The 436,078-nt window shown below is 32.0% G+C and overlaps 8 protein-coding genes across 35 annotated transcripts; 4 read left to right on the top strand and 4 right to left on the bottom strand.

The window, feature by feature from the left end:
• Nucleotides 1-302: 302 nt before the first annotated feature.
• Nucleotides 303-230,227, bottom strand: LOC113404162 (coiled-coil domain-containing protein AGAP005037). Of its 17 annotated transcripts, none has more exons than XM_064220520.1 (25): nt 229,771-230,227; nt 222,835-224,577; nt 104,607-104,639; nt 78,803-78,951; nt 78,511-78,612; nt 77,716-77,884; nt 77,423-77,621; nt 73,893-74,043; nt 70,978-71,055; nt 16,240-16,366; nt 15,911-16,030; nt 14,832-14,970; nt 14,538-14,633; nt 14,103-14,287; nt 13,784-13,840; nt 12,421-12,510; nt 11,428-11,490; nt 10,950-11,110; nt 10,691-10,810; nt 10,501-10,607; nt 10,099-10,240; nt 9,911-10,011; nt 9,598-9,742; nt 7,628-7,677; nt 4,552-4,883 (listed from the first exon to the last, which is right to left on the bottom strand). In XM_064220520.1, exons 2-25 carry the CDS (start codon nt 224,540-224,542, stop codon nt 4,802-4,804), a joined length of 4,374 nt encoding a protein of 1,457 aa, XP_064076590.1. In that variant the 5' UTR covers nt 224,543-224,577; nt 229,771-230,227; the 3' UTR covers nt 4,552-4,801. The 17 variants fall into 17 exon arrangements, 16 of the variants coding, with proteins under 16 accessions (XP_064076581.1, XP_064076582.1, XP_026500746.1 ...); XR_010309905.1 differs by lacking the exon at nt 7,628-7,677 and adding an exon at nt 5,770-6,099 and having other exon boundaries at nt 4,743-4,883; nt 229,771-230,226; XM_064220511.1 differs by lacking the exon at nt 7,628-7,677 and having other exon boundaries at nt 303-4,883.
• LOC135194634 (uncharacterized) lies at nt 20,125-25,048 on the top strand. The gene is made up of 5 exons (XM_064220278.1): nt 20,125-20,226; nt 20,793-20,898; nt 22,268-22,476; nt 22,832-22,895; nt 22,968-25,048. The coding sequence occupies exons 1-5, from the start codon at nt 20,125-20,127 to the stop codon at nt 25,046-25,048; spliced, it is 2,562 nt and encodes an 853-aa protein (XP_064076348.1).
• On the top strand, nt 40,810-65,822 carry LOC113404164 (uncharacterized). Its single transcript, XM_026644974.2, has 9 exons — nt 40,810-40,976; nt 54,780-54,916; nt 55,736-55,998; nt 60,155-60,275; nt 63,309-63,402; nt 63,839-63,932; nt 64,076-64,714; nt 64,854-65,032; nt 65,111-65,822. Exons 1-9 carry the CDS (start codon nt 40,821-40,823, stop codon nt 65,282-65,284), a joined length of 1,857 nt encoding a protein of 618 aa, XP_026500759.2. The 5' UTR covers nt 40,810-40,820; the 3' UTR covers nt 65,285-65,822.
• A 787-nt stretch (nt 230,228-231,014) lies between the features above and the next one.
• Nucleotides 231,015-236,881, top strand: Meigo (medial glomeruli). Its single transcript, XM_026634570.2, has 7 exons — nt 231,015-231,405; nt 232,964-233,083; nt 233,897-234,130; nt 234,833-234,894; nt 235,514-235,661; nt 236,047-236,182; nt 236,721-236,881. Exons 1-7 carry the CDS (start codon nt 231,217-231,219, stop codon nt 236,780-236,782), a joined length of 951 nt encoding a protein of 316 aa, XP_026490355.1. The 5' UTR covers nt 231,015-231,216; the 3' UTR covers nt 236,783-236,881.
• An 8,215-nt stretch (nt 236,882-245,096) lies between these two features.
• Pdfr (Pigment-dispersing factor receptor) lies at nt 245,097-268,044 on the bottom strand. The gene is made up of 11 exons (XM_026634546.2): nt 267,742-268,044; nt 258,459-258,603; nt 252,313-252,423; nt 251,166-251,317; nt 248,360-248,463; nt 246,550-246,706; nt 246,165-246,394; nt 246,018-246,087; nt 245,568-245,653; nt 245,304-245,487; nt 245,097-245,231 (listed from the first exon to the last, which is right to left on the bottom strand). Exons 1-11 carry the CDS (start codon nt 267,742-267,744, stop codon nt 245,097-245,099), a joined length of 1,377 nt encoding a protein of 458 aa, XP_026490331.2. The 5' UTR covers nt 267,745-268,044.
• On the top strand, nt 253,983-254,943 carry LOC113396566 (tubulin polymerization-promoting protein homolog). The gene is made up of 2 exons (XM_026634558.2): nt 253,983-254,229; nt 254,721-254,943. The coding sequence occupies exons 1-2, from the start codon at nt 254,045-254,047 to the stop codon at nt 254,908-254,910; spliced, it is 375 nt and encodes a 124-aa protein (XP_026490343.1). The 5' UTR covers nt 253,983-254,044; the 3' UTR covers nt 254,911-254,943.
• A 10,406-nt stretch (nt 268,045-278,450) lies between the features above and the next one.
• On the bottom strand, nt 278,451-348,392 carry LOC113396472 (basement membrane-specific heparan sulfate proteoglycan core protein). 12 transcript variants are annotated; one of them, XM_064220500.1, is made up of 70 exons: nt 348,378-348,392; nt 326,948-327,093; nt 318,058-318,168; nt 317,527-317,637; nt 316,696-316,803; nt 316,301-316,414; nt 315,336-315,560; nt 314,678-314,797; nt 314,152-314,275; nt 313,739-313,848; nt 313,552-313,662; nt 312,252-312,512; nt 311,876-311,995; nt 311,006-311,059; nt 310,413-310,421; nt 308,587-308,720; nt 308,214-308,307; nt 307,936-308,073; nt 307,287-307,538; nt 306,882-307,078; nt 306,587-306,711; nt 306,180-306,402; nt 305,920-306,102; nt 305,700-305,842; nt 305,418-305,586; nt 305,085-305,296; nt 304,786-305,004; nt 304,307-304,579; nt 304,056-304,167; nt 303,718-303,815; nt 303,404-303,640; nt 303,042-303,132; nt 302,741-302,856; nt 302,141-302,318; nt 301,541-301,736; nt 301,289-301,449; nt 300,983-301,201; nt 300,595-300,781; nt 299,270-299,599; nt 298,631-298,847; nt 298,214-298,405; nt 297,652-297,940; nt 296,943-297,093; nt 296,565-296,745; nt 294,996-295,207; nt 294,442-294,609; nt 294,113-294,209; nt 293,920-294,022; nt 293,234-293,463; nt 289,257-289,384; nt 288,679-288,951; nt 288,357-288,503; nt 287,810-287,964; nt 287,165-287,294; nt 286,757-286,920; nt 286,426-286,633; nt 285,980-286,174; nt 285,523-285,658; nt 284,981-285,116; nt 284,274-284,443; nt 283,909-284,141; nt 283,684-283,826; nt 283,399-283,506; nt 282,737-282,835; nt 282,102-282,351; nt 281,606-281,800; nt 281,364-281,461; nt 281,112-281,229; nt 280,673-280,814; nt 279,907-280,108 (listed from the first exon to the last, which is right to left on the bottom strand). In XM_064220500.1, the coding sequence occupies exons 2-70, from the start codon at nt 327,030-327,032 to the stop codon at nt 279,922-279,924; spliced, it is 11,205 nt and encodes a 3,734-aa protein (XP_064076570.1). In that variant the 5' UTR covers nt 327,033-327,093; nt 348,378-348,392; the 3' UTR covers nt 279,907-279,921. The 12 variants fall into 12 exon arrangements, with proteins under 12 accessions (XP_026490294.1, XP_064076570.1, XP_064076572.1 ...); XM_026634509.2 differs by lacking the exons at nt 279,907-280,108; nt 348,378-348,392 and adding an exon at nt 278,451-279,560 and having other exon boundaries at nt 326,948-327,149; XM_064220502.1 differs by lacking the exon at nt 348,378-348,392 and having other exon boundaries at nt 294,460-294,609; nt 326,948-327,151.
• A 29,486-nt stretch (nt 348,393-377,878) lies between these two features.
• On the bottom strand, nt 377,879-426,471 carry LOC135194645 (germ cell nuclear acidic protein-like). Its single transcript, XM_064220303.1, has 8 exons — nt 426,201-426,471; nt 382,235-382,358; nt 381,389-381,461; nt 380,780-380,850; nt 380,017-380,179; nt 379,444-379,616; nt 378,435-378,575; nt 377,879-378,315 (listed from the first exon to the last, which is right to left on the bottom strand). The coding sequence occupies exons 1-8, from the start codon at nt 426,249-426,251 to the stop codon at nt 377,879-377,881; spliced, it is 1,233 nt and encodes a 410-aa protein (XP_064076373.1). The 5' UTR covers nt 426,252-426,471.
• Nucleotides 426,472-436,078: the final 9,607 nt, after the last annotated feature.

Genomic DNA, 436,078 nt, shown 5'->3' with positions numbered 1-436,078 from the left:
ACTGAGTCATCATCCTGACATGTACCCGTATTTGTGCACATTTGTGCTCTTATAATCTTTAATGTGGGTTTCATATACTTCTATTTTTACTTAATGTCAAAGGGGTGTGGGCTGTAGTATTTGTGTCAGGCTTTAGGGAAATTCGTTTAACCGTTCTAGCGTGAGTGAGTTAGAAACATCCATCTAAGCTGTCGAATCTATAATATTAGCGTAACTGCACTTTATTGCTAATTACGATTCACCATCGAAAATTTTGCTAATCATTAATTTGAGATATAAAAAATGGATGTGAAATAATAAGATTTTTTTTAACTTGACGTTTATAATTTTAATCCACAATTAGTTTAAAATATTTGAAGCTATTTTTGTTTTAACCTAATGAAATAACATGAAATTTAACTAAACATAACTACAAAGATATTTCAAAAATAACAACACCACTACAAAAGCTTTAAGCTTTAAATTCAACAAATACAACTTATCGAATTCTAAAAGAAATAAATTTAGCTCGATATAATATTTGATGTTATATAATATTTGATTTTCGCCATAATAATAATAATAATTTACAAAACAACATATTTGGCACGAAACGTAACAAAATAATATAATCGGAGAACCGCAATGCATGCAAAATTTATAATTTTTAATACTTATATAAAAATAACTTCAATATTTTACAAATTAAAATATGAAATAAGTATAAATAGAAAAGAAATTGGAAAAATACAGTTTTACAATTCCTAAGCTAGAAGTTAACCATTGACACACATAATTTAATACTATATTTATGAATGTGAGGGAAGATATATAATTCTGTATGTCTGATAATACACACGTGTTAAATTACATCGCAAATAATATAATACCTTCGCAATCCGACAGCATTATTGCCATTTAAAGGGCTCTCGCAATATTGAGATGTACAGATGCGAAAATGTAAAAAATATTTTGTAAAATATCAAATCCATGATGGCATAAAAATAGTCGATAAACAGCATAGCAAATTAGTACTTAAAATTTAAGTAATAAAATATTATTTCATTTAAAATATGAGTGCTTTTGACTCGGACTTAAACCGTCTTGATAATAAACGAAAGAAAGTTTTTTTTTTTGTGTATTCAGTAAAGCCGTTAATGCTTTCCTGTCTTTTGGCTGCAAACATTATAATACACACTCGTATGTCTTTAGATGTCGAGTTGTGAACGTCAATTTAAGTTAAGAATCAAATTTTTTGAATGATTTCTGTTCGTTCAGATTTATTAGCAAGACGGTAAGTGGTAGTTTTCGCAAGTTATGGTTCTAATTGCACAATAAATTGCTAACAAGCATTATTTTATCTACTTTAATGGAACCAAACACGCACTGTGGATTTTTGTTATTTAATTACGACGATTATAAAATAAAATGAAATATTATTGTCAGTCGAAATAATATTTAAGAATTGTTGTTATTGTATTCTGTATAATGTAATTCTGCAGTTATAAAATGTATTGTACAATTTATTTTAAAAATTTTCAAAATTTCAATTATTATCTTTTGAAATACTTCAAGATATCTGTACCAGTTTATATAACCCTACAGTGAATATTGGTTCCGTATATAATTTGATAAAAAATTTTAATAGTTCATATAATATTATATAAATAAAGTACAATTACACCGTGTGACCATTAATCAGACGAGATTTTCTCCCAAAGGTAGGGTGTTTATGGAATTTATATTTTTTTCAATCGTAAGTGTTTTATAAATAATTTCTAAGTGCGTGTTAATACTGTGCACTTATAATAAAATAGTGTGACACTCTGCGGTTCCATGTATCACTGAAAACAAATGAGATGTTACAATATCATATTATTGTATTCAAAGTAATCTCCTATGAATCAATTTATTTCAAGATTTCTTTAAATTAAGGATTGGTTTGTTTCAGCGGAATCAAATGATTACGGCTAAGGACGCTGCGAAATCACACCACGCGATTTTTATTTTTGCCGTTTAAATCCGCACTACACTACGTCAGATTTGTATGGATGTGCATATTTTTTTGATGATCTTAGTTTTCGAATAGAGGTATGCGCGTAGACGATACTAACCGCTGCAGGAATTGTATAAATCTGTATTAACAAACAAAAAACGCGCGATGTTAAATTGCAGTGCGGTCTTAGCCTAACGTAGACGAAAATTGAATTAAGCACATATTGAATGTATTATTTTTAATTATAGCCGAACACATAGTTCCTTGAATATCATGGTACCGCGAGAGTTGTCGTGAGACGCGAAAACATTAGAAAGCGCACATTTATTTGGCATAACATATACGTTCTATAGCTAATACTAGACTCTATACATTGTCTAATGCAGATATAGTTTGAGTCTAAAAATAAGAATATTTTAACACATCTATACAACAATATCACTCGTTCGTTTTCTCAAACAATTTGACCACAAGTACGCTATTAGGTGAAAAATGTTCGGTTTAACTATACTAATATTATTGACGGATTTTGATGCGCGAGTACGAATTTAGTAGTATTGTTTTTTTTTTTTTTATTAATTTGGTTGTAAATATAAAAGTAGATTTCTCTGATTTCAGTTGAGTTAAGTTTAGTAAGCCGTTTTACAAAATTTTCAGAATTCAATTCTCGTGTATTCATTATAGCTTTTGTTTTATCACAGTCAATTTTAATATGATTTTTATATTACCGTTTGTTTGATGTATATGTTGGAATTTTTGCGATTTATTTATTTTTAATTTTTACTATTGTTGCTGCAGTTCGCTTTATTTATGTTATCGGTATTCCGAATTCCTGTTTACGATATATCGTAAAGATTTTTTAAATTTACATTCCACTGTTCAATCAAGTTTTGCCTTTTATATTATGATCCGATTTGCGGAATTACGTTCATGATTGTTTGATTTCAAATGTAACCGTCAAAAATATTAATTAGTTTATAAAGAAAATCCAAATTTCGATAATTTTAATTGATAATAGTATTAAGATTTCGTTGTGCCAGAAATATAAAATAAGAGCAAATATTTTGTGGTAAAAACCTGATCAACCGAAAGACGAGAAGGTTATAAAAAAGTATTTGGCACATAAGTGTAAAATATTATTATGGTATAGGTACAAATTTTAGGGACTAGGTAAGGTTATATATTATGTAATTAGTTACATACATACGGTATAAAGTATATATGTATATAATAGGAGAGAAGATACCACGATTCATACACATTTACGCTAATGGTAAAATTTGATGATTATATGACTAAACGTTCTTTACCGTTAACTCTTAACTGCAGGTAGTTGTTAATAACGTCTCAAAACTGCCCTTACCAAGTCTCGCCCAGCCATAACATCCTCTTCTTGAACCCAATCAGGTAGACATTTACGAGACAGCATTTTTTTTACTACGGTAGAACGGTACATGTATTATACGTAGTGAATTCTAAATCTGCTGTCATTTGCAAGTAGATACTTAAATTTAACATTGAAAAAAATAATCTTGTTCATTATAACGTTCTTTTGGTGTAATTTGGTTATTTCTATTGGCCCGAAATACTCATATGATTTTATTTTTACTTGCAGGGTTTTTGAAAATTATATAAAATATTCGAATATTGTTTTTTTTTTTTTTTTTACTATCTGCTTGCAAATGAGACGCAGTTATCTACAATGGTTATTTGAATGGAATAGACATATACTAAGGGTTACAGAAACACCAATAATAAGCTGTTCGCTTAAACACTGATTTTTTTTTGTTTTTTTTTTTTGATTATATGATCGTTTATAATGATATGAAATTCGGTTATCCGGTATTCTAGCCGTTGTTGTTGTTTATAAGTTAGGATTAGAGGATTACAGATATAGGAGATAGATTAAAGTTCGGAGAGAGCGCAGCGCGTGTAGCAATTTTTAAGTATACGGGGACGAAAATTAGTCACCAAATAAGGAAATTATAGCAAGTGTATCATACAAACAACTTAATACGATTGGACTTTAACAAACATAATAAAATGTCCATGTGTGCAATAGCGACTAATTGATTGTTATTAGTTGTTATTACGCACACGTTGAATCAGTATAAATGTACTACAGTATAAATTATTTACTACAACAACTTAGGTTAACTTAAACAGATATAAAGCCAAATTGACACGGTCACAGGATGTCCGTCTCGTACACTTTGTTGGTGGTCGCGACCGCGTCAGGCGCTGTCGACTGAGTGTCGTCGGGTGACGCCTCGCTCCGTTTTGGGTCGCAGTCACCAGCCAAGTGCGTCATGCTTCCCGAAATATTAGCTGGTGCCAGGTTCAGGCTAAGTTTGGTGAGCAAGTTTGACTCACTACCGGTTTTCTTCAAATCTGGTTGCGCGTTAGGCGGCAGCGTTGACCCGCTTCGCTGAATCATCTGCAAGCGAGCGTACTGTTCTTGTAGTGCTTTTTGTTTCTTTAGGAGTTCCTGATGCCGTTGTTCTAGGAGTGCCTGACGCGAAGCAGTTTTCTCATCGTTGGAGTCGGAAGAATCAGGTCGGGGTGGAGAGGAAGGCGATGTAGGAGATGCGAGAGGCGAGCGGGAAGTGGTACGCGGCGGCGGGGGCGGCGGGGCTCGGCGCACGGCCATCGCGAGCAGTTCTGGATGGCGCTCGGGGACTGGCGGCTTGGGTGGATGTTGGCCGCGCGCGCGCACGGGAGGTGAAGCATCCGTGTCGCTGCCGCTGGGATATGAGTGTAGCCGGCGCAAGGGCCCCTCGCCCCGTCCGCCGCGCTCCGGTGGTTTAGAGAAAGTTTGAAGTTCATCTAGTAGCGCATCGAGGGCGTTCTCCGGCCGCACTTCAGCTGCTCCCCGGCCCGCAGCTGCTCGCCCGGTGACGGCGGCACCCTGCGCATCATTCCATCCACTTCTAGATTTGCAAGGCGAGCTTCGCGAATGTAAACCGCGATGTTGTAATTTTGTTAAATTTCATGAATGATATGAACGTTAAGGTGGCGTGAGAGAAATTTCAACATCGCAGTTTTCGACATAAATACAATAACACCGACTGCACAGAAACATCGAGAAACAATCATTCAAATAATAAGATTCACTGATTAACTCTCCGTATTCACAGATATGGATAGAACTAAATGGTTTAATGCGACCACAATCATTCAAAAAGAATAAAATGAAAACGAAAGGCGATTGCCTCGAATTTTTTGCCGTCGAATAACGCTCTTTCCAATTTAATCGTAAAGCTGACTAATGTCAGCTAATTGTGATTATGTTAATAATCGGAACGTATAGTCGACGACAAAAAATATGAAAGAATGTGTCGAGCCTGTAATGATTTGTGGTATAGAGAGCCGAGGTGACATCAAACGGAGGTCGGAGGCAAAGAATGGGTATGTAAGATATGTTGCACGGACTTATGAGCGGCTGAACGTGATGGAAAATATTATACAGTTGCTTCATGTGTGACAAAAATGCATTAAATATTTGGAGACGACAAATCGCTGTTAACAATTGTGATGATTTTGCCATTAGTCAAAAATTTTAAAATTTGTGTAAATAGTGATTTAAACTTTGTCTACCGATCAAAGAAAGCTATTTAAATGTTATTTTAACCATTACAAGAACTAAATATAGAAGCTAATGTGAACTGCATTCTACTCAATACTTTAATTAATTGTTTATTGAAAGTGCTCAGTTAATATACCAGACTTTAATGCTGAAATTAGATATAAATACTTTATAAGCGTATAGGTACGAAATTTAGAAAAAATATTACCTTAGCTCCAGATGCAGGTTAGTCTTTTGAAACCAATTATACTCGACAACTTAGAACTTAACAGGCATTAGGGATAAGTGGACTCATCGATTACTCTGTAGTCATTTATGGTGTCGGTGTCTCTTGTGGAGTGCGAAAGTGAGAAAGAAAAGTGGGTTCAAGAATAGTAGAAGATTCTAAAAGCACTAGTGTACGAATGTGATAGCTAATAATCTAATCGATGTTAGTTCTAGATAGAAGAAGAGGAAAGAGGATACGGGATGGTTGCTTCGAAATTTATTGGGATCCAGAGGATTGGTTTTGTGAGCTGCTTCTGGAATGGAGAACGAGCTGCAACAGAAACAAAACGGCAAGATGCACAAACTATTATAAAGCAGGCTAAAGAATACCATGCGTGTTAAAGAACTCCTTTTGTTGTTGAATATATATAGTAGAACAACTACTGTTGTGTAAGTTATTGTAAGTAGTTTTAGTGTTTATATTTTTACAATAAACTGTCGTACTCGTATTCATGATTATTTAATTTTTATCACCATTCGTATATTTTGTCTTAATCTTTGCGTATTACGAGTGGCGGAGTTGCGTACTTAATTACATTTAAAAGTATTATTTAAAAATATACCTGCATATTAAATTTACTCTTTTATTCTCGAAGCGTTGATACTTACATATATATCAATATCGTACAGTAAAACCTTCTTCGAAACGCGTTGCATATTCTGGTATAAGCTTCATGTATATCGGTTCAATAATTTTAAAGAAATTTCAACATTTATTAGTACGCATGTCGAAATTTGTTATAATAAATCAATATTATTGTTAAAAATGCAAATTCCATTAAATGATTTTTTTTTTAATATTCATGATATTTGATTTGAATAAATTATGACGTTTAAATACGACGATAAATGAAAACTCAAGCCTGATAATGGTGATCTATAAATAGAGTAATGAGAAGTAATTATTATTAACTAGTACCATGCCTTCATGCCATTAAGACTTATGCGCCTAGTTCTACATACATTACTAATACACAGATATAATTAATTATATACAGCAGGCCTTTATATTTAGAAAATAAATATGCCATTAGTTCGATATATATGCTATTTGCTATTACGTTAAAAACACGCAACTTTCAACTTATGATTGTATGCAAAACGTTGCATATTAAATTATTATCAATTAATAAATTAACAACAATTTCAATTATAAATATGTTATCGGTATTATAATAAAATACACAACGATTTGTCTGAAACAGAATAAAATATATACGAATCAAATTATTAAACATAAAAAATATTAAAAATATAAAAAGATGATTGTGGTAAGCTGAAAGTTGCATAGCTCGTCGGAAGCGCTTGGCCTTGTCTAATCGTTTTAAGCAAACGAGCCGCCCATGAATATGGCACTGATTCAGATAACATTATGACATTGAAAAATTTAAGGACAAAAAACTTCAAGTGCCATTAACACGAACTTATGTTTTTGCAAAATTATTATTTAGTATTTAAATATATGTAAGCATGCGTACCGATTCGTCAAGATTCAATATTGTCTGTACTGGAAAAAATATGCAAAAATTCTATAAGTTAATGAAACGTCTTGAAGCGTATTCCCTTACAGTATTACGAAAGCATAGTTTACCGCTGTGCACCAACATGCCTACATAAATACAGCTCTGTGTTTATTTACACAAGTATGAATATCAAAAACAATGTAACGAGAAAAGTAACGTGTAATAAAAATATACAAATAAATTATTTAAACGTATTTTTATGAATAATAATAAATAATCATAATAATAAAAGAGTAATAATAATAATTATGGTTATATAACGAAGAGATTTATTACTCGTTAATAACTATAGCTTCTCTGAAGTATTGGCTCTGTCTCCAGGCGAACTGACGGGTAACAAAACGGAAAAAGACGATGAAATTTATCATTAAAATAGTATGTTATAAATGACACAGCTCAAGTAAGTCAATGATCAAGATCAATCAATCGGGGAACAGCAGCTACTAATCGTTGTTATGCACGGAATCGTCCCATAATCCCCCTCTTCGTCCTAAGCATCGTGCACACTTCATTTACTTTGTGACTCGAATGACATACATATGTTATAGAAGAGTTTAGAAATGAAGTGACAATCGAGATGTCATGCTCTGCTTGCCAAATGTTCACGTCATAAAGTGTACCAGGCGTCCAAGTACCGGCTATCCATTACAAGTATCAACCTTTGATATAGTTAATTATAAATAAATAACATACTTTCGTAATTATAAACGGTAAAGGACTCTGAAGAGTGGCAGGTTCAAAAAATTCTGTTCGGCATCTAGGTAAAGTACATAATTACTTGGAGGTGTTCATTAAAATTGGCATTATTTTCCTGAAGCGAGGATTAAAAATGCAACGTTATGGATAGTGCGTGGCTGCAGGGTTTGTGCAAAAGAATTCCAAACTTGATATTTGTATTCTGTTCCTGACGTCACACTCTGTCACGCCTACAAAAATGATAATAAAATTCATACCCATCTTTTTAACTACCTTTTTAGAAACCTAATTCAAAAAATATATATATCATAAATAAGTAAATTATTTGAAAAATAGTAGTGTTTAAAAGATAATCATCTTTTCAATAGAAAATGTTGATTTAGTTAAACAGTTTTCTTTTCTTCAGAAAATATTGAGTCTAAGGGTAAAAAGATAACTCGAGTGGACCTTAAAGTATCAGATCTCATGACGTCACTGTAAATTGACAGAGAGTGACGAACAATTCTTCACAAAATGGTAGAATTTTGAATAAACTGCCAATACAATAAAAATAGTAGCATATTGACGAAAAACTGAATGTATTTCGTAAATACGCATATAATTTAGGGCCGAATTGGATTTTCTTGTCAGAATACACACAAACAAAAAAATTGAAACAAAAAACATCGATACTTTAGTCATATAAAATATTAGAGGATAAAACCGATAAAATATAGGTTTAACTGAAACTAAAAAAGCAATTTTACAACTACAGTCTACTTCATCTATTGAGGAGTAAATTTTTTGTCTTCCTTACAGCTAAATTATTTTATGGAGTTTTTTCCAAAATAAAGGGCACGTGCATAAAATAAATCTATGCAGTATATACTATAGGTTTCATACACTAAACTATAAAGCAACTAGGGTAAACTTAAACCAAAATTTAAATTAAAAACGAACACTCCGCAAAATAATCGAAGTGCGGGAAAAAAATGCAAATTTTAAACTTTTGGCAAACCTGCAATTGTTAAGCGGTTATAATATTTGGATATCGTGTGATCTCAAATACTCAAGGTGCTGTAAGTCTGACCTTTATAAAAATCAATGATTAGATTTTAACATTTCATATTGATAAGGAAACTCGGAAGAAAATTTACGCTCCATGATAATTTTGAGTAGTTAAAGACGGCATCGACTGCTTCGGAACGTCATTAAGATAACTGATATAGATGTTTTTATTTCTTCTAAAAATATGAAGTTCCGTATGATTTTAAAATATTTCAAATATTTTACTTGTCAATCATAATACCTCTTAAGTACTAAATGATTTATAGATGTGATAGAAATATACTTTCGTACAACAATGATGGCAAGCGTTCATACGTATGTAACATTTGGTTCGTACCGCATTATTAAAAAAGTACGATGTAAATGTTTCTTAATAAGCAGTTAAGTTAGTGCCGTCTCAATATTAAAGCCAATTATTTATTTAGTAGCGAATTTTCTTCCAAAAATCGTGACCTTGATTATTTATTAATTTAGAGTCATTTGAATTACAATGGTGCTTGTACCTTATTATTGGTCGGAGGAAGTGCACAAGCATTCTCCGAATTATAATCCTCTGAAGACGGGCCAGCAGTGGCTGAGCTCTGAGAAGAGCTTGGAGAAACACGGCCGTCAGTGATTGGCAAGCGTTGCTCTTGTACGCAAGCCAACCTATATTAAATTGAAACACAACGAGAGATAAAGAAAATATCCCATTTTAAATACTTACAGTAATAAAAATAACCACGTTAATTTAAAATCTTATATAGATAAAGCAAAGTTTATAAATACAATTACTTATAATAAATACCAGATTAGGATAAATTTTACAAAGCATACCTTTTCAGAGTCACAAGAGTTCCAGTAAGTTTCTTGCAACGACGCAAAGCCAACTCTAAGCGTTCCGGTTCTTCTTCAAGCATTTTCTCCTTCCGGACCACCTGTATATAAATATTCACGATAATCACATACAATTTTAGCAGATTTAAATTTTATTTTGATATCTTGTAGTTTTAAATTTATCTTACCTTCTCCATTTCTGCGGCCAGTTTTGCCTTCATAGTTTCTTGCAGTATCGGAAACTTGAGCTTCCAATCGGCGACTGTCTTGCTACTTTTTGAGAGAACCATAGCAATGCGTTCGATATCCGCCATATTGACACGAGTCTCCCTACAACCGGTCAATACCACTTCAGAAATACTCTTTAATCAAATCTAGTTATCATACTATTATAAAGAGGAAAATTTTATATGTTTTTTTGGATTACATGCAAAATTTGCAAATTAGATTTTTTGAAACTTCTATATTTTAGTTTATAGTTAAAGGACGGAGATAGGCTATAAGCTATGTTTAATTTAAAAAAAGTAGATATAACTCATCGAAACCGGCAGGAGTAGCTACTCCTAGCTAGGTGATAAGAAAAGTTTTACCTATTTGCTGCTTGGCCACGCAGACGCTCCACAGTAGCTTCTAGTTCATACAAGTCGTTCTCAAGAAGCAGCATGTCTTGACGATATATCTCTTCTTCGCGCGCCAGCTGTTAGAATATTTTAATGAAATAAAATTTTCATTTAAAAATAATTTGTCTCCTTCGCTAAATAATATGCTTTTTATACATACTGTATCGTTATCATCATCGCAAAAAGAGGCAGCTATATCACCAATTTTTACAATGGCCTCAGCCATCATTTGCCTCATTTGTATGGAGTGCGACAGGGTCGAACGACGAAGATTGCGGGTCTGTGAAAGATACATCATACTAATACATCAAATTGTGAAGTATCAACAAGCTGAGCAAGTTCGCGATGCTGGTTAAAATTCGCATTAAAAGTTGCTTCATTCGCAATGCATACGTTTTAGTTGCAAAAATATTATGTACCTCGATCCTCAGATCGCGGCTTTGCTTCTGAAGTACTCGAAGCTGGTTGAAAAAGTCCGGATTGACGTTCAGAGTGTAGGTCCTTTGCGGCACCAGATTCAGTTGCTGTCCCACTAGACCAGCCGGCTTCGGTGGCGGTGCTGGCTTAAGCCGATCACGTTCTAGTAGAATATTTGAAAATAAACTAATTAGTTCCATGTATTATTTGTATTGAAAATGACCGAAATCGAGATTTAAAACTATATATCAGATTAAAAAGTAATCGTTTATATATAGAAGTTCCCGATGGCCTAAAGCAATAACTAAGCTAAATCTGTAAATATTCAATTATATTTTTGAAATCCATTAGTTAGTGATTTGGTATTTCATGCTAATTATTAATTAATCAAGCCAATATAGCTTCGCGAGTCGGGTAAAAGCATTATAGTTAGTAAGGCTCTTCAAATAAACTCGTGTAAACGGATTTCAAAAAAGTTACCTTGAGATGACGTCCTTGGTAAAGTTGATGACTTGATTGCAGGTTTTGTTGGTTTGGTATCGGCTGGTTATGGCAAAGAAGTAAGCGGAAAGAAATCAATTACAAGAATTATGGTTGTGGTCATGATCTTAACTACAAAAAGAAGACAGATTTTTTAGCAAGGAGTTTCGGCTGAAGAATGAACAGAACGCGCATGTAACATTCGCCTGTGATATTAATATTAACGTACCTTTTTTGATATATTATATATTTTTCTGACTATTATGAATACATAGTAATATGTAAATGCAAACGATATTTAATTTTATATTCGTTAGTTTGGTTTAGTGAGTTAGTAATAACTAAGCATGTTACATGAAGAACTTTGGTAAATCTCATTCATTGTTATATTTTGACAGAATCAGATTTATTCATATGCGCATTTACTTCATTCTCAGCCACTGATTATAGTATATATAAATATATATATATATATACATGTTTTCGTAATGTAGAGTGATGCAACATTGTATATGAATTAAAAAAAAAACAAAGTATCGGTGGTGTAAAGAATTCATAATGAATCAAATGTACCATGGAATAAACATGTAGTGAGGAAAATTGACTATTTGCATACTTCGATGAAAGAAAACCACTCCTACATATGAATGTCCAATATTTGGAGAAAAGACCTACAGTACATGATAATATGAAATGTCCTCCGTGAGGATAAACGACAATGTTCCAAGAATCATCATCAACTATAAGTGACAAAACTGATTGATGAAGAATTAAGGAGTGATACTAAAACTGATGGAAAAAGCGCATAACCGCGAAGAGGACCATTGGAATATCATACGTCACTAGAACAGGGAGCTTGAATACCAACACCGGACTATGAAATACTTTAATTCCATTCCAACTAATAATGTTGCTAAATAACCACTACAAATCCAACTCCGTTGAAGCGTTTGTTTAATAAACATATTGTATTTATATTTCACAAATGCATACCTGAATGTTGTGGAGAATGTTGTTTAGGAGAGTTCATATCTGGTGGGTCATCACTAAAGGATACCGATTTCTCAAAAGATACAGACTTCTCTGAAATAACAAATTTAAATGTATGAATATAAGAGGGGTGCAGGAAACAAAATCGACTTAAATAGGTCAACCAAAGTAATGAAAAATTTACGACAATTTTCGTAATGATGTAATATTGATCAAAGTTCATACGAGAGATGGCTTAAAGTGCCTTTTTAATGCAAACGTGCAAAAATCTTGGAAAAATCGATACTAAATTTGCAGAAAAATTGAGGTCTATAACCAATATTTTTACAAAATTAATTTTCAAATTCAACCAATCACTGAAACGAAATATTGTGTAAGACTAAGAAAAGCGTAATCATTAAAATATGTTAATAAGTCGATGTTTGTATATATATATATTATATATATAAATATTACACGATGTGAATGACGTGCGCGAATAAAAAAAAATACATTACAAAGTTTATAGGTAGATAACTAATATCCGAATTCTAATTAAGGAAAGTAATCCACATAAAACAATATTCACATGCTATTTATAAGGGATACTGTGTAATACTTTGAAGCTATTTCACTATTCTAATAAACAAAACAATAATAATGCTGTCGGTCGAACTTGATTGTTACTAAAATCAATTCAAATTTTAAGTGTACTCGTAAACCATACTATGACTGTCTCGTAAAGCATACGTAACAATATGTTTTGCAATTTTAGTAGCAACATGATAAAGTCAACGATTTGTGTCTACTGTAACGATTATGATTCAGGAGTATTTGATTTAATAATGAATGAAACTGACAGAAACAATGACGCTGCGGATGATCAGTACTCTGTATAAACAATTTACATTAGAAAAGGCTGAAAACAATAAAATCACACGAGTCAGCAAGCAAGCAGCACTTTCGGCGTGATAATGTATAGGGACTGCTCAATACATTGCTAATGTAAATTATGTCCAATAGAAATTTTCCCGAATTGCTGTGACGTGTACATGATGCATGTTGGTGGAGAGAAAGCGTCACTTTCCCTGGCCACATTCCGAGAGGCGCGGAAGAAGCTCAGTATTAGGACTACACATTTACTCGTTCACTAATAGAATGTGGTGGTGCCCGTAATTTGCGGTTTCGTACCTTCGTTAACTACAAACTATTATAACCATTGATTCATATAAATATTAAATTGTACAAAATACAACTAGGTACATATGTATAAACATTATCTATTAATATTCTTATTATTTTTATATATTATTGTTATTTGATCATCTAAAATTTTCAACATTAGCAATGCATTGGCAATTATCTGGCCGCGATCATTCACACTTACGAAATCTGTCCCTCCCTAATTTGGGAGGTCTCTCGTTGCTGGCCAATCGATCGGCATCTGAATACAGGAAACGCAAGCCACATTAACGCACTAAGACTTTGATAGTTACTAATTCAAAATATATGTGTATTTAAAATGTAGATTGACTACCTTGAGATGAGAAAATTTAAATTCAGAAATATCATCCGCAATCGAATGTCCACAAGAGATCGAAGAGATTTTATTTTGTATTATGCTGAATGCTGACCGGTAAAAGAAGCCCATCGACATGGTAACACTGCGTTAGATATTGTTCCTGAAAAAAATCAAATATCCTTACCCTGACCAGCAGGTCTTGTAGTGTAGGTCTGGTAATCCAGCCTCGGCGATGCAGGCGGGGCTGATGCTGCTGCAGATGTTCCCGGAACCTGCAGAGCTTTTTGTACAAGCCCTGTAAGATTCGCGAGCTGGCGCTCCATGTTTTCTACGCGGAGGCGTTGCATATCGTCGATAGGTGGACCAATCCTATGAAAGAATATATTAGTGCGTGAACCTATAAAATCAGCCACGTAAATCTTTTATGTAAGCAATTTACTGTCGCCATTAGATAATCAGTCGCAGAGCACCTAGCATTGTGGCCACAATATCGCACAGCATACAAGAAGAACTTTAAATAATTTAATAAATATACATCTTGAATATATATATATAAATATACGTATTTAGAAATTAATATATCGTTTACGATATTTCATATTTTAGAAGCTAAAGTTACCTGCCGTCGTATGGGGGCCGGGACATAGGTCGCGGAGCAGAAGTGATCGGGTTTACTCCATACATCTGGTACGAGTCATCAATTATGACCGTTTCGCTGGAAAATTTATCGATTTTATTGAAAATTATTTTAATTTGGAAATTATTTAATTTATATTCATTCCGCAGTTTTTCGAGGACGAAAAGAGTAAAATTACTTACCGGATGGGCAACATAATTCTAAAATTACTTACTATCGTATAAATTCAAAAAATATTACAATTGATATTTAAAACTATTGTGATCATAATTTTACTTGGCTTCTTCATCGATGACCGGAGCAATAGACGGCCTCCCGGCAGCAGATCCTAGGAATTGGGTGTAATAAGGGTCTTCGTAGGGCCGGGGGGCGATGACTCGCTCAGGCGAAGACATGTATCCATCTCCAGAATGCGCTGTACGAAATATATTTTTTATAAAAAATAATGTATAAAATTAATCGAATTTCGAAATTATTATTATTGCGTTGCCGATGTAATTAAGATAAGGCTAAGGATATAACGTGATAAAATTGAAGTAAAACTGTGGCACACCAAGATGGCAACATTAAACGTGTAATTGAAGCTGAATGAACAAATTGAAGGACATAATAACACAGAGGAAAGCGAAAAGAGCAAAGCCTTAATCGAAATTTAGATTACAAATAAAAAACATATAATTAAAACTCTGTCTTTATGAACTGTGTTAGTAAATGTTTAATTTTTAGAAAAAAATGTCTCACTAATAAACATCATATAGCAGAAATAGTTACAGAACGATTCATCTCTTTCTGTCATCAGCAATTTGATATGCTAAAGAAGAAGACAAAGCATTGTGTCACTTTACGAACGCTGCTCAGATTTATTAGTAAGTTGAAACGTTGGTACCAGTAAGTGTGTGTTAAAGTATAAAGAAGAATAATAATGTTCCCTTCTAATGATTCTGATATTTGAATATTAAGTAAATACAAATGGTATATATATATATATATACTAAATATATGCATTTAATTGACCTAAAGTTCAAATTATGTAAATACTTTCTAAGCGTTTCTAAGAATAAAATATATGATAGCGTTATCAACTAAAACCTAATTATTCACTATGTCAAAAAAAGTTAATAATAAAAAAAAAGGTTTTAGAAACATTGCATTACAAATTCATCGTTTTAATAACTACTTTATATCATGACCATAACGCGTAATATTAATTAAGTTAATATTTGAGTGGAATAAATAGAGAGGAGTCGATGTTTGTATGAAAACTGTTAACACGACACTGAAAGAATAAAAAGCTTCAAGCAAATAAGATTTTTGAAGCGAAAAAAAACACGTCGACAGGAGGAGGCCGGGGTTACCAGGAATAGAGTATAGTTGATCGGTACCACGGGGACAATCAGCTCCGGCGAAGGGGAAACAGCGCTCTGAGCCGCCCCCCGGAACGTACGAGCGCACTGGTTTTGGTGGCGCAGAGGGACCTACACACACAGTTTTTAGAAAAAAAACCCTATATAATATTCTAGTCTACGCCGGATCTCATTAATTCGTAAGAAACACGTGCATTATGCAGTGAACTAAAAAATAATGTCGGTATTATTTGGTAATGGCGGAAATTTATAAAAAATCTATGTCAGTAATTACGCCATAGTGAGAATTCTTTGGTAAATACGATGGTGAATTTACTTACAAGGATTTTGCTTCGTACGATCAGCCGGCACAGGGGGCGCAGCTGGGGAGTAGGCCCTCAAGACGGCTCCACCGCGAGGTAAAGTGCTCGGAGCAGGACCTCCCATATAGTAAGCAGGCGCTTTCACCTTAAACAAAATTATCATAATTTAAAACGTACTTTATTTAAATTTATTTCAATAAGTACCTATAATCAAATCTATACCTATAATTAATATTAGAGTACATTCACAATAATCCGATCTGATATATCTAACCGCTGGTAGTATCTATTTCTGCATGTTTTTTTAGTGGCACTATTTATGTAAATAACATAAATACGTATGTATGTATGTAGGTACAGATTAAACATACACACACCTTCACTGGACATAATACCTCTATTGGGCGTTCTGTCACGATTTAATCTATCTGGTTGGATATTATTCGTATAATTACCGAAGTTTAGTGTGAATGCTTGCCTTTTTTATATTATGAATAAGCGAACTGGCAATGAGCCATTTGATAGTAAGTGGTCACCACCGCCCTTAGACATTGGTGCTCTAAGTGATATTAAGCTTTGGTTATATGGCCAATGCACCACCACCCTTGGGTGAGATTGTATGTGTCTGTTTTGCGAAACAAGTAGAAAAGATAGCATATAATAAACACAAAATACATTTTAGCAATATGGATAATATTGAAAATGATTTGCATAACGTAAATACGCCGTCGAGGTATGTTTCACGTTCACACGAATCGGATGCCGTGACGTCAAACGACATGACTCTGTCTTATACCGTCATGCCCCCTCTCCGCCGCCGCTCTTTATATTCCGCTGATCTATATCGTATTTTGGCGCCAATATACATTTATAATAATAATAACAAAAAAATGATTTATGAACGAAACTCTGTTTTTTTTTTTATTGTAAATTATATCAAGATTTTCAGGGCGGGCTTCATGTTTTATTTATTAAGGCCGATGTGTGTTATAGCTACTATTGAAAAAAAAACACACACACTTTAAAAAAATGGTCAATTCGAAATTTAAATATTAATATAGATACTCAATTATATTATACAAGAAGTGACGAATGATACTTTATAGCGTGTCGGATTTTTTTTTACGTATTAATTATAATATGATTAATATCTTTCAATTTAATGCGAGTGAGGCTGATAGGCAGTTAAACCCTCTAGCACGCATAAGCTCATCTTGACCTCGTCCGAGTGCGCTTGATATTACCGTACAAAGTAACGATCAACCACTAGTATTATAATACTCGATACAGTCACCCTGCAACAATGTATTCGAAGAGATTTTTCGCGGTTTACAAACAATTTAATAACAATAACTGTTTTAACATCGCTCGGCGGAGATGTCATTCGGTACTTTGTCTGTCAGTAGAAAGCACGATAAAAAGATATTAGTGTAATTGAGCGATTCTGTGGTTTAAGGAAATTTTAACTGAATTCGATGTGAATATGAGGTATGTTGTTTTAAGTTAGTATTTTGATCACTATATAAATATTGAAATAAAATAATAATATCTATTGAAGTTAAAAAGTGCTAATATACATTATTTCGTGTCTTGTATCGTTTAATGATTTAGGTCTTGCAAAATGATAAGGATACGGTTTCTAATCTCGTCCTATTGATATTACTTAAGGCTCAATCATTTTCGTCACTGTAACGGAACTGCGATTCATAGAGTCGCTGTCTCTATTTTACCATCACTTTCTCAGAATAAGAAACTTAAATGAAGGTTATGAGTTCAAACAAAGGTAATTTCTAGTTTCTAGCTTTCATACGTTTTTATTTGATTTCGTGTTCAGTGGACAAGGATAACATCGTTTAGAAACATGTCTGTATCGAGTGAAAGTCTGCCACATGTTTATCTAACCCGCATTGGAACAGCGTGATGGAATAATATCCAAAAAAAATATCCTCAAAAAATTGGGAGGTCTTAGTCCCACAGACATTTGTAAATCTATCTTTATTTTGATGTTTAATTCTCAATAGGTTAGTTTGGATTCGGTCATAACTTTGAATTTTCCAACCATTATATAGATACATTTTGTTAAATTCTTCAAGCGACTGACTATCTAGTGATACATAATCTGTATCGAGTTCCAATACACGGTCACGTGACACCCCTTTTCCGAGGTGTCGTCACTGTCACTTTTACAAAGTATAGGTAAGTTTTATTAACCCCTGTCATTAATCAAACACTTTAAACCGTTTATTTATTTATGGAACTACCGAGATTACCAGTATTATTGCACTTTCACGAACTGGTATTTACAGCATGTAATTAAGTATCACAATATAGTACAGCATGTTTTTCTGGATGGATTGTGTCATGATAATTTTATACCATATATTTTTATGTGATTTCGAGCATGTAACCTATTTTTAGAGGCAATATTTATACATTCTTCTAATTAGTACAATGTTTTTGGATTCCAAGTATTGCAATGTTCGTACCAGCTACGGTGGCCACATGACTGAAATTATTTTTAGATATTAAAAACTATTTTCTGTATTTTATTTCAATTTAAATTTATTCGCCATTAAAAAAAACTCTACAATATTAATAAAACTCTTCAAGATATTTAAAAATGAATAAATTTGTATTGAAGCTTGACCCCTAAGGGAGGACATAATATGCCTTACATAATCATGCCTAACAATGATCGAAGCCGCTGGAAACAACTAAAATAAATAATTTTACATAAGTAAATTAAAATCGTGCATCTTAACCGATGATTACGGGTTCAAAGCCAGGCAAGCACCATTGAATTTTCATGTGCTTAATTTGTGTTTAAAATTCATCGCGTGCTCGACGGCGAAGGAAAACATCGTGAGGAAACTTGCATGTGGCTAATTTCTATTCTGCCACATGTGTATCCACCAATCCGCACCTTCTCCTCAAAGGGAGAGAGGGCCTAAGCCCTGCAGTGGGAAATTTACAGGTTGTTAATGTATAATGTAAATCTAAAATTATTGATTATTCTAAGAACATTATTATTAATAGAGAACAAACTAATCAGTTCTTAATCCCCATCATAACATATTATGTTCGCGGTAAAAGTAACATAGTGAAGGTCACTCGGTACATGTAATTTGAACATGTTTATCTTACGTCAGTCAAGATCATATTCAATTTCGTGACTGTATCTCTATATTGCTGTCCTAATGAGCCTTAATTTATAATGGATTTGGATATAATATAACATAAATATTAAATATTTAAAAAGCGATTATTAAAGTATTTATAAACGAAATATAATAAGTAACGAAGCATAATAATAATAAATAAAATAGTTTGTTATTATATTTGATTCGATATTTTGTTTCGCATGCATAATTTTTCGTAACTGTTATTTCGACGCCATTTATAAACGTTTCGGAACATCTAACTGTTCATATTTTAAACAAGCTGTGCCCTCGACTTCGTGCGCGTTTGAATTTAATAGAAAAGCGTGACTTTATTATTATTTTACATATAATTCTAAAATAAAAGTAGCCTAAGTTACTCCTTATTGCATCAGCTATCTGCCAGTGAAAGTCCCGTCGAAATCGGTCCAGCCGTTCCAGAGATTAGGCGGAACAAACAGACAGACAGACAGACAGACAAAAATTGTAAAAAATGATATTTAGGTATATCTACCGTGTATACTTACATATGCGTTTAGTAAAACGCGGTTATTTTAATATTACAAACAGACACTCCAATTTTATTATATGTGTAGATTATGAAACGTAAAATTAATATGAGAATACATAAATAAAATACCTAAAACTTTAGGTTATATATTTATTTTGAACTATTTTCGTTGAATAAACAGAATACCTTCTCAATAAAATAGTTAATTTTATTTCCAGATTGAACTACTTTAGTATGACACGAATTCAGTGTTTAATATTTGCAATTATTCTCTCAGCGGACGCAATCAACCGTTCCGTCTACAAAATAGTGCTGAGCCAAAAAGGATTCGCTCAGGTTTGTATATCTTTCAACCATTAAGTGTATTAACCGGTGTGAGACTTATGTAAAGTGTATTAGCTTACCTTTTTCATGATATAGGTAGGCGGAAGTGTAAATGGGCCACCTGTTGGTAAGCCACCGCCTTTAGACATGTGCGCCGTAAAATATTTTAACCATTCTTTACATATCAAATTACGACACCAACTTGGGATGTTATAACACTTGTGCCTGTTAAACTGAGCAGTGAAACAGGTACCCTTCATTCCGGTAAAAAATAACACATACATATTATGTCTAATTTAAATCAAATCATTTTGCCGAATTCAATTTGCTATAAATTAATTAGATCAAGACAACAATGTTACCAGTATTAGCGACATCGGAGCAAAAATAAATGATGTTTTTAATAAAGAATTCGATTTCTTTGAAATAATGGGTGTTTCGAATAGCAGAAGATCGATAAGAAAGCATTGTGTATCGACTTTCATTCAAAAGAATCTTTATAGTTTTGCGAAATTAAACGACCGTTTTATTATTAGTTCTTCTTTATTCTATAGAATATATACAACGTTTCATTTCAGTTCCTTCAATACGATTTGGAAACACCGCCGATAAGGGAATTCACATTTTGCACTTGGCTACGTTTTTTTGATCTGTCTGGCGATCAAAGCGTTTTCACTTATATCGGTAAGTTATAAATGATTTAAGTCTAACGCACGTGAAGATTTGGCTTAAATATTTATGTGAAATCTGAGTATAGACATACATTATTTATAAAAATTCTGAAAGTATAAACAATAATTTATTTTTATTTACAATGCCAGAGCAAGAGTAATATCGACCAGTGGTGCTATTGAGTGTCCAGGTGGCAATTTCACACATTTATTTACTAAGTAACAAAATCATAATGCACAGAATAGTGATGACTTGCGGAAATAATTCGACTCAATTTAATTCGTATATCACATTAGTTACGTGGAATAGTATTTTATATTATTTTAATACAATTAAATTGTATTATCATTATTCAAAACGCTATTTTACCATTGCGATTATTATTATTTTTTTATTACGTTTTTATCAATTTTTTTTTTTAATTTGTGTATTAAAACCCAATTTACTTACGCTTGCCTTATTTCATTTATGGTATTGGTACATCACCTGGCTGGACCACCGTACATTTATGAAACACCTTTATATTTTAGTACTCATATCTTTCGCGTTGCGTGAACATATTCACTTTATTTATCACTAGTTTAATTAGTATTACAATATAAGCATTAGTATACACTATAAGCACAACATTTAATAGGCTCGAAATAATTTAAAAAAAACCGTGAGTTTTATAATTATATTTAAAACATTAACAAATAATGTATGTAAGAATCGTTGAGTAAATATCGTTGCAATACAATATTAATGAACACGGCCCAACAATTTATTTGGACCAGTTTGGTGCAATATTGCCTAATATTTTAATTTTTGGTATTACGTAATAAAGCTATGTAGTATGATTATCAAGGTGTTATTCCCAAAGTGACCATAGACAATGTGACAGAGGAACGTGTATGACGATGCTTTATGAAGTGGTTTACTGTTCACTGATTAATTAAACGCGAACAAAGCGAGTGGTGGTCGCCTTATATAAGATATATTGATGGAACGAAGTTTGAGTCTTATTATTTTACACTCAAGTAATGTAGGAACGAAAAATCTGATTACAATTAAAGCTAAATATTATTTGAGACGAAAACTTTCATTTCAATATACATTAGAAATTGTTTTTTTTTTAACAATAATTAAAAGATTCTAATATTATTTGCGCTACAATACTAACGTTAATAACGTGCGTTTTAGTTTGAAATATAGTGTCTAATTTGATTAGTTCTTGATATTTACGTAAACAAGTAATTTTTTTGTACACACATTACATACAAACGCGCATTTAACTAAGACATTCATAATTTATGAGGGCTTGATTAGCCGGTTCACAGTCTATTTACGATAATCACGAATGCTAAATTCAACTATTTAGAGCGTGTTTTTTTTTTTTTAGCAAACGGTAATAACCGTGTAGTAAGGCTTTGGCTCGATTCTGGAGGACGTCATATTAAAATATCAATGAATGGACGAGCTTCGTCGAGTGCACTGGTCGATATAAATAAAAATACGTGGCGTCACATATGTCTATCCTACCAATCAGATTTTGGCGCGTGGGCGCTGTACGTGGATGGAAGATTGGCATCCTGCGAGGCCGCTCAAAGTGTATGCATTCCTTTGCATTGTATAGCCTATTTCTGTTTGTTAAGGTTATTTGCATGTACGTAGAATTTGAATATGACGAATATATCGAGGCATTACAATAATATATATTTTGTAGAGTTCGATTAAAATATATATTTATTATTATACAACATGTTTTAAAGGGCATTGCACAAGCAATTTTTATACAAGGTCACGAACAGTTATATAGACAGCTCGAATCATGATTACCTGCGGCAAATCTGTGTCTTGCATAACTAGACTCGTTGTGCAAGATATTTTCAGACGCGAGCACTTTCATGTTACGCTGCGTCGAAACTGTTCGTATGAGATTGGTTAATATTAACTTATTTTACAGCTTTATGGTTTCGTGATTCCCGGTGGAGGGAGCGTCATTATCGGTTACGGTATCACCGACTCAGGTAATATAACATCCAATATTTAACCGTTAAGCTTAAATATAAAATTGATACGTTTTTTTTATTTTATTATAGGTATCCCAAGTGGCTTAGATGGTGAAGTATTTGGAGCTAACATGATACTTTCATCAACAATAGAACGAAATTATACAATTAAGAGAAATCCTGAATTTCAACAAAAAACATTTACAAAAAACAAACTATTAGTTAACAATAATATAAAATATATAGTACTTGGGAATATGACTAGGGACAACATGCAAGAGTCTGCCGAAACATCGAATTTTCCTCTTTACAATACTACTCGAAGTTTTATAAAATTTACAACGCCGCATAGTACAATAGAACACGATGTTGGTCTAGATTTTTCACCGGTAAAAATTAAATCGACGGATACTTCAAATGAAAAAGAAATTTTGGACTTTTCGTTAGTGGATAAAAGTTTTAAGGGTAATGGTGATAAGGTTAAATTTTGGACTCTTATGAGTCAAACCGGCAATAGTAATAATTTCAAAGGAAGAAATAGTAAAAATACGGAGTTATCTGGTTCTGGAACTCAAGAACTTCCAGCAGTATATGAAACACCGCCACCTCCATCATCATTTCAAGGTTTTGTACGTTCACCTGTTAAAATGAGGAAACCATTAGTAATTCCTTATTTTGAATTAAAGGAATACGGCAAAGTAAATTCTGCAAAGAGTATTTCTAGCCAAAATACTTATGGAGTGTTTGATATGGAAAAACCTCCACCACCAGAGAAAAATGCAAAAGTGTACGGTCAATGGACAAGTTCACAATTCGCTAATAGTGTTTTAAGTTATATTAAAAATTTCAACAATCAACAAAGAGAACAGAGAAAGATACCGCCAACAATCCCATTAATTAAACTATCTGATTCGTTTCCATATGCGTCTGATTTTAAGTTAACTAAAATACGTCCACCTTACAAAATACAAAGAAAAACTATCATCGACAAACGTATTAATAAACGTGAGGTTAAACATCCAGAAATAAATGTTGAAATATTACACGACGATATAAGAAGTGAAATTTTAGAATCCCATGCTAAGACTCAAGCTCAAGATGTTAAAATAATTAATCGTGGTACTATTAAAAATAATAAAGATCATAGAATTTACAGGGATGTTGATAACCAATTGTCGAGCGAGGTACTAAAACCGCGACCATTCGTTGCTCCTTCGAAAATAAATATAAATAAATTCCAAGATCGGTTAAATCGTTACAGAAACAGTAATTTAATGACTATACTTCCATTTTTAAAATCGACCGAATACTTTATAGATGGAAACAATAAGAAAACGAGTAGTAGCAACGATATATACACTCGGAGTCTATCAAATGCAAATAAATGGCACAACGTCAAATCTTTTAACAATGATTATACACCGCGACATATTAATATGGAATCGGATGAAAATCTGGTCACTATTGATACAAAAGGAGCCCAAGCGAATAAAAAATATCCATCACTTAGGTTAAAATATATGCCAGATAATCATAAAATAGTTAAAAGTTTTGACGGAGACCCTATTTTGAATGGTCGTACCATGGCAATAGAAATATCTAATTTAACAAATCCTAATGCAGATTCGATTTCCATATTAAAATACAATCATGGCTTTCTACCAAGCCACACCAAAAAGTCACCCGACTTAGGTAAAAATGTTCGAGATAAAAATACTTCTACTAAAAATGACTTCCATCACAATGTTAAAATAGGAAATGCTCTGAATGAGCGTTTTATAATTGGGAATAATGAAGAGCAAAATCAGCAAAGTTTTATCGGTGGAGATGAGAAGATTCCAGATATAAATAGGTATAGATCTGATTTTGACCGTAAAGGTGAAAATGTACCTCCCTCCCTCGGACCTAAAATTTGCAAAAATGCCGAATTATATGATCGATTATTTTACGTTCAGCCGGACGGTAGTGTTGACGTCACACAAATACTATCGCCTATTAGGGAAAAAAATGTAGGTATTGAATTTATTGCACAAAATTATAAAAAATGCTCATTAGATGAGTCTATATTTAAACAAAGCTCCTTGTTATATATTGATTGGAATAAAACACCGGTCAGACTTTTCGGAGGTTCATATCCCCAGAAAACAAAGGACCTGTGTGGTTTTTTCTAAATTTTTTTTATTGTATATCTGTAAGTAATGAATAAGAAATAGTCCGTGTGTTTACAATGAAGAAAAACTGTTTTATCATGGTTATTAAAAGAGGAGATTTTTTTTGTGTTCCCAAGTAAAACAATATACATAAAACTTTTACTAAAAGAACGTTTCGGAGAAGCACTTAGTATATAATAGGTACATTGGAGACAACGCCTGCCAACGATTTTACTTGTAATAAATAAATGATTTATAATAATGCAGTTATTTTAATTAGCATGCTGAGTTTGAAAACTGATTTTATGATCAATTTTTTTAAAGTGATAAGTTTTTAGAAGTAAATAGATAGCAAGATAGCAATGGTTTTTGTGAAATTAATACTTTACGTAAATAATAATAATAATACATTATTATTATTAAACAATATTCGGTAATGTAACATATGTAAATGTATTATTGTAAGTGCAACGTTTATTATATTCATAAAAAGACTGATTTATAATATAAAAAAATGTTTATTTTTAAACACATTTTTGAAATAACTCAATAGAACAATATTTACAATAAAACTGACTTCAAAGTTAATTTCGTAATTAAAACGAAACAAAAATGTTAATAACTGTTTGCATAAATTTTATCCTTGGCCGAAAATATTTTAAACCAGTTTTTGATTATGGAGAACTTACATTACAGTTAACTTTCTCTTTATTTTTTTTTTGTCACAGAATTAATCACGTCACTATCCGTTCAAAATATTTCGTAATTCATAAGCCTAAAATTTACAACTCAATAAGTCAATAAGTCTGACTGTCGATTGGATTAATATTTAAATTACTTTAGTAAAATAGCAAAATTCTTTGACATACCATAAAAATAATCAAAACTAAAAGTTGACACTCGAAGTTAGATCAAGAACTTAAAGCTAAACTCTGCTAATATATTTGGTATGCTTTTAACGAAGTTCGCGATGTCGGAATTTGATTATCTCTTGTTCCCGATTGCGTGACTAGAATTTCAAATAATACTCAAAAAAAAAAAAAATTAATACTATATATAAAATGAGTATGCATAATTAAATATATAAAATTATTCATATTTCGAATTTGCGAACGAACGAAATAAAATAAACTTTAATGAAAATTGTATTATAAACATTTCTTCTAGGTTAATGTAATTCGATATATAGAGCGCATATTCCGCAATTTCAAAAAGAATGTATTCGAACGTAACTAATAATATAAAGAACACAGCCAAGTTATATAAGCATATTATGAGCTTCTTTGTTGGGAGTTGGTGAAAAAAAAAAAAAAGAAAGAATTTACATTGCGTGTGCGCAATTTTAACCACAATTAGCCTCATTGTTAACTGTTTTATACTCTTAAACTATTTTTATATTGTAAGGGTTTCGTATAACAAAGAAGCAATTTCGTCACGTCTATTCCTGGTTCAAAGCTTCAGAGTTCCAACAATTTTGTCGAATTATTTGCATATTTTTTGAACGTGGGTGTTACAAACAAAATCCTCTATTGGAAAAATGTATGTTCCCTAATGGAATCGTGAGAGTGAATTTGATCACGGTTCATGTCCCATCGAGCATATTAATAAGGGCTTATGAAGTTACAGTTCCGATATTAATTTGTTTTAAAAGCGCACACAGAAATAATACACTTTACTTAATTGAACCAGCTATGTACATTATTAAGTTGTTTTTAATCTCGCATATCAAAAATATTTTAAAAATGATTTAGCAATTCAAAATGTTTATGAAGCTATCGATATATAAACCCGTGCTAACAATAATTAGAATATAATCTACGATAAAAAAATCAAAAACTCTGTACGACGAACGAATAAATTTATAGATTTCAAAAGTAAGAACACACATAAATAACAAACTAATTAATGAAATTATTCGAATTTTAAAATAAAGATTTTAAAAGCATAAGCTTATAACTTTCGCAAAATATTAGATAATTAATATCTTCTAAGAATGTAGTGAGTGTCTGGATAGATTAGTCTCACCGGGACTTAATCAAGCGATGCAAGTAATAATTATTTGAATTGCCACGAGAATTGCAAAACCGCAACAAGAAGACTCGAAATTGTACATAAGTCATAGCTATTAGTTCTACAAGAAATATCTTGGTAAATGAAACAAGTATTCGTACATATAAACTGGTCACGAACTATATTCAGATTCATTTTATGTTGCATTGAAGTACATTCAGATCACAGACATACCTACCTCACTTTAACTGTTATAGATATATTTTTATAACTACAACGAATAAACAATATCCCTATGAGATTTATGGATTCTTTTAAATTTCATCAAATAAAAGTATCGGTATTTGAAAGCTCGTTCGTTTGGCTACAAATATTGATGTCTCAGGATAAATCGGAAGAAATCTCAACAGTGTGGAATAAGTACCAAAACTTCTCAACAAAAGGAATTTCTTCAACTCTTTACACTCCCATACATGTAGCAGTGCGTTCTCACTATATCACTTTTGGAATGTTGCCATTTTGATGCCATTTTAATAAAGATATATTTATAATATTTAGTAAATCAATGTCGCATATCACATTCTGACATTTCACGCACGTTCTGCGGTGAGTTTCGAGTTTCGTATTGCGGAATACTTCTACACAAGATACTAGAAATGAGAATGAGCGCCACTGTCGAAACGGAACAGGAAGATTATCCTTATCTTCACCTCTAGTCGACATAACTTATAAATAAAATAACGATTATCTGCACGTATTATTAATTATATAATATGTTAAATTGTATTTCAAGCTAAATATTCGTTTATTTTTTCTAATAAATTTAAAGTGAGACGAGAAATATTTATAATATTTACATGAGTTATCGTTCATTGATAAGTCATCTGTAATATTAGACGGCGAAATAATAAACAATGTTTTAATATCAAAACCGCTTAAAAGGAGCGAGCAACTACATTTAGTCGGGTAAAGGATTACGAAGTTAGATGCCAATCAAACTGTGGATTGCGGCAACGCTCCCTCATTTCGTAACGGACGTATTTATTTGATATAATTATAACACACACAAACTATTTATTTTGTTTAAATCATTTGTATTTGAAACTACTTTGAGTTCAACTGTTCAAATGTATACTGAACTCAACAAACTTGCATTATTTCTCGTTTAAAGATAAAAAACAGCGGGAAACTTTCGGGACAAATAAATACTTTTGTGCAATGTTGACGGGAGGTTAAATGTAATTAAATCTGACAGGGATTTGAATACATTTTTACTTTGTTTAAAATGTTTAAAGGAAATTTCTTCGAAAATTGCTTTCTAATATTTGACGCTGTTATGTTTTAAATTTGCGTCAAAAAATATATGAAAATGGTTTTGATTAAATATTTATGTTACGGCTCAGGTCTTATTGAGATCATTATAATTATAATATAATTTAACTGGCCATGAAAATAGTTTACAATGTGTTAGCTGATTAAAAAAAAAAGAACTACTTTCTAGAATAAATAAATTACTCAAATTAATATAACTAAAAAACACTTTAAAAGATACGAAATAACAAAAACTAAGGTTTTGAAATTATGCTTACAAAGTTACTCATCTTTTCGCCATTTTCATAAATAGTTTGACATTCGAAAGAACACAAAATTAACAATGAAGTCATTATCAAATTATCAATAAAGAATATCATTCAGTCCGTAAATTATCGTAACAACACAAATTATATACTAACAATATACTTGAGCCGAGATGGCCCAGCTTAGAATTGCGGGTTCAACACCACTGAAATTTCATGTGCTCAATTTGAGTTTATAATTCATCTCATGTTCAGCGGTGAAGATAAACATCGCGAGTAAACCTGCTTGTGTCTAATTTCAACGAAACTCTGCCACAAATGCATCAACCAACCCGTATAGCCCGTAGAACCCGAATAAGCTCCAAACCTTCTCCTCAAAAGGAGAGGAGGCCTTAGCCACGTTACTGTTACGTAAGATACTTGTTACTGTATGGTTATTAAAACGCGAATAAATTTTGCGTTGCTAACTGCACAGTATCAAGATAAAAATGAAAATGTCGACACAGAAGGATTCACTGTATCTGATGTTCGGTTGTTATAACATTTCAACATACAAAACTTAAGATAAAATAATTAAATTATAGCAACCTTGTTTTCAATTATTTTCGTTGGGTAACATCACATATATTTGTTAGGATGACGTTGTATAGAGTGATAATGTACAAAATCTAAGCCCGGACAAGCACCACTGTTATAATAATTGTGTTTATAACCAATTAATTCCTCGGCGAATCAAAAGATCGAGAAGAAACCAGCATGAGTTGGATTCTGTCCCTCGTATATCCCCAAGTCGCATAGAAGCCGAAAGACAAATAATCTCCTATCATTCTTCCTGGCTATTGAGTTCAGAGGAAACTTATCGTGTCAAAATTAACTTAGACATAAGTCTTTTGCAACCTACATTCGATCATGTGATGTAAAGTTCTAAATCCCTTTGTTTAAATGGAGGTGAATGGTATTTTATCAACTGTGGGGTATAAAAATGAGGCATTATAATTTACTCTATAACATATTATAATTATTTTACAATTTAAAATTAACGAAAACCAAAAAATGACTATGAGAGTGAACTATATAAAAACATAGTTCAGTTGTCGTGCCAACCACGAACAAGGAAGTAGATAATGGCGAAGAGGGGGCTATGTCGTTTGCAGTCACGGCTTACCAGTCGTTCTTAGGCGCACCGACAGCCGTTTCTCTTCATAAAAACATAAACCGTATAATTGTCATACATAGTACAGTATCAATATTTTAGTATTTCCAATAAACAGCTCTATATTATTTTACATTCATATTCAAAGTGGTAGTACGTTTAATGAGGTAGTAACGTAATCCAGTATACATTGTTTGAGAATTTATTAATACCAGCGAATGCACAGTGCTAAAAGTTAGGAGTTCATTAATGAAATTTATAATATCAAGTGTTTCTATTACATAATACTATTAATAAAAAGTTACGAGCGCTTTTTACAAATAAAACTTGATACGAAATTGAAAAAATAACTAAATAAGGTGTGTTTGTATTTATTTTTAATATTAGTGTGATAATAGCTTTACAAAATATGTTTTATTTTAGTTTAATGATTTTTTATGCATATAGTATAAACCCGATTAATAAAATTGGAAGCGTCAATAGTCTACGGTACCTACTGCTTCGGGCTATTGTCGACCTACTGCTAATACAAGTTTAAAGTTTAACTAAAGGGGTAAATAGTAATATTAGTAATTCCTTATAAAAGGTACTCCTATTTTCAAAACAATGTAACATGTAGGTAGGTGTATATTTGTTACGCATCGAAAACGCTGATCGGCTTAGGGGAAACGTATTTGGTAGATTTAAATCCGAAACATGCTTCACGATGTGTTACTTCACCACCGAGGAGGAAACCTATTATAAACGCAGATTAATCAGATCAAAAGTCAGTGGTATTTGAACCCGCAATAATCTATCACGATTTCGTATTCTAACCATTGGACCATCTGACCATAGCAAAGTTAATTTTATATTACCGTTTACTATGTGGAATAGTAGCTTTATATTTATACCAAGACAATGGAAATGATACACGCATGAGCAAACCTTCGCAAACCCGTCGAGCGTACGTTGAGATATTATATTAAGGTGTAGATATAAATATGTCAAATAACCTTATTTGAGATGCATTAAAATATTTCATCTTCGTAATCGTTATCAGAGAAACTTAAATATAATATTTATTACTCTTTATTACCCCTTTCGCTTCAATATTTTATACAAACAGAGTAAGCCGTGTTAGTAATATTTATATATATATAAATATATAGCGCAAATATAGCGAAAGATAGCGCATGGATATGCTCTAAGTTACAACCTCTCTGTCGCTAAATAAATGAGTCCGGGACGAGACGTTGCGCTAAAGGGACCTGCAAACGGACATTTTTCGCCACAAACCGCCTTGTACATAGGCGGTTTGAGGTCTGCACGAAGCATGTTATGTATCAGTAACGTCTAATTGATCAAGGTTATATACATATTTATATCCACCTCTTAACATATTATACGGTATGTACGATGGGTATATGGGGATGTCATTTTAATAAATTATCTCATAACCCTCGTGAGTTAAGGCTTTTATTTCGTCCGCGTGACGTCAGACCGGGCAACTAGTAATTATATAATTGTTATACATCCTAATTAATATTACAAATTCGAAAGTGATTTTGTTTATTTGTTACGTTTTCACGTCTAAAATAACAGAGCCTAATTAATGTTTTCTCACGGTGAAAGGGATCTATATATATATATATATATATATATATATATATAGATCTTGCAGTTCATGTTGCGTCCTACATGGCGCTTTTTACCAATGATAGTGCGTCCGACCTACTTGATGCGTCCGGTATACGGACGCAAGATTAACCGATCCTCATTTTTGCTGTAACAGCGTCTTTTAATGAGTAGAATGTATGGACAAAAATTTGGCATGGACACAATTTTATCACTAGAATGCTTTTCAGCGTATTTTGTAGTTCAGCCATCGGCCGCATCGAATTTGGAGGGCGGTACCGTAAAGTGTATAATTTGTAGCGTATACTTCGCGTTTAATTTACAGATTTTATTGCATCTCAATGAATATATTTTAAAGTTTTTATCAATTCCTTACGACTATCATCTTGCGTCCAGTATATAATATTAAATTGGGAAATCGCGACGTTCCTGTGGGGCCCGTTCGGGGTGTAAGAGCAGAGGCGGAGGGAACGCTAAGAAGCGGTCCTGTGTTTTATGTTTCAAAACCGACTGCGTCCCGCCCGGTAAGACGCGAATTTGTCATCGCAGTGATTTATCAAATTATATATTATTAAAAGTTATTAAATAAGTAAAACACAATGAAAAGAAGTGCAAGGATTCTTCAATTGGCAAATGGTAAGTACTTAAAACTACATTTAAAAAATATATATAAATTTAATATCTAAGTCTAATATCTAAATATGTAGTATGTTCTAAACTCATTGTTTCTTTAAGTGAACTCAGTTTAAATTAGTTTGTCGGTTAGGGCGCTTGTGTACGAAACAATATTTGCAATAATGGTAACTACCATTGATGTGGACCAATTATTTAAAAGAAGTGATTTCAAATACTTTTATAAGACTAAAATGCGTTGGCCTTGGCATTCGACTCATTTTATTTTGCAATATTATTGTATTAATTGTGGCACGAGTATCGCTAATAATACATTGGTAGAACATTTTGTTCTACCTATGACATGCGATAACATAAAAAGGCTCTTTCAGTCTTTATTTTTCTGGTGTCCTGTTTGTGAATATACCTTTTACGACCATTATCCGGAAGACGAATGTTATTATCACATACATTAATTATTAGGTAGGTATATAACTACTGTTTACTTATTTTGTTTAATACGGTTTTAGATAGGTTATTGAATAATCGACTATTTATTGCAAATGAGTATTTTTAATTAAAAAAAAATATGTCTGTAACGTGTAAATGTACAGTAGGTCAATGGCTTAACTGTTGCGTCGTATAAAAACTATTTAAACTGAGACAATATTTGTTTTTTATGTCTTGGTAATTATGTTACATAATTACATTCGTCATATATCCAAAAGTATTTTTTTCCTTTAAAAATATAATAAAACTTTTTTTTTATTTATCATTAGAAAGAAACGAAAATAAAGAAAACCAGCAAGAATATGAAGAAAATAATCTAGAAAAATTAAATGAGGTATGTATTTAATGGTTGTAAGCCTATTTTCCTAATACTTTACCTACGTCTTGAGTCAGCTACCCGTGTCCTTGAACTTACTTGTACACAACTTATCTCTCTCTAAGCTTACACACATACATCAACTTACCTATCCGTATCATTTGATTTACTCAATTAAGCCAACTCACCGTACTACTCGTTTTCTAGAACTTACCTGTACAAATCAAACTCTCTACCCGTTCTCTGAACTTACCTATCCGTAACATTTAACTTACCTGTCTATCTTAACTATCTGTGTCTTGAAACCTACTCCTACGTATATCATATCTATATCTACCTACTCCTGTCCTTGATCTTATATGGTAACACCAATTCACCCACTCATTTTTGATTTTTTTTTTAATTTTTAAACATTAACAGCCCGTAAATTTCCCACTGCTGGGCTAAAGGCCTCCTCTCCCTTTGAGGAGAAGGTTTGGAGCATATTCCACCACGCTGCTCCAATGCGGGTTGGTGGAATACACGTGTGGCAGAGTTTCGACTTTCGAATTTCGAATTGTGGCAGAATGAAATTAGACACATGCAGGTTTCCTCACGATGTTTTCCTTCACCGCCGAGCACGAGATGAATTATAAAGACAAATTAAGCACATGAAAATTCAGTGGTGCCTGCCTGGGTTTGAACCCAAAATCATCTGGGCCATCTCGGCTCACATTTTTGATTATTGATATAATAATTCATTAGTTTTCTGTTTTGTTGACTTCTTTGTTCTTATTGGCTGAGTCACTGATTATTCTCTGGCTTCTGTATAACCCTTAATCGAAACAGTTTTTATTTCTTTGTATTAATTGATTATATATACTCTATGTCTGTTGCAGGACATATCTGATTCAATATCTGCTTTTTCTGATACATGTTCAAATTACACCCCACCAAGACAAGATGTAAGTATAAAAAATATTCTAATTTCTACTTATATTTTTCTAAAAATGTCGAATAACTCAATAGAAAATAATTGACGAATAGGTAATCAGTAACTAATACCATAAACCATACTAACGATTAAGATACTTGCACTCTCAGTAATTCTATAAATATATTTTTTTACAGACTAGTTCTGATGATTCTTTTCTAGAAGAATTTGGGACACTGAAACAGTCTTCTATACTTAAAGGGGTATCCCAGACGTGCAAGAAACCTCCAAGCATTCAAAATAATTTATCGTTATTAGAGTGTGTTCCTTTATCTGATACATCTATCGCATCGCATAGAAATATAAATTTTAGTGAAGTTAGTCATATAAGTAATTCTCCTTGCAGTTTAGATGTTGTTGATAAAAAAATTCTACAACCTGTATCTTTTCCATATTATACAACAGAAGAATTCGCAAAAAATAATGGGACAGATCTCGATATTAATAATGAATCTCAAATGGGAGATAATTCGAATGAGAGTTTAACAATAATCCAAAGGGGAAAATCCAAAAGTACCACTAAAGTTCGAGATAGAGATTACTGCTTTTACTGTGAGATTTTCGTCTTAAATTTTGAAGATCTTAATATTACAAATATAAATTTTCAGGACTTTTATGAAACCAAAAATGCGATAAGTTATTTTGAATGTCTCAAACAGTATTTGTGGATTTTTATTTATATAATATTTGAGTTATTAAAATAATACTAAAGTGGCTGGGTATAGCAATGATTAAGTTTTAAAAATATCGTATCTTTTGTGTTTTACAATACATATCAAATTATAATTTGAAGACTGATTAAGTGTATTTTAATATTGTTGACTAATTATATTACTTTTAGAATATTGTTGTTAGTTATGTTTTTTTTTCTTGTCTTAAATAATCAATAATGATTAACATAGAAATTAAAGCGACGTTGATTTGATTGAGAGAATTTTAACAAAATATGTTAATAATGGCTATTATTTTAAGAAAATGATTACCTTGTGATGTATGTTATGTTCAGTGTTTTATTTTTATGAAAGATTTTGACTTATGTATACAAAGTGGAAAATAAAGCTTTTCTTATATTATGATACGCTTTTTATTACATGCATTTATAATATATCTTTTCGAAAACAAATTAGAATTAAACATAAAAAAAATTATATTTAATAATAATAATAACTTATTTATATACAGCATTCACTTCTTTGTATTTTCGATCCCACCCATATACACTAATTTACCAAACCATATACCTAATCTTTCTACTTACCTGTTTACAGCAACTGTTGTTAAAAACATAAGTAGGTGATTTTTCTACCCAAACCTACACCTACGCGTGATTACCTACCCGTGTCTATGAGTTTGCCTACTTAAAGATTTATCTTTTTATTTACCTACCACACTGCGCCACACACCACACTGCGCTTGTATTATTTAACTGACCTGTTTACACTAACTTACCTGCTTTTAATTTTAAACCAACTTACCTAAATATATATGCCTTCATTCTTACTCGTCAACAACAACTTAAATTACATAGATACATAGATATTCTAATTTTGTCTTTGAATATATACTTAAACCTAATCATAATTATCTTTCTGTTTATTTTTTTACACCAATTTACTTATAAATGTTGTCAGCTTACTTATTTCATCTATCGTTTTTAATTTCGCTAACCGCTTTGCCACAGAGACGATAAAATGCAAATTAAATACAAACCTAAAATAGTAGGTACTTATGCCTACGGACGCAGTATAAGCATTGGTATAGCTGGAAGCTGGTTGACTAGTACGATGAATACAAGATTACAAAAACAGTATTCGGTATCGCTATATTTTCCAAAATAGATGGGTGTAACATTGTTAGCGTAATCTCTGTAATATATACAGGGCATTATATAGAATCGATTTAAGCATAAGTTTTGATGGACGTAGGAGCATTCACGGAGTGTGTAGAAAGTATACGGAGATATACAGGGTACAAGATGGTTTAGGTGGTGCACGGATGCGCTAAATGACCCGGAAATTTTTGAAATCGAATATTAAAAAATCATATTAAAACGAAATTCTGTGTTAACTCATGAAATTATACTGATATAAACGTCATATATACGCATTAAAAACATTTAAAATGTTGTTACATTCAGTGGACGCCGTAGGGTGGTAATTTGGAAAGATGCAAGAAGTCTTTGACGATTTATATATATATATATATATATATATATGTATATATATATATTTCTTAGATGTACGTTAATATTGCGTTCTAGATAAGTTTCTAAGTAATTGATACAAACTCTGTTCGTTTCAGCCGATTTACTTATAACTACCGCTCGCCTAAAGTTCGACCATAATTATTATGAAAATCTTAAAGAAAAAATTTAATAATGAACATGATTCGAAACATACTTTTTACTGCTCAAATTTCTATGATGTTTTTAAATACGGCAATAAAGACCGTCAATAAAAAAAAAATCGGTGTAACAGGAATTGATTTGTCTTTGTTTATTAATTCACAGATAAAATATACATACGGATGTACTATTCGCTTAACCTTGTTTGTATTATCGTAAATATTTATAATTGTTGCATTAAACTGCACTTTATATAGGAACAAGATGCTAACCAAGCCCCGTAATTCATATAAACAGGTTCAACATTCGAATACATTACATGTATAATTTTATCTTTATTAATTTTATAGGTGTTGTTTAAAACTAAATTACCAAAATTCTTTGGAAATCGATTAGAGAGTGAGTAAACGTTGCTGTCTTCTTCTTCCGAATGATAAATCAATAATGGTAGAATGAGAAAAACAGTGTTTAATTAAACACACGGTAGACAAGTGAGTCCGTAGATCGTTGATAGTCCGTTTATTAAGTAATGTTATAGTCTATGACCCTAAATAGCGGAGCGGTGCCCATAAATATAAACCAATATGGTAAATTGTATGAAACAGGTATTAATAGTTTCAGCTAGTTACAGATCTGTTCATTTGTATAGAACCAAGGTAATGTATCTTATAATGTGCCACTTCTGACTGATGCCTCCCATGGATAGGTTTGGAGTTTTTTCCAAAATACTGTTCCAAAACCAACTGTTGGATACATATGAGGCACGATTTTGTCCGATCGACACATGCATGTATGTTAAAGTTCTTGAAAAACTCAGTAGAAAATGTCGCACTTTACGTGCTTTCAAATATCTGCTCTTAATAATAAACGGAGAGCTAAGAGATTTTGATAGTACAATGACGTTTTATAACATGATAAAAAATAAGGAAAATTCATAAGAAACATAAATATTATTATATGAAGATAACATCTGCTTCAACTAAATTCCTCTTAGCGATTAGAGTCCGAATAGCGTATTTAACATATTTTAACACCGATATTGTATCGTATAAAGTTATAGAAGTTTTATATATAACATTTTATATATAACGCAAAAATTATTATCGAATCGTTTCGCTGTTTAATTGTTGCATCGACATGCACGACGGAAGAGAAAGTGTTACAAATTTTGATTTTTTTTTTTCATTACTTGCTTACGTAACCGACGTGTGAGGCACACGTTTGATCAAGAATTGTAATTATAGACCTTTCATTGTCTCTCAATTTACTTTATGAAAGTCATAAACAAATTTACATTGTGGCAATTTTAGAGTGGACAATTTGTTCGTGAAAACGAATCGTTTTAATTTTTTTTAATATTTAAAACTTTTCAACAAATTATTTAGAAATGGAAAATTAAATATAGTGTCGTTGAGTTGTGATATTCGTTTGGCTGGTACAAAAACAAAAAAAAAATGAGTGTGATATAATCAGAATAGAAACCACTTAAATGTTATATAAATTAATTGTTGTGTCATATGTGTCTGTGTTACTTTAAGAAAAAAAAAAAAAAACGAACCAAATGTTATGAAAGAATAAAATTTGAAAATGGCGATAAGGAAAGAAGTAATGATTTTCATGCTCGAAATCAAAAATTTGATTCTTTTTCATTTCTTTAAAAAAATGCATCAAACATAAAGTCGTGCCTTAGATATGAAAATATAATTTCTTTAGGTAATATTCCTAGAAGCTCGAAATAAAACGCAGGTCAATTGAGCGACATCTTGCCTCTCCTCGGAATCTTTCCCTAAGTAAGTTTCATTGGACTTGCCCGAGCGTTCACTAGCAGCGTCGGCTATTTTCGTGTGCAATTATCCGTGGTACGCTTTTATAATTGAACGTAAATAATAAACGCCGACAATAACTGGAATTAAATAAATACGAGAACATGCGAGCATAGTTGCGGGCAAATAGCATGTTATAAAGCAATTAGGTCATTATTTACTCGAGCGTTTAAAAAATGATATTATTCTTTATAACGTCATCATATTTAAATTTAAAAAGCACTTCCAATATTTTAATCATATCTTATAAGAAGTAAATGACTTAAGTAATCAAATATTTAAGCTATATAATTTTATATTTGTAGTTATTTATGTTTCGAAAACAATTATCTGTTAAATACATTCGCTAAGTAGAATCCGACTTGGTTACCTAACCGAGATACGTACGGCTGTTTAGACGGACTACTGGATCGCTTTCTGTAATCTTATTATGTAAATTAAAAAATATATAAATCACTAGTTTACGCCAGTGGCTTCACTCGCCTTTTAGGGTGTTCGTCATTTTAGTTGTTAGGCATAAAAAAAAGTATGTCTATATCTTTCCTTGCAGTCTAAGCTCGCTTCATACCAAATTTTTATTAAGTTCGCTTCAGTCGTTTGGCCGTGATACATCGATAGACAGATATATTTTCGCATTTATAATATTAGTATAGATAATAATTGACTTAATTAGTCAACTTCACTTTAAAGTACGTTTTTATAAAACTCAATATTTTTGATGTTTCCAAAACAGTGATTAATTACGTATATATATTTATACTGTACTTGTGTATGTTAGATTGGGCCGGGTAGGTAGCGCGGTGACCGGGCAGAATCTTTTTATTTAAATTAATAAAATAATATTACTATTGCACACATACAAATTAGACTAGTATTTATTAAATCAGTTAATGAGTTTTAGTAATAAAGTTAAAAGGTAAACGAGTGTTCTTATTTCGTTTCGTATCCAGTTGCTATCATCTACACCGCCGTGTGTTCCGATTCGAAGCGCAAGTGAGTCAATGTAACTACAGGCACAAGGGACATGACAAATTAGTTACCAAAATTGGTAAAGTTCGCTTACTTATACAAATTTAAACATAAATAATATTTTTTTTTTTGCAGTTAAATACCAAGCAAAAGGATTCTATTGAGTTTGCCTTGATACGACATGATACTAGTACCCAGGATCTCGATATCGTTTGGCTTATAAGCTAGCTATCGGATCAAACACTTATAACACAAAATACGAAATAAAAATATTTATAAATAACAAGCAATTCATTCAATTAAATATTTATAGCAAGTATATATAACAACGCGTTATTTTTTAATTAATTCCTTTCCAATAACATCAATATAACAATAGGATCTAATTAGAATCTTCATAGTGCACTTGAAACAATCGTACACTTAGAGTATTTATTGTTTACAATACTTGGAAATGTTTCAATATATAAAGCAGTAAAAATACATATGGTATAAGAAATGTGCGTAACTTAACGATGGATTAGAATCGGAAATGTCAAAACCGAAATCAGTTAACACGTATTCAGGTTAATTAAAGGAAGCAAATATAAATTCGGAATGGAAATACCACTCGGTTTTTATTTTTGACGATCAATTCCAACGTTGAATTTGATCTTATAGCAAGAGTAGTCGAAAACCTACTTTACTATATTCCACTAGTGGTCGTCTATTGAAATTCGACCGTAATTAATTACTAATTGAAATATTATAACAATTAGGTCCTTCTGACACGAGTCCAGTATTATGTTCACTAAAGGGGCCTTGTATGATTCAATTTAAATATATATATACAATTCGATAGATATAAAAATTTAGGCTCAGCGTGACGATACAAATAACCCCAAATTAATATATAAATACGTATTATTGACGTGTGTTGTCGTTGGCTGGATGAAAGTAAATGTTTTGTTTAATTTAGTACAATGTATTGTAAAAAGTCATATTAACTTTCTACATTTTAGCTACACCATTTGAACTCTAATTTTAAGTGTGAGATAAGCTCACACTTTTCCGTGCGTACCTACAATACGCTTAAGATTACCCTTCGCGTATTAATAGATAAATTCATTCAATTGTAAAAAATACATTGGTAAAGAAGGCATATTATTCGATACAAGATTATATTGATGATAAAAAAGCGTGGAGTTAATGCTTGTTGACTTCTAGGCAGGAGACAAAACATACATATATAATTGTATTTAACTAACTAGACTGTAGTTTTAGATGTTGAAAAAGAGTAACTACTGAGTTTCTTGCTGGTTCTTCCCGGTAGAATCTACATTCCGAACCGGTGGTAGCTTTACTTTAAATAGTTTGTTAAATTCAAAAGGGCTTGTAAAAGCCTACTTGAATAAAGTATATTTTGATTTTGTTTTTTTTTTTTTTGAAAATATTAATTAATTAATGACAACAAAAGAATGACTCCTTTGTTAAATTAGTTTTAACGATTAACGTGATAAATTTAAAATATTTTAGTAAATTGTAAGTTACTCATATAAATCGAACAATATCAAACAATACAAAATAATACAAGCTGTATTCAAGTAATCCGTATTTCAAATTTAGAATCCTCGTAATTTTATATTTTCCGATCGACGCATCTGATTTACAAAATATCTATCTTTAGTTTTATGGAAAACATTGTATCAATTTTCATTCCATAAAATATTTCATTTATTCGTTTCAATTTTAAAATTTATAAAATGTCATTCGAATGTATGTAGAACTAGCAAAAATAAATAGACACGCTAAATATTTAGATCTTTCCGGTGATATGATTTTGACGGAAGGTTAAGCAATCTCTTAAGATACACATATTGTTCTGAAACATAACGTAACTCGGTTGGCAAATGTCATATTTGTGTCATGAGGCTTCGCTATCGGTGATCTTAAACGTTGTCGGTAGTGAGTGGGGTGGCTTGGTGACCACACGCCGCTGGCTGGTCAGTTCTTCTTGTGTTTGTGGTTGCGTGTGCGCGTCTCGTTGGTGCTTTGGAGACTTTACCGTAAGTTTTTATAATCGTTATTTTTTTTTAATGTATTGAATTATTAATATTGTTTTTTTTTTTAATATATGTGGATGCTTTGCGAGTTGTTTAAGCTAGCACGGCGATATAATTTATATTACTTTAATTTATGTGTTTTTCTCTGTGATATATTGAAATAACTTTTTTTATTTTTGATTACTATTTTTAACTTTTTATCTATATTATATTTAGGCGGACGGGTAAATGAGCCTTCTTATGATAAATGGTCATCACTGCCCTGACCTGACTAGACATTGGCGCTGTAAGAAATTTTAATAATTTCTTAGATTAATGCGCCACCGACTACTTATTTTCCTTGTTTCTGTAATTGGCTCATTTACACTTCAAACTAGAACAGAACCATACTAAGTAATACTGCTTGGCGGTTGAATCTACGATGAGTTTTACCTACCTAGACGGACTTCCACAAAGTTCTACTACCAAATAAATATATAAAACGTTACAAATGGATAACATTAGCACTGTTTTACCATTTTACTAATTATTCGTATTTGCTATTTCTGTTTATCATAATTGTCTGGTAAAAATATTTGTTGATTCAAATCCTTTGTTCTGCTTTTTAAAATGATTATTTATTATACATTTAAAATACATACATTAAAACGAGTGTAGGTGCTTTAAATAATGCTCACTGATAGTAATTAATCTCTTAGTAGGTGTTTGCGTGGAAACTGATGAAACTATGCCTTAGGTATTTTTTTTGCTCAAGGATTTAAAAATTAAAAATAATACTTTAAGTAATTAGTGTTTATAAACACTAAATTCATTTATAATTATGTAAATATTGCTCTACTTTAACAGATTCTGAAATAATAGAAATATGGACTTTGTTCTTACCAAAATATTTGGAAAATTTCTCAATGATCAGTCGGTGTTTGAGATGTTTTAGACTGCATGATGCTATATGGAAGAATATACTACTTCCTTCCTTTTTTTTTCTTACATGTTTTTGTACCCAAAACACATAATTGTAAACCCTACGCTATGTGGTATCTCTATGAATATATATGCAGATAAATATTCAGTAAACATTTTCTCAGAATAGTTGTCCATATAAAAATAAGAGCTATAGACAATTAATAATAATAATTAAAAGCCTGATTTACACTTATACTATATAATATAGTATAGGAATATAGAATAACTTATAATATATATGTAATTATTATATGTAATGTAATTATTAATGATGTATAACATGCATCACGAATATTAATCGATATATTTTTATCGATTAATTTAATCATTATTAATTATCTTATATTAAGTTTAAAAAGTAATTATATTATTTGACGACTATGTTGTAATGAGATTCATACTTTATCAATGTTTTAAAAATATTTTGTAATGCTTCGTAAAGGAAGTAGATGATTTTAAACTGTCCTAACCTGCTGATATATTCGTCGTATAGTAAGGTAATACCATTCCCTTTATGTTTGCGAGATAAAAAGGAATTCGGTGTTCATTTTGCGGCTTATATATTCAATACCCTTGATCAGACTTTTTGCAATACTCCAAACCACCACCCGCCGGATTAATCCACTACCAGATATGTTGCGATATTTTATATAGGTATATGTTTTAATTAAGTATTCACTGAACCTCTGCTCTTTTTGTACTTAATATCAATGAAAACGAATATTGAATGTGCATTGTTTTAAATTCATAAGTATAAACACTATAGTGCTTCGGTTCGACGGGTGAGCCAGTTTAATTTTAAGCACAAGGAATATGGACGACGAGCACGACGGATTGACGGCGGAAGAAATGTTTTATATAATCATTCGCCTTTAAAAAAAAATACAAAAAAGTAATCAGAAGTCAGAGTCTATAATTCTTTGTAGTCAACTTACTGGTCCATACCAAATCATAATATTATCTTAAAGTTACCTTTCCTATTAAATGGTTAATCAATGAGATTGAATATTTTATGGTCTACAGATTAATATGTAAAACAAATAAATTATTAAACTTTATAATGAAAAAGTTTATGTTAATAAATTACAAATAAGAAACGAATTTAATACAAATTACAGGATTGTTTACACATACATCTGATAATTTTGATTAGTATACTTTATTGCGTGCATTAAAATTATTGATATAATAAATATTTACTATTTAAAAGAAAACTATAGGTACTCGCAATGAAACAATTATATCGTCATGTGGCAAACTTGATGGTAGAGCTTTGTGCGAGCTCGTCTCGGTATGTACCACCCACCTTTATATATATAAAGATGGGTGGTACAGTGCTACCGTCACACGGCAAAAAAAGCCACAGAGCCAGTGTACCGGGCACAAGGTGTCCCTTAATATAATAACATCTTAGTTTCCAAATCTGGTGTCGCATTAACGTTGTAAGGGATAATGAATATTTCTTAAAGGCCATGAAGTTACTAAGATTTAACTCAAGCAAATAGTGTTCCAAATTATTTGGAGAATAGTACTATGGTCTGTTCCTTTCAGCCGGATTTTCGTGGACAGGGTTTTAGGTCGCTTTAATTTTCAAATTATCGCACAATGTAATTATGACCAAAACGCATTTGCTTTGGATATTTGCTTAAACAGGCAGACAGACAAAAACATCACAGCTGTTCCTCAACTAAATTATTATAAAACTCGGACATATAAATTTGATGTTTAAGTAGTGTAAATTTAATTATTGCTCTATCCTCACACCCGTCTGAACTAGTCTAAGCTTGTACAAGAATGTCCGTTCCATCAGAATAACAATGATGTATTAATACATTGTATTTACGTGTAAATTCGTAAAACCTGTATACGAATGCTTTCAATTAAAGGATTCCGAGATAGAGATATATATCTATCTAGATATATCTAGATATATTTGTTCTCGATGATTGTTAAACTATTTCAGATGTATTCAGCTTGGGAGCTACATTATAAAGCAATATAGCTTAGATATACACTGCTTTTGCACTTCAATCTGGGACTAGTGGACCAGGAAACTATCTGTAAATGGATTCATAGTTTACTACAGCTTTTGTACTATCACGGATTTATTGACAATGTAGTCGATATTACGAAAAAACAACCACACACATAATATTACATCGACAAAGCATTGCGTACAGAGCGTAAAATGCCGGTCATAATTCGCAAGCCACGTTGTTGGACACTGATAACTGTCTTCGACGAAAAGATTACACGTTCACTTAGACTGAACTCATCCATAACTAGTAAATCGATAAAAAAACCGGAACATTATGTAACATCAAATTTTTTCAAGACATTCAGTGTAGCATCGTTATATTTCGTTTGTAAATTTGCATATATTAAATCATATTAATGGTCATAAATGAAAAACAGAATTTAGAATATATAAACGGATGATTGTCTGAAGTAGAGGAGACTCGTCCAACAAAAAGTTTGGATCTCTGAAGTAGAAAGATAATACGACTATAAAAATAAGCCGCCTTGTAATATTGATCCTTAAAGGTTTATTTTTTTTATAAAATTATTACTCGTCCAAAAACTCTTAACTGGTTTGACTTAAGAAGACTTGAACTTAGGATATCGTGAAAGAAACTCTGGTCTAAGAGACCGCGTTCGTTCTGTCTATTAAGTTACTTATCATAGTCTTGTTTAACACTATTTGTTTATAGATCCATTTTGTATTCAGTTAAATAACACAATGCTATGCTAATAACGGAACCGAACTCCTTACACCGCATACGGGTTTATTTCGTTTAGAAATGTAAAACATCGATTATGCCATCAATTGACTCGATACATCGATATGACTTTAAATTGATCGATAGACATTGACATTGACCTTCTCGTTTAAGCGAATTACTCTACGTGACCTTGAGAGAAACATTTAACCTTGTCAACGATTTAACAGTGGCCATTATTTCTAAAAATAAGAAAAAGAATGTGACTTTTTTTAGAAAGAACACTTTTTAACGTCTACTCGATGTTTTTTGTGCTGCTGTTAATGTAATGTTAAAACGTCGATTCGTTTCGTAGAATAGAATAGTCATTTAGCGTGAAATATTCGAACCAAATAATACTTTTGCTCTTGGATTCGGCGAGAACGGCTGAAGCTTGAACTTAAATTAACTTATTGATGTATAAGTTTTTCGAAATTATTTTGATTGATTCGATATCGTCTTTGATACAAGTTGAAGATACGTTATGAGAAGATTAATACATAATACCAGTGAATGATGAGTTTAATAACATTTATTTATTTTATTTGAAATAATATTTAATTTCCCACGTGACCGTCCCGCCGACTTTGCCAAATTAACAATTAAAAATATTGATTAATATTATCTTTTATATTCCGAAACAATCGATCGAATAAATAGATTGTTATTTTGTATAATATTCAAAATTTAAAAGGATTATTTAATTTCTATCGTTAAACTTAATTTAAGAGAATACAAAAACAAGAGAACGTCTACAAAGGATACTTAAAAAAAAAGAAAATTACATTTACCTTACAACCTGTGAGGTCCTACAATGTTAAAAAGATCAGCATAGATGGATGTAAACATCTTGACAGCTTTTTCGTACAAAAATAAGAATACTTTTTTATTAAGAACATTGTTGTAACAAAAGAAAATTTCACCCGTAACTTTATCAGTTCACTATGGAAAATGTCTTTGAAAATGTTAATGGCATATTTAAAGGAAGTTCTTTATAAGTAAAGTAATTTTATAGGCACTCTGACAGCTAATAAAATAGAATAATATTCATTTAAAAAAAAAACAACGGTACAGTGATGAATACTGTTCGTAGTATGTAGGATTGAAACTTGAATGCTGTTATTCTATTTTCGCATACAAGACTAATGATTTTAAATTTCGTCCTTTGAAGTATGTACTCACTAATCCCATTGAAGGCTGTATTTCGTGTCGCACACCCACATGGCTCGGGTATTGATTAATATGAAGTTCATTTAAAATAGTGTATGTGGTTAAGAAGGTACTCACATTTTGTTGAGTAATTTATTTATATTTTTTTAGCAAAAATTAAAATTGTTTTTTTTAGAGATTTTTTTTTATAATTATCTTTTGTTATTTTTACAAGGCCGAAAAATCTCCTCGACTAATAATGCTATTATAAATTAAATAAAATAAAAAATATAAATTACGCAAAGCATCATTAGTATCCTTTAAAGTGTAGTTAGGAGGGAAAACATTGATCGCACGACTTTTCTCGTAATATATAATCTCGCTGTCAATCCAAGACGTTGGTTAGTAGTATCCGGCCGAAAGTCGATATCTGGCTGATCCCGAAGCCGATTAACAGCTATCGCCAAAACTTTTGAGTGAAGCCGAAGGTTTAATCATTCAGTTCATGATTGGATAAAAGTGACCAATTAATGTAGTTTTAAGCTTTTGATGACAATATAAAAAAAAAAAAAAACGAAATAATTAAACTCACTTTGTAATACGTCAAAAATATTAATAATTCGAAATAATATCAATTATACTATTTATTTACGTATAATTAATTTAACAATTACAAAAATATGCATATATATAAAAAAGTGAAATTCGCTACATTATCTTTGTAACTAACCTTCTCAAGAACTTCTTAAGTTAAACTTTATTGATTAGATTGTTTTTGTTCTTTTTAGAACTTGTTTTGTTTTCACTAGCTATGGACTCCGGTTGGCAATTCAGTTTGAACTCGGCGCTTCCATTGCATTTTGCCGCCATCGTAACAATTCATTCGGTTATTAAAAATCTTCAGCGTCAGCCAATATGATCCAACAAAACTTCGGCCAATATTTTGATATATACACAATGATGCAAATTGATATTTTTATCCTAGACGTTGGTTATAAACGAACCACTACACGAACGAAGTCTACGAAGATATAGCGAATATTTATCGTGACGAGAAATAATTACTGTCATCGAACGCACGTCAGCGTTACGCGTGGACAAGAAAACGAAGACTTCCACATCAATTAAAATTACTAACACGCCGTACTTTACACTTTGTTAAAACACGCGAATACTTATAATATATTAGGAACGAAAATATATGACGCAAGAATTCTGTTCGAAATGAAAGTTATGCTGATACGGTTGTATTTGCAACAATGAGATTGTTGTCCGATGGTGTTTTGAGATCAACCACTAGATTGAATTAAGAATTTGCTTGCATTTTATGATATATTCGAAAATGTATTTTGCGTTGTTACAATAATAACAGGTAGGTACAACTCTGACATTTGAAACCGTTTTGCGTTGGATGATTAAATAACGTTATTTTCATAATAGCTTATATTATTCTGCGCTGCAAATGTAACTTTTGATATTATTATATAAGTAATTTTAATTTTACAGAATATTTCTTTGAATTATGCTATTATAAAATCGCATAATAAGCTATTGTGTTACGTACGAAAATGTACGAAATATATATATTTTTATTTTATTAATTTTAACGATATTATAAATATTTAGATGAATGTGTGTTACGCAATCACCGAGTTAATGCATGGATCGCAATATATCGCAATTTTGACTATCAATACGCAAGTGTAAACACTTCTATATTGAATAAAGATTTTTGACTTTGACTTTGACTTTGACTATATTTTGGCACGGAGACAGATTAGTCTGAATAGTGCATAGGATACTTTTATACCGGAAATATGTCATATAACAAACACGCGGTTGAAGCTGCGTTCGGAACTTAGTAACTAATAATATTTATGACAAAACATTAAAAAACGGATAAACATAATCTATTGGGCTTGTTTTGGTGCCGCGTCTCGAAACTATCGTTTTCTTCAATATTATACAACTTTCATATTGTAATTTAAAAGCATTTACTGCCGTTAGGATTAACGTCCAGTTATTGGCTCATGATTTCCTCTCTATTTTATTGCGCTCGTATTAAGTATGCACATTATAACGTACTCCGCAATAATTTTATATACATTTTTGTGCTACCAAAAAAGAATATAAAAAACAGAGAAAATTTTATAACAACTATATCGAAACAGTACAATGATTATAAAATATTTTTAAATGTATGGTAAAACTAATAGTTTTTACCCGCGGCTTTATTTTCCTTTATTTATGTATGGCATGGCAAGAATCATCGTCGCATGTAAAATAGACCAAAATATTATAATGAATACTGTGGTGAAAAAATACACTGAAAATACAGCGATGCCATCTTCGCCGCAGCTTAGTGCAGATCTAGCTGCAGCTTTATCGCATTAAACTGGGAGAGCCCGAGCAGCAATAGCACGGAAGCGTTATTGCGTAAGGCGTCTGAATAATTTCTCTAACGCGATTCGAACTCGCATCGCGCATTCTTTGAGCGTTCTGAGCGTTACCGATTGACATTATTTTCTATTACGTGTTTTTGCTTACCAATATACTATGTGCCAGTGATCTCACTTCTTTACTTTAGAGAAATTTTAAGTCTTGTTGTGGTCGTTCAAAATATCCGCTTAACGCAGAAAAGTTGACTTGTAGCTCATGAAAGTTATTTAATAACGAAATAGAAGATTAAAGCCTTTTTATTATTACTAAGCTTAGTGTAAACAACATTTCGTTTGATACAATCGGTGGATCAAAAATTATTCGCGAAGAGGTATGTTTTCAATGAAAGAATAACAAAATTGTATATGACTTTAAAATATATCTTTACTTAAATATTAATAAGATTGATAAAATTCTAAAGCATATACGGTTGAAAGTTTCTTGATCATTCATGCCAACGCTATTTTAGGGGTTCGAATGAAACTTGGCACGTAAGTAGAGTTTGCCTTTTAAATAAACAGAGAATTAGATAAGGACTTCGTTCACGCCTCGATCCTTTTGTAAATAACGTTGACAGCAGACTCTACAACGCTGCTCTACTGCGGGTTATGAGGTTTTATCGCCAAACACGATATAAATTACGAACAAAAATTAACCAATCAGAATCTCAATGGTGCTCACACGGAATTGAACTGCAAATGTCACATTCAGTGAGCTGGGCGTGAATACGTTAAAATGGCTTTGTTATATACAAAGGTATCTTTACGCAGAACGAAGCGGTTGGCTAGCCACTCCAAATCTGTGTTAAAAGCTAAATCATGATATTTACAAAAATAAAAAGGTTTTATCCATGCTACAACTAGATAGAAAGCCCAAAATACTGTTACTTTCCTCAACGCACATAGACAAGCTCTCCGGTTTTAGGGATTCATAAAAACAGTTCTCAATCTCAAACAAGCATTGTTAACACTGTTCATCTATATCATACGGAGATAAAGTTAAGAATCAAAAAAGTCATAATCAGAATGTAAATATACTTTATTCAATGTAAAAGTAAGTTTTTGATAATTGTATATTTTTAGCTCTTTGTGCAAAAACGCAAACCCATCTGGGATAGCAGCATCTGATCGCATAGCATGTTCTATTGTTATGTTCCGGATTGAACGGTGAGTAATTCAGTGTATTTAAAGACACAAGATTCAAAAATCTAAGTTCACAAGCGTGGCGCATTGGCCACGGCGATTGAGCATTCCTTAGGGTAACAATAACAATGTCTATTATACAATAAACATGAAATTAAAAAAATAACTGTTTAAATTGTACACGATCTTTTTAAAAACAATTGAGTTATATTATCCTGTTGTTCAACTGCTATTGTTAGCGTTAGTATTCGCCTTCTTATCGTCTACTGTAATGAGAGATAAGAAATAAAGGAAATCCGAGTCCTCACTGCAGGCAATTTTATATACGGTCATTTTTCATCGTTTGCTATTGGATATTCCGTTTGTAACGTCGTTACAATAGGTGCATAAAGTATAGCAAAGGCAATGATTGGTTTAATAAAGATTCTTCAGCTTCAGGTTTAATAAAGTAACTTCACAATAATTTGTGCATCAAAAAACATCACAAGTACGTATAACAGGGCCGAATACTGATGACGACCGGTTTGTTGCAAATTATTACTAGCCCCGTTTGGCCTATTGGACCCAATATGCGAATGTTAATCACAGATTGTGGGTTTAAATTCACTGTGTTTTAACTTGAAAGACAAAGGTAACATTGTCTTTGAAACCAAATAGGGAAGCAGCGGTCTACCACGCTTCTAGCTTTTTCTTAAAAAAACAAGAGCTCATTGTTTAGCAGTGTGATATTTATGAATAGATTTTAATGTCTATATATATATTAATTCTGCTTATAATTATTAATGGAGTTTACCTTATAACATAAATCACATTCAAACGAGCACGGAAGTACTTGAAGTTTTATAGAAAAAACCAAAACGACCAAATAAAAATTAGATTGCGTCATACCAATCATGATACCTTGAAAAAACAAATTAATTTAAATAAAAACGCTGTATTTAGCTTACCTTTGAAATCATTACATAATGAATTAACAAAATAATATTTATTTTATGTTGTCGAATTTTAACAGAAGTGTAATATATTTAAAAGGTATGAATAATAATACCTTTGTACCAAATATCAATTCCTGGTATACGTACACGGTCGAATACGAGATTTTATTTTGTTGGATTAATATAATATTCACCAAATAAAAACTCATCCTCTTTGTTTCAACGTTAGTGTTGCAAGGATTTAATCCACTCATCAATCTGAAGTCAGAATTTATAATAATATAATTTGATCCCACATTTAGTAGCGCATAAGGGGTTTATATTTTTTATCGGAAAGGTCAAGTTTTCGAGTTAAAACCTATTTAAATCTTCATTAAAATTGACACAATGATTAACAAGGAAATTGATCTGAGAAAATTCATACTACATTCCAAATTGCTAATATCATAGGTTCCAATGAATATAAGCCTCAGTCTTTACTTAAATCGATTTAAATCGGAATATTTAAAAGAAATGTCTATATTTAAATTTTGATTACGATTGCTAAGCACTATTAAGATTTCAAAGACAAATTAAGTGAATCGGATTAAATTTATTTGCCATCATATTACCGACGTGAAAAAAATTGTCATGAATTATTCAAAAGTGAAATTTGATCGAAACATACCTAGTCACGTATTGCATTTCGTATAAGCTCAATATCTTCTCTTTATTATGAACATATCTATGTATATTTTTAATACGATTAATATTGTTATTATTAACATTTACTCTTTAGTAAAACCTACTCCGTAAAACATATACATCTGACATAGAACGATTCTGGCTTATATGATTTATACAATGTTTTCGTATTTAAGTTGCGTTTGGTGATTTTATTGTTTTTAGTGATTACTAGGTACTCAGTATAATTCATATTGCGAGGCGACGTTAACACTCGACTTTTAAAAAATACTTGTGAATATACAATGGAATAAAATAATTTAATTTGATTGAACTATTGATAGTTCATGACCGACTAATTAACCGTTATTGATCAATGGATTTTGCAAGTGCTCGGTATGTAGAGCCATTAAATGTGCGCTCGTTTGCGCTTTCCAACTTGTTCACGGTTAATTCCAGAGATAATCACTAATTGTCGGAGCTTATAACATGCTAATATTATAGCAAATTGAATTATAATAGTTTCCTGCATCGTTCTAAAACCTCTAATTAGTTTTATTATGGGCATAGTGAACATAGTATTTTTAAGCATCTATATTAATATTGTAAAGAGGCAAAAGGTATTTGTTTGTATATAAAATAAATCACTGGTAGAAAGCTACATTATTTCTGAGTGCTACTAAATTATATTTAGATATATCATATCGTTTTCTTTATCAGTAAATTACGCCCGTGCGAAGCCGAAGCGCATGGAGAGTATTGAATAATAATGTATAAAAATTATTACATCTCATCAAAGTTATTAACACTGCAATTTGAAACGTTTGATGAAAAATAATTTGAAACGTTTGACGACCTCCGTGGTCGAGTAGTGTGTACACCGGTTTTGATGGGTACGCCACTCCGAGGTCCCGGGTTCGATTCCCGGCCGAGTCGATGTAGAAAAATTTCATTAGTTTTCTATGTTGTCTTGGGTCTGGGTGTTTGTGGTACCGCCATTACTTCTGATTTTCCATAATACAAGTGCTTTAGCTACTTACATTGGGATCAGAGTAATGTATGTGATGTTGTCCAATATTTATTTTTTATAATAATTAGAATAGAAAATCAATGATTTTATAATGATTAAAGTTTGTATATTGTAAAACAGAATCATTGCAATATTTTTCTAATTTTTATAAGCAGCTTTCAACTTTTATAAATTAAAAGGATAATCGACATTTAATTGAGACATGAATTTAGCGAAATAAAATGTAAAAACAAATTAACTACTTCAATGACATTCATCCTGAATTGACTCGAATCTCGTACTTTGATTGTGGTGGTTTAACTGGGTCATGACGGTTCTTAAGATACTTTAGAACTGTTGAAACATTTTTCCTCAATACCAATTTTTTTTTTAACAGGAAGCAATCGCCGGTTTGGAACGTCACTGAGTAGATCGTAAATAAAACGCATTCGTTGTGATATCAACTAAAGCGGATAGATTTGCAATGTATAATGTAATTAAAACGTATTTATTATGTCTATGTTTGGCGGTATTCAATTAATATTAAGCAAATCTGTTTGATTGAAAGTCGTACTTCACTCAATTCAAAATTGATTACATTTATATCACAATCTGCAGTAATTTAAATCATTTACATCGTAAAAACTGCACGTGTAATCCTATATGAATCGTAGTAGTATCAGAATTAGCAAAAGCCTTTAACGTGTACTGGATTACGATCTCCTCTCCTTTTAACGAGAATACTTCGTTAAACATTTGACTGTTTTCCATACGGCATTTGAATGTTCCCTAACAATTTGCTCCTTCAGCACCGAGCACGAGATTAATTATAAACAGAAATTAAGGACATGAGGTTTGAACCCGCGATACTTGGTCAAGATTCGCGTGCCCTCCCCACTGGCAAATCTCTTATCTGATTCATAATACAAGTTAGACAACTAACATTGTTACAGCCATAAAACTAAATCGAATTCAAGTTTTCATAATAAGCCGTAAACATGTTCGATTGTGTAATATAGATTTTTGGTAATCGTTCAAAGTGTACATATGTCGCAACGGTGAGGCGCGTTTCTCGAATAACGCTTAATGTCGGTCGGCCGCGTGGTCAGTGAAGCGAGGCGGTGCACAGGCGAACGCGTGTGCGTGTTTTGCACGTAATACCACTTTTCCCTCGGCGCCCGTTCGACTGTCTGCCGTAACCGCGCCTTTATCTCGTTAATCTCAACTTTCATACATTTTACTAGCTATAAACTTGACACTGTCGGATATGCTAAGCGAAAAACGTGCAAATGAATTTTTCGTATAAGTAATTTATATATTTAGTAAATTAAATGTTGTCAGATATTGTGGTTGGGACGATAATTCGACAAAGGAGGCTTTATTAAAAAAAATAGCAAATATATAATAATAGGAAAAAAATGTAATGTTTTTTGAAGTGCAGTCGAGCCCTTTATAATATATCTAGTGATACAGCAAAAACTTTAATAAGTATACATTAATGTCGGTCCTAGGAAATATCTGGCGCTAAACATAAATATAAACAAACATAATAAAATTACTACCAAACCGTTCTTTGCTCTATCTAAGAAAAAGAAACTTTAATGATGGTGACGTGCCGATTTACTCACTCGATTGCTTTTATATTCAGTTTGAAACAATTTCCCAGTAACCACTGACTCTTAGCCTGTCATGTTAGCTTGTGTTTATAATTCATCTCGAGTCGGGAGCTCAAGAAAAACACCACAAGGAAACCTGCTTGTTTTTAATGAAAATCTGCTACCTGTGTTGCCTCCAATGCTCCCTGCTCTTTCTTCCAAACCGCGTTGGATCAACAAACGACTTAGACCAGCAATGGGATTTACATGCTCTTTTACTATACTTACTTACTATTTTACATTTACGCCAAAAATAAAATCATCTAGTATTACTTTCGAGAGATACCAATGTCTCAAGATACTGTAAAAGTGAAAGTTTGTATGTTTGGATGTTTGTTTCTTAATCACGCATAAACGGCCGGACGGATGGAAATCGGAATAGAGACAGGACTGACATATCACATATACTATTTAATACTAGATCCTCTCTCCTAATCATAGCGACCGAAGTCACGGACGGAAGATAGTGAAGCAAATTTTCACATAAGTATATTATGAAAATATGTTAGATTTTTATATAGGAATGTGGGTGACCATCAGACAGACATTGGCACCTTAAGAAATATAAAGCATCAATTGTATAACCGATGCGCCACCGGCCTTGGAAACTGAGATGCTAAGTCCCTTGTGCCTGTAGTTACATTGGTTCGCTTACCCTTCAAACCGAAACCCAACGCTAAGTATTGCTGTTTAGCGGTAGAATATCTGATGACGTATCTACCCTGACTTGCACAAACCCTACCACCCACCACCGCGAAATAATACCCGAAACGTGACTACATCGCTTTCATAACAAATTAATTGATTGATTATTGTTAAAATCAGTATTTAATTATACTAATTATTTAATTTAAGCTAATAAATATATTTTATAACGAATAAACTAAATTACAATCTCCGTTATTACATCATACTTAATGGATTTCAATGATTGTATCATAACAAAGGAAAGCTTATATCCATACTTTGAAAATGTAACATTTAATTTATATTTTTATTATACAATTTATAAAGTGATATTTCATGTTCGAATGTAGCTTAATGTAATTAATTAATACATCAAGATATGTAATTAAGTAAATATTGTTTCAGAAGATGCGGATAGTAATATTGTGTGCGTCGTTAGTGGCAGTGATAGCAGGCGAGGCTGACTGGCATCCTATTATACCGGATACGCCACTCGCTTATTCAACTTATTCAAAGTCACCTGAAAGATCTTTGGACGCAAGGTAATGTAATATTAATTCGAGTATAATGATATAGCGCTCTACGAGCTACGTCATAAAGAGGGTACCGTTCTGCTTATTCATTATTATTTACGACATCGACGACGTCCGAGACTCTATTCGTCTATTCCATCATTGTAAATATTATTAGAATATGCCTCCAGTTTATAATTAATAGTTCAAAATGGCGTAGAAAGGAAAATTTTTATGTCGTAGTAAATCTTTATACAGAATCGACATTTGACACTCTGATAGGAGACTTCATAACTTTAAAGCATGTACAGACGATATGAGCAACAAAATATTATACGGTTTTTATTATAAATATATTTTTTTTGATATTATAATATCGTTTGTTTATTAAAGGCCGTAATTTACATTCCGTTATTGTGACTAATAAAAAAATTCAAAGAGTAATTCATGTATGCTTCAATTTACCAATTGTTGCTTGATACGATCGCGTAGATAATTTTATCGGTGGTCTTAGATATATAGATTAAAGTTATGGATTTAATTTAATATATATACATATATATAATACTTATACGAATAAAAAGTGTCTACATTTTCGAATGGAACTATTATAATTTGTCATGAGACAGCTGAAGAGCTGGCAAAATTTCTATTATACAATTGAACTTTGAAGCTCGTTACAGTGTTGAATTTCAATCTAGTGACAACATTTGTCAGGGGAAAGATATCCTTGCTTTATTAATAACTTTAAATTTATAACTATATTATTTTTATTTGAAAGAACTTTATAAAATACTAAAACCATTTTTTAATAACATAAAGAATTATAATTAATCTATTCTATTTCAGTTCTCAATTGAAGATTGTTAATCGAAGGCCGCTCCAACCCAGACCCCCTTCGTTCACACCCAACAAGGCATCGAATCTATATAACCCAGCCCCTTCACCAGGATCTGACTCCTGCAGTGTATACAAAGTATCTATGAACCAGGAACTGTTCTACCAGTACGTGGAATATGAAACGACTCTTCCCGATCTTAAAGAGTTCACACTCTGTATGTGGACCAAGTTCCATAATCACTCAGAAGACCACCCCCTATTTTCATACTCGGGTACGTAAAAGTAAAGGTTTTCTTTTTGGGACATAAATTGAAGCTCATTCCACCACGCTACTCCAATGTGGAAAGTGTGGATATAAGTTTCTTCAACGCCCAACATGAGATGAATACTAAACATAAATTAAACATATGACAATTTAGTGGTGCTTACCGAACCGAAATAAAAACTGGAGTCGATGTGGTCTAGGCCATCTCGGCTCTTTTCTGGTGTGTACTTATGTTTTATGTACACTGAAAGCTATTTTTGATGTGAACATAACCTAGACAATATAATAAGTAGAGAGTGTAGGTCGTTAATAATTCTCTTTGAATTTCTAAACTTTTGCGGTAACGCTTTATGCACTACTCATATTATAAGCGCCTTTATTGGAACATAAGACGCCTTCCCACTGGATTTATTTCGTTTATTTTTATAATATACTCTCAATGTTAAATTTAAGTAATGATTTTCATGGTTTGCATAAAAAAATCACGGGAGTTTTGGTGATTAATCGAATCAATTACGCAACGGGGCTTAAAGTAGCCGGGTCTGTTTTAACGTCAAGAGTGGAGTGATATTCGGGGCGCTGATAGTATATTGATTTAATTTAAGCGCTATGATATGTCTATAAAACAGATTAACCTTTACACTGTTAATCGAATGTACCATTTAATTATAATGTTGTAATTTACCACACCTCCGTTGTAATAAATTCTCAACGCATACATATTTAGTAACTTCGTCGCGGAAACATTAGAACTGGTTTTAAAGGTTTGATCTCATTTCAAAATAACGAATCAAGTAATAATATAGAGGCCATTTATACAAAATCTTCAAGTTTCTGTTGACATGTCCTCGTGGTTTGGTGCTTATTACACCAATCTACTCCAATATGGATTGGCGTATACACACTTATGTTTGTTTCACTTGGTGGTAGGGCTTTGTTCAGCTCTACCTCTCGTCACATATGCTACCACCAAACAGCAATTACTGCTGTTGTGTTCCGAAGGTTGAGTGAGCCAGTGTAAAATGTAACAGGCGTAAGGAACATAACATCTTAGTTTCCAGTAGTTAAGTAGATTGCTTAATTTTTCTTATTTTACCAATGACCACGTTACCACACACTGCACTGAAAAGAGATTTTTAAGATTTCCTCACGATGTTTTCCTTAACCGCTGAATGCGCGATGAATTGTAAACACAATAAGAAAATTCAATAGTGTAACAGTTGCTTGATCTCGCAATCATAGTATAAGATTCACGTGTTCTGATAAGTAGGCAATGATGAAATTTACAATTAAGTTTTGACTTTAAGACTTGTGATGGAAAAAAACTTATGACGTCATATAAACCTCCATCACGACTTTGTTAATATTTTAGTTGTTTTAAGAAAATCTGAAATTCATGTGGATTTCAGTTAAATCGTCGTCACCTTACATATACACAAATGTAAAGGTCTACACGCACTAATGGCAAGATTAAATTTACTCACGCGATAAACTTACCCTACCTATTGACACATGTTACAAAATACAGTGTGGCAGTTTGAGGCAAGTTGCATAAGCGAAGTCGTGATCAAACCTTTTACACACCGCGAAATTTATCTATAGATTGAACAATTTATCCTAAGAGCAATTTGTTGGTAAATGACTCAGAATTGCTTTTCAGTTTCCTTAGAAGTGCTGGATATGTCTTTTATTAAAGTATTCATTAGTAAATACGTCAATTTAATATTTAAACGTTTTGTCGTTTATTTAAAAATTAGAACATACGAATCTTAAACGTAGATTGTGTTTTGGAACCCAGATAAGCGCTAACGAATTTATATGTGCTTCACTTGTGTTTATAGATCATCTCATATGGTGATGAGCTAAAATAAAACGAGGAAACACGCATTTATTGAATGCAAAACTGCATCAGCAACATATTTATACACCAATCCGAACTGGAACAATGTCGCGGATAAAGCCTTAAACCTCTTTCTCAAAAGGAAGGAGGTGATTTCAAGGCTACTTTTATTCTATATAATATGAATATCTAGCATTATTATATCTTACATTTTATGCAATACAACATTCTTATTTGCTTAAATCTCGTTTCATGTTATGTTAAAAACATCAAAGGAGTTTTATTTGAATATAAGGTAAAGCATTTATATTTTCATTTTACAGGATATTAAGTGTTATAATAAAATACACGTGCTCTTCGGACACCGCATACAGGACACGACACGTTTCACAAACAGATTACAACAAATCCTCTTACTGGCGTTTATTTAAAATAAGATTTCGCTTTAAGTTTTAGTTTATTTTTGCACAACTTATATACAAATATTACTTTAGCTGCATTTTAGCAAAATAACCTAACTAATCGCTTATTTTTGCAAACGTTATTTATCGGGTGTTTAATTAAACACTGATATCTCTGTCTATCATCATCGATTTCACATTAGAAAGAAGGAGACAACATTGTTGAACGAGTAGTTCCCTGAATGTTTTTTATGTAACAGCGATTGAAGCTGTCGTAATAGTCATTGATATTCAATAATATTCATAACTTAAGACCGCCTGGCAACGCAACCATGTCGAACTTACCGATTAATTAATATTACATAATTATAATATTTACATAATATTCTGTCCGTTCAATACACAAATGTAGATCAGTGGGTTAACTTGCGACGCCTTATTTGGAATAATAAGAATTGTACGCCTGCATTAATGAATAATCGTAACGTTTCCAATTTTTCGCATGCTATAATCGATATGACAGACTTTATACGTTCAAAACACACAAAATGAGGTTAATACTTTAAATTGGTCTATTGTAAATCAGTGAGCGGAATGTGTATACGGGTATGGATGATGTAAAATTAGTTTTTGACAAACAATTCCACACAATCGCGATTCCTAAACAAGCTTCGTAATAAACTTGCTATTGTTATATTAATTAAAAATTAAATTTCTGTAAATTTACGGGGTTTGCTATACGATTTGCTCAATGTTTCGACGAAGTTCCACTTATCACAACAAGGGATATATACCAGCTAACCCTTGAGGTATTGAGTAAGTTAAAGCAAAATTAAATATATATACAGAATACTTATTGACGTCACCTTAGTTTCCGAGCGATACTAACCGACTGTACAATATATAATTCAGGGCATATGTGCAAGCATAGATTTTCTACTCCCATTATTTCATAATTCATTTTAAATTCATGTTTATGGACTTTCTGAGTTAGTAGTGTACACTACTAAGTTTTAAACTGTCGACGTCTACTGAGAAAGTTGGCAGCAAATTAAAAAACTATTCTATCCTGGTCTCTTCTGCCTGTAAAGCAAAGACCAACCAACGAGTTAATTGAACAAAATAGATAAATAAAAGATAACATTTTACAACAATATAAGGAGACGTATGCGCGCGGCGAGATTGTTTTTAATATGATTACGCTAAAAGAAATTGAAAATTGTTGGTATCGTTTTAAAATAAATCCTTATAAGTATGCTTTTTAGAAGTTTATTTTTTTGTTGGCTTTCTGTATCCCAAACCCACAGGGTAATTTCAGGGTAGGATTATACCGTCTTTATTTTTTAATAGAAATAAATTAAAATAAAAAGCTTTTACAATGAAGTGTGATAGCCCAAAGCTCGCAAAATTTTTTTATAATTCAAACTTTCATTAGAGGGATTAAGACAACTTTACAACATGTCCTGTAAATTATCTTCGAAGTTATTTAAAAAACACTACATTTCAATCTTGCTTAAAACTGTTGCATTTTTAAGAAATATATGTACCATACAAAAAAAATGCTTTCAAATGTGGTAGAGTTTGTGATATGCAAAAGTATAACCTAGTTCACCACTGCTATAGTTTTGTATTGCTCTAAATTTTCTATACTAATAATATAATGAAATCTTCATCGTTATATTTTTTATTGTTACTTGTACTTATACAGTACGCAAGAGACGTAACTTCTTATTCGAATATTGTGCATTGGTAATATTAACGAGGCTTACAGCAGTAGATGGTGGTCGCTTACCATCATGTGACCAATTTACCAGACCACCAACTTATTTCAAATTCATATGTATATACTTATGTATATATATATTTCCATATTGATATATTTTAAACAATATACATTATTTTATTGCTGAACTTTTTTTTAGTCGGAGACAGTCCAAAGGAAATTTCAGCATGGATATCAAACACCAAAGAGGCGAGTTACTTCAGTATGGCTGTGCACGGACAGACATTTTTCAGACTCAACTATCCGTTGAAACTTAATACGTAAGTAAATTTATTTTTGATTTACACAAAAAGAAATAAATACCCGAATACAAAATCAAATATCATTTATATTTATTATATTTATTTATATTCATTTATACCAAAATTATTACCTAAAAATATTTTTCATAAATAAAAGCCCAATCACTTAGAAGAGTTCAATATCGTTTCCGTAAATGATCTCTACTACGTAAATTCTACTTAAAGTCTACGGTTTCCTTTTGATTTGATGTCCTAGTAGGTCTGAGGTTCTTTAGTCATTAGGGTGAATACTTAGTAACAAATTGAAATAATTTAACATTGAATCGACTTTATTTATACTTCTAAGAAAATTAATTTCCATATAGAAATGAATGTCCACGAGAAAACGATCGATGTATAATAGTTTAAGGCTAATAATTGTATATAAAATTGTTTCTATATCTCTATTTATAGTTAAATAAATCGAAATGTTTTTTATATTATTTGTTTAAAGGGTCAAATTAGAAGTTACCAATTTTGCATAATAATAAAATATAAGCAAAACATCGATCTGAAATAGAAGTATTTTTTTATGTGGTGTCATCATGGCGTCATCGTGGCGTTATGTTTTACGGGCCGCAGAACAAAAAAAGAGATAGAAATTCCTTAAAACAAACATAGCTATCAATATAGTTTAAAAGAAATTGCAGTTCACATTGTTATTAGATCTGATAATTATAAACATGATTTACATTTAAAATATATTACTGCTACTTTTAAATTTTAAATATCTTTCTTTCCAAAAAATCCTTCTGTATTATGTACATGTAGCCCTTATGTACATTCGGTACATATAAAAGGTATGAAAACACAGGTTTCCTCAGGTAAATAATTAATACTGTATAAATTCAATTTATTATGTCGATTATAGTTATTATACTGCTCCAAAATATTTTAACTATGTATTTGATTGCTTTATGGGCGCCAGTGGAATGTATGCTATTGAATAACGTACTCGAAATATTAGCTTCATTTACCAAAATTGTGAACAACGTTCATCCTGATTATCTATTACCCGCACCACCTAGATGTCCCAAAATCCACAACAGCGCGATTTTTAAGACATTTTCTACCTCGCACAACCGCTCTGTGGAACCAGCTTTCGCCGGCGGTTTTTTCGAACCGATACGGCTTGGGAACCTTAAAAAAAAGAGCGTACTCCTTTCTAAAAGGCCGGCAACGCACCTGCAACCTTCATGTTGCAGATGTCCATGGGCGGTGGTAATCACTTTCCATCAGGTGAGCCTCCTGCTCATTTGCCCCCTATAATTAAAAAAAAAAAACTGTATTTTCCCTAAAACATACATACTCGCTTTATACTTCCTGTATTTGAATCAAAGTGATTACGCTGTGAATTTCTCTGTTATTATTGTTCTACATTGTGTATCGTTGACGAGAATAGTTCATATGGAGTGAAATTTTAAAATTACATCATAAATGGAGTCTGTTATTGTTAAGAAGATTATTAAAATACTAGTGAAAATCGGGAGACGACCTGTTATGTATACAATTTTCATGGCTAACGGTTGGATGGTAGAAGTAGATCGCTAGAGCAGTTGTCTCTAGTTTCCAATCAAGCGGTATCCATACATATGTGTCAACTTTCATGGCGATAGATCAAACGGCTATGATGTCTATTCGTCTCAAAGATATACAAGAACTGATATAGATATGCATTATACGGTATACTAAATAAAAATGAGATTAAGTAACATTTTAGATGCTGATTTATCTTAACACGTTGTAATCTAAGTAAGCAAAGCCCAGTCTTGTAGAATACGACGTGATTTATTTCTCAATATACGAGGACGGTGCATATGTATTCGAATTACATTTACGAAAGACTATCAATCATGTGAAACAAAACGAAATCTTATTGCTCCCAGTCACTGTATAAGGATATAAGATCCGAAGTCAGCAATATAATATAACCTACATACGTCGCACGCATAATAACAACACCACTGAACTAAACTAAAGTAAGTTCGCAGTAGTGAAGCTGGTTGTAAGAGCTTGTTGTAGGAACTTGTTGTAAGAGCTTAATGCGATGAAAGCGTCGAGAAACAAAACACGACCACGACACACGCGGAAGGCAACTCTAATGCAAACATGACGAAAGTCAAACGTCAACTGTAATTATCATTGTAGTCCTGATAGAGTCGCAAAGTGAGGTAAATACGTGAACGCTTATAGATTGGTTCTACTAGTATGCGACTAGAGATCGATATTGCACGTGATTATTATTAAAAGAAATATGAACACGTTGCGAGGAGTTGCATTTATTTATTGGCTAGTTGTCGCCCGCATCGCTCGCTGCGACTAGAGATCGATATTGCACGTGATTATTATTGATAGAAATATGAACACGTTGCGAGGAGTTGCATTTATTTAATGGCTAGTTGTCGCCCGCACCGCTGGCGTTTTAGGGGTTTGTTGTCATGTGTCAGGCAAAAAAGTAGCCTATGTCCTTCCTTGGAGTTCAAGTTTGCTTCATACCAAATATCGTCAAATTAGGTTAATTGGTTTGTCAGTAAAAGAGCGACAGACAGAGTTATTTTCTCAATTGTAATATTGTAGTATAGAAAGAAGATAAAACTAAAACCTATCAAAAAAAAGTTTGTCAAACTGTATGAAATGATACCGAATTTCTATTCGGTATCATTACCAACATACAAATAATGATTGACTGCTACTTCATCCATCATTAGGCTCCTTTTTTGAAATATTTGTCTTGTACTTCCAATACAAAGGAGTTATTCATTATCATAAATTATTAATAGAATTATTTTCCAATCATTGATATTTTTATGAAATAAAGCTTAACAAACCACCAAGGTACTAAGACAGTATATTTTACTTTAAAATGTTTCAGCATACTGTAATTTAAAAAAATTTCATAGCAGACAATCGATTATAAGCAAATAAAATATAATATATAAGGATTTCATTGTTCATTTCAAAATACTTCGATGAGATTAACTAACATTCGTTTCACTTTTTTTATCTTTAAAGGTGGTACCACGCTTGCCAATCATGGAATGGAAGAACAGGCGAGTGGCAGATTTGGGTAAACGGTGAAAGAGTAGGAAGAGGTTTCCATAATAGGGTAAGTTTACATATGTTATAAATTTAAAATATGAAATGTACGAAAATTGCAATTATATTATAACTTGTACGTAAATTGAGAACCAGTTGCCTAATACTGTTTAGTTCGCTTCATACCACACGTCGTAATTAGTTGTAATGAGTTAACTTTGACGGTATCAGTATCCGCCTGACCTCACTGACATCAATTCATTTATTTATACATTATATAAACGCAATTAGTGATGTCATTTTAAATGAATATCACTAAAAGGAAATAAGAAGAAAGATGCAATAAAATTGTGCAAAGATTATTGTCGTATTTATTGCCTTTAAAGCTGCGGAGAGACAACTACTTGGCAACCATTGCCACTTTAACAGTTTCAATTGAGTTCGTATTTTATTTATCTCTACTATTTATAGTCGTATTTATTTATTCTTTTTATAAACATTCACAGCTCGTTGGTCATATTATAAAGGGCGGTGGATCTGCAATCAGCGGTCAAGAACAATCGCTTTTGTATAAAAAGGACGAGGCACAGCCAATCATAAGTATGTAAAATTCCAAAATTACCGTCAGTCGAAGTGTTCAAATGACAAAATTTAAACCTTAATTTAGTATAGACTATTGATTGACAAAAATCAATCTTATAAGTTTATTAACAAATAAAAGCCAATATTTATTTACATTGCAGAGCAATCAGGCCTTATCGGTGAAATCACGATGCTGCAATTATACCACGTCGCTTTGACTGCTGGAAAAGCTCACAGGGACCACAAACATCATCACGTGCACCATTTCAAACATGACGGTACACCGTTCGAGACTTCTACAGAAGCAGTCACTGAACCACCACCGCCTCCAGCCACTCCTTTGGGCAACGGAAATTATTTAATTGGAGGACAATTACAGAGACCGGCTAATCTCAACTTGGCGCGTCCTCAGCAACAAATGATACCTGTCCAACTTTCTAATGGTCTTCAGCTCCAACAAGAATACGCTAACGGACAACTCGGGAATAGAATTGTCTCGGAACAGTTTCTTAACAGTATTCAGCCCATTCAAAGTAATCAGTTTAATGGCAATATTCAAGGGGCTCACGTACCTCTAGTCGGTTTGTCGGTATCCCCAGTTGACCAAAGTCAAAGATATACTTCTAGACCTTTAGGACCAAGCAAAGGTACTACTGTCGTTTTATCAGGATCACTTCTCAATCCCGCTAATGTACAATATATAGACGAAACCGCCAATTCGCACAATTTGTTCAAAAGAGATTCTCACAAACGAGACAAAAGAGATAATCCGGAAAAGGAATTGGTTGAAGAAAGTGCAGGTACAAGCAGCGATCTTTGTTTTTTTTTTTTTTATAAACTATTCATCAAAATATTCACATTGCAAAGTTTTAATTTAATTAATTTAAATATTCAATTGACGCAATACGTACATAAAATAATATTAATATTGTGTAACAGGCAAAAAAGACAAGCGAGGCCTTGTAGCATTATCCGATGGATCTATTGTCGATGAAGCTTTGCTCACTCCAGATGTACTCGAAGACAAAGAAGACGAGACATTGTTCCAACAGTCCCTACTCAATGGTTTAGCTGGCGTTGTGGGCAATCTACCAGTACAGAATTTACAAAGGAAGAATGTAAGATTTAACTACATAAATACAATCATGCTATATTCAAGTAAAGGCTAAATAACAATTATATTTTTCACATTTCAGGTCGATGAGAGAGAACCAGCAGAGGCAGAAGTAAAAGCCGTGATGCAAGTTTGCAGCGGATGTACCTCTGAACCTTTCAAGAAAGCACTCGTTCTCTCCTGGAGATCAACCCCGAAGAAACTTTACAGCGGAGCACACTACTATAAAGGATTACCCATTTGTCGCGCATTCTAAATACACACTGAAGCTTAAGATCGAATTGTGATGTGGATAAAAATTCTCAAAGAGGATTTCAAGGTACAAAGCCGCCCGACCATTTAAACAAATTTCTTCTTCAGTACCGGTCTTGATCTATTATATTTTGTTATAGACACCGTTACAATAAATACCGTCAACACGTATTTAAATTTTAAGCCATAACTTAACCAAATTATGTTACCTTCGAAAGTACCATTAGTAATAAATCTAGCTCAAGATAATTACTCCATGTTATTGTATCATGACGATAGTTTTAATTTTAGATATATCTGTACTATTAACCTAACCTGCTTAAATTCTTATAATTTCCAATCTATCCGATTATTATTTTATATATTTTGTTTTGTTAAACCGGCGGAGAAATATTTTTGCATGTACTTAAAACTTGCCATCGCAATTTATTTATTGTAGTCGTAAGATAGTCTCGATAACTACATTTGTAATTTGTTTAGTACTAGCTGTAGGATTCTTACCAACCTGTTACCTTTTTTTTAAATATATTTTTTAAATATCATGTTCTTTTTAATTTAATTATTGATTGTTTACAATCGATCCCTTTTAAATAAAGTTATTCTCTATTCCGTTTAATTTACGAGCTTCCATCCAAGGGGATGAAAGGGATGGATTGGATTCCATTAGTAAATATAACAATAAAGGGTATAATATTCAACGATGAAGTAAATTAAATCTGCTAAGAAACTAGAAACAGTTTGATTAATAAAATATATTATTATAGTACATACAAGGTGTCTACAGTATTATTAAACGAGACATTTCACCAACAAAGCGACGTTAGATCGTATTAAGATTTCAATGGTATTGTTTTACTGGAATGACAAAGTATAGCGGCAAGTTGACTTAAATACGTACAAGGTACAATTCATAATTATAAGACGTTTATCTTGAATATATAATTTTAAAGAAAATTACATTACGTTATTTATTATGTTCGAAGTGTGGTTTTTAACAATATGAAGGGGATTCTAATTTAAATATCCGTTTATTCATGACACTGATTTAGAAACGCTTAACTAAGCTGAGCTTAAAGATTTTTAAAATAAAAACGGACGTACTTTACATACCAACGTACGTACTTTACATTTCAATACACCTCGCACGTCTCATATTAAGCAATATTATTGATCTGAGCGATCAATTCTGTATCGGATGACTGTACCCCTTGTTCCACCGTCAGCGTAGCTGCTAATTGGGACGGGACTAAGCAGTATTTATATATTGAGTGTGTTTTCAATCATTAGCATCCATTGACGGTTTTAAGCTATTTCAAATCAAAATAAGCAATCGCCTATCGAATAGGTACTGTTCGTAATTACCATCAACCCGTCGAGGTGCTTGACCTTTGTGACCGATATTGCACTCGAAACGACTAACTAATAGTTCATATTTAACAAATTTCCTCATTAATCTAAAAGGAAATTTGTAATTACAAATGCATTCGCGAGTCAAAATTAAGCCGAAAATTAGTAAAAAATAATAATTTGTGAAATATTTTTCACCAATTTGCAGCTGCAGCAGCTTACAGCAACAATTTCTTAATTTCGATCGTATGGTAAAAGTTCAGCGGTCTCATTTCGATCGACCTCGACATGACAGTTACCTCACTCATCAAAACATTAATTTAAGTAGGTACATCACTTTGGAAGTGTATCGGGGCACCGTCGCGTTAAGAACACAAAGTGAAATATAAAAGGTATACCTATATATCAGAAGCCGTCTTGAAGCCGTTAATTTGTATTCAATTAAATGCTGTATTGTTAAGCGTTCTTTAAAATACCAGCTGATAAGAGTCACGTCGTGTTGAGCGGGGCAGCGCCCACGACAACAGTACTGATATTAATTATTCATTATTTAACATGCATAATGATCATTCAGTAGTGTCTGAATATGCCTACAGTTGCCCACAAATGTTATTTCTATAATTATGTAATAAATAATTACGAAACTGTAGTGGGGCCAAGTGATCGGCCACTAAAAACTGTTGTAGGGTACTATTACGTAGAGAAGGTGCCACTTATAACTATTAATAGTTTTTAAATATGTAATGATTTTAATTGAAATAACCTGCCACTTGTAAGGTTCTTGTTTTTTAATTATTTCGAAAATGTTTCGAAAATGCGACGTAATTGGAGCTATTTCACTCTTCCTCTCCCACATGCTTGTGCATGAACTACGTGTGATGAAACGTAAGAAATCTTTGAATCTTTGGGTAAATGCGATCGGATTTGGAGTTTTTGTGGTAAAACATTTATATAATTAAAACAAAATTTTACATGAGACTCTCTAAAAAACATTCGCTAAACTAGTTAACTTGTGTGACGTACATTCTACGAGCGAAGCGGTTCGTTTGCAACTGCACGCAAGTGCACACGCAACGCCTGTTAACGTTACGAGAGCAATGTTATGCGCTTACGCGTAAGGATCACTAGAAAGTTTAAACATAGAAAAAGAGAAGCGACAACAAAAATAGAACTATAGAGTAATTTTAATTGTATAAAGTAAATCACGAAAATTATCCAGAACAAATAATCATCGTTTACAAATTTAATATTTGTAAAGTTCTGTCGTTTTACATAACAGGTTACTAAATTTTATTGGATGAATGGAAGAATTAGCCGTACTTTGATTATATTTTGATGGCCTCTAGTTTTGAGAGAGTATTCGTTCATATTTTTCAATACGCTTCAATTTTTTTTATTTTATATATACTCTACTGGTAACTTTGGACAATGAACACAAACAACCAAATACCAAACCAAGTGAACCTTAAGTAATAAAGGGTGCCGGTGCCACATCGTCGGATATTGTGCGGCGGGATCCTTTCATGTACTACGTATTACGTCATGTCAAAGCTGCATCTGTTTGTTTATTACATAGGTATTTGCGCCAATCTCGTCACAGCTTAGTAAATATTTTCATTCTTGCAAGGTAATTATTTTTCTATGGAATAATATAATGTATAGTTAGGTCGAGATGTTTTCAAATTATATCGTTTCATTCATCATTTTCATCAAAAATATCAACCAAATAAGCCCAATACAAAATGTTAATATGAAAAAAAAAACTTTTACTTTAAGTTTTCCTGAATTAGAGGGAAAACTATCAAGAGGTAGCAAGTCGCGATATGTACTCAAATAAATTGATTAGGTACCTATCAATACTTAGATAAATACTTAATGGATAATACTTAGTGGGTATTAAATTTGAAAATCCGTTTATACTTTATCGAATTAGAGTAAAAAAAGTACGCTTAATAAAATTAGCAAGTTATAATCTTCCTAGATTATTTTTTCAACTTGTAAACATTGACAGTACGATAAAGAATCCCTTAATTTTTAGCTGTTTTTTATAAAAGGTAGGATTTAGTGTTTCAAGAATGACTAGACTTTTAGAAAAATATTTTTTTTGTCATACTACTCGACTCGACTACGCTCGTATGGACAGACTAGAAACATATTTGTTAAAGCATGAATACTATATAATTCGGCGAAATGCAGGCCCTTAGGGCTAGAGACAAGCTCCCTTTACAGTAAATAAAGGGAGCTGGCAAGGAAAATCTGCTTGAATTTATTCCTCAGACGTTGGTTCTGTACCCTATATGAATCTATTATTTCAGGCCAAACACGTATAAATATAGCATATGTTGAATTATGTTTTAAATATTGATATTTTTTTTATAGAATTGTGTTTTGGTAAATATTTTTTGTTGTCTTTAAAATTCAGCCAATCACAATCAGGCGTCTTTCGAGGTTTTCTCGTTATTTTTTTATCATATACATCATATATAAGTTGTGGATGTTTGTATATTATTTTAAAATAATATACTTTGTCGCTATATGATCACCATAAAAGCTGTCATATGGATGTACATATTTTGCCGTGGATAAGATTTTTACATTAACCACTAAACGGCTCCGCGGGTCATCGATGTCTGTGCCGTTTAATTGATTACGATGAAAATGAGTATAAATTTGAGCACGAAAAATATTTAAATTTAAAAATGTATTACGGTACCATGTCGTACAAATATTACGAATAGTATTAATTAACGACCTAATTTTAAAAATTACCTGATTATTGATCTGCTATCTGATAGCAATGTTGCTTGCTGTTGCTGAGGAGCTGGATTCTGCTACCTAGATAGTATAAGCTAATCCGAGAGCATAAAAATCTTTACATTTCAACGTGTGCTATTTTCTTATATTTCTAAAAGGGTTTTCTAATTTCTAAAAGCCTTTGTTCCAAGTTCCAAGCCTAAAATATTTATAGTGGCTAAATGTTTATTGAATAGTGTCTTTTGAGTAATAATATTAGATGTTAGTAGCAAAGTCTGCCTGTACGTCAATACTACTTCATATTAAATCCTTACTTACAAAATTGCTGATTTTGAATACTGCTTAGTGTGAAACTTAATATTATAAATTAATCATTCTACTAAGAATATTATATTTCAATATATTTTATAAATGCTATGCTATTTCTTTTTAACCTCAGTTGTTCATGTTTTCTCGACGTTAGATTTTTCTTTGATTTTGATATGTTTACGAAATATTCGAAGGCGCATTTCATTTTAGAATTCCCTCGTTTTATCAATGTAGTACAAACATTACCTATTAACAACACCAACGCCGTGTATACAACAGTTGCCGCAAGTGAAGACATGGTAAGTTTTTGGTTCAATTGCTTCCGTTCTAGAATTTCAATATTAATTGTCGTGGCCGACCGGGGACGAAATTCATTAAGAATTAATTGAAAGCCACAGTGGGAGCAGCATTAGCAGCATCCTTCAATGATATTAATTCAATTATGTCAAATGAGAAAGATAAAAAAGATGAAAAGTGTATACCATAATATGAACCCGGTGACTAACTACAACTTCGCGTTAAAACCCGCCTTGTCTTGTGATGAAAAGTGGATCTTCAATGATGATCCAAAAAGTTAGCCGAACACAATTGAGGCAGCAAAACCACATCCCAAACGAAAATGATGTGAAAAGGAGCTACCTGTGAGTGCATGGTGGATCTGTATCTGTATCGTTCATAATTGCTTGTTGAGACCTGGTACAATCACTACTGCAGAGGTATTGTGTGAAGGATTGCAAATGAAGATGGTCGAACTCGCTGTTAAGGAACTGAGACTTATCAATTGGTCCAGTCTACTTCTTCTGTCCGACGACTTTCGTCCACACACCGCTTAAGAGATCCTCTCAAAACAACAGAACATACGACTCTCCGTTATCCACCAAAATGATCAGACCTCGCTCAAAAAGTTTTCTATTTTGTTTGGAGTTTGGAAATCCTTTCATTATGGAAAAAAATTAAAACCGATCAGGCGATGAAAAACGCCTTTAGAAAGCTCGTCGATTTCCGTACCGGAGGATTTCTATAGCAGAGGTGTCAATGAACTTCCATCAAAATGGCAAAAGTGCTCGACAACAGCAGCCAATACTTTTCTTAATTTAACTAATTACTTTCCATGATAACATAGGTTAATTTTTTACCGAATAAAACAGCAATGTCATAGTTAAGGATCTAATACTTCCTCATAAAAACGTATTCGTACAGTTATGCTTGAAAAATGGAAAAGTTATCCTAATTAATTTGTGTTGAAATCTTATATAGTAACGAAAGTTATTTGTTAATTTGACTTACCTTATTTTTATTGTGCACGTGCTGAGACTGTGAGTGATAATCGGAGTCGATCTCAGGCTCACTGAAGTAGTTCTGTTCCTACAAACGAAAAAGGCTATATAATATAGATTTAATGGTATTAGTACATTACAAATAATTTTCGAGAACTTCTTTTTTTATATTATATTTTATCTCTAAAGTCAGTTTTGTTAATTAGAAGTAAAACAATATTATATAGTTTGTACATCAAGGCCTTAACTATATACAAATAAGAAATAAGCTACCAGGGGACATATAACAAAATATGATGTATTTCTTTCAAATGCAAGCGAGCCCATTGTCTCTATGGGATATAAGTGTATTCATAAATAGAAGTGTTAGCATCTATTCTCTCATTCTAATAATCCGATACCGACGGCAAATACTAATGGAACAAGTTGAGGCTAGAAAGATGCTTTCGGTAACATAGAAGAATAAATAATTCTAACTTCCTAAAGTCTTGACTGTGACTGATAACTTCTGGAAAGAACACCCAATATTTTTTTTGTTTATCTGACCAATCATTCAAAACTATAGATTAAAATCGAAGCCAACGATTCAGCAGTAGTAATTTCAACATTAAACGTAGATAGTTCTTTCTAAATGCCCGAATCGAATGAGCAAAAGCCGTTACCGAAAATAAGTAACAAATCCCTTTCCTTATTCTCTTAAGCTGATCCCCCAGCCACGCCATTTTTTAATGATCAATGATTGAGATAAGAAGTGATTTTGGCCTCATCTCATATTAAGAAAACAGTGTTAAGAGCCGTAGCCGCCGCGGCCGAAGCTGAAGTGACATTACGTCTTTGTCCCATTTGCAGTTGAAACCCTTGGACTCCGGAGTACTAGTGCAAAAAACTTCATTAAAAGTATAATATTTTGCTTTATTGCCCCTTAACTGAATCCTTATAAATATTATAAAAGTCCTAAAACACATGAGGATATACGGTAAAGTCGCTTCAATGTTGCTTTTGCACCTGTGTGAGCATGGAATGCCTCCCGCATTGGAATTGTCGTAAAAATCTATTTTGCGAAATATTATTAAAATCATTTGAGTAAGGATACAAAGAACTTTAATAAACTTAATATCAAATCGGTTTCGACTTTACCGTTACTATTAATAAGTTTCAATCAAGTTTTATTATAACGGTCTTAGCTGTATATCAAAAATAAAGTTAACTAAACCTTTTATATACTAAAACGTCCGGGTTATATGAGCGGGGAATATATATATACACACTTAAACATTGTATCTCTCGCATGGTTGGCAAGTTTCACCTACGGGCCGAGGGTGAAGAAATCTTTGAAAAAGTAATCATAACCATCAAACACTACCTTGAGCAAAGCAATAATTGAACCCGATATCATAATAAATAAATAAATAAATATTCGACAACATCCAATACATTACTCTGATTCCAATGTAAGTAGCTAAAGCACTTGTGTTATGGAAAATCAGAAGTAACGACGGTACAACAAACACCCAGACCCAAGATAACATAGAAAACTAACGAACTTTTTCTACATCGACTCGGCCGGGAATCGAACCCGTACATATAACTTCGGAAGACAGAACAAAGTCATGGAAAACGACGTTTAAATCAAACGAGATTGATAATTATGCTAATAAATATTTTAATGGAAATATAGTGTCGAAATAATTCATGCTTATTTTCCGATGTTTACTTAGCCGATAGAAAGTATGCAAATTTGATATTTTTATCTCAAAAGGTCAAAACGAACACAACGTTAATACACTTATACAATAATAATTAAAACTAAATGTATGACATCAATAGATGCTATTATTTTACCTTTGTTTTGAACAATAAGGTTTATTTACCCTTCTACAATTCCTTAATGACTTTTCATACCATATCCTAAAAAGTCATGTATATTCTATTACAATTGAAGAAGGAATTCTGTCACACAAACCTTAGATTAACGTATTCCATACGATTTGCTAATAGCTCAGCAAACAAACAAACAAACTTATTATTATATTATATTACTAACAGTTCTTGATTTGTAAAAAACAAAGTAACAGACGTTTAATGTCCCAATGCTGTTCAAAGGCCTCCTCCCCCTTTGAGGAGAAGGTTTGGATCATATTCCACCACGCTCCAGATTACTGGGTTAAAAAATCCTAATTTATAATACGTTACTTTTCCACTTAACTACCTATGTGCATTTTAACTTTACGTCCAAAGTTCGAATAAAACTTTGTCGACGCCCGTTGTTGTTCAAAACGCCATTTTTGCGGAAACCCATACTGAAAATAGTAGAATATTCAAGCTCTCGATCAATTATGTCGCTTCAATTCGATGTCAAATATTTGGTCTTTTGTCCTCTTGTGGTTGGAAATATGAAACTATAATTATTCCATAATTATAATCAAAAAATGAACCCGTTAATTCACAAAAAGTTTGTAAATATAATATCGCGTTTTGATAATGCACCCTGCAAAGCCTATCATGAAACCAAAATAACGCAGAGACGATTTTGAATGACATAATATAATCTCGAACTTGAGAGGAACAACGAACGAACGGCGGTGGATCAGCTATTCACGGAAATGATGAACACAAAAGCAGAACGTGGCCGACTTCGGTCAAATCGTCTCATTTTAAAACAAAGTCAAATCCAATGAATACGATAATTCACACCTTTTTATTTGTTGCTATCACAACAGTCAAAACTTTTCTTTTATATTTTATCTGTTGCAATATTAATTTCATAGGTTTTCATTAGACACTAATTGTTAATGTAAATATTGCGCACCGTTTTTGAATTAAGGTTACAATCCCGAAAATCCATACCATATCGTTGTCGTAGCGATGTTGAAGTATTAAGAATTGATTACGCTGAAATAATGATAATGATTGATGAATACTTACAGGGTCCCACGTAGACGAAGAGCAGCTTGAGCTCCCCGTCGGCATGGGAACCGACCCGACGCCCATCGCCCCCGGGAACGTACCGCCGCCGATGTCTGTCGCTTCGAAAAGCCGCAGAACTGAACGGTCGCGAATATCCCTTAGATGAGCCCTGCGAAAAAGTATTTACTATCAAAACTGAATAATAATCAAATTTACATTAAAACTTAAATGTAATAATTAGTTATAAATTTAAGACGCGTGACAAGATTGCACAAATGCAAGGTGAATCTCGATCTAGCTTATATCTCCCTCCAACTTAACTTCATGTTATTATGACAAATGAATAGAAACTCTACGGTACGATTTTCGAATCGAACTCACACTTAAAAGCATTCGAACTAGTCCACTCGAAAAAAAGTTTTCGTTTAATAATCAAGAGGCTATTAATTTTTTTTTTTGTTTTAAATTTAAAGTTCGAGGTTGAGTTTGTCATTCACTAATATTAAGACGAACGAAGAGGTTTTAGTATAGATAGATATCTGTGGTTAATTAAATGACGGTGACGAAATTGGCAGAATAAGAAACACCGTAATAATTTCTGAAAATAACTCGTTAAAGTAGAAAAAGTCTGAATAAAGGATTGACTATACACAAGATGTATCATAGAATAAAATAAAAACATACGTATTTTGAGTCGTAGTTTATTTATTTTTTGAATACTGGACCGCATATTTTGAACATACGGTACCTGTGTTCTAGCGTTTTTAAGGATATGGAGCGTGGGTTGTCGAGTGCACACGAGAGCAGAGGGGACACAAGTGGCCACGCTGAAGTGACGGTATGCATTCGATAGAATTACGTATTTAATTAACGACACTCAAAAAAATCTACTGAGACTGGAGGATAAATTGAAATCTAATTTATACGTCTGTAAATTTCTCATTAAAATTTAATCAAGCGCGGTCATTTCGCATTAAATATTGCTACTATAATGTTTATTTACACATATATATATATATATATATATATATATATATATATATTTATGTCTTTCAAAACAATTCCACGAATTTTATTTAGTACTTATAGAGCATATTTCAACAGCCTGTATATATTACAAAGAGATAACTTTTGTTAATTTTTACCGGACGGACGCAAAATAGTTTCTAGTTTCAGAACTTACATACAATATAAGTATTTTTATTCATATCGTATTAAAAGCTTACGGAGTAACAGCTTTAACACCGAGAAGTTAGTACTTGGAGTTAGAGCGGTTAGAACTGTTTCATAACAATTATAACATTTAAAACAGAAGTGCGCATTTATAAAGTAAAAATTAAATATGAATATTTTTTTTTTAATCTAGAATTGAGAATAACGTATAAAAGTCCACGCCGGTAAAAGCGGATAGACAAAATTACTTAAAAGTGTCATTAAAATAAATAAAATTAAGGGTATAGTCACTTAATAAATGGTACTGCGAAATGTAAAGCAATATTAGAAATATTAAAGTTACTCAAAACTAAAATTAAATATTTAGTTTTAGGGTAAAAAATTATTTTAACTGATACGCCGTTGAAAAACTTTTTAAGCACTTTTTTAGCCATCAATTTCAATTATTTAATCACTTTTCAAAATAATTTTGATAAAACATCCTAATCAATTCAATATTTTCTATACCAGGACATTAAATTTTTGATTTTTTTTTAATTTAATATTTTCAAAAATGTATATACAATAATTTTAAATTAGTTAAAAACTTACGGGCATCGCTCGTCGTGTATATGTATAATACCTTCTTTACGTTTCATCTTGCTTGGCAAGTTGAAACAACTCACACAGAGCCAAAAAGTTTTACCGCGCGAATCCAGCCTGAGAGTTGTAGCGTCACGAGAATCTGAAGTAATACTGTTCCGCGTGGGCCTTTCGACTACAGCGCAAGGGCGGGACCTCCCACATTTTACCTTGTCATAATTAAATAACATATTTTCCCATATTTTACGCTATGTAAATATTTCATAGGTAAATATCGTTTTTTTAAGGCTTATTTGTAAAATATATGAAATATACGTGGAAAATAACTTGTTTTTTTATAACTTTGTCTGAAATTATTCCGAGGTGAATTCTACGATAATCGAGTGAATACCCGTAAATTTTAATAGCGCTTTTTTAATTCAGAATTTATGTTTATTATAATAAATTAATTTTGAGTAATTTTGAGTATTTTTAATTTAAATATGAGGTACATGTTTCATTATATTAAAAGTATTATTATATAGATACCCGCATTGGAGCAGCGTGGTGCAATATGTTCCAAACCTTCTCCTCAAAGGGAGAAGAGGCCTTAGCCCAGCAGTGGGAAATTTACAGGCTGCTAATATAATTATTATATAGATATACTTTGTTTAGTATTACTGTGCGCATTAATATCGTAGGAGCACCGTTGAGTTATGATCTGATTTATTTGTGTTTACAATTCATCTATAATTTGCTCAAGGGGTATCACCGTGCGTGTCTGTCGACGAAATTCGACCACATTTATATACATTTACGGTACGATGGAGGGGCGTGGTGAACTAATATCCTGAATTACTATTTAATATGAAAGATCGATTTTGGACAGTAGTAGGATATAATTAAATTTATTTATTGTAATTTTCAATTAAATATTGTCGTTAAATAAATATGAAAAATATCAACAAATTTATCATTAAAAATAAAACTCATAACAATAGTATTGATTAGATGAAATGTTCTTATTGATTTACAAGTTGAAGTTAAAAGAGAGCATAGAAACCAAATATATCGGTGATTACTCGTAACCCCGGCGTAGTACCGTTGTAGCACTTTTTCATGCGAGTCGTAATTAATATTCCGGAAAACCTTTTTATTATGTTATTACCATTTTACATGGCTTTAACGCGTCAATAAAGTCAACTGAGTGTACCGCAAAAGTTCTTTCTTCTAATAAACACATTTATACGATACCTTTGTATTTTGTTTGGAATTCGTGAAATTATCTCGAACAGCGATTTACGATTAAGCGTTAAAAAAAACAAATAGTCTTTACATGGTTATACATATGGATTTAACTTTATTACAAAATGAAAGTATACGCGCTTTTTTAATATCGGTGGGATATTTCAATTAAGCTGACATTGCTCTCGGTACAGTTCAACGCTTTTTGGTATTTGAGAAAAACCGAACGCAAATGTTCAGGTATTCTATCATTTTATCGAACAGATAATTTTATTAAAAAAATCTTCGTGATTTAGATTGTATCACAATGTTTTATGTAAATGGTATTTATTGAGATGAAACTGTGATCGATTAACGTAAGGTCTATTTTATAAGCAGTCGCCATATGATATTAAATTAAATTGTAAATGCAATGAAATTTTAAAAACGAAATTGAATTACTGTTGATTTATATATTATATACATAGAAGTTCCGACAGATTTTAAAACGAATTATTGCAAGTTCCGAAATACGTATTATTTTCTTGTCACGCGTAAGGGTTGAAATTAAAGATTTCAGTAATATTTACCTCACATCCTCTAGTTCATAAAACATATCTTTCGTGTTTTCATGAATATAAATTTTAACGTTTTCACTGTCCATATATTGCATTGTGAGCTGCTTCGGAAAACTTCGGACAAATAGTGCCTTTACAGTGTCTATCGAAGTTATTTCATTCGGCAGCAAGGCTCGTTTTGTCTCATTTCTGTACTGAAGGAATACAAGACCTGGGCAAAAACGTGACATATTCTTAGTTTTATTAAACAAAACAAGATCAGATCTTAAATAAGCGATTATACTATATAAGCTATGAATACACACCGAGCGGCCTCTCTAGTGTTTTCGAAGGTGTTCGGACGACGGGGAGAGAAGAACGTTGCTTGCCACCACGGCGAAACCCCGTGGATGAAGTCTCGACTTCCGACATGACCCCGGGGTCGTCATCGAAAAGCAAGGCATTGTTAGGCGGCGGATAACGCGGTAGAGGAGGCTGAAACCAAACCAGATGTACACATACATGCTTTGATGTTCTAGAAAATAGTAATTTAATGTATGTCCGGTTACAGAAACGAGTTTTATCGTTAAAGGATACAGAATTGTCAAAGTATTGGATCGTAGCCTTTTAATATGGATTAGAAGGCTACGAAAAACGTATAATCGTGTAATTGTATAGATACACAATGATAGATATGACCAATAAAAAAAATCAAGTTAATTACATAGATACGCCAATGAGATAACTCTCTCTACTCTCTACTCGTACTATACGCAATATAATTTTAATGCAATGAACAATTGGTTTGATTATACACACAACTGAGACATTGCGCTCGCTGTAAAAAAATTTCCGAACCGCATATCAAACTTTACCGCAAGTTAACGTTTGTTATAAGCAATGCTTGATAGGGAATAGACATGAGATTAACAATATTATAATAGTCCGTAGCGTAGCTTTATATTTTATAACATTTAAATTTTTTTGCGATAATTGAAATAAGAAATTAATTGGTTCTAATGACAGCATTGGTAATTAGATTTGTTAGTCGCTATTAGTATTGACTTAAATTTGTATGTTAGTCTTTTTAGTTATTTAGCGTTGAATGTACAAGTCTGTACCTTTCTCAAACGAGGATCTAAAAATTTCTGTTTCATGTCGCGATATTTAGCGACAGTTGAATACTCTGGTTTTATTGTCGGCATCTTCGCAGCACAGTGTGGCTGAAGTATTATTATATAAATTAAACATAAGTTATTTAAATTAAGAAAAATATATTTTAAATAATTAATATACTAACTAAACGATAAATCATAAATAAAATAAAAAAATAGAACTTTCTGAACTTTTCTCAATCGGTTAAATTAAAACAGATGCTATAAGATTACTTTATAACTATGAATGAAGACTCACCTCGATGTCAATTGTACTGATATGTCCTGGATGATGTTGGTGCATGTAAATATTATGATTGCCTGCAAGAGTGTGTCGCCTCGGGTCGTCTCGGCGAGAGGGTCGTCCACGAGTAAGTCCACGGCTGGCTTCCCCGTCTGATAGTCCACCTGTTCGATGCCATTGAAATGAATATACATATAATTACATTTGAATTAATCTTATCAATATACATAATTTTACAATAGTTATTAGAATAAAATGTAGTGTAGTATTTACCATATCGATAACGATTTTTTTTTTTTTTATAAATGGTTTGAATTGTCTTAAAACATCAATATGGAACTTTAAGTAAGTAAAGTACGTCTCTTATTTAAAATTAAATCTTTATTCTTGAAGTAATAACCCAAAAAACCATTATCAAAATATGGGCTTCCATAGTGACAGGAATAGATATTTTTTATTCAAAATATAAAATATATTATCGATATTTGTGACTAAAATTCATACAAATAGTTAAGTAGTATATATATACAAGTATTATTACTAAAGATATAACAGTCAGTTGTTTGTATTTCTTGCTATAGCGCAGGTATTAAATGTTTCGCTTTACACTAAAATTAAACTTCTATTTAAAAAAAACTATATAGTTCTTCGTAAAATGAGTTTTGTCAGCATATACACCCGGATAGCTTACCGAGCTTGCTTATAACTAATCACTTAACAACAATGCTTGATATTATTATATTAGGACGTGAAGGTTGAGCGAGCCGCCGTAATTATAACCACAAGGAAACAAACAGTTTAGTGACCGTGATTATGTATTTGACGCGGCAAGTCAAATTATTATTACTGCCAATATTCATCAGCGGTCAGCAAGTATTTTATTAGATTATCGATTAGGTAATATACATATTAACATCCATATTATTTAACCAAGATGGACAGTAAATTTTAATCAATGAACACGTTTTAATTTCATACAATTCACACTGGCGGGGGACGGTTCAGGGGGTGCGAGTTGCGGGCTTTCGTTTCACGTATTTATAGTGTGGGTACCTTCAATCTCTGGAAAACGAAGCCGAGTTTGCTTCAACGATTTCGTGATTTGGCACGTACCCATACTATAGTTAAGTCCGTAAACCGATACGCCGCCCAGACCGCGGCCGCCCTTCGTAAGATTTTTTTTATTCCAATTTGTATCACGCTATGAAGTTCTATTTTACTTTGGTTTACTTAACTGTACGGTTTTATGCTCCGGTTTTATGTTTCGGTATATGAATAGCTCTATTTAGAAATTTTTGTTCAAGCAAACGCATGACTTTCAATAGTGTTCCATTTGAATCTAATTTACATAGGTTATAATTCTAATTTAAATAGAATCGCGAGAAGATACAATGCAACTGATAAAAATAAAAATTAGGACATTTACAAAAGTGAATTATTAAAAATCAAAGTTTTAACTGGGTTAATACTTTACACTGTAACCTAATTCAATACATTTTTTTCTTGATTTTCTAAAAAACTACAGCCTAACTAAATATTTCGCTTTGATTTGATTGTTGTCTGTCTCGAATGTCCTTATCACCTATTACTGAGAGACCACTTAGTTCCTAACTGATGTGTTAGTATTACATTGTGTGAGTGAGTATTTCATTGGTGATACTAGTTTACCTTAGCTTACTTTTAGTTTACGTTAAGTCAAAGTCAAAGTCAAAAATCTTTATTCAATATAGAAGTGTTTACACTTGCTTATTGATTGTCAAAAATCTACCACCGGTTCGGAATTTAGCACCTCGGACCTGAGGAGAACCGGCGAAAGAAACTCAGCGGGATATATTTTTTTTACTAAACAAAATGTTATATCGGTTTTTTTATTTTATTATTTCCGTAAGCAAATTATTATTTAATTTTCGTCATCTTATTATGTCTTATATCGTCATTGTTTCTTTCGAACAGACAGTCCTTACAGTGCGATTGAGATCTAATATTGTTATAATTACGACTGCCCAACGTTGCAGAATGTCGGTTGAACACACGGTGAGCGGGTACGGTCCGAGGGTATGCGTTAGTGCAGTGATAATTTAATTGTAAACTCTCCAGTATGATTTTCCTATCTTGGGGGAAAAGGGGGTGGTTAGCCTAGCGATGGACATTTACAGACTGGTTTTTTTACTGGCCTGTTATTTCTACTTCGTATTTATAGTTTAGTAGTGTTTTTAATATATTTTTTATTATAGAGCAAATGCAATGGTGCATACCCATTATATCTAATTTTCTTAAGAGCTTTGGTTCGGAGTTTTAACAGATTTAGAAAAATTGGCTTCTAAAATGCAGCAGAGATTTTCCTGTGATTGGTCATCTGCTGTAAATTCCTGTGAGCATGCGCAAATACGACCAGTTGTAAAGACCTCTGAGACGATTTATATCTTGCAGTTTTACGGTTCAAAGTTTGGTTTCTCTGTCGTTTCCATGGAAACGTACACTTGCAAATATGGTCGACGTTCAACAAGTAAACATGTAATGTGCTTTTTATACACAAAACTTGTTGTCGAGTGTTCGTCATCAATGTCAACAATATTTTTATTCTAAGCTTGTTATTACGTAGAATGTTTTAATATTTCCTTTTGATTTATATTTTAATACGAAATATTAACAAAATAATGAATTATTACTGCTTCAACATTAAAAATATGTCAATATTGTTCAATTTTTATTGTGTAATAACAATTAAAAAGATATTATATAAAACTAAATAAATTATTGTAATCATTTATACATAATAAATTTAAATCGCAAGTAAACCAAGGTACGCGACTGTACTTTGTAAATGGGAGGCGTAGCCGGTTTTCAATTAATCATAGAAACGCCTCTTTTCCCCCCAGCTATATGTTACCTCCCAAAACTGCAATTTCTATGAAAAGGATACGGATTTTGGTCAAGGTCATTGTCAGTGCAGACAACGAGATCAATAAAATCGATTTTAATTACGATATATACATGGAATTCACAGACTGAAATTTCGGACAAGAATTCCGAAACACTAGTTGAATATTAGTTATTTAGAAATGTCCTATGTTCGAGTACTAGTATTTCAATAACAAAAATATATAAATTGTAACTGTAAAATTGGCATGTTGGAAAACAAATGTAATTATTATAATGTACTGAATTATCAAAATTAGTAAAATGCAATGTCGATATGTTTCGTTTGTACCGAAGATGTAAATATAGCAATAATATCGACACAATATGCTGCGTAGATGTTACCGCGCTGTGAAAATACAACGAAAAATCCAATCGCATTTTACGCACGATTCTGTCCGAGTGTTTACTATTGATATTCCCGATAGTAGTATTTATCTAAGTATGTGACACCGTAGAATTGCAAATTCGGTAGTTTTCTATACATATATACGTATAATAAAATTGGAGTGTCTGTTTGAACCGAGATGGCCCAGTGGTTAGAACGCGTGCATCTTAACCGATGATTTCGGGTTCAAACCCAGGCAGGCACCAATAAATTTACACGTGCTTAATTTGTTTATAATTCATCTCGTGCTCGGCGGTGAAGGAAAACATCGTGAGGAAACCTGCATGTGTCTAATTTCAACGAAATTCTGCCACATGTGTATTCCACCAACCCGCATTGGAGCAGCGTGGTGGAATATGCTCCATACCTTCACCTCAACGGGAGAGGAGGCCTTAGCCCAGCAGTGCGAAACTTACAGGCTGATTATGTTATGTTTATGTTATGTTTGAAAATGTAATGCGCTAAGTACACTACCTCATAGGTGGAGTGGAAACGTTTGCGTATTATGACGCTTACAAAATTTTAACGCGCTATATCTCAGTATAAATACATTTTTAATAGAAAAATTTACAAGCTTTAATTTTTGTCTGAGGTAATTTTGCGTTAAAACTTACCGTTTTCCTGTAACTCGCGAAAAAACATTTTTTTTTCGGGACTATCGACCTTTGACCTCAAATAAAAAAAATCCAGGTACTGGAATGATTCGGAACTTCTGAATATTATTTTTAATTATGTTTTAAACTGAAATCATTTTCAGCTTGTTGTCAATTTATGTAACGTTACTCCTCTTTTTTTGTCTAATTTGACCGGACTATCGGTGTTTGTCTTAGAGTAAGTTAGTGTGTAGCTCAAATTGACTTAATAATATGTACATACATAATACAGCGATAAAAAAAAATTGACAGTTAATTAGCTAGATTTATTATGAATTCATAAAGCTTGCAGTTATTCAAACAAACAAATATCAGTCTGCTGAAACCATAACCAGAAGAAGAATCAATCCTATTTTAAATCTATCGTGATGTCGAGACAACTGGCACAATTACTTCTGTAAGCAATCCAACTATATTAAACCCAGTTGAAGTATTACACCTGAATATAGTTCTATCGATTTCCTCGTAAGGAAATAATTTAAAAATGTATTGAGAGGTAGCGAAAGTGTGACATATTTAAATGTATGAATACATTGAAATATTCATTTAATAATTTTTGCATTACATATTTATTTGTCTTCATTTTTGATTCATTGAAGTCTTATTATTATACTTATATTCTAAATAAATAAGGGAAATGTCCATTGGCGCTCCGTCGGAAAAAGACCGACTCGTATGCCGAGACGGCAAACGGTGCGTCGCTCGCATGCTTTTTGAGTGCGTAATAATAAGAAAAAAACCTAATTAAAGAAACAATTTATTTATTTATTCTACCCTATATTCATTTATTTTTTATCTACAGCTATATTTTCAACATATTAAGATTGTAATTTCATAGGCAGTCGGATTAACTTGATACTCCTAACGGAACGTTGCATGGCATAGACTATAAGCACCGCCCATAAACATAGGCACTGTGGTATAACCACTCGTCCGCACTTCGTCCATTACAAGGAACTAACATGTTTCGTCATGCATATTTGTATTTACATTGTATTGCCGTTTCACGATAAAATAATTGTTTAATAGGTGACAATTTCCCAGCTGAACATGACAAAGACCCAATAAAAAATTCAAATAACGACGTCACGGTGTACACGAATAGCTCGATTGCCTTTAACACGGTATATATCTTTGACATTTAATCGATATGTTGACATTAAGTCAAATGTCCTTTACAATTCCATCGGTATTATTTGATATTATATTAAAAGTTTGACATATATACCGACTTGATATAAACATTTAGTATTTTATAAGTCTATATGAATGATTATTCAAGATCAAATGTCTTGCAGAAGAAAATCGATTCTAAACACACAATTGACTCCAGACAAAAGAACTCTTCAACGGTCAATAGCAGAGTCACGAAGTTTTATTCATAAAGAATTGTTTTAAATATGTTTTTACTATTAAATTATTTTAGTATTTTAGCAATGTCGTTTTAGGTCATTTAATTCCCATAGTATGATTTTAGTATTAACAGCGGTATTTATATAAAAGAAAATTAATAAAGTGTTTTTTTAATCCGAGCCAAGTGAAGCTCGTTCGCTTGTATAAGTGAGAGAATGAGGGGTAGGTCACGCCAATAGCGCTTAAACCTGATTTTCATTTAAGGCGCAATCGTGAAAAAGGCTAATTAATTTCGATATTATTGCTTTTATTACTCAATACTGCGTTTTAAAGGTAACTTTATACACGTTTATGATCCGGCTTTTATGTAGTTCGCGTAACATGTACTCGATTGAAAAGTTTGTGGAAATAAACGTTGGTTTCAATTGAATTTTCTATGAAATATATGAAATAAGTCTTCTAAGAGTTTGATAATACTAGTGCTCTTGGAACTGACGTCGATTGAGTTTTAACAGGTTTCAGGAAAGTGTTCTTTGTCTTTGCATTTTTCAGATTGATTTCTAGATACCGATTAAGGCTACGTAACATTTGACTAGCGTTCCGCCCCGACTTCGCACGGATACTAAAAGCACTTAGCGAGAAATTGTTAAGTTGCTACCTTTATTTTTTATCATAAATGAGAAATATGAGTAATATAGATAATGGTTCGAGTTGAAATTATATCGTGAAAAAGGTTCAAAATGTATCCAGGAATTAAAGATTAATTGGATAATAACTACCAATTTCAAAATATGTTTTTACAGTCAGTTATCCGATCACCCGTTTCGTATCGACCAATTTTTTCGTTGTACATTATTTGGATACGATGATATTATCTACTATAGTATGTATTCGAGGCTGATGCTTGATTATAGCGTAAAAGACTGCTTTCTCTTTATCCGATGCTTTACGATCAAACATTAAAATACTTAGATAAATACTTACTTCGTTTTAATAATATTGCATTTATTTACATTCAATTTGTACAAACAAATACTATTAATTTTCATTTTAAAGTTTATGCAATCGTTCTGAACTCGGAACATAATTTTGATTCTTTGAGTTTTAAGAAAACGTCTGTTCGTGTCATACGCACGCATTTACAGTCATGTGTGTACTAGAACAAAGACTTCAGTATTTGATATTAATTTCAACTTTATGCCTCTACGATTTTCTGAGAAAAAGGGTCTTAACGGAAAACGAAGTAGGTGCTTTTCACCTCCAGAGGTACGGAACACCAAAAATGAAGTTCAAAAATCAAATTACCTATGACAACAGGCGTTATTCAGTACCACTCTCCTTGTACGTTTTATGGAATCAGTTGAATATTTCTAAATGTCTGTAAATCTGTTATTTTTGCTAAAGTTGAGGTGAATTGACGACCTCCGTGGTCGAGTAGTGTGTATACCGGTTTTCATGGGTACGTCACTCCGAGGTCCCGGGTTCGATTCCCGGCCGAGTCGATGTAGGAAAAGTTCATTAGTTTTCTATGTTGTCTTGGGTCTGGGTGTTTGTGGTACCGTCGTTACTTCTGATTTTCCATAACACAAGTGCTTTAGCTACTTACATTGGGATCAGAGTAATGTATGTGATGTTGTCCAATATTTAAAAAAAAAAAAAAAGAAAGCTCAGCCAAAGAAAAATATGTAGGTTTTTTTAGCATCGTCATGAATCCCGTCAAATTAAAGCAAAGTATATTCAAGTAGGCTCTCAGAAGCATCTCGGATCGTCATCGTTTCCTAAAATATTCTACCGAGATTATTGTATTATGTGTTTATAATTGTTCGTAATAACTAGATCAATAGTTTCAGCGAATCCGAAACTAACGAATAGTAATTAGGATAAAAAAAAAATCACCATATACAGAATTTTATATATTATCATATATTATTTATTATGGACTATTTATATATTAACATAAATTGAAAAAAGAAAAAAATGTCAGTGTGGGCCACGTCTTCCAAGAAGACGACAAGGTCGAAGTCCAGCGAAGATCTGCTGATGTTCAGTGAAAATATAAAATAACGCCACAATTTATAAAAATAAAATGTAAAAAAAGGCACGGGCAACTGTGAGCCCGTGGACGTTGTAGAGTAAATAAAATAAAATAAAAAAAAAACTAACGAATAAACACACAAAGCTTTATATTACAAAAATATATTCCATAAATAATTTTCTACATCCAATATTGCAAGATTTCACAATGGTTACCTCCATTCGTTTCGATGCACCTCGTCAGTTTGCACGGTAAATTATAGCTTATTTAAGTGAAAACGAGGCATGTGTTATTCCACTCAGTGATAGGAATCTTACATATGAGCAATTACAAATTCCCCGTCGAACACACAACACGAGAATTTGTTGGCAATGAAATTATTGCCACCAGCCACGTAGATCGATAGTATTCTGTTGTGGTTTTCAGATTGATACAGATACTGCGTGATTTAAAAAGATAAAAATGATGTTAACAAATTTTTAAGAAAATCGGAATTATTCCTCGAACTTTTTTCATTTAAGAAAAAAAAATTATAACGTGATAATGTTACTAATATTAATAATAATTGCAACGAGAGACAAAGGAAATCATATTATGATGTCCTTGAGAGCGAGGGTGAGAGCTCACATAGCGAGGGTTGCGAATTTGAATTCGATCATTATTATCATCCCTACTGTAAATATCGAATCTATGCCATATCTAAAATAAAAAAACATTTTTTTTAAACAACAGGCATTGCTACCCCATTTTAAGGAATGATTAATATTCCTATTTACCCCTCCAACTAAGCTTAAATCTTGTGACCCATTGAACTATTGGCGTACGTATACGTCTCAACTCCAAGTTGAGACGCCAATAGTTCAATGGGTCAGAGTCGAACCTGTGACTTTTTTTTTCACACGGCCCGTAAACTATTACGCTAGTTATTCAAAAAATAAACAAGTAAAATGATGTTAATGTCATAGATGTATTTAGAATACAAATGACATTGAGCCATTAAATAACCAAAAGTGATAAATAAAGGGAATTCGAAAAGGAACGGACGCACTATTCTGTTAGAACATGAACAATTTTAATTTGAAAAAAAAAAAAGAAATGTTCGTCTAGACCTATAATTTAGCATAATACTTTCTTATAAGGAGGATACGTAATAATTATTATTATTTCACATCAGACATGTCACTGTCAGTGAATTAAAGTATCGCCTTATTGCATGATAAATATCTGGTTGATTTCATTCACCGGTATTAATCAAGGGAGATTTGCTAGGTTGCCTACTAAGGCTGCAGATCAAATTCTTGGTTCGAAGTGATAATCAGTTATAGGGATTTTCTCTAATATATCTCGCTCTCATTATAGTTGGTCTTGCGCCTAGCCCTGTTCTTTACAGAATATTGCACCTGTGTTTGTGCAGAATTCTCCTTTCAGATTGGCAGCTGTGCTCTAAATCGTGCTGAAGCTACCACCACTTTACATAACATGTATGAAGTACATTGTGGTTGCAATCAATGTATAATACAACATCAAAAGTTAACACGAAGGTAAACCCACAGTAGACAAATTGGACAAATATAACTACTGCCTGCGTGAGTCGGAATCTTGTGTCATGTGTTGCGTACTTCCGTTGTTATGTGAGGGTATGTAAAACATGCACGAGATCACCAAGTCAGATGGAATAACACGATCCTTCCGTATTGTTTTTTACATACACTTTAACAGTGATTGATTACTATCAATAAACCGTGTATCCTATTTACCCTTCCTTTTAAGTTTATCAATTGTGTTAGGAGTGGGGACGACAACAGCCCAATGGGCCAGGATCGATCCTGCGACTTTTTACATCGCTAGGCGGCCCGTAAACCATTGCGCTAGTGACGCTTAAAATTTAAGATTGTAAATACTCATTGCTGGATAATTTTTACTCCTGTTAATTAGAAAGTTGTTTTATATTACCACGCTATTTCAGTGCGTTTCATGGACATAAATCAAACCTCAGGATGTTTGCTTACATCGTTGAGCACGAAATTACTGATAAACATATTAGGCACGTTCAAACTCAACTTGCGATGTTAAATTAAAATTTACGCGTTCCATGTCAAGGACATGCCATTTCGCTCTTTTGGATTTGACATATGTTGTTTGACATGGGTTACAGTCAAATTAAATATTATCAAACGTAAAACAGCAACTTCTTTCGATGTGTCAAGTATAGCCATAATATAGTAAAGTACGTTCAAATTATCGCCTATGTGTAACATGTTTGGTCACATATCGGTACAACGCACCCTATTTTGTAATCAATTTGTCAGAGACCGCTTCCGTCAGTGCGTAACGGCCGCAGGTTTTTCATTTAACAAATATAAATAATGAAAATGTACCGTACTTTAGTTAATTTATTTTATTAGTAACAACAACATGAAATCCATGATCGTCACGTCGAATAGTCTAAATTAAAGCGGGGGGGAGGGAGGTGTTGACTGCGAAGCGCATCCACTTATATAAAAATATTATTTTTTACGATTTTAATTTAATCCCAATCAGTAATTCGGTATATTGTATCAACAATCCGCTGTGATTCTTTTTTTTTTTGTTAGATTTTATAAAATCCATAAAATCCTTCACAAATATGAAGATATTAGAAGCAAGTATATTACATAATTATATTTCTTCTGAGAAAGTGACAGTTCTAATTTAAAAGTTAATTATCCGCCATATTCCGAGATATCGTTTCAGCGTAGTTATGACAAAGTTCAAACTTTCAGGTACATATCACGCTCAGCATCCTGCTCATAAGCTAACTGAAGTAAGATAATTTATACCTACAAATATCAACTAATTATAATATTACAATACCAACTATTAAAATATAGAAAATATAATATTTATTTATTTATTTAATATTTGGGAAACAAACAGATATAAAATATAATCTGATTACATAATACAATTTAAATATCACATTATCCAGCGAAGTTTCCACCGATTGATAAAACATAAAATGCACTCAAATATTTTAACACAATAAGATAAAAATTGTTGCATATTGTTGTATAATTTATAATTGTGTTTGCGAGTGACAACCTTATAGCTAATACATTACTCGTAATTAAATGTATTTTTATAAATCCTACGTTATGAACGCGCAATGAAAATTTAATTTATTCGTTGCAACGAAAACAAGCAACTAATTGTCTAGGGGGTGCGTACGATACACTGCACAATGCAAGTGTATTATTGGAAAGTACCTATGTGTGTGTTCTAAAATAAATTCCCACGCTGACAAACTATGCTCTTAAGATATAACTATTAATTAGATATCGAACAACGTCATCGATTTCTTAATTTTATTATTTTATATTTAAGTACACAAGAAGAGGATAACTACAAGGCAAGAATATGAAAAAGCTATTTATGAAGATTCTAATAAAACTAAAACCTTATTTGAGTTTACTTTATATAGTAATAATTTTAAGCAAAAAAAAAAAAAACTTATAATAAACATTGTACAGCGTTTGAGTAGCTACGCCATTGTGGACTCGCCTTACGAACGTCAAATTACTAATAACAGAAAGGGAGGTAGCCGTGGAGGTAGCCGTATTCGCAAACTAAACTAGGTCCATTAGTAAGGTCATGAGGGAGGACTTTTAACTTGAATATCCAAACTCATATTATAAACGTGTGAAGTGAGGTAATTTGTCTGTTACGCTTTAACGTCTTAACTAGTTAACCAATCATAATTATTTTTTTCATACACATTGCCTGGTAGACGGGAAACACACAGGAATAAAAGAGGAGTTTATATTATAAAAATAATTCCGCTCAATACATTAGTAAGAAGCATGAATTATAAATTAAATTTATAAAATTCGACGTTAGCATAATCATAACTACTTTGCAATCATTTTGAATTATTACAATACCTCATTTTAGCAGAGTTTATGTAACGTTAATGTTTAAATGCAACTGAGGAATACAAGAGTGGATATTATATTTTGTGTTTATGATATATGGCCATCTGATGGCTGTAAAAAATATTAACGATTCCTTACATCTCCAATGCGACACAAACCATAAGAACTAAGATGTTTTGTCGCTTGTGCCAGTATTTAAAATACCTGATGAGTGGGCGGTACCTACTCAGACGGGCTTACGCAAAGCCCTACCACCAAGTTACAATACAAATATCTCGGATTTAATTACAGGGAAACGTTTATCTTCTGAACAAAGAAAATATTCCGGAATACTATAATTTGTATAACTTGCTTTCAGGAAATTTGAATTCAGTTTATACCTTGCTTTATTAAATCCAGACGTTGTAACTTAAAAAGATCTTCTGCGAAAGACAATTGAGTGAGCTAGAATTTTTAATTAACTATTATCTTGGTTTTCAGAGCAAAGATACAATATTCAACTTTATTCAAATAACGGGACTTATACATCACCTGATAAATAATTCTTATTGCGTAATATAAAACCTTTTTTCTGTATAAACTGTATATCAATTTACTTTTGTCTTTCACGGTACTCGTATATATGCAACTGTACCGTTGTAAAGACTAATAAAATGTTTAATATAAAAAATCGTCCGAAATAATTTTTGAATATTCAAATTATATTAATAAAATACTGAGAATTATTCACCATTTCAACGTTTTGACATTTGTTGATATTGCACGAACATCAAAAGATTTTGTACAGCATCATTTTAATTCAATAACGTTAATAGGTATGCAGATACCGGATTAGCACAATGGTGTAATGGCTATAGTGCATTCATTGGTCTACGAGCGAGTTCATTGAAAATGTTTATGGATATATCGATTGGAATTTTTTTATTAAATATTTGTACCAAATGGAATTCGCGTCATAGTCCGAATGTTGATATATAGATCTACATTATATTTTACCTTTTGTTGTATACTGAAAAGGCGGCTTTACCGAATTTAATATGTGATACTATAAATAAAACGAATCGAAATATATATTAGGAATTTTATTGAAATAAGATCGACCTCTAAACAAAACATGTATAGATAAGCTGTTAAGACTCGTTAATTTAGGAACAATTAGGGTGTCAAAAGAAAAATAACAGCTGATTTACACGTGAAAACTGTTATCCCGGGATAAAAGGATCCAAACAAAACTCGTGAATTCGTTTACATACTATATTATTTATCACACACATAAAATGGTTTATAAAAATATATTTTTTGTCTATGTCATAAATAGCAATAGTTCCACGAAATACTTTATGGGTGCAAACGACTCCATTAAAATTTTATTATATATATTTATGCATCTCGTGGAAGAAGTGACATTACCTTCGCGAGGTTCGATTGCGAGGAATATATGGACCTATGGTTTATTCAGAGCCCTTATAAAATAAAAATGTCCGAAGAATTCTATAACCGCTGTTATATTTGCAACAAGATTATATTTTATGATTATAATTTTGCATTCCATTATCATTTTATTGTTTCTTTACTAAATGAAAAAAGTAATAATTAAACTAAACTATATTTGAAGTAATAACTCTTGAGAGTTAGTCTAGATGGTCTAGCTAGTCTCTTAGTCTTAATTGATTAAGATTAATAAAAATTACGATGAAAATATAAGCGATAATAATCATCACCGCAGAAACAAATACTGGAGACCAATTCTAATAACTTAAAATGGTATGTATCATTACATTCACAATCCTATTCCGATCTAACTTCGATTGTCACAAACGTAACCTCAGCTAAATTGTAACTGAGAACTAATTCTCATTATTTATATCGGTTACGATACGATTACGATTTTATTCCGATCTAACTTAGACAGAACTGCAACTGGATCGTTGCGTTTGTAGAATAGGTAACTCGGCTGAGTGGTAACTAAAACGGTTTGATTCGATTTGTTACTAGAATTTGGGCCCTGATCATAGTACTTTTGAGAGATCGGAAACGTACAATTAAATCATATCATCGCAGTTTTTTAAATCTATTTAGGTGAGTAGACAAAATTTGTCTTCTCTTTGCCAAAAAATGAAAAAAATCGACGTCGCTATTTAATGTTTTACTAACAAATTGAGGTCATTGACTGATTCAACCATTACCATCAAAAGCTTCTATCATTTCGTACACATATGTATGTTAGTCAAATTATATCGAAAGCAGTATATTAAATAAATGAACTAATGCCTGAATAGTAAAATTGCTAATTATTCAGTTATAGCAGATATTTAATGAACAAACTGACACACACTATATTAAAACTATTTGAATTTAATATTACTAATGAAATTGCCGATTTTGAAAACAGGCTCATGTAGAGTTTGATTTAAAAAAAACTGTTGTTCATTTATTTTCCCAGCGTTCGTTTATGTTACCGTGGAAGCTTTTTGCCGACGATATTCAATATCAGGTATAAAGGAGCAGGCAACTATCTCAAATTATTAATGTCTACCGAAGATGAGATTTGTTAACATTTTCGGTTTATCACTGACACCCGCAGAAAAAAACAGAAAGAATCTAAAAAAAACCACATAATAATTAAAGAAAGATAATAATTTATTTCAAATCGGAAATATAAAAAATCTAAGGTATCGTACGAAAACACTGAAAATCAACAGTAAAACTTGATGATTTGGTACAAAAATTAATAGGATCGTCAGTTGTGATGAAAAGTGAATCAACGTCCGACGCACTGGTTTGACATAAGGGAGGCAGCGAAACCACGTTCAAATGCTAATACAATCTGCTGTGGATCTGCGCTACCATTGTTCATTACAGTGTCATGTGATCTGGCGCAACAATTACACAGGTGGTGTTTTGTAAAGGACTGTTAATAATAATGGACAAGCTGGCTCTCAAACTACCGAGACTTGACAGTGAATTTATTAACCATTTGACTCGAGTCCTAGTTTAACTTTTGTTAAAATGGCCAATACTTCGATAAATTAAATATACCCATTTATTTCAGATTTCGACGAACTAAAGCCGATGAGTGAGATGAGAGAAGAAAGTGATCGGATTGCACTCAAGTACACAGAAGTAAAGTCTTTACATTCATATTTGTGTTTTAAATATTAAAAAGTCGAACAGATTCCACGGTTTTCTTTAGGCGACATTTTGTATTTGTGGCGGAATATTTGTTTTATTTTTTCAAATATAATGTTAATAACAAATTTGTTACATCGTCTTATAAGTTAGGTTATTTATTTTTTTATGTGTTTTTTTTTCATTTTTTATCTTATGCAATCAGAATTTGGTTTATTTCTTACAAAACTTAAAGTGTTTCATAATGAAAGGAGACGCCAACATTTACGCATTATTATTTTTATTATTTGTAAATATGTTCTCATAGTCTGTTCCAGAATATATCTAACTCTATGGTAACTCGCATCCGACGGAAAAAACAGATAAGATAGTTAGCAATGGAGTAGGGATGTTCAAATAGACTCATGGCTTTATGTCTCTGTATGTACATTCTGTTAAATTTTTCACCGTTTGAGTGCTTAAATACAAACTAAAAGCTTTGTTTTCACGTACGCAGTAAAAACTTATTAAGTAATATAATTTTTATTATATAGATTTAATAATAGCATTTTTTTTTTAGATTTTATAATTGTAAGAAAAGTAAAAAAACAAGATGCATTTTATGTTATTACAATTTCAAATAAACCAACTTAAATGTATGATTAGGCTTGGATATTTTATTGGAATGGCTCGTTATATGATTCATAAATATTATTTAAAAAAAATAGTATTTATTCATTTTTGCTACGTAGGGTATACATTTACATTTGATCCTTCTTGACAGTCTTCATTTATGTCGGGCATCAATAGGCACGCCTTGGTGGTCAAAACGACTCGTAAGACGTGACGAGGAAATGGTCTCTTATGTCATTATCTCATAAGCCCTCTCCTCCACCACTCTCTACCAATATAAGGGTATATATGAATAAGTTTACTATATGCTTCTATATATAATTAATCATTATATTTGTATTTACTGAAATTTAAATTGCAATTATAATGTACAAATTTCTTTAAGGCACATGTGTTGCAAAACAAATCTGTCTTCGGTAGTGGATTGTAAAAGAGCGTTATTAAAACACACGCGGAAGCACTTTCAGTCCTTTGTTTGAGATTTTTGACCGAGCGAGTTATCTAGATTCGATAACTGCATCCGCATAATTCGGCTTTGACAAGAGCAACGCTTCGCATAAATTTGTTTGTACATTGGTGTGTGATTATAATTTACCTGACGGTGTTTTTATTTTTTATAGATATATGTATGTAATTTTTAAACATCAAGCTTTGAGATTTCGGACCTTAGAAACCCATTATATGTGTTTGCACGGTATATAATGAATAGTAAATGACAAAATTTTAACTATTCTGTACTCTTATATTCAGCGCACTACGATCAGAAACAGTCACAAACAATCTTTGTATGTAATTTATACTGCTTAATAAATAATAATTAAACTATTTTAAAGCGTCACGGCTACATATAATAAATCCAATCATTATGTTTCTTTTTTATCAGTAATAATTTGTTTTCAATTAAATCTACTATTTTCAAAACTATCTCTGTACGCAAGTAATGATCAAAAGGGAAAATAAAAGAGATTTGCACTCGTATAACTTATTTTGTAAAAGCGGGGCAACTGTATACTTTTTTTATAAATATTTCACCTATAGTCACTACAGGAAACATAAACTACTTATTTTGTGAATGTACTTTAAACCGTTGTATATATTTAATCCAGTAACGTTTGGGCAGTTTGTTCGATCAAAGTTTGGTCAATGTTCTGGGTCGCTATAAGCCCAGTCGAAACATTACAATAGCACGTTCGTTTATTATCTAAATCTGCACCAAAATAGAATGACTTAAAGTTATAATTCCGAGCACCATCAATCTTACAAATGACAATTAAATCATTAAGTACAATTAAGTCTAATTAAGTCTATATAGACAAAATTATGCAATTATGTTATATCACTATCATAACAGTATAAATAATCCGTTAGATTTTTTTTTATTCTCCTATATAGATAGACGGACAAATGAGCTACCTGATGTTCGCCATCAGCCAAAGATAGGCATAAGCTAAAAGCTATTAATATTTATATTTGTCGAAACAAAAAGTTTTTAATGAAAATTTAAAACAATGTGAATCACGACTCAATTAAGCAGGTATCGTAAAGATTGATTTCTATGGCGGTTATCCTCAACGGAGACTAAGCCAACTGTGCCGGAAATATTATGCGACATAAGTGATTGCGCAAACTCAGACGCTCCTGCTATTTCCTCGCTTTCATAATCCTATGGAACAGCAAACAGACACGACCGTAGTTAGATCAGGCTCAGGGTTACAGCTTTACGTCCGTTTCCCAGATAAAGAAGCGTACACAATGTTAACATCCAAGTTACGAGTTGCTAGTTAGCAAAGTATTTCTAGTCAGAAGAACTCAGTACTTATTATGGGTATTCGAACTCAGTCCGTCGAGGCAACAGCGTTAGTTAATTTTAATTTATATGGTCGGCAAGTGCCGCCGAAATTGACAGCGCCGAAACAAATGATATATTTCTAAATTTTAGCCTCGATAGGTTCCTTTGACTGTGTAGAATCAAAGTATTCTTTGTTTATTGTGACGCCTTTTTTATAATCAATTCTTAGACCAACTACCATGACCCTAAAAAATTAATGGCCATATGATGGCTATTTATAGAAAAAATTGTTGCTTCTTATTGTTTTTTTTTTGTTTTCGAAACAATTGGTATTAAATTTAATTGGTACTTTTAAAGTACGAATGTACGACTTCACTTCCAACACCTTATTAAGATGTTTTAGAAACGGTTATCTGATAGGATTTTCGCGCACACAAAATTTGTTATTTATTATTCAGACAATACGAAAAAATATAGAAAGCCTAGATACCTTCGTTAAAATATATTTTAATGTCGAACCGCTCGGCGTCACACGGGCGGATTATATTAATAAGGAAAATGAGAAGAGCGCTTTGCAAGAAAATATTAAGTAGGAATGTTATTGTGAAACATAGATTGAAATTCGTCCACGGATTATAGGGTAAACAATTTAGGGTAATTTGAAGTTTAACGAATAATGTCAACATTGTATTGTTACAGGATGTTATCCGACCGCCCGTTCGCAGCGTATGATTTTTTAAATGCATTTATTAAAACTAAAAGGCATGTACATGATGTTTCAATTTGTCGAGAGTATGGGGTTACGTCCCACCCTTCCTGTCTGGCCTCGACGCTTCCCCTTTGCCGCTGTAAAAATCACAAATGAATTGGGTGCGGTAGGGTTTAGTTCAATATGTTAATAAGAATTGTGTGCGTTAAGCGCCTTTTATGCAGCCGATAGTACACTTCAATATGTAATTTTTTTTTCTATAATTGATTTATTTTGTACTAGTCCCAGCTCGGCTTTACGTGTTATGCAACAACAAGAAAAAAACTTGTTTTTTTACTGCTAAGAAATTTGAAGTTGAATTGTCCTCTTGAATCATCGTATATTGACGGAAACTGCATTTAAACCAGTTGCTTCAGATTATCAATATTTAGCAAACCATTACAGTTATCATTATTATAAAATAGTAAATTTATAATATTTCATCAATTATTTCCAGAAGCCACAATAGTATTTTATTCGAATATCGACAGTGTAAATAGATAGTCATAATAAATGTTAAACGTCGTTAGAAATATTCATTTATATTAATACTGTTTATTTATATATATTTTATGATATAGGTTGGCGGACGAGCACATTGGCCACTTGATGGTAAGTGGTCACCACCGCCCATAGACAATGGTGCTGTAAGAAATATTAACCATCCCTTACGTCGCCAATGCTCCACCACCCTTGGAAACTAAGATGTCCCTTGTGCCTGTAGTTTCACTGGCTCATTCACACTTCAAACCGGAACACAAGAATACTAAGTACTGCTTTTTGGTGGTAGAATATCTAGTGAGTGTCTATCTACTTTAGACGGACTTGCACAAAGCCCTACCACCAAGAAAATAGTTTCTTAAATAAAAATTAAAAGTTACAAATATTCAATCACCACAATGCCGAGAGACAAGTAAAAAGTTTTCTTAGGAATTTGTTGTTTATCAATAATCTCACCCTTAAATTATAAGCTGTACTTTGTTCCTTTGATAATAATTTAGATTTCCTAATTTGAATTTTGACAACTCAACAGCAGCTTGTGTTTCCGTTGGAAGTAAGTTATCTTTTATGACTTGCTCGGAATTCATTTAAATTTCGCCCAAGGACCAAATCACGAGAAATTAATATCGTGGGTCGAAGTAAATCTCATTATATCGTGAAAATCGAACTTTACAACGTCTTGTTCTGAGCATTCGTACAGAATAATCGTCTCACTGATACAAAAAATCTGTTTTAATTGTGAACATAGAATTCAGTTCCGAATATAATTTGTATGAAATAATTGTTGTCAGTAGCAAAAGCAATATAAGCCAGAGTTATTTCACCCCTCTTTTCTACTTCATCTTAACCATTTTTTTGTCGAAAAATATGGATTACAAGGCTTTACTCATGAGTTTATAAGAAAATTTAAACATATCTTTTCCAATAACGCAAATAAATATGAGTTATAAATGTATATACATATATATAATGTATTATGGGGCAATGTATACGGTTCTACAACAGGATCCCAGAAAGTTTTAAATTAGTAAGTTTATGATTGATAGCACACCATGGGACTGAAACGATTGCCTTCTGGTTATTTCTATTCATATTCAATATATGTAAGTAATAAAATTTCCAAAAAAAAAATAGACCCGCTGAGTTTCTTTCGCCGGTTCTTCTCAGATCAGGGTTATTTCTTTTCCGAACCTGTGGTAGTGTTTAATTTGACTATCAATAAGTAAGTGTAATGCTTCTCATCATAATGACTAAATCAAATTGACTAAAGGAATTTGAGTTTGAAATAAAATCGTACACACTGTTTTAATTTAATTACTTTGTAATAAAAGAATATAATTACACTATTTTTTATTTTACTTTTTTATAATTATTTTACTTTTTTTATTTCTTGTAAAATAAGCATTACTATAGTTTTTAATTACTTCATTTAACCTAATATAGAAATATAACTAGGTATATTTTATCCATTGTAAAGCAAAAAACATATTCTATTCAATAATAAAGGCATTGTTGGAAGTTTATTAAGACACAGTTTGTTGAGGGAGACATTTTTCAAGACCTATTGCATCTCCAATCCCTGCGATAAGCTTTGAACTTAGCATGCTACATCTAATAACCATTTCACATTACGGGTAAGTGTTTTTAAAAAATTTAGTATTCTTTTAAATTTTTTTGTATCTACAAAATCAAATCAAATCAATTTTATTCAAGTAAACTCCACAATGAAGCATTTTTGAATCGTCGATATTTAAATACTACCACTACATAAAGTCTATACTAATATTATAAATAAGAAGGTTCTTTTCGTCAAAACTAAATCACTGAAACGACTGTAATGAAGACTTCATAAATAAATGTACTTTGAAACCTGGGACTTTGTTATATAAATGACGACATTTTCGTAGAAAACAATGTAAGCGGATCTTAAGAGCATAGTTTATAAGCGTGGGAATTTATTTTAGAACACACACATAGGTACTTTCCAATAATAAACTTGCATTGTGCAGTGTATCGTACGCACCCCCTAGACAATGAGTTGCTTGTTTTCGTTGCAACGAATAAATAAAATTTCATTGCGCGTTCATAACGTAGGATTTATAAAAATACATTTATTTATGAGTAATGTATTAGCTATAAGGTTGTCACTCGCAAACACAATTATAAATTATTTGTTAGCATAAGGTGCGGTCAGAGTGCATTAAGATGCCTCATATACATTATGATTTTTATTGATTCTACTGCTCTCATCTAACTAAATTATTATTTTCTGGATATTTTAAGGTTGGTAGGTATAACGAATTAGGGCGTTAAGAGGTAAATATTAATCAGTTTTTTTTTAATTAACTAAAAACTAAAGACATAAATCTTCTTGGTTAAACAAGTCAATTAAAATTATTTTATATTACACAAAAATCAGGGGGGCGGCCCGCTGACGGTATCTGGTCATGAAAGGTACTAACTAAGTATAGCATCAGTACAAAATGGAATGTATATCAACCGTTTTTGCTTAGCACTATGCACTATGGTAATTAAGCTTTTAAATAATTAGGAATTAAGCAGACGAACTAAACGACATGAGTTTGGGTATGAGTTGGCGTTTGTTTTAAATTTTGTATTAAGAGAAAAAATAAGCAGGATAGTGCAAAAATTACATTACATTCAGGTTCATTCAGTACACTTTTCAGATTTTATTTTTTTACGATGTGATTAATTGTCGTATTTACCTAGTTTATGTGTTTAAGTGTAACAAATATATTATAGTTTGTTACAAAAAAGTCCAAAACTATTATGACAAAAGGTTAAAGGGTTATAGGCTTTTTTCTACATAAAATAATTGTACGAATGTACCCCACGTATTGGTATGGTAGGGGTACGTTCGTACAGTAAATGCGGTAAATTCGTACGCCATGGGGTAGATTCATACAGGGTAATTAAAAAGCCAATTAAAATCGTTAAATTTTTATTAATTATTACAAAAATATTTATTTATCAAAGAACTAACTTAATAATATGTGACTTGACTAATAGTCGATAAATCTTGAAAAGTAAAAATTAACAATTGCATCCCACGACACTCACGCCCCACCCTTATGCTAACTTGTCTATGTGTGCGTAGACGATTCGCGAAATTATAAGACTCGGCTCGAAATAAAAACTGATGTGCTCCCACCTTGAGATCTGGGGAGGGACTGAAAATTTATTGACAGCGATGTCGAATAATAAGTCAAAACCGTCAAATGATTTTCTCCATACTAAAAAGTATGGACGACGAATGCCAAAAAGTAAGCAATATTTAAATAAAAATTACTATAATATTATGTGATATAATAGAAATTTAACACGGTGAACTTATTATTTACACTTTTGTGTCCCCATTTAACCAAAAATACATGTATAAACTAGCAGCTAAATAGCTTAAAAAATGTTAATAAAAAAGGTCGATTTCAGTGTTTGGAGTGATGTTGACGATGAATTTACTGAGTTATTAATACAAATTTTATAAATATCATGCGGTGAAACTTGAGATCTATCTATTAAGATACTGAATGTTTTTTTTCATCCATAATCAATGCTCCAGTTTTAAGATATTTCGAAAATAGTAAGCGCTATTTAGGCGTTCCGCAAGGACTGTCCTCTTAAATATTTAAAAAAACTTATCGAACGCACCTATCCGTGAGACTTGATACGATTTTTAAAGATGGGAATTATATTTCCAATGAAAACGAAAGCTTGAATTATATGCAAAGGTAAACCTCTAACAGATTACAATTGCAAAATCAATGAGATTGTGTTAAACTATATCTAAATTGGTAGTTTTTATATTTTCTATGTGACTAGTTAGAATATAAGGCGTTAGCAAAAGTTTATTGTAATTTCTTTTACATGCGACGGTTTTGTATATTAATATTGTGTTTAGGAAAACTTGTTTATTATATAATGGATTAATAATGAGCTCACACTAAAGATACTCAAGAGACTACAGACTCGAAACTTGGAGCAGATTTCGTAATGAAGAAGCGTCACTATTTTGTTCTAAGGGTGGGTACAGCCCGCGTTTAGCCCGCCATTAGACAAACGTGCGTTGAAATTATTTTTTTTTCAGTGTCTTATTGCAATAAGCTAAATATGTGTTTTTGATGATTGTATTTTGATGTCAACGTCAATATAGTTTTATTTATGTGTGTATATTGCCAGTAATTGTGAAATCTATGTACGAAGGTATATCATGAGAACACATAGAAAAATCGATAACCGGGCAGCCGCTGGCCGGTCGGTTACCGAACATCAACCGTCGAAAACAAACGAATACCTTCTACAAGTCCTTAACACCCGATGCGTATAACTTGAAAAAAAATACATTTGACTTCTAAACTTTTATAAATATTATTTGTTTAGTTTTGAAATATGAAAATTAATCAATATTGTGGAAAAACAAATCAATAACATAATTTTTACGCTTTAATCCATATCATCTGTTTTATAGAACAAAGATTTTTTCTTGTGTTACGTTGGATTATATCAAAATTAAATTGCAAAACAACCTGTTAGTAATAAGATTTAAATATTATCGTTATCAATAATTTTATCTATCACTACCGAAAATTTTCATAGAGAAAAAATATAGAAGTCTTTACAAAGCGACTCGCGAAATTTTATTTTAATTTTTAGTCACAAAAGTGGGGTCCCTTGTGAAGCACGAGTTGTTTTTCTCTAAAGCTGTATGTACCTGTTACATATGTTAAGGAGTCGGGCTGCGTCAATTAAACCACGAGCATAGTTACACACTAATTTAATAGAAACGTTGCACCGGCGGGGACGGAGCCACACGCACACACGTAAACGCTATACTTAACTACATATATAACAGTACCTTGGCCAATTACGTTCCTTCGAACATTTCACGTAATGAATCTTCAAGGTTCGAGGATAATTTATGGATAGAAATTATGATGATGGTTTATGGGTTGAAGAACTTTTCTTCGGAAATAAAAATACAGTGATATTTCTTACGCAATATAAGCATTTAATTGGTACGGAAGGTGCGGAACTTAACTTTCAAGGCGCAAAACGATAGTAGATAAGACTTGACAAAAATAAATCCAATTATATTTAAAAATATAAAAAACTATTTGACCCACAGATACAGTGAATATGGATGTCAATAATTCCTTTAAATAGTTATATTGATTTTTGTTCAAACCTCTACATTTTATGACAATAACATTTGTATTCCTACACGATAAAGGACAATACATACATATTTTACTATATCTATTAACATCATTAAAATAATAACGATTCGAACGGCTAGGCAAAGTTAAAGATTTCGGGGTCGAAACGCCTAGGTTTAAATTTCGCAAAAAGTTTCCTTAGTGTAATCCTCATCATGAAACGTTAGATTGCTAAATGTTTCCATCTAAGTCAGTTACAACATTGTAACCTTTAGAAAATAAATCTGTAGTGGATATACGAAATCAGTTTATCCAACTTTAGCCTCATAAGCCTTGTGGATTTTGGCATCCCATCTTGGTATAATTATTTTCCGAACATTTTTACAAATAGTAAAAAAGTATGAGAGTTCAATATTCCATCGAATATCAATGATACTAACTTGATAAATAAAGCGGTGGTGTTCTAACAAGAGTATCTCCCCACAACAAACCCGTGCAAACAGAGCTACGAGAACAGCAGCTCAGAGTAACGTAATTATATTCGCTTTTTGATTGATTTAGGGTTCCGGAAACATCCCTAACAGTTCCGGTAAGTTCTATTATACATTACAAGAATATACGGATGATTGTTGATTTTTCATAGAAATCTAATGAATTTTATTTTGTATTCTTGACAATGTCGTATGTGAAAGTGTAAGTGAGTAATGAATATTCTGCCAGTTCTTTTCGTTAGGTTTCGAAAGATGGTAGTACGGCTTTGTCAAGACCGTCTGGGTGGTTTCTATCCATTCATTAGTCATTTTATCGCTAAACAGAAATACTTAGTGTTGTTGGGGATCGGTTTGAAGGATGACTGAGCTCATGTAAATGCAGGCACAAGGGTCATATCATCTCAGATCTCAAGGTTTTCAGCGGATTGGGGATATTAGTAATGGTTAATATTTATGACGTCAACGTCTATGACCAGTAGTAACCACTTATCATCAGGAAACTCATTTGCCCGTCCACCTACCTATACTATCAAAATATATAAGAATCCAGTTAAATTTTGATTCAATACATACTTAAATAAATATTTTAATACTTGTCTGCAGAATATACAACAAAATTGGGGACTCTTACACCCAGAGTTCCGGACCTCGCGAGGTTAAAGCCATTAAATGTTCAAGATCACTTATAATATTTCATTTTGCTACTGAACCCCTAATCCATTCGTTATACTTACCAAAATGAATAGCAGCATAGTTGAGGTTATAAATGAATGCAAGGAAAATGTATTTCCGTTCAATATTAATCAAATTATACACGGAACCTCTCTTTTACCTTAATCCACTCAAACTTTATAATTATCTAAGTAAGGTGTGAAGTAAGTTTAAATATTTAAAATACGCTCTACACCATTCGAACAAGTACAAATGTTTGATATAGTTGCTTTTTTGCAGTAATAGATTCGAGTATATTGACATATATTATACTGATTGACAGCGAAAGAAAATTAAAGATTTTTGTTGTCATTTGAATGTAAAAATCAACTTTAATAAATCTACGATATGATAAAAAAGCAGTATTAAAAATAACAATTTCAATTAATGAAATACAATAGAAATGATGTTTCAATTGGTCAGTTAGTTTGCTCATTTGAACGTGAACTTACACGACGTTTGACTGTTATTATTCCAAATACAATTGATTACATATGTGTGATAATTATAAACTAATTAGTAAAACACATTTATATAACTACGTCACTCGTCACGTATCATTAAAATTAATTAGATACATAGGAACTATATATGGAATGACTGCAAAACAGATCTGGTTCATAATATATGTATATGCTTATACATTCACATAGAAGGTATAAGCTTTGTACTTGAAATAAATATTAAGTGGTATTATTTTTACTAGAATAAAATTATTATGATAAAGGTCAAATGCATACTTCTAGAGGACCGATGTAAAATTGAAATTTGTCGTCGAGCGCTACAAAAACACAAGGTACAAAACGTATATTATTATACTTTTGTATAATATCAAAAATATAAATTGAAATGTATATTTATCGGTGAGTGGGAATGACGCTCTAAACGGTTCAATTACGGTCAATCGACGAATGAAGGTTACAACAACTCCGTAACAACGAGGGATGACAGAAAGTTGTAAGCGTGTCGAATTTAACATTTTAAAACTTATCCAAAACTGCTCGCTGGCCCATAAAGTCGCTGTTGTTTTGTGGGCGAGCTACAAACGTCACTTTAAAAGGGTTGAAGGGACGCAGTCATTGAATTTGGTATTTATTTGCGCGTATACTTTTTTCTAAGCAATAAACGTATGTAAACCTAATAATTTTCCTTGACAATCTGAAAAGAACGAAACATATACCAAGAGGATCCGTTAAAGGAAATTAAAGGATGCTTAAGTCCTTATAGATTATGAATATATCTATATTATAGGTAAAGTTTTTTTTTTACAAAATTCAAGTCTTTGTTTATGTGTGTTATGCTCTTAGAGTGAAAATAAAATAAAAATCTTTCACTTGTATTATTTCAGATGTTTAATGTTGTACATAAACCGAGTAATGAATAAATGTGCTAATATGCTATTTACCGTCACTCCTCGGATCTCCCTGCCAATCCTCTTCTGAAAAAATAAAATAAAAATATTAATACATCATCATTATATAATACAATAATAAATACATCTAAACATTTGCTTATTATCTTTTTTTAAATCATATTATCATTATTTTGTTACGATTAAAAAGTACTGCTAAAGTGATGAACAAAATGTATGAGTTTGATACATTTTACATACATATATCGTTACATTCATACAGATTCAGACTCGTTTAAAACATATTTAATCCCCAAACCAAAACGGTAGAAATTAGGTTTCCCAATATTTAAAAGTATGGAAAAAAGTCAAATCAAATCTTGATTCCAAGATGAACTGCTTTGTGTAAACAATTCGACTGTTAAAATTTCAGAAATTATTATATTTTTAAATAGAATTCTTTGTTGAGGTAGAAAAAAAGTATTTTATAATGTTATTATAATAAAATTTCTGTGTCGGTAGGTTGTTAAGATCTTATTACAGAATTTATAATTCCAGGTTTAAAATAAAGCCCGTGATTAAAATGTCTTACACAGATATTATAAGTAAATTCAGTGAAGTAAGGATCGTAAACATTATTAAAGACATACCTTACAGCACTTTGTTATCGGTCTCGTTAAAAGCGCAGCTGCATTTAGCTTCTTTAAAATCAGTTGCAAGATAACATAAAAACAGTACGAGATCGTACTGTTAAGTTATTTTAAAAAAATGTATCATAATTTTTCGCGCTAACGTTTGATTCACTGAATCGAGTATTTTCTATATTTAATATATTTAATTTTCAATGTCAGATCTCGACATTTTAAATACAGACTTTGCATTTTTGGTGTTTATAATTAGATAGATATGTATCAATCGGATATAGATATGTATTTCTTGTTGTCAATCTTTCTCAATTACAAACATAATGACATCCCATCAAAAACATAAATGTGATTATGGGAGTCAAGTTTAATCTTAAGAATAAGCGTGGTAGTTTACTACTCCGAAGAATTGAGATCAAAGCGAGTGCCAAGTACCATTGACAATCCCGATTATATTTATTAGTACGTGGTAGATTCTAAAATAAATTTAAAAAGTCGACGTTTTGTTTTCTTTTTTTGATTCATCAATGATTTCTGTTTAAAAATAAATCTAAACTATCCTAAATTTAAACTTTTGGATTATTTACACAAGGAAAATAGCTTGGGATAAATTTAAGACTAAGATTTGACTTGGCTTTTATACACACAATGACCCAACAGGACGGCAAATTTCGAAAGATCGTCTGGACTACTTCCAGGCTAGGTTTTTGATCTAAATGTCAGTCAGAGATAAAAATGCCGATTTTTAGACGTTAATAACTCACATAACCATTTAAACTGTATATCTATGTTTCTAGTTAAACAAAAGGATTTTAATAAATGTATTTTTTTTACGTTAAATATTAACGGGTCAAAAGTGGCTTCGAATGTATTTTTACTTTTTATAGTTTGCTCGACTCTATGTCGCGTTTCTAGATAAATTTGAAGTCACTACATCCTTCCTGTCAAAGAGGATTTGATTCTGTTCTGTAATATGATATCCGCCGACATTTGTAAATTCTCCACTAAATAGGGTTTAAATAAAGAAATACTTTTTATTTAACTGTCATCTTATATTTAATACACTATGAAAAAATAAGATATTTATCATTGTTCAATTATTATAAAAGTAGGAATTTTTAATTTAACGCAGGATGTATAAAATATATCTTAAAAATGTATCGATCGATAGTGATGAGTTTCTTGACTTGAAAATTTATCACAGTAAAGTAACTATCGCTGGGTACCATATAAACATAATAGTCCAAATTCAGATACATAAAGACCTATAAAAAAAAATAACTAAAATAATTGATCATTGATACGCTGGAGATAAAAACATCCTCGTTCTCTAAATAATATAATTAGGAACACGTCGATTGTTGATGACTTTGTGTTTAATTAATTACACGTCACTGACAATGATGTCAGGTAAAGGCTTGAAATTAAGTTTATTTTTTTTTTGAAACTGTCCCCGTTAATTTTAAAAACATATCCTTGTAAACATTGTAGTCATATCCGTTGGCTCCAGTCATATCCTCATGTATTCCTACCTATCAATCACTTTGGTCAAGACTAGCTTTAAATAAATTCATATGTACGTATAAAATGTTTCAACGGTGTATTTACAATGCCATTAAAAAACGTTTATGAACAATATTGACATGAAATTTTACCAGTAACATAAAATTGATTTTTGGATTGGCTTATTTATTATTCATTTTCGTGAATATATGTCAATGTTAATCACCGTATTTGTTCTTTACATTCCATTTATTCATTACTGATGAGACTTTAACGGTAATCGAAACTTGAGTATTAATATTGCACTGCAGGGAGATAATATCATTGACGTGTAAGGATATCGAAATGTATTCAATCCTAGGGCGTGTATTAACAACCGGCAAGAGATGTCCAGTGTATTGATCTTATATTCATCTCCACGTCGTTTATTTATTTAATATAAATTATTACTATATAAATAATCATAAGATTATGATGATATCTTTTTTACTGTATTCGGCTAAGGCGGCCATTCTCGATGAGGCTACACATATCAAATAGTGCAAATGTCTATCCGAAAACACACTTGCACACTCTATTCTCTCACTCTTAATCTAATTATACGCTAAATCCGACATCACTAAAAAGAGTGCAAACACGGGATCCACGTCATATGTTTAGTTTTATATACTTAGAAACTTCAGACTACAGATGTTGATACTAGGATCTCGAAATCAGCAGTCGATAGCATATCCTTGTTGCATACACACATATTCTCTCCTCACTAAACCTCTGTAAAGCATATATTGACAGCATCGAGTAAATATCTAACATCGATTATTTACACACTAAAGCAACGCGGCGTAAACTTCATTGGCTCTTAGTGTCTTACTAAGAGTCAATGAAGTTTACGCCTTGTTTATCTACATCGTAACGATTTAATTCGGGTTTTGACTAGAAATAGTTCACGTATGTACGTACATACGTATCTTCACACTGCTGTTGAAACAAAAAGCCTTCTACTTATAATCTACTACTAATAAACAAAATTAATTTTACAAAGAACTAAAACTTATAGGTGTAAAAAGTATGAGATTGTAATCAAAATACAGACGTACAAGTTTTATATAATCTTGAATGAAATTTCGGGGAGTTGTAAATTTTTCAAAGTTACCAACTTAAACTAATTTCAGAATTACTAGCATCCAGGGTGGTATAAACGTAAGACATCAAAGAAATAGTAATTACTTTGTGCGTTACGAGTTTTCACCGGCGACGCTATATTAAATGTAAATCGGATCTCGCGTTTGAAGAAAAATCAGCTGATTGAACTTTCGGTTGACGTTATCGTATTGTAACTCTTTACATGGTGACGGAAAACACAGGATTAATTTGAATGATAGTGATTTCTTAGTAAAATTATGTAAGAATTTCTTCTCTCATTGGCATTATAAATATTATATTATATTAACATTAATATTGAACTACGTTTTACAATGGTTAGTCTACAAGTACCAATGTTCTCACTGTACTGTACTGTACTGTGACGTATTCCTAATAATCTTTTCAGCGATATAGATTTTTTAAATCTTCACAAGTCTAGTTAGAAACTTGTTCTTAAGATAGAAAGATTACTGATTTAATAAATAAAATATAGTTTGTGAGTACAAAAAACACCATCGTTCACTTTGACAATAGTGTTCTCGTTGTAAAAAATGTTCTAACGCCTAATAAATAAAGCTTGAAATGCTACTGAGAAATATCTTTATTCAAACTTCAAAGAGAATATTGAATAACAGCTATTTTTATGTTTGATATAAGGTATACAGAAAAATGCATTGTTACATTTTATCTATAAAGCTTAACAAATGTATTTTGTTGAGCTACTAGTGGTAGCTGTATTAACCGATTTTCATAGGCGAAACATAATCTCTTGTAAAAAATATTCTATATATTTTTTACTATAAAAAATATGCCTATTACTAGCCAGTCATACTTATTTCAGCGGATTGTCAATTTAATATTATCGGCGACAGTATCTTAAAATATATACGTTCGGTGAATTAAATTCAAATTGAACCGAGCTGTCTCTCTTCCATACTACTCTAACCTCCTATAGCATAATCTCCTTCTTTCGTATTATAAGTCATTTATGACAGAAAATACATCGTTTATTAATAAGCTAATATCTTTTAAACAATGACAATAACATTATGTCTGATCGCGTGTAGTAATTGATTGTACTCACCATTGTCACGGCCTTTCCGTTTTTTCTTTCCGCCTGTACTCGAAGACTTGCCGGACTTTTCCGACTTATCTTTGCTTTTCCACCGACTCAACATTTTCAAAGCAACGTCCACATCAAGTTTCACAAATGATCCATTTTCGAACGAAAACTTTTATCTTTTTATAAAAACACTGAACATTTTCATTGTATTTAATCAAACCACAAACACTAGGTCGGTACCGTTAATTTAAAGTATATTAATTAATAACAACACTGGTGTATATTTTATTTCAATTTTATAAATTTTAAATGCGTTTTGACATAAACAATGTACTAGGAGATATGTAATTAATTTAATATATTCATATTGTTTGGATAAAGAAGCTGTGAATGGAGAAAGATACAATTATATGTATATAATACAATTCATACGTCATTCAAATTATTCACTAAGTCGTAAAAATAAATTTTAATGCAACGTTTTTAATGTACTCTTGGATTTTCTTGGAAACTTAATAATATGATAAACCGTCGATATGCAACATGAATTCATATAAATATTTTTGAAAAACTAATAGAAATAATCGTATAATGTTATAATGTATGTAAATAAGTTTTAAACTCAATATCGGATTTCCAGTGAATAAAATGTTTATACTGCAATATTGATCTATGTTATAGTCAGTCCGATCCACAAAGTCGCGTCCCACTGTTTGCCGTAAACGCGAATTCCGGTTTGCGGGAAGTTCGACACAAACGTTGCTAAATGACCAAATATTTAGATGAGAATATTATACCTAATTTTACAGTTTGTAGTAGCAGTCTTATTTAGCTTGCGGTTACTTTGATTCGGAAAAAATGCCGACTTCCAAATATAGGAAAAAAGGAGAATTATTCCTTACTTTTATTCCTTAATTATTAAATTAGTAGTATTAGAAAAGAGTAATACAGTGAAATGACCGATTTTTGTGAAATATAAACTAAACGGTACCTTGAAAAACTACACATGTATCTATATAACAATCTAATTATTTAAGTATAGTAGAGGATTACTGACAGAGAAACAGAAACGAAAATAATAAATAAATAAATATTGGACATCACATACATTACTCTGAACCCAATATAAGTACCTAAAGCACTTGTGTTATGGAAAATCAGAAGTAACACATACCACACACACCACATACACCCAGACCCAAGACAATATAGAAAATTAATGAACTTTTTCTACATCGACTCGGCCGGGAATCGAACCCGGGACCTCGGAGTGGCGTACCCATGAAAACCGGTGCACACCCTACTCAACTACGGAGGTCATCAATAATGCTTGAACTGATTTTATATTAACTTAACAGACAATTAAATCCCGAAATCAGAAGGATACTTCAATTATTTGCAACGATATAGAAGTGAATGCAGCATATAATAAGAAGAAAAATAATAATATTGGTATATATTTCAGATCGAGATTGTGAGGAGCCTCTTTATTAAGAACGCGAAGAAAGTATAACCTCATCTCACCCCTCATCGATTTTTTTTCCTTTGTGTCTAGTTAACCAAAGAATAAACTTCAATTATTAAGCTCATTGTTTGTAAACAAAGTTGCTTTATTAATAAGCCATTCTACATCTAAATTTTACAAAACGAACCGTATCAAAGATTATTAAGATTCATATTTATTTCAATGTACTCGTATTTCTCGTTATTTATTCTATTAACTCGAGATGTTTCTCAAATATCGAGTAGGCACATTGTGCTATGAGTACGTAATTATATTGATATTATAAAAAGATCTGCTATAAATAATCTGATTCGCAAAAAAATTCAATATACATAGAATTTGGACTGCGATTTATTAAACTTTTAATAAGAATATCTTTGGAGTTTAATGAGATATGATTTTATCGGGAGAAGAAATAGAGCTACAGGCATAACTTGCAAAATTAGCAGACTGAAGTGGGAGTATCCCGTATATCGAAGGACCGTTTTCCGTAGGAGAAGACAACGTTTACGGCACCCTCCAGCTAAGGTTCACTTAGCTGGAGGCTGCCGTAAATCTGATAACCTATAATCTGATGAAGCGCCCGTTTGCAATCGTTTGGCGGACTACCAGCAATTTTCTACTACTTTTACTTTCTGACTACTTTATCCCGAGCCATGGGAAAAATTAAAATAAAGACGAAGGATCTCATCGTGACTATAAATTTTCTATTACCAGATTACGACGGGATGAATCAAACATGTCTTTTTTACTTATTATTATCTTCTATTGATCTTAATGCCGGTAAAACGCCATAAAGCTGGGAGGTATGTGCGACTTGCTGGTGGCCAGGACGCCTATGCGTCCTATTACACCAGAATACCCACTAAAAACCAGAGGCAGCCTCGCCGTTTCTTCGGGGGCAGCACTGGTTGGTTCTCGCAAGCTACCGTAACGAGATATTGAGCAGCTGATTACAATGTACATTGACTTCTAATTTTCTTACATCGTGCTGTCACATTAAATATTACGGTCTAAAATTTCAACCTTTACGATTACGAAGTAGGTAAACTCGGTATCCAGTAAAGTAATAAAGAATAATTATTTGAAATTTCGGCTAAATTCGATCCTATTGTGTTATTATAATAACAACGCTATTAAATGGCTCCGAGATTCTGATAGCCTTGAATTTGAACAGAGCCATTAAGCTTTATTGACAACATGTCAGACATCATCGGACAGTATCGGATTGCGAAATCAAATATCTTAACTTGTATCGGCCACGTTTATAAGTGATATTATATTATACAAGTATTATTTAACAACAGTAGCCACCAATATTCCTATTTACCCCTCCAATTAAGCTTAAAACTTGGGTTAGGAGAGGGGACGACAATAGCCCAAGGGGTCAGGATCGATCCTGCGACTTTTTTACAACGCTAGGCGGCCCTTAAACCATTGCGTCATTGATGCTTCAATCTTTCAAATTCTTCAAATTGTTTATTTATTAACATTAGTTAACATATACAAATAAGAATTAAAAATATTTGTTGTATAAATCATGAACGCGTGGAATGAGGGCAAGAAAATTAGCAACGAATCTCCGTTGAATCGCAATTTCCATCCTCTGGGCAAAAAACGGACCATTCCTCCTTCCTATCACCAGTGGAGGCAAAAGGTGTCATACTTTTAATAAAGATTTTCATACTTTTAATAAAGATTTTTGCATTACTTTATGCAAGTAAATATAACTGTGATTACTCACTTGCACGTGTTATCTTCTAATTGACGTAACCCAAATATGTCGGCAGGTATATAGACCAATTGTGCTTTACATAGTTAACTGATCACATGTCATATCGGATTTGAGATGTGTTGTAGCCCGACGTCAATTCAAATTTCGTAGCCCTCGCATATACTAATGACTACCTAGATCAGCCAATGGAAATAATAAATATTAATGATTGTTGAAAATTAAAACTGTATTATTTTAGTTTAGGAAAAATCTGCTTTCTTTGCTTGGAATCAAGCAAGCCAATGAAAATATGTAAATAATTCGAAAATATGTTTTTATTTTTATGATTTTTAAAAATAGTAGTCTACATAACATCAAAAAGAAAAATTATGTATTTTATACATTTGCAACTAAATCTTTGAACGGATTATATGATATAAAACCCGATTCCATTCGAACGCCTATTCAATGCAATCTTATTTTCCTGAAAAAGAATTTCACATAGGATTGTCTACTTTGATCCATGATTCTTTTGTCATGGTTTGTACTGGATGTGAATATCTCAGATATGACGAGATGAAATGACAATTCATATATCTATCACGTAGAGAATATATAAGAACTTTTTAAAACGATTGAATTTAACCAATAGTTTTATTATTATTATTATTAATTCGCCAATATGCGCTTTTCCTATAGTAAAATTTGAACAATGGTTAATTAATTATTTCAATTTCAGTTAAATATTACTTTCACAATTCAATTCAAATTCAAACTTTATTCAGTTTAGTCTTGTTGATTTGTTGTTTATTTTAACAATGTTGTTTTAAAATAATTAAAGTAAATAATAAAATACTTTTTGGTTTTTGGATTGGGTAAAAATCTTATGTTAGTGACATGTTTTCCGAAGTCCACCTTAATCAGACGCTACATAGGCACTTTTGACATTTTATAAGGTTAATTTTAACATAATAAGTACGTACCGTACGTAGGTTGGACGTAGATTCTATCGAGAGAAACTCTGAAAAATTTCAGTAGCCACTCTAAATCTTAAAAAAAATATATCAAATACAGCTATTGTAATGTATACTCAATTACTTTTAATTACTTTTATCATTTACATAATCCTTTGCACCGTCTGCAATAATTACATACTAATATTAAGTGTATTGTACTTATTATGTTTTAAGTTGGGGTAGGGCTTTGTGCGAACCCTTCTGGGTACCAACCGCTCATAATATATTATACTTAGTATTGTTTTGTTCCGGTTTGAGGGGGAGTGAGCCGGATTAACGATAGGCACAAGGGATTTAATATTTTTGTTCCCATGATTAGTAGCGCATGAAAAGAAATGGGTAAAACTTCTTATAGCACCAATCTATGAGCAGTGGTGACCACTTACCAATAAGCGACTTATTTGCCTACAAATGTTATTAAAAAAGATTTTTTTATTAAGCAATTATGTTTTCTTTTAATTTTATGATGTTTTAAATTTGGAATATTCCAAGTGTCTGTTTTTAACATTGTAATCCGTGTGTATCTTCAAGTCAAGAGTGAAATGGCGTCTTATCGGCAACGAGCATGCTTCATCTTAGGCTGCATTAGGTGCGATTGTGGTCAAGCGTCAGCCTATTCTCCTATTATACAGAGGCAGTTCACTGATTCGTAAATTGATTACTTGACGTCAGTTTGTTAATCAATTTCATGTAGTCTGTTGCGCGATAACAATAATAATTAATATCATATCAATATTACTAATTGCATTGGATTTGCTTTAATAACAAACGAGTTTCTTGTCGGGTTTTCTCGGCAGAATCTACAAACGAACCTATCGTAACATTAAGATTAAAATACGCTTTTATGAGCCTACTGGAACAAAGAATGTTTTAATTTCGATATTAATATACTGTCACGATTTGATTTCTAAAAAATTCAGGGATGGAACAAATAAGAAAATTCGTAATCACCGAACATTATGTAAAGAAGTAAAACACAAATCCCTAATTAAGTATATGACATTTCATTAGTTCAATTATTCGGGGATTACCCTAAAATCAAGCCTATATACAGATGTTTGATCGGGCGTAAGTGTGGTGCGATTTATGAAAATAACAAGAATTAATTTATGTAAATAATACAAATCATAATATAAAAAAATGTTATCTTTTTAAAGCCGGTTGTTTTCCACTACTGCAATTAGGTACCAAGGTAAAAATATCTTATTTTCATCCAAGAAATTCTCGTAAAGCTAAGGATCTATTTATTTGTATAATAGCAGGGTTAAGTAAATTTGTAATCTCTTAATAAACCCGCAAGCTCTGTTACGTGTTCTAACCATTGTCAAATCCCTTATTAAAAAAAAAAAAACAATACTATAAAAAAAAGCGCAAGATAACACAGTTAATCAGTCATTACAAGTATCAAGTATACTTAATATTATATACTCGTACGTATGTACATACATAACCGAATGAGCTCAGCAGCGCCACGCTTCGGATTTTGAACGGAAACTAGAACTGAAAAAAGGTTCGTTTCAGTGCAAGGGTGCAAACTGCATTTGAGTGATACCTCAGAAACCTACTAGATGGCAGTGAACGAGTCCATTAGTTTTAGAATAGGGCAAATCGCGGCGCTGCACTCAGGTGACCAAAGGACTTGCGCCAATCAATACAGTGTCCTTGAAATTGAGTTAAAAATAAAATCTTCCCGGTGGTGTTTGATTATAGAATTAACGTCATAAAATATTTATGAACTTAAGTGAAACGGTATTGGTATCGCTGTGTTGAAAAACGAAAAGACGGAGTATTGTTTTATAGTGTAGTCTTGAAAATATTACCCGTCAATGTTGATTTGTGAGTATATGAATTATTTTTGTTTTTCAAGTGTCTGTGATGTGCTATGATGTATCGATCTGTAAAAGGTGGTTGAGTTCATGATAGATTTATTCCTCAAATAAATACAAATAATCATCATCCAAATGAATTTTACATGATCAATGAGGTGTCATGAGAAAATTGCGTGACGAAATATGAAAAATCGATTGGAACTCTCGACAGTCATATTGAATAGGTAAATTATGAAAAAACATTAAATCTCTTCTTGTAATTAAATCTCAGGCAATGCATTTATAAGTTATAATTGAACGTAAACACAACAAGAGACAAGTGACGACTGCAATGCAATAATGCATTACTTTGGGTGTCGTGCATTTTGTCGACGCTCAGAATCCATTGATTTCACATACATCCGAAAGTTTAACACTTTCAAATTAATGGAATCGGTCTACGTTTTCCCAAAAATTATCAACATTTGTTGAATTTTAATTTCAAAGATCAGTTTTTGAATACATAATATTTTCCGGATATAGAAATGTCCAAGCTATATTTTATAGGGTTTTCGTCCATTTTGAGTAGGACCAAATTGAACAACAACATAGAATATTAAGTGTTCAAGTTATATATATATTTTATGGCATTGGTTTGCGGACGAGCATATGCCACCTGATGGTAAGTGGTCACCACCGCCCATAGACAATGGCGCTGTAAGAAATATTAACCATTCCTTACATCACCTATGCGCCACCAACCTTGGGAACTAAGATGTTATGTCCATTGTGTCTGTGATTACACTGGCTCACTCACCCTTCTAGCCGGAACACAACAATACAGAGTACTGTTATTTAGCGGTGGAATATCTGATGAGTGGGTGGTACCTACCCAGACCAGGGCTTGCACAAAGCCCTACCACCAAGTAAATAGTAATATAATCATTGTTAATAAAACCGCACAACATTGTGGTATATTTATATAGCCACTGTTAATGTCTGGTTATTGATGCTGACTGGGTCTTTATGATAATGTTCAAACAACCATGATCATATTTCGTACATAAACAAGCATTCTCTTTTCAAAAATATTTAGAACATTATTTTTTTTATTAAACTAATACTTGGAACTGTTTCAGGTACAATGAGAACAGCCCATCATAAATCAAATAATAATGATTAATTATATTTGTATTAATCATTTGTGTCTTAAAATTTCAGGTGGCGACTACAGCGTTGACGAGCGATCGGAGCGTGCACCGAGTAGTACCAACGTGCAAGTAACACGTATAATAATATAATCGATGTTTACTAAATGAAATGCAAGAAATGTCTTCTTATGGTTATTTTACTTGTTCGCTGTAAAAGCATTGCGATTAGGAAAGCGATGCCAATCTGTTAATGGCTGCTCTATGTAATTTATTTATTTATTTCTGTTCTTTCCAAATCATCAAATGTCTCAAAATATATGCTAAATGATCGGAGATTATTTCGCCAATGTCATGAAAAAAATCGCAATTACATAGAAAAAATAAGTTATAGAAGCAAGTATTCACTGATATTTTACATGTCTCCATATTTATTCTGATAAATGCATTTGAAGGGATGTTAATTTACAAAAGATTAACATTTTTATGATATAAATACAGAAGTATATAACTTATAGATTTAACATAAGTGTGCACATAAAGGACAAAATTGTTTTTTATTGCACAATACAAAAGTGAACAATTCTTTCGCAAAATGCTATAAGCTCATAATATATTAATTGAAAAACATATCTTATTTCTATGCAACGTACGTAACAATTTTAAATTCGCATTATTATGACATCTGATGATTTTATAGATCAATGTGTTATGAAGTGATGTTGTAGTTTAATACGTGTTGCCTGCTGCGATGACTCTCTGCTTTATGTTTAATTGTTAACAATATCTGTGTATGTGTGTGTATCTTTCATGTATTGTATCAATACAAAGAAATTAGACTATGCATATGAATATGATGTATATTGTTAGAGTTGTTTCTATAACTATCAATATGACTTAATGTTTCCTTGTATTTAGTTAAATTGTAGTTTTATTGCTTGTGAACTACTGTACATTCATGGACATAATTAGACGAACTTATAAATGGCGAATTTGTTTAAACATAATATTTGCGAATGTGTTTCGAATTTACGATTAAATTTATCGATTTGAAATTAAAAAATATATATATTAGAGAGATTGATCAGGTATTTCGCCGCAGCAATAGTTAGTACTGTTGTGATACGGTTTGAAGTGTCAGTGAGAAAATTCAACTACAGCGCCACGTTAGCTCCCGAGGTTGGTGGGGCATTCGCGAATGTTAAAATCACTAACCAGATTAATAAATACATATTTAATAATAATTTAGGTTCCTTTAAATATGTCCATGAGTTTCAGTATATGATTTAATTGCCAATGTCCCTGCTTTTGGTAAATTGCAAATATAAGCATATAAATATATTTTAAGAATTTATTTTATCGGTTCATACGAATATTCAGATCAGATTTTTCTGAGGCTAACATATTTTAATTTATTGCGAGCAAAAGAAAGTTACACTTCGTCGCGCAATTAAACTGAATAAGTTAAGTTAAGAATTATTTCTTTTAGTTAATATTTATTTACGTTTGATAGCTAGTATTTCCTTATTAAATACATATGGAGTCCCGGCCTGTTTTCACATATTGAGAGGCCGTATTCGTTTTAAAGTTGTTTTAGAGTTTTGAGTAGAATGATTGTTTAATCTCCTGTAAAGTTCAACTTTAAAGGTTTCAGAACTACTTAAACTTCTACGTACAATAAAAATGGCTTGATTTTTAGTACATATATTTATGCGTAATTAACAGATTGAAAATGAGTTATAAGTTATCAATTTTAGACTTGACACTGAAGTTGTAGAGGGAAATAGTTTTTGTAAGTCAAATAGTCGTAGTGAAAATTCTGTTTCAATTTAAAATAGCATATCAAAGTCTGTGTAGATATATATTTATACTCTAAAAGTAACACATTCTCTCTATTGGGTCAAAATTGGGATCAAAATGAAAAAAAAATCTAAACCAATAAACATAAAACATATACCAGAAGGTGCGGCGTTCGGAGAAGGTTTTATTACATAACACGCGACAGACGGTTCTGCTTAAATTAATATAAATGAGTACCTACTATGAAAATATTTATATATATATATTTTATATTTACATTTTTTTTTTTGCGCTAATCGTAATGTTATTACGATATTATTGTAAATATTGCTGGCAAAAGACATCTGGACCAGATAGCTCGTAAAATATGAACGTTAATCATATTAAATACACATTTGTGACATTGTAAGAAAATTACAGGTGCCATGGTATGTCAGACGTCTATTACCAGTAAATGATTACTGGCTGTCAATTTATATATTATACTTATCATTTGATACATATATATTCATATATGTTTTGTTTAAATGTTAGACGTAGTGAATGTATTTGGTAATTGTGGTTGTGTACATTAAATCTTTGAAGTGAAATAAATAATTTATTTATTAATATTAAATCGCACTGTCTATAGGAATTAACATTTAGCTAACCAAGGTAAGTAACGTCATTACAACGATCTAATTAAATGTTAAACGGTGACAAATATATTTAAATAATATTTATTCGATAGTCATTTATTTATTCGCAACGCGTCGCATATCATACGAAATGACAATAATTAACAACTATTTTACAACGAAATCAATCAAGTTAAAACTATTATGATAACATAATATTAGTTTATAATTTATATTAAATAATTACCTATTCAGTATTTGCTGAATACATTTATTCATATATTCCATTAGTTAGATACATAATGACACAATGGTTATGGAATACTGGATCTTCACCGAAGAATGCCGGTTTTTTTTAAACATATCGCGTTCGGCGGTGAAGCAAAATAACGCGAGGAAACTTGTATGAGCTCCTCGAAAGGAAAAGGTGCCTAAATTCGACAGCGAAATTTCTTTAAATAGTTACATAAATAATAATGATCATGTTCTATTATTTAAATTTATAAAAAATATACTGTAAGAAAAATTTAATTTTAATCCTTCTCGTGATTTGGGCTTGATCTTAGTCATCTTACTCTGTAAGATTGGACCAATTACTATGCGATCATAATCCTGAATAATAAACCCACATCGAATGCACAGGCAGGCACCGTACATGTGTAAATATTTGACTCGGTGCCCGAACTTCGCTCGCTTTGAATTAATTATATAGCTGCTAATATCTAAACTTACATTATCGACATAGCTTCATTATAACCCTAATATAATATTAAATTACACATCTCTACATTTACTTTACACACAGAACTTTTAGTTCCAGCTTGAAAATGTACCGAACATACTTGCGAATAGATTCACACACGAAGGCGATAACACCCTACGTTAAATTAACTAAAAATAAATAAAATAAAATTGATTATTTTTTTCCTCGTATTGCTAAGGTAGTCTCCCTCACACCAAAACATTCTGTAAGCACAAGCGACATTTTATACTAATGCACGTCGATTTTTTAATTTAACGTGACCGGGGCTTACTTAGAGCTTTACTCAAGAAAGTATTTTTAGTAAATTAATCTATATAACTCTAAGTATTAAAAACAAAATGAAAACTGTAGCTATTTTTCCATTGCAATATTATTCTGTGATTGGTCATAATTACATAAATGAACGTAGCTATCAATTTTTGAGATTAACAAGTTACCATATATGAGTATGTATTTTTCATTCATGAAGAAGTTTTAAATTTAATCCACTTTGTTGTAAAGCGCCACTAGATGGCGTTGCAATACATCGTTGTTGCAACTAGTATTTATTTCGACCTGGTTAAAAAGAAATTTTGCAAAAAATTCATAGTGACAATGGTTTTGATAGTATATATAAGTGAAGCCATCTCTTCCTAATTGAATAGCGATATATTCTTTATGTCTAGAACTAGCGGACAACTAGAGTGTCAAGTAGGTGAAGAACTTTGCAGATGGATTACAGTTAAAAATAAAGATACACACTAATATGATAGCCACCGCCGAAAATTAACCCACATTGACACGCTACTTTAACGCTTGCATTCTACTAATCTAATAATTATTGTAATCAATATCGCACGTCAACTATTTGACGTAAACGATCTACTCGTATTATAATAACGATTCGAGTTATTCAGAGGACCTAAAATTTTTAAAGAATGTATGGAATAAGTCATTTGAATTTATTGACTTAAGAAACGACAAAGTCTTAGTCATTATGGAAAATGAGGATTAAATTTAAGTTAGTAAACCTCATTTCCCAAAAGTACAATTTTATTAATTTAGCATTTCTTCCTATCCACTAACGGTCTGTAATTTTCCGTGCATAACTTCAAGTAGCTTAAAAGCTGTGGAGATTTACAACTATATTTAAACTTGTAACGAGGCATATAATACATGACCTAGTCTCAATTTAACCCAACAACTCTAAACTTTATAATTATCTGTATAGTCCATAATTATAATTTAAGATTTAAATAAATTTTGTCTCTGAATATTTATGTAAATTATGTAATACTTATTAACAACTTCGTTGTTCAAAAGCTAACTTATAAAGCTTGCAGATCCCGAGTTTTGGTTTCATATTCCAATTTAGAGTACAATAAGTTTCTGTTGAGGAATTCTCCTTATCAGCAAAGAGATAGTGGTGTTTAAGCTCTGTTCAGCGCCTGATCTCTCTCAGGTCGAACCGGATTGCTCTTCCATCAGACTATGAGTATCATAGATTCAGAGAGTGTCATACGCCTGCAAGATTAGATTTCTGGTTGGTCTTTAAAGTTCGGTCAAAATGACGTAAATATAATCGGATTAATGTATTTAAAAAAAAAAAACACTGTTTAAAAACCCTTATGGAAACGATACTTTGCGTTCAAGTTGTTTATTGCAATATATTATAGATATTTTCTCATTAAATAATAATTAAATATAATATTTTCTATTCCATATTATATTCGAATTTATTTCGTTTCATAAAACACAAAAGCGTTCGCATTTTAATTGTTTACTGATACTAATGACACTTTATTTGAGAATCATGTTTAAATCACTGCGTTCAAAATTTGGTCGTTGCCATGGTAATGACGTCTGTGCGTTGTAAGCGTTATTCCTAACGTTTGGTTAAAAATAAATCTTGTTTATCGTTACTGTTCCGTTCATACCGAAAACTTAAGTAGTTTTAATTCGGTCGAATTAGGTCACGCATTCGACATACTAAGAAACTTCAGTAGTATGTAAATATTGTAACAAAATATGATTAGCAAGCATTTTTTTACGTTCTAAGAAATGTTAGTAGAGTCGAATGTGCAAATTATATTGTTAGTTAAAACTGTTCATAAGTACCTTAAGCGTAATAATTTAATCTTGATGAAACTGCCGGAATGTTGACGAAAACACAATCTATGTTTAAATGTTTGTTTTCACATTTTGTCACAGAACACGAAATAATCTTACAAAATTCTTAATGTCAAGGTAAGCATCAGAGTCTTTATATGAACATCCTCGAGTATGCTAAATGTTATCTATATTCGCGTTTCCTGATTGTTTTATACGCGTTTTCAGAAAGCATTTCGTTTAAGTCATAAGCTATCCACAAATTAACTAACACTGCATCTATTTATACGGATGATCGAGATAGGATGGCGTGCACAGTGCTTTAGCTACTACTAGTACTAGTTCTGCACTATTTCGCTAGATGGCGCTATGCTGTTACTTAGTTTCCAAACAACGTCCAATAGAGGCTCTACAAGCGCGGTTTGCAGCATAACTTTAAACATAAGTTATATATATTTAAACGAAAAACTGTAATATACATTTATTTATAGGATGCGATTTTAATAATAAAAATATGATAAGAATATTAACAACAGTCATAAGCAAATACTAATAGAATATTCTGTCAGATCGTATACATATTCGGCATTATCGAGATACTACGCGGTAACTACTACGAAATACTACAATTTTACACGATTTCGTGTATGAACAACATTAAAAACAAAGCGAATGTTCTATGCTGTTTTTATTGATTTTTCTTAGTTTTAAATTTTTTTTCAACCGATGTCTATCCGGCCATGCGGTCTTTTATGCCCCATGGAAATCCAATTTGATATAGTCATTATAGATTTAGGTCGTTCTTTATTATATATGGTTAAGAGAATAGGACATAGAGATTGCCCGAAGTCCTACTATCAAGTGAATTTGTATGTGGCTAAATAATTCCCGAACATTTCCTAAAGAGGGCAGTCATGCTGGGCTACAGCAAGCCAAAAGTGTTAAAAATAATTTGCTCTGAAATTAATACATTTTGTATTTAATATGTGTATCAGCGACGGACTATTGATTTAATGATATTATTTTTATAAAACTGTTTTCAAATATCAACGCTACGTAGCGTTTATATGAACTTCGACTTAATATTTAGTTATACTCAGTAGGCAACTAGATATTTTATATATTAATATAGCATATATAATATTATGGTTAAACAATGCTTTGTCATTTTCTTTCGAATGTTAAATTACTGATGACAGAAAGAGAGTTTTATTAAATATTTATATATAAATAAAACTAACAAATATTTATCTATCATCATATTTTAAAAGAAATCACTGCCAGATATTAAACAATTATAAGACTGGATACTCGCACATATTATCGAAAATCGAGAATTCTAGCCAAGAAATCGATTTTTCTGTCGAATTCTATGCCTCGGGTCACTAATTGCTAATGAACCCGAATTCCTAACAATCTTAGCAGTTTAACCTAAATTTTTCTGATCATTTTTTTTATATTAATTCTATTTCCTTTTCTTTTATCGCGAAGAAAATTCTAATAGAACAAAGAGATGTACCTATGTTATTTATTAAATTAAATTCGGGAGAAGAACGACTCTTAGATATAAAGCTTTAGTATATTAATTTTGTTACATTCGACTTTTTAGTTCGCCTTTGATTTTTTTTTTGTAAAATAATAAAGACGAAGGCCAACAATTTCTCCTCTTAATTGGTTTTATAAGATCCTAAATCTTTTTGCGAGTATTAACTATACAACAGCCTGTATTTGTTCCAATGCTTGGGTACTAAGTGTTGGTGGAAACACATTAAACAGATTTTCATTCAATCCATTTATGTTTCCTTTGTCGCCGAATATAAAAAATATATATATATCAATTATAAACACAGTTAAGAGCATAGAAACTGTTGATTGTAATCAACGTATTCTCCTTCACTTTTGACTTCCGCTACATTGAATATCTTTATTGTAACGAAGTTAGTTCACACGCCTTTTAGTTGAGTGAACTACTGAAATGAGTGATCGTTATTTAAACTTGATCTGTTCATTTGCATATTTTTTATTAACGTAGTATTATTAATAACAATTTAATTTCTTGTCATAAATATATTCTTAAGCGCTGGTAAATTATTCCATTATATAAAACATATAATTACATGGCGAAAACAACTTCCAACCGGGTGTCTCAAGACACGCATTTTTTTTTAATAATAATAGTAAGAAACGTGCTATTTTTGTTTTTAGAAATGAATTTTAATTTTTTGAAATCAATGTGCGACATTATTATTTCGTTTCTTTGCTAAGTCGCTCTATTGATTGGAAAGCTATCTGCTGTGAATATTAGTACAAGATAAGTGCGACGAGAGACTTTGGCGGATATTTTTGTATACATAACTATACCAGCCGAGCCGAGATGGACCAGTGGTTAGAACGCGTGCATCTTAACCGATGATTTCGGGTTCAAACCCAGGCAGGCACCACTGAATTTTCATGTGCTTAATTTGTGTTTATAATTCATCTCGTGCTCGGCGGTGAAGGAAAACATCGTGAGGAAACCTGCATGTGTCTAATTTCAACGAAATTCTGCCACATGTGTATTCCGCCAAGCCGCATTGGAGCAGCGTGGTGGAATATGCTCCAAACCTTCTCCTCAAAGGGAGAGGAGGCCTTTATCCCAGCAGTGGGAAATTTACAGGCTGCTAATGATAATGATAATGAAGTATACCAAAAATGGATTAGTGGATTTCCAAGTACGTAGGTTAAGTCTAACGTAAATCGTCATTTATAAAATATTTTATTACCAAATACATATAAGTATAATTTATCATAAAAAAAAAATGTTTTAACATTCTCGATAATCACTCAGGAATGTTATATAAGACCCACAATGTAATTTAATATGTAATATACAAAAAAAAAATAATATTGCTTGCCTTAAAACAAAATATAAAAAGAAAAGAAAATAACGTAACATTTGAAATTCGAAAGGACCAGTTCCATTCGGAATTATGACATCCCCAAAATACAACCTACAGGTTCGGGCTTTTGCTATCATGCCTCAATAGTATTTCAACCTCAATATGACCTACATTCCATTCTAAAAATTGATTTCTAAACAATACATACATACGCTCAACAACGCTCAACAATCTTTTGATAGCTTAACGTTACAGTATGTATTATTCAACGAGATAATAACATTAATGTGTACGTGATGGAATTTAATAATAATAAAAAAAAAATCAATAAAGAAGATAATTAATTATGCTAAAATAATAATAATAACAATTTATTGGCGCAAGAAGTAAATACTACTATAATAAGCTTATGAGTTTACAAAATAAGTATGACTTTAATTAAATATTACCATCAGCTAAGTACTCTATTTACGTGTTGTTTGGAACTTTTAAAATAGTGGAACTTATTATTATTTAAGGGTTATTTACATAAACTGTGTTATGGATAATTATCCCATCCCCTAATGGAATTATATGCTGGAATTTATAGTTACAAATACAAAATATGAGGCTTTGTTTTTTACTCTACGAAAAACAAGAATGAAAAATAAAGTAACACTCTGTAACTTCTCTTAGAGTCTGGAATTTCTCTACTAAGGTAAATATATATGTTTATATGGTAGAAGTTCATCCAATCCATACGAATTAAGCGCACGATCATAATTAATTACTAATATGTATTAGTCTTGATTTAATCACTTCAGTTAAGATTCTCGTTTAGTATCCAATCTCTCATCATCTCTGCTTCATTAATAGATTAATTGCTGTTCATTAATAACGTATAAGACAATTATTATCTGACTAAAATTCCATTCAAATCATATGTTTTATGGACATCGTCCTCGGATCATTTATTAGCGAGACATTTGTAACCAGTGAATAAAATCATCGCACTGTGCTTTACTGAACAATAGCTTGATCAAGCCATTTGTCGTCGTCATTTTTGCGTACATTACAGAGTATCACGAACGATCGATACGTAGAAAACGAAAATTTTGGAACTATTCTTGCTTGGATCATTAGATTGCTTCTGAAATTCACATCTGCCCTAACATTCTTTTTTGAACAGAAGTATCAGTATCAGGCCAGACCACTGGCAAGTCCTCTCCACAAGCTGCTGAAGATTACTCTTCAAGCTAAGATAGCTACAGGTGATTACGTAATTTGTCAAAGTCCTTATGCGTTGGTATTCCAAGACATCGAAGTAGAAGAATCTAACAAACATATTGCCATCGTTATTTAACTCTGTAGGTTTCGGAATATATAATCTACTGGACGACTTCAAAATCGGGTAAGGTGTACCGAAGGTTTCCGAAAGAACTCCGCATATTGACTGCGAATAAAGGCCACACGCTTTGCTCACTACAATAAACTTGTAATATTTCGTGATTTTTTCGAAACCCTTTCGACTAATGGACGACCCCTGAAGGTTGCATTTAAATTATAATATATTATTATATTATTTTCGATAGATTGATCATTTATAGGTGTTGTTTTATATTTAATTTAATCTTATAAAAACGTTATGATAACAGCCTAGTAAATTAATCACAACTATATAATATTAAAAATGTGAAAGTGAGTTCGTTTGTTACCCGTCCGGGTCTCAGCTATTCAACCGATAAACGCGAAATGAAAATGAAATTTTACATACACCTTGCCAGGGGTAAAAAAAAAACAAAGACTATCTAAACCTTTCTTTAAGAGAAAGGCTTATTCACCACACTCCAGCGCGCGTTAGAACAAAAGTGCCAGAATTTTTATTAGGTTTTCTCACATTGCCCTCCTTCGCCACCGAACACGAGATGAATTAATTATGAGCACAAGCTAAACGAGTTAAAGATATGCAATTCATGTCAGGAATTAATTGTCTTATTTACAACAATATTTAATTACTTCGGCTCTTTACTTAATAAAATAAATATTTGACTTTCATGTTGCAGAACTTGCTCATTTTTATGTTGCACGGAACGAAAGTCTTCCGGACTTCCGCAGCAAGTTCTATTTGTATTCATTATAATATAATCTATTCAACGAATAAATAAGCAATAATTAAACATGCGTAATGAACAAGGATTGAGCAAGCGTTTTGTTTTGTTTTATTTATTCAAGTTCCATTGTCAAATGATAAAATAAATTTTCAAACGGTTCTTTTATAAGGAATACTTCAGTCGCTTAATGTAGAAGTACTTCATGTCGTTGCTTAGAAATGGAAAGGATTGACACTGACAAATAGGCTATCCGGTGATAAGCTGCTCTGCTCATAGACGGGCAATATAAGAAATTTACAAGTGAAGATTTGTGAACCTAAGATGTGATGTCCGTTGTGCCTTTAGTCAAACTGCATCATAGATTTTTCAAAGCCGAACAAAATAATAAATTTTTTCTATTATTGTTAGTTAGTAGGCCAGTGGAAAAACTGATGAATAAGTTGTATAACCACAAACAGAAAACCCTACCAGTGAAAGCGTTACGGTATGAATTGCTATTGTTATAATATTTGGATTATAAAATCCAAATATTGTTTTCATACTCTAAGTAGAATTTTAAATGAATTATATTTTTTCTGTGTTTTCAAATGGATTACACCACTTATGAATATACAATCTCTTCGACAATTGAAATTTAAATCACACAGTGTCTACAAAGAAAATATTTTCTTTTAAAAGTACCAAGAGTGTACCATATCTGTTGTGATGTTCGTAATAATATTGCGCAATGAGATTTTAATATAGATACGCGTTCCCGAGAACTCGTATAAATGAGATTTGTACGTACGTACTACCGACAGCGATATAAATTGAAAATTATAAAATTGATATTGGAAAAAAGGTTTTATATAGCTTCGTGTAGCTAATTTTATTTTCATTAGGACAACCAACAGTAGATACAATATCACATCCGAAATAAAAAATATAAAAAAATTACATTTCAAAATTATCAAGGCAAAAGTTCTACAACTTACAGGTAGTCTCACCATGCATTACGATATTACACAATGTAATATATTGAATATAAAAATTAAACCTAAGGATAATAATTAAAAATAAGAAATATTTTAAACTATTATATACTAAATAATAATTAATAAAAGCAATAAGATTTCTTTATTTTTCGATTGAATTGAGGGTGACTACCAAATAAAATACAATAATATTAAATTTTGATATGAGGTGAGATGATGCGCGTTGAAAAATATTTTAGAACTCGTATATAATATTGTCATATAAGTACCTAAGTGCGCTACGCAGGTGTACCCACTTTAAATATACTTACTTTTTCTTTTTTAATTATTATTTATACTTGTATTACAAATCTACAAGGTATATATTTTTTCCGAAAGATTGATAATAATTTTATCGGAGAATTAGGTTGGTTAGTTGACAAAATAATGTTTGTATGTTTGGCTAATTTTCTCGACGGGTGTTTACTCGTTTAAATTCAACATGAATTTGTATTTTTTTATTTAAAAGAGGCAATCATCTAAATAAATTGTTCATCTGATGGTAATTGGTCAACACCTCCTATACTGGCAGTGTAAGAAATATCGACCACTCTTACATCGTCAATGCGGCTCCAATTTTGAGAACAAAGATGATACGTATCTTGTGCCTTTAGTGGCTGGTTAACTCAGCCTTCAAATCGAAAAACAATAAATCTGATTAATGCTTTTTGGCTAACCTAACCTAACCAGAGAAAACTCGGTGCTGGAGCGGCTCAATTTCAGATAATTTGAATATTAAAAAATATTTAAATTTTTATTAAACATATTATTTCACAGCTTGTTTATTTAGAAATTATTTTCAATAATACAATAACAATTAAAAAAAAGACCAATATTATACGCTACATCTTAAATCGAATAATTAATAAAATGTTTTATACTCCTAGAATGAATCACTGAAACTCTAAACCCATTTGTTTAACTTTTAAAAACATTATACTGAAAATATGCTTTTAATGTCGTCCTAACCTCATTGTCACGGTAGCTATCTTCGGCGGTTTTTCCGAACCGATACGACTTGGGAACCTTCAAGAAAAGAGCGTACTTATTCCTTAAAGGCCGGCAAAGCACCTGCAACCCCCCTGGTGTTGCAGATGTCCATGGGCGGTGGTAATCACTTTCCATCAGGTGAGCTTCCTGCTCGTTTGCCCCCTATAACATAAAAAAAGAGAGACCTTTCAACTGCGTGGGACATATTGTAGTGCACTAGTGTGTTCCCAAACACAGTCTCTATTAACTCAATCTTATAATCCGTTGAGATTGAAAATCCTTCATGACTGAAAAGAGTTTAGGCGCAGGATCAACGTCTTTACGTGCTTTTCGTAGCTCTTAGTTAACCCCGCCAAGTTTAAGAGTCGTTTATCGCGTGATAATTTCTCACCAAAAAAAGTGAAATAAAAACTATTTGAATTTGCAACGTTTTCGGCCTTCTTATATATAATTAAATAAGTGTTCCGTATGTGAATAACCACGTATGTGAATCCAAAAACGGAAAAAAAAAAAACATATCATACATAAACATGAATTATATTATTATAATTAATATTAAAAATGTTTCTTTTATTTTAAACCACACGAATGTAAAAATGTGTTATTAAGAACGTATTGTTATTAAAATTACGGTGCCCTACTTGTACCTCACTATTGTGCAACTAACTAGTATCATCTAACCCGTTTCAGTGAACTCGTTAAGCCGCGAACCATAGCCATTGTATTGCAATGTATTTTTCAAAACATATATCGATCCTTTAAATACCAGCGTTCAATTAATAAAAGCTTAAGTTGAATAACTGAACTGATAATAAAAGTAACAGAATATTTAGTAGATATCAAAAATAAAAGTTATCAAGTACGTTGGTATTTGCTGAGAAATTATTTTACTATATTAGGCCGTTTTAGGAGTCTCGTGTGTTGTGACGTCATACGTCATGAGTCCCTCTTATTTCCTCATGCCAGAGATATTTACTATAAATATACTTCGTCGCTGTATATGTACCAATATAATGAAGAGTTTGTTTCTTTGAACGCCCTAAACTCCAGAACTACGCGAACGTTCACCTAAAGTAACGTAAAGCCGCCTTGCGCTACGCAATTTTCTGCTTTCCCATACATAACTTTTCATACACACCGATTGAAGTACTCCGCCTCTACGCATATGGACACTATATAGCTACTGTGTGGCTACTGGGAGGAACCGATTGTCGTGTGATAGAAAAATCCAATTTTGTCCCTACGTCCACGCTAGGGTTGAAAGTAAGTCGGCGGATGACTTTGAGTTATTAGTAGAATTTGAAAAAAGCTTTTAAGCTTTTGATAGCCCTACGCTGGTTACATGCGGTATTGTAATAAGGATATTTTTTATTTGTCTTATTAACGAAACTATCTTTTTATTTATTTTACGCAATTTTTAATAAATCGTTTCCGACATTAGTGTCCTGTTATTACATAAAACGTATATAAATTAGAAAAGTTATTTTTTTTATTATGTTTTAATTTTATTATAAAAAAACAAAATCAAGTTAGCTGCCGAATAGCGCCCCATTGAATATCAAGGAAATGTCAAAAAGAGGCGAACGTAAATGTCGAAAACGAGATTTAATTATTAAATAAGCATGCAATGCATAAAACGGGAAACGGAAACAGAGCGAGCAGCGAGACCGAACTCCATTAAGCATATGAGAAGATACCTCACATAAAACATTCGGTTTATATAATAACCGGCTTATGTAATATAACGTCGTGTTAAATGATTTGTGAGTTTAATTACTATTTGTAAAAAGAAATTAACATAACTTGACAGTCGAATGTTCAAATAACATAAAGCAATTCGAGTACATCTTACTACTGGGCTAAGACCCTCTTGGAAAAATTTTGGTGCGTATGTCACCACGCTTCAATGCAGGGCGCGGGATACACGCGAAATTATAAACACAAAGTAAACACATGGAAACTAAGTAGTGTATTGGGTTTGAACCCGCGCAGGTCACCCGGCGCCTTCACTAGAGAGGAAACAAAACATAATTCTAACGAGATTAAAGTTTTAATATAAGATATGCGTATATAGATCTTTATCTACTATACTAAATATATAAGTAATACGTTCTACATAATTAACGACCTCCGTGGTCGAGTAGTGTGTACTCCGGTTTTCATGGGTACGCCAATCCGAGGTCCCGAGTTCGATTCCCGACCGAGTCGATGTAGAAAAAGTTCATTAGTTTTCTATGTTGTCTTAGGTCTGGGTGTTTATGGTACCGTCGTTACTTCTGATTTTCCATAACACAAGTGATTTAGCTACTTACATTGGGATCAGAGTAATGTATTTGATGTTGTCGAATATTTATTATATATATAACTTCAATTATGAATTAAATTTTTATTAAAAATAAATATAAATTAATGTCCCGCAAAAAATATTGAAAAACACTACTGAAAGAAATCGTACATATGATTTCGAAAAATAATTTCAGGACTCCCCATTACCTATAGGTCTCTAAATCCGGTCCCGTCTTGGCTGGTACTTAATTATATTTATTTTGTATGTTCAATTAAAATATATTGAATAATTATTTCAACAATTTACAATTAAATCCGTTCCCTACCGTTTATCATTGGCCCATTGCACAGCGACCAGCTCTTTCACTAATCACTTAGAATATCCTTAAGAATTAATGAGGTGATGTCATTCATTATGAACATTTTTTTTGCAATAATTTTTATATATCTTATTTTAAGCTATTATAGAAAAATCTACGAAGAAGCCTTATTTATATTTTAAAGTATCTAATATACGACGACCTCCGTAATCGAGTGGTGTGTACACCGGTTTTCATGGGTACGCCACTCCGAGGTCCCGGGTTCGATTCCCGGCCGAATCGATGTAGATAAAGTTGATTAGTTTTCTATATTGTCTTGGGTCTGGGTGTTTGTGGTACCGTCGTTACTTCTGATTTTCCATAACACAAGTGCTTTAGCTACTTACATTCGGATCAGAGTAATGTATGTGATGTTGTCCAATATTTATTTATTTATTTATAAATGAAAGACTACAGAATAAGATACGAATAAAAGGACACCAACCCATTTAGTCGCACTTGTATTTGTCCTTATTCTGGTTGACTTGTTCGATATACGAGACATTTTATTTCTTACTAATTATTGACAATTAGGCAGCTTCTATAAAGATAACCTCCTTTGAAAATAATGCCAAATCAAGGCAAACTAAATTAAACCAAAATAAGTTGGTCGTTAGAGTGAAATTCCTGTGATCTCAAGTGTGTCTGAAAATAATTCACATACTGTTGACCTAGAATACGGTACAGTTTGAAATGCTTTTCTTTTTTAAGTGTAACATAAAAACCACTTATAAATTTATACTTGTAAAAGAAATATTATTAAATATTTCTTCTACAAATATAAACTTTCAACTTGTAACAATTTTAGATGTATGTAGGACTGTCTAGAATAATAAGAGCCGAGTGGTAAGAACTCATGGTTCTTAACCGAGGATTGCAGGTTCAAAGCTTAATTTGTATTTATAAATTATCTCATGCTCGGCGGTGAAGGAAGACATCGTGAGGAAACCTGCATGTGTCTAATTTACATATGTATCCACCGAATCGGAATTGGATCGGTGTAGTGGAATAAGCTCAAAAACATTGTCCTCAAATGGAGAGCAGGCTTAGCCCACCAGTAAGATATTAACAAGCTGTTACCTAATGAGATTTTAAAGCGCACGTGATGAGGAAGTGATTATCCTCCCTAATAGACAGCCAGAAATATTGATCATTGTCATTTGCCTGTTCTTGCACTGGTTCACTCACCATTCGAACAGGAATACCGAAATATAAATGATTACTATTTGATAGTAGAAGAATCGGTATCAGATGGGCTTGCACAAATCCTTAGTTTGTGCTCACAGTATTAGCAGTTTCACACTTATTGTGTTATAGTAAAATAATTATAATGATTACAAAATTTTTATACATCCCAGTAAACATTTCATATTTAAAAAAAGACCGTGTGGTTATAGTTCGAGAAGAAATTTATTACATTTAAGTTTTCTCTGTGAAAACTTATTTGCAATCTATTTTTGTTAAGTTTATCATTTAGAAATTCTCGAAGAGATGTAAATTTTATTCTCAAGTTCACGTGTATTAATATAAAAATATTATTTGTTCAACTGAATGCGATAATTTTAGGATTCGATTTTTTTTTCTGTAGATTTCCGTTTCAGGAGTAGATTTGAGGAGTAGATTTATATAATACATATATTTATGATATAGGTAGAACGGGAAAATGTACCACCTAATAAGTGACGGGTTAGTGGTCACCAATGAGTGCACCATCAACCTTGGGAACTAAGAAATGTTATGTCCCTCGTATCTGTAGTTACTCATCCTTCAAACCGGAACACAACAATACTGAGTACGTAAAACTGTTTGGCGGTAGAATATCTGATGAGTGATCTACCAAAATGGGCTTGCCTAAAGCTCTTCCACCAAATGACAATGATCAAGCGAAACCATGAGTTATAGCTAGTGTTAATATAATGTTAAATCACCATCTAGTTAAAAACACGGCCGTTGAACCATAAATATTATACCCATTACATGAACGAGTCTTTATTCATACAGTGTTATTATTTCAGTAAGATTCAAGTGCGTTTGCAATTAAGATTAAACTTTTTTTTTAAATATAAAAATGCATTGTTCCCGTTATGAGTTTTGTACTTTAATGAAGGAAGACCTATTTTACTGACATTGTTATGTAATGCAAATTATCGTACCGACCTGAGAGATAATCCATTGAATAAGGGCAAATGCATGTGAAACCGAACGATGTGGAATCAAAGCCTTAATATATGTTTGTGATAAATACATCTCATGCTCTGCAAAGTCAGGCAAACATTTGCTGTAAGGAATTTTGCTACTAGTGCTTCTACCAGCTAAATAAAAGCGTGGTGAAATAAACTCCAAGAATTTTGGATGTTCCTTTCTGCGTTTTGACTGGGACATTTGTTTGGTGTTTTTTACGTAACTACCAACAAAAAACAAAACAACATATGTTTACACATATTTTAGTCAGTTTAAAAATGTTGATGGATGAAAATCCAGTTTTACTATTTAATACAAAGAAATAACAGAATTGATAACTTATTGCTCCTTCGATAAAAACTTAGCAATGTTTTTCAAAAAGCAAAAAGAAAACTTATATGGTTTACCAAAGCAAAGAAAGAAGTAGAATGTTCAAAGAAAAGGGATACATTAGTACTTTGACGCCTCATCCATTGAACAAAATTCTACATATACATACATAATGCAGCTACTTCAGATGAATATCTGTACCGTTAAATGTGAAGTTGTTTGATTTAAGTAAATTGTTTTTGTTACTCGCCTGGTTTTTTTGAGGCACTTCTGGTGACAGACTGATTCATTATTTGCTTAGAGGATCGGAATTATGATTCAACGGCGAATTGCTGCTAGCATGCTTGCTATCATTCCTCGCGGTCATGATTTGTAAAGTAGCTATTTTTTTTATTTGTATAGAATTAAGGCCTTATTGTTAGTAATTCTTACGTAAATAATTCACACATATCAATGTTATCGAAACTTCAATATCAAAACTAACGCTCTGTTTGAAACGTACAGATAGACCAACTTAGGAAGAAATAATACGCCATTGAAAAAAGCTATATCAATTTTCAACTCTGTTTACATCGAGTCAAAATAATAACATTTACCTAAATTATACTTGCCCGACATTTTTCATTATATTTGATGTAATAAATTACATGGCAGCCAATATACTGCTGCCAAGTGTATAGGCCATATGATAGTGTAATTCAGAAATATGCTCTCACTTATATAGTTATGTCCCCACACTCTCATGATCCGATGGGACATGAATCCGACATAGCCGGTGAGAGATCAGGCGCAGATTTATGAGCTTTTCGATTCCGAGGCACGGAAATGTAACAATCGAAACATGTTAAATCCGAACTGTCCCTGAGAATTCTTTGATAAACTTCGTCCAAATCGGAGTTTAAGCCGCCGGGGTAATAATTACCTAACAAACTGACGACATTGAGTTAGATACGATTTACGTTTTAATATATAGAAGTACATATAGACGGTAAATATGAGTCAGCTAGGTCCAAAAGGTATTAAATTCAGGCGAGCATTATTGAGTTATCATGCTTATAAATCATCTCGCTATTAGCGCTAAAGGAAAACGTCGTGAGGAAACATCTGATGATCTTACGTCACATGTTCATCAACCGACTTCGGAGCCATATAAGAGGAGGCCTAAGCAGTGGGACATTTATTTTAAGACACAAGAAAATAACTATTTCATTTTATTGTACATTATTGGAACTTTTTGACAAGAAAATCTTTTTCGGCCAGGAGAGGAAGACTGCTTTGGTTTAGTGGTTATGTATTTCTTGAAAGCTTAATTCATCGGATATTCGGGTTTGACAGGAATCTGTACTCGTTTTATCTAAAACCGTTCCCGGCCGCATCGGTTGCGTAATCAAAAATGTTATGCTACCACATTTAAATGTCAAAAATATTGTTGAGTTAATATTTGCTCGTTTCCATTGTTGTATTGTTGACAATTTCGAATTTAAAATTGTAAGTAATATGGAAGTAACTCTTAAATATATGTAGATACTAATTTCCGCCCGCGGCTTCGCCTGTAGTTCTTTCAAACCAAGACAAATATGTATGATCAAATACGCTTTTGAGATTGGACGAACGTGACGCGCATAAAACTCAAAAAGTCATCTTCTTTGTAAAATCTAACAGTTCAATCAATAATGTACATATTGTTATAGTTACGCTTTTGATATTGAACTCACGTCTCGCTTTAAACAACAAACAACCATTACATAGAAGACCCGTATATTAATAGCTGCAACAAGTCAGTACATCTTTATGATAATTTAATAGAAGCTACAACCATACCTTCTTATAAAAAACTATAATAATATAAAAAATACTGTTTATTGGCCGAGAAAGCCCGGTGACTAGAACGAGTCCTTAATCATGGATTGCGGATTCAAATCCGGAACACGGTTATTAAGTTTTCGTGTGCTTAACATCGTAAGAAAGCCTTCATGTGCTCAATTAAATTCGGCAAATATATCTTTTTGGAACGTGGTGGAATAAATTCAAGGCTCCTCCTTCAATCCGCACGAGAAGAAATTGCCTTTGCTTTCACGTTATTTCACTATGGTGTACAAGATATGATGTTTAGAAGAATGCAATTACCTTAAAGTTTGTTTAGCCAACACTAGAATCCAAGGCACTTTATAATAGCGGAGATTAAGTTATGTCGATATTTATTCACGAACGGACCATTTTACGTTTGTTCATCTGAAGTTGTTATAGTTGGAATTACTTGCGATTGCGTCTACAAAGGATTCTTATTTTTCGCTTAATCATATTCTACGGACGCGGAAAGACATTTATTTAACTTAAGATATACCAAATATCTGGATTTCATTCGAATGCTTCATATTAACATATAATTTATTCCGTTTTTAATTAAATTATATTTTATTCCGTTTTTATTTCATAATAGGCCTCATAAAATACTTTTACTGACCGAAAAATCGGCGACGTTACGGTAAATCGTCACTAAGAAATTACGTAGGTAAATTATTAACCATATGTGCCCGCACTTGTAATAAAAGGCACAGGACTGTGCGTTTTATTACACTGGCTCACTGGTATATTATTAACTGTACAACAAAACATTTCAACCCACGATTCTATAAATGGTAAAAGTATGTAATATTAATTTAACTATATTAATAGTCAGAATTTACACAAAGGTTTATATCTCAATACAAAGTGACAGAGCATTAATAGTTCATAAGCAATAAAGCACATCGAATAGCTGGGTAACTGATATTGGTTAATTATTTATCAATATGCCGAGCCGAGATGGCCCAGTGGTTAGAACGCGTGCATCTTAACCGATGATTTCGGGTTCAAATCCAGGCAGGCACCACTGAATTTACATGTGCTTAATTTGTTTATAATTCATCTCGTGCTCGGCGGTGAAGGAAAACATCGTGAGGAAACCTGCATGTGTCTAATTTCAACGAAATTCTGCCACATGTGTATTCCACCAACCCGCATTGGAGCAGCGTGGTGGAATATGCTCCATACCTTCTCCTCAACTGGAGAGGAGGCCTTAGCCCAGCAGTGGGAAATTTACAGGCTGATTATGTTTTTTATGTTTATTATTTATCAATATCAACTAATTATTAAAAGAGAACATCCACAAAGGAATTAAATGCAATATCAGACATACATATCCGTATTAAGTGATTAAAATTACTGCAAAATTTCACGAATAATTTACCTATAGTCTGGATGTTGTATACGGATACAACTAACGATGGTTCCGTTTAAAAGGGTGATTTCGTTTTAATTATTGATATAAATGCATTCATCATAATAAAATTAATAAATTTTATTCAATTCTCGTATCGCTGTATCACAAACATTGTGTTATATATGAGCTATGTTCTCATATGACACATAATTACCGATGAAACATTAACGATGGTTATTAAAATAATTTATAATTGATGAAATGATAATAGAGAAGAGATGGCCCAGTGGTTAGAACGCGTGCATATTAACCGATGATTGCGGGTTCAAACCCAGGCAGGCACCACTGAATTTTCATGTGCTTAATTTGTGTTTATAATTCATCTCGTGCTCGGCGGTGAAGGAAAACATCGTGAGGAAACCTGCATGTGGCTAATTTCAACGAAATTCTGCCACATGTGTATTCCACCAACCCGCATTGGAGAAGCTGGTGGAATATGCTCCAAACCTTCTCCTCAAAGCCTTGGCCTTGGCCCAGCAGTGGCTGCTAATGTAATGTAATGTGAAATGAAAATATATATATATATGAACCTTTGAATGTGTTATACAGCATGTGTTTTGATTACTATATCTCTTTAATTCTTTTATTAGATAGAAGAAGACGAAATATTGTCTACTTAATCACCCCCAAAACAAATATGAGATGAAAACGAATGTTAACAAATGATAATTCCGAAAATTTTTCTTCAATTTAAACATTAAATTTCGGTTTCTGAATTTACACCTAAACCTAAGAGATCACCACTGCCCACATACAATGGCGACATTAAAATTTTAACCATTTCAATACCCAATACGCCACTAAACTTTCTTTACTTCAGGTACAAGGGACGTAACATCTTAATTCCCAAATTTGGTGGCGCATTGGTGATGTAAGGAATGATTAATATTTGTTACAACGCCATTGTCTATGGGCGGTGGTGACCACTTACCATTAGGTGGCCCATTTGCTCGTCCGCCTACCGATACCATAACAACAAAAAAAAAACAAACTTCACTCACCATTCATACTAAGTGTCGCTGTTTGGTGGTAAATATACGCTGAGTGCTACTTAACCAAACGGGATCGCACACAGCTCTAACACAAGCAAAGTTATATATGAATTCGAATTTCGATGCCAAGACAGTGTTACTTTAAATATCGAATGTTACTTTAATATACTATAATAATAATATTCTTTTTCAAATTTCCATCGCTAATTATGATGAATCGGAGTTTGGAGATGGGACTTGAAGTAGCGCATATTTTTACTTTTTATCAAGGATGTTTAATACACACACACATATATATATATATATATATATATATATATATATATATATATATATATATATATAAGGTATGAACGTATAAAGTGTAAGTCGTAAAAGTATCCTCGTTAGGAGATGGTTTATAGCTTGTTTCACGAGGCTACTTGTAATCAAATTGCTTACGAAACATGCAACGTGAACGTGTTGTAAGCAACTTCAGGATGTTTTGCTTTATGAAAACTGAAGAATTAATAGTAATAAATATAATAGGATATAAGGGAAATTATTAATGTCTCTTAACCTCATTTTTCATAGGAAAACCGGTTCAATTTAAAGTAGAACATTGTGTATGTAATTAAACTCTAACTACAAGGGGTGATAAAAAAAAAGTTTTATAGAGAAAAATTATTAAAACATAAACTCGTTAATTAATTGCTAAGTTAAACAGAGTCTAAGGCTGATAATTCTGATTCATTATAAAAATAAATTTCAACTTATATTTATATATTATTTACCAAAGAAAACTTTTTGTTGTTTACGAACCTACTAAAATTAATCTTCAGGATAATTTATGAAGTACGAGCAGAATGAAAAAAAACATTAGTCAAGAATCACTGGCAGTCGTTTAAGACGAGTATGTATTAGGCTCAGTAGAGACTCTTGACCTTAAATAACATAAAAAGCAGCATAGAAATGAGATCGAGTAGCGATCTTTAAAAGGGCTCATTCCTTTAAGACGTTTGTAGTATGAAATTTTGGTGGCTTTAGGCACTCTCCTAATAATAAATTATGTATATCATTAATCGGGATGTATGCTTGTACGGGTGCATCCCGCGTGTACTCGCGTAGCCACGCTGGCAGTACCTTACGTCCAGGACCAGCGCAGCTACTTAAAATGCTCAAAATCGTAGGACAGTTGCTATTTGTTTTGTATTGTGTATTTTATCTTCGAATTACGCAATAAGACATATCGAAGATAAAATACACAATACAAAACAAATAAAAAGCACAAATAATAGACACCAAAAAATCTATAAATGCGAAATTAAGTCTGTCTGTATGTCTGTTACTCTTTCACGAAAACCACTGAACCGAATTTGGTAAAATTGGATATTGAGGCAAGCTTGAACTCCGAGGAAGAAAATAGACTTTTATATCTGACACATAACGACCAATACCTAAAACGCGAGCGAAGCCGCTGGCTACAACTAGTACTCAAATAAATTCGACATAAATGTATTAACTGCAGAACCTATGTTATAATTCTATATTTCATACATCAACTAAATTAACATATCAGTAGTAAATTAATTTACTTTGATAAGCACGTGTAACGATATTACATTAATTAAAAGTTGTTAGCGCTTTGTCGTGATACTCGTATATGATATATGAACTGATATTACTGTGTCGTAATTAACTGTTTACATGTTTGAAGCAAATTTTACCAGGCAGCCCAATTTCCTTTGACGTTCAAACGAATATGTAGATGAAGTTAAGAGGTGCAACTCGCTGTATATCGATTGCGGAATACATAATTGAAAAAGGTAATTGAAATTTTAAAGGAATTCCGCTCACATCTTCTACATAAATATTTGCGACCGTATTGCTCACTTTAAATAAATAGTTCAACATGTATTAAACAGAATTAAACTTTGAGCTAATATTTTTTCAAAACATTTCATTATACCGGGACTAGTACATAAAATAACGTAAAAAGTTCTAAAATATTCGAATAATAATATAAAGTAATATGAACGTATATTATATCATATCACCTCGCCTTATAGTCTCCATCTGGCAAAAAACGAACCAGACCTCCGTTCAGCCGTTCGTTTCTTGCCCTCTTACAAATCTTAAAAATAGTTATATATAGTATTATACAGAAACTATTTTTAATTCATACTTTTATGTATTTAGGTACTTAATGTTAATACTTCTTATATAATTATTCCTTATTCTTCAATATAAAAAAAATATATATAAAATTAACTTTTAATTGCGTTTATAATACTTATAATTAAAAAACGAATCAATTGTTTTTTTAACACTCATAACACAAGACCATAATATAATAAGTTATGCCGTCCCTTTAATTTCCTACCATTGCGGTAACCGTTTCATATCCGCGAATGCGAAAGTTAAAGCATTGTTCGTATTCCCAATGCGGTTTAGGGTGTACGTAACTCAAGTCCACATCGATGGTTTGCTTAAACTTTATAATTGTTTCATTTTCAAGGTAGGTTCGTTTAAATACTTTACAATAAATTATTAATTTTAAACATTGTTACCTAAGAAATTCTGGTAACCAATAACAAGAAAAATACAATTTACTGCTTTAGTATGCATGTTTAAAATAATATATATAATATTTTTTTTAAATTAGTCATCGATGTAGCACTTAGCTCATGTCGATGTGTCTAGCAAGATGAAATTTTGCAGAGTTTTTAGAGTGTTCTGACTGATAATTTATTTTTAAAATGAATTAAAACTTTTTTAATCCGTAAAGAATGCAGGTTATAGGTTGCCAAAAAAAATTAGTACTGTAATTTGAAATTCGTTGAGTTTGAATAATTAACCGATGGGATATCTGACTGGCTAAACGGCTATTTGACAAATAAAAACATTTTAGCACCGAGCACATCGAATGAAATAAATTAACATTTTTATTAAAAATGTATGACAGGTTTCATTTTGTTTTACCAATTGGAAATTTTAATTAAGATATTGACGGCGGTTCTCGACATAACTGCTCGGAGACAGTTTCAACTCTCTCTTGCTCATCCGCAGAGTTTATTCTGCTATGCGACTAAATTCCGGCTTGAAAATGTAGCAGAAATTCACGTGACTTTTTTATGTCATATTCGTGTCCCGCGAAATACAAAATGACTTATAAACCCAAATTAAGTTGTGACCTCCGAAATATTAACTACCTTTTAGATTTACGTGTTCTATTGGTATGTGTAATGTTTATTTTTGTATAGTAACAATACGTGTCGAGGACCAATATATTTCAAAATTTAGACACAATTAATTTTACCACTCATAATAAGACTTTACCACTAAAAATATTATTCCAATGCGCAGGTTTATTTCATATCAGCGGGCATGTCTAGGAATCGATCCCACAAAGGGCTTTCCTCAGGTTATTTTCCTTTACCGCTGAGGACGAGATGAAATGTCAACAACAGTTTATCATTTCAAAAACAGAATACGCTTGTCGGGATTTAAACCTGCTACGGTAACTTTGTAGTGTTGTTTGTAGTTGTTGTTGTGTACTGTAACATGCAAGATCTACCTGTTTTATCGTAGATAGACTATAATATTATGATGTTAAGTGTAACTATACAATAAAACGAAAGATCAAAGTAATTAACAATATTATTGTGTAACTTCATTCTGTATTGTTCGCGGCTTAATTATTTAATATTTTAGTCATCATTTTCGTGAATTAATTGTCTTAAACATAAGCGGCTTTCGTGTCTCAAAATCTTTAAACCTTTGCAAATAGATAATACTTGTAAATAGCTAAATGCAACGCATTTTGAACATAGAAAATATATAATATTTGTTAAATATTCGTTGTTTACAAACCTCTTTTACGAAACTTTTCCTTTATTTCCCTCGTGTATAATGGAAATGGATTTTCTTTTAAAATGTTCCGGTGAATTTTCGTTAGAATAATATTATAAAAATGAGTATGATTTATTGCATCTTCAATGTAAAATATTAAATAATAAAAATCACATTACAAAATGTAAAAAGCAAAAGCTCGATTTCAAGTAAACTGTTATTGAAGGTACTCATTTATGATATTCAGAGTGTATGAGCGACTGCGTAAATAATGAATTATCGTTAGGACATGATTTCATAATTATACAATTATGGATGCGAATAAATTTACGCTCTAATCACTGATAATATACATTGTGGTTTACAGTATTTGAAACCTTTGTAAAAGAAAACAGGAACGTTCAGATAGCCTCTGACTTTTTATTTAATTTGTTCACTTTTAATTTTATTACTGTTTATAATATACATATATATATATATGTACATAAATTAGAATATAGTTTTTTTTTGTTGCCTGTATTACTATCTCTACATTTATTTTTCTTTTTTAATTATATTATTAATATTTTTCATTTAGTGTAATTAGTACTGCTATCTATTCTCAGCACTGGGAAGGCTGATATGATTACTGTTATTTGGTATAGGTACGTCATCGTACCATTGATTAAGTTTTAGATAAAGAATTTAATTTCATGATTACGAACATTTTGTGACGGTGTGCAAACACCTTAAGATTAATCGACACACAACCCTTTTCAAAGATTAAGAGTACTTCTTTATTGACAACATGAAATGTTATGTTTTATTCCTCATGCATTAGGATCTAATTCCTTATTTTTCGTCTTCATTAAGATACAGTTGGTAGACTTTACTGTTTAATTGATTTTATTGAATACTAGCGAAGCCGGGGCCTTCCCACGGATGCAATTCTGATACTAAATATACTACAGAATGGTTTTATTTACAACGTTCATAGCTTTTTTGTCACTAGACAATGCATACCGATATGACCAGGGTCATTTGAAATATGTAATATCTTCGAAAATATTCATTTAAATTACATTATGTAAAGAGTCATATTGATCTATGTTCAATGCTCAGTGTGTTTAAGGTACTTAATTGGATAAGGATTAATGTTATATTGCTTAAAATCGCTTCGTAAATAATTCATAATTTATCGTAAAATGTAAAGGATAAAAAATGCGGTTATTGTGGGCTATACCTAAGATATAGCATATACATATACCATTACGGACTTTTTTGTAGACTTTTTAAGATGTGCCATTAATGTAGTACATTATTTTGATCTGTCTCATAGGGTTCAGCCGGCGTTTGGAATGTAATTGCAAAAAGATGTGTTTATTTACGACATGACATTAGAACCTAAATTATTAGCATTTCTCTACTATATTATGCAAGTAATATATATATAAAACTTTCTCTTTAATATTCCATCTATTAAAGAAACCGCATCAAAATCTGTTGCGTAGTTTTCAAGATCTAAGCATAAATAGGGACAGACAGACAGTGGGAAGCGACTTTGCTTTATACTATGTAGTGATAATACTCAATATGAAAAAGCATCTTATTCGTGGAATTAATATTTTTTTTATTAATACGATAAGCGTGAAGTCCGTGGATTACATAGCAAATTCCAGAGATATTTCAAACGCGTTTTTCCAGAAGCTTAAACGAGTGAGGCGTGACGTAGTTATGCGTAGCATGAAATCGAGTATTAAAAAAGATAAAGAGGTATGGTACGGGCACTAATTCGTTCACGCGGCCGAGTGCCGCTGGTCGCCTCGACTGGGGTGGAGCTATTTTTCTCCACAATAGGGTTATCCTGTCGTTTCTGATAGAGTTATGTATTGAATAATGCAATGAATAAAGTAACATTTTGTAGATGTCTAGAGCTTATTCTTGCACGCTGTACAAAAATGGGTTTGGGGATACAAATGAGGCAGTTTTTCTCTCTACCGAAACATGCGCGTTTCATGTAAATTTCCTTCATCACCATTTTGTGTTATATCGATCTCGGCAGCAATGAATGATTTTTTTTTTTTCATAATATTCTTATATTTATCTCTAACTTCATGTACACTTTTTCTAAAATAGATACGAAATTAGACCAAAATATCAGACTAATAAAATCTTAGCCAGCTAGAATATGTAACAACGTAACTTTATAATTTAATGTATTGATATTTTTACATCTTTATTACTTCTTTTTATTTTATCTTTGTTATCGTGAATACCATTTGCTTATAATCTACAATTATAAAATTTCTATAGCTTATAATCTTTCGTTTAGGTTTGGTTAGAGTTTCTATAATTAAACTGAAATTCACTTATATTATAATATACCGAAAAATAATGCTTTAAATTGTAAGCAGTATGTGACGGTTCCCGATATTATGCCAGTTTACAATCTCGCAGAGATATCTCTACCAATATTGTAAAGGCGGATGTAACTCTGTCTTTTACGCTTGCTCGGCAAGACTGCTAAATCGAATTTGATGAAATTTGGTATACAGCAAGCTTGAACCTCAAAGAAGGTCATAGGCTACTTTATAATACCTAAAACCTAAAACTGCCCCTAACACGCACGCGACCCCGTGGACAAACTGGTATATATATAAAAACGTAACAATATTGCCAACATTAAAATTAAAAACAAAAGATGGAGATATTTTCTAGGCGGCTAAGTGATTTTCTTTTTGTTAATAAGATTATAAGCAGATTATAATTTTATTTCATGAAGTTTAAGCACGATATAAAAGCGAGCGACAGCCATGTTTACAAGCGCTCGGGAGTGGTTTTATCAAGCATCTTAGAAGAAAACTACTCAGATGATTATATCTTAATAAAACACTATAAAGCTTTACACCTAAGACGTTAATTTTTAACGTTGCTCACTATGATTAAAATTTTATTGTAAATATTATATTTTTAAAGTGTTTTACCGTAGCGTGAAAAAAAATATTGTTTGATTTATTTTGTTATTTTTTTAGTTTATGTTACATGTATATTGTATAACTAGTAAGCCGTACTGAATTCGTCAGTGAGAAGTTCGGTTGTAGCACATTATTAAAGATGTCAGTCACACTCGCCAAGGAGAGCACTTAAAGCCGTCGATAAAACACTCAAACTTTTTCTGGCCTTGTCGAAATGTCGTATCATCCGACATCCGATTATGAGAGTGACTTTGACTATAATATGTCCCGCGCAGGTGAATACTCTCCCTTCGGATGAATCAAAGTTTCTGACATTTGTTTACGGAGTACTAAACTATTGCCGCGACTAATGTATGAAAATATTTAGTACATGTTACTAAAAACTACCTTTTAGTAAAGACGTTTGGAGATGTTGCCGATGGGAAATCCTTTAGGATACACAAATAATTTATAAAATATCGATGTACTTTTTTTACAGCTCTAAAATATCGACAGAAAAATCAACAACGTGAATTATCGTATCTTTACGTAGTAATTTAACATTATTAGCAACTTTAACGATTTGCCAATATTTATCTTTTACTTTTAAAAAATTATAGAAACTATAGTCTTCGGTAAGAATAATCAAAAATCACCGTAGAAACCGCATTATAATCTAATTCGTGATTTAGAAAAAATTGCGAAAACAAGGACATGCGAAAAACGACTTTTGGACAAATATTTCAAATAAGAACTCACGTATTAAGCTCTTGGTTATTATTTTCTTAAACAATAATATAATAATGGGGAAAGAAAGAAGATAGGTTATTTCAACACGCCAATTCACCGCGGGTTGGTGAAAAACAAATGAGGCGAAATTTCACACAACACATGCATGTGTTTGGCAATAATTTTCTTAAACGCAGAGCACGAAATTAAAACACAAATCCACCATATGAAAACTCAGATACAAATCGCATTTCGAGCCGGAGGCTGGCGAAAATTCATTAAAAATTTTCTACTCTGTACTTTTCGTTTACATTCATTTATTTGTTATTCGTATAAAGCACTACTCGTAGTGAACTGTCAATATTAAGTGTTAATATATTACTAGATGAACCTGCGGCTTTCTATATCATAAATAACCGAAGCATTTTCCGAAGTTTTGCTTACTCGATATAATACTAAGAATGTTGAACATGCGTAAATTTACATGCACGTTGACGATGACTCGACTCAACAAGATTAGTTGGGTCGAATTAGCTGACGAATATCATCATATTATACATGATGTATGTATATATATATATATTAATATTTACATATATGTTCAAATGGTAACAGAAATTCATTATTTGCAAAAAAAATATGCTCTAATAATAACTATTGTCGGATAAGCCTTTATGTTTGTTGAACGGGAGCAAAAATATTCGCAAATAATCATGTTTAAATAATGAACTATTCTGAATCATATTATATTCAATTATGGTTAAACTTATCAAATTTTCAATTTATGATTGATTGATCAAAAAAAAAAAATCTGAGTACTCAAATACGCTTCGGTAAATACGCTTTTTTATTACATGAACATTTTTATACGTAAACTGACTTTAGCAAATTCATTAATAAATAATGAATAACTGAATTGGATTTTATACCAAACGTTTTTATTTCTAATTACTACAAACGCTTATTTGAAAATATCAAAGATATATATTTATATTTGTGTGTGTTATATTTCCATATATACATTTTATATGTATAAATAATCTAGTTGGACATTCGATTCCGTAATACTTGTTAGTTAGTAAATCGATTAACATAACCGCTACGTTCATCTCCGTGCGGTTATTGATAATATCAGCAAGCAATGGCTGCACATGTTATCCAAAGCGCTATGACAATATACACACCGCAAGACGGTTACGTATTATATTACATAATTATATATGTCGTAGGTCAAACATAAAACAATGTACTAATCTCTGTATTTATTAATATCAACAGCGGATTCGTAAGTATGTAAGGGTTTAAGTAAGGTCCCCTAGGACCCCACCGACTAGGTTCTGAGCCGAGGTGCGAGGAGTATAGGATAGGAGTCACCCTCAGGACGAACGTCACTCGCGAGCCCGAAAAGGTTCACCTCAAGGCTGAGTTTTGCACTCGACCCAACATTCGGTGACGCTGTAAAGGCCAGTACGGCCAACAGCACTACTTCAAACAAGATACATAGAAAAAGTGCCCTAGGTCCTTTTCTGTAACCTTGAGAACGTGACGTGTATCCGAAATTGCATCATAATCGGTTGAATTAAGATGTAAATAAGTAACAAAGAGACTCATTTTTCGCATTTGTAAAATTAGTTACCATTCAAAAGACAGCAGTGTAACATAGGTTGTAACCAAAATAATAAACAGATTCCGCCCGTACGCGGTACAAGTTCGCTGTAAATCCAATTACACGATTCCGTAAGCGGGAGTTCATATCGTTTAAAGACACTGTCACTACGAAACAAGGTTGGAGACAATGTAATCATTATAACTTAGATTAACTGTGAAATTGTACAAGTTTTAATGAAACAAGTTAAATATTTAATTAACTTTAACATTGTTTGTTACCATATAATGTTAGTAGGGAATTAACTACCTGTTATATGTTATAATACTCTATTTAACTAAGGTCTTATCTCTAGAGGAGAATATTTTTGAGCTTAATCAATTTTGCCATCCTACTCCAAAGCTGGATAGTATATACGCCTGTGGTAGATTTTCTTCCGACGCAATATGAAGGCTTCTAGAAGAATTAGACTAGAAGATGATTTATTAAAATCGAATTTTAATGTTCTTGTTTTTCTTATAACTATTGTGAAACTTTTTCCATTATGTAACCGAAAAACGAGCGACCGTAACCTCTCTCGCACTCACTTACAAACAGTCTGGAACCCTGTAGAGTCCTGTAAGCCCTCAAGCCCTCTGATTTGATTTCATCGGTCCATCGCATGGCCGTTCTCCCGTACGCTCGGAAATCATCAATTTTGTGTGACGATGTGTAATTTGAATGATTTTTTTTTTAGTACATTTTGGTACGACAGATGTACAATGTTTGACTATTCGAAGTAGCTTTGATCACTAGATTTTAAGTCTAGCACCATTATTCTTAACAAAACTGTTTGCTAGATCTAAGTCAAAATATTTAGACATTACATAATAGTACTACATAAAAGACATATCTAACATAAAAAATCCGCCCAAAATTCAACTGGACAAAGAAATATAGGCTCGGAAACACGTAAAGCCTAAAGGCTTATCTGAGTTAACAAAACAGCATATTTATAGAGCAGCATAAGTCTAGGCTACTATTGAAAACTCATTAACAGCAAGCTCCAATTACTTTTTATTGATTCGACCTGCGTTTCGAACCCCGAGTTCTCATCAGGATTTGCATTCTTACAAGCGACATTCTAGTTCTAATGACTTGAACAGTGAGGTCTATTATAAAAGTTATAATTTCAATTTATCCAATATAAATATACAGCTTTATTACAAGTTTTAACTTAATTATATGTAGATATACGTAAATTAAAATATAACGCGTCATCGCGTATTCCTATCATGAATACTTTTAAGGTAAAATTTTATAAATTGAACGATAAACTCTTTATTGATTAAAACATTTTTACGGCTCATAATTTTTCATGATAAAGTACTACATAAAAATTTAAAGTTAATCAATGTTCTGCTTAAATGTAATGTACGATAAAAATCTGAGTAGGCAGACAGGCGCTTTGTTAGAAATGATTTGATTCCACCAACGTCAGTGTGAGGCCACCCATGGGACATAAGATACCAAGTCTCCTGCGATCTTGCCTGGCTCACTAACCTTTCTAAACGGAACATAGCTATACAAATTACTACAACGCTAAGTTTTCAAAAACCTGTACTAATAAATGAGGTGACGTTACTTTTTTTGTATTGCCAGAGTGAAAAAAATCTAAACCAACATACAAAAAAATATACCAGAAAATCCAGCACGTTTTAGAGTACGTTTTTAATATTTTTATATTAGGTTCTACTATTTCTTTTATACTATTTATTCCACCAGATGGTGATGGTCACCACCGCCATAGATATCGGCGCTGTAAGAAATACTGAACATTCCTTACATCGCCAATGCGCCACAAACCTTGGAAACTAATACAATGGTTACAATGGTTAACTCACTCTTCAAACTAGAAGACAATAATACTAAGTACTGCTGTTTGGCGGTAGACTATCTGATGAGTGAGTGGATCTTCCAAGACGACTATTTACGTGACAAGCATTGATTTCATGTTCTTGTATTTGAATATGGGTCAAACGTCGTTTGCAGCTCCGCCTGTACATATTATATACTCGAGTTCACTCCGAACATGTCCAGTTCATAGATATGTACATTGCGAAATTAAACCGTAAGCAGCTTCAGTCTATAAACTTGGGAAGATTATTTCGAAAAGGATGTAAATCGGGCTTGTTTGAACTTTGTAGTTTTAAGCATCACGAGAAAGCAATTTTGAGAAAGCGATTGAGAAGTTTTAACGAGGTTCTACTTCATAGAATATTATACTTCAAAAATGAGAGAATATTTAATCATTCAATTAGTACACGTGCATCTTAACTGAAGAAAATGTTCAAGCTGAGGCAAACACTAAAGTTATATCATATTCGTAACTTGCAATTATAGATATATACAATTATACATATGTCTGATGTACCACGTATTCAAAAACTCGCATTACAGCTAAATTGTGGAATAAGCTCCAAGCCTTCTCCTTTATTGGACCCGTTCGCTCAGCAGTATGTCCTTTACTTATACAAATGCATAAAAAATATTTTTTATATATAATATTATAGACAAACAATACGTCGTCGGATGTCGCGTGTAAGGAAAGAAGACGTTTTGCACATTTGACGTGAAATTTCTTGAGAACGTAAACGTATTGCTGTATACGTGAAAAACGTAAACGCATTATCGGGGTATAATATTTCGCTTATTTGTTTATCTTGACAGTTATTCCATTACAGACTCCTTAGATACGAAAATTGTAAAGGAATATTTTTTACAGAGAGCACAAGAATCAGCGCCGACAATTTAAATGCCAAAATGATTTATACAGATTTTTTTTATGAAACTTTTGTATTTTTGAATTAAAAATCTATATAAAAACCATGATTAACGAACAATATGTTTAATATGTCGTTTAAAAATTAAAATGCAGCAATACATTTAATAAAAATATAAATCGAAAAACGAAACGTTCTGAATACGAACCCAGGCGTTTAGAAAATAGAAATTTAATTTAAATTGCGATCGGAAAATATTTAATTTTAAATAAATATTATTATTATTTTTTAATTTAATTATATATTAGAAACTAAATAAAATTTAAATGCTTTATTTCTTGTTGCCTCCCTACAATATATTTTTATATATAACTTATTTTGAATATATATAACTTTCTATTCTACGGGGTTAGAGCAGTAACTTTTTACGCAGTAAAAAACCGCGAAGAGATAAATAAATCCTCTTAGACTACCACTCATTAGTAAATTCAATTCTAGCGAAGTTTTCATTGTGTTAATCTGTACACACGCTTACTTATTTGAAAAAAACCTACAAATTATTTTATACTTAGAACTCATCTGACACGTACAAATACGAACTACATTAAATATAGAGTTAATTAAAATTGCGTTTTATTTGGATTAAATATTTTAATATTGTTGACCACAAGAAGAGCAAAGTTAAATAAACAAATTCAACGTTGTTTCGACGAATTCATTATATTCTAAAATTAAAATTAAAATGTATATAAGCAGTTAAGTCGAATAGTATTGCGTTATAAATAAAGATATATAAAGCAATAACAATTGGCGGTACATAATATAGAACAGCTATTAGAAAATTACATGGAATGCATTAATTTATGGTTTGGTCATCTGTACCTCTTCTTTGATTGGAAAAACTATAGATACATACCATACCATTACGCTACGATCCACTTCGCAGCAGCAGTAAAGTTTAAAGCAGACTAAATCACGAAGAAGCAAGTATATTATACCTAGAGTATTATAAGTTATCTCCCCTCTCGATATGGAAAATATCGGTTTGTTGCAACTTGTTTGCATATTTTTAATACGCGGAACCCATTTTATTCCCCCTCGAGACCCTTTTATTTTCCGATATAAAATTAATCATGTATTGAGTATTGCGTTATCATTGATATCCAATGAAAAGGCAGACGTTACAATGTCGATAATATGTATTACTGCTTTTGTTTCAACAATCATAAAAAGACACGTGATGCATCCTTATATGCACGCCAATTTATTTAAATTATTATGTGAATACAATTTTCTTAAAGATTATATCAGATTATATTTTTGGTTTTATAATACATTTTTATCTTTATTGTTATACTAGCTGTTACCCGCGGCTTTGCCCGCGTAGAATATGAATATATTTACAAATGAACTTAGAATGTTACGTTAATGTAATACCTCTTTGTATACCACATTGGTGTGTATTTCAGCCCTTAAGGTAGAATATCCAGAAACGCCTAAATGCGAATCAACTCATTTTTAATCGGTAGCCCAAAAATAAAATTTCGACCTTCTAATTTCAAAATGACAGACTTCCAGACTAACCTGTATACGGAATGCTAACCCTATTTCTCCCCTTAGGCGTAAAATATCCAGAAACGCTTAAATACGTATTTTTAATCAGTATCCCAAAAAACAATATTTTGTCTTTAATTTAAAAAATGACGGACTTCCATAAAAACTTTCATCCCTTATTTCACCCCCTCGGAGGTAGAATATCAAGAAACGCTTAAATACGTATCTACTCATTTTTAATCAGTAGCCCATAAATAAAGTTTCATGCTTCTAACTTAAAAAATGAAGGATTTCCAGACTAACCTATATAAAAAATGTCCTATCCCTATTAAACCCCTTAAAGGTAGAATATCTAGATACACTTAAATAAGTATTTACTCCTTTTTAATCAGTATCCCAAAAATAAAGTTTCATGTTTCTAACTTAAAAAAATCCATAAGAACGTTCAACCCCTATTTCACCCATTTAGGGGTAGAATATCCAAAATTCCGTCCTGAGTGGGTGTCATGATATGTTATTTTATAAGTGTACAGCCTAAAATATAAGTTTTATGCTTCTAGTTCTAAAAATTCTAAACATGACAATACAACTACAACAACTTACAACCTTTCATCTGCCTTTTCAACCCTTTACAGCACTTTTTTCCAAATAAAAAGCCTATGTCCTTTCTCAGGATCTAGAATATTTGTGTACCAAATTTCATTTAAATCGGTCCTGTAGTTTTGGCGTGAAAGCGAGACAGACAGACAGACAAAGTTATTTTCGCATTTATAATATTAGTATGGAAGTACGGCTTGTTATTTCAATCGCTAGAGAGCTCCGATAATAACCGCGTCCGATCGCTATTAAATTCAAATTGCTACAGGGAGAACCGCGGCCTCCGACGCGCCTATAGCACGCTCCCGCCGCCCCGGCCGGCCGGTACCACCGCAAACGCTACGTTCCGCAATTTTTAAATCTGTAATATCTTCGAATAAATATATATATAAATATATATGCTGAAAAGGGCCATATAGATAAATATTAAATCAACAATGTATTTAAGGTATTTCATTGTATAAGGATTAATGCTGTAAAGGTTAAAATCGCTTCGAAGATTAGCCAATATTTATGGTAAAAAATAAATGACAAAAAAATGTTATTGTGGGTTATCGCTTACAGATACATACCATCGCCGACTTTTTTGTAGACATTTTTGAGGTGCACAATTCTGTTGTACATTATTTTGATCTATCTCATAGTGTTCAGCCAGCGTTTACAATATATGCGCAAAAAATGTATAAATTTACGACATCACATTAGACACTTTTAAAATTATCAGTGTTACTTAACTATATTGTCTATGTATTATATACAGAAAACCTTCCTCTCGAATCACTCTATCTATTAAAAAAAACTGCATCAAAATCCGTTGCGTAGTTTTAAAGATTTAAGCGTACAAAGGGACATAGGGACAGAGAAAGCTACTTTGTTTTATACAAGGTAAAGATATACAGTGTTCGACTTATCGAATAACTCGATACGATATTCTGTACGTAACTTCCTACAAATGCCTCAATGCAGGGCAAAGGCTTCCTTTTCTTGTGCGGCATAATTTCACAGATGATTTTATGCCACACAAGGAAGGAATAAGTCAGAATTCATAAGCCTCACGATGTTATTCTACACCGATGAGCACAAGAACGTGACCGGGTTTGAACCAGCAATAAACACTCACGTATTCGGTCGACAGGTCTACTATTTCTTCGCCTCTGCGAGCATTTCAAGCGATTGCTAATTTGATGTACCAAAGTTTTTCATTACTCTTAGCATCGTTTTCAGTTTAACTTGGCCATCGCACTTTTTATTCCAATGAATGATTAGCAGAAACGATTTTACCAATTCGACGTGGTGTGGACGCACTTCATTTGTTTCACCGAGTGCGTAGAACCATATCGCTTTAATATTACACACACGTCCGCAAACAAAGCCCGCATATAACTCAAATGTGTCAATAAAGTTGCTTATTAAGAAAATAATGAACGCAAGAGCTTCAATACTACAGTGCGGACGGTCGACGCAGCATCCTTTGATATAAAACTAAAAACCAACATGCGGACAGATACGTATTTGCAAATACAATCACCTAGATTCTCTACAAATAGCTTTGCTCATGTTTCTATATAAAAAAGCAAAACGCAAACACCGCACGATAAATGAAGTAGCGACAATAAATATTTTGTTCGTATTTAACACACACATATGTATATATGGCAATTGTATTTAACTAAAAGGTTCCTAGATTCGCTAGCTCGTTCCTTAGTACAATTCGAACAACACATTTTTTTTTATTCTGTTACTCATACGTAAACCACCCAACTACTGAAAGACACATTAAAAATTAATCAAATCAGTCCAGCCACTTTGGACTTTAATGACACACAAGTACAGACGAAATATGAATATACGAATAAAACAATTCTCTCTCTCTATATATTTCAAAGTACCTCGGTGTGCACGCGAAACTGTTTTAATGTTCATTTGTAGAAAAAAAAATTAACGTTTGTATTTTAAGGGTAAAAACTAACTAAATAGATTTATATTTAATTAACATATTTAATCTGGGATTAAAACGATATACGATATAACAAATTCCCTTATAAAATTCCCGATAAAATTTTACCGGAAATTTAATTGATGATTGAAAGCACTTAAAACTCAATAATATTACTGAATTTTCTTCTCGGTTTTCTTTTTTGAATCGGCATCAGAATATCGTTTTTGCTCCTATAGATTTTAGCTAAACCTTACAAAATTCCCATTGCTGGGCTAAGGCCTCCTTTCCCTTTGAGGAGAGGGTTTGGAGCATATTCCACCACGCTGCTCTAATGCAGGTTGGTGGAATACAAATGTGGCGGAATTTCGTTGAAATTAGACACATGCAGGTTACCTCACGATGTTTTCCTTCAGCGCCGAGTACGAGATGAATTATAAACACAAATTAAGCACATGAATATTCAGTGGTGCTTGCCTGGGTTTGAGCCCGAAATCATCGGTTAAGATGCACAAGTTCTAACCACTGGGCCACCTCGGCTCTCTCATGAGTACCAATACCGAGAAAATTTTGTAGCCAGATTCAAGAACATTTTTTTTTCGATCCAGTATGTAAGTGAATGAGCGATATGTCCTGTAATTACAACAATCTCAGCCGATGATTACAGGTTCAAAACTGGACAAACAATGCTGAATTTTCATGTGAACATCTAGAGGAAATTCGGATGTGTGTGATGTGATGAAGTCTTCTTTTTATTATTGCTTTCAACGATTCATATCGTGCTCGACAGTGAAGGAAAACATCTAGAGGAAATTTACCACTTCATGGATTCACCATTGTAGCAGCGTGGCCGAATAAGATGAAGACCGTCTTATTAAGAGGAGAATAGGCATAAGTTCAGCAATTGCATATTTAAAGATAATCCTACTTTACATTTTAAGTGACGGCTATTTTCCAATAACGTAATTAAAAAAAAATTAACTTCACGAGGCGTCATTATGCCGCTATCGATGATTCATTACAGCGAATTTAACAGGATTTTAATCATTTCAATTAATTAATCCCAATGAAACGATTTAAATACAAACTGTTTTAATTAAATATTTATATACTGTATGTATTTTACATGTTGAGAATAGTTTTTGATGTGTCAACATCTATTATGTTTTATTATTTTAACTGTTTTAACCAAAATCCAATTATAAAATTAAATGAAACAAATTATTTTTCCATTTAAAAAACATACACGCCTGCTTATTCTAATAACAAAACTTACTTCGTTTTTTATTACATAATTTAAAGTATACAGATGTGTAACGCGTACATCTTATACTCGCTACCCGACTTGCCCTCCAAAGGTAAAATTCATAGTCACCTTCCATTTCTCTTCCCTTAAAATTCAAATTTTTAAACATATAAATAAAAATAGACTACACATTTTATTAAGAAAAACGAATATCTTGCTACTTATCCTTGGTAGAACCTACATTCCAATATATAATTTCTGAGCTATAAATTTATTCCGTCGAGATATTTTCCGCAACTATATTAAAAACTAAAAATCCTTTGAGAATCTCTTATAGTGTACGGATTGTTCGGCTGAAAAGCGCTTGTCGATTTTCAATCTATCAACTTGATAAACTACAGTTACCACCACCACTCTGGTCGGTAGACCCACGCGTAATATATTGTACCGCCAAGCGGCAGTACTTAGTATTGTTGTGTTCCGGTTTGAAGGGTAAGTGAGACAGTGTCACTACAGGCACAAGGGACATAAGATCTTAGTTCCCAAAATTGACGGCGCAATTACGATGTGAGGAATGCATAATATTTCATACAATGTCAATTAGACATTGACATTGTATGAAATATTACGCTGCGCGGGCACCCACGCTGGGCGGTGGTGCCCATTTACCATCATGTCCATTTGAGAGTTCGCTTAACTACTTAATAAAAATGATCTCATTATAATACTAGCACCACTTATTGCAGTTTGCTATATTTATCAGTATAACAACGCTTCAGAGATTGTATTTTACTTTTCCAGGAACATAAGTAGCAACAAGAACCTAAGTGCGGAATTATTATTTTCTAGTTAATCAGTGACTATAAATTTCAAGCAAAATAACATTAACATTCTATTATAGTAGCACTAGCATGAATAAGTAAAAACAAAGTATATGTGTGTATATTGTATCAAAGAAAATTCAGTACTGCCTTGGTTTGAACCCGCAATCATCGGTTAAAATGCACACGTTCTAACCACTGGACCATTTTGGCTCTTATTACGTTGTGTTCCTTGATAAATTATTTTAGTTAAATTTTATTTATCATTATAGAAACGAGTATGGTTTGCATAGGGATAGGGATTTGTACAAGCTCGTCTGAGTAGTTGTACTACCTGTACATTGGGTCACCAGACTCGTGAAAATTGACTAATAAATCGTATATATGTCGGTATTAGACACCACACACCCACCCATACACGCTAGCACAAAGCTGGCGAAAAGGTCAACAAAAGGTTACAATGACGTATTGAAAAAGCAGCGAAAACGAACTTAGGGTTTAAAGGTTTATTGTAGGGACACAAGCGAGCTTTACCAACGCCCTGTATTACTGTGGTTTTATTCATTTGTCGAACGCACGTTTGAAAAGGAAAACTATTACTACGTTTATTTCAAAACTGATAACTGATAAAACTTTTATTATTTACGTTTATTTTTGCGTCTCCCGTTTAAGGTTCAGTTTATTAACAAGGTGTTATTATAGCTGTTTTTTTTTCACTTCGTTTTAGGTGAATACGTCTTTTAGTAATATTTATCAGATTATATACAAGTAACTTTTACGGTGTAAATAGCCACTGACCTTTTTGTGACATTCACGTACACAACGTCGTATCTTTGCGCGAGTGAGCCGAAGGCGGCAGAGGTCGTTTCGTGCATATAGTATAATATTAAACAAATGTATTAAAACTTTCCTTCATCAGCTGTATTTTTGGAATGATGTTCTTTTCCGCGGCAGAAATCGTCGCGTAAGGATAAACTGTAAAGCACTTTTCAGGCGGTTTTCCCTCTCATACTTTCCAATTTCATTTATTTAATTGTGTCTGGTATTTAAAACACAATATATTGCGAAAGCTACTTCGCTCCAGCCGGGGTTTTATTTTTATATATGTTTATTTATAACAGTATATACGAGTAAGAAAAATTAAGATACAAGAAACTATATGGCCTAATATATATTAAGCAAAAATTGTGTTTACTATCAATGAGAAATGTTTTATTGAAATTCGTCTTTTGCTAAACATGTCTCCTTCATGGAAACACCATGTGATCAACAACGGTTGAAAACAAGATCAGGAGGCACGGTATTCTTAGTCGAAAAGCCTTTGGCAACTTAAGATGTTTAATTTGAGCTCGGTGGGAAGGCAAAACATTGCAAATCTGCCACGTATATATGCACTCACATACACAAATGTAATTCACACAAGAACAACGTGGTCAAGCTGCAAATATATTCTAGAATAACTTTTAAGTAGTGTAACTGGGCGATATTGTATTGTGCGAATTGCTGTATTGTTTGTTTTGAGGCAAAATATTATACGAAGCGAAATAAATAAGAAATAATAGTAGAGTGGACGACAAGAGGACTATTATTTAAAATTCAATAACAAGATAATGTTTTACTGGAAAGGTTTTAGGTCGAGTGCTTGTGATTATACATCTATGGATAGCTCCTCATAGCCGGCACTGCGTAATATATCTTCTATACATATGATAAAATTGGAGCGTCTGTTTGTAATAATTTCATATGTATATGTACACGGTACATATACCAAATTAAATTTTTTTTCCATTTTCTGTCTGTCTGTTTGTTCCGACTAATCTCTGAAACGGCTGGACCGATTTTGTCGGGACTTTCACTGGCAGAAAGCTAATGTTACAAAGAGTAAATTAGGCTACAACAATCACTTTTTTGTTAAATTCGTACGCGCACGATAACGCGGGCACAGCTAGTCAACTGTTATATTTAAAAGTATAATAAAGATATGTTTGTGACGATGTCTCTTTGACTGATTTCAACTACTCCAGTCGACGGAAACTACATTGCATTGAACTGCATTGAAGATATAGCGCAAAAATATGTACGCAAGCACAGGTGCGCTCTATATTCAATGTTTGTCGTAGTCCGATAGCAAGCCGATTTGATCGGAGAGAAATCCTTTAATCCTGCCTTTACAGAACCATTGACTTTAAGTGCTTTGCGCGACTTTGCCAGATATTACAAAGTCTACAACTTTGTAATAACATTAGATTGTATTAACATTTTGCCATCCTTGCGACACGCTTTCAAATAGATTGCCGTAAGTCTTTTAGGAGAGAATATTGAAAGCATAAGGAGTCCATACTTGACAAATTTATAGTCTGCGTAACTTAAAGCCGTAGGGCATTGCTCATTAACGACCTGTCTTTTCACTCCCGTTAAAGTAACGCCTCGCCGTAACATAACGAACATCTCTACAAAGGTATACCCTTCCTATCCTATCAGAGAATTATCCGTAAGTTCAATAACCATATGACTTATTCCGACTGGACAGATCGTACAACTCTTCATATCTAATTATTTTGCGTCATACTGAAACAGATATCAGAATTCCAAAGGTCAATATCTAAACTAGGTTATGGCATTGGTTGGGTTTTAATCTAAACTAGATTCTACAGAACTATGTATGTATATTCGAATAAATGCTGTGTTTCTTGTCGGTTATCTTCAGTAGAATAAAATATAGTTATCCTAACTATTACAGGTTCTAAACGACTTTTAATTACGTGTTTGTGGTAATTTTGTATTTTAATGAAACGATGATAAAAATATTTAGCATTCATTAAAAATGATTTAGAATCGATAGTTGTTCCTTTAATACCGGTAATTTTTTACTCTAAGCATTGTTTTCACCCAAGTTCAGTTATTAAATGGTTTCAAATAGTAAGTAGTCTTAAAAACCACCTTAATAAAAACACAAGATAATTAATTAAAATTGGACTAACATCCTTAGTACATTTATGATAAATACAAAATCGAAATTTAAAAAACTGTGGAAAAACCGTTCGCTTATAATAAATCATACAGTAGATCCAATCGTAGAACCGATTGGTTCTATGATTGTGATACGGCTTTACGTTATAAAGTGGCAGTCAGAATTGTCTGAACAAACTTAGCTAACTAGCTATTTATTTCTCGTAACGTCAGTCTTCTGGTCAAGTAATACATTGTTGTATTATGAACATTCAAGCATTTGTTTTACATAAGTTAAACTTATGACGACTTCAGCCAGACGCTATTGTACATGTTTTAACAAGGAATGTCGTTAAATCCGTACAACTTAAGAAGATCAATATTTAAAGCCGCTATGTTATGTATACAGTTGCAGTTGCTATCTCACACTAACGGGCGTTCTAGAACTGTGCTAGTCACGCTAACTTTAACGGCTGACGAAGACAGCAATATTGAAGCCTTATTTGCGTAGTGTTTCAGTTTATGCTATTATTTATGTAGAAAAAACGATAAACCGAAAGTAGGATAAAAGTTATTTGTAAAAAGTTTTCATAAACTAATAAAATCGGTAAGCGTTAAACGCTTTAAAGCGGATTAAAGTTTTATATTGTTTTAAATACATTAAGCTGTTCAAGACCATCAACACTGACTTAAGAGATAAGATGTCGAATAATCGATCCGTTTTCATTACTTTTATACACAACTTAACTGGAATATAATCATATGTACCATCATATTTTTTCAGTCGAGAAACTGATAAATTTTAAATACAAAGTACGTGAAACCTAATCATTCGGATAAGTATTACGTATTCCAATGGATCACTTCGATATAAAATATATTTATTATTATAATAATAGGTATTTACTAAGTTTTTAAGCAAACTATATATTATTAAATAATAGTACTACTTCTGTAGTATACAATGTAGTATATTGGTTGAATATTATAGTCACTGCTCGAATACTTAGAGTATTAACGTGAAATTATTTAGCCGGTCTTATGTTCCTGGAAAAGTAAAATACAATCTCTAAAGCTTTGTAATACTGATAAAGAAAGCAAACAGCAATATACAATTCTAGTATTATAAAGAGATCATTCATCATCATTGTTTATTAAGTAATTAAGCGGTATTAACGGTAATGGATGGTAAGTGGTTACCACCGCCTATAGACATTGTTACTGTATAATATTACGCATTTCTTACGTCGCAAATGCGCCTTCAACTTTTGGAATTATGCTTAACTTTTAGTTTTTTTTATACATGTCCTATATAACTAGTTGAAAAGAAATACGTCGATCCCTTTTTTCAGACGATCGTAGTTGTGTCGAATATATTAATTTAATTTATGTTATAGAAAATTAATTTATGTTATAATATATTAATTTTTGTATAAAAAATGACTCTAAAATGTCAGCAGATTTTTTAGTTTCATTTATTTACTACGTAACGCACGACCTTTTCAAATAAAATGTCCACGTTTTAAACGTCGCTTTGTAAATAAAAATGTCATATTACACTTTGATGCAGTTTTGTTAAATGCCTTCAGATACTTAGAGAAAGTATTATATGACGCGTATATTGGATCTGTAATATTTGCTATCGAGCTGCGTACGGAAAGGGAGAATGAGTTTATCCATATAATCGGTATTACAATATACATATAACCGTTTACCATAAATCGGAGATTAAATTTTAGGTAGTGATGTTATAAAACGGTATTACTTTATACTGAATAAAAAAATCACAACTTCGAAAAAGTTTTAAATACAGTGGACATGAAAAATTTAGTTAAAAAAACATCTATTCTGATAAAACTTGTTTTTTATGCAATGATTCATTCCGTGAATAGCGTGAGCTTTATACCGGGACATACACGTTTTCGTTGCACCCTAACTTGCATGGTCATAAATTATTTGCGGACTACCAAAGACAAAACAGCGTCCGTTTTTGTTAAACCATAAAGCGACGAGTCCTCTCTCTTTCATGTTTCATGGCTTTTTGCATCGACGATGTACAAAAAGGTTACTTTATTTGGTATCATAAACCATATAAATTGTATTAAATATACTAATTAGTCGTCCGCTATTTAATACTGGTAAATTAACAGCCGGAGAATAGTCCACAGCTGAATAAAGATCATTTATTATCTCGAGAAGTTCTAGAACTGTATCGGTGCTCGTCGGAGAATACGCATAAGCAGTTAATCATCCGACAATTTTTTATCGTACGGATATTTTTATTTTTTACATTATAACTAGACTAAATCGTTAGGGTAACTCTAACGACGATATAGCGACGATAAGTTTAATAAATAAATAAATTTGACATACGTAACAAAGTTATGTAAATCGGTATACTAGCTTTTCCCAGCAACTCTGTCTACATAATTATTTACCACAAATCCTGTGTATGCCTTCAGGCTTTAGGTTACCGCAATGTTAAATTTAATTTCTATCGTTCTGTGGTTTAGTTTTGATGAGGAATAAAATAGACAATACTTTTAGTTAATAATAATATTTAAATAAATTAATTTTTACTTTTAATTCTCTTTTATAGTATACGAATGAGAAAATATCATGAAATTAATTCGTCAAAACTCCTACAGGCTTGTTAGCAGGCAAGAGATTTAAAAACTAAAAAAAAAAAAAACAGAATCTAAACATATTTTTAATCCAAACACGAATCTCTTTACGAAATCCAGTTCTTGTTTCTATATATGAGTATTATAAAGTCTGCATATACAGAAAAAAATCTGTTCTTAATTATATACACGTAAGCATTACCCCTTTCTATTGTGAACTTGATTGACGGTTAAATAATAATAGAAAACATTTGAATTAAGAAGACTGACTTGACCGATTAAAATACAGGCAGGCGACGACGAGGCGACAAAAAAATAGAAACTACGTCAAAGCTGCCATCGAGATTACCTCTAGAAAGAGTCTATTAATTTATTAATTAATCCCATCATCCGACGTATAAATTAATTGATTTGAGTTTTTTAATCTTTATTTTAAATTTATAGCCAATTTATTATTTTATTCCTTTAGGACATATTTCATTGTTTACAGTTGAATGTGTACTTCATTTATGAAGCAGTTTTTCCGAATCGACGTTAGCTTTACGGAAAAAAAAGTAATAACATGACGTATTAAGAATTAAGAATTAATAAATTTAAACACCTATTTCAATATGAACAATTTAATTATATTCTCTTTTTTTTTACTTATAAAAGCATTTCATTTTAAAATAAAACTTAATAATTGCAAAGACAAAGTACAAAGATTTATAAATGCATTATCAGTATGTAATAACTGTTCCGACAAGGGACAATATTATAAGTATTGTATCTATTGTGACACCTAAGTCTCTTCGGACCTTTGTAAAAATTGTATAGCACACGTCTTAGCGAAGAAAGAGTAGACGTAATTCTCCTAATGCTTCTCATATGAGCATTGTTCACGCCGTTATTCTTGAAGTCACGACCGAGAGTCAACCGTGCTCCTTTATTAATAACAGTGAACGACGTAAAACGTGTTTTAAAGTAAAATATTTTATAAAGAAACCTCACTGTATTTTACTCAATAATTGATAAAACAATTCAATTCCAAAACAAACGAATGGGATGGTCATGAATAAACCTGGTGAATGCTACGCTATATTATTAGTAATAATTTCATCGAACACGAACTTACAAAATATAAATAATATGGTTAGCCGTTAATACTCGCTCTAATGAGTAAGCTAAGCACATAAATCGTCAATTAATTCATTTTAATGTTATTAATATTGTCACATTAACAGTCTGTAAATTTCCCACTGCTGGGCTAAGGCCTCCTCTCCCTTTGAGAATTGGAGATTCCACCACGTTGCTCCAATGCGGTTTGGTGGATTTGGTGTCAGCTTTTATGTAACTTTCATATATATTGTAATTTTTTATTCAAATCGTTTTATATAAATATTCAACTTATTAGGTTTAATAGTAACCACAACATCAGAAAATATTTACCTCACGATATACAGCAATAAATATTTGTTTCAGTTCATAAAAGCTTGTCAAATATGTAAGTCAGTTTGTTAGTTTGTTACGGCAGTGATAAAGTCGTCGTCACTATTGACTTAAAAGCCTCCAACTATTGCACAATAACTGACTTAAAGTTGTAAAAGGGAAAAACATATTTATTGTAAGTTAACGCTCCAGTCAGGCTTCGCGCGGGTGCAATTTATTAGACAATAAAGAAAATGAGAAGTGTGCTTAGCAAGAAAATATTACCTTAGTATATTTATTTTACAACGTTTATTTATTTATTGGTTTCTATAAGAATATCGTAAATGATAAATGTGAATAATCATTTTATCGTGAAACATAGCAAAAATGTTGTTGCTACAGTTACATATCTGAAAGTATACGATTTTTTTTCGTTGCACGTTATTTGGAAACTGTGATATATTCCAATCTTTTTTTTTATTCGTTTCATTGATGTAGTGTGAACGACAATTTTAATATATATTAAATGCTCTACGTAACTAATACATTTATATGAACAAGGTTTATTAAATTCGCTTCGCAAATAACTAATAATTAAGTAAATAATGTAGTAAATAATGTTATTGTATTTAATGAGAAATTGACACCTCATCAAAATAAATAATTTCGCGACGTAAAATTTGAGTTTTCATTGTTTTTAGAATTAATACTTTATCGATTAGTGGTTTTTTATGTGGTTTTATACGAAACAGATTCGCTGTTTCGTATAAAACCACATCTGACTACGTAATATAGAAAATATTTTTTGGTTTAGTAGAGCATTGACACATATACTTTCCAATGTGTTGTAACGAATGGTTAATATTTCTTATAAAGTCAATGTCTATGGATGATGGTGAAGACTTACCAACAGTCTCACTGACGCACTTGTATTTCCGCCTACCTATTTATTAAAAAAAAAAAGTGTCTGTTATCGAAGCTTCTATATTGAAACGGTGTCATTGGTATTGATCATTCTCGAATAGACTGTATTAAAAGAGGATTGCTGAATATTTAAATAGTATTATCGGAAGCTTTAAAATATTATCGATGTTCAATATTTTACTTTGTAATTATATACATATTATATTGCATAGCACAACTGCGCTCTTTATTTCCTAACTCTCATAATCCGATGCGATGACAATATCGGAAAGATTTCTGGTGCAGAACTTTAGGTTTTTTATGCTTTACGTGCCAAATGAGCAGGAAGCTCACCGAATGGAAAGTGACCACCATTGCCCGTCTACATCTGCAACACCGGCGGGCTTGCAGGTGCGTTGCCGGCCTTTAAGAAATGAGTACTCTCTTTTCTTGAAGGTTTCCAAGTCGGTTCGGAAAAACCACCGGGCAGTGGTTGTGTGAGGCAGAAAATGTTTTAAAAATCGCGCTGTTTTTGATTTTCGGATATCTATGTGGTGCGGGTGAGAATAACAATTTTTAAAACGCGAAATTCAACAGCCGGGTTTCATTCAAACATTTCCTCGGAACATTCCCTTTGAAAAATGCGGTCGTGGTCCCCGATGCACGATATTGTGTATAGTAATATCTTATTAGAAGAACGATAAATTAATTTAACTATTCAAAGTTTCAAACTCTATTGAAATATTTATTATTTCTTCTTTATAGATATAAAAATATTAAAGTGATTTTTATTCCTGTCCTTATTCTAAAGTAGTGTATGTACTGTAATACCGACGTAGTTAAAATATTCTTTGTTTGTTATATTATAGCATTTATCAAATAAATAAATTATATACCAAACGTAGATATATAATAAAAAGACTAAGCAGACATGTACGGATTATAAAACGTACCACGCTATATAAAGTGAATAAATAGCCTTAAGATTGATTCGTCGGTAACGATATCAAAATAGACTTGATAGCATAAATTTCAAAGACTTTTTTTCATAACTTAAAAGATTTTTTTTTACTTATAAAATTGTTTTATTCTCAAATTCTTTTTGGAGAAGCGATGGGTTTAATCATAGTTCATTACCTCTTAATTACCAAAAAAAGTTGGGATATTTCGTAACCGCCCGATTATATAATATAAACAACAAACCCAAACTCGAGATTTATATATAACTTTAAATTTAAACGATAACATATAAATCGATACTGAATAGTCTTAACATAAAATTATATTTTCGAAGCGAATAACAAGTCCAAAAATGCATTTTATATAAGAATATCGAATTCACAAATGTCACGTCAATAGTCTAAATTTAAAGCTGGTGAAACGGCAAAGCGTAGCAAGTAAGCAGCTTCTTATATAATAATATTATACTCTAAAACCTTAATATTAACTTATAATTTTTATGTATATTAATTTAATAGTTATTTCAGTTAGGCATTATGAGAGCCGAGATGGCCCAGTGGTTAGAACGCGTGCATATTAACCGATGATTGCGGGTTCAAACCCAGGCAAGCACCACTGAATTTTCATGCGCTTAATTTTTATTTATAATTCATCTCGTGGTCGACGGTAAAGGAAAACCTCCTGAGGAAACCTGCATGTGTCTAATTTCAACGAAGTTCCGCCACATGTGTATCAACCAACTCGTATTTGAGCAGCGCGGTGGAATATGCTGCAAACCTTCTCCTCAAAGGGAGAGGCCTTAGCCCAGCAGTGGAAAATTTACAGGCTGATAATGTTATGTTATGTTATTATGAAAATACCTCTTCTCAATGATCATTGTAATAATCCGGAATAACTTTATATTAAATCTAAAACTTATACTCTCATTACAAAAGCTCTATATAGTAAGGCATTCGAGAGCAGTCAATGTACTGTGCAACTACACAACAGGTAAAAACGTCGTGCAATATTTTTCACAATTTTAAACGAAGATATTACATTTTTATTCCAGTACCTCGTCTAAAAGTATTCGTGATGTGAGCCTGATGGTTTTTTAGGTTAATAGTGACGTACTTTTCAACATTCAGAAGTTTTGGGTGTTTGTCCCTCTTTTTACGGGCGCAAAAAAAAATGTGAACATACTTTTAAATATGCAATGTACCTATTGCAAAACTCTCCTACTTTAGTTTTGTTCTGGTGGTTTCTAATCTCTTTTAAAACATTAAATATCTAACTTCATTTGAACGTTCGATTTTTTTTTTTTAATATAAAGACATGCTATTTTTTCACTTAATAATTTTCATAAGTATATTTTAATTTAAAAAACTAATTAATAATAAAGATAAAATACTACACTATCAAATAATAACTTTCAATCGGATTTTATAAAGTCAACTTATTTCTATCTTATACATTTAGTTATAAAATCTTCGTTTTGCGTCAAATTAATTGAAGCTATTAGAGCTAGAGAAGCATATTAATGGTGAGCCTCATACGTCGATATGTAGGTCAAGAAATAAAGTGCGCATTGATCACTTGAAATTGAGAACAGCCATTGCATTAAATTAAGTAAGTTCTTTATGCAAAAGAAAATATACGGCTCTTTTACTTAACGGAGAAGCTATGGACTCAATTAGAGTCGTGTATTTATTTAAAAAGGAAGTGCAAAATGAGTAAAAGAGACGACTCGGTAAAAGGCGGTTAATCTGGTTTTTTACACTGCAAATACATCATGCTTGCTTTTTATGATAAAAAAATAAGATATAAAAAAGATGAAAGTGCTAATGAACGTCGAAATATGATTTTAAAGTTCATATAGCTTCTGCCGTAAATTCGGCTTAATCAGATTTTATAATTAGCTTTACATTTGTTTGACTCAGTTTCGTTTACTGGGTCCTCTCAGGTCTGGGTATTCTCTTTTACGAATCAGGTATTTTTTTTACTTTTATTTTCAATAAAATGGGCAATGCTTCGAAAATTAAAAAAACAATAATATTACTACATCTAACTACGGCTCAAACGTTAATAATTACTATTAATTTTGTACTCCTAAGTGTACTAAAGAGTATAATCTATCTTAGGTAAATCAACGTTCATAATGTATCAAGTCAAAATATTTACTGAGTAATAGCTAAAGATAACAGTATTTAATCAAAGAAGCGCGCTACCACGATCGGAAAAATCGTCTTTCTGAAATTTTGAAATATCTCCCTCACTCACCTGCTTACGCTTAAAATTTGAAAATTAAATTCAAAGCAACCTCAGATGTGACACGTTCTGACATGATAGGCAAAGTGGATAAGGAACCTTTTATATCATTAAAACATGAATTAAATAACTAATTAGGGTATATTAATAACGCACCTTTGTCTGTACTTTGCAAATACATAGTTTCATTAGATTGGGCAACCTATGTCTTTCTAATTCCTCGTGAAATATTCTCTCGATAAAAGCTCTAATGTTATCAATAGCAAAGTTAATCAAAAAATGTTAATGAATGTCAGTATTATTTAACAGTATTGGCCCATGATTTAGCTAGCAAACCCATGTAAAATTTATCAATTTATATATATTATCTAACATATATTTTTTGTCACAATAAAATAACAGACTAGGGTATATATTTTCAATACCGTATCTCGTACTGTAGAAAAAGCATTACACTTGCTCATTGATTGTCAAATATATAATATTGGCTCGACAATAAATACTTTTAGACCAGTGAAAAAAGAAGTTCAACGGGTTTATTTTTTCAGCAAATGTTGATAACGATCTATTTTATTTTAAGTTATTTTGACGGGATCCTTTCACTGCCATGTAGATTACTTGTAACAGCCGACGAGTAGGTATTAAATAGATATATTATCAAGAAGTAAATTGTTGTGATAAGATCTTACTACTAAATAAACTGTTAATTATATCATTATTATTGATTGATATGCTTTAAAAATTGAAATTGAGGCCGTCTCATGAAAATGACGATCACAGAAACCGCGGCAGAAAATACCGAAATTAAATTAGAGTAAATATTTTTCTTATTCTAAATTATAATATCCTTTCTAGTTAAGGATTTGTACTTGGGTACAATATTGGAAATAAAAAGTCTAACAGGCGTATTACCCAGCCTTATTGCCTTTACTGGTGTCGGGAGGGCTGGTTAATTTTTCGCCTAGCGAATTGCTATTAAACGAGAAAATTCTGCAAGCACTCCTGCCACAATTCCACGCGGTCATGAATTGTTCAGTAGCTATTTATAATTTTGATTTTTAAATATTAATTTAAGTCCTCGTTTTAAAGATTATAACAATATGATTTAGAGTAAAAATTATTGCGTTCCTGTAATTAAATCCTAAAACGACTCAACTTTACTTTACTTTCCAAGTTCAATTTAAGTAAAGGATGGCGAAAATAAATTGTATAGTTAATTTTAAAAAAAAATTAACGTTCTAAATGTATTAAATACTTTTTACTTCATATATGATTCCATGGACATATTACTGTTAAATAAAATGAAAAAAAAAACTACCAATTTTTCTCCACAGTGAATAATTAAACCACAATAAATATAAATATAAACTATAAATATATATTGTATGTAATATATATTTTTAATTACATACATTTTTACCTTTACTATACATTACATACCTAAGCCGCTTACCTAATTGATATGTCCTGAAAACGGTATAAAATTCCCATGACAGTTTCTGAGATCAGCGCGAAAATGTATCTACATCGATAATATCTAGATAATTTTATCTATATCAACATATATATTATATTGCTATAAAGATTAGATTAAGAACACAACTTACGCGTATTAATTGTAACAGTCCCCAAAATATAACATTACGTTTTATAATGTGTGTGATTGTTTCTGAATTCGATTTGACGTTAGTTTTAAAGGAAGTAAAAACAATATAAAATATTAAATGACGTCTTGTTAACGTTAGTGAAAAAAACCACTAGATGTAAATTATTTAAACTGATCAATCACTTTATCGTGACCCACCTACGCTTTACGATAACGCGAAGCTTAAGATATGAATTAAGATCTCGAATTAATTTCATTTCACATCTAAGGCAAATATATTTAATTATTTATAGCAAAACATTTTTTAAATGTTGCCTTTTGTCGTAAGCATCAGACTATTGATAAAATAAATCTTCGTTAAAATGTATTTTCAATATGTATGTTTTAATATAAAAAAGTAAAAATATCATAAGCACTTCAAGAAAAGTAAAACATTTAAAAAATACGATTTATATAAATAACTACCTGCACGTACCGACTTCGTTCGAGTGAAAGAGGAATTTTATTTACTTTCCAAATGCAGTAAACCATTAAAGTAACCATTTAAGGACAAATACAAAACATTTAAATAACTTCATCGAATTCGATCGATTAGGAGTTCAGTTACATACTGTATTAACTATTGTACTGCACTTAAAAAACAAAAATCCCGATAACATCTTTACATTTGTTTATAATTCAATTAAAAAAAATTATTCATTCTAAGTATATTTATCAAAAAAATATATAATATTGTGAATTGACGTTGAACAGAATAAAATCGCAAATGATATAATACGACAAAATACAATGCACGGAACTTTATACAACTTTGCCCCAACCGAAATTTCGGATAACAACCACGCTATAAGTAGCCTTACTGTAATGCCTTTTTAATGATTATTAAAAATAAATCTACCTAATTGCCCCAAACTTGCAATATTTTATTATTTGTAAATCAGAAGCATATTGATTGTATTATATAAATATAATGCAATGTCATGTTTCCCTGCTATCTGAGAAGGATTACGCTATAAAATAAAAATATATATATAATCATAATAGTCAGTACCTGTTGTTATGGTTAGAATTTTGCATCACTACGACAAAACATGTATTAGAATACTGCTTCCTTATACCATAGGCGACAATTCATGCAACTTAACGTCATTAATCCAAGTGCAAATAATAATCCGAATATTTGAAAAGCCTGCCAAATTGAAATCTATACATATAATAAAATTGGAGTGTCCGTTTTTAATATTAAAATAACCGCTTTTTACTAAATGCATATGTATGTACACGACACATATACCAAAATAACATAGTGTACAATTTTTGTCTGTCAGTATGTCTGTTTGATCCGGCTAATCTCTGGAACGGCTGGACCGATGTTGACGGGACTTTCACTACCTAATAGCTGATGTAATAAGGAGTAATTTAGGCTACAACAAAAAAAAAGTTTGTTGAATTCAAACGCGTACGAAGTCGCGGGTACGGCTAGTTAATAAATAAATTGCGTCCGCCAATTACGTTTAGTTACGTAACGCGTAATTTAGAAAAATATATTGATTTTAACACGACATAGTTTGAATGCTATATTTTTTCATGAAAATCTTTATTTATTACATTACGTATCTGAAACATATAGTCCTACTATTAAAATCTACGTATAACATTTTTTAGGCATAACATTCTTTCGGATTAGCCTGCACGCGTACCAACAAATGTATCAGAATGCGCTCGAAAAACGGGATAGGAAACACAGCGCGAAATAAAATCCTTTTATTCGGTAAATGATATGGGTAGCTTTTACAGAATCACTATTTATTATTAAAAGTTATTATTTTCGTACGCTTTTTTTTTAATAATTCATATTTGTTGTATACGATTTAATACACTGGGGCAGAATCTGGTAATGTCGTGTGTCGTTATATAGAATACATGATTTCTAATAACACAATGAGCATGTAAAGGAATTTAACATCGATTAATTGTATACGTATTATATTGATTTTTAACCCCGCGACACTTAAGACGCTTACAAATCAGCACGTACCTGGTTTATTACCCGATAAATCTCTATGTTTTACCATTTTTGAGAATATTACGTAGCTCGTTTAATATTAAAAGGATTAAAAGTGTACTTTAGTATTTACAAAATAATATTTTGTTCTTTCGCAGCACAAAGCGATACAATTTTATAAATAGTGTTACATACCAAAATCCAGAAGATAATCTCCCATAAGACCGTCACTGTTTCTACAATTTAAATAAAAACGTGCATTCGTCAACGAATAGACAATTCAATATAAATTAAAGTATTATATTGTCAACGATTTCCAAGAAAACCCATAAAGTTACATAGAAACACTGGCAAAAACATAAATGTATAAAATTCGTTGTACAACTCGAAAACATGAATGAAATACATGAACTGTCTGTTCAGGTACAAAGAAAATTGGACTCAGTATCTGCTAGATATGATATCAAATCGAGATATCAAGTTGCAGGTCGCAAAATAAATTATGTTTTCGGTAATACCTGAATAATGAAACGGTGCATGTAAACTTCAGGAAAGTGACATAATACTTTGTATTAAGAACTGTTTTCGCTTGTTATCTGTTGCGAGATCGTTCATTGAAATATCACGCTTAGATACAAGATGCAACGCGCAAAATTGAAACGATGCACCGGCACTCCCGCGGGGGTGGGCGTCGTATTGCCGGAGTAATACATCACGTGGTCGCCCCCCGTACACCCCGATAGACACGTTAACGTAAGTGCCATTGAACCACACCCATGGCCACAGGCGCAAAACAAACAACATACGCCGAGACGAAAGCCGATTTGGCCTACAATGAAACAAACGTCGCTTGAAAGTCTACCTAAAAATTTTGTTGGTGTTTATTATCACAGTTATTGGTGTTTGGAAGCCGGTCAGTCGCCGTCGGCGCAATCTACGGGCGCGATCGCGACGTTCGGGGCGCCGTCTGCGCCCTCGGACGCCCTCTTTAAAACTGAACCGAGTGTTTTTACTATACACAGCGGAGGTTAGATCGGGCCTGTTGCGCGGCGTGTGCGGTCCCGCACTGGCGCGCATTTGTCGCCGACGATCGATGCGGGCATCGACCTTGCGCCGTAGCCGTTTTGCCGAAGCCATCCGCAACCCTAAAGACCGTCTCAATTTTTGGCTCTATGCAGAGGTGTACTAGGCAGGTCAAAAAGTATCGAACGAAAACAAATCAATCGTTAAATTGACGGAACTACGCGAAAGTCGTAGTGCACTTTGCTGGCCTTTTTTACCATGGAATTCTAAATAAAATAGATATACGATTTGTTGTGTTGAAGTTTAAATTTTTATTTTGAATATACCTCTTAGACTTTACACGCGAAAAGTAAATGTGAGTTGTGAAAAATGTAATTAACTGAATACAGCTTCAAATTGCAGCGAATGGAGTAAACATAAAAAGCGAAATGAATTTCAGTTCACCACTAGACCGGATTAAATAATATGGCATGAAGCGCTGTGCGCTAGAAAGCGCTGACGTCTGTGCAGCGGATTATCACATTCTGACCTATTCCAGTCCGAAACATATTTAATACTTACAAATATTGACAATTTAAAAATAGCATTCGTTATCACTATTAAAATAAATAATACAAAATAATTTTACACCAATCTTTACGTGCCCTACAAAGGTAAGCAGCTCATTATTTGCTCTGATCGTACTTGTATAACTCGTAAGTCTAAAATTAGACGTGATGTATATTAAATAAGTCGTTGTAAGAGAATACTGCCTAAAATAACAATGTCTGTACTGAATCTAAACTTTATACGACTTTATAAATTGAATTTAGAGCTAACTGGCCGGATTTACGATAGAAAAAACATTTTTAAGTTCCCGTGTGTGACATAAATGGAAAAATGCTTTTATAATAAGAACGGTCAAATAAGAAATGCGGGGCATAAAATTTTACATGTAATAATATTTAACTTTCTTAGCTATTCGCAAAACTAACGAAGTTAGGTAGACTATAAGTTAAGGGTTCATATTTGAATACTTTATATTAAGCTGTATCAAAAATTCAACCAGTTACCTCAAACTTCGATTTGAATACCCGTTTGACAGCTATTCATAGAATATTATGTCTTCCATATTGTTACGCAGTAATATTTTTATATTCACTTAATATAATATCATACTACCTGTCCGCGACTTTGTACGACGTGTGTAGGCTTGTAGATGCTAGTGATAAAAAGTGACCACCAGTGTACTACAGACTACAATCAATCTCTGAGCCAAAATTAATTCGGATCCCTTCAGCACTTCTGGCATCTTTGAGTAAAAAAAAAAAAATAATATCCATCCATTCAAACATCGACGACCTCCGTGGTCGAGTAGTGTGTACACCGGTTTTCATGGGTACGCCACTCCGAGGTCTCGGGTTCGATTCCCGACCGAGTCGATGTAGAAAAAGTTCAATAATATTTTATGTTGTCTTGGGTCTGGGTGTTTGTGGTACCGTCGTTACTTCTGATTTGCCATAACACAAGTGGTTTAGCTACTTACATTGGGATCAGAGTAATGTATGTGATGTTGTCCAATATTTATTTATTATTATTATTTATTAAACATTAAAAATATTAGTAAGATTACGTCTTCTGTAACTGATAAGCGGTAGCTTCTAAACGGAGTATTAGGCATAATTTTTCATTCAAAAACATGCGTAACGAAATGAAAATAATATCGATTCAAATATAAACAGAAATACATAGCTATATAGCTTATATTTATTTATATTAATATTTTTTACATGCATTCAATACATTTAGTAGCTTAATATTTTATTAAACATTTTATTTATTTTAGTGTTTTATGTTTTTTTTTTAAGTTTTTACTTTAACTGCACTAATAGACACTGGCTAATTTGCATATCATGCCTTAAATACATATAAGTTTATAATTAAAAAAAAAAAAACGAGCTTTACATTTTAACCGTATTATTTTCCGAGTTTTGCGAATATATGTAAATAAAGACGCAGAAATAACGCAATAACTTATATAACACACCCATTAAACAAATAGTATTTACACTATGACATCAATATTAAATTAATTTTTATTTATATATCTCGTATCTATAAATAAATCGATAAAAATCTCAAACGGTCAAATGTTCAAAGTATTTAAAGCAACAACAAGAATTCGTTAACGAAAATAGAAAAGGATTTTTCTTTTTCGATTTTATTTTAACAGAAATTAATTAAGCATATTAATGAAAGTTTTTGGTGTAATTATGTTATTGTGGATAAAATAAGAACGAAATAAATCTAAATTAAAAGTATACATATTATTAGGCTACGGGTATCTTATTCATTGACAATTATTTTTTAACTTACATGCTATCAAAATCACAGACATTACAATACAAACGTCATGTTAGGTATTCTGATACGAATACATTTGGCCTACTTACAAATACATAAATCTGACAAAAAGCCAAGTCAGAGACGGTGCCAAAAAAGTTGAATTTTAGTTTTGTTTCGTACAAAGTAAATTTTTTTTTTCGTTTTTCCGTACCTTATTCTGAGAATTAAAATCATAATACGTAATGTTTATCTGGCTATTGTATCTTCCTATTATATATATATTTGGCTATTATTTTTCGTTCCTTCTGAACTTTCAACTTACCGTTGAATCAAAACTATTATCATCATGTATCGAAAAAGATAAGTTTGCAGAAATACATTCAAAAATACGAGAAAACAAGTTAGTACCGTCATTAGGTAGTATCGTAAGTGAATTCAAAAAATTAGACAAAATATGACAGATAATAGAGATTTTAAGGTGCACTGGGCGCGATCTACATATAATTTAATTAGGAATATCTTTACGATTTGGTTTTGGTTGGTTTTTAATGTGGCTTCCCTTCGAGGTATTTGGCTTTGCTCTCGTGTACGGCAAGGCAACAAATACGTATTCAAAGCCCGCACTCTCCGATCTATGTCAAGGTCGACCAACGCAGGCTTTTCGGTGGGTAAGAAAACTACATAACCCGGGTCCCCGAAGGATCCAAGTACCTTTAGAAGATTCCCCTCAGGCCGTGGCGAACTTATGATGCGCCTGTGGTGCCATAAATGTCACTACTATCCCGGCATTTTCTCGAAGATTTTCCTGGGGATTATGTTAGATTAACTACGTTATATATGTAAAATAGTCCCTGTAGAAGAGCGCGTCAAAAAACATTTTTTCTTATTCATTACCATTTTTAGCATGTACAACAATACTCCGTAGAAATCTGGTCTGGATCTGGAGAGATAGTCGGTAGGTAGGAAATTAGCGGTTACAATTGTCTAAATTGACAATCATTATTACTTTACAGTTTATCATGCACAAATTACACAAATGCAGGTTTACCCGCGATGTTTTTCTTCACCGAGATGAATTATAAATATTAACACAAATTAAGTACATAAAAATTCAATGGTGCTTGCCTAGGTTTGAACCCGCAATCAACAGTCTCTCTCTGCTCTCGATTTCCATAATAATAATATGAACCAAAATATAAAAAAATATATTCATTATTTGTTTTAACAAATATTCATTTTAGTACAGATATGGAACAAAAATAAATTGAATTTATGAAAAACGAAAGTATTCCTGTATATATATTTGAAACAAATCTTAAGTTATTGTATTATCCACTTATCTGGGGCAACATGGTGTGTGCTTCAAACCTTCTCGTCAAAAGGAAAAAGAGGCTTCGCCCAGCCGTGGGATATTTAAAGGCCGTTTCTTTAGAATAAACGGCTTTGACGTACATTATTTGATAAACTACACTTAATTAAACCGATATTTTTATCTTATACCAACTTGGTCTCTTAGGGCTGTAACTAATACCTATAAAGGAAATTGTAAAAGCATTTTGTACACATGGATTGATTGTAATCATTAAAATAGAAAAAATATATTAATACATTTATTTAGTTTTTATTTAAAGTTCATTTACCCTGAACATATAAAGAAAATTCTTGTTATTTTGGGTTAGGAGCCTTGTCGGGCGTACAGGCAGTACAAATTACCAGGTTCATCACGATGGGATGAATGATGTAGTAATGACTAAAGGACCAACATAGAAATATTTTTTTTATGAACATTGAACGTGTTTTAATAAAATAATCAGGTTGAACGACGAAATATATAAAGTTGTTAAACTTATACAAACAGCGTCCGCGTCCGATATAATAAACTACATTATCAATTAAGTTCTCGCCTTCAATTCTTGATAAATTGATCCTCGAATACAGTATGAAGATATTTTTTAAGTAATAATAATCGTTCATATAGTTGTATGTTATGATACGGCATATATACCAGTGTAATGCAAATCACGAGTTGATTGCTTTGAACTTTCATCCCGAAAATTGAAACCTATAAATCTATATTAATATTACCAATGCTATTAACAAAATTAAAATCTAAATCTAAATATTCTTTATTCAAGTAGGCTCGTAAAAGCAATTTTGATTCGTCATGTGACACTGTTTTGTTCTACCGAGAAGACCAGGCAAGAAAGTCAACGGTTACTCATTTCCACCATTTTAATTACAGAATATGTCAGTAAACAACAATATTTTTTTTTACATATCCTGTCCAGAAGTCAATTAATACTAAGTTAACAGTTTTTTATTTTCATGTATTGAGTAATATGACTTATTTATCAATCTTTTTTTTTACATGAGTGTTAATTTTTTTAATAGGCCAAGTTAAAAATAACTTTGTATCTTATTATAGAAACGAATAAGGTGTCCCAGGAAGGATGTATTAACTTTGCGAAGTCGGAAACTAGATGTTATTAGTTGACCTTTCCTCCTCGTGTCCATACAATTGTTCCCAGGACTGATCGGCATCCGCAGCCAAACAGCCAAAGAGGGAGTTAATAGTACCTATATAACATACTTTTCGCAACCGCACAATAAAGGTTATATATACTCAGCGATGCCTGCATTTAAAACATTCTTGCTTAACGAGACTAAAAATCAGTTTCATTTTACGTATATCATAACTAAGCACTGTCTGCAGAAAATATAAATATAATATTACGAAGGACATAATGACTACGTTAATCCGCATATATTGAACATCGATAGTTGTAAACCATTTAATAGTTTAGTATTTGTTATAAAACGAAGCCAATAAACTTCGGAATACACTGTGCTCTAGACGTGTATAAAATAATTGTCGAAAATGAAAAACTCGCTTTACAGTACTATTAAATAACAATGCAAAATAAAACAAACTATGTCAAAATAAACACCCAAGAGAAATCCGTAATAATTTTGATAGATAATAACGCCCTGAAAATACACGAAAGCTGCGTACACTCCAATCCTCTGGGAGGGAATTCGGTCAAAACCTTAATAATGCCGCAAATGAAAAGTGCCGCATAATGAGGTTTTGTTCCTGCGAAATGATGCGGCGGAACTGCCCCGCCTATTGTTGCCTAGTTTATTACAAAATTAGAATGTAAGACGAAGATCCTTTATATTAAGGCATACCCAACGACAGAGACGTAGAATATTGATTTTAAAGTACCTAAAAGTTTTTTTTTTTTATGATTGCTTTTGATTTATCTGTTTCGATAATAACTAATAGTAATTAAAAGTACTGATGTAAATTAGCGTAAAGCAATTAATTAAAAATCTCTATATATTAAATTCATACATATTTTCACGCCTTGCATTAATTTTATGATTCAGGTTTACATATTTGGCGACATATTTTCTAACGATAACTACGACGGCTCGTTAAAAAGCAGTCTATTGACGACGCTTCGGAGAGAGCTCTCAAAACCGACATTGCATTTTAATGATGAAGCCATATGATGAATTAACTATTCATTTAAAATATATATTTCGTACATTAATAAAAAAACTCACATGCTAGTCTAACGATTTATATATGATTAAGTTCATTAGGAAGAGTTGCTTTTTTTTTAATGGTAATTGATTTTGGCAATTTTCCTTATGAAAAATCACAGGTATGAAGGAAATGAAGCGAGTCACGTTTTAATTTTTCGTTCGAAATATGTTCCTTCGATTTCGTTTGAACCTTGGAGATGAAAAAACGGTTAATGAATACCTTTTTTTTACCCCGAAAAAAATACACAAATATATATTAGTATCGCCTTGTTACTTTTCTTATTCATAAAAATCGGTTTTTTTGTTCGTATTGTATAGTTATAGCAAATAATTGCGTGACATTTTCTGGTTCAGTTGGTCATCGACGTGAAATATGTAACGCGAAAATATTTCAATAACAGCATATCGAAAAAAATTAAAAAGTTATTACGATGCATGTTAGTCTCAAAAGTTAGTTAATTTATACCTCAACCCTAAACTCCACCTCCGAATTTATGTAAAATTATGCATATTATCTGAATAATGTAAGAGAGGTAGACGTATTCTTAAGAATAAGGGAACATCACAAGGTACCTTAGTATATTGAATTAAAATCTAAAGCATGGTCTTATGATGTGAACCGAGCCGGAATATAAGACCGAGGCCTTCACGATAGCTTGAAAATTAATTGAGTATGACTTTAACCACCTTAACCATCACAATAGCGTGTTAAATTCCACATTAATTTAGACTTAAAGTATAGTGCTTAGACATTAAATGTGACTTTTGTGTGTTTGTAATTTTATTTAATTCAGTAACAAAGAGCTAAGTTTTATGAACGCTATTTGCGTTTACAAATAGAAAGAGTATAGTATGGGTATAATATGGCACGTATACAGTATCTGTGATAATGGCAATTTCTTCATTTATATTTTCCGATATACATACTTATAATTATACATACATACATATCATCATGTTATCATTATATAGTATTCATTGTTACTTTTTTTACTTAATAGTGAACGTCGTATCCTGTGTTTTCATTAATAATTGAAGATTTAAAATGTACTGAATCAATATGAAATATTCAGATGACAACTCCATCAAATAGTCATCACGCATGAAACGAATTCTTGTAATCCGTTTACAATTTACAACAACTTACGGTGCAGCTATGACCGTTGTATAGAGACTATTTTTTGATGAAATTACTGACATACAAGAATAAATAAGGTTGTGTTATATTACATATTTGACCTTGCCTTGAAGGTTGGCTCTCATTAAATAGTGTAGCTGCTACACTGCTTAAACGGTACGACGGAGTATCACGGAGTGAACGGATATAGTAATCGAGCTGTCGATGATGCCACGCTATCGAGTGAAGCTGAATTGAGAGCGAACGCAAAAGTGACTAAACAAAATCCGCCATGTTGACGTTACTTCGGTGTTATGCTTTGGAGGCGTGGCTGCTTTTCTTTCAACAAATCGCTTCGGTAAATACATGTTGCTGTGGTGTGTTACCTTCGAAATCATTAGCGTATATTTGAATGCACACTTATAAACTAAATACAAATTGAGGTAAAGAATAATATGGTTAAGATCGAACGATCTAGGATGCCTCGTCATAAAGGAAGGTAAGAAAACAATAAGAAACACATAAATTATCAAGTGTTCTCTTCTATTATGGCCCATCTCGACTGCGAGACGCTCAACATGTATCAGGATGGCGTTATGGTATTATTTATGTTTGACTATTTATTTTATTAAAATAGTAGTTATTTTTATTAGATTATAATAATTTATTTAGGAATATAGTCAAGACGAAGTGATCGAGGACGCCTCGCTTTCGAGGGAGGTCATTGAAGGAAGAAACACATATGGGGGTGTTTTCTCCTTGTGGCCTCACTTGAATACAAGGCTCTAAACACATGATGGCGTTTTGTTAGTGCGATGTATGACGGCATAACTGTTTACCGTTCTTCATTCAAGAAAGCCTGTCGGTCGGCTCACTTTTCTGATTGTTGGCAATAGAATGACCGTATTTATGGAACTTTGGTATTTTATTATTTTATTTTAATAAGTATGTTTCGAATCGTATCTACATTCGATTGTACTTTTCATTTATATCGTATTTGTAATTTTATATATGATGCCAATTTTTAAGCATGCATTACGGAATACAGTCAAGATCAAGCGATCGACGTTTCCCCGCTTTCGAGGGAGGTTATTCAAAGAGGAAACATATGTAATGGGTTCCTTCTTTTTATCTCCTCTCTTGACGGCGAGCCGCTAAACAACAGGCGTCGTGACGGTGTAATGTTGGTGTAAAGTATTGAGAAGAAGTTGTATCACACACACCCAAACACATACCCACACCCATACATGCCATGAACATAACACATATAAACACACTCACGAACGCACGCACACGAACGTAAGGACAGTAAGCTCTTATCTCTTTACTTATATATTAAAATATTTAATGTATTATATTTTATGCAATGGTTACCTAACCAATAAATAAATAACTCACATTCTGGCAATGGACAATAACTTAGGTTTGCCGTGTTTAGTTGACTTTGATATTTTATTATTGTTAAATTTAATGAATATATTTAGAAACATAATACCTACTTTTCCCAGATTAACAATGACATCACATTTATGATATTGCAAATTGAGTTAGTCTTTTAAAATGCGAGACGGAATACAGCCAAGAAACACATCAAGCGATGCCTCGCTTTCGAGGGAAGTTATTAGAAGAAGAAACACAGGAAGCGAGTTTCTTCTTCTTATAGCTGCCATTGACTGCGAGGCGCTCAACACACCTCGTGATGGCGTTTTATTTGTTTGAAGGCGGAGTCTTCGTTCAAGAAAGCGCGTCAGTCGACTGACATTCTAGTGATCAGCGATAGGATGTGTGGACATGTTTTGTGAACTTTGTTATTTTATTGTTATAGTTTCTAATTAAAACGTATACGATAATAATATCTACTTATGTTAGATTACAATTGATATTGCATTTGTAATATTGTAGATGATGTTCACCTTATATAATGCAAAACGGAATACAGTCAAGATCGAGCGGACGAAGATGTCCCGCTTTCGAGGGAGGTTATTAGAAGAAGAAACACATGCAGCGGGTTTGCTCTTCTTGTAATCTTCTTTGATTGCGAGGCGCTAGACAACGTACGTCGTGATAGTGTATTGTTGGCAAGATGTTGGGAGGCAGAGTTGTGGCTGCTTTTCGTTTAAGAAAGTGCATCGGTTGACTGATGTATTCTGACTATCGGCGATAAGATGGGTGACCGTATTTAGTGAAATTTGTCATTTTGTAATCATATTTTATTATTCATATGTTTAGGATAAAAGTCCTTTTGTTAGATTAACATTGTTTTTACACTTATAATTTTGTAGATAATGCTCAATTTTACGAATGCAAGAAGGAATACAGGCGTGCGAGGACTGCCCGCTTTCGAAGGAGGTTACGAGAAGAGGAAACACGTGTAGTGGATTTCATTTTTTCGTAGTCACCTTTGATTGCGAGGCGCTAAACGACGTACGTCGTGTTGTTGTTATGTTGATTGAAGTTTTGAGAAGAAGTTTTGTCACACACACACACAAACATTCACGCACATACACAAACAAACAACTTGAGTAGCCGTCTTTATTTTACTGATAATTCATTATTGTTAAATTTAATTAATTTGTTTAAAAATTGAAACTTAAAGAATGTATTATATATTAAAAACGATATCATATATTTAGATACATAATACCAAATTTTCCCAGATTAACATTGACATCGCAATTATGGTTTTGCAGTTAGAGCTAGCCTTTTAGGATGCCCAACGGAATACAGCCAAGATCAAGCGATGCCTCGCTTTCGAGGGAAGTTATTAGAAGAAGAAACACTTGTAGCGGGTTTCTTCTTCTTATAGCTGCCATTGATTGCGAGGCGCTCAACACACCTCGTGATGGCGTTTTATTTGTTTGAAGGCGGAGTCTTCGTTCAAGAAAGCGCGTCAGTCGTCTGACATTCTAGTGATCAGCGATAGGATGTGTGGACATGTTTTGTAAACTTTGTTATTTCATTGTTATCATTTTTTTATTTATATCTGTAGGATAAAAGTATCTACGTATGTTACAAGATCATTGATTTTTCATTTGTAATATTGTAGAGGATGTTCACCTTCTATAATGCAAAACGAAATACAGTCAAGATCGAGCGGACGAAGATGTCCCGCTTTCGAGGGAGGTTATTAGAAGAAGAAACACATGCAGCGGGTTTGTTTTTCTTTTAGTCTCCTTTGATTGCGAGGCGCTAGACAACGTACGTCGTGATAGTGTATTGTTGGCAAGATGTTTGGAGGCGGAGTCGCGGCTTCTCTTCGTTCAAGAAAGCGCGTCAGTCGACTGACATTCTAGTGATCAGCGATAGGATGTGTGTACATATTTTGAAATTGTAATTTACTGTTATAATTTTGAAGTATTTTGTATTAGATAATGGAATTTATTAAGTTTAGATTACCATTGATTGTAACCACTGAATTTGTAATATTGCAGATAAAGTAAACCATTTAGAATATGAGACGGTATTCAGTCAAGATCAAGCGGACGAAGATGTCCCGCTTTCGAGGGAGGTTATTAGAAGAAGAAACACATGCAGCAGGTTTGTTCTTCTTGTAACTTCATTTGATTGCGAGGCGCTAGACAACGTACGTCGTGATAGTGTATTGTTGGCAAGATGTTTGGAGGCAGAGTTGTGGCTGCTTTTCTTTCAAGAAAGTGCATCGGTTGACTGATATATTCTGACTATCGGCGATAAGATGGGTGACCGTATTTAGTGAAATTTGTCATTTTGTAATCATATATTAATATTCATATGTTTAGGATAAAAGTCCTTTTGTTAGATTAACATTGTTTTTACAATTATAATTTTGTAGATAATGCTCAATTTTACGAATGCAAGAAGGAATACAGGCGAACGAGGACTGCCCGCTTTCGAGGGAGGTTACGAGAAGAGGAAACACGTGTAGTGGGTTTCATTTTTTCGTAGTCACCTTTGATTGCGAGGCGCTAAACGACGTACGTCGTGTTGTTGTTATGTTGATTGAAGTTTTGAGAAGAAGTTTTGTCACACACACACAAACACATTTACGCACATACACAAACAAACAACTTGAGTAGCCGTGTTTATTTTACTGATAATTCATTATTGTTGAATTTAATTAATTTGTTTAAATATTGAAACTTAAAGAATGTATTATATATTAAAAACGATATCATATATTTAGATACATAATACCAAATTTTCCCAGATTAACATTGATATCGCAATTATGGTTTTGCAGTTAGAGCTAGCCTTTTAGGAAGCCCAACGGAATACAGCCAAGATCAAGCGATGCCTCGCTTTCGAGGGAAGTTATTAGAAGAAGAAACACTTGTAGCGGGTTTCTTCTTCTTATAGCTGCCATTGATTGCGAGGCGCTCAACACACCTCGTGATGGCGTTTTATTTGTTTGAAGGCGGAGTCTTCGTTCAAGAAAGCGCGTCAGTCGTCTGACATTCTAGTGATCAGCGATAGGATGTGTGGACATGTTTTGTAAACTTTGTTATTTCATTGTTATCATTTTTTTATTTATATCTGTAGGATAAAAGTATCTACTTATGTTACAAGATCATTGATTTTTCATTTGTAATATTGTAGAGGATGTTCACCTTCTATAATGCAAAACGAAATACAGTCAAGATCGAGCGGACGAAGATGTCCCGCTTTCGAGGGAGGTTATTAGAAGAAGAAACACATGCAGCGGGTTTGTTTTTCTTTTAGTCTCCTTTGATTGCGAGGCGCTAGACAACGTACGTCGTGATAGTGTATTGTTGGCAAGATGTTTGGAGGCGGAGTCGCGGCTTCTCTTCGTTCAAGAAAGCGCGTCAGTCGACTGACATTCTAGTGATCAGCGATAGGATGTGTGTACATATTTTGAAATTGTAATTTACTGTTATAATTTTGAAGTATTTTGTATTAGATAATGGTATTTATTAAGTTTAGATTACCATTGATTGTAACCACTGAATTTGTAATATTGCAGATAAAGTAAACCATTTAGAATATGAGACGGTATTCAGTCAAGATCAAGCGGACGAAGATGTCCCGCTTTCGAGGGAGGTTATTAGAAGAAGAAACACATGCAGCAGGTTTGTTCTTCTTGTAACTTCATTTGATTGCGAGGCGCTAGACAACGTACGTCGTGATAGTGTATTGTTGGCAAGATGTTTGGAGGCAGAGTTGTGGCTGCTTTTCTTTCAAGAAAGTGCATCGGTTGACTGATATATTCTGACTATCGGCGATAAGATGGGTGACCGTATTTAGTGAAATTTGTCATTTTGTAATCATATATTAATATTCTTATGTTTAGGATAAAAGTCCTTTTGTTAGATTAACATTGTTTTTACAATTATAATTTTGTAGATAATGCTCAATTTTACGAATGCAAGAAGGAATACAGGCGAACGAGGACTGCCCGCTTTCGAGGGAGGTTACGAGAAGAGGAAACACGTGTAGTGGGTTTCATTTTTTCGTAGTCACCTTTGATTGCGAGGCGCTAAACGACGTACGTCGTGTTGTTGTTATGTTGATTGAAGTTTTGAGAAGAAGTTTTGTCACACACACACAAACACATTCACGCACATACACAAACAAACAACTTGAGTAGCCGTGTTTATTTTACTGATAATTCATTATTGTTGAATTTAATTAATTTGTTTAAATATTGAAACTTAAAGAATGTATTATATATTAAAAACGATATCATATATTTAGATACATAATACCAAATTTTCCCAGATTAACATTGATATCGCAATTATGGTTTTGCAGTTAGAGCTAGCCTTTTAGGAAGCCCAACGGAATACAGCCAAGATCAAGCGATGCCTCGCTTTCGAGGGAAGTTATTAGAAGAAGAAACACTTGTAGCGGGTTTCTTCTTCTTATAGCTGCCATTGATTGCGAGGCGCTCAACACACCTCGTGATGGCGTTTTATTTGTTTGAAGGCAGAGTCTTCGTTCAAGAAAGCGCGTCAGTCGTCTGACATTCTAGTGATCAGCGATAGGATATGTGGACATGTTTTGTAAACTTTGGTATTTCATTGTTATCATTTTTTTATTTATATCTGTAGGATAAAAGTATCTACTTATGTTACAAGATCATTGATTTTTCATTTGTAATATTGTAGAGGATGTTCACCTTCTATAATGCAAAACGAAATACAGTCAAGATCGAGCGGACGAAGATGTCCCGCTTTCGAGGGAGGTTATTAGAAGAAGAAACACATGCAGCGGGTTTCTTCTTCTTATAGCTGCCATTGATTGCGAGGCGCTCAACACACCTCGTGATGGCGTTTTATTTGTTTGAAGGCGGAGTCTTCGTTCAAGAAAGCGCGTCAGTCGTCTGACATTCTAGTGATCAGCGATAGGATATGTGGACATGTTTTGTAATTTTTGGTATTTCATTGTTATCATTTTTTTATTTATATCTGTAGGATAAAAGTATCTACTTATGTTACAAGATCATTGATTTTTCATTTGTAATATTGTAGAGGATGTTCACCTTCTATAATGCAAAACGAAATACAGTCAAGATCGAGCGGACGAAGATGTCCCGCTTTCGAGGGAGGTTATTAGAAGAAGAAACACATGCAGCGGGTTTGTTTTTCTTTTAATCTCCTTTGATTGCGAGGCGCTAGACAACGTACGTCGTGATAGTGTATTGTTGGCAAGATGTTTGGAGGCGGAGTCGCGGCTTCTCTTCGTTCAAGAAAGCGCGTCAGTCGACTGACATTCTAGTGATCAGCGATAGGATGTGTGGACATATTTTGAAATTGTAATTTACTGTTATAATTTTGAAGTATTTTGTATTAGATAATGGTATTTATTAAGTTTAGATTACCATTGATTGTAACCACTGAATTTGTAATATTGCAGATAAAGTAAACCTTTTAGAATATGAGACGGTATTCAGTCAAGATCAAGCGGACGAAGATGTCCCGCTTTCGAGGGAGGTTATTAGAAGAAGAAACACATGCAGCAGGTTTGTTCTTCTTGTAACTTCATTTGATTGCGAGGCGCTAGACAACGTACGTCGTGATAGTGTATTGTTGGCAAGATGTTTGGAGGCAGAGTTGTGGCTGCTTTTCGTTCAAGAAAGTGCATCGGTTGACTGATATATTCTGACTATCGGCGATAAGATGGGTGACCGTATTTAGTGAAATTTGTCATTTTGTAATCATATTTTATTATTCATATGTTTAGGATAAAAGTCCTTTTGTTAGATTAACATTGTTTTTACAATTATAATTTTGTAGATAATGCTCAATTTTAAGAATGCAAGAAGGAATACAGGCGTGCGAGGACTGCCAGCTTTCGAAGGAGGTTACGAGAAGAGGAAACACGTGTAGAGGGTTTCGTTTAGATACATAATACCAAATTTTCACAGATTAACATTGATATCGCAATTATGGTTTTGCAGTTAGAGCTAGCTTTTTAGGATGCCCAATGGAATACAGACAAGATCAAGCGATGCCTCGCTTTCGAGGGAAGTTATTAGAAGAAGAAACACTTGTAGCGGGTTTCTTCTTCTTATAGCTGCCATTGATTGCGAGGCGCTCAACACACCTCGTGATGGCGTTTTATTTGTTTGAAGGCGGAGTCTTCGTTCAAGAAAGCGCGTCAGTCGTCTGACATTCTAGTGATCAGCGATAGGATATGTGGACATGTTTTGTAAACTTTGGTATTTCATTGTTATCATTTTTTTATTTATATCTGTAGGATAAAAGTATCTACTTATGTTACAAGATCATTGATTTTTCATTTGTAATATTGTAGAGGATGTTCACCTTCTATAATGCAAAACGAAATACAGTCAAGATCGAGCGGACGAAGATGTCCCGCTTTCGAGGGAGGTTATTAGAAGAAGAAACACTTGTAGCGGGTTTCTTCTTCTTATAGCTGCCATTGATTGCGAGGCGCTCAACACACCTCGTGATGGCGTTTTATTTGTTTGAAGGCGGAGTCTTCGTTCAAGAAAGCGCGTCAGTCGTCTGACATTCTAGTGATCAGCGATAGGATATGTGGACATGTTTTGTAAACTTTGGTATTTCATTGTTATCATTTTTTTATTTATATCTGTAGGATAAAAGTATCTACTTATGTTACAAGATAATTGATTTTTCATTTGTAATATTGTAGAGGATGTTCACCTTCTATAATGCAAAACGAAATACAGTCAAGATCGAGCGGACGAAGATGTCCCGCTTTCGAGGGAGGTTATTAGAAGAAGAAACACATGCAGCGGGTTTGTTGTTCTTTTAATCTCCTTTGATTGCGAGGCGCTAGACAACGTACGTCGTGATAGTGTATTGTTGGCAAGATGTTTGGAGGCGGAGTCGCGGCTTCTCTTCGTTCAAGAAAGCGCGTCAGTCGACTGACATTCTAGTGATCAGCGATAGGATGTGTGGACATATTTTGAAATTGTAATTTACTGTTATAATTTTGAAGTATTTTGTATTAGATAATGGTATTTATTAAGTTTAGATTACCATTGATTGTAACCACTGAATTTGTAATATTGCAGATAAAGTAAACCTTTTAGAATATGAGACGGTATTCAGTCAAGATCAAGCGGACGAAGATGTCCCGCTTTCGAGGGAGGTTATTAGAAGAAGAAACACATGCAGCAGGTTTGTTCTTCTTGTAACTTCATTTGATTGCGAGGCGCTAGACAACGTACGTCGTGATAGTGTATTGTTGGCAAGATGTTTGGAGGCAGAGTTGTGGCTGCTTTTCGTTCAAGAAAGTGCATCGGTTGACTGATATATTCTGACTATCGGCGATAAGATGGGTGACCGTCTATGTGAAATTTGTCATTTTGTAATCATATTTTATTATTCATATGTTTAGGATAAAAGTCCTTTTGTTAGATTAACTTTGTTTTTACAATTATAATTTTGTAGATAATGCTCAATTTTACGAATGCAAGAAGGAATACAGGCGTGCGAGGACTTCCAGCTTTCGAAGGAGGTTACGAGAAGAGGAAACACGTGTAGAGGGTTTCGTTTAGATACATAATACCAAATTTTCCCAGATTAACATTGATATCGCAATTATGGTTTTGCAGTTAGAGCTAGCTTTTTAGGATGCCCAATGGAATACAGCCAAGATCAAGCGATGCCTCGCTTTCGAGGGAAGTTATTAGAAGAAGAAACACTTGTAGCGGGTTTCTTCTTCTTATAGCTGCCATTGATTGCGAGGCGCTCAACACACCTCGTGATGGCGTTTTATTTGTTTGAAGGCGGAGTCTTCGTTCAAGAAAGCGCGTCAGTCGTCTGACATTCTAGTGATCAGCGATAGGATGTGTGGACATATTTTGAAATTGTAGTTTACTGTTATAATTTTGAATTATTTTGTATTAGATAATGGTATTTATTAAGTTTAGATTAAAATTGATTGTAACCACTGAATTTGTAATATTGTAGATAAAGTAAACCTTTTAGAATATGAGACGGTATTCAGTCAAGATCGAGCGGACGAAGATGTCCCGCTTTCGAGGGAGGTTATTAGAAGAAGAAACACATGCAGCGGGTTTGTTCTTCTTGTAACTTCATTTGATTGCGAGGCGCTAGACAACGTACGTCGTGATAGTGTATTGTTGGCAAGATGTTGGGAGGCAGAGTTGTGGCTGCTTTTCTTTCAAGAAAGTGCATCGGTTGACTGATATATTCTGACTATCGGCGATAAGATGTGTGTCCGTATTTAGTGAAATTTGTCATTTTGTAATCATATTTTAATATTCATATGTTTAGGATAAAAGTCCTTTTGTTAGATTAACATTGTTTTTACAATTATAATTTTGTAGATAATGCTCAATTTTACGAATGCAAGAAGGAATACAGGCGTGCGAGGACTGCCCGCTTTCGAGGGAGGTTACGAGAGGAGGAAACACATGTAGTGGGTTTCATTTTATCGTAGCCGTCTTTGATTGCGAGGCGCTAAACAACGTACGTCGTGATAGTGTATTGTTGGCAAGATGTTTTGAGACGAAATTGTGTCTGCTGTTCTTTCACATAGACACGAAAACACACAAATAAGCACATTCGATTATCATCTCTATATTTATAACATTAATTTAATTTTTTATTAAACAATTTGTACTTGAATCATACCTCAGTTTTTAAAACAATATAAAATGAACCTATTCGTGTAATCCTATTTTGGCTTTATTTTAAAATGCATGTGGCTGTTTTCTGCTTCTTCCTTGACTGTTAGGTGCTAATCAACATGCGATGTGATGGCGATCGAAATCGAGCGATCGAAGATGGCTCACTATCGAGTGAGGCTGAATTCGAAGAGCGAACGCAAAAGTGACAGGCTGCACAAAGTCCGCCATGTTGACGTTACTTCGGTGTTTAACAATTCGCTTCGGTAAACATATGTTGCTATGGTGAGTTGATTTTTAAGCGTTCATTTGATTGCATCCTTATAATATTAATACAAATTGACGAAAATACACAAATAGTTTGACAATTATTTAATAGCGGTTTCTCTTTCTGAAACTGATGTGGCTGCTACTAATCTACTAATGTTATGTTGGTATTCATAAAGCTTTATATTGTTGTAGTTAGTGATAAGATGGGTAGACGGTAGTTTGTGTTTGTTAATTTTAATATGTATATTGAAGTAGTATCAATTTTTGTTATATTATGATCATTTATTTCGAGACGGAATATACTCAAGATAAGGCGATCGAGGATACCTCGCTTTCGAGGGCGGTTATTAGCGGAAGAAACACATGTGGCGGGTTTCTTCTCCTTGTAGCCTTACTTAACCACAACGCGCTAAACACACCTCGCGATGGCGTTTTGTCGGTGCGATGTATGAGGGCAAAGCTGTTTACCGCTCTTTGTTTAAGAAAGCGAGTCGGTCTACTCACTTTTCCGCTGGTTAGCAATAGAATGGATGGACGTATTTTGTTAACTTTGGTATTTTATTAATATTTCATTTAATTAGTGTGTTTTGGATACTAGTATCTTGTATCTCTTGTACGATTATATCATTGATATTGTATCTGTTATTTTATATATGATGCTAACTTTTAAGCATGCGCTATGGAATGCAGTCAAGTTCAAACTATTGAAGATGCTTCGTTTTCGAGGGAGGTTATAAGAAGAGGAAACACATGTGGCGGGTTTCATCTTCTTTTAGTTTCCCTTGACGGCGAGGCGAGAACGAAGTTTTGAGAATAAGTTATGTCACACACACAAACACATTCACGCACATACACAAACAAACAAATTATGGTTTTGCAGTTAGAGCTAGCCTTTTAGGATGCGCAACGGAATACAGCCTAGATCAAGCGATGCCTCGCTTTCGAGGGAAGTTATTAGAAGAAAAAACACTTGTAGAGGGTTTCTTCTTCTTATAGCTGCCATTGATTGCGAGGTGCTCAACACACCTCCTGATGGCGTTTTATTTGTTTGAAGGCGGAGTCTTCGTTCAAGAAAGCGCGTCCGTCGACTGACATTCTAGTGATCAGCGATAGGATGTGTGGACATGTTTTGTAAACTTTGGTGTTTCATTGTTATAATTTTTTTATTTATATCTGTAGGATAATAGTATCTACTTATGTTACAAGATCATTGATTTTTCATTTGTAATATTGTAGATGATGTTCACCTTCTATAATGCAAAACGGAATACAGTCAAGATCGAGCGGACGAAGATGTCCCGCTTTCGAGGGAGGTTATTAGAAGAAGAAACACATGCAGCGGGTTTGCTCTTCTTGTAATCTCCTTTGATTGCGAGGCGCTAGACAACGTACGTCGTGATAGTGTATTGTTGGCAAGATGTTGGGAGGCAGAGTTGTGGCTGCTTTTCGTTCAAGAAAGTGCATCGGTTGACTGATATATTCTGACTATCGGCGATAAGATGGGTGACCGTATTTAGTGAAATTTGTCATTTTGTAATTATATTTTATTATTCATATGTTTAGGATAAAAGTACTTTTGTTAGATTAACATCGATTGTTCGATTATAATTTTGTAGATGATGCTAAATTTTAAGAATGCAAGGAGTACAGGCATTAGAAGACTGCCCGCTTTCGAGGGAGGTTATTAGAAGAGGAAACACATGTAGGAGGTTCCTTCTTCTTATGTCCTCCATTGACTGCGAGGCGCTCATCACACGTCGTGATGGCGTTTTGTTGGTTGAAGGCGCAGTCGCGGCTTCTCTTCGTTCAAGAAAGCGCGTCAGTCGACTGACATTCTAGTGATCAGCGATAGGATGTGTGGACATATTTTGAAATTGTAGTTTACTGTTATAATTTTGAATTATTTTGTATTAGATAATGGTATTTATTAAGTTTAGATTAAAATTGATTGTAACCACTGAATTTGTAATATTGTAGATAAAGTAAACCTTTTAGAATATGAGACGGTATTCAGTCAAGATCGAGCGGACGAAGATGTCCCGCTTTCGAGGGAGGTTATTAGAAGAAGAAACACATGCAGCGGGTTTGTTCTTCTTGTAACTTCATTTGATTGCGAGGCGCTAGACAACGTACGTCGTGATAGTGTATTGTTGGCAAGATGTTGGGAGGCAGAGTTGTGGCTGCTTTTCTTTCAAGAAAGTGCATCGGTTGACTGATATATTCTGACTATCGGCGATAAGATGTGTGTCCGTATTTAGTGAAATTTGTCATTTTGTAATCATATTTTAATATTCATATGTTTAGGATAAAAGTCCTTTTGTTAGATTAACATTGTTTTTACAATTATAATTTTGTAGATAATGCTCAATTTTACGAATGCAAGAAGGAATACAGGCGTGCGAGGACTGCCCGCTTTCGAGGGAGGTTACGAGAGGAGGAAACACATGTAGTGGGTTTCATTTTATCGTAGCCGTCTTTGATTGCGAGGCGCTAAACAACGTACGTCGTGATAGTGTATTGTTGGCAAGATGTTTTGAGACGAAATTGTGTCTGCTGTTCTTTCACATAGACACGAAAACACACAAATAAGCACATTCGATTATCATCTCTATATTTATAACATTAATTTAATTTTTTATTAAACAATTTGTACTTGAATCATACCTCAGTTTTTAAAACAATATAAAATGAACCTATTCGTGTAATCCTATTTTGGCTTTATTTTAAAATGCATGTGGCTGTTTTCTGCTTCTTCCTTGACTGTTAGGTGCTAATCAACATGCGATGTGATGGCGATCGAAATCGAGCGATCGAAGATGGCTCACTATCGAGTGAGGCTGAATTCGAAGAGCGAACGCAAAAGTGACAGGCTGCACAAAGTCCGCCATGTTGACGTTACTTCGGTGTTTAACAATTCGCTTCGGTAAACATATGTTGCTATGGTGAGTTGATTTTTAAGCGTTCATTTGATTGCATCCTTATAATATTAATACAAATTGACGAAAATACACAAATAGTTTGACAATTATTTAATAGCGGTTTCTCTTTCTGAAACTGATGTGGCTGCTACTAATCTACTAATGTTATGTTGGTATTCATAAAGCTTTATATTGTTGTAGTTAGTGATAAGATGGGTAGACGGTAGTTTGTGTTTGTTAATTTTAATATGTATATTGAAGTAGTATCAATTTTTGTTATATTATGATCATTTATTTCGAGACGGAATATACTCAAGATAAGGCGATCGAGGATACCTCGCTTTCGAGGGCGGTTATTAGCGGAAGAAACACATGTGGCGGGTTTCTTCTCCTTGTAGCCTTACTTAACCACAACGCGCTAAACACACCTCGCGATGGCGTTTTGTCGGTGCGATGTATGAGGGCAAAGCTGTTTACCGCTCTTTGTTTAAGAAAGCGAGTCGGTCTACTCACTTTTCCGCTGGTTAGCAATAGAATGGATGGACGTATTTTGTTAACTTTGGTATTTTATTAATATTTCATTTAATTAGTGTGTTTTGGATACTAGTATCTTGTATCTCTTGTACGATTATATCATTGATATTGTATCTGTTATTTTATATATGATGCTAACTTTTAAGCATGCGCTATGGAATGCAGTCAAGTTCAAACTATTGAAGATGCTTCGTTTTCGAGGGAGGTTATAAGAAGAGGAAACACATGTGGCGGGTTTCATCTTCTTTTAGTTTCCCTTGACGGCGAGGCGAGAACGAAGTTTTGAGAATAAGTTATGTCACACACACAAACACATTCACGCACATACACAAACAAACAAATTATGGTTTTGCAGTTAGAGCTAGCCTTTTAGGATGCGCAACGGAATACAGCCTAGATCAAGCGATGCCTCGCTTTCGAGGGAAGTTATTAGAAGAAAAAACACTTGTAGAGGGTTTCTTCTTCTTATAGCTGCCATTGATTGCGAGGTGCTCAACACACCTCCTGATGGCGTTTTATTTGTTTGAAGGCGGAGTCTTCGTTCAAGAAAGCGCGTCCGTCGACTGACATTCTAGTGATCAGCGATAGGATGTGTGGACATGTTTTGTAAACTTTGGTGTTTCATTGTTATAATTTTTTTATTTATATCTGTAGGATAATAGTATCTACTTATGTTACAAGATCATTGATTTTTCATTTGTAATATTGTAGATGATGTTCACCTTCTATAATGCAAAACGGAATACAGTCAAGATCGAGCGGACGAAGATGTCCCGCTTTCGAGGGAGGTTATTAGAAGAAGAAACACATGCAGCGGGTTTGCTCTTCTTGTAATCTCCTTTGATTGCGAGGCGCTAGACAACGTACGTCGTGATAGTGTATTGTTGGCAAGATGTTGGGAGGCAGAGTTGTGGCTGCTTTTCGTTCAAGAAAGTGCATCGGTTGACTGATATATTCTGACTATCGGCGATAAGATGGGTGACCGTATTTAGTGAAATTTGTCATTTTGTAATTATATTTTATTATTCATATGTTTAGGATAAAAGTACTTTTGTTAGATTAACATCGATTGTTCGATTATAATTTTGTAGATGATGCTAAATTTTAAGAATGCAAGGAGTACAGGCATTAGAAGACTGCCCGCTTTCGAGGGAGGTTATTAGAAGAGGAAACACATGTAGGAGGTTCCTTCTTCTTATGTCCTCCATTGACTGCGAGGCGCTCATCACACGTCGTGATGGCGTTTTGTTGGTTGAAGGCGCAGTCGCGGCTTCTCTTCGTTCAAGAAAGCGCGTCAGTCGACTGACATTCTAGTGATCAGCGATAGGATGTGTGGACATATTTTGAAATTGTAGTTTACTGTTATAATTTTGAATTATTTTGTATTAGATAATGGTATTTATTAAGTTTAGATTAAAATTGATTGTAACCACTGAATTTGTAATATTGTAGATAAAGTAAACCTTTTAGAATATGAGACGGTATTCAGTCAAGATCGAGCGGACGAAGATGTCCCGCTTTCGAGGGAGGTTATTAGAAGAAGAAACACATGCAGCGGGTTTGTTCTTCTTGTAACTTCATTTGATTGCGAGGCGCTAGACAACGTACGTCGTGATAGTGTATTGTTGGCAAGATGTTGGGAGGCAGAGTTGTGGCTGCTTTTCTTTCAAGAAAGTGCATCGGTTGACTGATATATTCTGACTATCGGCGATAAGATGTGTGTCCGTATTTAGTGAAATTTGTCATTTTGTAATCATATTTTAATATTCATATGTTTAGGATAAAAGTCCTTTTGTTAGATTAACATTGTTTTTACAATTATAATTTTGTAGATAATGCTCAATTTTACGAATGCAAGAAGGAATACAGGCGTGCGAGGACTGCCCGCTTTCGAGGGAGGTTACGAGAGGAGGAAACACATGTAGTGGGTTTCATTTTATCGTAGCCGTCTTTGATTGCGAGGCGCTAAACAACGTACGTCGTGATAGTGTATTGTTGGCAAGATGTTTTGAGACGAAATTGTGTCTGCTGTTCTTTCACATAGACACGAAAACACACAAATAAGCACATTCGATTATCATCTCTATATTTATAACATTAATTTAATTTTTTATTAAACAATTTGTACTTGAATCATACCTCAGTTTTTAAAACAATATAAAATGAACCTATTCGTGTAATCCTATTTTGGCTTTATTTTAAAATGCATGTGGCTGTTTTCTGCTTCTTCCTTGACTGTTAGGTGCTAATCAACATGCGATGTGATGGCGATCGAAATCGAGCGATCGAAGATGGCTCACTATCGAGTGAGGCTGAATTCGAAGAGCGAACGCAAAAGTGACAGGCTGCACAAAGTCCGCCATGTTGACGTTACTTCGGTGTTTAACAATTCGCTTCGGTAAACATATGTTGCTATGGTGAGTTGATTTTTAAGCGTTCATTTGATTGCATCCTTATAATATTAATACAAATTGACGAAAATACACAAATAGTTTGACAATTATTTAATAGCGGTTTCTCTTTCTGAAACTGATGTGGCTGCTACTAATCTACTAATGTTATGTTGGTATTCATAAAGCTTTATATTGTTGTAGTTAGTGATAAGATGGGTAGACGGTAGTTTGTGTTTGTTAATTTTAATATGTATATTGAAGTAGTATCAATTTTTGTTATATTATGATCATTTATTTCGAGACGGAATATACTCAAGATAAGGCGATCGAGGATACCTCGCTTTCGAGGGCGGTTATTAGCGGAAGAAACACATGTGGCGGGTTTCTTCTCCTTGTAGCCTTACTTAACCACAACGCGCTAAACACACCTCGCGATGGCGTTTTGTCGGTGCGATGTATGAGGGCAAAGCTGTTTACCGCTCTTTGTTTAAGAAAGCGAGTCGGTCTACTCACTTTTCCGCTGGTTAGCAATAGAATGGATGGACGTATTTTGTTAACTTTGGTATTTTATTAATATTTCATTTAATTAGTGTGTTTTGGATACTAGTATCTTGTATCTCTTGTACGATTATATCATTGATATTGTATCTGTTATTTTATATATGATGCTAACTTTTAAGCATGCGCTATGGAATGCAGTCAAGTTCAAACTATTGAAGATGCTTCGTTTTCGAGGGAGGTTATAAGAAGAGGAAACACATGTGGCGGGTTTCATCTTCTTTTAGTTTCCCTTGACGGCGAGGCGAGAACGAAGTTTTGAGAATAAGTTATGTCACACACACAAACACATTCACGCACATACACAAACAAACAAATTATGGTTTTGCAGTTAGAGCTAGCCTTTTAGGATGCGCAACGGAATACAGCCTAGATCAAGCGATGCCTCGCTTTCGAGGGAAGTTATTAGAAGAAAAAACACTTGTAGAGGGTTTCTTCTTCTTATAGCTGCCATTGATTGCGAGGTGCTCAACACACCTCCTGATGGCGTTTTATTTGTTTGAAGGCGGAGTCTTCGTTCAAGAAAGCGCGTCCGTCGACTGACATTCTAGTGATCAGCGATAGGATGTGTGGACATGTTTTGTAAACTTTGGTGTTTCATTGTTATAATTTTTTTATTTATATCTGTAGGATAATAGTATCTACTTATGTTACAAGATCATTGATTTTTCATTTGTAATATTGTAGATGATGTTCACCTTCTATAATGCAAAACGGAATACAGTCAAGATCGAGCGGACGAAGATGTCCCGCTTTCGAGGGAGGTTATTAGAAGAAGAAACACATGCAGCGGGTTTGCTCTTCTTGTAATCTCCTTTGATTGCGAGGCGCTAGACAACGTACGTCGTGATAGTGTATTGTTGGCAAGATGTTGGGAGGCAGAGTTGTGGCTGCTTTTCGTTCAAGAAAGTGCATCGGTTGACTGATATATTCTGACTATCGGCGATAAGATGGGTGACCGTATTTAGTGAAATTTGTCATTTTGTAATTATATTTTATTATTCATATGTTTAGGATAAAAGTACTTTTGTTAGATTAACATCGATTGTTCGATTATAATTTTGTAGATGATGCTAAATTTTAAGAATGCAAGGAGTACAGGCATTAGAAGACTGCCCGCTTTCGAGGGAGGTTATTAGAAGAGGAAACACATGTAGGAGGTTCCTTCTTCTTATGTCCTCCATTGACTGCGAGGCGCTCATCACACGTCGTGATGGCGTTTTGTTGGTTGAAGGCGCAGTCGCGGCTTCTCTTCGTTCAAGAAAGCGCGTCAGTCGACTGACATTCTAGTGATCAGCGATAGGATGTGTGGACATATTTTGAAATTGTAATTTACTGTTATAATTTTGAATTATTTTGTATTAGATAATGGTATTTATTAAGTTTAGATTAAAATTGATTGTAACCACTGAATTTGTAATATTGTAGATAAAGTAAACCTTTTAGAATATGAGACGGTATTCAGTCAAGATCGAGCGGACGAAGATGTCCCGCTTTCGAGGGAGGTTATTAGAAGAAGAAACACATGCAGCGGGTTTGTTCTTCTTGTAACTTCATTTGATTGCGAGGCGCTAGACAACGTACGTCGTGATAGTGTATTGTTGGCAAGATGTTGGGAGGCAGAGTTGTGGCTGCTTTTCTTTCAAGAAAGTGCATCGGTTGACTGATATATTCTGACTATCGGCGATAAGATGTGTGTCCGTATTTAGTGAAATTTGTCATTTTGTAATCATATTTTAATATTCATATGTTTAGGATAAAAGTCCTTTTGTTAGATTAACATTGTTTTTACAATTATAATTTTGTAGATAATGCTCAATTTTACGAATGCAAGAAGGAATACAGGCGTGCGAGGACTGCCCGCTTTCGAGGGAGGTTACGAGAGGAGGAAACACATGTAGTGGGTTTCATTTTATCGTAGCCGTCTTTGATTGCGAGGCGCTAAACAACGTACGTCGTGATAGTGTATTGTTGGCAAGATGTTTTGAGACGAAATTGTGTCTGCTGTTCTTTCACATAGACACGAAAACACACAAATAAGCACATTCGATTATCATCTCTATATTTATAACATTAATTTAATTTTTTATTAAACAATTTGTACTTGAATCATACCTCAGTTTTTAAAACAATATAAAATGAACCTATTCGTGTAATCCTATTTTGGCTTTATTTTAAAATGCATGTGGCTGTTTTCTGCTTCTTCCTTGACTGTTAGGTGCTAATCAACATGCGATGTGATGGCGATCGAAATCGAGCGATCGAAGATGGCTCACTATCGAGTGAGGCTGAATTCGAAGAGCGAACGCAAAAGTGACAGGCTGCACAAAGTCCGCCATGTTGACGTTACTTCGGTGTTTAACAATTCGCTTCGGTAAACATATGTTGCTATGGTGAGTTGATTTTTAAGCGTTCATTTGATTGCATCCTTATAATATTAATACAAATTGACGAAAATACACAAATAGTTTGACAATTATTTAATAGCGGTTTCTCTTTCTGAAACTGATGTGGCTGCTACTAATCTACTAATGTTATGTTGGTATTCATAAAGCTTTATATTGTTGTAGTTAGTGATAAGATGGGTAGACGGTAGTTTGTGTTTGTTAATTTTAATATGTATATTGAAGTAGTATCAATTTTTGTTATATTATGATCATTTATTTCGAGACGGAATATACTCAAGATAAGGCGATCGAGGATACCTCGCTTTCGAGGGCGGTTATTAGCGGAAGAAACACATGTGGCGGGTTTCTTCTCCTTGTAGCCTTACTTAACCACAACGCGCTAAACACACCTCGCGATGGCGTTTTGTCGGTGCGATGTATGAGGGCAAAGCTGTTTACCGCTCTTTGTTTAAGAAAGCGAGTCGGTCTACTCACTTTTCCGCTGGTTAGCAATAGAATGGATGGACGTATTTTGTTAACTTTGGTATTTTATTAATATTTCATTTAATTAGTGTGTTTTGGATACTAGTATCTTGTATCTCTTGTACGATTATATCATTGATATTGTATCTGTTATTTTATATATGATGCTAACTTTTAAGCATGCGCTATGGAATGCAGTCAAGTTCAAACTATTGAAGATGCTTCGTTTTCGAGGGAGGTTATAAGAAGAGGAAACACATGTGGCGGGTTTCATCTTCTTTTAGTTTCCCTTGACGGCGAGGCGAGAACGAAGTTTTGAGAATAAGTTATGTCACACACACAAACACATTCACGCACATACACAAACAAACAAATTATGGTTTTGCAGTTAGAGCTAGCCTTTTAGGATGCGCAACGGAATACAGCCTAGATCAAGCGATGCCTCGCTTTCGAGGGAAGTTATTAGAAGAAAAAACACTTGTAGAGGGTTTCTTCTTCTTATAGCTGCCATTGATTGCGAGGTGCTCAACACACCTCCTGATGGCGTTTTATTTGTTTGAAGGCGGAGTCTTCGTTCAAGAAAGCGCGTCCGTCGACTGACATTCTAGTGATCAGCGATAGGATGTGTGGACATGTTTTGTAAACTTTGGTGTTTCATTGTTATAATTTTTTTATTTATATCTGTAGGATAATAGTATCTACTTATGTTACAAGATCATTGATTTTTCATTTGTAATATTGTAGATGATGTTCACCTTCTATAATGCAAAACGGAATACAGTCAAGATCGAGCGGACGAAGATGTCCCGCTTTCGAGGGAGGTTATTAGAAGAAGAAACACATGCAGCGGGTTTGCTCTTCTTGTAATCTCCTTTGATTGCGAGGCGCTAGACAACGTACGTCGTGATAGTGTATTGTTGGCAAGATGTTGGGAGGCAGAGTTGTGGCTGCTTTTCGTTCAAGAAAGTGCATCGGTTGACTGATATATTCTGACTATCGGCGATAAGATGGGTGACCGTATTTAGTGAAATTTGTCATTTTGTAATTATATTTTATTATTCATATGTTTAGGATAAAAGTACTTTTGTTAGATTAACATCGATTGTTCGATTATAATTTTGTAGATGATGCTAAATTTTAAGAATGCAAGGAGTACAGGCATTAGAAGACTGCCCGCTTTCGAGGGAGGTTATTAGAAGAGGAAACACATGTAGGAGGTTCCTTCTTCTTATGTCCTCCATTGACTGCGAGGCGCTCATCACACGTCGTGATGGCGTTTTGTTGGTTGAAGGCGCAGTCGCGGCTTCTCTTCGTTCAAGAAAGCGCGTCAGTCGACTGACATTCTAGTGATCAGCGATAGGATGTGTGGACATATTTTGAAATTGTAGTTTACTGTTATAATTTTGAATTATTTTGTATTAGATAATGGTATTTATTAAGTTTAGATTAAAATTGATTGTAACCACTGAATTTGTAATATTGTAGATAAAGTAAACCTTTTAGAATATGAGACGGTATTCAGTCAAGATCGAGCGGACGAAGATGTCCCGCTTTCGAGGGAGGTTATTAGAAGAAGAAACACATGCAGCGGGTTTGTTCTTCTTGTAACTTCATTTGATTGCGAGGCGCTAGACAACGTACGTCGTGATAGTGTATTGTTGGCAAGATGTTGGGAGGCAGAGTTGTGGCTGCTTTTCTTTCAAGAAAGTGCATCGGTTGACTGATATATTCTGACTATCGGCGATAAGATGTGTGTCCGTATTTAGTGAAATTTGTCATTTTGTAATCATATTTTAATATTCATATGTTTAGGATAAAAGTCCTTTTGTTAGATTAACATTGTTTTTACAATTATAATTTTGTAGATAATGCTCAATTTTACGAATGCAAGAAGGAATACAGGCGTGCGAGGACTGCCCGCTTTCGAGGGAGGTTACGAGAGGAGGAAACACATGTAGTGGGTTTCATTTTATCGTAGCCGTCTTTGATTGCGAGGCGCTAAACAACGTACGTCGTGATAGTGTATTGTTGGCAAGATGTTTTGAGACGAAATTGTGTCTGCTGTTCTTTCACATAGACACGAAAACACACAAATAAGCACATTCGATTATCATCTCTATATTTATAACATTAATTTAATTTTTTATTAAACAATTTGTACTTGAATCATACCTCAGTTTTTAAAACAATATAAAATGAACCTATTCGTGTAATCCTATTTTGGCTTTATTTTAAAATGCATGTGGCTGTTTTCTGCTTCTTCCTTGACTGTTAGGTGCTAATCAACATGCGATGTGATGGCGATCGAAATCGAGCGATCGAAGATGGCTCACTATCGAGTGAGGCTGAATTCGAAGAGCGAACGCAAAAGTGACAGGCTGCACAAAGTCCGCCATGTTGACGTTACTTCGGTGTTTAACAATTCGCTTCGGTAAACATATGTTGCTATGGTGAGTTGATTTTTAAGCGTTCATTTGATTGCATCCTTATAATATTAATACAAATTGACGAAAATACACAAATAGTTTGACAATTATTTAATAGCGGTTTCTCTTTCTGAAACTGATGTGGCTGCTACTAATCTACTAATGTTATGTTGGTATTCATAAAGCTTTATATTGTTGTAGTTAGTGATAAGATGGGTAGACGGTAGTTTGTGTTTGTTAATTTTAATATGTATATTGAAGTAGTATCAATTTTTGTTATATTATGATCATTTATTTCGAGACGGAATATACTCAAGATAAGGCGATCGAGGATACCTCGCTTTCGAGGGCGGTTATTAGCGGAAGAAACACATGTGGCGGGTTTCTTCTCCTTGTAGCCTTACTTAACCACAACGCGCTAAACACACCTCGCGATGGCGTTTTGTCGGTGCGATGTATGAGGGCAAAGCTGTTTACCGCTCTTTGTTTAAGAAAGCGAGTCGGTCTACTCACTTTTCCGCTGGTTAGCAATAGAATGGATGGACGTATTTTGTTAACTTTGGTATTTTATTAATATTTCATTTAATTAGTGTGTTTTGGATACTAGTATCTTGTATCTCTTGTACGATTATATCATTGATATTGTATCTGTTATTTTATATATGATGCTAACTTTTAAGCATGCGCTATGGAATGCAGTCAAGTTCAAACTATTGAAGATGCTTCGTTTTCGAGGGAGGTTATAAGAAGAGGAAACACATGTGGCGGGTTTCATCTTCTTTTAGTTTCCCTTGACGGCGAGGCGAGAACGAAGTTTTGAGAATAAGTTATGTCACACACACAAACACATTCACGCACATACACAAACAAACAAATTATGGTTTTGCAGTTAGAGCTAGCCTTTTAGGATGCGCAACGGAATACAGCCTAGATCAAGCGATGCCTCGCTTTCGAGGGAAGTTATTAGAAGAAAAAACACTTGTAGAGGGTTTCTTCTTCTTATAGCTGCCATTGATTGCGAGGTGCTCAACACACCTCCTGATGGCGTTTTATTTGTTTGAAGGCGGAGTCTTCGTTCAAGAAAGCGCGTCCGTCGACTGACATTCTAGTGATCAGCGATAGGATGTGTGGACATGTTTTGTAAACTTTGGTGTTTCATTGTTATAATTTTTTTATTTATATCTGTAGGATAATAGTATCTACTTATGTTACAAGATCATTGATTTTTCATTTGTAATATTGTAGATGATGTTCACCTTCTATAATGCAAAACGGAATACAGTCAAGATCGAGCGGACGAAGATGTCCCGCTTTCGAGGGAGGTTATTAGAAGAAGAAACACATGCAGCGGGTTTGCTCTTCTTGTAATCTCCTTTGATTGCGAGGCGCTAGACAACGTACGTCGTGATAGTGTATTGTTGGCAAGATGTTGGGAGGCAGAGTTGTGGCTGCTTTTCGTTCAAGAAAGTGCATCGGTTGACTGATATATTCTGACTATCGGCGATAAGATGGGTGACCGTATTTAGTGAAATTTGTCATTTTGTAATTATATTTTATTATTCATATGTTTAGGATAAAAGTACTTTTGTTAGATTAACATCGATTGTTCGATTATAATTTTGTAGATGATGCTAAATTTTAAGAATGCAAGGAGTACAGGCATTAGAAGACTGCCCGCTTTCGAGGGAGGTTATTAGAAGAGGAAACACATGTAGGAGGTTCCTTCTTCTTATGTCCTCCATTGACTGCGAGGCGCTCATCACACGTCGTGATGGCGTTTTGTTGGTTGAAGGCGCAGTCGCGGCTTCTCTTCGTTCAAGAAAGCGCGTCAGTCGACTGACATTCTAGTGATCAGCGATAGGATGTGTGGACATATTTTGAAATTGTAATTTACTGTTATAATTTTGAATTATTTTGTATTAGATAATGGTATTTATTAAGTTTAGATTAAAATTGATTGTAACCACTGAATTTGTAATATTGTAGATAAAGTAAACCTTTTAGAATATGAGACGGTATTCAGTCAAGATCGAGCGGACGAAGATGTCCCGCTTTCGAGGGAGGTTATTAGAAGAAGAAACACATGCAGCGGGTTTGTTCTTCTTGTAACTTCATTTGATTGCGAGGCGCTAGACAACGTACGTCGTGATAGTGTATTGTTGGCAAGATGTTTGGAGGCAGAGTTGTGGCTGCTTTTCTTTCAAGAAAGTGCATCGGTTGACTGATATATTCTGACTATCGGCGATAAGATGGGTGACCGTATTTAGTGAAATTTGTCATTTTGTAATCATATTTTAATATTCATATGTTTAGGATAAAAGTCCTTTTGTTAGATTAACATTGTTTTTACAATTATAATTTTGTAGATAATGCTCAATTTTACGAATGCAAGAAGGAATACAGGCGTGCGAGGACTGCCCGCTTTCGAGGGAGGTTACGAGAGGAGGAAACACATGTAGTGGGTTTCATTTTATCGTAGCCGTCTTTGATTGCGAGGCGCTAAACAACGTACGTCGTGATAGTGTATTGTTGGCAAGATGTTTTGAGACGAAATTGTGTCTGCTGTTCTTTCACATAGACACGAAAACACACAAATAAGCACATTCGATTATCATCTCTATATTTATAACATTAATTTAATTTTTTATTAAACAATTTGTACTTGAATCATACCTCAGTTTTTAAAACAATATAAAATGAACCTATTCGTGTAATCCTATTTTGGCTTTATTTTAAAATGCATGTGGCTGTTTTCTGCTTCTTCCTTGACTGTTAGGTGCTAATCAACATGCGATGTGATGGCGATCGAAATCGAGCGATCGAAGATGGCTCACTATCGAGTGAGGCTGAATTCGAAGAGCGAACGCAAAAGTGACAGGCTGCACAAAGTCCGCCATGTTGACGTTACTTCGGTGTTTAACAATTCGCTTCGGTAAACATATGTTGCTATGGTGAGTTGATTTTTAAGCGTTCATTTGATTGCATCCTTATAATATTAATACAAATTGACGAAAATACACAAATAGTTTGACAATTATTTAATAGCGGTTTCTCTTTCTGAAACTGATGTGGCTGCTACTAATCTACTAATGTTATGTTGGTATTCATAAAGCTTTATATTGTTGTAGTTAGTGATAAGATGGGTAGACGGTAGTTTGTGTTTGTTAATTTTAATATGTATATTGAAGTAGTATCAATTTTTGTTATATTATGATCATTTATTTCGAGACGGAATATACTCAAGATAAGGCGATCGAGGATACCTCGCTTTCGAGGGCGGTTATTAGCGGAAGAAACACATGTGGCGGGTTTCTTCTCCTTGTAGCCTTACTTAACCACAACGCGCTAAACACACCTCGCGATGGCGTTTTGTCGGTGCGATGTATGAGGGCAAAGCTGTTTACCGCTCTTTGTTTAAGAAAGCGAGTCGGTCTACTCACTTTTCCGCTGGTTAGCAATAGAATGGATGGACGTATTTTGTTAACTTTGGTATTTTATTAATATTTCATTTAATTAGTGTGTTTTGGATACTAGTATCTTGTATCTCTTGTACGATTATATCATTGATATTGTATCTGTTATTTTATATATGATGCTAACTTTTAAGCATGCGCTATGGAATGCAGTCAAGTTCAAACTATTGAAGATGCTTCGTTTTCGAGGGAGGTTATAAGAAGAGGAAACACATGTGGCGGGTTTCATCTTCTTTTAGTTTCCCTTGACGGCGAGGCGAGAACGAAGTTTTGAGAATAAGTTATGTCACACACACAAACACATTCACGCACATACACAAACAAACAAATTATGGTTTTGCAGTTAGAGCTAGCCTTTTAGGATGCGCAACGGAATACAGCCTAGATCAAGCGATGCCTCGCTTTCGAGGGAAGTTATTAGAAGAAAAAACACTTGTAGAGGGTTTCTTCTTCTTATAGCTGCCATTGATTGCGAGGTGCTCAACACACCTCCTGATGGCGTTTTATTTGTTTGAAGGCGGAGTCTTCGTTCAAGAAAGCGCGTCCGTCGACTGACATTCTAGTGATCAGCGATAGGATGTGTGGACATGTTTTGTAAACTTTGGTGTTTCATTGTTATAATTTTTTTATTTATATCTGTAGGATAATAGTATCTACTTATGTTACAAGATCATTGATTTTTCATTTGTAATATTGTAGATGATGTTCACCTTCTATAATGCAAAACGGAATACAGTCAAGATCGAGCGGACGAAGATGTCCCGCTTTCGAGGGAGGTTATTAGAAGAAGAAACACATGCAGCGGGTTTGCTCTTCTTGTAATCTCCTTTGATTGCGAGGCGCTAGACAACGTACGTCGTGATAGTGTATTGTTGGCAAGATGTTGGGAGGCAGAGTTGTGGCTGCTTTTCGTTCAAGAAAGTGCATCGGTTGACTGATATATTCTGACTATCGGCGATAAGATGGGTGACCGTATTTAGTGAAATTTGTCATTTTGTAATTATATTTTATTATTCATATGTTTAGGATAAAAGTACTTTTGTTAGATTAACATCGATTGTTCGATTATAATTTTGTAGATGATGCTAAATTTTAAGAATGCAAGGAGTACAGGCATTAGAAGACTGCCCGCTTTCGAGGGAGGTTATTAGAAGAGGAAACACATGTAGGAGGTTCCTTCTTCTTATGTCCTCCATTGACTGCGAGGCGCTCATCACACGTCGTGATGGCGTTTTGTTGGTTGAAGGCGCAGTCGCGGCTTCTCTTCGTTCAAGAAAGCGCGTCAGTCGACTGACATTCTAGTGATCAGCGATAGGATGTGTGGACATATTTTGAAATTGTAATTTACTGTTATAATTTTGAATTATTTTGTATTAGATAATGGTATTTATTAAGTTTAGATTAAAATTGATTGTAACCACTGAATTTGTAATATTGTAGATAAAGTAAACCTTTTAGAATATGAGACGGTATTCAGTCAAGATCGAGCGGACGAAGATGTCCCGCTTTCGAGGGAGGTTATTAGAAGAAGAAACACATGCAGCGGGTTTGTTCTTCTTGTAACTTCATTTGATTGCGAGGCGCTAGACAACGTACGTCGTGATAGTGTATTGTTGGCAAGATGTTGGGAGGCAGAGTTGTGGCTGCTTTTCGTTCAAGAAAGTGCATCGGTTGACTGATATATTCTGACTATCGGCGATAAGATGGGTGACCGTATTTAGTGAACTTTGTCATTTTGTAATCATATTTTATTATTCATATGTTTAGGATAAAAGTCCTTTTGTTAGATTAACATTGTTTTTACAATTATAATTTTGTAGATAATGCTCAATTTTACGAATGCAAGAAGGAATACAGGCGTGCGAGGACTGCCCGCTTTCGAGGGAGGTTACGAGAGGAGGAAACACATGTAGTGGGTTTCATTTTCTCGTAGCCGTCTTTGATTGCGTGGCGCTAAACAACGTACGTCGTGATAGTGTATTGTTGGCAAGATGTTGGGAGGCAGAGTTGTGGCTGCTTTTCGTTCAAGAAAGTGCATCGGTTGACTGATATATTCTGACTATCGGCGATAAGATGGGTGACCGTATTTAGTGAACTTTGTCATTTTGTAATTATATTTCATTATTCATATGTTTAGGATAAAAGTACTTTTGTTAGATTAACATCGATTGTTCGATTATAATTTTGTAGATGATGCTAAATTTTAAGAATGCAAGGAGTACAGGCATTAGAAGACTGCCCGCTTTCGAGGGAGGTTATTAGAAGAGGAAACACATGTAGGAGGTTCCTTCTTCTTATGTCCTCCATTGACTGCGAGGCGCTCATCACACGTCGTGATGGCGTTTTGTTGGTTGAAGGCGCAGTCGCGGCTTCTCTTCGTTCAAGAAAGCGCGTCAGTCGACTGACATTCTAGTGATCAGCGATAGGATGTGTGGACATATTTTGAAATTGTAATTTACTGTTATAATTTTGAATTATTTTGTATTAGATAATGGTATTTATTAAGTTTAGATTAAAATTGATTGTAACCACTGAATTTGTAATATTGTAGATAAAGTAAACCTTTTAGAATATGAGACGGTATTCAGTCAAGATCGAGCGGACGAAGATGTCCCGCTTTCGAGGGAGGTTATTAGAAGAAGAAACACATGCAGCGGGTTTGTTCTTCTTGTAACTTCATTTGATTGCGAGGCGCTAGACAACGTACGTCGTGATAGTGTATTATTGGCAAGATGTTGGGAGGCAGAGTTGTGGCTGCTTTTCGTTCAAGAAAGTGCATCGGTTGACTGATATATTCTGACTATCGGCGATAAGATGGGTGACCGTATTTAGTGAACTTTGTCATTTTGTAATTATATTTTATTATTCATATGTTTAGGATAAAAGTCCTTTTGTTAGATTAACATTGTTTTTACTATTATAATTTTGTAGATAATGCTCAATTTTAAGAATGCAAGGAGTACAGTCGTTTGAAGACAGCCTGCTTTCGAGGGAAGCTATTAGAAGAAGAAACACATGTGACGGGTTTCTTCTTCTTAAAGCTGCCATTGACTGCGAGGCGCTCAACACACCTCGTGATGGCATTTTATTTGTTTGAAGGCGGAGTCTTCGTTCAAGAAAGCGCGTCAGTCGACTGACATTCTAGTGATCAGCGATAGGATGTGTGTATGTTTAATGAACTTTTATATTTTTTTATAATTTGTAATTAATAAGTATGGGATATCTAACAATACTGTTTTATAGTTTAAATATATTTATTACAATGTTTCATTGTACACTGAATCATATTTGTATAATATTCTGAGAAAAGAAAATAAGGTATTTTAAATAAAATCCATATTCTTATCCTTATTTTTGTGACATTGTATAATTTATTAATTAATATATAACAATTGTAAACTTTACATATATACCTTATGAATGAATGAATAACGATTATTATTTGAACGTCTATCAACGATAACATACACTAATTAGTTATCCAACCGCTAAACATCGATACTTTGCTTTTTATGTATTTCGGTTAAAAAGGTGATACTGTCAGAAAACTTAAAAACACGAGGAACATTATACACTTAAGAAGTAGGTGGCAATTTAAAGATTTTGAAAAAAAAAAAATTTTAAAAATCAAGTCATTAATCCACGGCGCAGCTATTTAACGATAATGTGACGATCGAACGAAAACATTATTGCAATTGAGAAGAAGAAAGATTAAAGAAGCCTGATATAAAAAAAATATCAGTTAAAAGTAGAGTAAGCAAAAGAAAATTACCCTTTATTGAAAGGCGAGATTAAATGCAGCTTCCTTTCACGCCGATTCCATTGTAGTGGTTTAATTTAACACATCTTTTCAATTAATATAAATCCAATGGAATTTCAATTGAGATTGAATCTCAACATCTGCATTGAATTATATTTTAGTGCATACTTGCACTATTATTATTAATAAAACAATATACAATTATTATTAATAAACTTTAGTTTGCTCAGATAGGTCCGAGAACTGAAACCCAACTAACAAAACGAATCATGAAAATTGATTCATAAAGGAAAAAGATATACACTAACATAATTATGTTTATAAATATATGTATATATATATATATATATATACTTCATTTATATAGACCAATTGAAAAACCTTCCCCTTTTTGAAGTCGGTTAAAAAACGTTTGATCAGTCACAGCACGGTTGATCAAACATTTCAAGAGACAAAGTAAGTCGCGGACTTTCTTTTGTAACTAACAGCAAAGCTCTGTCTGCAATATTTAACGTAATAAAATGTACATATTTATCCTTTGTCCATAAAATAAGTAACAGTATTGCTATTCTTTAAGTATTCACTTCGTATCTCACTCATCAACTTTGAAATCCGACTTACACCATTTTGATATCAATTTTATATATATAATTAAAATTGTCAATATCGCATATCATATTCTGACTTTTCAGGCTCATAATTTTTGAGTTTGTTGTTACACAATAGTTCTACTACTACTAGTAGTAATACAAGTAAAATTACGTCGAGATGATTCCAATTGCACTAAGCAACTATAGTCAGTTCGATTCGAATAATTGTAGGAAATATTTTCTGAAAGAGGCGATATCATACTCTTTATTTAGGTTTTTGATTCATCTCATATCAGCGGTGATAAAAATACCAACACCAGATGAACAGTATGGCAAAACAAACTGTAACCTTCCCCTGAAAACATAGTAAGTCTCTAACGAACCCTAGGATATTTACTTAGTGGTTTACGTGCAGCGACTCAAATTAAACAAAATTATATATTTTAAAGGTAACATAGGGCTCAGTCGAATAACACTTAAAGAAAATTTAGATAGGAAGCTTAATGCAATTAGTATTTTATCAAGTTAATTTCCAATTAGTAAAAATAAAGTACTCATTTTATATTAAAACAATTTCTCACTTCAAAATTTCTAATTGGATTGTGTAAGTTTCTTCGGTGTAAAACACTTTTGACTTAAACTCGCTGGTTCAGAAATTTTAATTCCATGAATAAAAGTACAAAGAACGTATATAAATAAAAGCGCCGGCATTTATTTAAAGACAATATTATTAACTTGTATCAATCCTTTTCTGGAATAGTTGTGTTTATTGAGTTGGTTCATTGCGTCTTAATAAACTATTTGAGTAATAAATTAAACATAGTGGTCATGAAGACAAAAAACATAAACAATTGTACAAGAATTTTAATCTTTTCTCAGAGCAAAGAGCAATAGAATGATATCTTTATCCGTCCATATTTAGCATTAGCAATTATTCCGTTTATGCAGAATTGCAAATATCTTTGTCCAATAAAATACTCTAATACATTTTATAAAATCGTTTTGAGAACCTTATTTCGATGAATTTAAAGTCGAAGACGGTATAACAGCCATCTTCGTATACGTTCAACAATTGAAGTCAAATTCAATATAAAACGTAATTATAAATTTTGTATACAAAACATAACATAAAGTATTTTAGTAGCTAGCAATATAAAAGTTTCAAATAAAATTAATTATTAATTTATAATAATTTACATTTAACATTTATCAAAGGAATTTATGTTATTCAACTAACAAACGTACGTAATTTATGATTATATTGATGGAAAATGTAATCACAGATTTTCTAGCCGATTCTCTTCGAACTTCAAATTTAATTTTATCTTGTGTAATGATGATTCAATAGTGCTTGTAAATGCTAGTGAGCCTTCGTGATTAAAGTACATTTTGATTTGATTTTAACGTTATTCCGTTAAAATATGTACAGAAACACATCAGTACATTCATTACAATTCTATAAATATGTGTATTTAAAACATTGATTGCTTTTTCGTGTGTCGCCAATGTGTACGACATAAATTGATAGAGATAAAAATTGGAAAAAGAGTTTTCGGTCAAAACAAACGCAACCTATAAACGATGTTGCAATTGCGTCTTAATTTATTGAGCATGAGATCTTCTGTTACGTAAAAGATCAAGGTAAAAAGGTATGTGCACGTGAAAATGGTCTACCTGATCATCGCACATAGAATATGAAACGTTCCTTATATTGCCAATACGCCTCCAACCTGGGGAACTAAAATGTTATGTCCTCGTGTTACACTGGCTCACTCACCCTTCAAACCGATACACGGCAATAATAAGTATATAGGCGCTAGAATATAATCATCCTATAATAAGACATTAGTCAAAAGTAACTCTAATCTTTGTCATTCATATTTAAAACGTTCTATTTAAAATAATCCACGGAATGAATCACTCTCTAATGTCAGCTTCATTTTAATCTTCAGATAATTTTTTTGTTTATAATTTGAATAATGAGATATAAACTAACTTTAATTCGATCATATCGCGCACAGCGATCAATACGCCTGTCTCTACAGTGATCAGCACATTTTACGTACCGTTACACGAATTTATTTTCTCGTGGGTTTATTGAAATATCCTGGTACTAGCGACCCAACTAACTATGTTCGGACAAAATTAAGAATTTGTTCGTCCCAGGTTCACTGTTGAAGAGTCCTATTAGTACTTACTAGTCACCAATAATTCTAAAATTTAAATTGTGACGCTGTCATAAAATCATTCTGGCATATCAAAATACGTAACCCGAAGGCATGGACTATTGTAGAATATGTTTTTCCGAAAAAAAGAGGTTTAAGTAAAACCTCTTTTATACGATTTTACAGGTATTATGCGATTTTATACATATTCTTAACTTACGTATATTCTCAATTTGTAATCGATAGGAAAAATGAAAATTTTGGAAATATTCGTATCAAATACTCCAATAATTTTTCTAAGTTCTTACTAAGCCGAGCATCACATCCAATATTTTTCCTTTATGTATAACTTCCGAAGTACTCGGATTATCGACCGTCCGGCCCTCGTTTATGTTCAAGTCATTATCTGTCCTGCTTAGAGAAGCTTCGCAAGGCATTTTTTTGTCATATTTCCACTTTCGGGCCAATTAAGTTACGTCATCACGTCATTTCGATCGTTAGCAAGCGGTCGTTACAAAACTTCACATACTAAAAATTTTATTTGATAATTTATAAAATAATGTTTATATGATAATTATAATAATTATAAAAAATAATGAGGAGGCACTGAGCACGATAAGCCCTCAAAGAGAACTTTCACCCCACTTCAACCCAGCCATTCCGCGAACTCAAAAATGCTTCCTCGTAATTGACGATCGCTTATCACGAGATGCACGAACGAGAGGGAGGGAAAGGTTTGGAAAATGAATAGTTTTAATTTGTTTTAATGAGAAGTATAAAATAAGAAAGATTTTTATCACCTTCCTATTTGGAAATACCGCATTAAAATGTGGTATTAGTAAGTGAGTTAAACGCCACGCCATTCTAATAACTTCCCAGGCCATGTGCGAGTTATTAAAATAGGTGGATTTTAAGAAATCCATACATTAGCTTTCGTGTCCTTTGTCACACATATCGTAAGTGTGAATTCAAAAACAAATCATTTGTAAAACTAATTTTATCCTACTAATTACCAGATTACGATCGACATTGGAATCGAAATTCGATTTAAAAATTTACGTAATGAAACAAACGTCACGTGAAAATAAACGTATGCATATTATAAGACGGACATTTGCTAGCAATAAAAAATGAGTAGGAATTTAAATAAACCACTTCTGAAGGTACAATTACAATTTTTGATTTAATCTTAAGGCGCCTATGTTAATCTATCGACGTTCTACTAAAACGAGCTTAATAATTATTTGTTAGTGTATATTATCTAATTTGTTTTTCTTCTGTATTTCCCCTAAATCGTCTCTCGTAAGACATATTGTAAGCACGATCGTAACTATTCGTTTTTATGAGGGGCGCGTATTCGTGAGAGAGCCGAGATGGCCCAGTGGTTAGAACGCGTACATCTTAACCGATGATTTCGGTTTCAAACCCAGGCAAGCACCACTGAATTTTCATGTGCTTAATTTGTGTTTATAATTCATCTCTTGCTCGGCGGTGAAGGAAAACATCGCGAGGAAACCTGCATGTGTCTAATTTCAACGAAATATTGCCACATGTGTATTCCACCAATCCGCATTGGAGCAGCGTGGTGGAACATGCTCCAAACCTTCTCCTCAAAGGGAGAGGAGGCTTTAGCCCAGCAGTGGGAAATTTACAGGTTGTTAATGTGCGCATTCGTGAGCGAATACATCTACAGCAGAGATAATAAATAAAGAAATAATATGTCCGGCAATCCAGGACTAGAGTCAAAAATCTTTATTCAATATTGTTAGTAAGTACTTGCTTATTGATAGTCGAAAATCTATCACCGGTTCCGAAATTAATACCTCTGACCGGAGAAGAATTAGCGACAGACTCTCTTTAATTTAACATTTAAACAGAATAATATATCAATTTATAATTTCGCAATCCAGTTTTTTTTTTTTTGTGATTTTCTTCTATTATTTTCAGACAATTTTAATGTTTTAAAGCGATTTCTCACCTCCAATTTAAACAAGTTTGCGCTTGAAATGAAATATTAATTAAAATGCAAAAACAAAGAATCTTCGGCATTTTATCACTGGTGAGGCTTTATAAAGTTATAGTTTTCGCAATTGCGATTATCGGAATTGCGATTTAACGCGGAAATGCTGCAATAATGTTTCTTAATCGGCTATATTGCCACATTTCATCTTTGTTGTTACTTGTAAATTAGATATTTTTTTATAAAATATATAAAGTGCGCAAGTGCTCTCTGCCTACAGACATTGACAATTAGAAATATTAACCATTCCTTACATTGCCCCTGCTTTGCCAACCTTGGGAACTAAGATGTAATGCTCCGTGTACCTGTAATTACACCTTATACCCTTCAAACGAGAGAATATACACAGGCTTCCACAACGCCCTACATGCAATTTTTTTTAAAAATATTTTATAGTAAATTTATTTATATAGTGTATTTGAAACGAGTGTACAATTAAGTCGTTGATTTATGATTTACGTGTATTTAATTATCTCCACTTATGGAAACCGGCAAATGGAGTAATCTACTGTGAAGCACATGTTGATCTAGACCATTTTCAGAGAATTAACTCGTCGAAGGTTTGTTTTACATTGCATTTATTTTTTTTTATTTTCTTCAATTATTTACTATTCATTATTTATGTGTTAAGCTTTATACTGACCTATTTTATTTGTTTTTATTATTATTATTATTTTTTAATTTATTAACATCTATTTTTCCATTTTTTTTTAATTTTTATTTATTAATTATTATTTTTCTATAATTTATTTATATCTGCCTTCGTAATACCGAATACAATAGCTACATGGTACATGATACATTCATGAATTATATAAAACTCAAGATATTTTTTTGTTTTAAATCCTAAAATAGGCATACCAAGATAAATTGTAATGAGATCATTATAAAAAATCAATCGATGTATTCGCCATTCGTTTAACAAGCCTTGCGATAATTTTCACAGGTTTATTTATATATCTTGTAATATTTATAAAATTTCATAATTTAAAAAGCAACATTTATCATCATAAAATTTCAAATTGACTTAAGATATAGGTTGGCGGACGAGCAAATGCGCCACCTGATGGTAAGTGGTCACTGTCACCTATAGACATTGGCGCTGAAATGAAATGACTATCTATATTATTTATTTATATTAATAAGGATTATTAATAATTTTTAACAACGAAAGTATACCTACTCCATTTGATGTTATGAATTTTTCTCTTTTTTAGAGTTCCGTACCTCTTAAAAATAAATAAATAAATAAATAAATATTGGACAACATCACATACATTACTCTGATCCCAATGTAAGTAGCCAAAGCACTTGTGTTATGGAAAATCAGAAGTAACGACGGCACCACATACACCCAGACTTAAGACAACATAGAAAACTAATGAACTTTTTCTACATCGCCTCGGCCGGGAATCGAACCCGGGACCTCGGAGTGGCGTACCCATGAAAACCGGTGTACATACTACTCGACCACGGAGGTCGTCTTAAGGATAAAAGGAAACCTTGTAAGATCGCTTCGTTATCCATCTGTCTGTCCGTCAAGGCCCTTTTTCTCCTGAACGCGATAAAGTTGAAATTAATGCCAAACACTGAGGCCTGCGGTATCCTGGAGTTGTGAAAAAATCAATTCTCTAAGCTATCAAAAGATTTGGCCATGCATGTCACATTTCCCGAAAATTCCCTTTGGGAAACCAAGCCATTTATCTGACCTAGAATCATGAAATTTACCAAGAAACAGTAGTGTTTTCGTAAAGAAATTAACTAAAAAAACTTTTAATATTACATAGAAAAAAATTATCTAAAAGAGATTAATTGAGAAGTAAATATTAAATATTTGAAGAAAAAGTACGTGTTATACGATTCCGAGACACGGGAGTATATGTCTATACTCCCAGAACGTAAAGCCGTCCTGCGTAAACTCACTAAAATCGTGTCGGATTGGCGTCCCGTTGTATTACGAGAATGATGTAGATATGATATAATGATATATAGTGCATCTTTGTATGCTTAGACATATGTTTGTGCACTATTATATGTACCGCACAGTTAGAACGAAATCGGCAAGACATTTCCACCCAATTAGGCACATCAATCTATATATATAAAATAACATGTCCTGACTGACTGATTCATCATCGCCGAGGATAAACTATTAAAGTTAGGGCCGTGTGGTGAATAGGATTGTTTTACTGGTTTTACTGAGTAAACTACATTTTTCATTGAGGAAGGGATTTTGAAAATTTACCCCTAAGGAGTGAAATGGGGTTTGAAAATTTGTATGGAAGTCCGTAATTTTTCAAGTTAGATACATGAAACTTTATTTTTTGGAATACTGATTAAAAATGAGTAGATAGGAATGAGGTGAGGTGAAATAAATGTTGCAAGTTTATATGGAAATCTGTCATTTTTTAAGTTAAAAACGTGAAATGAAATATACACCAATACAACGAGGCCTTAAATTAAAGTAATATTTTAAGTTAATCTATATATGTATTCAACTTCCACGCGAGCAAAGCCACGAGCAACTGGTAGTTTAAAATAAATTACACTCCAAAAATGGAAAAACCATATCGAATGTTTTTTCAAACTTTGATACAGATGGAGATACAGAGGATAACTGTATCTATAAGTTGTCCAATAGATGGGTTTATTTAGAACTACAACTTGAGCTCTCTCTGAATTGTTTTCAAGAACTTGGCACATTAACTAACTTATCAAGAATTTGTACACAAGTAAGTTACAGTGAGAGTCAAGCGTAAAAAAAACGTTAAATATTTGGTCGTTTTTTTTTCTCTTTTTAAATATAACAATGAGATATTTTTTATTTATTTTTTTAATTATGTTTTTTTTTACATTTAACGAAGCCTTATTAAACAACAGTGACCGCACCTTTTTAGTTGCGAACTGTTAATGTCGTTTTTTTTTTTAACTTATACGTCATACGAAACTTTTTTATATATATCTCTCTCTCTCTCTCTTCGAATCGAACCTCGTATATTTTACCACCCGTAAGTAAAAATAATCGTATCTTTAATATAGAAACCGCACAATAAAACTGGTCCAGTATGTGAGCTACATAAAATTGACAAACTTCAATTCAACATTCGTTGGATTGTTTCCTTGCCGGACGATTAAGGCTCTTACGTGCTCGTTTGATGGAAGCACTTATAAAAGAAAAACTCTTAGTCGTTTGAGGTGAAGTACCTCTATTGTACTCCCCCGGTACCACATGGCAAAGATTATACGAATTGTACAATGTTTATTGGAATACCTACTAATTCTAATAATATTATAAAGTTTAGGACTTATGTTTGTAGAATATATCGCACTAGTATCCGGCAAGACACGGCGTCGGTTTCTGTATCACAAACACCTACCTATTACCGGGGTCGTTTAAAAAGTATAAAACTGCGTGGTTCAAAAACAAATGTGATTCGAACTCTACTCTCCTACTCAAAACCCAACATACAAATAATGTACCACATGCTAACCACATGCTGTACTTGTCTCTAAATAGTAGGAAAGTAAATGCATGTAAATGATTGCAGCACATTCACTAACCGAACCTTCACAGGCTGTTATGGCGGCAGGTAATCGATCATGTGTATTTTCGGAGAATTATTATTTGAGCATTGAAAAAAATTTTACAACTTTATAAATATTGAAAAGCGAATGACAATGAGTGATCATTTACCGTATCGTGCTGTATCTACGCTGAATTATTTGTCAGATAAGTCAATTCATCCATTATGATTGCGTAACATCGACTACCGCCCAGACTCTCAACGAGAACTGGAACAGCTTCAAAGCTAATTATCCAAAGTGATTCTTATTCTTCAATACCTCTTAGGAGGACGTTTCTATAATCAATTCTCGTAAATAAAATTCACAATGATAAAGTAATATAACCTTCTATCTACACCGTTTATTGTCTTATTGAAAATATTCATCCCTATAATGCTGAGATGCTTAATTAAAAACATTAGTCCAAAATTAAAATATTTAAATAGTTAAATATTCTTTGCAGAACAGTTCAACTCAACACACTTTGTACGTTTCTACTGTTTAGCAAACTTTCGAAAACAACAAAATACGAGAGATGTCGTGGGACACCGGGTAGCAACGAAGTTCCTCTCACTATTTATTATTCATTAAATAATAGACACAATGAAATTAATTAACAACGTTAAAGGAAATTAAATGACAGTAAATAACATCGTTATTAAAGATCCTATGTGAATTCAAAAAATTACAAAAAAGTTTGTTCAATTGAAACCGTTTTTAAAAGAGAGGGGAGGGGCGCATAGTGCTTTTTCCTTTTACGACGATTTCTGCCAGTCCACTCTACTGTAAGTCGGGTAAAAGAACATCGTTACAGTGAGTTTAGTGAAATTGTCATTGAAAGCGAACCAAAATTAACAAGAGTTACAATTGAGTAAGACGCTGAAATTAAATATAATAATACTTTTATGGGTTAGTGATTAGAGAAGACCAAACGCATTATGAATCATGTCAATTCATCATGCGAGGAAAAATGTAGCAAAAACATATTATATGATATTGTATTTTTTTTATTAAAAAAAAAGTTCTATTTTACGGATTTCTGTTTTAAACATCAACCAATTTTAGACGAAGCTGAAATGTGAAACCTTCGACCGAAATATAGAACTTAAAAAACCATACCCTGTTCAAGTCAACTTGATCTTTTTGACAGACGGGCTAGTGATGAGAAACAGAAAATATAACATTCGATGAAACGATGGAATGCCTAATTCAAATTAGAATTCAATTTTTTTTTAACTTATTTTTTAAAAAGTGTTATACCAGCTGAAGAGACCCCAACCACTAGCCAAAGAGACCCCAACCAAAAGGACCCCCGTTCGTAACAATAACTTAACAATGATCTTTAATAAGGATTTTTCAAAGATCGAGCTATCTTGTACACGGTATAATATCTATATTTTAAATCATTCACATTATTACCATCCGAGATGACGAGAGACTAGTGTTAAGAATACGTTAACTGGTTCAAACCTGTTCATGCACCATTGATTTAATTGTATTAAAGGAAAACATCGTGAAACAACCAGTTTAATTCGGTTGAAAATCCACATTTGTAATCACCGCCCCGCAATGCTGCAGCGCGATTTGAAAAGGCTTCGAAACCTTCTACTCAAAAGTGAGAGTCTCTCAAAGTCCAGTAGGACATTGAGAGACTCTCACTTTTACGTAACTTTTATTATTACAGAATAAAGTTGAGATTCGCATAACGAGGCGCACGAACTTTGTAGAATTGATGTTAAATGGATTAAAGTAAGCCAGTAGATAATGTTACCATAAACTATATAAAGTACATAAACTATATAAACTATATAAAGTAAAGAGCTTATCTCTCCATTTTGCACCATCTGTACGAGATATGAGTTTATTCATTTAAATTGTAATAAAACCATTGTAAATACTTCAGCTGTTGATTTAAATATTGAATATTTATTTGCATTATTGTCTATACTAATATTATGAATTCGAAAGTAACTACGTCTGTTCACAGCCAAACCACTGAACCGACTTCGATGAAATTTGTTATGAGGGATGCTTGAACTCCAAGGAATGACAAAGACTTATTTTTTCCTAAACATTGACGCCCAACCACTAAAACAGGAAGGAAGCCGCAAGCGATAAATAGTAAGAAATAAAACTTACATATTTTTAACAAAATATTAACCAAAGGTAATTAATTGTTTGGCTACAGTTCGATAATGAAAAATATTTTATGATTGCACGTCAAAGTAATTGCAAATTAAAAAAAAACTAATTACTTTTGTATATCGTAAACTGGGCACCAATCCTACTTAGAAATTGACACTATCGCAAACGAATCGAAACTTAATTCTTGCCGGTTTTCTAGTCTACTCACAAAACAATCCAGTTGCGATTCGGTCGAAATCGAATCGAAAAATAATGGGAATCGTATCGTAACCGATATGAATAATCAGAATTGACTATCACTTATAATTAAGCTGAGGTTTATTTTTGTGATTAATTGTCTAAGTTGGATCGAAATAGAATCGAGAACTTCCCTGGCCCTGTCCCCTGTCTTTAATAGTAGCACATTTACAGCGCCCAAGTTTAAAAGGGCAAAGTAACATGATACCGGGAAATAGGTCGACGTAGATAAAGTTCATTAAATCCAACGGTTGAACGATCCTGCCTCGAAAACATTTAAAAGACAACTTTAGTAATACGTTAAGCAAATATATATTATTCTCGTCGGTATAATTTAAAATGTAAAAAATCAGCATTTGAAATGACTTAATGACGAAAGAACTTAGCACTCAATTCAGAGTAAATTTATAAAACAAAATAAGTCATGCCTTTTGACTAAACTAGTTCATGCACTGCAAACATCAAATAAAGAAACTGGCTAGTTCGTGAAATGTAGATGTTTTATCTGGGACGTCCAGACGAAGTTTGCATCGCCGGCAACGAGGAACAAAGCAATTACTGGCTAAAGTGAAAGAAGAAATAACAATTGCTGAGACTTTCAAGTTTGTTGAGACAAGAATGTTAGAATAAGTAAAAATTTCGGTAAGATATTGCGTTCTATAAATTTATTTATTTTTTCAGAATGAATTCAAAAGAAAAACATTTACATAAATATACACTAAGGATAAAATAAAATTGTAAGAAAAGGAAATAACTTAGTATAACATATTTGTACAGAATCTGATTTGAGTAACTGTTATTAAAAAAACTTTGAATTTATCGAGTTTATTAAACACTACCTGAGGGTAGTCGACTTCGCTTACATTTTATCGGTTAGCCATCAGGTGTCGGGTATAAAAAATATTCTATGTCTTTCCTTGGGGTTCAAGCTTGCTTCGAAACATATTTCATCAAATTGGTTTGGCACTTCCGCATGTGTAATATTAGTATAGATTTAATTAATAATTATATTATGTTACTGTAAACTACAAATTAGTGGTGGTAGATATTTTCTGCGTGGAAAGTGCTTTCTACCAAGTTCAAAACTCGATCAGAACATAATAAATAATACTTAATATTAGATGTTGTACAAAATATTTTATAATATTACTAACGAGTATATTATACATTATAATATTCTATATTTTTAATCTGTTAACGTGAATGTCGACAGATACTCGTTAAGGCAGGAAAATAATTCACTTAAAATATTTTCTCTAATATAGCATCGAGTATAAGATATCATTTTATTATAAAATTATATGAAAAATCTTTAGGAACATCGTTTTATTACTGCCTTTAGACGAAACTCTTTCAAAGGTAACTGTTAAAAAAATAAACTATGTAATATCCCGAATCATTTAATTTAATAGGTCATGCATTATTCATTAAGTACAGCTCTCTGCATTTTGGGAAATCTAATTTTCTAATATCCTCACTTAGTTAAACGCTCGCACGTAATTCCATCAATAGCCGTTATGTTCAATAGACCGTGTACTATGAATCTTATTAATCCTTATTATTTATATCCTTTATAATCCTTTTTATTTTAGATAATCCTTCCGAAATTAGATCCATTAATAAATAACACTATTAAAAATTATAATACATACAATTTCTGTTTAGATATTGAACCAATATAACGACACTAAAATTCTCTTCCAAATAATAATTACGAGCTCGTAAATTATTTTATGTTTACAAACTTATAACACATATTTTAAACTTTAATTTTATTTCGTGATTTGGTTTTCCGTAGAATGAAATAATAATATTTTGTTTCTAGGTATATGTATAACAATATTTTGTAATATTTTATATTATACAATTATGCGAATGAATCTTATCGCACAATTTTTAACACTAAACTGGATACCTTTGTTGTCCCCGTTCTCGTTCGAGATATAAACCTTAGATTATTTATATATCTGCCAACTTTTTTACCTTGGTGTTGTGACAGCTACGCTCGACACTCGCTAAACAAGTGTGCGTATACTTAGTGGCCAACCGTTGGTCACAATGTTTTTTGAAGCGTTCTCAGCTTTGAAAGTTTCTCTAGAGATATAACTTTTTTCATAATATGAGCTTGAATGTTCGCCGTCAGTATTTTTGGTATTAATATACAACCTCACCATAGAATGATTGGATTATAAAAATATTAAATTTCTAATCCGATTTGTTATTTACGTTATTTCAATTTATATCAATTAATTATTTATATCAATAATTTATTTAAAAATATTTTTAGAATTTGATAAAATGAACAATATAAATACTTCAACCCCTTCATTTCCTGAGTTTCAACTTCACGATATGTAATTAAAATTTCAACTGTTAACAAACGAAAAATTTCGACGAACTTAGTAGCAAGTCAGGATAATCTTACAAAACTTTTTAAACTGTTTGTATTGCGAATACGAATTCAATTAAACATAAAGCAATTAATTTTATTTAAAATAATATAAATCCCGCGTGCGCTGTAATGTTTTTTTTTTATACTTTTATCAGATACTACTGTCGATATCAGATACTGTACGTTTATGGTAGATTGCCAGAAAACTTTCAGCAACTGTCAAAACCAATTGTACAAAGTTTAAATTTATGCGGATTTTAGAACACATTCGACACAGACAAAAAAAAACGTTCTTTGATATATTATAGTAAAGATTAAAACCTTTTTAGTTTATTTGACTTTATGCTAGAGGAACGAATTCTTTTATATATAATTTATTACTCTTAAAATAAAATTCTTCATTATATAAAAGTATGCAATATGTATATAATAATTATTATTGCGAAAAAATCTCACTATATCGTTGTTTTTTTTTCGAAAATGATACTTATATCAATTGATAGGCTTACACAAAAAATACTGTCGGATTTTGTTTATACAAAATTAAGGGTCAATCATTCATAAGGTTCAGTCATTTCGACCAATCGTGATTAATGATTACATAAATATAGTACCTTTATTACTTGTACTATGTTAGCTATTTAACATATTTATATTATAAAATGCTTATTAAAGTTCTATGTGTCCGTAATTTACTGTCTAAAAAGTCCTATTCAACATAACACACATGAGAACTGTATTTGAGAGTAGAGATAGAGAACCGTGTTTATGTCGGTTCTATTCAAGTTAAATAACATTTTATTTCGATGAGACGATGATTATCGGATATAAAAACTTTTTGAAGAAGTTGTATTCATTTTTTTAAGAAATTCAATATACATAATTGTGCAAGTTATATATACAATTCATATTGGTTTAATGCAAGAAAGAGATACAAAATTTAAAGGTTGCTGTCGCGTGCGACGTCCAGACTTATTTAGTAGATATTTTATTTGATTTTCTATATAATACTTTTTTATATATATACATTGAAAATAATCATGTAAAATGACAGTGTAATAGTGTTCGTAAGTGCATCCTTCAATAAGATGTATACAATGATTTTGGTCTTTATTTACTACATTTAGATAAATCTGAAAATAGTACGTAGGTACGTATGTTGTACGTAATTGAGTCCACGATATCAAAACAAAAAATATCACTAATGACTAATAAATGAAAATGAAAATAAATACCAATTACATTATATTTAATTCATACATATTGTTTTAAGAAGTGTAACTTTTTTGCATTGCCAATATCTAGAGATTTCTTTCAAATATAAATGCAAAGCTCATTTTCATGTAGCCAATATTTGCTCGTTTGTAATCTTGATTTAAAAAATCAATTAAATTGCAAGCAATGGATAATTAAGAGAAAAGAGATTTTTTAAATTTAATGTTTTACAATCCTTCATGCGTCATTTGCGAGTGCACTTACGATGCAAAGCCAATACAAGCATCAGATAAAACAAAGCTCTGATAATAAATGAAAATCCTATACATAATATATGCAGTCTGTACACAGACGTGATAAAATAAAGATAATATTAAAAACGTAATAAAACAATGGCGAACATCGAAATGACATGAAAATGAAGCCAACGTTATTATTTCATTGTGTCAATATAAATAGTCACGCATCTTTGAGCACAATTAATGGTGTCTTTCTAATTAGTGGTTCCAGCCAAACATGTTTCATAAAGGATTGTAATACAAATGGGAAAATACATATTGTCTGTTAGTAATAAATTTATTCGATTTTTAAATGTGATAAATATATATATTATCATAGGTATCATAGGTACAGTGACTGCTACTAATTCATACTTAGAATAAGTATTCGATTTTATCAATCACAATATAATATAATAAATATAATTTTGTTAATAATTTACAAAATATAATTTGCGCTGTCTTACCTTTTTGAGCACGACTCTCCATTATTTTTTGAATTTCTCCAGCTTCAGAGCCACTTTCCGATTCCGAACACAATGATCGTATAGCACTTTTAGAATTAAAAGTAGTTTTATTGTTATCAATTAACCTGTAATTACTATCAGAACTTGTTACACTTGTTGTACGCAATGGTGGTTGAGGTGGATTGTTCAAATGATTTCTCCCAAAATCCAATTTTACCCTAAATGGTTCACTTTTACGAACATTTTTATTTACATGAGTAATTACATAATTTTGTCTATCGGCACTTATTCGTTTCGACGAAACTGTATTGATATTTTGTTTTTGATTAGGCAACCTAAAATCTACGTTTGTATTTTCAATCAACTTTTCAGGATGTCTGTAAACATCATCGGTTCCCGAATAAACAGACCGATTATTAATATACGAATCAGTTCTCCGTTCTGGAGCTCCTCTTATAAATGGCGAGGTGCCATATACACCCTGATGAGAGGCACAATTTATATCCGATCCTCGTGGTAAACTACAACTTCTGGAATCAACAACAAGCGAATTAGGAGTACTACAGTTTGAATTGGAGTAAGTCCTGTTGTATATTTTAGGTCCTTTCATCGAACTATTCAATGATTGCCTCAAAAGATATTCATCTTCTCTCTGTTTCAGTTCCTTTATTTTTTGCCAATAAAAGGCCTCCACTTTTTGTCGAGTATTTTCTTTCTTTATTAAATCCTCTATTTTAACTTTTTCTTTCGATAGTGAAGGAGATTTAGGTATGCTGGAAGAGGATCTTTGTGATATGGGTGGTGTAAATTTGTAACGTAAATGTGACCTATTTATAGAGTTTCTTTTTTCTTCCGCTTCAATCATAGTTTTTCTAACATGCTCGTAGGGCGAAACAGTTGTAGGCATATTCGGAATTTTATGACCGATAGCTACAGGAGACGTTGGTGCTGAATAATTGTAAGGTTTTTCGAGAAATCTTTCTGTTTTAGAAACTGGGAGACTTTTCTCGATATTTTTAGGTTTTTCCTTATCCGGTGAAAGACTTCGAGCTCTTATTGGCTGAATCATACGCACATCCGCTTCTTTTTTCGGGGATATCAAGAATTTCGTACTGACTTTTTTAATTTCTGCTCCTACAGATGCTGGATGCGCGTGTGCTTTTGTTGCTCTATAAATTTCAATTTCATCCAAAGGTGATATTTTATCCGTCAGTTTTTCAAGGGAGTGATAATATACATCTGGGTAAGGTATTTTATATTGTGAAGAATATATTTCGTTTTGAGGCTTTGGCGGAACCTGTGGTCTTGCCATGTATTTTATATCATCAGTTTCATTTTCATTTAGTAAAGCTATATTTTGCTGCTTCACATTCCTAACATTTTCCGACACCAAAGTGCTGCTAGAAGAATGATTACTTAGAACACTGTTGTCAACACTACTGGAATTATTTACATTCGGAACAAACGATGTTGTTGAAAGATTTTCATAAATTCTTTCGTCGTGTTCTTGTGGTCTTTCCGTCTGGTTGTCGTACCTTGTAAATGTTTGATGAGTTTGATAGTGATTACTACGGCTTGTGCTACATTCAGTGTTCATTTTAGGATTGGAATGTTTTATCGTAGTCTTTTCTTTACTTTTATTTGAAAAAAATAAACTTGGAAACATTTTGCGGAAACTACTTCCTCTTTTCTTATTATTCTCTGACATTATGTGTTATTTGTATAATATTAAGTCCAGTGTACCTGAAACAGTAAAGAATATTACATTGGTAACATCTAAATAACAAAAGTTACCAACTATTTCGCAAATTATGTTACAGAAACATAACTGTTTTACTAAAAAATACAAAACAAATATTTGTACGATAAATTAATTATTTAAATATTACCAGATAGGACTTACAAAAACAATGGAAAAAATAATAAAAATGAAATAAAACTAGACATGATCTAAGTTATAGAAAAAAAACACATCATCCAAAATATTGCGTGGTCTATAATAATTTAATTTATTATTTTACAAAATATAATTTTAATTTCTAAAAAGTTTAATAATGTGCGTAATCTATGCGAACAAATGCACGTATGATAGAATGAAATGTTATCTACTTTAAAGGTGTGGTGAATACATTTTAGATGGCGCATGTAATGATAAGATTACAACTGAAAGACCTACTGCCGAGAACATACTAGTATCTATTATTCAATTCGGTAAAAATATAAAAATACAAAATTATGTTGTTGAGATTTTACGATTTTTTTTTTTTATTAGTAAGATATTTTAAGTATATTATATATATTTTTTAATTGACACCAATTTGATTTATAGAACCATGTCATATTTAAATAATTATGTAGCTGTATATATATTACTTGTATAACATATCCCTGATGTACCAATTTTTAGAAATTAATACTACTCGTAGCTATCTGTTAGGTTAGGTTAGTTTATACAACCGTACTTATTTCTGACGTACTAGTAAAATTCCTAATTAAAACCATTTCGATTAAATTTTTAAATTTATTGGTAACAAAATAAAAGTTATTTTAAAAATGATTCTTTGGGAAGTGAGTATTACTCTAGATAGATCCCATCAAATTTAATTAACGTATGTCTTACTAGTAAGTAATTCAGACTGGGAAAATTTAACGTTTTGTATAAATTTCTGTTTTATATAAACGACGATAAAACCAAAATTGCTCATTATTGATCAAATTAATACAAAATAGATTCCCTAGATACATCCTAGACACAAATTTTGAAAATAAAGCAAGCCGATGAAATTATTAAGCTAAATTCTCGCTGCACTTAAGGATAAAACGGAATCCTTTCAGAAAAAATCTATCCTTTTCCAGATCCAACTTTCCAATTCAAGGAAATTTGTTATGGGTTAAATAGGTATGATGACTACGTCACCATTCTCAAGGAGTTTTGCAAGCGTGTAGGTGGTATCACTTATTGTTGTTTTATGGTAAGGTAATTTTAACTCTTATAAGATTTTCATAAAAAAAACGGTTATAACTGTTCTATTGTAATTCACTCTATTCGTCGATTAGAATTTGAATCATCACTTACACTCATGACACTAGACAAAATTTAAACAAATATATGTTCGTTTTAGACGTAACAATTGTAAAGCAGCAATAATTTCTGCTAGTATCTTTCTTACGAGGCCCGAAGTGCAGCAGAAACTTAATGCTTTTAATTCCCTAGTTAAGTTTTAATTTCCTTCATGCAACAATTTTTATTTTAAAATTTAAGTTAGACTTACTAAAATGATAGAACTATTGGAAGCAAATAAAATTAAAAATTTAAAGACAATTTATTAAATCACATATATTTTAAATGCTAATATTTACTAAGGTTCGGCAACAAAATTGTAAATTTTAATAAGTGCCAACTAGCATTTTGCATAAAAATACATATTGTGTTTATCGTGGAACAAGTTTTGATGAAGCCCTAGACACAGTTCTAAATATTTTTTAACAATATCGGCAGATTGTTATGCTTTGATACATAGATCCCGTCTCATGTCGGGAAAACAAGTGATAGGCCAGAGCCACGTCGGAAAAAGCTGAAGTGAACAAACAGTACAAATATTCGTCTCTAATTCCAAATTCTATCATTGTGCCGTTTTCATTTGGAATGCTTGGGCCTACTGGATATTGTGCAAAAATGTTTCGAACACATTTTCGCCTAGATAATCAAAATGATGAAATATACTTTATTGTACACCACCAGCAGAAATAAAGAAAACCACAGAAAAAAAAAAAAAATTTACAAAAACGAAAAATAAAAAATAAAATTCCGATTCATCGAGCAAAAAACAGCTAGCATTCTACATTATCGTGCATTAACACTGTCACTATTTTTAATTCTTATGCGTAAGTAGGTAATTCCAAATAAAATTCGTAAAAAACTGGAGTGTTTGTATTTAAGATATCTTTCGTATTATATTTTTCTTGTAAACCCATATAAATGTACGTGAAAAGCAGAATATAATTTGGCATTCTAATTCAGCACCCGAAAAAAACTCAAATCGAGTGTTAATTATTAATTAAATAGAAATATAAATTAAAAACAGGTGGAATCACAAATGGAGTTAAAAATGAGAAAAGGTGTTTATTGATTTTTTTTTATTTCACATTTTTTATCTTTAATCTCTTGAAGATTAAAGATATTATGATTGCTTGAAATCAATCTCAAAATAATGCAATCTTCCCGTAAAATAAATATATAATCTAAATATGTAATTCTTTTTTCACAATAAACTATTCAAAAGTTTTTGATGTAGCATCTTAGTTCTTGAAATAACACAGATGATACATTTTATCTTGAAAAATCGATCGTTTCTGTGTATTATAAAACGATGACATCACACATGATAAACAGCAACATTAGCTTATCGGTTATCAGTTTGGCATGAACTTTAGGGTTTTAATTGGTTTCGACGAGGATCGTCACCTATAAAACCAATTTAACCTAGAAATATATACAATGCTTCTTAATTATTAAGATCAAATTAATTAAATCCTAAAATACGTACTATTTAATATCACAAGCTGTAGGCACTCAGTTATTTTTTACTTATGACTTACTTACTAGCTAGCTCTTCTACTTCACTTGGCGTAAAATATAATTTAATAACAATGACTTTTTCTAAGGTATTTTATATGTACACAGGTACATAAATGTCTATAAATTTATGGACACATTCTCTGAGTGTTTAATCTCTATATATGTTTTGAAAATATTCTGACCAATGGTTTAACCATCGTATAGAATTGTTATGTTTGTTTGCATTTTTATTGTATTATATTTTAGCCATGTAGTAGAAAGAGGAATACTTTATTCATTATTTTATTATTTTTTAATATATATATTTATTTTGCTAAGTTTAAGATTATCAGACAAGTATAATTTTTTACGAGTTAAAAAGGCTATTTCTTTAGATTCGTTGATAGGCGTTTAGCCTCCACAAATTTTCTTAAAATTAATATTCAAGCTAAACTGTTAGATTTATAGGTATAAAGTATGCATAAAATTTTGTATATATATATATATATATATCTGCTCACATATACATATTTAGGCAGAACGGCAAAGGCCCATGGCCCAAGGCTCCACCAAAACATAACAAATTCCTTATATCGCCAATGCGCCACCGACCTTGGAAACTGAGGTTTTATGTCTCTTGTGCTTATAACACTGGCCCACACACCCTTCAAACCGTAACGCAACATAATAAGTATTGCGGCTTGGCGGAGGAATATAAGATGAATGGGTGGTACCTGTCCAAACGAGCTTGCACAAAACCCTACCACCCAGTGACGATAAAATAATAAACTGGTGTCAAGGTGGCGATTGTCAACTGGGCCCCAATTGCAATCCTAGCTACCCCTGGCATGCAAATAATTTAGAAAAAATTAAAAATGTTTTTGAGTCATCTCTGAAAGTTCCCGCTTTTTCGACCTCAAGGGGCTCAAAATATTTCTATTCATAATTATTATAGAGCTATTCCCGACTGTGATCGTCCGTCTAACCTTTTGGTATCATCCCTCTATAGGCGATTTGTTTCTATGTAACAGGATTCAGTCCAATAAATCCGTTCGACATACTCCATGTTGTTCGAAGATCTATTACAATTCATATACATCAGTTTCAAAGCGATATATTCCGGAGAGTTACGTTTGTGCACATCGGGTTTTTTAAAGTTACTCTTATTATACTTGAATAATAAAAAAAAAGTATCTTCAAATCGTTAGACTTTTAATGATCTTATTTATAAACATTTTCTTTATTAATCAATCTTTCTATTTATTATCATGAGATTTCAGAAGATTTATATTATATTTTTATGAATGTGAAAACATAATATTTAGAAATATTTTTTTTTATATAAACTGGGTTTCATTCAAAACTATCTTCAATAAAAAAAAACGCATGTTCTACATGTTACGAAATGAGTAGCATTGCTTTTATTCGATGTTCACTGCTCGTAAAACAATCTAATAACAGTTTAGGATTCTATTTCTGCATTTAAAATCTTGTTTATTTGAATGAAACATCATTAGTGAAACAGAACAGACTTATATGAAACCGTTACAAATAAAATGAAATATAATATTGAAAGAAAGTTTTGGTGAGTGACATCTTAATATCATAGATATATATTTTATATATCTTTTGATATTATAACCTTGATAACCTGTACAAATCGGAAAAAATCGATGATAGAGTCAGCTCTATCCTAAACAGATTACTATAGCCAATATATATTTTTTCTTTCTAAAGTACTTGATAAAAAAAGTAGGAAAAATTTCGATGATAGAGCCTACTCTATAATAGATTTTTTTCGTCTTATACAGTGTATAATAATAATAATTTATTTGTTTGATACCTACATCGGACAAGAAATAATAATACATTATTTGATGATATGACATGTATTTTTTTTTTCACCAAATGAAAAATTATTAGGTACCGTAAACTGTTTTGCCTTTAATAAAACATCATGGTATTCCGTACTCATCCCGGCGTAAATCGCAAATGATAAACATAAATCTTACAAATGGAATTAATTTACAGAAGTTCGTTCATTCATTGTAATATCGTTCTTAATACAAGTGGGTCATTATCATTTTATAAAAGACGTTAAAAATTAAAAGCGACAATTTGGCGTTTCTGCACTTATCATAGGAAGGTACAAATCATACAAATTATAGAAGTAAATAAAAAATAATAATAATATTTTTTTTATGTCAAAATAAAAAAAACCAATTTAAGTTGCAGATCTTATAAAAATCTTAAGGTTTTAAATGGCATAAAGTAATAAATATGAATAGCATCTACTTACATTTATATATATTGTCGTTAAAGTATTACGTTTTATACAGAAACAAAACTGGTTGATACTATGACTAAGTAATACTTACCGACTATGAGTCAGATCAATAAATAACGTTATCAAAAACGCGCTTGTTGAATTTGCCGCAATTATTACATTATGTCATCAATTGACAGTTTATGTTTCGTAATTAAATAAAACTTGGATTCTCGAAAGTTATCAGTTAAAAACTTGAATAATTGAAATTTAATACCACGAGGAATATTTATTTGATTTTATTATATTAGATTATGATCGTGCGCATGACTAAGTAAACTGCGATTTGCGAATAACATTGAAACTAAACTTCCTATTACTGTCACAAACTTAGTACACACATAACTTATTTATTCAACAACGGTTCACTAGGTTAAATAAGATAAACAGGATATTATTTACATTTTTTTCACTAAAAGTCTTATTATTGGTTAAATATATCAAACGATTTTAATGTGTGTTTAGCAACATAATATAACCTTTTACGAGCATATCTACATCATAGTCCCATTTTTTCGTTAAGTTTGAAGGCCACTATCTTAATAACATAAGGCTTTTGCTAGTGAACATAGAGTCGTTTTTCATACGTAATAATAAGCCGTTCCGTTTGACGTACCTCCTTTGAAAAGTTTGGAGGTAAGTAAAATTCAAAGTTTAACTTTCAACTTTTTGCTTCTTATGCTGTATGTCGACTTTTTGTTTCATCATTATTAAATGAAATGGTATACTTTTGTATATGATTTTACTATATAATATGTAATATCATGTATAAAACAAATCTTTACAATTATAGAAATAGATATTATTTTTAAATTAGATTATATTTTCTTAGACTGGTAAAACTGATGTAGTGGTCCCTAATATTTTAGTATATATCCCTAATACTTTAAATCACTTTACATGTTCAATTTCGGCTACATAACATCATGATTTTAATTTAATTATAATAAGGCTTAATATTTTTAAGTTGGTTATAAGCTGTTCTACTGAACAAACAATATTAAATTTTCAAACAATCATCATTGATACATAAAATAAATTGAAGTAATATATATGAATATAGTAATCATATCATTCATATCATATATATGGAGTAGTAGTAGAATATATAAAATCTAATTTAAAAACAAAAGTTTTTTTGTAATACGTATTATAATTTTACATATATTTAGTTGTGTAGTAAAAAAATATTAAAGTCTTTTATAATTCTATAAAAAAATTCGTGATAGATTTTAGTATTAAGGTTATTTTCAATTTTTGAACGAATAATTTATGCGCTTGTTAAAAGATTTGTTTTGACGTTTGTGTTACAAAAATGGAGTACGTGTTCAATTTGTATTCGATCAAGTAAATTTGTAGTAGATCTCGATTTTTTTGAAGTGAATAATATATTAGCTACGTGTCTTTTACAAGTAATAATCTCCGTGTCCATTCCGATAATTTACACAGAGCAGCTGCTTAGTGCTTTTTCTTCAATCACATTCTCAAATATACAAACATGATTAAACATAAAAGTGAAATTCGATTTATTTTCTATGCTTCTTCTATCTTTATTTGTTATTTTATATTTGCAATGTTACAAGAAAAAATAACACGAGGAAAATATGATGGCGAAAAATTTACATGCGCGCTTTCCCTTGTCCTAGTTCAATGTGTCGTGAATTATATCTTCGCTAAAATATTAATGGTAAGTTTTAAATATCCTCCTCCATCCTATAATCAATGTTTAAATATCATTATGGAACTGAAATAGAAATCAAAGAAATTCTTCTAATTATCATCTGTATCATAAAATACAATACTGATTAACTTTAAGAAACTAAAAAACTTAACCCTGACTTAATTTATATTGTATAAACTGTATATACTCATAAAAAAAAAACTCATAGGCCGGAGAGAGTTGAGATGTTCTGAGAGTACATTCATGATCATGTTTTGCAATTTACAGGGCTTTACAGGATTTTTGATACATATTTCTGGGACAGTTGGACTATCCAGTTTTTAAATAGGTTTCTGTACTTCAGTATCTAGAGACTCTTTATTCTTATAAATTTCCAGTTGTAATTTTTCCTACAGTGTCAATTGGGGTAGGAGTGTACCTATTTATGGCAATCTTGGAGATCCTTCAATTTCGTCGTGGGATTTAATAGTCATAGAAAAATATTTTTGTAGCTAAAACATTACATACATAAAATGATTATAACCCAATATACAAATTTTAAATTAAAAAAAATTAAAAGTAATAATCAATGTAAATACAGACTTTTACTGAAAAAAACAAACATTTTTTTTAATAGTGGTAGTATCGGTATAGTGGCACTAAAATCTCTAAAATCTAGCTTCTAAAATCTAATTTCTAAAATCTAGCTGAGCAGAACACTGCTGCACTTCTGTGTTACTTTCTTTTACGAAAGGAATACAAAAATCTCATTTTGTCACTAAAATGTTAATGCATTTCCCAACATATTTTACACTAGTTACTGCTCTTGACTTCATTAACAGTTTAGGGATGTGTCATCTGGTGTTAGGCATAAAAATGTAGCTGATGTTCTTCCTTGTAGTTCAAGCTTACTTTGAACCAATTTTCATCAAATTAGGTTCAGCGGCTTGGCTGCGGTACAATAATAGTCAGACAGACTTTCGCAAAATTCATTCAGTCATCAGTTAATATTCTAATTTCTTTAAATATATGCTTTTTGGACTTTTTAGAATATTCTCTATAAGATTTTATAACACTAAATTAAAAAAAAAAATGTAGTCATCTTATCTGAATATGTTTGTATCATGTATATGGCACATTTTTATATATGAAATGCAAATTTATAGTAATAAAATGTTTAGCAGTTCAGGGGACATAAAGATATTCATGTCTTTACAATCACTGCACCTAGTTATAAGTAAAGGTTAGTTTTATGTAGAGCAAAAACTTGTTTGTTGACTTACTGTTTGCACATATTATTGGTTTCGCATGGGTGCAATTAATTAATACAGTAAATAATGTGGTTTAAATATTATTTATACCCTATAGTACTGAGTAAAAATGTGGCTTTCTACCAATGAGAAAATATAAGAATCGGTACATAGTTCTGGAGATTACCCTACGTACAAGCAAGAAAATGCTACCTCTTTATTACATATGTTATATAAAATTTGTATTTTAATATAATTATATTTTTTTTCTCTTGGAACTAGCAACTTTAAGGTTAAATTTTGCATTTTAATGTTTTATTATAATCTTATTTCAGTTCTGGCAACATGAAAAAGACACTACCCGAACATTGTATTACTTTTCATCATCTCTCACATACTTGTTGGCTATGGTGTGCTCTATAATGGCTCTGCAATGGATCAATTATCCAACACAGGTACACAAATTTATTAATTCATTAACATAAACTGACATATCTTTTATGGTAAGACTTTTAAGATAGGTCTGTCTGGTCGAACAGCAATAATTTGGACTGCTGTTTTCTGGTTTCAAGAACTTTGATCTCGAATCAAAGTTCTTGGCATACTTACTATAGTATATTGTTACACCAATTTGACGTTTGGTATATATATTACATATAATCACAATATAAAAAATAATACAGTAGGACGACACCTTTGATCTAGTGGAAAATGCCGACAACTTCTAGACGGCGTTAGGATGCGAGGGTTGTCACAAGTAAACAATATTTATAAAATTATTTTTTATTGCAAATCAACATCGTCAGCAATATTATAATTAAAACAATATTATAACTTTATTTAACAATGAAAACAATTTCGAATTCTGTACTTACATCAGTATACTGGCCAGTGGTAATGTCAAAAAATCGATGTCATTTATATCATCTCACCGGTACAATATGGCGTCTGATTTATGACGTCATTATCACTGGCCAGTATACTGATATAATATAGTAATATAAATCAACATGTATATTAGGGAATACACCGTACATTTATGATTCAAAGTAAAAAAATAAAAAAAACAGACACGCGTTAGCCCTAAATGATGTGTCCCGAACTACTAACATTGTTTTGTTTGCAGTTCGGGCTAGGCATTCCCACCTCTCGCCCCTTACACCTCACACGATTGCCCTGTCTAAACGTCTTCGTTGGGCGAATGTATGGTTTTTTAGACTGATGTAATTCTTAAATGTATAATATATTAATGTTAAATATATTTTAAGGTTGTTGGTAAAGCAGCAAAGCCAATTCCAGTGATGATACTTGGAGTTTTAATTGGAAGGAAACAATATCCATTGAAGAAGTACTTGTTTGTTTTCCTTATTGTTATTGGTATTGTTATGTTCATGTACAAGGATCAAGAAAAAGTACTAAATGATGACACTCAAGGAATGGGAATAGGAGAAATTTTGCTGCTCATGTCCTTAACTATGGATGGATTGACCGGAGCTGTTCAGGTAAATAGAAATACATATTATTTATTATATAGATTATTATAGAGACCTGGGATTAAAATCCTAAACCTTTTGATCAACTGCCACACAATCTCTCCATTAGATCAACAAGGCATTCATTATTCAAAAAAATCAAAATATACTTTATTCAAGTAGGCTTTTACAAGCACTTTTGAATCGTCATTTAACAAACTATTTGAAGCAAAACTACCACCGGTTCGGAATGTAGATGCTACCGAGAAAAAGTAGCAAGAAATTAAATACAATTATATATGTATGTTATGTCTCCTGCCTGGAAGTCAACAAGCATTAACTCCACGCTTTTTATCATTAATATAATCTTGTTTATCATAAATGATATTAATGTATAATATATATGTATATATGTATAAATAAATGATATTAAGTAATCAATTAACTGTAGACAAGCAAACATAGTAGACAACCATTATATTGTTTAATTTTTAATTTTATTTTGTATTTACAAAGCTTACTTGATGCGCTGGCCAATGTAATAGTTATTTCAAGTCTTATTTATCTAATATATCATAAATCACAATGTACTATATATAAGTTTTAGCAAAGCGAACCAAACTATTATTATTTATCTTTATTTAGTTGTTAATTGATGTTGATAATATTTATAACATAATGTATTTGCATGAAATTCATTTCGTATATCATTTTGTAATAATATACTTTCAGGAGAGAATAAAGAGTGAATCTTCCCCTTCGGCCTACTCAATGATGCTTAACACAAATATGTGGTATGTAAATATTTAAATATGTAATATTTATTATATATGTAATATAAATTAATGTCGGTATATTGATATGAGATTAATGGGGTTTGCAGTGTTTGACTGAACATCTCCAGAGATCATCATGATTTTTTTTACATATTTTCATGAATATAAAACCTTTGTTTTAACTCGTCACGGCAAGGTGCAGCACATCAGTCTTTACTGCTCAACACATTAATGTTAATTGTTACATATATGTACAGGAAGTACAATTATTCAATTATACTGTAGAAAATATTCTACAGTATAATTGAATATAGCAATAAGCAGATATAGTTTGTCTGACTGACTGACTAACTGACTGACTGTTGATGATGGTTATTCTTATTAATTCAGAAACCAACATTAATATTTTATCAATTGATGATTGATGATATGCCATGCGTGAAATAATATAGCAAAACATTTCTAAAGTAGATTTTTCTTTTAACCACAAAGATGACTAAGCGATGGTTATGCTTTGCGTTTGTGCTTAGAACTACATTGCGAATATGTATCAGTATGTGGTAATAAATATTGCAAGTGATATTATATGTTGAAACTTTCAAACAGTTTGGATAAAGGACTTTTGTTCTCTTTTCAGGTCTTCAATCATATCTGCAATTGGTGTGCTTTTAAGCGGGGAGATATTTAAGTTTGTGACATTTGTGACTCAGCATCCAGAGATTATTGTATACTTAGTAGCATTTGCTCTGACCGGCGCCCTGGGACAGCTGTTCATATTTTACATGGTACATTCTAAGCTTTAGCATTAAAACATATTTTTTTTTTTAAAATGACAGTTATCATAATAAGTAATGTCTGAAAATTCTTTAAAGCTCATAACTAAAATTCTATCCAATTTTTTTTAAAGATTCCTTTATCTTATAGACGTGACTTATTTAAAAATAAATATCTTTAACCGTAATATCAATAGGAACTTAGTACCCTAGTTTCCTACGGTGATGTATTAACTGTATTAATTATAATATTAACTTACTGGAGAAATATCACATAATATTGACACAATTTGAGATAAACTTGGGCAAAGTTATGTCTGAATAACAAATTGGTCCAACTTTTACAAATGGCGTCACACGAGGAGGCTTACAAATTACAACTTTGTGTATGTTGTAGGTGTCTGAGTTCGGTCCACTTCCATGCTCAGTGGTGACAACGACGAGGAAGTTTTTCACGGTTCTGGCTTCAGTCATCATATTCGGAAACGTTCTATTTACACGACAATGGATTGGTGCTACGTTGGTCTTTTCTGGTAAGAATTGAATTATATAAATTATTATCAAAATTAAAATAGTGTATAGATCTCCAAAATGTCTACGGAAAAGTCAACGATGGAATTGTACTATCGTCTCTATTTTCTATAAATGACCTGCAACATATTTAAATATTTAAAAAACAGATAAAAAACAATGTAGTTTAGTATAGTTGTCACAAAGTATAAATCCCTATTAAATTAAATAATATTAATTTTAAATGTAATGTTGCTATTACAAATCTAGTAAAATCCTTTTACATTTGAAAACTGTAGTATTGGAAATATTAAGAGATATTTAAATAAATGTGTAAGTTAATACATGACATATGTTTTAAGATGTTTTAACAGATTATGGGTGATTAGATATAGAGATATCTATTCGCCAAAAAAAAAGATATTAAATGAAATATATATTTAGAGAGGGTTAAAACCCTTTTTGTGTCATACAATGTTAGGATACGATTTTAATATGAAAACAGTTTTATATATTAGGATAGAAAATTGAATATTTACCATACTCTCTATTTTGTTACAGGACTATTTTTGGACATATTTTACAGCAAATCCTCTCCGTCTAAGAAAACCACGAACAAATGATGGCTCCGGGCCTTGGAGGCCAGGATTTTGAGAAACTTAGACAATTTGTTAATTGATTTGGACTGATTTAATTAATTAAAAAAAGAAGACATGTTTTTACATTTATTTATTTATTGAATATAATTTATTTACTCAATATGAATGAAATTATACTGACATTTCAAATGTCAATTAGTTTATGTTATTATGTGATAACATATAATGAGAGTTTAAGTTATACAGAATTCGAACAAAATTATGTTACAAAAAAAGATGATTATTATTATTAATAAACTATTTGGAAAAGCTAATGAGAAAAGATATTTTGAAGTCAAACTTCATTGGGTGTGATTAGTTTAAAAATTTAAGATCGAATAGTTAGTAACATTTGCATATGTAATGTTTGAGGTGAGGATGATGAGATGGAATGAGGCGGAGGTGATTATATTTTATTGATATTTATCAATACAATATAAACATTAGACTTGTACCATGTTGTAATACAGGAGGTAGTGTTGCATTTTTGTTGGTGATATTATGCCGATTATTTAGTGGTATCTTATTATATATCACAATTGGTTGATATATATTTCACCACTGTTAATGCAGGTGGCTATTGGAATATATATCGGTTTACAGACTATAGGTTTTCACTGGAGTGCACTTTCCTAAACTTAATAGTTTTCAATGTCTATTAGGTAATTGATGTAATTAATTTTTAATAAATTTAAACTATACTGTAAGTTATGTAAAATTAAACTGGATATTTATTTTATATTATATTTCCTCTCGAAACAATTGGATTGGGTGTATGATTGATCCGAATGGCTGTAAGCTTAAAGATTGCTTGCTTTTTTTATTCAAATTTTATCTGAGAGTTCATTCTCGCTACTGAACTTGGAACCATTGCCACCCAATCGATTGGTATGAAAATTTGCACAAACTCTTCGTGCTCATATTTTGTATAAACTATATTCGATTTAATACATAATATATAAAATAATGTTATCGAGAAGTTTTTATCACAATTCTGGTTAACATTATTTTAATGATGATAATATTTTGTAAGTGATCGTTGTATAAATGTATGTAGAGAATTGTAGCGTATATATTATGTCTATATTTACAAAATCAGTGTCGGATTCAGGTGAAAGGGCTAAGAGGCTCAAAACCCCCTAAAGCATCTTAGTTCTTCCATAATAAATCTTATAGTGAATTTGATAATTATTATCAGGGGTCAAGCTCGATTCAATTCCAAACGATAATTCTGGATCGTCATTGATGTTTATACGTATTTACGCATTTTAATCTATACTGAGGATTATCCTGAGGAGTATCCGTTAAATGTATGTGTTAAGTGTCCTAGTAAGTGTAACAAGTAGATAAATAATTCAAAATGGAATTATTGAAACAATTTCCATATATGTTATGTATATTAGATATTAATGTGAATGCCGGCAAATGTCCCACAACTGGGCTAAGGCCTCTTCTTTTGATGAGATTATTTGGCGCTTATTCCACCATGCTTGGTGGATATATAAATGGCATATTTTCCGACACATTTCTCAGGATGTTTATATTCACCGTCGAGCGCGGAATGAGTTATGTGCTCTTCCTAAATATAAGTTTAACTGAAATAAATGTTCAAAGATATCATTTTTACAAATAAATATATTATGTGTAAGAAAAGTATTTCATTTTTTTTAATTACAGGGATTGAATAATTGGACCGTGTACAAATAAAAGTTATTTAGATATAACGAGAACTAGGAATAAGCCTGTAAAAATTATCATATAGTTGAAAATTTAAATATACATATTACTTGTTTTCTATATTAGTTATTATATTAATTGCCGATTTTCTTTAGGAAAAGTCCTGTGAGAGATGAGAGAGTGAGGACGAGTCGTCGTCTTGCATTTTTGTTTGCATTTGTAAAAATCCGAAGTTAAATATATATTCTTAATATTTCACTTTGTTTACAATATTTTGTCGAGTAAAATCCGTGGAATACCAAAATGGTGACAAAAAAATGGCGGACGACAGTTGATATACTATTCGAAAAGCGTGAGTGTTTCGTAGTTTGTTGGGGTTTTAAATAAGGAAATAGTATGCGTTTCTAAACTTCAGACTACACACCGTTTTTAAAAAAAGTTTAGTAAGTAGTGTGTTAATTTCGTGGTTTCTTGAGGTTCCGGTTATGAAAATATCTGAGTAATATTTCACAGTTGGTACGTCAAGGCGTCTGCCCAACCTTCTAATTAATAGATCGCGTAGACGTAAGGATGATAGGGCGGCATTAATGTTTCGAGATTTTAATGTCGCGAAAGTATCGATGATTACTGTCCAAGGCAGATATATCGTTATCTTTTAGTATAAGTTCTATTTATACTAGTATCAAGAAAATATGCTTACTATACTAAACTAGAGGTGTAGCCAAGAATTCATTTGACTTTGTTTCTTTGTTATACTCTCATCTGTTGTTTGCCGATGACAAATATTATATGTTAGGTAATATTATGTACATTGGTGTATTGCGATTGAGTTGCCTACCTGAACCACAGGCCCCTAGATACTATTATAATATAACCTCTTCTCCGAATTATTATTGATGAAAGTCGAGAATTAATCGATAGAATATCAGTCTTCTCTCGGATTATCTTATCTCGGATATTTAATTTGACGCTACTTGATACGAATGGAAAGAGTAAGGTGAATGGATAAAGTAAGGATCGGGTACATAAGAGGAAGTTTGAAAGGAAACCGGCTGTCATGGTATGGGCATGTTATGCGGAAGAATGAGGACCATGTTGTGAGAAAGGTTTTGAGAATGGATGTGGATGGATATAGAGGTAGGGGACGACCAAAGAAACGACGGATGAATTGTGTAAAAGACGATATGGTTAGAAATAATGTTACTCGTAAGATGACGTTCGACAGAGAAGTGTGGAAGAAGAAGACATGCTGCGCCGACCCCAAGTAAAATTGGGATAAGGACAGGAGGATGACGATTTGATATAAATTGTAAATATTGTGGCACTTAATGTATAAAACTATTTATAATAAAAAAAGACAACGTACATTTTTTTTAATATTTATTTTTCAAAACATCGAGTTTGATACGTTATAAAAAATATTTATCCACGGACAATAATGCGAAATTTCCCATTGTAACATATAAATACACATACTAAAAATATTTACTTATGATATAAATATATTTACATAATTTATTTTAAATGCTACGTACATTATATTCTCGGTTTTAATATACCCATTTCATTAAAAGTAAAGTATCTTAAATCTAAAAGAATCTATCATCATGCAAAAATTCTTTGGTAGGTTAAACGATTTAAAAATAAATGTGTAGGTGAATTATTATTGTGTATATAATTAATTTATGATATTTATTTATTACACTATACAATTACACAAATACGATATAATATTCTACTTAACATTTATTTATTATTTATGTAATAATATAATATACATACACAATACACACCGACATTACACTTCATATATTTATTTTCATAGCAATATTAACACAAAATATTAATACACAAGCATACTCGGGCGAAACCCGTAGTATGCGCCGGATCGGCCGAGCGACGCTTTTGTTCCGCGTCAACCCGCCACCGCGTAATATCGTAACTTCGTAAGTCGCCAGAGTGCATAGCTAATTAGTTAGTCGATCTCTCACGCTCGATGCGATTCGTTTACTAGCCTTTAATGTCAAATTGTTTTCGTATTTAGTTTTAGTGATTTATATGTGTTATCAATTCTATCAGAACTGTTGCTTTATTCTTCATTTGTGCAATCCCGTCTGGGTAGGTACCGCCCACTCATCAGATATTCTACTGCCAAACAACAATACTTAGTATTGTTGTGTTCCGGTTTGAAGGGTAAGTGAGGCAGTGTAACTACAAGTACAACGTATATAACATTTTAGTTTGTGAACTATAACTACTAATATACCTCCACCATACTAATATTTCTTAACGGTTAATATTTCTTACAGCGCCATTGTCTATGCGCGGTGGTGACCACTCACCATCAGGTGGCCCATATGCTCGGCCAAAAACCTATACCATACAAAAATAGAATTATAACATACATTATAGTTTTAATATGGTTATAAAATACCAGAGATTGTATGAATACATATTTTATAAACATATAAAATAAGTATTCATACACCTTTAAGTTGTAGTAATCTTATCTTGTAATTAGGCATTAAATATTCCTCAAATATAAATTGGAATAATGTCATAATGAATACCATTTATCTAAAATAGGTATAATGTCGACAATCTTCAAAATATAATTTTGTTCAGTAGGTCTTTTCCATATTATGCGAAAATTATTTTAAATTCTAGAAAACAAACTTTTGTACACACGCTACCAGTCCGGTGTGAAAACATATTTTTGTAATGAACAGTTCGTTAACTGAGGGATGTTGTAATTAAGTAATACATCACGTATTCCGCTACGATTCGCAGGAACAAAAAACGTTAACGTCAACCAATATGAAAACTGTATGAGAGAGGCGTCATCTTATATCCAAATGACATTAAATTAAATCCCCGTTTCAGTCTTTGGATTTAGTTGTGGGACCCCGCAACTTTGAAAAGTTATATAATCATTTAAAAAATGCTCCGATTTTTGGTAGTGATTAATACTAGTAAGGTGGGTGGACCATGGAAGGCCACGCTCCTTTGAAGTCCAACTATTGAAAATTCGTAGTTATTGTTACCATCTAAAGGAAAAATTGATATAGGCTTGATCGACATTAAAGTCATATCCGGTGGATATGAGAGCGCCACGCAATGAGCCGAAGTGTGACCTCATAGGAAACATTATCATGTTAAAAGGCACCGCAGAAGATTCACGCTATTTTTTTAAAGAGTAGGACAGCAACCATTATCATTTATATTTATTATCCTTTTGATGGAATGGTACGTCCATTCCATCAAAATGAAACCTGTTTGTTGTTTGTTTACGGAGCTCGAGAGATCGGGTTCTATATAAGCGAATTAATCTGACGACATTGCGTCAAATGTCTGTACACATCCGCTGCAAACGACGCCTCAACTTGATACGATGATTGATTTACCACGGAACAAAATATTAATGGCATCCTCACTCAGTTATACGACAAACATTGGTTTGAAAACATGAACGAAATACCACTCACACAATATGACTCTGAATCTAATCTCTTTATTTTTATTAATTTTATGTTTTATTTTATCGATTAGCTTATTACAATGTTGACATGCCTATATTTAAATTTCCAAGTAATCTTAGAACACCTGTAAAAAAGTAGGCAATTTACCCATTTACTTATTATGACTTTTGGTTTACTGTGTATTTTTGTTGTACTACTTGTTGGTGTTGTCAAATAAATAAATAAACACCAATTAACATGAAATTATCGTACTAAATTTGACACGGACTGCTAGCATATTCGCAAAATTGACCTGAACATAACAATTCTTTACTATATAATTGACTATGTCAATCAATAAAAAAATTATACTACACTTATTCTAAGCTTATTAATCAAAAATATGATATAATGATAGATTATGATGTACTTACATAAACATTTAAAATTGCACCGAGTGCTCTTAAATACGTAGTCGTTGGGCTAAAAATGGTTCAGATCCAATCCGAACCAACAAACATTTCAACGATATACTATAAAGATTAAGTATAAACATTTCTAATTTAATACAAATCAAATTATTGATCTATGTAAACCTATAATATATTCTGTACATTTATTTGTGATCCCTATTAATATTATATTTTTATTTATTTGATGTGACATCCGTAAACGATGTCTCTTCAGATGCAAATGATCTTCCAAATCGTTTGGGCTTGTTTTTTCTGAAAGAGATATTATTGAAATTAAACGCACTTACATTTATAAAGGCAAATAAATTACACCTAATATGATAATCGCAAGGCAGGCATGGATTAGCGTAATTTATATAACGCAAATCTATAAATACAAATCGCATATAATAAAAGCTTGATTTTACAAAGATAGCACAAATGTTCTAAAATAATAATCAATCATTCATTCGCATTTTATATTCGCACACAATAAATTTCATAGCATACAACTCAATAACTCATCAAAATAAAAAAAATATATGAAATACGTACATAACAAAGACACTAGAAATTACTATACATTCATAATTAACTAAAAATATGCAACTAATTATAAATAAGATCGCTGTGCAATATATTTAACGTTCGAAATATTTTTATAGCTGATATTAATAAAGTTAGTAAGTACCATAGCCTTCGAACCGTAGTAAATAGGATTCGAGATATTATCTATGTACTATGTACCTAAGTATCGATCTCTGGGATACACAGTACAGTACAAATAGTACAGATATATGGGTGTACAGATTCCACCCTAAAATCGTTGGTATCATAATATTTGTTTTTGTTTTCTGTAAATATATATGTTCTTCCATAGTTAATATTATTTGAAAATCAATAATAATAATTAATTGCCAATAAATGCGTACAAAATAGCAAATGTTAAACTGTTTAGTAATTGATTGGATTAAAAGCTATTATAAGAATAATTACTTATTACAGAGTAAATCTCAATCTTACAACGGATTATTACATAGTTTTACGTCCGATCAGGGTGCATTAAATAAAAATAGTTACTTGTTATATAAGTAACTTACACGTTAGTTTTGTGCCCAGAGGGTCCTGCCACATTCACGTCTACTCTTACTGGAATGCTAGAAAGAGAATTACGATTCTATTTAACTTCATATCAATAAATTATTTTATTTTATAAATTTATTGTAATAATAAAAAAAATATGTTTGAATTTTATTTAATTCATAACCGCTTTTTATTTAATATGAAGTTATATGCTTTTAAATATATATATTCTAAAATCAATGATACGCCTATAAGTAAGTACACTTGATGTCCATTCCAACTTCGTATAGATACAATTCGTACAAAGTTTTCCCTCTCGATTCCCCCTTTAAAGTCAAATTTCAAGGAATCCGTTTGAACTGATGTTTACGTTATAAAACAAACATACGGTCATTGCTTTCTAGGCTCAGTTTGCAGGCTGTACTTTGACAGTCAGTCAGTCAGGCAACACGACTTTATAAACATACATACATTTATTAAATGACAATCCTGACCATTGTTTATTTTCATTTAAATTAAATATTTTGTAAAATTCTGTACTAAGTCGACGAAGATCGGAATACGTATTGCATATAGTAAAATTAAGCCTTGTATTCAATTAAGCGCTGTCTGTAATTTATCGCTTCACAATAAACTTGAAAATGATTTTTACACTTACCCTGCTTTTGATGTACTTGGTTCATTTGAATCAAACTGGGATCCAACCTGAGGAACATCGCTGCAAAAAAAGAAATATATATTGAATAGCTGAGTGTAATAAGTTTTTTTTTAAATGATTTTGCCCGATCGCAGCACCACCTATAGGGTCCAACGTACAACCATCCAAGTATAATTGATATACAAATTAGCTCCATGTAGCGTTATTGTACCTAAACAAAAGACCAAGTTTTGGGTTATTTTAATATATTTAGACTAGATGTTTTAAAGTACCTTCATTAACCAACGACAAGCCCTTAAAACTCAAATGAAGCCGCGGGCGTATGCTAGTCTATACATATAATAAAATTGCAGTATCTGTTTGTAATATTAAAATAACTGCTTTTTAATAAATGCATATGTATATATAAACGGTACATATAACAAAACAACATATTTTTTTTTCAATCTTGTCCGTCTGTCTGTCTGACTGTTCAGGCTAAGCTCTGGAACGGCTGGACCGATTTTGAAGGGACTTTCACTGGCAGATAGCTGATGTAATAAGGAGTAACTTACAACAATAACTTTTTTTGTTAAATTCATACGCGAGTCACGCCACCGAGATGCAAGAAATTAATTTTAAAAGGAATATAAATAATGCCAGTTCATCGAACGAGGATCATATTCAGGATGTAATGTCAACACCCTGGACTTCGAAGAATGTAATATAAAAGACTAAACAAAAGGAGACAATAGAGTAATTAAGAAATTTTAATTTACGCTGAGTCCCACCACCATCAACAGCTATAAAAGCCAAACATTTGGAAATTAATTAATTCATCCACTGGACACAAAGTAAAGTAGTTCTAGTATTAAGTAAATTTTTGTTAAATATTTAATAAAAAATATTTTTTTTAAAGATTTAATTTTTGAATATTTTGTCTCGCGCACGAAGTCGCGGTCACAACTAGTCTTAAATAATAATGTGTATTTTTACCTTGAAACAGTCGGTAAGGGTTTGACAGCTTTTCGCTTTGGCGTCGGTCGTTTCGTGTTAACCGACAATTGATTCCTATGAAAGTATCGTGCTGTCCTGTTGTTAATTCGGCGACCGATGACAGTGCGGACCTAACACACAAAAAAGTTTATTATTATTTTACATTTTATAATAATATCAGAAATAGCATATCCATATCTCACCTCTCCATTGAAAAAACAATAAATTAAACTTAAAAAGAATCCTTGGAAAGATTTCATAAATTGTCGAGTATAACACCACACTCTGAAGAGTGACACATTCGTTGAAATAGGTATGTCAAAAGTAGTTAATAAATTAGTGATTCCAAGCAAAGGGAGTAAAAGAAGAGCAGCTTTAACAGCTTTCCTGTAAGAGACAAAAATTTTTTCTTGTTAGAATGAGTTTCGAATTCGACGTAATCCAATAACTTATTGACCAATGCTTACTTTATTTTTTCTATTTCAGATGTTTTATGAGCTCGTAATTTAGCGATGACGGTCTTAAGTACTCTACATAATATAACAACATTTACCTGAAAGAAATATTATAAATTCAATATATTTTTTCTTTTAAAAATACTTTTATTAGGCGGTAACCTCAAAAATTACACATCCAGTAGATATTAGTTCACTCTTTATTCCCTCACTCGCATAGGCCGGTGGCGAAGAAATTTGATACTACTTGAGAAATATTAGGCACAGTAGGTACCTAAAATTTTATGTATTTATCCCAATAATTTTAATTCACTTGGGATTTGAACCCAACAACTCAGGATTAGAAACTTTACAATTAAGCGTCTAGATTATGGAGAAAGTTATACATATTATAGAATTATAATAATTAAGTTCCTATTGAAATTTTATATATTTATAAATAATTTAATGGAAAATACATACTAATATAATAGCTAAACGGGGTCCTTGGAGGCACCAATAACTAGCCGCCAAATTATAACCGAACCAGCATCTAAAAGTGGAATAAACGACTTACTACTTTATATTATAAATATATATGAGAATCAACGTATGTATGTATCCACTTACGTTTTAATTTTTTCGTCTTTATAGAAGATAAAGTTAATAATCGCCCAAATTAGAGTTAAAATAAATGGAAATCCCCAGCCGATGTATAAATATATTTTCAAATCAAAATTGGATTGCAATGCATATTTCGAAACTAAAAAATTCAAGTAGATCCCCTCTAGGAGAATCCACATGAATGTCGCTGAAATACTACTCTCCATGACAACGTAAAGAGCTTCGCAGAGATTGGGCTGAAAAATTAAAGTTCTGAATTTTAACTCGATCTACTAAGATGGAAATTTAAATTTGATATATATTAAACTTAAAAATGTTACAATGCAATGTCAAGGTATACTAATATTTAAAAAATATTTCAAAGTATTATTAAGAAATTATATATACTTACAGTGCCGTCAATTCCTTTAGTATTGTTAAGCCGATTTGACGAATCATTTATAGGATAAAGTGCCTGATCTAAATAAAGGGTCATATGAACCAAAATTTGAAATAACATTGCCAAAAATAAACATTTATGTATCTTGACCCTTTTATTTAGCAGTGATCTAAAACAAACGAAAAAGTAACCATTCTTTAATATCGTAATTCAATAATTACACAATGTACAGTCAGAGTAAGAAAACCTTCGTCAGTTTTCAAATTCATTCCTTTATCAAATCGTAAACTCTTAGTACCTTTTGAAACTAAAGCACTAAACAGACAACTGCATATAAAATTAAACTAACGTCGTATGATAACTTGGTTCAAAATAGTGTAACATCTTTGGATACGTCTAGTGTCATATCAACATGAAACCTTTTTAATGGCCTAATTAGTCATTACAAGATTTAAATTAGATATGATATCTTCTATTGAATTGTCAAAGTCTGTCATTGTCATATATTTTCTTGCAATATCTTGCAATCTTAGAATAAAAATGCTTGTAATATTATTCGACCGTTATTTTGAGTGACGGTTAATGTAATGACGTGACGTGTGATGATTGGATATTGATTCCTTGGCCTGCAAAAGCGGCGGATATAAGCCCCATCAAAAATCTATGGAGTTTGATGGTGCAGCGGTGGATGATTAATAACGATAGAACCAAAGCAGCTGTCGTAGAACAAGTGTTGCCGAAGTGTTTGGGAGGGCTTCAGAGGAACCGACATAATATGCTCTCGCCTTGTTGGATCAATGCGACAGCGACTACAAGCTGTGATTGATACGAATGGCGGATATACTCGACCCCCAGGGGTCCACGGGAGACTTGCTGGGGGTCTACGTAGGCGTGAATAAAAAATTGGGGTCCATAAGATAAAAAAGTGTCCAATATGTTATTCCAGTACATATTCTATCTGTGTGCAAACAGTTATCCAAATCTGTTTAGTATTTTTACATGAAAGAGTAACAAACATCCATCCATACCTCAGTCAAATCAGTCAGATCCATACACACAAACTTTCGCGTTTATAATATTTGTAGGAAGTAGGACTACTATGCACTCTCTTTTATAAGAGACAAAACAATGTCCTAATCTTAGATGTTACACGAGCATTCATGAAGGGCTATGAGGTTTCGTGAAAAGTTGACAATTATCATCCCGATTGACGGCTTCTTATTATTATTATAGCTATTAAACGCTATTATACTCTTTGCTAGATGCGACTTATAATGACATTGCGACGCAATATGTCATACTCAATCGGTAAAGCAGGTTATCGACTCAGTATGCGACTGAGCACATGAAAATAGATCTTAAGGTGACGAACCTTTTCTTACCCCGACTGTACATTAGGTGTAGCATAAATTTTAAGTAGTAATTACTGTTCTTTCAATTGGTTTAGCGATCGGTTTTATTTAAACACATATTTGGTATTTTCGAAAATAAAACGAACACGTCAACCACATATGGGACCCACAAATAAGGCAAATATTCCAAAACATTAGCTTGTACCTAAAAACAATGAACGAAAGAACAGTGATTAATCTGCAATTAAAAATCGACTTGTGGACAAAAACAAATATTTGGTCAAAACGTATTTTGGCATATTTATGCCAAATCATATAAATTTGGCATAGGTATATATGCAAGTGAAGTAAATAGGTTGTCATATCCTTGTTCGTATAACTAATACAAATAGTCGAATACAAGGCTAGGCTAGGCAAATGTTTCGTTATAATATTAAGTGATAATATTATGAAATAATTAATTTTCTTACTTGTAGTAGCAGAAGATGATGATGGAAGCGAGGATGGTGAATAAAGAAAGAGTATAACCAATGATTTCAATGATTCGTGTATTCTCGGCTATTTGGAATTTAGTCTGAAAAAAGACAATAGAAAATACAATCTTGTCAATTTAAATTTTTCAACGTATTAGATAATTATAAAAAAATCATATGCACAAATATCACAATAAAAAATATTAATAATAAATAATTCAATTGTGTTTCTTAAGGTTCTCAGTGATTACATCATGTGTTTTATTTTTATATCGTATTGTGTGCGTTTGCTAGCGTGTGTGCTAGACACAAGACAGCTTGATATTTTTGAAAGATGTAAATTTTTCTTTTCGACATAACTTTGCAATGACAAACATATTTTTTCTTAATTTAATGATTTTAAAAATTGTAAAAATATTTTAAAAAATACATATAATACAAAAGTTCCTAAAGATTCTAACGTTAACCGAAAATTTTAAGACTTTCTATTATATATTATTGCTTCAAAGTAAAATTTAAATAGAAACACTGAAAATAATAGACGCTTGTACAATTTCACATCGGTCGGACGGTAGGGACGCGAATAACAGGCAGTAACTGCTACTAATATCGATTAAAAAAAATCTTATTAAAGATCATAACATAACATAAACATAACATAATCAGCCTGTAAATTTCCCACTGCTGGGCTAAGGCCTCCTCTCCCGTTGAGGAGAAGGTATGGAGCATATTCCACCTCGCTGCTCCAATGCGGCTTGGTGGAATACACATGTGGCAGAATATCGTTGAAATTAGACTCATGCAGGTTTCCTCACGATGTTTTCCTTCACCGCCGAGCACGAGATGAATTATAAATAAATTAAGCACATGTAAATTCAGTGGTGCCCGCCTGCGTTTGAACCCGAAATCATCGGTTAAGATGCACGCGTTCTAACCACTGGGCCATCTCTAACTCATTGTTAAAGATCATTGTTAAATTATTGTTACAAACGGGGATCCTTTTGGTTGGGGTCTCTTTGGCTAGTGGTTAGGGTCTCTTTAGCTGGTGTAACACTTTTTAGAAAAATAAGTTTAAATTTTTTTTAATTCTAATTTGAATTACGCATTCCATTTATATATATGTTATATTTTCTGTTTCTCATCACTAGCCCGTCTGTCAAAAAGATCAAGCTAACTTGAACATAGTATAATGAGTAGAACGAAAAAATGGTAACAACAAAAAAGAAAGAAAAATAAAATAAAAAAAATATATTTTTCAAATTAATATTTAAAATACAATATCACATTATTTTAAACGCACTTGCAAATCGGTGTCCCTGGAATAGTTATAGGAAATCTCTACGTGCTTCAAGCACTTCGAAAAGCATGCTATATGCATAAAGCTGATGACATATCTCTGTAACAATAGAAATTACACTATATTATAGTTATGAAAGATGATACAATTACAAACACGTATATGCAAATACATATTTATAAGTTGATTATCCAAAATTATATAAATATTATTAATTATTCACCCATAAGCAAGTCATCGTAAAAGGTAAGTGCGCATTGTGTACTGAAGTTAGTTACTTCATTTTATTTTATTTTAAATAGTTTTACTAAATAAAATTAAAAATTGTTATTCAAACAATTCTATAGAAATTTTGTAGTTAAACACTTTCATCATCCTCAGTCCATGTCAATCTATACATATGCTTCTCCCATGGCACTCCACTGAGCTCGATCTTTAGCTCTCATCCACCAAGTCCTGACTACTACCTTAAGAATATACTAGCCTAGCTATAAGGCATACTTCGTTTAGAGACACATGGCCCGTCCTCTGCCAAGTCAGCTCGATAATTTTTTGAGCTATGTCGATAAACTTGATGTTAAAAACTTAAACGTATTTTAGTAATTATCATTTAATACTTATTAATATAATATGTCATTAAATTATTATATGTATATGACACTCCACTCCGATGTTATATACGAATTTACCATTTTGTAAATAAAAAAAAACTGTTTGAAATCGCCTGACAAAGACTTTAACGCTTTCACGGCTGGTCCGCAAAACTGCAAAATGAAATGAAAAGAATAAAAAAATAAAAACTACATACCTATGTATGTAAAATCGAAAACGATAAAAATATGAATATACTTACGATGTATTCGTCATCCATTTTTGATAGTTTAATTTACGAAAACTCACGACACAGTACACTTAGAACGACAAATAGGCACGTGCGATGCCAAAGAAGTTCCGGGGAGAACTGTATCCCGGAGAGGTGAGAAATTGCATCGTAAAGGGTGGTGACTCCATAAAGGGGGGTTGCATCAGGTGAGGCCTAAAGCTTGCCCGCGCAAGCGTAAGTCCTGGACGGAGCTATCTATATTTAGTTCCTACGACGCAATAATTCAAGTTGAATTTGGTCACAATAAATTAGCTCGTTTAAATTTGAGGATCTTTCAATATATATTTATTTTTTATTCATAACATTTTCAAAGACCGGTTTAAGCTTATTGATGTATTTACTTTTTTTATTTTCCCTATGAATTCATTTTTAAATATTCATACTGAATTGACATTATTTTTTTTATTTTTAACATTAATGTTGTAATTTTCGTATTCATTTAAAGCGTCTTTTACGAAGTCTTTATTTGGTTTGTTTGTATCATTTAAAATTTAAACTTTAGCTGATTTTTTCATGAATCCAAATTACATACCGCACCGATAGTTACCGGAATATTGTGAAATACAATAATTATTTTCTTTAAATAGACAGCTAGTGTGTTAATTGATATTATCTAGGGTTACCTGTACGTTGTGTTCATTGAAAACTTCAGCGATTAGAGCCTGTAGATCTGGTGGAAAGCACGGTGTAAAATTTGTCCATCCTTTAGCGTTGGCTTGATTGGCATGACGACCTTCCCAAAGACCTTCGGGACCGCATTGCCGATAAGCAAATTCTGTGGGTATATATCGTTAAAAAGTAACACGCAAATGATTCACGAGACAAAAGCTTTGTTTCCCCATAAAGATCCTTAATCGGTAGCCTTTGCCTGTTGTGGTATTTATTAATTTCGTCGTTCGTAGCGTCAGTGCGAGAGAAGGATAGAGCGTCATAACTGACTCAACTGCAGACGAATACTCATAATGCAACCTTAGATTGTTACATTACAGGCGAGATCTGCCGATGACGGAATGCCCTTAGTATAATTTACTAGCTTGTACCCTATTACATGTCCCTGCTCTAATGCACTTGTATGAATAAGCATATGAAAACACGCTGATGATTTACAGGAAACTCCTTTGCTACTGTCGATGGTGGATTGTGGAAAATGTAATTTATTGACGTATGTTTGATTTAAATGTACTAAAAGCTGAAGTTAAATAAACTCTTCTAAAAACCTCAATATGTATAAAATATGTGTTGTTAATAAATTTTACATTCTATGTACATAACTATTCGCCAGTGGGTCCTCTTCCCCTTTGTTGGATAGATTACTTGGATCCGCTTTCACAATATACGATTAAATAATATATTAACTGAATTCACTATAGTCATTGTCACGCACAGACACGCGTTTGTCGACTCTAAGTGCGTTTTCACCAAAATTATATCATCGGCTACAATTTGAAAAAAGATGCTCTATGATTCCATAATGATGTTATATTTTGGTTGGTCGAAAAATAATTTCATGAATTTTTCTTCTCCGTTGAGTACGTAAATGTAAATACAAAAAACGAATTGTGAAAATATTAATTCAGTAGTGCGTGCTAGGATTGAACCCACAATCATCGGTTAAGATTCACGTTTTCCAACTACTGGGTCATATCGACCTTTGTAAGAAATATTCCTGTAGAGATATCTAACTTATAATATAAATCATTAATTTATTTTGTCTACTTTATATCTTTATTATAAAATTACTTTAAAAAAACATACAAAGCATCGACCTACTTGATGGATCGCTGAGACGAACTTTCGGGCAATGTTGCTGTATGACGGTGTTGGCTTTAGTTGGAGGCCAGCACAGATATGTGTCAAAGGTCGTGTTGCAGAATACAGCACCTGGAAAGAACCGAGCTGTTATTATCTAGGAAATTGTGACAATCATACCTTGTAGTGTGAAGATGGGCTACATACTAAGTACTTCCCGATTCGATTTTCCATCAGCAAATTGTAGCTACAAAATTGAAAAATTAAGAGGATTGAGAATTTTATAAATCTAATTTTATTTAAGAAATTAGTAAGAATTGAAAATGTGAATATTTTTAATAAATCTTTTTTACTGCTCTCATCTATGTAACATTATTATATTTCGTTCGAGGCCCTCCATCTTAAACTGAACGTTGTAAGTCATAAATCAGTTTTAAATTGATTATAGTAACAATCTTCTAAAGTATATAAAAAACTATTTTATAAAAAATGGAATACTTTTTTAACATCGACAAACATTAAATACTGCGCACGGTTTAGGCAGTTCCAGACAAGAAGAAAGGCCATTAGTAATTTTGCTTAAGTTCTTGACGAAAAAAAGGGCATTCAGGACGGAGTTCTTAAGAAGATCGGTGCGGAAATGACCGCCTTTGCGGAAAATTCGAAACTGAGATAAAGAGAATAGGCCCATAGGATTGATCATCCAGGAGAGCAGAGAGAACACGTGGGAAAATGTGTAAAAGCGTTAAAAAAATAAGAACATATAATTGCAGTTACAATATAATGAATGCTGCCTGCACCGCTTATTGTCGGCCAGTAGTTAGTATGGCAACCATATTTGCAGAAATCTAAATCTAATTACTACATACTCCTACATTAACACAACATATACCTATTTATAGTGTTTATAGTCATTATGGATGTGAAATTTTAAAACTATTAATTAATTTCTTGTATAATGAAAATCAGAACGAAAATGCTAGAGTATATAAAAAAGCATTGTATATGTATATAAATTGATGTTGGTATATGTGTTCAAGATTAGTTAGCCTAACAGTTTTGACTGATTAGCATGAAAATTTATGCTTATAGGTATTTATTCTCGCCACGAGACGGCGCTGTACTACCAGAACCATCAACCGATTGTCATCAAAATTGGTATAAATTTAAGCACGGGGAGTATTTTAGCGCAAGTCGTATAGGATAATATTTTTCAAAGAAATGAATGAATACGTATAAATATTACCGGGAATTAGACAGTATTATAAAAAAATCTTATAGGTTTGTCAAAATTTGATTTAACGTCATCGGTTGCTTAGCAACGCGTTCCTTGTTAAAATATTACTTTAATATGAATTCAAATAGCGTACATACAGACAAACAAAAAAAGAATATTATAAAACAAAAGGCGGATCTTCAATATCGAAAGTGTGTGTGAGCAATTCGTTAAGTAATACCAGTAATACCTTCATGTACACGACAGATTTAAAATCGTGACGTAAATCTGGATTTGTCAACTATGTGGAAATATTAATTGTAGTAATGGTGTATCCAATTAAGAATTCTTATTAATATTGGAAGTGGTTTTCAGTACTGGTCAGTTTGACAGTTCATTCGTGATTTTTTTAATCTCAATGGATAATCCATCAGTTGGTAGTTTTTTAATTTAATCTAAACGGATATTTGTGTGTATAAATTATTGAAAAAGTAAAATTGAAAAAGTCACTCGAATTAAGTTTCGAGAAGTGCTATAATGGGCGAAGAAGAGCCAGCGTCACTTGATGGTCAATTTTTTGAATTTGCGAAGATGATGGACAAGAAGAGAGATGGAACTACAATCACTCTGTATAATTCGGATTTTTGGATGAGGCAGTGCAAGCTGTTGGATGATAGGAAAGTGACGATGACCGATACTGGAATTTTGTTTAACAAATTCAGGTTCGTTTTTATATTTCAGATACATTATTAGTTTTAAATAATGTGTTATTTTTATAATAATAATGAGTAAGTTTGTAATTATATATCATCAAGTATTAAAATAATTTTATTATTTGTCGGTTTTACGATTTTATGTTAAGGCTCTACATATAACTCTATATAGAACTATTAGATTCAAGAACAAACGTAAAAAAAATCTATTTTTTTTGCCATTTAATGAAGTTGAAATTCTCGGCTTTTATCTGCTATAATACGCATTTATTGTACATATAAAACTTCCTCTTAAATCGATCTGTATATTTATGAAAACTGCATTAAAATCCGTTGGGTAGTTTATAAAATATTTAAGCCTACCAAATAAAATATATCGTGATCAATAAAACAAAATTTCTTCCCATTGATATACATCAGATGTGGATATATTCTTAATATTATAGTGAAGTCATTAACATGAGTTTTTTTTTAATATTCAAAATTAACTTAATTTACAGTAAGTCCGAATTGGATTGGGATGAGTGGAATGAATTTCTCACTGAACTGTGTGAGGTGAAGGAGCTGGACGAGGAGAAAGTTCGTGATACGCTAACAAACTGTGGTCTTCCTGGTCAGTCACCAGTTCTTGTCCCGCAATACAGAGATTTCTTTTTGACCTACAAACCCAAAGAGAAGACGCTGTTTTAGAACTACAAATGACCAGTATTCGTTTCTGTTTTTATATTTATAAATGGCATGCTGAAAAACAAATATTCTCCAAATATCCCTCTGACATTAAACAGTTACCACTGACTATAGATTTTGGGTATGGTTTTAATGAAACTTGACTTTTTAAATATGAGAAATATATGTGTATTAAATATAAAAAATAATTAAATTCAATTGAATTCCTTTGTATAAGAAATTATAATTAGAGAGGATGATTATACTGTCAAGATTGTAATATGGCTCACCAGACACCGATTTGTCTGAAATATGCAGTAAATATAATTGTGAATGAATTATTGGCTACCTGTTACTCGCCCGCTTTGCTGGACGTTTTAAAGATTTATTTAAAATTAATTATTTATAATAATAATTATTATTATAAACGATTGCCATACATTTTTTATTTTGAATATATTTGTTGATATAAGGCCATAGAACAAAGAGTCTTAAAACGAATATTTATGACGATATTCAACAAAAAAATTGGGTGTACAGACAGACTAAAGATTTATATAGATATATATAAATTAATTTACATGTAGGCTTAATAAATATTGTCAGAAAGGATTTTTAAATAAAGAACGCTTAGAATTCCCACTCGTTACTTGTGACTTAAACAATGTTGATACTTATATTATCTAATAGACGTAATTTACATTTTATAGCTTAGGTATAAGTAAAACATAATTTAGATGTAGCATCGGCAAATTCAATAAAACCGATTATTGCCGATTTAAACAACCAATTGAAATAGCTCCCTATCACGCCACTCAACGCTATTCGAAGGTACAGATTCTCGCTATATATATATATATACAGATTAACTCGAATGCACGTGAGTCATCAAATCATTCCGTTCACTGCGTGGCAATTTAATGGTAAAGTGTTTTTTTTTTTTTTTAATATGAATAATCGAAACTGGGTAGGCCAATAATTTTCCTTCATTTACCAATTTATGAGAAAGACAGAGTATAAATATATATATTTTGGGGAAGATCACTATCAAAAGTATTTACGCATATAAGCGCTGTTTTAAAAGACAATTCACTAGTTCAAGTCATGGTTCTTCTCATACAAGTTTTTGATTCAATTCACCTTTTTGAACTATTTGCTCAGAAAACATTAAGAACGTCGAGCCAATTAAGATGGTTTCGATTATGATGTAATTAGAAGAAAGATGTATGGCTTTAATCTCACCGAAAAAAGGTAGCCTGTGACAAAATCTTTGTTAACAATATTAAACATTTTCAATGACAGTCGAGAAACTACAAAGAATATTACATGAACTAGGTTTTAAATAAAAAAAAAGGTGAAATAATAGATCTTTCTTCTGAAGAAGACATAGACAGATACAAAGGTTTAGGAGTGAAGGTAAACTGAACATATAAGAATAAACTGTTTTTATAATATCAGGTGTTTTATCGTAAAAGCCGTATCGTATTTACTTGGTCTTCTATCCTTCAAATCTAAATAACTCCACTTTTAAGTCAGTTAAAAATAAATAAATTTCATTTCAAAAGATTTAATTATGTGACCATTTATTTTGCTATCAAGTTCATTTAAATCTACGCGTCAATTTCACGAATATATTTGGTTATATAACATTGCAAGTTAATACGTTTGCGTAAAGACCATTTTCACATAATAAATAAATAAATATTGATTATATTGGAGGCGTAATTAATTCGGATGTGATCGGTTTTACGAATTTTGCCTATGCTACATCTAAGTTGTGTCGTACTTATATAGTTTTCATATTTTACAATGGTAATAATTATAATTATTTTGTCTGTGAATCAATTGAATTTGCATCAACACATTTGCATCCAAACGAGATACATTTTGGCATAGTTTATCAACTAGTTTCTTCTCACGGCTTCGCCTGCATATTTGTAGAGAATGGAGGAAGTTAGGTGCTAGTTATCTAATGTCCTTTGTTACCAATGTTTATGAAAAAAATCATGAGTAGTAAAGACGTTAAAATGTATTTAAAGTCAGTGTGGGCCACGTATTCCAGGAATTAGCTTGAAGCGAAGATCTGCTGATGTTCAGTAATAAAATAAATCTTTAAAACGTCAAAATGTAAAAAAGGCAAGGGCGCAACTGTGAGCCCTTCGATGTTGTAAACTTATATTAAAAAAAAAATAGTCAACACATTTATAACGAAGTGAGATTTATAATATTATACTAGTCAATTTACTTGGTGGTAGGGCTTTGTGCAAGCCCGTCCGGGTAGGTACCACCCACTTGTCAAATATTCTACATGCAAATATTTTAATAACATTACCATTTCCTTAGTATTAAATTTTGATTTCTATTATGTTCATTCAGAGTATATATAATAGAGTTATACATAAACAAAGTTCAGTCGATATTCTATTCTACTAACTCAACGACCCTGTTGCGGTTCAGTCGAACTTGGATCGAAATACAACCGGGATCCTATCATCTATATATACAAAAGCGAAATACCACTCAATGATTAATCACGAAATGTCAGAAACTATATCACCTACAAACTTTAAATTTAGCAGGTAGGCTCCGTATAGGGTGTAGACATCCGCTACGATGATGATGGATTTTGATGGCGTTGGAAGTTTGTGTTTTATAAAGCCGCAGCTAGTTGTCTATATAAATAAGTAGGAATGGCCCTCAGTTACGTTAAAGATAAGGTTTTTGTAAAAAATAGTCAAAGTTAGATCGCAATAAAATTGCTAATATCAGTATTGGCCCCTGTGTGTAACTGAGTCCAGTCATTACTTCGAAAGACGTCAGTTATTGCGTAAAATTTGGGAACAAAAAAAATTTACTAAAACAACGGGTAATAAATAAATCACTAGTGGGTCTCCCGCGAAACTTTACGAGTTTATTCAAAAGTTTTTTTTAAGAATTTCGAAACCTATGATTCTGTTTTAATTTCATTTCATTGTAAACTGCAAGTCACTCATATACATTTGACGCCAACAAACCGTTTTTAAATGAAATTTTTAATGTCAAATATTATACATTAGTTAAGTTAGAGTTAGAGTTTGTCGATAAAAAATTACTTTAATTTTATTTACGTTAAACGTAAAAGTGAACCATTTTTGAGGTATCACGTTTTTTAGTTTTTTTTTTCAAAATAAGTCAAAATTGCAACTTAATTAAAATCTACTTTTTTCTTCTGATTTATAAAAACGATTAAACACTGGATATTTTTCAATATTTAAACAATAATTATCGGTCCAAATTTAAAAATGCGAAAACGATATTATTTCAATATATTTTTTATTTTTTTCCATCAAATATGCCTGAAAACAAAAAAAAAACATAATGAAAGTTGTTCTGCAGATTATTTTAAAAACATAATCGCTTAATTAGCTTTCCGAAAATGTATAAATAATAGTCACCCCTATTACCTCCTAACGAGAATACGTCGAATTACCAATAACCCTGTATATAAGCAAGAAATATATTTCTAATAATATATTTAAAACTACGGGTAGCTTTATAGCTATATTATACGCTAATAGAAAAGACTTAAGTACCTTCATCAAAAGCGTAATTTGCGTACTTCGAGATGCAATATTGTTCAGTGTGTAAGGCTTCTTCGGGTCCTTTTGATATTAACGTAGTAATATTCTTGACGATCATGATTGCGTTCAGTCTTTTTACTTCTTTACCCAAGAGAGCCTGTAATGCAAAAATAATTTTAGCATACACTATATTGGGTGTTCAAATTTATGCTTACATTTTTAATTACTTTATATATATATATGTCGCAGCGTCAGATAATTAAATACTTTGATTGTAATCTCTAAGTTTTGAGATTTGATTCTGGATGGCCAGTGAAGTCAATAACTCTTTGTAACGTTAGAAAAACATAAAAATGTCAGTTGTCAAGAAGGATAAGACAGATGTGGGCGCGGCCAATGAAATATTGTAAAAAATCAATATACGATAATCCAGCTATCGATTTGTTGTATTATTTGTGAATATGTATGACGAAGATGATGATCCCGAACCAAATATATATATATATATATACCAGAATCCCAGAATTCGCCTTTGTATATAGACGATAGAATTGTCTTTGACCACTTGCCGTGGTTAGGATGTCGGCTATATTGTCCGTCAAACTATTGTTACGAGACTGGCCCTAGCCTCCGTGCGGTTCTGCGTCATCGGATATTATAATTAATTATATCATTAATAATATCATATATTGTAAATGTATGCAATTGTTGTTGTGATTAATTGATCATTGATTTGTACAACTTTGGTTGGTATTGTTTTATGGGATAACATTTGGTACTGGCATGTGGCACTATTTCTTATTTTAGAAATGATTGAGCTGTCATGGGGAGGACACTTGGGGGATTGTGAGGGATTGTAAAGGATATATGGAGGGATTGGAGCATCATTGTAAAAAAACATAATTTTATTGCCATCCCGAACTACTGAAATTACACTATACTATAAAAAAAATTGGATTGGAAAATTGCGCACAAGCTTAATCGCTATGTTAGTATTTCCTTAAAATGGGACATTATATGCCTGAGATTACAAGTTTATTTATGTCAGATCCTTTGTTATTTTGAACCATAACGGTAATTACTTTCTAATTTCGAAATACAGCGATTTGATTATACTCACTTTGCATAAAGCATCGTGATGCTATTACATATATATTTTTATCGGTATTATTTGTAAAGAAAATACTATGACATACGAATAATATATGAATATACAAACATTTAGTATATAGACAATGAAAACTGTGACTGAAATATTAAAATCGATTGTCACTCATCGTAACCGTAATTTTTACGGTGTTCACGTTTTCTCCAGTAATTTTATGACGATAAATAAATTAATATTTTTAATATAATAATACGAAAGTTGATTTGTATTGAGTTTCTATTTATAAAATAGTAAGAAAAATAATATGAGGAATCTGATAACAGCTAAAGTAGTCATGATCAAGGAATTTTCACAATAACACTTGTAGTGTACACAGATCTATAACAACATATTCATTAGCATTAGATCTATATTTTATATAAATATATATTATCTGTGTATTTATGCATCTGTCATCTCGAGTGACACACATCGCAAAAGCGCGGGAAAAGAGGATATATAAAAATGGGCGCACGGTGAAGACGGTGTGTGTGCACAGCGATATGATATTTAAATATAATATTTATTTAATTTAATCGGTATATGAACTTTACATGTGAACATTACAACACTTATATTATATTGAGACTATTGTGAGCCATTAAACTAACGTATTTTTAAATACAGAATTACTATGATATTTAAATACTTAATAACAAAAAAAAAAAGAATTTACCCGCAGACTTTAATTGACTAAGGGCTGATTGTTTAATTTTATCGAATAACTAACGAATCAACAAATCTGTCTGTTAAAAATGACGAATAAGATAATCGCATTTTCATTGTCTAGAATACAAGCGAATAGTTCTTGGTGTATTTTAGTTGGCAACTTCACTTTTATCTTGTATGAGCGAGAAGCGCACATATTATAATATGTGTTGGAAGAAGATAGCAAAATGCTTTGTTATTTGATGTTTAAAAGGCATATAATTTATTCTCCGTGGTGCATCTAGTACTTCTGTTATATTCTGGTAAAGTGTTGTGTGTGATTTTGTAGTCTGGTTTTTGGTGTTTTGACAGGTTTTATTTCGATTCGGTTATTATTCGTTAATAATATAACCAAAGAAAAGAGCGCGTTTCACATATATGATTTTTAAGAGATAATTTTGTATCCTAAAAGTACATTTTGGCAGACCATAATGATTGGTTGCCTGCCTGACGCTAACTCTCTTAGCCCTAATCATTCTAATAGCAGCCTTTAATATAGTATTTATATTATATCATAGTGTATATGAAATCGTATGATTCATAAACAACGAACACTATATTCGTTCGTCGGCGGAAACTTTGGCCACTAAAGCCGAATTCACATCGGCGGTAGTTACATCAAGCGTCAAAAGAATTCTTACGTATACGAGAAATGTGAAGTATATTTATTCATATGTATCCTTTCTCTACAGACGAAAATAATATATCATATTATGTAATATTATTTACGAAAACAAAATTTATGGCTATGTATGGCTAAAATTTAGGGCAAGGCACGTACCATGTTTTATAATCTCTGTAGTCGCTTACGTCCAAACGTTGTTTAGATGTTGGTTGTTTAAAAGATTTGCTTATATCTCATTATTTAAAAAATCATAATAATAAATAAATAAAATTTGGACAACATCACATATATTACTCTGATCTAAATGTAAGTAGCTCAAGCACTTGTGTTTTGGAAAATCAGAAGTAACGACGGTACCACAGAATATACATGTATATGAAAGGCTTCCGTCCGCGGCTCTGGTCGACTGTTGGGCTGGTGTAAGTTAATTTCCGTGTTAAGGGTGTGACTCTATTCCAAATCCGTCCAGTCGTTTTGCGTGATGGAATAACAAAAGTACAACTATTTAATTTCTAATATTAGTAAGATTATAAGAATATTAATTTAAATTTATAAATGTAAAAGTACGGTTTTTTGTCATAACAATAAAGGCGTCAGTATATACAAATATACTAAAAAAAAATATAACTTAACAAATCATGACTGCTTGGGATGGCGGCAATAATGTACCAGTTCGAACAAGCAAATTCGAACTAAACGGTTTGACAACTAGTTTTTGGTTTTATTCGCCAAAATTTGGAACGACCTGCCTGGGGCTATTTTTCCTGATAAGTTGAACTGGAGTCTTTAAGAGTAGAGTGAACATCAGGTGAGATGGAAGACAAACGCCTTTTCCATAACGCCTTCCGATAATCAATGGAGAGATACTAAGACAAGGACACAAGTGAGCGAATCGAAATCATAATGATGGTTCATTATTATTATTAGATATCATCGCTCTGATCAATCGAATTAGTTAAGACCCTTGTGTTGGGAGCCTTAATATTATCCGTACAAAACATCGGCACTTATATCTTGTCAGTATATAAATCTAACTAAATAAACTTACTCTGTATACACAATTACAAACATAAATTCATGCGTGTATAACAAGACCGACCAGATCGAGTTATTCTTATATTTATATATAGGTATATGTATAGACAATATAGTTAGCGATCGTACTTTTAGAAAGATTAATCACACAGACAATTCACGAATATTTGACTACTGACATGTAGTTTTTACTTGGTGAAGTTTCTACTCTGTGGTAGAGTTTTGTCCAAGCCAGTCTGGGTAGGTACCACTCACTCATCAGATATTCTACCGCCAAACAGCAGTACTTAGTATTGTTGTGTTCCGGTATAAGGAGTAAGCCGGTATACTGGCACAAGGGACGTGACATCTTAAAAAAAGAAAAGTAGTTGTAGTAGTAGGTATTTGTAGAGAAGATAATGTAATAATACATTAGAAGACATTATTATTATTATTATTGCCGTCAGAGCAGGCGATTTTAACGGTAGAGGTGTATGCGTGTATCTCTGATTAAGAAAAATAAATTATAATACGTAACTATTACAAAGCGATTAAATATTTAATATCGATATACGCTAGTGATTGCTCTTCTCAAACGTTCCCCGTGAAAGGGGCTTAAAATAAACTAGTTAAAATAAATAGTCTGAATGCAAATATAACGCAATATATGTATAATACAACAGCATGACTCCGATATCTAATAAATTACTGATCTATTTTCTTTTTTTTTTATTTTACTATAAGGGCAGTATACAATTGTGAGAACGAAGTAAACAGTTTCGTTTACCCAATCAAGCAATAAAGCTGATCAATGTATTTCATCACTTGCCAACGATTCAAACTTTATTGAATCAAAAAGTGAAGCTTATGTTGACGTGAAGCGCTTCAGCGCCACTGAACCGTTTATAGAAGATAGCGCGGGCTGAATAGATTTAATGAGCTTGCTTCTGCAAGCGAAATACACGGCGTAAACAAGTTAATTAGAAAATAAGAATGCGCTATAAATATAACTCGCATATACATATGAATTAGGTATGTTATGAATAAATAAAAAAAATTAGTTGCAATACATTTTTTGACTTTAAAAGTGAACTATAAACGCATTATATGAATAAAAAATAAATTAACTTTAAAGTGTTATAGTTTTTATATCGCTTGAATTTCATACGTTTCATTAAAATTTTGAAACAATTACTAATGTTTTTAGTAATACATTTTAATCATCGCTAAGATCTAATAAATTTATTTCCGAGATCCATCCTGAAAGAGATGCGCACTTTGTTTTTTAATAATCAATTAGACCAGTTATTAATGTGGTCAGACACATTCACTGTTCATAAAGTACACTTGAGTGATTGTTCATTCCAATGCCGAAGGCCAATATTGACATGGCTGCTACTGACAGCGCTGGATTGGCTCTGTAATAAATTAGTTTCACACTTTTGTTTGTTTTTTTTTTTAACGTATCAACTGGTTTGAAATAAAAGGTGTAAAATTAACGAAAACGTAACTGTCTGATTCCATGAAGGCTGTTGTTTGGATATTTTTTTGGAGAAACTGAGATAAGCTTAACTGGAAATTGTCGATTAAGATTTCCTGCGAGTTTTCTCCGCTATACTGAAAAATGTAGTTTGTTATTTTATGCATAACTCGGCTCCTCGTCACGATAAGAAAATTGCGATGTACTTTGCCTTTGAGTTTTTAAGCTCTAAGATTTGGTTCTTTTAACAATTATTTTTTAAGAGTGTTGCCACAATACTTTACATAGGAAAAGCATCGTTTGTAATTATCCTATAATTATCGAAGTGGTCCGATTTTTCTGATTCTATCACGACAGATGCGCCATTATCAGGAAGAGAAGCAATCGCCCACAATTATTGTGCATTTGTACATTCGGTATTGGTAAAAGAACAATTGAGTTTTGGTCTCATTTTATGGGCATAATATAAATTATGAGCTACGCTCGACATTTAAGAAATATGTCTTCTAAGTCTTGGATTAGAGGATTTTAATATTGAGCCAAACATATTGGATAATTGGTCAATCCACTTTTCATCAATGCACAGGCTAATTTACAGGTCAAATAAATAATAACAATTAAAGAGTTTGAACGATAGCGTTAGAATAATGGATATTTGTATTTGGTAAGATAATATTTAAATAAATATAACATTTCTCAATAGTAACATTTAATTTAAAGAAAAACTTACAGATTTATGAACTCAAATAAAAAATAAAATCAGGTCAGCTTTGGTGTCAAAATAAAAGATGATAAGTTCTAATTTTGTTGATATTGTTGAAGTTGATGGGATGATGTTCTTTGTATTCTTACGATAGACCTGTATGCCGTAAAAAGTTGTATATTTTATTGATTTCATAATCTGTCAACACAACTGTCAGTCCTTTATCGACAAATTGTCAAAATTATTCGTAAGACAAACAATAATGCCATAATTCGTAACGATCCTAAACGTATGACGTAATAACAAGCTCAGAAACACAAACGTGTTTACGTAACACGCCGAGTTATGTTTTCTTAAAATGGTATTCTGTATTCCATAAGACATGTTGTCTATGCTTTTTTCATTTCCTATATTTTAACATTAACACTGGTTTTTTTTCTACCTATATTTATTTTCTTTGACTAAAACCAAATATTTTAACATCAAATATTACTTGTATATTTATAAATGCTAACTATAACAACAAAATGTACTTTAATTGATACAAATATTTTTAAAAATTAAAAAAATTGTATATTTTTTTAAGTTGTTCGGAACGTATTGCAATGAAGACAGACGTCATCATTAACAATAATTGACAAATTAAACGTAAACATGTCATAATAATCATATTTATTTACTTAGAGATTTTTTATTTAAAACCGTCATTAAATTCGCCTTAGCAAACGATCGAATTGACCAGAGCAATAAGATATATTCAAATGAAATGGATGCGCAGTCTTTTCGTCAACGTATTGGATATTATTTATTTATCCTTTGTACATTATACTGCAGTGCGAACTTATAATATTTCAGTATATTGTTTAAAAGCAGCACTATAACAACCGAAACATTAGTTATTAAATTTTAATTTTTATAGTGAATGTGGGATTTTTAACACTTTTAATCGCATATACGTATAGTAAATTTTTATTAAGCATCTTAAAATTTTTATAACATAATATGAACCCGAACACTTTTTTAACTAAATATAACTCTAAAAAACATCAAAATAATTTATAAATCACATTAAAAACACTATATTTATTTAAATTTTTATGTTAAATTACATCCACGTTTTCAAAACCTACCCTAGGTATGGTTTCCGATTTGACAGTGGCATTCGGAATACCGTTTTTAGTCAAAAACGCGTCGTGAGCGCGTTACAAGCTCGTTTGTGTATTCGGTGGCGTACAGAATCAGGGCCGTGTTGTAAGTAATATACGTACATATAATATAGGATACGTTTATAGTACTGGAAGTTACTTACGTCTATTTTTGCTGACGCGGATCATAAGTTCACTGTTATATACGATGAAAGATATGATTTACAGAAATACTATGAAGTTATATACAAAGTTATATAGTAATTTTCCATAACAAGATATTTATATTAACAGAAATTGATTTTTCGTAGTTGTAGAGGATTTGTCGATAGAAAATAAGGAGAGCATGTATTATTCACAATATTACGATACATAAATGTGAACAATAATTAATATAAATTTAAAAAAAAAACAAATTAATGGTTATAATTTAATTCTGTTTGTTTCTAACTAACACAAGTTTGCGATGAAACTTTGAATTTGAGTGAGTTGTTCTGCGTACGCCCGAGACAAGAAGCAATAAATAAGAAAGAAGCCAAAAATAATAATATACAGTCGTTGTATCTTTGTGCTTCAATATAAATGTTGTATGTAGACTCAATCCGTGCGAATCCAGTACTAGTAAGTAGAAAAATATAAAATTATATAACTAAAATAAATAATGTAGGAAACGATTGGAAACATGCCTAGCGCAAATGCATAATAGGGATAAGTTGAAAAAAAAACACATTTAAAATATATCGTAATTCGTGTACTACAATTACAATTAACTCACTTTGTACCACCAGCGACATAAATGCATACAGCATGCATTTCAGCTGAACATATTGATTTAAAATTCAGTTGCAATATTTAATCACTATCGGAAATGATAAGACAAGTTCACACAAGACAAAATAACAGCATGTTAAATTTGACATGGAAATTAAATAAAAAAAAAAACATAAGAAACGGAATTTAGTTTATAACAAAAGACATAAATTTTATAACAAAAGTCTCATTCATCTTCTTCGTCGTTTAAGTACCATTTGTATTATTGCTATAGAGTTATTGAATATTTAGCTACTTAAATTGGTATATTAGTAGTTACGGATAGCTGAAAAGTTAGGAGTTGAACCTTAAATAGTTTTAACTCACTTGAAAAGGTCTGGATACCCAAAAAACTGATAGAAAAGTAATGGATCGTGTACTCATTTGCGACTACCTATTAAAGATCATGATCAAAATGAAGTCAAGCAAGTCAGATTAAAGCGAAACGCGGATTAACTTGCAAGATAAAATGTGTATCGTGGGATTGGAAAATTGAAAAATAAATTCGTTTCTCCCGTTCGTTGTCGTTTCAATGAAGACGCTATACCACATCGTACATCTTTAACCAATCAGCAAATTCAGAGTGCTTGATTGGAAAGTGTTATTAGATTTTCAGCTGTTTTGGTATTTTCAGAATTTTATTAGAAATGATGAGTTAACATCGAGAAAGAACTGGTACTGCTTGTCGCAGTTTATTGATGATCAATTCCAAAAATTCTGCAGCAATTTGAGTATGTCACTGCGTACAAAATGGTAACAAAATGGTATATATATATTACAATCAAATGGAAATAACCAAGGTTAAAATATCTTGATTTTCCATTTAAATACGTAAACACTTTCCCCAACCCTGTATATTGTACACAGGAAGAATTTAAAGATAACATTTTAGTATAGTTTTATTATTATAAAAAACTTGGCAGTATTTTATGCTATTATAAATCTTTATATTATGCTTCATATGTTGGAATCAGAATTTGTTTAGTGATAGTATACTACATGCCGCTTTATATGTTTACATTTAAAATATTTCCAAAATATATTTGAATTCTGATCTTATTAACGGAGGTTACAGTTGCTTTGGAATGGAGAGTGAGAGAAATGAAATAATTACTAATTCAAGTTCTATCGTATTATTAGTAATAAAGTTTTAGTGTTTTACACGAGCTTAAGTGTCTAGTTGTGTCAAATTGGGGATTTAAATTTGAATGGATGTACGTGATATTTTTAAGTTATAAACACGGAAATTCGTATTTAGGCTTCATTCATGTTTAAATAATCAAGGTAACATTGTTATCCAATGGGATATCCGATTGCGTCTAGTCTTTGTTAATATTATTTAAGACAGTCCAGAAAATTAAGAACATAAAGAGAATTATTCAGTTAATTCGTAATAAACAATAACTGTTTTGTTGTTAAAGCGTTATGTGCGTAAATAATACATTTGATTGATAGATCCGACCCTGTCCTTTACAATCACTTGCAATGTGGAATATTGAGAAAATTCATAGTTCCTTATTTGTTCAATAAATAATTATATTATTGCAAAACATGTTACATAGAATTTATTACACGTGAATCTTTACAGCGAATTCAATTTTAGATTCGAGATTCATACCGAGCGAATACTCCATATTAACTCCTTATTACAAGCGACGCTTACCATTTTAACTCGAACTTGTCCAATTTATTGTTAATATTATTTCGACGTTTACACTCTCACTTAGCACATAAAATGAAATAAATCGAAACTGTTATTTATTATTCTAGACAAACATATGAAAAACTTCTAAGTTTATTTCAGTGATAATTATCGTATACCTAAACAAAGCGGTGAACGTATGTGCGTCAAACTTCTCGAATATGTTTTTAGTTTAACATTAAAGTGAATAGATTAAATCCGGCGCGACCGAACCATGCAAACGTTGAGAAACGAGTAATGTCTTCCGAATATTCATTCGGAACACCGTTTTATTAAACAGACAAAATACGAATAGGCGTTGAGCTATGTATATTGAATATTTTGATCGAAACGAGAGAAGAGCAACGGACGCTTCGAATCATTACATGCTAGAAAGAAAATTTATTTGAATATTTGACGAAGAATAATAATAAAACATTTAATTATATCAAATTGGAGATGTAATATTGTAACATATACTAATAATAATAAAAATAATAATAATAATGTCTATTGAAAGTTATAAAATATTTAAGAAAGGCGTATTTAATTTTGTCGTCGTGCCGTGTGCCGCAACTGATTGTATACGTATATGCACGCTTCGGGTAGTTTAATTTAAGCATGGCTTCCTCCCTCGCAGTGGATTGAAATTCTCCTTGGACAAAATGAAAGGGACAATTTAATCTTACGAATATGAAATAAGTTTTATATATGATAATTACATGTATGGTGAACTAGAATAATTGCCCTATTAAGAATATTGTTGATAGTTAAGTCTGCGTAGAAAAATTATATCATATAATAAATTACCTAGTTGTAAAGTATTCCATATTGTAATATCTAAGTCCATTAAAATGGATAAAAAAATAAAAATACCATATTCAAGTAGGCTTTTAGGAGTGCTTCGTCATTAACCAAGATTAAAATTAATATGATTACAATATATATATATATATACTTACTAAGGAATAACATTCAAAATGAAGTGATTTTATTAAGTACCTTATATTAACAAAAAAATGTATCATTACTAACAAAATAAATAAATTGATTACCATAAAAATTAATAACATTAAGTGCTTAAATATATACAAATATGAATTAAAAATAGTTACTGTATAAATCATGACCGCGTGGAATGGTGGCAAGAATGCTAGCAGCATTTCCCCGTTGAATCGCAATTTCGATCCTCTGGGCTAAAAACGAACCAGTCCTCTTGTCACCAGTGGAAAAATAATAAAAAGAACCTTGTTAAGAGAATACTACATATTAGTGCCGTTCAAATATCAAATGAAATTATACTCATACTTGTATAATTCTACATATGTATATACGCTCGGATATTTTTAGAACTCATTGAATCCCGGATATATGTAACGAACGTTCTCAAAGAGTAGATTAATTCCGTCATATTTTTATTATGCATTTTCATCAGAGAAATTTTTACGAAATAAAAATGTACTTTTTAGAGTAGGCATTTATTAGCTCTTTTGAATCGTCATTTTACAGACTTGTTTAAACGTAGAGCCACCAACGGTTCGGAAAGTAGATTCTACCGAGAAGATACAACAAGAAACTTAGTACTTACTCTTTCCCACATTTGGAATACTAAGTTATGTCAGTAAAATACAATTGTATATAATATGTCCTGCAAGGAATTTAACAAGTATTAGTTCCATGATTTTTTATTATCTATATAATTTTGTGTTAAATAATATGCATTGTTTGAACGGAAATACATTTTCTTTAAAAAATAATTATTAATATTAAGTCGATTGCTACCATTCCACGCGGTCAAGATTTATACAGTTACTATTTTTAATTCATAGCTGTATATATTTCCGCAAAGTTACGAATATCTGTATTTTATTACAGAAATGAATACCTTGCCCCAAGAAGGATTTATTGACTTTGCGGATTGGGAAACTTGGCGTTATAAGTTTGTCCTTACTTCTCCTGTTCATATAATGATTATTACTGATTATATCAAAGCGTGACAAGGTTATTCTGAATATATTACGTAATCTTGTAAATATATTTTGACGTAACTAATTATTCCTACTTTGTTAAAATCATCCCGAAAGGAGTCACTAGCTCCAAGATTATAAATAAACTGGACAGCTCCCTTTTGCAAAATGAAAACAGGTTCAATATACCCCTACTCGGTAGGTCAATATATGAGGATTCTACTGAAGTTTATAATCTAAGCGGTGAGATTCGAGTTTTTCATTGCAGAATAACTTCTACTTAGAAGAAATATAACATCAATATTATTTTTGTCTGGAGGAAATCTGAAGCATATATATTATACGACTGAATATGTTTCGGCTTATTTGATTGATTAAGTACATTGTCAAATGCTTTACTCGCAATCCCTTCACTGTCGTATTTTACCTCCGCGTCTCTAGATTCATATAAAGTTATCTTAACTGTATTAAATACGCGTATCAGTGCTGGTTTTATCTGTAACACAAATATCGCTTCCATTATTCAAATATATATCATGCATATTGTACCAAACGAAACTCTTTATTATATACAAGTTGTTACGTATCAGGTTTATTTTTAGATGACTATATAATTATTTAGAATAATTTATTTATTTACTGATAAATTTAAACCGAGCGATTTTTCGATTTATCTATAGATGATCAACTGTCTTAGATTATCGAAACATATGAGTATTAGACGTTTAAAATAAAGTATTTTTTAATAAATTTGTCTTATCTATACTCAGGTTTCCCACGTAAAGAAGGGGCGGCAGGTGTTAAGGGGACTACATGAGCTAGATGCAAGTTTTATAATGCAAAAAGTATATGATCCAATGCAGTAAACCAAATGAAAAAAATATATGATAATCTTCAGGATACATGCTAGTTATTTGTTATTTTGAAAACATGATGTAATTAATTTGGTACGATAGAAAAAAATCACAAAGTTACCTCTAAAAAAATATTTTAACAAATAATAACTATACTTATATACATTCAATAATTGTGGTCTTTTGTCAGATTATTTAATACCTCTGTGTCACTTTTTTAGTAAAATCAATAGATTTTTTTAAAATCAGATATTCTTATTTTGTGTTCACATGTGTGCGTAAACTCCGTGTACAGACATTGCCGGCCGTCCCGGCCGAGGCCTGATGCTATACAGATGTGTCGATCTTTTCGCCGCATCATTACGTTACGAGATATTTTTTTGTAATTTTAATTGTAAATTAATTGTTTCATGTTTTCTTATAATAAATATTATTCTTTCTTGTAAATAAATATATTGAGTTAAAATAGTGTAGTAGTAATTCGGCATTTGTTTTTTATTATATTATTTGTTATATATTTTAATTGTGTAAATATGGGAAATAAAGTGAAACGCGTGAGGAAAACTAAAAAACGTTTATATAAATTAAGCGCCGAACATATATATGAAGGATATTAAAAGGTAAGAGTATTTTATTAGCAAACATTTTTTTTTTATATAAATTATGGATATTGAAAACATCTATTAGAAAAAATGTGCAATCAGTTCGCATAGAATCAGATTTTTCGAGCTATTCTTTAAATATTACGATAGAGTATTTGGTCAAAGTAAGGAAAACATCAATTGAGAGTGACTACATTCGGTCCCCATGAACTCGAAGCAATATGATATTTTTCATCAAAAGTAGGTACTATGGGGCATATTTAGATACATATTTTTTAAATACATACTTTTATAATTAATAAAAATATAATTACTAATATATATTTATTTTTTACAGAATAAAGAAAGTCGAAAACATTAACACGGAAGCTATTTATATTGCGTAAGAGTTTAATTTTATCGATTTTGTTTATAATAGAAATTAAAGTTATGTATGAACTAATTTTAATAATAAAAAAAAAATATAACTTTTGTGAACCAGGGAACTAGAATATTTAGGAGTGTCATTTTTACGTAATTAAAAAATTTCGACGTCGACGTCGACGTCCGCCATATTGGATTGAACATGGCAGCAATTCATGAATCATGCATTGTCATCGAGACTAAATAGTATATTTTTTCTAGTAAATATTTAGATTTTTTTTTAAATTGAATATATATAGTTTCTTTGTGAACCGATATTAATAAAACTAACAAACACGCTATATGTTACCCCACGGTTACTACACTACAGATTTCGAACACTTACGATTTTATTATATAAATAGATTATCAAACTTTTATAAAATGTTTAAAATTGGTATGTTTTAATATTTAGTATAAGAATTAATTGTGGTATAATAATATAAATAAAAGAAAAAAAGGTTAAAACTAACTGTCAATTTTATTATATACAAAATATAAATAAAAATATTGTAAGTTTAATTTAATCAGTTTTATTTTATAATCATTTGTTAACTAACATTGAAAGAAATAAAAACAATTCTGTTGTCCTATCTATTTTTTATGAGATTATGATTGATGTTACTTCGCTCGGTTTGGCGCCATCTATTAGAATATTTGGGCGTAACCTTGTTACCTCGCTTAACCCTTAGTTCACGGGCTTGCCGTTTTTGTCGATTTTGTAAGTGTTTGCGTGCGATTCTCAAGGGCACTTAGCTCTTGTAGTCCTCTTAAGAAAATTATTTCTATTTCAAATCAGTCTCCGCTTCTACACGTTTGCTCTTATCGATTCCACCTCCCACTCTCTGAGGTATTTATGCCATTATGATTTTTAAATTAAGACGAGAACCTTTATGTTTTAGTGTGCCGCATTCTTTTGATTATATTTATCGGTTCAATAAGTGCACAAACCCTAACGTGAATTAATTAATTTTTAATAAAGTTAAGTTAACAAATATAATCTTATTTGTATTTCACGCACACTAGTACACACGTGAGGCTTACTCGTCTCACGCACACTAAGACATCTTTTAAACATGAGCGTCAATCGCTCATCCTAACGAGCACCGATAATCATTTAAGAGGACAATCCTTGCGGAACGCTAAAACAGCGCTTACTATTTTCAAAATATCTTAAAACTGGAGCATTGATTATGGATAAAAAAATACATTCAGTATCTGAATAGATATATCTCAAGTTTCACCGGATGATATTTATAAAATATATATCAATAACTTAGTAAATTAATCGTCAACATCACTCCAAACACTGAAATCGACCTTTTCTATTGACATTTTTAAGCTATTTAGCTGCTTATATTTACACATGTATGCTGCTATTTATACATGTATTTTTGGTTAAATGGGGACATAAAAGTGTAAATAATAAGTTCACCATGTTCAATTTCTCTTATATCACACAATATTATAGTAATTTTTATTTAAATATTGCTTACTTTTTGGCCGTCGTCCATAACTTTTTAGTATGGAGAAAATAATTTGCCGGTTTTGACTTATTATTCGACATTTCTGTCAATAAATTTTCAGTCTCTCCCCAGAGCCCAAGGTGAGAGTACGTCAGTTTTTATTTCGAGCCGAGTCTTATAATTTCGCGAAACGTATACGCACACATAGATAAGTTAGCATAAGGGTGGGGCGCGAGTGTCGTTTGATGAAATTGTTAATTATTACTTTTCAAGAAACCAGATGAACTAAGTAAGTAAGTATTACTAACCGGTTATTGTTTTCCTCGTTCATCATTGCTACTAATTCAGAATGACATGGGAAAACGTAAAGAAAATTATCGAACATATAAAATAAATAAAAGGAAGAATTAAAAAAAAAACAGAATGTACCAATTAAAAACCATTATATGTGAAAATTTTAATTGTTAGGTTCATGAGATACAGCCTGGTGACCGACAGACGTACGAATAGACAGAGGGACGGACTGTGGAGTCTTAATAATTAGGTCCCGTTTTTACCCATTAGGTATGAAACCTTAGAAACACTACTTTTAGTTCGTAATTGTAAGTAGAATTGTTATGTTTTTGACAGTTTTATATCGAGGCTGTCATCAAAACAGCTTCACGGAAACTCGGGGTCCTGAACAAGGTGCGGCGTTTTTTCACGCCACAACAACTGCTCCTGCTGTACAAAACGCAGGTGCGGTCTTGCGTTGAATATTGCTCGCATCTCTGGGATGGCTCCGCTAAGTACTTAATGGAAGCCTTGGATCGGTTGCAGCGACGTGCGGTCAGCATTATTGGCGACGTAGAGGTCACAAACACTCACGAACCTTTACGCTTGCGTCATTTAATAGTAGCGCTGAGCGTTTTCTATCGACTGTATCACGGCGAGTGCTCTGAGGAATTATTCTCTCTAATTCCTGCTTCCCCTTTCCTTCACAGATCTACGCGTGCTGGCTCGCGATGTCACCGCCTAACTGTGACATCGATTCCATCGCGCACAAAGAAATTTGGCAACTCTTTTCTTTGTTGCACCGTCAAAAAATGGAACTCTTTACCAGCACACGTGTTCCCCTCCTCTTATAACCTGGGTGCCTTCAAACGAGGCGTGAAGAGGCATCTTGCGGGCTGGCATGGTGAGGATGACTGGCGCAGCTCATTCTAGCTGTACTAGTCGTCTTTGCAATTGGACTCCACTTTCACTTACCATCAGGTGGTGTGGAGTCATATGTCTGCCCGGAGATAACAAAAAAAAAAACATACTAATAATATAAATGCGAAAGTAACTCTGTCTGTCTGTCTCGCTTTCATGCCAAAACTACTGAACCGATTTAAATAAAATTTAGTACACAGATAGTCTAGAGCCTGAGAAAGGCCATAGGCATTTTTAATTGGAAAAAAGTGTTGCAAATGGTTGAAAAGGGGGAAGAAAGTTTGTACGAAAGTAATGTAATTTTCTTTAACGTTTTATGTTACATTCAAACGCTATTCACAGCTATTCCCGTGTATATACAGATACACCTGAAAACATTAAACTAGAAAAGAGACATAGACAGAAAGAATTGAAAAAAAAGAACAGGAAAGGAAAGCCAGAGCAAGGCAGTGAAACGTAGTTTGAAGGAACTTAATTCAAGACAAAAGAAAAAGAGAGGTAAGCAAATAGAAAGCGATGAAAATTCATAGGAATCTGAAGGATCGCTGAATTATCAAAGCCAACAAATTACAATCAAAATACAACGATGCCATACAAAATTATTGTAAACATCTCATTTATACTGATTGTAAAGTTAAGAATAATCAAAAAGTAAACAAAGGATGAACGATTTTATTTTTTGTTATTGTTCTAAAGAAAGATTTATCGACTATTAGTCAAGTCACATATTATTAAGTTAGTTCTTTGATAATAATAAATATTTTTGTAATAATTAATAAAAATTTAACGATTTTAATTGGCTTTTTAATTACCCTGTATGAATCTACCCTATGGCCTACGAAAGTACCCCATTTACTGTACGAACGTACCCATACCATACCATACCCATACGTGGGGTACATTCGTACAAATATTTTATGTAGAAAAATGCCTATAACTCTTTAAACTTTTGGCATAAATGTTTTGGACTTTTTTGTAACAAACTATAATATATTTGTTACACTTAAGTACATAAACTAGGTAAATGCGACAATTAATCACATAGTAAAAATATCAAATCTAAAAAGTACGAAGGGTAACCACTTTCCCCTAATGTCGAATTAAAAGTACAAAATTGTAAAGATGAACATAGTGAATACCTGAATGTAGCAACAAGCAACTAATTGTCTCCGGGGATGCGTACGATACACTGCACAATGCAACTGTGTTATTGGAAAGTACCTATATGTGTGTTCTAAAATAAATTCCCACGCTTACAAACTTAATTATATTAAGGAAATAAAAATTATTATCACTATTTATATTAATTTAATAAGCGGTTTATTTAAAGGAAGAATAGTATAATGTGACACTTTTTAATATAAAAATCGTATGATAAACAGATTTTGATTTAGTTTTTAAAGTATTTAAAAACGAAATCAAAATTGGTTTATCTGTTTGAGAGCTGTGATGCTGCAGACAGACTCAGATACACATCAAACGGTGGTATATACGTTTCATTTTAAATTCTTTTCACCTACTTGTAAGGGGAATTGACTTTTTGCAACAATCTCTCGCGCAAGCCCTTTTGATTGCAATCGTCCATCCAGTTAACGCATTTCTTTTCAGAATTATAATAAATGTCATTCGGTACAATTGTCACAAATGGGTCTCTCAAGTCTGTTTTGATAACCAAGAAGTCATTTCTCCCCTTTTTTTGTACATACGGCTTATCCAAAACGGCTGATGATTTTTTAGATAAGGCATTTAATAATTCATTTTCTACCAATTCTTCCAAATTTTCTTTCGCAGATGCTTCATCTGGTACATCTATATCTTCATTACGAAGCCATTTTTTAAATTGAGCTGCACTTATCTGATCTGATAGTGCGTCATACAAAAACTTCATTTTGCTCGTATCATCACGTCTAGATCGCCTTTCACCAAATAAAGATTTCTCTTTCAAACGATATATTTTATCCAAGATGTTAGAAAAATATTTTTCTTCGATGTATTTCATAGATGGATCCAAATATCGTTTATTGCAATTTATTTCCGATAAATAAAACAATTCTATTAATATTATGTGAATCAAAGGTACCTAAACAAATTTATTTAATTAGTTTTGATATTTCCTCTTGTTCAAAGCAAGAAGACAGTCGGAGAAGAATTGAACGACACTGACCATTGTAGAAACTATTAATCATTCAGAGCCGAAGAATAATATTATGAATTTATATGCGGAAGAATAATATCTTACACACTCACCATAATTTTCATGTTTAATATTTCTTTAATTTTACTGATTAATTATAATTTAATGAATAAATCAAGCGTGAGTTGGTTTGAATGGTTACTTGAAGTCATGTGAAAAGATATTAAAAAAAGTCATAAATTTGGATGTAGAAATACCTTAATAGAAAATGGCGTAAAATTAATATTGCTAACCAAATATAAATACCTATACATATGAATAAATTATGTGAACTAATAAAATATAAAAATTCTATATTAATAAATACTATAAAACTACAAAATCAATATACATCAAATTAGATCCTTATATCAGTTTTTGATATAAATCTAATATACCTAGCAACTATATATATTAACTAGTGAACTCGCCTGGTTTCGTACGCGTATTCCTAAGTGGAGGAGTGTAAAGAGTCTTGGATAGAGTGGATCAGTTCCACTATTTATTATTATTTATTTTTTTAAAAAAAGAATACTGCATTACCCCTAATTAATTAACCCCTCCTTTTAAGCTTATCACTTGTGTTAGGAGTGGGTCCGTGTGTTTTCATCGATAGTCCACTATCGATATACTATCGATAGTTAAGGTGTTAGAGATAGTATCGATTCCATAATATGATTCCAGAGCTATTTTTAAGTTTGCCTATTAAATAATTTAAAGCTCATGCGACATTAATAAATAAGGCATTACTCAATACAAGATTATATTAAAGATAAAAAAATGTCTTAGATTTTTTTGTTTTCTAGGCAGGTTATACAAAAAAAATTGTAATAGGCTATTTGACAATGCGAAAAAAAAGTGTCAATTATTGTAATCAGTATATATTATGAGTTTAAAAATGGTTATTTATTAACGAAAGTTGAAAATAATAATTAATTAATTCAAAAATCAATAAATAAAATTGCAATATTTTATACGATTGTCACGTGACACAAAACGCTCCTGATTGGTCGGGCTTATGATAACGTCACTTGCTCGTTAACCTTGTTTGCCTACTGTATGTGGATTATATGTGCCACAGATTACAATACAGGTAGGTGACGTCACCGATTGCAGCGCCATATTGTCAAAGTAGCGTTTTCGTGCGCTATTTAAATATGGAATTTTTTATTTGATATTTTTCAGCAAATATGTACTAGAATTTAAAAAAAAACAACTTTTACTGGGTTCCTTAACCTCTACTAAATAATATAAAATGGATTTTAAAAACCAGTCCAATAGCCAAATCTCAATAAAAACCAGTCAAATATCAAATATTTACTGACATACTCTGTAATTACAATGGTGGAAAAGAGTAACTAGGTACTGGGTTTCTTGCCGGTTCTTCTTTGTAGAATCTACTTTCCGAATTAATTAGCTTTACATTTTATTCAACACTGTAACATGACAATTCACGACTATAATGATAGTTGATTCTGATGAGATTTTCATTCTAATTTTGAGGTTAGATCTGAATGCATTCTTTGATTAGTTTGACATGTATGTTGAATTTTCAACTGGCGTATTTTCACGAAACTATGTCTTAATTTTTTTAATTCTATATTTATTTATTGATTAACTTTAATTGTAAATTCTTCAAAATCGGCACTTTGACAATGCAATACTGTATTGCTACTACGGCTAGACATTAATCTTTTAATTTAATATAAATTCTAAAATTATAATTAGACTTTGAGTTTAAGTACTTATACAAAAAAAAAAGGAATTTATTGCATGCATTGTATTATAAGTTGATTAGTTCTAAGACAGAAGCAGATTACATCTCCCATCGAATAAGTTCTGGACATTATTTAAAGTAATAACGTATTCAGAATACCAAGTATCCAAGAAAGTGTTTAGTCTATGTGTCTTGAATTCGGCTCACTGAGGTTGTTCTGGTCAAAATTTACTGGTTAACTTTTTGAGGATTGTGTTCGTAAAGCGGTCATAGTATGGTCTTGTCTTCTTATTACGAGGTTCAATAAAAGACTATATATTTTTATACATTTTTTTTTATTTTTATTAATTGCATTTGTTCATTTAGCAGCAGTACACAGATAGACAATATAACATGTAGGCAGGTTCATCGAAATATAAATTGAGATGCGTTGAAACGATTTCATCGATATAATTATGTTCGTGTAACGATTGGTATTTAATGCCACATTTATTCTTAGCTAAGCTACTCGAAAAACAACAAATACATTTCATGCAAATATAATTTTGTAATATCATATAAAATATGTAAAAACGGATAAACAAATCACTCGCGATATATTTAAGTTAAATGCGACCGCAGTTGATTTCACTAGAACAATATACAGAATCACTGAAATTTTACAAACAATCATTATTATCTAAATATTTAAAATTAGAATATTCGTCTTAGATAACTGGAGTACTATCTACTTAACTTAAAAATAATAATAATAAAGAAAGCAAATTATATGGCAGTGGCGGAAACTAAATTAATATAGAACCAGTTTTGGCACATGACGTACGAGTAAATCGAAAGCCTTGCAGCTCCCAATATCAATCAAAAATTGGATAGTGACTGTGAAACCGAACAAATATATTGCTTTAGTATTTGATATTACAAAGCTCGATAAGCAAAAATTAATTAAAAAAAAAAGTTAATATTTTCCTAACTACGTTTATATTCAAATTTTATGGCACCATATACATCGCTCTACAGGGAAGAGCACCCGTGTGGTAGGAGATACTGTCCTGTAAAATGTCCATTCGAAATTTGAATCTGATTTAAGATATAATATAGTTTATTATTACAATAACATTTCAAGTTACTTAAGTATTCTAAGCTAGCAGTATTGTCCTCAATGGTGAAGTTACCTTAATACTAAATACGAGGGTATATTTTAATAAAGTCCCTACCAAATCTCGTAACAAGTTCATAAGCCGTAACATTTTTAATCTATTTTTTTTTAAGAACAATTTAAATCGTGTCTGATTTTAATTGAATGTTGATAACTTTTGACTTAAATTTTATCAATTGACATTTTCGCTTGAAACTTGAAATTTACGTAGAGAGATTATAATACGTTCCTTCGATGTGGTGTGCTCGAGTGAACTGAGAAGTTCATTGGCTGGAATTAAAACAAATTATTAATGAGCATTAAAAATATAGAAAACATTTGAATATAATAACCTTAACAAATTTATATATAACAATATCATTGACGTGTCAACCGCGAAAAAAAATAAAAAAATTTTTATTCATAAATATGAATCATGTAAATTAAAGCTTAGATAAAATTATTATCAGTCATTTTGTTATAAGGCATTTCTTAGCATTATTACAAAATACTTTCACTTGAAAATAGCGTTCACGTCACAGCGTTTCATTAATATTTTATAAGCAGTTAATTTTACTTTTAAATTGATACATCTATGTCTAACTAACATCTAATCAAAAGAACAACATATAGTAAGTATACGTACCATTGCTTAATTAACAGTTAAGAATAAACCGATCAAGCCGCTGTGTAGATAAATACATATTATAAAGCTGAATAGGGCCGGCACTAAGGCGAATGGAATGGGTCTATTGTTGGAATTAAAATGGTATCTAGGTGGGGGTGATTCGAAAACATCAATTTCTTCAAAGAAAGGATACACATCTGGGAACATGGAGCTAGGTATCCGAGCAGCGTGGAATAAATGGGTTAATTTCAGAAATATGTTAGTCAACAGCTAATAAATTCATGTTAGATATGCTTGTAATAAAACGGCTACTGTTTGAAATGTATGAATCTTATATAATTTTTTAATACATCCGGAATGCAATGTATTGTTCAGAATGTACTATAAGCTATTGTAAAATATCTACTTGTACTTTTGAAAAACTTTTAACTTTTTATAAATTTATAAACTAATCTATTTTGGTAATCTTTTTTTATATTTGACAGCGATAAAGCATGCTGAAGTAACTTGTCTATATGTTATTTAATATGTTTTTAAGTATCTATTATGTCAAGAGATTCATGTTAACGGTTAGTGCAAAAGTAGCTATGTAAAAATATATATGTTATTTTTTTTTAAATTATTGCTTTGAAATATTTGTTTAAATTATTGCTTTGAATTATTAATCACGGAACGAGTACAAGAAAAAAATTTAATGGTTATACTATTAGACTATATATAAATAATTCTTACATACGACCCTTTGCAATAACAGTACATTATTTTGTATGCTCACTTTTTGCACGGCTGGGTATTTCTACCCGCCACAGCGACCTTGCCGAGGGTAACACTGCGCTCTCCCTTAAACTCTACTTGCTCTATACAACCCACGAGGCCTGGGTACTTGTGCTGCGTGTTAAGGTAGTCTGGAATACCACCTAGAAAAAAAAAGCATATAATTTTAGAATAAATCTTGCGTTTCGTATTAAATTAAATAAAGTAACGTCATAAACCGTTATTTTCGCTACAATTCCTTAGAGTTGTAATATTGGTTCCGTAGTCGTTTAAGTTATTTTTTGTAGATGTTACTTTGTTTTTCTTTATGTTATTTAATTTATAAAAGTGACACATTGAAAACTCTTAAGGAGTTTTATAAACGTTACATTGATCAACGAATGGTTCGCTACTACGAATTATTTGATGTATTTTGAAAATATAGTACTAATTATCCATACCGATATATATGTTTGAATCAGCGTTCATAACATTGGAGATTCCGTTGGTCATTGCAGTCTTCGTTTTCGATCCAACGGTCAGCTCGACGCGGTTGTCGTCGTAAATTTTCGCAAACACCTATTCGCATGAATCATTCGATTACGAATTATTCTATTTACATTTAAATATTTAATAACAAAATATTAAAGTGTAATTTTAAGATAATCATGAATAAAAAATAAACTATGGTTATAATACGTAATTAATCTTACTTCGTGTCTTTCGTCGTCATTAACTAGCACGTCATCAACGGAAAGGATGTTTCTGCCGCTTCCTAAGTCCCATTCCATAACAACAACTCCTCTCTCCACTAAAAAAAAAAAAAATATCAAAAATCATTCAGAATATTCATAACACTCATCGGCGCAAGTACGTAGTCGTTTAGTGTGCGTTGTTATATTAAAATCAAAGCAAGTGATATTGGGTTTGTAGTAATGAAATCGTATAATAGTACCTCTAAGCATGATATAATCGCCTCCGTATGAGAGTTGAGCTTCTTTCTGGTATAGAAGAACTCCATCGTTGTATGTGTGGAACGCCAGCGCAATCAACTCCGGTTCAACTTCTAGTTGATCGTAACGCAAGTAATTCGCCGGCAGTTCCAGATAGCCGTTACCGTTGAAGCCAACGCTTTGGAATAATTCTAGGGCTGTAAAGGCGAAATATATTTATGTAGATCTAATTTAATTCAACCAAGTAATTTCATTTGAGTAATATTCATTAAATTTACTTTTATATAACTTGAAAATAAGACACATGTTTACTAAAATCATTTGTGTTACAAATTTATCTTTTTGTTCGAAATTAGATAGATTACATGATCAGCATTACATTTTCATTCACATTGTTCGGGCTGCAGCTCACACTAGAAACTATTTATATTATATTTTCATAGCTTTTTACAGAATCAAATTCCGATAGAGCACCTTAAATGTTTCGAATATACTTACGCATTTGACAGTTCGATCCGGCAAAACCAAGCGGACAGTCGCAAGTGTAGTTCATCCTGTGGCTACGGTCGGTCTTGCAGGTGCCACCGTTCCTGCAGGGCGACACCGAGCACGGGTCTCCGAGGGGTCTACGGCTTGGGATTCTCGTTTCGCAGTAAAGTCCGCTGAAGCCCAGGGGGCAAGTGCAGGCTGTCATGTCGGATGACGTGCAGAAGCCGCCGTTGCGACATTGTGAGCAGATAGTCTCGGTCTAAATTAAACACATTTCGTAAGGTATTTGGCAATTTCATATCCATTTTGTTTCGAATTGGATATCGAACACGATAAGTGATGACAATATTTAAAAATGATTAGCCTATCTTCATTTTAGTCGAGTAGTTACTGAACGATTTTACCATTTGAGATCATATTTGTACGGTGTATTTTGTTTTGTTCAAATAATCGTTCATTTCTATATTAGGTACAGCTGGAGTCAATTGAGTAACAAAATAATTATTTATTTATGAATTGAAATTATTGAAATACACAATTAATACATACCATATTTAGCGTTATAGCCTTTCAAAAAAAAAACAAAAATATAATACAGATCTATAAGTCAGTTTAAATATTTTTTATGCGTAAGCTTTACTTACTTCTGGGATATCTCCGCGGTCATAGTTGACACATTCCTGTACGTTGGCAGCTTGGATCGATGCGTTGGTAAGATCTAATGTATCTCCGTGGAGAGTAACCTGAAATACAAAAAAATAAAATGTATTCTCTTTCGAGTACATGGGGACCGTCGTTCTACTACATAAACTAGTTGCTAAAATTGGTTCAATATATATTCAGCCGAGATGAACCAGCAAGAAGATCAGCCATTATACATTTTAATAATCTGCAGGTAACAATCATTTCAAGTAAATATATATTATCCTGCAAAATATGTCTTTTACATGACTAATCAGTTATTAAGATATTTATATTTAGGTCAATAGTAAAATTATACGTTTTGACACGCAATAACGATTCGAGCTGAATGACTGAGGCCTGTTCTCCTTTTGCAGCGAATATGTGACTCGTATTCCACCACGCTGCTCTAATGTTAGATTTTCATCCAACAGGTTTCTTTTCGATGTTTTCCTTCGGCGAGCACATACGAATCATAAGCAAAAATCGAGCAAGTGCTCAATGCTAATTATCCAGATTTGAATCAGATTTCGTCGGTTAAATTATTTTCTATCCTTTCTGGCTAAATTATGTCTATATTTCTAAATTTATACGTAATGTTGATTTAAATTTGTGTTATACTTACGTCTTTGATGCATCCACTGAATCCGCCGGTGACGCCCGTGTTGTTGTTTAGGACAATCGAATCATCGTCGACTCCTCCGACGAACATCGACGTTTCGAAATTGAGATCCTAAAAGAAGGTTTCAATAATTAATATTTCAATTTTGACACTTTTTTCTTTATTTCATCACAGATAGGCAGAATTCATAAATATCGTAGAACAATAACGATATACTTTTTAATAAAAGTAAAATTCTTTTCACATTTTCATAAATGAAACATATTTCTATTTATTTGAATATTTTACCTTAGCTGAAGCTAATTTGGCTTCGTAGCTGCTGGTCATGTCTATCTTCAACGACACAACAAGTCCAACGCGAGCGATGTTCACATCAGTCCATTCATTGGGTGCCAGGGTATTGTTGCTAATAAGTACGATCGGTGTGTTTCCTTGAAAGAAAAGTTATGATTTTTAAAATTCTATGTAACTTATTTTTCTTAATGAAATTAGTGTCATGTATTTTTTCCTCACCATCTCCAAGGTCATAGCGGAATTCGAGCCTGCCATCGTGTACGGCCAAGGAAGTGAATCCTCCGTACCCACGAGCTGATTGTGCACAATACATGATGATACCGTCTGTGACCGGTGCTTTAGGTCTGATCTTCATCGACATGCGCAGGAATCGGGAAGTCTTTGGCGGTTTTATTGCTAAGTAAGCACTGCCAGCGAATGCTGGGTAGGCAATGTTCTGTTTAACTTCGCAACTGAAAATATATATTTATATGATTATTCGAATTTATTTTGCACGTTTTGTTTGTTCATCTTCTAAAAAGTACTAGTAAAATTCTCAAACTTCCCCTGAATCGGAATTATCATATTTATAATAATATTCTTACTTTTTGCCTGTGTAAGTGACGGGACAAGTGCATTTGTAGCCATCGATAGTGTCGGTGCACTTTCCGAGTCCACAGAGACCAGGACGGCAAGCTTCACCGGGACGGTCACAGTTCAGTCCCGCGTAACCGGCGGGACACAGACAGGTGTAGCCGCGTTCATTGCGAGCCTCCTGTACAATAACGCCATTTTATTGTAATAAATGTTTGGTATTAAGTAATAAATAACATAATCAGCCTGTAAATTTCCCACTGCTGGGCTAAGGCCTCCTCTCCCGTTGAGGAGAAGGTATGGAGCATATTCCACCACGCTGCTCCAATGCGGGTTGGTGGAATACACATGTGGCAGAATTTCGTTGAAATTAGACACTTGCAGGTTTCCTCACGATGTTTTCCTTCACCGCCGAGCACGAGATGAATTATCAACAAATTAAGCACATGTAAATTCAGTGGTGCCTGCCTGGGTTTGAACCCGAAATCATCGGTTAAGATGCACGCGTTCTAACCACTGGGCCATCTCGGCTCGTAATAAATACTTGCTCTTAAACAATAATCTACGCCACCAAAGCAGTTTTTGACACTAAAATCAAAGTCATCTTTCTATATTGAATAAGATTATCGGTCCTCACAAATGTTGATCTGATACTCACTGCACTTTCATCTTATTTTATTTGCATATAAAATACGGTGAAGTGGTATACAGTACTTACTTGGCACACACCACTATTGAGACAGAGATTGGGAGTGCAGGAGTTGCAGTCCATCACGTTGTACATGTCGATGCTATCCGACATGATGTTCTTTTCTTCCTTGCCGAGGATGAGCATGCTGACGCAGCCGATAAAGCTATAAACATACACAGGAATTAATAAAACATCTGCAGGTAACAATCATTTCAAGTAAATATACATATCCTGCAAAATATGTCTTTTACATGACCAATCAGTTATTAGGATATTTATATTTAGGTCAATAGTAAAATTATACTTTATGACACGCAATAACGATTCGAGCTGAATGACTAAGGCCTGTTCTCCTTTTGCAGGGAATATGTGACTCGTATTCCACCACGCTGCTCTAATGTTAGATTTTCATCCAACAGGTTTACCCGAGATCTTTATCGTTAATTATTCGCATCTTGCAGTTTCTACGCTTAGAAACTAAAGTCTGTGTCGAAGGTAGGTACGCACGTACGCGGTGACTTTAAAAAATATGTACTTTACCTAGAAACTTTTATATTAATAGTGCTTACCTTGGAGCGTTCTCGAGTTCAGGGGGACGTTGAGTTGGCGCACCACCGACGTACAGATTTGCATACAAATCTAGCACTTCGTACTGATTCGATGATTCCGCTACGAACGGACCGGTATTGTCGACGTCCATTGTTACTGGAATTGTATTTTTTTATTATCATACGGTTTTTATTTCTGAACAAAACTAATTTTGAATATTTTTATTATTTAATAGATCAACGGTGTATTTCGACCCATCTGATCTGTGAGTATATTTGATGTAATATTTCCGAAACATGTTAACCTATCCACAAAAAATAAAAAAAATTATAGGCAAAATATTAACCAATTGAATTTGTATAATAATATAAACTATCAGTTATTAAATTCTAACCTCGTGGACCACTTATTTGATTAGTAAGCTAACGAAAATTGAGATATTGATAGAAAAAAAAAATACAATTTATAGACGTTTACCTTTAGAGCCACTTCTGCTCAGACGTATAGTATGCCAAGCGTTCAGCTGCAATGGTCGGTCACCCGTAACAATCAAAGGAGTTGACGTATCAAACTTAAGTGTGAACTCTGGTACTCCTTCGACAAGCTGAAGGACCAAGTTGTCTCCGGTACCGTTTTTATTTTGACTGTTGTATAGGATAATTCCGTTCGGATCTAGAACAATAAGATCACATTATTGTGATTGTTTTTTAATATGCGGACTACGGACTGAGATAACTCCTTTAATAATTAGTAAAGAAATGTGAGCTAACAGAATTTGAGATCGACTAAATATAAAAATCAAGAAATGAATTGATATCGTCCGAGCTATTATTAAAAAAATACGATTTCAAATAAATGATATTATTTAATTTAAAAATAAATAAAAATTCACTGGATAGAGATTATGCAATTTTGGTTTATACCTGATGGTTTGAAAGAGATCTCGATGTCAAATTGCATGTAGGCGTCCTTGAGTGTCGGTAAAGCCAGCCAACTGTCGCCATTAAACTTGGGCACTACGCCCACAATACGTAAAGTGGCACGGGTTTCTACTCTCGCGCGATTATTGGTCACCCTGCATATGTATGTCCCAGCGTCCGCTTCCGATACACTCTCCAAACTCAGAATGCGCTAAATTATAACAAAATCATAGTTAAACAAGTATACGAGGAACTGTATTTGTTTATTAAATGTTTGAAAATTTCGCGTGATTTAAATATTTCAGGTGTATTATTTATATAAAATGATCGTTACCTCGTTTTGCCTAACGCCAGGAGGAAGCTGAGAGTATTCTCGCCTCCACTCGATAGAAACAGGTTCCTCCAGGTTGTGATTGCACGGCATTTCGACTATGTCACCCAAACGAGCGGTGTATGTTGTATCTCTATCGCCTACTGGATAAGAAGCTTCATTTTGCCCTGGGAATTATTTTATTTCAATACAAATGTTTAGACGTCACTATTTTATATTTGGTACAACCGATTGGCAAATGAATTCTGGCAAAGGGGGATGCTGTGAGGAATGGTTATACTTCTCACAGTGTCAATGTGTAGTGGTGACATAACGCCAGGTGGCCCATTTTCCAATACAACCAAGCAATTTTAATAACAACATTATATTCAAGTCACAGTTATTAAGGATTCAACGGAACCATATAAGTACCTGGGATTACTTCAAGAGTGAAATTGTCGTACGAGACACGTCCGTAGCGATCTTGACCGATACATCTATAGACATCAGCGTCGGACTCCTGTACGCCAGGTATAAGAAGCATTGCTCCGTCGCCGTAGACCTTGTTACGTAAGGCAAATATTTAATAACGTGTCCTTATATCATAACATAGTATTTGGCTACGTCTACTTGATAGTACTCGATCGAAGTTTTAATAATATGTAATTTAAATAACCCTATTTTAAATGTTCACGTACAAGGTAATCATAATTATAACAAAATCACATATACTTTAATTTTGATTTTTCACTGTGAGTAAAAGGTTTCTTTGTATATTAGGTTAGATTTTTTTTTTATTTAATCTTTTTAATATCCACTGATGTGCGACCTTGACTTTAGTGAATCTTTCTATCATTTGATTCAGTTTAACAGTTTGACAGCCTGCATATTTTTATTTCAAGACACCAACACAACTGTTAGCTAAGGTTTGTAGCAAACTATCAATGCTACTTAATGTGTAACAGAACATCAAGTACCGTACACATATTTAAATTAGTTAAAATGCTTGTTCATTTTGAATGACGTCATTTATTTTAATATTTACTTCAAAACTAAAACATCTCTGGTCATACTTACTCTTGATTCGACATACTGCTTTGTTTTAAACCTTTCCCATGAAACTCTGATATCCCTTGATCTCATTCTACACGTTACTTCGACCTTATCCCCGACTCTATACGGTCTTCGGGGCTGATCGATAGCAACAAGTCCCAAAGATTCAACACGGGTTCCTGTAACATAAGTATATAGTATATAGGTTTGCGCTTTCTGAATTGTTAAATATTACCATGACCAGTCTAACAAAACATATTGTTTTAGAAAAACTCCTTCATACCAATATCGATGCACCGAAAAATAGTAAAAACTGTTCGTACATAAACATGCAAAGCTAAGGATTCGTTAGTTAAAAAAGACCGTGAGTCACACATAAGGATTCATTTAGCTTCGTTATATTATACACAGAATTCTGAATAATTTAATAATATGTATTCTCGTTTTTGCAAATCTATCATTTTCTTTCCATGTTTGCTATTTATTGTGTTTGTGTTGTTTTTTTACGACATAATCTAAAGGAGACAGCACAAAGGACAAACACCTGAAAATACGCTAAATGCAAATTTACCACTTGTATAATTTGAATCCGATAACATTGTACAGCTTAACTCATCACTCGAGTCCTGGCAGTCTGGGTAATCGTCGCATACAAATTCAAAGTTTATGCAATTCCTGCCATCGTTGCATTTGAACTGTGTCTCCAAGCACTCATTGCCTTTACGTAAATAAAAATTATAAGCTAATCATTTCTCAAATAAAAAATAATATAGCACTAGGCATAACGAATACCAACAATAAAACCCAAAAGCATGCCAAGGTTATAATCAAACAAGCATAGCGTTAAAAAAAAACGTGAAAGTTGAGTGCTATCACAACCGACTCGCACTGACCCTCGATGTGGAGATCGATGAAATTGCTAATCTGTCTGCCGTAAATGTCGGTAATGAGGCAGACGTAGAGGCCGCTGTCGGTTTTCTGGGCGAGTCTGATGAAAAGGGACCCATCGCTCTTCTGAATAACTGATCTGGGGAGTTGGTTGCCGTCCTTGGTCCAGCGGATGGTTTGCCTCGGCAGCGTGACATTGCAGCTGAGGTTGACAGCGGAGCCCACGTGCGCGGTCTGTTCATTATCGCGAGACACCGAAGTCGCTCGATCCGTCTCTTCTATGAATGGTTTTTAATACATGCACAAGACTGTACCTCATACACATTCAGTGGTAAAGTAGCAATGTTAAACATTCGATGTTTTACTTATGTTACGTGATTTGCGTGATTTGGATTCCCACAGCATGGCAAATTATAACAGGTGCGCAAAATAATTACGTTGAGTGCGACCTGTACATTTGTGAAACTAAGCGATTTCGGATCAATGTGTGTACTTTAAATACAGTTACAACATCTTCTACGTGCTTTTTGTCGTACTTAAATATTTATGTGATCAAGCAGGTTTGAGATTATCGCGTACTTACCACTGACTCTAACTTCGGCGATGGCAGATGCATTCGCGACTCTATTTCTCGCAAAACATTCATACTCTCCGGCATCTTCGATTTCGATTTTGTGGAATATCAAGGTACGATCTTGGACCTCAACTCGCCTGAAATTGCAATGCGGTTAAATTTTGCTAGGGTCATATAATTAGAGATAATATGATAATATATGGTATACTTTTTTTGGCGGTAGGCAAAGAAAACATAACACTGTTCTAAGAATATATAATTCGTTTTATTATTTTATTTTCAAGTATTCACCACTTTGTGTAACAGTTTTATATATTTCAAAAGATTATTTTTACTTACAAGTGTTATTTCAACTGATTGAATGGTTTTAGCACTAGTTTAATCAAATTAACTGCATAGTCCTGCTGGTCAACTTAATGTCAAATACATTACACTAAGCTCTAACAATATTCTGACAATATGGCAAATTATTACACTGTGATTGAGTCTCAAAAAGCACTAGAAGCATCTTTATTTAAGAAGATGATTAGAATTTGAGAAGCAGCTCAAGTCAACGGCAGTGAGTAGTGTTTCAATAGGCAGTCTTCATGATGTATTCAATTGCTTCAAGGAACAAGTTTGGGCAATTCTAAACATCTTATGGCAACAAATTGCTGACATACACCGACTGGTTGATAATGTTGAAATGAGGCACAGAAGAAAATATATTCTATTTAATGGAGTACCCGAAGAAGGTAAGAAAGATCTTCCAAACACCATTTCAAACATTTGTATTAATAAGCTTGGCATAAATGTTGCTACGACTGATAAAATTATTGCCTGTCACCACCTGCGCAAAAGCACTGAGGGTAGATCTCGTCCCATTCTTGTGAGATTCAGCTACTTGAATCTTAAGGCATCTGTGTGGAAGAAGAAGGCAGGCCTGAAGGGTTCACCTTATGTTGTATCTGAGTTTTTAACTCATCAGCGCCAATCACTGTTTCTCCTCACACATAGAACTCTTGGAATGAGAAACTGCTGGACATTAGAAGGCAATGTTATAGTTAAGCTTCCTGATGGCTCAAGACATCGTATAGATTCTGAAGAGAATCTCTCTAATCTAACTGCCTCTATTGATATAGCCAGAGAAGTAACTCTTCCAAGTAGTAAAGAAGTACCATCTTTTACAGAAGCAAGCAAGACCAAGAGAGCAGCCAGAGTTAAAAAATAATACTTGATTTCTTATTCAGTTGAAATGTACTTAGGTGTAATTATTCCATGTGTCTTTCATTCGTATTTTTTTTTGTTTGTGTAATTGCCTTCCTTAATTTATTGTTAACACACAATTCCTGTATAGGTATGATCTCTTCTTAAGATTCTAGTAATATATTCAATTAATTATGAATATTTTATCGCTTTAGTTTTTGTATTATTTTTCTATTTGTATTATGAAACATTACTTTCTTAGTTTAGATATAGTTAACACCAATTCTTGTATACACATGATCTGTTTCGAAATCAATTTAGTTAATGTTATAGTTTGTATTACTCATCTTTTAGTAACACTTAATTTCATAAATAATTAATTTTCAATTTTTCTATAATATGAGTGATCTGTTTAATATCATCCTTATAGCTTTTGTATTATAACTTATCTAAGTCACTTTAGTTGCACAATAAAACTAATCTTATTTTGACGCACTGACAGTGACATATTTAGTCAGTGTAGCTACATCATACGTCACAGATAGTGTTAAGTTAGGTTTTGTAGTATTATTTTACTTAGGATTCATTGCGTATCAATTTTTCTACAAATATTATAATATATATATTAGCCAATTACTTTTACACTAGTGAGAATTATAATGCATACCTATTGTAATATCCTTATTTTTAGGAAATTATTATTGTATGGCATGTGTCCTTTGTTTTTCTTATTTAATTCAATTTTTCGTTATGCCTAAATTAAGATTTTTTTTTTTTCTATTTTTTATATTTCGATTTGTCTTAGTAATCCAAACGATTTTGTCTTTATTGTCTTTGTTGGATGATGACGACGAGGTGTTTATGTCTGCATGCAGTAGCTGCTCTTCCACAGAGGATGAGGACTCTTTTGATGTCCCTGAAACCCTTGGTTCTCTGTTGTGCAACTCCCTTCTCAATTGTTCTCAGACTTTTAATATTTGTCATTTAAATACTCACATTTCTTAGACACCTTTTCAAATGCCCCTGTAGATGCCATTTTGGTACTGAAAGTTGGCTTAAACCTTCACTTAGTTGAAATCTTCATAGCCTTCCTGGTTTTGTTCTGGTACGGAATGACCGAACAGGTAAAGGTGGTGGAGGCGTTGCTATCTATCTCCGTAGCGAAATACCTTATACCTTTTTATGTACCTCTCCTTCTGCTTTTTCTTTCACTGCTGAACTATTTTTTCTAAGGGCATTAAAGCTGTTCTTGGAGTTATTTATTGCCCTCCGATCTGTGATTATTTTAATTCATTAGAACCCGTCCTTGACTCGCTGTCTTCGGATTATTCACATATTATTGTCACGGGAGATTTGAACACTGACCTTTTAAAACTTTTTTTTTATCCGCTCTCTTCGTCTCTCTAACTTTTTAAAATCAATCGCTCTTTACATTCTTCCTTCTGGTCCCACTAATCATAATTCGGATGTTCCTGATACTTGGTTAGACGTAACTTTGATTTCCTCTATCGATGATGTCTTTAAACATGGTCAATTATTGGGAGATGACATAAATTATGCTGTTGCAACTATTAATAATAACCTAGCTAGTGTAAATACTTGGTCTCAAAAATTCGGTATAAAGGTAAATCCATCAAAATATCAGGCGATCGTTATTGGGAGCTCTTGCCTTATCACCAATCTGAGCTTCTGAGCTTAACATATTTACCGCCCATTTTGTTCAATGACATCAATATTCCTTCCAAGTTCCATGTAAAAGACCTTGGCCTTCATATTGATTCCACATTCAGTTGGTCTGTGCATATCTCTGATATCAGTCGCTCAGTTACAGCCACGTTAAGGTGTCTGAATCGACTTCGAAATTTCCTTCCCATCAAGACTAAGATTTTACTTGTGTACGCTTTGGTCTTTCCCATAATTGATTATGCAGACGTATGTTATTATGATCTCAACGAAAATCAACTAGATAAAATTGATCGTCTCTTAAATAACTCTTTGCGCTTCATTTTCTGTCTTCGTAAGTTCGACCATATCTCTCAGTATCGTGATAAACTAAAATGGTTTACAATTCGACAACGTAGAGACTTCCGATTACTTTCATCTCTTTTCTCTATTCTCTTTGATCCTCTCTCTCCCGATTATTTGAAAGGCAAATTCAAATTTCTTTGTGATAACCACAATCGTCAACTACGTTCTAAGGATTCTTACCTTCTTTCTGTCCGTACTCACACTTCCGGTTTCGTCTCTAATTCCTACTCCGTTCAAGCTGTCCGATTATGGAACAAAGTAACCGAACATATTAGAAAAGCTACCTCTAAATTTACTTTTAAAACTCGTCTACGTCAGCACATATTGTCAGAAAGCCCCTAGATCTTACGACTTTATTAAATGACATTATTAAATTAACTGTTATTATATTATATATATGTTTTTACGATAGACAGTCAATCAATCAATATTTATTTTGTAGATACTATATGGAAATGTATGTATATGTTTTTTTTTATGTAGTTTTATATAAGTATGTGCATATATTGTTATTTATTGTTAGTTCATTTTTAATTACCGCCTTCATGGTTTTCTGTTTGACCTATAAAGGTTGACTGGCAGAGAATGCCTTCAGGCATTAAGTCCGCCTTTTGTCCCAATAAATAAATAAATAAATAATAATCAGTATTGAATATACATTTAAATTGATTGAAATATTAATATTTTTTGAGATATTGATTAAGTATGATCTATTATAAAAGGATGAAATATATAATAAAAGTTTTTATAATGAAAAAAATATGAAAAATAACCTTGAAAACATAGAATATTTCGATCTCCATATTACGTCAATTATGTCATCGCCTTCAACAAAGCATTCCACGGTTGGCGACTGTCCAGGGTGAACGGTCTGAGTGGCAGGGTTCAGAGTAATAGTGGGTGGTGCTACAACTTGGAGACTTGTCCTTGCTGATTGTTGAGCCTCTCCAGTCGGACGATAGTACAAAGTGCATTCGTATACGCTGGTATCACTTTTAGAAGTCTGTATTAAAAATAAAATTATATGAAAAAGCAACCTCAGAGTAATGTAATCAGTAAATTATAAAGATTTTCACAAGACACACACTATTATTGAAAAAGTGGGGATGGTAAGAATTTGTATCGTACAATGTGAAACCAGCCTGTAATTGTCTCATTTATTAAAGCCCTTCTCTTCTCGAGAAAGTCTGGGATTTACTACACGATTTTGCTTCAATGTCTGTATGCTTGTTTGTTATATATATGCTTGTTTTTTATAAACATGTGGCAGATTTTCATCTGATACATGCAGGTTTTTTCACAAAGTTTTCTTTCCATTAAACACAAAATTCAGCGGTGCTTGCCCGGATTTGAATTCGTAATTGTATTATGTCGGCTATTATTATGGTCATAACCATACAAATGACCTTCCTGCTCCTTGTTATGTACCTACGTATATATACGCATTATGTATACGTACGTTTCTAATGATCAGCTCGTTGCCTACTTGCATGGCATTGCTTTGCAAAGGATTTCCGTCAGCGCGAGTCCAGACTACGTCGAATTCGTCTGAAGCATTGCAACTGAAGAGAATAATACCAAATATTAATGCATATTACATAATAGGCTAGTTTTGTTTTTAGTTTCTTTGGAAAAAAGAACGCCCTCCTCACCTAATTTGACTTTGCTGCCCTTCGATAACTGCCATGTCTTTCGGCTGTACATCGTACGACGAATCGCTTTCGCCAATTTCGTTGTCTCCACTGCTTTCTGTTTATAAAATATTTTAATATTAATAATGATGTCATAATATAAAATAAATTCAAATAAATCAATCTACATATTAAAAAGAAAAAGAAAATCTTGTATAAAATTATAATTTTGCAAATAAACGCACTTAAAAAATAGATATATTTTAAATTCGAAACGTAATTGTTTCACTTATAAAATATAAGAAATCATAAAAAAAGATACGAAAAGAAAATAAACAAAAAATATATACCAATGAGGCCACCATCACCTCTCTCCACACGGATGACAAATTGCTCTTCGATGGTACCAGCGGCAGACGTCGCCGTGCAAATGTAGTCGCCGTCATCGTTTGCATTTTGAATATTAAGCGCCGCTATTCTTGGTGAGGGGGGCACTAACAGACGTAAGTCTGAGCCCGCTGAAAGCAAATAATTATCTTCTCATACATGGTTACATTACAAAATAAGATACCTAGATTACGTAATATAAATTATATTATTAATAAAAAATAAATTATTATATTTTGTTAATAAATAATAATAATAAAAGGAAAAACAAAGCGTAACTTCATCTGATAAACAAAATTTGAAAGAAAACTGAATACAGGTTTAATTAAGTTTCTTATCAACAAAGATACACTAAATTAAACTTTGAGTCCTAAGATATTATGAGTATTGAGTTATTGTAATATTTCTATGACGTTTCGTTTCGTTTCGTGACGTTCGATTATTTATTTTTAAATAAATATTATTTCAGTGGTGCAATAATAATATAAGTATCTAATAAAAGTTTTGTTAAACATACATTTAATAGAAACTTCTGGTTCAGGGTATCCATCAGCACGACATTCAACATTGACTCTGTCTCCTCTAATAACTTGGATGTAGTTGTTAGGTGTTATAGTGATCACAGGTGGCGATCGCACTTTGATGGTAGCGCTGGCACTTGAGGAGCCGGCATCATTGGTCGCGGTACACGTGTATTCGCCTTCGTCGTTTACCTCAACGTTAAGGAATCTAAAAAACAGGAATTACTTGAGATTATATTATATACTAGCTGTGCCCGCGACTTGGTGCGCGTTTGAATTTAATAAAAAAGCGTGAATTTATTATTATTTTACATATAATTCTAAAATAAAAGTAGCCTAAATTACTCCTTATTACATCAGCTATCTGCTGGTGAAAGTACCGTCAAAATCGGCCCAGGCTTTCCAGAGATTAGCCGGAACAAACAGACAGACAGACAAAAATTGTAAAAAATGTTATTTAGGTATATGTACTGTGTATACATACATATGCATTTAGTAAAACGATTTTAATATTACAAACAGACACTCCAATTTTATTATATACATAGATTACAAAAGTTGAAGGTCCAAATATTCAAGACGTCTTACATTGCTTAAAACTATTTATAATTCAGTTTTAACATTCCTTTAGTCTAACGGTCTTTATACTATAAAGCGTATGTATTACCGCAGCATGAAAACACGATTCGAAATTTTAATCTTTATAAGAAATTGTCCCTACTAAGGAGTCAACTCATTATTACACATAAGTAGTTTCATTTATGAATCTCAACTTAACCTAGAGTTTACTCGTTAAAAAAATCCATTAAGCCAACACAACAACTACTATCGGTCAATTTAATTAAAACTGTTCAAAGTACAAATTACCGATTCGAACAAATTATTTTTTCTTTTTTATCTGAAATAGAACTTACCACAACAATTGTCAAGTCAATGACAAATTAACTAGCTTATGTTGTGACCAGTACATTGGCACTTTAAGGAATATTAACCATTCCTTATATCGCCAATGTGCCACCAACATTAGGTACTAGGTGTTATGTCACTGCCACTGTGTCACTACGGGCACTAGATAATCCTTCCCTTTCAACCTCTTTCAATCGGAACATATAAAATAACAGTACTACATACTGGTGCTTGACGGCAGAATATGTCATGACCAGACCCAGGTTGTAGATTAAATGTGTGTACAAAGTGTGTTCAAATTAACTTCAACATTTAATTGGTAAAAGTTATGATTATTGGAGTAAACAAAAGGCCGTGGGTTTGCCGTTTATAAATGATCAGTTTTCACAGATATGAGATGTCGAGGAGAACAGTAACGAGTTATAATTTATTTAATAAATTTCCTTTTCTTAGTTGATAGCAGGCCTTTTGTTCAGACTCATCTGGTAAGGTACTATTCTATCGCCAAACAGCAACTCTTTGTAATTTATACTCAGGTTTGAAGGATAAGCGAACTGTTATGATTGCACTCGCGACTGAAAAACACACTTTGACGGGATAATGAATTGTATTTATAAATATTATTTACAAATTGAACTTGTTAGTCTAATTTTACTGACCTCAATTTATTATTTTGTTGTATCTCCACATGATGTGAGAATGGTCTTCCGCCGTTCCTGTCCCAAGTGACAACTGGTGGTGGAATACCACCATTAACGTAGCAATGCAGTTCGTATTGGCTTCCTAGCGTCACTGAGTTTTCGCCCTGAGGGTAGATGTCAACTCGAGGGGCTTCACGACCTGGTAAAATTTGAAAAAAATAAATATCAACTTGTGTAACATAAAGGCATATTAGCAAATCTTCGCTGGATGTGGAGCTCGTCGTTCTTCTAGAAAGACGTGGCCCTACACCGCCTAATTTTTTTTTATAAGTTAACTTTTATAATATTTCTTATTTGCCAATAAATTATTATTATTATAATATACTAATTACTCACGTTCAATTTCAACGTATATGTAGCTGCTGACAACAGGCCGGCCGTCGACGTTTCCTTCGCAGAGATAGTATCCCGCGTCACTGTCTTGCGCGTTCGCAATGACTAGAGTGTTGTCTCTTTGACTCGTACTTGGCCCAAATCTTTCTTGATACTGTACAAGAATTACAAATATATAATAATTTATCTGACGTTACACTAAATACCACGATGAATTATCTATTCATCGTGGTATTAGTATGATGAATAATACAACACGATTCAGTCATTGTGCAGTTAATACAATTTTTTTTTACAAATTTTGTTCGACTTAGGAATGTTCTAAAAGAGTGTTAATATAAAGTAGTTGGTTTTTTTAAACTACAAGCAATAAAGGTAAAATTATCAGAAAATTAAAACCTCTTTAAGTCCTATGAAATATCACAAGCATTAAATCTTATGTATATTAGTATTTAGAGACGGCATTGATATGTGTCTAAAGGGACTAGATAAGATATTGAAGCCTAGACTTGATAATAGTCTAAAACATTTTCACATGGTCGGTTATATAATGTATCATATGAAATTTATACAAGGGTCGGTTCGCCTCAATTCGTTTATAAATATATAAATAATGTAAATTAGCAACGGGCTATAGTGTGTTTAATTGGGTGTGTTTGTGTGACTATATGTGTGTGTGTGTGTGTGTGTGAGAGAGAGTGTATTGTCTTACCTTAGTCCATTTAATTAGGGGCAAGGGATATCCTTGTGGAATACATTCGATTGTACCACTACCACCGGTGGGTATCTTGAGCTGATTAACAGAGAGCGTAATATTTGATGTTTCTTCAGGCGAGGGTGGCCTGTTGGGTATGACTTTCAGTACGACTAGCTCAGGGTTTATGTTAATGTACGGGGTGGTCTGACATATGTAGACACCATCGTTCTCGGGAACCGCTAATTCAACGTAAAGGACTCCGTTCTCGGCGCGTACATTAGGCAGGAAGTTATTTCCATCTTGCCTGAAAGAAAACGGTTATTATGTGAATAAAAGATTACTATTTAATTAATAAACTAGTTTACACTTATCTTAATAAATAGGATAGTTGAAATGAATATTAATAATTATCTAAATGGCGACCACCTAGCAACCTCTTTCGTGCTTGAGCGTTAAAGATAACAAGTGTATGCTGGACACGATTCTCCAACATATAACATCCACAAACCCTCCGTCCAAAAATGGCACTGACTCCAATTAATTGTATAGAAAGTACATTGGCACCCAAGTATATTACCTGATCCAGTCTATAGTTCCAGGTGGTATATTAGCCGTTCCAGTACATACAACTCGAGTGCTCTGTCCCTCGTCAATGGTGGTCGATGATGATGAAACGGTTAGTTTCTGCTTTGGTGGTCTGGATGGCTTTGGTCTCACCGTTACAATAGCGGTGCGGTCAGTCGAGCCAGCCGAGTTTGACGCGATACATCTAAAGTAAAATATATATATATAATTTCTAGATGAAATGTTGTGTATGTGATTGTTAAATAACATCTACGCCATACGATAAAAGTAACTGAGCAACTCGTGTTTTAATTTAACTAATATTTGTTTCTATTCGAGATGTGTAACTAAAGTTTCTACTCTAGAACAAAGGGAAGCTATTTACAAAATTCGAATAACTTTTTTGTAGTCATTTAAGCAAACGACTAACCTGTATTCACCAGAGTCTTCAACGTTGGCGTCGTCTATGATAAGCAAGGCATCATAGGTTACTGCGGAACGAGGCAGTGGCCGGTTAGCGACCCTCTGCCAAGTGATCCTCGGTGCCGGGTTACCAGTGGTCGCACATGTGAGTTCAATCCGGTCGCCTTCATAGTATTCCTTAACTGATGGACTTATTGACACAGTTGGTAATGTCATTTCATTCACTGAAATTATATAATAAAATCATGTACTTTTTATATTGGTGAAGTATGAAATATTATCACTTCTAACATTTAAGAACTAAAATGCTACGTCCCTTATACCTGTGGTATAGCTACTAGCTCACCCACCTTTCACACCGGAACGCATAAATAGTAGGTATTCCTTTTTGGCGGTAGGTGGGTGCCGCTAGATCAGATGAGTGGTTGGTACCTACTCATACGACCATTTACAAAGCCCTACTATCGAGTTTATATTAGTTCACTAATAAGTTTATTGTTATAATATAATAAAATTACCTTTTGCATAAAATATCCAATCAGGTACAACTATTCCAATAAAGTAAGCATGTAAATTAATACAATGATACATAATTAATAGCTTATTTTCAGTGATATAAAAAAATATGTATAATTAAATAACAAACCTGGTACTTTAAGAGTAGCGATGGCTTGACCCGTCGAGATACCGTCACTAGTCTGACAAATGTATTTTCCACTGTCAGATACTTGTAAGTTCATTATAAGTAATAAGCCAGTATTGGTATCTATTTGATGCCTGCCTTGTGGCAAATACCCATCAGCCTTGTACCAGTTGACTTGCAGAGGATTAGTGGTCATTCTACTTTGAGCCTGGCATGTGAAGTTGACCGTGCTTCCTACTTTCTGAATTTTGATAGTCGGGCTCGTGATCTTCACTACAACAGTGCTTTGAGGAGGAGGTTGTGGTCTGGTGCTGGTCTCGATTGGCTCACCACCTATAATTACATAATAATCAACATATATAGCTTAGTATAGCTTCATACACAATCATTTAATGCAGCATTTTAGCAAAATTATATCCATTAATAATTCATTTTTTAGAATATATAAAATTTAAGCAAATAATTTATATAATAAATCAATAAATTCTAATAATAATAAGCTTGACGGAATAGCGACAAATACAAATTATGGATTTAGCATCGACGACACAGTGGCTTTCAATTAGGACGACTTTACTGACACATTACAAAGTTACGATTTTAACAGAACGAATAACAAATCTGATTTATTTATGATTCACATTTATTGAAACGGAACATAAAACTGAAAATGAACGGAACGACACGTTATTAGTATTCTGCTTTCTTAACATTGAATCTTGTCAATGTTGTTCGACAGGAGTACGAAGATGAAATATCGATAAAGCGAGACGGTATTAGCTGAAACACACAGCTGAACAATGATGGTACCAAACCTTGTCGGTTAAGACTACCTTTTTCTGGTAAAGTGGTAGATAATACCCCTAAAGTGAATCCATTAGCAGTTATCGTTCGACATTCGTAAACTTCTCCCTGTCTTTTCGTATTCCAATGGGTATGCCATACGTGTTCACCAAGCCAACCATCTTTGGAAAGTCTCGATTTGGTATAACTTTTTCCAGGTTGAATCGCACGTCCCTCGAAGTAAAATTGAATGCTCAAGGGCTCAGGTGCCCTGTACTTGCATGTAAACGTAACTTGAACTACAGACGACATTGGATATTTGTCGTGAATAGTGGGGTGTAGTTCCATGATAAGGCCTAATGATCATAAAATTAATTAAGTAGTTAATCTCTTTTCTCCATTCTAAGTTATTGAATTTATATTTACTATAATAAAATTTTTACCGTATTTTTTTGGAACCATTAGGAATGGTACTGAAAATTTTGTCAAGATCGCTAAATTTTTTAAATAAATAAATGTATTAATTGTCCGGCCATGTCACTTACCAACAGTAGAGCAATCGGGTCCTGTGAATGGTGGTCGGCAGTTACAAACGACCTCGTCGTAACTAACCAGCTTGCAATCGTGGCCATTGCAGTTACACGGTTTGCAGTATCCAGTCCTGTCCTTATAGAAACCAGCAGCACAGTTCTCACAACTAGTGCCAGTGTAACCTTCTGGGCACATGCATACCTACAAAAATATAGTTAAAGAATATAATAATAATTGTAATAATAGCGGCACTAGCTTAATTTTTTTTTTATATTAATAAAACATAATATATATAAAATGGAAAGCCTTTGTTTTTGTTTAATTTAAGTATATTAACTCGAAATACTGTTTAGAACTAAGTTATATTAGATGTATATGATAGTTTTCATCACTATAACCTACCTCAACACCCTTAGCCGCAGGAGCTGCAGCATCGTAGCTCTCGACAGCAGTATCCATAGAAACATCAGCAATTGCAGTTGATGTAATATTTTCTGCAATCGTAGCTCGGACTAATACTCTCTTCAGGTTCTTAAGCACAGACATAAATTCATCACGACTAGCCGCTTCGGGTGAGTTCAATTTATACCAGTTGGTCTCACGTAATGGAACTTGATAGCTCTGTAAAGAATAATTGTGCATTTTAATAGTGTTGTCTTTTGTTATTTAACTGTATTGGATATAAAAATATAAATATTAGATATTTACCAAAGCTTCGCCAGATCTCATAGTAGTTGGGTTGTTCCAGTAAATTGAGAGGTATTCACCAACGAGAACAACATCCCTACCAGGTGTTGATTCTTCAGGATCACCACTGAGGAATTTCTGTGTTAGTGATAGAGTGCCTCCATAGGACAGAACTCGATTTCCTGTAGAAATAAACCGGAAGCATTGTATTATAAATATTATACGTTAATACTGATCAAAATAAAATGTCTATATTATATTGTAAAAAAATACCTGGGAAAACAGGTAAGGACCAGTACAGCTCGTCATAGGGTATTGATGAGAAGACATACATAAGTTCACTCTCTTTAGGTGACGGTATAAATTGGTCGTTAATGACTTGGTCAGCATTTAAATCCATAAGTGTGTAACCGCCGTAGGATTCACCGAAAATGGGAGCAGCTAATGGTATTCTTGAATAATGACTGGCCTGAAATAATGAATATCATTGTAATATTTAAATTACGTCGGAAGTGATATTCTAATAGATTCAAATATATATTCAATAAATATAATATACTTTAAATTGGCTACAATTTGTATACAATTATATACAGAGTGTTTTTACAGAGATAAAAAGAGAAAATTATAAGCCACGTGATGATCAGCTGATCAGCAGATGATCAGCAACCTTAGGAATGATTAGTTTTTTTTTATGCAGTAAAATAAATACTGGTATATTAATTTGGTCCAACTCACAAATAAAAAAATTTCATAATTATGGTGGTTGTGTTTTATTTAACCACATTATCTATCGTGTTTTGTTTACGTTTACGGTGTATTATTTTTGTTCAATATTTATTTCGATGTTCTAAATTTTTTTTTTTTACTTACTTCGTGACAGTCTTTAGTGACGCCAGAACAGTAACATGAGAAGCAACCGAGTGGGTTATTATGGTCAAGACCGAATGTGCCAGGTCTGCAGCGGTCACAGCCTTCTCCTTCAACGTTCTGTTTGCATTGACAACGTCCAGAAGAATCACAAGGAAGAGATTCGCCTCTTGGATCACAGCTGAAACATTACATTAGAATTATATATTTTATAATGTTAATATAGTTTATAATATTGAATGGACCTGATTATTCGATTAATTAATTCGATTCGATTTGTCTCATAACTCTCTAATGTGGCAAACATTGTTAAGGATTAATATATTAGAAGTAAAATTATCTACAATAATAACAATTTAGTATATTTATATAATTATGATGGTAAGTTCATAATTACCATATTTATTTTAAAAATATTATGATTATGAAGTATGGATAGTGCCAATTTCCAAACTCCAGAATGCTATAGAAAATTCCTTGGGCGACAAACCCAATAAGTTTTTATTGATATGACCCGGCGGTGACATGATCTGTAGCTTTTTAAAGTAGCTACTCGACGTGACGTGATAATAAGGTCAAAAATATTTTTAGTAAATTACTCACTTGCATATAAATGGTCTCGGTGTATTGTCAATGGGTACACAGTTGTTGTTTTGGTCTTGCTGGAAGCCATCCTTGCAGAATTCACAATTTGGACCAGCCGTGTTATCAGCACAATCCTCAAAATTACAAAAAAACAATATATAACAGAAGTTACAAATAAATTTGAGGTGATGTAGAATTTGCAACGAAACTAACTATATCAAAATTACATATTTTATAGAGATTTTCAAAGAAGAATTCTTGTGAGAAGCAAAGTTTGTATGATAATAATTGTATACTTTTCTTGACGTGTAACACTTACATAGCATACACCAGTCTCTGGGTGACACATAGTCGAATGACCATTGCAGTCACAAAGACCGCAATGTTCTAAGTAGAGGCCACTTGAACTTCTGTAAATAAAAAACAGAATTATTTACTATTCGGGCCTTTACAAAAAGTAAAAATAAACTGATGAACCAAAACAGTAACAGAAATTATTTAATTATTTCACCGGTTTCTTAAATTTCCGTGAATTGAATTCAAAGTACAAATATAACGTTATATTCTTGTTTATTTAATTGTGTATTGAAATTACTATAGAATATATTATAATACAACCAGTAAAGAAGAGATCATAGCTTGTAAATGAATTGAAAAATTTTAATATGATATTTCAATGACCTGGTATATCCTGGAGCACAGTCCTCACAAGATGTTCCAACGTAGCCCATTGGGCACTGGCACTGTTCTACGTGCTGTGCCATCGGACCATCGCCATCGGGCTCAGCTGTATCAATACTAGCACTCTCGATTGAAGCTACGTCTGTATTGCTAGTGTACGTTCCTTTAATCAGTATAGTCTTCACATCGGCTAGGGCGAGCAGGAAATGTTCACGGGAAACTTGCTTGCCATCGGGTCTATTTAAATATAGTTAATAGTATTAACAAATGAAACCTTATTACTGCAATTAAATATTATCATAGTCAATATTTACCTTTGCCATCCCTTTTCTAAGAACTGAACGCTGGCGTTTAAGTAGCCGTCGTTAGCTGGCATAAAGTTACCGAAGTAATGGAAAGTTAGACTGTTGTCCTGTAAACATTTTTTGATACGTTAATTATCACTTTTTAGAAATTTAAAGTAACAGACTGTAAATTTCCCACTGTTGGGCTAAGACTTGCTTTTCTTTTGAGGAGAAGGTATGGAGCTTATTGAAACACAATGTTAAAATGCGTGTTGGAGAATATTTGTACATGTGGATGATTTGAATATTTGTACATTGCCCAGGTAGCCATTACGGCAAGGTCAGTAAATTTCAAAACCGTAACTTACGCTTATGAGTTGGACGTCAGCGGCCGTGTTTTTCAAACCGCCATAGGTAGGCACGTGGCGAAGTTCGTATGATAAGTATCCACCGTAGGCTGTAACTTTATCGCCAGCAAAACTAAAAAGATAAAATAAAATTAGCTATATTAATCATAAAATATGAAAAGTAACTGTATATCATTATAAGTTAATATTATTTACTCTTTTTACCAATTGACCATTATAAAGATTTTTATTATAATAACACAATAAAATACCTGATAGGAAGACTCCAGTATAAGATGGAAGGTTGCGAACGTTCTAAGTTGTTTACAGTAATCTCTCCTCTAACGAGTTCAGGTTGCAAGTCTGTTTCTACGGGGACGTTATATCTGACTGAACCAGCAGGTCCTATCGGCGCACTCTTGTACAATTTCACTTGGTTGACTATTTGTGGTACGTTGAAACGTACTGTCGTAGTTTTACGACGCAAGTTACTGATCATACATTGTTGTGAAACTCCAGAGCAGAAGCAAAGTGCGCAACCATGTCTGTAAAAAAATACGAAACGTCATAATTATGGATAATTTATTTTAAAATTAAAATAAATTAATGTGCAATAAGCACACGCTTAATCATTGCATGATATTGTTATAACTACTGAATGAGCGGTAGCCTAAATGAACTACCAAATAATTCCAGTAAACAAGATACAATCTATTCTATTCAAGTAATTATAGAAGCAGCAAAAGTTAACCTGAAGTCGTCGGACAGGTAGAACGAGCCGTTCTTGCATTGGTCACAGTAACGTCCTTGGACATTTTCTTTGCATACACATTCATCAGGAAGACGAACTTGGCTGGTTCCTAGAGGATTGCAGTGTGGGTCTGGGGGTTTAGGTCTACAAGAGTCACCGACCAACAAGGGATTACCGATGTAATTAGGAGCGCAGTAACTACAGTCAGATCCTTCATATCTGTGAAAATTAAATAAAAATTAATAAAAAAGACAATTTTGCCTTGATAACTGTAACAGATATTACATTTTTAAACGTACCCTGGTTGGCAGTCACAGATTACATTTCCTCTGGGGCCAATTGAGCAAGAGCTAGCAAATTGATTGCCTCTGTTTGTCAATGGACACGGACAAGGCCTGCAGTCACCACCACTGCTCGGGTCGCCATAGGTGAGTGGTGGGCATGGAGCTTTTGGTACGCAAGTACCGTTCCAAGGTCCTAAGTTTTGTCTTTCGAATCCGTCGGCACATTTCTATATGATTTTATTGTATGGTTAGAGATAAGCAATAAAAAAAATCTTAAATAAATGGACACCTTGACTAATGACAGTAAAGTTTTAACATAATATTTTTATTTGTTAATTTTGTGCTCACCTCACACGATCGTCCTTTATATCCGGACGGGCAAGAACATTCCTCGACCAGACTGGCAGCTCCAAGTCCCACATTACTCATTTGAGCAGATTCCATAGTGAAATCAGTTATATTAACACCGGCGTTATTTGAATCAGCTCGCAAGAGTATTAATTCAACATCATCCAATCTGAAATTATTTTTAATAATCGATAATGGATATAATCCAGGTCAAAATAAAACAATCTTGCATATTTATTTTAATTAGATATTATTGAATAATACATAGATGATTATACTAACGCCATCATTATGTCTTCTCGTGAAGCTGATACTAGTCCTCTAGATGTTGGCTTCTGCCAATTTCCAGGCGTCAAGCGGGCGCTTATGTATGGATCGCGGAAAAGGTCGTTACGACTTTTGTGGAGCAATGTTTGGTATTTACCCTATAAATTATTATAATTAGTTGATATATCAAATACTTGAAAATACTATACGGAAATTATTTAATAATATAACTTACCAAAATAATGACATCTGGAATGCTATCGCTAGCACCATATCGGTTAGAAAAGTGGGGTGTGATTCTATACTTTATGTGGCCACCGTATGATGTGAGTTGATTACCATTATACGTTTCTGGTAGAGTAATGTATGGATGTGTACCAGTATTTCTAGACCAAGACACGTGTTCTAATTTCGTTACCTGGAATTTTTCATAATGATAAGTACGTTGTTAGATGTAAAAAAGGACGAGGTAACACTTAATCATTGTCAACAAACCGTTGCTCCATTCTTCAATGGTTGGTAGTAATATTGGTTAGTGATGACTTGCTGTTTGTCGACCTGGACGTCTCCGTTATAGTCTTGGTTAACTCCAACTAGCCTAGTACCTCCCTCACCGAGCAAAGTCGGCATATTAAAGATGAAGAGATCAGCGCTTTGACATTGACTTGATTTTCCGAAACAGAAACATCGGATACATTCGTTTTGTGATCGTGCCTCGCTGTAACAAACCACAATTAAAATAGTTATACTTCATTATCCGAGTATTTGTATTCGAAATAAAATTAGGGATTCATTTTTATTAAAAAAAAGCATAAGCATAGCTTCAGCCAGAAGCTATACAATAAGTAACTATGACGTCATTCCCAAATATGGCCAGTCAATAAGACAAATACACTATTTACCTGTTAAAGTATCCAATTGGACATACTCCTCCAGTTCTATTAACGTAAACAATGGCATCCTGTGCAGCGAATGTTGTGCCCTTGTTGTTGATACCTTCACAGGAATAAGCACCGCTGTCTTCCGACTGCAAATCGACAAGATTAATTAATTTTATTCAATTTAACGCAATATTATTCCTAAAATTTATTCTTTAAAAAGTAATCTAGGAATATCATAAATAAGTCCAAGATTTTAATTGTAATTTGTTACATTTTAATTAAAAATTTTATCATAGCTTTGATATATTAAACATACCTGCATGTCTGGACAGGTTAGTGTTCCGATACCATTTACGCTAGTAGAAGTACATTTCTCAGGCACATTGCCCCAGTTAAGTCGCCAAGATATAAGCGGCGTTGGAACACCCACGGCTTCGCAGACGAGGGTTAAGGTATCACCAGGATTTAATTTAACGTTTGATGGAGCTGGAGACCTCGTTATATGCACCGGTACTAGAATATGATAACAATATATTATCATTTATGTGTAAATTATAGGACAAAAAATTATAATACAATGGTCTATATACGAACAACTTCATCGACAGTTTTGAAATACGACGTAGTCTTGTGGTCGTTCGTCAAATTATAAATAATAAAGAAAATAATTCTAAATACATCATGTAAGAAATGTTAACTATCTGCAAAGAAGAAAACTTACTGCAGCCGAGTTCATCAGACGAGTCGAAACAATCCTTGTAGGTATCGCACTGGAAGCTTCTAGGAACGCATTGATCGTTGCTGGCACAAGCAAACTCATAAGGTTGGCATTGCTGATTCGGGTCGGTAGCTACGCAGTTCAGTTCATCGGAACCATCCCCGCAATCATCGTCGTTGTCACAAAGCCAGGTCTTCAAGACGCACTTACGATTAGCGCACTGGAACTCATTTGGTTCACACTTGCCGTTAAGGTCTGGAATTTTTTAGCGATTTGTAAAAATTCCATGTTGTCAACAGTTACTACTGCTATTTTATGTTATTACAATAATTCAATTTATAATAATAATAGCTTTGATTTCAGGCAATTAAACAAAACTATAATAAAAATAGGTCAGACTAACACAGACTTAAAGAATACAATTTTAATAAATCAATAAGAAAAGAAAGTTAAATCGATATCAATTTATTGTCCCCGTATCGATACGGGTAAGAAAACAATTTGCGAAAGAATTATTTTGATCCTCAACAAAAGCAGTCAAAATAGAAGTAGCATTGCGTCTCATTCTTTGCAAGAACAAAGCCGTCCTTGCACTAAGAATTGCGAAGAACTCCCGCAGTTGCAATAGCATGACTTTCTATGTGTTACTTACTGCAATTTTCTTCATCAGATCCATCAGAACAGTCTTTCCTTGAATCGCAAACGGCCGTATTTGGAATACATTGTCCGTTACCACAAGTAGCTTGGTTCGGTTGACAAAATTTGAACGGCGGTTTGTATGTATTTGATTCTAGAAGAGATAGAGCACGTTGTCTTAAAAAAATGGTAATCATAGTGGTATTGGAATGAATATTTTAATATGTAATAATGTTTATGTCAAATGATTACAAATGGCGCGTAAAATGTTAAGGTAAAAGGTGTTTAACTTACGAGCATTTTCAACAGTCAAAGTAACTCTCAGTTCCGATCCAGGCTCTCTCAAATAACGTGGTGCTTGACAAATGTAGACTCCACTGTCAGCTGACTATAATATAAGAAACAATTACAATAACAGTGGCCCCAGGATAAAATTAAGTTTATTTTTATCATTTAACTACAACTAAAACATGCTTACATCGGTCCTACAAAGTGTTGAAGTCTATTAATATCGCAAAAATACAATTTTTTATTTATAATATTATTACAATATAGATTTAATATAATTGATTCTATTCAAACATAATTAGTATTGTTTATTTTTGAGTTATAAATAATATTTTTAATATATAGACTATTTACAATATTTCAAGGAATCGAGACTTACAGTCACTTGGGTTAACTCGAGACGTCCATTTCTATCAGTGGAACCAGGTTTCAGGGATCTACCACCTTCTCTGATCCAGCGCACGGGCGCTCGGAGTAACCCTTCGTCTCGACACGAGAATACCACGTCACCACCTATAATGATGTTGCTATTTACTGAATTATACTAAAATGTATCCCCAAAACCCATTGTTGCATACATGCAGCCATATATATTTCTTCGATTGAACATAATGTAAACAGTCCTTTATAAGCTTCCACTGCTTGTGGTTTGAAGTTCCACGGGATATGTCACGAGAGGTCGGCACACCGCTGTGGAAAGCATGCATTCAATAGCATTAGTCCTGAGGCGGACTTCCGTTTCTCGATCTATCAAATGCCAATAATACGATCACAGGCTATGGTAAGTCCTTTAGATGCTTAAAATAACCATTTAAATTTATAAATGAAATTTAAAACCCAACGAAAAATAGTTGTATGTATATTAATAATATGTATTATACATAAAAATACAATATTAGAGAGAATCTGTAATTTGAATTATTTATCAAACACGAAACATTATAATAATTTTAAATATTACCAAATTGTAAATATTATACATATATACTTATATTGTTTTATCCCAGTGTGATTGATTAATATGTTTTCCTTGAAAAACTTTAGTGATTGAAAATTAAATCTATCGCATAATTGTTATCAATTAATGCAAAATTTCATGCGATGAGTCCCCGGTGATAATCAATGACGACTTGGAGTTTTGGTAACCTGATGGTACTCATAATAATTAGTATCAAAGTTTGAGGGCTATCACACAGAGACGTTATGACATCATTTAATGTTGTGACGTCGTGTTATAGAAATTCGTAATCGTGTTAAAGATATCGCAACTTGCCAGGTCCCGAGGCAGTAACATGTAACAATGTACTTGACGATGTTGTAACGTGCAACTTACCACGTAACCGTGTCGTGACGTTGAACGTGTTACGTCACGACGCCGTGACGTGTTTACGTGTGGTAGCTTTACTGAAGAAATTATTACTTAAATATTTTAATTAAAATACCCATGATCATTTTGGATTCAAATCTTCTGAATTTAATTTCATTTAATATTAATTGATCAGAGTTATTATAAATATTTATTTATTAATAAAATAAAATTATAAAAAAAAACTCACTCATTATATATATATAGATATACAACATTATTTCTAATTACTGATAACAATAACCCGTTGTTGGGTTACAACAAGAGATGCGAGATAATTACTTTTTACTTTACTAAAATTGAAGCGTTAAAGTATTTAAAAATGCGGCTTACTAAATTTATGACTTTACTTAGAGGAACGTCTTTTAGCCAGTGCTCAATTAAACTTTGATTTATCTCTTTCAGTTACTATGACAATAATGAATTCGAAAGAGGAAGGTGACTTACACAATTAACTAATAACCCCTTAAATAATATTTATAGCCGAAGCCTTATGTTAGTTCTTATAAATTTACCTATGATTAAAGACGCTATGTACTTCAAGTAAATATATAGCGTAAATAAGCTTAAGATCTTTTTCGTGTTATTGATGAATGCGATATCGGTAATTAATCCAATGATGTATTTTTTTTATTATAAAATAGTGCCGTATATTTATATATTTTTATAACAACTCGCGCTTAAATATAAATAGTATATTACATAAATATAAACGCCAAAACTGATTATGAAGCCAAAAAAAAACTGTTAAATATGTAGTATGTATGAATGTCAATCCAACAATATTAAGAGTTAATTTAAAACCCTTAGTGCACCCTAATATAGATACACTGACTCACCATAATGGGCTGTTCCACCACCATGAAAGAAATATAGAATATTATTATATTATTGAAAAAAATCTATCTTAAAATAATAACTAAATCCACCACCTCAGTAACATAGGTGTTAAAGTGATCACTAGGCCTATAGTAATGTCGGTTTAAATAGAGTGTAAGTATTTACTTTTATTAAGTATACTTATTACCTTTTTCCGATTAGAATGTCGAATAATTTAAAATAGAATGAATTGCTTAAAATGTTCATCTTAAATTAAAAACAAAAACTGAACGTCGATAAAAAATACAATTAAAGGTATAAATGAAATACTTTTATTGGGGCTTACTAATTTTAATGTTATGCCCAACGTTTATAAGCTCACCTGACTTCCTTTCGACAAGCCTTTTGTCAGATTGGAGAAATGTTTAGAATCATCATTACTAAACGCATGTTTTATTACTTAAAAATCAACTGTGGCAAAGTGTGTTTTGCAAAGTGATATAAAATATAAATCCAATGTCAGCAAATATTTTTATAGAAAAATCTACGATTAATTTATTTTTATTTTAATTTTAAGAATTGTTAATTAATCATTACGTAATAATTTACTCACCGTTGCGAACAGTTTGCTTATCCGGGTAAGTCTTGAGATCCAGAGCAATGGGCGCTATAATAAAAAAAATATATATCTTTTAACATTGCTTTAAATAAAAAATACCAAGTTAACTAAAATTAAGATTAATTATTATGATCCCCAACTTAAAAACAAGCATTTATATATTGACGGTTAAGTACGTTTCATGTCCGTGGTTATATTCAACAAACAATTCGTTTCGCTTACGGTTCAGTCGAATGCATATAACTAATAGCAAATGTACGAAGTTGGCAAATAATAGTGTTTTAAAAAAAAATTCACGTCAAAACGTAAACGTCAAATAGATAATTTTACAACGCGTAAGTAAACGATTGTTTTTTTTTTTAATATAGTAACAGTACCGTAATGATCTGTACACATTGATTAGCTATTTTAATTAAACACATTTATATAAGTAAGTCAGTTATAATATTAAATAATTTTCATAGTTTAATAGACCTTTCTTAGCAAAAAGGTTATTGTTATAATTAAACTTTAATAGTATTAAGTATTAAGGTCAACGTTAGTCACCGTGGCATAAGATTAATCAATTTCAGTCAATTAAGGACATTGGAAAACATCTTCTTAACGTTATATATACGTTCTATACGTTCTGTGAATATTGAATATATTACAATATTTAATTTATAAAATGATTTAAGGAAATTCAAATTTCAAATTCAATTCACGTGATCGATAGAAGATGTTTCACAATCAGACCTCCAGACCACGCAGTAGTTGAGAGAGAATATTCAAAGTAAGCGGATTTCATTGTCATCGTATCTGAATATTCTCATCGCTAACGGATCAGTTCAAGCAGTTCTATTATCAAGATCGAGTTGGTCTTACTGCCAGCTGGACAATCGAGCTCGTCCGTGTCGTCATGTGGACAATCTACGTGACCGTCACAACGGAGACGAGAATCTATACAAGGCCCGTTCTCACAACGCCATTGATTTTTGCCGCATCCTAATATATAGATAATATTTACATCTAAGAAAATGTTCTTTTTTTTTTTAATTCTATTATTGCAAGAGGTTATACTGGTGTCTAATGGTCACTTGAATTTACTAAGCCTATCAATGAAATTTCAGTAGGTACTCTACAAAATGTCATGGCTAAGTGCCTGGGAGATAACGCACTGAATTTCGAACAGTATTACATTTTAAGTGAGTTTCTATTAAAGTGTTTTTTTCATTGAGCAAGTGAAAAACAAAATTGTTACCTTGGTTTCCGTTCGGTCTATACGGATCATAAGGAATCGAAGATGTGGTGTAGATCGGTCGCTGAGTCGTCATTGGCATGTGGGGAGGGTAAGGGTAGGGCGGAGTAGAATCATAAGTGGGATTAGCCGTTGTAAATGGCTTGAAAGTCGTAGGACAATCGCTCTCATCCGATGCATCCGAACACTCAGGGTAGCCATTACAGTATCCACTGAAAGGTATGCACTGACCAGTAAAGCATTGCCAGTATCCATCTTCGCATGCTGAAAAATATTATTATATTTGAATTTTTGTGATTAGCATATTTCAATATAAATATTATTAAAATCAAATATACTATTATAATATTGGTATATCGTAGCTACAACTGTATTGCAAAAAGCATCTACTATTTAATATTATAAAATATTATTATTAATATCAAATACAAAACACGATCACTATTCTAATTTCTGAACGTCATGCAATTTTATATTTCATTTTAAAATATAAAAACACTAAATCTATACTATTCTATGTATAAACAACTAATTTTTGGGATTATAACATGCTGTGTAAAATATAGGTGCGCTAACTGAATACAAAAATAAATTTAATAATAATAATTAAGCATTAGGGAATTTCTGATCTAGGGCTCCAGTATAATATGCCGCTTTGGAATACCACAATCATTTAATTTTCGAACACACATTCAACATTCCATAAACAAGGGTTGTAACACTGGTATGTGAATACCCGAGTTGAAACAGTTTTGCTCGTCAGAGAAGTCCGAGCAGTCATAGATATTGTCGCATCGCCGTATGTGCGGGATGCAGCGGCCGTCGTAACACGTAAATTCTGATTCGTGACACGGAGTCGTCTCAATCGCTGGACGGGACGGCCTCATCATGAACCACGCTGTATATCAGCTAAGTTTCAATTTTCATATAATATTAATAACAAAATTTGACCCTATATGTTCGTCTCATCAAAATTTTGTAACTATTTTACTATACTTATACTTTATGCTTTGAACTATGAATATTCAGCTAAAACTTCGTTGGTTTATAATGCGTTGTGTCTAAAATGTGCTGTTAGTATTAGGTGCAATAAATTTTGTTTTTTTTTTTTTTAAGATAAGTAGTAGGCGTGGATTCAGTGCCCAGTTTCCGAAGCGTGTTAGTGCATTGAGCCGCGTGGAAAACAGAAGTGTACGTTACTTTGACGTGCGTCTTTTATTCTACTTCCTTTTTGCCGTTTAATGTTAGGAAGCGTTGTATGAATTAGATATTTTTCTTATTAATTTCTATAAGCAAAACTTACGGCAATTTTCTTCATCAGAGCTATCGGTACAATCTGGATTTCCATCGCAGAAAAACTGTTTGTCGATGCATATACTATTTCGGCATTGGAATTGATTCTCGTTGCAGCCAGCTGAATAAAAAAGTATATATTAAGACAACCATGAATATATAATGGGTAGTTAGTAGGAAATATTTTAAAAACTTACATGGCTCTGAAATCATGGTTACATTGCAATCATGTTCGTCGCTGAAATCGGAACATTCAGGAACGTCGTTACAACGCAGAGCGGCATTTAAGCACTCACCATTTTTACATCTATAACCAAACAAACATCGGCATATAGACACGTATTCTTTGAGACGAGGTCTAATACATATAATAATAAAAACATTTGAATTTTTTAACAAATAATGGTCTTCAAAAAAAAAAATCAAAATGTAGTTATTCTAAAAAAAGTCGCGCAAACAGCACCAGCACTTCGCTATGGACAATATGTATATCGCATTTGATTCGCATTGCATTGCTGAGAATAATACGTAGTATTCATAGTTTAGATTAACACCAGTCGCAATGCACTTGTTAACATTTTAAATTACCATCAAAGCAAGTTAGTGTTACCTGAAGTCATTCGGGCCGTCGCACTCGTCACAGTCCTTCTCGTCGGAGCCGTCCGAACAATCGGTGATCTGGTCACAGATCTTACTATCTTCTAGACACTTGCCGTCGCATATGTGATTGCACTCTTTAAAAGAAACATAATCAAATTGTATAACCTAAAACACCAACAAAAGTAATAGCACTGGTATGACTTTTTGTGTCGATGTTCAAATGTAAACAAATAACGCAGATTAATTTAAGTTCTACCAAATAAAGTTATTCGCTTGCCATTTTCTGGAAAACTTTCGCATTTGCAGTTAGCAACCATAATACAAATTCAATTTAAATGGTAAATAATTATTATGATATTTCTAAAATAATGAACACCAAAAATAATGTAGATACTAATTTATTTGCCTCAGCTCATACATCTTATGGTGTTGATTTAACTTTTTGGGTGTCTACTAAATAGACACTACGAAATTCGACGACGAAAGTCGGATTTACCAATCGCCAGTGAATGAAATTAGCTATTCTATGTATTTACCGGGACAGCCATCTTCGTCTTCACCAGCGTCGCACTCCTGTATGCCGTCGCATCGCTTGGCACAGGAAACTCTGGAGCCATAATCGCATGTGAAGCTATCGGCTGGACAGCGAGATAGAGCTGCAAAAACCAGTAATATTATCCTCTATACTCTTATTTGTATTCACAGCTGCTCCTTTTGAATTATTTTCTACTATGTAATTTGATTTTAATATAAATAAAGAACATATTATAATACAAATAATTAATACGCAGTAAAACAGAAATTCAAACTGAAAAATCACTTATGGTATATATGATTAAAATACGAACGAAGTAAAATAAAGAATACTTACATCAAAACGTCATATATACACAAATATACATAAATTTACCATGCAAACGTTCTCGTCATGCACGTGCCTAATGCATTGAATTGATTTTGATGTGACTAGTGCCGATTTTTTTTTTTTTAATTATTTAATGTATCTGTAGAACTATTTTAACTTTTATGCACCCAAAACCGACATATAAACAATGTTCCAAAGACGACAATGACTCAACAAATAATACCTCTTCTAACTCCCAAAGAGCACGAAGATGATTTGTACAAGGAACATGGGCCAAGTAACGAACGACATCTAGATTATAACAAAGGCTCAGCTCCCGTTCCACTTACCGCAATTGAGTTCATCTTCACCGTAAGGTTGACAATCAGTGTAACCGTTACATCTCTTGGCAATATTTATGCAAGACCCGTCGTGACATTTGAACTGGCCTCTTTTACAGGGACAGTTCATTTCGTCTGAGCCGTCTGAGCATTCCCGAGTTCCATTGCACCATGAATCCGCCGAAACGCAATCTCCACGCGAGCATTTATATTGATAAGCCATGCATTCTGTGCCTGCCATAATATAATATATGCCGTAACCAAAATTAAGAGTCAGTTAATTTTTTATTTCGCTCTCTCAGGAAGTTGTTAAAAAATATATTACGATTAAAATTTATTATTACTTCTAAACCAATTAATATTCGAACGAAATTCTGTGTCTGTAGCTTGATAATATATTGATTTTATTACTGAAAAGCGAGTATTATACAAAAATTTAACATTACGACTTATTTAACGTCATCTTCAATTGATATTTTATAAGTAAGTTTTATATTTATATTTTGTATTAAAATGTTAAACATTTCTTGATGCAAATACTTGCCAGAAATTAAAATAATTCAAGCAAAATCGAAAACAATGAACATTTTATGTCAGAAAAAACCAAGGAAAATTTAAGACGGACCTGTCGAACACTTTTTTCTTGTTTCTTTATAATAGTTTTGTAATTTGTCTAGAAACTATATATGTCAAAATTTGCTGAAGAAATTTAGAATTTTGTATATGCGTAAAAAATAAAACAAAAAAAGGTGAAGAGGCTTTAACTACTTAATTTCTATAATAATTAGCTTACATATTAATTCAGCAAGCATGAAGCACTGTAATAATATAACTACACTGTAATATTTTGAACTACTTTCGTGCTCTAAGCATCTGGGCGGCACATTCATATGTAACCATCACCATTAAATTATTTATTCTACGTTAAATGGGGATAGGAAGTCGGTATAGAAGAATTTTGAAAGTTTTCAAACCGTAAGTGCATTGTCGTTCATCAGAACCGTCCTGACAATCATGCGTTCTGTCACATTTTTTGTATGCAGGTATGCAGTAACCATTGTCACACTTGAAGTCGCCGTCACCACATGCTGAACGGTAAAATATATTTTTTTAATACAAGTCTCAACTATTCCTATAAGAAATTTAATTCAGGAAGACATACGATAAATGCTGATTGTTCAAGATGAGGAAGTGAGGAAGAAAAAGTAAATAAAGGTGTAGATGGATCACTGATTGGTGCTGAAAGAAATAGAAATAGAGAAAAAATGCTATGAACGAAACAAAGAGAAACAAATGTCGTTTGTAGAGAAAAGAAACAAAGAACGAAGAAGGCAGAACAAGACGCCCAGAAATAAAATCACAAACTTACGACAATTTTGTTCATCGGAATAATCGCCAGCGTCGCAATCATAATGCCGATTGCATCTCTGATTTTCGGGTATCGTCTTGCCATTTCTGCATTTAAAATATGCATTCGCTGGAAATACATGCAAACTTAAAGTTAACAATACTTTCGTCATTTTCTTCTGTCATTTATCTAGCAAAACGATATTATAACGAGATGATAAATTTGAATAGATGGTTAGTGTATCTTACCAACACAATTCCTCTCATCGGATCTATCAGTAGGACAGTCGACACGACCGTTGCACCGTTTACTACGTTTGATACAATTACCGTGATCGCATTGCCATTGGTCTGATCTGCATGCTATTGAAATAAATTTGTATATACTTGGTTAGTAGATAGTTTTAGAGGGTGTAATTTAACGATCAGAATAAGTTAGTTTGTTAGTAATGGATGCTACTTACGACATTCTAATTCGTCACTACCATCGCCCGGACAATCTCTAAAGCCATCGCATCTCAGAAGCACCGATATGCAAGTTCCATCCTTACATTTAAACCTGCCTCTGTCTTTGCAGACATGATCACCAGACCAGTAAAGTAATTGTGATACTTACCGTTCCAATAAAATTATGAAGCATGCGGGAAAATTGACAAAATTATAAAACCACTTTAATATTAATGGTTAATTATAAAAGGTTTACTTATCTTGTGTTATATGTTGTAGACTCTTTAGGAGCCCATCTATTCTTAAGATGTTGAATTTTAATAGTATCATGTTTAATATATCAGTACTATGTAATGAATACCATTAAGAATAGATAGACAAGTTAGTGTTTGTAAAGTGTACTTACAGCAATCTTGTTCGTCTGATGAATCCCCGCAATGGCTGTAGCCATCGCAACGTTTCCTGAGCTCGATACAAGATCCATCGTCGAGACACTTGAATTCATCTCGTCTACATTCTGTTTTAAACATTAATGAAATCAATTAAGTAATGAGATAAATTTTAAGACTTTCAGAGTCAGCCATGCCCCTGCCATGGGGACGGTTAAAACAAATATGTATATATGTATCTTAAATTTCATATATTTCTAAAAATAGTAATCCGCGAACTACAGCGATACAACCATATTGTAGCTAAAACTATACCTTTGAATTTCATGTGTCATAATCGTCACTTGATTAATAAATAACAAAATTATAAGCAATAAAAGCTAAATTGTTTCAACCGTACCCAGTCTCCCCCTATAATAGACATAGCGGCTAGACGAATTATTGTGACGTCTGTTGTAATTTAACCTTATATACTAGATTTATATATATAATACGTATTTGTTTCTATCGGTCTATAGATATATAAATACTATGCTTTGAATACTCACCGCAATCCTTTTCGTCTTCACCAGAAGCACAATCAATGACTCCGTTGCAGCGATATAAGCTTTCAATACATTTTCCATTGTAGCATCGGAAATCGTCAACGCCACATGATTCTGTTGACAAAATAAATACGAATGAGATTTACGCGTAATAATACTAAAATTACTAAGATTTTATTACTTTATTTCCACGTCTCTAACATGTAGTGTAGAGTAAGCGACGTCTATCGTAAATTTTAAAAATCAATTCGGCGTCGTTGCTACATTCATATAAACGCCCTCTATCGAATGCCGATTTACCAATGTACTAACTAGATGGCGCTAGCTGAGTTCATCATACGTGATTTACAAATCTAATGCATCAGTAGGCAAAGCGGTCTATGATATTAGCACAAACAGCTTTGAAGCAACTTTACGAGTTAAAAGAGATGTTTGTTCAGCTAATTGGCAAATACACACTCGTTTGCTGTCATCAAACTAAGACTAAAGTTTCGGTGCTAATCTAACGATCTCAATCGCTGAAATATTCAAGATAAAATTTTCGTTTCACGGTGGCGTTTGATATTAATTCTTTACAGCTTGTATTGGAATAGTTAATTAATCACACAACAATATGTCAAGCTGTATTGTATCATTCGAAACGAATACACATATAAAGTGATTGAAATTTACAACCTAACAAATACAAGGGTTGTCAAGAGAACGTGATCACGTAACATTCATACAAACATGTTTGCATAAATCGACAATAAAATGTAAGAAAAACGCGACGTTCCGCGAAGATTTTCCTGCCATTTTTCCTTGGCATAAACATTTTCAGAAACACCTTTAGATAGTTAACATTCCGTAGGCGAAGACAGGCCTACGTGCTAAACTTAACGTTGTATAATAAATAGGGGCTAAGTTTGAGATAGCTTAAACCGTTATCTGGGAAGACTTCGTTTTTATTTATTTTAAATTTCATATTTCATAACTTAATCGAATTTTAAAATATTAGAACTAACTTTGTAAAGATAACTGCACAATATGTTTTCATTATCACATCATATATTAAAAATATAAAAACAGTAATCAAGTGTAGGGAATTGTATATATATGCTCCTATTGAGTATTTGTTAAATCTAATAGTTAAAACCTAGTAATGCAATCAAAGAAAGATTTTTTTTTTTATATTCGTCTACTTTTTTCTCATAAAAGCTTGACTAAATATGTACCGTGCCCACAACCGTCCGTCTGTGTTGGAAGATTTATAAATTTTTAAACGAAGGCATCAAAATGATATAGTAGGACATTTCTGCTGAATTACTTGATATTTCTTTGACCATTTTCAGAAATTGTATCTGTATTATATTTTTATTATTTATTAGTATTGTATGTAATGTATCGATTTTTTTATCACAAACACATGTTGGCAACACATAAATACATATGCTTTATTGGAGACGGAGGATATAGTACAAGATACAGTTAAACTGTATCTTGTACTATACGCTCCGTCTACAATATTTATGTAAAGTGCACGTTAAGACAAGTGAGAATGTGAATAAAATATTTAATTTTATCAATACAACAATTTAACTATCGATATTGTTGTATATAAAACGTTAATAATTCACATGACGCAAACTTGAAACAATTTAGGTCATAGATACCTTCGGCTGGTCAGGAATTAATTTTAATGAAAAGGTACTGACAGTTGATAAATAGAATTTGTTAGAATAGCAATGCCAAAAACTATTCGTAAAACGATTAATTGAATCATTGAATGGACCGTTGCCTGTTTAAAAACACTTTTTAAATACTTATTTTTATTCAAATTATCATTGAATATCTATAATTATATTAAAACACAAATCAATATTTAATAAAAAAAAAAACTAAGTATTTAATATCTCATTAAATTAGTTAACTGTATCGTAAAATAATATAGATTTGTGTTTTTCATGATTATTTCGGAAATATAATAACTTTATTATCGTTTACATGATTTTTACTTCGAAAGACGCACCGAAAGCTTTTAATAAATAATGTTACTTTCGTCGAACCACGGATGAATCCAATTTGGATGTTACACAGTGCACTCATACAAAAACGCGCCCTAATATATCCTCCAGTAATGCAGTCATAATGTTATAATCCCACCAATCACAATTGTGCAAATTGATTTAAAAATTAAGATTACAGTTCGAGTGAATTTTTATTGATAACTTTAAAGGTCGTAAAAAACTTACCAAAAAAAATAAAAAAATAAACTTGGTTGATCATAGAGGATTAAAAAGTAACTCCTGATATATATAATATTGGTTTTAAAATTAAAGAGTTCGCCAGGTCAGATAATTCTATTTGCAGAAAATCCGTTTAATGATCGAACTCGGACATTGGACTGATAATACAATTATTTTCATTTTTATATATTTGTATTTTTTATATCAGAAATGTTTGACTACATTAAATGAAATGCTAAAGATGAACGTCTTAGCTCGCAGAGTTAGCAAATTGAAGCGGTAATGGGCGCTTCGTTTGGAAGACTAGAAACTTGGGACATGTCCTCGAATGGTGCTGTAGTCTGCACAGAAAATAAAGCACTGGTTCTCGGATAAAATGAACTAAAGAAGACAGTCAGATATTACTGATCAGATATAAAGAGGTCGTAATGGTGCCAATTAAAGTAGACCTAAGAAAAGTTCACTGTTTAAAATCCAAGAGCTGATAAAATACTGGATGATATTCCCTATTGTTAGTTACAATATATATTCTATTATAGTCTATTGAAATATGACCGACCATATTTAAAATGCAGATAAAATGTCACAACGTAATATATTAAGTAGACATATCAAGGTCATGACAGTTTTAGGAAAAGCGCCGCTGTCAACATAGATTGATAAATAAATCGAAGTCCATGGATGCGCTAGAAGTTTATTTCACAATACGTAAATAAATTTTAATCGAATCGAAATAATTTCTTGAACTGTGTTTTGTTCTTGTGTAGTGTCGTAAAAATGTAATGTACAGAATAGGAAATGTAAGGTACAGTAATGGCACAGAATAGGAATGCCTGGAGGAAGGTGGTGCGGAGTGCACAGGAGAGCCACACGCATGGTGGTCACGACCCTCAGTAACGAGGAAGCGACTGGGAAGAGAAGTGTCGTAAACTAAAATAATGAAAGTGTTCCTCTTAATCTTTATTGAGATATACAAATAATCGATATATTCTACATATCTTGAACCCGAAATGATATTTTATTCGAAAATATTAACGATCATGAACTAATATTTCTATTTTATGTAGGGGGAAAGTGAGTTTGTTTATTTGATTGTTTGTTACGCATTCACGTGTTATCTCCTCAATATATCATCATGAGATTTAGCATACGTGTATGGGTATCAGGAGTAAAGAAAAGTGATCTAAAAGCTGCCCCTTTTTCACAAAGACGAAAGCGCGGGCGGGTACTAGAAATCATCATTATTAAGTTTAAGTAATACCGCATCCACTGAAATAATTCACATATTAAAGGCTCTAACGTAATGGGTCCCAAACAAGGTAGAATCGACAAATAAATTAAACTGTGTTATAAGTAGTCAACCTGCACCAGGCACAGCCTGTCCCTTATTACCAAATTGTCCCCGTGGTTTTACGTCAGGCCCCTTCTTTATTAGACTCAGATTTCATCGGCATTTAGTTAAAATGGAAAAATGAAAATAGATTTAAGTACTTCCATTGTTATACAACATGTACATTGTGTAAATTTCCCACTGCTGGGCTAAGGCCTAGACTTCATTTTGAGGAGAAGGTTAGGAGCATATTCCACCACGGTTGGTGGATTCACATGTGGCATAATTTCGTTGATGTTAAACACATGCAGGTTTCTTCACGGTGTTTTCCTTCACGGTCAAGTACGAGATGAATTATAAACACAAATTAAGCACATGTAAATTCAGTGGCACTTCCCTGATTTTGAACCCGCAATCATCGGTTAAGATGTACGCATTCTAACCACTGGGCCATCTCGGCTTATGATTATATGCAATATTGAATACAGTAAAACAGTATGTATTTTAAATAAAAAATGGCATTATAATAAAATTGAATTAAACGCACGGCATCGATGTGTTAGGGAGTCGTGGGTTTAACGTATAAAAAGCCTATTGTAGAAGCATGTTTTACCTTGGTATTCAAACTTTTAAACTTCATACCAAATCTCATCTAGTTTAATTCAATGATTTAGTTATGAAAACGTAACGGACAGATAGAAAGAGTTGCTTTCGCATTTATAATATTAGTATAAATATTTTTTTATTTTTATGTTAGAGGTGGCAATCGAGCAGGAGGCTCACCTGATGGAAAGTGACTACCACCGCCCATGGACATCTGAAACACCGGGGGCTTGCAGGTGCGTTGCCAGTCTTTCAGGAAGGAGTACGCTCTTTTCTTGAAGGTTCCCAAGTCGTATCGGTTCGGAAAAACCGCCGGCGAAAGCTGGTTCCACAGAGTAGTTGTGCGAGGCATAGATTTTCGGACATCTAGGTGGTGTGGGTGATATTTTGAATTTTGACGAGATGTCCGAAGGTGAAATTCAGCAGCCGGGATTAATCCGAACAATTCGTCGGAACATTCACCGTGATAAATTCTGTAGAAGATGCAGAGCGATCCAACATCTCTACACAAAGCCAAAGGATCAAGCTGATCGGAAACGACTTGAACGTCGATAATTCGAGCCGCTCTATGTTCAGTCGTCAAATGGAAGGAGCTGGTACTGGGGAGGTACCCGCCCAGAGGTGAGAGCAGTACTCCATGTGTGGCCGAATTTGTGCCTTGATGTTAAATTAATAAACAATTGAAAGGTACTTTTATGTGCAAACTATTACTATATAGAGTTAGTTCATACATAGTAGTAGAACACAATGTAAATAAAATGATCACCTTCAATGACCACTTCTCTGTTTTATTGTAAATTAATGTAAATAATCATAAAAGTATTAGGTGTAAATTTTTACATTGACTATTGAATAAGTGTATCTATAGATCTATCTATAATAAATAAAGGAATTCGAATTGAATCTGCAGACGATATAAGTCTTGACCTATTTATAATTCAAGACTAGCAAAAGCAAAAACGAAGGTACTTCGAAATAGTGTGTAACGCGACGTACATGAGTCTATTATAAAATAAACATGAGTCTTTAAAAAATTCTATGCGGTGATTCAGGGTAATGGCCGACCAAGCTTAAGTTCAACAAACATATTTAACACTACTGATTTAAATTTACAAAGACACGCTTAGCTGTCAAAGTGAGACGGGTCTTAATAAAGCAGTTGGGCATACTTATTTGTATATCGTTAGTAAAAGAACGGTACAATGGTTATTGATGAAATATGCAAAGCGGGTGTATTAGGTGATCCCGATTCGAAAAAACCTTGTTTGTAAGCATAATCTCTCACACACTATGATACACAACTCAATGTCGACATCACAGCTGTTTATATTATTATTATTATTATTATATAGGTAGGCAAATGGACCCATGGACAATGGCGCTGCAAGAAATATTAAAAATTTCGTACGTCGCCAAAGCGCCACGAAGTTTGGGAACTAAGTTGTGAACACAAAAATACTAATTTTTTTTTTTTCGATAAATATAATATATAAATATATATAACCACTAAATACAAGAAGTATTTGTCTACATTGAGAATTTCGAACCGATACGTCACTTACGTATCGGTTCGAAATATTTTATTTTAGTCAATAATCCGTATAAAAAAAAAACATTAAGCCTAATTTATTATTTTTTTTATTTAATAGGCAATTATAATATATATCAAAGTTATTTATTCTTGTCATGTGTGTTATTTCAATTTAATATGTAGTTTAGTAGAATACAGATATACAATATTACTAATAGATCTTATTAAGTATGTTCATTTTAATACACAAGCACTACAAGCTACAAAACGGAGGAGCAACTTTAGAAGGCCCGTCTGCTTACGACTTACTGTCATGCTAATATCATCATTCCCTCGGTGGTTAATCTTTCGTGAACCCCAGTGGGTCGTTTGATAAAAATTAGGACGTATAAAAATGCAGCCATTACCATCATAACTTCCACTTACTTATATGAATAATCTTAGTATTAGATATGATTTTTTTATAACGTTTTCAAATTAATATTACAAAATAACACTTAAATTTCATTTTTACCGGTACATTGATGAATATTAAAAATGAATTGAAATTTTAAATTTCGAATAAAAATAAAATAACTCGGTAGGTTTTCAATTATGTGTCATCCTCTTTTGTCATTACACTCATACATAAAGGCATCGTTTAATGCGATTTGCTGTTGAAGTTCACAGTTTTTGCTTAATTGGGCGTATACGAGAGCCCTTTACATCTTAGCGACATTGAAAAACCCACTTTGTACCAAACATGAGCCTGCCTCAAAGAGCCATGAATATTAAAAAGTTTTATCTTATGCGATCAAATACCTCATGACCAGGATTCTATTGGTATGGAGTTTCATTTTATGGAATAAAATTACTACTAAGAAAAAAATGCATTTTAGTTGAAGCCAAATTTAAGGAACAATTTTTTTTTTTTTTTTTATTGATAGCTAGATGTCGCTCGTGTCTTTGCTCGTGTTTGGTGTTCGGATTATTATCGTAGATTTTGATATTAATATAGGTTTTTAGCATTTTAGTTTGTAACTGACTTGTTACTAAAGGTCACAAGTGCAATACCCATTTGCACAAAAATGGTATTATACGTGTTTTTGAACCGTGTACCGAATGAAGATGAAAATTGCGATGTTAATGGCCAGCAATCGGCAACTTCAATGCGGTTAAGTGACAGTGACAGCGACGAACTTAATTTTGTAACTAGCAAAAGATTTTGGAAAACAGTGTTGTCATTATTAATAATAAATTAAACATTTTCGGTACGTTACGTTTTATATTTTATTAAGTACACAGTTACCTGATTTTGTTATTTTTATTTCATAGTTTAATTTATAACAATGATTACTGTAATAATTATAATTATTGTAATTATATTATAGATAATCGAAAAACGTTCATCGTTTTGATTTATCCTAATCTCAGATTAAAACCGTCATAGTATTATTTTTGTCATGTGATATAAAAACTTGATTTTGTATCTCAAATATAAATTAAATATTGATTAATGTTATGGGTGTTTGGTACGAGTGTTATATTAATTATTGTTCTTGTGGGTGTACGGCGGCTTGATTGTCACCCGCCCCTTAACCCACAGACATACAAATCTACAAAGGGCTACAATAAAAGTTCATTTCTATATTTTATTTCATGTGATGATTCTGATATTATAGAACCGAGTGTAAGAAATCATCTTAATATTTACAATGAAATTAATAGTTTTATAAGTACCTACAGATATATTGTCTTCCGTTAATAATGATAATATGAAATACATAGAACATATTTAATTTTAGAAACCGTAACGTAAGAAAAGTTTCGTTGATAATAAGAATTATTTTTCTATTAATATAGTTGTGTCGTCGAGTTTATTTATTTTTATTTGTTACAACAATAAAATAATGAACGATTCAGAAATTATATAAATTAATTTTCGGCTTAAAATAAACCCGTTTGGAGTGTCTTCATTTTCTTAACGATGAAATGACCCAAAGCGTGATTAAACACGCCTCTCGAAACAGGGAAGTGATCGTTTACTCTACGTACAAATTAATACTAAGGCACGCTATGAATACAAAATATTTTTATAATATACAACCCCAAAATAACCCTCACGTTTAAAAGAAGAATACGAAGGTACGACAATAAGTATTGAATCGAAAAAAAATATCAAAATTTATAATCACTTCGTTTTGATAATTACATATCATTTAATTTAGATTTAAAGTGAAATAGAAATAAGCCAATCAAGATTCTCATATAATGACATCACTTTTCTGGGAAACTTGTCTTTAAGGTTTATATCTATTTTTCTCTATGGCAGCTAAGACTTGCGCATCAGCCCGACCCTCGAGCTAACCTCGTGAGTGTAATTCAAGCGGAGGTAGCAGCTTTACAAAGTTTTAGATTTAAAACATCGCTTTGACATTTATAAGGCTCGTATTAAATAACACTTGAATTACGTCATTATTAAACAGACATTATAAGGCTATTATCGGGATATTTTAGAAAAAAAAAACATATTTCTGCTGCATATTTCCAAGGTTATTCTTGCAACATTTCATTATTTTAAGCGCATATCAAATGTGGGTTATGAGACCATTTTCCTCCCAAAATATAAAAATAATAAAATATTCAGCACAAGATTAAGTATTTATAATTTTTCAGTTCGCTTGTACTGCTTTTGACTTACAGGCTTTTAAATAATATTTTAAGCCTTATCATGATTTTTTATTCCAATTATTAAAATCCATGTTTTATTATATTCGTATTATTGTTCACCTTTTCATATACGTTAAATAATTTTGAAATTAACCACTTACACGATATTTAAAAATTCAATAATAGTTACATTGAATTGAAACACAGAAACATTTTCGCCTTTTTTCTACTTGAAGTAAATTCTGTAACACAATGTTATATTTTTTTAATTTTTAATGTAATAAATTGGTTGGAAAATAGACCACTGGGACATCGTCACCACTTTACAAAGTCAATGCACCGCCAACCTTCAGAACGATTATGATATATGATTGTTATAGAAAATAATATTATAATCACTTAATAAACAAAACACACACACAAATTGATCATTACCTGGAAACATAATATCAAAACAGTAACATTACAATTCGTATAAAATAAAACTTGCAGCAAAATAAATACGTTACAATACATAAATTGTTTCAATAATAAATTTCATTGTATAATACTTACGCCTGATGTAGTTCTGGGCACGCAGACTAGTCGTGATCGCCAAAAGACAAAGGGACACGAGCGTCCCTCTATGAGGTGTAAACATTTTATTCACTTAGTTATCGCATTGACTTTGTTTTCGCCACCAGCTCGAATCAGGTCGAGTTCTGTTGAACGATCGTTGTTGTGCAACAGTCCCAATTACTTTTCGATTCACACTCCACACCGCGTATATTTATTCAATTAAAGGCTAGAAAAGTTTGATTGCCATTTCGGAAGCCATTAAATATTTGCGAATAAAAAAGATATGCCAGTGAGTATAATTGAGACACGTAAAATTGGATAGAGTTTAATGTATGATTTGTGATTTATATCTAATTTTATGAAGGCCGATTTTACACATAAATTTCAGTCAAAGAACGATACAATGAACTTAGTACTTGAATTATGTTTATACGTGTAATACGTTCTAATTCTTTTAAATAATGATTTCTTAAAATCAAAAGGTGCATCCCATAATGCTTAGTCAACGTTACTTGATACCATTCGATATTTTGTAGAGTCAGCGCTTGCGCTCAGGTGTGTACAACTTTTAAGAATGTTTTCTTTAATATTGACTACATAAATTTTCGGATGGTATTAAGATTATTCGTAATTTCATTTGAGATTGTTCTTTTACTTTTCGAGTCTCTTTTTATTGTATATACGTATATACTGTAAGACTGTAATAATTTTTAAGTCGTGTTATAATTTTTATATTTATAATAGTTTTATGTTTCAGTTATATTTTATTTTAGTGGTTGGTTTATTTTATCAACTTTTTTGAAGACGCTTAAATAAATCGGGGTACGTGCGTCGTCAGTATGACTTCAGACATGGGATCTAAAAGGTTAAAATATCTACTCCTGTAATATGTTTATGATATATAATGTTATACTGGGTCACTTTTTCGAATTGGAACACAGCAATACAAAATATTGACTGTTGCCAATAGAATAATCAAGGAGTGAGTGGTACTACATAGACAAGCGGGTATCAATACTATAATAACGTTAATTTTCAAATTAGATTGTAAGATATAATTATTGTTTAAATTATTCTTTTAAGACTAAATCACATTTCACAGTGCTTAGACAACACGTGTTAATAACTGCTAAATATTACATAGTTAATATCTATATATTTTACGACTCATGCCTTTAAAATTACAAGATCGAAAAAATAAGGTTAAACGGAAGCATAAAAATTACATCGGTCTAATCAAGAAAAGATAAAGTCTCGTCAATGTACACACAGTCAAGGCTGCTGAGGATTTTCGTGTTATCAACGTGATAAAATGCCTATATGAGCCTCTAAGCTAAATCTTTTACAAATTTAAGAACTATTGCTTGATAACATTTTGAATCTATATACGATTCGACACAAAATATATTTATACTAATTGATTGTTATATGAAATTTGAAAATAATTATACTCGTTCGAAATATAAAATCGTAAAATCAAACTTAATATGTGAGTTAAAACAAATCAGTTTTTGGTAATTTATAGAAGATGCCTTTTGAAATTGATATTTAAACGTATAACAAAACAATATTTGTGTACTAAATAAATCGTAATTATTTTCAATAACATTATCTTTGTGTTCCTAGTGACTGTGGCCGTGTTTAAATAATTAATTCTGGTATATAACACAAACAGTATACGATTATTAGTACAGATGACAAAGCCCAGATATTGGATTACATGGAAAATGCATTGTGAAGTTAACAAAACTAGTGCATTGTATAGATTAAAATGCTACCTATTAGTATTAAAGCAACTAGCAAACTTTTAAAAATTTTCGCTCGAACCGGATTTTGTTTGCTAGTATCCATAAATAGTACGAATATAGCATTTTTTGTTTTGGAATGGACAAGTTATCAGGGACACGATTCGAAGAACTCATTTTTGGAAAATTATGAATATTAATTAATTTCTTAATTTAGTGAGATATTAAGTGCACTGTTATTGTACGAGTATATGTGTAAGGGAATGATGAGCAGCGGTGCCTTCTGATGGGAAGCCTTCAACAAACTGCTATAACAATGGATTACTCATTGGGCCAGCTGAGTAGCCACAATGGTTACACATGGATTTTAACAAAAGATAGTAGGTACGAAACTTGGCAAACCTAATTGAATTATATGACATTATATACGTAAAAGCATTGAGTACTTATATTTGACTTGAGAATAATATAATACGTTATGAGTTGATGGAACTGAAACTTGTGCGCAAAATAAGCGAGGACGTACAGTTTACTTTCATTAAAATCCGCTATGGTCGCCCACGGAAACTGTACTCGAATACATAAAAATAAATTACACGTTTCTAATATGTACGGATAAGAGAATTACATCATTATTTAAATTATTCTTGTATTTATTGACTACGTTCTGGGAACTAACAGAACATGTGTTCAAAAATAATACGAGTAAACGTATTATTTTTATAACCAAGCCCTTGAAATCCGAGCATCTGGTTTTCACATTCGTCATATCAAAGACGCGTCATTTAAGATTCTCGTGCGATCGAAAGTAGAAATAATAAACCAAGATAGTTAATATGTTATGTTAAATATTACATCTTTACATTAATGTAATGAGGCCCTTTTTTATTATAATTTTCTTACTATTAATATTAATCACTGATACGAAGATAAGGGAACTTAGAGATACAAAATATGTGAGATTAGCAGCCTTATTCTGGTTTCAGTCCGCTCCACTCTTGGAAGGTTTAGAACTTACTCTACAACGCTGCGTCGATGCAGTTTGGTGGATACAAACATGGTAGTCTTTTACCCGAGACATATATTATGTTACCAAGCTCGAAATAAATTATTTCTACTCAGTAACCATATAAAAATTGGTGCGTACATGGGTTTGAACTTCCATCGGTGGTATGCATGTTTTCTAAATTTACTATATATCCGCTTATATGGATTATATGATTACAATAATTATAAATTATTTCTATACGAACATTTTCGATTGGACAAATTTGTAATTGAAAATTAAAATTCGTGGGTTTAGTATACCTTAACAAGCATGTATTATACATAATAAAAAGTAGATCTTGAATCACTAAAATTATTGATGAAAACCGCATTTAAATCTGTTCCGTTGTTTAAATTAGATCTCTAAGCGTACCGACGATGGGAAGCGCCTTTGTTTTATACTACGTAGAGATAAAGATATGTTACCGTGTGCTGTTACACTAAAATAAAGCGTACGTTGTATCGACAGAATAAATAAGAGCCACACTGCCGCGTGGGTGCCAATTTTGCCTAAGCGCATCTACGTAAAGAATAGTAATTTACTGATGAGTTCGTGTAAGGACGGCAGCCAGCCCTAATAGGTCGCCAATTCCATGCAGCTGCCTCGATTCCAAGTAAATTGATAAGATATTCTATATTCAAAAACAATAATATTAAACAATGTATCCGAGGATAGGATTACGCATTTTAATATATATTCGCATATTTTATTTCGTTTATAAGTTGGTAGATATATATTAAAAATCAACATTACAACATTGATAGCCTGTAAATTTCCCACTGCTGGGCTAAGGCCTCCTCTCCCTTTGAGGTGAACGTTTTGAGCATATCCCACCACAATATCACGTTATCAAAATATTATTTATTCGAGTAGGATTATATTTTATGAAAAGCTACCTCGATAAACCGTAATGTACCTTAATTACTTGTTTATAAATCTTAATTTACACTATAATAAACGTGGAAACGCTTTAAATTTAGACTACTAAATTGACACAAATAAATTTCTTGTTTAATATAATATTTCAAAGGCAAGTAAACAGAACAAGATATGTTTTCAGTCATGTTTCCATGTGTGAGAATTGTCGTTTCGATTCGCAGAGAAATATATTCAGTATAAACACACGTGTTATATTCGTGTTTATTTATTTCGCAAATATAACCATCGCTAATGATTATTAACGTGAAGTGCATCTGTTTCATTTATTTCTCACGTTCCAAGCTCTCGACTAATGTACGTTTTCTACCCGACTGTTCGTACCTCGTCAACTTACTTAAACGACTTTAACTCCTTTGAAATATATTCCTATAGGTTAGTATTTTAATAGTTTATGTTTTATTTTATATTTATATTGTATGAAATAAAACGCATTTTTTATCGAACGCTTACCGCGTTAAGGTTGTCAGTTTTATAATGAAACGCAAATCTTCAATATTTTATGATTTGATTATAAACTTGAAAATTGATTTGGAACCTTAAAATTTGAGGTGGTCCAGTGGAATCGAAATTAGCCAACCCGAGAATACATTCCTGGAATTGCACTTAATTATTATTATTTTTTTTAGCATTAGCAGCTTGTAAATTTCCCACTGCTGGGCTAAAGGCGTCCTCTCCCTTTGAGGAGAAAGAAGCACTTAATTATACGAGTATGTAATTTGATTTATAAGTCGTCTCCTGCATGTTTGGGTTTTAATGCATCGAACATCAAGCGCTGGAAAAAGGAAATAGAAATAAACTGTTAGGCTTCTCGTTATCAAAAGAAAATTTAAGAGTAGAATATTAAGATGTTTATACTATGTTACGTTAAATATTTAAATGATTGAAAATCAATCAATACATCACTCAAAATATTTACAATAATAACCACAGCTAAGTCACTTTAATCAATTTGAAATAACATTAGAAAAAAACTACTGAAGCAATATATAAAACTGTTTACTCGAACGAACACGAAGGCGAGGTCTATCTTCATATTTTATCTGAACAAAAAACTGTTTGTACAGAGTTCAACCCGAGTCAAAGTATGTCATTCTTTCCCAAAGACAGCTCGCTATAATCATCGCGCGCCTTTAATGGTACCATTTTCTATTTTTCAATCAGTGCCTTCAATTAAGGTAAATTAATTTCGTGTATGTGAAAATTAAGTAATAACATTTTTAGGTTATATAACGCTTTCATTGGATTGTGATACGACGATATTACATTATACAATGTGAATAATACTTTTTTTTTTCTTTTTTAATAGACTATGATCGCGCATTTTTCAATTCCGATTTAATGTTGACACCATTGAAAATATAATTTACAAACATTTTTAGAGCTGTTTAGATGACTGTACTGTTTACGGGCTGTATCATTGAACGAAGAGTGGTTTGGCATTCTACGTACATTACTACTTAAATATTATTACATCTTGTATAAATGTCAACGTGCTAAAGTTGAGTCTTATATAGGATTTGTAATTGTTGCACAATAATATTGCAAATAATACATATTAGAATATCTACATATACTTAAGCAGAGGCAAAACAATTCAGCACCTTTTTCTCCTTTATTTGTCAAACGATTTTTAATTTGTTTCTTCGCATATAGAATACGTATCAGTATTGTTTAAATTCGATCATTGAGCGAAATTTTATAAACTAAAGTAATACTTTATAGCAAATAAAAATACTAAAGAAATACGTATATTGTGTAATATATGTAAAAATAATTGTTTATTTTATATGAAAAACATTGACCTTTTAAATATGTTTTAGTATATATTTTCTAAAACAAATTTCAGCTCAATCGGTTGTGTCAAACTGTTTTTAAAATTCAGTTGCTCAGACCTGACGTACCCATGCCAGCTTTTATTTAACAGGTGATGTTAAATAGAACCTCGTAGTGAATGTTTGTATTCGTTCGTATTCTATGCGTTCACGCATCGTTCATTCAACTGAGTTGAAACTTTGTACAGTTGTCGTCCGCACTTGCGTAAAGGCTTCTGGCATAATACCATAATTAATTATGCATGAGTAACCTAGGATACTTTTTTTTTTCATTAAAAACATTAAAGGAGTTTTGCAAATGATCCCTTGCAGTGCGAGATGACTGTTCCGCAATTATTGTAATAAATAAGCACGATTAAGAATTTCAATTTTATAATGAAATGTATACAATCAGAAATTTTGGTGTCTTTGTATATATATGTATAAAATATACATGTGTATATTTTAATTTATTGAAAAGCAAATTCCGTTTAAATTATTTTCGTTTTAAATTCGAACTATCGCTTTTTTTTTTTAATTTTAAAATGTTACCTAATATTTTTTTGTTTTGAGGACAAGCTGTTCATCAAACCTGCGTCCTCTTTTTTCGGATGTAAAATTGATGACGCGAGAAAGAGAGAAATCTGTGTTTATCAAACAGCCGCTAAACATAATTTATAAGTAAGGCAATTATTGTTTACATTTCCCTATTTGTGGTTACATTTCATTATCATTAGTCATCGTTAGTGCCTATTGACTGTTTTTGTTAACTATTATCGATAGAAGCAAAAATCCGTTAACCATAAATGTAATGTAGTTAAAAATTCAAGTTAATTACAGTTGCAATTCAAGATACTATAATATATATCTATACTGTAATAAAATCTTACAAAATATTTTATGAAAGAACTTGTCTAAAAATTACTCTACCGTAAGGACAAAGGCTTTGTTTTATAAGCAATTTAACGTAATATAAATTGGCCACAAAGTTTTTATAGTTAGCTAAGTAAAAACATAATCAAATAGATTGATATACAGTGATTGTTTACCTTCAGCGTGCGCTATAGTAATACTTTGTATGGTTTCAATGAACAATAAATTAAAATATGTTATTTAAATATCATTTTTATTACATTCATTAATTCAAAAGAAAATACTTTAACATGACTTTACTCTAATATACAACCAATTACAATAAAGTCTTAGTCTATCTTTTAAATTATTAAAAACTTCTAAGAAGAGGTTCGAGCTAGATAGCCCAATGGTTAAAACACAGGATTCTTAAGCGACAATTGCGATTTTTCGACTTCTGAATTCTGAAATATGCTTAATTTGTGATTATAATACATAGCCGTGAAGGAAACCTGGATGAAAACCTATCATGAGTATGCACTAAACATTATTGAAGTAGCGTGGTACATCCAAACATCCTGCTTAAAAAAAATATAAGGACTAATCCCGACAGCGAGACGAGCTAAGATTTTAAAAAACCTTTTGTTGCAATTTGAAAAAACGTTACATCGATAATGTCATTCAAAACATATTTAAATACTAATTTTGTCAAAAAGTTTGTCAAAATGTCGGTTAATATTATCCCTCTGTTATTGGATTTCGGTCGAAAACACGTGTATAACATCATTATTAATTACTTATTACATGATCATTCATTTAAAATATCATTTTTTATATAAGAGAAAGAAAAGTTGCATGCGAAACGCAAATTACGAACCAGCTTGTATATCCCGTGATTGTATTTTCGTGTTTTGAAAATTGTTTTAAATGATCCCTATAAATTTTGAATATATAAATTATTTATCCATATGATGTATTTGTAACTGTAAATCGAACGTGGAATGTAATAAGAATTAAAAAAATAATAATTGAGTCTGTTTCAACATGGAGCCAACAAAACTGTAAGATTTACACTCTTGTTACTAAGTTATAAAAGTTCCTTTATTACAAAATGACTAAGAATCTTAAAAAAAACAATAAAGGTCGTATTACATTACTTCTTCTTAGTTCTCGGGGAATACGACACCATTGTCTATGTCTTGTCTCTGCGACAATACCTGTTCGGGGATGACATCCATTGTTTTCCAAGTTCGGAATAATCAACTAAGCGACATACGACCTCATGTCGGATTGATGTTAATATTGAGGCATTCTTAGATAATAATGTTAAGGAATATATTCTAGAAGTTGTAAATATAAAGTAACAACATTTATTCGAAATTATTTGCTAATAAAAATATTCTCATGAAATGCTAATATTCGAAAAGTTTACGAAAATTTTGTTAAATCAAATGAAGTCACAGCCATGATCGTGTCTAAAATCCACTAACAATATAAATATTTTGAAAGAGGTAGGGAATACGAAAAAGACAACTTTAGTAATAACTCTCATTTGACATAATTTAGCATCATTAAATTTCAGTAAAAAACGGCTGTTGGTAACGAAAGGTGAAATTGCTCAAATTCAACATTATGAAATTTATATTGTCAGGACGCTATTGCAGGACACTTATTTTGAAACTGATATTAATTTCGTGATGAGCGGGTATCGCGTGCACGGGGGACGATACTTTAAAACACCGTTGCTGATAAGCTGAAGCGTGCGAATATTTAAAATAATATGTACACATTATTAGTTCGATAAAAAATACACTTGAGATATTTCAAGGAAATATCAACTTAATGTTTAGTACATTATTGATTGAAGATATTAGCCGAAAAATCTTAGATGAGACAGATTAATTTAAGCAAATAATTCATAATCGCTGTCGCTCGTGCCGCATACCGTGGGGTACGGTAATCGGCAAATAGTTGCTCTTTATGCAAATCTGTACATCGGCACGACATCTTCTGTGTTTTGTCTTTTTAACTTGTGAACCGCATTTTGCTATCTCCGATATTTTATAAAATACTAACTTTTATCGAATTGAGCAAGAACTTTTCATTAGGGTTATAAAAGAGTTATAATTTAGTACTGAATTTTTATATTAGGTTCGAATTATTTTCTGTATTATTCTATAATTGCTTTGATAGTGTAGTGGCTTACACAACGGGCTGCAGATCAAAAGGTACAGGTTCCAATTATTCGAATTGCAGTTCGACCAATTATTGGCATTTGCAAATTGGAAATGTTTACAATGCCGTGCCTCGGAAAGCACATTAGGTTCTACGCTTGAACTCTCTCTGGTTATTACGGACTGCTGTCCCATCAGACGACTGACGTGATTGTGCTATAATATCTCCTTTGGGAATGACCGACTGGCCTGTCCATTGACCGGATAATTGATAATATATTTGATTAAAACTTTTAGTTACTAAAAAACCTTATACTTATAAATAAACTATTGTATCAAAAAAATATCAACTCATATTTTAAATGTATCTTAAACGAAACGTCGAGTTACGAATGGATAAATGAGCCGCACCGCCCACGTAAAGCTGCTGCTAAATCTAAAAGTACAAATATACACTGATTGAGATAAAAAACACATTTGTCTTAATGAAGAAATTAACTCTAGTTTGTACTAAGTATAAATTCCTTAGGCCTTTCTTAAGCGAACTTAGACTACAATGAAACTTCGTGAATTGTTCAAACCGAAGCAGGTTAATGCAGTAAGCTCATGGCATGCTTAAAGTTATTCATTCAGTGATAATGTAGGCGCTCAGACTTAATAGTCGTGCGACATCGCATCGGCAAATTATCGTTTTGTATTAAAACATATAGCTATATATATAAGATATTTAAAAAAGTTTCAGAGAATCGAATTTGCTATTCATTGTGCTGCTAGATTTCTTGCCTCCATTCCACGTGCATATGATTTGTACAGTAATTTTATTTTTATTTTTTATGCTGTATTGTATTTATTATATAGTATTTTGGTTTCGATTTATGTATATGTATATAATAATACCGATTATGTCGATGTTTCGTCTGAAGCATTCTTAGGTTATAATATAACGAAATATGTAAGTATATTTGAGTAATCGTAAAGACAGTAGAAGTAATACGTATTATTGAAAATATATACAATTATAAAAAAAAAAGTCGGAAATTAATTATACAAAATATATTTTTATTTATACACATAATATACGACGTCAGCTTAGCTTGGGTCCCCTTGTTCGAGTCAAATATAGCAAAATGTTTAAAAATGGCGGGTATTTAAAACAAAACTGTTACCTTTTAATATATGGAACTAAAGGTCCCACGCGGATTTGCTTTCGATGTTTCGAAATGTTTGCGATAAATTAACCCTACTTCACTTTCAAACTCTTACAAAATCTTTATGATGTTGATTGATGTTTGATTGTTGGAAAATCCAGGGGTCAAACAAACATTGTCACATTTGTTACGTAGTTTCGATTCTAGATCAAATTACAAAGAGATAATTAAAATATTTATTTTAGATTAATATATTTACTTTAAATGATTAATTACAACAGGAATTGTTGTTTTTATGGTTTGATTTAATCATTTATATGTCACGAGTAAACGATACTTCTATACCTTGTGGGTAGTAGCGTGATGTTATGCAATCTAAAAACATTTTTTATGAATCGGCTAAACTTTTTAATTTTCAAAAATCAGGTGATCTGGAATATATGTGTATTTATTGGAAGTTCCAAGAAATTCCTGGCAATCTATTATATACTACTAATATTATAAAGAGGTATATATTTTTTTTTGTATTTTTTTTCTATATTATATAAGGATGCAGAGGGGGCAAATGTTATGTAGCTATCAAAATCAGTTCAATACGTTTTTAGAGTAACAATGTTCGACCTATCCTCACAGACATTCGCGTTTATAATGTTAGCAGGATTGGTAAAATTTAGTACGAGGTATTAATTATTGTTAAGAAGTCGGGACAAAGAGCTAGTACATCTGCATATTTATCCTTATTAATGAATAACAGTCGCAAATTTATACTATACTAATTATATATACATAAGAATTGTTTAATTAATTACTAATTTCATAATCGATTGTAGCAATTTCTAATTAATAGGTCAGTGATTTATGTTAATTATTTACAAAACGTTCATGAACTATAAAATCTAATATAAAATTAATTTAAGTTAACCCAGTAAATTAATTAAAACATTCCTCGTTAACATTAACCCTTCATTTACGTATATGTGCATATGCCGGTATAAAAAATCACTTTTGGCCAATCTTGAAGTGAAAACTTAGGTTTAATTAATCTTTGGCTGCAGGAATTGACCTTTTGTTCGGTCTACTGATAATACACATTAACTAGATAAGATGTGTCGTTGAAAGTGATACATTTTTAATTTAACGAAAATGTGTAATATTATTTTTTACACCTTATAATTACATAACTTTTATCCCAGTCTATAAAAAAACAAATGATGTACAATTTTCGATGCATTATAGTCAGGCGAATATTAATGAATTTATTTCAAGCTGTTTTCTGTCAATCCGTTTCCATCAAATATATTTTGCCATAAGTTATATGTTGTTTTCTTTATTATGATCAGTTTCAACAAAGGGTTACCGGAATGAGGTAACAGACCGATGGATACTTTCACATCTGTAATATCAGTGTATATCCATTATTCGACTAAATTTTTAGAGACGAAAGTTTAAAAGGTATCACCTACGTATTTTTGTATTGTAATAGTATTCTAGTATTTTTTCACTCGGACGTCAGGCCATTAAACCGTCACAATCATTATTGTGATTTTATTCAGTATTATTTTCAATGTAAATATAAATTATAAGTAAGGTACACCAAAAGCTACCAAATATATGTTTGGAAATATAATTATCTCCTTCTTCTCTTACATATTCATAAAACAATTAATGTTTGTATGTATGCCTCCATGTTATGATTTTCATCAGATTTTGATGAAACTTTGGTCAGATTTTCGCGTACGCCGAGAGAAACCGAGAAGATTTTTTTAACTTTATCCTTCATTTTAAACGTTCAATGTAGATTCGTATCGTGCAAAACCAGGTCTGAGAGCTAGTATATTACTCGTAACAACAAAATATAAATTTAATTCTGCATATCACGAGATCCCGGTTTACTAAAACATGGATTTGTATTTGTATATGTATATGTAAAGCTGTCTAGATCCTAATACGCTTATTGTTCGTGATGATAAATTGAAGCTAAGATTGAGTACAAGTGGAATGAATATAATCAGATGTCCAAGTTGTTCTGTTAATTAGAGCTGTCTGTTTGAACGTCACTCACGATTAGTGGCCACACTGTCACTTCAGTTTATTGGTTTGAGTGATGATTTGTAATGACGAGTGGAGCGATGACACAATAGTGACCGTTAAAACGATACATTGCAAACTTGTTTATTATAAAGGCCGGATAAAAGTAATGCAACTAATGGTTTCTCAGAACCGTCAGATGTTTGTTTGATAGAGTATGCATTGAAGCTAGTTACGAACAAACAGACGTCCCGATAACTTCGTTTTGAGTTGGTTGATAAAAAATGTTATATTTAAATAACAAAGTGTTTATATAGTTACTGTTTAACTTTCCAACGTTTCGACGTTGTTTTATTTTCTTTTACGACATTAATTAATAGAATAGTTTTTTTTTAAAAAGCATACTTTTAGTTTGTTGTGTAATTTTTTAATTAAATATAAATTTTCATTTACTCAGAGCTTTCGTGGTAGAGTTTTGTGTAAGGACGTATTGGTAGGTACCACCCACGTATCAAACATTCTACTACAAAATAGGTATATTTAGTAATATTGGGTATCGATTTGAAGGACAAGTCGATCCAGTGTAACTACAGCCTGCTATAGCCAACTAAATCACAAGGGTCAAATCCCTTAGTTTTCAATGTTGGTGGCGCATTGGTGGAATACGGGTTAATATTTCCTACAGTGCCTATGGGTGACGCTGACCTTACTATAAGGTAACCAATTTGCCGTATATCTACCTATATTAAATAATATAAAAAAAACCATCTCGTTCAGGTCATAAGCAATTTTACTAGTCGTCATCTTCCTACGCTCAATTTTGTTCTCATGTTATTATAGTTTATGAACCGCCTACATCGATTGATGATTTATTATATCTTGTATGTGAATGTAAACGTCAACATAAAACATTTATAGTTATAATAATAAAACGTTAAATTGTGTAATCACTCGTAAATGACACCAGCGGATTGAGGTATCAAACTATGATCGTTGAATTAAAATTTCCATCAAGATCTCAAGTTGGTCTATAGATTCACGTAAAATTTTCGATGATGTTACATTTTATCGGGTCATCGTTTATATTGTCAAGACTCCTATATTTTAGTGTTATATGAGTAAGAAATAACAAATAAATGTTATTGTGGTTGATATGATACAAATAAAAAACACGACAGGTGCAACTAAAAACTGGCTGTATCACGAACCATCTGAATAACGCATCTGTGTACAATACTATCTGGGTCATACAGTTTGCGTTGTAACAAATATTTACAATAAATTCAATTTATTTGAACAATTTGAGACAGATATATTCGCCATTGGTTTTTTCTCCCCCATTATTTTGAAATCTTTTAATATAGATTGACTAGAAATCCTACACATATGTACTTAACTTATTAAGAAAATCGTATTATATATACATTTTGATTTCTTTAATTTAAAAGCGTATTTTTTTATTTAGCGTAAGGTTTTAAATACAGCACAATAACAAATATATTATTTTTAAATAAACAGCATAACCGCCGTCCTAGATATTCCGTGATAAGCGTTTTGCATATTTAATAAGCCTTAGAATATTAAAATCATCATCTTCATTATAACAAGAATTTTAACTAGGGCATGTATAGGTATGTGTCGTTTCTGTATTTGAATTAAAACATGTCTTGCTTCTAATACTAGTGTACATTGGCAGATTTAAGGATAAGATAGCTTAGCGGTTGCACTAGGCCCCCATATACCACAGGGCCTCAAATTTCGAATTACAGTTAAAGAATGAATAATAAAATTGTCATTTCGAGTATAGTACAGGAAATTTATGAAATTTTTGTATTTTATGGAATTAAGTATTTCATTCTGCATAGATAATAATTTTACGTGTATTCTCACAACTTTTAATTCTTACTTCAGATTTGTAACCCCTGTATTTTTTACGCTAGGGGCCTTGACCTAAATGAATAGAAAATATTTGTCTTATACATATATTTTATAAGTAATTGTCTGATATTGTAAGTTATCAAATAGGTATAAAAATAAGGGTGTTACTATGACGATATGATGTTATTAAATTGATCATGATCTTTGATTTGACACTAAGGTTCATGTACGTTATTTAATTCTGATAACTATAATAATTATACGCGTCAATTGAGTAGAATCGACTCGATTGGGATATTCTAACAAACACTGCAAGAATGTTTAAAAATTATTATATTTATGTATTTTATTAACACATACCTATATAATTTAACTGTCGAAATGAATAAATACTAAAATTTAGCTTATTCTTAAACGGTAGTACATTTAAATTAACATTGTAAAATAACAATTCAAAAATGCTTGAAAAATCCTAATAGAAAATTAAAGTATGTTTTGATTTTCTCATATTTATAAAAAAAGCTCTTAATAACAATTTAAATATATATTTTTAGGCGCACTGACGCACAGGAAAATATCGTAGCACAAGCTGTAAAATTACGTTAAAGATTGCTTAGCTCGATACTAATTGTGCATACTAGAATATTTCTATAAATTAGACAATAAGTCTGAACCGAGATGGCCCAGTGGTTAGAACGCGTGCATCTTAATCGATGATTTCGGGTTCAAACCCAGGCAGGCACCACTGAATTTTCATGTGCTTAATTTGTGTTTATAATTCATCTCGTGCTCGGTGGCGAAGGAAAACATCGTGAGGAAACCTACATGTGTCTAATTTCAACGACATTCTACCACATGTGTATTCCACCAAGACGCATAGGAGCAGCGTGGTGGAATATGCTCCAAACCTTCTCCTCAAAGGTAGAGGAGGCTTTAGCCCAGCAGTGAGAAATTTACAGGCTGCTAATGTGAAATAGAATACGTCACAAAACCTTAATGTTAGTGGTTAGAAAACGAGATTGAAGATATCTAGGAATCTATAAAAATATCACAAGGGTCAGTATGCTGATTCGATCTAGACTCTCTTCCTGCTTTCCGGTGTGTGACAATAAAAGACGCGTAACGAAAATATTATTAAGCATTCTTTAAAAATACCTTTAAACATTTCTTGATAAAGGGCAAAGTTGTTATACCGATGTAATTTCACGTAAACGTATCGTATTTCGAATACAAACAAAACGTTCTCACATCAAAGCGAATTTAAATGTTGACAACAACAACACTTCTCAACACTCAAGGCGTTCAAATAAAATACGCCTTTAATTCGGTCTCGAAATACATACATATATGTTCACTTTAATCAAAATAAACATTGAGTTATATTTTTTTTAAAATAAATATTTGTTTATTTAAGTAACGTTTTATTTTTGTACACACTACATTGCCGGTGCACGATAGATTTTGTTTAAATAAATGTCTGTGTTTGTTAATACGATACAACTTGTTTAAAAGAAACGTACATTTTTCCAATGAGTCGTCGCGATCGGTAATCATTTAAGTCATTAAATATTCAAACCGAATGTTCCAGAACGTTTTCCCATTATGTTAAATATCCCACTGCTGGTACCTACTTGCCCAGCATTTACCGGCTGTTACTATATTCTAAAGTGTTTTGGTCTTATTATACTCAACATAACAAAAAAGGGACATAATTAGAACTCAGTCGTAGGGGCCGCGCCGAGGAAAACAAAATGAAAAATTAATGTCGGCATAATTGTGCTGCATCCGTTGCACAAAACTAACAAGCTAAACGACGTATTTGGATTGTATTTAAGAAAAAAAAACACTTTAAGAACAGTTATACATATGAACTGTTTATTATTAATCGAAATTAATTAGCAGATATAATTATATCTCTCTGGTCTAGGTATTATTTCATTGCACACATTTTATATTAGCAATTTTAATGTGAATTTATAACGGTATAAATGTGTGCAATTAACTTGTTACACGTATTTAATGTATAATATTTTAAAACATAAAATGATGATTACAGCCGATAACAATAGCTAAAAAAGATGATTCCAAAGACGCAACTCAATTTCGGGGGACCTAGAGCCGTATTAATCAATACCGCTTAATCTTAATCTTAATTAAGCTAAATATTGTGCAATACTTTGATATTTTCTTTTGTATATTATATGAAATGATTACGATGTTCACGCTTCTCTCTTCGACAGTTTACGTTAAGGACAGCTTATATAATTATATTATAAGCTAAAACGTTTCGAAAAGCGCTTCGTTTTATGTTATTTAAGTATTGGCCTGGTAGGATTTTTGAGTTAAGCATTAAAAAAAAATCATCTCGTTAATTGGTACAGATTATAAATCATTTAGTCATAAATATGTATTATCTGTTACCGATTAAGTGTGGGTATCGAGTGTTTATATAAATAGAGTGATATATTATAAATTGAGGAAATACATGTAAATTATTTACAGTTCATTGTAACTTACTTCTTTGTTTGTGACGTATTTATAAAATATGTTATACTTTATTTACAAATAAAAAAGATCAATGAATGTTTTTTGACTGTCTGTGTAATATATTCAAATATTACCCGAATAAAAGTTAGTATCAAGAGTTTCTTTAGCTATTCATTTATATGTACAAGTTTCATTATGTATAAATATTAAATTTGATTTATGTTATAAAATGTCAAAAGTTATTTTAAGGACCTACAGGTTGGCATTAAGAATACATTTAAATTTGTATAAGATTTTATACTATAGTAACAATTGAATAATAAGTTCGATAATTGTATGATAATAACCAAATAGCTTTTAAATATATCAAGTATTACTAAAGAGTTGAGTTGAGTTGACTTACGTAAGTCCAGACATTATAAAAAAAATGATAGTGCATACGCCAGTTGAATAATTTATGATACAACTTTACACATCACAGTCCCACGGATACATAAAATACTCTTGTGTGTTGAATTAATTGTAAACGCGAATAGAATGTTAGTATATTATTTTCTAAAATGCGATCCAATGTCAAACGACCCGTTATAACATACCGCATAAAATGTAACATTATTTATACACACTTAAGGTAATATAGAAATAGCAATGGTAATCACGACGTCATAACCGTATGAGGCGAAGAGACTACCAATGCAAAATACACAATCAATTATTTATATATCGAAATAAGAAATATCATCGGTATCTTCACAAAATAAACCATAGTCGGTTTATTTAGTGCGTTTCTGGATATTCTACCCCTAAAGGGGTGAATTAAATGTTGAAATTTTGTCCGGAATACCGTCATTTTTTGAAGTTAGAAACATGAAACTTTATTTTTAGGATACTAATTAAAAATAAGTAGTATTAGTTAGTAAATAGTATTTAAGCGTTTCTGGATATTCTAGCCCTAAGGGGTGAAATAGAGGTTGAAATTTCATATATAGGTTAGTCTTGAAGTCCGTCATTTTTTAAGTTAGAAGATTGGCGTGCCAATAATGTTACTGGGGATTTAAGACCTCCAAAATTATGCAACGGCACTAGACTAATAGGAACGGCCCTCCATCGTATTGTCATAGAGGCTACAGTTATCACTGGATGATGAATGAATGAGAAACAGTCCACGAATATCTTTGATACCCTCAGAATACCTTTTTAAGTTCAAAAGAGTACAGTTCGCGCTTAAAGTCTGCTTCGCCATGACAATTATTAAAGCACAAGGTCAAATCTTTAAAATGGCTGGAGTAGGCCTAAAAGAAGACTGTTTTTCGTATGGAAAGTTGTAAATAGCCTGTTCGAGAGAGAGCATTACAAGCAGTCTGGTGGATGTAGCCCACGAAAGTTGAACCACAAATGTGGTTTACAAAGAGGTCTTAAATTAACGTAATATTTTAAATTTGTCTGCTATATTATTTATAACCAATTTCCACGCGAGCAAAACCCGCGGGAAACAGCCGTTATTATATAAAAAAATAAATTTAAATAAATAAAACTTTAATACTGCTGATAATTTACCTAAACTACCAGATTTACCAAATATTGTTGTTAAGTTGGTTGTTACTTAAATAATTTTGTTTTCTTCTTGCGAATATTAGATCAGTGAAGAGGGAAAGAGAGGAATTAATGTTGAACTAAAATCAAATAACCACTGGAGCCTTAAAGCAACTGAACGTCGTCGATTAGGGTTGTTAAACGCGTCCCGTTAGGTCATGCGCGTTCCGAATTCAAGAATTGAAGCTAACTGTATAAATATATAAACTTCAGTCACGCAGATATTTTAAGTCAAAGTCCTATTCTGGAATATAGTTTTTCATTAATCAATTACAATATATCACGTTAAGTCTATTCTTGATTTTTTGACGTGTATCATCACTTCTACTCCCTAAAGGGTTACAGCGTTAAGATTATAATAGTTATAATAGTTATAAGCTGTTAATAAGAATATAAATTAATGTACTCAATATTGACGCGTTCAGTTAAACTGAAATTTTATAATATAAATACAAAACCGCGGCAAATGTAGACAATAAAGACTGTACACACAGTTTACAATAAAGGGAGATGTTTATTGTCGGTGATCGACTTTATACTCTTATAGATTTATAAGGAAGAAATGTGTATAGCCTACAATATTCCTTAATAAACGGCTTGTCTGAAGCAATAAGAAGTATTCAGATAATACCGACCATTCGTGAAACTGCGTATACAACCATACTCAATAAACGGGCTATCTAAAATAAAAATGTTTTTTTCCAAATTCGGATTTATGGATTTCAAAGAAATAAACTCTTCAGATTTATATATTAATATTAGTATAGAACAGCACGGATTTTGTCGTTACTGTAGACAGTGGAGATTTTTAAGCGTGGCTCGTGTCAAATTCAATCTTAAGTCCTAATATCTCGTAACACTACACTTCACAATAGATCTCATTGATGATATGTCATTTGCATTATTAAGAACAGAACCCTATATTATTTCTTATAACCGGATGTGAATAATTGTAATCAGGAAACTAAGTCCATTGACCTTTGCAAAATGATATAATTTTATTATCGTATGTAGTATCATTATATTACTAGACTAGCTGCTCCGCGTGCTTTTACCCGCGTTAAACGTTACTTCTCCGTCCCCGTGGGACATGGCGTGATATCATGTTATATAGTCTATAGCCTCTCTCAATAAATGGGCTATCAACGCAAAATGATTATTTCAAATCGGTTTGGGATATTCTGAGATTAGTTGCTTTCAAACAATGATACAAATAAATTATTCACTGTGATTCCACGAAATAGCCGCTACATACAAGGTCGGTTCCTCATTAGTGCACATTGTATAGAATTTTGTGACAAGATATTAATAATTAATATTTTCTCGCCAAAATCTTTATTTATGTTATAAAATTGCATTCTGCAACAAAATGATTGGTTTATTTTTCTTCGAAGTTAACTCAAACAAAGGTAACCCTTTCACCATTCCGCTCGATTGAAATTAGCAAAAATCATTTCACAGTGAATAAACATTAGAAAATAAACCTGTGTTTTTAGACTCGGATGTTGTAGCGATGCGTTAATACTCGAAAATATCGAAATATTTAATATAGATATGTCGTTTTTACTGCACGTGATGTTTTTATATTTATAATCCTTGGTATGTTTTGAGTTTTCATCATGTCCAATGGATTAAATGACGTTACCTACCAAAATGTATTGAAAAATTTTTTTAAAAAAAAATCTAAATTTTCTTTTAATTACAATTAATTGACAACAGATTTAAAAAAATAAACTTAAAGATAGCAGAGTTACCACTAAACAGTAAAAATATCGATTTTTTTTTTTTTCGAATTCTAATATTATACAACTGTCTTGGTTATAATGTATTATATCTGCATCAATGAATAACCTAAACATCATGCTTATTTTAGATAATCTGTAGAACGATAATATGTTGTACCTCAAACAGCAATATATTAGGCCAGTCAGAAACCTTAACAGATTAAATCTTTAATCACCGAAATCGTTCAAGCAGTTTTTAAATAATTCAATAAGCATAATAAATTATAATCCGTCGTACTAACCACGTCCTCGTTTAATTGAAATCTATTAATATATTAGCGTATTTTGAATTATATTGTTTGAATATACAAATCTATTTACTGAGGATGAGTGTTTTATTTAGCATTTAAGATAAAATATCAGTAAATGAATAAAAATAATATAATAATAATAATTTATTTATTTAAGCGTAATATTAATAATAAAACAAAAACATGATGTGAACGATAATATCCCTCTATACAGTCGGGCGCAAGTATCGAAGTAATGCTACTTGATAACTATAATATATATATGTACATATACTAATGGCGACGTATTCCAACAAATATAACTAGATATGAGTAAAATTTTGTAATAAATATTTGTAATGATTTGAAACGAGCAATGATTTATTTCTAATTATTAGTGTGATTATTATGGACACGACACGGATCGTTCGATAGTTAATAGTGTGCTTTAGTTTTATCTTATCGAAATAAGAGTAGAAAAAAAAACAATGTTCGAAATATTACGCAATAATTATGTTTTTTATTTATAAATAATGTTTATATTCGATTTTCGACCACTGAGCGAACACTAATTTATATAAGTAAGCACAGGACTGCTGGTTACACTAACTGAAAGTTACGCAAATGATAAATATTGTTTACGCACTTAACCACAGCTAAAAATAATGAGTTTAATGATAGCTTTTATGGATAACCTCATAAGCTTTTAATTTCATCATATAACATTTTATCTTAATAGATGCATTTTCCCAATTCTTAACCCTTAAATTGTGAATAATGTTACAAAGTGATGCTTTTAAATATAATGGAATTTCTAGGTCAACAAGCGCGGCCATACGTGATCTTTACCTAACTTCGAAACCATCCAATACTTGGACATTTTATAAAATATATAAACATGTATTTCAAAGAAGGTATTTCTTATTAAAGACGGAACACTCGATTTTGTTAATGGTTAGATTCCATATAACCACTTCACTAAGAAGTCGGGAAATGAAAATTGTATATTACAGCAATTAAAATTAGCGATCGGTCATTAAATTGCCAAAACTACAATCACAAAGGCACAATTATCTAGCTCAATTGTCATTTAACTGTATTGTTTTATTTATAATTGAATATATTTTTAATTATTTTTATAATTAACACATTTTTTGTTCATAAAAATTTGTTTAATTTGATGTTTAAGGTAATAAAAAAATATTAAATATAAATTAGATAACAAACTAATAACAATATTTCTCGCTTATTTTCATGACAAATGATTAAAATATAAAAAAACACGTTTCTTTCGGTTTTCATCTAGAATGGGAAATAAACGAATATAAATTTTAAATAAGACTGAAATAGTTCAGCTTTTCAACATACTTAAAATATATCCTTAAAATTAAACGCTTAAATTGGAATCCAAATGACCGAACAAACCATATTGAGAACTTCCTTTTTTACACGGAAATACTGAAACGTTTAAAATTAGCCTTCAAAAAAGTGCAAGGAGAATTTTGTAAACGCGTCGTTTCGAGCACAAATCGGCTAAATTCCAATTTGAAGTTTTAAACTGTTAATGTAACTAAGGACATGTTTGAAGTTTTCTCTCGTTATTCAAAAGCTGAACTTCGAGCGTACTGTCTAGCTGGTTTTAGTTAGAATTTATTAATTTAAGCCGTGTGGAGTGTGCAATACGCGATCGGAATCTGTCACAAAACTTACGGATGTCGTATGCGACCGCGCGGGTTGTCGGAGCGTGCGATCGGTCGCCCGTGCTGAGTAGAACTGACTATCCCGCCTCACGACTGTGCCTAGTGCTACTGCGATACGGATTGTCGAAGGCTCTCTGTAAATGTAGAGCTCAGAGTGTAAAGCAACTCGCGTAGGACCTATAATCGGGTTGTGTTGCATTTGGATTGTTAATCCGTTACTCTAAACAATTCAAATCGTTATGGACGTAACCTCCTATAGATATTTGAAATAAATCCTTTCAACGCAGAATTGATGAAGCATTTTGTTCAGTTATCAGTAATTTAAAAATATAGGTATTATTCAATGAAAACAAATAATATACATTATGTTATTTATACATATATTGTTAATTTATACGTGCGAGTGAGCTAGTTTACCTACAGGCACAAGGAAGGCGCATTGGCGTTATATGGAATGGTTAATATTTCTCACAGCGCCGAACTCTATCAATGGACATTGGTCCATGGTAATTGTACCATCGGATGATCGCAAAAATTTATAAAAAATAAATTATGACGTTAAGCTTCGGTGGTAAGATATGATATTGAAACTTTATTTTCACATTACATAGTACTATATATTTATAATCTTTGAGCTCAAGATATATACTCTCAGTTATGTCACTGTACGAGCCGAGATGGTCCAGTGGTTAGAACGCGTGCATCTTAACCGATGATTTCGGGTTCAAACCCAGGCCAGCAGCACTGAATTTTCATGTGCTTAATTTGTGTTCATAATACATCTCGTGCTCGGCGGTGAAGGAAAACATCGTAAGGAAACCTGCATGTGTCTAATTTCAAAGAAAGTGGATTCCACCAACCCGCAGCGCGGTGGAATATGCTCAAAACCCTCTCCTCAAAGGGAGAGAAGGCTTTAGCCCAGCAGTGGGAAATTTACAGGCTGCTAATGAAAAGTAATACTGAAGACCCAGCTTCAAGTAATCAGGAACGTCAAATAATTAACAATATTTAATATAATTTACAATATTTATTTTTCCAGGTTTTGTTAGCCTTTGTTAGTTTAGCCCAGCAGTGGGAAATTTACAGGCTGATAATGTAATCCTACTGTACAATAATGACCATTTTGAGGGAATCGTCGACCAATGTTATAAACACGAGAAGTAAATAAAACTTGTAACATCAACTCCAGAAAGTCACTACGTTATCTTAGAGTAAGGAATCCTATTTATAATAAAATTCCACAGATATTTCTAACAATTCCTCCTCAGGAAATTGAAACATTGGTGTAAAATAAAAATATGATTGATAAAGCTCACTATGCTAAATATGATCTAGATGATATAAAGCTTGGAGTTACAATTACTAATTGATATAAAGGTCATGTAAATAAATGTAGCTAATTGTGCATTTTCGACATATTTTCTTAATTTTTTATTGTTAACCCGTTAAATAACAGAGGCGTATCTAAAATAATGGTTTGTAGAATATATTAAATTGTCAACAAAATGTATTTACAAAGTACGTATACTTAAAATACTTAATATTGATAGTTGTAAAGTAAGGAGGCAAACAGTTTCTCCTTAATACATCACTAGTTAGGAAGCAGCAGCTCACCGAAAGATTTGTATTATTCCATAATACGATTAACACCAAACCCATAGATATTATGTACTACAAACACCCAACAAAGAAAATAAAAATATTATTATTAACAATATTTCATTATAGAGAAAGCGTAACAAATACGTTTCTTGCACGATTTTTAAAGAGAATCTAAATACCATTCAATTTAATCCTGTAACCTGACGACTTAGAGTTACAAGAGCCTCGAATAAGATATATTTTAATTTTATTTTAATGATTGAATACTTTTTAGTACCTATACATTGTGATACATACAAGTTTAATACTGGATACTTAAAGCGAGGTTTACGGTAAGCTGATCCTAATACGAGGTGATCGCCCCCCGAATGAGACAAAGGACCGAATGTTTTGAAGCTTCCCGCTCTATTAATAAAGTAGATACCTCAAGTCCAGTTTCGTTGCCGCAGTTCTAAGGAAGGTCCGTAAGTCCGAGAGTCGTTTCGAAGTTATAAGTGCCAGGCACCTCACCGCAGAAACCTTGCGAGGTAAGAAAACTTTGTCAGGTCCGAGGAACTAGACTGACGGCACGCTTTAAAATTTTCTAAGATGTCGACTAGTATCTTGTATCTGTAATAGCATTATAACGTCACCATTTCAAAATTCAATGTTGTAAATTAACAAAGCTTTTTTATGCATTACGTTGAAATATTGAAGACAGATTTTTTTTTGTTAGTATTTATTTGTCGCGCGTTACGTATTGTTTTTGCTGACAAAAACGTATATACAAATATCACGTGTGTGTATTAGCAATACTTCAACATATTATAAAATTCAAACAAAGGAAATAATATTTTGAATTTACAAGATTTAAAACAATGAATATATATTTTTTACGATAGCATTAAATAATGTTCAAACGCATTCATTTTTTAAATAAAATACTTAAACAGTCTGATTTCGAAGTAAAAATAGAATTCCGCAAAAATAATTTTATATCGTTAACTATTAAACTTTCAGCGTTTTTATAATAATTTTAGCCTCAACAGCTCAATACGGTAGCGAAGCGAAAGTTACTCGTTCGATTCCGGTGTCGTACACCTATGTAGGTACTCCAAGCACAAGGTTCACACATATCTTTAGTTACTTTTAGGAATATTAGTAATTGACCTGTTTGATTGATAGAGTAGTAGTGACCCAATTATTAATAATAGAAGCATAAATCAATTCTTTGGTTCAATTTTCCTTATTTTATTAACAATAATTGAATGTATAATTAATAAGAAATAAGTCAAAAAGTTGTTTTCCTGTATATGGATATGGTTTGAACAGGGATTTTATCGATCTCCGTAACCGTAACCGAAACTATCGGATATCCGTAATAAAAATCGATCCGAAACCGTTACCGAGCGCGATATAATAACTGTTTTAATTTGATGTTTGTATATTATTATAGTTAAATTGTTTTTAAAGGATATTCGTTTTTTTCTGTTATTATACCAAATAATATTTTTTTAACTGGATTACTGAACTATCCGAAGTAATCGGATTATTCATAATATTTTCGTATCCGTATCTGAAATCAAATTTTTTAACATATCCGTATCCATATCCGGTTCCGAAATAACATATCCATAATATTCCGAGTTTTGGTTAAGGATATATGTGGTATTAGGCTTGTCAAAAACAAAAAAAAATGCCTGTCCTGCACAGTTTAACTCAAAGCGCCAAAATCACTATCTAGATAGGTCCCAGTGACGCTTTGATGGGTCGAAATAATTTCAACATATTATCCCAGGAACAGCAACGCGTTAACGGCTAACATGAAATGACAGTGGAATATGGTTGACAGTTTAACGTATAACATCTAAACAAATTAGCACAACTTCGTGATGAATATAAGACGATATTTGAAAGTAACTTCTAGATTTATCTCATTAGCGTACGTTCTAAATATATATGTTTATTTCCTGTGTGTTTTTTTTTTATGCTTTTGGTGGCAAACGGGTGCTTGCAGGTGCACTGCCGGCCTTTAAGAAACGATTACGCTCTTTTCTTGAAGGTTCCCGTATCAGTGAAGTCGTATCGGTTTCATAAAAACCACCGGCGAAAGATGGTTTCACGGAGTGATAGTGCGAGGCAGAAAATGTCTAAAAAATCACGCCGTTGTAGAATGCGTCCATATTTATTTTATATAATATTATTAATAAATTGCAATATTTTTATTATTTATTATTGCGTTTTTGTTGTGTTGTCTATTTATAAAAAAACTACTAAACCAATATACGTCAAATTTATACAAGAAGATATAGTGCGTTTCGGAGAAGGTTTTATTTTATTCTATTACATAAGTAGAAGAGTTTCACGGTTTAACCTGCTTTAAATTCAGACTATTGACTATTTCTTGGTAAAATTAAAACATATGCGTTTCTAAATAAATAAAAAATTGACTTGACATTTAGTAGTTATTATAAAAAATTAAACATTGCAACACATTCCAGTTATTAGATTGCTAGTGTGTAGTGTGTATAAAATATTACTTGAACGCAAGTATCAAAATTGTTCGCGAATAATATTCATTCAAATAATTTATTCTAATATAAGCATTAATTTTTAACACGCCTGATTTACTTAGAGAATACCCTTTAAAAGCATTTAAAGGGTCTTCACTTGCATTAAAATATAAAGGAGAAATTATTTCGTTACAAGTAAATAACTCTCATCTTTTTTTTCGTGGCTTGAAATATACGGTTCTAAGTGACAAAAAGTGTACCCTATCACCGGAAGACGAGCTCGAGGTTGTCTTTGAGTAACATTAATCGGTTTCATCGCCTTTGGACCTTCGCGGCGAGAGGACTAATGTAAACTTAGACCTGTGGAATGGAAAAAAAACCCTATGCAACCAGAACTTTGAGATTAAATTTCAATGTTTATTCATGTAATGCACTAAAAGAAATAAGTTCATGTAGACTTTAATTACATCACACGTCACCTTAAAGTTGTGTTTGAGTAGTAATCCCTTTTGATGGTGTAATTATTTTATAAAATGTGTATATATGACTCCCAGTTTTCGAAACGCCGATTAAAGTCAGAATAACTAATATGACATTAATCGGATTGGTCATTGGTCAATACCAAAAACATCATAGATGCGAGGGTTTATATAAAATAATATAAACAAATATGACTTTAATCAGGGTTACCAAAAGTGGAGTTTTGTGTCATAAATTGTAACGACATTCATTTAAGAATGTGAGATTTCTTATCAAAGTGTTTAGAAAATAATTACATATGTACGTCTATACTTCGCTCGCTTGATAAAAATAACCAATGTCCTATTGCAGACCATATCTCTATATCTCTTTGCTAAATATAATTCCGTTCTGCCGTGATTGAGAAACAAAAATCCATTCAAACTTTCGCATTTTTAATAGTAAGATTTGATGCGATTTTAACTATCAACGTTTTTTTTTTATTTGATATTAGAAGTTACGGTGTAACCACAATGGGAGGAAAATGGGTATTATTGAAATGATTCATAGGGAAATAAATAGTTTAACACGTTCACTGCGGAACGAGATCTAATACGCCTCGTATGTGTCTCCCTTGCGGTGTGGCTAAGAAAAACATGAACTTCTCTGTCGTGCCGAGGCCGTAACATTTATTTCGTATGTTGTAGGAAAGAGATAAATATATTTATGATCCCTATTGAAAACAGAATGCAGTCTTGTATTTACTTTAATACGGGGTCATTTCGACCACGAACCGCACCGAAGAAATAAAATTTTACCTTAGTGCGAAACGGGGCTTAGAAGACCCCGTACCGCGGCGACCTCGTACCGCACACAGAGGAAGTCGCGCGCGACCAGTGCTGTGTTACGTTTAATGAGAAATCTAACAGAAGAGGGAAGAATTGATGTAGTAGATAATTACTATACTTCAGTGGACCTTGCAGAGAAACTCTTGTCACAGAAAACGTTCATATGTGGTACTTTAAATGTAAGAAAAAAATTGCCAATAATAGTTACTACATCAAAATGACGGAAGGGCCAGATTATTGGTAAAATGAACCGAAAGTGAGTCAAAGTAAAAAAAAGTAAAAAAATGTCATGTCAATCATTTTTATGTTTGAATTGTTTTAATGAGAAATATTAGTAAAATAAATATAAAGTAAAAAAAATACCGATATTTTTGTTTCCCATCACTAAAATTTATGTAAAACTTTCCTTAATGAGCGCGATACGAGGTTCATAAGACCCCTTTTCTTTTACCTACAGATTCTAAATACACCAACCCTTAGATGTACGCTTCAAGGTTTAGGTCAATCAATTCATAGTTAATAATAGTACACCAAAATTCAAGGTTTTTTTAGATTTAACAAATAAAACTACCTGTTTTAGTTTCTTAAGCGTTACGGGGTCTAATAAGCCCTGTACCGCCATTGCGATAGTTTTCATACGAGGTCTTAAACGCCCCGTATCGCAGGAATGGAAAAAATAAAAAAAATGATGCCGCAGCCAACGTGTTAAAGCTTTCGTGTAAAATACTAAGTGTCAATAAAATTAATTATATGTCTCTTTTTGACTGAATATTTTACTGACAATGAGAATTCCGTAGGCGAAAAATGTTTTATAATATATGTATATATATTAATAATAATAATATTAATCCGGTAGTACGAACGAACGATTATAATTCCGGTGGAACGTGGATGAGAAGGGCCGAAGATCGGTGGCGCGCCTTGGGGGAGGCCTACGTCCAGCAGTGGAATAATACAGGGTGATCATGACGATGATGAGTAAATAATAATATTTCTTTCACATTATGTTCTCATAGCATCTCGTGTACAAAATTAGAGTCTCTTTTAGAGTAATAAATTTAAAAAATTAAGTTATTGTGTACAGTTTTAAATTTGTATTAAATTTTAAAATAGCACTTATTGCATCTACAAAAGCGATATGAGATCGAATTAAACTATTATTTGTTCATAAACGAGTCAAGCTCATGAACCGTGGCGTCAATTATGTATTATTTTTAAATTAATCAATAGATACCTATATAAAATTATTTAAGTGCTTTTTCAAGTATCTTTTTAAACATTTAAAACTTTATATTTAATACAGAACGAGCAGAATTCGTAAGAAAGAGACAAAACGTTGTATGATTAAATAATTAAGTAGAAATTTATATATCATATAAAAGTGATGTTCTTTTTATGTTTTATTATAAATTCGATTCCAATATCATTATTTCATATTGGATTCGATTCCAATCAAGTTCTCTGAATGTAATAATGTTTATTTATAACTATTAACTATAATGAGTCCTGAAAGTCTTATTGTCAAGTTTTTGAGTGTACGCAAATCTAACTTCACTCAAATTCAATCAAAAATATTCGTGTCTTATGTCAAATTACTTTTTTTTTCCATATGCTGTCGAAATACTTGGGCCTTCGAATAATGGTGCAAAAAGCTTCATCAAAAGTATAACATCTCGCCTTACTGCCTCCACTGGTGACTGGAGGCTTGGTTCGTTTTTAGCCCAGAGGATCGGAATTGCGATTCAACGGGGAAATGCTGCTAGAATTCTTGCCACCATTCCACGCGGTCATGATTTATACAGTAACTATTTTTAATTCATATTTGTATATATTTAAGCACCTAATGTTATCAATTATTATGTTAATAAATTTATTTTATATCCAAAGTCATTTCGATAAAGATATAACAATCACATCATTTGTTTATTAATTATCAATATAGGTATTCTTTGTCTTAGTTTAAAAAAGAATATTATGCATTGCAGTTCGAAACTATATTAATATTAAAAAAATTTAACTTAAGTTCAAATTAGCTTATTCAACTTCAAGAATACTGTAAATTATCTTTCGAATTACATTAAAATTATATTTATTTATGTTACTAATATTCGAATTCGAAAGTGAGAGTGATTTACGCTTCCATGTCTTAAATACTTAACCGAACATTATGAAATATTGCAAACACGTAGTCATGGATACAGAACAGGCGATACGGTCTATCAATCACTCCACATAAGCAGAAGAAGTCGCGGTAGGAATCATGTCAACACCGTGTACTCCAATATCGTATTTTTAAATAACTTTAGGATCTATTTAATAACAATATGTAAGTCACGTCGATTGCAGTCCCGTCGTAAAATATCCGATATTCCGCGTAAACGATAAATCTTTTGTATTTATTAATATATACACGGGTTATGTAAGCTATTAACCTGAATAATAAATAGGTTAATACACAGAAAGACGCCACCTTCATCCATTTTTATTGGTTGTAAAATATTTGAATCGGTACATCAATTAGTTGATACACCTAATTTAGTTCTAATAAAAAAAACCTGTTTAAACTATTTTGAAATTAAATAATCATATGATTATAATCACGAACTATCTACTCGTAGAAGTAATTTATTTAGTTATTAGTTAAAGTATATAAGAATACGACAAGATTATTATTTCATAGATATTTATGAAGTGCAACATCTTTTATGTTTTAAGAAGTTGATGACGAATATCTTGTTGCGAATTTTATATTTTATCGAAACCAAAACAAGAACAGTTATTAATTAAATATATAAAATAAAATACATTCAGTCTGCTCCGATATTTTTTTATTTTATTAGCAGTATAAACATGGTTAGAAAAAAAAAATCTTTGATTTTTTAATAAACCATTATTTCGACTTTAATATCCGCTTTGAATTATAATTCTTATCTTTAAAGAGATTTACTTAAATTAAAATCTTGGTTTTCTTGGTTATCTTAACTGAAGATGGATTGATTTATATTTATACTAGAGACCCGCCGCGACTTCGCAGGTGTGCAACTTAACAAAGAAAATGAGAAGTGCGCTTAGCAAGAAAATATTTTGTTTGTTTTATTTATTAAATAGTTTATGTCTGTGTGTCATAAATGAGAAATATGAATACTATTTTAATTGCGAATAAGAGAAGAACATGGGGCATCGGATTCTAGATTTAAAATTGGATAAAATAATAATTGGAGAAAAAGGTTGTTTACGCAACCTATTTTGTACGAATTTGTAATAGATAAAAATATTTATTAAGAGTTTATTTTCAAAGATAGATACTATGCTATTGCGGATTTTAGTATAGGCCTTTTAAGATCTACGATTTTCTAGTACATTGTTTTGATGTACCTCCTAAATTTTAGACAGCGTTAGTCATGTAAAGCATAAGATTTCGTGCTCCGTTGTATTTATTGTTCACATTCATGCATTCATCGCGATTGTTTCGCCAAGTAACGCTGACAAAGCTAGAGAAGGTTAACAGGAGAGACATTTTTAAGCAGTTGCACATTTATGTGATGTGCCGTCACCTTAAAATAAATAATAAACATTTATCTGCATTAATCACTTCGATCAAAAATTCGATCGAAGATTAATCATTATTTATTCGAATTTGATCGAAGATTCGTCATGCAAATCGAGCTGACGACAGACCAATTGTTTCATTCACGATCATTTTTTAATGAAAAGCGTTTGTCGTATATTAACAATGTTCCGTATGTATTATCCGTGAACCTGTTCGGAACATTTTTTTTTTTATAAATTATAAAATTTATTTAAAATAACGGCTTAGAATTTATTTATGAAAATCTGGTAAGCAAAGAAAGTATCATTTATACTGAGTAATGGACGTGGTGCTTGATGCAAGCCCGTCTAGCTAGTAACACTTATTCGTGATTTTGTACGATAAGCCATGTTTATAAATATAAAAATAATAATACTTATTACAATAGGATAATAACAGTTAAAAAATTGTGGTCTAATTCTAGATTACTTAAATAAATTAAACTTTACTTTAAATTAAATATTCACTTATATATAAGGTAGTTGAGCGTTTCTATATATTATAATTCTATTTAACACACGCATATGCGTATATATATATATATATATATATATATATATATATATATAATGAAATATAGGCAGAAGCAAAAATTTCATTTTGCTCTGTAAAAAATATTACCTAACAAATATTAATTTCTACATCCGAATTTTCACAAATCAAGTTAGATAACTGATTTTAATGAATACGTATTGTTCAAAACAACACTGTGACAGACAAACTGGCAAATGTAATTGAATAACGCCATTCAAACACGGGTCAAACATGCGATTTGGAGGCGGTACTATTTCAATAACAATAGGCCCAATGATCATTCTGTTTATTTTCGACCAGCATTTCATCGAGACTTGACTACGGCCTTAGCGGCATTGATGATGTTAGTGCAAATAATATTAGCTTTAGAATTTCGGAACGCATTTTCGAAGTAAATGGTGAAATATTTACACTACGCTGAACTGTTAATTTAATTGATTAAATCTCGTCCTCTTAATCCGTACTGTTTCAATTTCATTTATTTGATTTACTATATATATATGACGGCAGGCAAATTGTTCATCTGATGGCAAGTGCTCACCGCCTACTGATCACATACTTGACACCGCCAAAAATTTACAAGTAGAACTGTAACATAAAACACGAAGACTATGTCGAACGAAGATCAGCTTAATTTTCAATGGTGGTAAATTATAATTTGATGAATAAGTGAATGTAATGATTCTATTTATAATAATATTGTAAACGCGAAAGTAACTCTGTTACCTCTTCACATTTAAGCGGCTGAGCCGATTTATATAAAATTTTGTATAGTGATAGTTTGAGTCCCGGGAAAGGACATGGGCTATTTTTTTAATTCAATCTTCGGGAGGTTTTTAATGACCATCGATGTCGCGTAAAAATCGGATAAAACAGTATAATTATGATATTATACACAGAAAAAACAGTACAGTCTCTTTTCAAAATTTCAACACGAATTTCAGCCGAAATCTCCATAAGGCATTATTACTTCATTGTTGTCAACCTTTAAATAAGTTAACCGAAAATCGAGGCGCGGACAGAAAACCGCTAAATATATTTGTAAATCGATAATATATTGTGTTTATTTCAAAATATATGAATGTATTTATATTTTACGTTTGAAATTGAATTGGAATTCAACTGAGGTCTAATAAGGATTGTTAAAGAAATTTAGATAAATTTCATTGAGTTTATAATTTACAAGCTAGCATTTTTGTGCAGTATGAAATTCTGTAACCATTCTTCTATCTGTCGAACTCCCGTGAAACAACGTGTCGGAACACGTTCCAAGTATTGGTATAAGAAGAGGAGGCTTTCACCCAGCTTCTCACAGCTGTACTATAAATACGTACATATTCTCAGTCTCTTTAATGTTTTATGTGAGAACTGTTATTGGCCTAATAGTTATTAAGTATTTGTTAATTTTGTTTATCAACGGCTGTATGTTCTCCAATTATTTATTATAAATAAATAATTTGTCAACTGTCTTTAATCTTGGTTTAGTTCTATATTAAATCTAATTATTATGATTCCACTGCGTATATCACATTGTTAATTGGACCTTTTATTAACGATTTTGTGATTATCGGCTCGATCAACGTTTGTTTATTTATTTAATCGGCATCTTTACCGGCGTGGATTTTTTTGCAGGTCGGTTTGATTGGACACAAGTCTCAAGCCGTTCTTATTAATTGTTCTACCGCCAAATAGTAATATTTCGTATCGGTGTATTCTGGTTTTAAGGATGAATAAGCGAGTTTAATTACAGGAACTAAGGATACACCGTAGTTCCGGAATAATTACCAAAGATTTACACTGTGATAATTTACGTGAAATTGTATTTTATGTGGCTTATGCTGATTTCGTCATGTGACCGATTTCGGAAATAGAGTAAGTTGTAAACTATGTACGTTTGAACTAGTTTATGGTTTGTAGAGAGTAATTTTGTTTTTTAACGATTATCTACTTTTTGTTAATGTTCATTCATATTTGTTTTGTTACTTCATATTCTAACTAACTGTTTTGTTATGAATTCGTTTTATACAAAATAATACGTTCTCCGACAGTCAATTTCTTTCAGTCCAAAATGTATTCGTCAAACGATGACATCATCACACGATAATCACCGCACACACTGAACATTCCTGAATACCCAGCCAAACAAACCATGCTCCAATTTTAAAGATTATACGTAGATATGTACATACGACCACTGAGGTATGTTGTTTTACTGCCTTGAAAATAGAGCTTATAATGCATAACTATTGATAAAACAAGTCGTGACCCACTGTACACGACGCTGTTTATTACAGCACAGTCTTAGCCGATGACATAAAAGAGTATGTCCGTTTAATTTCATACGGCGATATTTAAACTACAACATAAAATCTTGTATCTGCCAAACGGATATTAATTGAAACGTAATTTTCAGAATGACATTAAACTTATTTAACGAATGTGCAGTCGTATAAAAAAACTTTGCGAGCTGACCATTGATTATCGACCATTTCCCGTCACGTCTTTTAATAGAGTAACGTGTTCCAAATATTTAACAAACACTTGTTCATACGAGGTTTAACAATGATAGTACAGTAGCAAAAACAATCGCGGCTTAAAATCGCCTCAGTTTGCATAAACTGTGCCATTACTTGTTTCTTGCTGAGGACTTGATCGCCGGTATGCGCTAACACTGATAGACAGCTATAGCAAAAAGTGCGATGCTATGTCGGAACACTGTCATAAAATTTGCTAAACGGGTCTAGTACACGCTAAACGTCCAAGACGACCTAAAAATATATAAAGCATTAATCCTTTATCACGTTTTCGTAACGTTGTTTTTCATAAATAATATCGTAACGTATTTACCTACATAGTTGTTAAACTTTGGATGTTAGATTTTTTTCAACAATATAACATTAATTTTTGCAACAATATACACGCCTGTCACGTCAATAATCTAAAATTAAAGCGGGCGATACACTGCAAAGTGCATCTTCATATATAATAATATTATATAATAAAACCGCCTCTGAAATGCACTGCGTCTTCTGGTACGAGTAATATATTGATGTTGTTCTTTCAGGTAGGTATTATTACGCCTTCTCATTCATTAGTAGAGTTATATACATATGTATGAAATGACACGGAAGATGACGTTTCTGAGGTTAAACTTCGGTATTAAACAATTTACGCAACACATACGTCGTGTTTAAAATCTAATCAAAAGTTAAGTAAGGCAGTTAAACAAAATGACATTCCGTTATCACAGACCTGATGTTCCGTTCCAATACACGAGTCAGAAAGAGTTACGGAAATTCTTCTTTCATATTTCCGTACTGTATTTTTTCCGTACAATATTTTAATTTTTATTTTGTTTCATCAGTCAATCGATAACTCATGAAACGTGCTGATCTCGAATGTTTTCATTGGTAAGGCAATTCAAACAGAAAATGAAATGACAAAACTGTGTTTTAATACTATTATTTTAGTATAATTTATATAGATTGTTCTATTTTAGATTTTTTTTTTAAATATATTTTATATCGCGTTCCTATAATAACGTGTTAAATAAGTAGATCTGAGTAGATATCACCCACTTATTGTGCTCTACCGTCAAGCAGTAATACTTAGTGTTGTGTTGTTCCAGTTTGAAGGATCAGTGAGTCAATGTAATTACCTTTAATTTAAACAAGGGACATAACATCTCCCTTCCCAAGGTTGGTGGCGCATTGGTAATGTAACAAATGGTTAAAATTTCATTCGGCGCCAATGTCTAAGCCAATCCACAATTGTAGGCGAAAGAATAAATTAATAAGAATTATAATTTTAGAAGAGAACGATCATTACCGCAAACGCTAGTCCGAAGATAACTTGGATTAAATAAAACATTATTATGATTCACGTTTTGTCATCATAGGAATTAAACACACAGACGATTCACATAACATTGTCGGGCTTATCACTGAGCTGGCGTTTAAAAGACAATAAATTAAAAAATAATAATAAGATTTTTATTCAAAACCATGCACAAGCTTAAATACGACGAAGTTGCGAAGTTGACCTGTTACCAATGAATTAATCTGACTGTGAACACCATAAGTACTTGTCGTTGTAGTTGTTGTTGTAGTAAAAAAAAAAAAAACAAATATAATCTAATTTGTGCACGCACACTAAGACTTATTGTACGTGTAAGTACGAGCGTCACTCACTCGTACTAACGCACTCCAATAATATATATTTCAACGTGGAAGGGCGCACCTTCTTGAGTGTACTGGTATAAATTTCACTTGAAAGTTTTGATTAAGAAGTAAAATTAAATAAAACTTTGTAATATTACATTGCAACTCAAGAGATGCGGTCCTTAACGTATCTTATTCAGTAAGCTGTTTCGTTTAAAAGGCTTAAAGAGTTGTTTTTAATCACACTTGACTTGTTTGCGACCTATCAACTGTTACCATTGCCGTCGGAGCTGATGTCATTGTACTTACGTAATTGATGTATCATACGAAATAATTACAACACAATGAATTGTCACGATAAATCAGCGCCAATAATAACCAATGAAACTTCCTTGCTGGTAATGGGCCTCCGTATTGAGGTATGTCTCCAACTCCAGGTCTGAGAAATGATTGACATCGAATTGTTGGTTAATAATTTTTGCTATATAATGTATTAATAGCATCTGTCGTTTCGTTTAATTCACCGACTAGAACATTTTTGTTATCAAAATAAGATTCAAGGAAGACTACATATGCTATTAAAATCCTTTTAAATAAATGTCTTGAATTTTATAGTACACTTTAGTGAATTTTATGTGCGTATCATATCGATTAACTCGATAAAATAATCCAACATTTTGCTCCAAAAATATTTGATATAATAAACCAATGATGTAACAAAAAATCTAGTTTTAAACGCAACTGGAATCAATTTATTTACGACAGCAACTCAGTGGGATTCTTTAAGAAATCACTTCGGATCCTACTCGTGAAAAATTTACAATCGACTTACGATGTATCAATTTTATACTTAATTACTATAATAGTCAATATCATAGATGACAATAATGATTTCATGTGCGCTGCGGAATTCCTTACAGAATAACTCTACAGTAGTGTCATTTTATAACATTTATTTATCTATCAAATAATGACAAACATCGGTGTCATTATTTGATAGATAATAATTTATTACTTGGTGGTAGGGCTTTGTGCAAGCCCGTCTGGGTAGGTACCACCCACTCATCAGATATTCTACCTCCAAATAACAGTACTCTGTATTGTTGTGTTCCGGTTAGAAGGGTGAGTGAGCCAGTGTAATCACAGGCACAAGGGACATAACATCTTAGTTCCCAAGGTTGGTGGAGCATAGGTGATGTAAGGAATGGTTAATATTTCTTACAGCGCCTTTGTCTATGGGCGGTGGTGACCACTTACCATCAGGTGGCCCATATGCTCGTCCGCCAATCAATGGCATAAAAAAAAAAAAAAGACAAATGATAAAGATTGAGCGAAAAGTTTTGTTTAATATGTCTCTGTGCAGGCCAATGTAATTTTACCGCCTATGTTTTACATATTTTTCAGTCAATTTTATGACTTGTAATGTCGTGTATTTTATGGGTGATTTAGCCAGTTTAATTACAGTAACACCTTAGACCGAATATTTGAAGGCGCATTCTTTATACGATTGGGTATGTATTTCTCGCATTTCCAATATCAAATGTGTTCACTTACTTCCTTCAACATCCTACAATACAAGAATATTGTAAACTTAAAACGAAAACTGTAAAAATGCTGCCAGCTGCCAATTTGTATGTAGCTAATATGACACCTTCTTATCTCGTTAAGGCTAATCGAATATCAGGTGATAACAGACATCTGCATAGTGTCTACACTACGTTAGACAAAGGTGGTTTCCGGTGTGTCGCGACGCGTCGCTCCAATCCTGACAGTATCACATCGCACATCTGATTTATGTCCGCGAACACACTCTCCACTAAGAAACACGAGACAAGGACTATGTAATTTTCAAAGTGTAGGTAGGAACATCGCTTACAACTTAACATCTGTTTGGTTGTTTTGTTATATGAAAAAAACATTTCATTTTTTCAAGCACGATTAAATGATCTTTTTACAATGCACCGCTAACTGAATCGTAATCGGACGGCTTGTAGTAACGTTTGAACCGGAATATGAAAATAATTTTACTATCGGTTTTTATTACTTAGATTATAAGGTTTTCATAAACTATATAGATGGTAACCAGATGGTAAGTGGTTACCACCGCGCATAGACACAGGTACCGAATGAAATTTCATGGGTGGGTCATACATACCTAGGCCGGATTGCATAAAATCCGACCAAGTAAAATATGATTGTATTCATTTTATAAAATCGAGAAATAAATATAAATATAATAAATATGATATATTATTCAAGATGAATAGAAGCGGATATTTAAAACAAGACGAATCAAATTTAAAACAAACAACAAGTATAGCACACTCGGACTTATCAGTATTTCACAACAATATTCGGCCTCCAAATAGAGGTTATCTAGGTTCATATAAAATGTGGGCAGTAGGTATTGTTAACTACTAGACTAAGATAGAACTAGTTACTATAGATCTTGTCAACTGGCTACTATTTCTGACAATAATTTAAACATACCTATATTTAAAACTAAAGCATTTTTATATGAATGACAAATTTAATTAATTAACATATCTGTGTTAAAATTTGAAATTCAATGGAGGAAGGGAGAGGGATAGCATTGAGAGGCATTGAATGAAATTTACCCGTTCGAAATCGGACAACTAGTTATCATTTAAGTAGAAGTTAGGCTCTTCTGTGACAGGAAACTCGAAACTCACCACAGAACACCAGCTCGAAATGTCAGAATGTGATATACTACATTGATAATGGCTTATCATTGTCAGTCGGATGGCAATATTTCACGAGTGAGATGTGAAATGATTTCTTATAGAATCGGTCTGTTGTGCTTTTAAGTTTAACTCGATTTAGACTATTGACAATAAACGTTAAATACACGAAATTCACACTTGTCATAAGGAAGAAAGAGTTTTGACAATCGGTGAGAAATTCAAAGGCTGTTGCTTTTAAATGTTTAAATTTATTAATGCGGTCATTGTGTGTGTATATATTCGTATGAAAATATTCTCAGATGAAAATAGGATATAATAATCATTACTAAAATATTATTTATATATTTCAAGTTCAGATGCAATATATTCTTATTGCATCTGAACGAATATGGAACTACCTGTATATTATATTAATATCATAATTTATATAAATTAGCTCATTTCTTACATAAAAAATCAAATAATAATTGTTCATTGTATTGGCGGCATATATGGCGAATTATTTTACGTACTTAACATAATTAAATTATGTATATAAAGCACTTTAAACTGCCAATCGATTGCACGCTAGGGCGAAACGTACTACACTTATAGCTACTTAATCAAAAGAATATTGGCAATTTAATATAACCCATTATGGAGGAGAGAGACATCGGTAGGAGGTGGATCGTATAAAGGCAAGCACGCGATCGCGAATATATTCAATTTCATAGAAAAACTTATTTTATGTCAGCGAGTTCACTTGTACACGACAAAACGTGAATTGATCGTAGATCACGAATAATACAACGAATATTTGACAAATTATACGTACGGAAATACGTCATGGCGGGTAATAATGTTTCATTTTTAACGGAATAACTTGTTAAAGCAAACATTGCGTTTAATGGATGCACAAACAAACAAACTTCTTACTTTTCGAACGGTAGATATATATTCTATCATTGCTATAAATTCTATCATTTTTATTTGTATTGTCGCCGTCATAGCAGGGCTTTGGTTAAGCTTGTCTGGATCAGAACTACCCACTCACCAATATTGTAACTCAAAATAACAGTATTATCGTGTACCTGTTTGATGGTTGCGTGAGCCAGTGTAACTAGACGCTGTTAGCGCATTGGCGATGTATATTATAAAAAAACTATTATTTATTCAATTTATGAGAGAAAATTTACACGGGCTATATATTTTGCTAAAAATATGTAAAACATCTCAAGTAATTTGATGAAAATAAACCTATATAAGTTTGTATTTAAAACATTGCAACGAACAGTAATAAACAGATACAGTAATAGACAATGCATTTCATGCAATTCATAAAATCTGATTCGTAATCTAGAACAAGGACTGCAATATTTAGAACCGACGATTTTATCTTTTCCTGCAATTTCTATGTTAGCTCTATCATATTCATAACGGTATTGTAAAGGCATAATTTACTGATGTGTCCCGTGGTTTGGGTGCTTGTGGCTTGTATGTTTGCAAACTTTCCGCAACAGGATGTGTATAAAGATTTTGTTATGCAAAAGTCAAGTATTAAGATTATGAAGGGGAAAAAAATGTAGACATATTATAATAAGTATCATAACTTTAATAGCAAGTATTGAGCTATAATACTTTATTTATTTCAATCACTGCATATCCATCTATATTTATATAAGAATTTTGTTATATTGAACGAACTTGCTGGACACAGGCTCCACCGCTTGATCGGAGTATTTTCCATCATTTACATCCGTTTAGAGTACGGTTAGTAGAATAAAGTATAGTGATGAAGTTATTATGAAGATAATCTAGTCTGGAAATCTATTGGCACTAAGTAATCGTGTTGGGACAAAACGAATTATTATACTAGTCTGTATTTAAAAGAAAAATATACAACGTTAACGCTATTGTCAACACTTGCTTATGTAATGTTTAGTTACGAATTGTTTTCAAATACAAAAGGACACATGCAATTATAATGTATACGGGATATCGATTTCTGAAAACACGCGAGTCATCATAGTGATGGGATGTGTTATGGATTTTTTTGTTGGTAATTTATCGATAACCCTTTTGAAATTCTAAAAGGCAATTTTTTATTAAGTTATGCCAAAAATATTACAATTTATACGATCCTTTTTCAGACAATACATCTTACATTCACAGAATAAGGCTTTAAACTCTCTTTTAAATAAAATGATTTGTATTAAGTTACAAAATAATTAATTGGTTACATAAAATTTTATAAATTAAACTTTCATAATCGAGATTTTATTAGACCGCTAATTGAACCGCTTAGTAAAAGGCCAGGCTATTAATTAAATGCCTAATTTAGACAATCGTCTGCAACATAGAAATAACAATTATAACTACAAATGTATTCGACTACCTTTAGTCCCGATTCAATGCACCGAAGTTATCTGATCCTAGAAGGTATGTCATAATACAGAACGTATTATAAATAAATTCTGATCAAATCAAATAAAGATTTTCATAAAATTCCGTCCTAAGAGATACGATCCAAGGTTACTGTTGTTAACATACTGAATACATTATTATTTACATTATGTTTTACTAGCTACACTACCCCGGCTTCACACGGGTAGAACAATATCTAATACGAATGCATTTTACATGTAAACTTTCCTCTTGAATCACTCTGTTTATTGGCGAAAACCGCATTAAAATCCGTTGCGTAGTCCAAAGATCAAAGCGTACAGGAGGCGGGAAGCGACTTTGTTTTATACTATGTAGAGATTAAGAATAATAAAAACTTATGAAATTATCTATTATGTAATTGAGATTTATAAATATCAGTTATAAAAGGTCATTGATATTATAGGGGTCAGTATAATCTATTCGTCATGAATTTCATTTGTTTTTTTAAATTGGTTCATCGTTATCATTTTAGCCTAATTATGTAAGTATACTTACTTCTACTAGTTATAGTACTAGCAGTGAATATTTGTTTATAAGAATTGAATACTCGTATTTTTTTGACGACGGTAAAGTTTTATTTATGAATAAAATAAAATAAAATTTTATTAACTGATATAAACAACGATATGATATCACTTAGACAAGTTTCAACAGAATCATTTGGTAACAGATCATTATAATCAATCAATCATAATATTATTTATTCAAGTAGATTCATAAAAGAACCTTTGAATCGTCATGTTACACAGTAAAGTGTTCAATTAAATGTAATTAATGTGCCGGTTCGGAAAACCACCGGTTCGGAAATTAGATTCTACCGAGAAGAACCGGTAAGAAACTGAGTAGTAACAGTTTTCCACCATTTTTTATTACAGAGTGAATAGTGATATTTTTTTTATATAGCAATGACATCTAAAACAAAGTCAGTGGTTTTATATATTAATATATAATAAAAGTTATTCAATTATTTGTAATAATCGAAGAAATAAAAAATAAAATATTTATTTTTCTTTCATTATCGTACTATCTCCTCTTCCAAACTTGACGCCGTCTCAACTCGACCTCTTCTCTACCCTTCCCTACCCTGGAAATCTCATATTATCAAAAGAATGCTTATTTCCTTTAGACGTGCTATAAAATTCTAAAACAAACGTTAAAGTGCCACTACTTTTTACTTTTTCTCGTGTACAGCGAACAGTCTCTGAATCGTATTTGATAAACACGAACAAAAGTTCTTTAAAATAAATAATATTCATATATTTTAAAGAAGTTTTTTAATATATACAGATAGACTGACGAAGCTGAGAAAATATAATCGGCCAACAGTGGGCCACTAAGTTCACGCACACTAGTAAAGTAGTATGACGTTTAGCGACTGTCAAACATAGCTGACACGCACACCAAGATAAAAAAGTCGGCTCGTTTTGTTTTCATAATGTAAGCGAAATATAATCTAAGCTGCACAGTCTTAATAGCTAAATAAACCGTGACGGCCTCACGTTTTTTAAACCAGACTTATTAACAACGATTGATATCATAGCAAAGTATTTATTATTAATAATAATTATTTGTTTTTATATACTAGTTTTTATAATCTACTAACAAGCGAGCATTTAATGTAAGATTCATGTGGCATTGTTATATACCTTAAAAGGAGTTACTGCATATTCATAGACTGCCTCTCCAATAGGCTGAATACAAAAGCCGACATTAATTTTATACCTAGGTACTCATGAAATGTGTCATACTTATCGTCTATGAGATCTTTATGTATGTATTCGCTTTAATGAAGTTGCGTCTGTGTGTGTGATATTTTATTTTGAAGGTCAAGAATTTTACTAAATTATATTTTGATAAAGTCGTAGCTGGAAATCATTAATAATTGATTAATTCTCCAAAATTCCAAAGAATTATTAAAATACAGTCGACCTTTGATACATTCAACACTCTACTACTACGCTCGACTACGTCTATCGTAGTTAAAATCTTTTTGTTTATTTATACCCGGATTTTTTAATTGGTTATCTTTAATTGTATACTCATTCAGTAACTGTTCATTTTGTTATAAACATAAACTGGAAGTCTTATAGATTGTTTTATGTCTGTGATTTTTTTAATAATAACAATAATAATTTAAAAAAAAAAAACAGTTTTGTTCCGTTGACCTAGTTAACTACGATTCGTAATATCACTAAGTAATACTTGAAACAGTGTTATTAACTATTTGATTGCATATCATGTACTTAATAGACTACTTATATAGATTTAATTTATCTGATGCCCCCTTGACCTATTTCGGAGACAGTTAACATTCTTAACAAGGAATAATAATAATAGCCTTTGAGCATGAGGGGAGAAAAATCAAAACTTTACGTGTTTCCACGAGAGTGTGATACCTTCTTAATTGAGGGCTGTCTGACTTATTTTAGGGGAACCGATACAAACCCGAAACCTCATGATCGAACGAGGGCGTTGAAATATAATCTACTATTTGTATAATAAATAATTACATTTAAAAATTGATAATTTTAATAACTAAAAAATAAATATCCCAAAGAGGTGAAAAGGGGTGAAAATATACGAATTAATATCAGATATTAAATGTTTACTATTTTATTACACGTTTGCAATTGAGTAAATTCAGTATCGAATAATTTAATTATTCGATAACTCAACTTTGACTTTTTTTTTATTTTTTTTTCTTTTAATAGACCACAGATTTACTTATAATTCTTGAATCATTAAGTTTAGGACACTAGAAAATACCACTGAAGCTCGTCAATAACTATCAATAAAATTTAACAAAAAGAAAATTGGTTTGGCAGACTGTGATTAAGTCTTTGCCTATTTAAAAAATAACGTTTTAGAATTTACACATGGATGTTGATGAGGTGCACTCGGTCAATTGTCGACTCCAATAATGCCACCGCCACAAATAGCTAAGCGGCTTAAGTGTATAAAACAATTAATAATAGTTATTCTTATAAAACATTCAATTAATATCAATTAAAACGAACTCGGAATTTGACACTTGTACAATATGATTGCCACAACAGTAGCTAGAGCCACAAGCGTACGATGGTAATTGACTGAGACGAAAAAGTAATTGGGATTTTTTAAACGTAATTCTTATGAATAATTCCACTAACTTTGGTACATTTGTAGCGTATTACAAGTATATTTCAATACTTGGGTATGTATTATAGACTACGAATAATTTATACAAAATATGTAAAGTAAATTAAAGCAAAAATAATTGTCCCTATGGGCTAACGCCTCCCTTTGAAAAGGCTTGGAGCTTATGCTCTAATGTACGTGGTAGATGCACAAGGGCCATATTTACCTTATATACATGCAGTTTTCCTCACGATTTTACCTTCATCTTAAAAAAACTAAAGATGAAAATTCATCGGTGCTTGCTCGGGTTTAAACTCAACTCACGTCGATACAGTCATTCTAGTCACTGTGTCATCATCTCTTATAAATAAATATTTATTAATAATAATATTTTTTTATTTTGAAAAATGAAATAAATTTGTACAATCCTACTTTTATAACCTGTCAATCATGAACAAAGTTTTTATTATTATTTTAATACGAGGAACTGAAATCACTTAGTACTAATAATAGTACGATGTATTAAAACACTGAAATACTTTGGTCGTCATTTTGAAATAAAACATTTTGTATATAAGTAGGAATCTACTACCTGTAATTACGGTTACTAGTCTTTGGTAATATAAGTTATTACCAATAATGTGTACAAAGGCATATTTTAATTCGATGTGCAAAGAGTTTCTTTATCACGTAAAACACATTTAAGAGTATGTATATACTATGTAACGAGCGAAGACATTATGTTATTTTAATTATAACAAAAGCATTTTTACAGCCACCGCTCCTTAGCCCGACTACTTATGTAGCTATTTGCGTTAGTATATACTACATAATTAAATAACTGTAAAGGAACTAGCGTAATGTAGTTCATTTAATAGTTACAAGTAACGTTATTATACTTTGGTATAAGTAACAGCCAATTGATTGCCCATCGCTTGGCAAGACCCTACTAAGAAAATTTTCGAAACCACGTCGCCGCTCCACTGCATTTTTAATTACACGTGTGATTTTTCCAGATTTGAACCCACAAACATTGGTTAGAATTAACTTATTTTAGCCACTGGGCTATTATACACCAACTATAAAATATTATATTATTATCGTGTTCATTCGGTTCAAAAAAATGTTGTTCACAATGAAACACCCTGTTAACAGTATTCTCTTCGACCAAATTAATTTGACGATTTCAGGATAGTACAAACTCCAGTCCGGTTTATCTTAACATATTTTTTAAAACAACTAAACATTTATATATATATAACATAAATAATATATTTTGTAAATATCTATACTAGACATTCAAATAAAGTCGTATTCTCTCATAGTCAACACATACAGTGACCTCATACAACACATAAAATGTTATATATAAGTTAGATATGTAAAACAACATTATTTGCAACTTGAGATTTAAATAATATTAAATCCGTTCTACAGACTGAATGTTCACTTATTGAGAATTGGAACGGACTCAGATTTCGAAACTTCGAAGTCACATATGCATATGGTTTCTGTGCTAAAAAATAAGGCGAAGTTATTTTTTAATGTCTAACTAAAAAACTTCTACCAATATTGCAAACAGAGATTAGGTCCGAAAGCAGTTCTATACTGAATCATTACGTCAGGTAGTATAATTATATGTTGTAATGGATAAATAAAGAAAAATATCGTACAATGTAATCAACGTTACAAATCGAATATTTATAAAAAAAAATTTGATAAATGTCTGCACTTCCCGCACTGCAAGTACCGAATTATGATATTATGTCCGGATTGCGAAACTCATCATCATAAACACGAAGCTGTTTCAGTAATAACGAGTGTAAACGGTTTAACAGAGTCCGCTGTGTATTGCTGGGAGTCCAAACTAAATTGATAAATGAAAACGAATTTGATCTGATTAAATGCGGTTATTAAGGGTTTCGAAAAAATTAAAGAATGACATTACTAAGAAAAGCTTATTATATATTTGAATATGTATATTGGTTATCTAATTATTGTTATAAACTTTCTGGGTGTCTTATAACTATAAACATTGCTTAAGTAATTGTTAAAACTTTATAGGCGTTCACTGTCCAATAAATGGTTAACACTACGTATTATTTCGCTTGAAAGAGATTACTCAGTACGTGTATTTACGTTGTTGAACTTGCTGGATTGGGATTTACCGATAAATATGCCCTCCGGAAACCTCATACCCATGCTACAGCAATTTCGGAGAAGAGGGTCACAGATCCGTCCAGTGACAGTAAAATAATTGTAGAAAATATAAAAACAGATTTTATGTAAAACTAAGCCGAAGGTACTCTTAGTATTGTATTACTTTATATTCAAATGTAAATAAAAAAAATGTGAAAGATATTTTAAGTAAAAAAAGGAAATAATAAAAAAGTCAGACAGTAGTTTCCATACTAATTTCTATAACTTCTAATTGTTTATATTTTTGTGCTTTTGAGATATACATACATGACGTAAGTTAACATATAGTTTTTAAACGCCTTTTCGGTAAACATTATCGAGGAAAAAGAATCAATTTATAAGTATACAGCCGTTAATGAAATGGCTTCGTAAGTTAATACATGAAATCTCATCACTGCACTGTTTTGTTAACCGTTATTGAATTAACAGCACATTCACGATTCAAGGAATTGGTGTTTATTCTTGAAATAATAAATTGTATGGATTGGTATTAAGTTAACCATTTCCTAGTCTGTTTTGCTAAACTATTTGAAAAGATAATAGCAAACAATATTGCAATAGAATTTTAACTATTTCTTTTCAAACGATCTCATTTTACGAGATTGTTAAATTTTTCATCAATTATTTGATGCGCAAAAATGTAGCAAAGAGTTTTATTTAAATGAATGTCATAAGAAGTTTCGCGCTCAAACTAAGGGCCATTTTACGTGCACTTATCAGATACAACCATATTGTCGGAACGGTCCCGTTGTTAGAATAAGGAATAATTCATGAAAAGCCGAAAGTATTAAGGAGATACGTAAAACGCCAACTTTTTAACATGCAATACAAGTCTAACAAAACATTGACAAGGCATTTATTATTCGTAGTATTTTTATGAAATATGTAGGCGAACGGGCAAACAGGCTAACTAATGGTAAGTGGTCACCACTGGCCCTAAACATTGGCGTAAAATATTGATCATTCCTCACATAGCCAATTTGCCACTAACCTTGGGAACTAAGATGTCTTATCCCTCGTGACTGTAGTTACGCGGGCTGTCCATTCAAACCGGAAATATATATATATATAAATACTAAATAAATGGAAAGATATAATCAAGACTGACTCAAGATTGAGTAATGGCAGACAGTCGATTATGATAATAGTTAAGGTAATTAATGTTTATGCGCGCACACACACAAGTCTTGTATATTAAATAAAGAATGATATTATATCAACTAAAAAACTATTTCGTTCGATGATATTTCAAATCGTTAGACGATTGTTCTATGGAAAAAAAAAATATTTACGAAAAGAAAAAAATTAAATTTAGTTCCAGCAAAAAATATTTAAAATAAGCCTTCATAAACCTCTATCCCGACATAGCAAATATGCTATACACATAGTTTATATATAATATCATAATATCATATGTTTCTTGAATGTTATTTTCGTATTTAAATAAAAACATTTTCTACGGAAAACGAACAATATAGTTTCAAGTGTATTCTATTTACGTATCGATAAATGTTTTTGTTATACGGTTCTCATTACGTTAAGCAGCACATTGATGATTTCAATTGCCTGTATAATTTATTATAATTACCACACTTGAATATATTTCTCGGCGAACACTCGACATTCTAAACTTTGAGAACTAAATAAGCTTAAATATCAATAGGGTGTGTATATTTCAATATTATTTTAATTTTATAAATAATAAATGTATTTTTTTTTTAATATTAAATAAAAAATCCTTAAATCACGAAACGGTTTTTTATTTTCACGATCGATATTTGCCATGGATATATTAATTTATGATAAAACAATAGTTTATTATAAATATAATATATAAATCAGAAACAATCATTATTAAATGAGTATTTATATATAAGTATTATATTTATACATAAATATAAATATTATAATTATACATAAGTACATTAAACTATGTAATAAGACAGACATTTTTAATTAATTGGTATTAACTTTATTATTTTGAACATTAGAGTTTAAGAGCTTTGGTAAGAGTTAATACTTTTTAAGTTAAATTTAATTTTTTATATAATATATATTATTAAAATATTATACTTTGAAGTGTGGTATCCCCATATGAAGTACATACTCTAAGAGGTAGGTCATTTCCTTGTTTCTCAATAGACGATAATGCCGATGTAATGTAAAACGATTCAGATCAAAATGATGGACAGTCCTGTATTGCTCGAATCGTTCAAATAATGTAGCGGTTTAAATCATTCGAACATTCTTAATCGATGAACGGTTTCAATTTCAAGATGATTTTTTTTTTACTTTTTAATGTTAAATATGTTTAATAAACTCCCTGCTTATTATTAAATAAATATATTTCATATAATTCTTGTTAAAATTTTATTGAATTCAATAAAACCTTTGCTTATAGAAACTTCTTCGACAATTTTTCTCACAATGCCGACAATAATAAAGCGCTATCAGCAAGATTTCAAATCAGTAAAAAGTAGTATGTAATTAAATTGTCTTTGTTATTCAAGTACCTTTTATATTATACAGTACGCCAGAAATTACATAAGAATAGAGTCTAAGTCGAATAACTCTGCTATAATAATAACGTACGTTAATGGTTAAAGATTACTAATTTAAACTTTATAATATTGTAATATCATAACAAATACCACGAAATATTAGGCAGACCCTAATTTTAATCGACAATATTCTATTAAAATGTCAACTAAACTTTATAAAAAAATGTCTAATATACACAAGGTCTAAAAAAATGATACAGGTTTTATAAGTAGCGCGCTGAAAGATTATCTTATACATATTTACATCATTATACGGTTATGGCCAGCCTCATTGTTCTATTGGCTAGCTGACAATAATGCCTAAAGCCTTTTGATCAAATCCCAGGTCAGGAAATTAAAAAGTTGCAAGATTTTTGTTTAAAGAAAATGTCAGTGGCTCGAAGCTTGGAAACAGGTACTTTTTTAGTATGTTTGTATTCGGAATTTATAACAGTTCCGGTATGTGTCTTAAGCATGTCTTTTCTTTATTCTATTTAAAACATGCTAATATATAGTTTCCCAGTGTTAATCTGAGCTTTTGAGCGAGCCAGTCTGGGTACTCACTTATAATGTATCATATATACAAAATATAAAATAATAATGCTACATTCCAGTTTGAGCGCTCAGCGAGTCAATTACAACTTATAAGTTTATAAATAACAAGTATGTGAAGCAGGAATTATTTACAATATTATGCTGATTGTACTGAATCTGAACAAAGTAGTTTAATTTTTCTGTTGCATATTAAACAAATACGAAATTTCGACCAAATAATAAAAAAATAAGTAAAATAAATATAGCCTTTAAATGTCGCTCTGGCCTAAAGGTCTCCTATTCAGATCAAATGTTTTGGAGTTCATTTCATCGCGCAACTCTAATGAGTGTTATTGGTTTCACAAATGCCAGAATCTCTTCTGACAATGAAGAAAACTCATTGATCCTCTTAATGTTTAAAATTAAAATAGTAGTGAGTGACTGACAAATAAAAATCGCATTTTGTATTTATCTTTAATGCATTTCGAGCGCGGCAGTTAAACTCGGAGACGAATTCAAACTCGCAGGAGATATATAAAATTCACAAGAGTACTACTCACTGAGATTTCCTTGGCAAAGCCCAATTACTATTTCTGGGCCCAAGAGCTCGGATCTTTTTATAACAATACAATTTTTATCCTCATACTGCCTTATGCTTATTTCAATCTATTTTATACGTTAAACGCTAAAATTGTTCAGTCAATTCTCATTATTTAAGATTGTTTATAATGAGCATATAAATTAGAGAAAACGAATCCTCGTAACAAAACAAAATCGTCAGACATTTAGAGAAATGTTTGTAGAGTATAGAGAAATCTTTGTAGGTCAACGATTTATGTCGAATACATTTATGAGTGATACGGTAAAAAATAATCGTAACGAATTATATAAGATTAGCAAGTTAAACAGTTCACGCTTTACAGCATTTTTGTCTACTGAGTCGGAGAGATCGCCTGAAAGGGCCTGAAGGTCTAGGAAACATGTGATGGTACAGTATGTGATGGTTCATCATTAAGTCGTATCCAAATCCAACTTAAAAAGATCCTACGTACCATCACCCAATGCCATGGAATAACGAACACTACAAAAATATAAATAAAGCACTTACCACTATAACAGCCTTCTTCGTCGGTACCGTCATCACAGTCAGGAGTTCCATCACACCGCGCATCGGCTCTGATGCACCGCGTCTCGTCGCAACGAGTCTCACCAGCTGGACAGACTGGGGGAAGATAAACTAATGTCAATCATTTGTTCTGTGTAATCTGTCTACTCTGTATACTCTGTCTGACTATATAAAATAAGTATTTTACAACATTTTATAATCAAATGTTTTTATAAGTTCATACTCACTTAAAACTTTGCTACAATTATATTTGAATGTAATAAATATTTGCATGTTGTACTAGCCTAGGGTCAGTTTACTTCATAAGGCTTATGATTAATAGGCAGCTAATAAATTACAAGGAGATAAATATATACGATATATAAGTATATCGTATGTACAAGCATTATTTTATATTTACTATAGGTAGACTGACTGGGAAAAAGGAATATTAACCATACCTTACATGGTTCATGCATCACCAACTTGGTAGCTAAGATGTTATGTCCCTTGTGCCTTTTTTTTATTGTTGTAATGGAATAGGCGTTTGTCTTCCATCTCACCTGATGGAAAGTGTAGTTGAAGACGAAGGTGGTACACGCCCATCCAAAAGAAACCTGTTCACTCAACTCTTAAAGGCTCCAGAGTTCAACTTATCCTGGAGTTACACTGGCTTACTCACCCTTCAACAATGTAAGGTATTGCTCTTTGAACGCTTGGTGAACTAACCTGCCCAGACGGGCTTCCACAAAGCCCTGACCACCATTCTGTGACCCCATTTTAGAAACTGTTTATTTGTTTATAGTTAAACTTTAAATTATATCCTAGTCCTCAGGTGTTGTAATATTTTTTTGTATATTTGAATTTTTAGTTTTGCCCTTTAATATATTTGGTTACATTTTTTTTGTAATGATAATAATAATTATTATATGCTCACTATTTTCTTGTTTCTCCTCGATACTCGGATTGTCTGTTGCTGTTTCCGGAGATTCTCCGATTGAATAGGATTCGTCTGGTGGTTCTTGAGTAATAGAAAAACGAAAAAAAAAAACAATAAGAAAAACAAAAAAAAATAAAATACAAAATGATGTATCTCTGATGGGTTCTGGACAGTCAACTATCAATTTTAAAATCAAACTCGGTACACTAGAATTTGAAAGTGTAATCTCCAGTATATTATTATTTTTATCCGAGGTTCTTTGGTCACGTAATGGGTTGAGAAATACTCATTTTATGATTCGTCCGATACTTACTATACGTCTTGTCATCGTAGTCACAGTTTATTTCGTCCATTCCATTCGGACATTCCTTAATACCGTTACATATCATATCTTCGCATATCTCCACGTCCGAGCCTTCACAGTAAACCTTCTTGTCACACGCTTTACCCGTCGGAGTTAAGGTATCGGATGTAGGCTGAGAAGTAGTTGTTGGATTGTATGGCACTATTAACTCATCTTCATTTTCCTCGTTTAATTTGGTCTGACTGTCAATACTCTGATCGTCATTATCTTGATCATCAACATCCTGATCGTCAGCATCCTGGTTATCAGTATTTGGATCATCGATAGTCTGATCGTCACCAGTTTGATCATCAGTGTTCACATCATTTGTTATCAGATCATCATTATCAGGTTTGTCTACAAAAATATTATTTAAATTAAGATAAAAAAAAACATAAATAAAAAATGGCTTTACTGTAAAAAACTAAAAAAAAAAATGAAACCGTCTTATATAAATAAAGCAAATAAAAACTAACTATTGACTGGACAGTCAGTTTCATCTGAACCATCAGAACAGTCGTCAGTGCCATCGCATCGAACGGAGGAAGGAAGACATCGACCGTCATCGAAACATTTTATCTCGTCGACAGAACACGCTTCCAGTGGTGCATTGTATCCTATAGGCAAGATTTAAGTAAAAAAATAACAAATAAATTAATACATGCATAAATAAAATCATTAGAAACCTAAAATTTTATAAAGAAATGAAATAAAAAAAACGTCAAGGGGTAAAAATATCCATAAATACTGCTTTTTTTTCGAACTGTGTATTGCTGTTGGCCCTATTGGTCTCTACAGCATCACCGGGCACGGAAGGCCACTCAAGCCTTAACGTTGAGAACCCACTTAAGGGCTCAGAATACGCGCGTCCTAAGGGTGCCACCTGTGAGACCGGACCTCGGTTTAGGAGGCTGTCGTCGACGGGAGGGTTTTCTGCTTTACCGAACGGATATTATATGGATATTATAATTATTTTATTTACTACTTCTTCTTTTTGTTCCTCTTGTTTATGTGGAATCCTTTTGTTATTTATTGTTTTAGTAAATGTAGTAAAAAGATTAATACATTACAAAATTAAAAGTTATTTGTTAATTATTTAATTATTATTGATACAAAACTAGATGTTCGCTAGAGATTTTATACTAAAATCGATACATATTATATTTTCATAACTGTCTATTTGTCTATCAGGCACTAAAGCAAAATCTTAACATGCAATTTGATTTGCACGAATGCAGGGAGGCAATTTTCTTTCTCTGACTACTTACTTCTAGTAAGACTTCTATTGAAGAAATTAACTAAATGTAATGATTTATTTCAATTAAGCGAAGTATTTTTATTTAACAGTATTTTTAGTTTCCATAATTATCTTTAATAAACTTAGAAGTATTTTATATTGTGCGTCTAAAATTTTGGTATGATTTGTTTTAAAAACTGGAAATTAGTTATATTTTCATAAGGTTTTTATTTATTTAATCATCAAACCTGGATCGATGACAGTAGAACTGAAATCTACGTCACTGACGGTAGCATTTCCTAGCGTCCTCTTGTTTCTGATGTAGTCTCGGAGAATTTGAGAAATCCTGTCGGTATCTTCGTTTCCCGTTGTGACTATGTCGAGAGTGACCTTGCAAGAAAACTCATCGGTGGGTCGAGACCTGAAAAATATATTACAATTTGATTATTATTTTTTAATTTATTCTTAAATGTGCCAACGACCTGATATTGGCATAAAATTAAAGCAGCATTGGAACGAAAGTTTGATGAATTGATTGAATGAAAGTTTTTCCGAGTGAGTAATGAGCAGGTTTTTATTGGTAGGTTTATTAAAAAATATATTTCATTCCGGTAGGTTAGATTAGGTTTATCCTAAATTATTATTATTAATAATAATAATAGTGATATCAAACTGGTACGATGAAACATATCAAAATAATCTAATTATTGATGACTAAGTGAATTTTCTTTGGACTATATGACGACGACTTTGTCAATTACTGAGAGTCTTGTAAGCTAGTTTAAATAATAAATTTTATTGTATTGATGTTTTTTACTCACTGTATCCGCACGAGACTAGCTCTGTGGGTTCCCGGCAGATCTCTGAACACCGTATTGACGGCCTCCGCCAGCGATTTGGAGAAGTTCTGAAATTCTGACGAGTCTCTGTTGGAGTATTCTAGCTGGTAAGGCTCCATCACAACGAACGTCACTCGCAGTGTCTCTGAAATTGTAAGAAAAAAATAACTTAAGATTCGTTCTTTGAAAATTTTGTTGCCTTATAAAATAAATAGACAAATACGCGCTGGTGAAATTAAATACATCTATTTACTTCCCTTGCTTGGATCTATGACAAACATTAACACAGGATGATATTTATTTAAAGTATTCCGATATAACATAATTTAACGACACCATTTCAAAATATTTTATCTCATATCGCCAAAATCAGTTATCGTATTTTGAATTCCGAATGACATGATTAGGCTGTGTTATAGATACAAATATAATTTCCTTTATATGTGTAATACAGTACCTCTGATCTAGTATATTATATGTCATATATTATCTTTTGTAATATAAACATGATTATTCATGCATCAATGACCTAATGTGGAACTTAGTGGAATAGTATTAACACTTCCGCAAGGGTTTCTGGCACAGTATGTATTTGTTTACAAAACAAATAAAAATTCAGTTCAGTAGGAAAGCGTCGCATAATGAGGTCCAAGTTATTCCCGTTAATAAGCAACGCTGTCTTCGTATACATTTCATTGATGAGCAGTGTGATGAACAGAGTCTTATTGAACACGTTTATACTTACTTTCTTTCAGCTCAGGTTCCATCCGGTCAGGTTGACCCGATCCGTCCGGTTCGTTGTCATTGTCTTCGCTTCTGTAACATAAATTACACCATATATTTAGTTTAGATCTTAAAGGTATACGATGATATACTTTACTTATCAGAATTGTTTGATCGCCACTTGTTTTGATTGGCTATATATAAAAATTGATATTTTGTCTTTAACTGAATGTTTGTTCTTGTCGACATATGATTGGCTAATGGCTTAGTGACTCGCTTAAAAGGTCACAGAGTTTGAGTTCCAATAATCGAACCTTGAGTTCAGTCAGTTGGCTGTCGATAAATTCTCAGTAGCCGGAGTGTAGAAGTAGGAAGTGTTTACACTCCGATGTCTTGGAAATGACGTTTTTATTACAAGCGAACTCTGCCCGAGTCGAATTTGTCATCACATTTTATTATGAGTGTCAAAAAAGTGAACTCAAAAGTGGCGGAGGCCTTCGCCCAGTTATTGGGCATTTATAGGCGGTTTGTTACTTTAAAGGGACATGAAGTCACCAGCGGAAAGTATTTGTCAATAAAGTGAAAAATTTAATGAAATATATTTAATGCAATAAAGGTTAAAATAACTTACAGTTTATCCGTGTCGTCTTCTGTGTAATTTTCTTCCGGTGAAGGTGTTGTAGTCGGAAAAAAGGAGAAGAAATCTGTAATCATATGAATTAGTTTGATTAGTTTTCGTTTGATATGTCCATACTGTATTTGGCTGGTGCAAGCCCGTCTCGGTAAATATCATCCCCTCATAACATATTCCACCACCAAGCAATGATATTGAAAGTTTAAGGGGGAAGTGAGCCAATATAACTACAGGCACAAAGGCCATTTCATCCTAGTCCGCATTCTCTATGTAGGGGATGGTTAATATTTCCTACAGTGCCAATGCTTCTGACTGTAGTCACAGATTACTATCAGGTGGTACTTCAACCACGCATCAAAAAAAAGTATTCACATGCGCACGATAAAAATAGAAAAAAGTAAGGTAGTGCGTAAAATATAGACCAAATACTTATAATTTTTATGTAGAACGGTATGTTATTTATAAATTTAATTTCTTCCACAAATACTGATAAGTATCATCATTCAACAATTAATTTTTAGTCATAACTAGCTGCACGTCTCGACTTCGTATTTTTTTTAATACACTCGTATTAAAAAATATCCTGGAAAACAATTGCAGCGCCCGAACGGCGTCACGTCTAAGCCGCTCGAGTACCCATAAAAAAACATCAAAATCGGTCCAGCCGTGTAGGAAGAGTTCAGAATTACAGGAACCCAAGAATTAAGAATTTAATTTTCGCTGTGATATTTCTCTCTACTGTTATAATAAATTTAAAGCTACCTGTAAATCTAAATCTAATTCTAATCTTTGTTCTAAACTAAAAAAAGATATAGCTTTATGTTTCATAAAAAAAAAGCATACCAAACGCTTTTCGTTTTAGCCGTTGCAAGTGACCACCGATGCCGGCGTCCGCGTTGTCCACTTCTAAGAACTCGTTCATTAGATCATCTTCGCCTTCCCAATAGATATCCTCTGCTGGTGATACCTAGAACAAAATAATTAACCTTTATAACATTATTTATTAATAGTAAATTCTTATGTAAATAAAAACTTTACAAATCATTCAAAACATTTCCGAAAACTATACGACATTTGAATCGAGAGTATTTTTAGAACTTGAATGTTCCAGAGTCAAATTTCTTTATTATGTACCTATGTCTCCAGTTTCTAAGTTATAGTATATAATGTACTAAGTATATACAATTAGGAGGTCGTTTTGGGATGTCTCCAAGAATAGGTAGGTACTTATTGGTGTTCGGGATTGGTCTGCGCACGTTCCGCCCCGCCCAAGTAACGATTTCGATTTGACGGCCCCTTCGCTCTGAACAAACCATTTGACCTTCTTATCCGATCCGAATCTACTATTCGACTCTAAATCGCCACCCTTGCCTTTAATCGCAGGATGCTGTACCCCCAAATGGCTGAATAACCGCAACCTTCGCCTACACACGAGTCTAACTTTCACGGTTGCCCAGTAAGTCAAGGCCACGGTAGAATTTTACAAATTAAAAAAACATTCTTAAATAGTTGCCATAAATAAAAATGTAGGTGAGTTTAAATTTGTCTGCATTATGTAATTAGGTGAAGTAATTACGTGTTAACGATACATCGATGCAACCCACGTTTTTCGATTTACACAAATATTTGTTTTACACCTACAGATTTCTTAAAGAGGCCAAAGAAAACTTTATTTTTAATAGAGGAAATCGTCAATCTTGTAATAAAAAAAAAACTTACGGCCAATGAAATATAAATTCGATGGCATTAGTATATCGCTCGCGAGATTTAGCTTCAGAGATATTCAACAGAAAAACAAAATCGATTTCTAAGATATTCGCCTGTTACAAGGTCTGCATATATAAGATCTGTTTAACTAAAATACCGACGACATATTTTATTTATGATATTATTTTTAACTGATACGCAGGTATATTTTTTTTAATATTTTTTTTCTTAGATGCTTCGAAAGATAAATATATAAAAAAGCTGTCTGGTCTATTTTACGTTTTGGAGTTCGAGAATCCTTTAGGGATGATTAACAAAGTATTCCTTACAGAAGGTCACAGCTATTTTGGAACAATATTTGTATATAGATTGAAATATAGATAACTCTGATAGAATCCGTGTTCCACATACCTAATTTGGGAATGTAAGTTTTGACTCACAGAACAAAAAATCGAACACCAAGTTAAAACAACGTAAAAATATTTTTCTCCCGAAAGATATTCGTTTTTATTGTAAAATTAATCGATATTTATAAATTTGCATATTAAAATACGATACACGTATGATTTCCACACTGGATAGTAATTATAATTTATTTCCGGTTCTTTCCGATTGAATCTTACTTTCCGAACCGATAGAAACTGACATTCAATTTAATCGTGTCACGTGATTCAAAAGTGTTGTGCCCACTAAGTGTACGTCTTTTTTGCAATTTTATAAACGATCTTTTTTACATTTTTTTTAATATAAAAACTGACTTTATATCAACAGCCATGTCATTGAAACAGATCAATAAACTGTTTCTAATCCGATTGCTATCAGCTATAATCGATTGCAAACAGTCCAGCTTGTTCTTGCACGTGAAGAAAACGATTATCATGTAAGAATAGGTATTGAATTATTCTTTAATTAATAATAAGAAAAAATCACTTAATTGATATAAAAATTAAAAGCATTATTTAACACGAATACAGTATAAAGAGAAATCGTATAAAATTTAATTTTATTATTAAATTAAAAATATTTTTTATTATATATATAAATATTAATTATTTACTTTTGCACCAATAAATATATATATATAATTATATATTAAAAAAATAAAAATATTTTCACTTGTTTTAATTCAATTGTTTAAAAATTTATACTGCATTAGATAAATTAATTAATTTTTAAATAACACCTTTACAAAACAAGCTTTTATTTCAGCCATGTGCGCCAAAACGAAGAAAATAGTCTTAATACGATGAACCAGTGTTCAGAAGACGAGTAGGTTCTATGGCGATATCGGGATACCATCATGAGACTACCTCTGTTTTACGATATCGGACTATCACCAAAGTTACATAAATATTTCAAATTTCAACTAAATCTCTTGGACCTTTTTGACTCACACTGACACTCACATAAACAAACTATGTTAAATCAAAGTTAAAAAATAAAAATCATTACCAGACTGTGTCGTATTAAAGTATAACATATATATTCACACACATCAAAGCCTCAGAATCAAATGTAGTCGCAATCATCAATCCTTTCATAGACATGGATAGTATTATATAACAAAGCTCAAAACGAGAGCAAATAAAAGCCCTCATTAGCCGCACACAACAGCGTGCGATTCGCAAATAAATCGACCCTCAAGCCGCAATTAGAGAGGGGAGGCCACGACGAGGGATTTCTTTGCAATTTTACTTAGTCCAACATGATCCGCAAACGGGTGTGAAAGACGCGACAAGCAAGATAATAGGCGACAGTGGCGAGTGGCGACGGGCTGTTTTTACCGTATTTTTTCGTCTGCCTGTCGCTTCTTTCTTGCTGTTTATCAGTAGGATATTGATAGAGAGCGTGTACAAGTAAATAAAAAATGAACGTGGTTCTGCAATGTCAAAGTTATTGCTTTTATAATTGATATGACTACTTGCGAATTAAATGTACTTGGCAGTAACCATACCTTAAATCGAGATTATGTTAACGCCACCAACTATTTGAACTAAGATATGTCCCTTGGGCCTGTATTAACACTAGGTCAATCACCGTTCAAAATAATTTTGTTGTTTTCCGGACACAACAATATTAATATAGCTATTAAGCAATAGAATGTCAGATAAGTGGGTGCTACCCACCCAGCCGGGCGCGTAAAGAAAATTAAATAATTCAAAATCAATGTTTAATTTAACTATTAAAATCATCCGCTGTATAAAGGAAAACTTCGTTCCAAAACGTTCTGAGCATTCCTACAAATGACGTAAGCAGAATTGCAACAGCTTATAATAATATTAAACATTATTAGCAACAACGAAACAACCACACGATAGAACTATTTAATAATATTTTACCTAATGCCTCAAAGTTATATATATAACTTATAATAATAGCAATTCATAATACTACATATATAATATTATATAACCACTCATGAAAATTAAGAACTTAACGTAAACGAAAAGTATTTGAAAAACTCAAGCTAAGTATGTCAAACATTAAAGTTAAGGCCGATGTTCTCGACTTCTTCACTCAATAGCTCGATTTATGACAGCTACGAGAGCCACAGTTTGAAGCCAGTTTGTCATAAGTGAACTACTTAGTTCATATATAAAAGTTATTCGAGTTGCATAGCTCGAATTCTTATCTTTAGTTCATTTTTATTATATTATGAAAAACAATATTTGAATTAATTCAAAATCAAAATATTCTAAATTCAATTTTTTTATTTGAAACTTAGCAAGAAATGAAAATATTAAATTGTAGAAAGCAATAACTTCGCTTTGTTAGTACTTGGACATGGATTTGTTTATTAACAACCGAGTGATCGTAAACCTACTAAATCTTAACGATTCTCGTCTCACTTATTAAGCCAATCTTTTGAATTGGTGATGCCATTAAACAAATTTAAAGATGAATGAGTAACCACTAAAATTGGTCACATTGATTACAAAATGCGGCCAAGTACATTTAGTATCATTTATATTTATATAAGAACATTTAATTTTATAGCCGACACAAAACTCTTATGAAAGTCAACAAGCAATATTTTGTCTGTACTAAACATTGTATCTTTACACATGTTAAGAGTACATTTTTTCATGAATGTTTTGGTACATGTACGTATTTTTGTTAAAAAGATTTTTACAACTATGCTGTAACTCTCCACCAGATCGCGCTGCAGCACATCAACTCAACCATTTAAACGAGAACCATGTCAGCATATACCATACCTCCAGGCCACTTTCATCGTCCTATGGGATAGCAAGTCCGTAATGACCAGAAAGATTTCAAGCCAACCGATATCTTTGTTCCACCTAGGCCAGATATGCATGTTTATAAAGCGCCATACGAGGCATTTCTGAAAACAGCTAATAATACGTATGAACTTTCCTCTCAAATTATTTCATAGTCTTGACGATAGGAGCTAAATTTAACCAATAGATACGTCAATTATTGCTTTTAATTTAAACTAAATTTATTTTATAATTAGTTTCCTAAAAATCAAAATCATAATATTCTTTATTCAAATATACTCATAAAAGCGTCTATGAATTATCGTGTTACAGTGTTGAATTAATATTGAGCTTAATATACCTCTAAAAACCAAAATAGATTGTGTGTAGCTATTAGTACTCCTATTTAAACGGTAAAGGTATTACGTTGTAGTTAACGGAAACTAGATTAAACCTGAGAAATCCATATCGCTAAAATATACGTAATCCGTATAACCATTGAAGCTTTAAATAGACTAGAACTTATAATTTAATAAAATTGGGACTGCAAAATAGTCTCACAAGATAACACTATACCGACTCCGGCGTAGTTAAAGATGGTAATTTTAACAAACAACATAATATATAACACTAAAAAACAATCTCAACTTTTTGATATTTGAGATGTTTATAACATAGCTATTGTTTATACCAACCGTTTCGTATGGAAATAATTACTTTGAGTCTTAGAGTATACACCCATACGGTTAAGAAAATAAGGCCAAGGACATTAACGTAATTAAAATAAAGCGTGTACCATACATGCCTGTTGTAACAAATATATTGGCAACGGAATTGCCTATAATGTTGCTTACGGGAAACTTTAATAATAGACATTTCGTAATGAAATTATAGTTACACATTTATAAATATTTATATGGGAATTTGTTTGTTCCTCGAATTGTGGACTACAGTCAGTGCCCTGCTTAAAGAAATGAAACTAATATAAAGTAAATATTTAATCAAAGTAATAGTTATATAATTGTATATATATTTTTAAATCTGTATTAGTTTTTCTTGTCACTATCCAACGTCAATATCCAAATTATTAAATGTAAGCCTACCACTGTCTTTGAATGTGCGAATAACCTGTAAGAAATTTAGAAATGTTCTCTTTTCTACCAACTAAATAGTATATAATATCTGACCTGTAAATTATCAAAGTCTAACTCCACGCTTTTTACCGTCAATAGTTTAATGTTTTACTTAGTAATAAGGTTTTAATGTAATATTTGAATTGATAAAATATTATGTTACTAATGTGACACCTGTTTATTTTTCGGTCTGAGAGTTGGAATTGGGATTCAACCGCTACCAATATGTCTGCCACGATCATAGTCATTACAATCTATAGATTGTATATAACTAATATATATATATATATATATATAACTAATATAGTATTGACCCACTCCACCTAGTAACTGATTGATTCGATCTTTATAAAAATAGATTTAACGTTAATTATGTATTCTTGGTAAATACTCTTATTTTTACAATAATGTATTTTCATGGTATATTTAGAGTTAACGAACAAATCTGATTTTATATTCTACACCAGATTTTTATTTTTTATAACTCGGGACTATTGACTTTCATACTTCTTTTTATATCTATATATATATCAATAAATAATTACTATTACTACTATTAACAACGGTTATACCAAAGAAGTATAAGAGTAAATATTTCTGTTTAATAAAAATTTATCCTATATTTTTAAAACTGTGGCAGTTGGGTAGAGGTTAAAGAAATTAAAAATTCTTAATTTGAAATATACATTTCGATTGAATCCCTAACAGATATTACAAATACAATACATAATATTACTACTAAAAACTCAACAATGAAAGCCTGGCTACATTTATTTACAGTTCAACTGTCATCGATCTGTGGATACTGTGGTTTTACTTTTAATATTTGTTTATTGATTCATACGCTTTTGGTTACACGTGTACATATCAATGTAAAGTAATACCAGTACGTTGAACGATTTATAAAAGTAATCAATTTTAAAAGTAATAAGGTAAAGTAAAAAGTATCTCTGCTCAAAGTTTTATTATTCTATGTATTTTCGGTCGATTTGACCGATTTGGAATGAAGTGCAAGTTTTGATTAATTTCTAACTGTCCCGTTAGTCTAGTAGCTAGTTTATAAGGTTGTAAAAATCGAGGTCTTAGATTATAACCAATAAAAACAATTGTTTTTTTTTAAACAAGTTTTAAGTTTTATTTTTCTTTTAAATAAGCAGGTCGAAGTTTGACAGTTGGTAATGTTTAGCAACCGCAGTAAAACGTACTGGTTCATATCACACAAGAGAAAAAATAATGAAAAAACATCCTATGAAGTTAAGCTCCAATAACCCTTTCGCTTAAAATAATTGATAAAACATCAGTAACCATTGAAAAATTAAAGTATTCGTAATATTTTAGTCATCCAACTGGAAGCGCCGTTGAATTTGACTGTAAATACTAAATAACCAAAATTATATAGTGGTAACAACCGCGAGGCCTGTGGAGAATAGCGCTGATTGTATTTTAATGGATGTCATATTATTTTGTGGCACACTAGTTCCGACGTAGATTAAGAAAACTGCATCATTCAAATAGTAATCATACCTTATTCATAATTATTTCATTCATAATCATATATTCCGAAGATTTACTAATTTCATTATCAAAATAATATATATCTAAATATAGAAAACTGCCACAACTTTCTACTCAATTAATTACGTAAAGTAAAAATATCAGCAACATTAGAATATTTTTTAATTACACAATTAATAATTTTATAATTCGTTGTTAAAAATATAGTTAAATTAAAAGAAAATGAAAGCGTTCTGGTTTCGTTAGCACAAATAAAAGAGCGTGCCTCGACGTTTACCTTAATCCGTCTGGAAGCGGCACAAAGAAAAAAGGGTTGGAAAGAAACCCACCTCGACTACATCCCCACAATAATGGCACATCAAAATAGAAAATATGTTAAAGAAAATTAAAAAAAAGATATTCAACTCAACTTCAAAATTGTATTATGTTATGACGTGATACTTAAGATATGATATTTAAGATTTTATTCACTGACAGATTATATTATCTATTAATATATTTAAAAAGTGAAATAATAGATTTTTTATTTATCGATACATATGTTACGTTTAATCAATAATAGTATATACGCATAAACATACATAATATGAAAATAACTAGCTGATACCCGCGGCTTGGCCCGCGTAGAATATGAATATATTTACAAATTAACTTAAAATATTACTTTAATGTAATACCTCTTTGTATACCACATTGGTGTGTATTTCAACCCTTATGGTAGAATATCAAGAGACGCTTAAATGCGAATCAACTCATTTTTAATCAGTAGCTCAAAAATGAAGTTTCATGCTTCTAACTTAAAAAATTACGGTCTTCCAAACTATCCTATATATACGAAATGTCTAATTCTATTTCTCCCCTTAGGTGTAAAATATCAAGAAACGCTTAAATACGTATCAACTCACTTTTAATCAGTAGCACAAAAATAAAATTTCATGCTTCTAACTTCAAAATGACAGGCTTCCAGGCTAACCTGTATACGAAATGTCAAACTCTATTTCTCCCCTTCGGCGTAAAATATCCAAAAACGCTTAAATGAGAATCAACTCATTTTTAATCGGTAGCCCAAAAATAAAATTTTATGCTTCTAACATCAAAAATGACGGACTTGCTGACTATCCTATATACGAAATGTCAACTCAATTTCTCTCCTTAGGCGTAAAATATCCAAAAACGCTTAAATACGTATCTACTCATTTTTAATCAGTAGCTCAAAAATAAAGTTTCCTGCTATTAACTTCAAAAATGATGGACTTCCAGGCTATCCTATATACGAATGTCAAACTCTATTTCTCCCCTTAGGCGTAAAATAGGTATCAAGAAACACTTAAATACGTATTTAATCAGTTTGAAGATTTTTTTAAGATTTCTTTATTTTTAGCTTAAAAAATGACTACTTCGATACAAACTTTCAACCCTTATATCACCCCTGTAGGGGTAGAATATGCAGAAATACTTAAATAAGTATCTACTCCTTTTTAATCAGTATCCCAAAAAAAAAGATTCATGTTTCTAACTTAAAAATTTACGGACTACCATACGACCGTTCAACCCCCATTTCACCCCTTTAGGGGTAGAATATCCAAAATTCCCTCCTTAGTGGGTGTCGTGATATGTTAGTTTATAAGTGTACAGCCTAAAATATAAGTTTTATGCTTCTAGTTCTAAAAAATCTAAACATGACAATACTTTCAACAACTTACAACCTTTCATCCCCCTTTTCACCCCTTTACAGCACTTTTTTCCAAATAAAAAGCCTATGTCCTTTCTCAGGCTCTAGACTGTTTGTGTACCAAATTTCATTTAAATCAGTCCAGTAGTTTTGACGTGAAAGCGAGACAGACAGACAGACAGACAGACAGAGATATTTTCGCATTTATAATATTAGTATGGATGAAGTACATTAAATATTTGTGATATTTTGTTTCAAGTAGGCTGTTACAAGCACATCAATGTCATTATATAATCATTAAAAAAAATTCAAGTTTGAAATCTCATCTTTGAAACACGTTGGTCTAAACTCTCGGTGCTATTTTAGTCAAGAAACATGTAAACGTTTAGTTAGATAAACAAACAGACCTTGATACAGGAATTTGTTTTCTTGAATCTAACGATACTCATAAAAAGTAAAAATTACAGAGAATTCACGTAAAAATTCAATCGCGTGTACATTTTGTTACAATTACATATTGGTAATTATGATCTAACCAATTGGTGTTAAGTGGTTTATTACAAATTCGAACCATTTTGACATTAACTTCCAACTCATATGAGTTGGAAGTTAATGTCAATATATATGTAATGTCAATATAATGTCAAGATAATAGAATACACGAGACACAATAATATTATTGTGTCTCGTGTATGTTATGACTGACTATTGTTAGTGGTTAGCAACATTTCTCCTGAAGAGAACTTTTCTCTACATTCGGACACTTTTTCACTTTTCATTTAACGTTAATGTTATTAAATTTAGAACGTCATAAACATAAAATATATTAAAGAATTTGTCTAATTACATTTCAAATTATATATGCACCTATATTTTCAATCTCATCAACATTATCGATATAATAAATACCTTCTCTCGCGTTACTATAAATTTTATTATTTTTTATTCGGACAAAGCATTTTTTATTTATCATACAATGCACTGTTAAATAAATATTCATAATATTATGCATTTAATCAATTACAAAAGCTACGAGGAAAATTCGAAAGAAAAATATGTGTTATAAAAAATCTGAGCTCGTCAATATTCCTGAAAATAATTGAATTACGATAAAGCTGTTTTCGTTTCATAGAATATACGACAGAAAATCAGATGCGGACACACACTCGTAACTGAAAATTATGCACTTAATATAATTACTGAGCATTATAAATATCTGTGTTAATTTATTGCAGCTTTTGTTTTAACGAGTGAAACAAGAATATTATTTCGAAACGTATTACAAACGACGTTAAATTACAATGAAATATCAATTGTGTCTTGGGAGTAAACCAGACTCGTATGCCGTGACGGCAAACGGAATGCTGTTCGTTTCTAAGCCCTCTTTTTGTATAACTCATAGGACTATAATATCATAAAAGTCTACAGGTCAAATCGGCAGAATTTAATTCACACGGGTTTTTTCCTTAGAAACGTGACTCTAAAGTAAATTCATGCGACCTTAAGTCTTGTAAACACAAACTTAAAGGTCATAATAGCAGATTATTTTTCTTAACCTTACAAGCGAAGGGTTGAGCGGATTGTGTTCATTAATACCTACTTTAATGAAGGCGCGCCTATAATTGTTTTCTCAATTAGTGAACGATAGGATAACCTAAGCCAAATCCAAACGCGATTTCACACTTTTCCACTGAGTCAGAAATTAGTGAGTGGAGTGAGATAGTGAGATATTACGTCACATTAACTTGCGTTGTGTTTCATGAATTTATTAAATAATTACTATAAACTCTTACTGTACATATTTTGTCATGTTGCATCGACAAATACTTTAAATGTAATATAATTCCACATCCATTGTTAAAAATAATTTGTTAATGTTTCGAATTACGTATTGATTGCAATTACGTGTAATTATTTCTGAAATACCGTTATTATTACTTATTAGAATACAGCTTACGTTTGTTATATTTCAATTACGTGATTGAGAATCGTCCTGTCTGGTGCTTTAAATACGATACACATCAATCGCGGCGCATTGAATAGCACATTTTTCATTTCAAATGAAAGTCTCTACACAATATTTAAAGTTTTTAATAGGATATAAGAAACATAGCTGAAATTCTATGCCTCCATGTACGCGTTATAAACGTGTGAATCGTACTTTTATCACAGACACGTAAGTAAAATCGGATTAAATAAAATCATGCATGCTATATCGGATAGTTATTACAGGAATTGTTAAATATTAAAACAATTAAAATTTCGTCTATATCGTGAATTACGTTATAAATTATACTTCTTTTTTTTAAATATTTGAAATCTTCGCTCTATTTTAAATCCACTTAATGACAAATCTAACGGATTATCACGTTATCAACTAGAATGCAACTCAGTAAATACTTTGATTCAAGGGTAGGTAATAGTTGCAATTTATTTTCTGAAAATTTTTCATTCACTACTAATTGAGTACGTAACAATATTTTAACGATGTATTTCAAATTTAGCATTTTTTTTATTGGTTGGGGGATTTTAATAACATATTTGACGTTTTTCTGACACAATAATTAATCACATTATTCGGAGTGTTGCAAGGTGAAAATTTGTGTCCAATTATTTTTTAAATCTTTACAATTAATAATATTACATACAACTTAATCATTCGAAAAGTGTCGATTTGATAATTATTTTACGTATACATTTATAATACTTAAAAGGTAAATATATATAGAAAGAAGGATATGTTATTGTGTAATAAGATAGTGTTACTGTACAAAAATATTATCGTGATATTACAGATACAATAATATAACGAAGATCAGAGTTTATTCGAATTTTATTTGTCAGTATAATACTGTTTAAATAATATTTTTTTAATGATTCGTCCGGATATTTCGATCAAGCTTTATTTAATAAAAGTCACAATCAAACTTATCGGAAATAATTGAAATGCACGTGACAGACTTATATAAGAGTTTCTATAAAGAAACCTGATACTACTGACTATACATTATACAATTTGTATCTCGAAAAGTATATTAAATAAACAAGACAAAAATAGTAGTTATCTTGACGATGGCTTATATTAATTTTATAATAATATAGTATAATTTATTTGCTCAGTTATTGAGATGAAAACTTTAATTTACAATTCAGGAAAATATCATTTATTACGAATTTTAGAAGAATGTCTCCACTTTTGCTGGTGGACGTTTGCGAGTGTAGTACAAAATATACTATATATTATGGTATCAGAATAAACGAAAGGACTTAAAGGAATTTCTGAACTGTAAAATGGCTTATTGAATAGAAAACGTAAGTTGTAATGAGAGATCGCAGGTCTGAATTGAATCATTAAACTCCAAACAATGCACTTGAAAGCAGAGAAGGTCCTGGCCCATCAAAGGTACGACATTGAAATATATATCCTGTAAAACTAAATTATTAATTTAGAGAGATACACTCATAAACTATATAGACACGATTATAAATCTCCATTAATTAAACTTACTTATTATAAATCGACTTATTCTATTCATTAAAAAATATATACAAACGATTCATACGAATTGTACATAATATGTTTACTGAGCAATATCTAGTTCATCGGTTCAATGTGTTATTTACGCTTCGAATAAATTCAATATGTTGAAAGATTTGAACAAACGAACTCACAAATATAAATGAATGAAATGCAGACAGAAGTCTGCTGACGTATATTTTACTCGTGAAAACAAACTTTCTTTATTGTAATATAGTGTAATGATCTCAAATATAACACTATAATGTCTTCCGATTTTACCAATTTCAGCTACAGCACACGCTCTCAATGGATTAATTATCAATACTGTCGCCATCAGCTAACTACCTACACAAGCACACCTGCACTTTCATAATCCGATACGAATGAAAACAGTTTAGACATAAACAGTTTTACGTGCATTTTGAAACACGGGGAGTGAGTGAGTTTAATCCTTTTATTAATCTATACTGAACTCTAATGCTGACTTCGGGATATAAAATCTCATTAGCTATCCACTGGACCTATGAATCTGTTTACATGAACATTTCATAAACAAAAATATAAAAAAAACGTTATTGCTAGTCTATGCAGATCTATTATTCCCAAATAGGTCTCAATGAGTTGTGGTGTTAATGAACTTCAATGTTTCAAAATATTAGTAATAAGTAATTTGGACGTGTTAGATAAAATATTCCAACATCCGTTTTGTATTATTATCAAAGAGTGTTGCTAATAATGATAAAAATTTATTAGTAAAAATTAATTTCAAACTGTTGGAATTGTCACATAATGTTATGAAGAAGGCTGAAGGATAACCATGTAACAGATTTTCAAACTCCAGTGTTTTCGTGGAATTGTAAATATAAATTAGGCATGTGAAAATTAAATCGAGCTTGTATGAATTTGAACCTACAATTATTGATTAAAATCCGTATTATTTAACCACTAGGGCATTTCGGTTCATTTTGTACCTTACCATTTATAAAATGTTTAGTATGAATAATATCGAAGTAATACTATTACATTAAAAAAACAAATTATACTAAAAGTGTAATCAAGTATTCAGTTTACCGAAATAATTTGAATCAATGTTCCCGTTTGAAAAAAAAAAAGTCACTTGGCATCATCATCATCAAACAATCACTATCGCTCAAGTTTGATTAGTTGATCGTATCAAACGAAATCCTCATGGAAATTGGAATTTATAAATTATATGGACAAACGAATTATCTGTTGTCTTTGCCTATTTGTGCGTATAAGTACATTGCAGGTTAGGTATTAACAACAATAAAGATACCAATAAAAAAAAAATTACAAAAAAAACTGATTCGTTTAAATTTTCCTCAAATTTTCAATAATGATTTTAAAAATATTTCATTTTATTTAATTATATTTCAATTTAGATATATTATAAAATCAAAATCAAAATGTACTTTATTCAAGCACTTTTACAATCACTTTTGAATCGTCATTTTACAAACTATATTATGTGAAACTACCACTGGCTCGGAATGTAGATTCTACCGAAAAGAGCCGGCGAGAAACTCAGTAGTTACTATTTTTCAACATTTAAAATACAAAGTTATGTTAGCCAAATACAATTATAATAATATGTATATATATAATAAGTCCTGCCTGGATGTCAACAAGTATTAGCTCTATATATTTCTATCATATATATAATCCTGTTTTGAATAATATGCTTATAAATATATATTTATATATATATATTACCAATGTATACAGATATTCTGTAAGATTAAATACTCCTAAACGTAGACATTAATATATGTATCGAGTCTGTCTGGTTCCAACTTTGTATACCCACCAAGTGTAATGGACTCAAAATTAGGTTAGTTACGCTTGCTTTTCCGAGGGTTGCCATATAAAAGATCGCATATTTGTATACATATATCATATTACTTTTGTACTATAATTAATATATTATTAAAGCAGCCTAACATAAGTTACTTCTGGTAATTAATATATAACAATTTGCAATAAGCACTACGAACTTTTATTACACGAGTCTTTTGTGAAAATTATCTCGATACAAAAGAGTATCCCGTTATAGAGCCTAGATGGCCCAGTGGTTAGAACGCGTACATCTTAACCGATGATTGCGGGTTCAAACCCAGGCAAGCACCGCTGAATATTCATGTGGTTAATTTGTGTTTATAATTCATCTCGTGCTCGGCGGTGAAGGAAAACATCATGAGGAAATATGCATGTGTCTAATTTCAACGACATTCTGCCACAAGTGAATGCAACCAACCCGCATTAATGCAGCGTGATGGAATATGCTCCTAATCTTCTCCTTTTGAGGAGAAGATCAGGAGCATATTCCATTTCCCTTTCATTCATTTTTCTAATTAAATTCTTGTTTGTTCTTAAATCTTGTGAAAAATTAAATATTCAAGTAAAACGCTCAATAGCTCTCTCTCACCCTTGAAATGTTAATATGCAAACATACGGTGATATGTTGTTTTGATGCTTGTATCTTTAAAATGTTCTAATTAATTATCATTATTAATTTCTGATGTGAGTTTCGATTTTTTTTTCTTAAATAGTTCTTCCGTTACGTTTTGATCATTTATGAATAAAATAGAAAACAATTTGATACTTATAATTAATTCATTCAACACGCATCTATATTCCAATGCGTTTAAAATTGGATTTATATAATAATTAACATTATACTTATATAGAAATACCAACTGTATAATGTAGTTGTAAATGTACAATTATATCGTTTTAAATATATAAACTCTTCCTACCTTCAAGTATTAGTAGACTGTATATAATTAATAAAATAAATAACAGTAGTAGGTTTCAAAGGTGTCCCTGACGCACGTATAATTAGCACACACACACACCTAGAATTATTGTCAGATGCAATTTTCTAGAAAATTAACAAAATGCTTTGCTAGAGATCCAGATAAACATAGTAAACAATTTATTTGAAACTTTATATAAAATATAATATTCAAATTAATTTGTAGCATAATTTCTAATCTTCAAAGAAACATATCATTAATATATATCTGGATAGCATGAACAAATTTAATGTATTTTTATTATGTACGTTAAAAACATTTAGTATTGAATGCGAGTAATCCTCTCGTTTCCCAGTATACGGCCTATTGTTACATCATTAAAATCGGCGGGATTGATAATAATAATTTATTGGAACTTCACAAAGCTTTGCAATTGCAATATTTGTATAATTGAAGCGGGACATTTCCATTTATTAAGTGTTGAATCCGTATCTTGTTAATTACATTAGTTCTCAAATCATTGAAATAAATGTTCCTAAAGATGATCTTTCCTTCAGGATCGACTGATCCCGAAATATTATTTAATTTTGTTTACTTTGTTTTCTTCTGAAATAGTTCTTCGTATGTTCTTAAATAGTGTTTATCCCGCACAATACATTCTCTTCAGTTTTCTGTATCTTATTTTTGATAATTGTTAATTGAGAAGACAACATCCGATTAAAATATAAATCGGACTTAGGACAAGTGGAAACATGCCCAAAACATGACAATAGAGACAAACAATAGACCGTCATGTATGAAAATATGAAGTTATATCTTTATAAAATGTAATATTGGTTACAGCATACTAACAGGATCATTATTTCAGAATAGATATATATAATAATTCAGTAAGTAAAAAACTCCCTTCTCCTGTGGAAATGTCTAGAAAAATTTTAGAGTCTGCACGTTGTTCCAAAGTGCACGTGGCGGAATATCATCCAACACACTTTTCAACCAACACAAGAAGGTTCCAACACGAGATGAATTATGAACTCAATTTAAACGATTGTTTATTTATTTATGTGCAAAAACATATTTAAAAAAACCCATTTTCTTCTTTTGAGTGGAAAATATTTTTAACCAAAAGGCGGGTCTTGTACTATATATTAATTAATTCTAAGAATTTTCGTAAGAAATTAGTAACAATTTTAACAAACAAACTCTGTTTTGATATAAATTTACTCTATTATTTTAGTCCTTGCATAATATTCAGTTGCGCTTTTTATACAAAGGCGTACTTGCACAAATAAGGTTAGTTGATACGAGTGCGATATTCGATTTGATATCAAGTCTCGGAATGTGTGCTTGTCAGGTTATTATAAGATGTCTCTAGCAAGAAGGCTACATTGTATAATGCTTATAGGTGTGCATTTTAAAATCATATTAACACGTAAACTTCTCGAATAAAACATTGAATACGTCTATAAACACGACGATAATTATATAATTCGTAACGTTCAAAGTATATTCTCTATTTAAGTATAATTATTACTAATAATAAATGGGAAGACTTTTTATTAATCCTAGCTGAACAAGCTACTAAAACATTATACATATAACTTTTACCAGACAATCATCTGGTATTATTCTAATCATCAATGTTTTTCCAAGAAGGTTTTATTATATAAAGTAAATCAATGATTACTTTATATTATATATGACTTTAAACCAAAACTCTTAAATTGGTTGGTTATATAATTTTAAGAGTAATTCGTTTTGAGTTGGTGTTTTTATTTAAGTTTTATATTTAGTTGAATTGACATTTAACATTTATACGGAACTTTGTCAATTTGCTAGATTTCATACCACGCCCGAATATATATATGTGTGTTTACACGAGGAGACATGAGGAAATAATGTTATGAAAATTCAATACACATTGTTTCATTCGTAGCGATAGACATTTTAACGAAATCAAAAATTAAATTTACCTATAATAGGTACATACCTATAACCATTTTATACCTGTGTCCTTAACTTCTTACGATTGTTGTTTGATATGTTTATTTTGATTATATTGACCTTTTAACCGAAAAGATAGAGGAACTCCAAAGATACTATTCGTAGCTAGTGTCAATTATGGATTAATCAACACCAATATGTATTGATAATGTATTGAGTTTGTTGCCATTAAAATAACTTTTTATTTCTCAATAATCTATAAAAATTATTGTCTATTTTAAATTTTTTTTTTATGATAAAAAATATAAAAATAGACCAATAACAACATTCTATTACAGACAATATTATTACTATTTTAGGATATTTTTTGAATACAGAACGCAACACCAAAAATAATACTAATGACGCCATTTTTATCTAATTATTCATCATATAACATTACATCATAAGTGTAAGAGCGTTTAACATTATCCGATATCGGTGTCGGACGCCGATTCGATATCGGAAATCGGAGCCGACACCGATGTGTTGGCGGCACCATCGGATGCCCGTGTGTCGTCGGACGATATTGTTTGTAAGTGTGCTATATGTGCATTAATATTGTCTCTGTGTGCGCAGAGCCCTATGCGCGCCGGCCATTTTGCATTTTTGCTTTGTTCACATGTTTGGTTGTCAAATGTCATCATGGCGTCGTTATCATTTAAATAACACATAATTACATTAATTCACTCATACGAACATAATAAAAAAAACCTTTTAGGTGCGTTTTGTAGCTTGCTCAAAAGAGTACAAAATGCTCTCTCTAAATATTTAGCTTCTACAATGGGATGGATTCTTTGTACAGATCTTTTTTTTACGTCTCAAATATAATAGATACAGTAAAAAAAGTTTTCTATTATAGTCTGCTGTGATGACCTTGGGCGCAAGGTCGATTTATGGAGCAAATGGCCGAATGGGACCGATTTTGTCGGAAATATGTGAAAATAGAACATGGTGAGCGTTTCACACTAGTTAAAATATTTTATACAAAAATTCTTTGTAACATTTTTTTACAAGAGGTTCGCTAACCTATGAGTTATTTGACCAAATTATGCCATAGATGCCAAAGTATTATCTTCAGCAGACAGACTACCATTGGGCCTCTTGTCTGTGCCACCTCTCACAGTCCTGTACTAGCCTTAACCAGGTTCGGACCACGGCTTGTAATATCATCATTATATAAGGTCTTAATCTTTTAGGTCAAGGAACCCTAAAAGGATGAGATACAGACCGGTCGAGACTACTTTCTTTAAATATAATTGTTTTCACTCCTCTTTGACCAATTTACTGCATTAACTGACTTATATATAAATATAATTGCTCAGTGTACTGGCAAGGGGACCGCATGTTTCCGGTAATATGTGTTCACAACCTGTTTAGCGATAGGATAAATAGCTGGAGCTTACCCCGTTTAGTGAAGTTAATCTTACAATATTTTAATTTTTCTTTTTTAAACATATACCTTAATCTAGTGTGATTGTAATGTACGTAATAATTTATAATTACGCCTGTACCTAAATCCGTATTATAGCTTTTTACATACTGGATATAATTTTTAAACGTAAATCAAATTTCACCATGTTATAAAAAATAACAACAAAGGACATCAATAAAAAAATACAATGAAACAGTTTTTATTTTGTTTTTAATATACGTAGATTTATTAATTGTACAAAATGATTACACATATAATTTAAGTAAAAATGTCTTATAAACGTACAAACAGATGTCTAGGATACAAAGCGTTCGCATTATGTAATGTGAGTTTCCTTGAAAACCTCGTCACTTGAAAACCGCTGATGTCATCTTATACAAATATCAACTATTTAATTTAACAATTTAATCTTTATTTCAAAGGGAATAAGAACTACACGAAATAACAACGAAGAGATCACTTATAACATTGACGACGATTAGTTAAATTCACTTTGAACTATGACATTGTATCTCACGACTTTGAGACAACAATAAAGATTTGACAATTTACATATATTTCTTTAAATAATAAGTGTATTAAGAAAATAATTGCTTACGGATTTTCTTGTACTTAAAACATGTTTATGAGTATGTATGTATGTGTCGTACACTTTAGAAGAAACAGACGCTAAAAGTTTTCGCGGCAGAAGCGTTACGATACAAAGTTGCAATCAAATTGGATACTATTTTTAGTTTAGTTTTGAAAACATAAACAATAATGAGGGCAATTGTTTAATATTATTGTATCTGTATTTCACTAATAATAATTAACTGATAAGTTTATTCATTTTAAATATTGTAATGGCATGGTATTTGGCTGAAGCAATTAAAACGAACGTATTACGATGTAGGTGTTATCCAAAGAATAAAATAGACGAATCGTTATTTTTCAAATGACTCATATATTTATCTCCTTGTAATGATGACGCTGTGCAGACTTAGACCAACCTTACAGGGAAGAAATTTGACCTCGAATGTCGCCAATAGTGTGTCTCTCTCTGAAAAACAATGACGACAGACTAGATACGATTCGAAGAAGTACCTTATCAACGACTAGCGACGCGCCTCGACTTTGCACGGGTGCAAATTGTTAATAAAGAAAAATTATGCCCTAGAGGCTATATAATAGCACTCAGGATTAATATAGCTTCTAACAATGATTTCATTTTTTTTTAGAATTGGATGATTGCTTTCGGAGATAACCCCTATACTATAGACTATTATTATAAATTACCCTCCATTTTACCTCTTTATAACATTAGTATATATGTATGGTTTCCGCTCGCGACTTCACCCGCATGTCAGATGTGGAAGTGTGCTTAGGTACATTTTTACGGGATAAAAAGTTACCTATATGCAGTTCCAGACTAAAATCTATTTCTGTTCCAAATTTCATTCAATCCGTTCAGTCGTTCTGCCGTTATTGAACAAATATCCATCCATCCAAATATTCGCGTTTATAATATTAGTGAAATTATATATGTAGCGATAGAATTATTTAATTATTTAGTTCAACAACGATTTGTATATTTTTGCCATCATTGATTTGACATCTCTTAGAATAGGACAAAGTTATGTAACGAATTGTATGAAATATGAATGAGTCTTAATAAAAAGAAACGTAGCGTTCTAATGTTTATAAAGATAAATATTAATTTCTTTATTGATATTTAAGAGAAAACTCCAAGAAGAGTAAAGTGTAAAGTAAAAGTCGAAAGTAAAGTAAAAAAATGTTCTGTACCGAGCTTCCATCACTTATATAAGCCTCACTACAAATCACGTGACTCACAATATTGAACAGAAAAGTCAAAGTACCCTCTTATTTAATATCAATGTTATCAACACGATTCAAAAATAACTTAAATTAAATTATTGTTATTACTTAATCTGACCCGGGTATTGTACTTCGAGAGCGAAGTACTTGTCAGGATGGCCGTGTCAGATTAAGTAAGAAATAAATAAACAATTAGACAATTACAAACAAGGCTTACACTATGTATTGTATGGTTTAATCAATTCTGTAGACATAATCCATTAAGTCTCAATAAAAAATCTAACACAGGCATCGAAGCACGTTCTCATATGAATGTAAACAACATTGTTTGTTAAGACTTACCTAGTAACAGAAACTAACAATGAATTTTATGAAAATAATTTTACAATATTCGAACCATTGCCATCTCATTTTTTTAATTTTTTATTTATAAGGACTCAGTCCTTATAATTGTTTAGCAGTGAGCCAGATAGCGGCTGAGATAGTTTCCCTATGAAATTGCTCCAGCCTCTATTGTCAAAGGAAAATGGAATTAAGCTCGGTGTAAATCAGAATTATTCTACGTCGATATAATTTTCATATATCTGTCTGACTTAATGTGATTTTTTAATAATAAATATTGTCATATGTATTTTATATATTATGAAGTATAATGCTTTATTTGTCAATTTATAAAATGCAATATTCATATTTAAAAATCTAGAAATGCAGAAATGTAATGAGTGAACAGATCACGTGGACCACGGGATCACCACTGAATTTTCAAGAACTTAATTTTTATAATTCATCTCGTGCTCGGCGTTGTAGGAAAACCTCGCATGTGTCGATTGATACTTGTCTATTATTACAAGAATTTGCATGCAAGGACTTTTATTTTAATTATTTTGTAATCGTAATCGTAATCATTTTCTCTTTCCTTTAGTTTCTTGTCTATAATATAAAATTTATTATATATCCTTTTAAAAATATTACTAATATTTCGATATTAACAATTTAAATAATAATTTAGTATGTTCATGAAACGTCATCGAAGTTGCTCCCTACCGCCTTACTAATTGGCGAAATAATAATTATTATAAGGTAAATATTAATCCTGAAAATTGATAGGCTCTAATGAGTTTGTAAATGATGTATCTCCTTGAACGAAGTCCAAGCGATCTAAATAATAAAACCACGTATTCTCGCTATATACTTAGTTATTGTTACACCCTATTTATCTTTGCATAGCTATAACAAGTATGACCTTGAACTTTTATTGTATACAAAACATCTTGTATGTATTAGGTAATATGTTTATTAGTTCGTAATAGACTTACAGTGTTTTAATTTTAGATATCGATAGACATTTTTACACAATTGCTATAACTTCTTTATAAAAATATAAGAGATTAAAAACAGAGACATGAAGTATGCTCTAGCGACTCATTTACGGGTGCCCCTCAGACATTTTTGTGATGAATACCATTTTTAGCGCGGTTTAAAAAAATAAGACTCTATGTCAATTCATCTGAACTGGACCAAGGTCGTCGTGAATCACATTTAGTGATAAATGCGATAGTTTTGTCTATGAGATCAAAATATATTGTGATACGAATAATATTATTATACTAGATTTAAAAAAAAAAACTTGACTGCAAAAACAGAAGATTTTTTCCGTAATAAAATATTACGAAAAAATATATCAGAATATTATAGGCTAAGGTATATAATGAAATTAGATTAATAACTAATTAACAAATAGTAACTAAAATACATATATATTTTCATGAGGCTTTGTTATCACCATTAAGTAACGTTCTCAAAAGTCGTCGTAAAACTTCAAGTGATACGAGATATGATTATAATGAATATTCAAATATACAACATGAAATTCACTCTCGTCACGTCGGTAGTCTCAATATATAGTTTTCTCTATGACATAAAACAAATTCGCTTCTTGTTTCTGTCATTATCTCGGCATACTTTATCTATACAACTCAATGGATTCTGATACGTACTTCAGCAATAGAAAGAGCAATAAACGAAAAATTATATATAATAATAATAATATTCTTTTAATTTTTCTTAAAAGTACATAAAGATTCATAAAAAAACTATAATTATTTATTTTTTATCAATCGGATGAATACTTTAGAGGATATTACCGATACCAATTACTAAAAAAATAGTTCGCTACGAAACTTCGCTTTATGTTTATTGGTTAAGAAGTTTTATTCAGTTGGGCATTCTTCACATTTCATAGATTTAACGCATCAAAATTATAAGTCAATTATCAAAATAGAGATCATTCAAATATTATTACAACGGTCAAACCGTTTCTAAGTGTTAAAATACTTGTATCATATGTCAATACTTTAAACAACTATTATGATAAAATAAATCCTACATAAAGATATATCTAAAACTTACGAGAAGCGAGCTGTATGTACCTGGGTTAAAAATAGATGAATACTATTTTAATGAAATACAAATTGAAGCGATGTTATAATGTAGCCTATGCTTTATGGCTGCCTTTATTATGGAACATGTTAAAACCGGGTGTCAGACACCATAGAATAGAATCAGTTCAATACTTGTTACTGAAAATAATTACATGGCTCACACATTTTCTACAATGAAAGGAAAAAATACATAAAAGAAAATGTAATTATTTGCAAAAAGTAAATTATATTTTATATTATTTTAAAACAATTTAAAATATGCTTACACAATCTTCAATACAATAAAGTTAAGTTAGTAAACGTATAGATTGCTGTTGTTAAATAAAATCTTTAAACCGAATTTAATTAATAAACGACCAACTAAAATAGCCGAAATGGGAATTCATACTCAAAAGTTCTACCAGTTAATGAGAATGAAATCGAATGTGAAAATTACTGAACTCACTTTATTTAAACTACAAAATGATAATATAAAGAGACGCTTATTCTTCCTGAACTACATACTCTTAGATAGTTCAATAACGTAATTTTCCCATAAATATTGAAAGAATATTATAATAAGAATATAAAAAAATGTAATGCCTTAACAAGATTACGATGATTTAATCGTCTTTAATTATAAATGACACCACATTAATATAACGCATCGGTATATCGTTTAACCTTAATAAACAAGCGTAACCTAGTAAGATAAAAACATTCATCCTCTTCCTAAGTTCTGAACGTCGCGGCGGAGTTAGGCTTGCAGACATTTTTTAAAACTAGATCTCAAAACTCACACAACGTCACCCGAGGGTCCTTTGTCACAGCGCTCTGCTCATAAACAATTGTTAAACATTCCCTTCGTAGTCGTACATTGCTATGATTGCATGCTTTGCATAAGAATTTCAGTGAAATTCTAAGATTGTAACATTGATCCACACTTCATTGCGTATAAACAAATTTCTCGTTTATCCACTTAATTAGTGCGAAACACAAAGTTAGTTTAAACATAGGAATATATTTCACGATAAATAAATGTTTATATTGAACGGAATTGAATAGTTTATTTGATACTAATTAGATTAAACACAAACGATACTTGACGTCTAACAATTAAATCTACTTCAACATTTATTTCGAAAAGAGATATAACTTGATTATTTGTAGATAATGTTATTTAAAGCACATTATCAACTCGTATTGCGATGGCTGGATTTGGCTTAACATAGATACCATTCATTCTATACCTTTCACAGGTTTTATAATTATAGTCTTTAACGTTACTTAATAATTAAAGAAATGTTCACACATAATTTTTCTGATTTTTCCGTCCATATTTTGTTTAACATTCTCCCTAATTTTAGTATTCATATAGTTATCGAAGTCCATAGTTAGAATAATTTTACAAAATGAAGTTTTTTGAGTTTGATTTTTAATAATTTTAACAATCATAATATATTAAATTACAAAAATATACCTACTATATTGAATTTGTTAACTCGTCAGAATTGAATTTTTTTTATATCAATCTCTATTGTATTGGCTCTTAGGGCTTTCGCCCTAAGGCCGTGGCCCCGGATGATGTCCTTTAAATCTGGGCCAGGATAAATATAAATGTATTGAAATTAACTAAAAACCCAGTAATATTGTTAAAGACATTCAAAACTATATTTAATTTAAAAGCAAATTCATTCTTACTTCATTCGTATTATAAATTCAATACACAGGTTTTTCTTTTTATTTCGGTTTTAGTAACAGCTCTGATACAACTAGTTCTAGAAACGTGCAATTGATAATGATCTTTTAATAATTGCAACGCTCGCTGCGGTTCTTATAATAAAAACAGATTGTCATTTCCCCGCGCCTTCAATTGTGATTCTGCACATAAAATAGTTTTTTAATCGAGAAGAAAATATAAGTATAAATAGTTCACTCGACACTACATAAATTACACTAAAAGTACTAATTTATATAAGACTTGTGCGTTTTACACTTATAGCTTTATGAAAAACCAAATAGCAATGATAGCCAAAAACAGCATCTACAGGTTCCACTGCTGTAAAAATCTCATCTCTTGACAAGAAGTTTTGATTATTATTCGTTTACGCTGCTCCACGGCAAAATATTATGAAATTGCATGTTGTTATATAATCTATAACAATTCTCAATAAATGGGCTATCTAAATCAACAATACAATTTTAAATCGGACTTCTGCTGATGAAATGCTTCTGTTATTAGCATTTATTCATTCATATAATTAATTTATATTTATATAATTATGAGTACAAAAATCTATTCATTTAACGCAATAGTTAATGTGAAATTGAATATTTACATCGATGACGCAATTTATTATAATGCGTCCATAGCACATTGATTGATGATAGTATTCTACATTTTTGAAGGTGGATCAGATTAAAATGGTTTTTGTACAAGTTGCAGTGTTGTCACAGTTAAAATATAATAAAATGCATTATCATTTTGAGCTGAGGTGTGCCAGGGGTTGAAAACGTCTGAAGATTTCGGATTAAATCCCGGAATTAAAGAATTAGTATGTGCTTAATTTGTGTTTATAATTTATCTCGTGTTTGGCGTCCAAAACATCTTGAGGAATCCTGTACAGCATAAAACCAACGATGACATACACTGGTCAGCTTATAATTGCGTCTCCATGTGAAAAAGGCAAATGCAACCTCTGTGTTGTCAACAATATGCTGTAGTGCTAAATATTTTTCTTTCAACGTTGTAGATTAATTTCTGAAGAATCGCAAACAGTTGCCAACAATGAATATAAGCTAAGTTGTATCGAGTAGATACAGTGTTAGCGAATTTTCGAATGCACTATGTGCAAGACACAACCAGTCAAATTATTTACTGAAAAACACTACTACTACAAATGCTACTACTGAGGTTTTAGTATATAATAATATTATATAAGGAGCTCAGCTTTGTAGTTTCACTGAATTTAAATTCAGACTACTGACATGACACGCATAAATCTCATGTATTTGTATTTTATAAACAAATTACAACAATTAATTCCGCGTAATTCGAAACCGAGTTTCTCATTACACAACTCACTGAACATATTTTAGACTATTTGAACTAGCAACGGTAGTTGTTTTGTTTTTCCACAGGAAACTTAGCTACATTAGTGAGAGTTAACTGACCGACGCAAGTAATAATATTATGTTATAAGTCAAATATCAGAACTATGCAAATATTTAATTTTATACTAAGAGGAAACATGTCGGTTCCTTTATTTTAAAATGAATTTAATGCATGTTGTACTTCAGTTGTCACCATTTATTTATTAATAGTAATATCACGATGCAAGTTTTTGTAAAAAAAATAAGTTACATGTGTATTGAACCTAAAGTGTCACTTGCTTTTGACTTTTCTGTAGCTATTTAAATATAGAGACACTTAAACAAATGACCGACGAAGAATATAATATAATGTGAAATACATAATTTATGTACAGAACTTTTAACTGCACTTTCGATCTTTTGTAACTGAAGTCTTAATCCATCCGAAGTACTTACTTATCATCTTACGTCTCGTCTCCCCCATAATCAAAGGATCAAATGAAAGTACACTCAAATATTTCAGATGAATATCTATATTTAAACTTTATTTTTAATTTCATAATATAGAAATATACGTTATATATTATACGTATGTGCAATTACTCATAAAATCTATTTTATTAATGATCCATAATTAATGGATATGTGTCCATCACGGATAAGCAAAAAAATCCCACTTAGATCAATTACACGAGGAATACAAGTAATATAATTATGCGTCATATACATTTTTTTTCTTTGACGTATAATAAGATTGGGAAAACCATTATTAAACTCTTTTTGGCACATAAATTATTTTTTAGTAAAAATCCCTTATTAAGGAATTTCCCTTATAATTTTATCGTTAATATTTATAATAATATAACAATGTTTAATGAGATGATATAATGTGAAAATGATAAATTCTGAAACAATGAAATAAATTAATATATAACAATGTGATTAAAATATTCAATTTCAAATTATACGACTACAATGTAGTATATTTCATGAAGTTATTACTAAGACTCATATAAATCTTAGCATAAGTATAACGACAATAAATCACAAAATTTATCTGGTAATGTTACGTTGTCGTTGCGAGAGGCAGCCGACTAATTTCACAAGTTCACAGTTAGATCCGTCGTTTTGTGACTAAACATTATTTACTTGAGCTGAAAGTACGAGAAAATTATTTGCAAAACTATTTTGATACTTTCAAAAAAATAAAGATTTTTTAACGTACAGTTTGAACATCAGTGACAATAGTGATTAATTATTAAAGAAATATAATAATACGTTTCGAAATGTTTTTAAATAAATAAAATAACGTAAATGTTAATTAATTTTAAATTATATAACTGTAACAAAAGTAATAAAAAATAAAGATATATTTATGTGAGCTAAAGTTTCTACATATTCAACAGAAATATCGATTAAATGTATATACATAGGTACGATGTATTACTACAACATTTTTGGATACATTATCTATTAAGTATTATATCTTTTTATATGATTCATCCTTTTTATATGAATCATAATATTTTTTTATATATATACCCTATGTATCTCTACACTAAATATTACCATTTATCATATATACATTTATAAGGTATTCTTTGAATCAACTATGTTTAAAATATACACCATAACCATATCAAAAAAACGTTTGGTCTGACTGCCTATCAAAGCACAGACAAAACTATTTTTTTTTAATAAAATTATAAAGTATTAAATTTTTTCATAAACAAAATCTGTATTGGACGAATTGTTGTATCAGCTTTATGTAGATTTCTGATTACATCTGCACGTTGGGTCGGTGTGTAATAGCTCATGAAATGTATGTAAGCGAGAGAACTGACTGCCACTCCATGCGAACGGCGAAAAGTAAATAGGTACCTACAGCTTTCAAAGTCATTGTTAACGCTTCCCGTAATCCCTTTTTGACTTTTCGAGATATTTAAGTCATTTTTGTCTTAGGAGGAAGTCTCGATCGCTTTGTTTCGACGCTTTAGCTACCGGCGGTAAAGATTCGATGCATAAAACGGGTATTTTTTAAAAAAGACATGCGCTTTATTATAATGTCCATTGTTACGCGAATTGTAGTATGTTCTTAGTATGCTTGTTAAATGTGTTTATAAATCCATTATTACAAGATTATAGATAAGCTTAAATTAATAATTGTAATGGTTATTTTCAATATAGTTTTAATTTTCTTATTAAAGTAATTTTGAAAAATAACAAATTATATGATATTACTGACTTAGATAAGAAGATTCCTTATTATGAAAAATATATGATCCTGTTAACAAGCGTGTAATCCGCTGCCGATCGCTCTACTCGCTCTGGCACAAAATTATGAAGTTTTTCTCAAAAACACAATGCATTTTACCATACTTTGTTTCGTGCAAAACTTGTATGTAAAAAGCAGACAAAAAGCGAGTATAAAGTTATTTCGTCCTGATGTTATTTTAAAACGTAGAAATAAAATAAAAGCATTTTGAAACTTTTATATGAATTCATATCAACGTTTTAGCTGCTACCAAAATATCAAGTCATTTCTGAACTAATGAAAATTTCCTATGGATTGTTTTGTGATAAAATTAAGTTTGTCTGTAAAAAATCTAAATACAGAACGGCTCCCGATTTGATATTAAACTTTTTGTTGAAACAGTCGGTTCATATATAATTTTTCTATGCCTTAGGTTTGGAGATTTATAGAATAGTTGAAAATAAGGATCAGATGTATTACATATATTCATACTTTAATGGCGCGTCCATGTCATCCGGAACACCCGAAATGGATTTTCTATTGTTATTCAACGGACAGCCCAGGATCAGCGGTTAAGCAATTTCACTTATGTTTTGCAAGTTTAATATCGTTCCTTGCGGAATCTAAAATATAATCTTAAGTAAATCATAACATTAATGTATAACTGTCTGATTTACTGTGTACTTTTTCACTGGGGGGAAGGTGCTATGTGGTCTCTGTGTTAAGTCATACTAATCCGTTTTACCTAAATTTTTACATTTATAATATACTATGTCCATATCGTTATACAGTAGGATTAAGACAACTAACATCGACAGGGTTGACAGACATAATTGCACATCGTGATAGGAACAATAGTATTATTGGCAATAAAAGGATCAATCAAAGTGTCCCGTAACTGAACAGAGGCAGCGGTCAAGGCGCTAAGAGGGGTTCCTTGTCGGCGAGCGCGCTTTCCGCCGCGCCGTCATCCTCGCAGTATTGAGATTGATGTTCAAAACGCTCGGCTCCTCGGGCTTCGCCGGACAGAATACTAAGAGGGTGGCGGCCATTCTTCGCTCAATTAGCCCCCGATCCGACCGGGTTTTGTCTCGACCGACGATGACGCCCTCTCGACACTTCGCCGCATACCAAATTATACTCATATTTTTCAAGTAAGCCCTGCTATCAAAGTATCGCAATCAGCGCCAAGTTAGAGTCTTTTCGGCCAGTCGGATATACTTTCTCTTGCCCGTGTAAGCACCCTTAGCTCAAATTTTATATACTATCGAATGGTTTATCATTTTGCATAAATTACGTAATTTAGTTTCTTGTACAAGATATTAAATTTCAATAGAAGTAAACATTAGATTCAAATTTAATATTATGGAATCAAATATCAGATTTAAGACTTAACTGTGACCGTTTTGATCTCTTAGTTATCAATAAGTAATTACTATTATTTTATAATTAAACAAATAAGGCGATATACCTTTTTGTTGTCATAATAACGCACTGATAAGTTAATCGAAGCAATGTATTCGATGTAATTACATGACATGACATGACATGATATTTAAAAACAAACACATTTCACACATTGACATCGTAACGCACACGAATACATAACGTCTTAAAGCATAGCAATATCCAACAAAGGTGACTACAATATATGTCCGTGTCACTGCATGTCGAAAACGCATAATGCGTTAACTCTGGTACAGTCATCTCGAAAAGTCGTAAATGTAATAAATAGTAAATTAATATAGCCTTTGACCCGGCAAGTTAAAGTGTATGAAACGAATAATCATGGTGCAATATTTTCATGAGCCCGTCGTATAAATCAAATTTAAACAGTTTAAAAACGAGCTCAGGGCTGGCGTAATTGATTGGGATGATTGGTAACGTGGACAAACGATGTATATAAATTAGTTCAATGAATACCTACAACGCGGACAAAAGGAGCGATTGAAAATGCCGCCGAGCGACAGTGTTGAAGATGTCGAATGTTGTTGAATGATGTGTTGCAGTACATATTCTAACAAAAATTGATTAATTGTTGGACTACAAAAAAAAATTGCCTGGCGCTCAACCCTTACTATGAAGAACAATAATTGTCTTACTTTTTATTACTATTATAATTTTTTTATGTTTTTTGATATAGATTGCAAAAGTATCGAATGTTACATAAATTAATTAAATTTTTGATTAATTACTATTTATATTGTTTGCATTCTAACAAGAATCGATGGACTAGTTTACGCAGGAATGATTTATTTATAAATCTTTATGTTGAAAACTGAAGACAATGACAATTTTTGACAAAAAACCCAAAAGAGTTCATAGGCTGGTTTCATAAAAACGTTGGATATTTATTTACCGAATAAACCGAGCAATTAACGGATAACTATATCGTTAAACTTTTTAAATGTGCCAATTATAAATAAGTAATTTTATAATAAATGTTCTCAAACCTCATAATTAATAAGTGTTTTTTATAATTATTGGAAAAAAGTACGATCAACTAATATAAAAAATGTTTAATATTAAAATTTTATATCTTCGATGTTATTAGATGAAAATGCCTAACGTCTTTATGTTATCCCACACGCTTCATTCATCCGTATAAGCGGGGAGCTTCCAGCCAATCGTTTGTCGTACATAACATGTTTTGACGTAACCATTCAAACGAAGCACAGTTTGAAACGAATGACATTGAATGATAATATAAATAACAGCTGTTCCCTTTGTTTTTCACGGCAAAAATTTAAAAAAAGTTATCCATAGTTTATCTAATATTTAATTTATATAATTAACCCATAAAGGATAATAAGTTTCACTCTTTATAAAGTACCAAATCACACGTAACGTTTATGTTCATGTAGTAAATACAAACGTGGAGCACATAGCTAAAAATTTAATTTAATTACAGTCTACCTATTTCGTAACCTCATATATATATACATTTGCTTTTTACGCCAATACATTATTATTATATACTTTTATTTTGTCCGCAAATCTTTATATATTAATAGCGTAAGCCGATTTTTGTCCCAGTGATTTCGGGACAATATTTTAAGAGCTCCAGCAGTACGTGTGCAGATAATTAAAGTGGAATCTTGATTGCAATTTACTAAATTGTTACAATTTTACAAAGAATTAATTTTAAAGAGCGGAAAAAAGTTACTGTTTTGGTCTGTTAGAGAGCGATACTAGAGAAAAGAAAAATTACGTAAAACATAAACAAAATTAAATTGTTATCGACAAACTTAATTTCTAGCTGAACTAATGACCTATTTGACATTAAAGATTTCATTTAAATAAGGTTTCATGTTGGCGTCGAATGTAGATGAGTTACTATTACAATGAAATGAAATCAAAACAAAACCTGTCATAGGTTTTGAAATTCCAAAAAATTAAAGCATTAGGTAATTGTTGCTAAATTACAATCAGGTAAAAGATAAATCGGAGCCTTAATTCGTTATTTAAAACTTTCATAGTGACAGTAATTGTCAACAGACTCTATTTGTATAATATAAGTGTTATAAACATAAATCCTTTATCAGACGAATATTGCGTCATTTAATAAGATTTATTTATTTTTAATATGTTTTGCATATCTTCGCTCCGTTAATGGTATTTATAAACCTAGTCTCCGGTAAGTTAATTATTATCATTAGACTTTGCAATAAAGAAGTGATTTCCTGTTGCTATTGTTATTTCGACCTCTTAACAATATGAATCACTAATACTCTAAGGAATGATCCAAACAGTAGCGCAGAACGTTTGGACGCTCATGTTTTATAGGTATGTATTTATTTTATAGTAAATTGCCCGAATATTCTACGTTTAACAGCGCAATGATGATTTTAATTTTTTTTATACACAAATTTAGTATACTAAACATATTTTAATAATATATTTAATGTATATTTCAAATAGTAATAATATACTATAGAATTACTATTTTAAATATTTGGAAGAATTCTTTCGAAATATTTTAACTTACTATATTCGAAAGCTTGAATATTTCTAGATAAGTATCTAAATGTACAATAGGTTCAAATGATATTTGAACATTTTTTCATACAAAAATACGACAAAAGCTTTTCAAATAAACATATCCTAGAATTTATATATGTTCCCGTTTCATGCCAATCTTATTTGAATTTATATTTCCATTAATTAATTTAAATAAAGATTTTTGATCCAAGTTGACTATCCCATAGTCTAATTCTTATTACCTTATTTTATAATAATCTTATATTTACAATCGTTCATTGGTCTCGGGAAATTATATCATACAAATGTCTGCCTCTGTAGAGACTGAATTTTCGATTACTTTTTCATACGTTCCATCTAGGCAACAACTTTAGGTTTTGAATGCCTCAAAGTTTCAGCTCTGTTAAGATAGAAGCGAAACGCAAGACAAGTCCATAGAATAAAATTCGTATATTAATATAAATATTCATTTGTTAAAAGATCCTCATGATCTCGGTTGCCAGTTGACGTCACTGCGACGTGAAATAATGCGACCTATGAACTTTTCACGCAAACGAACTACCCTCGCTCGTGTTGAGACACCTTACTGAAACTATATGTTTCTACCAATATCCACGATTACGTCCAAAAATAATTAATCGTCACGCGATTTTCATGATAAAAATTCAAAATATCCTTTAAAAATAAATAAAATGACAATAAGCCCAATAACTCATTTATACAGTAAATAATACCTAATTTCAATAAGTAATCAACAATACAGTCGTGCGGTCAGTGCAGCCGTGACTCAGAAATCCCTACCCAGAAATCAGACAGGATATTCTCTCGCGAAACATTACTATTGCGTGTTCGGCATCGCCCACGCTTCCAATGTCTCAACATAAACCTCGATGAAACCGCACCAACCTCTAAGATAAACAAAACTGGTTCTCAAAACAACTGTATACATAAATAGATAGATACTGTTTATATATACACCGATTCCAAGAAGCAATGGGATGTCACGACTAGGGTTGCCAGGATCAATGCTCCAATTAAAGGGACATAAACGTGAGATGTGTGGAGGTTAAAGTTATATTTCTGCTTAAATATTTTAAAAGAAATTACTAAAGCATATTTAATTAATTAATTATTGTACATACGAGGCATCTTTTTTCATGTAATACCAAAGTAAGTTAGCAAACATAGGAATTATAATAATTAGGATAAATAAAACTAAACTATCACAAAATGCAAATGCTTGAAAAATGAAATCAATACTCAAGAATTTATCATAATCCGGACGTCCTAGTAATATAAGAACATCTGGTAACACTAGTTACGACTTTGCAAAATATGTTCGTGCCGCAAATTATACATCCAAATTTATTTCGTATTGTTTTAAGTTAAGAGTTATAATTGAATGTATTATAATATCAAATGTGTTTAGTGCATCATGCACAGTGATATCAAAGTGGAGATAACGTAAGTGGTCTTAGTGACTACCCATTAAAGAATTCAACAATACTCGTCAACTGTACCTATATGCAATGCATTTTGCAAAACAACAGATGCAACGAATGCGTGACAAAAGTGAAACGTCAATGACGTAACAGCCGTGAACCTAGATTATATATGAAAACCTTAAACGCACTCAAATTGATTCTCTACAAAAAATATATTCTATACTAATATTATAAATGCGAAAGTAACTCTGTCTGTCCGTTGCTCGTGCACGGCAAAACTACTGAACTGAATTTGATGAAATTTGATATGAAGCGAAGAAGCTTGAACTCCAAGGAAGAAAATAGGCGTTTTTTTTATATGACCACTAACGATGACTAATAATTTATAAAACTAAACAGTTATTTGTCTATGCAGAATTTATAATCGACTTTTGGATACATTAGAGCTGTTCTATAATAAAAAACTCATAAATGATCATTCGAATTAATGTCGATTTACATATTAATAAAATTAAATAATAAAAATTAACCTATACATGTATAATAAGGGTCGAATTTCGACCAATCAGCGACCATTTGTAATAATAATAGCATTTAAAGTACATACGCAACAAAATAGTGTGTTGGTTTCTAACGTTTCGCGATGCGATTTCGTATGTCAATACAAAGTGAGTTCTAACAGAATATCACTGCATAACAGAACAATTATCTAGTTACGTATGTATTTGTAATGAGATGATTCAGTTAAAATTAGGGTATTATGACATGTTATCATATCAACATATTGAGTTAGAGTTCGATGTCAATAAGACACGACCTACTTGAATTAAGCATAAAATTGTGTGATATACTACGCATTGTAAACATTTAAAAATATTGCGATATTGACTTTATTAATATTTAAATTGATAAAAACGTTAATTTAACTTTTGTAACAGTCGTTTAAAATGATGATAATATCTTCCATCGCTAAACACTAACGTATCTACCGGACGCATTCTGCCATTTTACTTTTTCGTTTTTAACGCCAAGGTTGGTCTAGCTCATCAACATATATACTTAAATTATTAATAGGAATATAACTATTTCTCTTTGTTGCTCTTTCACAGCCAAACTACTGAACTGAATTTCCCATAAAGCAAGCTTGAACTCCAAGGAAAGACTTATATACTAAAAAGAAGAGAAAGACTTATATAGTGGTAGTCAGGTGTTAGGGATAAAAAGTAGCCTATTTCCATCTTGTAGTTAAAGTCTGCTTCGTACCTAATCTCATCAAATTCGGTTGTATTCGGTCGGGCCGTTTAAGAGTAGCGACACACACACAGAATTACTTTCAAATTTATAATATTAGTATAGAACAGTATGAACTTTTAATTCGTTTGTCTATAAGTGTCACCAATATGTTTATCCTCCTATTTGCACGTTGAGACGTGTGTGTACGTTTGCCTGTCACGAGGTCTCCTTGGCAATGTCACAGAACTTCTAAACGTTCTTAGATGATTACATCAATATTGTCCGTGTCATATTATATCTTTTATTAGGCGACAACTGTATTACAAGCTACTTTTCGCTTGCGGCTTCGCTCGCGTCTTTTTAGAGATTGATCGTCAAATGTTACATATAAAAAAGTAGCCTAAGTATTTCCCTGGATTTCAAGCTTGCTTCATACTGAATTTTATCAAATTCGGTTCGGTACGGTGGTTTGACCATAAAAGAACAACGGACAAACAGAAACCCAGATTTTGAACACATTCGTATTTACAATATTAGTATAAATGTTTTTACTGTTAAATATAATTTTTTTTTTTTCAATTGTTTCATATCAATACAATACTTAAAAAAATCTTATGTGAGTTTAGTCTCCAGTTGTTACAGAATTGAATTCCTTGTTAGCAAAAATAAACGTTTATATAGTTATCGAATCGTTTCTAAGTATTACGTAAGTGTGACACGCAAAAAAATAAGACCTGACGCATAAAAAATTAACACCACATCTGAGGAAACGTAAACTACTCTGTTGGATAGGTATATTATAATTATATAATTGCCATAAAATTATATACCAACATAGTTTTTTTTATAATTATGTACTATAAATAAAATAATATCCTTTTTACTGTTGTAAAATAATATAAACGTGAAAAACATTTTTTTTTTAATAAAATCAAGCAATTGTAATGGTAGATAGACGTATACCATCGCGGACTTTTTGTTTATTTACGACATCACTTCAGAAAACTCTAAAATTATCAGAGTTTCTCTACTACATTGTGCAAGTATTATAAACCTTCCTCTTGAATCAATCTATCTATTATAAAAAACCGCATCAAAATCCGTTGTTTAATTTTAAAGATCTAAGCATACATAGGGACAGACAGCGGAAGGCGACTTTGTTTTATACTATCTAATGAGATTTAAGAGTTAGCTGTTATAATATCTCCTGAAGGGCTGAAGTCGTTTGAGGGGTACGTTTGGAGCGTATTCCACCGCACTTTTCCAATTCGTTTTGGTGGATACTAATGAAGCAGTTTTCATCAGACACGTGCAGGTTTAATAAATGTGTTTTTCGTTACAGGCGTGCACAAAATAAATAGTAAAAATAAGTACTGTAATCCCTACGTGTGCGAACTACGGTTTTATGATTGAAACAAATGCGGTTCAAATACAGCTAAGGATTAAATCGGGAGCCACGCAACGATAGTCAAGATGATGGGATGTGAAATTTAAAAATATTTTAAACTTAATTCGTTCAGCGGTATTTTATATCCATGACAGCATATCAGCTTAAATCGGAATTTAATTAAATCTGCTTACATATCCGTTTCCCCAGATTGAATATCGATTTATTATTTCACTTTGTTCAGAAAAGTCGAAATTTGTAAAACATTTACGGTCGTTTTGGCACTAGAATACAGTCTACTTGGTAGGGTTTTGTGCAAACCCGTCTGGGTAGGTACTCCCCACTAGTCAGATATTCTACCGCCAAACTGCAGTACTCAGTATTGTTGTGTTCCAGTTTAAGGGGTGAGTGGGCCAGTGTAACTATGGGCATAAGGGATCTACGTTTCAAAGGTTGGTGGCGCATTGGCGAAGTAAGGAATGGTTAATATTTCTAACAGCGGCATTATCTAACCCCATCTGCACGACCGCCTACCTATATCATAAAAAAGGTCATTCGGTCTTTACGCTGAGATATTATTCTAAGAATCGATCATAAGCGAATTCTTGGTATCTGTTCTTTATCTCTAGCAAATATAATCCGTTAAGAACTGGGTATATAGCATTTATATTATTGACCTAACTTTATTGATTGTCCCGTCGTATTTACACGATAGTAGCCGTATACGGTGTTATCGCGTTAAAATATCCAGACCGTATGTTTAAATTACTATTCTTGATGTGTTTGTCCTGACGCAAGAGGCGAAGTCAAGGACATTTTTTATAAAATACTATATTGTAGTCAAATTTATTACGCTGTAACCGAAAATGAAAAAAAATAAATATATTTTTATACAAATATTGATCGGAAATACATTATAAATGCAAAATAAATTACTTATATGTCTGTTGTGAAGTCACGCTTGAACGACCGTCATTGTATAGAATTTAGGATGTTTGCTTTTTTTTTAATTTTATATGGCAAACGTTTAGCTACCTTACCCGACTGGAGCGCTAGGCGTTCAATTTGTTTTTTCTTATTCGTCTCTTCGTGCTGTCCGTACGCCAGGGTATCTTATCTTTAATATGTATTTGTTAATCAGGATGCCTGCATTTACCAGGCAGCATCACAATTTAAGTTAAAAACCCAATATTGTTTCGAACGGATTTTATTAATTGCCATCATGAATAATTACACTTCTAAAATAAAAAACCTGTTAGTGAAACTTTGATTCTTTCCTTATGTTGCATTGTATCCTGGGTTTTATTAAATACAGTATAAAACATTCAACTTTGCATGTTTATATACTTTTAAAATAATGTTTTTTTCGATCGACGTAAAAGGTAGATTGTAATATATTTTTTAAGTTCTGTAATATTCGTGAACGACTAAACCATTTAATAATTATACAACGAATTTATAAATGAAACGATACTAAAATAGCCTCAGACTGGTTATCTCAGTTGCTCTTAAACAAAATAAATATAAAAGCATCTCTCACAAATAGAGAATGATTAATTAGCGAATAATTGCAATTAACAATAATTATAATTGGTCTGCAAAAATAAAGTTTATTGAATACAATAACAGTTCAGTCAATAAACAGTAGTTTAGATTTATATAAACAAACATTTTTTTGAACTTTGCCTGATAATCATTTCGTTGTAGAGCTATAAGGTGCACCTTATAAATACATCCGCCGTACTCTGATTAGCAAGCTCATATCAAAATAGGCCGACCAAGTTATCACAACTTATCTTTGTTTTACGCAGCATTAGGTGAATTCTTACTCATTATTAACGAACCTACTTCATACTAATTACAATAATCTGAAAACTGATTTCTTTTTTCATACGTAGTTAATTATCGGTATGACGTTATACCTAAGTAGCAAAAACGATATGTAGAAAAATAAATAAAGACAAAATTAGAATAAAAATAATCTAAGATCGATACTCTGAAGTTAGATTTAACGTTTGAATATTTCGTTCAAACTATTCGTTGCCTTATCAATCCCAGTTTAGTATCAGCTACATAGGATGATCTAACTTCGCGACGGAAACAACATTGCGTCACATCATAGTGATACCGATTACATTCTTCGACAGCATTAAATCTTTAATGTAACAAGACATACCTATCGTATTGTAAAAGTAAAACTTTAATTTATCATTTAAATGTCGCATCAAAAAGTGTAAGACTCGAGAGTTCAACTCATCACTTTGATAACATTTTTTTCTCGACAATTCATTCGAATGCGACGTTTATATCTTAGCGGTAACGAGATGTTTTCTGCTGTTATTGTTACGATAAATATATAGGTTAATAATAATAACGCAGACTTCTGTAATTAACAGATGATTTGTTGTTACGATGTTTTGTATAAGAAGCGAATATACGTTATCGATATCATTGTACAAGTCGGGTTGGGTCACTGACGATAAACTGGACAGATAACTGTTCCGAAAAATCAGAAAAAAAAAATGTTTCGTATAATTATCGAGAACTAAAATTGGAAAATTGACACAGTGCGGACCGGCAGCGATAACACACTGGATAACCTCAGCGACAATCTTGTGAGCGGTCACTTACATGAAAAAAACAATACCTACATAACTCGTATCCATTTCTGTAGCACGCATTTATCCGATAGAATTGGGCGAATGAAATATTACTCGGATTCGATATCACCGTGCAAACATACGAGCCATATAATCGTTGGCTTCGTAGGAATCTTTGATCTACCGCTATGCAAAAATTTGTTTGACAAACATTCGGTCGCACACGAGTGACTTCGTCGTTCGATTCTATATTTGTATTGATTCCAGAATAAACTTAGATTAAATAATAAACTAGCAGATTTATGGAAAGCAGACGGAAATATATTTACGTTGTCGTTTATTTAAAAAAAAATAATGTGACCTAAATAAAAACAGTGTCATTCCTGTTCCTAAATATACTCTACTTACATTCAACTTCATTCAAATCTGTTCTGAGCTGATTAAGGAACAAACATACATACAGATATGTTATTAAGAAGTAACATAAACAATAGGTCAGGTCCTATTTTTATCTAATAATGTATTCGACGGCTAGTCAATCAAAACTACGTCACTTACTTATTAATAGACCTCGGATCAAAACAAACACACAATATAACCTATGTCCATTTTTAATAACATAAAAAAATCTTATCAACAACGAAACCGAAATATTGTTATTTAATAAACAATTGTTATACGATATATCATTTTGCAATTGCAATTTATAGTTTTTAATTTCTCGTGGTAGTTTTTCTTTTTGTTTGATTTAAATTTAAATACGAGCTGAATCTGTGGCTTTACAGATGACAGATTTTCTTTCGCATTTAAAATATTAGTCTACGATAAAGTACTAAGCAGAGAAGTATCTCCTCAATACCTTAAGTTAGTTTAACGATATTTTATCAACTGCTTTGAGATTTAAAAAAAAAGTAACACACGAATAAAGTGATTAGGTATCAAACGATTTATAGGGCTTACCCTAATATATTTCAGTTCATGAACGAGTGTCACATATGCAAGAGACTTGTTCATAAACGGAAAAATCGATTATTATTAATCGTTACGTACTCGTAAAATGTGTAAGCGGGTATCGAGCGAAGTTAAGCTCATATGCCGTAACTACTCATGTCCCAATTTATAATAATCAGTTTTGCGCAGATTATAAAGATAGTGATTAACAGAAAATCTCTTATCAAAATTTACTTTCCACTTTCTAACGCTGATAACGATGATTAGTACATATAAAACGGGCGACACCGATTAAGACGACGCTCGTATGAAATATTAGGAAATATATTCATATTAAAACGATACAATTTCATAGTAAACCATCGATATAAAAATATCGACTACACGGTTAGGAGCCGGGATGCCGAGATGGCCCAGTGGTTAGAACGCGTGCATCTTAACCGATGATTTCGGGCTCAAACCCAGGCAGGCACCACTGAATTTTCATGTGCTTAATTTGTGTTTATAATTCATCTCATGCTCGGCGGTGAAGGAAAACATCGTGAGGAAACCTGCATGTGTCTAATTTCAACGAAATTCTGCCACATGTGTATTCCACCAACCCGCATTGGAGCAGCGTGGTGGAATATGCTCCATACCTTCTCCTCAAAGGGAGAGGAGGCCTTAGCCCAGCAGTGGGAAATTTACAGGCTGTTTATGTTATGTTATTATGTACACGGTTAGGATGACTGCAGGAATTGTTTTTAAGAACTCAATAAAAATTATTAGTAATTTTAAAAAAATAACTTAAACTTTATAAAATATTTAGGAGCAGTGCCGGCATTCCTTAGAAATAAGCAGCGTTTCGTATACTTTTGATCTCTGAATACCACTCAACTAAGTCGTAGTTTCAAAGGATTCTTACGAAAAACTTGTAGTTTGTACGGCATACGAACCTAAATAACCGCATATCTTGTTGTTAGGAAATACAAGATGACCCTATTGGCACGTCCCGGGTTTGATGGGGTCACTAAATTGTAGATATGATATACTAATTATGTACTTAATTTTAATGACTTTATAAATTTTTTGTTTGTGTAGTTATCAAAAATATTCTTACATTTTAAGTATTTATGGGAACAGAGTTTTAATAAAACATTCAAAAGACGTCATTAAACAGAGAAGAGCCAAACAAAGAATAAATTTCTATAAGAAATTTTTAGGAAAGTCGCTCGCACTCAACAGTCAACACTTCTAAATCAACCCACATTAAATAGTTTTAAAATAATTTTGTCTATTTTAAAAATAAAAATGGTACATTACTATATTGTATACGTATTCATCATTTATGGTAATAAAACTTATTCATGACATTTCTATAAAAGGTCACAACATGAATGTACTATAATTTGTTCGATCCTTGATCAATAATCTCCAAAAACCTAAACTCCTAGTTCAAAGTCCAGACAACACCGCTTGCCGAAAACTTACCTCTTCTACTATTCTGGACACTTAAGTGCAATCAAAACAAACCTTGTCCGGGTAAAGTAAAATGGATAATTGAAATTAAAGTTAAGATAATTAAAAAACTTACTAAATTAAACCGGTTCAATTTTACTATACAGTAATATTTAAACGTTACGCTTTTGTTAATAACAGAATATATAATTTTATCACTGGGGACGAGATGTATGGATTTTTTACAACGGATTAATTAATGAAAAAAAACTGCTACAACAATATCAAATAAAACTTACACGTTCATGATTTTATGATCAGAATAATTTCTCTATACGAACGAAATGAAACTAATAGAACATGTATTTCAATTTAAGTTTGTTATCGTATTTAATTATATGATATATAGGAATTAAATAGGACATTATTATATTTTATTAAAATATTTTAGGGTACTGTTAACCACTCGAAACTTTGTATAGCAGATAGCAATGTTTATATATTCATACTTGTGATAACAACAAAACGGCAAACGTTCAAATAATGATGATCCAAACTTACCGATACCGAACTACGCCTCGTTGGCAGAAATGTAAATGAATACTCATACTTTACCGAATACTATGCTATTTTGATATGTGTTTGGATATTTAAAGGTATTTTTTACTGGATAATAATTATACGCATTAAGTTCTGTGTTTTTACAATCTGTATAATTGAAAAATTTAAAATCAAGATAAAAATACTTTATCTCGATTTGATATTATTCAGATTTTTAATGAATGCTAAAAAATAAATTATCTCGTACGCGATTACTAGATGTTATCTAGCAATTGAATTTTCTACACTGATCTAATACATTTTTTTTTCTCTATAAGCAAAAAACGAAATTACCAAGGTCTCACGTGTGTACAGACTTCCGTACAATTCGAGGGACACCTTTGTTTTTATGAATACTTTTAATATTGCTTAATTACAAAAATAACACGAGATCTACTGGAATTATTTGATTTAAAACTTAATTGGGAATTTTTAGAGATAATTAAAAATATATGTCATTTGAAATATAGCTAATAAATTTTATAGAAACTCCGCTTAAAGCAGTATGCATACGGTACTCGGGCACGTCTCCGATTTCATTTGAGTTAATCATAACTTCGAACTCGCTTAGTCGATTAGTAATATTAGATTTTCATGCAGGCCCGGTTTATCCTTGTAGGCTACACATGGACTAGAGCTGCCTCAAGACCTTCGGCCTATTTTCCAAATAAGTTTATCTTAATGGCTTTAATTATTTTTATTTTATGCCATCTTTTTCTCAATACTTCATTAGTGTCATAATATCTTTTATATCATATTATCTTTCAGTGTCAAATTGTTTTAAAAGTATATTTATCTACCTAGAGGACCTATATTAGACAGTAATTGTAGTAGACTATGAAAACAATATGGTTTAGAACTACTGGATTCAATCCGGCCCTGTTCCTTCTCAATTTTTATTTCCTATTTTTTATCATTTTACTGAATTAAGATGGAAATCATTTTAAAGAATGTTTTTTACGTTTTTAAAATAATATTTCCGGTTCGAAATAAATAATATTTTCTACTAAGTAAATCTGGAATGTCACATTATAACATTAATATTAGAATAAAAACTAATTGGTATTCAACAAAACCATATTTTTGACGATATTTATCTAATATCTTATCGTGCTGAAAGTGTTTATTGCATATATTATATAAATTTTGGAGGTAAAAAGCTTTTAAGGTGATGTTCGATCTTAAGGTAAATTGACTTGAGGTTAAGGGATGTGTGTACGTCGACATTTATACTTACAGTATTTCACAAACAATATAATTTATAAACTCATATAAGAGCCGTGTCTAAAATCTTTAAAAAACGAAGGTCTTGACGACATCCGCGGGTTAGAACAGAACAGAAGGAACAGTAAAAGCATGCCTACCAGTGGGACAGGCTTTTACGGTTAATATTTCATTATGGCATTTTAATATGAGACAAATTCATACATAACTTTATAACATAATTATGTCGCTATTCGATATGTTCATTAATTTTGACAATCGAATAGAATTCATTTTAAAGACAATCTATAAATATATTTTAATATGATAAGCGTTTCAAAATTAATAACTAGAAATAATATTTTTTTTGAAAAAAGCATTAAACATGTACATAATATGTATAATGAATTCAAAATATCTTTTGGATCCGAACGAATCATCTCAGAACTGAAAAGAAATGGCGAAGGAATCTGATAGGAATTATCTTTATTTAATTGTTATTTTTTCAATAAATACAGTTTAATATAAAACGAACGAGAAGAGATTGTTTAATTACCAATGGAATATTATCATAATAATCTAAATTAATATTAGTTTTATAATATATTTTACCAAACAATCGTGTCATAACCCTCTTTTACATATAAAATTGCAAATTTCTGAACGATTCCTGGGATTCTTTCGAGAAAGCCTATAAAATAATTAGCCGTGGCGAACAAAAGTTAGCCAAATGTTATTTGATTATTTCTGTCGAGTTTATATTTGAAATATACTTCGTCATTTTAGCATTCACTCATTCCTCGACACTGTTGTAAAACTGTTTATAAAATGCTATCTAATTTCGCTTATGTGTGCTATAAATAAAACTCAACGAATACAATTATTCTGCTTAGTTTTAAAATTAAATACAAATAGATTGCATTTTTTTTTAAATCTTAAAATTATTACTTATAAATATATTTATTGTGTCTATAAATTAAATCGGTAAAGCCGGAATTGGTTTTCTGAAATTATTCCCATTTGTCAACGACGATATTTTTTTAATATAACATTTATTTTGTTTTATACGCAAAACTTTTGACCAAGTTCTATAAGCAATAAATAAGAAACAACTATTGCAGTTTTTCAAATAATGTGTGAAAAAATAGTAAAGTAGTTCCAATAATGCAGGTAACATGTTAAACGAACTTAGAGGTAAAATGCACATCGTAAAAGTTTGAATAACGTTCAGCGATCAGACGATGTTTGCAGAAACCGGCTTTAGGGCAACAGGCTTTGTTTATTCTTTTTTATATAAAAGTTTAGCGATTGGAAATTTGGCGAACTCCTTCAAAAATTAAAAAGAAAAAATGTGTTCAAGAAAAGTTTTATTTTTTAGTTTTAAGATAGCTCGTTAGTTTCGCATTCGCAAAATGCCGGGTACTTACCTTCGCAAGCAGAGTCACGAGGAGGAGCAGGAGGGTTGTCGGGACCCTCATGATGATAGTACAGTCGATATAATGTGATGGTATAAAGTTTGTCCGATAGGCGGCGAGCGCGGAGGCACCAACCGTGCCTCGCTAGCGTCGAACCGCGAATGCGGAATGGTGCGAGACGCGAGTTCCGGCGCTCACTTGCTCGCTACAACTTTTGGTCCAACTTTAGAAGTGCACACATCGCTTACGACTTGCATCGGCCTACGCGAGAGAGCATGTGCTTATAATACATTACTTGTATAGGCAGTGTGTCCCATTATATTTAACTGGTGGGGATTTTTAAGAAAAATTAAGATTAAATGAAACCCTCCTCACAGAGTTCTTCTCTGTCGCTCATCTATCCCACGGGATAGTTTAGCAACAAATAGACTTATTATTCAAGTTTAAAAATATACACTATGTTCTAAGTTAAAGTAATATAATATGTTAATATGGTTTGAACTTAGCATTTACGTACATTAATGTTTTCGTTCATAACAGCGTAACTTAAAAATCTCCAACCGGCTTAAAATTTGGCTTGTAATAAAGTAATGATTAAAGTAGGTCAGAACGGCATTTAATATAATGGCATATAAGTTAGTAAGTAGTAAGGTCATTTATTTTTGGATAAGTTTGTCCGAGTAATCATTCTTCATGTTGTTCGGAGACCAATATCGATGTAACGTGTAAATTCCTTACTTGGACTCATTTTAAAATTTATTTCAGCCGTTGTAACCATGTTCGTATGTGTTGATCGTAAAAATTTTATCGATACGATTGAAATAACACGAAGTGTGATATGGTTTTCTATAAAGGACCTAGTTCATAAATTTAGTGATTCGATCGTGCATAATCTTAAATACCAACATAAACTAGCCTGTAAGAAAAGTGTTGCATCTCTTTCACTCAGTCGAGCCTCAGCCCCGCAAAGTTCCATGACCCCTCTCTTGCGCTTATCACGAGCGACGCACGAATATAAAACAACGGAACACCAAACTTGTATTTTACGAAATTCGCCCTTAACACATAATAATAACATCTTTTATTGTCAGAATTAGGTGCGCGTGATTGTGAAGTGTGATAAAATGTATTTGCCTACTCGCTGTTGCATCGCTATATTACATGCGTGATATATTTTTAACAAAAGAACTAAAACAATTGACAATTACTAAACAAAATGTGAGGCGCTAACTTCAAATAAGCAATCGCGGACAGACACTGAGATGTACCTATTTACAGGGAATACTGTGATAATAATAACTAAAAGATTGAAGCATACAAATTACACACACATTTAGCAAAAACACTGTATATAATCTTAATAAAACCCATGTTATCGTCATGACAGGGTGTTCGTATTTTATGTTTTGTTGACTGCCACGCTTCTCGAACTTTTACATCACGATAGAACGATTTGTAAAACATTATTTTCATTAAAATGTGTTACAATTTAATATGAACTAATTTATCTATTACGTATTATAACACCAAGAAAAATTAAAACGTACGGTTTATAACAGGGTTACCAGGTGTCCTAAAAAATACCGGACACGGCCCTCCCATGCCTGGTTTGACAATACGTTTTAAAAGTATTGCCTTGGGTAAGAAATAATAGCTGCTAATATTTCAAATTTATAAAAAAAAACATGTAATTAGTCTAATAAGACGCATTCAAAATTCTCGATACTGAACATTCAAAACTATTGTAAAATATTGTACTTAATTCAAGAAGGCACGATGACGCACGGTTTTAAATAGTAATTTTTAGTCCAGTCAATATATACAAAAATCAGGTCGAGAAATGCAAATGAACCGAGAAGGCTGATTTTTGGATATGTTCTAAGAAAAGCTAAACTTGAAATTGTCGAACTCTATTTCCTATGTGCGTTCGCCGCCATTTTGAAGAAAGGGTTGATTTTCGTTTTTTTGCGATAACTCGGCTGGGCGTCGCGATACGTGAATTATGGAAAAAAAATTGCCTCATTTACGCTCTACAATTTAAATTCTATACATGTTTGACCTACCGTTGATGGAACCTACCGCTTGTAAGATCAAATTTTATATAAACAATTGAAAAATGAAAATTTCCTACGGATTATTTTAAGTATATATTCCAAGCTCTAAATTACATATGAATGAATGAGTTTAGAAAGTTTTAATAATGGAGCTACTTGTGATGATTGTTGAAGACCAACATTTTTTTATAGTATTGTATTAATTACACCAGATTTTTCATTACTTCTGTACTCGTTTATATCTCATGTTGTAACCATGAGTAATAAACATTTTGATTATTTTTTTTTTAATTTTTAATTGACTAGTCCTGAGTGAGTACTATCACAGTAGAAAATATAAAGTTAAGTCTCGCAGGAGATATAATAGAGCATATGTTTGAACATAGCTGCACTCTCATAGTCCGATAAGACGACATTCCGGCGTGACGTTAGAAATAGGCGAGAACCTATGATTTTAGGTACTTGGTGAGGCGTCGGAGCGCGACATTGCTACTGTAAAACTCTAACTGCTAATAAGAGTATCTGTAATCTGAATAACAATTTAACAGTCAAAATTCTTAGATTAGGTATAAAACTTGTTGCATATTAAATTAGCGATTTGTGTTTCTTTAAATTCAATATTAATATAAACTTTAGGGTTCAAGTTTTATAATGCACGTATGACCTTTTTTGTCTGAGTCAAAGATGTTTTTTAGATGTGCAGTATCTTCTCCCTACACCAATTATGTAATAACACAATTATTAGGTCCTTACATATGAAATTGGCGTTTTGTACGAAAGGAACTTACTTTGTAATTATAAGTGATAACAAATAAAAAAAAATGATCTGATAGAATTGTTCTCATAAATGAAAAAGATAAATGGACCAAGAATTGATTTTTGTGGGACCCCACACTTATACGAACTCTGGAAATACATATTATACGAACAGGCACAAGGGACATAACATCTTAGTTGCCAAGGTTGATGGCGCATTGGCGATGTAAGGAATGGTTAATATTTCGTACAGCCGATTGCCTATGGGCGATGGTGACCACATACCATCAGGTGCTATGCTCGTCCGCCAACCTATACCACAAAACTTAAAAAAATTAATAAAAAATATGCGATTTTATTGCGTTTCGTTGGCTGCTTTCTGAAATAATATTAGGGTTAAAATATTGACGATTCAAAAATGCTTTATTGTAAAGTTTAATTGAATAAAATACATTTGATTTTATTTGACATGATTCTTTTTACGTCTCCAATCAAATGTTAAGTTTGTACTTGGAGTATGTATTATAGTAACCTCATGGTAGCATTCAAAAGCGATCCCATGGCTCCTGCCGAAGAGATGGAGAGTATATCGAGTTTATTAGTAGGTATTCCGATGTACTAGGTATCCTCAGCACCGGGGAGTCCCACATACCCGGGGAAACGCGAAACGCATCTTTTCAGCGAGATAATAAAAAGCCAAGAATATGCGGCATTGACGTTTTAAATACTAAATCTTGCGAAATAGTCACAATATCCTTAAAACTCTTAAATTTTCGTTTTAAAGCTAATAAAACATACATTCAAAATTTACACAAATTCTAAATATACAGTCGATACATGTTTCTCTGGATTCAGTTATTCTAGTCGGCTCTAAGAATAAAGTATGCAAGGTTGTATGAATTAAATAAAGATCTGAGTCTAATACAAGTGCTACGATTTTCTAATACATTTATGTTCGAATGATTACGAAGAAATAGTATGTATTTTCATGATAATTACCTCCTGACCTATTTCTGAAACAGTGGCCATTTTCAAGAGAGCCAACTGTGCGGGACATTTTATAGAATATAAGTGCGCAAATACATGCACTCTTTATTCCCTTACTCTCATAATCCGTTGGTATGGAAAATCCGACACGTCAGGAAAAGGCGCAGGACCAATTGCCAAAGACCACAGGAGGCGCAGTGTGAGGTATACACGATCCGAATGTTGTATATAGTATATTCGATCTATATTCGAAAGTAAGTAAAGATAATATTGTTACCATTAACTTGAACAAGTTACGAAATATTGTGGACTTCTCTCGTCACAAAACTTGCGGGTAAGCAACATTCATGAATTGAATATTTTTTTTTAATTAAAGGAAATCTTTGAACGGCTACTCGGATGGAATACTACTTCATGTATATACACCAACCAGCAATGCCTCAGTCATGAGAAAAGGAGTCCTTTGCCAAGCAATGGGCTATTATTATTTTAGCTTAACTTTAACTTGGAATCACCCTAAATGTTAATCCCTAGCAACTGATAATTTGTCAACGAATCGAATCACTCTTAACAAAGTTTATTGGTGCTGCTTCAGTTTTCAGTCTAATTATATTAGACTGCACATCTAACAAATTCAATATTTTTACAAAAATGTTGAATAAATTATAATTCGTTACAGCGATACGATATAATGTCCACGAATAGCTTTTATTTATATATTTTAAATAAAACAATGATAAAGAAGACGAGACGGCTTATATGTATGATGTATTTTGACTTCTATGTCAAATTTAACCCGGATTATTGTATTATATGAGCCAAATACGTGACTAAAATTTAAAAGTGTTCGAATTCAAATCTTCAGCACAAATACAAGATACAAATAAATGATTAGTTCGTTAATGTCCGAAAACGAGATGAAGATTTTCTTTTGTTTGAAAGATTTTTTTAAACTAATCTACCACTCTGCACTAGTCGGTTTTGGTGGATTTACATGTCGACTCATGACTGACAGACTTCCGCGCGATGTTTTCTTTCAAGCACAAAATGGTAGATATAAAAGCATGTAAAAATTCAGAGTTCTTGTGTGGATTGGAACACCCGAACTTTAATTAAGAATCCCTTGTTCTTTTGTTTGGGATATCTCGGTTATAAGTTATTTAAAAGCTGGTTGAAATGCATGTATTATCTGCCTATCAAACTGGGTGACACCCGTAACCCCGTGGCATGATTTGTATAAAAATATATTAAATAAAAACATATTATACCTCTGGTAGGTACCGAAGATATAACTAAAATCCTTATTTCTACTAGTAGTATGATTGTTTTTTATTTATAATTTATTATTTATTTAAATTAGAACTTAAATGACATATCTCATTATATTTAATTAGAAAACTCGATTTTTTTTATGTGGCGGACCAAGTGTATAAGTTGCCTATAGACATTTGTAAAAATATTACAATTGCTTACGTCGCCAATGCGATACTAACCTTCGGAACTAAGATTTTATATCCCTTGTGCCTGTAGTTAGGCCGGCTCACGAACCCTTCAGGCTGGAACACAACAGTACAAAGTATTGCTGTTTGACGGAAGAACATCAGATAAATGGGTCGTACCCAGCCAGGCCTACACAAAGTACACCAAGTGAATTATCTGAATTCTGTCGTAACATTTAAAAAAAGTTCCATTATTTATAGTCTCACAGTAGAACATTTTCAACAAACTATTTGTACTGATAAATGTTGTAATGGTTAAATAAAATAACTACTTCACCAGTATACATACAATTCATACCAGATAATGCAGGGAGATTTGGAGTATAATTTGATATATAATATATTTTTATATGCTTCAGACTATTGTCGCGTAATTATTACATTCTTGGAATATGTAAATCTATCACAGTCAACTGGTTAAATTAACGGTGGCCTTCGGAGCTACGGAACGTGCAGCGCGTCCAGCACTAGCAGCAGTTAATGCGGACGGTGGAGCGTAGCCTTAGCAACTTGGGTTTTTAAAAAACTCTCTACGGGCAAAACTTACAAATTACGACAAGATCGCATAGAATTAAAGAAAATAACATACCCTATTCTATGAACGGAAGAGAAAAAACACCCTTTGCTTTATTTGCAAAAGCTTAATTGAAAATAATAAGCGGTTTACGTTGCAGGTATGAAATGAAATAATACTTAAAATACCCCCATAGACAATGGCGCTATAAGAAATATTAACCATTCCTCACATCGCCAATGCTCCGCCAACTTTGGCAACACCATGTTATGTCCCTTGTGCATGTAGTTACACTGGCTCACTCACCGTTCAAGCTGGAACATAACAATTCTAAGTACTCCTGTTTGGCGGTAGAATTGACAGGGCCCTGATTCTGTATGGCACCGAAAACACAAAAGAGCATGTAATGCGCCCGCGTCGCGTATGCCCCTGTCAAATCAAAAACCATACCTAGCCCCTGTTTGAATCACGTTTTTTTACTCGTTATAAAATGTCAATATTCCACGCTTTCATTCCTCGCGTTGTCGCGGATGTCGTCGAATCGTGGATGTCATTTGATATAAAAATGAAAATAAATATAATGTTTCATTGTGATATAGGTATTTAGTTAAAAAAGTTATGTAAGAAAAATGGTTGAAAAAAATTAACGTACCCTTTAAAAATGAAGTTTGCATTAATACAACAAAATATAACAATACTTGCTAAATCTTTTATAATATTATAAATACAGTGATTAAAAGAAGAAAAAAAAACATAACATATATATGTATATATATATATATATACAATACTAAATTTGTAATGGGTTAGGTTAGATTAGTAAAACCCCGGAAGTTACTAGTAAGGCCTAGTAATTGTGTTAGGTCGGCTAGACTACCAACCGGAGACGGTAAAGAGGCTTGTAAAAGCCCTATCACAAAGTGAATTACAATAAAGCGAATAGTATGAAAACCTTTGTCCGTGAAAAACATACATCCAGTAGAACCTCATTTATCCGAACCCTCAATTATCCGAACGCTGACTTAGTTTATCCGAACGTTTAATTATCCGAACGTGGACGCATTGCAGCCGTTCGTCATTTCAAATTTTAATAGATTGTACTGTTTTTATGTGAAAAGGTATTGTTTTTCTTTGATCTTGACCCCAAAGTATCCATTTCGATTATCCGAACTAGTCTCGGTCCCAATTAGTTCGGATAATTGACGTTCTACTGTTTATTTAATTGATGTAGTTATTTTAATTATTATATTTGGTACCAAATTTCGCCGTGGTCAATCCTCCTTATGAATGGACTATAAACTCAAATTAGTTGAAGAGCGCGTCAATATGACGGAAAACATGATACGAGCAATGTCATATAGTATTTTTTAACAAAATAAACTTTATTATTAATATAATCTCGTATGTATTTTTTTTGCTCTTAGTATTCACAGGCACTAATGTATCCTCATGCATACCGATAATAATAATTTAACGTAGAGGGGCGCGCCTTCGTGAGTGAATAGATCTGTGTATATAAATAAGAGCGTTTTTACATTATCCGTACTGATATCGGTGTGGGGCGCCGATCCGATATCGGAGGAAGTAAAATGTATTAAATATGTATCGTTGTTAATGTTACTAGGATCAAACAAGACCTACATTTTAATACTGGTAATCAATTAATTACTGAATAATAAATTATGTTACTTTCAAGTAATGATACGGAACATCTATTAGGAATAAAACCGACTCGTATTAGTTGGGTAGTTAGTATTAGTTACGGCAACTGCAAACGGCATGATCTCGAATCTCTACTCGCTTTTGTGACGTGTACCTTAGTGCGTATGTTTATCTATATAAATAGAAATCTAAATTTCTTCGTTGGTAAGCGGTAATTGAGATCTGTTCGATATCGATTAGGCAATTTTTGTTTTAAAAAAAATATATTTTACATTTTCACAATTAGAAAACTTTTGAAAAGGAGCTGAGCATCCGGCCCGTACAACCTCGCCCTGAAATAGACTTGCAAAAAGAAACTTGTACATTATTATGATATTATTTGAGCTGTAATTCTATTCACGCTATTTGTTCGAAATTCAGAAATATACCTAAACTATCTGTGCCGGCGACTTTGTGTGAATTTAACAAAAAGGTTATTTTTATAGCCTAAGTTACTATTTATTATATCAACTATCTGCCAGTGAGTCCCGTCAAAATCGGTCCAGCCGTTCCGTTCCAGATATTAGCCGGAACAAACAGACAGACAAAAAGTTAAAAAATAATTATTTTGGTATATATACCTTGTATACATTTAGTAAAAAGCGGTTATTTTAATATTACAGCACTCGAATTTTATTATTTGTATAGAAGAAGAGTGAAAGTTAGTTAAGGTTCAGTAATTAAAATATAGCAAACAGGGAATTTGTTAAGCTAGGTTTATACAAACTAAATTACTTAAATTGTATTTGAACTTTTTATTTCTAAGATCATCTTCAATAAGTATACATAATTAATATGTCATCGAGGTACGGCGCTGGCGAAATTGGCGGTTCAAGTCGAGTAGAGCTAAAGTAAATAGTAATACGTATATCCTCAGTCTAAAATTAAGCGGAAACAGTTGGAATAACAGATAACAGGAAACAACATACAAAATACGTTTTAACACTAAAGAAACCACAAGGAAAATACTCGCGATCCGAATCACAATATCATATAAGTGAATGAAAAGCTTATGTTACATATATTAAAAATGTTTAAGTTCTGCTAGATACTTGATTAATCGATTACCATTCATATACTTACTGGTATCATTCTCGTTTTTCCGAATGCTGAACATCTAATATGAATCATATTATCATATGATATTTGACATTGTGCTCCTTTATTTTAAAATATTTATTCCCATGATTTACAAAAATAATATACATTGATTTTATAAATAACTACTTGGGAAGGTCTTTATGCAAGCCCGTCTGGATAGGTAAAACCCACTCATCAGATATTCAACCGCTAAACTACTGCTGTTTGGCTCAGTATTGTTTTGTTCCGGTTTGAAGGATGAGTGAGCCAGTGTAACTACAGGCACAAGGGACTTAACATCTTACTTCCCAAGGTTGGTGGCGCATTGGTGATGTAATGAATGGTTAATGTTTCTTTATACAGTACCATAAAAAAATCGAGTTTATACTTTTACGCGCTCTGTAAACGAGGCAACAGCAAATTGAACAGTCGAATGAAAATTAATTACGGGCTCTATAGAATTGAGCCTAGATAGCCCAGTGGCTCAATACGTGGCACCGAAGATTGTGGCTTCAAATCAAAAAACCTAACTACAATTGACACACACGCATGCGCACACACACACCCATATAGTAAGACGTGCACGTACACTCACGCAATTAAATAAAAATAATTTACATCCAAAAACATTCCTCTATTTTATTTACCTACAAACAGTTTAAATAAAAATATGTTTTGTAATTACCTAGGCGATATTTCTAATGTATTTCAGGGGAGAGGACTGCCCTGTTGAATCTCAACAGGGCAATGATGTTAGCACTCTTGTGATTTTTTTTTTAATTTGATTGAAATACGTTTTTGCTCAGTGCAGATAATAATTATTAGCCCCCAATTATTTACCATTCTTAATTATAAATACCTAATAAAAACAAAAACCTTTACTGAATTGGGGGTTCCAAATGATGTACAGTAAAGATATTGAAAGTGATGACAAATATTTTTACTTATTTAAAAAGGGAAGGAGCTTTAGTAAATACATTCCAACAAATATAGAGTACAGACCACACATTACAAAAACCAAAATAATTATTGAATTTCTCAGTTTTAGTCAATAAAACATAAATAAAGTTATTTACATTGAATGTTGTTGAGATTACTTTGATATCCCAAATATATTTTAAGCAGGAATAAATTTTCTCAAACTCATCTTTTATTGGTTTTAATAAAAAATATGTATAACTTTAATTCTAACCCTACAAATATTCCTAAATAATAATTTATGGTAACTATTTTAAGACCAAATTAACTTTATCTGTTTTGGACCAATGTCTGGTTCACATCAGTGATTCATATAGACAT

The sequence above is a fragment of the Vanessa tameamea genome, chromosome Z (genome assembly GCF_037043105.1).
Source record: "Vanessa tameamea isolate UH-Manoa-2023 chromosome Z, ilVanTame1 primary haplotype, whole genome shotgun sequence".
NCBI lineage: Eukaryota > Metazoa > Arthropoda > Insecta > Lepidoptera > Nymphalidae > Vanessa > Vanessa tameamea.
Note: the sequence above shows the minus strand (reverse complement) of the source record. Positions and strands in the feature narration are given on the sequence as shown.

Coding starts and splice junctions, on each gene's coding strand:
- LOC135194634 (XM_064220278.1), top strand. CDS start 20,125: ATGACACGAATTCAGTGTTTAATATTTGCAATTATTCTCTCAGCGGAC. Junction 22,477..22,831: donor CCTGCGAGGCCGCTCAAAGT/GTATGCATTCCT, acceptor CTTATTTTACAG/CTTTATGGTTTCGTGATTCC. Junction 22,896..22,967: donor TTACGGTATCACCGACTCAG/GTAATATAACAT, acceptor ATTTTATTATAG/GTATCCCAAGTGGCTTAGAT.
- LOC113404164 (XM_026644974.2), top strand. CDS start 40,821: ATGTCATATTTGTGTCATGAGGCTTCGCTATCGGTGATCTTAAACGTT. Junction 60,276..63,308: donor TATCCGTTGAAACTTAATAC/GTAAGTAAATTT, acceptor TTATCTTTAAAG/GTGGTACCACGCTTGCCAAT. Junction 63,403..63,838: donor GAAGAGGTTTCCATAATAGG/GTAAGTTTACAT, acceptor AAACATTCACAG/CTCGTTGGTCATATTATAAA.
- LOC113404162 (XM_064220511.1), bottom strand. CDS start 224,542: ATGTCAGAGAATAATAAGAAAAGAGGAAGTAGTTTCCGCAAAATGTTT. Junction 14,288..14,537: donor CGGCCCCCATACGACGGCAG/GTAACTTTAGCT, acceptor ATTCTTTCATAG/GATTGGTCCACCTATCGACG. Junction 10,608..10,690: donor GCGATGATGATAACGATACA/GTATGTATAAAA, acceptor ATATTCTAACAG/CTGGCGCGCGAAGAAGAGAT.
- Meigo (XM_026634570.2), top strand. CDS start 231,217: ATGATTAAACATAAAAGTGAAATTCGATTTATTTTCTATGCTTCTTCT. Junction 231,406..232,963: donor TCTTCGCTAAAATATTAATG/GTAAGTTTTAAA, acceptor ATCTTATTTCAG/TTCTGGCAACATGAAAAAGA. Junction 234,895..235,513: donor ATGCTTAACACAAATATGTG/GTATGTAAATAT, acceptor TTCTCTTTTCAG/GTCTTCAATCATATCTGCAA.
- LOC113396566 (XM_026634558.2), top strand. CDS start 254,045: ATGGGCGAAGAAGAGCCAGCGTCACTTGATGGTCAATTTTTTGAATTT. Junction 254,230..254,720: donor ATTTTGTTTAACAAATTCAG/GTTCGTTTTTAT, acceptor CTTAATTTACAG/TAAGTCCGAATTGGATTGGG.
- Pdfr (XM_026634546.2), bottom strand. Junction 246,395..246,549: donor CTAAAGGAATTGACGGCACT/GTAAGTATATAT, acceptor TTAATTTTTCAG/CCCAATCTCTGCGAAGCTCT. Junction 246,088..246,164: donor AAAGACGAAAAAATTAAAAC/GTAAGTGGATAC, acceptor TTCCACTTTTAG/ATGCTGGTTCGGTTATAATT.
- LOC113396472 (XM_064220500.1), bottom strand. CDS start 327,032: ATGTTTACACCTCATAGAGGGACGCTCGTGTCCCTTTGTCTTTTGGCG. Junction 303,133..303,403: donor TGTGCTCCAGGATATACCAG/GTCATTGAAATA, acceptor TTTTATTTACAG/AAGTTCAAGTGGCCTCTACT. Junction 294,023..294,112: donor GGGCAGCAAAGTCAAATTAG/GTGAGGAGGGCG, acceptor TATTCTCTTCAG/TTGCAATGCTTCAGACGAAT.
- LOC135194645 (XM_064220303.1), bottom strand. CDS start 426,251: ATGAGGGTCCCGACAACCCTCCTGCTCCTCCTCGTGACTCTGCTTGCG. Junction 380,851..381,388: donor GAAGACGACACGGATAAACT/GTAAGTTATTTT, acceptor TTTATGTTACAG/AAGCGAAGACAATGACAACG. Junction 380,180..380,779: donor GGAACCTGAGCTGAAAGAAA/GTAAGTATAAAC, acceptor TTACAATTTCAG/AGACACTGCGAGTGACGTTC.